Source organism: Callithrix jacchus, chromosome 11, assembly GCF_049354715.1.
Source record: "Callithrix jacchus isolate 240 chromosome 11, calJac240_pri, whole genome shotgun sequence".
Classification (NCBI taxonomy): domain Eukaryota; kingdom Metazoa; phylum Chordata; class Mammalia; order Primates; family Cebidae; genus Callithrix; species Callithrix jacchus.
Genome location: NC_133512.1, coordinates 66,631,376 through 67,118,962, shown reverse-complemented (window position 1 = coordinate 67,118,962; position 487,587 = coordinate 66,631,376). Strand labels below are relative to the sequence as shown.

Here is a 487,587-nt window from a genome sequence, read left to right as displayed (position 1 = left end):
ATCGGATACATTTGATGCTAATAAAAATGATGTTCTAATAATTTCATTGATATCCAGTAGAATTGACAAATCCTCTTGTATATTCTAAAGAAAATTGTTGAGTGTTCAGATTTTCTATGCATAAATACATATAATCTACAAATAATTATAACTTTCTTTTCTTTTCTACTTCTTGTTCATTTACTTGTGTTTTTTCTTGCCTTGATACGTGACAGAGATCTTTGATACAATATTAAAGAGAAATGATACAATATTAAATAGAAATGATGGCATACTTGTTTTATTTCTGGTCTCAAAAGCCATTAATAACAAGTGTTTTACATAGATAAAATTAATTAGATTTAGAGTACTGTTCCATTCCAAGTGTGCTATAAAGTTTTTATTATAAATAAATTTTGAATTTCATCAACTATATCTCAGTATCTTATGAGTCTTATACTTTAGTATATTAATGTGGTAGATTTGATTACTTCATTTCCCAATATTAAAATATTCTTATGTAAATAGTATAATTTAACTTGATCATGATTGTTATTTTTATTCATTGCTGGACTGGTTTTGTTCATTTTTCAGTAGATACCTTGACATTTGTGAAAATTTCTCATATCTAATTAGAGTAACTTGGTTTTCTCTTTTAATTGGCATGGATTTGTTCATTTTATTAATCTTATCAAATAAGCAAATTTTGGAAGGTTATTTTCTCATAAACAATCCATGAAACTCATTCTTCATTTCATAAATAAAATAAAAAATAATACAAAAAGTAAAAATATCAAAATTAAAAAATAAAGTTTGTTTGGAATTGTTAGGTATACAGGAAGGAAAGATTTCAACATTTTTGCAATTATAGTTTTATCATTATCTTTTAATAGATAACTATTTTGTCTCAATCTTCAAGATCTTTAGACTGTAGCCTTGAGGCATTTTCAGCTTTTAAAACCTAGAGAATAAATAGTCCAAAAGTCAAACTCATTAATCACTCATCTATTTGTAACTCTTGAGATCTGGCGTCATCTTAAAAAAACACTCCAAGATATACTTCACTTAAGAATGCCCTTAAAAGTTTATCAGAAGTATATTAGATAACATTTGATCAGTGTCAACACATTCCTAAATTAATTATTGTAGAGAGATGAATAGATTAAAAAATAAAAAATTTAAATCAACGAGTTTTTTACACTGTTTTAAGGTTGGAGAATGATAGGTAGTTTACTTGCTATAGCAAGAGAGTGTCAAAGAATATAGTAAACATGTAAGCTCACTCAGACATGCTCCAACTGGCCAAAAAAGATAAATCCGAGCATTAATATAAATAATAGCTTCAAAGAATTAAAACATATTAAATACATTTCAATCTTTGGTTTTATAATGACACTAAAAACAAAAAGGAATTGGTTATTTTTGGAGGATAGTAGGGAACTATCCATTATTTTGAAATACGGTAAACAGATAAAGGGAGATCGTTCAGCTTTCTCTGCCTTTATCCTAGCTTTCTTGTACAGACTATACCACAGGGTTACCAAATATTGATTGAAAATAAGTTTATCTTCTAAACATTTCAAGGAGAAATAATGATTGACATGTAATATCATTTTGAAGCATTTAATTAATTAATTAATCTATTCTAGGGATTGAGCATCAGTGACCACAAACAGGACAAAGTAAGAGACCACCAGACATTATGTGCCTCCCAGTCCAGGAATACAAGATCAACTTGTGACAAAGAGATTGAACATGAATTGGATCAAGCATATAGAGAAAAATACCAATGTACAAGTAACACAGAGGCAGAGAAACGTGTTAACTACACTATAGCATGCAGTGAGCAAAACCCAGTTTTTGAGGAATCCTACAAGTACAAAGACCGAGGTGTTTTTGTGTTTGTGTGTGTGTGTGTGTGTGTGTGTGTGTGTGTGTGTGTGTTTTAAAGGAGGTTCACTGAAAAAGAAGTGAGGGGGAGGAGGACATGCACATTAAAAGAAGCTTAGAAAAATATGAAAAATAGAACAGGACAACTACACTAACGTTTTGTGGGCAGTGTGAGTAATAAATCAATCAATGATTATCATTAAATCAGGATAGTGTTACATTTAGGGTGGGAGCGTTGTGATAGAGATGAGTTAAATGGAAGACTTATGAGTTAGCAGGCAAAGTTCAATTTTTTGACCTGGTTGGAGGTTATAAGAATGTCTGACATACAATCCTTTATGAAGCTATACATTTGTTTAATTCTGTTTTCTGTATCTCCGCTAATTTAAAATACAATTTTAAAACTGGATGAGTGAATATATTTATGATACAATTTTCTTTTCAGAGAAGATGTTCTGAAAAGTTTTATTTTATATTAAGTATTAATTTATCAAGTTGATAAACAGAAGAAATCAAAATTGATATTTTCAATATTTATTAGTAAGGCTGAGGCAACAGCCTTTATACGGCACAATTTACATATAAGTTATCAAGATACATCTTGTATACAATCACAAAACCAAGACATATTTTTACATAGAGTAAAACTCAAGACAGTTTTACAAGCATTTTTTAAATACAATTCTCATGTATTTTCAGGTCCATTTATACAATCCTTAGCCCAAGAATTTGCATTTGTTCATTAGATTTTCCAAAGGGATTTAGGTAAAACAAAAAGGAACACATTAGCAAATCACCAACATGGCATGCAACATGTAGTCAGAAACAAGACATGTCTTCAAGTACTTTAGTTTTTATTTCAAAATCAGTTTTATTAAGGTTTTTATTTTTTCAGACAAGAAAATTTTTTCTTAAACCTCATATGTGTTGTTAGGTTATTAGCACACACATTTATCAGTAGTGGGAGCACCTGAGCACATCACTGAACAAATATACAGACACAATCAAACAATAATCATATTCACATGCTGATTGCCAAATGAAATTAATATTTCAACTTTGTCTACTTTACCAAATGTATACTTATGTACAAGGTGATGAATTAAGAAAACGATCTCCATCTACCTATCAGATAAAGAATTTGATTAAATGATTTTGGTTTTATGGATACCTTTAATAATAGAACATGAAACATACAGAATACATCATTGTGTCATATTTAATGAGAATATTTGTTTCACTCATTCATTATTGTATTACACCCAAGGCAAGTGATTATTAAATAAATAGCTCACAATTATTCATTGAGTTTTCTTTCACTTTTCATTTCAAGCTCAAAAAGAGGGAAGGAAGATCACTTCTGTCACACATATAAACACATATATAGCTGTAGTTGGCTGATCTTGGAATATTTGACATTGTAGCAATGAAAATAAGTTTTTAAAAATATTGTTAGTTATGATTTAAATAATAAAGTAAAAAAATACTATAAACATCTTTATGATATTTTAAGGAAATGAAGCATTGATCAAATAATTTCTAATAAATTGGGCACAATAGAATATAATTTTATTTTACTTCACATCACCACCACTGCTAACATCACTACTGCTACCACCACTATCATTACAGTCGTTCCTATAAGAATCAATATCAGCTGGTTACCAGCTATAATATTCCCACAATATGACTATTTAAATGTGTGTGATCCACAAAAGTAATTCCACTGGTATGCTGAAAATATGCATTTAATTAGTGTAATTTATTAAAATATGGGCAATATTAAGGAGTAAAGACAATTGATGCCCTTTAGTCTTGGTATTGTTCTTTTAAACTGAAATATAAATAAAAAGTTCAGAGTCACCAAAAATCTCCTTAATCTTAAGAAAAAACAGGGAAAACACCAACCTCTTGCTACTAGGGTTATTTGTGTCTGTAATGACTATTCTATATTCCCCGTCTTTTGTAAAAATTCACTCTGTGCTTTTGTTTCCACAGCTGAAAGTTTCTTTAGGACCAAATTTTAAATTAAAAAGCAACATCAGTCTCTGATGACTCAATGAAACTGTGGGAAAAACTGAGATGCTCTTTAAGGTAAAAATGTTATAATTGGACTAATCACGTATTCTATATAGATTACAAACTCTGTCAGTATTAGAATAAAAAAAAGTCAATTCCAATAAAATGAAATAAATGAAAGAATGGAAAACCATGTACTGTGATATGTACAAAAAAGTAAAAAACACCAAGAGCCCTATTTGCAATAAAAAAGAAACAGTTTTGTTTTAAGAAGGGAAGTCAACATCATTCAGAAGAAATGCATTCATATAAGAATCAGTGTTGCATAGAATAATTCCAGTACAATCTAGAAGTTTGGTCAGCTGCAAACTTGGCACACTGGCAGGATCTTATGCTCTCTGAAGGGGAATGCTGGTGCACAAAAAGAAGCCCTGTTGTCAACTCTGCTGATTGACCTCACCCCATCACTAGTTCTTTGGAACGGAGGGGCTTCTATAATGGAGAGACTCCTACTCTTTCAGGTTAAATAGCTACCAAAGAGATAATCTTTGTTTTGGTGATCCCTCCATTTATATTATTCTAAAAGAAATTGCAACTGGAATGAAGAAAGCTAACTGGTCATACAAACTTTCATGCACACCTCTGGATATGAGTGGCTGCAAAAGAGGATCAGAGATGAGTCAGGGTTTGCTTTTAAGGGCAAATATCAGAACCTTGTTATGTCAGAAGGAGATCTTGGACCTTTTCTTCCCCAATTATGAATGATGATTATAGGCTTCTTCAAGTGCTAGCTTCTGCTGGAAATATCCATGGCAACCATTGGCAGATCTAATCATCTCTAAAAATAAAATCTTAGCAATATAAAATCTTTCATGATTCCTCTCTCCCATACTCATTTTAGAGTAATGTCAATGGTAAATGACATTGCATTTTCAGTGGAGGGGGATTAAAAAATAGAGGAAAGAAAAGTTATGGTTATCTTTTTCAGTCTGGGGAAGAGTTAATTTGTATTCTGAAGTCATATATATATGTATATATATACATATATATATACATGAAGTTACATATATATATATGTGACATATATATGTGGCCTGGGATATGTTAGAAATTCTCTTATTTTTATTGCTTTACATTCCTCTCAAATTTAAAGCGTTTTTTTAAATGAGAAAATTCCATATCCAACCAATATCTAGAGATGGTTTTCTCTAATCCCGTTAACATTTTGCCCTTGAATAAAGCAACAGGTTTTAAGCTCAGAATGCCCTGAGAAGCAATTTGATTTATTTTGGATAGAATATAAGAATAGGGTGAGACCAATATTATTCATTTAATTTAGAATAACAAAATTTGCAAATCATTTTCATGTAATTCTTCACCTTTTTTTAGGTTAAAGTTTATATTTTAAATAAAAAATAAGCTTTGTAGCTAATTTACTGCTTTTGTCCATGTCAATCCTTGTCATTGATTTAGGTGATATTTTTCACATATAAAATTTGAGAATTAAAAAGCTATGTAATAATTACTCCTTACTTCTGTGCATAAAACTATATTTGGAAATGTGCTTTCATCTTTCATAGATCATTGATTTATCATCCCAACATCTCATTTGGAAGGTTAAGAATATATAATTATTTTTATCCTACAGATGAGAAAACTGGGGTAAAGTGAGTTTAAGTGACATGTGCAAGGTGACATAGTCAGTGGCAGAACTAAGACCAGAAGCCAGGCTTTTACTCCCTGCTGAGTGTGTTTTCCACAACTTCACATTACTTTCTTAATGAATAACGCTGATAGAGAAGAGGGTGCTTCATTTTAAGACTTGGACATTAGTTGTTTTATTCATTATTATTAAAATAGTTCAAAGTATATTTTAACCTCAGGTAAATGTTGACTTATAACGTATTTTCTCAACATTGATGAACTCGATCACTGTGATATTGTCAATAAAGTAAGAAAATAGAGCACTAGAGAGAACTGGAGTTTGGTGTCAGGTTTTCATGATACAGTCAATAAATGAATTCACTCATTAACAAAAGAAGGGTAAAATATTATGAAATGAGGAAATGATACCCATTTAATTAATTAATGTCACAAGATTAATATGGTTTGTTTGCCAGAGAAAGAATTTTCTTTCTCTGTCAATGTATCTCAAGAGAAAAGAAATGTGCAGGATAATACATTAATTTGCAGTTTCACAAAGAATACATTGTCATGCTTCCTAGAACATATCAGTTTACTTTAGTTCCTTTGGTACATAGATTGAAGATGTCTTGGGTTAATGGCAAATTATGAAGATTTTGATGGTTTCAATCAAAATTCCAATATTGTATGGGGCGACATTCTTCTTCATTAGCCAGTCATAGTTTTATTTCTAGATAAATTCAATTTTATTTCTACCTAATATTATCTTCACTCTACATTATTTCAAATTATATTGAAACAAATGCATTTTTACCACATGGATTCAAAGTCAGTGTTGTATACCCTTGTAACATTTATACACAGAGAAAACCAAAAAAAATGTGGCCTAAAAGCCATGATTTCTACATCTCCTATTCCATTTTCCCTAAGAACACAGCCACCTCACTTCCGGTCCTGAACATATATTGTAGATGTATCTTATGTCAGAATCTGAAAGCAGCCAGTTGTCTCAATAGAAGACGATGAAGGAAGATTTTTGAAGTGTTGAAAACAGATTTGTTACATCAGTTCTTTCCTTTCAACCAAGGCTTCTTTGCATAAAGAATTACCTTTGTGCTGCACTGGAAACCACATTAATCTTTGAGCCTCTGTCTTAAGCTATAGCTCAACTCTGCTCAAAGACTTCTGCCTTAAGTAATCAAAATTTCTTTCACAGTTTCTTTCACAGCTATGGGAAATCCAAGGTCTCAGAACTCCATTCCTTTTTGTTTTCAATATGTGAACTTTTTCAACTGAATGTCTTTGTATGGTCCACAACGATAAATGTACAAAGCGTTCAGTATGATTTTGCCAGTTGTTCCCACTCTTACGCTGCCTCTCAAAACTTAGCTTAGTACAATTGTATCCAACTATAGTCTTGATGTGAGGCTATTTAGAACAGTTTCTATACCCTGAGAAGACATGTTTCTTCAATGTGTTTGAGTAGGACTGACCAAAAGTTTGTGCCAGTTGACTATTCTTTTTCTGAGATCCACTTTGTCAAGCCAGATACAGGCTTCACCAATCAAGGTCTTTTTCATAAACTTTCCTCCATTGGAGAAAAGTAAAATCTAGAAAAAATAGTCAAAAATAAATATATTTAATTTATACACATATGTGTGTATAGTTTTCAACTTTTTTAAAGGACATTTAATCATCGAAGAAATAGCACAAAAGAGGGTGATGGTGAGTAAAAGTAGCAGGCATACTTGTAGGAAAACTAATAGTCAAGATGTTCTCAAAAGATTTGCATGTAATATAAATTAAGTCACATCAACATTTGTATTATTCTGCAAAGGAAAAGATACATTCTGAAGAATGTGAGAATATTAGGTAAAATGTGTAGCCAGCTAAGTCTAACTAAGTTTATGCTTAAACTGATGGAGAGTTTCACAAAATAACTTTGCCATATAATTTTTTACTAGTTTACAAAAAGCTATATCAAAAACAAGATTAACTGAATTCTGAATAAATAAATAGAAGTTCACAGAGCATTATTTTTACTTAGCGTTAAATTTTCTGGTGATTTTACTATAGTATCTTCTTCCAAACTGTTTTCTGAAGTCATTTGCAAAACTTATCACACAGGATCTCAAACTAGATAATTTTGTTTTCCCTTTTAGAAATGAGTTGAAGGAAAGGTAGAGAGCATTCAGTGGAGCTAAGCATTAATCCTTGATAATTTTATTACCTTTTTCTCTTCAGAATCTCCTTCGGTTATACAATTCACCCTTATTCCTGGCTAAAACTTAACTTTTTTGTTTCTGACTTCAAAATTCATACTTCCAGATATGAATATCTCTTCTAGTGTCTGGTTTGGGGATTTCAGATGACATTGTATATTTTCACTTGAATCTCTGCTTTCTTATGAAATTCATTTCAGACAAACTCTACTCTAAATCCCCTGACTACATAATCTCTGTGAAATAATACGTTTGTTGACACAGACTTCAGAGTGTCATTTTATTTTTTTATTCCTTTCCAGTCTAATATCAGTTAATCTTCTCAATACATTTTTGCTTTGTAATATCTTTTGTCTTTATTTCTAATTCAAACCTTGAATTTCCTGTACCATGGTATCTTCCTATATTTTTTTCTCTTTTCTCTTTCCCCCATTTCTACTTTCGTTCCTTGTCTATCTACTGAAGACATACTATGTGCAAAGCATTGTGCTAGGCTGTAGGCAATGAATATTGGGCCTTGCGCTACAGAAACTGATAGCATAGAAGCAGTGACAGGTAAGTCCAGAAATTGTCACAAGGCAGACTGGGAGGTAATAGCCTAATAATAGAAGCAAAATGTTTTGTGAATAAGTTGTGATGAATTATACCCAGGGTCATCAGTCAGGGGATGAAAGATGTAGAGTATTGTGATAGATGGAGAGAGTTGGAAGAGGGAGCTTTGAAGGGGAGGAAAAATAGGAGCAAAGGATTGGAGGCTTAACATGACTTGAAAAGAGTCTATTGTGACTGGAGTATTGAGTGGAAAAGTATCGGAGGAGCTGAGACTAAGTCAATACAATTCCTTCAAAACTCACTTTGGAGGAATCTGAATGATTCAAGATAATGGTGAGTAATTGAAGAGCTTTGATGTAAACTAACAAGAATAATGTAAACTAACTAGGGTTTTAAAAGATAACTCTGGCAAGTACTGTGATGACATGAACTAAAGGGATAAGACATAAATAACAAGCTAGCCAGGTAAACAGATGAAATGATTTGAATAAAAAAGAGCGGGGGCCAAAGAGGTTTAGTGGCAGTGAACATGGAAGTAAGTAAAATAAACTCTGCAGACAGAGTAGAGAAGGCTTAGCAGCTGATGGGATGGGGTGAGTGGGATATGGAATTCTAAAAGACTCCTGGGGAGATACTGCTAAAAATTAATTAACTTATCAAATGTCATATAGTGTATGATCAGTATGTAAATATTGAATAATTGAATAAAAATAAATACAATATGAATGAGGTTTTTTATTATGTAGTTAAATATTAACCACATAATACAGAGTTACCTGAAGAGAATGTCCTGCAGGACTTAGACTGAATCGAAAAGTTTCATTGAATGAAGGCTCTCGATCATGTCTGCATACTCTTGTTTTTTTCTTGATCACCTTTTTTTGGGTAGAAATATTCATCACATATATTTTCACATATAAATCTGAAAATAAGAATTTAGCCCATTAAATTCCATCAATCATATACATTTCTATTGAAGGAATTTTAACTGTATACTGAAAGTTCTTTCTACATTTTACACAAAGCCAACAGATTTGTATACAATTTGTTTCAGACAACATAAAATGATTACAAGATATGTCTATTTTTTCTTTCTTTCTTTCCTTCCTTCCTTTCTTTCCTTCTTCCTTCCTTTCTTCCTTTCTTTCTTGTCTTTCTTTCTCTTTCTTTCTTTCTTTTCTTTCTTTCTTTCTTTTTGAGACAGGGTCTTACTCTGTCACCAGACTGGAATGCAGTAGCCAGATAACTCACTTGACCTCACACTCCTGGGCTCAGGTGATCTTTCTGCTTCAGTCTTCTTCATAGTGGAGACTATAGGCAGGAGCTACCACACCTGGCTGATCTATCTATTTTGTTAACAACTTAAATTTGTTTTCCTGTTGTCTAATAAATATAACACTGTAATTTGTGGCTTAGAATATCTAGCTAAAAGCTGAAAGAAAACAACTTTTTGCATATGTTAGTCAGTTCTTTTTTTCTCACGTTTGGTGTACAGTTCAAATTTTAGTTAACATTTTCTGGAACGTTTAATACACATCCCTAATAAAGTCTAGTTGTATTTATATTGATGAGTATAATAAAATTAGATACCTGGTAGATGATCAGGAGACTTAAATTTGTATGTAATATTTCTGCATTGGAGAATTTCAACTATTAGTTGTTCACCATCTGTCTTCATTTCTTTCTTCAATGCAATCTTGATTTCTCCCATTACTTGAGTTTTAGCTGGGAGAATTTAAGAAAAATATAAAGAAACATGTAATGCCATATAAGAAATGTTTAGTTCAGTAGTTCATGCATTTACTGTTTATCAAGTGCTAAATATCTTACGATATCCTAAGTACTAAATATCTTATGATCACATTTTATTCATCTGTTGTATTCATTCACAAATGAATAAAATACACAAAAAATTTATCACAGATTCATTTATTCACAGATGAATAAAATACAGTCCAAGCTGTTAATGCCCATAAAGAGTGAACAATCTCATGGGTAGACTAATAAATACACAGATGCTTACACCAAATCATGTTAAATGTAATGATAGCTTAGTAACAAGAGAGGTATGGAGAAGTGCATGTAGCTAAATGTTATTCTACTATAGATTTTTAGGGCAAAAGCAGTAATAGATATGACTGTATCAACTAGTATAGATATGTATCTATCAATAGATATGACTCTATATCAATTCATGTACTAATCCACTTATTCATTCTCTAACAAATATTTTATTTCCTACTCTACTCTGTGCTAAGCCCTCTACTAGGAATAGTGAATATAATGATAAGCCAAAACATGCATGCTTATTGGTTTCATGTTTTTTTAATTTATTTGGAAGAAAAACATTAATCACATATATTCATCAATAAATATATAATTATAAAAAGAGAAAAGGTTTTGAAATACGGAAGCATAGTTTCAATGGAGGCTAAAACCATTGAAAAAAAGAGGCAGATGTCTAGGGAAGTGTTACTTAAGCTGAAAACAGAAGGATGAGAGTTAATTAGGTGAGACAGATAAGGAAGGACATTCCAGAGAGAAGGAACAGTGAGTTTCAAAAAGAAACCTAACCTGAAAAATAAATGCCTTTGTGGTTGTAACATATTGTAAATTGAAGCCATGTTAACAATTTGGTTTTTCCCTTTAGAATTATAGGAATCCATTGAAGGTCTTTAAACATGGTGTAGATAATTTTTCTCAAACAATTTGATCTCAGGATTCTTTACACTCAATAAAATTGAGGGTCTTCAAAGAACCTTTGTTTATGTGGATAACTACTAATATTAGAAATATACAATTTCAGATTTTAAATTAAAATTCAAAAGTAGATATTTAAAAGTATTTGTTAATTAAATTCAATGACAATAACTGCTTTAATGAAAACGTTTTAATGAACATAACTGTGTTTTCCAAAACAAAAGAAAATAGATGTACTGTTTTATATATTTTTAAATTTCCTTAGTGCATGGCTTAATAGAGGACAGCTGCACTCTCTTTCTTTCTCTCTCTCCTTTCTTTCTTTCTCCTTCCTTCCTTCTGTAGAGATGGAGTCTCACTATGTTGCCTAGACTGGTCTCAATCTTCTGGCTTTAAGCAATCCTCCTGCCTTGTCCTTTCAAAGTGCTGGGATTACAGGCATGAGCCACACTACATTTCACCTCTTTCTTTCCTTTTAGAGAAAATGTCTCACTCTGTCACTCAGGATGAAGTATAGTAGCCAAATCATGGCTCACTGCAGCCTCACACTCCTTAAGTCAACCATTATATTTTGGTATGTGGCAGAAGTGCTTTAAAAATATTTCCTGTTTAATCACACAAATAATATAAAGGCATGCACTGAACTGATTCATCGAGGATACCCTTAAGTGAAACTGGCATTTTTTTTTCTTAGTAAGCATGTTGGTAAATAAGAAAAGTTTCTACTAGCATCGTTTATCACCTCTGCCTTGATTGAAAATAAGTTCCTAGCACTTTTACCTACTGTTACTTTGCACTGCCAATATAAATGCCAACCCAGTGAAAAAGGTAAATAATTTCAGTGTATTTTGAAAACAATTTTGACTTTATGGACTTAAACAGTCTTGGGGAACCATGGAGGTTTGTGAACCACATTTTGAGAACCACTGTTATAGAGTATAGTTGAGGAATTTTTGAAAGAAAATGAAATAACAAAACACTATGAACAAAGTTATCAAAATATTAGGCTGTAGCTATTTGATCATTTTGATTTAATTTTGTCACATTTTGGGATATAATTGATAGATATATTCTTTTCTGGCTCAAGCAACTATTTGATTAAATTACCTTGAATTTAGTAAGTCCAGATATATTCTGACATGGAAAATTATCTATTAATATCTCTCTCCTTGCTCTCTTCCTTTGTTAAAGAACTATTACTGTGGTCCAAAAATTGACAAAATTATTTTCTATATGTTTTATAAACTAAAACAAATCTTCTAAAGTTAAATCATAATTTGTGAGCCAATGATTAGAGATAGTTAGTTTATAGAAGAGAGATGTTAACTTTGAAGAAACTCTGAGTCAAAGATTTTATATCTAGCTAAACTATCTTTCAAGTATCAAGTCTATAATTTGATGCATGAAAGAACTTAGAGAATACTTTACAAAAATTGACTTGCTGAGAAATACGTAAGACACATTTCATCAAATCAAAGAGACAACTAGAGAAACTTCAGCAAAAGGATTGATGCTCATTATTCAATATAACTAATTGTAGAACTAAGGTTGAGCAGTACATAGGTTGGTAGAAGAATAGCATGGAAATGTTATATTTCTGAAAAAGTATAAAGTATGAAACTAAAAATTAATGAAGAAGGAAGAGAGAAAGAGAAAGCAGAATGAGATTATTGATTTTTATATAGGTAATAGATAACAAATGATACCATTTAAAACTAACAAACCAGTTAGTAAATGGTCATGTAAAAGGAACAGGAACTAGGGCATTATAAAAACCATAAACAAGAAGAAAATCTTTAGAACAATTATATAAAGCTTTCTTAATTCCAAAAGAAAATTAAAAAACCCAGAGGCCAAGTGAAGAAATATCATAATATAACATAATATACACAATAATTATAAAATGCAGAGTTGAGATCAAGCATATCTATTACATCAATAAACATCAGTAGGTTTTAGCTAGCATATTTTAATTTTTTTCAGATTGGCTCATAAAGTGAAGCCTAGTTCTATAGTATGTACAAGAAACACAACTAAAATCTAGTTTTGTTCCAAATTGTGAAAAATACAGAGATTGGCAATATGTCAGGCATACCGAATCAATGAGTGCAGAGGTTGAGATCTCATTATCAGATAAAATAGAATTCAGGCCAAAAAGTAGCAAACAAGACAAAGAAAGACACTGTATGAAACTAGAAATCCATAAATCATAATGAAGACACAACAATTATCAACATCCATGTACCACTGATGTAAAGTTGAAACTACAAAGTAAGATTTAAGGATGTAGAGGATTTAAGGAGTAGTAAAAATGATAATAATATAAGACAAGGCAAGTGAACTAAAAAACTAGACAAAATGTTGAGACACTGCAATTGATAAAGTAGATCTCACAATATGTCAAACACTATACCATGATAATAACAAATATACTTTTTTCTCAATCATCTATGAAACATATTCAAAAATTGATCATATATTGAGTTACAAAGAAGACATTAGTGAGTTCTATAAAATGAAACGATCATTAACATTATTTGATAATACACTCAGTGGCTTTCAACTAACCAACTTTTGGGTGAATGGAAAAATACTATGAAAAAATAAAGAAGTTCTGAAAAATAATGACAATAAAACACTATATATCAGAATGCATAAGAGTTAAAGCAATGATCGATGAAAATCAATAGCTTTAAACTTCTATATCATTTCAAGTAATGATTAGAAAATACACATATTCTTCTATCCACTATCTTTAAAAAATACAATTGGTTTAAATTCCAACCCAAAGTCTAGACAGGAACAACAAGGTAAAACAAAAGCATAAGGAAGGAAATAATAAAGACACCCACTAAAATTAATAGAGAACAGAAAAAGTAGATTAAACTAATAAATCAAATCAAAATTCTGGTACTTTGAAAAAAACCCATCAACACAATAAAAATCTAATACTGAATTTAGTGAATGTCATATGACCTCTTAACATTACCATTTAGAAATGACATGTGATCTCTTAACTACAACACTACTCTTCTCTCAATGATTTGGTATAAAATATCTGGTGCCATGAATATACCCTAATACTAGTTGGTTCCCATTTAATTAATGCATTCTTGACAGATGGAGAACTTTAAATCTCATCTTTTATGTTTGAATTTGCAAGGGTGAATTCAGTTCTGGTTACTTAACCATTTTAAATAATCATTAACAAGCCAATTAAAATATCTCTCTTTTAAAAGACCTTTATAGGAAAATAAAGAATCTCTAAAATATAAATGAGAAAATGAGACAGATCTTAGGATCTGCCTTCTTCAATATCTAGAGAAGTTGGGCGGGGGTGGAGGGGGGGAATGTAAAATATAGGAAAGTGTTGTTAATCAGTACCAACAAAGCAAGAAATAGGCTCCAGCTCTGGCCAGAAAACACAAATAATTAATGTCTAGAAATGAAGAGGCAGTTTCTGGTAAGTTAGAAGTTAGCAGCATTCTTGAGCACAACAGATATCACAAAATCTTGCCAGGAAAAGAGAAAAGAATTGATAAAACCCTGAGAATTATTACTAAATCCCCCATCATAGGGAAGTAGATGAACAATGAGAGTAGCCAGCCCTACGAAAAAATCAAAATAAACCTTTGAGAGTGGCAGTCTTGGCTTATCACTATGAAGATTTAAGAGTCTCAGAAGAATCAGGAAAAACAGCCATGCCTCCCCATTACTGGAGCTCCAAGTAAAAGTAGGAGAAATATGTAAAGCTTAGTATATCTTTTCATAGGAATAGCACACACCTCAGCTTGGTAGAGTGAATACTGATAGAAAACATTTAATCAGATGTCAAAAGAGGGAGCAAAAAAACCTAGTTAGGGTGGCAAATCTATCTATAAGGCACTTCCTCTAAAGCCATAGAAAAGTAGATAGCTACTCCTCAATCTCTCAAACCATACCTGGGAGGGAAGGAAAAGCAAGATTCTAACATGGAAGGGAGGGAGTCAAAGAAAATTCTCTCCTGATACTTGCAGTCAATAGTACTTGTGAATAGAACTGATCACACTAATGATCATGATGTAATAGAATAGCAGGACAAATTTTATCTGGGAGAAATTCACTTTCATAGGTCCTAGTCTTCTGTTATAGGTCTAAAACCTCAACACACCACATATGTGAAATTTGTTGTTGTTTTTTTTTTTCTCACCTGGGGAGAAGGGTGGAATTAAAAACTTGCTAATTAAAGTTCTCAGGTCATCACATTGCTTGTTTTTTCTTGGAAGTTTAACTTCACGTGCTTCACAGTGTGATACTTGTGAAATTTTTTTAAAATAAGTTTCTGTTCAAAGATTGAAGCAGCTTGCTCTTTGCTACTAAAAGAAAAAAGGATGTGCTTACTGAGGTTGTCTCAAAGGGGTTGGTTGCATTAATTGTGTATCATTGCTGTCTCTTGTATCTGACCTCTTATAGGTTCAGAATGCTTTTGTCTTTTGAAGCAGATGCATGGATGGAGACAAAAACCTCCATGTTTGCAGGATGGGCAGCAGATCCAGATTTGCTTGAACCTTTGAACCAAAACAAACAAAGAAACAAAAAACCAAAAGCAAAAAGCAAAACCCATCACACACAGAGGACATGGGATGTTTTGTAATTTGGTTTGGATTATAGAGTGAAATGGCAGTAGAAAATGCTTTGATCAGCCTTCAGGTCTCCTGGTGTCCTGAAACTTATGTGTCTTTGGTTGTTAAAAGACTAAAAATTAATCCTACTTTAGAGAAGATATCCTGTAATGTGGCACAAATCTACAACTTAAGAACAAAGAGAAGGAGAAGAGGAAAGGATGGATGGAGGATGTGGAAGTCATGGTTTAAAGTGAGATTACTAAATAATATATTTGGTGAAAATGGAGATGCTGGATCTAAAGACACTAGTAATCTCAATTAAAAAGTATTGATGAGAGATGGCGCTGTGAGAACAAACCAGGATTGGAGCTCTTCTCATTGAATCCGCAAACAGTGAGTCAGAGCAGCATTTCCAGACTGATCTTTGTTGCCCACAGAACGGGGAAACTCCCAAGTATAAAAAAGACACGGGACCCAGGCAGTAGGTCTGCCTGGCGAAGCCGGCAGCCGGGGCGGCGGCGGCCAGCCCTACCCAGCAATCCCCACAGGGCGCACTTGTCCGGGTGCCCTGTTGAACCGGCAACCTGAGACTTGAGAGGGCTGGACTTGAGACTGAACGAGACTTGGACAGTAGGCCAGCCCAGGGGATTGCAGGGATTGGGATACCCAGTGGGACGAACAAAACCGCGATTTCAAACTATCCCGAGCAGACGGTCCAAGACACTCTGTGGGGTAGGGGCGTCCACCACTACCGAGGCAACCCGCCCCAACTGAGATACACGCCCACTGCTGACGCAGCCAGCCGTTGCCGAGGCAACCCGCCCCAACTGAGATACACGCCCATTGCTGACGCAGCCAGCCGTTGCCGAGGCAACACGCTACAACGAAGAGACTCCGCCGCAGGGCGTGGCGGAGACCACAGCATAGCCGGCAGGAACAGCGCAAATCACACAACAGCAGGGCGGAGCCTCGGCAGCCAAACAGTGGCTAGTCTGCCTTGTAGCTGGGCAGGACTCCCGATCGGACATCCAAAAATAAAGCCCAAACCCCTCAACACAGAGCATTTGAGAAAAAAAAAAAAAAAAAGGGTTTTTTATTGAGCTCTGTTGCAGCAGAATCAAACATAACAGCCTAACAGCCCTGAATGAACAACAGAGTGCACAGCTCAGCAATTAAACCCCTATAAAGTACAAACTGTCTCCTCAAGCAGCTCCCTGACCCCTCTATATCCAAAAGACTGACATTAGGCAGGCATCATCCTGGGACAAAGAGAGCAGAAAAAGAAATGGGTAGCATCCCTCGCTGTGCCACAGCTACTAGAGGTGCACCCCAGACAAGCAGGGTCTGGAGCGGACCTCAGCAGTCGTACAGCGAAGGGGCTAGACTAGTAGAAGGAAAACCAAGCAACAGAAATACTTCATCATCAACATTCTGGGTGTTCACTCAGAGACCCAAACGAAAGTCAGCAACTACGCAGACGACCAGTGGACAAATCCACAAAGATGGGAAGAAACCAGCGCAAAAAGTAGGAAAACACCCAAAACCAGAACACCTCGCCTCCTAGAAAGGACCAAAACTCCTCACCAGCAAGGGAGCAAAGCTGGACAGAGAATGACTGTGACGAAATGACGGAATTAGACTTCAGAAGATGGATAATGAGAAACTTTTGTGAGCTAAAAGATCATGTATTAAATCAATGCAAAGAAACTAACAACCTTGAAAAAAGATTTGAAAAAAGATTCGAGGAAATGATAACAAGAAGGGATACCTTAGAGAGGACTATGAATGAATGAAGGAGCTGAAAAACACAATACGAGAACTTCGTGAAGCAATCACAAGTTTCAATAGCCGAATTGACCAAGCAGAAGAAAGAATATCTGAAGTCGAAGACCAACTCAATGAAATAAAACGAGAAACCAAGATCAGAGAAAAAAGCGCAAAAAGGAATGAACAAAGTCTCCAAGAAATGTGGGACTATGTGAAAAGACCTAACCTACATTTGATAGGTGTACCAGAAGGGGACGAAGAGAATGAATCCAAGCTGGAAAATACTCTTCAGGACATCATCCAGGAAAATTTCCCCCACCTAGCAAGACAAGCCAACACTCAATTGCAGGAAATACAGAGAACACCACAAAGATATTCTGCAAAAAGAGCCACCCCAAGGCATATAATCGTCAGATTCAACAGGGTTGAAATAAAGGAGAGAATACTAAGGGCAGCCAGAGAGAAAGGTCGGGTCACCCACAAAGGGAAGCCCATCAGACTCACAGCAGATCTCTCGGCAGAAACACTACAAGCCAGAAGAGAGTGGGGGCCAATATTCAACATTCTTAAAGAAAAGAACTTTCAACCCAGAATTTCATATCCAGCCAAACTGAGCTTCAGAAGTGAAGGAAGAATAAAATCCTTTGCGAACAAGCAAGTACTCAGAGATTTTGTCACCACCAGGCCTGCTTTACAAGAGCTCCTAAAAGAGGCACTACACATAGAAAGGATCAATCAGTACCAGCCATTCCAAAATCACACTGAATGCTAAAGAGCTTCAACATAATGAAGAATCTACAACAACTAACAGGCAAAACAGCCACTTAGCATCAAAATGGCAGTATCAAATTCACACTTAACAATATTAACCCTAAATGTAAATGGACTAAATGCACCAATCAAAAGACACAGACTGGCAAATTGGATAAAAATCCAAAACCCATCAGTGTGCTGTATCCAGGAAACCCATCTCACATGCAAGGATACACAAAGGCTCAAAATAAAGGGATGGAGGAAGATTTACCAAGCAAATGGAAAGCAAAAAAAAAAAAGCAGGAGTTGCAATTCTCATCTCTGATAAAATAGACTTTAAAGCAACAAAGATCAAAAGAGACAAAGAAGGCCATTACATAATGGTAAAAGGATCAATACAACAAGAAGAGCTAACGATCCTAAACATATATGGACCCAACACAGGAGCACCCAGATACATAAGGCAAGTTCTTAATGACTTACAGAAGGACTTAGACTCCCACACAATAATAGTGGGAGACTTTAACACTCCACTGTCAATACTAGACAGATCAACCAGACAGAAAATCAACAAGGATACCCAGGGCTTGAACTCAGACCTGGAGCAAGCAAACCTGGTGGACATTTACAGAACTCTCCACCCCAAATCCACAGAATACACATTCTTCTCAGCACCACGTCACACCTACTCTAAAATTGACCACATAATTGGAAGTAAAGCACTGCTCAACAAATGCAAAACAACTGAAATCATAACAAACAGCCTCTCAGACCATAGTGCAATCAAGTTAGAACTCAGAATTCAGAAACTGACCCAGAACCGCACAGCTTCATGGAAACTGAACAACTGGCTCTTGAATGTTGACTGGGTAAACAACGAAATGAAGGCAGAAATAAAGAAGTTCTTCGAAACCAATGAGAACGAAGACACAACGTGCCAGAACCTCTGGGACACGTTTAAAGCAGTCTCTAGAGGAAAGTATATAGCAATAAGTGCCCATATGAGGAGAATGGAGAGATCCAAAATTGACACCCTATCGTCAAAATTGAAAGAGCTAGAGGAGCAAGATCAAAAAACCTCAAAACCCAGCAGAAGACAAGAAATTACTAAGATCAGAGCTGAGCTGAAGGAGATTGAGACGCGAAAAACCCTTCAAAAAATCAATAAATCCAAGAGCTGGTTTTTTGAAAAGATCAACAAAATAGACAGACCACTAGCCAGATTGATTAAAAAGAAAAGAGAGAACAACCAAATAGATGCAATCAAAAATGATAAAGGGGAAATCACCACAGATTCCACAGAAATTCAAACCATCATCAGAGAATATTACAAACAACTCTATGCGCATAAACTAGTAAACCTGGAAGAAATGGATAAATTCCTGGACTCCTGTGTCCTCCCAAGCCTAAACCAGGAGGAAGCTGAAACTATGAATAGACCAATAACAAGGTCTGAAGTTGAGGCAGCAATTAAGAGCCTACCACACAAAAAAAGCCCAGGTCCAGACGGGTTCACAGCCGAATTCTACCAGACACACAAGGAGGAGCTGGTACCATTCCTTCTAAAACTATTTCAAACAATCCAAAAAGAGGGAATCCTTCCCAAATCATTTTATGAGACCAACATCATCCTGATACCAACACCCAGCAGAGACCCAACGAGAAAAGAAAACTTCAGGCCAATATCCATGATGAACATAGATGCAAAAATCTTCAATAAAATATTGGCAAGCCGATTGCAACAGCAAATCAAAAAACTTATTCATCATGATCAAGTAGGATTCATCCCGGGGATGCAAGGCTGGTTCAACATACGCAAGTCTATCAACGTAATTCACCACATAAACAGAACCAAAAACAAAAACCACATGATTATCTCAATTGATGCAGAGAAGGCATTTGACAAAATTCAACAGCCCTTTATGCTAAAAACCCTTAATAAACTCGGTATCGATGGAACGTATCTCAAAGTAATAAAAGCTATTTATGACAAACCAACAGCCAATATCATACTGAATGGGCAAAAACTGGAAGCATTCCCTTTGAAATCTGGCACTAGACGAGGATGCCCTCTCTCACCACTCCTATTCAATATAGTACTGGAAGTTCTAGCCAGAGCAATCAGGCAAGAAAAAGAAATAAAGGGTATTCACATAGGAAAGGTGGAAGCCAAATTGTCTTTATTTGCAGACGACATGATAGTATACCTAGAAGACCCCATTGCCTCAGCCTAAAAACTCCTGAAACTGATAAACAACTTCAGCAAAGTCTCAGGATATAAAATCAATGTGCAAAAATCACAAGCATTCGTCTACACCAATAACAGACTTAAAGAAAGCCAATTCAAGAGCGAACTGCCATTCGCAATTGCTACAAAAAGAATAAAATAACTTGGAATACAACTCACAAGGAACGTAAGGGACCTCTTCAAGGAGAACTACAAACCACTGCTCAACGAAATCAGAGAGGACACAAACAGATGGAGAAACATTCCATGTTCATGGTTAGGAAGAATTAATATCGTGAAAATGGCTATACTGCCCAAAGTAATTTACAGAATCAATGCTATCCCCATCAAGCTACCATTGACTTTCTTCACAGAACTGGAAAAAACCACCATGAACTTCATATGGAACCAAAAGAGAGCCCGCATAGCCAAGTCAATTCTAAGCAAAAAGAACACAGCGGGGGGCATCACACTACCGGATTTCAAACTATACTACAAGGCTACAGTAATCAAAACAGCATGGTACTGGTACCAAAACAGAGATATAGACCAATGGAACAAAACAGAGGCACCGGAGGCAACACAACATACATACAACTATACAATCTTTGATAAACCTGACAAAAACAAGCAATGGGGCAAGGATTCCATGTTTAACAAATGGTGTTGGGAAAACTGGCTAGCCATGTGCAGAAAGCAGAAACTGGACCCCTTCCTGATACCTTACACTAAAATTAACTCCAGATGGATTAAAGACTTAAACATAAGACCTGGCACCATAAAAACCCTAGAAGGAAATCTAGGCAAAACTATCCAGGACATAGGAGTAGGCAAGGACTTCATGAACAAAACACCAAAAGTATTGGCAACAAAAGCCAAAATAGACAAATGGGACCTAATGAAACTCCACAGCTTCTGCACGGCAAAAGAAACAGTCACTAGAGTGGATCGGCAACCAACAGAATGGGAAAAAATTTTCGCAGTCTACCCATCTGACAAAGGGCTGATATCCAGAATTTACAAAGAACTCAAACAGATTTACAGGAAAAAAACAAACAAGCCCATTCAAAAGTGGGCAAAGGATATGAACAGATACTTTACGAAAGAAGACATATATGAGGCCAACAATCATATGAAAAAATGCTCATCGTCACTGGTCATCAGAGAGATGCAAATCAAAACCACATTGAGATACCATCTCACGCCAGTTAGAATGGTGTTCATTAAAAAATCTGGAGACAACTGATGCTGGAGAGGATGTGGAGAAAAAGGAACACTTTTACACTGTTGGTGGGAGTGTAAATTAGTTCAACCATTGTGGAAGACAGTGTGGCGATTCCTCAAGGCCTTAGAAATAGAAATTCCATTTGACCCAGCAATCCCATTACTGGGTATATATCCAAAAGACTATAAATTGTTCTACTATAAGGACACATGTACACGAATGTTCATTGCAGCACTGTTTACAATAGCAAAGACCTGGAATCAACCCAAATGCCCATTGATAATAGACTGGATTGGGAAAATGTGGCACATATACACCATGGAATATTATGCAGCAATCAGAAATGATGAGTTCGTGTCGTTTGTAGGGACATGGATGAATCTGGAGAACATCATCCTCAGCAAACTGACACAAGAACAGAAAATGAAACACCGCATATTCTCACTCATAGGTGGGTGATGACAAATGAGAACACATGGACACAGAAAGGGGAGTACTAAACACTGGGGTCTATTGGGGAGAAAAGGGGAGGGCCAGTGGGAGGGGGAGGTGGGGAGGGATAGCCCTGGGAGAAATGCCAAATGTGGGTGAAGGGGAGAAGAAAAGCAAAGCACACTGCCATGGGTGTACCTGCGCAACTGTCTTGCATGCTCTGCTCATGTACCCCAAAACCTATAATCCAATAAAAAATTAAAAAAAATAAAAATAAAAATAAAAAAAAATAAAAAGTATTGATGAAGTAGAAACAGCATGGAACAAAGTAAGATAAGATAGAAATTAAGATTATTGACACAGAGGAAAGAAAGAATTAAGTAATATAGGGAAAAATATAGAGAATAAAGTTAGAGAACAAGGATTGAGGCATAGAGCAGAAAACTATGATACAGTATAATGGTTTCTTAGAAAAAGTAAATTCGCCAGAATAGAAAAAAACATCTATTTAAAAATATCAAAATATTTTTCCAAAATAACAGAATACTAAATCTGTGGACCAAAAGAACATCCGATATTCCTGAAAATATTGAGGAGTTGATACATTGATATATTCCATTTAATATTATACTTTGAGAATATACAAATCATTCTTAAAAGGATTCAGGAGAAAAAGAAATAAGCTCTCTGAAAGATATATTGATGTATAAAAGAAAGTCATTCTGAAATATATATGCAGAGATATGGCAATAATTCAGTGAAAGAAAGAAGGAAAGAAAGGAAAAAAGGAAGGAGGGAAGGAAGGGAGGAAGAGAGAGGGAGAGAAGAAGGATCTGAAGATGAAATCCAGGCAACTAATAAAATAATGGTAAAGATAACTGATTTACTTATATTTTTAAATAGAAACTCAATTGATAAAATTTAAAATTAAAATATAGTATTAGGCTGGGTATGGTGGCTCATGCCTATAATCCCAGCACTTTCGGAGGAACAGGTGAATGGATCACTTGAGGCCAAGAGTTTGAGATCAGCCTGGCCAAAGCATGGCAATAACCTGTCTCTACTAAAAATACAAAAATTAGCCAGGCATGGTGGTATGCGCCTGTAATCCCAGCTCCTTGGGAGGCTAAGGTACGAGAATCACTTGAACCTGGGAGGCAGAGGTTATAGTGAGCTGGGACTGTGCCACTGCACTCCAGCCTGGGTGACAGAGTGAGGTTCTATTTAAAAAAAAAGTATTTAAATATATGCTCAACCTCAATATTTTAAATTTTGCCTCTTAAACTTAGTGAAAATTTTAAATAAACTAAAATGGCTAAAATATTTATTGAAATTAACTCATTCATTTGTTCTTTTCTTAATATATTTTGTCATTCAATTAAAAATATAATCTTTTTGATGATGAACATGAATAATTTAATTACATTTAAACAAAATTGATACCTGTTTTCTCCTCAGCTAAAGTGTTTCTACTAATGTAATTGTCAAATTGGCTTATTACTATCTTCTACAGCATTTCTTAAAACACTTTCTGGTGCCTTATTCTCAATTAATATATATAATGGCCTTCTCACTTTTTAATTTTCTCAGATAAAAAGTTTATATATATTATATCTTTGAAAAATATGTGTATGTGATATCTATAAGCACTTATCTGTACACATACCTCTATCTCTAGTTATCTAATTTGCATTTATAGAGAAATATATGTTAGGACAACATTATGATTAACAGAATACAAGTATCATTTCACAGAAAGAAATAAGGTTGGTATAATTTCCATTTAGCAGATAAGAAAAAAGTGGTTTGGCTATTTCAAGTAACTTGCCAAGTCATTAAATGGCCCAGGCTGAACTTTAATATAGATTTTCTGAGGCTCTCAGGCTCCATTATCTCATGGCCACCTTATATTTTCTACGAATAAGATTGTGAAAATACTGACTTCATGAGAATATTTGCTTTAAAACATTTTTGTAACACAATATCAGGATAAAAGAGTTTACAGAGGCTATTTAGCTTTTTTATTTTAGCCACATACTGAAGTTTAGAAGAGGAGAAGGCATAGTAAAGCAACTCTTTAAGTTTAAACAATGGGAGATGTCTTCCAGAAGTTACTGTCTACATAGTCACATTAGGTCAATTATGAAAATTGTTTAAACAATAAAAACAGCAATAATTTTTAAAAAATATTCATCATGTGAGATCCCATGTGAAATTGCTAAAAAATGAAAAGTGACTATTAACTGAGAGGATATTTCTTTTTGGTTACATCATTGGTATCTGTAACACTAAACTGGACATAATATAAAGTGAGTTTACTATCTCTCAGAATTCTAAGAATTGGATTGTAACCTCAGCCTCTTTTTGCCAATGTAAGACCATTTTAGGCAAATTCTCTCTAGAAGGAAGTAACTGGAAATGAATCAAATGTGGAAGAGAAAAGAAGGAAAGAATGGTACTTCATAAAAGAAAAGTCTGTGTAAGGAAAAAAGGAAAGAGTGAATACAATTCTCATCCCTATTACACTGCATTTGCAAATTTTCACTAATAAATGCCACATAGCAATGAGGTAGGTGACTGGTGCTAGCTAACGAAGTCTGAATTGGTGTTAGATAAGATGCATATTTAGTCATTACAATCTATCACCTCATAATTTGTTACCTAGCTCCCATCACTTATTTCAAATCTAAAAAAAGTCTAATGAAGGGTTAAGATGGATTTTAAAAACCAGGAAATCTCTCTTCTAGCCCTGTGAGATGGCAGGCAAGTCATTAAGTCTTTGGCTCTAAACAATTGTGTTCGTTTAGTTAGAGTTTTCAAACACAGTCATTACGGAAAGTTTTATTAATGCCCTAATACCTGTCAATAGCCAAAGCAGTGATGTATATTCCCTCATGTGTAATTTCATTTTCCTTCCTTTTATTGTTTCTATTCTACCAGTTTCAAGCCTAGGTGGTGAAAGTGATGATCTTTTTCAAATGCTCAAATTACAAAGATAAACCGTTAGTACAATCCCTAAAATGACAATTACTCAATGAGCATTAATTCTTTTTATTTCTCCATATTCCTTTGTTCTTATTTTAAAAAATTTTATTTTTAATTGACAAATAATTCTAGATCTTTATGAAGTACAATGTGATGTTTGACATGTGTTTACAATGTGGAATGTTTGATTAGGCTAAGAAACAAACCCATCATCTCACACAATTATCTTTTTTCTTCCAAAATTTTTGATGCAATGGAAGATCAGTTCTAGAAGTACTTGACAATTTATGCCTAGAAAATATTAGGTTAATTCCTCAGTTCATTCAGAGTAAACAAATAACAAACAAGATCTTGTATTCAAATATTTGGTAGATTTTAATAAATATTTCTAAAAAAATAAAAGGACATTTTTCACTTTGCTGAACCTGTCAGAGAAAGTCAGCTCTCTATAATTTTCACCAATCATTTGCTATAATTTCCAACCAGGTATATTAACATTGCTCTGAGGTCTATAATAATTTTACTAAAAACACTGAAGTTGTATCTCTCCTCTAAAGTTCAAAGGCCTTCTGACTCTGGTGCTTAACAATTATCTACAATTAGTGATTTTCTTTTCTCAATACTATATTCTTGAGTAGCAATGCAAGCTACCCGATTAAAAAAAACAATTCTGATAATCTTATTTGCATTGAATTTTATTTTCTGGTATATTGTTGTTTTACAAAAGCTATATTAAAGCCAATGATATGTTTTAAACTTATTTCCAACAAATATGTTTTCTGAACAAAGTTTCTTACCTCTGCAGAACAGATTATGTGTAGGACAACATAGCAGGAATGAAGAACTATATTTTTTAAAGGTTTATCCTAGTTACCATGTGTTTGAAAGAGGGAAGCAGAATGTAACTAATTTATTTCATTCTGTAGTGTGTTAGATTTTATTATAGAATAAAAATAACCTGATCATAAGATCTCATAAGTTCAGCTTGGATAAATTCGCCTGCTTATGAGATGAAAATAGTGTGAAAATGGAGCCACTAGCTAGCTCCCTTATTCAGATCCCTTTTTTCCCTATGTATCTAACAGATGACTCTAAATATTTGAGTCCAGTTTTCACTAACACCTGCTATGATTAAAGAGTTATAAAGAGAATTCCTAAGACGGAGTTCGTAAGTGCTTTAGGTTCAAATATAAATTATTTATTTAGAGTGCAACTCACTGGATTTGGTTTTCAAGAAAAAAGAGTCTTCACCTCCCAAATTTTTCAAGAAATATAATTTTTCACTCTATTGTATAAATCATCTGTAATCAAGTAGATAATATTATACTATTGTCAATGATAAATACCAATTGAATCACTTGAAAAATAACATGTAAGCATGTCATACTATCTTATTTTTCATCAACCATTTGAAATACTGTATATATTACTACTCTCTGACTAATTGGCAAAGGTCACACAACTGAATTAAATGTTTCCATCAAGATAGCCCAGGATTATTGGTAAAACTGTGGTAATCTATTTATTATGTGATAATAATTTTGGGCCAAATTCATGTGTGTACTCCTAGGCATAGGCATGTATGTGTTGGGGAGACAGGACTGGTAATTTATGGGGAGATTAGCATTAGTGTATGTATGAAGTGGGGAGTTGGGGACTCAGGATTTGTGGGGAGTATATTCTGGAAAGATGAGGTACAATTAAGACAGGGAATAACTTCTTACCATTTCCTTTCCAAAACAGTTTATGAAGGCATACTTCTTTTTTTGGTTTTATGTAGGGATTACAACTGACTCAAATGATAACAACAATGTCTTCCATTTATTGAACAATGCTTGTTCTTCAGACATTTTTTGTATCATGTACAGCCTTTAAAAGACTGTCCCTTATTTATCTTTGTCTGTTTAGCCCATAGAAAAACCAACTAGTCTATATTAGAGGTTTAATGAATAAATTTGTATTATTTCTCTAATCTTCCCAGCAAACCTACAAAATAGATATCATTTCCACCTCTTTTGGAAGAAAGTAATTTATCAGCTCTAACTCAAAAACCCATCCTTGCTCCATTCCACTAAGCTAATGCCATTGGTGAGAGATATTTTGGATTTTTTTTCCAAATCTATGGTTTCACCCAAAATAAATGATTGTTTGTCAGTCTGTTAATTTCATTTTTATTAATATGCATATCAGAGCCTCTATTATTCAAATCTATGTGGTGGCATCCTAGCACATTCTCATGTTTTAGGGCTACATCGGGGCTGAGGGAAGAGGCATTTTTTAATGTTTTCATTAATTTTTTTCCCCCAGGGTAGAATAATTCTGTAAGCTTTCATAAGACCCTTATTCAAAATAATCCAGATTCAAGGGGATATTTTATACAATAAAGCAGGCATCCTGGCCTAGTAAGATTTAAAAGTTCTGTAAAAGTAGGACAAGGCTGCACATTCTCTTCGTATTCTGTTACATAAATAAATCCTTTCTTTCTGAGATAAAGCCAGAAAGAAGATAATTTTAAGCAGAAAAAAAGCTTTTTCTGATTGATCTCCTTCAGTGTTTTTTTTTTTTTGACCTTTTTGTCCTTTTGGTAAATGCTTCTGAGCATTTATTTTACTGTGTCTGAAAATAACCAGACCTCTTTAAACGTTTTTTTTTTAAGAAAGTCTCCTATTATTTTATATGAGACAACAACAACAGCTTTGTTTCACTATTACAGAAGAAAAACTGAAAATTTAAATGGACATTACATTTAAAACATTTAGTTTTGAAATATTTCTAAAACCTCAAGACAACAAAGCCCAGGAATGAGGCAGCAGAGCTGGTATGAGAGACCAACATGCCAGTACAGTCTCCTTTCAGAAATCAGTGAAGCTTAACAAAACAAGGTAGCCTCCTGAGTTGAAGGCCTTGGCTAGAACTCCTATGCATTTGCATTGACTTTTGATGTAAAAGCAGAGTACCCACCCAGGAAAAGTAGTGGGTCTATATATATTCTTTAAACTCAGAATAACATTGGCATCGTCATATAATACATTTAGAAAATAAAACCAGGAGAAAGTGTAATGTTAGAAAAACTAGAAGCTCCTGTGAGGAAAAATAATCTGTATCTGTAAGAGAGAAGCCATCAACAGCTATAGAACAACCTCCAGCTTCTTCCAGGAGTGGATGGTGACCTTGCAGTCAGATAACCTCTGAGAGAGCCCGTGAAGACTTTCTGAATGAACATAACTAGTGCGGCAGTCAAATGTTTCCATTGGTCCACTAGGTTACTTACATCATTTCTCCCTCTTTGTCCCTAGACTAATCTTATCACTCTTAAAATGCAATAAATTTTATCCTCCTTGCAGTTTTAACCGACTGGTTTTATGCTTTCTACTAGATGCAACATACAGGAATATTTGACTGTTCCAGTCTATAAAACCCTTTTTCAACCCTATTTTTCCAGCTAACGCTTTATCTTCCTTCCTTAACTGTCATGCTAGATAAAAAAGCAAACTCTAATTCCACCCCAATTATTTGTTCTTAATCCACTTATGCTATTTTTTTTTTTTTTCCTCTTCAGTTCCTGTCTTCATTAGTCTCTTGCCTTCTTTTGCCCCAGGAGGAAGAACACTATGAACTTAATCACCTGTTCCTTACTTTCTGACTTCAGTGGGGTTTTAGTAATGATTACCAGCAAGAAATCTGAGGATAAGAGGAGAGACCGAAGGTAGCTATATTATTCTCTCACCCAATCCTGTCTGCTGGGGCATTGTTTTGCAGTGGCTATGACTTCCTATAAAGGCTACAGCTCTTATCCGGGATTCCCTCCTACATGGCGATAGCGATTCTGGCAACAGCCTCCCTCCTCATGATTCATTAGACCAAAGGGTAGTAATGACTTTTGTTGGGGTTAGTTCCTGTGTGCTTCATTTTTCCCTAGTTGGTTCCTTTCACCTTCCTCACTTTGTAAGTGCTCCTTTCATTTAATTCTTTTTAACTACCCTCTTGAACATGTCAACTGATTCTTCCTAGGACCTTATGTAAGAGCCATTATTGCATATGAAGTTAGATAAGAATCCAGAATTTTTTCTCTTTATAGGGAGGTATTCTCCCAATTCCATCTATTAGACAGTTCCATTTGATTTGTGATGCCACTTTTGGTTCTCACGTATTCCTGGATCTATCTCTGTGCTTTGTACACTACGCCATTGTTCCTTTCATTTTGCACAAGTAACAGACACTGTTTCATTATTATATGTTGATAGCTTACAGGATAACTTCATCCTTGTATAAGTCAGGATTGACTAGATTCTGCTGCAGCAAAAAAGTTGCTTTTGTTTTCCTGTAGGTATCTTGGTTATTTTATATGTTAATTCCAAAATACTTTAATAATTTTTTAAAAGATTGGTTTTAGAGCAGTTTTAGGTTCACGGCAAAATTGAGAGGAAGGTACTAGAGACCTTCTGTATACACTCTGCTTTCACACATACATAGCCTCTCCCATAAGAAACACTTTCCACCAGTGTAGTACATTTGTTACAACAGATACACCTACAATGACACATCATGATACTTCATTCTCACCCAAAGTCCAATATATAAATTAAGGCTCATTCTTGTTGTACATTCCATGGCTTGCGAAAATATATGACATGCGTCCACCATTATAGTATCATAGAGTATTTCACTACCCCCCAATTCCTCTGTGCTCTGCATATTCATTTCTCATCCCCCCAAACTCCTGGCAGCCACTGATTTTTTACTGTTTCCATAGTTTTACTTTTTCATAATGTCATATAGTTGAAATGAAGTAGATATAGACTTTTTAAATTTTTTTCTTTCACTTAGTATGCATTTAAGTTTCTTCCATGTCTTTCATAGTCTTACAGTTCATTCTTTTCAGTACTGAACAATATTCCATTGTCTGATCAATAAACCATAGTTGATTTATCCATTCATCTACTGAAGGACTTCTTGGTTGCTTCCAAGATTTGGCAATTATGATTTAAGCTGCTATAAACATCCATGTGCAGTTTTTTGTGTGGTCATGGGCTTTTAATTCTTTTGGGTAAATATTAAATAACATGATTGCAGAATCATGTGGTAAGAACATATTTAATTTTGTACAAAATTGCCAAACTGTTTTACAAAGTGTCTGTACCATGTTGCATTCCCCTCAGCAATGAATGAGCATTCCTGTTGCTCCACATCCTCTCCAGCATTTGGTGGTGTCAGTGTTCTGGATTTTGGTTATTCTAACAGGTGTGTAGGGGCATATCACCATTATTTAATTTGCATTTCCTTGATGGCAGATGATGTGGAAATCTTTTGATATGCTTATTTCATATGCCATCTATACATCTTTGGTAAGGTGTCTGTTAAGGTCTTTGGCTCATTTTTTAATTTGTTGTTTGTATTTCTTAAGAGTTCTTTTTACAGTTTGGATAACAGATCTTTATAAGTCTTTGCAAATTTTTCCCCCAGATTATGGGGCTTATAGTTTTATACTTTTGACAATATCTTTTTCAGAGCAGAAATATTATAATTCTAATAAAGTCCAATTTATTAAATTTTTCTTTTAGTCTGGGCATGGTGGCTCATGCTTGTAATTCCATCACTTTGGGAGGCCGAGGTAGATGGATCATGAGATCAAGAAATTGAGACCATCCTGACCAAATGGTGAAACCCCATCTCTACTAAAAGTACAAAATGTTATCTGGGCATGGTGGCACACGCCTGTAGTCCCAGCTACTCAGGAGGCTGAGGCAGGATAATCACTTGAACCTAAGAGGTGAACGTTGCAGTGAGCCAAGATCACACCGCTGCACTCCAGCCTGGGCAACACAGCAAGACTCTATCCCCCCAAATTTTTTTCTTTCCTAGACTGCGCCTTTGATGTGATCCCCCAAATTGTCTAGATTTTCTCCTACATTATTTTCTATGAGTTTTACGGATTTGCCTTTTGCATTAAAGTCTATAGTTCATTTTGTGTTAATTTTGTAAAGTGTAAGGTCTGTGTCTAGGTTAACTTTTTGTATGTGGATGTCTGTTATTCCAGCACCATTTATGAATAGATAAAATATTTTTAGTTTTGATATAATGAATAATATTATTGTTGTTGTTACTGTTATTATGTATCTATCGTTACTGGTGATATGAATGAATTCTTATTAGTTTAACGCTTATCTCTTGATTTTTTTCAATTTTTCTATATAGGTGTTCATATTGTTAACAAATACTTGTTTTTTTTCCCTTTCAATCTTTATGCATCTTTGTATCTAATTTCATTTTCGTTTCAAATACATTAACCAAAAATATACTACATTAAATATTAATAGAGGTAGTGGGCATTGTTGTTGAGCCAACAGCATGAGCCAAAATCTATCCAATACCTAAAAAAGTTTTAATATAATGTAAAATCTAGGCTGGGCATGGTGGCTCATGCCTGTAATCCCACTTTGGGAGGTCAAGGCTAGCAGATCATTTGAGGTCAGGAGTTCCAGACCAGCCTGGCCAACATGGTGAAACCCTGTCTCTACTAAAAATACAAAAATTAGCTGGGTGTGGTGGCGTGTGCCTGTAATCTCTGCAACTTGGGAGGCTGAGGCAGGAGAATTGCTTGAACCCAGGAGGTGGAGGTTGTAATGAGCCAAGATCATGCCACTGTCCTCCAGCTTGGGCAACAGAGCAAGATTCCATCTCGAAAAAATACAGACACACACACACACTCATAGTTACACACACATATAACCTTACCTCTCCAGTTCTTTTAGTTGTGATGCTAGGTTGTTAGTTTGAGATCTTCCTAACTTTTTAATGTTGATGTTTAGTGCTATAAATTTCCTCTTAACACTGCCTTAGATGTGTCTCAGAGATTCTGGTATGTTGTAACTTTGTTCTCATTAGTTTCAAAGAACTTCCTGATTTCTGCCTTAATTTCATTCACAATTGCCACAAAAATATATAAATAAATAAAATACCTAGGAATACAGCTAACCAAGGAGGTGAAATATCTACAATGAGAAATACTAAACACTGCTCAAAGAAATCAGAGATGACATAAACATAGGGGAAAACATCTCATGCTCATGGATAGGAAGAATCAATATCATTAAAATGACCATATTGGCCAAAGTAATTTACAGATGCAATGCCATTCCTATCAAAATACCAACAACATTCTTCAGAGAACTAGAAAAAACTATTTTAAAGTTTATATGGAACCAATATAAACCTGAGCCTGAATAGCCAAGGCAATCCTAAGCAAAAACAACAAAGCAGGAGGCATTATGTTTCTCTACTTCAAACTATACTACAGGGCTATAGTAACCAAAACAGCATGGCAGTGGTACAAAAACAAACACATAGACCAATGGAACTGAATAGAGAGCCCAGAAATAAAGTGCTACAACTACAACCATCTGCTCTTTGACAATCCTGACAAAAGATGTTGCTGAGGTTGGCTATGCCAGTTGGCTAGCCATATGCAGAAAAGGACCCTTCTCCTGAGATATTGAAAGAGAACCCTTTCCTCCTGAGATAGTTAATTGGCAAAAAGAAAGAAAGAAAGAAGAAAGCAAGCAAGCAAGAAAGCAAGAAAGAAATTGGACCCTTTCCTTAAACACTATATGCAAAAACAAACTCAAGATGGATTTAAGACTTAAATGTAAAACCAAAAAGTATAAAAACCCTGGAAGATTGACCTAGGTGGGTAATATGAAGGTCCCTCTGGACATAGGAATGGGCAAAGATTTTATGACAAAAATACCAAAAGCAATTGCAATCAAAGCAAAATTGACAAGTGGGATCTAAGAAAACTAAAGAGCTTCTGCACAACAAAAGAAGCTATCAACAGAGGAAACAGACAAACCACAGAATGGGAGAAAATTTTGGCAAACTACACATCTGACAAAGGTCTAATTTCCAGCATCTATAAGGAATTTAAACAAATTTACAAGCAAAAGCAAACAACTCCATTAAAGAGTGGGAAAAGGACATGAACAGACACATTTCAAGAAAAGACATTCATGGAGCCAACAAGCATATGAAAAAAGCTCAATATCACTGATCATACAGAAATGCAAATCAAAACCACAATGAGATACCATATCATACCACTCATAATGGCTCTTATTAAAAAGTCAAAAAATAACAGATGCTGGCAAGGTTGTAGAGAAAAGAGAACACTTACATGCTGTTAGTGGGAGTGTAAATTAGTTCAATCATTGTGGAAAGCGGTGGGGTGATTTCTCAAAGACCTTGAAACAGAACTATCATTTGACCCAGCAGTCCTATTATTGATATATACTCAAAGGTATATAAATCATTCTGCTATAAAGACACATGCATGCCTATGTTCATTGCATATTGTTTTATTTTGTTTATGGCTTTGTTTGCTGAACAAAACTTTTAATTGTTAGTCTTTTACATTATGGTTTTGTATTTTAAAAATTATTATTCTGCTATCAGATAGATATTTATTTTCTTCCGAAAATTTTAAAGTATTACTTTTTATTTTGGATACTTAAACTATTCACACTGATTTTTTGTTGCTATTTACAATGTGAAGTAGTAGTAACTTTTTTCCATGTAGGCAACCGATTTTCCCTGAGTCATTTATTTATTTGCCATGCTTTCAAGTTTTGTTATACATAAAGTTTCTTGATTTTTGAGGATTTTTTCCTGGCCATCTGTTCAGTTTCATTGATCCACTAGATTACACCTCTGCTGAACTAAAATATTTTACATAACATTATACTTGATAACTAGAAATAGCCCCATTTTATCTTTTTTTTTTTTCAAAAATATTTAGGTCCTTTGGTCTTTTATGTACATTTTAGGGTCAGCTCTCAAAATCCAACAACAAACTTTATTTGTATTATTTAATTAAACTTTCACGACATTTAGATATTAACTTGGGAACAACAGCAATCTTGACGATGTTCACCTTTATGACATGCACTGTTCATGTCTTCTTTTGCGAACATCAATGTTATTTATTCCTTCTCATACAGATATTGTGAGTATTTTGTTAGACATATTTACTGGAATCTTAGACTTTCTGCTGCTGTTGTTAAAAAGTTCTTTTTTAAACCGTGTTTTGTAGTGGTCATTGCAGGTGACATAGGAAATATATTGCTTTTTGCCATGATTTTTTCTCTTTATTTTGTCTGGTTTTCATATTATTTTTTACCAGCTTTATTTTGAATAATAACTGAATAATATGTATCTCTTCATCCCCTTTTTCAACCTTTCTGTGGGATTCTACTTTAGCTGCATTTTCTGTAGACAACATATTAGATACATTTATTCTACTTTGATTAACTTTGTCTTTTATTTGATGATTTAAGTAAATCAACATGAGTTAGTGGTGATTTGGAATCAATCCTACGTTTTTTTAAATTCCTTTTTCATTGTTCTTTTTCTACTGTGTCCTTCTCCATCCTTAATGAATGCTTTTAGCTAGCAGTAACAGAAAATCTTACTTAGAATGAAGAAACAGGAAATTATTTTTCTAATGTAACAAGAAATCTAGACGTAGGCATAGGTTTGCCATCTCAATAATGGTTTTCAGAACTGGGTTTGTTCTTTATTTTTGCTCTGTAATTTTTTTTATTTTCAGATGGAGTCTTGCTCTGTTGCCCATGCTGGAGTGCAATGACTATAATTTTTATTGTTTTTATCATTTTTGTCTCATGGTAGCAAGATGCATGCTACATATCCAGGGATCACTTTGCCTTCCAGACGATAGTATCTGTAAAGGACATAAGGGCTTTACATCACAGGGTTCTTGCAAAGATGAAATGAACTATAGAGTGCTCAGCATATTTTAAGCTCTCAATAGGTGTTAGTTGTGAACAGTCCTTCTGTAATAGGAATTACTCCTTTCCATCTAGTGATTGTAAACCTGTTTCTGACTCAAAGTTCAGCTAATATGCTGTACAACATTTGGTTGGCAGCAACACCACACTGATAACTCCAGAGGGCACTGTTCGCGAACTGGTTTGAGTGAATCGTGCCTCCTGAAATTGGCTGTGTACATCCTACTTGTCCATATATGGGCAGTACTGGCCTCAGGCTTCTTATTAAATCAGATGTTCAAGATTACTACTGTTCTTGATAAATTCAAAATACAATTTCCATTAAAGTTAAAACTATTAAGTAGAACATTTAGTAATCTGTCTTAAAGAACAAATAGAACATTTGTTTTGTGAACTGCTTTGGTTCCCTACCTCCTTTGAAAACCTACTACCAATTTCCAGTCTTCTGTACTGATTGAAGTTAACCACCACTCTCTCCCAAGATGCCTTCTTAATCAAAAATACCTATCACCTTCCCAAGTGCTTTAACAGCAAAATAAGCCTCTTTTATGTACTTATACTCAGTTTATATAGTGATACTACAAATAAGTGGTTACTAATAATATTAGAATTCTTTTAGGTCTATATATGTCTGACATTTTCCTCAAATGGTAAAGATAGTATCTGATAGAAAAATTTACTTTTTGAGACAGTCTCAAAATATGAATAAATAAATAAATAAGCTTGAAATTGTAAAAACTTTGTGAATCATAATATTCAGATTGGCTGATGTATGTTGAGAGTACACCATTTGGTATTGAAAGGATCGGGCTATACCTTTAGCTCATATAATTTAATCCTTGGGAACAGACTCAAATAAAAGTACTTCCTCATAGTGGATTTGTATGCGTTTTCTGAGAAAGAAGAAAGAAGAGTAAACTATTTTTAAATAATCAAAACACTAATAAATATTCAATAAATAAAGAAATAAATAAGCAGTAAAAAGAAATAAAAGCAATCAATAATAGATTTTTAAAATTTTTTGGCGAGGCTCAGTGGCTCACACCTATAAGCCCAGCACTTTGGGAGGCTGAAGGGGTGGATGATGAGGTCAGGAGATCAAGAGCATCCTGGACAACATGGTGAAAACCCGTCTCTACTAAAAATACAAAAATTAGCTGGGTGTGGTGGCTCATGTCTGTAATCCCAGCCATTCAGGAGGCTGAGGTAGGGCAAATGCTTGAACCAGGGAGGTGGAGGTTGCAGTGAGTCAAGATCACATCACTGCACTCTAACCTGGTGACAGAACGAGATTCCATCTCAAAAAAAAAAATCATTTACCCAAATTAATTTATAAAAATTCTTTATTTCAGGTAAGGTAAAGATCATGCTCCTGACAATTTTTTTTTTTTTTTTTTTTTTTTTTGGCCAATCAGTTTGAGCTTATGAGGTTGCTCGGGTTAGCCTTGAACTCATGACCTCGCCTTCGCAAGTGCCACGACCTCTGGCGGGAGCCACTTTGGACCCCCGCTCCTGACAATTTTTAACATAAATTTAACTAAATATCTTTTTTTAAAATTTTTAATTTAATTTTATTTTTTATTGCATTTTAGGTTTTGGGGTACATGTGAAGAACATGCAAGATTGTTGCATAGGTACACACGTGGCAGTGTGATTTGCTGCCTTCCTCCCATCACCTATATCTGGCATTTCTCCCCATGCTATCTCTCCCCAACTCCCCACACCCCTCTGTCCCTCCCCATTTCCCCCCAACAGACCCCTGTGTGTAGTGCTCCCTTCCCTGTGTCCATGTGTTCTCATGTTCAACACCCACCTATGAGTGAGAACATTCAGTGTTTGATTTTCTGCTCTTGTGTCAGTTTGCTGAGTATGATGGTTTCCAGGTTCATCCATGTCCCTACAAAGGACACGAACTCATTATTTTTGATGGCTGCATAATATTCCATGGTGTATATGTGTCACATTTTCCCTGTCCAGTCTATCATCGATGGGCATTTGGGTTGGTTCCAGGTCTTTGCTATTGTAAACTGTGCTGCAATGAACATTTTTGTGCACATGTCCTTATAGTAGAACGATTTATAATCCTTTGGATATATACCCAGTAATGGGATTGCTAGGTCAAATGGAATTTCTATTTCTAGGTCCTTGAGGAATCACCACACTGTCTTCCACAATGGTTGAACTAATTTACACCCCCACCAACAGTGTAAAAGTGTTCCTATTTCTCCACATCCTCTCCAGCATCTGTTGTCTCCAGATTATCCAAACAGAGATATAGACCAATAGAACAGAACAGAGGCCTTGGAGGCAACACAACATATCTACAACTATCAGATCTTTGACAAACCTGAAAAAAACAAGCAATGGGGAAAGGATTCCCTGTTTGATAAATGGTGCTGGGAAAACTGGGTAGCCATGTGCAGAAAGCATAAACTGGACCCCTTCCTGACATCTTTCATTAAAATTAACTCCAGATGGATTAAAGACTTAAACATAAGACCTAACACCATAAAAACCCTAGAAGAAAATCTAGGGAAAACCATTCAGAACATAGGAGTAGGCAAGGACTTCATGACCAAAACACCAAAAGCATTGGCAACAAATGCCAGAATAGAAAAATGGGACCTAATCAAACTCCACAGCTTCTGCACAGCAAAAGAAACAGTCACTAGAGTGAATCAGCAACCAACAGAATGGGAAAAAATTTTTGCAGTTTTCCCATCTGACAAAGGGCTGATATCCCGAATTTACAAAGAGCTAAAACAGATTTACAAGAGAAACACAAGCCCATTCAAAAGTGGACAAAGGATATGAACAGACACTTTACAAAAGAAAACAACATACATGAGGCCAACAAACATGAAAAAATGCTCATCATCACTGGTCATTAGAGAAATGCAAATCAAAACTACATTGAGATACCATCTCATGCCAGTTAGAATGGCGATCACTAAGTATCTTTATTATATTATAATTTATAATCTTGTTTAATGCAAATAAACTGCATTTTGTTTTGTTTCATCATTTCTTCTAAAATAAAACCCCACAAGAAACTCAAAACAGGATACATGTACAGAACATGCAGGTTTGTTACATAGGTATACCTGTGCCATGGTGGTTTGCTGCACCTATTTACCTGTTTTCTAAGTTTCCTCCCTTCGCCCCCCCGCAACAGACCCTGATGTGTGTTGTACCCCTCTGTGTTCATGTGTTCGCAATAAGTAACTGACATTTCTATTAATGCTTGTAATTACATTTGTGTTGTTATATATTGGTTTGCATCCAGGATTCCTGGTTTATAACTCCCACAGCCCTTATGACAGTCTTTTGTTCTAATGTTGGGTGTGTGAGGCCTCAGGGTACAGAATCTCTCTCCTGCCCTCCTTTCAGCTGCTCCAAGGCAGAACTCGAATCTTCTCCCACCTTTCTGATGTGGGTCTTCAGACCCCAACCAGGTAAGCTCCCACCCTATACTCTGTGGGAGGAAATGCTGACACTGTGAAGCTTCCATAAAAACCCAAGAGGACTGGGTTTGAGGAGCTTCTGGATAGCTGAACACATGGAGGTTCCTGGAGGGTGGTGTGCCCAGGGTGGCATGGAAGCTTCTCGCTCCTTCCCCCATACTTTGCCCTGCATGTCTCTTCATCTGTGTCCTTTATAGTAAACCTGTTAACATAAGGTTTCCCTTAGTTTTGTGAACTGTTTCAACAAATTAATCACACCCAAAGAGGGGATCACAGGAACCCCAATTTGAAGCCAGTCGGTCAGAATTTTCTAAGGCCCAGACTTGTGACTGGTGTGTGTGTCAGGAGGCAGTCTTGGGGACTGAGCCCTCAGCGTGTGGGATCTGACACTAGCTCCAGGTAGATAGTGTTGGAATTGAAGTGGAGGACACCCTGTTGGTGTCTGTCATTTGGTGTTTGGGGGAAAACACAAACCTAACCTCTGACATTTAGTCACAGATATCTTCTCTGTTGCTTTTGTGATGTGAGAATTGTGGAAAAACATGATTTGATGAGCGTTTCTTTAAATAACATTCCCCCCTTTTCCAGAAAAAATCTTTTATACATAAATGCTGAGTTACGGCATGCAAACTACTAATAATTTATTTCATTATTTTCATTTATTTTGCTTAAATCACAGGGACTAGCTATATCTGTTTTAGAGGACTGTGGCAATATATGATTAGCCAGAAGAAGTCAAAAGGAAAGAGAGAAGAATGCTGAATTTCTGGAAAGAGTTCTCACATGACATATAAAAATGATATACTAAATGGCTAAATGAATTATGTGTAAATTCTAAATGAGCTCTGAAGCTTTTTTACATTAGTATAAAATAGTATAGAATATCAAAATCCATTTCAGAAATTTACCACAGTTCTCCGTTGTGTTTTTCATTTCAAGTAAAACTCGTCTAAAGTTTCCATAATTAAAGGTATTTCAAAGTGTCTTACATGTAAGTACATACAAAGATGCCCTAACACAATGTCTTATTTTATCTGTCTAGTATCTTTTTTCCTCTTTTACCACTATCTGGAGAACATCTGCTCCCAAATGCATATGGTTCTCTTAAGCTGGAAACCACCATACTCGCTTTTCTTTGTCACAATGATTGTTCCAGATATGGGAATCTGACCCACATGGGAAAAATCAGAATGCTTCACCAAGGATGTTAAACATATTTTCTCCTTTAGGTCGAGAGTGTAAAACTGAGCCTCAAAGCAGCCAGCAACTTTATACTTTGCCTCATAGAATGGCATGAGGAAAGGTCAACTTTCAGAGAAAAGCTGAGAAAGACGGGAGAACTAAACAGGCCAGAGGCTGGCATTTCCTCAGGCAATGTCTACATTTGAATTTCTCAGTATGGCAACCAGTAAACATCATTTGTTTGTCTAGTTTGTCTAGTTTCCATCTCTTACCAGTGAAAAATACTGCCTTATCTTAGAGAGAGTTAAAGAAATATCACCTTAAAAATTGCACCCTAGATGTAATGAAAAATGAATGTTAAAATTATTTAATATTGTTTTTAAATTAATTAAAAATAATTTAGGCATAAGGGAACATAAAGACTAAATCACAATAACTCATGTAATGGCTGGTCAGCTTAAGAAATAAAACAAATTCAGATGAAGCCAATAAGGTAATCCTTCCCCAATTGCTTCCCTCTCTCTCACCCCTGAAGTAATCATTATTAATTTGATTATTATGATTACCTTGCTATTTTAATAATATATTAATTATATAAGTATAAGTATATGTATTATATGCATACACACACACACACACATATGCATACATACATGAATCCTGAAGCAGCAGACAAAGTCTTAGCTCTTCTCACTACATTAAATTATAAACCTGATACAATATGTCATAATTTCTTTCCTGAATATTGCAACAAGTATTTCTAGGTCTTTCTTATTTGACCCTTGTTTCCCTTCAGAATATTCTCAAAAGAGTAATTGGGATCATCCTTTTAAAACTTGAGCCAGATTGTTTCATTCCTCAGCTCAAAACCCTCCAATACTGTCCCAAACCACCTTATGAGTGAGAGTTCTAGCAGTGTTCAACAAGCCTTCTATTCTCTCTCCGACCTCATCACCTACCATTCACTGTACTGCTCACTTCACCAGGGTCATACTCTTGCTGAAGGTGCTGGGCAGCCGGGAATGTTATTTGTAGGATTCACACAGCTCTCTTCCCTCATTGTTTTCAGTGTTTACCAAATGTTATCTTCTTGTGAGGCCTTTCCAGATAACATTATTTCCAACATTTTTTAAATTGCAGATGCTCAGAATTGAATTACTCATATTAATTAATTCACAGCACACAACCACCCAGTTAACTCTCTCTGCATGAACCTGTATTCGTTTGGTACTTTGTTTAGTTTATACTTATTTTATGTTTCGTTTTTCCCTTTCATCTTACTAACTTCATCATCTTCATTACCCTCTCAAACAAAGGCAGCCAATATTGGATATATCATTATTTCCTTTCAATCCAACTTCTATACATTTATTTGTATGAATGTTTACAAAAAGGAATATTTGTGAGAATATCTAGTTTGGCTTTCTATGTTTTATTCTTAACTAAAATAATATGCTATGAATCTCACTATTTTTACTAATTTATTTCCCACTCAAATCTACATTTTTGAAATGTATTAATTTCATTATATGTAGATCTATTTTTTTTTCTGACAGTTGCATAGTATTCCATTGTCTGCATATAATATATTTTATGTATCTGTTCTTCTAGTTATGGAGAAATAAATATATTGCCTCTAGCTTTTTACAACCACTGGAAAGCAATTTTTTCCTACTGCCTTTGTAAATGTTTACTTACCAAATAATTTAAGTTTCTTCAGTATTATTTTATATTTTATTTTTGCCTTTAGCATCACAAAACAATAATTCTTTATTGTCCTAGAACAGTGGTCCCCAACCTTTTTGGCACTAGAGACTGGTTTTGTGGAAGACAATTTTTCCACGGATTGGGGACGGGTTCGGGGGGAAGGTTTCAGGATGAAACTGTTCCATCTCAGATCATTAGGCATTAGATTCTCATAAGGAGTACGCAGCCTAGATCCCTCACATTCGGAGTTCACAATAGGGTTTGCATTCCTAAGAGAGTCTAATGTCACTGCTGACCTGACAGGAGGCAGAGCTCAGTAGGTGATGCTTGCTTGCCTGCCACTCACTTCCTGCTGAGTAGCCTGGTTCCTAATAGCCCATGGACCAATACAGGTCTGTGGCTCCAGGGTTGGGGACCCCTGTCCTATAAGAAATAAAGCTTTCAAAGTTATAAACTAAGAAATTATTTCATATATCTCTGTACCTCACCATCTCCCCATCTCTGAATCATTTCAGCTCATAGTTTGACAAAAGAGACAGAACTTAAAAAGAGCATTACAATTACAGCATGATGGGTGCAATGATAGAGGCCCTGAGAGGAACAAGAGCAAACTTCCCTAACAGAGCTGGCTGGAGAGGGCCCACAGCTAGGTTCTTGAAAAGGTAAGCTGAGGGGGTGGGTCTCAAAGGATGAACAGGTGTTTTCCAAAATCACGCATTTTGGGAAGGGGTGATCACATTAAGCAAAGAAAACAGCAGGAGCGAATGTAACAAGAGAAACTGCAGAGCCTGTGTGGAAGACTCCACACAATTTTGATACAACCAGATGTAAAGTGGGAGAAAGGACATGTCAGGAGACAAACTGGAAAAGTATAAAAGGGGCTGATTGTGTTAAACCTAGCTAGATTAATGTGGTTGATGGGGTCCATAGAAATATTTTATGCTAGAGAATGACGAAGATTAGACAGGGGCTGTACAAGAGATTTGAAGATGATGATAATTCATCTTCAAAAACTTTCAAAGGTATATTAGGACATCATTGTGGACACTAGGCATTTCTGTTGGTGAGATATGATGAAAACGTAAACTTAGGCAGCAGTTAGGATAAAAAAAAGTGAAGAAATTTAAGAAATACTGAAGAGGTTAAATCTGCAAGGATTTGGCAATTGTCTAACTGTGGAAATGAGATGGTGATTAAAAGAATAATGTAAATGAAACCAAATCTGAGATATAAAATACAGGAGGAGAAAAAATTTACAAGTTAAGAGCCATAGTATTTTCAGTTGGGTGCGGTGGCTCACACCTGTAATCCCAACACTTTTGGAGACTGAGGTGGATGGATCACAAGGTCAGGAGTTTGAGACCAGAATGGCCAAGATGGTGAAATCCCATCTCTACTAAAAATATTTAAAAAAAATAAAAATAAAAAGAAAAAAACCTAACTGATCACGGTGGCAGGCATCTGTAATCCCAGCTACTTGGGAGGTTGGGGCAGGATAATCACTTGAACCGAGGAGGTGGAGGTTGCAGTGAGCTGAGATTGTGCCAGTGCACTACAGCCTGGTGATAGAACCAGTCTCCATCCCCCACCCCCCAAAAAAGAAAAAAAAACCAGCCATAGTATTTTCTTCTATTCCCTAGCAAAACAAACAAACAAAATTAAAAGTTGATACATTTTTCTTTACCAATAAATTTGTATATTTAGAGTTTTACATGTTCTTAAAAGTTTATATTTAAATCATTAACAAATTTTTCTTAAACAATTGTGTTTAACATAAAACTGTATATTTCCATAACATGTCTCCATGTTTTCATGTTTGCCATTACAATTCAACCTAGATTGATTCTAGATCATATTTTTGCAAAATAAATAATTAGTGACTCATTAATTTAAAAAGACACAACATTTAAAAGCAAGTTTTTAAATAACTCAGTAATTTCATTTGTTCTATTGTTTTAATCCATGCCACAGTTATTTCCAGGAACACTTTAGTAGAATATTTTTATTTAAAATATATTTAAGTACTTTATTAAGAAAACTATGAACAAGAAAATGATTAATTTTGGTTCTATTAAAATTTAAAAGATCACATGATATGCAAGACAAATCTTAATCTGAGACTGCTAATCCATGTTCCTGAAGTCACAAAAAAATGACATTCTGAAAACAGATCATATTCAGAACTCTAAAATACTCATAAACCAATGAGCAACAGCTTATATTAATTTTACTCACATAAACTCATGGCTGACTACAAAAAATACTGTAAATTGGCTGATAAATATCATAGCATCTCAATATCAAACTAAATTGCAAAATTGACCTAAATTTTGATGCAGCCAAGTCATCATTAATTAAAAGGAAATCAACTCAAAACTCAGACTATCAAAAGTAATAAACACTTGAAGAAAAAGCTGTCTTGAAAATAAATTGTTGAGAAATAGTTTCTGTTCATTTGGACTCTAGCAGTAACTGAAATCATTATAAGCTACCTTTTCCACCAATTAAAATAGAAGTCAAATAGAGCATGCCTCTGGTTAACTAAACACAGAACCATAGAATGGGAAATATACTCAGGCACTTCACCAAAAGGTGGCTTCAACCAATAAGTCAATTTCTCTGATATAATATAGCATTAATGAATGAAAGAAATATTTTTTAGAAAGCAAAATAATCACTCAGTTAATTTCTTCACCCTAGAAGATGGAGTATTTTGATAAATTACATTTTTTCTTGTTCAAGAAATTCCTTAATATTCTGAGTGAACTTTGTGAAATGCATATAGCAATATTTAAGTCTTCCCAAATATAGAATTGTAATTTCTTTTGATTAAGCCTGCGTTTCATACCTTATGGTAGCATTCTGAATTTCTGATCTGTTTGTATATCACAAAATAAAAAGTATTAAACTAACTGTTCCACTGTTTCCAGGATATACCCTAAATGTTTTAATTAAAAACATCAAATCCTTCTTCTAGACTTGTTTGCCAATGATTTTCTGCCTTTACTGAGAGTGCTCTGTACAGACACTCATATACTAATCAGAATATGAAAGAATCTAATTGAATCAATTCTTTAAGTAACATAAAACTGTGTATTTTCATAACATGTCTCCATGTTATCATGTTCGCCATTATAAAAATTCAACCTAGATTCATTCTAGATGATATTCTTGCAAAATAAATAGTGACTTGTTAATTAATAAAGACAACTTTTAAAAGCAGGTTTTAAAATAACTCAATCATTCTATTTCATTCTGTTGTTTTAATCTGTACCACAATTATTTTCAGGAGCATTTTAGTAGAATATTTTATTTAAAATGTGTCTAAATACTTTATTAAGAAAACTATGAACAAAAAATGATTAGTTGTATAAAAGTTTAAAATAGCTCTTGTAATGTTAGACAAATCTCAATCTGAGACTGTTGATCCATGTTTCTAAAGTCACAATCCTAAAGTCACAAGAAAACCACATTCCGAAAATACATCATATTCAGAGGTCTTAAACACGCATAAATCAATGAGCAACAGCTCATATTAATTTTACTCAGATAAACTCATGGCTAGTTATAAAAAATAGCTGAATCCATTAGCTTAATAGAATTATATTCTTAAATTGAGGAAGGATCAATTAGAAGAATCTAATTAATTAGATTCTTCCATATTTGAAACAATAGGTCAATGTCATCATATTTATAAAGTTAAGAGAGCAAAACGTGGCCAGGTACAGTGGCTCACACCTGTGATTCCAGCACTTTGAGACAGAGGTGAGTGGATCACCTGAGGTTGTTAGTTCAAGACCAGCCTGGCCAACATGGTGAAACCCCATCTCTGCTAAAAATACCCAAAAATACAAAAATTAGCTGGGCATGGTGACAGGTGCCTGTAATCTCAGATACTGAGGAGGCTGAAGCAGGAGAATCACTTGAAACTGGAAGACGGAGGTTGCAGTGAGCCAAGACCACACCACTGCACTCCAGCCTGGGCAACAGAGTGAGTTTCTGTCTCAAAAAACAAAAAAACACAAAAACAAAAAAACAAAAAACAAAGAGCAAAATGAAAATATTCTACATAATTCAAACTCCAAATTACTCTTTTAACTTATCTTTAAGACTATATTGTCTTATAAAGCATTGTCAATTTCCTTCTTCAAAATCCTGTGAAGGTTTGCTTTTCGTCATGTTCCAACAGTTTCCAAACTGAGTTTTAAAAATCACTTTTACATTGCTCTCTGCTGTTAACATTTTTTCTGTTTAATCTTTCTAAATCAAACTTGTATTTAACTAGTGATCATTTCACATGATGACCATTACCACATCTTTTCATCTTTATGATGCTGGTGCCTGAAGCTGTTTTATTTGCATTTTGAATCTGAATCATTTTTCAGAATCAAAGAACCTCATTTGTCTTCCTAGATGACTCTCAGAGCTCTCTGTCCTGCAGTTGCTACCTCTGCCTCTGCCTGCATTCCAGTACTTATCTATTGAATTGCTTCCAAATGAGTCCCCCAACTTCAGATATGATCCTCTATAATCCATCCTTCATAGCCCCAAATTTGTGTAATTTTCCTTCCTAAAATCAGTCTATATCTTCCAATTACCTATCTACAGTGTGAAGTTTAAGTTCCTCCTCACAGCTTCAGATATTTCATAATTTATCTGAACCATGACCACTTTCCAATCCTATCTTCTACTGCTCCCTCCAGTGTAGAACTATGCTACAACCAGGCAGAAGTGTCCACAGGTTCACCAATATCACATATTTTCTCATGTTGCAAAGGCTTTGACAATGATGTTTCCTCATATGGAATCCTTGCCAGTCTTCCTCCAACTATGAATACATATTACTTTTATTTTAAGAACTATTTTTTAAAAATATTCCTGCCAGGAAGGTTTTCCTTATCCATCCTAGAGCAGAGTACCTTAATATTCAACATACATTCACATCTGTCAGAACTCTTACGCCAATTGTTCTTGTCTGTCCTACTAAACGGGTTCTTTCTGGCAGACACTGCATTAATAATCGTCTGTAGATCCAGCTGTGCTTGTGAAAAAAGAAGCACAGTCAATACAAATTCAGAGTTACTATACTTTTAAGTAAATTATGTAGTTTCTTTTTTTTTGAAATGGACTTTCACTTGTTGCCCAGGCTGGAGGGCAATGGTGCGATCTCAGCTCACCGCAACCTCCCCCTCCCAGGTTCAAGTGATTCTCTTGCCTCAGCCTCCAGAGTAGCTGGGATTACAGGCCTGCGCCACCATGCCCGGCTAATTTTGTATTTTTAGTAGAGATGGGGTTTCTCCATGTTGGTCAGGCTGGTCTTGAACTCCCGACCTCAGGTGATCCCCCACCTTGGCCTCCCAAAGTGCTGGAATGACAGGCATGAGCCACTGTGTCCAGCCTTAGTTTTTAATTGAAGTAATAATCTCTCTGAGTTTAGTTTTTTTAAAAAAGATGAACCATCAATTAGAATATTTATATATATATATATATATATATATATATATATATATGGACACATATATAATCATTCACTATCACAATATCATAATAAAATGTGTAAGGGAAAGCCCTGCTACTGCTACTTAGCATTTCATAACATCAACAATACTTGTCTGGGCTTCAGAGAGCAATGTAAATTAGAGATATCACAATAGTGTGCTATTTCATGGATAAGTAAGCATCCGCTTTGGATGATAATAGCCTAAAATTGCATCTGCTTAGTGCAGGACAAAAGATGACTTGAGTAGATAGCAATTCTTTTTCCAAAGTAAAAGATTTAAACAGAATAATCCACCCCCACAGTTTTTAGGGGTGCAAAGGAAATAATAGAATATATTGATTATTTTAGAGACTAGTAGCCAACATCTAATAACATCGAATAAACAAGCAGTGGTGTACTTTCCTCAGAGTCTATTATCTCACGTCCATACTACTTTCTTATCTCTAAAACTGCTTCCTTAAGGGCAAGTAATACTTGGTTGACCAGATGCTTCTTTTGTGAAATGTGCTGATCTTTTCTTTTTCCAGGTTTACTTTTTTACTCACCTATAAAATATTTTCTTATACGGAAAATTATGTAAATTTCCAGCATTTTCTAGATATAATAAGTTTAAAAATTACCATTAGAGGAAGAAATAAACTAAAAGCTGGGAAAGTGAATTATCTTCAATAAATTTTGTCATTTTTAAAAATTCTGATTTTTTTTCTTCTTGAACATTTATAAATATATTTAAAAAATCTCAGTGAACTGGAAAAAGAAGTTAAAAGTTAAAAAGTTTGAATTTCATAGACTTCTTTTTCCCCAGAGATTATGTACTTTACATCATCAAAGTTAGAATTTTTTTTTTTAAAGGGAAAAAACTTTCTGTGTACAACAATGGTGCTATCAAAAGTCTTTAATGAGTTGTCAGATAAAAAGAGTAACTAATTGTAATACCGACCACTGAAGAGTTTTAAGATAATGAATATTTATAATAATTTAGGGGAGTAGTAGAAAATTATTTACTTACTTCAAATAATACCTATTTTTTCTTTTTTTTTTTTGAAACAGAGTCTCCCTTTGTCACCCAGGCTGGAGTGTAGTGGTGCAATTTCAGCTCACTCCAGCTTCCACCTCCTGGTTCAAGTGAGTCTCCTGCTTTAGCCTCCCAAGTAGCTGGGATTATAGGCACACACCCATGCCCAGGTAATTTTTGTGTCTTTAGTAGAGAGGGGGGTTCACCATGTTGGCCAGGATGGTCTTAATCTCCTGACCGCGTGATCCACTGGCCTCAGCCTCCCAAAGTGCTAGGATTACAGCTGTGAGCCACTGCACTGGCTAATATTTCTTATTACTATGCAGTTTGATTCCTATCACTTGTTTTTCATTTCTTCATATATCAAAAGGTTAAATAATTTTATGGCTTTTTTTTTTTGGACAAGGTCTCACTCTGTCATCCAGGCTGGAGTGCAGTGTCATGATCTTGGCTCACTGTAACCTCTGCTTCCTGAACTCAAGCAATCCTCCCACCTCAGCATCCAAAGTAGTTGGGACAACAGGTGTGTGCCACCACACCCAGCTAATTTTTGTATTTTTTTTGGTAAAGATGGGGTTCTGCCATGTTGCCCAGGCTGGTCTTGAACTCCTGAACTCAAGCAATCTGCCTGCTTCAGCCTCCTAAGGTGCTGGACTTACAGGCATGAGCCACCCTATCCCATCACTATTTTATATGTATTATAATTTTTTTTTTTAAATAAAATCTCACATATCACTTATCTCAACCTTTTATTTTATCTAACCCATAATCAAATTGCTAAGAGAAACCCACTGTCAACTATGTCTTAAAAATCTGTTTCTTGGGTTTTTTAACATTCATATTTCTTAAAATAATTTTGTAGTGCTTTTATAATATATTGGCTTTTTAAATTTTGGTAGATGATTTAGCTTTTCTCATCCTTGTCATATATTACAATCTTGATTAAACTAACATTTGGAATTTATATTAATTTGACTATTTAATATTATTTAGTTCTGAGAAAATTTGGCTATTACATGGCAAGCTTTACTTAATTTTTCTTTTTTCCTTAAGTTATTAATTGCTTTGTTTCACAATTTGCTCAGTTTTTGATGTATCTATTACTAATTGTTCTCAACAAAAGAGCAGTAAATCCGGTCTCAATACTATTTTTCACTTGGCCAGACACATCAAGACTTTTGTTAATTCTCTTCTCTCCTGCAAGAGCACCCCACCTACGTGCAGCCTAGAACTCTCCATGTATTTTTGTTTTTGAAATTCGTGTAGTGGTGGAGATGTTGAAGAGAGGGAAGATTCACATTCTTTGCCAGCACTATCTGTAATGATCCCTGGCTTTGACCTTTCCACCTGGGTTTTTAAAGGCAAAAAATGAAGATGTAAAGTAGGATTAGCTCAGGTTTTAAGTTCCAGCCAAGTAGATGGGCACTCTGCAGCAGCTGCCCCCATGTGTTGAGAGCACAAAGCCACAGGCTGTCTCTTCTGCTAGTGCTTGGTCACAGTGTGTACCTGTTCACCTCTCTGGAGACAAACGCCATTCTACATTGTGTCTTCAGGGACCTCGAAGTATGAATGAATTTCTAAGCTTCTCTAATTTCTCTGGAGGGCCGAGTTTTTTTTTTTTTTTTTTTTTTTTTAAATTGGGCTACTAGAAATGTCTGAAACCCCAAAATACATTGGGATCAAATACATATTTTTAATAACTGCTGATGAACTTTTCATATTTGATATTTGATCTCCACATTTGATATTTGATCTCTCTATCTCAATATTTGATCAGATTTTCTCAGGTGTTCTTCATGCCTGCTGCAAGGCTATTGTCTTTAGATTCTCCTTATCTCATCATGGAAGTCCTTTCTTGGGTCTCTTGATTCACAAAGTATTGGGTGTGATTCACAAAGCTTATACGTGGTTAATTCTTTATTCTGGTGGAGCATATGTTCAAGAAGCTTCCTGAGATAGGTAGCATGGAAAGTAAAATTTTTGTACTTAGCCTTCTCAAAAATCATTTCATTTTACTTTTATACTAGATGGATAGCTTACATATAGATTTTTAGTTTACAAACCTTTTTATTTAAAATTTCAAAGGCATTAATTATTATCCTCTTTCCTTTTTTTTTTTTGAGAAGGAATTTTGCCCTTGTTACCCAGGCTGGAGTGCAATGGTGCGATCTTGGCTCACCGCAACCTCTGCCTCCTGGGTTCAGGCAATTCTCCTGTCTCAGCCTCCCGAGTAGCTGGGATTACAGGCATGCGCCACCATGCCCAGCTAATTTTTTGTATTTTTAGTAGAGACGGGGTTTCACCATGTTGACCAGGATGGTCTTGATCTCTTGACCTCGTGATCCACTGGCCTCAGCCTCCCAAAGTGCTGGGATTACAGGTGTGAGCCACCGCACCCGGCCTACTATCCCCTTTTCTTTTAAGCATCTATTATTGCTGCTGAGATATTGTTTGAATTCTTCTCTTTTCCTCTTTGTAGTTAATGTATATTAATTAACTACCTTGAGAAATACTTGGCACCCTCCCTGGGTCTCTTGTTTTCTGAATACTATGATGTTGTCCCATGGTGCAAGTCTCTTTTCATTCCTTGTCTTTCTAATGTGGAGATTTGTTTTCTTCAATTTAAAGAAATGTGTTACATTTTGAATAACATTTCTTTTTATCTCTCTCTCTTTTCTGTGGAATTACTACTAGATAGAATTTGAACCTGATAGGTTAATCACTTAATTGTTTTTTAACAATTATAAGTTTGTTTGTTTGCTAATTTCTCTTCAGTGAAAAGTCATTTTCACTGACATGCTAGTTCATTTCTGTTTGTGTGTGTGTGTGTGTGTGTTTGAGACAGAGTCTCACTTTGTCACCCAGGCTAGAGTGCAGTGGCACGACCTCAGCTCCCTGTAACCTCTGCCTCCAGGGCTCAAGCCATTCCCCTATCTTAGCCTCCTGAGTAGCTGGGACCGCAGACATGCACTAACATGCCCAGCTAAATTTTGTATTTTTTGTAGAGATGGGGTTTACGCGTGTTGCCCAGGTTGGTCTTAAACTCCTGAGCTGAAGCGATCTGTTCTTGGTTTTCCAAAGTGCTGGGACAAGAGACATGAGCCACTGCACCTGGCTCTTCAGTTCATAATTTTTGACCATGTTTGCTCTTGTTTGTTTGTCCTTTGAGCAAAATGTGGGAGATCTTTATTTAGGATAGTGATCATTTAGTAATCATATAAGTTACAATATTGTAATCTTATTTATAGTTTACTCATTGCCTTTGTTTTTGGTTTATTTTACTATATAAATATTATTATTTGTAGACAAAAATGTCTATTATTTCTTTGATGGTTTATGGCTTCTTATCTTAGGACATTGCCCCCAATACACCACCAATCTTGTACAAATCTTGTTTGGATTTCCTTCAAACATTTTTATTATTTCCTTTTTAAACTTTACCTTCTTAATAGACCTTAAAATTATTTGGCATATGTTAATAACTAGAAGTCTAATTTTTTTTTCTTACTGAAGAAAATTATGGGAGAAATATTTGATAAACAAATCAACTTTTTCTATGGAATGAAATCTCTGTTCCATTGGAATTTATAATAATCATTTACTTTAAAACCATGTTTGGACTAGTTAAGTTATCCATTTGTCCATTTATCTATTTGTCTATTTTGTGTTAATTTAATGTTATCTTGAATACAGAAATTTTACAGAAATTTTTGATATCTGATAAAACAAGATTTTAAATATTTTTTGGCAAGCTACATAGCACCTGTAATGTAAATGGTGCTACTAGTTGATTGGCTATAATCATTAATTGTTGGATGTTTTCCTTCCCAAACCATTTAAGATAGTCTTATAAATTTAAAATGATTTTTTTCATGAAATAGCTCTGCAACTATCAATATAAACGTAAAAATGTTGATAAATACAATGGCAAGAGTCAGGTGATGTTAGATTAGCTATCTGTAGATTCGGACTATTTAATAAGTTGGCTATAAAACTCTACATGAATGGTTTGATGGTTCTAGGACTTTGTTTCCTTGACTATATAAAGTGAAAATTATTATTTCAATTATTCCATGTCTATATCTCCTACTGTCTTGTGACAAATGAACCAGATAATGTGAAGGCATTTAGAACAAAATAGACATTATGTATCTGTGATATTTACACATCTTTTGTTAATTTTTTACATCTATACTAAGAAAATATTCTTGGCCTTTATTTGTTCAATGTTACTTGCTAAGTTCTAGTATTCTTATCTTGATTCAAAAGTCTCTGTCTCATAAGTAAATCAGAGCAACAACTTCCAGTGCAACCATTTCAGGGACTTCTAGGTAAAGAAGACATTTTGAAAACTACTGAAAACTGCTATTTCAGATGTTAATCTCTGGAAGTCTAAGATATTCTGGGCTTTACATCAAGCAATTGACAATTCTTTGATGTGTGCTAAGACTAGGAAATACCCAAGGTTACTTCTAGAAATTTAATTCATTTAACTTTTTAATGGTCAATCAATACCCTCCAGAGATGAATCTAGCTTAGATTTAAGACAGATTTTAAAAATATTTCAATAACAGGGTATTTTACAGTAGATGCCATTAATTTTAAATTCCCGTTGAGTAATCCAGGACTAGAAATAAGTGACACTAAATTTTAAATTCAGGTAATTTAGGAAAATGTGATAAGGTGATAAGGTCTAGCGAAACCACCTCCAAATAGGGGGAGGCTACCCCCTTGTACCCTTCGCTCTAGCATCACTGAATAACTTTCTTCCTATATACCCCCAATCTATTCTTTCATCCGTGTTATTCCTCATGTTGTTCTTCAGTCTGAACTTGGCCTCATTCATTACTACATGTCTAGACCTTGTTCAACTTTCAAAGCAGTTACTACTTGTAACCTCTTTCACAAAACCATGCTCCCCACCATCACTCCTACTGATGCGGCCATGCTGTTTAATGCTGAAATTCCAAAGCACATGATTTTCCCTCTGGCTTATACATTTTTATCGTTATTATTCTTTGCATCATGGTTAGTAAGGGCCCTTCTCAGGATGACTGTTAACATATGAAATAGGCATGGTACAGTCACCAACCAATCTGAATGGACACTGGCTATCCATACCTGGTTCGGCAAGTGTGCTTACTGGCTGCTGATCAGCATAAGTATTGAACTGATCTCTGTAAAACCCAAAGTTTTAATATGGTGTTTTGCATATAATAGACACACTCATATATGGTACTAATAAACTTTGGAAACATAAGAAAGATAGCATATGTGATGGAAAAAATAAGGCAGCAAGGTCACTTATTTGTGGAATGAATTATTGGATGCCATGCTAATAGCTGTTATTATACTCTAATTAATTTAGGATCTTCCATAATGGTTTCATATCTTTTCTTTAAGAGTAGAGCCTAGTAAATTTCTAGAATGTTTGAGGTTTATTTGTTCTGGAAACTGAATTTCCATTCTTACTGAAACTAGATTGAATTTTACAAAGATATTTAAAATAAATAATTTATTAGGGTTATTTGTTCTTTAAATGCATACAGCAAAGAAAGTTAAACTTCATGGGAAGCTGTGATTGTAATACTTGTTAAAGATGATGAACACCTGGTTTAGGAGACTTAATGGAGCAAGGCAGCTACTACATGGATGCTCACTGGCAAAAATAACAGTATTAAATATACCCATCTTAACTAAAGGAAGGGCCAGCTAGCTTATCTTAAAAGACGTAATTAGATGTTTTTAGTGTAAATTGGGAAAACGCTTGAAAGTCTAATTGGTTTGATTTAATCTTTAAAAAAGTGGTCTTGTATAGCTCTCATTGTCAACAAATACACAGTATTTTATCAATCCTGAATAATAATCACTTCTTTGGATGGGATCCAAATTACTCTGTCTCACATATACTTTCAATTTAATAATAGCTACAACTTAAAGGATGTTAACTTTATGCCAAACACAACACGTATTTTCACTTTTCATTATGCACTTAATTAAATTGTGGAAATTCAACAATTGATTAGTGGAGATAGTCCAAAATAGTATTACTGTTTTTTACTACAACTTAGGTGGGATACCCAGAACCTTTCATAGATCTTACATTCTGACCAATTGAACTAATCTCATGCAGGGATTAAACTTTATGAGCAACTTCTATAAATAAAGTAAAACATTATTAGATAAAATGTCTAAGTGGAACTTTTTTTTCAAATCAGAAGCAGAATAAATAGACTTGCTTAATAGTAAGAAGAAGGACATGGCTATTTAACAGTAAAAATACTCAATAACATTCTCAACAGAAAATTGCAACCCCATAAAACATTACTTTTTACATTCTGAGCCCTATAAAGCAAAAACAAGAATAAAAATTTTATGTGAACAAACTATCTAAAAGCGAGTACTTAAAATCTATTATATACTCTGGATTAACATATGCTATCCTAAAGCATATCTTTGTAGATGAGTATTTCTTAGAGTGGACTAATATGTTCATTAAACCAAGTGCTGAAATGATTAAAGTAAGTACTTAAGATGAAGTGGAACATTTCAAGGACCTATAATTTCAAGAAAACTGTGCTTATCTACAGAGTCACAGTTTTTCTGATGTCCTGGTGAAGGATTGAATGGAGGAAAAACACAATCAGGAAACTATATATTTTGTCTAAAAACAAACTGAATTGACTCATTTGTTTTTTTCCCGCATTAAATTGGCTGTTTATGTTCACTGGCAATAAAAGGAAGTAGAGGTAATTCTTTGGATCACTCAAAACAAACAAAATACAGATTATACATATATCTCAAGTACAACATAAAGTTAATGCTATGTTTCTATGTGGACAAAACAAAATCTTGCACTTTAAATAGATGTCTTCTACACACATGTATACAGGGAAGGAACTGTCCAGGGGTGGTGGGATAGGGGAAGGGTAGCATTAAGAGAAATACCTAATGTAGATGCTGATGGGTGCAGCAAACCACTATGGCACGTGTATACCTATGTAACAAACCTGCACGATCTGCACATGTACCCCAGAACTTAAAGTAAAATAAATGTAAAAATTAAAAAATGCTAAAATAAAAAAATTGATGTGTTCTCCTATCTGCAGAGAGCAAATAAATTCTTAATCATTTTCTCCCCACTCTGTTTATATATTCTTATTTAAAATTGTTTCTGAAAGTTTAATATTATTGCAGTTTCCTTCTCCATATTATTAACTATCTTTTATATTTCTCTTATAGAGTGACTTTTGCCCAATTCATATAGATATGTAGATTATAAATTTGATTATTGTCAAATATTAATAACTCAGTCAAAAACAACTTATCCAAAACGTTGCTACCAAAAGGGCACTTGACTATAAATGACTCACATTATATTACATATTCCATCTTGTTCCCATCCTCAACCCCCGGCCCTCTGCTCAATAACTAATCTGAGATCAACTGTTGATCAGGGTCAGTTCACTAAAGGGGAAACATACTGACTCACAAGTTTAAACAAAACTAAAGTAGCCTCTGATTGGCTCTTTCTTAGAAAACAAGCATGTTTTGTGTGGGACTGACATGAAAGAAGAACGCAGTATTAGGATGAACAATTTCTGTTCATTGACAGCTGTTAACATTTATACCAAAACAATTTTATTTATAAACTTTAGGATTAAAGAAAGGTAAAATTAAGTAGCTAAAACTATGCATGAATTGCTTTTCTATATATTTAAAATCTAGAGTAATATGAAGATCGACAGCTGCCAATTGTATAGGTAATCATATTTGTTATTCATTTACTCAACAAACATTGTCTAAGTGACTCTTTGGGCAAGACTGTCTGCTAAGTGCTGGGATACCAAGATGAGTAGGCCCTATCTCTGATCTGAGAATTGTTCAGTCTTATGGGGAAGACAAAAATAGAAATAGGTAATTTAAATCAAGGAACAATGATAAAATACACAAATTTTGTGAACTGCGTGTGTTAAGAGCATAGCAGGAAAAGGAGGCAAAACGGGGCAGAGGGTGAATTAAGTGCAGTGCATACGTAGTTTGATGTATCCGTGTAAAATATTGTGCTGGCCCTATACTTATGTGCTCTCAGGTGCATTCTTCAGTCTTTTCCTTGTTTACTTCTCAGAGTAGCTGCCCTGTACACTGTTTCCCAGACTTCTCTGTCAACTGGCTTCCAGTTGGATTTAATCAGGCACTGGCAGAGATTGGGGAATGGGAGGAAGAGAGAACCAGGATTTCTCCCCATCCTTGTCTGTCTCAGGATATATTTCTGGCATTGACTCAATCTCTTTCATGTTTCTTGCTCCCAGCAAGCAGGCTTGTCCTGATTTCAGCTCTCACTGTCCTCTAGCCTATGGTGACAGTAGCTTTTTCTGCTGCTTTACTATCCCCTATTTAGTTTCTCTGCTCTTTTATGAGTATATAATCAATTGCTAATCATTTGTTTCCTCTATTTTATATATCTGGAACAGTTTCTATTTTCCTGGTTGGACACAAATGCCTGACAGACTGAGTCTAAATTCCAGGAGTTTGGGACAAATCAAAATATACGTGAGAGTTCATGAGCATATACAGAGATAGGGTAGGTAAAAGGATTGGTGGGCTGAGGGTGGAACTCTGTGGGGTATACAGCAACAGATAAAGGAAGCATAGCCTTTGAAGGAGTTCCAAGATTAATTTATAATTTTGAGTAGAACAAGAAAAATGTGGCATTCACTTAAGCCCCCAAGAAAACCTAGGTATCACTTAGACCCAGCATTTCTCAGATGAGGTTTCTGAAGATAGAGAAATGAGGTCACATATCTAATAAAGACCAGAACTGAAACCTAAACCTATTTCCCTGTGTAGTGTTCTTGTGATAACACACCCATCATCACTCTAATAGTGTGACATTTCATGTCATTTTCACGTGTTCTGACCTTGTTCTATGTGTGCACTTCAGTTTCCTTTTATATAAAGCTAATATATGTTATTATTTACCTCATAGGTAATTAGAATAAACTACTTAGAATAGTTAAATGTATTGAGAGAGGTTGGAACAATGGATGAAGGACAATACAGCTACCAGATTTTTTATTTTTTTGAGATGGAGTCTTGCTCTGTTGCCCAGGCTGGAGTGCAGAGGCACGATCTTGGCTCATTGCAACCTCTGCCTCCAGGGTTGAAGCGATTCTCCTGCCTCAGCCTCCTGAGTAGCTAGGATTACAGGCATGTGCCACCACATCCAGCTAATTTTCATATTTTTAGTAAAGACGGGATTTTACCATATTGGCAGGCTGATCTTGAACTCCTGACCTCATAATCTGCTCACCTTGGCCTCCCAAAGTGTTAGGATTTCAGGCTTGAGCCACAATGCCTGGCCAGGGCTACTAGATTTTATCACAGTATTATGAAAAATAAGCTAGTCATTGCATAGCTTATAGATATTCTTTTTATATGTTTGCTGAAGTTAAGGATTTTTTGCATTTGGTAGTAATTTACTATTTGTTTAATAAAACCAAATTTGAAATTAGTATTTTTAGAAGTTAGTTTAATAATTAATTCTTCTGTAAAAGGATTTTCACACCATTAATTTCTTCTCAGCTTCATGTATTTAAGAATTTCCATGGACTTAAATGAGGTTCCATGATTGATTTTCTATTTGCATGATATTTTAAATAAAATACATATTTTTAATTTCAAGATTTCCCTCCCACCTGGGGAAAGTCTTCTGAGTCTTTTTGTGTCATCTTCTCATTCTCTCTCTTTTAATTTTTCAGTACCTCAAGGTACTTCAAAGTTAAACACAAATGAGAAAATTGGGAAATTGTTAAATGAATACAAAGTCATTTAATAGATGATGATGTCTTACTACCTATTGCTTTTACCATTAGTTTGTAACATTTAAATTCATGTTAAAAGAAAAACAACTACTCAACGCTTATACTGTAGAATGTAGATTCAGCTAAAATCCAATATTGAAAATTTGTTCTTACCTTCTGAGTCTGCTAGTCCTACTCCTACCCCTGGCTGTTTTACAGGCTCTTGTCCATTCTGTCCCATCTTCCCTCTGTTTAAAAATAAAACAAAATGATGTATTCAGTTATGATCTCATGAATTCAAAGGAGGCTAAGTTTGCATAAATAATATTACATTGAAAGTAATGGCAAAAACTGCAATTGTTTTGTACCAACCTAATATTTTTGGACTTGCAGTAAGTATTTGAATGGCACATATGCACAGAGTTAACTGCTCCATATCATCATTTTAAAATGTGAACTTGTTTATTATTCCTATTCAGGCCAAACAATATTCCTCAAAATTTAGTAATTTTTATTTGTAGGCTCATTTATCAAAAAATAAGACTGTCATGACATTTCCAAATTTTGTTTTAGAATTTTTTATATATTTCTAACTCAAAAATGATAAAGGGCTTTATATTTTTATACGTCGTATTGATGAGTTATTCTAGGGTTTTTTGGTGAGAAAAGCAATATTGAATTAAATAATATATAAAAATGATACTGTAATAGAAGATTTCTTATTTCATGTATTTTATTTTATTTTATTTCAATTCTTTCCTATTTTCTGCTGTCTTGCAGAAACTGGCTTTTGTAGTCAGCCAGATTGCTTGGTCTCCACTCCTGGCTTTGCTATTTCTTGCTGTGTGTAATCTAAGGCAAAGTACCTGGTCAAAACTGTTTCTCCTTTTGTAATATAAAGATAATATTAGCTACATTTGTTTACAAAAAAAATTTCATCAAAAATGCATTAAAAATGTTTAACAGAGTGTCTGATAAATAATAGGCATTCAATAAACACAGCATATTAGTAGGTAGGTATCCTTATAGTAGCCTTAGAATTCAGGCAAAATCTGCTAATCACTTTTAGTTTTCAGCTTCAAACTTTTTTGTAAAGTCAACTAGATGAAGAATTCACGATATTTTGAGCATTGTAAGTTAAGAATGTTAATAATTTAACAGCTAAAGAACTGTAGGACACTTTTTATTTCTTCAGCTAGAGAAAAAGCTACATGGCACGTGAAAAAGTTTGGAATTTGTCTTTATATATACTTAGATGAGGTGTTTCAAAAAGATGGAATAAAAACTTAGGTGTTACAGAAGGATGCTTGAACAGAAGAGCATCTTGATGCTGGACTTTGTAGACAACACTTCTAGCATAGCAGGATTTACGAACAATTAAATCTAACTTTCATAGGACGTATTTGTGTTTGCCGGACCTGCTGAAAAGGTAACTGTATTTATTTCTTAAAAATCCAATTATATCTTAGTTGAAAACTGCTCTAAAGGTCCTCTTATTCTACTTCAGAGAAGGTGCTAAAATGTTTCTGCACATAATATAAGAGGAACATGTAAATTCAGAAATTATTTTATCTCAAAGGCCATTACATTGTTCCATTATGATAATTCTAGGTTAAAGGTTTAAGCACAAATTTTTAGTAAGTGTTTATATGAGGGACCAAGTTCACGCAAATTAAGCAATTTCCAACATTTCTGTTTTACCATATGTACGCTTAAGCATGATCTGCATGGTTGACATCTGCATACATATTTAAACAATGCACAAAACTTTAGCTATGGAATTGCTTCATCAAGATTCAAGACAAGTAATTAAATAAAAAAAAATAAATAAAAAAGAACTCTGTTCTGTCTGTTAGCATTAGAGAAGAAAAAAACTTAATAGCAGCAATCTTACTTTTATCATGTTACACTGGTAGAGAGAGCCAAAACATAACTTGTTACTGAGCTACACTCAATTGAAAGTGAAGGTCTTTTAAGTATTTCTGATCTAGTAGATTAGAAAGAATACTAAAAAAATTAATACTCTTAATACTATCCAAGGCTTTTTAAACATAGTTATTATAAGTCTCCGTAATTGTAGTAAAACTACGTTTTGATAATTTTTTGCTTTGTTCTTGACTCTTAGACTTCATATGTTAATGGTGGTATCCAGCTAGTCTTTGCTTTCAATCAAAACCATTTTTAACATAGATACTTAGCCAATATGTGTAGCAAGTACATTTTGAAGATTATACAAAAAGCTTTTGCAGTATTGGGAAGTTAAATTAAGTGTGAAGGAAATTTAACGGGGGGTCATGTGAAGAGTGTGGTTTCTCTGAATTCTTAATGACTACTCTTCAGCTCAGAAGATTTTGGCTATACATTTTATAATTTATAAACAACCACTAAATATTTATTAAACACTTTTTCCTAGTCAAGCAATAATTGTGTTAGATATAATGGGGCATATAAAAGAACTATCAAATACTACTTCTCACACATATTCTATAAAGGTTTTCAAAAGTAAATGTTTGTTGTGCTCATATGGCAAAGAAAGAATCTCCTAGACAGTTGTGAGAAGCTTTGATTTACAAGAGAAAAAGGAAAATGGGAAAAAACAAAATTGGAATGTGGCATATATATAGAAAACACATAATTTACTTATCCTTCAGATATTGACAAATTAACATAGTTTACTCTTTGGAAGTTATAACTTTATCATCAGTGTTAAATTACATATTTTAAAAGGTGCAGAAAAATTGGAAGGATAACAAATTATGTGTGGTTCAAAACCTTTATAAATTCATGACATTTACAGCTTAGTGAGAAATGTAATGAATTTGTAGAAATTCTTTTATGTTAAATTGAATTATCAGAAGTCAAAGACCAATGGGATTAGATTCCTTTTAAAAAGAATTTCCAATAAAATAGAACTGATTAATTATAAATAACTCTATTGAATCCACAGACTAAGTCTCATGAAAGAAAAGAAAGCAAAGTTAGACAGGTGCTACAATAATAATTTGCTTAATTTAAATTAACAAATAGAGTTTGAAACAACAGAATGAACAATTTTTTTACTGTAAAAATCCATTTTCCCTATTGCTTTGCTTTTATAAAGTGAAACATTATCAAAATATTACAACTATTGTGGACATAAAAAAGATTTATAAAAACCTTTATTTTAAAACAAAAAGAAATAGAAAATCTACCCCATGAAGTCTTCACTTAGCATTGGAAAAAAAAAAAAAAAAAAAAAAGACCCTTTCACAACCCAGATCAGAGTTCGCAAGCTCTGCAAAGTGCTACTTAGTAAATATTTTAGATGAGCTCTGTTCTACAGACTTAATTCTGCTCTGTAGCACAAAAGTTGTATCAGGCGATGCAGAGGTAATAGGCACAGTTGTGTTCCAATACAACTTAGTTTATGTTCACTGAAATTCCAATTTCCTATAATTTTCATGTGTCACAAAGTATGACGCTTTTTTTTCCATACACATTAAAAAATGGAAAAACCATTTTTAGCTCACAGGCCTTAGAAAACCAGATGGTATGTTGGATTTGCCCGGGCCTAAATACTGGGACCTGGGTGGTCCTGTGGTATTTTCAAAATCCAGAATAGTTAATGGGGAGGAGAAGGAAAGGTCAGGAAGTTTCGATTTTGATATTGGAACAGACATAACCTATGTATTTATCTTGAATGCCACCAATATGACCAAAGTGATTCTAACATATTTAGTCAGCTTCAGTTTTGCGTTTGATTTGCAAAATGACTTTTTTTGAGGTTTAACATTATGAATGAGTCTTATTCCAAGAGTACCTACTCAGGGACCTATCCATACTTGGCATTTGTTCTAGAAAGTATGGAAACACTTCAAAACCTTCAATGTTAATTGTAGAGGGAGTTTTAGTTGAAAAGTCTATATGATTATTCACTATGTCATCTATCTCAAATATGAGATATGGATTCTTTGAATATGTTTAAATCTCTCCTGATTCAATGTATACATGTTTGTCTCAAATACCAGTAATGTTTGTATTTGGGCATTATGTGATTAAAACATTACTGTACTCTTGCAGAACTTTATCCTGGCATGGCTAAGTTATTGTTTTAGCAGTTTTTACATTACATACAGATTATATTAATTAAGTAGTTCCAGTAGTGACTAACTTTTATCCTTAGAATTAACTGGAGTAATCCAATCTTTCTTGAACAATCTATCTATGTAGGCATTAACAGTTCAAGTGTCTCAGGGACAATGACTCAGAATTGGATAATCATCTAGCTATTTCCTGTTAACTGTTGAGAATGCCTTACTCATGATGCTGAGTAAGCTTTGTAGTAACAAAAAGAGACCCACTTACATCCTCGGAATAGGAAATAGATTAGTCTCCCCTGCAGTGCTGCTGCTTCCTTCACTGTCCACGCTATATCCACTGCCAAAGCTGCTGCCCGAGGAGCCGGTGGACACAGAGCTTTCTGCAGGCCGGTGATTGGGAGGCTTTGCTGCATGGTGTGGGAAGATTCAACACCACAGTCAATAAATGAAGCTGACATTGATCTACAAGTGAATAATTATATATCTTCTTAATTTACATGTAGAAAGAAACAGCTACTGAAGAACTCTACATTTTCAACCTGCCTTTTTGTTTCCTTTACTGATAATGCACAGTGGTAACAATAAATTATTTTACTGTTTTTACTGGATGTCAAGGAAAAACAATCACCTTTAGGAAAAAAATATCTAACTTTTAGACCGAGTTAAATAGTACGTAACTATTTTACTATTATTATTTTTGTGGTTTCTTCATACAGTATTGCAATAGTGATATGGTAAATAAATAAGAATTTTGGCTATTTCATGGAGAAAAGAGTTTAGAAAGACTTGGGTAGATAGAAATGGCAGGATAAAAAAATTGCTTAATATTTTTCATATTACTAGATAACAATCTGTTTTTCTTCTTAGAAACAAAGATGCAAAATAGAATTTTAAGAAGTTATTGAAAATTCTGTGTTTGTATGTGCCTCTGTCTACTATCTCCAGCAAGTTTTAAAAATTTAAGATATCTGTTCCCCTTCAGGCATTTCCTAGTTTATCCTTGAGACTTGTTTCAAAAATTTCCCAAGTTTGATATCTGAATATAAAAATACATATTACCATAGAAATGTTACAAATTTGTGCAATAAATTATGCAGTAGGGGAATAGTAGTAATATTGTTGGCAGATTTGAGAAGAAATTTTGATGCAAACAGAAGGAAGATAAGGCAAGTGTTTCCCTTATTTTTTGCTGGGGAGAATTTTCTCTATTAAGTTTTTGAAATTGTTGATATTTGTTTTCTGCCAGAAAGAGTGAACTTTTTGGTCACACTGATCTGGGTTTGAATTAAAATCTATTCTTCAGCAACTCTAAGTTGCTTTTCTCATTTGAAAACAATGGAGTCAATAATGTCTACCTTGAAAAATGCTGATTATGAGGAGTGGGATACATAGGAGTCAGTAACTCACTGTTCTTCCTCCTGTGATATTATATGCCACATCCCCACTCTTCTCAAGGGCTTTGCCATCATGGCTGTTTCTTATTGTCTCTGAACCTAAATAGTCTTTGACAATGAATTTACCTCTATTCTCTTGTAAATCTAAATGTGTTCTAACCTACAAATCTACTTAGAGTCTTTTTTCTTCATAAATGCATCCCTATTCCATGAGGAGTTATTAGCCAGTTGGATAAATTTATACTACTGGGTGAATAGTTGATAATCATTTTAGGATCCTACGATATCTACATATTTCTTAAGAATATGTATAAACACACAACGATTCTTAATCTGGTTGAATTTTAACAATATAATAACCAAATGAAGTGAAACACATAAACATTATGTGGGAAACCATTTGAGGACAGGAAATTCACCAACAGGGTAGCTAGGATCAAGTCTTGCAAAGGATTTAACTTTCCCCCCATTTCTTCACTTTCCACTTCAGCAATTGCAGATCCTCTAAAGTCACAAGGAAGTTTTGTATCTATTCCAGTGGCAGTTTGATCCCTTCCCCAGAATAGGAAAATAAGAAATAACATTTTCATAATAAGTCAATTGTGTATCAGATGTGTTTTAGTTAGAAATGGCTACTTAGAAAAAGGTGTTCCTAACTTATAGACATCTGATATACAGTTGACTAACTGAATTGAACGCTCTCAAACAGCCAGTCACCAATGGATTGCTAGTCGCCCATAAGACTACATTTGTGGAAACAGAATAGTTATGTTTCTTGAATATTTTCTTTAACTTATGTAGAAGAAACCCAGATGATGTATTTAGTGTTAAAGAAGACTTCTTAAAAGAATAATTAAAAAATATAAAGGTAATATCAGTAGGATATAAAATTATGGACATGTATAAAGTAGATTAAAATGCACAATCTATATAATGAGTCAGATCAGTCAATTGATTACAAACAAAACAAAGATGTCATACTTTTTGACTGGCATTATATAATTGAATTCATAGTTGTTAGTATGACATTGAATGGAAGACATTAATTCCATCAATTGGAAAATCACAATCTACTATTTTCAAAGAAAAACCTTAATAAACACTAATATTTAATCAATTTATATTTACTAAATTAAAATAATTTTCATTTAAGAGCAACCTCATAATGAACAAAAATAGCTATACTATAAAAAGTCTTATTATTTACATTTGAAAATAGTTCATCCTTTCTTTTGTCAACTTTGGTTTTACCTGATGCAATTTTTAGTTCTATTCCTCTTCTGGAAAAGTTGAGAAATGTGCACAGAATATAAAATAGCATAGTAAGAAGAAAGAAACAAAGCTAGAAATAAATTTCAGAAAGAACAATTTTTCTCATCTTGCCTATCTCTTTGAATAGAAATCTCATTTGGAAAGCCTGTGCAAGTGTTGTCATTATTTTAAATGCAAACAAATAACATTTTATAAGAAATACTATAAAATAAAAACAAATCCAGGGAAGATGTACTTATAATAGAACCAGTCTAACATCTCTGCAAAACAAGATTACATCTAAGGTTCTGTCTATGACAATCTTAGGCATTTAGAAGTGAGGTAAATAATTCAAATGGATCTAGATTGTCGGAGGTATCATAACAAAACATCTGGTGCTGGGTTAAATTCTGTATTCTTAACCTGGTATCTAAGTGTAGTCCAGAGATATATAGCCTGACCTTTGGTTAGTTTATGAAAAATAAATTAAATTAAAACACACAACTGATCTTTCCTTCTTACTGGGCTATATCTACATATCACAAAATGTGATAAAAAATACAGAAGTTTTGATAAGCTGGTTCTAAGAATCCATATTTTAATAGGTCTTTTCCAGATATTTGAAACATGTATTTTGCTCATTTCTTGCTCTTGAAACAGACTTCAAAAAAGAAAGCATTGATTCTTTTAAATTGAGCTAAATCTGCATAAAAGCAAACTTTTTAACAACTGAAGTGTGTTTAGGACTTTATTATCTGAGGCTGGAGCTTAGGTAATCTCAAGACATCTAATAATTCCAACGAAATTCTTTAGTTTGCCTCTCAAAAGAGTTTTTTTATTGGTCTGCTCCTTTCCAAATATATCTTGCATGATTCTCCTTCAAACACTTCACAGGAAAGCGCTCTCAGACCATTCACTCTGGCTTCCTTTGGCTTGTCTTTTTCTTTCCAACTTTATTAAGCCCTCCTTTATCCCATCACTTTCATGTATCTAAATAAAAGTTATCTGTAAATGCCTAGCTCAGAAATCACCTGCTTCATGCATTTCTCCTCATTCTCCTATTCAGAAGTACCTCTCCTAAATCTGGACTCTTGTAGCACATAATCTGTCATTATTGGAAGCAAAGCCTATGTTTTCACCTTGGTAACTTCCTTAAAAACTTGTCCTGGAACTTGTTTGAATAATATTTAATGAATAAATAATAATAACAATAGTAAATTAATAATTCTTTCCTTTAATCAATCAAAACATCTGAATGATTTAATAGATAATTTCACTTTTTAAAATCAAGTTTTCTGTTTTATACAAATAATGAATTTCTCACCCAGAAGGCCATTTGATATGGAAGTTTTTTTTCCCCATGTTCTTTGTCAAAGAAACTTTAGGGAGTCACATATATATACACATATATGTGTATACATAAAAAGTATGTATATATATATAAACCAGAGATAACTTTAATCTGTAATGAAAAATAGCAATCATTCATACTGTATAGGTGATTTTTTAAAACCCCAATCTCCCAAAACACTGGTTTAATTGAAGTAAATATTTAATGACAATACACTAAACATTGGAGATTATAGACTTGTGAACTTCAAAAAACTCATAATAGATCACAAATATTACATATATATTTAAAATGAAAACAACAAGAGAAAATAATATGTATAGTAACGTTCTGTGGGAGCCAGCACTATTATGGACTCTAGAACTTGTCCTGATCCCACATGTTGGTATGTAGATAGTCAGAGAACTCTGGGTTATATTTAAGTATAATCTCTCTCTGTTTGTCTACTTTGTTGAAGGAAATAATATTTTAAAACACTAAAACAAAGTATAATCTTCCATAATTTTATAATTTCAAAATCAACCATTTAGAAATATTCTACTTCTGCTTAATTCTTGCAACTCTTTTAATTAGAGTTTCAGAAATAATGGATGTACTATGTGTGAATGTATTATGCACCTGTGTATTAAACATGAAAAAAGTTTATATAAACATTGAGAGGCTTTTCTTAATAAAAAGATATGTCTTTGGAGTCATTTTTTTATGAATTATGTTTTTGTGTCTAGTTTCTTTTTGAAATCCTAAGTGTATTATTAAGTACCAACTACAGAAAGAGTGGATGCTATAAATATATGGTAGAATCAGCTCATTCATAGAAAGGGTCCTGTGCCCTAAAAGAATAAATCTTAGAATGTTGGATCATTTTTGTAACTCAGTTATTGAGGGGGCATTTCAGGTAAACAAATGGTACCTTCTGTGACACAAATCAAACTGTTTTAAATTATTCTTTGACCTCTTTACTTTCCTTGACTGTTAATGGTTAGACATCATTGTATTTTATTACTCCACTGTGGCTAACCTTAATTAAATATGTATTGTCTCTTTGACTGCACATCTGTCTTCAATTAGGCTTTTCCTTCCTCTACTATACAGTATTTAAATATGCAAAGTTATCACTGTACCTACCACATGGTGGCAGCACTTTGCTCTGAGAGCACAGATCAAATTGTAGGCTCAAATTTACTTTTATATCACATCCAGTTGTCTGAAATTTAAAAGTCAAGGTCTTTGCCTCTCTCACTAAATTCCAAAAATCATTCCCAAAATGCTTGGAATGTATATAGGTTGCTGTCTATGATGTTCTATTATTGGTTAGGTTGCTGTCTATGATGTTCTATTATTGGTTTTATATTTTTGGTCCAGCACAGAACTATTTCCAAATATTCTTATGTATTATATAGGTAGCTTGTACTTTCCCAAATTACTTGGTTAATACAGTAGTAAGTCTCTTCATAGATATAGACTTTAAAATTTTAAGATTAACTGAACCAATAAATAATTTTGTTTATTCCAATGGTTTAATTATGGAACAGAAATAATTACCTAGCTGTTTTAGAAATCATGTATTTAGGGAATTTTTATTCCCTTTAGCTAGCTTTAATTTAGCTAGTATTTACTTCAGGGACCTTTCTCCTCTCTTTCTTTTTTCTCTGTCCATCCCTTTTTCCTTTCCTTCCTTCCCACCTCCTCTCTGTGTCATCTACTGTTGTTATTGCTGTTATTGTTTTTGTTTATTTTTACTAAAGAAATTTTGCAGTTTTATCTCAATAAAAAAATTTTATTTGAATGTGGGTCTCAAAATTTCAGGTTTTAAGTGCCAGTGTGACGAGCTGTTATTTGGTATGTTTTCCCTTGAGCTATATACAATCACACTTTCTGTATGTTTTTATTACAGTTCAGGGATTCTAATTTAAGAAGAGATATTGCACATTAGAAGTAATTTGTAAGTTTAATTTTTTTTTCTAAATCTACTGCCGTATAATTATTATCTATTTGGGAAAATCTAAAGCAAGCTGGACACTAGAAAAATGGCCTAGGTAGTCACAATATAGCTATTTGTAGGAGTTTTCACACACCACCTAATTACAAGTTTTAGCAAATACAGGTATTGAAACTGATATCTGTATCAGTCATTTGTAAATTGTTAAATATTGAAGTTGAAGAATGTCATTGAAAATTTCATTTTCAAACGACAAATTATTAAATGACTAGTCATTACAGGTATATATTTTATATATATATAATATACCTACTATAAAGGTATCACAAATCATGAACAATGAAATGTTGCAGTATTTTTCCTTATAAAAATAAAAATACTTCCCTTAAGATGTTTCATATTCATATAGTAGCTTCTTTTAGAGAAGATGGAGACATGTTGCCTCCATTTGTTGTGTTCAAGAAAGATGGTAAAGCTTTTATGTTCACAGTTTTCTCTTTCCATACACACTGGCCTTGTGACTGAATTCTTAAAGACATTTTAATTAACAATTTAATTTGTTTATAATGATTCATTATCTGACTTTATAGACAATAAGATCAGATAATAAGATCATTGATCACTTCAGGAAACAGAAGTAATAGTACAAAGCAGTGTAACAAATGAAAGTGAAGTTAGCTTAACTAATAACATGGTACAGAGGAATTTTTTCTTACAAAAAAAAACATATTGGTTCAGTATACTATAACCCTTGCATTTAAAAGGCAATGATAATGTTGCCTTTTAAGTAGGCCTTCCTTTTTTTTTTTTTTGAGATGTTTTTAGTTCACAAGTGATTTTTGGAAGAAACCAGTTAAAATATAGGTGGGTGATGAAAAATGAGAACACATGGACACAGAAAGGGGAGTACTAAACACTGGGTTCTATTGGGGGGAAAAGGGGAGGGCCAGTGGGAGGGGGAGGTGGGGAGGGATAGCCTGGGGAGAAATGCCAAATGTGGGTGAAGGGGAGAAGAAAAGCAAAGCACACTGCCATGTGTGTACCTACGCAACGGTCTTGCATGCTCTGCTCATGTACCCCAAAACCTATAATCCAATAAAAAATTAAAAAAAAAAAAATATATAGTTTAAGTGAGAATCAAAATTTTATAGTAAATAATGAAAGTTTGACTAAGACATTATCATATATGAAAATTAAGAAAGTAAATTCATTTTGTCTTAAATAAGTTTAGACTGTAATTCCAACTGTGTTCAAATAAATAGAATGAAGAAAATGTATCCAGTGCCAAATTCTGGTTTGGTGCTAAAAAATGCAAATACAATAATAATCTTTATCTTTCAACGATTAATAGCATGGCAGATCATATGTGAAAGAAAAAACACTCGATTTTTAGCTACATCAATTTTTTCATGGGCAAGTTTTCATTTTTCAATTTTCCTTTTATTCTCTTTTGAAACAGAAGCATTTTCTCTCTTGCTGTTTGCTTGCACTACACTTGCATTAGGCTGTCAGACAGGTATTTCCGGCTGACAATTGAAGAATTAAAAAGCCAGGCCGGGCGAAGTGGCTCCAGCCTGTAATCCCAACACTTTGGGAGGCCGAGGCGGGTGGATCACGAGGTCAAGAGATCGAGACCATCCTGGTCAACATGGTGAAACCTCGTCTCTACTAAAAATACAAAAAATTAGCTGGGCATGGTGGCGTGTGCCTGTAATCCCAGCTACTCGGGAGGCTGAGGCAGGAGAATTGCGTGAACCCAGGAGGCGGAGGTTGCGGTGAGCGGAGATGGCGGCGCCATTGCACTCCAGCCTGGGTAACAAGAGCGAAACTCTGTCTCAAAAAAAAAAAAAAAAAAAAAAAAAAAAAAAGCCAAGCAGGGATAAAGACTACTGTAAAACAGCAGGTTTGAGTAAAAAGTCATTCTAAAAATAGTCATTTTGAAAAACGTTCTTACATAATCCTGAAACTGTGAGAACTTACATCACGACTGCTTAGATAACAGGAATGCTGTCCTTAAATGGAATCCGAACATTTTGAAAATTCATTAAATTCTGCCCAAATGCAAGAGGTTGAGCACATTTTCAGTTCATTTTCATATTATTCCAATTTGGTTAATGGCCATGAAGTAAAGAGGGAGTTTGGACAATTATTTGATAAATGCATGTCTGGTCTCATGAGACCCAACTCTAGTTAATGTCATTAATCTTTCTTCAAATAGATCATATTAATTATCTATTAATCTATAACAATCCTTTTATTAATTTTTCTACAAATAGATCCTTAAAAAATACTTTTAGTTTACCTATAGTTACATTGCAGTGGATTGTACAGATTACGGAGGCAGAACAAATAAATTATAATTAATTCTATTTCCAGATATTTTTAAACATGATGATGTTTGGTTGCACATAAATGTAAATCGATGACTGACTGCATTTTTTTTTTTTTTCTAGAAAGAGTCTTGCTCTGTTGCCAGGCTGGAGTGAAATGGCGGATCTCGGTTCACTGTAACCTCTGCCTCTCGGGTGCAAGTGATACTCCTGCCTCAGCCTCCTGAGTGACTGGGATTACAGGTGCACACCACCACACCCAGCTAATTTTTGTGTTTTTTGTAGAGATGGGGTTTCACCATGTTTGACAGGATGATCTCAATCTCTTGACCTCGTGATCCACCCGCCTCGGCCTCCCAAAGTGCTGGGATTACAGGCGCGAGCCACCGTGCCCGGCCGATCGCATTTTTCTTTTTCCATCTCAGTTGAAGACAGACAAACTCACACTTTTCTTACTCTTTATAATTTTTTCCAGATACCTTTAAATTCAATAAATATTACTAGCATGAGAGATTCACGAGGACAGTAATTTTTGTCTATTTTGTTTGCTGTAGCATCACCAACACCTTGAAGAGGTTCCATGATACAATTTGCACTAAAAATAATGTCAGCAAATGTATATAAAAATGATGACCTAATAAAAGTGATTCAGATAATACTTTTCATAAATGATAAACACATCTTTGAGAATATCCTTCTAGCACTAAATATTCTGAAACTCACCAAATTATGTATTTGAAATTAAGGATCAAGTATTCGGTAAGAAACTTTTCATTTGTCCTCAAATTTGAATCTTCAGTTTTTCTATTGCTATGTCAATACAATTAATTTCTGCTATATAGGATCAGTAATGTAGATAATGGAAGAAAAATCAAGTGATAATTTATAAACAACTGCTTTTCTATAAATGTTACCTTCACAAATAAGGACAAAAAGTTTTATTCTACCTTTATAACACTTCTGTCACTCTAGTTTAGCTTGGAAGCAGCTTGATTAAAGCTGATAGGCAACTTACCAGACACATTTCAAAAGGAAAAAGTAATAATTATGGACTTATAAATGTAATTTAATCTCTATCATTCCCAATAAAACACAAAAAAAAGCTATATAAATTTAAAATGTCATTTGTCAATCTTAATAATTATAAATTCAAATCAAATGAGAAAAGAGAAGGGGTTCTGAAATAGAAGGATATAAAAGATACAGAAAATTTAGAGACAAATATGATAAACATGTTTAGTTATTCAGTCTTTGACTATTGTAAAAATCATGATTGTGTGTAAGTCTAAGTCAGTGGCTCTTAAATCTTTTTAAGCTTAAATATATTTAAATAATTTAATTTATAAGTTATAATCTAATATACTTATTTAAGCTGGACAATCAGCTTAAATATTTTGGTCTTATTTTAGAACTTATTTAATAATCCAAAGAAGTTTGTTTTATGTAGGTTATATCTACTGATATTTATCATATTCAAAATAAATAAAACATTAAAACAAAAAATCAACAAGCACACATTCCATTAGTCATCAAAGCAATGATATCATGACACCTTATGTAGCTGCTGGGAAACTCCACTGCACACTTGAGAAAAAAATGAGAGTGAAAAGGCAAATAAGATGATCATTGTAAGAATATTTTGACCTTGCAGAACCCTAACAGGGATTCTGGGACAGCCCCCATTCCCCATCAGGAATCAGTGGACATACTCTGAGAATTACTGGTCGAGACCCACAGTAATGGAAATGAAGTACTGTGAAAAATGAGAAGTAACTGATTAGCATCAGTTTCTTTGACAGTCATTTTAAACAATTACATATGTCTATACCATTTTATTATGCTATTTAAATTCGGTGTTCTGTCTGTACTGAAAAATATCAAGTTGTCAGCTGTTTTGAACAGATTTGTTATTGATATATTGATATTGGTATTCATATTACTGGTCTCTAAACTTCTTAAAAACTTGTTTCATTCAGAACTTCACAACTCTAGACATATATGGCATGAATTAAAAATATATTGTATCATAAAACTTACTTGTCTTTTCTATCTTTGGTTAAAAACAAAACAAAACAAGAAAATACTATTTTATAGTGCACAGAAACCTAGAGTAAATAATGATAATTGGCAGGCATAAAATAATGCAAATTCTTCCCTAAAGAGGTTTTCTGTACATAAAGTCTCTTTAATATTTTTGTACATTAATAGTTGGAAGGAAGCAAAATGGTGATTCAATAGTTACTGACTTTATTAAACATCATTGGCAATAAAAATGCTTTAAAACAAAAACTACATAATAGATCTATAAAGAAAGATATTTGAATTGGGTAGTCGTAAAAATATGTTTTCTATATTTCTCTATATTCCAAGTTCTTTTTATAAAAAGAATCAGATAAAAATACAGTGTAATCTATAGAACTTGAAATATGCGGATTTGAATTTGAAATCTTTTAGTGAAGAGAAGTGAATTTTGCTATGTTCTTTTTAAGAACAATATGGTAGAAATTGTATTTCACTATTTTATACATTTAAAAATAGAAACCTGTGATCCTAACTTTTACCAAACATTTCTTCTGAAAAATTTATCTGCCTTGATTTGTGATATTGGGTTGATGCAAAAGTGATTGGGGGTTTTGCTATTACTTTCAATGATAAAAACCACAATTACTTTTTGCACTAACCTAATATTATTTTGATTAATCTGTTTGAATTATAAATTAATTATATTTTTCAGTATCTAAAACACATTAAAATATTAAATGATGGTTATATCATTCCTATTCACACATCTACCAAACTCAACACCCCAATCAAAATTTTATATTTCTAATATAATTTGGTTTCATATGAGAATTCATGTGTTGTCCTTTTAGTGATACATTCATTAACATGTACAGCACAGTAATAAAAATAAAAAAGAATATTTTCATAGTCTCCTTCAGTACACATGGAGATTCCTTAATCTTACCCCATAACCCACGTTTTTCCCCCAGATCATCTTACACAATGGAGAATGAGTGAAATAGTATGGTTTACATAATGTATGTAATACATGTGGATGAAAAGTGGAAAAATAATCAAGCATTTCATGGATAGATATCAGGATTTGGGGATTATTATTAAGTAGTCAAATAGTGTCTTTGGCATTCCTCCATCTCTCCTTGGGCAATAGTTCCCTGGTTCCATGATCCTATCCAAGTGAGAAACTTGCCTGCCCAGGCTCTTCTTGTACCCTGACTGTCCCCCACTGTGTTTCCATCAGCATTCTCATTTCCCTCCCCCATCAGCATTTACTTGCCTGTCTTATTTTCACAGGTCCTGCTCCCTGGTGGTAATTTGATATACTAACTTTTTGAAAATAATTTGCATTATAAAAACTACGCTTCATGGATCTGATTGTTAAAAACATGTAATAAATAATATTTAACAAACCGTGGTATGTTAAAATTTAGGCCTTTAACTTAGATCATGTATTACTAGTCCCATCCTCATTATTTAGGCCCATAGCTAGATCTTATGACTAAGGCATAACAATGTTGAAGCCAAGTTGCCAGTTGGTCTTACTATTCATGTCAGATGAAATGATCATATAAATTCCCACTGTGGACCAGACCAAAGGATGTGGATGGCTCGGTGCAGATCCATGGCTACTACTGGAAAAGAACAGAAGTACCCATTGATGGTAGGTCATAAGTTCATCTTCAGGAATGAAGGTCCATAAACAAGAGATAGTGTGATATGGTCAGAGTTCCACATTTACTGTCTGATTCTGTATGAATAACAGAGGTATTTCTAGCAATAAATTTAAATGACTATAGAAATATCTGAAAATGCATAATCAATCATCCCCAGAAAATGTGGAATCTCTCAAAAACGAAACTTTGGAAAAGCATTTTGATTTTCACAGGCAACAAAATGAAATCCTCATCACCAGGGAAATAGGTATAGAATTCTGAAAGCTGAAATTGTCCAAATTGATTATCTTAGATTTTGTTGGATGTTTAGTTTGAATTTTCTTTTTAAACTGCTCAAGGTTTTAAAAAAAATTTTTTGCACAAACACATGGAAATGAGGAATGTAAAATTTGTTTTTATTAATGTTGTACATACATTGTTAAAGAATACATCACCTCCAAATGAAATTATGGTTTCTCTTACACTTTTTCCCTTTATTTTTCTTATGGGCCTGTCCTTTACAGAAACAGGGAAGGCTAAATTCCTTCTGACCGGAAGTGATCATCGGCTTCTGGTCAAAAGAAAATGGGATGCTGATTATCTACTATCATTTGTAACCAACAATTCCCTCCACTCCCAGTGCCCACCCACTCCTGAACCCATCCACCCACTACCACTTGCCCAGGGCAGCAGCTCCCAGATGGCTTAGTAAGAGTTCGCCAAGGTAACACATGGATATGAAACTCTTCTTTGACAGGTGCCGCAAATGAGCTTTATTGAAAGTGGCGTTTCCAGCTGTGGTCTGTGGAAGTAGCTTCAGGCTTTTCTCCTAAAATTTGGCCACATCAAGGAACTTGGAATCATATTTCCCTGAATGACTTATCTAATGACTTATCTTCTCACCTAATCTCTCCAACCTGTCCCAATAGCTCTTGTTTTTTTCACCAGGGTAGAGGGATGTTTCTACTCATCCTGTATTACCAATTTCTAAACCCATATTCAAACACTTAGTATCAAACAAAAATAGCTCAGGATTTTCAAACTGTACTTAAATTTAATATATTGGATTTCAACTATACAAATCTTCAAGGTTTTAGAAATGCTTCAATTTGTTTTTGTTTTGATACAGTTTTCAAACAACCAACCAAACAAACAACATTCTGAAATGGCAAGATTTGCATTCAACTAAACTAACCAGCATGGGAAAAACAACGACGACGACGACAACCAAAGACATCTCCAGAGGTTTTTAACAACGGAAAATTGTTTAGGCATCAGGATGGTTTGGCACAATCTGTCTAATCTTTCCCATCAGGTTTCTTAGCATGCAACTAAACCCCAGAGGGAAAGAAAAAAATTCCTTTTGGCTCACTCCATAATTCTTGTTTGACCCATATTTTATGCTAGTTCAAGCAGAAATCTGCTGAGAAGCTTACAAAAAAAATCTTTGAAAAGCTCTTTAGGGACAACTTTGTCCCTCTTGATAGAAATGCCTACAGATGGAGGCACAGCCTTTTCTAAGGGAGCCACAAACACTGCCTAATGCATCACTGGGCTTGCACAGTGGGAAGATTTTCTTTTGTTGCGTTAAATCAACAACCTTTAGACAGGAGGACCATGAAGGTAGAGAGTATAAATTGTATTCTGCCATCATTTCTAGCTACCTCTACTCATTTGTAAGAACTTGAGAGATAAGTCATAAATAAGTAAATGACTGTTCTTTTTAAAATTATGAGAGCTAGATTTTAAAGGAGACAATGCAAATTCAAAAATTATAACTCTCGAAGTCACAAGACAATGTTACATTTGTCAGTTCTGAACATTTCTAGCTGTGTGTTCTTAGATCAGCCAGCCTACCCCTCTGACTCTCTGATTGCTCACCCATAAAACAACAGGGATAAGAATATTGAAATGACTACCTTATCCACTTAATGTGATAAAATGAGAAACAAATGACAGAACACACTGTACAACATAAAGAACTATTCAAATGTGGAGTATTATTTTCAGAATGCAGATGGGATTATAGGAACTCCATGGTGAGGTTTGAAATGGGACACTTTTATCTAAACACTTACAATTATTACTAATACTTCTGCAGTTAGTGAATAGTAACTTACAGGTTCTTTTTATATGTTTGTATCTCTGCCTAGTTTTTCTCACTACACTTTAAACAAAGTACGCTGCATTTTATATAAATTTAACACTATATTATATTTCCTATGAAGTGTCTGGAAATATACATGGATCAATTATCTTGGTATATTTATAGTAGCAGAAAAATTATAGAAAACAAGGCTTTTTATTTATCACCTATTAGAACAAAATTAAACATGAAAGCATGCTATGTTATCTAGTTTTCCTTTCAATTACAGTGTTAATGAAGAGTGACTTCTAATTCAATCACAAGACTAAATGTTTGAGAATATCTATTAGAACACTATTTTCAAAAAGGGATTAAAAACAATTTAATATAAATTTTAAGGACTACATCTAGAAAGAAAATCATATAAAATGTTACATAGAAACAGTTAAGTCACAATAATTTTATAAAAGTGTAAAATAAGGGAAGTGTTTAATTACTGTGACATTTAAAAGAGATTATTTCAAGTAAGAACCTGAATAACATGAAGAAATCAACTGAACTTATTTGATGAAAGAAAAGGTGAGAGGTGGAATTTTAAAAATAAAAGTTTTAGTAAGGCTAACAAGAAAAAAGAAATTGTGCTTTGGTGATAATCTATAAACTGGGGCTGTATAAACACATATTCAAAATTATCCTAATGTTTAAGCTGATTGTTTTCTTAATTACCTAATTTAACAAACACCTCAGTGGTTTATCTCTGTATTTCCACATACATCTTACATTGCCACCACATATATAATTAATTGGGAGAAGGACATATAAAATATTAATTTTATGAGAATAAAAAGAATGCAATAGGAAAATATAAGGCTTGATTTTAATTTTGTGGCAAATATAGAATCATAAAATCAAATATTTTAGGGCCAAGAGGTACTTAAGGAGGCAAATACTACTATCCTGTGTTTTAAAAAACATTATTTTTGTAAGTGTTTTTGCATTACATTTGAAGATAATTTTATAATCACTTCTAGGGTCATTCCTTGTCACTGGCAGTGGCACTCTTTCTTGGGGGATAATTCTACTAATGTTGGGGTCAGGTTACAGATGGATGTAAATTTGCTTTCCTTTCTGAACACAGCTATGAGATCAAGGTTAGCTACTTTTGCAAAGCAAGAGCTCATGGAATTTACCTCCCTCTAACCAGGAACCTGAGGAGATTGCAAAGTAGATCAGACGTGGGAGAGAGAAACAGAAGTGTTGCCTATGGTAGCCCAATGCCATTATTTATTTATATTTTAATGTAATCCCTGACGATTTTATTTTGTAATAATTTTCCATCTATCTTATAGTGTTTCCAAGATGGAACTTTGTCTTGCTCTCAAATGTCCAACCATTACATCTGTCACTAGCGATGGAACAGTAACTAGAATCTACTGTAAGGAAATCAAATGAGAAAACAAAACTGACACATTCATTTTAAGCTGCATCATATAACAATGGCTCAGAGCCCAGTAGTTTATGAATGAAATAAAGATACTTTATTTATTACACAGGCACTTGGAGATTCACATGCCCAACACATCTGATACACTTAACAACTATGGAAACACGAGTGGAAAATGTCTGTTTGTAGGATCAAGAGAGAACTTTCACCATGTAAAGGTAAATGAGTGCATTAACAATTTTTCCTTTACTTTCCTCTAAGAATTTAAAAATCCACTAAATTTTTAAAAGTTACACTTGAAATAATATGCAACAAAAACTGATCCACATTCCAACTGGTAAGCTAACTTGAACTGTGAGCAATTTAAACTTTTATCACAATGAAACATATTTGTACTCATGCTTGAACAGGTTAGGTTAGTAGCATGCATTCCATTCTGCAATATGAATATTGTTAATCTATTTGCCAACAAAATTCAAAAGATGCCCAGTGCATAGAAAAATACAAATATCACTGTAGTCAATATATTACGGGACTGATCTTGGGACTTACATGGTGATGATGAGTCCTGAAATGCCATGCCCACAAAAGCACATTAAAAAGTGGATAAACATATTTTATCAGACAACCTCTAAAAATTAAAAATGAGAGCTTTAAATTTGGGGAATGTTCTTGCTGTGTGCTTTGAACAGGGCCTTTCTGCTCACCTCCTTCTGGCTTGACTGGTCCATCAGACATCACCTTCCTGAGGGCTAGCTGGCTTTGGTCTTGGTTGCCATTGGCTGGTGGAGGCAGATTATCAGACTGAGTTCTTTGAATGGGGAGGACTCCTGCTATGCTGTGTCTGTGCTGCTTCCTGGCATGATTAGACTGACCGCTTTTATGTGCTGCTGTGGCAGTGTGGGTGAAATGGAAACCCAGAGTATGTATCCTCAGATGGAACCAGCTTAAATGTTATTCATGCAAACAGAAGTGCGCTTTTGCTCTATTTAAATAAGTTGTGTTTTCAAATGCCAAAATGACACCACATGCACAGCACTAAAGGGGGTTAAAACTGGCTGTTTCTTTGGAAGTGATGGCTAGGGAAATGGAGAGAACAACGATCTGTCTCCATTGCCTGGCTAATGCCTTTTAGAAGAAACAGGGCACCTACATTTGTGAAATATCTGCACTTATTAAGCTTTTATATAACTATATCAATTGACTAAATTTTCACAAATGAAATAAAAGTACAGCAGTTAAGATAGGTGAATTGTTACACTTTGATTGACTTATAGCTACCAGACATAGCATATCTTGATTTCCAATGGTTCGAAAAAAAATCTGTAAAATCTGTCATCACATACAAAGTGTGCTCCAACAGAATGGACCCAATTGTGCTCCTTAGTGAGGCTGCATTGCCTCATCACATACACTTATACATATATTAAGACTATGTAGTTTTTTAAGAAGATGAGATATATTATTTTCTTTACAGATTTTTCAGAAGACTACAAATTTTTGCACATGGAAAACACCCACATTTCACAAGTATAATTTATTAGGGTTTTAAAGCACTGTCTTGAAATGGCTTTTCCTCCAAGGGTCTAGAAGTGGACTGTTGGTTGCATTACCTTCTGTCTAGACTTATTGAGTGTTTTCAGATACAAGAATCTAATTGCGAATCCGCTCTAAATACTTATGTGTGTGCACTTTTTTTTTTTTGGTATAAGGCCTGGAAAATTGGCAGCCACTTGTGCTTATAATTTCTGTATTCTAAAAGATATTCAAGCACAAACGAAAAGGACACAACATTGCTTTGCCTCCAAACATCACAGACACTGTACCAAATACTATGAGCCAGGTTGGATGGATGGTGGAAACAAAGGAGAAACAGCCAGTTTTATTTCAGTCTATGTAAACAAAAAAAAATCTAAATAAGAAAGAGCATATTTATGTATTGATATTGTTCTTACACAGACAAAGGGACAGAGAACAGAGTGAGCAGAGGATGTCGAAAACTGAAAGCAAACAGGAAAGGACAGCAGGAAAGAAAGGCAACAGATGAACATTAAGCTGCCATGCTGAGGAATTTATTTGCGTCTTTTACTTGGTTGAATGCGGAGTTGTTGCACGGCGGCTTCGGCAGCAGCTATGGCAGCCCCTGCATCTTCCAGGTGGGTTTGAGTGACGCTGGTTTTGCTTTGACTGCGAGAGGGTCCATGAGAACGGAGATGGCCTTCTGATGATGATTTTGAGCTACCAGGACTACTATGGGATTTCTCAATGGTGGGAACCTGCATGTCTGGTCACAAAAGGGTAAAACGTAAGTTAAAGTTGTTCCAGCATTTCTCCTGTCAAGCTTGGTCTGCACATAATCTGAAACTGTCTAAAATTTATGTTAATTTTGTGTCTTATATGGCTCATTTATGCAAGTGGTCACCATACAGAACTGTGATTAAACATCTGGGAAACAATTCGGGGGAGCAAAGGCAAAAGCATGATAGTAATAAGAAGAGATAACTTTGAAAAGAGAAATAAATTCTAACTAGCTTCTAGTAATATATATTAATTTCTGGTTACACCAAGGACCTCTGCTAATTCCAGTAGAGGTCAGGTAGGAGACAGTAGGCTTATACTGCCACAGGAGGAGTTTCATGCAAAAACAGAGTGAAGGATGTGAGTCACTAGGACATATTAAATGTGGAGATTACAGAATTATGCCTCAAACCATTGTAGATATCACATATTTCCTACGGCAGTCATAGAGAAAGATATATATTTATATTAATGATCTTGCAGAATGTTAAGCAACAAAGAGTTGAGATGGCTAAGTGGAATCCATAAATGATCTATAAAACTCATTCATAAATAACCTATAGCACTGATAGGCAGTGGTTTATGTTATCAACTCAGTGGCCTACTGGACATGGACTCACTTTCTCATCTCCTAGAACACTTGCATTTACGACTCGGAGAATCTCATGTACAAAGAACCACTTTTCAATTTGATGTACTTTCTTAGAAAAGGTGACAAGGAAGCAATACTCAAGTCCAATATAAAAATTATATTTAATATTTATAGTTAAGTATATCTAGGTAAGGTACCACATGTTTATCCCACAGAGGCAGTAACTCAGTTTATGATGAGGATTAATGTTGTGTTGTAGGACAGTTGGTGAAGAGCTTCTCAGGGGAAAAGCTCATTTGAATGAGAGTGCTGTACATACTTGCATATTGCCATATGCAGTGTATGGCACTGTTAAAAAATAGTAACAATTGTTAAAAAATTAGCTAGAGTCCAACATTTATGAAAGACTTAAGTAAATTTCAGCACGCCAATTGTTTTGATGACAGGGGAAAATATTCTTTGTAGGATGAATAATAGGTAGCATACAAAATTATATTTATGGGGCAAAACAATATTTATGGACAACCAGCGATTCAAACTATTAGAAGGATTATACCTTAATTATGTCTACTTAATGAACTGGTAGAAATTTTTATATTATCTTTATGAAATACCCAAATGCATTTTCTGAAATCATGTTATCATAGATTTTGAGGTGGAATAGACCACATAGCTCATCTAGCCCAAATTCCTCCATTTTATATGTTGAAAAATGAACAGTTAGAGAAGTGACGATCATAAAATCATACACCTAAGCATGCATGATGATCTGAGTCTAAAGCCCGTTTCTCCTGATTCCATATCCATCACTCTTTGCACGACATTATAGTTATATTAAGTATTTTTCAGTAGTGTCTAATTTGTTAATATATGTTAAATATACAAACATTCACACTAAGAAGATACAGACTGAACAAACAGACACAAAACTTTTTCTACTTAAAAAAATATTTCCTACCCTTTGATGGGTCAGGGAAGATACCATGGCTTCTGCTTTTTATAACAGATGGCTTTGGAGACTGCTGGCTGCCCTGACTGGAATGAGACTTGCCATGATCAATGCTTTCAGTCTGTTCTTTGAGAGGATACCACCTTGGAGTGTTATCGAGGTGAGATGTGCTAGATAAATCAATCAATACCTGAAAAAAGTATAATAAATAAATGAAATTTAGGGACTGAAGTAAAATTGATTCATTGCTTTTTCTATGTTCTAAGATTTATTCAAGATTATAAACCAAAAAATACAGTATAATTTTTGAGGATGATGATTCTGTCTTCCTCATTTTTCTTCACCAATGAAACTGGAAACAACGTCTTGTGCATACAAGATGCTTAATAAACGTTTGCCTGAACAGAACTGTATAACATTTTTGACTATTAAATTATTTGAATATGATGTGAAAAGATAGGGTCACAAGTCAATCTGTTCATAACACAAAACTTCTTTTTGTTGTAAGAATTCATTCTAATCTTAAACTGGACCAGCAACCTCGAAAAATGTTTGATTTTAGTCACAAAAGGGACAAAATGAAAAAGAATGAGTAAGTTGCAATTAGGAATGTATTTCTTCTATTTTAAAACACACTTTAGTTTGCCTTTGAAATAGGGATATGACTAACACATTTTTGTCATGGTTTAGTTTGCAACATTCTTTTTCTTAGTGCATTTTACAGTTGCTGACATCTTAGATTTGATGAGCTAAAAAGAAATGAAAACCAGACCAATGGATATATATTTTTAGGCTCATGTAAACATAAGATCATAAATTAGAAGGACTTAAATAAGTCACTTTTTTGAAATGAGTCATAAAATCAGATACTAATCTAGAGTGCTCCTGCCTAAGATCAGAATTAGTCCAAATGGTTAGACCTGGAGGGGGCTGGAGGGCAAGGAGCAGGTGCTCTGGTCTTGGTGAAAAGAGAGGTGCACACAACCAAACAAGGCCTCATTACCACCTTGATTACATGACTGTTTTATATCGTCTCTATCAAAAGGATATCATATTTTGTAGGTTTTGGATTTTTCAGAGATTATTTTTAACATTCATTCCTAACTTCTGCCTTAAGCAGAGCACTAAACAATGTGTATGTGTATATGAATTATATACACTATTTACATTATATATAGTATATACATCTTATATATTATATACATTATATATATACTGTATACATACAATTGTATAGAATACATAACATATAATGTATATATACATTATATATAGTATACATTATGCATTGCATATATACCCATATACATTGTATATGTGTAATATGTAATATACATGTATTTATACAGTGCATATGATACATATATATACAGTGTGTACATATGTATTATATATAATGTTCCTATATACAATATGTATATATATATATCTATTATGTTCCTATGTATAAACAATATGTGTATATATGTATCTATAAAGTGTATATATATAAAATAGATTAAAAATTCACAAGATCCGTTCACTCTAACAATTTCATTAGGTTATTTATTTTTAAATTTTTCTAGGTATATAGTAAACATATATATTTATGGGGCATATGAGATATTCTGATACAGGTGTACAATTAGGTTATTTTGATTCCTTGATGTTAATGTAAAAGTTATTTTTATTGTTTTCTCCCACTTGTAGTTTTGCTTCTTAAAATGTTTTCAGTAGTTTTTCTCAGGATACTTAATTATACATAACAATGTGATATGTCACATCAAATCAATGAAGGCACCTGAAAACACATTTTTAAAAGTCCAGGTCATTTTATAATATAATATATTTGTTACTTCAAATCTCATTTAGACTCACAGTATGATTACATATTTTTCTGTTGAAAAAATATTTCATCTTAGAAATTAATTATAAAGTACATCAAGTGATAGACTGAAAATCATTTTCGAGTTGCTATTAATCTACTCAAAGAATAAATCAGAAAATAAATTTTATCTGCCAAAAGATTTTATTCAAAATGGCTGTCTTATAAACTTCAGAAACCTGCTTTAGTTGGTGGTTTACCATAGAAGCAATTAAGGGAAAGGAAGTCAGAGGCTTACCTCCCCAAGAAAGTCGTTGGATGAAAATCTATCATAATCCCAAACTGTCACCTCCAGTGTTTTCTTCTTGAGCTATATAGTTCAAATAAAAATCTAATTAACCCCATCTTTCCATCATACATTTTCATTACACACATACAGTAAACATATTTATTTTTACTTCCTTAAACTCCTTCTATTTATGTGAAAATACTTAAAATTTTGCCAAAAACTATGTAGTTTAAATATATTAAATATTATGTAAAATTTGAGTGATTTTGCAGTCTAAACTAGTATTTGATCACATGGAACATTATTATTTTGTGAACAAAATATTAAAATGTTAATTCCAACTTTTTAATTCTATCCCCACCTCATTTTTAAAATAGCAGAATTTTAAAATACTCTAAATATAAGAAATTCATAGACTGTAAAAATGTCTAGGATTATTTAGATGAAGTATTTGAATTAGATGTTGTTTCAGCAATTTCCAAAAAACATAGTAGCACTGTCTTATTTCTGCAGGTGAGTTTATTTTAAATGCATGAGACCAGATTATAATTTATATCCAGCTTCAACTTTGTAATCAAATTAATCTACTAGAAGACAAATAAAGAACCTCATTTTGAAAGACAGTTCACTTGTAAATTGGTTTATATGGAACTGCCTTTGTAGTCTTCTATCTGAATTCAACCTTATAAATTTTGGTTATTGTCTGTAACTCAAGCGAAGTTATAAAAATGCAGATTTTCAGAAGCACATTAATGTAAATTTGCCCATAGCCACTTATCTGTGGTGAAAATCTTTTATGCTAGTCATTTTGCCCACTTCTGTAGAGGTTAGTACCACAATGCCAGATTCTCAGGAGGACTCATTTTAGCAAACAGATGAGTTCCTGAAATATTTTCTGGTGGAGTAACACAGTTCTATGCATTGAAACATATTTTTTCTGTGTATTGTTTTTGAAAGTCAAAATACAGCCAGTTGGAAAATATATTTCCCTCTTAAATTTGATAAATGTGGCTTAGAATAATAAAAATGTTAAATTCTGAAATAATTAATGGAAAATATTCCACTAGTTTTCTTATTTGTTTATGTTTTGGTTGTTTTGTCAAAATGTGCTGCACATTTACTTTCATTCTATGTTCAGATGTCACTCATTTTTTTTTCCATTGGCTACATTTCTTACATGTATTTTATTTAACTCTTTTTGTTTGATTGGAAAAATGTATATAGATCCCAATCTTTGAATAATTGTGTTATCACTGTACTTATATTAGCCTAATTTTGTCACCTAGAAATAATCTTTACATACCTGTTCCATGGAAATACTTTTATAAATTACTGTTTGATTCCACTCAGGATTAAGACTTTTCTGAACATATTTAGTCCTTCTCTTGTACTCAGCACTGAATTTGGAGAAAAGAGAGTTATCTTGATTATTCACCTTAATTGATGACTTCATGGTTAAACTAAAGGACATGCAGACTATTCATCATATTTTATTTTGAATCATTATATAATTATCTCATCATCCTCATGTCTTAAACCTTAGTTTAAGTTGAATGCACAGTGATAATTTAAAAATATACTGGATGCTTGTAGTTTCCTTTGCCCTAATGATTACTTTTTTAAAGAAATGCTTGTAGGTGTTCTAACTATACTATAATTTCAGAAATCTTACTCTTTCCTGAATGTAGGAGATAATTATATGAACTAAATGGTAACATCAATGTTATTGGCCATAAACAATAATTTGGTGTTTAACTTTCCTACAGTTTTGTACCTACAGAAAAGCAAAAGGAAAACATTGTAATGATTGTACTGACTGAGAAAAGGATGAGGAATGGCTGTTGCTGTGGCTGACATTCCATAAGCACTTGTTATCTAATATTTAAAGTCTATTCCAACACTCTTGGTACAGTATATTTAATGTAGCTATAAAGCAATTTTAATTAAATATAAATTCTTGGTTTATGTCCATATGTTATTTTACAATTGATGAACCAAATAAAAATCTTTCCTCATTTATTATAACTTGCGACATTTGCATTAATCCTTGACTTTCCATTTCCTCTGAGCACCTAGAAGCTTATATGCTACACATTTAAAAACAACTTATTTTCAAAGCCTATGCTAATTAAGTCTGGCAGAACATCTATAGCGGGCACCAAACCAGCTAATGGGGTTGAAATTAGGTTACTGTTATCTACTATTACCAAATGGTGCCCACACAGACAAGGTCTTTCTCTAACTCTCATTGCTTTTTTCTGAATTTTCTGCCTAAGCTTATGTCTCATGTTCTAAATAATACTTCATCTCTGGTGGGCACTGGAGTCCTGCAAACCAACCTCTTTGTCTGGGGGTCTTGACACGTGTCTGGACTTCACAAGTTGCCTTTCCTTAAAAAGGGCTGGATCCTGAGCCTTGTAATCTCTAGTTCTATTCCAAACTGCCAGACTAACTCTTGCTACATTCCTGGTCTGAAGTATTGCCGTACCCTGGATGCCTAGAATTTTTCCCCTGCCACTAATTTACCTATACATTCTAGAGGAAGCTGTTGAGAATTAAACTCCAGCTCACCGCTCACTTTTAAAGATGGGCCTATAGGAAAGTACTTTCCTTGTCTCACTGATTTTATTTTCTTACCAGTCAGATACAAAGGAAGTAATTCTCAACACTACATAATAGGATCACCTGAGTTCTGGTGGTGGGAGGTGGGTCAGTCAATCCTCCACCCACATCCCTCTTACTCCTGCTTACACCCCAAATAAAAGTATGATTTAATTAGTCTGAGATGAGGATTGAATATTAGGATTTTTGAAAGTTCCCAGGTAAATCTAATGTGTAGCCAAGATTAAGAAGCACTGAGTTGGTGTTTCATACACTTCACAAGTCAGCCATTGTAAATGGAATCCAATTGAAGAAATAGAGCAGCATTCCTCCCACTTCAACCTATTTGAATATGCACAATTAAGAGCAGAATTTGACAGTTGTCACACAAGATAAATTAGAAACATTTTTAGGGAAATGTACAGACAATGATTTAAAGAGAGGAACTCTTACAGACTGTGGATAGCAAGTTTATATAAGTTTCTACATACACTTTTAGATAAATTTGTCAATAACTGTTGAAATTTATGTTTATATACCCAGACATCCACATATGCCATTTTTACTAATTCCACTTCTACCATAGAGAAATTCTCCTACTTGTGCACTAGAAATTTGTTCAAGAACATTAATTGCAACGTTATTTCAATAGTAAGCCAATAGAAGATGAATAAATACATTGTGATATATTCATTTCAATAAAATAGTGACACCTGAAAATGAAGTAAATGAATTTTTAAAACCTCTATATATCAAGAGAGCTATATCTTGAAAAAAGTTTTGATCAAAAACAATATAGTGAGGTATAATGGTATAAAGATAAAATCATGTGAAATAATATTATACATTATGTATACGTGTATATATGACATACATATATTAATATAAAATAAAACTTGTTAATTATGAACACTAAACTCAATTTAGTGAGTTTTTTTTTGATAGGGAAGTCATTTCATAGGACTTCAGGATATGAGCTTTTATTTTAAAATTTCTAAAACAAATATAGCAAAATGTTAACATTGGACAAAACTAGATAGCAAGTGTGCTTGCTATATAGGGTATTTTCTATTTTTAGTAAACTTAAAATATTTTATAACTAGAAAATTCAAAAATTTTTAGTAAGATATGTTGCTTTAAATTTAGTTTTGAATTCTTTTTTTTTTTTTTGATGTTGACATGGAACTGACTTAATTTGATGGTGACAGAAAGAATGTGTCTATAGAAAAGTATCTACACAGAATACATAGAAAGAGTTAATAACTTGCTCAAGCCTGTAATCCCAGCACTTTGGGAGGCTGAGGTGGGTGGATCATGAGGTCAAGAGATCGAGACCATCCTGGTCAACATGGTGAAACCCCCGTCTCTACTAAAAATACAAAAAATTAGCTGGGCACGGTGGCGCGTGCCTGTAATCCCAGCTACTCAGGAAGCTGAGGCAGGAGAATTGCCTGAACCCAGGAGGCGGAGGTTGCGGTGAGCCGAGATCGCGCCATTGCACTCCAGCCTGGGTAACAAGAGCGAAAATCCGTCTCAAAAAAAAAAAAAAAAAAGTTAATAACTTTAAGTTGATAGTGACATAGAAAGAATTAGTGACTACTTTTAAATTAATAATAAACTTGGATAGCCTTTAAGAATCATGGCTATTCTCATAGGTGAATATACGTAGGAAACAAATGTGGTAATATGAGTTTTAATCTCTGTTTGGTTTGAACTTATTTATGAAGGTAGTGAGGTTATGATTTTAATGATTTATTATTAAGATTTATAATATATTTAACAGTAATAAAATTATGTTTTTTAAGTTCTAAAAAATATATAATTTGTTTAACAAGATGGGAATTAATACCAAAAGCAAACCCATGTACTTTCACTTAAACTCTGGGTCTGCAAATATATAATAGTCTGCAGTAGTATTGAAATATCCTCAAAGGGATTTAACAGTCACTATCTTTTCTTACTCCATACTTATGAATAATTGATATCCAAATTTCTCATATCCACATCTAGTCTTTTTTTTTTTCACTTATACACATAGCAAAAATTATTCAGTGCCAACTCTGCATCAGGAATTGTAAATCTCTATCAAGTAAAAATCCCTAATTGTATTGATATATGATTATATGTTTGATTCATATATGAAAAAAATTGTTAAAAGTAAGTACATTAAAAGCATAACTAATGTTTATTAAATGCCTAATTTTTTCTCTGGTGAAGGTCCAAGCACTTTTCATGTGTTAACTCATGTAATCCTCATATTAACCCCATTATACAGGTATATTCCATTTTATAGATGAGAAAACTTGAAGCTCAGAAGAATTAAGGCATGTTGTCAAAGTTGCATAGTTATTAACTGGTAGGAATAGAATTCAAACACAAGGAATTTGATTTCTTGCTCTTAAATGTTATTTGAACTTAATTGATCAGGCCCATCATAAAATATGACATCTATCTATTTTCTTAATTGCAGGCTTCACTACCTGAAGTATCTAGTCTGTCTTCTTTATAAGCTAAAATTCTCCACTTCAATTTAAATATATATATATATATTATACATATAATACAAATTATGTATAATGTGTGTACAACATGAACAAGTTGGGCCATCTTTAGAGTTGCCTAGGGAAATTCTGAATGGTACATCTTTAGTGAATATTGTGGAACAATTAGGCCTACTCATTATAAATACTGATTTTTGACTAGATACATTTAGAAATAAACTAAACTGATTGGACAAAAGTTGAAATGTTCATTTTAATAGAGTATCTTAATCATATGAATGAGTTTGCTTCTCTAATTCTCTCCAGACCTAAAACATCCAATGCCTTTAGAATTAATGAAACTAAAAACAGCTTGCTCCTAAACACCAATAAAAGCCTTTATGGTATGTTGTGCCCTTCCATTTCCTGATAAGCAGAGCTGGTCACACAGAGCCATTCTTCAATAACACTTGTTTTATAACTACCATGTTCTGATCATCTCATACATGATTTCAGTGATCTGCGTTGCCACTTAACACAATTTAAAACTCTATACAAAATAGTCATATCAAAATCTGTGGATTTATAAGTTGAAGGTAGGCAGGTAAAGGTGTATTCTTGAATGTGAGCATAAATTCAGCCTGAGAAATAAGTGGAGTTCATCCTCCTTTTCCTTCTTGTCTGGTGAACAAACTATATATTCCCTTGTGGGACAATTACATTAATGATTTAACATTAGGACAATTAGGCTATATCTAATAATCAAAGAAGTTTCTTCATAAGGCAAAATGAAAAGGTCAATAAATAAAGATGGAACATGGTGCTTATCAGAAAATATCTAAAACTTCACCCCCTTGAAGTTTTGACTGGTTTATTTTTATTAATTTGTTTTTATTGGCCATTTGTCATGCATAGGTATATAGACTTTTAATGCTATCTGAAAAATATTTGAAATTCAATTATTCTACTCAAAACCAGCAGGAAAACAGTTTTCCATATATATATTTTTTAATTTCAAAAGAAAAACTGAGAAAAGATAATGAAATCTGAAGACTTCTTTGGTGTTATCTACTTTTATAAAATTATCTAAAACATTGAAGGTATTCATTTTTAGTGTTTTATCTGGTTTTCCTTTACTAAACTTACTACACACACACACACACACACACACACACACACACGTTTTTCAAAATTACTCTTCTGAGGTTGTTTCTCTTAATATAGAAAGAAAAACAACCTGTATCCCATTTTGTAAGGTCTGTTTAATGGTGTAATGGTGTGCTTATTGTCTATCATTTTATTTTCCTCTTTGCTCTCTGATGGCAGAGACTATGGCTACATTGTCAATTGTAACCCCTGCACCCAGCAGTGTCTGGTACATAGACTGCACTAAGTAAATGTTTGTTCAGTGGTCCTAAAAATATACTTGTATTTTGTTTTCCTTTAAAGTCTATTGAAGTGAAATAAATTATGGAAATCACATTGTAAATACACACACCTGTACCTGCCTTCCATAGGTCCCAGAGGAAATAGTTTGATAGACTACCAATGTTGTTTAGACAAAGGTCCAGCCAAGAATTGGGCTTCCAGGTATAATGACAGCTAAAAATAATTACGTTCATAACAAAATCTCATTAATGAGAACATATTGTCACTTTGCTGAACAGTGTGATGAGAGAAAACCAGAGCAAGGCCCTTCATATATGCTCATTCCAATTTCTTAATCATCAAAGGGCAAGTATAGAGTTCATGCACTACTCAGACTCTTTCCTTGTCATCCTCTCATCTTATCTTGCCTGACATTTGGCCCTTCAGAGCTTGAATATATTGATTGAGGGTGGGAAGAAGAAATTAAAGGAGACAAGGAAACCAGATCAGTATAATTTTTAGTTAACAGGACTTTAAAAAAATTTAACAATAAAAGATGTATTACATTATTAACAAAGAGTTGTATAATTTTCTATATAGTGTTGTTAACTAATTTAGTATAATTCAGTAGCTCAAGCATTCTGAATTATCCGTTGCAGAGATAACTAACCACTGGTTACATAAAATGTATAATAAACATTGCTAGCAATAATAACAATTACCATTACGAAAACATATTATGTGCCAGATGTTATGCTTATCATTTTTGATGTATCTATTTCATGTATTTCACGGAAATAAGCCTGGGAAGGGAGCTGTTACTATTCCTATTTTGCGGAAGGGGAAATAGTTTTGGAGAAATCTTACAGCTTCTAAATGACAGGGCTAAAATTGAAACCCAAGTTCTTAAGGACCTCACTCATTGGCTTCCATAGTCTAACTTACAATGTCAGTACCTAGTCAGTGTGATTCCCTCTTACATTGACAATCCTCAAAGATATGGTGAAAGTGATTTCTAGATGAAAATATAAGAAAGTAGCTTCTAGATCTTTTAAATACTTATCTAAGACATGCCATTATTGACATTGATAAAATATTCTCTTTTCTAAATTAAATACAATCTCTCATTCTGAAAATTTCTCCCACTTTCTATAGATAAAGGGAGATTCTGAATAATGTGGTTAATAATATCTGTTATAAAAATAACACTATGTCTTTGAAACAAATCTAATTTTGCATATGAGCCTGAGAGACCTGGATTGTGTTGTGTGATAAGAGAACCAGCCATAACAAGGAATCCATCACAGTGTCAATTACATTGTTTGCCATAATTATGCGGCTGTAAGGAAACAAAAGTTTCTGGGCAATAGCAAGGCTGTGGTAACTAATACTATTGTTTGCAATATTTACATATTTATGTTTTTAAAAATCAGAAACAGCCTCTTTTGGGCAGCAGCTCATTAGCAGTAAAGATGTCAAATTTTAATCTCACAGGCAAAAATGAATGTTGTACCATTAATAATCTGGGTGGCATTAAAATCCTCATCACCCTATTGCTATGGATTGTACATGATTTGCCTTTCCAACTAAATGACACATTTAATTTATAACTCAATGAGAGATGGGCAAAATAATGCTTTTGGCTATATACTAAAAATTTGCCTTAGTTGACAGTGTAATAATGCAACTTGTTGTGAGCTATATTAGGAAACACTATAGGGAACAAAGGAATTTTCTCTTGTTGCCAGTACACTATAGCAAGCCAATTATTGCATCCTACATTGCATAGCAGAAATTGTGGGGCAGAAGTTATAAAGGCATGAAAATGTTTCAACATTAGGTTCAAGTGAGGGACCAAGTTCAAACCCCTATTATCTTTAAGATGGGAAACACACCAGGCACTGGACATCCAGAACACCCTTTACTTTTGAGAAGTGACTATAGATATTTTTATTTGTAATAGAAGACTCAAGAGAATTTAATTCATGATTATCATGTGAGAAGCTAAATGAGTTTTAGTGGATAGATTATAAATGAGACTTTAGCTATATCTAATTCCATAGTAATAATATTTCTTTATTCATATTTTCCAAGTTTTTAATATTTGCTACTTTTCTGTTTTCTATTGCACACATCTGCTAAAGCTATTTAGCAATATGCTCAGAACAATTTGTTATAGACCTGATTCAATAAATACAAACATGTAGAAAAATATAGGTTACAGCCCATGTCAAAGTGCAAATGAACGTACATAGAAATGCAAAAAGTATAACTTAAGACATAACAGCACAGCTTGACACTGAAAGAGAAACAACTCTACCTTGCATTCTGGACAACCATGACTTGACTGCATTGATTCCAAGAGCGAAAGTGAAGGATAAAACAGAAAAGTAGGAAAGATAGGAAGAAAATTGTTAGAAACAGAAATAAGAAAGAAAATACAAAAATAATAATGAGAGGAGCTATTCCATAACACATAAATAACATGAGGCAGAAAATAACGCTAGAACTACAGTGAAAATGGTATCTTGCAAGTATAATACATTCGAAGGCCTTTGCTTGTCTAATAATTAGAAGTAATTGAAAGAAAGACCTAGGAACTGAATAAGAGCATCTTATTAGCTGCCTTTGAGCCAAATCTCCCCAAGTAGGGATGTTTTGTTCGACAATTGGCATGAGGATAGCTTTGGGTGGGGTATTTGCTCTCCATTTCACTATGGTTCCCACCATTTCTTGTTACTCATCCCAGTCTGTACATTCTAATTGACACATATCCCATAATAAATAAAAGATAGGTACTCCCATATTGCATAAAAGATGATATTACAGGATATCATTAGAGAATATAGAATATCAACAACAGTGCTTTATTTTCATTCTTTCATTTGCAAATGCTAGTTACAGACAAATCCTTGGCAGTGATTTCCCCTTGTATCATAATATTGTCATTAAATAACACTGAATGTCTAGTGACCCAAATCAAAGGCAAAATGAAGTTATCAGTTTGTTGTTGTTAGACTCTAAGAGATGTTGCCAAATAATAGTTACAACTATTATATATAGATATAAATGAATTAACATAAGACCAAAATTACCCTTTCCTATACTATGTGACTATTGGTAAACTCTACGTAAAAGTATTAGGTTTTCAAAATGTTCAATAAATTAAAATTAGAGCAACCATACCAACAATTCCAAGGTTTTAAGATAAAATTATTGAGAAGGATGAAATTAAAAGCTGTGAACTACATTTGATATAGTGCCTGGCAATTTAAAAGTTATTTTATGAGTATTATCTAATTTGGTTCCCCTGACAAGCTAAAAATGATGATTCTGCCTACCTTGGCTCTCAGTGTTGACAAGAAAACTGAATCTCAAAGAAATTGGTGATCTGCCTTTGATGATATAAATACTAGGCAGTAGATTCAAATGTAGTGTATAGCTGTAATTGGGATCGCATTTAAACAAAACAACTATAGTCAAATAATACACTTCATATAATTAAAATGCTTTTAAATTTGCCACAGATTATGTCTTAGAAAATAGTCTATTTTGTTGAATGCTCCATGTGTACTTGAAAGGAATATGTAATTTGCTATTGATGGGTAGCATATTCTATAAACATCAATTAGATCATCAAATCAACTAGGAAAATATGATGAAGCAACTGAAGAATTATTAAAAAAATTTACAATTGTGGTTATACAAGATATAAAGGTTATTTTTAAATAAGTTTTATTTTTCAGAAATACACACTAAAATATTTGCAGAAATAATTATAATAGCTGGGATTTACTTCAAAATAATATGAATAAAGGGAGTATATGAGGAAAAATGAAACATGATTGGTCACTAAGTAATAACTGCTGAGGCTAAGTGATGGGTACATGGTGGGTCAAATTATTCCTTCTACTTGTGTGTAACAATGGAAAATTTCCAAGCTAAAAAAAAATTTAAATGTCAATCCCCAAATTAAAAGGAAAATGAATAAAAAATAAAACCAGTTTAATTTATCAACTCAAAGTTCTTTTTATTTCATTTCCATTTGTTGATTTTGTTTCCCATCTTGCTAATGTGGCTGATAAGAATTGTTCAAATGAAGGATAATAATTTGTAGGGTTCAAATCAGGGTTTTGAAACCATCCTTGTGTACTGACTTATATACCAGAACACAGCAATTTGCATTCATTATGTGAAAGTTAAATATCTCCAATGAATATTGCTTATATCAATAATTTATATATCACACAAGAGAGTCAAAGAGATTTTTAAAAATTTATTTACCAAAGTCAATACTTCAAATATTACTTTGTGTTAGTTTATAATTTTTAAATCAATGATTTGGAAATATGCATATAAATAAAGATACATCAGGAAGCCATTAAATAACCAATATATTGGAAAATACATGTCCTATAAAAATAAACAGTAACTTGTAAGTCCTTGAATATTGATTTCTCAGATAAATTTTGAAAGGCAAGTCAATTCTTTAACTTTGACACAAATAATTCCTTAAATTATTTCACAGTCAATCTGATAAGTCATCATAGGAGTGGTTTCCAGAAATGAAAGGCTGATATGCTCTCTTGGAAGCTATTTTATTATGATCACTCACTGTTTTTCTAGAACCCCTTAAGGCTTAATTACAAGTTTTTAATTCTACCTTATCTACTAATTGGAAATAAATAAATATGACACGTGGAGAAAACCAAGGAAAAGATAATAAACTCAATTAAAATGAGGCATTGAAATTAAAGATTAGAAAGCACTATACTATTTTTTAAAAAAACATGGGGTGAAATACTTCTTCACTTTACTTACCCTCTCCCTGGAAGAAGGTACACTTTCACAAAAGGGTCAGAATAACCATTGTTGTCTCGAGGAACGAGATTTCTTGCTTGGAGAATATGTATTATGAGATTTCCAAGATCATAGTTAATTTGAAGCTTTAGGAGACAGAAAAATATTCCGTAAGTATTTATACATTATCATTCAATAATTACTAGTGGTTTAAAAAATTCTCATACGCAGCATGAACTTTCATTTTCATTTTATTTGAAACCAAACAGACCAGTTAATGTCTATTTTAATTGAGAGTTCCTAGGCATATTTTAATTCTTAGCAAACATGCTGCTCATTCTCTCCACAGTGAAAAGACATGGCCTGTTTAAAGTTTCTTTAGAAGGAAGATTATATGGTAGAATGCTGGTTGTATTTTTAAATTAAATTGCTACTCTTAGGAAAATAGTAAATGTTGTTAATGTTTATTAACAACAATTCCCAGAATTTTGAAAAGAAATTAATTGGTAAATTATTAGGAAATATCATTTGCACTTTGCTACATAATTAGCAGCAGGTAGAATTGTCATTTAAAGACAAAGCTGTCGGTACTGAAATGTAAGAATATTTAAGAATACACAGACTATTACCTCATTTTATGTTACATTATCTGATAAACCTGTAAATTCCTTTTGGCACTTGCTTTCCTAATAGAGTGAAATATTAGAATAATAATTTTTTTTTTAATTTTAGAAGCTGAAAAAAGAGGCATTGCTTTATAGATGCTTACTGGCTGTTGCACAATTGTGGCTGAATACTAAAAGATATATAATTCAAACAAATACTTGAGAAAACTGCATAATTTAAAATAATTGCATTAAGTAATTTTTTCTTTTACAATTGAAAGACTCTTTTGGCATCATTTAGAATAAACCTTAATTCTGTTTGATGTTATTTTTGTTTATTAAATAATAGAGAAGAAGGGATCCACATTTCAAAGGATAAATCCATATAGAAAAATACTAACTTTTAAAACAATCCATACAAAACAGATATGCTGCATTTATATTTAAAATAGAATAACTCAGATGAGTCATACTTTCATGTAAAACTTCATAATGAAAATAAATCCTCATTTTAGCATAAGTTTGATCTTATTATGTTTCCTAGCAGAAAATAAATCTTCAACTGCTTATCTCAACCCAGAAAAGCCTAGGGTTCCTGACCATGATAAAAGCACAGTGAAAAAGAAAGCAAAATACCATTAAAGAAGAGGAGAAAGGAGAAGTGGAGAATTGTATGCCATCATACAGTAATTGTATGCTATAATCTGGTACTGAAATACAGAATATAAAATAACCTATAATTAATAACACTGAAATTTCAAACAGCTTCCAGATCTTTAGTTAAGGAGAAGTACTTCCCCATTCTCTCCTTTCTCTGCCAGCCTTAAAGTCTACTTTTAACTGATGAAGGACCCAAACCATTTTTTATTGAAATGAAAACTGGCAGGGTACCCGAAAAGAGTGCTTTTCAAAATTTGCTCTGTATGACCTTCGGGAATGTCTACAGTTGCTCTGGGTCAGCTTTGAGAGAGAATGGGATGCCCCAGCAATCTGCAATCGCAGCGACTCCAGTGCTGACAGAGTCATGGTTTGGGTTTCTACATAAGGTTTCATTTGAAATGAGCCTTTGTAAAAGAAAATAATAATAATAATAATAATAATAATAATAATTGAAATCACTTCCTTAAGAAAATATTCCCCAAACTAAGAAGGAATAATACTAGGGTAAATTTCAACTATAGAATTACATTGTACTCCTTAAATGAAAGCAAAATAAAATTAGAACAACAACAATCAAAACAGAAAACATGGTCCAAAGGAAATACTAGTCAAGGACAGAAGTTTAAAAGAAGTTAGAAAGAGAAAGAAGTCTATAAGAATCAGAAATTCTAGCATTTTCTTTGCTGCTTGTGAAATGAAGAAAGATCAGGTCTGGTGAAAAACTGGCATTTTGGAAGTTGGAAATAGCAGAGAAACAGCCAGATCAGGAGCATGGAGGTCATCAGGGTAGTACTATTAGTTTGTTTTTAGTAATATGTCAACATTATGCACTTTTTCTCCATTTCCACACTCACACTCCACTTCTGCTTTGTAGTGGGTTCCTGGATAATCACTTAATTGATTTCTATGCCTTGATGTCCTCTCCTTTATAATTTTTGTAGGTCACTGCCATATTAATTTTTATTACACATTGTTTTCAAATAGTCTCTCTCACACTTCAAAAATAGAGATCATGCTATATTATGTAGTGGCTAACATCCCTAGGACTGTGTTCAATGTTCTTTTAAATTTTGTCTTAACCTATTTCTCAAAGGTGATTCTTCAACCATTGCTCTCTGACAATAACCTTCACCGTACTATTTCTACTCCTAGGAACATAATCTCCCTTTTTTTACACGTATCTTCAAATTAATTCAAGTTTCTGTTGTCCTTTGTGAAGTCTTTTTTGAAAATTTCCTCTAGAATATGTTGGAGGGAGATGCAGCTAAGACTCTCTTTCATCTGAAACCTAACTATTTTCAATTAGTCACTATTTTATAGTGTTAATTCTTTCTATATGTTGTTCCTTATCTACTCTAAATGACTTTTCAGTATCATGGAAGGTGCAGGTTTTTGAAGTTTTTTTCCCCTATAATCCATACTTAGAAGTATATAATAACAAAACACAAAGAGAGAATTAAAAAAGATGATGATCTATACCATTTTGATTCTATTTTCCTGATGAAAATTATTAAATATTTTATAAGTTACAAAGCAGTTATGACCCATGGTATGAAAAATACTTCTCTATAAGAACTATTCAGCAATTTCTGAAGCAATTTTTGATTAAAAGAAGGAGAAACCCAGTGGACCCATTTGGAAACTTCAAATTTCCAGGAGAGTCTGCCATGTGTAAAATATATTCAGCAAACATAAAGCAACTGAGGCACAAAACATGTTGACATTGCTAAGGTGTCAGGCAGATTTCAAAGTATGAAAATCCATAGCTCTGATTAGACTTCATAAAACATATATTTGTATTAATATGCTATTCTATAAAAGTGCATTTTCCTTTACAGTTCTGTCTATATTATAGAATAAGAAAAATCCTAACAGTGTGTTTACAATTTCAATAAACCAGTGGCAAAACAACCAAAAAAGATTATATAATGGTGATGTTTTAGAAACTTTCATACCTGAATCTCTCCTGTAATTGGATGAGAGACCACCTTTGTTGCATCAGTAGGCTGTAATATTAAAGAACATGTATTACATTCATACACTTTTCACAGAATTTATCATTTTGGCTTCCTTCTGAAATTAATTTCCATTTGGACAGAGCAACTGCTTGGAAAATACATTTTATCCATTTGGCTGCTTCAGAATAATGGTGTCTACTTATAGTTCTCAACACATGTTTAATTTTATAGATGCATACATCTATTTTTCATTTTGGTAAGCTGGCTTTGAAGCTGTAATTTTATACCAGCAGTATTTTCAATGACTTAAGAAAATGAACACTTTAGGTTTAAAGCACTTAAAGTATTTACAGGTTTTAAAGATCTATACAGTAATGTTTAAAATACATTCAACAAGTAAAAGATACTGTTTTATACAAGAACGGCAGAAGGTAGAAAAGTCCTTCTTTTACTTCTTTGCTGGATGCTCAGCACCTCCCTGCCCACTTCCAAAGTGAAGCACCCACACAATCACTTTCTATTAGTGTACACTTGTTTAGTATAGTTCTGTCCCATTTCCTTAACAAGTTCTTTATGCCAGTGAAGCCTTAAAAGACAGTTAAGTAAGTGATCTGGTAAAGTAATTCATATATTGTTGAATAAATGAGTGATTGCTGACTTGTTAAATTTCCATGAAATAGTTATACAAAAAGAGAGATAACGTCCATGGCCTCAAATCCATAAAAGAATTTTAGGCAATGTGGCATCAGTGTGGAGAGGAGATTTACTAAAATGGTAGCCACCTTGCCATCCTACAAATAAAGCCTTGTCTCCCTACACATACATAATACTGGCCTTGTTTCACTAATTAAATGGAAAAAAAAAGATTCAAGATTCATATTTACTTTGATATATGTACCTTTTCCCTTATGTTTTTATTCTAGAAATGAGAGCAGTCAAAAGAAGACAGCTTTATGCCAAGTCTTGTTCTGTAAAACAACTACGGAATAAAATTAACATAATCATTGGTGGAATTATGGAGGAAGTATTAAATTTTCTAGGCTACATATCCTTAATTAGTTCAGCTCATTTATTTAAAAAAGTGTCCTTTATTATTAAAACTGTGTCCTGGCTTCAAAGGATAAACTGTTTGCTAGTTATTGAACAATTACATTTATTTAATAATAATGTTACTATTTATACTTCAAGAAAACCAAACTAAATCTAGAGAAATAAGTAGCATACAAGTTACTGGAACTATTTATATATATAATTTTCTTTCCCAGCTTTACTGAGGTATAATAGATATACAAGAAACTTAATATAATTAATATATAAAATTTGAAGAGCTTTGACTTATGAATACATTCATGTTACCATCAATAAAATTAAGGTAATAAATATATCACCTCCAAGAGTTCCCTTACATCTCTTTGCTTTTTTCCTTTTTTAATTGAAAGATAAAATTGTATGTATTTATTGTGTACATGTTTTGAAGTATATACACATTATGGAATGCTTCTTATTTCTATCTTTTTTTTTTTTTTTTTTTGAGACAGAGTTTCGCACTTCTTACCCAGTCTGGAGTGCAATGGCGCGATCTTGGCTCACCGCAACCTCTGTCTCCTGGGTTCAGGCAATTCTCCTGCCTCAGCCTCTTTAGTAGCTGGGATTACAGGTACGTGCCACCGTGCCTAGCTAATGATTTGTATTTTTAGTAGAAATGGGGTTTCACCATATTGACCAGGATGGTCTCTATCTCTTGACCTCATGATCCACCCACCTTGGCCTCCCAAAGTGCTGGGATTACAGGCTTATTTCTATCTTAATTCAAGATTAGGAGCTTCCTCAATTCAGATATTTTTGTATCTTAAGGCATGACTTATGAATCCAATTTTAGTTGTCCTGGGGTGCTGAACACAGTGAGATGTTTTAAATTATGAGGGTAAAAGAGCACATCTGTTGAACGCTGTGCTAACTACCAGTTCAATTCAGTCACATTTCAAGATTAGAGCCAACTACATTCTTTTCAATTATGTTTTATCTTTGTGAGGCTGCTTTTGGTTGATTACTGTGATTAAAAAAAATGTGCTGCAAGAAAACTAGTGAGATTAGTGATGAGGAACAGGTAATGTGAATGTTAGTATCTAATTTGATTCATGGTTTGAGAAGTTGGGCAGCACTGACAATGCATGCATATGGTATTGATATGATATGTTATTGTAGTTGTTAACAATGAAATAAAAGAATGTATTTTATTTAGTTTTATGTGTATTATTTTTCAAATAATATTAATAAGTTTTGATGTTAGAATATAAATACTTATTCAGTTGTTTGAACATAATTACTTAACCGAATTGTCTTAGGAATTTTTTTGTTCCTAAGGGTACCATGAAAAAATTACTGGACAATAAGGGTGTTATGTTCACCAATCTTTGAGAAACCAACAATCTATTTCATCAGAACTAGCAAAACTAATAAGTACTTTAATTAAATTATTTATCCCATAACTTGGAAGAAATTATAAAGACTTTAAAGGTAGAATGAAGAAAAATTGATCAAAATATTAGATACAAAACTGCTTGAGGCAGAAAATTAATAATTTTGAAGACAAAAATTTGTTAATTAAAACCAATTAATATGGTAAATCATTATGTAAAAACTAAATTAATTAGTTTAAACATAGTCATTATTTGAAATAGTTACATTTTTATATATGTATTTTATCATGAAGTCAAGGTAATGAAACATTCTGTTAATTCAATATCTTACACATATTCAGCAAAAATATAATTTATTTAATGTATACTCATTTTATCTACATTTACTCAGAAATAATCATTTAAATTAGAATATTATCAATGAATTAATTACTAATGAATAATATGTAAAATGTTTAACAGTTGTGTTCTAAACATCTAAATGCATAATTATGCTAATTTTAATTTAAATATTTTAGATTTGGTATATTCACTTACATTTATAAATGTTATAATTAAATATTGTTAATCTCATATCTAATGAAACACAAAGTTAAAACTGTAATTCTTTAAATTATCTGAAGAATGTATGATATATTTGGACATATGTTACCTGATTCTTGGATATGTAAACTTCAGATAATCACTAAATACTTTTAATAATCTGTCAACAAAAATTTTTTAACATTGTAGGATTTGGAGAAAAATTTTAAAAAGTTTTGACTTTTATGCATACTAAAAGTCGATGCATCAAGAAATAGCATTAAATTCATTCATTTATTCAGCAAAAATGTTTCAAGAAGTAACTGTACTTGTAAATGTTGAAGATAAAGCAAATATACATATACATATACACATGTATGTGTGTTTGTGTGTGTGTATATGTATATGTATATTTATATGTGTGTGTATATATGTATATTTATATATGTGTGTGTATATATAGATGTATATGTGTATATATATACATAAAGTTGAATAGGTAATACACTCTCTTCAGGAGTGTTAGCATCAACTGACTATAATTTTTCAATTAAAAATGTAGATACGTTATATATAAATAATCTAAAAAATCATATTTGATTGGCGTTAGTACCAATAGAGTAAATAACTGTATAGCAGTTATTTGTCACATCTTAAGAACTTCCAGGTGAAGCTCTTAAGAAAATAATTGGAAATATTAGTCTATAACTGAGGAGTTAAAAATAAAATTGGAAATAAAAAGCATATAAATTATGTTGTAAGGCACCCAATCACTTAGATTGACCAAAAAGACGGTTTAAGAGTAAAATAAAACACAAGATCTATGTCTTATAGCTAAATGATAAAAATCTCTGAAGTCCAAAATCTTTTAGTTTTATATTTGAGGTTAAGACTCTTGGGTTTATCTTTTGTCCCACCCCTTACCACAATACCTAACAGGTAGTGCTTAAACAACTACTAAATGTATGAAAAATCTGAGAACATGAAAAATATATGCATCTACTCAACATAGTACGACAAATCCTAGCCAGAGCAATTAGGCAAGAGAAAGAAATAAAAAGCATCCAAATTGGAAAGAAAAAAAGGTAAAATTGTGCTTGTTTGCAGATGACATGATCTTATATACAAAAAAACTCTAAAGACTCATCAAAATACTGTAAAGCTAATAAACAAATTCAGTAAAGTTTCAAGATACAAAGTAAATATAAAAAAATCTAGTATTTTTATGGACTAACAGCAAATGATCTGAAAATGAAATGAAGAAGATATCATCTAAAGTAGCTATAGAAAGTAAAATACTTAATAAATTTAAACAAGAAGGCAAATGTCTTTGCACTAAAAACTCTAAAACATTGATAAAAGAAACTGAAGAGGACAAATACATATAAAGCTATTCCATGTTTATGAATTGGAGATAATAATGTTCTTAAAATGACCATACTACCTCACATGATATGCAGATTCAATGCACTCTCTATAAAAATTTCTTTGGAGTCTTTGAACTAATAAATCAATCCTAAAGTTCATTTAGAACCACAAAAGATTCTAATAGCCAAAGCAATCTTGAGCTAAAAAGACAAAGCCAGAGGAATTATGCTATTTGATTTCAAAATCTACTACAAAGCTACAGCAATCAAAGCAGCATGGCATGGTCTAAAAACCAACAGACATAGAGAATGGAACACAATAGATAAACCCCAAATAAATACATTCATTTGCAGTCGATTGACTTTCAACAAAGATGTTAAGAACACATCATGGGCAAAGGATAGTTTCCTTAATATGTGGTACTGAGAAAACTGGACATTCACATGCAAAGGAATAAAATTAGACCTTTATCTCATATCATATACAAGAATCATCTCAAAATAGATTAAAGATTTAAATATACCACCTGAAATTTTAAATTATTAGAGAGAAACATGAGGGAAAAGCTTTACGACATTGGTTTGAGCAAAGATTATTTGAAGATGATGCCAAAAGCACAGGCAACAAAAGCAAAAAAAAAAACAAAACAAAACAAAACAGAAGTACAAGAAACTAAAAAGCTGTACACCCAATCAGCTTCTGCTGATTGTTTCAATCAACAGAGTGAAGAATGTGAGAAAATATTTGCAAACCATGCATGTGACAGGGTGTTAATATCCAAAATATATAAGAAAGTCAAACAATTCAATAGCAGAAAAACAAATAATGTGAATTTAAAATGGGCAGAGAATTGGAATAGACATTTCCCAAAAGAAGACACAAATGACTAAGAGGTATATAAAACATCAGTATCATTAATCATCAGAAAAATACAAATTAAAACCACAATGAGATATCAACTCATTTCAGCCAAAATGGCTGTTATCCTAAAGAAAAAAGATAGTGTGTGCTGATGAGAATGTGAAGAAGGGAACCCTTGCACATTGTTGGTGGGAATGTAAATTGATATATCCATTATGGAAAACAGTATGGAGGTTCGTGAAAAAAATTAAAAATAGAGCTACCATATAATCTAGTGATCTTGCTGCTGAGCACATATCCAAAGGAAATGAGATCAGTATGTCAGAGATACCAACACTCTGAGGCTCATTGCAGCATTATTTGCAACAGCCATGATAGAGTAACAACCTAAGTGTCTATTAGTAGATGATTAGGTAAAGAAAATGTGTTACATATACAAAACGAAATACTATTTAGCCTTAAAAAACAAGGACATCCTGTCATTTATAATAACATGAATAAATCTGAAGGACATTACGTTAAGTGGAAAAATTTATGCACAGAGAGATAATGATCTCACTCATACGTGGAATCTAACAAAGTTGAACTTATAGAAGCATAGAGAAGAATGGTAGTTACCAGGCGCTAAGAGAAAGGAAGGATTGGAATAATGGTCAAAGGGTACAAAACCTCTCTTAGGAGGAAGTTTGAAAGGTCTGTTGTGCAACATGGTGACTACAGTTATTAGTAAATATATTATATTCTTGAAAATTGTAAAACAAGTAGATTTAAAAAAAATTTTAAGCCAAATACTTCTGAGGAATGAAGAGTAGATTTCAAGTGTTTTCACAACAAAAAACAAGTGAGGTAATCCATGTTAATTAGCTCAATTTAGCCATTCCACAATGTATTCATGTTTCTTTTTTAAAAAAATTATAATTTGTATGTGTTAGTTTGCTTTTTTTTTTTTTTTTTTTTTGGGAGATAGAGTCTCACTCTATCACCTAGACTAGAGTGAGTACAGTGGTGTGATCTCTGCTCACTGCAACCTCTGCCTCCCATGTTCAAGTGCTGCTCCCACCTCAGCCTCCTGAGTAGCTGGGACTACAAGAACTTGCTATCATGCCTGGCTAAGTTTTGTATTTTCTGGTAGAGATGGGGTTTCACTGTGTTGGTTAGGGTGGTCTCAAACTCCTGGCTTCAAGTGCTCTGCCTGCTCTGTAATCCCAGAATGCTGGGATTACAGGCATAAGCCATCACCTCCAGCCACAGGGACATGGATGAATCTGGAAACCATTATTCTTAGCAAACTGACACAGAACAGAAAAACCAAACACCACATGTTCTCAGTCATAAGTGGGTGTTGAACAATGAGAACACATGGACATAGGGCGGGGAACATCACACACTGGGGTCTGTTGGGGAGTGGGGGATATAGGGGAGGGATAGTGGAGGAAATGGGGAGGGATAACATAACATTAAGAGAAATACCTAATGCAGACGATGGAGGGATGGATGCAGCAAACCACCATGGCATGTGTATACCTATGTAACAATCCTGCACGATCTGCACATATACACAAGAACTTAAAATATAATAATTTAAAAAAACTAATAAAAAATCATGCTGTATGGTATAAACATGTTTTATTTGCTAATTAAAAATAATTTAAAATTTAAAAATATAAGCAATATTGCATGAGGTTAATTGCTTAATTTAAAAAGAAGTTGTCTTCAAATATCTTCAAATTGTGTTTTTATAACATAGAAACATCTATGAAACAGAATTTAGTATTAATTATCTTAGTATTTTAGTTGGCTAGTTTATGAATTATTTTTAAATGATTATCAAAATAGAGCCTCTCTAAGGTAATTATACAAAATTAGCACATAATTGCTTATGGTAAAATGTAGTTGCGTTAAAACTTACATTAAAATTTAGTCTAACAGCCCTTGAAATTACTTTGTTTATGAAGCTTTTCTATATTTAGTTTCAAACAAATCATTTTATGATGCAATGATTAGGGTCAACCTACTTTGTTGTTTGCTTCTGAATAAAAGGATTCTTTTTTTTTTTCTGCTGTATTTTTATAGCTGAAAAACAAATTTTATTTTTTGATGTCTGGTCACTTGACCTAAGCATTTATAGCCTGTTCTTCCCATATCTCTCACCACATAAAGACAAACCTTTATTCATGTTTTAAAAAAGGACACTTTTTCCCCCATGTGTGTATCAACCACAGGGATAGTTTTTAATTAAGAATCAAATCTACGAGGGAAATTATAAATGTCTACATTTCCTCTGCTTTTTAAAAGCTTAAAAATAATTTTATGTTCTTTTTAAATTCCCCAGCACTTTGAAACAATAGTATTGGAAGAATTTGTTTTGTATGAGGACTTGCATCAATAAAAAAATTCTTAATATGGAATTGAGGATAAAGTTCAAAGTGGTGATAACATGTTACTGGTTTTCCTTGTTTGTTGTCATAAATTTTCTTTATTGCTGTGCCCTTTTTACTTTTTACTTAAATTATAAAATCTAATATAATATGTATCTTTTGTTTCCAAAAAGATACAAAGCTATATTCTATATACAAAGGTCAGATTCATGCAACAACAAAGAGAATCAGAAAGTATGAAGTATCAGACACATTTTTCATGTTCCTCATAACCACTGAAATATTTTAAGAGATGTAGAAATACATCATCTTGATACATCTGGATCAGTTTTGTACTCAGAAGAGAAAAAAAGTTTCTTAATTTGATAGTTCATCTGGAAATGAAAAACCATAAGAAAAATACTTTGGAAAATGATATTTTACTTTTTATCAATGGTCTGAACAAAGAACTAGAAAGTTAGTGGGTCAGAGGTCACATACAAAACTCCTCACCTTGCTGCTGCTGTGCTTCTTTTTGCTCACTGAGGGGGACCCTGGTTGCCCAGGGCTGGGAACAGAACTGGATCCTGCTGATGTAGGACCTGAATGAACATGAGATCCTTTTTCAACAACTGACGACAGAACCAGTGGTGACTGCTGTAGTGAAACCTTCTGGAGTTCGGCTGCCAATTGCTTAGGATCAACCCCTGGGGATTTCGCCTTATCCACTACAAGAAAAGGAAATAGATTTACGTACTTCTTCATTTCATAGGTACTTAATGCCATGGAACTATGTGTGCTCCAGGTGACAGGTGAAACATTACCTATAAAATAAGCTCAACTTTAAAAATGAAATTAACTTAATTGCACTTTTATGTATCAATTGCTAAGGAAGTCCTCAAGGCTCTGGGAAGAGTGACATAATACTGAATTACAGAGGAAGAGTGAAGTTTCTGTTGCATATTCAGAAATGTTTTTAATATTTTACATAGAGAATTGTTTGAATGATGCAATATCCTATTTTATCCATTGGAATTTAATTTGTTTGATTAGCTGTTTTTCCTTTCCTAAATTTTATACAGCTTTTTCTCTAAGGGGAAAATTTTCTAAGGGGAAAATTTCCATGTGTATATTTACATTTATAAATGTATTAAAATTTGTCTAGCACTTGGTTTATTCTGTTTAGTGCAGCAAGCCAGCTTACCAGAATTGGGGCTGCAAGAGTAGGAAGTGCTCAACAAAAATTTATTAAATATAGAAAAATGTTTTTTTTTCTTTGAGATGGAGTCTCACTGTCACCAGGCTGGAGGGCAGTGGTGCAATCTCGCGTCACTGCAACCTCTGCCTCCCAGGTTCAGATGATTCTCCTGCCTCATCCTTCCAAGTAGCTGGGATTACAGGCTTCCACCATCACACCCAGCTAATTTTTGTATTTTTAGTAGAGACGGGGGTTTCACCATGTTGGCCAGGATGGTGTTGATCTTCTGATCTCACGATCTGCCTGCCTCAGCCTCCCAAAGTGCTGGGATTACAGGCGTGAGCCACCATGCCCAATAAAAAGTGATGTTTTAAATCTTACAATGAATCTAACAAATTTGTAGATTATATTTGTCATCCAAGAAAGATGTTAAATCTATCTCATCATGTACTTATGAAATTACATGTTGATTTTTGTTTTTTATAAAAAGGCAATGAGAAGGTTCAGGAATAAGCTTTTTTAAAAACCCAGCTATTCTAAAAGAATGAAGTATGCTCTAAAAAGTATGTAAAACTGAAAAGAAATGGCTCCAGGTATTACTTTCACAGGATGAATTCATATTTAAATAATTAAAGCAGTGAACTCATGCAGCAAGGATTTTATGTGAACTTGTTTAAGGGGACTAACACCCAAATATATATTTTCCCAGAATGTTAAAACTGTAGCTAAAATGTCCTAGATTTTGTCTATAATTATATAAATATGTAAAAAAATCTATAACTTTATCTTTGTCTATATCTATGTGTATGTCTATATCTTCATCTATAACTGCATCTGCCTCTGCAACAACTTCTATGTCTATGTCTTTATTCACAATTGAAACTAGATTTTGTTTACCTACCAGTTTTTGGTGGCTCATGAAGTTCCAGATGCTGGGGGTTTTCAGAATCTGATAGCATATTGAGGTCCCTAAAAATTAAAACAAAACATTAAGAAAGATATTGAGGAAATCTGAGACAAAGAACACTTTTTTCCAACTACTCTTAATTGTTTTCAGTAGGTAAATGAGAAGTGGTTAATGATATAAAGCAACTCCAAAGCATGCTTACCCTCCTATCCAATATATATTTGCAATGCTGTTAAAAGTCAGAGCTGATAAAAATGATTATTTAAGGTGAAATCTTTATGAATTACATGTAAGTTCATTTTTAAATGCACACTTTGAAATCTAAATGGGTTCAGGCTTTCATTTAAATGAGGTATGTTTCAATAAAAGCATGAAAGGGAAGAGGCTGTTGACACAATCAGAAACTAAGTTAGCTGAATTCTTTCTGTGCTTTAGGCTTTGATTTCAAACACGAGAAATTTATAAAACTTATATTCACTTTATTTTATAATTACAGAAAATCTTGCTAACTGGCAAAGGTTCCACCTTAACAATTTTAAATTAAAAGAGTCATGGATAGCCAAAAAATGGAAACAAAAAGATGGGGAAAAACTCACAGTCTTACACATATTTCTGCTTCCCCACTTTGCTGACTAATGATACTCTGAACTTCTTCATATGTTTTAGAAGTTAAGGGAATTCCATTCCATTCCAATACTTGCATCCCTAGAAAGACAAATTTGAATATAAAATCATATGTGTGCTATTTCTAGTCTGGGTGTATAGGGCATCAAAGATATTTATTTGCATTTAGAAGTCAACTTAGCACACCATTTCAGAAAGCATCAGTTCAGAGTTCTCTGCAACATTAATACCAAAACCATTATGCAGTTTGATCTCATTAACTTACCTGAATGCATAAAATATATTTAATACAACATGCAAAATTTTGCTTTTGAAAATCTATTTAATATTATCAAACGCATGCATTCTGTTCACACTGCCATAAAATGAATTATTGAATGTATATTGCATAAACCAATTTTGTATAGGAAAAAAACCAAACAATTACAACCACCAATATAGTTTTCCTGTGGGGAGCAAGCTACTGGAATAATGTATTTGGTATTTTATCATGAAATGGGAGTAGTAGAAAAAAGTCGTTTGGATTTCCTTGTGAAGCTCCATTTCAGAAATGTTGTAGCTTCTGTATTGTCCAGATGAAACAGAACGCCACTTCCTGTCTTTTTCTTCACTGCATTCCAGACATTCCTGAATCAAGGAATAGCAGGAATGTTACAGAAAGGGCAGCTGATTGGGTCTGTGACCTGTGCACTAGTACATGACCCTGAGCTCAGAAAGGCCTATGCTCGGTTTAATGCTCTGCTGTTGTCATGTTGAAATTCTTACTGACATTTAAACAAAGAACCCACATTTTAATTTTGCAATGGGTTTTGCAAATTATGTAGCTGGCCTGGTTTGGCCTGGTCAGGTCATTTCTTTTTTTCTATCTAGAAAGATAATTTCATAGAAAAAAAGAAAAGTGTAACATAATTAATATTACAACACTTTACATATAGCTTCTTTGGTCCATTTGCTATGAGCTGTCAAAATCTTTGAAGGGTCTATGTATGGCATGATTCACAATGTCCTGATGCGTGGCTATGTGAATTGGGTATACAGTAGATTAAACCATCCAAGGTAGTGCTCACATAAGTGTGAGTACTATCAGCTTTATTTGAGAAAAAATGTCTGTATACCAAAATTATGCTGTTGAACCATTATTATTATTATTATTAATTTTGAGACAGAATCTCACTCTGTCACCCAGATTGGAGTGCAGTGGTGCAATATCAGCTCTCCGCAACCTCTGCCTCCCAGGCTCAAGGTTTTCCTGCCTCTGCTTCTCGAGTTGCTGGGATTACAGGTGCACGCCACCACGTTTGGCTAATTTTTGTATTTTTACTAGAGATAGGGTTTCACCATGTTGGCCAGGCTGGTCTTGAACTCCTGACCTCAGGTGATCTGTCTGCCTTAGCCTCCCAAAATGCTGGGATTACAGGCGTGAGCCACCGTGCCCAGCCTGAACCATTAGGTTTTTAATGAGTTTCACAGATGCCTATGTGAAATTACCTATTGATCATCATTGGCTTCAATGGGAAATTCTAAACATGGCATGATTGTGTCTTTAGAAGTTTTAATGATTATGACATATGTTAGAAGGCATATTACCAGTTGCAATAAGTAAGGGAAAGCTTTTACACTATAGTCAAATGGTAAAAGAAGTCCATAAAAAGGCTCACATAACACAAACAAGAATGACTTTTCTATAACTTACTCCAAGGAAACTTTATCTTCAGATGGGCCTTAGGTTTATTTCAACAATCCCAGGCTGTTGTACATACAAAATGAGAAAATTATGTAAAAGACAGTGATAACACCACGAAAGAAAAATATAGCATGCTGAAAGAGGAAAATAAAGCACTTTTTTTTTCATAAGGAGGAAGAGCACATTAATAAACAGATGATTTTGAATTCAATTAAATTGAAGTTGTTATAATTCGGAAATTGCATTGTCACATTTCTGCAGGAGCACATACTATGAAAAGGAATAGTCACATATTTTCATGCTTTTTCTATTGAATTTACCTGTTTATTCTTTACATCCCAAAATAAAAGGGCAAATTAACAGAACAGAATTATCCCATAAAATAAAAATAAAAATGCTTCTAAAAAACTAGTATGGTTAATAAAATTTCTGAAAAAAATAAACAGATAATTAGGCTTTTGCCTGGATATACATCTGACACCATAACCTACATGATCTGTTCCATGCCACAATACATTAATGGAAATTCTTTCCCCCCGCCTCAGTTTCCTACCCTAGTTGTTTCAGTGCGGCAGTTCAAAAGATTGGGTCAATTCTTTTATCCTGGCTCTATGCCCGCAGTGAGACGGCATAGGGAAGATGACCACTGACCATGGTCATTTAATAGTCATTCCCCTTTCTATTGTCTAATGTCCTACAAATTCTATGAGCTATATTAAAATAATTAATTATATATAGATATAACAAAGCACTCCTTATTCATCTCAAAAGAGGTTCTAGTAGTTGTGAAAATTAAATATGGCATTTCAAATATATATGAACATTATTTGTTAATTATAAAATTCTATAAACTATTTAAAAATCCATACAAAAATTTGTTGAAAATTATGCTCTGTGGAAGTCCAATAATGTATTTTATTGTTTAATAGGTTTGAATGTTAGCATTTTTAATCTCAAGACAGCTTTTTACACTGTGTTTCAGATTTTTCTGGAAAGTAGTACACATATGAATTTATGATATTTATTACATAGTACTATGAGTAAACATTTGTATTTTCTTTACATTTAAATAATTACAAATTTCAGATAAGAAAGTGCACAGATGAGGCTTCAGTTATGTTCCTTGAAAGTAGCTATTTTAATAGCTTTATTTATTATTATTATTATTTTTGACACAGGGTCTCACTCTTTCACCCAAGGTAGAGTGCAGTGGCATGATCTCAGTTCACTGCAACCTCTACCTACCAGGTTCAAGTGATTCTCCTTCCTCAGCCTCCTGAGTAGCTGGGATTACAGGCACCTACCACCACACCTGACTAATTTTTATATTTTTAGTAGAGAAAGGATTTCACCCTGTTGGCCAGCCTGGTTTTGAACCCCTGATCTCAAGTGATCCACTGCTCTCGGCCTCCCAAGGTGCTGGGAACCACCACACCTGGCCTTTAATTGCTTTTAATAGGAAATTAAGACAGTCTAGATTTTTGCTGAATATGTAGCAGTGATGAAAGGATTTGTTGCAAAGTCTCTTGCTTAATAGGTTACTAAACACAGAAAAGACAATAATAAGATAATTCTAGAACTTTAAAAATATTAACATAAAACATTCTCAAATTGCTTTCATAACTTCTAGGATTACTTAATTTTGCATGTTCCTTAAATGGGCAAAGTCTACTCTTCTCTCCTTAATACAAAATTTCATGTTATGTTCTTACTTGATTTATATTTATTATTTACCATCACATTGAAAACATCTTAAAATAATTCAGTTAAAAATCTTACAGATTACTCTATATCCAAACATATGCCACACAAAAGCTCATGACGTTTATCCATTTTACTCACTCTGTATGTATTTTTCCACTGCTTCATATGTAGTAGGCACTACATAATTAATCACCTTTGTTTATGTCTAACACTTTATGATGTTATAAAAATTAATAAAAAAATGATAGTCTATCAGATAACAATTGGAAATATCTAAGCAATTAGTAAAATAAAGATGATTCACAAAGGAGGAAGTTCCAAAACTTTGCAAATATATGAAGAAAGCCCAGATTCATTAGTGATTAGAAAGTGCAAATTGAAGCCAAAATATATTACCTAACTGTCATTGTATTGGGACAAGTTTGAAAACCATAAAATGCCATGTGTTGATTGAGCTGTAGGATTGGTGACCTTGATTTCATCAAGAGATATTCTAGCTTGATGGTTGTTCTGGTTTACTCTCTCTATAATGTGAGAATATCATGACTATAAATAGATAAAACAATCTCTTATTTACAATTTATAAACAAGTAATTATTTTAATGAGAATGCACATAAGTCTGACTGTTCTGGAGGGCAATCTGGCAGAATGTATTTAAATTAAGCATATGCACACTCTATCACCCAAAAATTCTCTTCGTGCGTATGTATTTGTGAGGAGGTGGAGGTATTAGGAAAAACAGGCATTGAGAATGTTGTGAACGCTCATGATGGAAATACTTGGCAGACGCTGAAAGAAACAGAGCATACCAGGTGTTAACACCAGAAGGTGGATACATCTTAAAGTCTTTGCCAAGTTAAAAACAAGTGAGAAACAGGATCTGACCTATTAGCCAATGTCATTTATGTCAATTTAAATAACATGCATATGAAATAAATCATTACATATTTTATGAAACAATATCAAGCATCTCACAAATTATTATAGTTGGTCACCGAGAGGAGAGAAGAATGGGAAAATAAAATAAGACAAAGGAAAATGAATGTGTTCATAAGTGAATAAATGAAAAACACACAAGAGCTGACCTTGAAAAAAATAATAAAGACCAAAACCTAATTTAAAAATTTACAGTATCAGTTATTTGCAATTTGTTTGCTATCTTTTCTACATTAAGATTAGTAATCATGACTACAGCGTTATTTTCCAAATTTGAATAACCTCTTTGAATAGTCTTCTATAAAGTACTAGCAGCAGCAGCAAAGGATCAGCTGAATTTGGCCACTTCCCCTGGCTGAGTCAATAGCAAACATATCTTGCAAGTGGGCTTCAGGGTTCCAATAAAATTGTCCACATCAATTATACTAGTTGCTCTTTCATGTTAATGTTAGGCAGTGTTAATGTATGAGAAAGACATAGATAAATGGAATTTTTTAAATTAATTTTTTTCATATTTTACAATTTTGATCTATTTATATATTAACATAAAGGGGAGAAAGGTAAGAAAAATGGAAGAAAGGAAAGATGAAAGAGAGGAAGGAGTAAAATGAAAAGGGAAAATTAGTATTTGAATATTTATTTACAGGAGAAGGAGACACGCTCCGTGATAATAAGACATTCAAAACTAGTATATTTATTTTGAAATACACAATAAGCTATTTGTGATGGTTAATATTTTGAGTGTCAACTTGACTGGACTGAAGGATGCAAAGTATTGATCCTGGGTGTGTCTGTGAGGGTGCTGCCAAAGGAGATTAAGATTTTAGTCAGTGGGTTGGGAGAGGCAGGGCACCAGCTAATCAGCTGCCAGCGTGGCTAGAATATAGCAGGCAGAAGAAGTTGGAAAGAGCAGACTTGCAGAGTGTTCTGGCCTTCATGTTTCTCCTGTGCTGGAAGCTTCCTGCCCTTGAACATCAGACTCCACGTTCTTCAGCTTTTGCACACTTGGATGTACACCAGTGGTTTGCCAGGGACTCTACGGCCTTTGGCCACAGACTAAAGGCTACACTGTTGGCTTCCTACTTTTGAGGCTTTGGGACTCGAACTGATCCACTACTGGCTTCCTTGCTCCTAAACTTGCAGACGGCCTATCATACAACTTTACCTGGTGATTGTGTCAGTACATTCTCCTTAATAAACTCCCTTTCATGTATACATATATCGTATTAGTTCTATCTCTCTAGAGAACCCTGAATATATTAACACTATTGTTAAATATATTCACTCCACTGTGCTATTAAACACTGGATCTTTTTTTTTTGTTATATATGTATTTTATTGCATTTTAGGTTCTGGGGTACACATGAAGAACATGCTGGATTGTTGCATAGGTACATACATGGCAATGTGGTTTGCGGCCTCCATCCCCTTCACCTATATCTGGCATTTCTCCTCATGTTATCCCCACCCCCCTGCCAAATCCCTATCCCTGGCTCTTCTTCCCCTAGTCCCCCACCGACTAAACATTGTATCTTACTTCTTCTCTCCAACTGTATTTTTGTACCCTTTGACCAACCTTTTCATACCCCACTTCAAATCCTTCCTAGCCTTTGGCAGCCATAATTTTATTCTCTATGAAATCAACATTTTTAGCTCCTACATATGGAGTGAGAACATGCAATATTTTACATTCTATACCTAACTTATTTCATCTAATATAATGTCCTCAAATTCCAGCCATGTTGCTGCAAATGATGAGATCTCATTCCTTTTTATGGCTGAATAGAATTCCATGGTATATACATATACATTCTCCTTAACCATTTATAAAATTTTGAAGTTGAAAACTATTCTGTTGAAGAGCTAATCATGTAGTATTGCTATTTATTATTATTGCTATTATTTTTATTTTTTGTATTTATGGTTCAAAGAAAACTTAAAATAGAGCCTCAATATCCAAAATGTATAAAAATGGACCTTCTTTTTATCAAAGAAGGCTCAATTTGCCTACTAGCCCCCTCACCATTCTTCAGGTCCTATTCAATAGGAACCCTTAGACATACTCTGTCTCCCTGATTTACATGAGTTGTGAGTTTAAAATTATATCACAACCTGAATAAGGGCATAAGAACAATTGCTGTTAACTAGGACATTGCTTCTTGAGATGTACTGGAATGAAGATACTCTGAATTTCATTTTACTGAAAATGAAATCTTAATTGGTTTAAAAACTGTATTTTTTACCTACCAACTATAGGAATAATGCTTTCAAATAGAGCTGTGTAATATTTAGCATTAAAAAATTAACATTTGCCTATCTCTCAATAAACAGAATATATACTATTTTTATATAGATAAATATTTTCTGTATCAGAAATGTGTTTTATGAGCCATCTTGCCGTTGGTAGCTGACTGTTGATATTTTCTTTTCACCCTTATCAAATTGTGTTCACATGCAGTTTGGTTATTTACTAGTTGTTTTACCCTTGAGCAAGTTGGTTAATCCTCCATCCTTGACTCCCTCAAGGGGACTGTACTTGCTTGATGACTGCTCTAGTTTTATTTCCATCCTACAACGGCAAATACTATGACTATGACTCTGACAGAATGGGAAACACGAAACAACTGCTTGTTTATAACTTGTAAATATGAATTTTTTAGCGGAAGGTTTACATACGAAATAAAAAAAAAAAACTTCAGGATCCTAAAATTTCCATTTTATTCTTAATTATTTTACTTATCTATAGCTGTACTTTACATATATAGTAAAACTTTCCCAAGCATAGAAATCACGTCATCTAAGTTTTCATTTTTGCACTTCCTACATCTCTTCTCATGGCCCTCTCTGTGGCAGTTGTCCAGGTTATTTGGATTGGTCTTGGATCCTCACCAGGGCTCCAATGGTGTCCCCATTACCTAGTTTATTTTTTCTCGGCATTGATACATTTGTTACATTGACTACATTTGGGTTGGTTAACTCAGCTTGGGACATCCAGTCTGCAGTCTGAATCTAAATTTGGCTTAAATCTACATGCCGAGCAAATAAAATATTTATCACTAATGCCACTAAACCCAAAGTTGATTTAAAAGCAAAATACCAAAATTTTACCCAATTAAAGAATACACTTAAAAAATGTAATACATCATAAACTTATCTCTCAATATGAAGATAATAGAATTTTAAACTCATTAAAAAGTTTAATGCAAATTTTATAAATGAATATTTTTCCAAATTTCAGTAGCATTAAAATACATATATAGGAGATTTGCAGGAACGTTCGACTCTTTTTTGCCTTAAGTCACAGTATTTTTATATTGAATATAAAATGAATGTAACAGATTGTTACGCAAACTTATATGCTATGAGAATATACTCTGTTTCCATCTTTGGGCAGGACTGTTGACAAGAATTCTTTTGAGAAATGTTATACAGCATGGATATCTTTTTAAATGAGTTGGAATTAGAAAAGGTAAATTCTATATTTGAAACTGTCATTGATTTGTGATCTTGGACAATTTACTTTCCACAAACTTCCTTTCAATCTCAAATTTTGTGAAGAACAAGCAATTAAAATTAGCAAAGTATGGTTTGCATATATAAACTACAAAATGAAATAAATTTACATATTTAAAAAATTTTTCATCACATTTTGAATAAAAGAAACTTAAGAAATACCAAAGACTACAGTTGAATGGTCTGAACTGGTATTTCTTTTCTATGTCTGAGCACATTGAAAGTATTTAGTATCAATGACTTCTTTACTCACATACCTAAAATAGATTTAGCTTCAATTGCAAAAAAGTGTAATTGTAAAATAAACAGATTCTTGTATATATTACAGTATTAATGGTTAACAATAAAAATATTGTTTGAAAGGATTTCATGAATCAAATGTGTTGTAAAGCATAAATCACAATCATTTTATAGACTAATGTCACATAGCAAGCAAGATCCTTATAAGTGTTCTAGTTTTAATCTGTTATACTATATATTATAAACATGACATCTAAGAGGTGACATAACTTTTCTAATATCCCACAGTTAATGGTAGTCAGAAATATGAAGCCCAACCATCTCCCAGCCCAATGCATCTAGCAGTGAATAGGAAAACTCATTCAATTTATGCCAACTAAACCTACATGCTAGCCTACCTGAAGGCAAACTATGTTCAAATATGTGAAACATCACACAAATAACAAATATTATTTGTAATGCCATTTAAATTACAACAAAACATGATAATTTAGAAATTGTATTAATTATCTATATGCTGATATTATTTAGAGACTTGTGCATGCAAAAACTGAAGACATTATTGAAGGAAGAGAAAGTTGCTTATGATGAGTAAACAGTGGCAGAAATAAATGAAATTTGACTGGTTCTCTTATCACTTTTCCCCATCTCACTCCCAGAAGAGAAGACAGTACCATATTTCTCCAGGCACATTGATGGAAAATTATGCCGAACCTTACTGGGAAGGAAAATAATGTAAGAAGGATGAAAAGAATAGGAGGTGAAGAGTCAGTGCTAGGGAGGAGATGGTAGTTGGAGGTTCCAAAGAAAGTAGGGACCAGCATCCTGCTTGCTTATATTGTCTACAGAAGATGTCTAGCATATTTTTTCAAATAAAAATTAACAAGAGGTGACTTTAGAAAGTTGTACACTAGATTCTGTGACTCTCGATGTAGGCAAACTATTCTTGTGAAAATTTGGGCACAATTAAGGGAGCCGCTCATTATCAGGGAAGTGTACTGGCTTTGATATGATACTCTTAGGACATGGATTGAGGTACAGAGGCCAAAACTGCAGTGTTCTAGAATGTGTAATACCCTCACAGGGAAGTTGCTCAAAGCATGCAGGCAGGAAACACCAAATGATGAATGCAATTCAATTTCCTACCAACGGATGAAAGAAAGATTAGAATTGATTACATTTGAAATACATAAAAAGTAATACTTCTTGCACTCAAATATGACTGTTGCAAGTAAATGCTTTTTAAACATACTTAATGTGAATAAGGGAATATAATTAGCCATGATTTGTGGACCAACCTGTAAGAGGATTATCATGATAGGATTCAGTTTCTATTCACTATGATCAATAGAACAATCCAGTCCAGTATTTCCTTGAAAGATTGGCATAGGTGCTAGAAGTAATTTTATAGCTACAGTTTATTGCGTTTTGCTTTCTATGTGTTATTTGAAACAGATTGAATCAGAAAGTGACTGAATGAGGCAGAATAAGGGACATGAGTGTATTAGTACAATTCAATTGACCCCTAGAAAATAATGGTACATGTGGAGTTATCCAGTAATAGATATGTAATGTGATCATCTCATTCTTCTTAGGTTAATATCACAATTTATTTGTTAGAATGCCCAGAATGGATGCTTTTTACTAACTTTCTAATAAAAGGATATTAACATATTAATACTCTGCTATGGCCTGAATGCCTCCTCAAAAACTCATGTTGAAATTTAGTTGCCATTGTTATGGTTAGGGCCTTTAAGAAATGATGAGGTGGAGCCCTAATGGATGGATTAACGTCATTATTTCAGGAGCAAGTTGAATCAGGAGTAAGTTGAATCAATGCTTACATATCCCAAAAGTGGGTTCCAGATACAAAGGATGAGTTCAACCTGATTCCTTACTCTGTCTGTCCTGTATGCTTACTTGAAAGAGAATGCCTTTTTACTATTTTATGACCCAGCAAGAAGGTCCCTCCAAGATGCCAGCACTGTGATCTTAGACCTACCAGCCTGAAGAACTTTGGGAAATAAATGACTTTTCCTTATAAATTATTCAATCTCTGGTATTCTGTCATAGCAGCAGAAAACAGATGAAAATACTATCAAATCTTATGAAGACCATAACCAGTTAACAATGACTAAACTAAGATCTGGAACAAGTAAAGTTAATAAACACTTATAGAACTCTCCACTTTAAATACACAAAATATACACTTTTATCAGTACTACATCACACCTACTCACTGGTTTAAATGAAATATTGGTTGGCTACTTATTTGTTATTTTCTACCCTCATTTTTTCCTGTCTCTATTATTAAGCACAATTATTGGCATAAAAGAGGTTTTCAATACCCATTTTTAGACTGAATTCTAGCCAGGGCAATAAAGCAACACTCCTGTTCTCTCTTCCTCTTCCTCTTTCTTCTTTTCCTTCATTTTTTGTTTCTTTTCTTTCTTTCTCTCTTTCTTTAAAAAAAAAAAAACTAACTAAGCCAATACTATGTGGATTGCATAGAAATGCATAATTAATTCAACGAACTTAGGAAGCTAGGGTAGTTGTGCACTTAGGAATGAGAAATGCTTGCCTTAACTATTTCCTCCTCTGCTTTAAGTATCCTTACTGAATTATTAATAATTTAACTTCAGTTCTGTTTATAACCTTTATGATATTCACATATTCTTTACTGTTCCTTTTAAATTGTTACATAGATGTATCTTACTATGCAGACAATATATTTCAACATAAAATATCATCACTTCATACTAAGAAAGTATTTCCTAACAAATCTAAATGTCATCTGATCTAGTGGCAAAATCATAATCATTGCCACCATCATCTCCACTGAGCATAGATACAAGGACAATAAATTCCATTTCATAACATCCTTTGACAGATAAAATTCCCAGAAGTTTGCTTAGATTACTGAGGTATAACTTTAAATCATGTGTAAAATGAGACAAAAAGGAAATTATATTTTTGAAAAAGAAAGTTACAAGAAAAAAAAATCAATCAAAATTTAAGAGTAAAAGGAAAATTCAAATATATTCATCCTATAGTCTAAGAAAATAAAATGTTTCTTTTGACAAAAAAGGAGAGAGTTTTTATCATAACCCAAATATTAAAAGTATGCTTCACAAGAAATAATACGACATGGCCAGTTGCTGTGTAGAAAAATGTTAACTAAAGATTAATATTTTAATTGAAGGGGAAGGAACACTTCCAAATTCATTGTACAAGGCCAACATTATTACCTGATACCAAGGCCAGACAAGGATGCTTCAAAGGAAAATTACAGGCCAATATCCCTGATGAACATAGATACAAAACTCCTCAATAAAATATTGAATTCAGCATGCTGAATTCAATAGCACATTAAAATGATCAAGTGGGATTTATCACTGGATACAACAAGGTTTTTAACATACATAAATCATGTGCTACACATTAAGAAAATGAAGAACAAAAAATGGTGATCATCTCAATTAATGTAGAGAAACATTTGACAAAATTCAACATTTTCTCATGTTAAAAAATTCTCAACAAATTGTGTATAGAAGAAATATACCTCAAAATATTAAAGGCTATATCTGACAAATCTGCAGCTTATATCATATCCAATGATGAAAAGTTGAAAGTTTTCTTCTAAGACATGGGTATTCATTCTCACTCATCTATACAGTACTGGAAGTCCTACCCAGAGTATTAGGAAAGGAAAAGAAATAAAATACATCCATATTGAAGAGGAAAAGTAAAATTGTCTATTTGCAGATGACATGATCTTATATATGAAAAACAGTGAAGACTCCATCAAAATAATTAATAAACAAATTCAGTAAAGTTACAGGATATAAAATCAACATACAAAAATCATCTTATACTACACACAGCCTATACTATGCACTTCTATAAATTGACAAACTGAAAAAGAAATTTTAAAATCTTTAGCTACAAAATCTTATATATGATAGCTACAAAAAGAAGCTATTTGTGAATACATTTAACCAAGAAGGCAAAAGATCTATGCACTGAATATTACAATACTGATGAAAAAAACTAAAAAATACACCAATAAAAAATATTCTGTGCCTATGGATCAGAAGAATCAATATCATTAAAATGTCCATGTTAACCAAAGTGATCTGTAGATTAAATGCAACTCTTACCAAAATTCCAATGTCATTTTTCACAGAAATAGAAAATAATCTTGAAATTCATGTGGAACCACAGAGATATGATGTTATATCTATGGGGTAAAGCTTTACTCCCCTGCTTTTGGAAAAGGCAAGGAAGAGTGGGGAGGATTGCATCTTGTTTGAATGCCAGCTTAGCTGCAGTACAATAGAACCCCAGGTAGACTTCTATGATTTTTGACTCCTGACTCCTGGATGGCACTTTGGACTCACCTGGGGTCTGGTGGACCTCACAATGCTGAAGGGAAAGATGCAGGCGTGGCTGGCTTTGCCATCTGCTAATTGCAGAGTTCCAGGGCCATTAGTGAACAGGCAGTGTAGCCAGGAAGTGGTTACAGCATGTCTTGGAAAAGATCCAGTGCTGTACTGTCTTCAGATCTGACCCAGTGTAGCCATAGTGATGTTTGCCATGGGGTTACTTGTGTCACTTAATCCCCAACTTTAAGTGGCTCAGAACAGAGAAAGAGACTTTATGTTTGGGAGAAAGTAAGGGAAGAGAACAAGAGTCTCTGCCTGGTAATCCAGAGAATTCTCCCAGATTTTGTCCTAGACCATCAAGGTGGTACTTCCACAAGTCTGCTAGAACCACACCATTACTGGGTTTTAGGTGCCCCTAAACCAGATATAGCTTATATCATAACACCAAGTCATTTGAAATACTGGGAAGATTTCCCAAAGGACAGCTATGAAAGAGCCCAGAGAGTAAAGACTATATTAAATAACTAACTCTTCAATGTCCAGACAGGAAAACATGACCTCACCTAATGAACTAAATAAGGACCAGGAACCAATCCTGGAGAAACAGAGATGTATGACCTTCTAGACAAAGAATTAAAAATGTCTGTGTTGAGGAAATGCAAAGTAACTCGAGAACACAGAGAAGAAATTCAGAATTCTCTTAGATAAATTTAATAGAGTATGAAATAACAAAAGGAATCAAGCAGAAATTCTGGAGCTGAAAAATGCAATAGATATAAGTGAATAATGCATCAGAGGTCTTTAAAAGCAGACTTAATCAAGCAAAAGAAAGGGTTAGTGAGCTTCAAGGCAAGCTATTTTAACACACACAGAGAAGACCAAAAAAAAAAAAAAAGGCAGAATTTAAAAAATAAAGCATATCTACAGGATGTAGAAAATGCCTCCATAGGGCAAATCTAAGAGTTATTGACCTTAAAGTGAAAGCAGAGGAAGAGACTGGGGCAGAAAGTTTATGAAAGTGATAATGACAGAGAACATCCCAAACCTAGAGAAAGATATCAATATTCAAGAACAAGAAGGTTATAGAACACCAAGCAGATTTAACTCAAAGAAGACTACCTAAAGGCATTTAGTAATCAAACTCCCAAAGGTCCAGAATGAAGCAACAAGAGAAAAGAAACAAATAACATACAATAGAGCTCCAATACATCTGGTAACAGACTTTTCAGTGGAAATCTTACAGCAAAGGAGAGAGTGATATGACATATTTAAAGTGCTGAAAGATAAAAACCTTTAACCTAGAATAGTATATCTCGTTAAAATATCCTTCAAACATGAAGGAGAAATAAATACTTACACAGACAAACAAAAGCTGCAGGATTTGAATACCAGACCTTTCCTACAAGAAACGCTAAAGGGGTACACTTCAATCAAAAAAAAAAAGGACATCAATGAATAATAAATAATCACTTGATGGTATAAAATTCATTGGTAATAGCATGTACGCAGAAAAAAAACCACTGTATTATAACACTGTAACTGTAGTGTGTAAACTACTCTTATCCTAGATTGAAGATTAAATCATGAACTAATCAAAAATAATAACTACAAAAAATTTTCAAGATATAGTATAAGATATAAATAGAAACAAAAAAAGTTAAAAAGTAGGGGGATGAAATTAAGGCATAGAGTTTTTATTAGTTTTCATTTTACTTGTTTGTTTATACAAATAGTGTAATTATCAGGTTAAAATAATTGGTTATGAGATAGTGTTTGCAAGTTTCATAGTAATCTCAAACCAAGAAACATACAATATGTACAAAAAAGATAAAAAGCGAGACACTAAATCATATCACCAGAGAAAATCACCTTCACTGCAGGAAAACAGGAAGGAAAGAAAGACGAGAAGCCCAGAAAACAAACAACAAAATGGCAGGAGTAAGTTTTTACTTATCAGTAATAACATTGAATATAAACGGACTAAACACTTCCATCAAAAGATATAGAAATGGATGAATAAACAAGACCCATTGTTCCACTGCCTACAAGAAACACACTTAACCTGTAAAGACATATATAGATTGAAAATAAAGGGATGGAGAAGGATATTCATGCCAGTGGAAACCATAAATAAAAACCTAGAAAGTATTAACATGAAAAATTTTGGAAACTATTCAAATACATGGAGTCACTATATTTAGACAAAGTAGATTTTAAGACAAAAGCTATAAGAAGAGACAAAGCAGGTCACCGTATAATGATAAAGAGGTCAATTCCGCAAGATAATACATCAAGTATATATACGCACCCAACATTGGATCACCTAGATATGTAAAGGAAATATTGTTAGAGCTAAAAAGAGAGATAGGCTCCATTACAATAATAGCTGAGACTTCAAAATCCCATTTTCAGCAGAAAATCAGACAAAGCAACATCAGACTTAATCTACACTATAGACCAAATGGATGTAATAGATATTTACAGAACATTTCATCCAAGAGCTTCAGAATACGTATTCTTTTCCTCAGCACATGAATCATTCTCAAGGATAGACTATATGTAGGTCACAAAACAAGTTTTCAAACATTCAAATAATGAAAAATCATCAAGTATTTTCTTCTACCACAATGGAATAAATGTAGAAATTAATAAAAAGAAGAATGTTGGAAATGATTCAAATACATGGAAATTAAACAATATGCTCCTGAATGACCAGTGGATCAATGAAGAAATTTAGAAGAAAATTGTAAAATTTCTTGAAACAAATTATAATAGAAAAACATACTAAAATCCATGCAAAAGCAGTACTAACAGGGAATTTTATAGCTACAAGTGCCTACATCAAAAAGAGAAAACTCTTGAAATAAAAAAATCTAATGATGCATCTTAAAGAACTAGGAAAGCAAGAGCAAATCAAACCTCAAATTAGAAGAAGACAAATAATAAAGATCAGAGCAGAAAAAAATGAAATCAAAAAGATAAAAATACAAAAGATCAGCAAAACAAAAAATTGGTGTTTTGAAACAGATATACGGAAACGTGCTTAAGATCATTGATCATAAAATAATACAATAAATGAAAATCAAAACTACAATGAGATATAATTTCACCTCAGTTAAAAAGGCTTATGTCCAAAAGACAGGTAATAACAAATGCTGATGAGGATGTAGAGAAAAGAGAACCCTTGTCTACTGTTGGTGAGAATATAAATTGGTACAATCAATATGGAGAACAGTTTGGAGGTTCCTTAAAAAATTAAAAACTTATTTACCATATGAGCCAGCAATTCCACTGCTGGGCATATATTAAAAAAAAAGGAAATCAGTTTATTGAGGAGATACCTGTATTCCTATGTTGGTTGCTACATTGTTTACAACAGCTAAGAATTGTAAACAACCTAATTTTCCAACACCAGATGAATGAATAAAGGAAATATGGTACATATACACAATGAAGTACTATTCAGCCATAAAAAAGAAAGAGATCCAGTCATTTGCAACAACATGGATGGAATTGGAGATCATTGTGTTATGTGAAATAAGCCAGGCACAAAAGATAAACATCACATGTTCTCGCTTATTCGTGGGATCTAAAATCAAAACTCATGGATGTAGAGAGTAGAAGGATGATGGTTACTAGAGGTTGGAAATGGTAGTAGGGGGTTGGAAGGGAGGTGGGGATGGTAAAGGGTACAAAAAAAAAATAAATAAGACCTACTATTCAATGGCACAATAGTGTGACTATAGTCGATAATAATATAATTGTATATTTCAAAATAACCTAATGAGTATAACTGTATTGTTTGTAACTCAAAGGATAAGTGCTTGAGGGCATGGATACCTTATTCTCCATGATGTACTTGCTGCTCTTTGCATGCCTGTAGCAAAACATGTCATTTACCTCATAAATATATATACTTACTATTTATTCACAAAAATAAAAAATTTAAAAAGTTGTACTTTGCTTATTTTGGAGCCAATTATGCTATATGACTATTATGAATGATATAATCAAAATTAAAAGGATAAAGTTGATGTATAATTTCTTTCATAATTATAAGTATCAAGAGAAGCCAGTTCAAACAATAAAAAAATTAGTAACTGTTTTATCATCCTGAGAGAATCTTCAAAGAAATAAAATTATGTGTCAAGTTATTTCATAAAAAGTGCCAATATTCCATTATTTCTATCAAAACAAAGAATTAGCAAATAATTCACTTTGACTTGGTAGATGTTTAATAAATAACAAATGTCATTTGATTGCTGAATTCCATTTATAAAGTTATCAATTTCTTTAATAAATAGAGTTCAATTTCAAACACTATCAATCAATATTAGAGTGTATACAACATCCTGCAATAATTGATTTTCCATTGAAAAATAAGAATTGGCTAAGAAGAAAACAGTTTAACAGCAATATCTGCCAGATGAATAGAACAAAACTACTTTCCTCCAGTTTTCTAATATTCATGAAGAGAAATTATTTCTCTAATTGCAAATAGGATTATAATTGTAAACGTAATGGCAATATAGTTTTAAATGAATTATAGAGGGTTTTCATATGCATACCATCCGATTGGTGGTCATTTCAGTTAAAAGGAGTAAAATTTAACCCATTTTACTTGTGTTAATACATAAAAAGCACCAATACAGGACTCCCACACACAAAAGTTATTTTGCCCATGTTTTTTCTCATTTTATCTTCACAGCAATTAAGTAAAATAGACAGGGTAAGTAAATCCCCCACCCCCACAGTTTTAGGAACCACATTTGGTGGCAGTTTAAAAAGCTTTCATCTAAGTTAAGTAATTCTGGTATTATAAAGGCTTTTTAAATGTTTAAGTTATAAAGAATATCTAATTATAAACTTCTAGCTATTTTATAGCTAATATCTTAGGTGTAAATGCATAATCAGTATAAATAAATATATTGAATAATAAAAAAAATCACATCAAGTCCACAAATATTTATTCAGTATATACCAAAGAGGGTACTAAATTCTGGGTCACTTGTATCAGTTGGTTATAATTTCTGAAATGATTACTCCTACTATAAAGTAGGAAGCTCATGAACAAATGCTTACAGAAGGCAAATAAAATCATGGCTCTGGGATCAGACTGGGGCTGGTGGGTGTGGAGATGGGAGCTGGGAATGGATAGATATGAGTTTGTATAGCTGGCATATGTTGTGGAAGGCTTATAGCTACCATTGTATTTTGACTTAATTCATTTGATAATATTAATACATAGGAGGAAAGGTTTATAATAATTAGATCATTATTTTAATAACATTTTGCCATTTGGAGAGAATGTATGCATTTCTCCTCCAACTTCAGCAGGTTAGTGTCAGTTTCTTTTCTGTTTTCTATATTTCTTGTACATGCTTCTATTGTTACCCTCAAAATATTATATTTTAATTTGTTCATTTATGTAATTGTCTCTTTTGTGACAATGGAGACATTAATGAATGACAATTTGCTGAATGAAAGAATGGATGAAATCAAAGACAGACTGGAAGCCCGGAGGATGGTTAAGATTTTTTTAAAAAAGAAGATAAAAATTCAAAATAGCAATTGATTATGAATTCTTACATTAAATAAAATTTTCAGAAAATATTGTCATGATGAAAAAATAGGACTGCTGAGAATCAGTTCTTGGACTCAATATAGTATTCAAATTCATTTTTTCCACAGTTGATTAATGCAAATTCTTTAAATACTGTAAAATACTGAGAGATTTTATTCACTTTTGTTCTCATAAAACTTAAAGTAATATTGACACAGACATAATTTTCATAAAGAAGTATTACAGAATGATTTTCCATCATAAACACTAAAATTGTGGCTTTTAGCTGTCCTTTATCCTACTGAGATGCAAATTACAAATGATAGAAATAAAAAAATACTGAACTGCCACCTGTAGAAACACACAAATGCTGGCACAGTGTAATCACACACCTGTAATCCCAGCACTTTGGGAGGCCAATGCGGGCAGATCACCTGAGGTCAGGAGTTGAAGACCAGCCTGGCCAGTATGGTGAAACCCACCTCTACTAAAATACAAAAATTAGCCAGGTATGGTGGTGGGCACCTGTAATCCCAGCTACTTGGAAGGCTGAGGCAGGAGAATTGCTTGAGCCTGGAAGGCGGAGGTTGCAGTGAGCCAAGATCACACCATTGCACTCCAGCCTGGGCAACAGACTGAGACTCTGTCTCAAAAAAAAAAAAAAAAAAAAAAGAACCACACAAATGTACATTTAAATGATATAACTTCTACCAAAATATATGTATTTATTGTGTTAATTTAAAATAACATGTAAGACTTAGACACAAAATACTCCATTGGCTTGCTGTATTATGTAGGGATTTAAGTCTTTAAAAAATGGTGAAGGAATTTTGGTTTATAAACGTGAATACCTAATGAATGAACATGTTGAGATCATTGTCATTAACTAAATTAAATATACATATTGTGTTGATTGTGTTGATGTATATATATACCTATTATATATACATATTTATATGATGTATATATATACCTATTATATATAACTATTTCTCAACACCTCCCTGTTCCCACCTTGGTCTTAACTTGTATATGTTCTTAGAAACTCTCCTTGCTTCTACTCTTTACCCCTTTCAAACTATTCTTAATATAGCAGTAAGAGTGATCCTATTTAAACACCATTCAGCTTATGTCAGGTCAATGGCTTCTCATCTCACATTAGTAGAAATTAAAGTCATTACAATAGCCTGCAAGATTTGACCTCTGCTACTTCTCTGAGTTTTGGTATCTGCTCTCTTACATGTTTACCCAGTTTCAGCCACGTTGGCTTCCTCTCTGTCTTGCTGTTCTTGGCACACACCAGGCATGCTCTTGCTTTGGACATTTGTGTCTTTTTCACTTCTTTGCCTATAATTCAAGATAACTCCTGGATCATTCTTTCCCCTCCTTGGTGTCTCGGCTGAATTTTTGCCTTCTTGCCAAAGCTTCCTCTTACCACCTCATCTCAAATCGCAACCATATCTTCCTACATGTTATATCCGCCCTCCTTGCTATATTTTTCTCCTTAGCATTTATTAGCACCTAGTATATTATATTTAATGTATTATATATAATATATATTTAACATTTATATATATTAATATTTGTTATTATCTGTCTTAGCTATTGGAATGCAAGACCCATGCTTTCTTCACTGAAGCCCTCACATGTCCAAGAAAAGAAATTGCTTTATATAATATGTACTAAAAAAAACCTATTGAAGAAATGAATGACTCAATGATAGCATTCAGGAAACTCAAGTGCTGTGGCTGACAGTGACTAGGAATTGGGGAATGAGTAGAATGTAAAAGGAAACAAAAGTATCTTAAGAGAAAACAAAGAAATCTTATTTTCTTTCACTACTCTCAGTGAAATTTTACACACACACACCCCGCTTTAATATGATTTCTTTGTCTTTTTTTTTTTGAAACAGAGTTTCGCTCTTGTTACCCAGGCTGGAGTGCAATGGCGCGATCTCAGCTCACCGCAACCTTTGCCTCCTGGGTTCAGGCAATTATCCTGCCTCAGCCTCCTGAGTAGCTGCAGGCATGTGCCACCATGCCCAGCTAATATTTTGTATTTTTCGTAGAGACAGGGTTTCACCATGTTGACCAGGCCTTTAATATTAATTTCTTGAGTGCTGAAGTAAAAACTTGCATTCTTGCAGGCTGTTGTTTCGACTTCAGCACTTATAATTGTAACTGGAATAGTACTCCATAACTATGCTGAACGATTACAATTTAATTAATATAAATGAAAACCTTAAAAGACCTGTATAGTTCCATATAGTGTCTTGCCCTCAGGAGCTTATAGTCTGCTCTTAGAAACTACCCGAAAGTTACCTGGAATTCTTTAGGGTGGGGGAAAAATCTGTAAGCTCCATTTAGTCATGGTATTTGTTTCAAAGCATGCAGAGTCAACCAACATATTCTGCATTTCTTTATTTCTGTATCTTCTTTCAGTGAAACTAAAAGAATATATATATCAAACTTAAAAGAAAGAAAAGCATCATTAATTTAAAAAAAGAGTTTTGGGCCATATGTGGTGGCTCAAGCCTGTAATCCCAGAAGTTTGGGAGGCTGACACAGGAGGATCGTTTGGCCCAGGAGGTCAGGGCTAGCTGGGCAACACCCCTGTCTCTACAAAAAAATTTAAAAAAAAAATAGCACATGTGGTAGTGCATGCCTGTGATCCCAGCTACTTGGGAAGCTGAGGTGGGAGGATCACTTGAGACCAGGAGATGGAGGCTACAGTGAGTAGTGATTGTGCCACTGCGCTCCGACCTGAGTGGCAGAGTGAGACCCTGTCTCAAAAAAAAAAAAAAAAAAAAAGAATTTACTTTACTTCCATTAAAACTATCTTTGTCCTAGTTCTTCATATATATTTTATATTTTCATAAAATATTTAAGACTCTGATCCACCTCTCCCCTTACAACAGCTATCTTGCATCTACTGCATTTCTGGGCTGTAGGCATCTTGAAAGCAAGGAAAAACCATATTGTTCTGTATCATTTTAAGATATACTTGTACAGGGTGGTTACTAAATAAATGTTTTGCTCTATTTGCATTCTGCATTATTTCCAGTATTTCTAAAATTTTCACTTCTACTCCTTTGCAACAACTGTCTCTCTGAACTTCCTCTTTGTCACCTCCATCCACCTTTCCAGTATTTTACTACTTCACATCAGTCCTCCACCAATAAAGCCAACATCTCATGCAGGGATGAATCCAGGTTTTGTAAGGCCCAAAACTTATACAATTTTAAGAAGAAATGTAAGATTATAAGTACAAAATTAGATACAAGTGAATATTTGTAAAAAGAAGAGAAGAAATAACAAAATACAACTGTTAAAAAGCTGACAAATGTCACGAACACCATGTATTTCTAAACCCTTCTTAAAGCCTTGTAATTGGCTTATAGGCAAGGGAGGTGCCCTAAGACCTAATTCTTTTCTGCTATGATTTATCCACTTTTGGTCTCACTTCTTTTTTCATTTTCTGTGATTAGTGTCACATCCTTGATTCTAATTCTTGGATTTCCATCTCATATAACATACCCAGCTTATCACTGCTTATATAATGCTGCCTCATCTCCCATTTCCAAGCCTTAAGAAACTATGGATTTCTTAATGTTCAATCTCTCCCTCACATCTCTTCAAAAGGTAAAATATCTATAAGTCTCTTATGCTTAATGCTAAAGACCCAGTGAGTTTCTGTGATTTGACAAAGCTTACACTAGCAGTTGATGAGAAAGAGTGGTCCAAAATCTAAATCACCTGACTCCTACATCACGACTCTGTTCATTAACAAGATGTGTTTTCGCTAACCAACATACCAAAAACAGTTATATACACAAATATCCATTGCACATACGTCCATAGATTTTAATCAGAACACAAGGTTTACTGATTAATCTATTGTTGAGAAGAAGAAAAATTTAGATAGCCTTTTAAAAGGTTAGCTAAAATTAGGGTATTCCAACTAAGAGGTGCTCTTTTTATATGAGAAATGGCTTAATTACTTTAGGCATTATAATTTCTTTTATTTATGTAGGCTTGGTATTTAAAATGATATATATTGTTATATCCGATATGTCTAGCAGTTAAATGTTCCCTTATATGAAATCTAAGCTTTACAAGATTAATATTAGTCATGAAAATAATTTTACACATCCTTAACAAAATACCTTCTATAGCTAGTCTATTTCTTTACAGTTATAAAAGATACTGGATCCTTTCATCCTCATTGTAATACTGTGAGTTAAATCTTGAAATCTAATTGTACAGATGAGATAAGCAGAAATATAGAAAACACAAGTAAGTTTCCTAAAGTCATGAAGACAGCATTAATTCAGAGTCTTCCGACTTCAAGTCTGATGTTGTGTTCATCAGAAGTGAATCTACTGTAATTCAGAACTCAGACCTGATCATGGTCAATGATTTAAGCATGGACCAATATGGAAGACAGAATTCAAACTTATTCTAGCAAATACTTTTCTTACCATCAAAGACCTTCAAAGTTGAAAGTAAACAGTTTTTTTTCTTACTACTTACAATGCTCCAAGCATGCCATTATGTTTCCTATATTTAATAAAACTTTTGCCAATGATTATCCCAGTTTTCCAACTAAGAACATCGATGTCTAAAAGTTTAAAAAACTCCAGGCAATAAGTACCAGATCTGAATTTAAATCCTGCTCTAACTCTAAAACTGTGGCTCTCTATAAATCATTGGAGGTGCTAAAGCATTGGCTGGTTGAAGATCTGTTAGGGTATTAAAAAGGGAGGTTATCATCCTTGCTTCCAAGGTAATCACTCCAAGCTTACAAAAAAGTCCAGCCTATTCCTTGAAATATTGGTTAGACAAATCCAGAAATTTAACTACAGGAACAATTGTTCATCATGAAGCAATGCCATTGAACACACAATATTTTAAAGTATGTCACCCTTGACGAAGTCAATCAAGTTAGGACTTGGGGGCATTGTACTGTGTTAAACAGGACATTATTTAGTTTATTTCACGTCCCTATCACAAAAATTATAATGTAAGCATAATTCTCCTCTGATGAATTTCAAAATAAATGGATAAAGAGAAATACAGTTTTTGTACTGGCAATGTATTTAATCACTAGTATCTGATGTGGTGTGATATTACTACATCTTAAAAATAATATATTACAACCTATCAGCCCAGGGACCAATGATTTTTATTATTCTTCCCAGAAGATAGTTTCCTATTATTTATTAGAAAATGTTTGTATCAACATGAAATGTGGTCTGTGTCATCTGTACCTAACCAGCTTTAGGGAATTTTGAGAAATCTCATGCTAATGACCAATCCGTACCTGGTAATCCCCCTGGAACAAGAACAAGGAAGCTCACTCATCTGTGTGCTGTGTTTCTTGATCTCCAACCTTGATCACTGCCATGCCATCTGTAACATATGCCAAAAAAGCATAAGCAGAAATAGAGACTTTCTTGCCTAGGAACATTCTTCCTTATGTTATGCTGGAGTGTGTCCTCTGTCCTCTAATAATGCTACTGGAATTAGCTCTTCTACCAAAGAATTCTTCATGACAAGGAATTCCAGAGGCCAACTCCTAAAATCAAAACCACCACTCCGAAAACAGCTAATTTCACCCTTACTTCAATCCCTGATTCTCAACAATAAATCCAACAGCATTTTCTTGCCAGAAACCCTGTCAGTTCATCTTTAAGAAAAAGAGCAAGCTAGCTGGACCAATGTCAATTACCTACTCTGAAACAACTAAAAACTAAGAATTTTAAAATATCCATGAATTTCAATTCTTATCACAGATGCATTTCCTCACAGAATACCTATGGACAAACAATGAAGTTTCTTTGATTTCATTACAAGTCTTATGGCCTGGGACATGCTTACTTGCTATGTAGCTCTGGCTAAATTTATAAGCAAACATTGGACATCATTGGTTTTAGCTTTGTATTCTTCCATGCTGTGTTACCACTGATTCATTAAGAATGTTCTTGAAGATGCATTCAGATTTTAATGTTATGTTTCTATCTTAGCTCCAAAGAATTTTCCAAAATTTTCTAAATTTATGAATTATAATAATATAGATACAAGTTATCTTTGAAAGATTTTATTAACTTAAAGTTGAACTTAATATAAACAATTGTTTTAGTTTCATTGGATATGTGATATTTAGTTCTTATGGATTCATTGTTTCCTTACAAAAATTGCTGCAGTTTTAAAAGTATCATGATGGTAATCTATTTTACAATTATGCTATAACACAACTAGGACCAAAATTAATTTGGAGAACTAGTTCAAAAAATTCAGTGATTAAATAAAGCTTAGAACCAATGATATGTATATAAAGGTTTAGATTTAGCCCATGATATGGTCCAAGAAAATTGAATTTATCTATATCTTCTACTCCAGCTTTTCTGGAGATATAATATTGGTATAAATGGATAAAATCATATAATATTGTTAATAAGTTTAACAATTGCTATGAATAAGTGTTTTAATGTCCTAACTCACTTTATTGCATTAATTCAGAACACAAGGACTAAGTTTCTAAGTAGAGCAAAAACCTGACTTGTGAACTTATTGAAGACTAAACTGGACATGACTATATGTCTAAATTTTTTTCCAAATTAATCAGTCTCTTCAATGAAATCACTATCAAATCTCAACAGAGATTGTCATTAAAATTGAAAAACAGATTCTAGAATTTATGTGCAAAACCAAAGGGTCAAGAATTGTTTCAAGAGCATTTTGACGAACAGCTCTAGGACGGATCCACATATCAAATAACAGGATTTAACATAAAGATGTTACAGTTAAAACAGTGTGATACTTGTGTAGGGATAGACAAATAGGCCAGTAGGATAGAAAAATGGACCAGAACAGAGAACTCAGAAAAGACCTATGCATGCATTAAAAAAAATTAATGCATTAATTAAATTAATTAATGCATTAATTAGTAGTCACAATGATCTACTAGATGGACTAGTAGATCATTGTGAGTAATAATACACTATTCAAAAAATGGTGCACAGTAGTACAAAAAAAAATAAATCAAGAAAGCACTCCTATTTAAAACAGTTGCAGTACAATAAAATACCTAAGAATAAATTTAATTTAATCAATGAAATATCGATCCTTACAATGGAAACCATAAAACATGAGATATCTTTTCATTTTTTACGTGTCCTCTTTAATTTTTTCAATGGATAAACAATTGAAAGAACACATAAAAAATGGAAAGATATTTCATGTTCATGGATTGAAAAAATTTGTTTAAATGTCCATACTATGCAAAATGATCTACAGATTCAATACAATCTTTATCAAAATACTGATGTCATTCTTCACAGAAATAGAAATAAAATTTCTAAAAGTTGTGTGGAACCACAAAAGGCCTTGAATAGACAAGGCAATCTTAAGTAAAAAGAACAAAGCTGGAGGCTACAGACTACCTGGCTTCAAAATGTACTACAAAAGTATAGTAACCAAAAAGGGATGGCATGGCATGAAAACAGACACATAAAGTAATGGAACAGAATATAGAACCCAGAAGTAAGTATGTGCATTTACAGCCAACACAGTTTCAACAAAGGCACCAAGAATATACATAGAGAAAAAGATAGTCTTGTCAAGAAATGATGCTGAGAAAACTGAATATTCACATGCAGAAGATTAAAATTAGATCACTATCACTTATCAACTCTAAAAGAAATAAAGTTTTAAATTTAAGACCTGAACTTATGAAACTACTAGAAGAAAACATTAAGAGAAAACTCTAGGACATTGGTATGGGCAAAATTGTTTTGAGTAAGACCTCAAAAGCACAAGAAACAAAAGCAAAATTTGACAAATGGGATTACATCAACCTAAAAAGCTTCTGTATACCAAAGGAAACATTCAACAAAATGAAGAGACAACATATAGAATGGGAGAAAATATTTGCAACAATTCTTCTGACAAGAGATGAATAGCTAGAATGTATAAGAACTCAAACAACTTAATAGCAAAAAAAAAAAAAACAACCCTCAAATGATTTGATTTAAAAAATGAGCAAAAGATCTGAATAGACATTTCTCAACAGAAGATATACAAATAGCCAAACAGATACATTAAAATTCTCAATATCATTAATCATTAGGGAAATCAAAATTAAAACCACAATAAGATTTCACCTCACCCCATTAAAAATGCCTAATATCAAAACAGAGATGCTGGCAAGGAAATGAGAAGAGCAGATGCTGGCAAAGATTTGAAGAAAAATGCTTGTACACTGTTTGTGGCATGTAAATTAGTCCAGCCACTGTAAAAAACAGTATGGAGATTCCTCAAGAAAACAAAAATAGAACTACTGTAAACCCACCAATCCCACTTACTTCTAGGTATATATCCAAAAGAAAGGAAATAAGTATATAGAAGAGATATCTGCACTCTCATGTCTATTACAGCATTATTCAAAATAGCCAAGAGATGAAATCAAACTGTGTTCATTAAGAGATGAATAAAAACTGTGGTATAAATACATAGTAGAATATTATTTATTCATAAAAAGAATGTAATCATATTATTTGCAGCAACATAGATGAAACTGGAGGACATTATATTAAATTAATAATCCAGGCACAGAATGACAAATGTTGCACATTCTCATTCATATGTGGGAGCTGAATAAGTTGATCTCATGAATGTAGTACATAAAATAGCTGCTACCAGCAAGTGGTGCAAAGGGGAGAAAGGAGAGGGATTGTTCAATGAGTACAAACATACAATTAGATAAGAAAACTTATAGACTTTGCTAGCACAAAGGGTGACTATAGCTAGCAATAATTTATTATATATTTCCAAGTAGCAAGAAGGAAAGATTTTGAATGTTCCCAACACAAATGAATGATAAACGTTTGAGGTAATGGATATCCCAATTATCCAGATTTCATCACGACACATTGTATGCATGTATGAAAATATCGTATGTACTCTACAAACACATATATCTATTAGGTACCAATAAAATAAAATGACCCAGATGCATATAGCCCTTCAGGAGCTGAGCCACTATAGAGATGGCTTGGGGATCCTTGTTGTAAAAACAAGACAAAAGTGCTGTTAAAGTTACTGAAATATAAAGCTTTAAAAAATGGTACATAGGAAACTGATTATATATTGTGAAGGAAAACAGAACTAAAATATGAACTTTCTACTTCAAACCACAGATAGATTAAAAACAACTTAATTCTGTGAGCATAAGAACATTTCTGGAACGTAAGATTTTACAGTTTTTAGAAGAAATTAAAGAATAATATATTTAAGACTTGAGGGCATGGAGAATTTCCTAAACAATACAACACATTTACAAAACTTAATTGAAACAAAATGACAAATTTGACTATATTAAAACTTCAAATTTTACAAAGAATAAAAAGACAGAAACTAAAAATATAAGCCATAAACTATTTATATCCTACATATTTGACAAAGGATTATATCCAGAATATATAAAAACGCCGTAAAAATGATTAAAAATACACAATCCAATTAAAGAAGAGGCAAAAAGAAGAGTCAAATCGCAGACAAGAAATATCCACATGCTAACACGATTAACAAAATATGGTCATACTCAGTACTACTGAAGGAAAAGTAATGAAAGCAACAATGGAAAACCACTGCACAACAGATTTGATAAAAGGAAAGGCAGATAAAGAGGAACAAGTATGTATAGAAATGAGAACATTAATTTGATACTGACAAATGTAAAAAGAATATGAAACAGTTGGGAGAGAAATGTGGAAAAAAATCAACTAGTTGAAGAAGCCACACACATTCTCCTACATTATTTGACAAGACTGATAGTCATTATAACCCAGAAATTTAAGTTGTATTGTAGAATAAACTCCTATAGATAGGTGCAAGGAGACTACAAAAACTAATCATAGCATTGTTTAAAATAGCACAAATAAAGCAAAGCAAAACTACAATGTCCTAAATAACCCGAAAATGTTTAAATTAAACTGTAGTAGAGACATATAGTTACAGAATTATACGCAGTAGTAAAAATAAATGAGCTAGAGTTACACAGACCTTTTGATTAATCTCCAAAACATCATGTGATTTAAAAGTGGCATAAAGACATGTATGGTAAGATGATATTATTTTAAATAAAAATTTTAAATAAGCTAAATGAATCTTATATAGTTGTGGATACATACATAACACTGTAAAGAAGCATAAGCAAAAGTATAACCCAAATTAAGTCTGATATTCAATCCTGGTGTAGTAACAGAAGTTTGTGAGTTGAGGGATGACTATAGGAATATTTAACTAATTTATAGGGGCCTATTTCTTTTAAAAACATGAAAGGAACATGGTAAAATTTTAAAACAATAAAGCAGTATGATAGGTAAATGGCTGTTTGCTATATTATCCTGTAAAGTTTTTTTTTTTCTCCCACATTCGAACCTTCTTAATGAAAATTGCAGGTCATCACCTGATTACGTGTTAAATTGCATACATCAGACAATGAGAATGCTGAGACTCTCCATCCCCCATATACACTTCTGCCATCCTCTCCTACTCTCATTGGAATCAAAGAAATCACAGATGTAAGGTGTTGTGCTGGGCATCTTAATAAGTGAAATGAGAAAAAATTAGGAGGAAGCTATGTGAGTGTTATATGAAAATTTTGCTGACTGGGGAAGAGGCTCAGACTAAGGAAGGCACATCATGTCCAGTTTTATGCATTTAAAACATCAAAACTTGTGCCTATTGTGTAATGGAGAAATACAACTATTGAGTTGTTTCAATAAAAATTTACGAGATTGACAGCAAAACACATTCACTATTAAGTGCAAATGAATCACAAACAGATGTGTCAGGCAGAAAACACTTCCACATAATACTTGCTATTTTGAGTTCAGATTTTAACTTCTAATCTAAAACTCTTCTGTTTTGTGTCCCCACCCTTGCTCAACCATAGAGTAAAGAGAATATTTTGGATCTTCTGGACTAAAGAAGAACTGGCAAAGAAAAATCTTCTCATACTGAAGTCATTGCACAGGAAGATGGCTCTGCAGTTCCAGATTGGAGGGGTTCTTCGTCAGTAACCACCCTGGCCTCCCATCCCAGAGATCCGAATTTAAATTCAAAGCAAAGTAACACTGAGGAAAAAATAAACCTAGCATAAAGTTATGTAAATATATGAGCAGTTAAGATCAAGGTTGTGAGAACATGTGCCCTGAGGAAATTTTCCATTTTGTATATTATTTTAAAAAGATAATTAAAAGGTTTTGAAATATTGGTGCTGTCTTAAATGCTTAAACATATATGATTAATTACAAACCACACGTATCATTTTATTTGCTTCACACAACCCTGTGAGGAGTGGCATCTTTATAAGTATCCTACTTTTGAAAACAAAGGTGTTTTTATTTCTTTTTTTAAAAAGATCACTTATTTCTTTATATATGTTGCTTGAATCTTTGCTACTGTCATTATGCTGGACACTGAGTATGCAGAAAAAAAACGCTGACAAGGTTAAAGTACGCAATAAATGTCTGCACAGAGTGGTAAGGAACACAGTGCAGGGCACAGTCTCAGTTAACTGCAAGCTCCGCCTCCTGGGCGCAAGTGATCTGCTCACCTTGACTCCCAACATGCTGAGATTACAGAAGTGAGCCACCAGGACTGGCCTGAAACGGATATTTATCAGAGTAAAAAAGAAGTTTCTATTTATCATAAGGTATCAACAATTGTATTATAAATTTCCCAAATTTGGAGAGGATTAGAACACTGATCTTAGATGAATATATGAAAATAGTTATTTTTAAAGAATAAGCATGTAATAAATTCAAAACTTTCTGCAATTATATTGAGTAGGTTTCACCTAGTACAACAGTCAAGAGAATATACAGTTATTTATAGAGAAGACATCTAATTTTTTAAGCCTATTAGTTGAGATGCTGATTATATTAAAATTAAATATAAAAACGATTCATCATCAGTAACATAGGAAAAAAGATTTAAAATGAAAGTTGTAAATATATATTCAAAGTCCATATATTCTAGTACACTTTTAGATGCTCAAATTAGTTCAACAAGAAACACCGATGACAAAGACCAAAATGAGAGACATTATATATCATTTAATACCCCAACATGGCTGAACATTTCACAGCCCCAATACTGTTGGTCAAAAAATTGCTAAAATTGTAATCCTAAATCTAATAGCAAGAAATAGCACATTAGAAACTTAATTAGATTTATAAATTCCCCAGATAATTGTCTTCATCTTTTTTATAGAACAAAGACTAATTTATGCAACTAAAACAAAGAATAATAGGCTGCAAAAGATTATTCTCTGTCTGGCATTTGTGTAGGAATGTCTACTAAGTGTTACTGGGAAATAAATTTTAAGATTTTGGGATATTATAATCCTTCAAGTACTTGATTCTCTGAGTTCTTTCAGAAAGTCATTATAGATTGGTTGAAAACTAAAAACTTGGTTCAGGAAATTTTTAATAATAAAGTTTTTGAACTGCATTTTTTATTTTAGGAGATGGCACACATACTATTATTAGGAGTGTTTTAAAACCGATTTCTTGAGTATAATCTAATAATTTTGCAATGATAATTATTGCTAATTCTCTAAAATGTAACATTCTCCTATATTACATAATAAGGTAGACTACATTGTTTAGAAAGATTTTTCAAAAAAAGATTGAATAAAAAAATTTTTTTTCAATGAAATAACCAGAGAGTCATTCAGTACTTTCAGAATAGCACTTGGTTTATGAGCACCAGAAAACCTATATGATTGGTCAATATATTTTAAATGAATACATTGAAAGAACAAAAGCTAGAGGAAATTTGAAAATACTCTTGTTTTCCCAAAGTCAACATATGTCTTTGTATGTCATAAGTATGTCACTGAGCCCTGCAAAAGTGTTAAAATGTTAGAATCTGATGTCTTAAAAACCTGTTATATGCTAGTTAGCCTGATTTGATCATTTCGTAATGTACATATGTATTGAAGCATCATATTGTAACTCAAAAATCTATACAGGTATTATTGTCAATTAAGAATAAAAATAAAACTACAAAAATAAAAGTTTACCAAAATATTTTTAAAATCTGTCATAAGAGAAATGAACAAACTGAGGAAAAGCAAGAGATCTAGTCAAACTTTTCCGAACAACAGCTTTACAAACTGGGATACAAAAGAGTAAACTAAGAATCCTACTGCCAACCAGGTTGTCATTTATGTTTTAAATGAACTGGAAGATGATATTAAATCTGTAAGGGCACAATCTATATAATTCTGTATTCAGAAATGCACAAAACAAAGATATATGTGAAAGAGATGATCAATTTCTATGTCCGCCTGGAAGTCATTAAAGAAACTGGTAGAAAAACCTAGTTACATAAACATGCCATCTATCCATTTATTTACATATGTATAATTTTTCCTTAGGAAAGAATTAACTTTAAACTAGGAAAATTAATCACCTTTATTGCCTTCAATAAATACATTCTTAGAAATCAATAATGATGAATATTTTTTAATTGGAAAAATAAACCCAACCTCCAGTGATATACAATTGGCATTACTATTATACCTCAGATCAGGCATAAAAATCAGGGTTGTATCTCAACAAATCTACTGCTTTAGAATTTTAGGCTAATCTAGAAGGGGTTGAGACTGAAGGTTATAATGTAAAAATTAAATGCAAAACTACAGGCAAAAACAGGTGCATACACACACACTCACACACACACACACGTACCAGTAAACGTACTGGTCTAAACAAGGTGAATGCTTGTGGATTCCCATTTGGACTGGTGAACTTCTAGCTAGTTAATCTTTAGACATAAAAGGAATAAACCTTTATCACTGTCACCCGGTAGCATAGAACACAGAATACAGGTATAACCTTTATGAGGGGAGAAAACACATGATGTACCATATGTTAACATAATTCTCCAAAATATTTAATGTTCAAAAACAGTATTTAAATACTGACAATCAAGACAGCATCATGAATCTAATAGAAATATTAATAAGTAGTTTATTAAAGAGCTATGTTGTAAGAGTGAATAAAACAAAGTTGGAAATCATAAGTAACAAATTATGGGTTTGGATTATATAAGAACTGGACTTCAATCAGAGGATCTATACTCATAGAAAGGCCTGACTTAACACCTTGGCAAAACTTACAGAGAATGAGATAACTAATTAACTAATTCTGTCACTATGGCCAATTCAAGCTATCATCATGATGTTACTGAATTTGAAGTTGGGAAGAGATTTGTACATACTGTCTTATTGATGTGGAGCAACCTGGCTCCAGCATAACATTGTCATGAATAAATACTGTTTCCAAAAGTGAAAATAAAAAGGTTGCATTTACTTTATGACAATGTTCATTATTAAAAAATCACCAAAAGCTTGCAAACTATATTTATGTTAGAGAATCTGGAGAATGCAAATGATCATACTATCTGACTGACAATTTAAAATTATCATTATGTATTTTGAGAATCTAGGTGCAATATTTTAGGTGAATGAAAATGATTAAGTACATATTTTATGGCACATTAGCTCCAACTCTAATGATCATTACTTTAAAATACGTTTGATGTAATGGTGATTAGTATCTAAAAATAGACCACACCTAGTACAGGAATTGGCAAATGTTTTCTGTAAAGGGCCAAGAGTAAATATTTTAGATGCTGCAGACAATACACTCTCTGTTATGAATGCAGTTCTGCTATTGTTTTGGGAAAGCACCAGGCTTAATATGTAAATAAATGATCCTGACTGTGTTCCAATAAAACAGCATTTACATAAGCAGGCAGCAGATGAATAAAGCTTGGGGGCCATCCACAGTTTGTTATCCCAAAGTTAGTATGTATTGAATCAATCAGAATTATTTTGTAGCTCTAATTTCAGTATAATTTTTCTTGGTGTTTGTGATAAGTAAAGTTATTTAAACAAAATTGCCCCAGTAAAAAAAGTTTTGACTAGTGTTTCTTAAACAAGATACTTCTGTAGCTAACTGCCAAAAGGACAATGCAATTAAAAATAAAATGAATATATTTGTGGACATATCTTCTTTTACATTACTATACCAAAATTTCACAACTAACCATAGAAGAGAGGTTTACCTACACAGAGAAGGATGGGAACATTTGCATATTAAATAAAAATGTATTTAATATGAGTGCATTCATTTTATTTTACTTTAAAATTCCTTATTCTTACCTTCCACAAGTTTCCCTGTCTGTTCCGCACTTCCCCCAGGAAGAATCTTGGCAATATAGGCTCCAATTTCTCCACTATGTCCAGGGATTTCTTTACCACCCACAATTCTAATTCCTAATCCATTACCTGTATCAAACAATTAGCAAATTATTAGTACTAATTTAAGAAGGAACTATAGTTATCAAAAGTTACAGAGTGCACAAAAAGTAGTTCTGGTACACGGAAACTAAATATAACATAACTATTGGAAATGGACACCAAAGACAAAGAATGTCATTCTGATTTCAATAATATAGGATTTTCTGAGATCTTGGTAGACTTTGCAATTATTGACCTGATATTAACAAGTAATTTTTTGAATTAGCCATATTGTCATATACTCAGGCCTTGCCATATTTGGACCAGGTATTTTGTAAAAAATTTGAGAGGTTGTTCCCAGAGCATATAATTCACTTATAAAATTAAGAAACATTTTACTTATAGAAATGCAGTAATGACTATTCAAAATTGAGAATATACAATCTAATCATACAATTATAAATGATAAAGTGATAACATGATCATAACAATACATTATTCATTTTCAGCCTTAATTAATCAATTAATACTGTTTGTGTATTAACTTGGCACTTAGTACAAGACACGATAAAATTATCTCGACTGATGAACACCTTAGTAAACTGTTTCTTACGTTGCAGTACAGGTTCTTTCAGAATTAGTCACATGAAAAGACCAGGGTGAATAATTATTATGAGAAACCTAATTAAGATAGACATAAAGTGTTGATATTTATAGTTTGTGTGTTTTAAAAATATAGCTAAAAATTAGCAAGTACAGAGAGCACCAAACATAACTAAACATAAAAAGAATACAGTGAAAGTACGATACTGTAATCTTATGGGACACTGTTGCATATATGGTTCAACATTGACCCAAACATTATGTGGCACATAAGGATACTTTAATGCATAGCGGTTTTAACACCTTGGCTTCGATTATTTTGAACGGCAAGAAACAAACACATATTAATTATAACAAATAATGGAATATTTGGATAGCTTCATTGTTTTTATTTTTTGTAGAGACAGGGTCTCACTATGTTGTCCAAGCTGGTCTCACACTCCCAGCCTGAAGCAATCCTCCTGCCTCAGCCCCCAACAGTGCTAGAATTATAGGCATGAACTCTTCTTTTAAAGCAGTGGCTCTCAAGTAGGGGTGGAATTTTCATCCTAGGGCATATTGGTCCATGTTTAAAAACATTTTGGTTGTCACCATGGAATGATGCTACTAGCATTCAGTGGGTAGAGGCCAGGGATGCTGCTAAACATTGCACAATGCACAGTGCCAAGGCTGAAAACCCCTGTTTTAATGAGAGCAGTGCATGTTATTTTATTTCATTTTTGAGACAGAGTCTGGCTCTATTGCCCAGGCTGGAATGCAGTGGCATGATCTCAACTGACTGCAACCTCGGCCTCCCAGGTTCAAGTGATTCTCCTGCCTCAACCTAAAAGTGTAGTTGCAGCCTGGATGTAGTGGCTCACACCTGTAATTCCAGCACTTTGGGAGGCCAAGGCAGGAGGATCACTTGAGGCCAGAAGTTCAAGACCAGCCTTGCCAATATAGGAGATAACAAAAACAAAAAACAAAAAACAAAAAGTATAGTTGCAGAACTTCAAAATCTATTCATCAGCATCAAGGACTTAAAAAATTTGGTTATAGTTTCATTCTGCAAATGAAAATGTCCTGAAGGTGAAGTAGTTGGGTCCTTAGAGTAATTTTTTAACGGGTTTTATTATTTACTTATTTTAAAAATTATTAAGTTCTGGGGTACATACGCAGATCTTGCAGGATTGTTACATAGGTATACACATGCCATGGTGGTTTGCTGCCTTCATCCCCCCTGGTCACCTACATTAGGTGTTTCTCCTAATGTTATCCCTCCCCATCTCTTTCCACTGGCTATCCATCCCCTAGCTCCCCACTCCCCAACAGACCCCAGTGTGTGACATTCCCTCCCTGTGTCCATGTGTTCTCATTGTTCAACACCCACTTATAAGTTAGAACAGGTGATGTTTGGTTTTCTGTTCTTGTATCAGTTTGCCAAGAATGATGGTTTCCAGATTCATCCATGTCCCTGTAAAGGACATGAACTCATCCTTTTTTATGGCTGCATAGTATTCTATGGTGTATATGTGCCACATTTTCTTTATCCAGTCTAACTTTTATGGGCATTTTGGTTGGTTCCAAGTCTTTGCTATTGTAAATAGTGCCACAATGAATATACATGTGCATGTGTCTTTATAATAGATAAATTTATAATCCTTTGGGTATATACGCAGTAATGGGATTGCTGGGTCAAATGGTATTTCTACTTCTAGATCCTTGAGGAATCATCACACTGTCTTCCACAGTGGTTGAACTAATTTACACTCCCACCAACAGTGTAAAAGCATTCCTATTTCTCTGCATCCTCTCCAGCATCTGTTGTCTCCAGATTTTTCAATGATTGCCATTCTAACTGGCATGAGATGGTATCTCAATGTGGTTTTGATTTGCATTTCTCTAATGGCCAGTGATGATGAGCATTAAAACCCTATGGTAAAGGATTAGTGGTGAGAAACTATAATTACAATCATCTCAATAAAGTAGCACAGACACAATAATTAATTTTGTAATGTAAAGTCTCACACTAGTGAATTCAAATACTCAAAATGCTTTTGAGGTATACTTGATAAGCCTCGGTGTCTTTGGTAAATAGAGTAATACACAGTCATGATGATCCTGTGAGAAATGAGACTACATACATAGAAACAATTTCAGGCATATAGTTAATTTTCAACAATTACTGTTCCTTTTGTTGACGCTGCTGTTTTTGTTTTTTTTTTAATTTTGAAACAGTCTTACTCTCTTGCCCATGCTGGAGTACAATGGGGTGCTCATAGCTCATTGCAGCCTCAAACTCATAGGCTCAGGGATCCTCCCACCTTAGCCTCCCGAGTGCCACCATGCCCAGCTAAGTTCTTATTTTTAGTAGACACAAAGTCTGGCTATACTGCCTAGGCTGGTCTCAACTGCCTGGGTCAAGTGGCCCTTTTGCCTTAGCCTCCCAAAAGTTCTGGGATTACAGATATGAGCCACTGTACCCAGCTGCTGTTATTGTTTTTCAGGTAGACAATTAAGTTGCATAGGAAGATTAAAAAATATTTGAAGAATAGCATGTTAGAAAATAAATAGACCCAGGAAGAATAACATTTTTTGTATATTTTATAGTCGCTGCTTCTGCCCTAATTTGAATGTCATAAAAAGAAATTGAATTTATATAATTTTAAATAGTTAAATCTGGATATTTTTATTTCACATTTCCGTAGTTGTAATGTTTTATATTTCAAATATAGATAAAATGAACAAAATATTTATATAAAAATCTAACACCCCTCCTCAAATCTAGTAAGCCAAATACCAGCAGAAATTTTGTAAACTCAAGAAGCAACATTAATTTTGAACTGAAATACTTAGAAGTAAATAACCTTTGATAAGTGATGTGTATAATACTATTGCTTTTCAACTTTTGATAAATTTTTATCAACACAATCTCATCTTTCTGCTTTTGTTTCATCTCAAAACATTGATGAAATTCTTCCTCAGATGCCATGAAAATGGTCTTGTTCTTCTGCTCACAGTATGACAGTATAGAGAGACATATAAAACAGTAGTTACTCCAGATAACATAAGTGTTTTACTGAAAAATAAAGTCATAAATTATGGTAATTTCACAATATATAAGCATATCTGTGGTTAAGAAAGTCTTATAGAGAAGTTTAAAATTTAGAAAACCTTCAAAGTACATTGGGATATTTAGAGAAAAGAGAAATTCAATGATAAAAGAAGCAAAACCATTAAGAAAATGTATTACCTCTACTAACCTTAGAATGACAACTTAAATGCCTTGGTTTTAAGTCTCTAACTACATTATAAGTGTCTGAAAAATATGCTACTTTGGAGTTACTTTAAAAATAAGCTACACACAAAACAAACATGAGCATATTAAGGAAAAATCTTTATATTTGCGTTTAAGTTTACAGTTTAAATCTAATTTTACATGTTTATTAATCTTTTATATTAAAAGCTCTGGTATTTTAAAGTATCACAAAAATGTTTTTATTTTCAATATTAAGATATTTTAATATTATAAGGTTGTAATTAGAACATTATATTTGGACAAAATTAAAATACTTGTTTTATTTCAATACTTCATATGCTATATCTAAGCATTGAGGGAAAGCAAAATTAGTATTAGTGAATATACTGCATCTTATGAATAGTTTAAATCATTTGTGTTGATTTTTTTTATTTTATTTATTTATTTATTTATTTTTCTTTTTATTGCACCACATATTCTCACTCATAGGCGGGTGATGAAAAATGAGAACACATGGACACAGAGAGGGGAGTACTAAACACTGGGGTCTATAGGGGTTGGGGAGGGATTGCCAGGCGAGAAATACCAAATGTGTTGATTTTTTATAATAAGGTTATCCCAACATAAAAAATATATTGCATAGTTCAGTCATGTCATTAGTTGAGCTAAAGAAGACAGATTATCTATATAAATAATAATGCCTATAAAGTACCAAGAATAATAGAAAAGTCCCCAAAGGTAGTTCAATTAAATTTATTTTATGTAGTTTACATATAACTTATACTTGTAAGGCTGTGAGAATTTAATTTCATATTTTTTTCACTTACTTTGTTCTGTTATAAATTATACATAAAAGAGTTTAAAAAGTAAATGGAATTATATTAAAAACTCAGTGATTTCCCTTTTTGTCTTATCAAATGTAAGTTTGTTCATTAATTCTCAAACATGAAGACCTAAAGAATTTTCACTATTTATCTAATTATTGGACATTATTTTAAAAACATTCCTATAAACACAACACAACAATGAATATCAATCACCTTAATAACAAACCATATCTCATGGTTTTCAGTAACATCAAGATGGAAACAACACACTCATGCCAAGTTTAATCCAACTTTAATCCTGAGTGAAATTATAAATTCACTTACTCCTATTAGCTTTTTCTTATCCAGCCAATTGCCCAGGTATGAAAACTGCTGTTCAGCATCCTTTTGTTTCTAGTTTTATTTTTAAATTTTATTTTGATATGGAATCTTGCTCTGTTCCCCAGGCTAGAGTACAGTTGTGTTTTCTTGGCCCACTGCAAACTCTACCTACAGGTTCAAGTGATTCTCCACCTCAGCCTCCCTAGTAGCTGGGATTACAAGCTGCTGCCACCATGCCCATCTAATTTTTTGTATTTTTGTTAGAGAGGGGGTATTGAGATGTTGGCCAGGCTGGTCTCAAACTCCTGACCTTAAGTGATCTGCCCACCTTGGCCTCTGAAAATGCTGAGATTGCAGGCATGAGTCACCATGCCTGGCCTATTTCTAGTTTTAAATGTATATCCTTTATGTACACAAACAATTTGAAGAAAACAATTTATCTCATATTTCCATTCACAACTCTTTTCCAACATAATGTAAATAATATTAATATTAAAATGTTATGTATAGTTCAAAGAATGTACAAAAGCCTGTCCATGTTCACACTATACTACATGAGTTGAGCCCAAGATGGCCTGCTATATGACTCAAATGACCCTTGGCATGGGAAATAAGGAAGACAAGTAAAAAAAACACACAACAAAGGACACTGGTATTCTGGCTTTGTGGAACACTCTTCTCAAAGAACAGATGATGCATGTGCTATTACAGTTATTTCACTCAAAGCATATAGGATTTTCTCCTCCTTATGTACTTGGAATAATTCCTACCAAGAAAATTTGTCAGGACTACTGCATTCACAAATGCATTCTTCATTCATGTAATGACTCTTTTTTTCTTCATTTTAGGTTATATAAGACAACTGCAAAATTAGAAGCTTAAAGAATAAATCTGAAGGGTTTGCTGGATACTCCTATAAAAGGCAATGGAAAGGAAATTTATTTCGCTTAGGAGTACTTAGGGTGCAAAACAAAATGATTGTTTGATATGAAACTGGATGTCACAAAATTGGAAAATAGGGTCAGTTTTTAGGTTTGGCCTTGATACTAAATTGAAGGCAGGCCAGAACATGGGGGCGGGGGTGAGGTCATTCACTATGTGTGCTAAAGAAAATTGGTTTTTTTTTTGGGGGGGGAGACAATTATGAAACTCTACAATGATGCTGGAAATAAAATGGTATAAACGTATATTAGTGTAAAGCTATGATGTGTTTGACAAAATAAATGTCAGTTTTCCTTATATAAAATGTAAGTAGGAAGAAAAATACCATTCTAATTCAAAATTAAATATAGTGTCTTTTTTGGATTTCTTGACTTAATATGGGATTGTGGCAAAAATACTCTATCATAATTTCCAATGAGCCAATTCCTGGTAAATCCCTTCCCTTTGAATGAAGGCAGGACTTGTGACTTGCTTCTAATCGGTAAGATCTGGCAAAGGTGATGGATAGCCACTACCATAATTATTTTATGTTAGATTCCATCTTAACAGGCTAGAGTGGGAGATTTCCTCCTGGCCTTCAAGAAGCAAGCTGCCATGTGTTAGAGGACCTCATGGCAATAAACTGAGAGAGGCCATTTGAGGCTCACTGGGCCCTGGCTGACAGCAAGAGTATGGGGAAATTCAGTTCCACATCTTACAAGAAACTGAATGCTACCAACAATCACATGAGTTTGGAAGAGGTCTCCCAAGCTCCAGAAAGGAATACAGCACAACTAACATAGATTATAGCTTTTAAGTTCATGACCAGGGAACCCAGTTAAGTCACACCTAGATTACTGACCCATGAAAATGATAAGACAATGAATATGAGTTGTTTTAACTCACTAAATTTGTTATGTAGTGATAGAAAATACAAGGATGAAAATCATATTCAGAAATATGTCAGGCACACAATATTATTTTGGTAGCAAAACATGCAACAGATTTGTGTTTATAGTAGTTATAACAATGATTGAGCAGTGACAGAGGGTAGGAATGAAGAGAAAATAGGCTGGGTAAAATAATATATGCATATTGTGTTCTATACTTAGAAAATGCCTTGAAAATTACATTATGTCATTGGATTTTAAAATAAAGGAGCAAATATGGTGGGGGGGGGGACCCTGAAAGCCCTGTATTTTGCATGTGAGTAAAATGAAGCTTTGAGAGGTAAGCACTCCAGGCAACACTTAGTATAAGAGAAAGCTAGGGTGAAACACGCAGTCTTTCTCCAAACAAGTGACTTGGCAGCGAGTCTCCTGTCTGCTTCATGAAAGTTCACCTGGTTTGGAATCAGAAGGTAGAGGTTAGAGAGCAGCACACTACAGTCCCTCCTTTCCCCATTCAGTTTTAAAGAAGAGTGATGAAAGAAGTTGTAAGCAAATAATAAAAGAGAAACTACTAAGATACGAAAAAAGGCATTGGAAGCCAGCATTGTCAGTCAAGATGAAGGAGAGGAGATGCTTTTGGCTTAGGCAGCTCCCAAGTCATACTGCATGGTTTAGTTAGAAAACATCATATTTATTTTGTCAGTATAATTTCCATTTTTCTATTACTGCATACATTTTAATGTAAGTTTAAATCTATCTTTTTCACACATTATAAGGATGAGATTATTACAACTTTTAATATTACATCTTTAGCATTATAATCCGAATATTGAACTGCGTATATACCTGTTAAATTAATAAGCAATTGGATTAATATTTATATATCTTGGTATGCATATCTATATAGAACAAAGTACCATATATGCCTGATTATGTAATAATTATTATAATAACCACTATTTTGAAGGGAGTTGAAAACTGATTTAGAGAGAAAAGTTCTAAATTTGCTTAGTGATTTTAGGCATACAAATAAAATCCAGATGTCTAGATTATTTTTATACTACAGGCAAAATGGATTTTCATCAAAATCAATTTGCTTTTGGTGAAGGAGGTATTCCATATAATCTCCATATAATTTAACAGCCTCTACTTTCCTATATATATATCAGGAGCTATTTTTTCATTAGTTATTTAGTACAGTTATTTTTGGTTATTTTCAATACTCTATTAAAATAATTACTACTATCTGGAATAGACAAAAATATATTTCATGGTGTTAATACTGGGCTAAGAATATCCAAACAACCCACTGAAATTATGCTTTATGCAAAAAGTGAGCTGCTTTTATTTATTTTCCTTTAATTTTCTATTATGTAGTATTTATTATCTTTTGTCAAAACATCTCCAAACACATGACTTTGAACAGATGGATTTTATTTGATTTTTGTTGTTTGTGTCAATATTATTTTATGTTTAATATATTTGATTTTTCTCAGTCTCTTCAATGCCATCTTCAGGGATGGAAGGAAATATAAAATAACACTTGCAAAGTTTCTCCTATGTGTCTGACACTATCCCGTTGCTTTTTTGCATGGCCTTTTTTTAATTACCTCCACAACATTTTGAGTAGGTACTATTCATACCATTTTTAGGACAAAGCAGCTGAGACTGCCAAGGAAGGTTAGAAACTTGCCATAGGTTTTCCAGCATACAAAAAAGCTCATATCAGAACTCACTGTTTTTCTCTTGACGTTCACATCCTTGTTCTTTCTACCTTTGCTCATCACTCTAATTGTCAAGAAAATATTCTAGAAAATCAATATAAATCCTTACTCCTTTATTGAATCCCATTTCTCCTTGCTTATTTTTCTACTGCCAGTTCATGTACATTCTACATTTATATGGCTATGTTTCACATTAATATTACCATCAACCCCCTACCCTTGAATACTGTGAATGTCTTCACTCTCATGGAATCAATTATTCATTCTTTTAATTTCATTTTATGAAGAGTGCACAAGAAAATGTGCTAAGCTACCTCCAGCTGGAAGCAAAGCCTGTAATGTCATTTCCTTAGCAGGAACACAATATACAAGCTAATAATGTTTCTGTGGAACTCATCCTGGAAATAAAAACTTCCTTTGTTACTGAGTAAATAAATCCACATTTTCACCAGAATTTACCAGGAAGAAATTGTAATTTCAGAAGAGATTAAATCTGAACTTTATTTCCATAACCTGATGCTCAATATATTCCCAAATAAGCCTTACAATGAAAAAGTGAACACTTTAGGAGGCTGAGGCAGGTTAATCACAAGATCAGTTCAAGACGGTAAAACCTCCTCTCTACTAAAAACTACAAAAATTAGCTGGGTACAGTGGCAGGCACCTGTAGTCCCAGCTACTTGGGAGGCTGAGGCAGGAGAATTGCTTGAACCTGGGTGGCAGAGGTTGCGGTGAGCTGAGATCATGCCACTGCACTCCAGCCTGGGTGACAGAGTGAGACTCTGTCTCAAAAAAAAAAAAAAAAAAAAAAAGTGAATACTGTGTAATTTCACTGTTAGAATAATAAAATAGAAAGAGCCATCTTATATGAGAAAGGAGAAACTTCAGTGTTAAGATGCATTTTGTAGGATCTGTTTAATCCCATGGATGTTCCCACAGTTAGGATGGAACACACTTGTCCTGAAGGTGACAGTTTTACTTTCTTTTGGTATTCCACAAGAAGCAGTAGAGATTGTTTTGACTCTTTCTAATTTAAGAGTTGGCTGTTCTAAAAAAAATTAATTTTCTCATAAAATGTTCATATAATTGACATTGGAAAAATATTAAGTGACTATTAGCCATAACTTACCTAAATCACATGGAGTAGCTCACCATATTTGCCTCAATACCTCTTTAACATACCACATTTGAGAACAGCAGTATACTCTCAAGAAAAGGTGATCCAACCAATTTATTTCAACTTTTGTGTATTTCATTCATTCATTACGATTAAGCTTCCTTCAGAATAAACTTTGAAGCAAACAATTTTTTTTAAAGAACTCATAAAAGCAACTATGTTTTTAATGATTTCAAGAGGCCAATCTTCCCTATCAACTTGAATTTAGACTTTCTTTGTCTATTGGGCCCAACATATTATGGCCCTAGCTTTTTATATACCCTGGTCCCTTTTTATATATTTGGTGTTGCAGCAAAATAAATAAATGAATGAATAAAAATAAAAACATAATCTACTGTACTCCAATATTAACTAGGTAAGTCACTGAAAGGAAAGAAACAGCGCTAACTGTGATCTAAAGCTTAGAATTAAGACTCAATATTACATGATGCCTAATTTTCTGGTAAAATCAGAAAGGCCAAATCACAAGTTTCCCTCCCCACTCTGCTCTGATGGATCAGGTCCCCTCGCCAAACAATCCTCTTTATCAAGGGGTCAGGGGTTCCTATATCCTGCCAGTCTGAGGAGCTATTCAGTGGAGCAAACCATGTCTTCCTGTAGGACCCAGGGGCACTCCAACCTTTTGATACTAAAATCCCAGCCTTGCACAGCCTCTGGTTGTTCCCGGTTACCCAGTACAAAGTCCATGTGGCCCTGTGTCATGTGTGGGGTCCTGTTCCCCCAAACTTTGAGCGTATGTGACCAGTAAGCCACATCTTGTTGATGTCATCTGTCCAGTGTCAAGTGCAGTGTGTTCAGCCCTCACCACAATCCCAGAACATCCAGGAGTCTCTCCCTCACCACCAGGATGACTAGAAGGCAATTATATTATTAAATATAGGACAAAATATCAACCTGATAATTAATCAAAGGAATAATACTTAGAGCAACATGATATAAAATTTGGCTTCTGAACTAAGTTACAATATCATTTCCTGAAAATTATATCACTTAATATTTCCACAATAAAAAAATGAATGAAAAACCATTTCTTAGTTTCGGAATGCAAAGTAGCAGAACTTTACTGATAAGAAATTTGAGAAGACGTTTAAGGAACATTCAAAATATTCTTTTCCTTTTACTCACTAATTTTACTTTTGTAAATACATTCCAAGGGAATAATAAACATTAAGGCAGCATTTTTTCATTGCAGCATTGTTTATAATAATGAAAAGAGGGAGATGACATAAATGCCAATCAATTAGAAAATGGTTGAAGTAAATAATTAAACATCTACACAATATAATAAAAGAAGTCTTTATATTTAAATTTGTGAAGAGCTTTTGATGTGACAAGAAAATGTCTTTACTGGGTAATTTATGCCATATTAAAGATATGCATGTGAACTATACTACATTGTACTTTCAACTTTTAGTGTGTGTGCACATATGTATAAAAATGACAAGAAGTAAACAATATAAATTTTAATATTATGGCTTCTATTTTTAGCTTTATGATTTTTATCACTACCATATTTTACAGGAAATACTTTACAGATTATATTATTATATATATATACATATGGAAACACATAGATTTATATGGAAACATACAGGAAGAAGGTTGAGAATAATACATGTGTTTATCCATCTGGCTATTATAAGCTGAAAGCTAGATGGGCATTTGCCTTTGAAATCTCTAGCTAAAGGAAAATGGAATAACAAAAATATTCATGAGAAAATGGGGAAAGATGTGTTCTCTATATTCCATTGGTAAAATTCTTTGGACAAAGAGAAGCAGTGCAAAAAATTGCACATGTAAATATATGTACACATAGTTTGTGACACATTTTAACTTTCAATATATAGTTGTTTAATGTACCTTAGTTCCACTTCAAGTATTTTGTAAGTTTACCAGATTTTTTTCTATACCTACTTCCTATCTAGCACAAGGCTGAGTCCATATTCAATATTAATATCTATTTGTTAATAGTGGGAGATAGTCCTTTATTTATTATGACTATTCTTCCTGTTAGTTCAAATTATCTAAATAGTTTTAACAGTTACAGAAGGTGGAAAATTGTGTTTTTAGTATTTTTAATTTTTATTAAGTTAGAACAATGAGAATTTTGTTGTAGTTGGTTTTTTTAAAACTAATCTGCTGATCACAATATTATATCTTTGATAACTATCATAGGATATATAGAACTATTCTTACCACATTCCATCTAGACTCTGAATATAAATATCTGAATAATGTCTATTTTAGGTTTGTGGATTTTCATTACAGACACTTATAAATTAGGAAAAAGAGAATATTTGTATTTAGAGTTATACTTTCAAGTTATTTCAGAAGAAAATAGAAAATCTGTAAGTACAAAGAAAACAATATATTTATTTTTATATTTTATGTCCCCTAAATATTTATGATTATCACTATTTTATTTGGATTTTTTGTATATAGAATTTATTTGGTTGTATAGTGGAACCAATAATTTTATGCAAATGAGATCATTATTATAAATGTAGTAAATTCAATTAAAAATATTCTCCTATATATGACAGAGGGCTTATTGCTGTGTTTCTGTTCATGTATGCATGCATGTACCTCCCCTGCAAAATGAATATATAATCAACTCAATGTTTTCATATATTTTCAGTGTTGGAAATTCCATTGATGAAGAATAGAAAATGGAATGTCTGGCTAGCTATTTTTTTTAAAGCTGTTCTTACTCACTTCTGCTCATATTTTTAAAATTTTAGGGAGAAAAACTTTACCACTTAGTAACAGTGAAGGCAAGGAGAGGTAAGAATTCTATAACAGGATTAGGACACAGTCTGTGAGTTTAGTCATGGCTAATCAGCAACTTTCTTTAGGATTCTAAGAATGTCACAATCTTCATCAGAAACGTAATGTTTCTCATCTATGAAATATTGACAAAATATCTCATTTATGAAATACTGATAAAATGCTGATGCAATTGGCAGATATTGATAAAATATTACTCATTTATGAAATATTGATAAAATATCTGAACTATTTTCCTCAGATTTCTGAGATCTCTCAGAAAATGTTGTTTCTTTCAGTCTGATTCAATTACCTAGAATTGTCATTACATTGTCAGATGAGTAATTCTGGCTGGTATATTAGAAAGAGGTATAACAGGCCTGCAACTTTCTTTTTCATACACATAAAATCAATATTACAATAGAATATTTAGAAACCATCATTTATAGGAATCTTATGCCAAAACAAATTTCATTCATTATTTGTGTTTTACATGTAGTACTTTAAATATTTATGTATTAAAAGATTGTCCAATCAAAACAATTTTGAGAACGACTAAATAATTTCAGAGAAATATGGTACTTTTATTACTATCTCAGGAAATACATTATAAAAAGCTGCCAAAGCAAACCACCTTGCCATGTATGTACCTATGCAACAATCCTGCAGGATCTGCACATGTACCCCAGAACCTAAAGTACAATTTTAAAAAGCTGCCAAAATTATAATTAAATAGAAAGATTACAAAGTAAAAAGAAGATCTTCTCCTAACCAATGAATTGTATAGCTGGATAAAACTTTGAAAAACAACAAACTATTTCAGTATTCTGGAAATTAAACAAAAGTTTACAACAAACTGAGCAGTATTTGTTCGTGAGAAACTACTGATCTTCAAGTAAGAACATTGGTGTATTAGTTTGTTTTCACACTGCTGATAAAGACATACCCACGACTGGGCAATTTACAAAAGAACGAGGTTTATAATGGACTTATAGTTTTACATGGCTGGGAAAGTCTCACAATCATGGTGGAAGGCAAAGAGGAGCAAGCCACATCTTATGTGGATGGCAGAAAGCAAAGAGAGAGCTTGTGCAGGGAAATTCCTCCTTATAAAACCATCAGATCTCATGAGACTTATTCACCATGAGAACAGTATGAGAAAAACTCATGCCCATGACTCAATTACCTCTCACCAAGTGCCTCCCACAACATGTGGGAATTCAAGATGGGATTTGGGTGGGGACACAGCCCAATCATATCAAGTGGAAATCTTGGTTGTGCTTGGCTGGGGCTTCCCAGCTCAGTTGTCATGATAGTTCTATCGGACAGGGCAGGGTATGAAAACCAGATGCCTTACTGCTGGAGGGGATGAAACAAGTGGCAGACTTGCAAATTATTTGGGGATTAAACTGGGAGACTGGGAACTGGGACATCCATAAATAGATTTAATAAGCTCTTAATATATCCCTGGGTAAATGGAGGCTGAATGCATGTTTGGCAGAAACCAGGGAGAGCCCAAAGTAGTCACACAAATCTAGCCAAAAGAAGGTTACACAGATGTGCAGCACAGATGAGAGAAGTTTCAGTGGAAAGTAAAATCACAGTTATATTTGGAAACTAGCAGACTCAAAAATTGCTTGTGCTTTGAATAATCTCTCCATTTTATATACAAAATTTATCAACAAAGCTTTGCAAATCTTAATGAAGTCAAAATCATTAAATTACAACAAATAGGTTTTCCAACTACAATGAAACTAAAGAATAAGAACAGAAAGATCGGAGAAATCCCCAAACATTAGGGAACATAAAAAACATATTTCTAAATAAACAAGAAGAAATTACAAGGGAATTAAGAAATCTTTTGAACTGAATAAAAATGAAAAAAAATGCATGAAATGCAATAATGCAGTCCTTAAAGGAAAATATGTAGTTTTAAATGTCTATGTGAGAAATCAAGAAAGCTCTCTAACTAATAGCCTCAATTTTCACCTTAAGAATCTAGGAGAAAAAAGAGAACCAACAATGAAATAGATAAAGGAAAATAAATAGATGATACTTAGATCAGAAATTGATAAAATAGAACACAAAAAAATAATAGAGAAAAAACAATAACAGCAAAAGTTGGGTCTTTAGAAAGACTGGCAAAATGGACAAATCTTCAACTAGGTTTACTAAGAAAAAATTGAAGACACAATAATAAATATTAGGAATAAAAAAGGGCTTCACTGTGACCTAAATGAAAAGGATAAAGTATTATGAATACATTCCTGACAATAATTATAAAACATAGGTGAAATAAATACATTTTAGAAAGACCCAAATTACCAAAATTGATTCAAGAATAATACATTTATATAGTATTATAACAAATAAAGGCATTGAATTAGTAACTTGATGTCTTACTATAAAAGAAAGCTTAGGTGAGGTGATTTCATTGGTGGATTCTAGCAAATATTCAAAAAATAAATAATACTAGTACTAATTCTTCACAAAGTCTTATAGAAAAATAGAGCCAGGAACACTTCCCAACACATTCTACATGGTCAGTATTACGCAGTTTCTCAGATATCACAAGAAAACAAATTTACAGAACGATATCCCTCATGAATATCAATGAACAATTACTTAACAAAGCGAACTACATCAGGAAACATTGCTGGCAAGAATGCAAAATGACACACTCACCTTGACTATTTGGCAGTTTCTTAAATAGTTAGACAGAAACTTACTTACCATACAACCCAGAAATTTTGTGTCTAGTAAACTACCCAACAAAAATTACATATTGAACATCTATACTAAAATTGTATGCAAATATTTTTTTTAAATATAGGGAAAATCTCACAGAAAAAACAAATGTTGACTTTTTTTTTTAACAGTGGAACATATTTAGCAATAAAAAGGAGAAAACCACCGGCACATGCTACAACATAGACTAATCTAAAAAACTAGTAAATGAAAGAAACCAGACACCAAAACTGTATGTTGAATGATTCAATTTATGAATCCAATGAGATCTGTTATAATTTATCTGTTTCTAAAAACTCATAAAGATGATGACTAATGCAGAACAGAAAATGAGCCACTATTTCCTAAGAAGACAATGCTATCTTTTCAAACTTAAGAACATTTTTAGTGTTCTTCACTATTATAATTGCTAATTAGTCTTTCTAGCCTTGCAGATGTAGCCAGCCAGTCCATTATGAAACTGTACATAGCAAATGCCTTTTTTTTTTTTAAATAAAAAGATTTCTTTGGCTTGTTTCAAACAGCTGTGTTTCTGGAGCCACAAGATGGAGTTTTAAATAAGAAAAATACGAGACTAATTTTTTGAGAATCACATTGTTCTTTTTTTCCTGTTCATTTCTCTTTAAGAGAAGAGGAAATAACATTTGGTGAGCATACGGTAAGTACAACACTTTGTGATAGGTTCACCAACAATTATGAGATATATGGAGTTCATTTTATTTACAGATGAACAAACTTATTCTCAAAAGTTAGAGCTGAATTTCAACACAGGTATTTATAATTTCAAAAAGTATTCCTTATTCTCTCCACTCTTTTGCCTTGTGTTTGCTGAGTACTTTCAAAACCATTATACAGTTGCTGATAAACACCTATATCTTTGAAGTTTATAGATTAAAAGTTAAAATATATATTTTCTAAAAATTATGAACTATTTAATAGAAGATTATATGCCTGTCTTTCTCTCTGATACATTACAAAATTATAAATCATGGTGCACCTGTATAGCTAGCTGTGTGTGTATACACATACATACATAGGTATGGGTATGAACAATAAATTCCTTAACTGTTGTCTCGGTAATAATTACTTACATTTCAGGTCCTCCTACTAAATTATGAGGACATTAAAAATCTGGGTCTTTGTTGTGTTCACTCTATTAATCTAGCACCTAACAAAATGTAAGTCATACCATGGATGATAAATAAATGAGCATCAATGAGTAAACATTTAAAAATGCATCTACTATGAGTAATATATATATTTTTAAATCTATAACTATACTTTTTTCTCCTTATTAAAAAATGCTGTATATATTTTTTTAATAAGGAGAAAACCAGTATATTTACTTTTTGAAAAAAAAATTAACTGCAGATACCTTTATTTTTTTTGAGACTAAGTCTCGCTCTGTCACCAGGCTGGAGTGCAGTGGTGCAATCTTGGCTCACTGCAACCTCCGCTTCCCATATTCAAGTGATTCTTGTGCCTCAGCCTTCTAAGTATCTGGGATTATAGGCATGCATCACCACACCCAGCAAATTTTTTTGTATTTTTAGTAGAGACAGGGTTTCACCATGTTGGTCAGGATGGTCTCAATTTCCTGACCTCGTGATCTGCCCATCTTGGCCTCCCAAAGTGCTGGGATTACAAGTGTGAACTACCACACCTGGCCCGCAGATATCTTTGCAGCAGTGGCTTTCAAGCTTTTGGTTTGGGAAAACATATACTCTTTAATATTACTGAGTATTTCAAGGAGTTTTTCTTTATATATGTTACAGCTATGTATATTTCCTGTATTATAAGTTAAAGTTGAGAATTTAAAATATTTATTAATACATTTAAAATAACAAACTCATTCCATGTTAAAATAAATAATATTTTATTAAAAGTATTTTATAAGCAGAATTCATGAGGAGAATGCTATTTTAAATTTTTATAAATTGGCTTAATTTGGACTTAATAGAAGTCAGCTGAATTTTTACAGCTACTTCTGTGTCAAATCTCTTGTGAAGTCACACATTAAATAACCTCTGAAAAACTCTACTGTGGATTCTTAAGAGGATGAGAATGAAAAAGGCAAATTCTGCCTTTGCATTACTATTAAAATAGTCTTGACTTTGTGGACTCCCTGAAAGAATTTTTGAGATCACGAGGGTCCCAATGACATTATTTTGAGAACCACACAGGAGAATGGTAAAAACAATACAAAAAAAAAATGAAACATTATTTCTGTCTCCTATTTTGAAATTATTTTTGTTTCATTAAATAAAAATTTTTTTTATTTATGAGGCAGGCTTGTTTTATATAACTTTTATAAACTATTTATAAAGCTAGAACTGTCCATTAAAATATTACAAAGCATTTGTAGTAGTTTTACTATCAATGGGTTTATGTAACCAAAATGAAAATTCACTAATGGCCATTTTCCATTAGTTTATTCCAAAGAACAGGTACACTACATTTTATTCTTCACTACCTCCTTGCTTAAATCTTTGTCTTATCTCACAAAGACAGCTAAATTATTAATTTTGTTAGATTTTTCACTATTGATGAAGATTTTGGATACTGCTGTTTTACTGTGAACATGAAAAACAAACAGTAATTATATAATTTTATTATGGAAAATTTATATATATATATAAATGTAATATGATACTACAATAAAATCCAATACGGTTAATCTCTGAACTCTAACAATTGACAAATTATGTTCAATTTTATTTCATCTACATCTTCCCTATTCTCTACACTTAGCTAATTTTGAAGCAAATTTCAGACATGATGTCATTTAATCTGTAAATATTTTAGTGTGCATTTCCAAAATATGCATTCAATGGTGACTATAGTTAATAATACATTGTATTTTAGAACAATGCTAAGAAAGTTATTGTAATAACACTCGTTAACACAAGCATTATCTCATGTAGTTATCACTGTTTCATGAAACATATATACTTGTATATATATATTTCAAAACATGATGTATATGATAAATACATATCATTTTATCTGTCAATTTAAAAAATATACTCAATTAAATCATTAACATATAGATGAAAGTATAGCTATCAATAAATCCTTAATATTGCCAAATATTTAGTCAATCAAACTAGGCTTTTGGTTGAGTAGAAAATGACATAGGAACTAGCCAGGGGTGTAAATGTTCTCTGTCATTGTTTCCCTGGCATTGGCTTAAAATTTTTAGATACTATCAAAGATTGTAATTTTTGGTCCTAGCCTCATATGTAGATGTATTCACAAAAATTTAAAGTGGAAGTAGAATATACAAGGCAGATTGTTTTAAAACACTTAATTTAGTATGGGATTATTTTTCCTAAGGACACATGGAAAATATATTCAATAGTGATCAATACAGGGTAACAATAACAAGGTAACCATTTTTAGTATTATTTTAGGTAGATACCAAAAGAAAAAGGGGCATTCAGAGAAAAGATGTAGTACATTGCTAGAAAATTTATTGTCCAAAACAATAGCCTTCTTTTTGTGAAATCTATATACAAAAGAAATCAAATGTACTTTGGAGACTGGAATATTTACTAAAGAGATAACATTTATTACTATGTTTTAAAACTTGTTTCTAGTTATAGTAAAAGAATAAGTATAGAGTTAGAAAGATAAATAATAAGGTCGAAGGGATAATTCTTAATACAGCATAAAATAATGTATTATAGAAATAAAACAGTATTTCTATAATAATAAATAGAAAATAGGCACATTGGCATAGGTTCTGATAATTTAGGAAAAAATGATTTGAAGATTCCCATTGGACATCATGAAAAAATAATTTTGGCAGTGTTAGAGAATATGGTGGTGTTTTGCTTTATGAGCTAGAGGAAACTGAAATCGTTTTTAGCAAGTAATTACTTCTACAAAGGAGCTCTTGGATTTTAAGATTCACCTGGAATTTTTTTCAGTACTTAAAATACTGTTTGAACGGCAATAGAACTATGAAAGGTTGAATTATCTGTCTCAGGAGAAAAATGACCTACTCTTAAAAGGAAAACAACATTTGACTCCCAATAAATTCATTTTCTATGAAAATAAACAAGAAAATTGCTCAAAACAAAACCTGTTCCATGTCCACATGATCCACTGTCTAAAATCTGCAAGGAACAATAGGAATTACACTAAAGAAATACCCTGTTTTCTTTCGTAAAGTATCTGTTCAGACATATATGAGGCCAACAATCATATGAAAAAATGCTCATCGTCACTGGTCATCAGAGAGATGCAAATCAAAACCACATTGAGATACCATCTCACGCCAGTTAGAATGGCGATCATTAAAAAATCTGGAGACAACAGATGCTGGAGAGGATGTGGAGAAAAAGGAACACTTTTACACTGTTGGTGGGAGTGTAGATTAGTTCAACCATTGTGGAAGACAGTGTGGCGATTCCTCAAGGCCTTAGAAATAGAAATTCCATTTGACCCAGCAATCCCATTACTGGGTATATATCCAAAAGACTATAAATCGTTCTACTATAAGGACACATGTACACGAATGTTCATTGCAGCACTGTTTACAATAGCAAAGACCTGGAATCAACCCAAATGCCCATTGATGATAGACTGGATTGGAAAAATGTGGCACATATACACCATGGAATATTATGCAGCAATCAGAAATGATGAGTTCGTGTCGTTTGTAGGGACATGGATGAATCTGGAAAACATCATCCTCAGCAAACTGACACAAGAACAGAAAATGAAACACTGCATATTCTCACTCATAGGTGGGTGATGAAAAATGAGAACACATGGACACAGAAAGGGGAGCACTAAACACTGGGGTCTATTGGGGGGAAAAGGGGAGGGCCAGTGGGAGGGGGAGGTGGGGAGGGATAGCCTGGGGAGAAATACCAAATGTGGGTGAAGGGGAGAAGAAAAGCAAAGCACACTGCCATGTGTGTACCTACGCAACTGTCTTGCATGCTCTGCTCATGTACCCCAAAACCTATAATCCAATAAAAAATTAAAAAAAAAAAAAAAAAAAGAAATACCCTGTTTGTGAATCAGTGCTTTAAAAACAAAAACAGTAAATATACCATGTTAGATATACTGCCTATACATATATAATACATAAATTTGTGTATTTATATATATATATTTGAATATTTTCTACTGATGCACATTGTCCATGAAATTCAAAGAACATACTTGATCAAAAATATAGGTAATATTCATTTTTTGAAATTTCATTAAGTTGGAAAAATTTATATTTCATCTCACTGACTTAAATATGGACTATTTAATTGTAATATAAAAATTTCATTTAGCTTTCAAAGAGCTTCCAGGTTATGAAAGGCAAAGAAGACTGAACACCTATCAGACTGAAAGAGATGCAGGAGTCAAACAATTAATGTGGGATCCTGAACCAGAAAAAAAAAAAAAAGGTGGGTTAGCGAAGAAACTCAAAATTTGTATAAGGCTTATAATGTTTTAATAGTATTATATCAATGCTAGTTTTCTGAGTTTGATCACTTTATTGGGATTAGAAGTTAATATTAATAATGGTGGGCAAAGAGTGGGCAAAGAAATGTCTGTATTATTTTCTGAAAATCCAGAAAATAATTTAATTATTTCAAATTAAAAAGTCCACCATTACCTTTGGCTTATAAAGGAACACAAACAAAACATCAACATAAATTGACAGTGTTCAAGTTGAGTAGGATAGGGGAACTTAATCCTTGGAAGAATTCAAGACAAATTTTTAATTTTCTGTGTAAGAATGTCTTATATTCCTACAACCAGTGACCATATTTCTTCATATAGCAACACCTGCGTAGCATTATAATACCATGTGCATTAAAACATATAGTAAATGAAAAGAATGATGCAAATATGTACCATTTAGTACCTCCTCATATTAATGATCATGTCATCAATGTCTTTTATGTTCAAATATATATCCTGCTTATTTTTTTACATTTCTCAACACGCAATTTTTGACATAAAAAGTGATGTTTTCCAAAATTTCACGAGTCATAAAAACTGAAATCCAAATGTCAGTACATATGTCAATGTGACAGAATAAAAAAGATTTGTGATTTGCTTTACCTGAAACTGTGTGATCCTTTAAGTCTCTTGTTATTTTTATCCTTGCATGAGGAAAGATGTAGTGCATACTTTTCCCATTCATCTGTATAATCTAAGACATACATGTGATAAGGTAAAAAAACCAACATTAAAGACATTTAAAGTGCAATATATATAATTAGAATCATTCATTTCAAAGCACATTGATTAAATCAATGGAAACAGTAGGAGATTCCAACATGATGGCAATTTAAGCATCTTACGCTAACACTATATGATGATATTATTGGTTCTGAGTTCTTATGGTTGTTGCATTTATAACCAATTGCTCTTGCAAACTGATTTGTTGGATTGGAAAACTGATAAGTGCATGCAATAGGTTCTGAAGAACATTTGTTACTACAGTAGTATGCAGTCAATATTGATGTCCTTGGATAGAGAATGTATATGGAAAATTGCCAGCTGCTGATTTTGCTTTAGACAGCCTAGAAATGGAAAAACATTTTTAATTTTCAGCAGTTAAGTGGTGCCGAGGGAGAAAAAACAGAAAAGATCTCCCTACTTTGACATCTCTGCCACCATAATCAGGACTGCTTTGTTTATGTTGCTTGATTTATTGTGGCACTGTACTTCTGCTGAGCACATGTAGTAGAAGTTTCACTGTATACTAGATACAGAAACTAATTCTATAAAAACAAATAAAGGCTTTGTTCATTTTAATACTTTTTAACATTCAAAGCTTGCATTGTTGATGGTGTTATGTCATAGAGACATACCTTAGGGCAGAAGAAGTTAACACTTAAAGCTACTGTTGCAAATCTGTGATTTCAGTTCTCATTATTGAGACTCCAATATGAGAATATTATAGACTACATTACCTGTGTTTCCACCTGGTGAAATGAAGTTTCTGAAACAAAAGTAAATTAGCAAATGCAAACTTGTGCTTTATGTTTCATAAAACTTTGCTTTCAAAAGAGATTTATAAAATAATGAAAGATGAAATTGGAAAACATTTACTCTTATCTACATTAACAGAATTTTATTGTATGGAATTTTGTATGTATTTTCATTGGAAAATTTTTGGCTTAAATTACAACCAAAATAAAGTTTAATATAGGTAAAGATTTCATATTACCTATTTTAGAATATGTTTAAGAAGTGCATCCCCAAAAGATAAAACAGAATTTAGAAGTGAAGAGGCATATATTTTGTGAAGAAATATTCCTTAGAAAACTCTTGTGACCTTAATGTGTCCTAGCATTTCCAGCTATAAAATTGCTAGAATTCTGGACACTAAAAAAAAAAAAAAAAAATAGGTATTAAAAGAACTAAAGCTAAAATTTTAGCCTGTAGCTTTTATTCTCTTTAGGAAAGAATATGCTTAAGCAGGCCTTATATGAACATAAAATACTCCCTAAACAACAGTGGAATCCTGTTAAGTCCAGGATTCCTGCAGAGAAAACCAAAAGTACGGTGTACTAAACTGTAAAAATATTAGAGTAATTATAAGTCAATTCAGATAATTCATACTAACACTAACTTTGTAGACCATTGAAAACCTTATTCATACTTGTAAATAAGTGCTTATCTTTCTTCTTTTTCCCTCTCTTGCCTGCTGTTCACTCTTCTCCCATCTCTCTGTTTGCCTCTCACTCTTTCATTTCTGTTACTTTGCCCTCCCCTCAGCCTTTTCTCCTACTTTCCTTATTTTCCTCTTTCCTTTTCCCAATCTGCATTTAAAAATCTTTATTTTTTACTAAAAATAAAATCGTGTGCATTGAAAATTTTGCAACTATTAGGTGTAACTGAACTTTGCTTTGGTACTGCAGATAATTCAGTAAAATTGGTGGATGTTACTTTATTTCACTCTTTCCTAATCTCAGGTATTAATAGTAATTCCAAAAAGTTATTTATACCACTCGTCAAAAATAAACTAAGAAAACACAATTTTGCCTTAGTATTCTTTCCAGTTTTCTGACTGGAGAGACTTTGATGTAATCTCATAGTGCATCTATCACACAGCTTAGAAGAGTCATCATCAGGCTTCCTAATTTTTTCATTAGTTTTATCAGATAGCCACTATTACCTTTAAATTTATAGCAGAAGGAATGTCAAACACCTTAATTTTATTGAATATTGCTTTCAGAGCACCTCATACAATCTCCTATAGTCTCAGAGACTGTCTACACTGTCTTCAAGCAGGATCATAATAATCCATTTAATAAATCAGGAACACGAAACTGTCATAATTATGATCAATATGAGCAAAAATCTGTCTTCCATGCATGAATTAGATGTATGACCTAGATTAATCTCAGCTTTTTAATAACTATAGAGAGTGAATGTTGAGAGAGTCCTGTATCAGATGGGGATATGGGTAGATGTTGCTACTGCCAAATTAGAGTAGGCACAAAGCCAAGGGGCAGAACTGCTGTCAAGTGGTGCTCCATTCCTCTCCCAAAGGGGCTGGTCTCTGTCATCCTTGTCTTGGTGATTCCTGAATGATAGAATTATTGCCTATAGGATTCCCAGAAAGAGGATTGTTTTTCCCTAACCTCAAATATTTCAAAAGGAGTTATTTTCAGAAATTAAGCCAGCATATAAAAACAGTATATTAAACAAAAAAGGAATGAATTGAGCCCTGTATTTCATTCGCAGAAGACAGATATCCTTCATGCCCTTTTTGTCAACATATTGTGTATTCATACAGACATTCATCTATATGTCTGTATGAACACACAGTATGTTATTCATCTCCACATTCTAGATGCATGAGGCAGAGTGCCCTGCTGGATTCCTAGCACTGTACACATATATAACATGATGGTTGGACTAGAGAGCTGCTGCTCTCAATAAGCTCACCACACAAGACAGAATACATGGGTACTACTGTAGCACAAAAGAAGAACACTTACCCCAGATTTCTGGGGGGTAGGGCTGGTAGGGTTAGGGGAGTCTTCTTGCATAATGGGACATGTATGTAGAAACCTGGGTGATAATTATGGTTTGCCAAGGGATGAGTGGAGGAAAAGTGTCCAAGGAGAGGAAACAAAACATACAAATTCCCAGAATCAAGAGAAACAGTGGCTCTTTTATGGGAGCTTAATGCACCTCAATGAAGCAGTTGTGCAGAAATTGTAGATGATGTGAACCTAAGTGCAGAAAGTGAAGGGATTTTATAATAGTCAAGAAGTGTTGACCTTTACAACCACCCTGGGAAAGGTATTAGTCTTATTTATAGATTAAGTGACTAAAAAATTTTTAAAAACAAGAGATTTCTGTTCAATTCACAAAGCAGAGCCAAATTTCTACTGAAGAATGCATATATATATGCTTAACCTCTTATATATATATAAGTATACATATATATTTGAAATGAAGCAAATATGAATTTTCAGATTTGGTTTATCTTTATAATTACTATGATTCTGTCTAATAAAAACTTTTTAGAAATATTCTTCTATCCCTGTAATGTATGTTTATGTAAACTATTTTTAAAAGCAGATAAATTAGTGTTTGCATTAGTCATATTGGTTTTATTACTTTTGCCTCCAAAGCCTTTTATGAATATGAGTTCTTGTTATACAAATGTTTTCAAATAAAATCATCTGAGTTTATTGGTACCAAGAGCTCAATATTAGCTTTTATGATTAGAGAAGCAAAGAAGTTAATAATACAAGAATGCCATTTTGTCATTCTCCATGCCAAAATATAGATATGATGAGTTAAAGAGGAAGACAGTATTTGAAGATAAATATTAATGCAAAAAGTACAAATTTTGAACTTTATATAATTTAACTTTTGAACTTCATGTAATTAAAATGTGTTTTATGTTAGAGTCTATTTAGAAAAAAACGACAAAGAAAAACAAATAATTATCACAAAAGCCAGCACATTTGTTATTTATCTGGGCAAGGGAGTGGTTATGATCTGACAGGGCATACAGGGGTTTCGGGGGTAGGCAATATTCCTTTTCTTGGCCTGTATGGCAGTTTTACGGTTGTTCACTTTTAACTAGCTTATAACTTTGCATAGCTTCAGGTTCAATAGTATATATATAGTTTTTTGTTTGTATGTTAGATATAAAAACATAAGAAAATACAAATGTAAAAAATTACTTTTAGCAAGTATATATACATTATTATACTCACCTAACATGAATCCTTATGTTTCTACTTAAGAGACATAGCAAGAATTTGATTAAATAATTCTCAAATATACTTTTCTCTGCTTAATTTGGATATTATATTGGTCTATAATTATATACTATTTAAACCATTATTACTATGTACTCAGTAGACCAAAACCACAAATCTGTATATCTTAGTAATGTAAAGTTAGAAACAAGAATGTCCTTTAAGATGTGAATATTTCATTTACATATATTTGGGCTGGGCATATTACTTTAAATGTATCCTCAAAGAATGTTAGTTTGATAAATTAGGTGGAAAAGACTATTCTGAGTTTTTTTAATATCTCAATATGAAAAACACTGAATTAAATTATAGTGAGTTTATATGAATCTTCTCAGTTGTTCAAAATATGGTTGTTTTCTATATCAATAAATCATGAAACAGACAGGATGACTTAGGAGCTAATGTAAATGAAGTAAGTCAACTATTTCTTTTGGTTATTTTAATAATCATAATGAGTACACAATCTGCAAATACATGATCTGCTAAGGCAATTGATGTAAGGCCACTTGACTTACCTGAAAATTGTCCTTCAATTCGCTAGACTTTTAATCTCCTAGGTGTATTTGAAAATTCAATTCAAACATCACCATGTTCGCTCAAAAATGAGTAAGATCATGAATTTTGGTATCATGCTTATTTAACTGTGAAATTTACCTCTAAGTTTCAATTTCTTCATCCATAAGAATACACTGATTAGTAATATCCACTTTTTGTGAGTTGTTCTATACATAAAATTCAAAAATACATAACAGAACAACAATATTTCCTTATAATAGATCCACTAAAATATCAGCTACCTTTCTCCCCCAAATTAAGCCTTCTTTCTACCCAGCTCACTTGGTTTGGCTATCCTCTCACTTGCTCATAGTATCTGAACATGTTATTGGAAAGCATTGAAAATTACCCAAATCTATTTCACCCAAGAGCTCCATATATTCTTTTTGATGTATAGCTGTGCTGGACATGTTATACAAACTTAGTAATGATCTGTTGGAGGAATGAATCACTTAAATTGGTAGAAGCATCATAGCTATGCTCCAATTTCAATCAGTCATAACCTATGAAATAAGCTGTATTATTCCTTTACATTACTGGCAAAAAAACATCTGTGAAATTAATAGACAAATATCTTATTCCTTTTCAGACAATTAAGACCATTTTAGGGTAGAATTGAATCCTTTTCTTTTCATAAATCTGAACGAAATTGCTAAATATAGCACTTACTTGCTCTTGATGTTGACTGAGTGGTCTAGAGTGGACCAATCTTTCGGGCAGTTTTCGGTCCAGACCATGTCCGTTTTCCAAACGAGACTCCCTGGGTTTATCAAACCAATCTGTTTCCTCACGACGCAGATGATAGGCTTTGGACACCAAGGAAACATCATACATTGCAATGGCAAGTAATATAGATGACTGAGGGAAGTAGACGTTCTGTAGTACTAGCATGCACTAGGCTTATTAACCATACATGCATTTCAAACATATCTCCCATTGCGACTAGAAAAATTATTTTTGTCACTATGTTAAAAATAAAATTATGTCAAAAATTTTAAACCATAATCTAGAAAAAAAATGATGCACACAGATGTTCACAATCTCAGAGCAAAACAAAACAAACAAAATCAAGTTTTCAATAAGGAGGAAAAGGATATTAGGTAGCGATAAAATACTTAAGTGAACAATTCCTCAAAACGGTCATTCTATTGAATTTCACCACATTGGTTTCCACATGCACACATTCCCATCCTCTTCCCACAAACCACTACCAATTATTTAAAAAAATATTCCTTGTACGTGGAAGTTTCTGTCACTTTCCTACCATTACATAAACCCAGAGACAATAGGTTGCTGCTGGCTTTCACATTAGTTTTTGAAAATATGACATTTCTATGACATTCACAATGAACAAAAACATTTATTTCTAAGAGAATGCTGGTGTTATTGCTAGGAACATATGTACCATGATTACATAGTAGTCTAATATTAAAAATATATCTATTATAATTTTTAATAAAATCATTTTTTTGAAGAGAGGTACTGACTTAGAAAACAGACTGAAGAGTTGATTGCCTGCTTTTTATACTTACACTGTGACAAAACTTGACAGCTTAATTTTTTGAAAATGTAACTATATTTAAGGTACACAATTATTATTTTAAATTTCATTCATTAGTATTTCTCAGGTCTTTTAAAGATATCCTATAATGACTGAACATCTTGTTTTCCCTAATATGCAGAATTTGCCTTTTATACATTGTTTTATTCTTTGTAAAAGAATCTGTAATTAACAGTCTCTGAAAACACTTTGTTGCTTCCTCTACAGTAGAAGAAACAACCCTTCTCAAGTGCTCTTTCTTTAAAGATTTGCTGATGATGTTGTCAACCTCTGTTTTCTTGAAACTCCAGCTTCTAGAACGCCATACAATATAGTTTTCTTTTTCTATCTACACTCCTATTTTCTCTTCCAAAACCTCCTCCCAACCTTTTCCCCTAGGTCATTTCCATCATATTGTTGCTGCTGGGGATGGCAAACCCACAGCATATGTACCACTACTCACCTCTATACCTCCTGTGATCTTGGTCAACACTGATACTTAATTACAGCATTTTCCTCCCAGAATACAAAACGAATAATGATGTGTCATGGGTTAATTAGTCTTAGATTTGAGAAAATATATTAATACATATCTGTTTGTGACTGCATATGTACTTGACTAATCTCACCTATTCCAAGCTGCTTAAAGTCAAGGCTCATATCGTCTTTGTTTTTTTTCCCCCTCCCTCAATACTAAAATCAATGCCCTATACGGGGTATAACATCTAATAAATATTTGTGGAATGAATGAAGCATAGAACAATTAGTCATCAACTATAAAAAGTAGTTAAATATCCTAATTATGATAAACACATTTTTTTTTTCTTTTTGAGTTTTACATTCAAAGTCAGGAAATAAACACATTTAAAAATAAAGATTAATTTGTCCCTTGAACCTCATTAATGCAGATTTTTTTTCACAATCTACTCAATAATTATGGGCTTCCATAGTTTTATATGAAACCAAGTTACTGAACTTACCAAGAAATTTAGTGTAATAGACCCCTGACAAGTAAACACAAAACGAATTCATTATTTAATCATTAGTTTCTTAAAATTTATTAGTTTATTCCAATGACACTGATACTACCTTTGTCTTATTTCTTATAGGATTTTATATTTCTCAGGAAAATAGAACAATAATCTATACTGATTTTAATAAATAACCTTTATAATAAAGTATATTATTTCATTTGAATATATAGCTTTCTTAATTGCATTTGAAATACAGTTCTTTAAAATGTGTGTTTTGTTTGGCTGAATCTATAGAAATAAAGAAGTTCAACCTCACCTAAATTCTGTCAATTTATCACCAATAATTCTGATTATGTGTTTTGATTTTTCTGTTATTTTTTATAATACCCCTATATGTAACTGAATAAGGATAGCTATCACCCTTTGCATGGGAATTTATAATCAACCAAGAGCAGGCAGATTAAATAAATCTGCTTTTGTATTGAATTTTGTTTTCATTATTTAGAACTAGGTGTACATAAATATTAATTTTATATAACAGTGTTATGTTTCATGGTAAAATCTCAGTGAAAAAAAATTTTATAACAAAAAAATTTCTGAATTACTTCATATCATTTGAAGGATATTAATATATTTTTTTAAAACAATGTCTTTTTTATGACAATATTTTCTTGAATTCCTAAATGTAAAATATAAATAAGTTATTTCTGGATCTAGTATTGTCCACATGCTTTGGTTATATGAATAGTGTAATTCTTCTCAGTATCAAATATCAGTCAAATTTAGGTTTTTAAAAAGACTGTGTATAATAGATACTGTTTTTGGAGGACATCGGATTACGTACATTTGGAAAGCATATTTTCAACAAAAAAATCCGTGTTGGCAAAAATAACTATAACTTGACTGTTTTCAGCTTGCTTCAAGCTGGAACTATTAATAAATATTAAGCAATATAAACTATGTATAGATTTTTCCTCAAGTAAGATATTTCAAAATCAAAGAATCCTGCAGATTATCTAAAGACTGTCGTATATCCTATATCATGGAGAGTTTAATTGAATTTGAAAAAGCACAAAAAGCAATTAAATTTGCCTTGTTCACATGATACTAAATAACCTGCAGTATGTTACACTCAAATATAGAGATAACATATATTTGCTAAACATTATTTAAAAATTCCTAATACTTCATAAGTTAATAAATGTCCGGAATTATTGATTAAAAATAGTTTCTACCATTTTTTTTTAATTTTCAAGATTTCAAAAGAAAAGCAGACCATTACTCATTAGAAGAAAAATAGTGTGTTTATGTGATACATAAACAAAGAAAATATATAACATTTTACTACATACATCTTTTAGAAGTAATCACTACAATTCACACACACCATTGCATATATAATTGTTATAGTTGTCCTGTCCAAATTTATATCAACATAATCTTTATGAATAATTAACTTGTCTGCTTAATTTTAAAATATATTTTAGTTTAATTTCATTTAAATTTTAATTGTTTTACTTCTTTAGTATCATCTTTACACACTTCATAATTTTGTATGCTGCATGATGTTTCATCCTCTTTTATCAAAACAATTTTTTTATACCGTCTTTGATTATTATGACTTATACATCATTCAAACATATAAATGAGAAATAGAATATTTTGTTTTTTTTACATGGCTGTAAACATAAGTAAATGCCACATATTGGGATATACAGAAATATCATATCTGGCAGTGTGTTGACAAAATATCTATGATGATAAATCAATTTATCAAACTCTCTTTAGATACATGCTCATCATTTACACACAGTCTTTAGGCATTTAGTTATGCCATAGACCCTCTAGAGTTTTTGTTTTATCTTGTTATGTTATAGACATGACTACTGAAGAACCGCTTTACTCTTCTGCAATTGTCATTTTCTATGGAAAAAATGTTTATAAAATGTGGGTTGTAAAAAGTAAGAAAAATATTAAAGACTGTTTCCACATAATATCATAATTCTTTCTAACTATATACATTTGTTCAAATAATCATCTAAATAAAAAACACACAAATTGAGTATTTTATTCTATTAACTAATTGTCAATAAAAATGGTCAATCCAAAAGCCTGTAGAGACAAAAAAACAAATCAGAAACGACTAGCCTATTAGAATGTCACAAACAAAAGCAGTTTGTCTTTCTTAAGATATAGTGATTTTAGTTCTATAAACAATCTATTAAAATCTAGATTTGAATTTCTAAAATCATATTCATTCAGATAAAGATTTAAGAAAAAAGCTCCTTTTCACAAAAATATATATTTTCCTGTGAGTCCTCAAGAAAGATTTTAGGTTTGAAAGGGGAGATGTTCACGTTAGCTTAATTCTTTGGAGTCTCTAAAGGCAGGAAATAACAATGTTTTTATTTGATCAGAAATATTTTATTTCCAGAACTCCAATCACATCTACATTCAAATGTAAACCAAGGAGGTGAAAAACAACAAAAAAGGAACCAAGAGTCAAGAGTCTTGAATCCTCTTGGTATGGGCAAGGCTCCACAACTTTGTATCACTTCTCCCTCATACTCAATATTAGACTTGGACTAGATACTTTTAAAAAATGTTTATGGTTTTATATAATTAAACACAAAACTACTTTAAATCAGTTTTAGTTAAGTATTTACTTGTATTCAAGCATTAGTTCAACATGGAAAACTAGCAAGTCAATTTAGGGCAAAAACATGGGATGATACAAAAAACGAACCCAAGACACCAAAAGAAAAGGCTAAATGGGCAAACCAGGAAGGCTTGAACTCCAGATAACTAAAATCACAAAGAAGTTAACAAAGTTTCAATTTTAAAAAATACTTCATACATAATAATAGAATTATTTATTTCCATGTCTTATTTAGTACTAAGCTTTCTAGCCAGTAATGCAAAATTACAAATTTGTAAGTAATAGTATTCATAATGAGAAAGATAAAACAGAAATCTTTTATCTAAGGAAAATAACAAAATTCTACATTGTACTAACATCAAGAACTTATCCAAAAGGTCTCAAAAATAGAACATCTTCTGAACTAATGAACACTGATCCCATAAAGATTCCATAAATGATTCTCTATTACAAATTCTACCAGAATAATATTTCATGGTTCTAAAATTTAATAATTTCAGAAACAGAAAGAAACTGACCAATAGCTCTTAAAATATATATTTTTAAAAATGAAAGAAACATACAATGAAAAACTTTTCAACTATGGATTTATAGGATGACCATATTTTATTGACAGAATTATTTGATAATGGTTTTAGAAAAGCAGACACCAAACAAATCAAGCAAACAATCAAGAAACAGAACCACAAAGGAATAAATCAAAACTAAATAAAGAAAAGCATGCTACAAAATCTATACACAAGATAAAATTTCCATTTACAAGAAATAAAATTGAAGTAAACATGCAAAAGACACACCAAGAAAAGTAGGATACACCTCTGGAGAAGGGAAATTAAACATGCAGAAAAATAAGAGTTTGAGTTTTGAGAGCAATGGGGTAGTTTGAGGCCCAATTTACCTTCACTGTCTGACATGGCATGTTGGAAGTCATCCATGATGAATGCTATGTCACGGTCATAGCCTCGAGTCCGTGATTCTTCCCTCATGTGTTGCTGAACTTCAGGCAATGAGTGGCTCGATCCAAACTGATCCCTAGTGTCTGCAGATATTGGTGGCAGGGGTCCGGCTGCAGCCCTGGCCATTCCCATTGGCTGGCCAACAGGACTGAGTGGGCTTTCTTCTTCAGAATTCTGGGCCACAATTGGTATTCTTCCTCTACTTTGACTGATTGGCAAACTGGTCGGCTTAGTTCTGGCAGAGGATGATGCATGACTAAAGGAAACATCTAGAGCTTCAGCCTCTTGAGCTTTCAGTCTTAGGGAAGAGCTAGAAGAATCTCTTTTAATTGATAAATCAAGCCCATAGACAGAAGAAGGTCTAGAGGAAGGTCTGGACCTGCTGCCACTACTGTATGGCTTATCTGCTTCATCCTGCAGAGCTGACCGTATGGTATTTCCTAATGTGCCCAGTCCTGTGCCAAGAGAGGATCCCATAAATTTTTGTTGGTCTGTAATATTTTTTCTGAGACCAAAAGTGATGTCATCTTGAAGAAGCCTTGCCCTGGAAGAAATGCCACCAATAGATGAAGTGCTAGAAGTCATATAGCTTGAATAATCAGGTTCAAGATCTCTACTTTCTTGAATAGGTGAAAATTTTGACATTTTAGGGTCAATTAGTGATTTCTTATGCTTTGACTGCTTTTGATAAAGTATGGCTGCTGGCAGTTGTTTTGCTGCTTGTTTTTCAAGCGTGAGTCTACTGATGCTATACTTTTCAGATTTTGGAAAATGTCGATAGCCAGTATCGGCATGGTAATAATGAGAAAGACCAGCAAGGTGATCTAAGCTCTCTGTCCCTCTACGAAATTCCTGTTTAATCTGATGTTTCAGAAGCTTTAACTCATAAGGATCCTCCATTGGGTCTTCCTCTGCCTTCACATAACTATGCAATCTAGAGGAAGTCTGTAAAGGTGCTAGGAAATCTGTCACTTCTTGAGACCGGCGTGTTTCAGTAGTTCGAAGGAGACGGTCTGTTTTTGACAGATCCTTCTCATGAAGGCTAAATGCGGTGCTTAATGCTGCTGTTCCTTTGGTGATCTCTCCAATGTCATCAATTAGGACATAATTTCGTGGAGTATGGTGATCAATATCTGCATAGAAAGAATCTGCAGATATGCTTGATATTGGACTGCTTGCCATGCTACTTCTTTCCTCCAAACCTATTCTCAAGTCTAAACTATTGTACTTACTACCAAGATGGGAAACAGCATATGTATTATCAGTAGAAACAGGTGCTATCATAAGGGGTTGGTTGCGAATTACTTCATAGTTTGAGGTTATCTTGGGCTCCAAATATAACGTAGTTTGGCGTGGCTTCTGTTGTATCACCATCATCTGTGAAGGTAACTGATAAGAAGGCTGTGGGGTTGGTGTAGGTTGAGCTTGAGGTGTGAAGGACATTGTTGCCACAGCTTGGAATGTTGGCTGAGTCTGATAAGGTGAAACTTGCTGGTGGTACAAAGTTTGTTGCTGGAAATGAGACTGTTGGGTGTATGAGGTGGGTGCTTGGGTAGGAAGAGCAGGGGAAGAGTATTGATATTGTGTGTAAGGACTTGTTGGAGGAACTAGTTGAGATTCTGTTTGGGTTTGTGGTGGTATAAACTGGTTGAATTCAGTTTGAGGAGCAGTTCTTGGTCGCTCAATGCCATGCTGACTTTCTATTCGGGTTGGTCTTGTGCTGCTCACTTCACTGTCAGACATGTAATCACGATCCTCAGCTACCCCCTGGAGATAGGCTCGTTCTCTCTTTTCTCTCTCCTTTAATAATGCCTCTTTCCTCCTGTTAATTCCCATTTCCAGGTATCGTAGCTTGGCATCAATCTCCTTTTCTTCTTCATCAAGCTCTGCTTGTTTCTTTCTGAGCTTTGCAGATTCCCTTTCCACAAGATCAAGCTCTCGGTCTATGTCCTGGAGAATCTTGGCTCTTGCCATGGTATTGGTTCTGCAGATCCTTCTCCTGGAAACTGTGCCCATTGTGCTGAATGTGGATTGAGTTCCTGTGGAAATCTCCTCGGGAGGCGGATTTGGCAGAGTCCTTTTAACTTTTTTCTGGGATCCAGAGGGTGTCATGGTTTGAGAACCTTTAGTCTATAATCAAGTAAACAAAATATAGTACTTTATTATAAAGAAAAAAGAAATCAACCTCCATGATTTGCATTTAATAAAAATGTTTTCATGTATGATTTTGCTATCACAGCATGATAAAATATATACATAAAATTTCAGGTATTGGTTACAAATATAATTAACTGAAAAATAAATTTTTTATAAATTGATTATAACTCCTATAACATTAGCAGCTATAAAAACTCATTTTTTCATCTAAATTAATATACATAAGATTATTTACTGAATCTATTCCCAGAGTGTTTCTGTTAACCATCAAAAATTTAAATTACACTTGCTGAAGATGTTCACTTACCGTGTTAAATCTCATATTGCACCTATCTTCTCATTCCTACTTTTACCCCCGGAGCAGCTATCATTCCTATTTTTAAAAGTACACACTCAATTATCTAATGTCTTCTTTTTCCTAAAAAGAGGATAATCTTGACTAATTTTTTATTTAATATTTCAAGATTTTCATGACTTTGGATCTTATGTTTCTTTGACCTTATTATCTTTCAGTATATTTAGTTTCTTTTTAATGCTATAGCTACTTCCACGTTAAGCAAAAAGAACTGACCAATTGAAATCCATTGGAATTTTTTAAAACTCAGATAAAAGTATAAAGTTAGGCCGGGCGTGGTGGCTCAAGCCTGTAATCCCAGCACTTTGGGAGGCCGAGGCGGGTGGATCACGAGGTCAAGAGATTGAGACCATCCTGGTCAACATGGTGAAACCCCGTCTCTACTAAAAAATACAAAAAATTAGCTGGGCATGGTGGCACGTGCCTGTAATCCCAGCTACTCAGGAGGCTGGGGCAGGAGAATTGCCTGAACCCAGGAGGCGGAGGTTGCGGTGAGCCGAGATCGCGCCACTGCACTCCAGCCTGGGTAACAAGAGCAAAACTCCGTCTCAAAAAAAGAAAAAAAAAGTATAAAGTTGGTGAGTTTTCAGATATTTTCCATTTCATTTGGTTAATTTATCATAAACTTGCTTTCTAAGAATTACAGGTTTTGAGAATCATACAATTTTAGAATATCAAAAGACAGACTATTTTGAGCACTTAGAGTCAAAATAAACTGAGGTACTCAAAGTTTCCTAAGTATTCAGTGGCACATTTACAACTAAATCTCAGGTCTTCTGGTTTCTAGTTGCATATTCTTTACGAGATACTTTCTTTTTATTGTAATACAAATAGAGTAATTCTCCAACTTTCCCCCAGTCACCAAATATTGCGGACAGAAAAGTAATAGAAAAAATAAGATTCTATAAATGTTGGGCCTGAAAATTGTGCCTTATTAATTAGATAACATTTCCCAAGATTCTGTGCTTTCATTGCCTTTTTATTATTTTCAAATTCATTTCCTTGATCATTCTAGTCTGTTTTCCGTTATCATATTTCTGTTGCCTTCATGTAACCACACTGGTTGTTTCCTTAATAGACATCATAATATGAAACAAAATCCTAAAGTTTTATCAAAGTTTATTTGTTTCTAAAATTTAAAAATTTGGATGGAAATGAATACTTGTTATGAATCTTTGAAATAAGGTGTAGTGATTTTGGTGCAGTAGTTTGTTTTTCCTCATAGAGAAATACCAAGTTTAGAATAGAATAAAATATAGAATATGACCTATATTTCATTCTAATTTATAGGATATGATCTATATAGCATATGACCTATATTTTATTCTATGTTATATTTATTCCATATCTATTATATACTGTTTTCTAAACATTAGAATAAAATATAGGTCATATGCTATATAGATCATATTTGATAAATTAGAATAAAATATAGGGCATATTCTGTATAGGTCATATCCTATATTTGTTCTAATGTTTAGTCACTACCAGAAATTTTAAATATAACCACTGATAACATTTTCATAATCCAAAGTACTTAATAACGGTGGAAAATTCAAGTCCCAAAGAAGCCCAGCTTAGAGGCTATATTTGAACTTGGAAGTCACTTCTTTTCAAAATGCACATTACAAGTAGTTATATATTGTACATATATGTAAAGTAGGCTCATACTGCTTGTGTGTTTTTTTTTTTTCATTTTAGGTTTATTTGCCAAAATTAAGGACATGTGTCCATGACAGAGCCTCAGGAAGTCCTGACAACATATGCCCAAGGTGGTCGTGTTTACGTGAGAAAAAAGTGAAGGAATACCGACCAATCACTATACTTGTCATATGCTCTTATGTGTTGATGGATACAGTAAACCACTATAAAACATGTATTCCTAAGTAACAAACCTGCATGTTCAAACCAGAACTTAAAGTATAATTTTTAAAAAGACAGAAAAAAATACGTTATCTCAGGGAAGTTCTCCTGGGAATGAAAATGGAGGATTACTTGACTATTGCAGAGACCATAACCCCAAAGCCTGCAGGGGTCAGAGGGTAATAAAGTGGATGTGTTGACCTGAGAATTTAAGTTCTATCTGTCAAGACTGGCTCCAGAATATTGCTGCCATGAAGAAATAGCAACCCAGTGTGCTGAGATCTCTTTCACCCAAGAGAAGTAGAAAATCCATATTTCAAAATTTTGGTGTCTATTTTAAATGGCTTTAAAACATTGTTCAGCCCAAAGAAACCAAGGCTTTTAGTTGCATTGACAGTTTGAAATAAATCTCTCTTCTAAAGAAGATTGCATGCCCACTGAGAAACCATTAGAAAGTCAAACAGCATTAATGGCTAGTTGAGAAAAAGTCATACGTTTTAAACAATGAAGGAGGATGTGGGAAGAATACGAGATCCCTAAAGAAAAACTTCAGTCCTTTATTAGAGTTTTCTGTCATCTTCTGGTTAAATCTTAAATACGATCATTCATGAATTTTCCTCCACAGCATAAATATTCTTTTATATTGCCCTAAAATACATAACTATCCAATTTATTTAGATAGATATTTATTAAGTGTCCCCTCTCTTCAAAGCATGTTGTGAGGCACACTTATGCTAAAAGGATCTAAACTATAGAATCATTAAATCCCCACAGATTTAAATTTAACCATGTGTATGTGGAGGGTGTGTACTATTATTTAGGACTGGTTAGTATCACGTAAGAGGGCAGACATAAATATAATAGAGAATTTGAAGTAATGACTTGCCAACTTAGAATTCAAAAAGAACTGACTTTGACAACGACAATAAAAACTCAACTAAGTATTTAATTATAATTTAAAAACTTCTCAACTAGGCATTTAATTCTAATTAAATCAACATAAGAGTTCAGAACTCCAAATACAGAGATAAAAGCAATACAATATCATTTATTTTAAATATATCAAAAATTGCATAAAGAAAGTTTATTATAATTAAAGATGATGTAGCTGGAAGCCATGATTAAAGACAACAAGACAGCCTAGAAAAAAATCTTGTTTTTTACTATAGTTTTCTCTGTGGACCAGCTCTTAAAAGTTGTTTTTAGATAGACCTGGTGCCTTTAATCTGGAAAAAAAATTGTACTAAATATACTGGATATATAAATTTAACATATTTAAAATAGCTGTGCAAATAGACAAAGGGAAGGGAACAAAAAGTACCAAAATAGAATAAAGGTTTAAGAATGACTGGAAAAAAAATCACTAAATATAGATTGTAACACCAAGGAGTTAATCAGGATAACAAGCAAATAACCTTCAGGATAAGGTTTGCCGTCCAAAGTAATTTTAAAGAACATTTTCCTTAGGAAAGCTAATTTACATAATGCAACTTATACCATTTACATTTAGCAAAGGAAAGGAACTTTTGCTTGTTTTGAAGTGTCAAAGTGTCAGGAATATTAATGAAAACAAAAGTAAAGTACATGACACGTTATTCTAAGTGACTTAAATATATGTATGTGCCTTTATCTCATTGTCAGAATTCTCTGAGCTCAAAATGAGAATGAGAAAAGAAGGATCCATTTTTTTTTTAATATTGAAAAAGTGAAAAATATATATGGGCTATTGTTTAAAGTCCTAGATGCTAGACCAAAATTATTCATGCATTATTATATATAATCAATACAGAAACATTCAATTGATTAATATGTTCAAACAGTTAAGTATAATTCTGAAATGGATTGCTGTAGATACTAAAGGCATAGATACAAGAGACACTAGATGGAAGAAATGTACACTTTGCCCACAAATATTTATGAATATTTTTGGGAAATTATTATGAGTATTTTTTGGGAAATTGTTGTTTGAAGAAAATACCTCACCATACTGCCCAAAGCAATGTATAGATTCAATGCTATTTCTATTAAACTACCAAAAACATTTTCCACAGAATTAAAAAAATTATTCTAAAATTCACAGGGAACCAAAATACAGTCCAAAATAGCTAAAGAAGTCCTAAGGAAAAAAAAAAAAAGCTAGAGGCATCATACTATCCAACTTCAAACTATACTACAAGGCTATAATATACAAGACTATAGTAAACAAAACAGCATGGAACTGGTACAAAAACAGACACATATAGCAATGGAACAGAATATGGAACTCAGAAGTAAAGTTGCACACCTACAACCATCTGATCTTCAACAAAGTTGACAATAACTAGCAAAGGATAAATGATTCCTCACTCAATAAATGGTGATAGGATAATTGGATAGCCATATGCAGAAGACCGAAACTAGACCCTTTACTTACATCATATACAGAAATCAACTTAATATGGATTTAACACTTAAATGTAAAACCTAAAACTATAAAAACCCTGGAAGAAAATTTAGAAAATACCATTCTGAATGCAGGACTTGGCAAAGATTTCATGATGAAGACTGAAAGCAACTGCAGTAAGAACAAAAGTGGACAAGTGGGACCTAATTAAAGAGCTTTCTGGACAGCAAAAGAAACTATCAACAGAGTAATAGAAAATCTAGAAAACTGGAGAAAATATGTGCATGCTATACATCTGACAAAGGTCTATTATCCAGAACCTATAAAGCACTTAACAAAAAACCAAACAATGTTATTAAATAATGAGCAAAGGTCATGACTAAACATATCTCAAAAGAAGACATAAATACGGCTAATAAGCATATGAAAAAATGCTTAATATCACCAATCATTAGGGGAATACAGATCAAAACCATAATGAGATACCATGCTATACCAGTCAGAATAGCTATTATTAAAAAGTAAACAATCCTGGTGGAAGTGTAAATTAGTTCAGCCACTATGGAAAGTAGTTTGGAGATTTCTTGAAGAACTTAAAACAAAGCTACCATTTGACCCATCAATCACATTGCTGGGTATATACCAGAAGAATATACATCATTTTACAATAAAGACACATGCATGTGTATATTCATCACAGCACTATGCATGACAGCAAAGATAGAGAATCAAGCTAGATGTTCGTCAATGGTGGATGAGAAAAAAAAATAAATATATACACACACCATGAAATACTATTCAGCCATATAAATGAATGACATTACATCCTTTGTAGCAACATGAATGGAGCTGAAGCCCATTATTCTAAGTAAATTAATGCAGGAACAGAAAATCAAACACTACATGTTGTCACCCATATGTGGGATCTAAACATTGGGTACGCATGGAAACAAAGAAGGGAACAATAGACACTGGGGTCTCCTTGAGCGTGGAGAGTGGGAGAACAGTAATGATTGAAAAACTAGCTATGAGGTACTATGCTTGTTACTTGGGTGATGAAATAATCTGTACTCCAAACCCCTGTAACATGCAATTTACCTATGTAATAAACCTTCACATATACTCTCTGAACCAAAAATAAAAGTTGGAAAGAAAAAAGGGAACTACCTCAGTCTTTTGCTAAATAGTTATCAGTGTCAACGTCAAAGATACACTTCTAAACCATTCTAAAACCACTGTACTGCTAGAGAATCATAGCAATATATGTTTCATTTCGTAAGTCTAGAAAGCCATATTTGCTGTCAGAAATAAATGCTCATCATGATAATATCTTAGATTTTTAGGTTTGTTCTATCAACTAAGCAGAAAATATTTGTACGTAGGCAGAGATGTGGATACTTTTTCAAACAACATAATTTCACACAAAGTTTTCAATAAACAAGATGTTCTGATACATAACTCCCTAACAGGTTTTCCATGTAACATGGCATAAGGTGAGTTAGAAGAGTACATAATTGTGTATATGTGTTAGGACCTGGATAAGAGGGAATGATCGATTAAAATATAACAGGAAGGCTAGTTCTTAAAGAACAATGATATTTAAACAGGAGAATGTATTCTCAGTGGAGGGAAAATAAGAAACATAAATGTTTGAAAAATATAAAGCATAATCTAGTTTCATTTAAGGCTAGTGATGCCTTAATTTCTGTGAGATTGAAAGACATCCACAGAATGTTGTATGCCAACAGAGAGGAAAAATAGAAAAGCAAATAAATTATACAGAAACAAAACAAAAGGTTGAAAGCTAACTCTACATTAAAATCTTTATTCATTTTCTTCTTTTACTGATGAAACAAACAATACTAGTTATTACATGCCAGTCAAATTAAGTCCAGTATCATGTGAAATAGCAGGGCAAACCGTCAAACTGTAAATACGCATTCATTGATAATGATTTCTAATGCAGTGTGCTAGGTAGCAATCAATGTGGCTGTGTCAACGAGAAAATTGTGACAGCTCAATTTAATTTTCTTTATTTATAATATGGAACTCCATTGCTTCTAACCAATAGATATAATCTTGAGCAGAACATTTAGTTTTTTCCCATGACAGCCATCAACATAGTTTTGGCCATAAGGATGGGAAGTAGTAATATAATTTGTCAGGGATTCATATATCAACCATAGATGTTTGTGGTCCAGCACCAATACAGGTAATAAACTTTTCTCGCCCTTGACAGTAATGACATTTTGAATCAGACAATTCTATATTGTTAGATGTTTCGTTGCATCTCTGGCCTCTACCCACTAGATATCATTGGTATACCATGTCAATCAAAAACGTCACTGTGCTTTGGCAAATGTCTCCTGGAAGGCAAAATAGTCCCTTGTTGAAAGACACTAATCCATTACCAGATAATGTCCTCAGGTAGATAATCCTGATTGATTGTTAATTAATATATTTATTGATGGTGAGAATCCTACTATTTGTTTATCACAGCGCCTTACTCTGAATGGAAAAAGGCAGATTTCCTAGCCTAACTAGAAATTAGTGCCTTGAAAAGAGAACTGGATGGAATAAAGGGTAAACAAAAAAGATAAATTCTAGGTTATGGTAATGACTGGAGAAAATTAATAAGGATATGAATGTACCTGATCATTTTGCCTTGGTATAAATTTTTAGGAACCTAAAATTAATCCCTTTATTGTATAGAAAAATTCTTATCTATTAAATTAACATGAACTAATATTAAAAAAATTTCAACTAGCTATATTAATAATATAGTTTTATTAGAACACAGGAAGAAAAAAAACAGGTGCCTATAATTGCAACAATGAGCATACTTACTGAAGATGAACCCGTCTAATCTAACTCCATAAAAATCTTGAAAAATTGTCCACAACTGCAGTAACTATGAAAACGTTTGAGTGTAAGGAATTGCCAGTCTGACTGAAAAATTATGTAAGTCCTAGCAGGTTGCTAAAAGTTGTCTGCTAGTCTAAGTTTATAAGAGGAATCAATTATGTAATTAAAAAGAGATTAAAATGTTACAAAAAAGTAATTATTTTGTTTGAGAAATTAAATACCAGCATCCCTAAAGGGGATCAGGCAGATAGCTAAGCTTAATTGTAAAATTCAAGAAACTCCTGCTCTCTTAAAAATAACTTAAGAGAAAAAGAAATTGAGCAAAACATTCTGATACCTCAGAAAAAGTGAAAAAATAGATGGAAACATTTTTAATGAACAAGTGACATTTACATACTGTTCACTGTACTAAATACTGAGATTAAAATCATGGATAAGATACAGACTCCTCCCTCTAATTGTACAATAAATTATAAAGAACCTGAAAATAGAAATTGCTCTCAGTGTCATTTGTCCCATTTTATTTGAACTCTCCTCATCCAGGAACTGCATTAACTTTGAATACAATAAGCCTTTTCTTTACCTTGATAGGAAGAATACTGCTTATACATACTACAGTCTTCTCTGACTTTATTTTCTTCTGCTCTGCTCCTAGCCATTCATTCTTTTTAGAGTGTAAAAATCATCTAAAAAGAGCTATCTATGCCTTTTAAGCATTAGGAAGGGAATTGCAATAGGCAGGGTATTTTTTTTTCTCTCCAAACAAGAGAGGTCTTTAAAATATATATACAGATGTTTTAAAGTTTATTAAATATTTAAAGTTTATTATAAATATTTTAAAGTTTATTAAATAGTAATAAAATATGTTTATTCCTTTACTTAACTAACTATGGTTATGGTGAGCTTATATATACTTAACTATAGTTAAGTAAAGGAATAAACATATTATATATATATATATAGTTAAGTAAAGGAATTCAGGCTGGGAGAGGATGATGAAGCTGTAAGGCAGGTATATGGCTACAAATTAAGAAATATCCCTTTACACATCCTTCCTTTTAAATAGACTGGAGGCAGAGTTTCACTCTCTAAAATGTCAGTAAAAACAGAAATACACCTTCTCGGGGGTCTCCATCTGTACCCCAACAGCAGAAGCTTCCTGTTTTTAGATAAAATGACAGTTAAATATATTCAGCAGTCTATCTTATGCACAATACCATTAGTAATGTGTTACCAAAACAGACCCATTATTAATCATCATCCTTCTATCCTCTGCTTCTACCATTTTTGGAGATAGAACATACATATGTAGTGCAAAAGCTCAAGAATTTTGTGGCTTTAAAAATTATTTATTTATGTATTTATTGTATTATACTTTTAAATTGTCGGGTACATGTGCAGATCATGCAGGTTTGTTACAAAGGTACACCCATGCCATGGTGGTGGTTTGCAAGGTCTTGCTCTGTTGCCCATGCTGAAGTGCAGTGGTGCGATCATGGCTCACCATAGCCTTGACCCAAACTCAAACGATCCTCCAATCTCAGCCTCTAAGGTAGCTGGGACTCCAGGTGTGGACCACCATGCCTAGCTAATTTTTATTTTTATTTTTGTAGAGACAGGGTCTCACTATGTTGCCCTGGCTGGTTTTAAACTCCTAGGCTCAAGAGATCTTCCCGCCTTGGCCTCCCAAATTGTTGGGATTACAGGTATGAGCCACCACACCTGGCCTGTTGCTTCAAGACATACAAAAATAGGAAAGATAGCAGAGGAGTGGCCTGTGAATAAGGAAATTCTAAATGATACCATTTGTGAAAAAGTACTTTCAACATGAATAAAATGTTTAAAATCCAGTAGCATTGCAATAGGGCACAGTGGCTTGTATATAGAAAACAAAGCCATCAAATTTCTTCAACTAGATTATTGTGAAATAATTTAATAATTGTTTCTATGAAGCAATAGATAAGTAGTATTATCACCATGGCACGATGTTTGAGTTATTAAAAAATTGTAGACACCTTTACTCATAAACAGTCTTGAATCTTTACTGCCATAAAACAGAATTTACTATTTGTGAATACAATTGAAATTTTCTTTAAAAAAGTAGTTTTTCTCTTAATTGTAGAATTGTAGTGGCAAAAAAAGTGAGAGACTAACTTACAGGACCCTATTAATAATAAAATAAAAGCAAAAGTAATAGAACATATTTAAAAGTTGTACATATATAAGTAATTTCTCAAAATCTAGTAAAATAGACAAAATATTTTTAAATTAATCTTGTGAAAACAGCACTCAGTGTTTCATCAGACATCTCTAAGTTTTTCCTTAATGCACCTCTCATCCCAGTTTGTTTTGTTTTCTTGCTTAAAGTCATTGCTCTTGGGCTGAGCAGTCAAGCAGAAAACTAGTTTCTACCTCAGTGGACAGAAGCGTCAGAGATGCCAGTCTGTGTGACATCAATTGCATAGTATTTTCTGGAACATCGCAAAGAGATTAATTTCTTTTCTTTCCTAAAATCTGTGTAAAATATTTTGGAAGGCCCTTTCAAAAGTTTTTTAAGGTGAGCATTTTTTGATATATCTATGTATGTGTTCGTTTTTCTCCCTCCCTCTTTCCTTCCCTTCCTATTAAATTGGACAACTATACTACAACAAAGGGAACAAAAAATATTCTGTTCATATGGTTCCTGAATATAGTTCTGCTTAATAGACAAAATATTTCGGTTTCTTTTTTTCCTTTCTTTTCTCCTGACTGGAAACTTCCTTATTCAGCTATCACACACACACACACACAGTTCAAGAGGAGCATTCACACTCAGTAACAATAGGGTGCTTTAGCAAAAGATGAATTCCTTCGGATACTCATTTTTGTCAAAAGGCAGAATTTCAAGAATCTGGTAAAAACTCACAAACCCATCTTGTTTATTCTTTCTTCTCATGATGGTATTTAAATCTCACTTTAGTAAAATTGCTTGTAATGTCACTGCTTATTCATTTTTGCACTGTATCTTTATACACACCAATTAACATTTTTTACTAGGTACTTATACTGCATTCCCTACACAAATATATATTTTCAATATATTCAGTTGTAAGCATTTTATACCTGCTTTTAAGTGCATATTATAATTTTAGCTAGGATATATAGACTAAGTTCAAAGCAATGCCATAGTTCATTTGCTTTTAGCTTTAAAAAATGGGAGGAGTGATCTGAATTTACTTTTCAATCCTAAAAATCATTAATTAAACTTGAGTCTAATTTAACTAAAATTTGCTTATTCATTTATCTCAGTGAGTGAAAACAGTCCTCATATGCAACACCATTTCTTTGTGGGTGAGTAGAGGAAAGCCATGCTAACTAATTTAAGAATATATACAATTTATAATTTAGAACAGCATTATTGAATCATACATATAGATTTCCAATTTTTCTTTTAATTGATGTCCCATTGTATTGTGATTAGCATAGACTAGGCATTCAAGGGTTTGCTATATATACTTAAAGTAAATGTTTACACAAAAGAATAATATCCTTGCATCTAAAGTTACTAACAAATGGAAACACATTTCTAAAAGGGTTAATGTAACAAATGAAATAAATTATATTTTTGTCAGTAATTTCGGTCAATTTATAGATCATCTTTTATTTATTTATATAACAGTGTCTATTCGCTTCAGGTTTATGAAGTACTAGCAACACTATACAGGTCTGCTAAGAAACTGCACAAAGAAAAAAGTAATAAAAATAAATGAAAATAGTTAAAATAATGCAATAAAAATAATTGACACATAAAAGAGATTCTTTTTTTTTTTTTTGAATCAGTGTCTTGCTCTGTTACCCAGACTGAGTGCAGTGGTGCAATCTCCACTTCCCAGGTTCAAGCAATTCTGCCTCAGCCTCCCGAGTAGCTGGGATTACAGGTGCTTGCCATCACATTTTGTTAATTTTTTTGTGTGGTTAGTAGAAACAGGGTTTCACCATTTTGGCCAGGCTGGTCTCAAACTCCTGACCTCAGGTAATCTGCCTGCCTCAGCCTCCCAAAGTGCTGGGATTACAGGCGTGAGCCATCGTGTCTGGCCTGAAAGAGAAACATTTTAAACATGGGTATAGAAACAAAAGTAAGATAATTCTGAAATGGAGCAATTGAGAAGCTCTGGGAAGCATAGGCAGTAGAATCAAGTTGTTATTGCTCATCCATGCCACATACCATACAGGTGTCATAAAAGAGGCAGATTTAGACACCAGCCTTTGGCTTATCATTTAGAAAGCCACAGGTAATCCTGAGTGAAGTGGTTCCTGCAGAACAATTATACTAGGGTAAAGAATAAATGATAAGAGAGAAAGTAAAACCAGAGAGGATGAATTCTTTACAGCTTGCTAACTGAGATACAAGGTAGTTGCCTGAAGGTGAGACTTCTGAAAAAGAGTAGTTTTTAGGGAAAAGAGGTATAATAAGATACAATCTCAGGGTCAAGAGCAAGAAAGGGGAGTAATTGAGGACACGAAGGAGAGAAGAGAAAGCTGATAAGGGCTTTATATAATGATATTATTTAACCAGGGATAATACATTATTTCAACGGTAATAACTAAAAGATTAAGATTTAAAATATATCAAAGCTTACCATGCAGTGATCATAAGCGCTTCATAAATAATATCTTATCAGTCTCCAATGCAACGTTAATAGAGAGACACTATTATTAATTCCACGTTTCAGATACTGAGAACCGTAGTGACGATATATAACTTAGCCAAGCTTGCATCACTCATAAGTGGCAGAGCTGGGACTTAATCCATGTTTGCCTAATGCTATTGCTCAAATTTAAGTACAATGTGATTTATTTAAAGCTCAAATTTAAAAAAATCGACAGTGCAAATATCTACATTAGCATACATGGTAATGAACATGTGTTGAGAAAATGCATTCTTATCTGATACATAAAATCAATGCTACATTAAAGTTTTGGAGGAAGTAGCCATAACTATGAGAAAAAAGTAAACAAACTTATCAATATAAAACTTACTTTTAACTTCCTTGATACACTCATATGATATTTTTCAAGCCATCAATCCTTGTTTTCTAAATATCTATTTCTTAAATTTCTAAAAAATATCTTCAAAAACTACTATTACTTTATAAAATGAGCTGGAATTATTGTGTAGTCTAATATTAAAAAATTTAGGATTAGCAAATTCTAATTCACTACTTCAACTATTTAGGATTAGTGAATTCTGTCCATCCATCTAACAAATACTTACTAATTCTCTACTTGGTACCACATTCTGGACTAGGCCATTGTGACATAAAGATGAATGATCTTGGTATTGCTTCTACCTTCATGCAGATTTCAGAGCTTAGAAAAAATAATAGAGATGTTTTGCTAGGAACTTTAATTTAACATGATAAATGTTATAATAAAAGGTTCTATCTGGATCTTAGAGAATGCAGAAGAAGGACTGTGAATCTCAGGTTGAGCTGAAGCATATAAGGCATCCAAGAGACAATTTGCATGGTAGCTCTAAAGACTAAGAGGGAAACCACAAGGGCTATAGGGAAGGGATTTCGTGGTGGTAGGACACATGGGCAAAGCAATGGAAACACAAGTACACATATGTGTCAGGATCTACCATGTCTACTGCACAGTGTAGAAGCATGTATAGAGGGAGGAACAGCAGCAGGAGGTGAAAACAGAGAGTGACTTATCAGACCTTATAGGGCCTTCAATGTCATGCAAATTTTAGACTTTATCAAATAAGCAAGAGTTTACTGCAGATTTGAAGTTTAGAAATGACAACATAATATGTGTTTATTAGAAGACATATTTGGCAGAATTTTACTCTTACTAACGGTACAAAATTTACTAAAATTTTTGAATAATGCCAAATTACCCAAGAGGTAAATGTTAGCATAACACAAAAGCACTCAATTCATTTCTACAAAAGTAGAAACTAATGTTCAAAGAGGTTATAATAGAATACATAAACTCTAATTTCTTTGGTAGACAATTTCTTACCTGAAAAATTAGAACCCTGGTCTCTGACTCCCTAAGTAATTTGTTTTTCAAATACACCCAGATAACACCTTTTTGAAACTATAGTTACTAGGTTATGTGCTCTTTATCTCATGATACTTATAAGTCAAAAAATATTTCATTAATCTTTTCACTCCTCTGGGATACCACTAATGGTATGTGATGGTCTAGAAAGGTAGGAAGGTCCCTGCAAGCCATATTGTTAACTTATAGATTCAACATAATTTCTATGGGAAGCCATTGAACAAGAATGAATGGGCCAATACATTTACATATGAAAAGTTATATTTGGCTGAACTACAAAATGCACAGGATGGGTACAGAAATAAAAGAAATCAAATTAAGAGCCTTTTAATGGTCCAGGAGAAAAAGGCTGACGCAATTTTGAAAACAGAGTAGGACTGGGGGAATTACAGCTAAGACATAAAAAAGACCAAAAAGTGCAGGATTTGTTCTCATGATTTTACTTATATTAACTTATTTTAAAATACAGTAACTATATAAAGCCAGTACTATTGTTACCCCCAATTTGTAAATGAGGAAATTTAGGAAGAGCAAAATTAAGCAACTTCAAGTTTGTACTGCATGGCATATAAGATTTGAATGGAGGAAATAAAGAGATTTGAAGAGAAGCATTTCTGTAACTATGATCTTCAGTAGAGCATTTTAGGTGATAGATTGTGTAATTATCAAATACATGCTAAGTTATAACAAATCGCCTAAAAATTTAGTGGCTTTAAACACAATATTTACATTTTCTGTGGGTCAGTAATACAGGAATGGCTTAGCTGTGTCCTCTTGCTCATGGTTTCTCACAAGCTTGCAAGCAAGTTGTCATTGAAGGTATCATCTAAAGTCTTGACTGGGGAAGACTCTACTAAGCTTACTCACTTGGTTGTTGGCAGGATTTGAATGCTGGAGGGCTGTTGGACTGGAGCCTTCAGTTCCTTATTAGCCTCACTTACTTCTATGTCGGCCTTTGTAGAGCAACTCAGAATATGGGGGATTGCTTATTAAAGCATGCGAGTAGCATGGCCAGAAAAACAGTGCTAGCAATATGGGAGCAATAGTCTTTCATAACCTAATTTTGGAATTGACATCCCATCATTTCTTTCATATTCTACTCATTAGAACCAAGTCATTAAGTCCAGCCCTGCCTCAAAGAAAGGGGAACTCCATGAGGGCATAAATAACAGGATAGAAGGTTAATTAAGAACCATATAGAAGCTGTCTACAATGTAAAATGAATCGATTTTATGATTGATTACATGTGAAGTCTGTGTTAGAGGGCAGAATCAAAGAGGACTTCTTAAAATGATGTACAATAATGACATATTCAGTGGTTAAAATTTGATAAAGTTTATGTCTTCACTGTGATGTAAGAAGTATATTTATCCACTGTGATCAAGGCAGCAATTATCAGGGATTTGAGCAGAGTAGACAATGAGAAAGGAAACCGAGTAGTTAAACCTTGCAGGAGGAGGGTTTAGCGGGTGGATAGTCTGATTGAGTACATGGCTCTCTGAACTTTCAGTTAATATTTCCACTTGCGAGTCTTCTTATTTAAATCCAGGAGAGATCAGGTAAGAAAGAAGTAGCTATTTGGATTCATTCAGGGTAAAATTTTTGCCAGGGTTGTGAGATATATTAAAGTAATAGCAAAAGGTTTGTTGTAGTAAATCTGAACCTTGGGTCATCAAAGTGGCAGATATAGGATGGTTGACAAACACAAAGTAGAGCTTTCAAATAAGAATGAACTTGAAAAACAAATATAACGGAGGTACTTTAGTGAGCAAGTTCTGAAATAGAAGGTTTACATGTTAGTGCCATTTATTATTTGTAAGTTAAATAATTTTCAGGTAATTTCAGAGGGCAATTATGAGAATGGATGAACAACATAAAGGAGAAGTAATGATTATGGTAGATAAACTTTAAGGTGAAGAAACAGAAAAACTGGGTGTGAGATCATCATCCTCACAGATGTTGAAGTCACAGATCTGGCAAGACTTCCGATGACTTCTATTACACAAAGGTGTAATATGACAAGTATGCCTGTAGATGAAACATGCTAGCTTTACTGTTAATGCAAATATATTCTTGGAGAGAAAAAACAAACATCTTGAGTTCTTTATATTTTCTTTTATATTTCACTTTTTAAAAACAAGTTTTTGGGGTAACTTGTTACACAGTAATAGAAAACTAGAATGCTCATTGGCCTTTTCCATCTTATTGAACTTCTATATATACCTCTGTTTGTCTTGAATATCATTTGGTCTTATATAGTTTTTGACAGACAGCCCATTTATTCTGACAAGCTATCCCTGAAGAGACAGTTAATTTGTCCACTCTCTGCTATTTTGTTTCACCTTTCTTTTCTAGGTTATTTTCTATTGCAAAGCCCTGATTCAAGACCCAGAAATGACTCACTTTAGAGTCAGCAGGACCCTCTCTGAATTACTGCCTCAGTCTTCTTTCCTGGCTGACAGTTCCTAACAGGTTAGATTGGACTAGTCCTTGAGCTGTTTCCAAGAAATGAGAATAACTTATTAGGTTGTTGATTAAACAGCAAAGAAACACTTCCTTTTTGCAATAGTACTACAGGATTTTAGTTGAAACCTTAGCACTTTTGCCTTTTGAAGTATACCCTGAGGTTTTCCATTTTCTGGAAGTTCAGGTTTTTTTCAGTGAAAATTATTTTAAGTGTTCTTTATACTGGCTACTTTCAGAGAGAATAGGAATTGGAGAAAACAGGCCGCTGTGGGAAAAATGTAATTTTCAGGTCTCCCTAATTCCTGAATAGTCTTCAGCCCTCACAGCTTCACTCTTACATACATGGCTAAATCAACAAATGCAGGGCTCCCTGGCATTAAGTGGTCCAATCCAGATTCATTTTTTGGGATACTCTGATATATAAGAAATGAAGAAATGCTCCAGATAAGGCTGCAAAACTGTGATATATTTTCGATGCTGACATTTAACATTTATGCTTTTAAACACACATAAATAGAAACACATAATAACTTACACCTGGAAATAACATAAGAAGAATAAATTTTGAGGCCTTGTGTCTAAATAAGGCCAATGCCAAATGGTCTCCCTTGATCTTTCTGTGATTTTTCTGTCTGTACAAGTGAATTTTCCTTCATAAAGGCCGTAAATCAGATTCCTCTCAAGACTATGTAAACTTTAATAGAGTGCCTTAAGATTACTCAAAGAAATCAATCTCTAATACAGAATGTCCTATGATGGGATTAATATTTGATGGGCTTGGTCTAGTACCCCTCTGAAATCATTACATATGTTTACCTCACTTGCCAATTAAGGGCATGACATTTAATTTTTAAAAGTAAGCTATTACTTTGAGTTGTCTTTGCATGTGATATAATATTAAAATATAACTTTTATAAACCACCACTATTTTTTTTTTTTTGAGACGGAGTTTCGCTCTTCTTACCCAGGCTGGAGTGCAATGGCGAGATCTCAGCTCACTGCAACCTCCGCCTCCTGGGTTCAGGCAATTCTCCTGCCTCAGCCTCCTGAGTAGCTGGGATTACAGGCGCGCGCCACTGTGCCCAGCTAATTTTTTGTATTTTTAGTAGAGACGGGGTTTTGCCATGTTGACCAGGATGATCTTGATCTCTTGACCTCATAATCCACCCGCCTCGGCCTCCCAAAGTGCTGGGATTACAGGCGTGAAAACCAACACTATTAAATATTTTTATGGACAAAATTATTCAGAATGTTCTTACACAGAGGTGATCAGTTTATGATAGAGATGTAAAGTCAACAAGACATTCCCTGTGCCTCTCATAGGTAGCTAATGATTACCATTTCTTTAGTTGTGGCTGTGTTTCTTGAAATCCTGGGAAAAGGATCAAGGCAAATGACTCACATTCAGCAAGATAGTATTTTAAATAAAACTAATTTTTATTTTATACCTAAGTTTCATTTTATACCTCCAGTAATCTAAATATTTATTTGTGTAGATTAGCAGTCAAAATGTCATGGTGACAATTGTAACATAACTTTTATTAAGTGGTAATATATAACTTTAGTCTAACAATGTTTATTTTCACTCATCTTAAGATGAAAACATATAATAATTTTTTTCTTAAATGTATAACTACTTAACAGGTATGTGTTCTAATATGAAACTGCAGTGTTGAGATTTCACCTAGCTTTACAATTCTACAGTATGGTGGTGTAAAAACTTCAGAAAATTTCAGAGTATATCTAGGAAAAAAATTATATAGTATGTTACCAACAAAGTCAAGATGTCTAGATTTATATTTATTTATGTCCACCAGTAGTTGCTCTAAGAGAAAGAGAAGATACAGATATATTTCTAAACATAAACCATTATTTTCAATTGGTAAAATATATGTTTATATAATAGGACTTATATAAAAACACTACAAGTTTGTAATAAGCACACAATAAATGGTAGGTATTATAATAAATGGCTAATTGCTATTATAACACACATTTCTTGATAACAAAGTCATAATTCTCTAATAGCATCACTCAAAATTCCTTTTGATTAGAAAGTCTGTAACATTTGAACATGCATATATTACCAAATATGCTTATGAGAAGTCAATGAAAATTATAATTTTTTCAGGTCAGTGTTCAGAAATTCATAAGCTAAATGCCTTTCATAAAATAATGACAATCTTTGGACTTCACCATCTAATCTAATAATAAATTTTTATTAAAAATGTAGGTAAGACTATACATAGAATGACCAGGAACCAAGCAGCTTAGTATACTAAAAAAATTTAGAATTTGCACTCACACAGATAAATTTAATTATGTCTTTGCAATTTACTTGCTCACAATAGCCATCAATGACCCAATATTTTTTATTCTCAGTTCTTGACTTTGTAAATTTATTTTTTTTGAGACAGAGTCTTGCTCTGTGGCCAGGCACCAGGCTGGAGTGCAGTGGCACCATCTCAGCTCACTGCAGTGTCCGCCTTCTGGGTTCAAGCAGTTCTCCTGCCTCAGCCTCCCGAGTAGCTGGGACTACCGGTGCACACTACCACACCCAGCTAATTTTTGTATTTTCTAGTAGAGATGGGGTTTCACCATGTTGGTCAGGATGGTCTCGATCTCTTGACCTTGTGATCCGCCCACCTCGGCCTCCCAAAGTGCTGGGATTACAGACATGAGCCACTGTGCCCCACTACTTTGTAAATTAAAGATCAAATACCCATATTTAATTGGTTTGCTTCAAAGATAAAATGAGTTGAGTTCTTTCAAGTATCTAGTAGTTTGCTTGGATATAGGAAACACCCATAAAAATCTGTTATTATAATTCCTATTATATTAAAAATCAAATGCAGTTATATATGTTGCTTTTCACACAGCAAAATCAACAAAAAACTTCTACAACATACAGTTCACACTTTTGTTTAATATTAAAAAAATATTTATGTCTACACAAAGATAAGTTTAATAAACTTAACTATATTTTTTCATGAAGCTAAAAGTGAAATGTGTAAGCTATCAATTATTAGATTTAGGCCAAAAGAAAAACTTCATTTCAATGAAGATAGAGCAAATTATAAATTAAGATCCTATGCCACAATTGGAGTAAGATCATTGAAATGGCAGAGTTGGAAACTTCAAGAATTGATCCCTCCATTAAAGCAAAAATTAAGCTAGCAAAAACTGACAGAATCAACTTTTCTGGAACTCTGGAATCCAGTAAAAAATAAAAACAGAGGAGTGCTTAATGAAGAAAGAAGGTTCCAATGTTCAGTAAGAAAGCACTGTGATGTTTTGTTCATTCTCCTATAATCCACCATTCTCTAGCCTGGATACAACACTTAAATGAAGATCCAATAGGAAAAACAGAACCTGAAAAACACTGTAAACAGCAGACTTCTAGACACATACAGAACTCAAACAGAAGAGTACACAATCCTCTCAGATGCACTCTGAAGAGTCTCTAGATAGACCATATGTTAGACCACGAAACAAGTCTCTATACATTTTAAAAGGCTGAAATCATATGAAGTGCCTTCTTTGACCTCAATAGAATGAAGCTAGAAATAAATAAATTAAGGAGTGAAGCTAGAAATAAAGAAAAACTAGACACTACTCAAATATGTGAAAATTATACAACAAAAAGAAAAACAATACAATTAAAAAGCGAGCCAAAAACTTGAATAGTCACTTCATATAAGAAATACGAATGCTAAGAAGCACAACTGATTTTCTGAATGTCGACTGGATAAATGATGAAATGAAGGCAGAAATAAAGATGTTTTCTGAAACCAATGAGAAGGAAGACACAATATACCAGAATCTCTGGGACACATATAAAGCAGTGTCTAGAGGGAAATTTATAGCAATAAATGCCACGTGAGAAGCTAGGAAAGATCTAAAATCAACACCCTATCATCAATGTTGAAAGAGCTAGAGGAGCAAAATCAAAAAAACTCAAAAGCTAGCAGAAGACAAGAAATAACTAAGATCAGAGCAGAACTGAAGGAGATAGAGACACACACACACACACAAAAACCTTCAAACAATCAATAAATCCAGGAGCTGGTTTCTTGAAAAGATCAACAAAATAGACCACTAGCCAGATTAATAAAAAAGAAAAGAGAGAAGAATCAAATAGGTGCAATATAAATTGATAAAGGTGATATCACCACTGATTCCACAGAAATACAAACTACCATCAGACAAACAATTCTATGCACATAAACCAGTAAATCTGGAAGAAATGGATAAATTCCTGGACACTTGTGCCCTCCCAACCCTAAACCAGGAAGAAGTTGAAACCCTGAATAGATCAAAAACAAGGGCTGAAGTTGAGGCAGCAATTACTAGCCTTCCAACCAAAGTAAGTCCAGGTCCAGACAGGTTCACAGCTGAATTCTACCAGATGTACAAAGAGGAGCTGGTACCACTCCCTCTGAAACTATTCCAAACAATAGAAAAGGAGGGAATCCTTCCCAAATCATTTTATGAGACCAACATCATCCCGTTACCAAAACCTGGCAGAGATTCAACAAGAAAAGAAAACATCAGGCCAATAACCATGATGAACATAGATGCAAAAATCTTCAATGAAATCTGGCAAACCAATTGCAACAGCACATCAAAAAGCTTATCCATAATGATCAAATAGGCTTCAATCCGGGGTTGCAAGGCTGGTTCAACATACGCAAGTCTATAAACATAATTCACCACATAAACAGAACCAAAGATAAAAACCACAATTATCTCAATAGATACAGAGAAGACCTTTGATGAAATTCAACAGCCCTTTATGCTAAAAGCTCTCAATAAACTAGGTATCAATGAAACGTATCTCAAAATAATAAAAGCTATTTATGACAAACCCACAGCCAATATAACACTGATTGGGCAAAAACTGGAAGCCTTCCCTTTGAAATCTGGCACTAGACAAGGATGCCCTCTCTCACCACTCCTATTCAATATAGTATTGGAAGTTCCCACCAGAGCAATCAGTCAAGAAAAAGAAATAAAGGATATTCAATTAGGAAAGGAGGCAGTCAAACTGTCTCTATTTGCAGATGACATGATTGTAGAAGACCCCATGGTCTCAGTCCAAAATTTCCTGAAACTGAAAAGCAACTTCAGCAAAGTCACAGGATACAAAATCAATGTGCAGAAATCATAAGTATTCCTATAGGCCAGTAACAGACAGAGAGCCAAATCAAGAGCAAACTCCCATTCACAATTGCCACAAAGATAATAAAATACCTAGGAGTACAACTAACAAAGGATGTGAAGGACCTCTTCGATGAGAACTAGAAACCACTGCCCAATTAAATAAGAGAGGACACAAACAGATGGAAAAACATTCCATGCTCATGCAAATGTATGTTCATTGCGGCACTGTTTACAATAGCGAAGACCTGGAACTAACCCAAATCCCCATCAATGATAGAATGGACAAGGAAAATGTGGCACATGTACACCAGGAAATACTATGCAGCCATAAAAAAACGATGAGTTTGTGTCCTTTGTAGGACATGGATGAATATGGAAACCATTATTTTCAGCAAACTGACCCAAGAACAGAAAATCAAACACTGCATGTTCTCACTCATAGGCAGTTGTTGAACAATGAGAACACACGGACACAGGGCGGGGAGCATCACACACTGGGGTCTGTTGAGGGGGCAGAGGAGGAACAGCAGGGGGTGGGGAGGTTGGGAAGGGATAATGGGGAAAAATGACAGATATAGGTGATGGGGGGATGGAGGCAGCAAACCACCTTGCTATGTATGTACCTATGCAGTAATCCTGCATGATCTGCACATGTACCCCAGAACCTAAAGTAAAATAATAATAATAATAAAGATGATCAACATCATCTGTTATTAGAAGAATGAAAACCACAATCACAATGAGATACCAATTAACACCCTCTAGGATGGCTATAATATTTATTTTAAAAGGAAAATAACTATTGGAAAGGATGTAGAGAAATTACAACCCTTGTATATTGCCAGTGGGAATGTAAAATGGGTCAACTGCTGTGGCACAGTTTGACAGTTCTTCAAAAAGCTAAATATAGAATTACTATAGTACTCACCAGTTAGCTATTTCTAGGTATATAACCTCAAAATTTTAAACAGATGTACAAAAGAATACTTATATAGTGACATTTATAGAACCATTATTCTCAAAAGCCAATATATTCATCATCAGATGAATGAGTAAAGAAACTGGCATATAGAATAAAATGGAATTCAGCTATTCAAAGGAATAACGTACAGAATATGCAACAAAGTAGACGAACACAGAAAGCATTACTTGAAGTGAGAGAAGCCAAATGAGAAAAGGCTACATACTTTATAAATCTATTTGTATTTATCTAGAATAGGTAAATCTATACAGAAAAAAACACATTGGTAGTTGTCAGAGGCTTAGCTGGGAAGGGGATGAAAAGTAAAGGCTGAATGGCTATAGGGTTTTATTCTGGCATGATGAAAATGTTTTGGAACTAGATAGAGGTAGTGGTGATTGCACAACATTACAACGTACTGAATTTGTCACTGAATAGTTCATTTTTAAATGATTAATTTTATGTTATGTTGAATTTTGTCTCAATTAAAAATAACAGTCCTTTAAAAGGTATCATTACTGTTCAAATTTGGAGATATAAACAAAACCTATTCACGTTTTAAAATGATTTTACTTGCGAAAGCTTTGTTTTTGTAAAAATTGTGTTTTAATGTCACATTTCATAGCAATGCCTATTACCATCTATACTACAGTTTTCTGCATTTGGCAAACAATGTTGTGCCTCACTTTGTGTAAAATAATAAACTCTACCAGTAGTATTACTTAAAATTTGCTTAATTATTTTAGTGGTAGAAAATAAAAATCCTCAAATTTCTAAACTGTATCATTTCCTTAAACTATTCAAAATCTTTCGTATAGGACTAAACAAAATATACTAATCGTACTTCTTATCTGAGTAACTATGATCTGATGTACTTTTGGAAACTTTATCTAATTTTAGCAATAGTAACCCATTGCTTATTTTAAATGCTCAATGCTAGGTAAATATGAAAAAGAAATCAATAGCTTTTCCCTTTGTACAATATTTACACAGTTAGTCACCAGCAGGTTAATGACTACTTTAGTCATTGTGTTATTAAAGGGGAGAACAGACTCAATTGCAAGTAATTAACTAACACTACCCAAATTTTACTTTTGTGTTTCATTAATACAGAATTACATATTTTGAAAGTGTGATTAAATAATTTACCACAAAAATCAGTTGTGTTTTTTTTCTTCTTCCTATAAGAGACTAAGATAATGATAGGTGTTCTCCCTTTTTAATCACATGAAGGTATCTCCACATTAGATTCCAAAAAATCTGAGAACTTGATAATGGGTATTTTGAGTTACAGAGCCCACCCAAAAAAGTAATGTTCTACTCCTTGTAGACACATACTGAAGGTCTATTTGGATAACAAAGTCAATGATAGGACATTTAAGAGTCCTGACTTTGAAAAAAAACATAAAGCATCATGGGCCATGCCAGATACTGAAATGCAAGAGCCATTCTTTTCAAAGAACTAGGAAGACTTGGAATAAAACAACATCAGTAGGAAATATAGAAGTAATTAATTTTTTAAACGTTATACTACATTTTGACATTTCAGTTTTGTAAAGTAAAATATTTATAAATTACAAGGGTATAATATTTAAACCACAATTAACGTTAATGTCTTAGAAGCAAGATACTGTATTTCTACATTTTTACATATTTGTTAGAAAGACACACTGCTATATATGTATTATTTAACTGTTTTGTTGCTTCATTCAGCATTATATTTTCTTGGTTATTTTTCTAGTAGAAAAGAAAATGCTTAAAGGTACAGGTGGCCACTATTTCTCGTCCTTTTAATCTCCCAATGTCAAGTTATTACTAAAATTTAAAACCACTCTATTTGTAGTTCCCATTTCAAAAACTTATTGGAGCAGTTTTGCCTATATGCTCCTGGCTAAATTGAAGGAAGGCCTGATGACCAGTGAGCATAAGAAACAATGAAGAAATTTAAAAACATTTATTTAAAGAATATTACTAAAACATGTCAACATAAGGATGTAAATAACAGATCAGATCACTGGAAAATAAATATACATAGCTCTTATTTTCTCATTTTATACCATTTAACTTTTATATGGTGCTGCTGGACTAAGATACCAAATGTTATGTATGACTACCTAATGTTGTTTCCTTTTTCAAAGGGCAAAATCATTTATAGTTCTAATATGCTACAATGAGGTAATGACTATACTCCTTTATCAGAAAATGTGTCCAATAGCTAATGTGGGCAGTCTGAAGTAGAATAATAGGTTAATGATAATTTCCAAGAATTAACATGAAAATTTGTCTTAAAACATAAATGTAAATTAAAAACAGTAAAATGCGTATTTCCCATTTTCTCTTCAGCAGTCATTCCTTTGTACTCTAGATACTAAATTTTGTAGCACTGTCTGCCAGTGAAACATTCCATTCTTACAGCAAATCATTGGTCCATAAAGAAAGACTGTAGTGATTCTAATGCTTCTATAAAATATTTACTTATTGGCACTCTCATCAGAACAAAATTAACTTTATTTTACATGCTGCAACAATGTAAATTTCTAATTATTTTACGTTTCTGGACATGGGGTATTAGAATTATGATTGCTATATGATGTATTTTCTTTCTTTTTTTTTTGGCATCATGGAATAATTTATTGCAAAAGAAAAGGAATGTTCTGAAAGTTAGGTCCAGAATAGGCAGCACACCCTGAGAGAGAGAATTCAGGGTGGGCTGCTTGTAAGGATGAGCCAACAAAGAGCAGCTCTAGGGATACTCCCTTTATAAGAGTCTTACACGATTATTCACAAGGAGATGGAAACACGTGTAACTAGTAAGCATGTTCTGGGTGGTCCTCAGGGTGCACATGCACAGTAGCTGTACATATTTGTTCATTTGTTGGATGTGTCATTAGCATCTTAAATCTCCACGCCGGGTGTGATCAAAATGCTCATGCTCTCTAGAAAAGAAGTCCCTTCTGAAGACAGCTTTGCTTGAATGAGCTCCATTACAATGTGAATGATGATGCTTATTGTATTGACTGTATGGTCACCATGGTTGCTGTGTCCTGAGGACCAGGTCACTTCCTTGACTACCTATCCTGCCTCAAAATCAGGTAGAGAGAAAAAAATATGCTTCAAATTTTGATCACAGGAGTATTTACTCAATTGTCAAAAACTTTAAGTTACTCAAAAAGACCTTTCTTGACTCTGAAAAACAAACAAAAAAACCCTGTTTTTAAGACAGGGTCTCACTTTATCACCCAGGCTGGAGTGCAATGGCACGATCTCAGCTGGCTCACGGCAACCTCTGCCTCCCGGGTTCAAACGATTCTCCTGCCTCAGCCTCCCAAGTAGCTGGGACTATAGGTGCATGCCACCAAGCCCAGCTAATTTTTTGTATTTTTAGTAGAGTGGGGGTTTCGTCATGTTGGCCAGACTGGTCTCGAACTCCTGAGCTCAGGCAACCCACCTGCCCTGCCCTACCAAAGTGCTAAGATTACTGATGTGAGCCAAGAATCAGCAACATTTTAGGCAAAAAGTTACAAAAAAGATTATTTCTGTCTTCTATTCGTACAGGTCATGCAATTAATTCCTGTTCTACTAGATATTGAGACAGTAATCTTTATGGATGCATCATCTCTCTGTGAGAGTCCTGAAAACGTTTCCTCTATTCTAATCACACAATTTCAAAAGATATCAGGAACCTACTTTCACGTGCGTCCTTCCTCCTTCCATAATCTTGTGACCTCTCATTAGTATACGATGTATTTTCTAAAGCATCAGATAATTAGCAATTTGAAGAATGATTAAATAATTACCTATTACAAGCCATGGTAAATATAACAATTTTAATACTGACACAAAGCTATCACCAAATTATGTTAAGATATATATATATATATATATGTTTACAGTCTTGAAATCCCTAAGCTAAAAATTACAGTAATCTCTATTGTTTTTGTTTCTTGTTCATTGATTGATTATCCCTTAGCCTAGAACAAAACCTTGGAATATGACATTTAAATAGTTCAGGGATGTGTGTGTGTGTGTGTGTGTGTGTGTGTGTGTGTTTATATGTATATATATATATTCTCCAGGAAATATATACTTTCTACTGGAAATATGTATAATATACATTTTATATATTTGTATATATATTATATGTATAATATGAATTTTTTTTCACTGGAAATATATGTATATATTTTCCACTAGAAAATATTTCCAGTGAATGAAATATTTTTTCATAAACCTAAACCACATGAAATAGCTCCCTTAAAATTAAAATAAATAACAAAGATTTTTTTGGAAAGTGTCTGAACATGACACTTATTTCATATAAACTGCAGAAACAGTTCTTTAGATGACAATACTATGCACTATTGATTAAAAGATGGAAAATTAAATTAAATTAGTGCAAAAAAATACTTTAGTCCTCTGGAAGTTAAAGCCTATCGACTTATATTAAAACAAAAATATTTTTCTAAATGTCATTTTAAGAGGTTAACTTTTTCTTTCAGTTCTCAATTCTATATATCCAGTGTCATGAGAATGGATGTATAAATAAATGGCTGATTAGATGATTTTCCAAATGAATAATCAATGAAATCTGAGCTTGCTGTTGGTGTGCAGTTGAGTGAGCATTTACAGGCTCAACTTACATAAGTGAGCTGATTGAAATGACCAGTAGAGGATTTTCTGAATACAATACCATTGTTGTTTTCATTAGATGATTTCTGTAATTTTACTATGTATCACAATGAATACATTTATGCACATTTATTCATGTCAAAGAAAAAATTAATGTTGTGATGTTAACTCCTGGATAAAATTTTTTGAAAGTTGTTACAATGAGCACTAATTGGTACTTTAAACAACGATTTCAGCTTACAGTTTAAGGAAGCCAATGAGTAAACCATACGAGTAGCCCCTATGCCTGGAGATAGCTGTTTGATTAGGACTGAATTTTGTCAGAAAAAACAATGGAAATTTGCCTTGCTCCTGTCATGTTAAAAAATAATAATAATTGTACATTTTAAAATACTATAAATAAAAGATTATAATTGGATGGTTTGTAACACAAAATATAAATGGTTGAGGGAATGGATATCCCATTTATCTTGATGTGATTATTACACATTGTATGCTTGTATCAAAATATCCTATATACACCATAAATATATACACCATGTACCCACAAAAATATAAAAAATACTACCTAATGGATCAGAAATTTAAATGTGATCCAAACTACTGAGTTATTCATGCAGTAAAAATGATTTATTAGACAGCTAGGACGATATTTGTATTTTTTATACATTTATATTTAATCATTTGATTGGAAAGAAAGGAAGAGGGAATGGCAAGGATAATCATCTTTAGCTTCAAATCTACTTTTACTGAACTTTTAGTCTCTCAAGAGAGTTATCATTATTCATAGGTTAAGCTTTTATTTGCCATTTTATAAAATTAGAAGTACTCCTTCTTTTTTTAGCCAAAAATACTGAAAAAACAGTTCTATAATCTACATTAATGATTATTATTGTCTTTAGTCACCTACTATGTACCCACAAAATGTTTTTAAAATAACTTTAAAAATTTAGAAAAAGACTCATCTTACAACACCACACTTGTTCAAGTTCTCTCTTAATTAACACTCTATACATAATTCACAATACATAATAGTACCAGGAGAATAAAAGGCAATAGTGGGGCCTTATTAAGTGCAAATAAAATTGATGTTGGGTAGGTACAGGTATGCAAAGGACACTGACCTTGGCTTCACATTCCTCATCTTTAAAATAAGAAATAAAAGAAACATAATGCCTATAGAAAAATGAGTGATTTAGATGACAACCAAGCAACTGCATGTGAAAATATTTTATTAGTTATATGAGACTATAAAAGTATTGCTTAAATGTATATATGTATATACATATATACCTATCAATAATGTATATTATATTAACTATGTTAAAAAGGTGTCAAACAAGTGTTAGAATAAATTGTGATGTCACATATCTTCTATGTCAAAATATACCCCAAATTTTCCAAATGTTTATATTATAATCACTTTAGTTGCTTATTCATTTTTCCTGGTAAGGGCTAATTTAGCATAATATAGAATCCTAAATAATTAGTAATGTGTAGAAATGTAAACAGATATACAAAAGTGTGGTTGGGTACAGTGGCTCATGCCTGTAATCCCAACACTTTGGGAGGCCAAGGCTGGAGGACCTCTTGAGGTCAGGAGTTCAAGACTAGCCTGGCCAACATGGTGAAGCCCCATCTCTACTACAAATACAAAAATCAACTGGGCATGGTGGCAGGCGCCTGTAATCCCAGCTATTTGGGAGGCTGAGGCAGAAGAACTGCTTGAACCTGGGAAGCGGAGGTTGCAGTCAGCTAAGATTACACCATGTCAATTATAAAGTACACAACTGTTCAAAATAGAAAGGGCAGTGAATTGTTAAGAAATTAATATGAGGAAATACAGGAAACTAGTTACTGTTAGATAGTGATCTGGTTTTAAACTGTTTCAGTAATACTCAATGATCTATTAAGTCAGAACTTCCCCGTGTTAAACTGGCATATAGGAATATTTAGTGTTACGTTTTTGGCAGAAGTCTTTCAATGAACAGTAAGAATAAAATTTCTTATAATCATGTTAATCCATGTTAAAATGTGGATTCTGGAAGGATAACACAAATGATTTGAGATTTTTCTGAAAGTCTTTTCCTTCTGCACAAAAAGTTTTGTTTTGAAATGAATCCTTACATATTTATTATAGTGAATGGCAATGTTAACTACTGAATAATAAATTGCTGAGTTTAACTTAAAAACTTTCTGGTTTTTACTCACTGACATTTGTATACCTGTGTACATTTGTTTTAATTGATTTTTAAAATCATATCTTTCCAATTACTAATTATTATAAATTATTTTACTGCCATTTATTTTGAAAAATATTTCAAAATAACACTTCATATTTTAATTTTAAAACAGTTGGATGTTAAAATGCAATATTTTAATCAAGAAGAAATATCATGAGAAAAACATATTAGTAATTAAGAAGGTGGCTTCTATTATTTACAAAGCCAATCTTAATATGTGACTATTTTTTTCTGACATATGTAAATGCCACCATTATAAAAGTTTTAAAGTTAGTTTTAACTGACTGCTTTCTTATATTGCTTTTCAAAGAGAATAATGAAAAATAACCCCTAATAAATATTATTATTCAAATCACATTTGGCCACGAGAGCCATTATTCCATAAATCATTATATTCTGGAAGAATTGACAGAAATACAATTTCTCAATTTAGGTTATGGAAATTACTTTCAGAAATAGACATTTAAGGGTTCCAAAAATTTTAAAAATAGCTATCAAAACAGCAATCAGTGAAGCAAAGCATATTCTTGTAAAAATCAGCTCATGAATGCCATCTGCTTTGCAATAGGATGCTGGCTTAAACACTAGAACAAAAAGATTTTAATAAGGAGTTTGCCTATTACTAAAAACTTTCTAAAATTGTTAAACAAGTCTAAGGAGATGAAACAGCAACAATTAAAAGCCTATGTTATTTTAAAACCATATAGAGGTGATAACATTTTACTTGCAGCTATTTTTTAGCACAAAATGTAGTGTGTATTATTATTGCCAAAATGTGATATTTCTGAAATATAAAAACTATTTTTTGATTTAAAAAATCACTAAAAAAATTTTATACTTTAAGGGAGATAAAGCTTGAAATGAATTAGGTACCTTCTAGCTCTAAACACATTCTTAGAATTTTCATTGCTTTGCAATAAATAGTGTCACTTTTCTCTTTGACTTTGTAGAAAGCATGCTACATAACCTTCCTGATTGAAGTTATTGATCATCTGGAAGAGGATGTAAATCAGCCTCATTGTGAAGAAGAAAGAGAAAGGGTATGAGGAAGGCATTTTGGAGCTCTGGTTTATGTAATCCTCATAGACATGGTGCCAGAGATAATCCACAGACACACACAAAAATACTATATGGAAATAAATTGAGAAAGTATAGTGTGGTTTTTGTAGGAAATGGAAGAATAACACAGAGGACAAAACAGAAGTAAAAACTGTAAAAGAATAGTGGGAGGATGAATAGGCTTTTGTTAGCTTTTGCTTTGTTTTTATTTTTTGTTTCATGTGGGAGTGAGGAATTTATGAACAATGCAAAATTGAAAACAATTTGATGGAAAAAGATATCCATTAACTCATTAATTAATCAAGTTAAATTATTATTACAGAGAATCTATTATGAATCAAGTATCTTTCTGCACACTGGGTATATAGCAGTAAGGATATTAAACAAAAATCCTTACCCATAAATTTTGGTGAGAGAGGAAGGACAATAAATAAAATAACAACAACAAAAAAGAGATATAGTATCTTACATGATGATAGGTAAAGAAGGCCATAGAGATAGAGTACTAATTTAAAAGTGGTCAGTCAAGGAAGGCCTCATGACTCAGAAAAATAAATTCAAAAATGTCTACCAAGAATAGGAACTGGGCATTTTCAGAAAAGCAATACTACATACTCCAAAATGAAAGGTACAGTTACCAAAACATTTGAGAATTATTTCTACCTACCCATAAAGTAAAGCTCTTTAATGATAGCTGGTGACTTTTTACTGAGGAAATACAGATATTTGCCAAATGTCAGTCTTAGAGAATCTGCATTACTGGATATCTACAATTGCCAGACTTGCTGATGAGAAGGTTATAAACGTTACTTCATTTAATCATTACAAACAAACCTTTGATCATTCTGATTCTACCCATTTTTTAACTCTCTGCCTTACATAAAATATTCTAATTGAAGAACAGTTCTACTGGCAAATTAATAAAATTCCTGTCCACATGCTACGTTTCATTAAAATTTATATTTCTTTCCTGTGATTTTGCTAACATGATGAAAATACAGCATCACTAAATCATACCTAGGTACCAAGCTTAAACTCAGAAGAAATGAATTCAGACTGTGTTTGTATCTCTTGGGATTTTTTTTTTTCCTGTGGAGTAAAGTGAAAGACTTAAGGAAACAGGTGGTATTTTTTTTCCATCTTTACTCAGAGTTAAACAATTAAATCTGTAAGAGTAAGTATGTTACAAGATAAAACTGTCTAGTTACATAAATGTCAACAAATAACATTTTATACCAGACTGTTAGGGTCTTGAAAAATATCCCAAACAAATAAAATGTCATCCATATTTGCCTTTGAGCAAACAAAAGGTACAAAATAGGGCTTTGATATATTTTATGGATCAAATTTTATCTCCTCCAAAAAAATGATACATTGGAGTCTTAACCCTTGATACCTCACAATGTGAACCTCTTTGAACATAGGTTTGTTACAGAGGTAATCAAGTTAAAATGAGGTCATTAGTTTAGGCCTCAATCAATATGGTGGTATCCTTACAAAAGGGAAATTTGGGAACAGAGATAGACACACATAGAAGGAATAAATTTCTGTTGTTTAAGCACCCAGTTTGTGGTACTGTGTTATGAGAGGGCTAGCAAACTGATATAATACATGGGCAAGAAGAACAAAATGATCCTAGTGGTAGGAAATCAAGCATGACGTCCTCTTACTCATCCATCTCTTTATAGTTTATCACCATGTCTGGAAAAGAGCAATGAATAAGGTAATGAGTGAAAACAAGCAAGAATTGAATTTTAAAAATGAATAAACCTAATTGATGGATATTTAAACTGGAATTTTAAAAACAGCAGAGGAAAGGCCAAGATTAAAAAAAAATCAAGCCATGGCACTGAATTAGGAAGAAATAATTAGAAAACATTTAATAAGGCTCAGAAGAAACTAATAAAAGGATATGAACTACGAAGTGTGGATTCAGGCCCTGGTACAATAAGGAGCCATCATAAAACCACTAGACTACTTTGGGACTTGTTCTCTTATCTGTAAGGTGCCTGGACTCTCTAATAGCTAAACACCATTTAACTCGTATTTAGTGTTTCAGATGCCTATATAAAAATAAAGAAAGTGAAAGTGATACTTTAAACAAAGGACATATTAACTTAGATTATTCACAAGACTTGCTACGATTTCATTGTCCAGGTATGGCAACGAAGAGATAAGCAGCCAGAATCTTTTCAATATAAATCTTATCCCATTGCTTCCATGATTATAATCTTCCCTTTCATAAATTTATTCAATAAGTGTTGAGCACCTACTTCACACCAGGCACTATTCAGGCATTTAGGACTACAGCAGCAAGAAAAGCAAAATTCCAGCTCTTGTAGAGCTTATATTCTAATGGAGAAGAAAGATAATATTTGGCAGGGCATGGTGGCTCACGTCTGTAATCCCAGCACTTTGGGAGGTCAAGGCAGGTGGATCATGAGGTCAGGAGTTTGAGGACAGCCTGGCCAACATGGTGAAACCCTGTCTCTACTAAAAATACAAAAGATTAGCTGGTCTTGGCAGCATGTGCCTAAATCCCAGCTACTCGGGAGGCTGAGACAGGAGAATTGCTTGAATCCAGGATGTGGAGGTTGCAGTGAGCCGAGATCATGGCATTGCACTCTAGCCTGGGCAACAGGGCAAGACTCCATTAAAAAAAAAAAAGAAAAAAAAAAAAGAAAGATAATATTTAATTAAATACATAATGTAATATATTAAATAATATATGCAAATTTAGAAGCAGAAATAGAGATTTGTAGTAAGAAGTAGACTTCTTTAGAGAACAAAATAAGAAAAGTCTCTCTGTGGAGGTGAAATTTGTACATAGGAGTGAGCATGCACATATCTGGGGAAAGAGAGCTCCAGACATGTGCCCTGGGCAGGGGGCGGTGGGCGGGGGGAGCGGCGAGTTTGGCACATCCAAAGAACAGCTTGGCCTGTGGTCGGAACAGAGTGAGGAGGGGAGAAAGTTTGGAAAGTGACCAATGAGGTCACGAAACAATCGGAGATCACACCATATGCGGCTTTGTTAAGAAATTTCTAATAAATTTTGAATTGGATGAGATCCTAATAGCATTTAAACTGTGTTTCAAGTAACAGAATCTGAAGTATATTAGAAAATCACTCTAGTTGCTGTTTAGAGAACTGATGGTAGTAAAAGCAAGTGTAGAAGGAGCCCAAGGGCTACACACGTTGTAAATAAAAGATGATGGTGGCTGTGGTTTATGATCCTCATAGCCACAGGAAGTAAGTCCACAATTTGTGATGCAGCGGATTAGATCCCTAGTGACCTGGCACTCACTCACCTTTCTGGTTATATTTACAGTAAACCCCTTTCTCCTCCTCTTTGCTTTATGTCTGTTTATAAATCTAAAACTTTGCCCATTTATTCCCTCTAGTTAGAATGACCTCCATTTTTCTCTTCATGGTCCAGCAGAGGTCTCAATCTTCATGACTCAGACCTCTTCTTTGCAACCTCTCCTGACACTTTCAGGAGAAAGATTGATTCAGAATCTGACAGAGTATAAAACTCATCTTTTACACTATATTATATGTGTCACTGTGTTGTTTCAGTGACTACTGGGTAGTGTAAGTTTTTTCAGTCTTACTGGTCTGTGAAAATTAATAACCTGTGAATTGCTGAGTTAGCCTTCTTAAATTCACATCACTATGAATATCCCTAAGAAAATTATTTTTTAATATAGTTAATACTTAGTAACTCACACTTATAATTAAGAAATTAATTTATTTAGTTTAAAAGAGACTCTAAGTATGTTTAGATATTTGCCTAGAAATTATAAAATTTACATCTTAGACTCATAGTCTCTAGAGTGTTAAAAACATTGCCTGCGTAAAAAATGGTCTACCTGTGCATGTAATAAGACAATACCTTTGAGTTTGTATATGATTCTATATTAAAGTGTTCATTTAACTTGACCAACTGGAAAAAGGAACCACTGAATAGTGTTTTGAGGCTCAAAACACCTAGGAATTTTCAGATTCTGGGTATTATCTGTTAATTCTACTCCACTTCCTTTATAATTAACTTATCAATATTGTTGACATCATTAGTATACAACACATTGTATCAACTTCCGAATGGATACAGTTCCAAATCCAAAGTGAATACTTTGTGAAGAAAAAATATTGATAACTTGAGACTCTTTGTTAACTGAGTTCATTTGAATTAAGGGTACAGGGATATATATTATGTAAATAGTCAATATTCCTCCTAGAAAGCATGTTCTTTCTAATGACAGAAGCCTTTCCTATTACTTTGAAAATACTTCCAGAAATCATATTTCAAAGTTGTTCACACAACTTTTCAAGTGAATTTCTAGGCAAAACCTATAAAAATAAATAGCTATATATTATAACTAACTTAAAAATCACTTTTCAACAATATAAATAGATTAAATTCTAGGAACAACACAATGCATCAAATAATTCTCTGTAAACTGGATGAAATCTCAATGCACCAGAGGTTTCCTGATTCTACAGTAATTATCTCTCTCCCTGATATAAAGACAATTTGATTTTTAGGTTATACTACTTGAGAAAAAAACATAATAATACAATTCCAGTAGAAAACATAAATACATTTATCAATCTATTAATATGACTATTGATGTCTATATACCTACAAGTAGACTTACAGTCCTATGTTATGACATATTTTTCAGCCCACAGCCAATGTTTAACACTTACGATTCAGTGGAAATGTAACACTATCTTAAAAAAAACCTACTTAAAAGCTTCAGGGTTCAAAACTTAGAGCTCAGGTAATCATGCATTAGGGGAACTTCTAATTTGAACAGAAGTCTTATTCTAAATTGAGCTATTGTATCTATCAATCACTTTCTGAAGTGTTGTATATTAGATTCTTCCTAAGTAGGCAATATCTGCTTTTATAGCTGATTATCAGCATTTCTTATTTTCAGTTATACAGATCCTCACAGATACATCTGTATATGTTCCTTTCCCTTTGACGCATACATACATATTTGAAAATAATTTATATTATTCAAATAAACATGAAAAATTACTTTTGCTTCTGTAAGCACTAGGACTAAGGGTTACCTGAGTTTAGATTAATAAAGTTGCCAGAAACAAAATAAGCATGAATGAACTATGATGATTATATTATGTTTTATCTGCTTGCCTCAGAAATATTCTCTTTTGACCAGTAAATATTCCAAGCCTTTTAATGAAAACATTCTGCTTAAGGAAGAGGAGACTGACCAGATGATCTCTAAGAACATTCCCACTAAATACCCATGGTCTAAATTTATAGTCACCTTTTGCATTATCTGTTTAACATTTCCTATCATGATTGAAAATGAATATTAATGATGTTTACTTAAATCACACTACAATTGGTATTTGGGAGATTTTGATATAAGAATAAGATTTTCAATTTCATTGTCTTAAAATACTAAACTCATTTTGTTTCACATAATATGTTTTCTTTCTTTCTTTGTTATTTTTAAGTGAATGTATGGTTTTCTACACACACACATACACACACACACAGTGCAAATTTCTAAGGCAATAACCTTCACTCTAATTTAGTATTAGGTTTCTGAGGTACCAGGAGCTTGATTGCCTCCTAAATGTCTGAAAACACATGATTAACAACTCATCCATTGCCTTCCAACTGAAAAGAATCACTCTTACCGTATAGCCCTCGGTATACTGAAAAGGAGCCCTGGAACTTTCGTCTGCTGTTGGACTCAGAGGCTTGGGGTCAGACATAGAACGCTGCATCATCTTGGCTGTCTTAGGACTTGCTGGGGGAACTTTAGCCATATCTGGATGCAGTACTTTCTGTGGACTTATATCATCAGGGAGGGGTTTTTCATAAGGTACAAAGGCTGATTCTAAGGCTTTGCCTGGTGAAAGTGGTGAGATGGGTGAATAAAGGACTTTGGGGGATTTGGGTGGGGAAGGAGCCAGCTGTACTGTGGAATCTGCTCGGAGGTGAGATGAATAACCAATCTCTAAAGGTGTTGGGCGTTTCTTGTCTTTGGGTGGAGATGTGGCACTCAGATATTGAGGACTTTGTGTGTCTGAATCTGCTTCTGTTTGACATCCTAAACTGCCCCCTTTGTAAGTCTTTTCAGGTGCTGAAATGTGTTTAATTATTTCTACCTTGGCATCCACTCGTGCCCGTATGGAGGGTGTTCTTATGGTTCCAACTGGTTCAGTTTGCACAGATATCTCTGCTACCGTTTGAACTGCTATGCTGGAGACTTTGGAAAGGGGTTTGGTCTTGTCAGCCTCTGCCATGCTGTCACCATATTTCCCTACACGAGCTTTCCTCCTTGCTCTAGTAGGCATATCCCACTCATCCTGATCTTCATCATCAGTTTGGACGCTTGTATCCACACTCTTTTTAGTTCTCCTTCTTCTACTCACATAGCTCCGATCTGTGGCATCTTCGTCATCCGTTTGTACACCACTGTCCACTATCTTTTTAAAACTTCGGGGATCATCTGCCATATTTTCTCCCATCTCATCATATGGTCCTCGGACTTTAGCTCCAGAACTTCTCTTTTTGGGTTGTTTTTCCTCTTTCACAACAACATCTGTTAGAGGTATTTCTGAAACAGTGCTCAGGATACCAGGTGGGGCAATGTACTGGGTGACACCATCAGACTGAACAGTGTACCATCCTTGGCTCTGTGGTATTTCAATTGCCACAACACCTGAGGCTGTGGTGGTTGCATCTTCAGTTGCCCAAAATTGAGTCCCTTCTGGGGCAGCATACTGACCTTCCAAAATTGCCTGCTCTGTAGTGGTTTGTGGAGAAGCAGTTCCAGAAGGGTCATAGTTATACTGGTAGATTTGGCGAATCTTTTGCTCCTCCAGCTGCTGGTGAAGTTGTTGCTGCAGCTGTTGGATCTGCTCAAGCTGTAACTGTTGCTGAGCTAACGTCTCCTGCCTCATCATGAACTGGGCTTGCCGCTCTTCTTCTTGCTGATAGAGAAGGTGCTGCTTCATAGACTGCAGCTCCTCCAGCTTTTTCTGAACCATGATCTTCTCTTGTTCTCGGAATCTTTGAATTTCCTGACGTTCCCACTCCAATTCCTCAGCAAAGCGCTGTTGCTTAATTTTCTCCAGTTCCAGGAGCTCACGCTCCAAGTCTAGCTGCTGCTGTTGTTTATCTTCTTCAGGGACAATTAAAAGAGCACTTTCATCTCCCACCACTTCAGGAAACACATCGGATGCTGTGGTTAAAGTGGGAACGGAGTCTATCGTCTCAGCAGTAAGAGATTCGATAGTAATAGTTTGCAAACTGGCACTGATATCAATACTAGTTACTGCAATGTCTGTTTCTGATGCACCCGTTGTTATAAAATATGATCTAGGCATTGGCTGGCTATGGTGAAGGGCAGATAATGAAGTCACGGCATCAGTTGTATGAATACCAGACAAATCCCTCACTGTGGTGCTGAAAATGGAGCCGGGTTGTGTGGTGATAGCAAACGTAGAGGGTGCCGGAGTTGCTACTGAAGAATAGACAACACCATCAGATGACCTCAAAACACTCCCCACACAATACTGGGGTCCTGGCGGTGGTGTCATCCTTGCTGTGGAATACTGTGGGGTACTAATCCCAACTCCTGAAATGACTTGTCTTGTTTCTGGATATGGACCTGTGGTCTTGCTTGAATAATCCATTACCTCACCTGAAATACAGGGCAGAGTTATAGTCCAGTTCCCAGAATGAATGATGCTTTTTGAGTCTGAAAGCCCTCTCATCTTGATGAACATAATGAATGAGACTGCATGCAAATCCACAGGTTAACCTAATTAAATGCAGAATAAAAGCAATGTTGGACATGCAGGCACATGCAGGTGATTTTGAGCAGAACAAATTTTTTAAAAATGAAGAAACAAAAGCGCACATGTACTCCAAAATATGCTGCTAAAACATCCAAAGAAAGAAAAAAAGTAACAAAACTGGAAAAGGAGCCACATTTTTATCCTGAAATGAGATGAGGAACACCATAATGATATTTCAAGGAAAGGTCTGCTGCCACATCATACTGACCTGTAGTAATTCTCCCTGAAGTCAGATCTACTGCTGTATCAGTTCCTTCAGTATAATCAAAAGCATTCTTACTTTTATAGAAAAAATGTCCAGCTTCTGCTAAATTTGTGTCAGACATGGAAGGCTTCATTCCCCCAATCCCTCTATAACCATATGGCCCTGATCGATCATACTGATAGTGGTCATCCCTGTAACCAAAACGATCCTCCGGAAGAGTAGTTGCAGGCTGCTGTGCTGTGCAGCTCCTTCCGAATGGTAATTTATAAACCACATCACAGCACACAGCTCTTCTTCCTGCAGTCAAATCAACAGGTTTTTCGTCATCTTCGATTATTTTGGTCATCACACTTGAAGTAGATTCATCCATTGTTACAACTGTTCTATGAGACTTGGTTGTGCTGAGATCCACTACTTCCCCATCAGTGATCCCCTGGGATATGGTGCTATCAGTCCATCCATTTGTGACACCAACAGGAGGCACAGTGACAGGTTTTGTAATAGCCGATGTCATTGCATGTGCTGAAGTACCTAGAGATAAGTTTATTGGCGCTTCTTCCCTAACCGTAGGGAAGACCTGGTCACTTGGTATCCTATATGGGGGCTCAGCATGCTTTGATGTTGTAAGTGGGAGTGGTGTTGCCATTACATGTTCCACACCCACTAGGCTTTCTGTGCCTGGAGTGTAACTTGCACTAGCTGTGCATGTAACAAAGGTCACTGTCTCAGTGGCCAGAGATATAGGAGTCACTGTTGATGATGTTGCACTAAGATTTATAATAGAGGGTTGGACAGCACTAATTTGTTTCCCATAAACTTCATTTGTTGTAATCTGTCTTTTCACATCCATTGCAGAAGCAGAAAGATCTATACATTTTTCAGTTGTTTTAACTTCTACTTTTGGTACTGTACGCAAATCAATTACATCACCAACAAGTTGCAGTCTTCCATCTTCTTTATACTGAGGCTTCTCTAAATGTAGGTTATCTAGAGCAAGAGGCTCTGGAGGAATTGTTATGGAAATGCTGCTGAGATCAACACTAGGAGCTGTACTTCTGGTTGCTGAAACCTCAGTCTTGGAAACTTCAGTTGTGAGAAACTGTGCAACTGATGTGGGAGCTGCTTGAAATGAAGAGGGTGCTGTGACAGGGGTGGCAGAAAATGTCTGCAAAGCTCCAGAGATATACAGGGTCTGTTCTGAAGAACCTGGAATTTCTACAGCTGTCACAGGAGGAACTACAGAAAACACCGGTTCAACAGAAACCAGATCTTTGGAGGGTGATCCCAAGGGCCAACTGGTAATAACTTGACTAGCTGAAGCATCTGTTGGAGTCCCAGGTTCGGATGGCAATGTAATAACTACATACGTTTCCGTGAGGGATTTGGAAAATCTCGGTGAGGACTTGTTGGAGTGTGGGGAAAGTGGGGAGGTAGGGGAAGGCAATTTATAATCTGCTGAAGTCACTAAATTTAAGGTCATACTTGAAGTTAAAGATAGACCTGTTGGTTTGGGATGTATATCTGTTGGTTTTTGTGTAGTTGTTGGAAGCTGAGGAATCACTGGCTTGGGGGCGATTGGAGGTTTGCTTGGCTCAGGCCTATGGGTAAATACAAGTCCAGATGGAATTGAAGATGGCTTAGGAGGAACAGGAGGAGGTGCAGTGGTAGCTATTCTTGTTACAGGTAATCCATTACTTCTCAGAATAGCTGTGGTCTCTACAGTAGTAATAGCATCAAACAGAGGTGTAGCTGTAGTCACTGGAGCTGTAACTGTTAACTTTTTTTTAGGATGAATAGTTGGTTTAGGTGAAGTTGGTGGAGGAAGTGGTGGGGGAGGAGGGGGTGGTGGTGGTGGAGGAGGAGGAGGAGGAGGGGGAGGAGGTGGAGGAGGTTGAGCTGATATATCCAAAGAAGAACTTCTCAGGAATGGGCGAGGTTTAGTTGGAAGAGAGGGAACAGAAGGACTGCCAGATGGTAACTGAGATGCAGGTTTTTCCTGACCAAAGTCTTCTCCAGATGTAAAGTATGTAGTTGAAAGCTGCTCTTTCATTGGAAGGGCTATTACAGAGGAAGGTGATTGATCAAACACAGTTTTGGATAAGCTAGTTTTTGTTAGTTCAGCCTCCAACTCCTTTTTATCTCTGTAAGCTTCCAAAACTTCCAGAATGATTCCATTCCCAGTTTCCTTCTTGGCTTTCTTCAATGGGTCCTTCTCAGATATAGGTAAGTCAGTAGAAATAGTGTCAGCAACTGGCCCCTCTGGTTTAGATCCTACAGATTCTGTGATAGAAGGTACCATATCAGATAAAGAAATAACATGATCAGCATCAGCTCTACCTTCTGGTGTAGTAGTCCTATCTAAAGACACACTTATTTCTTCTGGATAGTCTATAATGCTGCCTGGAAAATAAGTTGATGAAGAAATTTCCTCTGAATCTTCAAATTTAGTTATTATGTCCACTGGCTCTGTATAAACTGTGGTTATGCTATCCAGGGTAGTAACAGGTGAGGAGCTATCAGTGGTACCGACGGAAGAAACAGATGATGTGAGAGAAGGTGTGTCAGAGGGTGGGACAGATGTAGCACTTTCTGAAGGCTCCGAATAGGTCAAAATCAGTGATTCATGGGCAATTATCTCTTGAATTTCTCTTGTATAATTGGTTACATATTCATCCTCAATTTCTTCTGTTGAAAAATGTTGGGTTACTTTAACATCCGGGATAGAGAGTGTTGTACTGCTGGTTGAATCTGTAAGAGATGCTCCTGAGAGAACACTTGATGTCAAAGATGCATCGGGCATTCTATCAAAGTCCAAGGTGGACTCTGTCATATCGTCACCAATGGTGGGTTGGGTTGGGCTGGATCCAGGTGTTAACTGCATCTGTTGCCTCTTCATAAGTTCTTCATAGGCAGCATCAGCATCTAGTAGTTTTTTTTCTTCTCCTGTAGAAGTTACCATAGTACCCAGATCCACTATCTCGTGGCTTTCTGGGATGATAAAAGAGCTTGAAACAATATCTTCTTGAGGCATAACAGAATGTAAGCTTTCTAACTCATAAAATTCTTTTTGCAGATCTGTAATTTTCTGCATTGGATCTTCATAAAGCTGTTCTGAAAGTCTTATCTTTTGCTCTCTTCCTCTCTGCTGCATAAATCCATTTTCTTCTTCTTGCCTTGTTAGCAGACTTCCATCTACTGATCCATTATATGTGTCTTCTACTAAGGATTCATAAATATAATCTTCTATTAGCATGCCACCGTACAAAGGCTCTTTTTCAAACACTTCATCTCGTTCATTCGCAGCTGGAAAAGCTTTATATTTGTGTGTTTTATGCATCATTTCTTCATATATCTCCTCAGCACTTTTTAATGCCTTTTGGCTACCTTCTTTCTGCATAACAGATTGCTCATCTGTTGGTGAGTATAATGACACAGCTGTGGGCAATTTATAAACTTTTTGTACTTCTATTATTTTTTCTGGGCTTATTTCAAAACCTTCTGGGTCTGATTCTATGCTAGGTGAATATTCAGAACAAGAAGATCTATGGAGCTCCTCCATTTCTGCGGCCTGACGTAACTCTTCTGTTGGAGATGCATCTTCAATAGGAGAGAGATTACTAGGTGGTGTCTTTGGTCTTTCCCTTCTTCTCTGAGCTCGAAGTTCATCTTTGTCTTTCTTTGATTTTTTACTAGAACTCTTTCTTTGTTGCTGTTCTATTTCCCTCTGTTTTTCTTGCTCCTTTAATAATTCTTCTTCCTCTCTCAATTCTTCTTCCTCTGAAGAATCTTCAATAGTAGGCAAAAGAGGGCCATGTGTTCTGTGCCGAGCTTTGCGTTGCTGTTTGCTCTCTCCTTTTTTGTGACTCGGGCTACTGTCACTGTCCTCATCAAGTGATGATACTGATGTAGGGGATGTACCAGGAGTAAAGCTGGACGCATGAAGACTAGAAGATCCCTCTCCCCTTGACCTATCTTCAGGTGAGTCTGTCAGGCTTTCCATTTCTAATTCTGGCTCTTCATCAAAAAACAAAGCTGTTTTTTTCTGTGATGACTCTGCAGAATATTTATCTGCTATTGTACTATTGAGCTCAATTGTTTTAAATCGGCGTAGCCCTCCTCCTCCAGCAACTACAAGTTCTTCACTTTCCTGACTTTTAGTTTCTCTGTATTTAAGTTCAGGACTTTCATCATATGCTTCATCATCTTCATCATGCCATGAGTGACGTCTTCCTGCATCATCATCAATGCTTGTGCTAGTTTTTCGAGTCAGTCGTCTGTGTTTCCCTGCTGCTATTTTGCCTTTTCCCTTTGTTTCTTCCTTTTTCTGGTTATCAGTACTGCTACTAATCTCTTTGAGCTGGTTCCTGATGAACTCATCATCTTCAGAACCTGAAGCGTCTTCATCAGCACTCATTTCTATGATTTGTTTTCTAATGAAATCCTCCTCTTCCCCTGATCCTTGGCTGTCTTCCTGTTTATATTCATCACTGCTTGATGAGCCAACACTAGTTCTTCGTTTTCTTTGTGGAACAGGTGAGTTTTCACTTTCACTACTGTCTTCAACAGAATCATAAGGCTCTCTTCTAGTAGTTACATCATCAACAAACTCAGACTTTTCTTTATGGTCCTTGCTGGAAGGAATACCTTGTTGGCTATCTTTTTTAAATGTGTCTTTCCTTTCTTCTTGACTTTCTTTGATCCCCTCTTCTGAAATAGTAATTTCCAAGGTTTCAGATAAAATCTGTGTTTTCTGATGGTCTTTAGGCTGTTCTGAAGAAACCACATGGGGTTTTGTTTTCTTTTCCGACTTTTCATCAACAAGTGTACTTGCTTGAGCTTCCAAAATGGATAGGACTGTACTTTCTAACTTAGCCAAATCTGAGGGGCTGGAAGGGCTGCTTTCTTGTGAAAAAGAGTCCTTTTTTAGTCCCTTGAGAATATCCTTTTCATCAGTTGGAATAAGACTTGGAATTTCACCAAGTGAGCTTGATATTCCATCAGAAGAATATCCTGTGTCACTCAGACCTTGAGGGCTTTTAGGCTGCTGAGAACTTGAGGTGTCTGATTTGTCATCTTCCTTTTCCTAAGCAGGGAGATAAAGACACAGGAAAACTTAACATGGTTAAACTAAAAACATGGCCTCTCCATTACTCCCAAATAACTATCAGAAACTAAAAAATAATTTTGGAATTTTTTTTCCAACCATATGTCAGTATTTTTTAAAAATCTGCATGAGAAAAAAATTGTTGATATGTGTTAAGGTTAGTTTCCATTTGAACTAAATTTCATTAAATATCAATTCTGAATGACATTTGATCTTCTTTCATAAATACTCTACCCTTTCACATTTCAATGTCATTTTCCCTCAAAAATATGATTATTTTTCTCAATAAATATGCGTTAGGATAAAGTTTATAAATTGTGATGAAGATGTTTCATGCTAAATTTTATATTAATATAATTTATACTTTTGGATTATGAGGTCTGGGAAAGTTCAAGAAAGTATCAGACAATGAGCTTTGTGCCTGGCTACAAGTTGTATGGGATGTTAGAGAATTTACTGAACAACAAAAAAAAAGCAAGTAACATGCCATAGTAACATATGTGCTATGTACCATAAATAATTGTATCATTCTTGTCAAATGATTCAAACAAGGCACAGCTTTTAAAAGACATTTTGAAAGTTATGAACCACTATATATACTTGTTATTGTTGTTAATATTGTTACTCTATATCATTTGGAATGAATGTTTAGAAATTATGTACTTTGAAAACACTATGCAATAATTGATCTGACGCATCAGTTCAATTAAAGAGAAATATCCAGCTATTACTTTTGTAGAGTTGTTCATCACATTTATCTTCAGCATCCCAACTCAAAAGTGTTTCACTAATATCACCTACAAATATCTTCTGACTTTGAAATCTTGTTTTATCTTCAAAAGCAGCTTCCTTAAACAATAAATAGCTTTTGTGAATGGGAGCATGGGCTTTCCAGAGATCTAGGACACTTAGAGACATGCCACAGCCTTGAACTTGTTGCCTTTCTTGGGATATGATGATGCCATGACTCAACTTAAGTTCAAAAATCATAGATGCCTTAAATAAAAATTAAACATAGAGAATTGCTGCATAAAGACTTTTTTGTTCATTAAAAATATATACGAACAGAATGAAACTGATTCAGTTAGTTGCCCTATGTGAAGGAGAGTGTCACAATAGTCTCACAGCCTACAGAAAGGAGGGGTTAGGAAATCAGCTGCTTAAAAATTATAGTTTTATATAATGGATTCTGAAGGTTCTACTAATATTTTCCAGAAAAGATTAGGACCAGACATATAAAATGTAACAAAGGAAATTAAGTGATATTAGACAGAAAATTAATACACATAAATATCAAAATACCAACCCTGCAATCTCCATTATGTGCCTTCTCCTTGTGTTCATGCTTTTCTTCTTCACTAAGTACTATGTCCTACCCACTCATTCCTCCTCCCACTCATTGCCTGGTCTCCTCCCTCCACACTCCTCACAGGATTTCATCATTATTTACCAGTGGTGGTAATGCTGCAATGATTTTTCTTCCCCGAGTGATTCTTGAATATTTTGAAGTGGCAAGTCTGCAAACTGTTTACTCTCCAATCTTTTTTTTTCCTTTTCCTTCCAATAACCCCCAGCCATTTACTGAGCTGCAGACCAGTCAGTGAGAGGCAGTGAGAAACAGAGTCCCATTTAGATCACATAGTGGTATATCTTAAGGCCTTCACTAGTAGTGGAGAATGTGCCAAGACATATCTACACTGGCAAATTTGGTTTTGCTTTTTTCAAAAATGCCTTCTGTACTGAAGGCAAACAAAACTTTTTGAATACTATTGAAGGTGAGAACTGAATTCTAGATGACATATAAAACTTTGAAAAGGCGAACTCCCATTCACAATTGCTACAAAGAGAACAAAATAGCTAGGAATACAACTAAGAAGGAATGTGAAGGACCTCTTCAAGGAGAACTACAAACCACTGCTCAACGAAATAAGAGAGGAAAAAAACAGATGGGAAAACATTCCATACTCATGGTTAGAAAGAATCAATATTGTGAAAATGGCCATACTGCCCAAAGTAATTTATGGATTCAATGCTATACCCATCAAGCTACCACTGAACTATCACAGAACTGGAAAAAATCACCTTAAACTTCATATGGAACCAAAAAAGAGTCCACATAGCCAAGACAATACTAAGCAAAAAAAGAAAAAAAAGCAAAGTTGGAAACATCAAGCTACCTGACTTCAAACTATACTAAAAGGTTACAGTAATAAAAACAGCATGGTACTGGTACCAAAACAGAGATAAAGTTTAATAGAACAGAACAGAGGCCTTGGAGGCAATGCCATACATCTACAACCATCTGATCTTTGACAAAAGTGACAAAAGAAATGCAGAAAGGATTCCCTGTTTAATAAATGGTGTTGGAAAAACTGGCTAGCCACGTGCAGAAAGCTGAAATGTCTTCAAAAGAAGACATTCATCCAGTCAACAAACATGAAAAATGCTCATCACCACTGGTTATTAGAGAAATGCAAATCAAAAACCACATTGAGATAATATCTCATGCCAGTTAGAATGGTGTTCATTTAAAAAATCTTGTGACAACAGATGCTGGAGAGGATTTGGAGAAATAGGAACACTTTTACACTGTTGGTGGGAGTGTAAATTATTGCAACCATTGTGGAAGACAGAATGATGATTCCTCAAGGATCTAGAACTAGATCCATTTGACCCAGCAATCCCATTACTGGGTATATACCCAAAGGATTATAAATCATTCTATTATAAAGACACATGCACATGTGTGTTCACTGTAGCACTGTATTTGCATTTACAATAGCAAAGACTTGGAACCAACCCAAATGCCCTCAAGGATAGACTGCATAAAGAAAATGTGGCACATATACACCTTGGAATACTATGCAGCCATTAAAAACGATGAGTTCATGTTCTTTGCAGGGACACAAATGAAGCTGGAAGCCATCATTCTCAGCAAATTGACATAAGAATAGAAAAACAAACATTGCATATTCTCACTTGTAAGTGGGTGTTGAATAATGAGAAAACATGGACACAGGGAGGGAAACATCACACACTGGGGCCTGTTGGGGGGCAAGGGGGCTAAGGAAGAGATAGCAGGGAGTGGGGGGATTGGGGAAGGATGGCATTAGGATAAATACCTAATATAGGCAACAGGGGGATGGATACAGCAAACTACCACAGCCCATGTATACCTATGTAACAGTCCTGCACAACCCGCACATGTACCCCAGAACTTAAAGTATAATAAAAATAAAAAATAAATAGTTTTCAGGAAAAAAAAAAAAACTGTGGAAAGAAAAGATGCAGTGTTAATTTTTTGTTTAATTTTACCAAAGCCATTTATTTTGATGGTCTAAAATTAAACAATGAATGTAAATTTTCAGTAATTTATATAAAGTTTACATTAATACAGATTACTGATCTGAGTGTTTGAAACACTCCAAACAAAATTAAGCCAATAAAATTAAGTGGACCTGGAGTGAAAGATTGGGTGCTGTCACCTAAGCACTATAATATGGGAATACTTCTCACTAGAGAAACCTGATTATTTTTTATCCTTTCTGATGATGCAGCAATATATTGGCTATATGTAACTTGAATACTAACCCTCAGATCATTTTAATCAGAAATAAAAGTACTTGCTAAAGAATGTCCCAAGTTTGGTTTCTATGGGGAGTGTAGTTTAGTATATTATATCAAATAAAGATTTAAACAGTATTTTGTTTACATATATAAGTAAAAATAAAATTCTATAGCAATATGACTTTTAAAATATTAAACTCCAAATTTAAAAACGTGTATGTAAATTTCAAATTGTTATATTTCAGGATTAATTTTAATGCTACTCAACAAGCACATTTTGAAAAGACAGGATTGAGGCTAGGCATGATGGCTCACACCTGTAAACCCAGCCCTGTGGGAGGCCAAGGCTGGTGGATCACAAGGTCAAGAGATCGAGACCATTCTGGCCAATGTGGTAAAACCCTGTCTCTACTAAAAATATAAAAATTAGCAGGGTGTGGCGGCACATGCCTGCAGTCCCAGCTACTCAGGAGGCTGAGGCACAAGAATCACTTGAACCCAGGAGGTGGAGGTTGTAGTGAGCCGAGATTGCGCCACTGCACTCCAGCCTGGCGACAGAGTGAGACTTTGTCTCAAAGAAAAAAGAAAGATAGGAATGAATGAAGTGACAAAATGATGCAACAACAAAGAAATGAATGACACAAATGACAACTAAATTAATGAATAAATAATACACATAGAGTAAAATATTATACCAAGCGTTTGAAACAGCAGTAAGAGTTGCTAAGAGAGATGGATAATCACAATAATGAAAAGCCAGTATGCTAAAAGTGTCATAGGAAAAAATATCTTCTGCAGTGGGTGAGAGCATAGTCTTTATAATCAGAGCTAAACTATAATTCTAGTTCTTCTGCCTTCCAGCTATGTGACCTTGAGCATGGAAATTCAGTTTCCCCATCTTTACTAAAGCTATCATAATATTAACCTTATTAATAGTTGTATAAATAATTAAGTACTTAACATAGCAGCCAGAATATAGTAAGAGGTAAATTAAGACTATTATTTTGATTGTATATTAAAAACTAATTAAGAAACTAATCATTGCAGTGAATTCTGCATCAGGAAAACTGACTACCACTAGGGAACAGAAGGGCAGAGTTATGAAGATGTGCTAGCAAAGTGGTCCAGAGGTTCAGGTGGGATTTTTCTGACAGTTGATATGAAGGTGCAGCATCAGTGCACATAGAAAAACTGAGAACAGGTTCAGAAAGGAGAAAGCATAAGCTATGTTCAGGAATCACACAAAAGAATATTTCACTGTTTTTCTTTAATTTCTCCCCATGGGGAATGTTAGAGGTTGCTGGAAAGTTGTGTTGGAGCCAGATTCCAGAAGGCTGAGAAAGCCAACTAAACCATTTAGACAGGAATCTCCGCTGTGGGGTGCAGATACCCTGGTAGCTATGCAAAGTACTTCAATGGAATACAATGAGAAGACACTAGGATTGTAGTTGTATTTTAAAATCCAAAATGGAAGATAAATTACATTGCACTAATATTTAATCAATAGATTGACAACACTATTATCTCACTTTGTCACATCAGTTGGTCACACCGTCTATGAGGAATCCTAGGAGAAAGCTGGAAGTTGTAAAGAGGCAACCGACGATAAAGAGAAGGTTCAGTGAGGCAATCACTTCACTTGCTCACCTTTATATTGAAGCTTATTGTTCAGTTATGCAGATCTATGGTTTATACAAATAAATTGGCTAGTTTTAACTAAACCAACTTTCCTATAATAGCTAAGTGGTAGAAAAAAACTGCTGCAAAAAATAATGTGTATAAGATAAAACTAGTAATGTAAGAAATACACACATGCACTCATAAGAAAGCTGACACTTTTCATATTGTTGCAAACTTTTTATCAGTTTTCATAACAAGGTGAGAACAATGATCATCAAATTAAATCAGATCTGACTTGAAGTTTGTAAAAAATGCTTGCCATCATCAGAAAAGCTGTTTGAAATCTGTTTCTGCACCTATTATTGCTAATAGCAAACCTTACCCTAAACACAGAACATGCTTTGGCGTCAAGCCAGTGGTATTATGACACCATCACAAGCCGCTGTAATTTTCAGCAAATATATTTTCTAGTACTTCAGAAGTTTTCACTACCTTGAATAATAATCATCTGGAATCTTCTTTTGAATTTTCTTGCTTAGCAAGAAAAATCACATAACATATGGGAAAATGTTTTGTTTTGTTTTGCTATAAAAAATGACTAAAGTAATATGTGGAATCAATATAGTGACAAATCAAACCACATTCCTTTGTCAGAAAAAATTGTTGCAAAAAACAAAGAAATAATTGTGGAAGGTTTTGGGGGAAAATTATTAGAACAAATTAAGTAGCAAAAGATCCAATACTAATAGAATCCAATTACAGAGATTTCTTTACATACTCAGTTTATAATATTCCCCATTTCTCTATAAGTAATAATAAAATACTTAAAGAATTACCATTGTGAACTCTCAAGGAAAAATATACCATTGAAGACATATGGTTATAGTGGAAGGACATTTGGAGTGGAGTGATTTAATTTAAAATGTATATATTTTAATAAAAAATATTAAAAATTGAGAAGTGATTTTTTTCCAATTGGAATTATATTTTTAAAGAATAAAGTTAGGGAGATAGCAGTACATATGAAAACATTTATTCACTACAAGTAAGCCAGAATTGGACAGAGTACCTCCAGATATTACTGATGTAGTAAACTGTATGCGAATGAGGCTTTTATATTTTGAAGAACATTTATGTTGTCCCAAGACGCAGAATAACTATGACATTATTTTTGACTATGACACAGATATTTACTGATTATTTCATGGAAAATTCATTAAAAAACTGCAGAATGTGAAGATTTGATCCTTTTTAATGAAAATAGAGGATAATAAGTGCTTTAATGTAATACAATACTTAGTAGGTATCAAGAAAGTAAACACCAGTTGTCAGCAGTATGCTGGGTATTAGCTATTTAGAGAAAAATAAACAGTATCTGTTTCTTTGAGAAAATTATAATGTGGAAACAGCTCTTTGAAGGTAAATATTTGGAAATCATCATATGATTTTGCTATATAAAATAACATATCTCACTTTTAAAAGTTATCATATCTGCTCATTTAACAAACTTTAAAACAGAATATTTTAACCTGTTTTAAAATCTTCCAAAGAAATCCAATGGGTTTTAAAACCATTTGCTGAAGAAGGATTTTAAAAGCCCTACATTTTCTGATAGGTAACAAACACAAATGATTGGTATTAAGGAAGGCTAACATTTATTTGTGTAATTGCCAATTATTTTTTTTTTCATAATTCGTTTCCAAATACATACTTTAAAAAAGGTAGCAGTATTTAGTGAGAACAATCTGTGATCTATTTCTTCCATTTCTACCATATCCTTTTTAATTACCTTTTTTTCTGCTCTGGATAGCCATTAAAACTGAACATCAAAGTATCAAAATAAGCTTAACTTTGAAGCTAAATTTCAAATAACTATGTTATAAAATTTTACACCAAAATATTAAAAAATATTAAAGCATAATCAGTGCTCTCTCTAAAATAACAGTATTAATCACTTTTTAAGGTGATCAAATGTATCTGTATTTAATACCTGCATTTAAATGAATAAGAATGGTAATTTCAGTTTATTTCACTGAATTATTTTCTATTCTTTGTGAATTTTATTTTATTATTTTTAAAAGGTAAATAATATATTAGTAATATAGTACATACATAAATTGTATAAATACATATACATATATTGAGATTGTATAATAAAAGAAAAAGTAATAAAAATAAAGTGATATATGTATAAAATAAATAAAAAGGAGTGCATTCACAAAATATTTGAAGACTTCTTGTTTGGAACATATTTAAAACATGAGAGGGAATTGTTAGGAATATCTAAGTGGTGAAATTAAATTATCTGAACCCTAGAAAACACTTACCTGACAGCTGTAGACTAGAGAAGGGAGAAAAGGAAGGCATCCTAACCAGTAATTAGATTGTTCAAATAACTGGCAAAAGGTCATGAAAGCAGTAAGTAAGGTGGTGCCCTGAGGAACAAGAGTTAACAGACAGAAATGTGATAACTTGAATGTGGAGAACAAAGAGCAGATAAGAATACACCTTAAAACACGCAGAAGATTAGTAACTGGGAGACAGGAGACAGGCACATGATAATGCAATAGAAAATTACAAGCAGAAACTGTTTCTATAGAGAAGTGAGTAAGAGTCAGACACATTGAGTTTGCCTTTACAGAGTGGTTTTCAAGTGGAACTATCTACTAGGTACTTGAAAATGCAGGTCTGACACTCAAAAGAGGGACAAGAGGATAAGTGGCTTCAAAAGTTCTTCACGTAGCTCCCATGGGAGGAATGAGGCCAGAACTCAAAGAAAAACAAGGAAAATCATCATTTGGAATTGGCAAAGAGAAATCATAGAGATAGTCACAGTAGATTTCATAACGTATGATCCGAAAAACAAAACGAGAAGGAAAGTAGAGGGTCATGAAAGCCACAGATAGTTTCACAAAGGGACAAACAGTACCAAGCATCAAGCTCTGCAAAGGTTAGCTAGGAGAAGCAATTTGTGGCAGTGGTGGCTAGATTCCGTCATTAGAATGGAGAATACATGTAGGCATCTCTTTGACTGCTCAAACTCATTTAAGGACGAGACCAGGATTGACTTTGATAATGCATCGGACAGCACAGATGGGTTAGTAAGCATGGGTTAAAACTATAAACAAAACACAAATGTCACAGTCAAACAAACTATAGTTTCTAGTTGGAATTTTAATACTATTAAATTATTTAATTTCCTGGTAAATCATTGCTGTCCTCTGCAAATTAAATTTATTCAATTAGGTATTACGTAAGATCTCTTACAGCACCAAAAAATATCGGAGTTCCTCTGAAAATGATACAATTGCTTGTGAAAATATTGGCTAAAATGGGTTAAATGAAAATTTTATTAAATGTTTTTCCAAATTATGCTGATTATAAATAACCTTTCAATAGTAAACACATTGAATTAAACTGATTTTATATTAAAAATCCTGTAAATGTTAAACTGCTTTGTGAAATTTTACAATGACTTTTGCTTTGGATTTTAGTTTTTTTTTTTTTTTTTTGCAATCACTTATGACTGACCACACCTTAAAGTGATTTCAACTGGGAAAAAGCTTATTGATGCTTATGTAAACACATGATTAAGTAAAGAAAAACATACATAAAAAACACATTATTTTATGTTCAAGGGGGATACTAAGTTTGATGTCTATAGTAAAGAAAAAACAACTTAAAACTAGATAATCTCTATCACTCTATATGATTTTGATAGATTATTTGATAGGCATAAGAAACAGTGAAATAAATGTTGCATTTATGCTTTATGTAAACTTCATAAAGCTGTAAAAAAAACAAAAGCTTTTCAATATAGTAAACAATTATTATACTTCCTTAAGAATGTCATTTGTTTGAGGAATTTCACTTATATAATTACCATTGTGCAACTTGTATACTGTAGGTTAACAATTAGTAATTTCCCAATGAGACTGTGAGAACTTAGTAAAATATAACTTACTGTTTTTTCTTTCCCAGGTTCCACCTGATCAGGCTTTGCTGAGCATGGTGGCTGTGGCTGTTCTTTTATTGTTTTGATTGTCTTATTATCTTCTTTAGGTAAAAGCTGAGGTGTGCCAGAGGGTAAATCTTCCATCTTGGTCTGTGGTTGTTTCTCTTCTTGCACTGTCTTTGGAGTCACTCCGCCTTCCAGCTTTTCTTCAGCAATTTGTACTTGAGATTTAAGTAAGTCATGTTTTTGTTCTTCTGGGGCTGATGTTTTTGTCTCTGGTGGTAGCTTTTTGTCTTCAGGGGTTGGTTTTTTTTCTTCTAAGAGTGGCTTTTTTTCTTCAGGACATACCTTTTCTTCTTTCAGGATTAGTTTTTTTTCTTCAGGGAGTGGCGTTTTTTCTTGAAGAACTGAAGCTCTGTCTTTCTCTAGCTTACTCTCTTCTTGTTTTTGATCTGTGGTTACCATAGGGGGAATGTTTTCCATTGATATTGTTTCCTTTACTTTTTCTAGAACGACTTTTTCAGCTTCTGTTTTTACTTCTTGTTCCTCCTTTTTCGCTAATTTTACTTGGGGAGGCACTGCTGTTTTCTGAGGTGGTAGTTCTGTAGAGATAGGCATGGGAGATGCTTTGGGCCCTGATGGTGCAGGTGGCATTTTGCTCATGTCTCCAAGCTGTCCTGATATTGCTCTCCGGGTTTGGCAATTTAAACAAAGCCATTCTTGAATCTGCAAAAATAAATAAATAAATAAATAAATACCATAATAATAATAATAAAATAAAAACAATAAACAGATTAAATGCATTTTAATGTATCTTTTCCTGTGATTTTACCAAAGTAAAAATTTGGTAAATCCTAGCTGCTGTTTTTGTATATGGAGAAAGTGGGTCATTGTTTTCCAAATTAATGACACAGTAATTTTTTTAAATTACAAAAAAGCTATTTGAAATCTAAAATTGTATAGAATTTTAGAGACTAGCAATTCACTATCTTCATTAAGTGAGAAAAACAAAAAAAAAATTGCATTAACCTGAACCCAGAGAAATATTCATATTCAAGAAGACAAAATATCTGCATTTGTTCCAAATAAAATTATTTTAAAGCCTGATTCCTTCAAAGTTAGTATTTGCATCCAAAATTTATTCAAAGACTATTCCATTTCATAATGATTATCTTTGTAATAACCAATTAATCAAAAGTTTTTTAGGATCTAGCCTATTATCTCCTATCTCTTGGCTTGGGCCAAATATAGTTTTACCTTTCAGAGTAGACCTTTACAGGTACAGATAGTTCTTAAGAATCACTTGTGCATATTTCTCTATCTGCTACCAGATTATGAACATAATTTCATTCTTAATACTAATCACATTTCCTCATGCAGTTGAACAAGAAGCACTCCAAGGCTCAATTGTTCATTATCTTTTTCCCTGAGTATTCTTATTTGCTGACTAAAACATTTTCTGATATCTCTGCTCTTCATTGTCTAAACTGTGGTCACCTGCCCTGAATCAACTGATAGGGTCCTTTGACACACAAATTCCTAGGAACTACACCAAAACAATTTTAGCAGAATCCTGGGAGAAGAAAAGGAGGACCTGCCTTTTTGATAAACTGGTTAAGAATTTTTGCAAACTAAAAACTAAAAGCTACTCTCTGACAAGAATACATGACAAATAATCACACAGGAGACAGATTATGTTAGAATAATACTATTAAAGATTCCCCTCTGAATGACGTGTGTTGTGTTTTTTTCTTACATTATATCTATTCTAATATTTATACAGTAAACACTGTGCGTCATTCTAATTGTTACAATTTAATGTGTACCCATTCTGTAAGGCATAGGGTTAGAGTGTCATAAAAATAATATTGCTTTCATGTATTGCATTGTACTCTGAGAAGTTCAATTTCAAATTACTTTTCATGCTGGCCCACTCTTTCCAGTTACTTATCTTAAATTGTTTAGAGACAAAACTCACTTATTGCTCTAGAATACTATCAGAGATCTAAGTTTCATTTCTTACTTCAGATTCCAATTACTTTAGAAACATTAACATTATTGCCTAATAACTATGATTATTTTGCAATCTGTAAGCCATTATAATTCTTATTTGCTGATCTCAAAGAGTAAAGACAAAAGTCAGTTCTGTAACTGTGGCAAAATGCTGCCAATAAAATATTAGGATATATATGGACTCACTTGCTTTTTGTGTATATAATCACTCGATATCAATTCTCTTGTTTATTTCATGTCTAAGGAGTTCTGAAGTGAACTGTGTGCCTTCTTTAATTAATGTCTTTCTATAAAAGTCATAGGAAAGAAAGATTTGATTCAGTATGTCAAGTACTAAAAGTTCTAGCTGTTGTGTTGAACTGTCCCTGAAGGAAGAACTTCCATAATACCTACAAAAAAATCAATCTTAATCTATAACATGGTTTTAAAAACAATTATTGGCTGAGCCACATCTTCAGATATTTTCATTCAGAGCCTGACTTTCTAAAAAACAAAAACAGATATGAATGGCTGCATTACTGTGCTGTTTTGCCACATGTATTCTAAAAACCAAATACAGGTGTATATTAAGCATCCTCATAAGCCATGTTCTACTGTAAATAAGTTAGGAAATTTTAACATACCAGAAATACAGGTTTCATTCCATTGGAAATTTTTGTTATTTAAAAAAGTGTAACTATTTTATCTGAGTTTTTGGGACAAAGAAAAATTATTCTTCCAAAATTGCCATCTCTTGCTACTTTACAGCATATGGGCCACAATAGTACATGGCTTTTGGCACAAGAAAAAATGTGTTGAGAAAATAAAACATAGTGATAATTTCAAGGTAGCATACTTATTATTTTCCTACCATTCTAAATTTAGGTGTGAGGATAAAAGGTACCTTCTATGTAATTTACTTTGTCACATAAAATATTTCATTGTCCCAATTTAAAGTAATGTTTGGTAAACCTACAAAGTGATAATAACTACTAAACTACTAAGGTTTGTATTGGCAACAGAAGGCAATAGTGTAAACCTGAGAGATTAAAGATCTTATCCTGAGAGTCTCATTGGCTATTTCAAATTAATGTTTTGCTTAAATTGCCATCCAAGTTCAGTTCAACCTAGCATTTTAAATAATTGCTATTTTGCAATTTTTTTAACATGATGTTGCTATACTAAGTCTCTTGGATGCATGACTAATTTTCATTGTGAATAAAAGGAGGCAGCCAGCCTAATTCTTTGGACCTTACACTTTGACTAATTGTCCCTAAAATTAAATTGGAAACTAATATTTCTATTACATCAAATAATGACAACACAATTCATTCATAAATCTATTCCATGTATATCTATTCTGTTTATATCTATTGGTTAAGATATTGTGTATATAATCACTCGATATCAATTCTCTTGTTTATTTCATGTCTAAGAGCTCTGAAGTGAATTGTGTGCCTTCTTTAATTAATGTCTTTTTATAAAAGTCATAGGAAAGAAAGATTTGATTCAGTATGTCAAGTATTAAAAGTTCTAGCTGTTGTGTTGAACCTTTGTGTATATGCAAAGGTTATTTCACCAAGGAACTTACATTCAAGTAGATGAAATGAAGCATGGGTGAAAATAAGTAAAATATGCAGTAAAAACAATTATAAGAGATGAAAATATTGTGTTGCAACGCAGAAGAGGGAGATACCACTTCTAGTTAGATATTTTATAAGAAGGTCTGGCTTTAAAATAGATAGGTTAATAAATTGTGAATGTGAAATAAATAAATTTTCCCAAAAATATGTCTTGTCACTATTTGACATAATTGAAATATGAAATGCAAAAATCTATTCCTATTACATAGCAATCAATCAAAATGTAAATACAATATCAGGCTAAGACCTCATTATTTTATTCACATTGAAATTCAATCCTTAAGAGATGAGGCACAGCAAAAATCACATAACATGCCTGCAAAAAGCCAATGATTAAAAACACTAGATGTGACCAAATCTAGATAAAATTAAACAATAAGCTTATTGTTTAGCTGTAAGAAGGTAATGGAAGATAAGGATGAAGATGCAAGTTGAGATTCTCTCTTAGGTGGCGCTTATTGCCAAATAAATGGCACTTACTGCCACAAGTAGACATTTTGTGGAAGAAATTGGAATCCGGTGAAGGTTTCTGAAAGGAGTAAAATTTGCTTTGTTATGATCAGTCTGGTAAAATTTGGTTACCTGCCCATGTTGGTAAACACTAAATCTAGAGGCAGAAAGAAACTATTAGAGAAAATGAAAACGATGGAATGAATATAACAGGATTTTCTGAGGAATTTAGTTTGAAACATAATTAATTTGATCAATTATAAGCCACAAAAGAATACATTTTTCAATTAGAAATGAAAAACTAGTTCTCATGTGTGTCTCTTTTTTCTGTAACCCTAGAACCAAAAAAAAAATGTTAACAAATTCAGCAAGCAGAGGAAGTTATAACGTCAATAAAGAGTTGAAAGAAAACAAAGTTCTAAAGTAACACCAAAAATTTTATATTTCTTTAAATATATAAATTCAAATTTTGTTTACTAAGGGGGAGCATAGGAGTATTATTGGAGGAAAAGGCAAAGGCTAGGTAAAATACAAAGTGGAAATGATCCCAGGAAAGATTGATCAGGATTTTCATAGTAAGTAAAAAAGAATAGCAGTAAATTTCCAAGAAAGTTTATTTTGGACAATATGAGTCACCATCATTATCATATCATCATTAATTATAAACTGACCAGAAAAATTTACTTCTACCAAAATTTTGGAAATACTCTGTAACTACATAAGATATAAATATTTATAGGTTACAATGTTTTTTGCTTTCTTTAACAAAAATAATCCAAAGATTTTTGTATTACTGTATTCAGGAATTTGATCAAGAAATATTGTATTGATAGGTCCAAATATGTTATCTATATTCTGAGTTCCTAAATAGCCACACCATTACATTTTCATACTGTTTCTAGTCCAGTAGCAACCTGGAAATCAATTAAACAAAATTATTTCACTTATGTAACAACTCAATGAATAATATATCAATGCTATATATGACTTTTGCTAGCTGAAAAGATTTAGCCAGACATAGCATTAACTCTTCCTATAACAGTTAGAATTGTGATGCACATGATTATTTATATTTTGCCTTAAGTTTAAGTACCAAATGAGTTACAGTTTTAGCTTTGAAATATCTTCTTATAAATATAGTAAGACAACCAGCAATTCTATGTGTACCTCTATATACATACATATTTATATAGATATATTTATACACAAATAGATATATATAAAATTTCATTTTAAGGTATTGCTTGCAAGATTTCTCCAGTACAATTTTCTTCCTTGCTAAAAAACACAATTGCTTTTGCTCCAACCATGTGTGTGTGTGTGTGTGTGTGTGTGTGTGTGTGTGTATGCTGAGAACATCTCTATTATATTACTGAGTTTATTACATAGAAAAATAAAAAATATAGATGCTTAAGGATGCTTTTTAGACAACATACTAATCATCCTTATGGATGATCTAAGACTGTTGCCATTTGTTTTCCTGTGATTTTTAAATATATTTGAATATATATGAATATGCTCTAATGGAATAAATCAATAAAACTTTATGGCTCATTTATGTTATTATTAAATATAAACAATCTCAGAGGCCTCCAAACTATGAAACAATCACTATTTATTCAGTACTTTACCATTAATAATCAGGATGTCAAAATTCACCTTCAAGTAGGAAAAGTTCTGACAAGTAGCATATATAAAATAACATCACACTGATCAGAAAATACTCAAATTTATTCAATTGTCAGCTAGTACATATTAATAAAACACATTTATTTTAACATCAATTCAACAGAGTTTGTTCAAAACAAAACAATGCTCAAAAAATCCATTAATCTTAAGAAGGCAAGTAGGAAATAAAAACCCAGAGAAGGGATGCTACTGTGCTACTCAGCATTTTTCCATCATAAAGCGATTTGCTTTATACAACATTTCAGCTGTAACTATAGCAACAATACCATCAAGGAAAATCTCAGAACTTCAGGGCTGCCTATTTATTTTTCTAAGGATCCTTTCTGAAGCATAGTAATAAGACCTGCAGCAGATTGAAAGTTTGCTTTTAGACTTAAAATGGCAAGGAAATGATGGTCACAAAACCTACATGAGCATTCATATTTGTACTGGAGAAATCTTGTAAACAGTACTTTAAAATTAAATTTCATTAAAGATCTGGTGAGCTAATTAGGAAACATATTGTTTTATCCATGGAAATATTTAGTTAAAGACTAGGTAGGTCATTTTTCAAAAATTTGTAAAGGAATCCAAGCAATCAAGGAGATTGGTACTATAACATCAAGTTTCCTGCCCATTATGAAGATTTTGATTCAACAAAAATTTTACACATTTTTGTTTATCTATTATTTTTTTATCATTCAGAATATCACTTAAGCAGAGAAATAATTACACTAATAAACTGCTTAGAATTCACCCTTATATTCATGGACAAATATACCAATTGGGGAGCAATGTTACCTGTAACTTTTCATTTTTATCAATGTTATTTATAATCTTGACAATATGGTGTTCTATTCAACTCAGATCCATGATTCTTATAATTCAAAGTGACATTCTGATAATTGGGTTGTTTAGTCATAAATTCATTCCCTTTATGTTATCTATAAAAGGGAGAAGGACTGAATTCACAATTGACACATTCTTTTTCCAGACTACACAATCAATTGTTCAGATTACAAGATAAGGACATTAGAAATCTATGATTATTCCCGAGACTTCATTTGTAAGTGCACATAATGATGTATTTGTCCTCATTTTATGCTTACTCTGTCCCTTGTAAAAATAAATGAAATATGTGTCAAGTCCCTTTATCATTACCATCTTTTACCTAGGATGTGTAGCTTCAGTCATATTTTGTTTCTTTTACAACCACTGATACCAGAATTATTCCTGTTCAAAATACATAATTGAATGATTAAGGTTCTTCCTCACATATAGACATAAGATCATATCAAGCTGTATTAGAACATAAATATGTATATGAACACAGTTTTGAAATATAAAAATAGTCAACATAAATATTGATTTCCAGGGGAATTACTCAAAGTGAAGAATATAAATTAATAATACAGGATACTGTTAGAAACTTGTAGTGGAGTTATCATTCCTTGGTCTAAGTTGATTAGTGGTTATGTCCCTTCCCAACCCATATGTACATGTTTATTTCTGCAGGACCTCACATTCCCATATACCAAATGAAGTCTCTTTGTTTTCCTCATTAGAAACTTGACTCCTTGCATTCAGCAGAAGTCATATTAAAAAAAAAAAACTTGCAATGTAGGTTTCTGTTTAATGTAAAATACATTAACAGGTATTTTCATAAATATCAACATGCAAACTAAAATTATGTATATTACAACCAGATATTAAAACTACATTTAGAATATGATTTCATACTCTTGATTAATGCTTTTTTTGTGTCAGTTTTGACTAAACCAGAATCATGTTTCTGGTTGCTTTCTCATCATAATTTATATATTTTTTTTCCTGAAACTAACAATTTCTGAATTTTTGATGTTTTAAATACTATTACATAAATAACATATAAATGAAAACATATTAAATATCTGTGAATTATTACATTAATACAATTTTGACAGAACTATCTGAAGAAAATCATATGCTTAGTTTTCTTTTAAAAAGATATATATGGCTGGGTGCAGTGGCTCACATCTGTAATCCCAGTACTTTGGGAGACAGAAATGGGTAGATCACTTGAGGTCCGAGGTTCAAGACAAGCCTGGCCAACCCAGTGATAACCTATTTCTACTAAAAGTACAAAATTATTCGGGTGTGGTGATGGGCACCTGAAATCTCAGTTACTTGGGAAGTCGAGGCAGGAGAATCACTTGAACCCAGGAGGTGGAGATCACAATGAGATCATGCCACTACACTCCAGCCTGTGTGACAGAGCAAGACACTATCTCAAAAAAAAAAAAGATATTTATATCTTATAAATACATATGTTACACAAATACATAAAGATACATATGTCTTATAAATATATATATGTATCAAGTATATATATTGTCCTAGTCCTCACAGGCTACTATGACAATATCATTAACTGAGTAGCTTATAAACAACAGAAATTTATTTCTCATAGTTTCAGTGGTTAGGAAGCCCAAGATCAAGGTGTTGACTTGGTGTCTGCTGAGGGCCTACTTCTGGTTCATAGATGTTGTGTTCTGGCTGTGTCCTCAAATAGTGGAAAAGTTGAGTGAACTTCCTCAGGCCTCTTGTATAACGGCGTTAATCATATTCATGAGGACTCTACCCTCATGACCTAATCACCTCCCAAAAGGTTCCACCCCCTAATATTTCACCGTGGGGATTAGGATTTCATTATATGATTTTAGGGGGATACAGACATTCAAACCATTATGTATATTTATGGATCTATCTATATCTAGTTATATATAATGTTCTGAATGTATCTGAATTTTCTGAATACGCACACACACGTTTATACATCTTTATTTTTATAGATAATTAAATAGTATTCCTTTCCCCTGTAATGTTTTCCTGTCTGTCAATCTGTCTTTCTATCTAGATAGAGGCCGGTAGGAAGAGAAAGGGTGAGCTCATTAAAATTCTTCAACCAAGTAGTCTACCTGGTTTGAGTTTAATCAGATTCATTAGATTAATCACCTACCAGTGCATATAAAGGACAATTCCAAGGGCACAGTTGATTTCTCACTGGTAACCAATGATGCACTAAATTTATGGGAAATCAACAACTTACTGCATTGATTTTAGCTAACTGTACTAAAGCAAAAATATAAGACTTAGAAGAAAGGCTTATCTCTGGGTTCATGGCATTTTTTTGTGATTAATTTTTCTAATGCACTAAGTTTTAGGTTGATAGCTGTTTATGTATGATAAGTGTGGTATAAAAATAATCAACAGTTTTAAAAATAATCATTTATGTTGTATGCATGTCAAGTTAATTTTTAAAATGTAATCATTTCTCATTTCTCTGCTTTTATAGAGGCATATTTTGGTATATCTTTATTATAAGATCTGTATATTGATTTTGCATGTGTAAATAATTACATCAAAGCAAAAAAAATTCTAATTCTAAGTTAGTCACTAGTCAACACTACAAACAATGAATAACTGAATTTTAAAATAAAATTTATTTAAAAGATAGAATGCACTTTATCATAGGGAAATATCATATTTGTTAAGATTACAAATCAATATGCATTTGGAAGACAGATCAGTTAGAACATACTGCAGCCAAATGAAATTTGTAAAACACATTACAAGATAAATATCAATTCCCTCACTTATAAATTTAAGCATCATTGTGGATATAATATTTAAAGACAGAATAATTTCACAGAATAGGGAGTCTGAAATGCATAGGTGGGTGGGTTGCACCAGACTGGCTGGATAGTGCAGAATGGATCTAGGTGGCAGTAGAGACTGGTGAGGTGTTAAGCCCTCCGGTGATGTGGTAGAACACATGCAATACTGAAGTTCTTCTTACAGGGAAGAATCAGTATGTCGATTTCGCAAGGTGTAAACTTGTCTAGGTTGAACTACATTTCCCAGAATCATCTTCCCTGAAAGTTTCCCATTATAGTGTATAATATTGTTTGGCTCTGTGTCCCCACTCAACTCTCATTTCTAAATGGAATTCCCAAGTGCAGAGGGAGGGACTTGGTAGGAAGTGATTGGATCATGGGGGCAGTTTCCTCCAGGGTTCTTGTGCTAGTGATGAAGTTCTCATGAGATCTGACTGTTTAAATGTGGCAGTTTCCCCTACACTTTCTCTATCCTGCCACCTTGTGAAGAAGGTACTTAATTCTCCTTTGCCTTTTGCCATGATTTTAAGTTTCCTGAGGCCTTCCCAGCCAGGTAGAACTGTGAGTCAATTAAACTTCTTTTCTTTATAAATTACACAGCCTCAGACAGTTCTTTATACGAGTGTGAAACCGTCTAATACACTTCATCACAGGAAATATTATGTATAAGATTTGGCAGGCAGTAGAAGCAAAGCAGTAGCCATATTTGGTTTTGTATACACAGAATATCTGAGCAGGGTCACTAGGTGCTATTTTAAGTTGCCCATGTTGTCACTTATTGTTTGGCTTGGGATAGGAAACAGGAATGCAGCTGATCTATTTTCCTCTAGATTGTCTTTCAGCTTGTCCATAGGTATTTAGCTTGGAGGTAGTGAGAAGGGACAGGCATTCTGACCTGTCCTCATGGGTTCTAGCTTATTCTTCCTCTCCCCTTACTTTAATTCTCTTTCTTTCCTCTGCATGGCGTTTAGACTTAACCTCCAGCAGTCTTTCAGCAATCACTTAACCAGCTTTCACAACTATGGATGAACAAATTCCTAGAGCAAATCTCTTATTACATATATTTTAAACTTCCTAGTCATTCGGCTTTTCTGATTAATATCTAAGTGATACAGTCAGGTTGAGTCAACTTGTTATTCAAGGGATAATTTTTTACACTTTTATCCATGATTGTTGGTGTGTGTGCAAAGTAATTCTAACAAACTATTTTGGATATTAAGTTGCATGGCAAAGAAAGCGATTTTACTTTTCAGGTCAGTGCGACACGCTTAAAGAATAACTTCAAAGGTTTTGTTTTTTTTTTTAAAAAATGGTGAGCTATTTCAGTCATCAGCATAATTCATGATATGTGAGGTGACCGGTATGTTAATTAGCCTAATTTGATCATTCCATCATGTTTACATCTATTGAAACGTCATATTCTACCGAATAAACATATACATTATAGTTGTTGTTTATTTTTTCTTTCTCAAACATTTTTATCATTTTTGTAGAGACAGGGTTTCACTATGTTGCTTGGTCTCGAACTCCTGGGGTCAAGCCATCTTCCTGCCTTGGCCTCTGAAAGTTCTGAGATTGTGGGTGTGAGCCACCACACTTAGTCTAAAATTATCATGTGTAAATTAAATATAAAATAAAAATTCAAAAAAAAATTTAAAGGAGATAAATGTCCAGTCATTCATTATCCACTTAAAAAACAGAACATTGCCAATATTATCTAATTGGTCTGAGACACCGAGGTGCTGTTTTCAATAACATCTTATCATATGCCCTCTAAGAATAACCACTATTTTAATTTTTGTTTTGTTAGATCTTTGTTCCCTGCTATGGTTTTAATAGTAGATATTAAATACTTTATATATTATTTACTTCTGTATATTTTGGTACAACATATAAATAGTTCTGTGCTTTTTTTCCTTTTTGTATTTTTTCACTAGACATTGCTTGGGTACAAAATTCATCTATCAAACACGTGTGGGCACAAAGAATAACTTTGCAATGAATACCCATGGGCCACTGATCCTATTAATGAAATATGATCATTACATTTGAAGCTTCTTTAAAATTCATTCCTTTATATTCTTGAGTTAACTACTGTCCTAAATATTATGTCTATCAGTATGACATTTGGGGTTTATTTTTACCCTATGTGTTTGGAGACCTCACTATTTTGTGATTTTAGAGTCAGAATCATAGAGCATCATTTTTCATATATATTTTTTAAAATCAAAGTATTTCCTAAAATTAAACTTATAATGCCATTTGCAAATGTTATCTAATAATAGATAAACATAAATATATAAGACCATAGTTAAATGTAGGTATGATGAGAAGTGAGAGTTCATGACTCATCTAAGTCATTTTTTTTAATATTAGAGAGACCCCCCCCCCAAAAAAAAACGCTTGTGTGAAACCCAGGTTATGAGCCACCAACATATACTCTCTTCACCAGGTAAGTTTTAAATTAAAAAATATATATACTAAAGATCCTACAATCTGGGCAATTACAGATCACTCACTTAATATGAGGCTGATTGTTAAAAAGAGAATATAATTGTTAAATATTCAAACAGGAAGATAGAATTTTAAAAAATTTGGATAGTTCATTTTTAAAATGCCTCCTCTTTTGTTTGACATCCAATTGCTAGTAAGTATTAAGAAATCTTTGTGAGACTTTGAAGTTGTTTAAATCCATTCATAAGATAATTATTATATAATTTCTATGATACTACTATTGTTCTAAGTGCTATATATATAATTGTTGCTCTTAGAAGAATCAAAGTAATTATATAGGAATAAGCAAAAATACAATGAATATATATTCATTTATATTATATGCATGAATATATAACATATACATATATATTCACGTATACATTCTCATTTAGTCAAACAATGCAATTAAGGTAAGAATGATCAAATCAGAATCAGAAATAGGCAACTAATTGCCCAAAGTCACCAGGGAAACCTTAATGATGGAGTGAAATTTGTTATGAGCCATGGCAGACCAGCTGGATTTGGAAAGCAAAGAAAAATAAACCAAAGATCCAGGAATAAGACACACACACACACACACACACACACACACACACACACACACACACAATGAGTATCTTTCTTCGTCTAAGATAATAGAAACAAGTAAGAAGCTAGGTGGGGAATGAAAACAATGTATAATTCATATATAGAAGATAAAGATCAGTTATAGAATTTAGGCTGAAATTGGCAGGGATAGAAAAAAGTCCAATTTTAAATCAATATTTAAGAAAGACTTAGCTCCTCAGTTAAGGCATTATTGTTGGCATATGTTTTAAAGCTAGTCATTTATTGAAGTTATTCCTTTTCCTGTAACTGTTTATAGACTTTAGAATTGCAAGTCTCACATATTGAGCCTGAAATTGATTTGCATTTCTTCAAAAACATACAAATAAATAAATAACTTAGAAGTACTGCCCGTTTATGGTAAAATCTGAAAAATTCGAAACTATCATTGAAAATTAGATTCTATTTTCTGATGCCACTAAATATTTTTGAGAACATGATTTTTATTGATGATACAATAACCAATCATATGAATGCTTTAATGATTCTTCAATTAGAAGAATATTGTAAATACAGCTGTACAAACATACATCAAAATGTAAATTCAGAGAAGCAGTAAGAAGTTTAAAGTAGTTTGCTTAATTATATAGATAAAATATTTATTATTTATTTGCTTTGCTATCTGGTACCTAACAGTATGCCAATAATGTGTACTATATATTCTGAACATTCAGAATCCAATCTTTTGCTCAGTATATTTGCAAGCATAATGTTTCTCTCAGCAAATAGGTAGATGCGGTCATGTAAAGCTGAGGACTCCTTAGCCACTGAAGGAATCTGAGAAAGTATAGATATTTCTTTTTTTTAAAAATTATTATTATTTAAATTTTTTTTCAACAATTATTTATTGCATTTTAGGTTTTGGGGTACATGTGAAGAACATGCAAGATCATTGCATAGGTACACACATGGCAGTGTGATGTACTGCCTTCCTCCCCATCACCTATATCTGGCATTTCTCCCAATGCTATCTCTCCCCAACTCCCCACCCCCTGCTGTCCCTCCCCTATTTTCCCCCTACAGACCCCAGTGTGTGATGCTCCACTCCCTGTGTCCATGTGTTCTCATTGTTCAACACCCGCCTATGAGTGAGAACATGCGGTGTTTGATTTTCTGTTCTTGTGTCAGTTTGCTGAGAATTATGGTTTCCACGTTCATCCATGGCCCTACAAAGGACACGAACTCATCGTTTCTTATGGCTGCATAGTATTCCATGGTGTATATGTGCCATATTTTCCCTGTCCAGTCTATCATAGATGGGCAGTTGGGTTGGTTCCAGGTCTTTGCTATTGTAAACAGTGCTGCAAGGAACATTTGTGTGCATGTGTCCTTCTGGTAGAATGATTTATAATCCTTTGGATATACACCCAAGTAATGGGATTGCTGGGTCAAATGTATAGATATTTCAAATAGATTTAACTTTCAGGTGTGTTGTTTCTCTCTGGTCTTAGCCAGTAAGGATGGGAAGCAGTGATTTGGAACTGAGAAAGGGAGACTGGATCATCTGGAAAGTCACATTGGCAAAGATAGTGTGTCTTAGGCAACAAATATATTACCATTAGTAATTTTAGAACAACAGTATAGTTTAATGGATACATAACTGATAGTGAATACTAGTTCATATAAACCCAAATTTGAATAAAGGGCCTGAGTTCAATTAAAAACTCTCCTAATTTCTTTAAATGCTAAAGAACAAGAGATATTTACTGATGGATCCTAACAACCAAGTCCCAGGCCTCACATCCTTACAACTATCATTCACTAGAAAGACCACTGGGACTGGCCCTAGAACACAGTCCATTTTGTTTGCCTCAGTAACCTCAAGATACCTGAGACATCCTAATCGACTATCGTTACCTAGACTCTCACTTCTGCCATGTCCTCACACCTGCTCAGCGTTTCCTGAAAAGTAAGTATGTGAAGCCTGGAATGAGTCAAGGGAGAAGAGGAGGAGCCAAGACACAGAAAGAGGAAAGTTTTGCCAGAAACATGTGGAATGCTTTATTTTCACACCTGTCCATGTTGCTGTCAACACCACTGCAGGAATGTTGTCACCGGGAATAAATAGTGCTCTGAAGCTCCTGGAACATATGAGATAAAATTGCTCCATGGGGGAAGTCAGCTGGAGTCTCACTGCCTGAAATGTTCAGCTGAGTCAAATAAAGATTTTTGAGTTAGAAAGTGGCATGATTGAACCTGTCACCTTGGAAAGAATATGATAAAGAAATGTACTCTAAAAAAAAAATTGACAGTGCTTTCCAAGCCTTTGATTATGCTCAGTGGGCTTGGCTGAAAAATAGAACTATAAAGTAAATTCCCATTTTTAACACATAGCTGGTTTCCATTTAGCATGGAACTTCCTCCCTAGGCTACTAGCATTTGAAGAGGACAAGTTTACCCTGAAGGAATGACAGATGCACTGCAGAGGTTAAAAGCTTGTATAGATGACTATGGCAGCAGCAGAAGAACTGAATGAGGAAACTGACATTGCCAAGAAAAAAAACTGTCCTAATTTATAGAGAACATGATGATTTAAAAATAGAGGAGGAATAGGTTCTAGGGGAAGGCTAGAGAATGTTGAGCTTCAGGACCCTGTAAATATGCTTATCTTATTGAATCCTCGTACCAATCTTAGGAGTTTCTATAATTATGTTCATTATACAGATGAAGAAACTCAAACATAGAAACTAAAAAGTAATATCCTGCTCAATAGCAAAAGTTAGTAAGTAGATCTCAGAGATGAGTCTATACCTACAGATTCAGATCTTAAAGAATACATAGGTACTTAGACCAGAGTTAGAGGTAGAATTTCCCAGAGATTATATGAAAAAGAAGAGGACAGCAGGCAGATCTTGAAGAATAGCTTCATTCAACAAGAAATTAGCAAAGCATATTAAACAGGATCATTCAAAAAGTGTAAGGAAAACCGATAGTTTTTAGTAAACCTGAGTGAAGAAAGATGAGAATTTCAAGAGAGCGATAGGCAATATCACCAAATATAGTAATGAGACTAAGTGACATATATGTCAAAAAGGTTGGCAGACATCTTTCTATAATGGCACTGAGTACTCTACATATTAATATGTCTGTCTTAACTCTTCATTTTGTTTCTGTCATATTTGCAATAATTGTTTTTTCTCAGGTGGTCTGCATAATTGACTATAAACAATTGTTTTACTCGTAATTTAGGTATGTGCCTGTATCTAAAAAACTGAGTTATGATGGATATTACATTGCTTCATCTTTATGTAATAAGGATACGCATCTAAACATGTAAATGAAAAGAAGTCCTAGATTAAAACTCAAGCTTCATGTCAGAATATTGCCTTGAACATCATAGGATTTTGAAGTAGAAGTTTATTTTTAGGTGTTATTTTTTCTTATAGAATATTAAATAATCACACTATACAGAGTAGTTATTGTAGAATGAGGCTTAATACTTATTCCTATCTTTCTTCTCCACTTTTTCAAAGGGAAAGATTGGTTAAAAGTAAGCAAGCAATGAGAATGTTCTGTATGCTCCATATATTAATGCATATTTAGAAACTATTGTAGGGATCTTTATTCCTGAAGAAGCTACTGAAATATCACACTGTATAATTCATTCAATTAATTTATTATTCCACATATTTTCACCAGACACTGTATCAGGTTATGTTAATAAAGAGATTAAAAGCATTGTTGCTTATCACAGCAGCCCCAAGGCCTAGCAGAGAAAAAGAAAACATAAATTGTCTCACTATATTTATAACAAAAGTTAGCAGCAAATGCTCTGGAAACTCAAGGAAGATGCAACTCATAGAGCGGGGGAGGAGACTCAGGGAAGGCTTTTCAGAAGGAAGTGACCACTAAGCTGATCCATAAAGAATTAGTGTTAACCAGTCAAAGCAGAGCACGCTAAACGGAAGCTTGACAGGGCATTTATTATAAACACAGGAAAATGTGCAAAGAAGGGGAGCTGTGACTGAAACATTAGAGGGTGCGCAATAAGTAAGCCTTTGCTTTCCCTCATCTCCTAGAATACTCCCTATATTTTGTGATTCAAAATAAAAAACAGACCTTTATATATTAAACTTTACTGATTTTTTTTAAAAAAAGTAATCACAAATTTTACATTTAGATTCAAATGTCAAATATAAATGTATATTAAGGTAAACTGGCTATTTAGCACTGAGATGTACACTACTTTTATGGTAAAAGTAATTCCAATATATGAGTTAGGACATGCAACATTTTGGTCATATTTTAAATTACTGATATTCTGGTACAATTTATGAAATTCAGAATATTTATTGTCTGCATTGTTATGGGGTTAGAATCTACAAATAATCCTTATGATCCCATAGTGAGGTGCTCAGATATAAAATGTTAAGGAAATAATACAATTTTAAATGCAATTTTATTATATGTGAAGTTTTTAATCTATATTTTAATTTTCTCATCTGTGAAACTGGGAAAATTAAATTAAAATCTACTCTAATTCACTGATTTATTATGAAAAATAATGAGGGAAAAGTTACTTGGTAAACTGTAAAGCAGTCTGTAAATTTAAAGTATTTTAAAATTGTTTTCAATGATATTTTTAAAACATAATCTTAAATGAAGCTATAATTACTCTTTATTAACATTGAGTACAAAGAATTACCTTTTATAAATATATAATTTATTAATCATAATATTTTATATTCATTTTGTTTTAAGTTTTAGGGTAATCAATCCTAAATTCATTTTTTTTTCAGTTTATTCTATACTTATAATTAGCACTCTATCCAGTTTAGAAAAAGTATCTTTCTACGACAATTAAGAAATGTGCAAAGTTTAAAAAATATCTCTATATGTTTCCTCTGGTTTTATTTAATAAAATATACTTCATATAAGCAATATTATAGCTAGTATTTAGTTTATTATAATACTTATTGTACATTCAGTTTATTTGTTAAGAATTAGAAATTTAGGAAAAGGAATGTTATGTATGTTAACATTTTATTGTAATATACAAATGGCCTTAGCATAAATATTATAGATCTAGCTAAAATTATATTTTATGATTAGCCAAAATGGTAAGTTTCCACATTGATTTATATTTACGTATGTATATATTATATAATTATTTACAACACTAAAGTTTATAAAATGTCTCATCACGTTAGCAGGTGGGAATGAAGACTTGGATAAGACAGAAAAATGAAAGAAGAAAACAGCATTTCTAAGGATATAAGCAATGCTTATTTCAAAAAAAACATTTTTTCCAAATGTATTTGAGTTGTATATTCTTTTACATTCTGTGTGAAAGTCAGGATAATCTCAGCAATTTTAAGAACAAGTCAGCAATTCTAAGAACAAGTGAAGATGTTATCATCCTAGACTGAATAGTGCTACCTTAAAACATGAATATATTCTGGCAGCTAGTAGAAAAATAAATTAGAAAAACTGACACCTTGAGAAAGAGCTGGATTCAGCTTCATTTGGCATTCTGTTGGGATTTAACTATATTTTTTAAAAGGTTGCTAGATTCAAATCCTAGCTAGGAGAAAATAGAAAAAGAACTGCTGCTTTTTTGAATAATTTTCCATTGACAATCACAGTACCTAGCTATGTTTATAACAAATATATACAAATTAGTTATGTGAAGAAATTAATCTCAATGCTTACACTAATCAAGTCATTTCAAAGATTGACTTTTAATGTGAAAAATTTTCTTTCTCTTTCCAAGAGTTACTTGCTTTTATGGTACCCTTCTCAAGTAGCAAGATTCCAAGGAACATATTTGTTTAAATGATTCAATCATTACCTTCATTGACAATTATTATCTGGAATTATTAAAAAACAGACTTTAATTCTCTTGTGGTATTGTCAAAAAAACTGTCTATTCACCTAAACTTATTTCAAATGTGGCCTGTGTGTGTGTGTGTGTGTGTGTGTGTGTGTATGTGTGTGAGTGTGTGTTATAGAAGGCAGAAAATTCATTTAAAAAGGAGGAAAAGTCTTTAATCCATCTGGAGTTAATTTTAGTGTAAGGTGTCAGGAAGGGGTCCAGTTTCTGCTTTCTGCACATGGCTAGCCAGTTTTCCCAACACATGGACACAGAAAGGGGAGTACTAAACACTGGGGTCTATTGGGGTGAAAAGGGGAGGGCCAGTGGGAGGGGGAGGTGGGGAGGGATAGCCTGGGGAGAAATGCCAAATGTGGGTGAAGGGGAGAAGAAAAGCAAAGCACACTGCCATGTGTGTACCTACGCAACTGTCTTGCATGCTCTGCTCATGTACCCCAAAACCTAAAATCCAATAAAAATTAAAAAAAAAAAATGAATAAATCTGCTACAATATTCATGTGTAAAAAAAAAAAAAAAAAAGGAGGAAAAATGCTTTCTCCTTTGCTTGGCTAAAGAAGGGAGTTCCCTGACCCCTTGTGCTTCCTGGGTGAGGCAACGCCACACCCCGCTTCTGCTCGCCGTCCGTGGGTTGCATCCACTGTCTAACCATTCTGCACATGTATCCCAGAACTTAAAGAATTTTATATATATATTCTACACACATAAATATATAGATGTCTATATATATAGACATGTCTATACACATATTTACTAATTATAAATATATGTACATTTATAAGTAGCATATATATAAAAATATACACATAAATATATAGATATCTCTCTATATGTAGACATCTATATATTTATGTGTATATATTTATATATATGCTACTTATAAATGTACATATATTTATAATTAGTAAAACACCAGAGATACTGTCATTATTGTAACAAACTTGAGGAACAAAAGTGCATCATTCACCATATGACAAGGTCCAGTACTATGACCTTAAAACTGTTTTGTTTTGTTATTTTGTTTGTTTTTCACAGCTTTCTGTCATATCCTTTGCTCACTTAGCTAAAATTTAGGCCAGTTTTCTCTTAATTTGGGCATAATAGTGGTTCCTCTCTCCCTGTGAAAATTTATCTTTTATTAAGGCCTGTGCCTACTTCTTGCTACTTCTCAAGTTGAGCTAGGAACCTAGTTATTTACAAGAGTATTATTTTACATGATTTTGATCTGAAAACTATCCTTGAGTAGGCAATGTATGTCAAATTAGAAATATCTTTAGAATGCTACATAAAATCAAGAATGAAACAAAATAGCTTTTACTGATAAAGTTGAAAAAATATTACAATTACTATTTCCATTTTATCTCCCAATCATTCCTGGTGCTCTACACATTCAGAGAAACTTCTCTAGTAACACACTATAGAAATGATCCCTGAAAGTATAGTCTATCTCCCAATCATTCCTAAACAGGATTATTTTTCTTATAATAACTGATTGAAACTATTTAGTCAAACCAATGTTGGTATGAAACTAGAAATAGATCCTCAGAGAGAACACCTACTGACTGATACATGGCCATGTTTCCGAAAATGTCCTCAATAAAGGATAATGGTATAGTGCCAAAGCTCGGTCCATGAAAAGCAATTACAATGGCACAGAGGTAGGGCAGACAAGATAATAGTATACAGGCTCTCTGATGTTCTGTTTTAGTCCCAGAGTACATTTAAGAGGATCAAAAGAATGAATGAACTGAACATCCTTCAAGCAAACTGCCATGGTATTTATTTTGGCCAAGCTTTAGAAAAATTTGACCTGAGGCTGATTCAGGATAGTTCTGTGACAGGCACCTGGAGTGCAGTTATCCCATGCAGCCAATTAATTGGGGAGCCATATGTTTTAATATTTAGCCCAACTGGGGTTAGGACTGATATTTTTAATATTATCTTGTGAATGGTGATTAGCTGAACAAGGGCGTATGCTGAACAGAAAAGGCCATATCTTTTTCTACTTGCTTTCTGTGATGTCTACCAAAGATTCATAAAGCATTTGAAGTACATAAAGAATGAAAATTGTCAATGCATGTGGCATTAAATTGGCATGAATCTGAAGCTGCACATATTCCTAAGGAGTAAAACTATTATAGGCCAAATAGAAAAAATTAAAAAAAATCTTTTAAGAATGTGTAAAGATTGAAAGTTGAGACTTTTTATTTATTAAAAATATCTCACAGTATGTCCACAACATGTAATTAGAAATCACTCTACATTTCAACCAGGTAATTAAAAATTAGAGATAATACTATTGTCTATTTTCATGCATACTTTTAAAATTTTTGTATATCTAAATAAATCTATTAATTTTAGAAACAAATATTCATCTTAGTGTTAACGTTTAAAGATAAAATATATAAATGTTGAATCAAAGGTTTTCTTATTTCTCACATGCCTTTTTATATCATGATTACTAATACTTTAAAATTTAGGGTAAGGCATTTGATGAGATTTTTCTTATAGTTACTTAGAAAAGTCATGAATGAGGTTATGATTACATTTAGGAAAGATGAAAGAGAAAAAAACAGAATTATCCAATAATTATGAAAGGATCATTGGAAACAGAAAATAGGTTATAGGTTGCTTTTGCTTTTAAACCTGTTTTAGTAAGGTATGGCCATTAAATGAATCTTTTTGCAGATGGCCTCATTCATACATGATTTATAACACCTTTCTTCCCAAATAGATTTTTTAAATATGCACCAAACAAATTAGAAATATGCTATCTTTTAATTAACAAAATAGAATTGTTTTATAAGCCCAAATATGCTTGCTCTAAAATAGAAAACCAATTTATACTCCTTAAAGACTGAACTATATTTGAGTATGAAGGGCTTCACTGACACACAGAAGAGGGATTCTCTTAACTCTCTTATGTTTCAGTTACTCATTTAAGATAACTTCATTTTTAAATTTACCTGTTTTTCACCTTATATTATTAGTATTAAGAGCAGATCTAATTCTGGTGTTGTTCATTTATACAAATGCACAATCTGCTGAATAAATTCATTCAAATGATTTAAATATAAACGTTTTACAAATAAAATTAAAAGTACATTTAATTAAAAGGTGAGTGTCTTTATGTCTAAAATGGAGATAGGTTGATGAAGGAATATTAATAATTTTCAAATTCAAAATGAATAATTCTTTATAAACACATAATTTAGGGAATGATATGGGATATTATATCAAATTATTGCAATAAAATTGTTGATGACCCAGGGATTTTATTAGATCTAGAAATGAGTCTCATTCCATTAAATGAGCCTGTGATATTTCATAGAGGCAAATGAAAATTTGCAAGGACAAAGCAAGACTTTAATAGTAAAATAATCATTCTTACAATCTTTATTAAACATGTATTTTTCATACCAAAACAGGTAAACATATTTATAAAGGAAAGCATACCCCGTTTCTTCAGATTAAATATATTTTACACCTGAATGAATCATGGTAGATGGTAGAAACATATAATGGATATAATTTGTGGACCTGTTTAAACTATCAATCAATTTCAACAGATGGAAATCTGATGATACCAACATTTTAGCTGGATTTTACAAATAGCATTAAGACAAAGTAGTTAATACTGTGGCATAGATAAGACATAAAATAAAATCATCATATTTCTTGATTCCAGTTATTTGAATTTTAGAAAATCAGTCTTCTCAGTTTCTAAAATGGAGATGACAGACTTAAAGCATGTGTTTGGGGGCCTTAAATGAAGTAATATAAACATAACGTTTACCAAAACAATTGTCAATAATATGCCAGATACAAATGGGTAATACTGTGTGCATGGAGAAAAAAATAATGAATAATTTAGGGTTAATTTATTTGATTTATATTATAAAGTCTATTGTATGCCAAGAATAAGTTTGTGAAGATTCAACTGCATTTGTTGAATAGAACTCTGGTTAATCTGGTAATACTTTGGCATCAGGCAGTGACTCCTGAAGGGCAATTTTAAATAGTACTAAGTTGTGCAGTCAAACGTACAGATAAAACTTGATCTAAAGGCTTAATAATATACTAGAATTTCACAGAAAAAAATCCTAATTCAAAGAACTTTGCATAAATATGTTTTGCTTTTAGTAAATATGAATCTATCAGTTCCAACCAACCATCAGTATTGATTTATGCTTAGATATGAAATTAAAAGTAGAAAATCTGAACTATCTTATTTTTCCCCATGTTCTTAGTTCTTCCCCATTCACAAACATTGGTGTTCTTAGTTAACACAGAATAAGAGTTAAAAGGGGAAAAATAAAGTAAAATAAAGGCAAAATCAGTAATATCTTATTTGTTAACGGTAGCTAACACTGTGAACAGTGTTTAAAAACATGGAGATAGAATATTATCAAACACCTAAGTTAAACCAATTAGATTATTATAACTAAACAAAATGAATAGGCATGAATACATCATTTATATACTTTTTCTATACTATCAAGTGGTTTATATAACATTTAGGTTATTCTGGTCTCTTTATTCTAGTGATCTTCCCACCTCAGCTTCCAGAGTAGATGGGAACTACAGGCATGTGCCACCACGCCCAGCTAATTTTTCTTTATTTTAGTTTTTGAAATTTTAGTAGATATGAGGTCTCACTGTGTTTTCTATACTGGTCTTAAACACCTGACTCAAGCCATTCTTTCACCTTGGCCTCCAAAGTGCTGGGATTACTGGCATGGGACCCCATGCCAGGCCCCAGCTGATGTTTTAAAGGTAGAAAATAATAATTATTGAAAACTTAGATAATACAAGAAAGAAGAAAAAGTAATCAGATATAAACACCATTTTTTACATATTATTCTAATCTATTTTTCTATATTCTAATAGAGTTGAGATCATATAATACTCATTCACTCAATCATCTATGCAGGGGGAATTATATGTTCACTTAGAAGTGATATAAATTTTTCTGCTATTTTCATTTAACCTTATAACATATACACAATCAATATTATTTTAAAAAATATATTTACTTTTATCATTGAATATAGTAATATCATATTACAATATAAAAATATTTAACCATTCTTCAATTATTACATACAGAAGGTATTTCCTGTTTTCACTACCACAGTTCTTAAATTACATTTCTAGAGGCATCACAAATCTACTTCTAACACTTATTTGATTGAGTCAAGGGTTTCTTTTCAGAACATTTACTTCTCAAGGAGCAGATTTCTAGACCACATGTAGATCTCTCTAAAGGAAAAAATATATAAAAATTGAGATTATTGTTAACTGCTATCTGGTTAAAGGCAGTAATCATTTATGCTTCTTTACAGAAAAGGCAAAACCTTTAAGGGTGAAAGCAATCCAATGAAGTACGAGAACTAAAAAGAAAACACTTGAATTTCTTGATCAATTACTTCCAGTTAAAAAAGGTTCTACCATTTTGTTAACTCTTTGGAGGTAGGAAAAAAATGTAAAACCAAATCAATTTTAAAATGCTTTAGAGAACTTGAAAATTATAATAATCATATGAATCACTTCTAATTCCTTAAAAGTATATAATTAATTCAAATGAATATATTTGAATATGTTCATTTGAATATAATTTATTCAAATAAAAATAAGACATTCTCAAAAGACAAACAATTTTATATTGAGATATTTTTCATATATAATTTTAAATAAGTAAAAATTAAATGTATTTAGTTTCATAATATGTTCTTATATCTACTAATACCACAAGTTATAGGTAAAACATTTATAAAGTTATAAGATATATAATCTCTGTAGACAGTGAGATGCTATTTTTGAAATATCAATTGATATATTTCTCTTGTGAAATTTTCCTTCTCCTTTCCCTTTATTTCTATCAGACAGCTTATTTTGTGTTGAATGCCATGAGGAAGAGTTATGTTATGTAGTAATCTTTGTAGTAATCTTTCAAATTCTTCTTTCCCCAAACCTCAAACTGTTAAGATTATGTTTTGATTTTCTGCAGCATCACATAGGGAGTACCTCAGATGGGAAAACATTAAGACCTAAGAGTAAATAATTTCCTCTTTACTAGAAAAAGATTTCCTAGGATTGAATGATGAGATAGTGAGATTAAAGGGGAAAGGGATCCTAAGTTAGGCTTTCTAGGAAAATGCCTTAATAGGTAGGCATGAAGAAATCCTCCCCAGAGAGGTTGTAGGAGTTGAGGGCAAGACCCAGAGTCAATGACTTCACTGTGTAGGAATACAGGGCCACTGAGTATCTAGTAGAGTTTTACATTCCCTAGAATGACACCAAAGCAACTGAAATATTTCTGTGCCCCCTTTATGGCCTTCGAAACTAACTAAACCATAGAAGCAGGAAAAGGGATGGCTTACTATAATGTGTGGACTAAGACCAGGGACAAGTTGGATTTTTTCAATATTTATCTTATAGACAATAATTTAATTACCAGACAGGTAATTAATTAGCACCATGTACTCACCTTTTATATACCAGCTGGATCTTGTACATAGTGGGACCTATCTTAGAAGGATTCTAAATTGATTCATACCAAGTTTTTTACTAAGTTAATGAATGGGACTCAACACAGAGCTTGAGTTTGGTTATAGACAAATAAATAATTAAGTAGAACTTGTCATTTACACATCTAAGATTGTTGACAAAAATCCATAGTGACTAAAAATAGAAAAAAATTTGTCCTCTATCATGTCTTTAACAAAGACTTTATTTTGTATAATAATGTATGATCTGTTTGCACAGTTGGTGTTGTTATTGACTAAATATGCTATCTCCCCAGAGATACTTACATGTGACTATGTTCTCTGAGAAAAATCATGAAGCATTGATATAATTAATCATAGCATATAAACTGGGAAAACATTATTTGAAAAATATCATGGCAAAATAGGAAAGTAAAATAAATCCCAATGTCATACATATCCATAACAATAAAGAAAATTATCAAAGCATGAGTTGTTCTAAGTTTCTCAAAATTGATATTCATTTATTTCTTGCTTACTAATTTTAGAATGAGCTAATAGACCAGAAGTAGTATTTCCCTAAGTTCGGTAAAAAGTAGTAACTTTTTGTTCCATTTAATTATTCAATAAATGTTGATGAACAAGAATGTAATTCATAAAAATAATTACAAACAATAATGTTCTAAAAATTATTTCTATCTAATGGGGATAAAACGTGAATTAGCTGTGGCCTTTTTTCCCCAGCTAACTATATATCTCTGTATCTCTATGTGTCTATTTATAGTATCTGTCTGTCTGTCTATCTATCTATGTGTATTGTCACCACATCATTGAATTCATATGCCCTTTATGTTGATTTTATATATGTTTATCATATGAAGTTAATATCTTGTTATACTACTGCACTCCAGCCTAGGCAACAGAGGGAAACTCCATTTCAAAAATAAATTAATTAACTAAAAAAATATGTCATGAAATATTTATAAGTGGGCATTTGAAATTTAATACCATGAATACTCATTAACTGGCAATTTGTTCACATCTTGGGGCCACTATTCCTTTTTACTGTCATGAACCCTATAAATCAAAGTCTTTGTTCATTATTACCTTATTGCTGAGATAACAATATATTTAAATAAAATTTGTAATGGAACTTTTTGAAGAGCTTTCAAAGGTATTCACTAGAATAGGAGGTATATGTAAATTCTAAACACTGTGGGATCATAAAGTGATTTTAATTAAACTTTTATAGTATAATTTGGCCATATTCAAAGGAGATACTACTCATTATGAAAACAAATGATCAATAAATTGCATGGCTCCATAATCATGTTGCCATGGAACAACTTCTAGCCTCCTTTCCCAGGAGCAGTACTTCATAATGCAAATATAAAATATTCTCAGGACCAACATCTGCTTAAATTACTTTCACAAAGCAATTATGTCAGGCTTCTTATATAGTCCTATAGGTACTTTAAACTATTTTATGGCATTATCCTACAAACTTTTGAAAACTGCATATTACATGACAATCTATTAGAGGCTTAAGAGACACAGCACTGTAAGTTTTAGGAACTCAGATATCTTCTTTCGCCTATGTCAGAAAAACATATTTTAAGAAAGATTTAACATCTTCATCTCAATACAGTCATTGCATGAATTCCTTTTCATAAACAGAATGATAATTATTACTTAAAAGAAATATCTTGTTTCCATTTTCCTGAGTGACTAACAATGTTAAACTGATTGACTAATTACCTTGGTCCCACATCATCAGAACTGTGTCTCCTAGTATCTGTGGACTTTGTTCCATAGACTACTACAAAGAAAGATGTAGTCTTATCCTCCTTGTCTACCTCAAAGATCAGCAAGACTCATCTACGGAGAGGGAGGAAGACAAATGACTACTTTCTGTGCGCCTGCTGGTCTCCACAATTAATGTCAAATAAAACAGTCATTATTTAAGATGAGCTGATGACCAAAAGTTGTTCAAAGGATTTATTATAGTGTGTTGTAATAATGGAACATCTATCTATCCTGGATTTTATAGTCATCAGACTAGACAGATAAGCCTGGGTACCTGATAAGACTTCATTAAAAATTGATGCCTCATAGTTCCACTCCCATTTATGAGTGAGAACATGCGGAGAACATCATACAGCGGGGCCTGTTGCGGGGTGTGGGGCAAGGTAAGGGTAATATTAGGACAAATACCTAATGCATGCGGGGCTTAAAACCTAGCTGATGGGTTGAAAGATACAGCAAACCACTATGGCACATGTATACCTATATAACAAACCTGCATGTTCTTCACATGTATCCCAGAACTTAAAGTAAATGAAAAGAAAATTGATACCTTATGTTTTGTGAATTCCTACAGATTACTGACGTTTGTATTACTGCTACTTTTTTAAAGTACATTAACCAAGGAATTATTTTAAAGTACTTTCAAATGTTTCCTGAAATAGGATAAGAATCATCTGGTAATCAATTCATCTATATTATATATGTTTGAGGGCCACTTAAATGATTAAAGATATCTAAACTTAACAACATATTTGGTAATCAATATGTGCTCAGTATTGTCTCTATACATGTGTGGCACAGTCAGAGCCACGTTTAGAGTCACTGAACATGGTATTTGATCTTCCCACCCAAGATGCAACTCTAATCACATATTATTAAAAGTATGTAGCTTCCCCTCTCACACTAGATTGTACCTTTATAATTCTAAATATTATAAGCCATTTAATATCTCAATATAGAATTTCTTATATTGGCTAAATTCATTTACATGTCTTACTCAAAAACAAAAATTACATAGAGATATAATAAATGCAATATATTTGTATAGAATGTAAAAATGTGAAAGATCCGCCCTTGCCTACAAGGATGTTTTTAATTACAGGATTTTCATTCCTATGAGTCTGCAACACAAAGAACTAGGCTGACATGTTTTGTTTCATAATCAGTAGTAGATATGGAATACAGTAGGGCTTTGGCCTTTTTTCTTTTTTTTTCAACAAAGCCCTGAATATGAATTCTGGTTCTGCCACTTATTAGTAGTTTTATCTGTATTATTTAATTAGTCTAACTTTCTCTTTCACTGTAGGAAAAAATGGTAGAAATAATTAAGAAGAAGTAAAATGAGACCATTTTTAAGTAATAAAGTCTTTTTAAAATAAGGCATGGATGTTGTATTTTTTTTTTAGTCATCATAATGTTACTGCACACTTAATAGACTATAGCATAGTTTAAAAATTACTTTTATATGCACTAGGAAACCAAAAATTGATGTGACTCACTGTTTTGGAACATTCACTTTACTATGGTGTTGAGAAACTAAACCCACAATATCTGTAAGATATGCCTGTATTCAAAAGTATTTTTGAATAAATGAATGATATGTATTCACGTATCTCATGTATCCATTCATTCACTCATCTTTTCAGTATTTAAGGACATGGATGAAGCTGGAAGCCATCATTTTCAGAAAACTAAAATGAGACTTAAAACACTATTTCAGACTGATAATAGACTAGGTCTTGTCATGATAAGCGAAAACTATCAGGAAGAAATAAAGTAGATAAAGAATTCGAAAATGGGGTTGATACAATAACGTATCAGTAACTTGGGAGACAGAGTTTGAAGTTAGGGCATTTAAAATATTGAAATAAATTAAATGTTAAAATTTTTGAATGAAAGAAAGTTTGTCTTACTACATGAAGTTAAACAATAATTTTAGACTCAATATAAGATAAAACAAATGTAAAAAGTATCAAAATACAGCAAATATATTTGAAAATATTAATCATTCAATAAATACATTGGTTACCTAATGTGCTAGGCAATACAATAGTGAACAAACAGACCGAGTTTAAGTGAGATAATGGTAAACAGACAATAGCAACATTAGTAATTCATTAAAATTTTGAATAATATTAGGAAAGCGTTCTCTGTGTTTTGGAAAGGGAGGTGCAACTTAGTTATTCAGGAAAGGAAAGTCTTCTCAAAGAAGTGATGTAAGAGCTGAGAACTAAATAAAGAAAAATGTCAGGTGGCTAAACTGTGAGGCTGAGGCTCTTGGGCAAAGGGCCTTATAAGCTGCATGATTTTAAGCATAATACTAAAGCGGTTAAGAAGCTATCAGTTTTTGGCCAGAAAATGAATTGATCAGACAATTATTTTATTTTTTACTTTTTTTTATTTTAGGGGGTTCATAGTAAGTATATATATATTCATGGGGTATATGAGATGTGTTGATACAGGCATGTGATACATAATAACCACATCACGGAAAATGGAATATCCAACCCCTCACAGATAACCATTTTCAAAATAGCACTTTAGGTGAAAAATGGATTGAAGTGAGAAACCAAAGTTCAGTAGACCAGGTAAGAAACTGAAGGTAGTAGTAGGAAAAAAACAATGAGAATAAAAAAGTTATTTGAGAAAGGAAGTACAACCAGTAGACTTTAATGTTTGGCTGAATGTGGGCAGTGAGAAAAAGGGAAATGTAAAGATTACTCGGTAATCACTGGCTTGGATCTGGGTGGATTACTGGGTTATTTAGCAAGATAGCAAACATATGGAGAAAAAATATTTGAACCTCCAACATTTTAAAGGCAATGGTTAAGATATCAAGTGATGATGCTGAGGTAATTGAATATATGGGTCTGAAGCTAAGAAAAGAGATATGATACAAATATGCATATTTGGGAGTTACAGTGAATACATGACTTTTCTTTGAGATAGAGTCTCACTCTGTCACCAGGCTGGAGTACAGTGGTGTGATCTCGACTCACTGCAACCTCCGCCTCCCAGGTTCAGTCGATTCTCCTGCCTCAGCCTCCCGAGTAGCTGGGACTACAAGTGTGTGCTGCCACACCAAGCTAATTTTTTTATTTTAGTAGAAACGAGGTTTCACTGTGTTGGCCAGGCTGGTCTTGATCTTCTGACCTCGTGATCTGCCCACCTTAGACTCCCAAAGTGCTGGGATTACAGGCATGAGCCACTGGGCCCAGCCTGTGTGATGTTTTAAGCCAGGGAAATGGATGAACTCCTTGGGGAAAGATGTATAGTGAGAAGAAATGAAGGTCTATGACTGAACCTTTAGAATCTAGGTTGAAGATGATGGTCCAGTATTGGATACTGAGGGGTAGGCAAAGCCAGAGGTGGAACACAGGAAGAGAGCTCCACCATAGAAACTAAGAGAAGAGAGTAAAGGAAATAGGCTTTTGCCAGGGTTGGTTAAAAGCACAAATAAATTGGGATCCAAGGTATCCATTAGATTGAAATTCATTACACTGTAACAAGAACCGATGGTTCTGGTAAAATGGTGTAAGAAAGTGCTGGATTGTGGTGTGTCATGAAGTGGCTGGGATATTAGAAAATGCAATCATAAAACATAAGTAACTCTTCTGAGAAATCTGGCATGAAGGAGTGGGTGGAAATATAGCAACTATTCGATGTGAACATGACATCAAGATATAGCAATATGTTTGTGACACTTTTCGAGGCCACAAAATCTGAAAGCAGATGGTCTTTGATTGGACCCAAAGTCTGCTACTTCCTAATTGTGTGGTCTTCACTAAGTAACCTATTTTTTTCTATGTCTCATTTCCTTCATACTAAAACTGGTAATAATAATAGTACTAATCTCATTTGGTTTTGTGAAAAAATTTTATTGACATATATAAAGTACTTAGATCCATGCGTGGTATATGGTAAACACTACATGAGTGTTTCTTAATGTTTTGTTAAACATATAAATATGTTTAGTATGTATAAATGTCTATTGGAAAAAATCCAATAGAGGGGAATGAAAGTAAAATATATATTTATTTTTATATTTAAGGGGAGGGGCACTGGATAATTATTATCCTTTTTGCTTAAGAATAGGTTCTATTTTTTATAAATAACATTTTACAACTTTTATAATAATACTAAATATTGTTTTAGAAAAGTATACATAATTTCATTGAAATTGTGTAAAATATTTGGAGAAACAAATGTCAAAGATAAAACAAATATAAATATGATCTGATTTTGCTAAAAATTATAAAAAATAAGATTTATCAAAATACTAATAAAAATGGTAAGCTTATTGTTTCAATTTTATTTTTTGTACTCTTGGATATTTTTAAAATTTTCTATAATTGGCATTAATCATTTTTTATAAGAGGAAAACATTTATTTTGAAAATCAAAGATATTTTACTGGGAGCTTGAAAGTCCAAATATTAGGACTTAATTGAAGTCCAAAAGTAATTAATATAGAAGTACCGAACCCATCAGTCTTGGTTCACTGTGTCAGTACCAGGATTTCTATCTAATTCCTTGATGCTTGGCAACAATCTTGTTAGCTCCACATTGCTATCCAAACAATTTGATGAAATGTAAATCTCTGTATGACAAACTCCTATATTGACCTTCCTTCCTTAGGAAAAAAACCAGACCACTTGTGAGCCCTGCCATACACAGTCACTACATACTCTCTCATTGGTTTTATTTTCACATGATTTCTTTGCCCAGAATCCCTTCCTTTCCTTTCTTACATCCAAATTCGATGCATCCTTCAAATAACAGATTTCTTAATTTTTCCAAAAGATACACCAGTGACTTTCTCTTTGTGTAAGTCTCCCTTAGACTCTTAGCCACTTTCAAGGAAGGACAAGTGTGTGCCCATGTACACACAATTCCTATGTCTAAGCCTCTAGCTGAAAACATTTTGCTAAATAAGTCATGTTTTATCTGGTGTTTAGTGGACCTAAAAATTCTAAAGCCTCTGTGAGAAATTTATTAACAAGTTTTAAACTTTCAACAATATTGTTTAGAAAGAACAGTCCTCCACTTCTGTTATGTCGAAGGCAGAACTTAGAATTAATTTTAAATCAAAGGATTTAAGCAGGAAACACTAGAGTTGAGAATATAAGTTAGAGTCATAGATCAAACAGGTTTGGGTCATCATTACACTTCAATGGATAATAACACCTAGGACTTCAATGAAAAAGTCTTATCCATGAAGACTAGATGAGGGAATCAGTGCACCAGCTGATCCCTGCCATGGTACCATTAAATAGGATATCAACAGTCTCTTAAAGAGGAAAAGTGATTATAGGCTATCTCAGAAAAGCACAAGGTCAGATACTGTTGAATCCATTCCAGACTAAACCTAAAGCCATTAGCTAGTAGTTTGCCTGCTTATATGAGATCATGTTCTTACTAAAACAGAGTTAGCTATAACCATTATACTCTTTTTGCTATGTTTAGGGAAAGAATGGAAAAAAAATTCCCTTTGTCTTTCTTTTTATAGTTGCCATCTGTCAAATTGTAAATAATTATTTCAAGTTATACTAACTGATTAAGTTAGACAACTACAAGTCTGAAAAGAGATCTCTCTACAATTTATAAATTACTTATAACTAAGCAGAGTTGTATAAACCAAAGTTCTCATGGTATAAACACATGTCCCAAAGACAAATTTACAAAGATCACTTATAGGTAAGCCAGATGCCTCATTCTTATATCAGTCACATACACGAGATTTCTCCTCAATTCTGGCAGAACGAGTTAAGAGACCTGGCAGGATACTGCCATTAGTGAATGAAGAATCAGTTTAAATTTATTCTATTCTGTTATTTAAATGGCAAGTACATATAGAGTGTTGGATTTATGTATATTTTTCTATTTCTGTTACATCCAAAAGAGACTTATTATACTGAACAGTTAAAGCACAGTGTGATTTAAAACAATTGACTTATGGCTTTTGGTTCATTTCCACGTAAGGAGATTGAAAGTCACTACTTCTTCCTAACAACAACCAAAAAGCAGAACAAACTGAAAACCCAACAAATCTTCTTACGTCTGTTAGAGAAGCGAAGTCACAGGATACACAAATGCCCTCAAAATAGGAGAGACAGACAGGTAGATAGAGAGAAGCACAACTTACCAGAGCAGAAACTGAGGAGTAAAAACTTCTATGAAAACCAGTACTGTGGAAGGAAAACCTGAACTTTAATTGACAAATTGCTGGAGTCTTGGTGTGGACAATCCTGAGAGTTTAAAATTCCAGGAAGACCAAGTCACTATCAGGAGTCATGCTTCTATTTGTTTTATGAACAAGAGATCTACTAGGTTTTCACAGTAAATATTGGGGGGGGGGGAAATCCTCTCATGCTTCAGGCAGCAGGAGAGAAAAAGAAGCCATACTGTACTCTGCTTTTCTTAACAAGGTCTGTCCAAAAAAAAAAGAAAAAAGAAAAAAAAACGAAGCAAGAAACAAACTATTAATCTAGTGCCTAACCTCCTGGGTTTTACACTAGAGTCTAATTGACTGGGGCGGAGGGTTGAGGGAGGTTGGGGAAGGAAACAGCCAACTCTAGCCTTTCACATGGGAAAAGAAAAATGCCTAACTCCATGCTACTCTAGATATCCTGTCCCATATAAAGGAGAGAATGGGACTGACAAACACTTGTGGAATTTACAGTCCAGAAGCACATGTTCACTAAAGACTGAGACCTAATCAGAGGACTGGAGAATGATTTCTCTGCTCCACACCATACCACCACATTATTAAAGGCCTATTTGCAACACTTTTTTTTTACCCAACATGTCATGTCCAGCTACCAAGAAAAAATTACGAGGCATACTTAAAGGCAAAAACAACAACAAAAACAGTTTGAAAAGACAGAGCAAGCCTAAGAACCAGGCATGGCAGGCATATTGCAATGATCGGACTGGGGATTTAAAACAACTATAATTAATATGGTAATTGTTCTAATAGATGAAATATAGAACATGTAAGAACAGATGAACAGTGAGAGCAAAAAAATGAAAATCTTAAGAAAGAATAAAAAATGTTAGAGATACAAAGACTGTAACAGAAATTAAGGATGCCTTTGATAGACTTAGTAGTAGTATATGAAATGGGCAAATTAAAGAATCTCTGAGCTTAAGAATGTATCAGTAGAAACTCCAATACCAAAAAGCAGAGAACAAAGACTGAAATAAAAACAGAATGGAAGATCTCAGAATTCTGGGATACATATTAAAGTTGTAACATATATATCTTCCATTACATCTATTAAAGATGTAACATAAATATCTTCCATGTATTATCATTATATGGAAGAACTTTGTTTACTGTATAACTGAAAAAGAGAAAGAAAAAGTTGGTGGCTTAATCAGATATGTGTTCCTGACTTTCAAACTTAGTGGCTGAGAACAAAACCATTTGTATTTCACATCTATGTGTGTGTGTGTGTGTGTCTGTGTGTGTGTATACATACATACACACACATACACATATAGAATGGAAATACAAGAAAAAAAATAGAGAAAGAAACAGAAGAAATATTTGAAACAATAATGACTGAGAATTCCTCCAAAATTAATGTTAGACACCAAACCACAGATCCAGGAAGCTCAGAGAACACCAATCAGATTAAATGCTAAACAAACAAACAAAAAGACCCAAAACCACATCAATAAAACCACTAACTAGGCATATCATATTCAAACTACAGAGGATCAAAGATAAAGAAAAACATCCTGAAAAAAGCTAATGGGGTTGAGGGACTGTGAAACACCTTATTTTACAGAGGAGCAAAGATAATAATTACATCTCACTTTTCCTCAGAAACCATGTAAGCAAGAAAAATGTAGAGTAAAATATTGAAAGTGTTAAGAGAGAGAGAAAAGAAACCAAAAAACACAAACCTAGAATTCTCTCTGAAAATATTCCTACCAAGTGAAGGAGAAATAAAGACCTTCCCAGACAAAAATTGAGAAAATTTGTTGCCAGTAGACCTGCCTTGCAAGAAATGTTAAAAGAAGTCCTTTAAACCAGATGGCCTCAATCTTTTTGGCACCAGGGATCAGTTTCATGCAAGACAATTTTTCCATGGATGTTGGGAATGTGGGTGATAGTTTCAGGATGAAACTGTTCCACCTCAGATCATCAGGCATTAGAGTCTCATAAGGAGTGTGCAACGTGGATCCCTGGCATGTGCAGTTCACAATAGGGTTTATGCTTCTATGAGAGTCTAATGGCACTTGTTCACTGGCCCGCTGCTCACATCCTGCTGTGTGGCCAGGTTCCTAACAGGCCTGTCTGTTACCTGGGAGTTGAGGATCCCTGCTTTAGACAAAAGGAAACTAATAGGTATAAACTTGGATCTACATAATGTATGTAAGAGTATCAAAAACGAGTAAGTGAAGTCAAATAAAAACTGTTTTTGTTCTTAAGCAATTTAACTGATAAATTTGTTCAAAACAATAACAGTAACAATGTATATTCAATACATGGGTTACTGTCAATTCACTTTTTTTTACCAGTCTCTAGCATAATGAGAAAGAAATTAGTTTTTCGTGAAGCCAGACATTTTTAAATTAAAGGATACTTTCTTTTGAGATTTTGTCCTTCCAACATTTTTACCGTTAAAAATATCTATATCTTTTCAAAATAATGTAGTAGAGTTTTGTTTCATTTCTTTCTATGACTTAAAATAAAAATTTGACAGACTTAATTCAGACACATTATTTTCCCTCTAATTTTAATGTTTTGTGACTTTTAGAAGTCTAGAAACCATGGTCCTATGGTATGTCTGTGGAATAGTAGGTAAAAAAAATTCTAAGATGTATAGATGTAGCAAGAGAAATTAGCCAAAACCCAAATATTCCTGCATTGGATAAGAAGTAATGCCAATTATCTGAGGGAATATTTAATGTATGTTAGAGTGAAAAAAAAATAATTTCTTCCATAAATAGAAAAATCTTCATGATTAATTCACATTCCATGTTACATAACTGAATATATTAGCAGGTACGTCTAATTAAAAAAAAAAAATCAAGCCTGTGCTGACGAGCTTTGCTCACTCTGTAACTGAAAAAGAAAAAGTAAAAGTTGGTGACTTAATCAGATATGCATTCCTGACTTTCAAACTTAGTGGCTGAGAACAAAACCATTTGTATTTCCCATGATCCTGTATAGTAGCTGGGGTTTCTCATGAAGCTATACTCAGCTGGTGAGTGGACTAGGCTGGGCAGAACAAAATGGCCTCATGTGCATGTCTGCCTCATAGTGCTGATTTATAGCTGGCCCCATCTTTTCACTGTATTTTCATTCTGGCATGTCATGGCAGTTTCAGGGAATCATTCCAAAGGGACAGGCTCCAGTGCACATACTTACTCAGTCTCTGCCTGCATCATATTTGCTGATGTTCAATTCACAAAAGTTTGTTTCAGGACTAACTGACTACACAAAAGCTTGGGATTCTGAGAGATGTAACTCATAGGAGCATGTTACTATAATATCTACCACAGGGACTCTATCATGCTTCTTTGGTATCACTATGATGAGTCTAGCTGTAGAGGTCTTTTTAATTCTCTTTCTTGGGATACTTAGTCCCTCCAGGTTCTGTGACTCCACTTCTCCTCCTAGTTTTCAGCTATTTTATCTTTAAATACTGCCTTTCTCCTTTCTTTCCATTACTCCTTTCTCGTTCTCTAACTGGACAAATGCTAGATCTAAATTCTTAAAAAAATAATTTAAACAATGACAGTATTATTTTTATTCGACATGCTGCATACTTCTCGTTTTCATTTCAATTAAGTGCTCCTAAGAATAGTGTTGTATACTCTAATTTCCTAACTTGGAAAACGCATGGATCATACTTTATAGATAGAAATTTCCAAAAGAGTTACAAAAAGTGTCTATAATATTTATTAAACCCTAAAAATTCTTCCCCATCTCCTTGTTTTTATTACACAAAATCATCTTAAGTCTTCGCTCAAATATTTACTCCTCAATGATGACCACATATTTGAAATCGAAATTCTCCCTGGTTCCTTAGCCTACACAATCTCCCTTATACTGGTATGCATTTGACTTTTTCCTCACCATTTGCCACATTACAACATGTTATATTTTAGGTATTTATTATATTAATTTACATATTGTCTACCTACTGCCACTAGAACATATACATCACAAGGACAGGGAATTTTTGCTTGCTTTGTTTATAAGTGTATCCCAAGGTCCTTGACCATTGCTCATAAATTAGTAGGGCCTCAGTAAATAGTTATTGGAATATTTATATGGACATAAATTAGTAATTTTTCTTCTCCTCAGAAACTTAAAAATTCTCCAACAGAAAAACAGTCAAGGCATATGAGCACAAAATTCTAAAGGAAGAAAAGTACAAGAACACAACTTCACAAGTAATCTAAGAAATGTGGCACATATAAACTATAGAATACCATGCAGCCATGGAAAATAATGAGTTCGTGTCTTTTATAGGGACATAGATCAATCTGGAAACCATCATTCTCAGCAAAGTGACACAAGAACCGCATGTTCTCACTCAAAAGGGGGTGTCAAAAAATGAGAACACATGGACACAGGGAGGGACAGTGGAGGTGGGGAGCTTGGAAGAGATAACATAGGGAGAAATGCCAGATATAGGTGATGAGGGGATGGAGGCAGCAAACCACCTTGCCATGTAAATACCTATGCAACAATCCTGCATGATCTGCACAGGCACCCCAGAACCTAAAGTACAAAAATATGTAAAATAAAGTATTGAAAGAGCACTTGAAAAATTATAAAATAAGGTAAAACACTCTAGGCAATGAGTTAGGGAACCGGGTGGATACATTGTTGTGTAAAGTAGTATAATATTTATTGGCTGTTTGGTTAACATAGAGGGCATATTAAAATCATACTTACAAAAATAATGGAAAAATGAAGGTACATATATATATATACATATACATATATATGTACCTCCATTTTATATGTATACACACACACACACACACACACACACATATATATAGGTTCTGTGACTCTACTTCTCCTCTTTGTTTTCAGCTATTTTATCTTTAAATCTTTATATATTAGCAATTTGTCCTCAATGGAATTAACTATTTTTAATGTTTTAAATTTAAGAGTCTAAATACCTTTTTTAAGGTCAAAACAGACATTAAAATATAGAATGACCCTATTTGTTAAAAACCAGTTAATATAAAACCAACAAGAAAGTCTGGTCTGAAAGTTTTAATAGGCTATTTACATATATACATATATACCTACATACATAAATATGTGTGTGTGTGTTTGATTTTCTGTTCTTGTGTCACTTTGCTGAGAATGATGGTTTCCAGATTGATCTATGTCCCAGAAAAGAAACCAACTCATTATTTTTCATGGCTGCATGGTATTCTATATATACATAATAGCTATGGAAAAATGATATCAACTTAAATTTCCAAAAATAGGGGATTACTCTGGCAACTTATTTCTGTATAGAGGAATATTATGTAGCAGTTTTTAAAAATTACAATGACCAGATATCCATTTCTTAATAACCAGTGGGAAAAATAGGTAAGAAAATATATGTATCATCAAATATTTATTGGGGGAGGACATTTAGGGTAGAATGTAAGAGTGTGGGTTTGTAGAGTCAGATGGCCTGAGTTTGGTTTTTTTCCATCACCTACAGTTATGAAATAATGGCAAGGTAGTTCACTTAGTAGATCCTCTCTAAACCTTAGTCTACATATCTATAGGATGAGGGCAAAATGTTATCTGCTTCAGAGAGTTGTTATTAGGATTATGTGATAAAATCTATGTAGTGCACTTAACAGTGTCTGAGACATGGACATGCTCAGTAAATGCTAGCTGCTGCTATTGTTATATGCTTTATTTGGATGTCTGTATGTGTGAAGAAAAATACAGAATGCTATATAATAAAAACTGTAATTATTATTTAAATATTGGTTAATATGTCATTTTATTTCTTTGCAAAACCTACCCTATATTCCAATACTTGTTATTTGTGTAATAAGTACACACACATACACACAAGAGGCATAAGAAATATGTAAAACACATGACTAAACTATGTTTATTATAGAATTCTACTCTCTTCCTTGCTGTGAAAAATAAAGACTATATATTAGCAATTTGTCCTCAAAGTTATTAACTATTTTTTGTGTTTTAAATTTAAGAGTCTAATTATCTTTTTTTAAGGTCAAAACAGTTATTAAAATATAGAATGATGCTATTTGTTAAAAACTAGTTAATATAAAACCAACAAGAAAGTCTGGTCTGAAAGTTTTAATACGCTATAAGTTGTGGCGGTAGGAATCTAATCTTTTTTTAATGCTTCCTGTACATGAGATATTTATGTATTTTGTAATTAAATATATACCTAATCCTATGAGGTGGATATTATCCCAATTTTACAAGTAAGTTCAGCAAGTCCTAAGGTTACTGTTAGTAAAATGAGAAACTAGGGCCAATTCAGGTTGACTGGACTGCAAAGTTCATAGTCTTTCTGCCATTCAGTGCCATTGTCTCATGTTTGTTTTCACGGATTCTTAAAAAGGCTAAGAATATGTAGCCATGAGAAGAAAAAAGAATGCTTTGCAGGGTTAGGTAGGAAAGAATAAAAACATATAACAGGTTGACTCAGATAATACAGCTTGTATTAACAAGGTCAGTAATATTTCAATAAATGTATCTAAATATGTCAATTATCATATTACTATACACAGACAAAATGACTAGTTAAAATGAATATATGATATCTATCATTATGTATGTACAATGCATACATTATAAACATATATGTTTAGATAATATACACATTTAAAATGGCATAGAAATCTAAAGCTAAAGTGATGGAAAAAAGATATATTAAGCAAATATAAAAAAAATCAGTTTCCTGAGACTTTACATAAAAGCTAAGAAAAAAGTTAATCTCTCCAGCAATTCTATACCCATAAATATCACATACTGAAAAATTATCTATATCATAATTCATTTTAACTTATTTAAAAACAGCCTTTTTAGTGGATCTAGAAAAGATATTTTAAAATGTCTAAATATAATATGTCTACTGGTTAATTCTTGTCTTCATGCTTAGCTCCCTGACTAGCAAGCAATGGATCAACCATCAACGTAGCATATTATGTAATATTTGAACATTTTTAGAGATAAATAATTCCACTGGTACCAAATGAACTCACTGGCATAATGTTTAACATAAATATAGAAAATAATTATTTGAACAAGTCATTTTAGTACTGTGAAATTAACACTAGAGAAGGATGACAGCCTGAAGTCAGTGTGTTTTCTTTGTGATTTGTGAGCAACTTATTTAGCCCCTCTGTGCCAAAGATTTCCAATTTCTATTTAATTATTAATTCTACCAACTTTAAATAAATGGTTGAAGTATAATGAGAAAGAGATAATAGATTGCTTTTCAAAGAGCATTTTTTATTCTGTGGCCTGAAAGTACATAATGAAATCCTTTTCCAATTTCTGTATTAAGAGATTAGTTAAAATACATTTGGTAATACACAGAGAATACAAACTTATATTAAATTGAATGACTTCTTGGTATAAGCTACTGCCTGGAATATAAATAATATAAATTTTAAATAAATACTTATTTCTCCCTACCCTCCCCCACAAATCCTAGAGGGCTAAAGCACTGATTCTAGCAGGTTATGCAGCCAGTGCCTCAGTCTGAGCTGAACCCTGACTGATCTAGCTCCTTGGAGGAAAGGCGCAACACACCTTCATATTTTAACAAAAAACATGGGAAGTCTATGTAGCAACAGTACGGTGTTCTTGACCACCCAGCAGTGCCTCCAGGTCAGTGGAACAGGCAAGTCTAACCTCCTAGTGTAAACAAAAAAGACACAGGAAGCCTACCTATTAACCTGAAGGAGTCCCTGGTAACCCAGTAGTGCCTCAACAGGCAGACGAGCGACCTCATCAAGCAGTTTCCTGAGATCTGAGCCAGGTAAATCCACAAAGATGAGAAAAAACCAGTGCAAAAAAGATGAAACTATCAAGAACCAGAACGTCTGTTCTCCTTCAAGGGATCACAACTCCTCATCAAGACAGGCACACAACATGACCAAGGAAGAGTGCGATGAATTGACAGAAATAGACTTCAGAAGGTGGGTAATAAGAAACTTTTCTGAGCTAAAGGAACACATTCTAACCCGATGCAAAGAAACTAAAAACCTAGGAAAAAGGTAAGACAAAATGTTAAATAGAATAAGCAGCTTAGAGAAGAACATAAATGACTTGATGGAGTTGAAAAACACAGTACAAGAACTATGTGAAGCAAACAGAAGTTTTGATGGCTGAATCGATAAGCAGAAGAAAGGATACCAGACATTGAAGATCAACCCAATGAAATAAAAAGAGAAGGCAAAACAAGAGAAAAAAGAGTGAAAAGAAATGAACAAAGCCTCCAAGAAATATGGGATTATGTGAAAAGACCTAATCTACACTTGATTGGTGTACCTGAATATGATGGGGAGAATGATTCCAAGCTGGAAAACATGCTCCAGGATATTATCCAGGAGAACTTCCCCAGCCTTGCAAGGCAGTCCAACATTCAAATCCAAGATATACAGAGAACTCCACAAAAATATTCCTAAAGAAGAGCAATCCCAAGGCACATAATTGTCAGATTCACCAGGGTTGAAATGATGGAAAAAATGCTAAGGGCAACCAGAGAGAAAGGACAGGTCACCCACAGAGGGAAGCCAATCAGAATCACAGTGGATCTCTCCACAGAAACCCTACAAGCCAGAAGAGAGTGGGGCCGATGTTCAAAATCTGTAAAGAAAAGAGCTTTCAACCCAGGATCTCATATCCAGCCAAACTAAGCTTCATAAGTGAAGGAGAAATAAAATCCTTTACAGACAAGCAGTTACCAAGAGACTTCATTGCCACCAGACCTGCCGTACAAGAGCTCCTGAAAGAAACACTAAACAGGAAGGAACAAGTACCAGCCACTGCAAAAGCACACCAAATGGCAAAAACCAAAAATGCAATGAAGAAACTGAGTCAACTAAAGGGCACGAAAACTAGCCAGTAACAAAAAGGCAGAATCAAATTCACACATAACTATTATTAACATTGAATGTAATGTTAATAATTAACCCCCAATCAAAAGACACAGACTGGCAAACTGGATAAAAAGTCAAGACCCATCTCTGCTGTATTCAGGAAACCCACCTCACATATAAAGACACACACAGACTCAAAATAAAGGGATGGAAGAAGATTTACAAAGCAAATGGAGAACAAAAAAAAGCAGGGGTTGCAATCCTAGTCTCTGATAAACGGACTTCAAACCAACAAAGATCAAAAGAAACAAAGAAGGGCATTACATAATGGTAAAAGGATCAATCCAAAAAGAAGAGCTAACTATCCGAACTATGCACCCAACACAGGAGCACCCAGATACATAAAGCAAGTTCTTAACTACCTAAAAGGAGATTTAGACTCCCACACAATAATAGTGGGAAACTTCAACACTCCACTGTCAATATTAGACAGATTGATGAGACGGAAAATTAACAAGGATGTCCAGGACTTGAATGCAGAGCTGGACCAAGCGGACCTAATAGACGCATAGAGAACACTCCACCCCAAATCCACAGAGTATACATTCTTCTCAGCACCACATCACACTTACCCTAAAATTGACCACATCATTGGAAGCAAATCACTCCTCAGCAAATGCAACAGAATAAAAATCATAACAAACAGTCTATCAGCCCACAGAGCAATCAGATTAGAACTGAGGATTAAGAAACTCACTCAAATCCACACAACTACTTGGAAACTGAACAACCTGCTTCTGAGTGTCAACTGAATAAACAATGAAATGAAGGCAGATATAAAGATGTTCTTTAAAACCAATCAGAATAAAGACAAAACTTACCAGAATCTCTGGGACACCTTTAAAGCAGTGTCCACAGGGAAATTTATAGCAATAAATGTCCACATGAGAAACAAGGAAAGATCTAAAATTGACACCCTATCATCAAAATTCAAAGAGCTAGACAAGCAAGATTAAAAAAAAAAACCTCAAAAACTAGCAGAAGACAATAAAAAGCTAAGATCAGAGCAGAACTGAAGGAGATAGAGACACAAAAATACCTTCAAAAAATCAATAAATCCAGGAGCTAGTTTTTTGAAAAGATCAACAAAATAGACAGACTGCTAGCCAGACTAATAAAAATAAAAAGAGAGAAGAATCAAATAGATGTAATAAAAAATGATAAAGGGGATATCACCACTGACTCCACAGAAATACACACTACCATCAGAGATTACTACAAACAGCTCTATGCACATAAACCAGTAAACCTGGAAGAAATGGATAAATTCCTGGACACTTGCATTCTACCAAGACTAAACCAGGAGGAAGTTGAAACCCTAAAAAGTCCAATAACAAAGGCTGAAGTTGAGGCAGCAATCAATAGCCTACCAACCAAAAACGTCCTGGTCCAGAGAGGTTCACAGCTGAATTTTACCAGATGTACAAAGAGGAGCTGGTTTCATTCCTTCTGAAACTACACCAAACAATACAAAAAAGAGGGAATCCTTCACAAATCATTTTATGAGATCAACATCATCCTGATACCAAAACCAAGCAGACACTCAGCTAAAAAAGAAAACTTCAGGCCAATATCCATGATGAACATAAATGCAAAAATCTTCAATAAAATATTAGCAAACTGAATGCAACAGCACATCAAAAAGTTTATTCATCACAACCAAGTAGGCTTCATTCCACAGATGCAAGGCTGGTTCAACATACGCAAGTCCATAAACATAATCCATCACATAAACAGAACCAAAGACACACATAAAAATCACACAATTATCTCAACAGATGCAGAGAAGGCCTTCAACAAAATTCAACAGCCTTCATGCTAAAAATTCTCAATAAACTGGGTATCAACAGAAGGTATTATAAAATAATAAAAGCTATTTATAACAAACCTACAGCAAATATCGTATTGAATGGGCAAAAACTGGAAGCATTCCCTTTGAAATCTGGCACTAGAAAAGGATGCCCTCTCTCTCCACTCCTATTCAATACAGTATTGGAAGTTCTAGCCAGAGCAATCAGGCAAGAAAAAGAAATAAAGGGTATTCAGTTAGGAAAGGAGGAAGTCAAATTGTCTCTATTTGCAGAAGACATAATTGTATATTTAGAAGACCCCATTGTCTCAGCCCAAAATCTCCTGAAACTGATAAGCAACTTCAGCAAAGTCTCAGGATACAAATCAATGTGCAGAAATCTCAAGCATTCCTATACAGCAATAACAGACTTAAAGACAGTCAAATCAAGAACGAACTGCCATTCACAATTGCTACAAAGAGAATAAAATACCTAGGAATACAACTAACAAAGAATGTAAAGGACCTTTTCAAGGAGAACTGCAAACCACTGCTCAAGGAAATAGAGAGGACGCAAACAGATGGAAAAACATTCCATGCTCATGGTTAGGAAGAATCAATATTGTGAAAATGGCCATACTGCCCAAAGTAATTTATAGATTCAATGCTATCCACATGAAGCTACCAATGACCTTCCTCACAGAACTGGAAAAAACCACTTTAAACTTCATATGGAACCACAAGAGAGCCTGCATAGCCAAGACAATCCTAAGCAAAATAAAAAATAAAAAAAAAAAAGCCAGAGGCATCACACTGCCATATTTCAAACTATACTACAAGGCAACAGTAATCAAAACAGCATGCTGCTGGTACCAAGACAGAGACATAGACCAATGGAACAGAACAGAGGCCTCGGAAGCAACACCACACATCTACAACCATCTGATCTTGGACAAACCTGACAAAAACAAGCAATGGGGAAAGGACTCCATGTTTAATAATGGTGTTGGGAAAACTGTCTAGCAATGTGCAGCAAGCAGAAACTGAACCCCTTCCTGCCACCTTGCACTCAGGTGGATTAAAGATTTAAACATAAACCTAACAACATAAAAACTCTAGAAGAAAATGTAGGTAAAACCATGCAGGACATAGGCATAGGCAAGGGCTTCATGACTAAAACACCAAAAGCAATGACAACAAAAGCCAAGATAAACAAATGGGATCTAATTAAACCTCAGAGCTTCTGTACAGCAAAAGAAACCATCATTAGAGTGAACATACAACCAACAGAATGGGAAAAAAAATTTGTAATCTACTCATCTGACAAAGGGCTAATATTCAGAATCTACAAATAACTAAAACAGGTATATAAGAAAAAAACAAGCCATTCAAAAGTGGGCAAAGAATATGAACAGACACCTTTCCAAAGAAGACATATAAAAGGCCAAGAAACATGAAAAAATGTTTATCATCACTGGTCATTAGAGAAATGCAAATCAAAACCACATTGAGATACCATCTCATGCCAGTTAGAATGGCAATCATTAAAAAATCTGGAGAAAACAGATGCTGGAGAGGATGCGGAGTAATAGGAACACTCTTACACTGTTGGTGGGTGTGTAAATTAGTTCATCCATTGTGGAAGACAGTGTGGCAATTTCTCAAGGATCTAGAAATAGAAATTCCACTTGACCCAGAAATTGCCTTACTGGGTATATGCCCAAAGGAGTATAAATTGGTCTATTATAAAGACACATGCACATGTATGTTCACTGCAGTCCTGTGTACAATAGCAAAGACCTGCAATCAACCTAAATGCCCATCAGTGATAGACTGGACAAAGAAAATATGGCACATATACACCATGGAATACTATGCAGCCATAAAAAGGATGAGTTTGTGTCCTTTGTGGAGACTTGGATGAATCTAGAAACCATCATTCTCAGCAAACTGACACAAGAAGAGAAAACCAAACATGCATATTCTCACTCATAGGTGGGTGTTGAACAATGAGAACACATGGACTCAGGGAGAGGAGCATCACACACTGGGTGCAGTGGTGTCGGGGGGCTAGGGGAGGGACAACAGGGGGTGGGGAGGGATAACACGGGGAGAAATGCCATATATAGATGAAGGGGGAATAGAGGCAGCAAACCACCTGGTTATGTATGCACCTATGTAATAACCATTCATGACCTGCACATGTACCTCAGAATTAATAAAAGAAAAAAAAAAGAAATTTTTTTAAAAAAAGGAAAAATAAAATAAAATAAATACTTCTTAGGCAAAGTTTTAAATTAGAGTTGAAAAATTTATGTAAGAGTTTCTTTATTCTAGAAAAAGACAAATATTGGGTTCCATACTCATTATCTACATATTACCTATGCATGATGTTTAATGTATTCTCTAAATATTAGAATCACAAAGTCTTAAGGTTAGAATCTAATTTAATAACCATTTACTGAAGATTCTCAAAATAGTTAAGATATTATTTTTGAAATTATATTAATTTATAATATAACAAGTAGTGAATATCACTCTCTATTTTTCATGGGCATGTCAGTCTTTTAACCTCTATGTGCCTGAGTTTCTTGAGTCAAAGTAGTGATCATATCATTTTTTTCAGGGTTGCTGTCAGGACAAAATTGAAAGTATGTATAGAAATGCCTTGCACAGTGTCTACAACAAGGTGCACCTATTTAGTTTTGGGTAAATGAACTTACTGGATACTTCCCAGAGCTGGAGCTGAATGCTTGATGCCAGAGATGCCAATCTAAATAAGGCACATCCCTGACCAGGAAGATTTCACAGGAGGGGAGCCCTGATATTTTAGTTGGGCCCAAATCAATCCAGAAAAAAAGCTTTTCAAACTTTCTTCTGAAGGAGACAATAGATGGGAATGCACCTTCTGAGATTGCTCTATTAGAGTATTATAATGGATTTAAAATGTAACGTTTGCACGAATAAACAAAAATTGCAAGTAACTTAGTGTTTTTTGGAAATAGCACAATAATCGTTACAAAAAATCATAAAAATAACATCAGATATTCATACTATGTGAAATATTCTATATTAAACAAAATATAGCTTTTGGGTTCTGTTGTTATTGCTGTTCCTGTATCCACTGTATAGCAATTCTTTAAAAAATCATGGTGTACCATTTTATACCACTAGCACCTGCAAAAGAAGAAGAAACAAGCAACTGATGATTTCATATCGAGAGCAACCAAGTATTTATTGAACGCCCATTCTGGGTCTAGCTTTATGCTTGCCACTGTGAGGAAAGGCATTCATATTAAAAAGCCCCTTCCCTTAAGAAATGTACATCTTCCTAAGAAGGCAAGAGATACACTTCAGATAGATGACCAAACAAGTCAGTAAATAAACAAATGCCAAAATCAGTGATATAAATGAGAGGTAAAGCCACGCCACAAAAGGTCTTCAAATAAATATCTACCCTGTTCTACTGTCAAAACAGCAGAAGTATTTGTCAGTTGCCAGGAATTTACAAGAATTATTAATTATGCATGTATATATGTAACGAATAAAGCACGTGAGAGGATAAAAATAAATTCCCCTCACGAATGCTGAGATAAGTAAGTCTGCCTGAAGAGGTTTAACTATAAAATCAATACATAATGGATCAAAGAATATACTTCTGTGAAACTCCCAGTCCACGGCAATATTTCCTGAAAGTAATACACCTAAAAAAAGAATGTGCAAGTCACAAGGGAGTGGAGAGGGATGGTTGTTCAACATTGCAAAATAGAAAGAAAAAAAAGAATCACAAAGTCACAAAATCAGTAGGGCTCATCTAAGCACCAAGAACGGAGAGTCTTGGTTCCCAGACATTGACTATTCAGTCCCCTGAAGCAAGGCTGCACCATTTGGGAAGGTGGATATAACAAGCTACCTCTCCCTAAAGGCATCAGACAGTTAAATTATGTAACTAACACCTTTGTCCTAATTTCTTGCTTAAAAGACAAAATTTTAGATTGGCAGAGAGCTTCCCAAGAAGAAAGAAAATACTAGAAAAAGGATGGGAATATGTACTGCCTCTTTTCAGTTGCATTTCTCACAATAAAAGTAATTATAGTAGGAAACACTTTTTGAGCAATTACTATGTGCCAGGTGTTAAGTGCTTTACCTGAAATAACCCCTTAAACTAACACAATAATCCTATCAGCTATGTACAGTTACTGTCCCCATTTTTCAAATGAGAAAACTGAGGTATAGAGAGGTAATATGATTATTCAAGATCACACAGTCAGTAGACATTATGATAAGATTTGGACCTAGGTAGCCTGACTCCAAAGTCCTTGATCATTTAAAAATATGACAGTATACTGCTTCACACAGTAACATATTACTTGACATTTATAATTTACACAAAATAATTATGTGAGCCTGATGGACATAAATCAATACCTTTAATTGTTTCAACAGTTCTGAACCCTTTGAAAATCAAATTTCTGGGCTTTTAATGTTAGGACTAGGTTTTTTTTTTGTTTTTTGTTTTTTTTAAATCACATTTTGTAGTGGCCAGTTAGCCTCCTAAAGTGGGAGAGAATCTGATCGCTCATGAGGTTTCTTTTCCTTACTGTGCTCATATGCTCTCTCAAGTTCCATATATTATCATCTACTTCTATATGATATAGATAAAACATAATACTTCATATCTCTGAAATAAGATAGCATTTGTCTCAAATTAACACATATTTTGGTAATAAAAAATTATCAATAAGTTGTATAAAAAAGATATTGCTTCCTGATATAAATGGATGGTATAAGCAATAATCTATAACAAATTATCATTAAAATTTTTTATTGTGAAAACAAGGCCAAATAAATGTTACCCTTAAATAAACCATTTTGAAATAGCTAAATGATAAAACGCCATTATCTTTCAGTTTCCTTAGCTGTGTAATATACTAGTATTTTACTATATTATAAATTGATTTCTTTTAAAAAGTTTGTTTTCTTCCTACAACATTACACGTTCTTAGAAAAGGTCCTAGAATGTTATATTTTAATTCTGTCCTAAAGAGCATATGTTTTTGCATCATCAAAAGCCAAGAGTAAAAATCTCGTCCTTGACACAATAATTCTTCAACGAATTTTTTTAAATTTTGAAATATCACAGATTCTTGTCTATTTCCTGAAAAAAAAGTGTGAAAATTGGCAGCACTCAAGCACCAGATCCTGATTTGTTTTCATGAAAGTACACAACCTGGGTAGAAAATCAAACATCAGAAAGCAAGTGATATTCCTCCCACTAGCTCACTGAGTTTCTCATGTAAGAAAGTACATGGCACAGGGTTGGACACCCACTATCAGAGGCTCAACAACAGATGGACTGACTAAGAATTAGCAGTGATGCCAAAATCAGGAAATGTCAAAATAAAATTGAATAATACACATAGGTAGAATAGAATGGGGAAAAAATGTGTGAAAATAGTAGCATGAAATCAGAATCAATGCTGAAGGAAGCAAGATGTAAAATGTGCTTTCAATTACTATAAGAAGAACTCAGTTCAAGTGTTAGTATTATGACAAAGAGTAAAACGGGTTGCTTATATTTTGAGAGTGCTAAATGACTGTCACAGTTTCCTCATGTGGATTTAGGAATCAATGTTAAGAAACAAACAGAAGTCTCAGTCATTAAAGAAAGCGTTCTTTGTCCTTGACTTCAAAGGAAGGTTATTGTTTAGACAATCTGTAGGGTCTGAAGACCCCACATCTACGCTAGAGACTAGAGATGACATTTGAGAAATAGGTCTACTATGGAGGGCCTTGTATGCTAGGCTCATGAGTATAAAAGTCACCCTTAAGCAAGAGAGAAGTCACTGGAGTATTCTGAGTATAAAAGTACCATGTGTAACATGAGAGAAGTAAATATTAGGAAAATTATTCTGAGTTATATGAGATAGATTAAAAGAGGAAGAATGGATGCTGGGTACTGGGTTTTGCTGAAAAGTATGCTGGATATTGGGAGGTTGACAAAAACTTTACGTATCAACTGTCCCTTTATGCTGTGCAAAAAACTAGCACCTGCTAGGACAGAGAGCAGAGCCAATGGCAATTCAAATGCCTTAGGTAGTGGCTTAAACCTTGCCAGGAATGATTAGCCCTCACTTAAGAATGGCTTAAAGAGGGGAAATGCACTCTATTCTTTTTGTGAATAAATTACGGCTCTATTCAGATGGAAAGAAGAAAGCTAAAAATCTTTCCCAAGACTTGTAAGAAAAATATACCTCAAAAAATGATTTACTAAAGAATCAGAAGAAAGAATTTGAAGAAGATTTGGCATTTTTAATATAATGTTGAAAAAATGCTTTAGATGAATTAGCAGTAGGAAGACCTGGAAATGCAAATATATCTTCTAGGAGGTAATGGAGATGGATGAGAAAAGAATAAAATGGAAGATAAATACATAATGCATTCATAGAATTAAACATTATATTGTTATTCGAAAAGAACAGCTAAACATTAAAAAAATTTTTTTCTGAAAATTTTACCAGGGTATAATTGAATAGGACAAAGGAAGAAAAATGAAGATGGACAACTAAAGCACATATGATGAAATAACTGTAATTTATTCTTGAGAACAAAACCAGAATAATTAGAACAGTAGTAATAATAAGGGACACATGTGCCAATATCTTTCCTAACTGGAAAAAGAACCAGATCATGCAGATCACATAGGTTCACGAACTCCAAAAAAATTCAATGCAAAGAGACAAACCTAGATTTATTATTATAAAGTTATTATTTTAGAATTCTTTTCCTAAGATATATTAAAATGTGTCTTACATATAAACCTACAAAATCAGATCATTCTTTTGCATCCTGAATAATAAAAAATTTGTTTACCCATTTTCAGAGAAAAGAGACATTTAAAAAAACTATAAACCACTCAGTTGAAGTTCCTTTGTAATGACAGTGAAATATATTATGCAACATAAAAAGACCTATGATGGAATATTAACTATAAAATTTTGATGGGAAAAATTATTTAACACACTTTAAATGGCTAAGAAGTTAAAATAAAATACTCTGTGATTAAGGCCATACCATCGTGAATTCACCTGCTCTGATCTTGGAACCTAAGCAGGCTTGGGCTGGTTAGTACTAGGATGAGAGACTACCTGGGACTGCTGGGTGCTGTAGGCTTGAAACAAACAAACAAAAAAAGAATGGGAAGTTGTACTAATAAATGAATTAAATTTATTCTCCATTTGAAAGAATGTTTTCCCAAAATACTAACAATTCCTTATCAAGTATTATTTATAAAAACCTAAATTGGAACCAAACTAAGTGTTCCACAATAAATTATCAGACACTGACATAAAATTTAGGTATTAAAATGTTTACAAAGTTATTTTAATGCCAGAAAAAGCATTTACCACACAATCCTGTTAAGTGAAAAAGAGAATATATACACATGTATAAAGAATGTTAAATACATACAGAATATCAGAATAAATATGAGGAATAAAATAAGTTGTATTAAGAGTAGTTTTGGCCGGGCGCGGTGGCTCACGCCTGTAATCCCAGCACTTTGGGAGGCCGAGGCAGGTGGATCATGAGGTCAAGAGATCGAGACCATCTTGGTCAACATAGTGAGACCCCGTCTCTACTAAAGATACAAAAAATTAGCTGGGCATGGTGGCGCGTGCCTGTAATCCCAGCTACTGGGGAGGCTGAGCTGAGGCAGGAGAATTGCCTGAGGTCACAATTGCACTCCAGCCTGGGTCACAAGAGCGAAAACTCCGTCTCAAAAAAAAAAAAAAAAGTAGTTTTATCTTCAGGGAATCAATTATGATACATTTCCTGCTTTGTTTTGTTTTGTTAAATAACTTTCTACACTTTTTCCTATAATAAGCACTATTATAACCAAAAATATAAAGGGCTAAAATAATGTTAAATTTTGGTATTCTGTTGAAAGAATTGTGTATTTTTATATTTAGGCTAGAATACATCTGACTAAATTATATAGTTTTATAATGCTCCTAATGGTTATATTAAAATAATTACAAACCACATTTCAATTAAAGATATACAAATCTCTCAAATATGTACATATTAAATATCATTAATATTTTAGGTATACTAACTTCCCTTTAATGTCCAGGAGGAGTTATACTGTAGTCTGAGTTGGTGGTTGATTGCTTGCTTTTTTTTTTTTATTGCATTTTAGGTTTTGGGGTACATGTGCAGACATGCAAGATAGTTGCATAGGTACACACGTGGCAGTGTGATTTGCTGTCTTCCTCCCCTTCACCCACATCTGGCATTTCTCCCCATGCTATCCCCTCCCAGCTCCCGCCCCCCGCTGTCCCTCCCCTATTCCCCCGCAATAGACCCCAGTGTGTAGTGCTCCCCTCCCTGTGTCCATGTGTTCTCATTGTTCATCACCCACCTATGAGTGAGAATATGCGGTATTTCATTTTCTGTTCTGTGTCAGTTTGCTTGCTTTGATTTTATACAAACACTTTTGAAACTCAATATGGAAGTTTATAAACAAGGAGATAATGGGCATGCACTTAGTAAAGAATTCCACAGCATCAAAGAATTAAATGCAAGTTTAAAGTATTCTATGTTTTATATATTACCTTCTTTAGGATTTTGTTAGACTATATATTAGAGGAAACCTGCTTTTTTAAAACACTGAGTTAGGAAGAAAATATCTCTTTAGAAGTTAAAATAAAGGAAGTGATAATGAAAGATGTATGCTGGCACACAGAAAGGTATATAAGAACTTTCTGTTTACTTCCATCCTACAAAGAAACTATAACTTATCATAGTTTCCATAAATATTCCTGAAATCAAGGCATTTATACATGAATGAATGAATGAGTGAATGAATAAGTGAATGAAAATGTCAATGTAAATTTTCTGAATTGCTATAAATGTAAAAGAATTTTTAGTTTCCTCAATATGTGTGTTTTGCTTTGCTTGTAAATAGTGTAGCTATTTTAGCTTAAGTGGACCAAATGTATTTTAAATCTTTTGCGGGGTAGAGTAAGGCAGAAAGAAGAACAGAAATAAGAACTTCTTTTGTTTTAATTTTAAACCTATCTAGGCAAAAACTATGGAAAGCTTATATTTTATAATCTAATATATTGCATTTATTTTAGTGTAACCTGTGGTCTCCCAATCATAAGTGTTTAACAAAATGTATTTGTAAGGAAATAATATAAGTAATGTAAATTTATACAAAAAGTATCCTAGTGGTTATATTTTCAAAAGTCAGATTTATTATCCCCAGACGTTTTCATATGATGGGCAAGAGTTCCAGGTCAGGCTTGGAGGTCAACAGAGGTACTCTCAGCTAACATCAGCCATATAAAATCTTGATGAATTATATGAAGACACAAAGCTACTATTTAGGAGAACCAATGTCTCATTTTTATTATGTAAACATCATTTTTATGCATGAGGCATCAAGTGGGCTTTATTACTCTTTATCTGTAGAAAGCACTGTGTTGTTTTCCTACATACCAAATCACTATTTCTATAGAATAAGTTATGACTAGAGAATCAGTCAGGCTCTGGGGCAAAGACTGAAGCAGCAGCAAAGGAAATTTAAATAACAGAAAGATTCAATGTCTTATTTCAAAAGAGGCGGAGGAAGGAAGCACTTGAGAATGACTTTTCAAACATTTCAAAGTCACTCTCTTAGTTAAATACACTTAGGAGATATGTAGCTCTCCGAAGTAAGAGTCTAAATGAGGAAGAAGAATATAATAGTCTTGATTTCAAGTCTTCTTTGTAGTTAGGTGAATTCAAACTTTTTATTAGACCACTGAACTTAATCTAAATGGAAAGCATTAGCACGGCCCTTCACACAAAAAGTATTAAATAAATGGCACACATCTAAAGTAGACCTTTCATTACCTGGATCTAGTTTGAGCCCTAAGTGTTTATATTATGAATTGCTCTGAGAGAAGCATAGGAAACAAAAACTAGTTTTGTGTGTTGATGCATGCTGTTACATTCTATCTTTCATGAAGGTGCAGAATTTGATGACACTTGATGAAGCTGAACTAATGTTATGGTGACCGCTATGGTTTGAATGTGACCACTCCCAAATTTAAGTGTGAAAACTTAATCCCTATTGTGGTAGTAGTAAGAGGTGGGGCCTTTGAGGAAGTTATTAAATCATGCAGGTTCCCATCCTTATGAATGAATTAGTGCCTTATAAAAGAGCTGGAAGGAACTAACTAACACCACTTTTACTCTTCCATTTTCTGCCATGTGAGGGCATAGTGTTTTGTCTCTTTTGGCCTCCTGTTCTGCCACGTAAGAACACAGCAAGAAGGTCTTACCAGACAAATAATGCTAGTGCCTTGATCTTGGACTTCCAATACTCCTGACCTGTAAGAATAAACTTCTGTTGTTTATAAATCACCCAGTCTATGGTATTTTGTTATAGCAGCATTAATAAATTGAGAAGCTAACTATGACATTGAAGAGAGTTATCAGTGAAGTGGTCCCTATACATTTTGTAAAATTAATCAGGGAAGAAGGGAGGGGCAGAAATGAGAATAAACCCAGCCTGTGGTACATTTTGCATTAATAATTAGTTCAGCTTACTCTCTGACCTGCTTTCGCAAAGTTTGTCTAGGTGACAAAAAAAGTTGTTTGCCTCAGAATCATGCAGATCCTACATGATAGTTTCCCTTAACTGCTCTATAGATAACAACTTGAGCATTGTGAAATGTTAAATTTTCCTTTTGAGATATTCTTTCAGGGCCTACACACCAGTGAAACTACCGATTTCAGCTGTTAGGAAGAAGCCCAAGAGAGGATGAATCACCAAAGAATGCTGTTTCTACATTCAAATCATTTTATCATCCTTACTGGGACCAAACAATGATCTCAACTTTACAGCCCCTCACACTCTATAATCTTCTTAAAAACCTCAGCTCAGAACTCCTCAGGAAGACAGATTTGAGGGTTTCTCCCAGTTTATTATTTGGGTACTTTGTAAACATTAAACACTTTCTCTGCTGTAAACCCTGTTGTCTTGGTGTGTTACTGTGCAGCAGGCATATGAACCTAGTGGTCCTACAATATCAGAGTGTAAAACCACCAGCCAGAGAGGTCTGGATCTAAATTTTGATTTTTCCTATTTATTAGCAATGTGATCTTGGACACATTATGTAAAGTTTATGGTCCTTAGTTTCTTATCTATATAATGGAGATAAAACAATTTTTTAAATCTATGTTTAGAATGAAATGAGCAAACATGATGAAAAACCAAGTACAAGTACACGGTTGTAATATAATATAAATCAATAGACAGTCTCTTTCCTTTCTTCTTCCTTTCTCCCCTTCTTCTCTCATTTGCATTTCTTGATGTAATTACCAGACTATAGAAATAAAAACACATTTTAGTAAATTTGGAAAGTGTCTAATTCTGGGGATGGTTCCTTGTGTTTTATATTTTATTTAATCTTCCCATAAGGAGTTCATATTCAAAAGCTAAGATTGCAATCTCTACTACAAGATAAGAAAGAGGCAAGAAAATAGAATATTTTATAAGCATTTCTTAAAGACTGCTAAAGAATTGTCATGTGTATGGTATGGAGTTGTTTATATTGGCCTGAAAGCAGGCATTCTAGCAAGATAAAATTATATAAACAAAATTAAAATATTGAAAAATATTCTTTTTGCTATGTGTTATGGTCTGAATGTATGTGTCCCTCCAAAAATTATATGCCAAAATCTAACCCGCAATGTGTTGGTGTTAAGAGCTGAGGCCTTTTTTGAAGTAATGAAGTGATGAGGGAGGAGCCCCCATGAATTGGATTAGTGCCCATATGCAAGAGACCTGAAGGAGCTTGTTAGTCTCCTCCCCTATGGAAGGACAAATAGAAGGTGCCATCTATGAGGAATGAATAGACACACCTGACACCAAATCTGCTGGTATCTCAATCTTAGACTTCCCAACCTTCAAACTGAAAGCAATAAATTTCTGTTGTTTATAAATTACCCAGTCCACGGTATTTTATTAGAGCAGCCTGAATGAACTAAAATAGTATATAAAATAATTATTTGTAAATTGTATTTGCAAGTATTTATTTCAAAAGCATAATGACTTAACAAAGGGCAGATGAAAAATGATGGTGTTATTTTAAAGGATCAAAAAATACTAGAATCCTATTCTTCAGAACCAGCTAGGAGTCTTCACTTGAAGACCACAGGATCGTTTTAAGAATCACCACTTAATATTGTTGGCAAATCCTAGCTTAGATAAATATGAAAACAATATATAGGAGCTAGATACTAAACATGGATTGGACAAAACAAATAATTTACAAGATTTCATATTTTCTTTCAAAATAGACATGCTCATCTTTTAGATTTGTAGAGTAGAAACTATTTTAGCTGTAGGTCTTTTTTAAGCCTGCAATGAATGAATTCTTTACATTGGAAAAGGTTATAGCACGTTTCTTTGCCTTGTGTAACAAACATACAATAGCTCCTAAGTGCCTCCAGCATAAAAAAAACTATCTGAAAGCCGGAATATATAGGATAAAGTTCTTTCTCTTTTTTTTTTTTTTTTTTGAGACAGAATCTCTTTCTGTGGCCAGGTGCCAGGCTGGAGTACAGTGGCGCAATCTCAGTTCGCTGCAACCTCTGCCTCCTGGGTTCAAGCAATTCTCTCGCCTCAGCCTCCCAAGTAGCTGGGACTACAGGCGCGTGCTACCACACCCAGCTAATTTTCGTATTTTTAGTAGAGACGGGGTTTCACCATGTTGGCCAGGATGGTCTCGATCTCTTGATTTTGTGATCCTCCCACCTCGGCCTCCCAGGATAAAGTTTTAACTTACTTGTTCCCCAAGAACTTTATGGACAAAAGGTGAAACATAAAAAGTTAATTTGATATCTTGCAAATTATCCTGTTTTTAATTGTTGGTGTGAGATAAATATTCTCTGTAAATGCATAAATCAAATCTGTACATGTATAATCTTATCTAAGAAACATTTTTCTTCAAAAACTGTCACCACTATCTATTTTAGCCTGCAAAATTTGTCAAAAAAAGTCAATTGTAAAATAAAAGGTATTGATGGCATTTAAAAAATTGAGAGTATATAGCAAAATAACTTTATGACTTCCAAATTGACTCACTGATTGGTTTTTCAGATCATAATGTAAAAGTTGTAGCTACATGTAAACATACCAAAAGTGACTACTCTTAAAAGTCAAATATTACAGAACTACATACAATATTATGACTTTGATAATATGACAACCCAGAAACAATTTGAAATGAATACCCAGTAGGGGTGGTTAAGACACATTTTGAATTCAATAATGTATTATAACAGCTTGGCCAGTTTATCCGCATACTCTCCCATCTGAAAGCTGATATACATTGCCAAGAATATGACGTTTTGGTTGGGAATTAGAGAACAACCAGATAGGATATATCTGAATTTGAACACTGGTATTTATATAAAAAATTCAAAACAGTTGTAAGTACATGTCCCTAAATGCTTTAGTACAAAAGACTGTGCCACTCAGTATCAAAGCAAATAATTACCTTTTCAGCAATAGTATTTTCACTTGCCCCCCCGCTCTGAAATTGAACATGTCTTGTATGGGTGCCATGTTTATGGAAAGTTTAAGACGGTTTCAGACAAAATTTAATAGTTTTGTTTAAAAAATTAGGTAAGCATGTATTGTGCCAAGCACAGTACAGATGAGGAGCTAAACTAGTAACTCTCTAACTTATTAATGTCACTGATAGCAGAGGCAGTGATGTTTGGCAAACCTTACTGTTTCTCCGTAAGTTTTGAAATTCCAATAGCCATTCCTGGAAACTTTATTTTTCTGGAATGCATACCAAAAAAAAAAAAAAAGATAGAAATGCTGCCTATTGAGTAACTCCCAAGAGCTGACTCATCTTAAGCATTCTTTCACTCAGTGATCGTTTATTGCTTACTGGCTTTGGGCCAGTTGCCATGTTAGGTGCTAATGATACATACTCAGATAGAAAAGGCTCAGCTAAGCTTTAAGAGCCTCACAACAGATGGAGACAGAGAGACATTTAAAACTCCAGTAAATTTGATAAGCCCAACAGTTGGGATTTGTACAGCATGCTGTGTATAGAACAGAGAGCTACAAATAATTAATCGTGTCTCAATATATTAAAAAAAAAACTATACAAGGGGATATTCCCTTCAAACTGGAACTCGAATAAATGCTAGGATTTCACCAAAATGAGAGGAAAGTAGATATATTAGGCATATATAACAGCATGAGCAATGGCATGGGTCAAGTTAGAACATCTTGAATGGTCTATGAAGTGTTGTCTTTTAAAAACAATAGTAAATGCCTCTACCCTTAATCTTTTCAACTTCTACCTCTGTAGCCCTTTTGTGTCTGTTCAATTTACACTGCAGTGTAGCACCTGAGAAAGGACCATGCAGCAGAGCTGGAACTACAGTGATGAAAAAGAAGAACACATCCCAGAAGGAAATTTTAAGGTGGCAAGGAAAAGCTGAGAAGGCACGGAATATTTTTTTAAATCAAAATTAATGCAAAAAATCTATAATGAATAAAATATAAAAATATTGAATAAAGACATACATATTAAATAAACTGGTGGTGTTGCAGAATTGGAAGAGTCCTTTCAATCAGCCCAAAGCCTCCTCAGGTACCCTTCAGTCCTTACAATGGCTGGGTTTTTAGAAACTGACAATGCTAACAATCACTTTTTTATAGTAAAATTTTATTAATTTTTTTACCTCATTCAAAAAAAATTGATGTTTTGAGGACATTTTGATAAGTATCTATACTGGACAAATGATTTCTTTTTCCTCAGGCTATGATAGGCACTGCACTGCAAGATTCCTTGTCTACCTCTGTTTTCAACTTACTCTGGGATCTGGGAGAAGTCACTTAGCTCCCCTGAGCAGCACTGTTCATACTTATTAGTAAATTAGGGCTAACAGCAACTACTCTAACAGCAGAATTATTGTGAGCAAAGTATTTTGAAGGAGCTTTATAAATTTAACTTACAGCTCATACTGTATCAATTTAACAATTCCTGATCAGTTCAAACTCAGAGACATTACATGCATGTTCTAAACATCTTCTTCCAAATACCACACTACTAGAAATAGGAAACGGTATTTTTCCTCCAGTAGCCTGGGGTTCTGAGCATGGCAATGTATGTTTTACTACAAGACTGAAATGATCTGGTGTCCCTAAAAATTAGATCAAATATCTTGGAACATTTTATATTCACAGCAAAAGCTATCATTTAACATTTTACTCCAGGTATGCCCCTTGTTAGTTTCTATGTCCTTGATGTAATATGGGTATAGTTTCATCTCCTCATTGATAAAATTCCATATTACACAAAAAAGGGAAATGGTAAAATTAAGATTAAGTCTCCGAACAAATGCAAAGAAAGACATTCTGAACAGTCTTCAGAATCAGATTCTAAGTGTACCTATCATCATTGAGAACACTCAGTCCTATTCATCTTTTCATCTGGTTTCTATTTTCACTGTACAAGTCTTATTAGTCTTTCAAGTCACCCTAAGTATCTCAACTGACAAATTCATTACCCTTTGAGCACTGTACACTTTACTAGTACTCCTTAAAACTCTATCCTGCTTCACCTTCTAATGCAAAATCACAAGTCTCCCTCTTCATCCTGGATACATTTTCATTCTCCATTCCCTCCCTCTTCCTTTACTCTCCTTTCTCCTCTCCTTTTGCCTCTCCTATCTTCTCCTTTCCTCTCCCCTCTTTTCCTATTCTATTCTAACATTGGTATTCTCTATGATTGTATTCTGTTGTTAGCCTTTTCCTCTCTGCCCTAAGCTCAGATATCTCCTGAATTCCAGCTAGAATGTTTTTGTTTGATATAATTTCCTGAAGAGCTACCAGTAATTTTTGATTACTATGCCCACAATGAAACTCTTTTCATTTATGATATTACCACTTTCAAAATCACCCAGCCATAAAATACTGGCATCATTTTTGACTAATTTTCTTTCTTTATACCCCATATCCAAAAATCTAGTGTCATGAAGTTTTAAGACCTGGAACTGTAATCCCCACATGTGGAGGGAAGGGACCTGGTAAGAGGTGACTGGATCATGGGGGTGATTTCCCCCATGCTGTTCTGGTGATAGTGAGAAAGTTCTGCTGAGATCTGGTTGTTTGATAAGTGTCTGGCATTTTCCCCTATTCACACTCTCTCTATCTCTCTCTCTCCTACCACCATGTAAGAAGGTAATGCCTCCCCTTCACCTTCTGCCATGATCATAAGTTTCCTGAGGTCTCCCCAGCCATGAGGAACGGTGAGTCAATTAAATCTCTTTCATTTATAAATTACCCAGTTTCAGGCTGTATCTTCATAGCAGTGTAAAAATGGACTAATATAAGGGTTAAAGCCAATCAGGCTGATTTGATTAAGAATATCAATCTAACTTCCATTTGAAATTAGCAATTTACTTTCTTATCTAAAAATGATAGCTATACTACCTAATAATTATTGTATTAAACACAATAAGATAATATTTGGAAAGCTGAACACATGGTATCTGTTATAGTATGGCATTTCTCTATATGTAACCTACAAGTAGGACCACCTAAATGGTCTTGTCAATTTACATATATACCTGCCTTTTCTTTAGCCTAGAATATCATTCCATCCCACACCATTTAGATCCTACCCATCATTCAATATCCATTTTAAATATTCCCTCCTCCATAAAGCGTTTGTTGATAAACTACTTTTCTATATTACTGCAATCTTTCATCCTTTCATCGCATATATTACTTTGTACTTCTCTTTATCCACTTTATCTCCTATATTTTAAAATATTTTTAAATTTGGTAGACATGTCTCTTACTACCATATTTCCCAAGACTTGACTGCTACAATGAGATTGCTCACCCAGACTATTATTAATTTTACCATATTCTTTCTCCCTATATTTGAAGTCATTTAATTCATTCCCAGATAAAATGGTAACTTCCTTGGAAAACAGTATCACATTTATCCTTTTCTTGCCTTCACTGCATAATACTTAGCCTTATTCAAGTAAATGTTCAATATTTTTGTTAAATAAGTTTAATTTGAAGAATTATAAATTTAGAATGAGTCCAATACTGTTAAAAAAATCAAAAGCATCTCTTACTATAATCGCTTATTCCATTCCATGGCAGAAAATCAGAAAACACATAGAATATAATAACTCAATTTAACTCATTTTTTCCCCCTGAGACCCATGTTGTTTCCTTTTCTCTTTTCCTTCCTTCTTTCCTTCCTTTTTCTTTTATTTATTTATTTATTTATTTATTTATTTATTTATTTTTGAGACAGGGTGGATTGCAGTGGCATGATCTCAGCTTACTGTATCCTCCGCTCCCAGGTTCAAGCAATACTTGTGCCTCAGCTTCCTGAGTAACTAGAATACTGGTGTGCACAATCACAACTGGCTAATTTTTGTATTTTTAGTAAAGATGGGGTTTTGCCATATTGACCAAGCTGGTGTTGAACTCCTGGCTTCAAGTGATCTGCCTGCCTCGGCCTCCCAAAGTGCTGGGATTATAGGCGAGAGTCATCACACCTGGTCCCATGCTGTTTTCTATAAAATAATTTTGAGGAAAAAAGGAGTCAAATGTAACTTTCCAATGAGGCAGAATTTTTTAGAAAAGCAAATTACTATTCATCTCCTTAATCAAGGACTGCTTCTTCTAGTCTCTCATATATTAGATGTATCAATCTAATCTTGTGCACATGCTGCATTGAAATAATTGTTCAACATTGACCATATCTGTGATTTAACTATATAAATTTTCTATTGTGCTTAATCAGGCAGTATCTACACTTTACTTTCTAGTTATTATGTGACAATTTAAAGCTGAGGCAAACTTGTTAACTGATTCCATTTGCAATAGAGAAAAATGCACTGGATGTTCTATCATGACTGACTCCTAAATAAGACCTTGACTATCTTGTACTCTTGGTGATAGTTTTACCTCGAATAAATAAATGTTTCTTTTTTTTTTTTTTTTTTTGAGACGGAGTTCCGCTCTTGTTACCCAGGCTGGAGTGCAATGGCGCAATCTCGGCTCACCGCAACCTCCACCCCCTGGGTTCAGGCAATTCTCCTGCCTCAGCCTCCTGAGTAGCTGGGATTACAGGCACACGCCACCGTGCCCAGCTAATTTTTTGTAATTTTTAGTAGAGACGGGGTTTCACCATGTTGACCAGGATGGTCTTAATCTGTTGACCTCGTGATCCACCCGCCTCGGCCTCCCAAAGTGCTGGGATTACAGGCTTGAGCCACCGCGCCCGGCCAAATAAATGTTTCTTACTGCTGAGGATAATGAGCCAACTAGTCTCTGTCAGTCAATTGTAATACAAAATGTTTTTCAAATTTATATGTGTATTTCTGTTTTTTCATAATATAGATGATATAATATCCATTTGAGTGCTCGGGCAGCAAGTCTTTTTAATTCTTAGAGTCTCATTAGTGCTTCCTGCAAGTCCCTAATCCTCCAGCATTCACAAGCACTAGCCATGTCACCTTTGCTTCTGGTCCTGCTTTATTCCTATAAATTGGTTCCAATAACTTCGCTTTTGCACTGTTTATGAAATATCCATCAAGAAAAATTATTCCCAAATTGGAGACAGGCAAAATCAATTGCTTCATGTTCTTTCAGAGTATTTCAAATATGTATCTTTGATTAACTTTCTATTGACTAGGCTGTTTTACAATTTTGTAGGGCTAGAGGTTATCTTGTAGAAACCTGTTATAAATTCAAATTTTATACCTGATAGTAATGAAAATAATCCCTATCTCTACTAATGTAAATAAATGTCAACAAGAAATGCAATTGGTTTTAACCTGATTAAAAAAATGTAAATGTTAACATTACAGTGTATTGCTGTACAGGATATTAACTGGTTTTATGTCCATTAGAAACTCATTTCAGCATTCTGGACAGATTATATCAATCTCTGTCCTGCCATATCTTTGTTGAACCCAGTCTTAATCTTACTAGTTACTTTATTAATCAATAAATTAAAAACATCGACACTTACTTATTTTATATTATATGAGTCATGATTTTAACCTGCTGAAAATTATAATTCAGAAATACCAATCCTTAAAAAGTATCATGTGGGTTAACATCTATTCTGTCCTTACTCTGTGATAGTCTTATTCTGAGTATTCTCTATAATTCATTTACTTTTCACAGTAACTCTACAAGGTTAGCTCCATTTTTATTATACTAATTTAGAGAGTGAAAATTTGAGGTACAGGCAGTCTAGCTTGCTGAAGGTTATAAGGCTCTATTTGAACCCAAAATATTTTTATTTGAGTTTATACATTACCTTTCATAAATACTGTATATCTTTATGTTTCCAAGCCCAAGCCTTCCTATAAAATATGTTGGTATCTTTGGGATTGAGGTTCTGTCCTGATCCCTTTCCTTCTAAGACTCATTAACTGTTAAATCTTGCTGCTTCCTAAGCAATGCCTAATGTACAATCTATGAGATTACCCTCAAATCTTACAAAACACCTTCTAAGCACAGTGGTTCTCAAACTTTACTGTGCATCAGAATCACCTAGAAGGGTTGACAAAATACAGATTGTTGAGTTCTATTCCCCAGAGTTTCTGATTCAGTCAGTAGGAAACAGAATTTGGAATTCTAAGAAGTTCCCAAGTGATACTGATGCCTCTGCTCTGTAGATCGCACTTTGAAAACCACTGTCTTAGTACATATTCCTAAATTTCCTGCAGGTTGTTAGCTAATTAATTTAGATTAGGTTATTATCTATTTCTTGATCATAATACTTGTATTGCTCACCTGATGTCCCTGGATGAGTCTAACCTTTCTTCTGCCTCCTTTTGTTATTGTAGAGGCAGTTTTCCTCATATACATTGTTATTAATATAACTACAGATACAAAATCCCTGAATGTATTGGTGGGTGACCTCAGTATAGTAACTGATTCTGCTAAAGGCTCCAGTATACAACCCTATTTCTCATATCTGCTATAGTCTGAAAATAGGACAGTATACATTTTGGGGGATGGAGTGAGAAGTTCTTTGGAATATCAACTTTTTATTGTTATAATATCTGCAAATTATTACCCTTGACTACCTTACTAATTACATTGCTCCTATGGCCACTATTACTGTAATTGCTTCCATATGATCCCCCACTGATTCCTAGCTCCAAGGCTGCTTGCTTCTTCATGGCCAAATAGCTTTATGGACATTGTGTCCTTTTTTTCAAAGTTATTTCCTGGTCTATTATTAATGATTTACGGGGTCAATGTAATAATGGTTAAACGGTGATAAGAAATAAAGAAATTAACTGATTTGACATTCAACTCTGATGCTAATTCACTGATGTTGAACAAAGGTGCCAGAAAAATAGCTATTCCTTTTGGGGAAAAAAAGAGTAGAAACATAAAAGATGAAGAAGTACTGCTTATTATTTCCTACAAAATGAACCTGTTTTAGCAGTTAAACCAGTTTGTGATCATACTACAGCAGGTTGCTGGGCTACTTTATACCTAATGCACCAATATTGACAGAGGTATGGTTTGCAAAAATGCTTTATAACGGTTTTCTATAGGAGAATCAGCAGAGGCTAAAGAAAAATAAAATAAATAATAATAAACAGCTTTCTGCCATATCATTTACTTATTAGGAGATTTTCCAATAGCTACCCAGCCTATTACCACATCATAAAACCAAAGTATAGGATGCTCTAAGTGTTAATATATTTAGAATAGCAGTTGGTTTTAAAGGTTTGTTAGATTTTTACTGGAGCTTTCAAGTTAGCAGGCTGTTAGAATCTGTTTCAAGAACATCAGAAAGTGTACTCTATTTGTTTTGGATGGCTAGCTAGAAGAAATTAACACTGAGCTTTGGTCAGGAATAGACTAAAATGAAGAAAGGAGTTATTTTTCAAATAATACCTCTTACTCAGACCTTTCATAAATAGAATGCCATTTCTGACTTTTTTATAGTAAAGAAAGAAGAAAAGGCATATCCTGGGGCTCGTTTCCTCTGGCTTCTCTCATATTACTCTAAAAAATTTCCAGAAAAACTCAAAATTGAGTGACTATTATGAAAATGATGTCACAAAAATGTCAAAAAAATATAGTTCCATTTTTAAATTCTCCAACTTAGAATTTACAAGTTATAAATCTTTTAATATCTACATCTAATGACGTTTTCACTTGGACCATTGAAGGATAAAGTGCATATTAACTGCTGCCAAATAATGTTGGCTCTCTCTACAATTTGTTAACTTGTGAATTAAACTTTGAGTAAGTTTCCTATGCTAGTTGTGTGTAGGAGTAAGGAGGACCTTGAATATACATATATATGCACACACATATGCATGCACATATATAACAGTGTTATTAATATATAATTCACATACCATAAATTCACACATTTAAAATGTATAATTTAATGGTTTTGATTATATTCACAGATACGTGCAACCATCACCACTGTTGACTTTAGAATACTTTTATAACTTCAAAAATAAGCTCCATAACCTTTAGTTATCACCATCACCCATTTTACATATTCCCCACTCTCTTCCATCCCTAATCAACCACTAATCTGCTTTCTATCTCTATGAATTTGATAACGCTGGACATTTTATATGAATTGAATCTATAATATGCAGTCATTTTGTTAGTCACTTCATTTGTGCAGTGTAGTGTTTTTAAGGTTCACCCATGCTTTTGCATGTGTAAGTACTTTATTCATTTTTAAGGCCAATATTTCATTGATGAACAGATTACATTTTGTTCATCCATTTATCCACTGATGAATATTTGGGTTGTTTCCACATTTTGAGTATCATGAATTATGCTACTAAAAACATTTATTTGCAAGATTTGTGTGAACATGTGATTTTATTTCTCTTGCGTATCTGTGTAGGAGTAAAATTGCTGGGTCATAGTAACTCTATGTTTAGTCACTTGAAGAACTGCCAGATGGTTTTTCAAAGTGGCTGCATCAATTTATATTCACACTAGCAGTATATTAGGGATTGGTTTAATTTCCCTAGATCCTCACCAATACTTGTTCTGAGTTTTTTATTCTAACAATTCTAGTGGTTCTGAAGTATTATCTTACTGTGATTTTGATTAGTATTTCCCTGCTGACTAAAGATGTCAAGCATACATTTATTGGTCATTTGTTTATTTTCTCTGGAGAAATGCCTATTTAGATCCTTTGTTCATTTCTGAGTGAGTTGTCTTATTATTAAAGAGCTTTCTAGTTAATATACAAATCCCTTATTGGGTCTAGCATTTGTAAACATTTCCTCCCATTTTGTGGGTTGTCTTTTTTACTTTCTTGGTAGTATGATGTGAATCATTTAAGATTTTAATTTTGATGAAGTCTAATTCATTTTTTCTTGTGTTGCTCACATTTTTGGTGCCAGATCTACGAATCCACTGTGAAATCTTACTTTATGCAGACTTACCCCTATGTTTCCTCATGTAATTTTTAAAGTTTTAGCTCTTATATTTAAGTTTTAGACCAATTTTGAGTTAATTTTTGTGTACAGTATAGAGCTCCAATTTCAATATTTTGCATATGAATATCAAATTGTCCCAGTACAATTTGTTGAAAAGATTATTAAATATTCTTGGCACTCTTGTCAAATATCCCTTTCCCATAGGTACGTGGGTTTATTTTGGGGCTTTAAAATTAAGATCTATGTCCATCCTACATAGTACCACATTATCTTTTTTACTACTGCTTTGTAGTAAGTTTTGAAATGGAAATGTGAGTCTTCCAATTTTGTTCTTTGTCAACATCATTTTGGATATTCTCAGTCCCTTGCAATTCCATATAAATTTTAAAATTGCCTTGTGCAGTTCTACAAAATAACCAGCTTAAATTTTGAGATAGATTACATGAAATCTGTAGGTGAATTTGGAGAGTATTGTCATCTTAACATTAGAAGTCTTCCATCTATTAACAAGGGATGTTGTTCCATTCATCTTCCTTACTGTCTTTTGACAATGTTTTGAGGTTTTCAGAGTATAAGTTTGTCATTTCTTCTGTTAAATTTATTTGTAAGTATTTTGTACTTTGTGATGCAATTAAGTAGAATTGTTTTAATTTCCTTTTTGTAGTGTTCATTACAAATATAGGGAAATTAAATTGATTTTTAAAATATTGTTATCCTGCAACATTGCTGAACATGCTTATTAATTCTAATCATTATTAGGGGATTTCTTAGGATTTTTCTATATATAAGATCATGTGGTCTGATAATATAGGTCAAGTTTCATTTTTTTTTTTTGCATGTCATAGTTTTTTGTTACAAATTGAAGATTTTAGTAAATCCGAGTAATGATCATTCTTTAGCTACTTATTTACTTGGCTCCTTGTTAAGGGGCTGGTTATATCACTTTAGTGAAGTCTATTCTCCCACCCTGTCCACAATGTGAAGCCTCAGATGTTGCTCCATCACAGGGCACAGACTTGGTAGGCTGACAATCACCACGGGATCAAGGGGTTTGGGCAGGCTCTCTTTGAATTTCTCTTTCAACAGATTACTCTAGCTGTTAAACTCTATTAACAGCTGCTGATTTTTCTATTGTTTTCAACAATGTCCTGGGGCATAAATTGCTTTGCAGGCTAATCTATTCAATTTGGGCTTCTTTGCAGGGATGATTCCCAAGGTCAATGTTTACATTTTGTTCTGACCTTTTAAGGGGTCCTTCCAGCTGTCTCTTTCCCTGTTAATTTTTTTCCAGCAGACTAGCTGACCTACATACAGCTCAGCCTATATCTTTAATAAATCTAGCAATTATCTGCCAGTTGTCTTTCACTACAACTTCCTCGTTTTTTGAGAGTGTCCTTAGGCTAGAACTTCTCCACACTCTATTACAAATGATGTCAGTTTCTTTGAAGAGGAATTTAGAACTCTCCTTTCTAAGATCTGTTTCTCCCCCACAGGCAAAATCTCTGAGCTAGGGACTAGTTCTGGGCCCAAGAACAATGGTTACTGATTTAATAATTCCACATAATAAACATATGTCAAAACATCATATTGCACTCCATAAATAGATATAACTATTTTTTCTCAATTAAAATAAATAAAATTTTTAAAAGAATAATTGTGAATGACTTTTAGACTGAGAATACCATTTGATCAGGAAATTTAACTTATGTGAAACATCATCGAAACAATAATTATTTTCTCTTTTAAGAATTATAATTGTGGACTTTATCACTGTTTCTTTTAGAACTATATTGAAACCACAAACATCATGCTGATGATTTTCAATATACATTACACATAAAAGTAAAAAATAAAGTGTATCCTTTAAACACATGAAATGACCTAGGTGGCTATGAGGCAATGTGAATTATATTTAAAAAGAAATAAAGATTCAGACATATAAAATAATAAGTGTATATTGTACGGAAAATAAGCCTGCAGTTTCTGGCTTCAAAGTAACAGTTAAAATCTGCTGTTTCACCTCCTGTCAATATCCTAGAGGCTGTTAAAGTCTATATTTTAAAACAGACTTACATTTTAATAACAGTATAGCCTATTTCTTAGTTCTGTCAAAACTGTCCCATGTTAATGCAACAGTTTAACTTCCAATTATTTGCTCTAATAGGGTTAATAAAATCCAAAATTTATAACCAAATTATATTTCATAGCCATTAGTGATGAACTTTTACATTTCAAACATTTAAGGAAATCTAGCAATAGCATCATTTTTATTCTTAGTAACTTTTCAAGCAATTTTTAACCTATAATATAAAGTCTGTCTAGAATTTCAGAGCATAAAAATGGGGAAGCCAAGAGCATGATGTTCCAACATAGCATTTAATCAACCATCCATTCTAATATGTAACAATGTTATGACAATATCAAATTCTTTTTGATAATGGTTTAATTCACACAATTACATTTCCTAAAAAAATAAAAATAGTATAGAACTTGTTCTACATTTTCTCATTACATATGACTAAATTTAATCAGAATGCATTTTTGAATGATATTAATATATGAGCATCACCTAGGGCTTTCAAAGACATATGTTTGTTCAAAAGGGACAGAAAAGACTAAAGGAGGTAATAAAAATTTCTGGTGGAACTCAGCCTTTTAATTATTATTTATTTATTTTTTAACTGAGATGGAGTTTTGCTCTTGTTTCCTTGGCTGGAGTGCAATGGCAGGATCTTGGCTCACTGCGACCTCCACCTCCCAAGCTCAAGCAATTCTTCTATCTCAGCCTCCTGAGTAGCTGGGATTATAGGCATGTGCCACCATGCCTGGATAATTTTTTTGTATTTTTAGTAAAGACAGGGTGTCTCCATGTTGTTCAGGCTAGTCTCGAACTCCTGACCTCAGGTGATCCGTCCACCTTGGCCTCCCAAAGTGCTGGGATTACAAGCATGAGCCGCCGTGCCCAGTTCAGACTTTTAATTATTAAATCCAAATTCATTTTGCAGCATGAACATTGATATATTCTGTGGTGCTATAGTTGAACTTGAATTTACATGGGAGTTGGTTAAAAACATTGTTTTGAAAATGCAGCACTTTCTTCTGATTGAGGAGTATTAGACAAGGTTGACAATACTATTTTTAAAATTAATATATCATACTACTCTAGTTATTTTACATATAAAGAAGGAATAATAAGTTCTATATTTTCAAGCATCTTTCAATTATTGCATAGTAATGAAAAACAAAACATGGATCTCATTTGTATCTCTGCATTATTAAATATATATTGTCTGTTTCTTGAAAGCTATAACCTTAGAATGACAGTAAAATGAATAACTTAATTAAACAATCTCTTGAAATAATCCTGCATATCTTTTCTCCTCAAAAAAATGAGAAAACTATAAATTTGGCAAGATTTATAGACTTTGGGTTCTTGACAGATTATCTAGTCAGACTCTTAGCTTTGTAAATAAGAAAATTAGATAAGGGTAGGGAAATAACTTGTTTAAGATGATGACAGGGGGACTGGGCACAGTTGGCTCATGCCTGTAATCTCAGGACTTTGGGAAGCCGAGGAGGATGGATCATCTGAGGTCAGGAGTTCAACACAAGCCTGGTCAACATGATGAAAACCCATCTCTACCAAAAATAGAAAAAATTAGCTGGGCATGGTGGTGGGCACCTATAATCCTAATTACTCGGGAGGCTGAGGCAGGAGAATTGCTTGAAACTGGGAGGCAGAGGTTGCAGTGAGCCGAGACTGGGCAACTGACCTCTAGCCTGGGCTAGAGTCAGACTCTGTCTCAAAACAAAACAAAAAAAACAAAAAACACATGGCAGTCCAAGCAGAGTAGATGACACGACCAGGAACAACTGCCTCTCAATGCTGTACTCTGTCCACTAAGTTATTTCTTTGGGTTTCTCGAACTCAGCACTATTGACATTTTGGGCGGAATAATTTGTTGCAGAGGGACAGTCCTGTGCATTGTCAAATGTTTAGCAGTGTCCCAGACTTCTGTTTGATGGATCCTAGAAGCCCCCTCCTTTCCCTGGTTGTGGCAATGAAAAATGCTTCCTGACATTGCCAAATATCCTCCAGAAGGTAAAATCTCCCCAGTTGATAACCACTGCTTTAGCATTAATGAAGCTGAAATTGTGGAGAAAGGCTTAAGATAGTAATAAAGGTCAAGAAAAAAATGAATTTGATTGCCTGCCATCTGTTTCCTTTGACCTTTCAATACATATAAATTCCCTGCACACAGAGAGGGATATGACTAGTTGATTTGTGTTTCTTCATAGACCTAACATATTGAAGAAATACACACAGTAATAAGCTGGTTTGAAATAACATTTCAAAATAACATCATTTTCAGAGAGGAAAATGTATTGGATATTTGATTATGTATAGCCTCTTACATTCCAACAAGGCATAAAAATTGCTAAAAGATTACATTTAAAACTCATATGACAACTTCTTACGTAAGTGTAGAAGTGGCAAATTAACAGAGAACTGGAGTGGCGTTAGTTTTCTCTTTCATGCACCATTTGAATTGCCCTCAATTTTCATTTGCATCCCACACACCAGACTTCCTGCATTTATGCAGCTCTCAAAGCATCTGACAACAACTTAAAGATTAAGGCTGTGGTTGGGGTGGACATGAGTCTGCCATAAGGAAAAATGGCTTGGTGTGCTCACTGCATACCATTTAATTAATGGTTTACTTTCCAATTATAGAAGAGAATAATAACCTTGCTTTCTTCAGAAGAAGCTAAAAAGAGGCTTGGTGCGGTGGCTCACATCTGTAATCTTAGCACTTTGGGAGGCCAAGGCGGGTGGATCACTTGAGGTTAGGGGTTAGAGACCAACTTGGCCAACATGGTGAAACCTGATCTCTACTAAAAATACAAAAAAAATTAGCCGGGCCTGGTGGCACAACCCTCTAGTCCCATTGTATTAGTTCATTCTCACACTTTATTAGAGAGTATTAGAACAGATACTCCATTGTATTAGTTTATTCTCACACTGCTATAAAACACTACATGAAACTGGGTAATTTATTTTAAAAAGAGAGGTTTAATTGACTCACAGTTCCCCATGGACCACAGAAGCCTCAGGAAACTTACAATCATGGCAGAAAATGAAGAGGAAGCAGGGCACATCTTACATGGTGGCAGGAGAGAGAGAGTAGGGGAAACTGCCACTTTTAAAACCATTATATCTTGTGAGAACTCCCTCACTATCACAAGAACAACATTGGGGAAACCGCCCCCATGACACAATCACCTCCTTCCAGGTCCCACCCTCCACACGTAGGAATTACAACTGGAGATGAGATTTGGGTGAAGACACAGAGCCAAACCATATCATTTATAAAGTATGCAAGTATAATAATTTGTGAGGAATATAACACAATTATTTCAATTTGGTAACTATTAAACAGAATTCTGAGTAGTTAAATAGCTAGCACTTTCCACATAGCAGATACTCTAATAAAATAGTAACATTGTTTGAACGGTTATAATGTAACAAGAATTAAGTAAAATTAAATTATACACTGTCTTTTACCATCAAAATTATAATAATTCCTAAGTCATTTTTTTGTTTGTTTGTTTTTGTACAAAGTACTACACGAACCTGCTATACCTAACAAAATTTGTTGAGCATTACATAATGAAGCAAACAAAAATCATTCTCTAAAATAGAGAAGAAAGTAAATATTATACTGATTTGTAATTTGGAACACTAATTTGCACAATTTGGAACACTAAATTTCATGCATAACATGTACAAAAATAAGTGGTCAAATATATATTGATTTGATATCTAAAATAATCTCAATATTATGTGAACTATAATTTCTTACCTACAAATGGGGGTGTAGTGGGTTGAGAGAATGTTATTTGACTTATTGAAAGTCAAAGTTTCAGAGGAAATATTTCTTTTGTCATTTAACATGGCTGTATATGAAAGCAATAATGATCGAATAAAGTCAATCTTCCTAACCACAGGGTGTGGCAAAAATATTTGTAAAACCACCATATGCTTCGAACATTCAGTGTTCCTTACAAACTAATGGTAGCTTTAAAATCTAACTGAAGAGCAGACCTGTCATCTGAGTAGGGCCTGATTTTTCTCAATTACTGGTATATCTGATGCAATTCAATTTTAATGACATCATTTAGCTACTGCTGATATGACAATCTAATAAGTCTTAGGTGGTAAATTGTTACAGTGTCTACTTTCTTTTTAAGTCCAACCCATGTCCTTTTGTAGAGAAAAGAGCAGCACTCCAGAAAAGGAAAAGAGAAAAGGGGTTATATAATTATATTGGGGGTGGAGAGAAAAGAGAGATTAGTTTTTCCATGAATGCACTTTCCTTATGCAATGCTATTGCCTGAAATGTCCTTTACTCTTAAAAATCTTCCATCAAAAGTTCTACTCATTCTTTGTGACCCAGCTAAAATGCCTTCTGCTCCAAGACTTCTTCCTTAATCTACCTTTTGGAACAAATATTACTTTTTATTTTCTCCTGAGATATTTGCACATATGCATGAACCTTTCTTATGGCAATAGGCATGTTCTGAGTCATGATACTATTTGCATTTAGAGCTTATCTTCCCTATTAGTTTGTAAGCTCTTTAGTTATGCCATATCTCTCAATCTTCAGATTGTCTAACACAGAAATATTCCATTATTGTTTAATAATTTTTCCTCCTCCTAAGCCCATAAGCAAATGAATTTCATAGAAGTATATAAAAATGAGGATGATCTACAAGATATATTCTTTGACTCATTCACCAAAATGATGGTTGTTTAATATTGCAGGAGAGGTAGACCTCCTTCAGTAGGAATATCACCAATGGGGATTCTAAGGGCCAAGATATTAATTTTACAATACTTAGATTCTTGCTTGTATGAGTTTTCTAGGGTGCTATAACAAAATGCCACAGACTGGGTGGCATTAACAAACGAAATTTATTTTCTCATAGTTACGGAGGTTAGAAGTCCAAGACCAAGATATTGGCAGGTGCAGTTTCTTCTGAGGCCTCTCTTCCTGGCTTGTAGACAGTCTGCCTTCTTACTGTGGCTTCACATAGTCACTTATCAATCTGTGTTGCTTGTGCCCTAGTCTCCTCTTGTTGTAAGAACACTACTCATATTGGATTAGGGCCCAAACTCATAACCCCATTTCAACTTAATTACCTCTTCGAAGACCCTAGCTCCAGATACAGTAACATTCTAAGGTACTGAGGGTCAGAGGTAACATAGAAGAATTGTGTGAAACACAATTCAGCCTTTTGCATTGCTATTTGAATTTCTAAATGCCCAATTATACCATTTTTCTTCTTAATATTTCATCACGAAAAGTACTAAAATGAATACAGATATACATCTTCTGTTTGTTCTCTCTTGTATATATTTGCCATGTTGCTTCAGATTGTATACATATGTTAAAGAAATGCTAATTTTTAAATAAGAAATAATATCTCTCTGGGAATAATTCTAGTTCCCCAAAACTTTTTCAAGAAAAATCTGAAAGTATTTCATAAACACTGTTTACCTAAGAAACTCTCTGAAATACCAGAATGAGGTTTTCCTGTGCTTTCGGATCTTAGTACTATTTTTTTTTTCAAATTTGTATTATAAATCACAGAATGTGAATACATACATATCTTGTAAATTCTTATTTTTTACCTGTTTGTTCTGACCCCAAAATAATCCTTCTCTAAAGGAATAAGACTTTGTTTCTATCCAAGGCCCCAAACACAACCAGATGCATATAATTTAGGGATTTGATTCCACGGGTGAAAAATCAATTTTTTTAAAAAAGGGCTTGGGGTGCTTTTGGCATTTCTCACACTCTGCTTTAACTTGTTCAAAAATATGGAGCACTAAAAGCATACTTGGGTTTTGCCCAGGAGCAAGAATTTTAAAAGTAAGAAGAAAAATCAATATGAGACAACAAACTTATTCAAGTAGCACTAAAGAACAAAAATAGCTAGTTATTTTTAAATGCACCAGCTAGGTATAATATCTTAATCTGTTCTTTCTTATCTTGAGAGCTACTTACACTCTACTAGGAATATAAAGCAAAAGCCAAAAGAGGAAACAGGTCAAAGTACTAAATATAGATAAGCAAGGCAAAGAATGTTTTTTATTACATAAATCAAATTTGTTTACACTTTCTGCCAGATAACACTGTTATCTGTTAACTCCTTTAGAAAGAGTGACACTGAGTAATCTCCCTTGATTGATCATATTTATAACATAAAAGTGCTTGTGAAAGAACTGCTTATCATCTGACTACAAATGAATATAAGTTTATATGTATAGACATGACATTTTTTAACACAAAAAATGTTTTTTATAGTTTATAGTTTACACCTTAAACCAAATATAATACATTATTACAAAATATTAAAAATGGACTCCTTCATTTCTTACATTGCCCTGTAAATAGTCATTGATTTTGAAGATACTGCATATATTTTTACACTATCATAGTCACTGTGATTTGCATATTGAGTTCAAAATCCACTTCTTTTGCTTGTCATATTATTAGTAATGGAAAGAAGACTGCTATAAAGAACCCACAATATGTATATATAAATCTTTATAATCTTGACCTTTTTAGCACAAGCAGTAACAACTCTCACTTATTGAGGGTTTACAATTTTCCAGGTACTTTATTTAGTACATAAACATGATCACATCAATCTACAAAAGGCCTTTGAAGAAATATTTCACTCCTTATAGAGATGAAAATAATGGGAATTGAGGAATTTAATTATTCTCAAAATCACATATGAATAACTGAGAGATCCCTGATATAAACTGAGAAGATAATAATACACTTAGTATCTTCCTTCAATGAACTTTGCTGAGATTTATAATTCAAACAACATGTTTTAGTGCTAGGCTGCATATTGCCTTATGATTATTTTGCTGCTTTATATTCCTCTGTCTTGTGTTCCCACATTTATTTAGATTTAAAATTCAGGTTGTTATAGGATTATGGAATTGCTATATCTAGTATTGTTATAATACATCTTTATGGTATGTGTACACAGCTCTTATGCAAGGGTACCATACCTGTTCTTTAATAAACACATTGCTAATCTGCATGAGTTGCTGATCCATAGTAAAGACAGGAGTTTAAAGCTAGAACAGTTCAGATGCCCAAGACTAAATTATCTTGCCACCTAGAAGATGAAATCACGATTAAATCAGATCATATTTCAGGATCTTTTTCAGTGACATAAAGTCAACTGAGATCTTGGTTAGCTGTGGTTTCATCCACACCCCAGGTCACCCAGAAATCAAAATATCCTTGGAGAGATCAGGCAATTATAATGTTTTATTCTTCTCCCCCCATTCCACACTGCAGGTAACTGCAAATTTACTTGACATTCATTAAAAAAAAAAAAAAAAAAAAGCAGTATTCCCTGAAGAAGATAGCTAAAGTAGCTGATTGGCAGAATGTGTGTAAAGGTATGATTATAAGCTTGTGAAACACGTATGACTCAATCCTTTCCTTTATTTATGGCAGCTTTAACATGCTCTACACTCTTCATTCTCACCTACTGATGGTTTAAAGAGCACCCTATTACAAAGCTCACATATTCCTTTATGCTCTTTAAAATTGCAGCTTAAAAAACTATTCTGAGCCCACTATAATACACTTACTTGATTATTTAACATGTACTTGACGTATATTTTCCTGATAATGCATTTTTTATTGTATACTTTCACACAGTTGGGAAAGTTAAGTAACCTACACATAGAAGTTATTAGAACAGATTGCTTATTCATGGTTGAATGTGCTCTCAAACAACAATAATGTACCCTTTTGTATTTTGTTCAAGCTGACTTAGCCACCTGCTGCTGATTTTTCACTATACTAATTTCTCCTACAGTCACCAAGTTCATCTCTTAAGAAACAGAAAGACAAATAGGAAACTTCTAGCCTGCTCTGTCAGTCTCTAACATAATATTTTAATGAAATATGGCAGTGATTACCTGAAAGAAACGAGCAGCAATATATGAAATATAAATCCACTGACCTGCAAAGCATGATAGAAAAGCACTTTGTGGTCTGATAACATGATACAAAATGTGTTGTATCCTATTAAAACTGCACTCAAGTCCAAGTTTCTGCAGTTCAGTGCACAACAGCCGATAACAAGAAACGAGACACAGGGGCAAGGGACGTGACATTATTTCCAAGAGCCAGTAAACTGAGAGGATTGCAGACTAACACCCTAAAGAATCATCTTGAAGAGGTCCCTTATGTTCCTTGTAAGTTGTATTCCTAGGTATTTTATTCTTTGAAATAGAAACAATTTTACACTGTTGGTGGGAGTGTAAATTAGTTCCACCATTGTGGAAGGCAGTGTGGCAATTCCTCAAGGCCTTAGAAACAGAAATTCCATTTGACCCAGCAATCCCATTACTGGATATATATCCAAAGGACTATAAATTGTTCTACTATAAGGACACATGCATACGAATGTTCATTGCAGCACTGTTTACAATAGCAAAGACCTGGAACCAACCCAAATGCCCATCGATGATAGACTGGATTGGGAAAATGTGGCACCTATACACCATGGAATATAATGCAGCAATCAGAAATGATGAGTTCATGTCATTTGTAGGGACATGGATGAATCTGGAGAACATCATTCTCAGCAAACTGACACAAGAACAGAAAATGAAATACCGCATATTCTCACTCATAGGAGGGTGAGGAAAAATGAGAACATATGGAGACAGGGAAGGGAGTACTACACACTGGGGTCTATTGGGGGGAATAGGGGAGGGACAGCGGCGGGGGGGATCTGGGGAGGGATAGCCTGGGGAGAAATGCCAAATGTGGGTGAAGGGAAGGAAGGCAGCAAAACACACTGCCATGTGTGTACCTGTGCAACTATCTTGCATGTTCTGTACATGTACCCCAAAACCTAAAATGCAATTAAAAAAATCATCTTAAGTTAATATTAATCTCAGGCTCCTTTTATTTTAGGGGAAGATGGAAGAGTGAAGGAGCTGAGGTCAAGAGGTTAATGATGATCACAGACATCTGTGTGACAAAAGGGTCTAGGGTCTGGGGCCTTTGTGAAGCTTCTTTGTGTCAGGTCACAATGCTCCTATAAATCTATAACACAAATTGTTACTTGTATGTTACAATGTATACCCTCCTTATCTCCATGTTGGTTAATTTTGTACTTGAATGTATACCCTCCTTATCTCCATGTTGGTTAATTTTGGGAAGGGACTATTATCTCCTTGCTTTAAACTATAAACTAAATTCTTCCCATGGTTAGCTGGGCCTACTGCAGAGATAAGCAAAAGCAGCTAAGCTAAAAGATATCACCATGGTGGGGAGTGAGTGGTTGGGAGCAAAATGGACTTAGTCATGCTAGGCCTCCTTTTCACTGCTACAATTTAACAAAATAAGATAATTTGAGATTTCCTCAGCTTATTGAGAATAAACAGTACAAAAATTCTAGTCCCCATTTTCTCTCCTACCTTTCCTCCAAATTTCTTATTTCTTCATATACTCTTCTGCTTCCTGATCCATATGTACTATTCTTTTCCTAAGTACTAGCTCCAGTCCTCTGTTCTCAGTGTACCAAAGGGGATTCCAATCATTAATATTGTGTGGTGGTTGAAGGCTTGAGTCCATAAGTGTGACAATATGGGTCTGAGAGTCAGTTCTAGGGTACATTCTTTAGCTTAATTACACTTGAACTTTTTCTCATCTGTAAAACTGCAAAAAACAATAAATAATGAGAAGTGCTTTCTTTTAAAAAGAATAAATACTTTCTAAACCAATTAGAATATTGTCTGGCATAAAACACTCAATAATATAAGCTATTAGTGGTATCAGTAACACTATTAATCAGTATACTATTATTTCTTGGCTTCCATCACCACATTTTACTTTTTATTCCTTGACATGAACTATCACTTATATACTGTTGACTTCTAAATTGAAATTTCTTTCCTAGGCATCTATAAGAAAACTATTTTAAAATACAGGCTCTCAACAAAATATTGGTAATCAAACCTAAAAAAGTATACAAATTATATACAATAACCAATTGTTGGATTTATTCTAGGTATGCAAAGATGGGTTAACATTTAAAAATTAATGTAATTCCTCTTTGGGAGGCTGAGGCAAGTAGATCACCTGAGGTCAGTTCGAGACTAGCCTGGCCAACACGTTAAAAAACCCTGTCTCTACTAAAAATACAAAAACAACAACAACAAATAACCCAGGTGTGGTGGTGCATGCCTGTAATCCCAGCTACCTGAGAGGTTGAAGCAGGAGAATTGTTTGAACCTGGGAGGCAGAGGTTCCAGTGAACCAAGATCACACCACTGCACTCCAGTCTGTGCAACAAGAGCTAAACTGTCTCTCTCAAAAAATTAATGTAATCCATCACATCAACAGCCTAATTTGGAAAAATTATATGATTATGTGAATACATGCAGAAAAATCATTTGAAAACACCAATTCATGGTAAAAACTCTCAGGAAATTAGGAATTTTCTTGACTTGATAAAAAACTTCTACGAAACATCAACAGCTAACACCGTACTTTATGGTGAGAAATGAAAACACTCTTTTCATAGGATTGGGAATAAGGCAAAAATGTCACCTCTCATCACACCTGTTCATCAGTGTACTAAAATTCATAACTAACACAATAAGAAAAAAAGAAAGAGATATACAGCTTCAGAAGAAAGAAATAAAACTGATTGTTCACAGATGACATGATGTTCTATGTATAAAATCCCAGAGTCAATGAAAAAAACCTCCTGGAACTAATAAGTGATTATAGCAAGGTTGCAGAATACAAGGTTAATATATAAAAGTCAATGTCTTTCTATATACCAGCACGAACATTTAGAGTTTGAAATAAAGAACTTAATATCATTTATATTAGTAGCAGAAAAAGTAAAATACTTAGGTATAAATCCAACAAATATGTAAGCAATCTATTAGAGGAAAACTATACAGCTCTGATTATGAAATTTTTGAAAGATCTGAATAAAGGAATATTTCAAATTCATGGAAAGGAAGATATTATTGTTAAGATGTCAACTTTTCTAATCTGATTCATAGATTCAATGCAATCCCAATCAAAATCTCAGCAAGTTGTTTTGTGGATATCAGCAAACTAATTCTAAAGTTTCTATGGAAAAGCAAATGACCCAGAATAGCCATCAGAATACTGAAGAAGAAGAAGAAAGTTGAAGGGCTGTCACGACACACTTTCAATACTTACTACAAAGTTACAAGAAAAAGATAGCATGGTATTGGCAGAAGGACAGACTCATAGATCAGTGGAACAAAATAGCCTGAAACAGACCCACACATAGTCAAAGGAGCAATGGCAATTCGATGGAGAAAGGGCAGTTTTTAAACAAATGATGCTAGAACAGAGATACACCCACATGCAAAAACAAAATGAATCTAGACTTAGATCTTACACCTTTCACAAAAAACAACTGAAAAATAGATCAAAGACCTAAAAGTAAAATGTGAAATGATAAAACTCCTAGGAGATTACACAGGAGAAAATCTAGATACTTGGTTTGGAGATGACATTTTAAATGTAACATCCAAAGTAAGATTCATGAAAGAAAAAAATTCATCAATATTGGTCCATAAATTGTACATAACAAATGTACCACACTAATATATTAGTAGAGGATATAAGGGCAGGGGGAGAGGGAGATAGAGAGATAAGTACAAAGTATTCTTTGTACTTTCTGATCAATATTTTTGTAAATATAAAACTGCTTAAAAATAAAATTTATGAATTAAAAAACAAAACAAAAACCACAGGCTCTAGAGCTAGAATTATTTGGAACCCAATACTATTTCTACTTTCTAGCTATTTGAGCTCAGATGTTACTTAGCTTCCATAAGTCTACAGTTACACTAGTAAAAGGAAACACTGATAGTTCTACACTCAAATAATATTGACATTTAAATGAGATAATGCTTACTGTGTGTTGAGCATAGTGTCTCAAATGATTTTATTCCAAACATATTTGTAAACTACTTGCTGGATGTTCTACAGGAAGCAAAAATCAGCAAAGTAAATTATCTTTACTCCTCTGCTTTCACACCTGCTCTGTCTCCTGTGCCTCTACCTCATTGGTTGTTTTAGTATCTAGAAACAAACACAATCTAGAAACAAAGATAATCTTGATGACTTTCCCTCTATTCAAATATGTAAATGGTCACAAAATCTATCTAATACTATCATGTAATTAGTTTTATAATCCAACCTCCTCTTCCTTCATATTTCTGTATTAATCATCTTAACTTAATCTACTATATAATCCTCCAAATTGAAGTCTCAGACTTCATTGTAACCTTTGTACTTCTTATTCATCCTCTACACTGTTGTCTGAGTAACTTTTTAAAAGGCAAATAATATCACACTTATAATTCTCAAAATGAGTTCACATTTCCCTCTTGTGAAAGTTCTTCTTTCCTGGAAGGATGCACAATCTGTCTTTTTTACCTCTTTGACATTACAAAGTTATGTACAGTATTGAATCCTGTTAGCCCACTTGAAATTTACTATATATTCCCTATGCCCTCATGTATTCCCTTTTCCTGAGGCACATGCCATCTCATTTTTCCTTCTAGACAATTCTTACTTATCTTTTGATACCCAGATTAAGCATCATCAAATCACTTCCCTTTCCACCCTGCTCTTACAAATAATACGTCTTCCCTTCTGTACCACTCCAGCTAACCATTACACACAGAAAAGGTTTGTTTTCCTATCCTTGCAAACTAAATGTAAGCAACCTGGCACCAACAATCACACCGAATTCAAACCTATATCCCAATAATTAGCCAAGTCATAGAATATAAAATGTGTCCATTAAATATCTGTGAATGTCAAAAGAAATGAATTAAGGGAGGAATGATGGAGAGAAGAATGGAGAAAAAGATGACAGTAAAGTGTGATGGAAGAAGAAAAGAATGGAAGAAAAATTAAGGCAAAGACTACCTGATTATGCTCATTTAAACAAAGAAAAAGTAAAGCATGTAGTATGTTCCACAGGGACCAGGGAATTAAGCCATGTTTTAGAGCTATCTAAATACCCGTACTGGTCTGAAAATGAACTCTAAATCCATCTAGACTTCCGAATTTTCAATAACTCTTTTCTTTTCAATCTAGATAAGTACTTTCTAAGCTGCAGTAATATTGTAATATTTTATTTCAGAATAAATATTATCCATTTTAAGATGATAATATTTTATATTCTCCAGAGGAAAAAAAAGTTAAACTCTTTTTTTTCTTTTTTTTGAGACGGAGTTTCGCTCTTGTTACACAGACCGGAGTGCAATTGCGCGATCTCGGCTCACCGCAACCTCCGCCTCCTGGTTTCAGGCAATTCTCCTGTCTCAGCCTCCCGAGTAGCTGGGATTACAGGCACGCGCCACCGTGCCCAGCTAATTTTTGTATTTTTAGTAGAGACGGGGTTTCACCTTGTTGACCAGGATGGTCTCGATCTCTTGACCTCGTGATCCACCCGACTCGGACTCCCAAAGTGCTGGGATTACAGGCGTGAGCCACCGCGCCCGGCCCAAAAGTTAAACTCTTAACAGAACTATCAGACATATCTTCACTTCAGAGATGTTGAACTGTGGAAAAAATACATTGTAGGATCTATGAAATATAGGCATATACAAAGTGACACAAATTCTTGAAGACCATTAATTATGTACCACAAAAGAACAGAGAAACTTGTAGCCATTGCTTGTACCCATGATAACCAGAAAAACCACAATGATCTGAACTTTGGTTCAGAAATTTTCAATAGTCACTGCCAAGAAAGAAACATGATAGTTTACATGATTCAGAAAGTCTGTAGTGTTTACACATTCAGGCAAAACCAGTTATTCTAGAAACAAAAGATGAAAAAAAAAATTTCCACCTTTTCTATCAATTCTTAGGAGCCCTCTTATGCAAAAGGAAATGTTCCAAAACCAACACCTAGATATGCTCTTATGCAATGCATGGATACAAAATGATCCTAATGCAATATGCCTTAATATTGCAAATCCAACTAGCCCTGAAAGATAATAGCTTTAAAAATTTTTCCCTTCTGTTTCCCTTTTCAAGAATTGGCATAATAAACGTCTCCTATATTTAATTTTTCAGTCTTTTTTTTTCTCCAATATTATAGCACTGTTTGAATATTTGCTTAATTAATAAATTAGAGGGTGAAGTCATTTTTTTAGCCACAAGAGGGAGAAGTATTATTTTAAAAAGAAACAAAAATTATAACGATATTAATTTTATGGTAGAAATAAAAAAAATCAATTCAGGCATTAAGCCAGACACACAAGCATCAAGTGGCTGAACAAAAATTCTCCCTTCTGGGCAGGATTCATCATTAAGGTCGAAATTTACATAATAGATCATCAGCACAAAATCAAAGGTCAATTGGCTTAAAAATGAGTATAATTTTAATACAAATAATTGCCAAGGCAAGTGTTCATTAAGGCAGAAGCATTGCCAATGAGGAGGAATTTCCTCCTTGGGAATTTAATTTTGTTGAATTAGTTGAGCAACTTCACAGGTAGATAACATTAGTTCAAATGGAATTTAAATATTCCAACCACAGCACAATGAAGTAACTATAATTTTGCAAATCCAAAAAATAATTTTTTCTCCATTCCACAATTAATTTTAAACATCATGTATCTTATATATTTTTATTTGCTGAAATGACTAAATTAATCCTAACTCAATCTCCTCAGACCTGAAAATCTCCTGAAGGGTTTGTATATTACTGCACTGCTATCAGAACTTCATCGCTATAGAAACAGCATATTTTTGCTAATAAAAACTTTGACTTTTTTCAACACTATTTCCCACAATATTGCAAATAATCCCAAAATAAATTCATACCCTAAAGGGCCACATAAACTGTGGAATAAACGGGACACCTTCTCACCCTTTGGGCAGTAAGAGAGGGTGGAGAGGAAAGTGCCTAGAGAAGAATTTTAGAATGAGATTCCTAATGGTCTGTGACATTCCATCACAATTACTTATTGATTTTATTTGAAGAGACTCACCACAGGCTTTATGAAAAGCAAAATAAAAAGTAATGACCTTTTCTTATTTTGGGAACTAAGGAAGCCTTATGAAGACTCTGTTTTAACCTTTAAGTCAGCATAAAATTATTTAGTTGATGCATAACCCCAGTATTGCGTTTCCAGTGTGCATGTGGACTTTTCGTGATTGTCTCTATCAGTTAGACACTGTTTGAATTTATTTTTGAAAGTCAGGCAACTGCAAAGCTGTCAAAGGCAATTATTTGCAGGGATGAAGTATAAAAGAGGTTGTCATTAGGTATAAGTGATTTTGTAAATTTATGAATTACCGAAAAAACAAGAAATGTATTGCTGAAAAACATGTGGGAGTTAAGAACTCAAGAATATTTTATGTTGTTCCTACTTTTGATTCTGTACAGTAAGGAAAGGGTATTAGGTAAACAAAAGAAAGATAATCCAAGTAATTAAATATTTATTTCAAATGTAAATTTAGGTCAAATATAAAAATGCTACTATTCTTTAGAAATCTAGTAACAATAATGCTTCAAGGCATCCAACTTTTCTCTTGGGTGGATGCTGCTACGATGTGCACAGGTACTAATGTTTTAGTACATAGTTTATAGGTAGTGAATATGGAATCAGGGCACAACCTAATTTTTTTCTATATATTATTGATACATATTAACTGTACATTTTTATGTGGTACATGATCTCATCAGTTTAGCTGCATCTTTCAAAAGAGTATGTGAGCATCTAAATCAGAATCACTTGGAGTGTTTATTTAAAATGTAGGTTTCTGGGCCTCACATCTCAGACTGAATCTCAGAATCACTTTGGAATAAATATTTGACATTAATAAGTATGTTAAGCTTAGATTTTTATAGCTCTATTTTGAGATCCTTATGCATAATAAAACTGGAGATCCACTGCATTAAAACAAATATATATTTGCATGTTCTTAGGTTTACTCTATATTTCACTGTGAGATACTTCTGGATTGAATGATAGACAATAAATTCAGACTTCTAAAATCTTAGAGTTTAAACTAAGTTGTATTCAAACAGTTTAGAAAAATGTGTTTATATATATAATTGCCCTAGATTAAATGTTAACAGAAATAATACAAATTAGTCAATTGAATGAGGATAATAAAGGCACATGTCTTTACATAGTTATTCAGTCCTGATTGGTCGGAACTGTCACTTGTAATTTAACCAGAGAAAATATTCAGCTCTTACTCTCATTTATATGTGTATTCTGAGGTTATTTCAAATAGCCTTAAAAGATTATTTTAATCTCCAAATTACACAAATCCAAACTAATGAAGATGAAGACTTAATAACCACAGAGATTAAGATTGAAAAGGAACTAAGGGGTCGTTTGGTCCAGCAGCTTTGTTTTACAAAGTTGAAATCATAGATGTTAAGGTGAGCGAAAGCCAGAACTCTTGATGTTTAATCCATTAGTCTTTATCACTGTCTAGACTACAGGACCTTCTTCTATTGCTGTCTTAAACATTTCTCAAATAATAAAAATTCTCTTTTGACAGCTTTTAATTGTTTATTTGGGCTACAGCAAACAGTATGGCTAATATTTTATATTTATCTAATATGTGCTCTAAATTATATATTCCATCAATTAAATATAGTATAGAGATATTAAGTTCAGTAATATCTACTAATATTTGTTATTAAGACATAAAACTACTTTAAAAATTCTTATTCTTTAATCATATTTATTTATTTATTTTGAGATGGAGTCTCACTCTGTTACCCAGGCTGGAGTACAGTGGCACCATCTCAGCTCACTGCAACCCCTGCCTCTTGAGTTCAAACGATTCCTGTGCCTCCTGCGTATGTGGGACTACAGACATGTACCACCACATTTGGCTAATTTTTGTATTTTTAGTTGAAACTGGGTCTCACCATGTTGGCCAAGCTGGTCTTGAACTCCTGACCTCAAATGATCCATCTGAAAAAAAATAATCACTATAATTTTAAAAAAAATTTTTCTCATGATCTTATGCCTATATCTTTTTCTCAGAATCTTATACCTACATCACAATCAATCTATACACTTCACTTGAAACATAAAATTAGCCATAGAACTTTAAAAAAAATTTAATGGAAAGAAAATAAAAATCTTACATTTTACGTATTTGGTGCTTTCTTATAATTAAACTCAAAGTATGACATACAGATCTCTAAAGCAGTTAAGACTTAAGAGTGTTTTGTAGTCACTTAAAAATGATTACATGCTTAAAAGAATACAGATAGTATTACTCTAAATCATTTGGATAAAAATGCAATCAGCTAATTTGGTTCCTAACAAGAGATATCAGAAAACTTGATCCTTAATTCACTGCAATAGCCAAATGGGATAGACAAAATGTATGACTGTCTTCAGGGAATAGAATACGGGCAGTTTGGAGCTTCTGAAGCTTAACTAGAGAAGTTTGCTTTGAAGAAGAAAAGCTAGGTGGGGTCTTTAAAAAGCTTTCACTTATATTTAAGGCTCAGGCCTATTTTATGTGGTTACAGAATTTATAACTATAGGTGGAAGCTGTAAAAATACATATTTCAGTTCATTATTTGAAATAATATTCTCACAGAGTAGTTTGAAATCAGGACAGTTTGCCACAGATGCTCTATTGAGGACTTAGGCATTTAATAGGGAGTTGAGAATCATTTGCTCTAAGCAACCTCAAGGGAAAGAGCATCCTCTGCAATTTTTCTCCTGTTAAAAGTCAAAGTGCGAATATTTTGAACCACTTTAAAGGTACAGAGAGCTGACAATTTCTCAAAAAGTATTACATCCTTTCAGAAGACAAAAACCATAAAAGAATCTGAGACACTTCTCTAACATACATCTGACATCAATATAATAAACTGTAGACAACAGTAAAACTTTAAATTGTTATGCAGTGTAACTACCAGATATCAATATAGAGCAATTGAATATATATATGCCCCAATAATAATTTCTAATATTTATCAAACACGTAATCTTTCAGGTACTGTTCTAAGAATATTGCCTAAAGTAACTCATCTAATCCTTCTCACAGCTACTCCATCATTTCTCATTTTATAGGTAAAGAATCCAAAAGATGGGGGAAGAAGATTTATATTACATGCCCAAGTTCATAAGGTCAGCATGTAATGGAACCAAGATTAGAACCTGGGCAATCGACTCTACAGCTCCCTCTCTTAACAATTATGCAATGTTACCTCCAAGCAGGCAGCCAGGGACTTACCTGGATATTACACAACAAGAATAATGACAAGTGAGCATGTACAAAAGCAGTATTCCACATTAGCAGTGACAATACTCATTTGAGCAAAATTACTATTCCTTCCTTAATAAATGGCAGCCCTCTCCCCCATCCTAAAAGGAATGCAAACTATAAATGATCTCAGATTAGAAATAACTAAATTTCCTTCTTATATTTATCTTGTTTGGCATACAATTACCAATAGTTTTATAAGCTACAGCATCTTTAAAATGGAGAAATAATTCTTTCAATTTTACTCAAGCAGTCACTTCCCATAGGTACATAAAAATCATTTACATATATATCTCCTAGTATATATATGTATATGATAAATTAAAAATTAAAAATAAGACAGGATCAACCAATAAAGGAAAGGTTTGGCTAACATACTTTTATCACTATAGAATTCCTGGCTTTAAAAGATAAAAATAGGTAATCATAAAAGTAAAAATCATGGAAACTTTCATCCTAATACAGACAAGAGTAACTGTAAATTATTTTTAATTAAAAAATAAGAGAAAGCCTAAAACACAGTCATGACAGAAATTTATTTAACCAATCTCTAGACTTTATTGACAAAGAACTTGAAAGAAGCCACAAATCTAAGTGCCAAATCATAGGATCCATTCAGTTTGGTGGTGAAGAGGTGAAGAACTATGCTATCTGAAAGAAGTACCGAGATGGAAATCTTGCAGAGAGGTCAGGCAGAAGTCAGTGAAGAAGAGAGCAATCAAGATTCCCCAATTAGATGGAAAGTCGAAAATACAGCAGAATGGAAAGACATATAGAAAACCATGTAACAACATGAAAGGAATTAACAAACTCTTAAGTCCTTTAGAAGTGTGCTGAGTCTGAAGCAGTTTGTGATGCAAGGTTAAGATGATGGTAGCATTTTTTGAGTGGAATAAACTGAGGAGAAACAAAAACAGTCTAATGATTTCCGTGGCTTCTAGAGAGTTGCAACATTCATTTTCTGCGACTTAAATTATGTTTCCCATGGCAAGAAAAGTGCTGCATAGATAAACTTCTCTGGCAAAGTTATTTTTGATCTAGCAGAACCCAGTACTTCTAGACTGCAGAGACAGCAGGTACCAAATATCACCTTAAAAATTCAAACCCAAGGCCAGGCACAGTGGGTCACACCTATAATCCCAGCACTTTCAGAGGCCCAGGTGAGGTGGATCACAAGGTTAGGAGATCGAGACCATCCTAGCCAATATGGTAAAACCCTGTCTCTACTAAAAATACAAAAAAAAAAAAAAAGCTGAGTATCGTGGCACACACCTGTAGTTTCAGCTGCTCCGGAGGCTGAGGCAGGGGAATCACTTGAACCCAGGAGGCGGAGGTTGCAGTGAGCATAGATCACACCACTGCACTCCAGACTGGTGACAGAGCAAGACTCCATCTCAAAAAAAAAAAAAAAATACAAATCCAGATTGGATAGTCTGTGAGCCCTCATTGGTGAAATCGTCAGACCTCAGCTTCCTTTTAAATAACACTCCCAATACACTCTATGTTAGGTGTCCTACATGCTTCCTGGAATCAAATCAGGAATGTTACTCCTGTTTGGCTGTGCCTTGGTGCTGAGACTGCTGGTTTTTGACTGCCGTGTAGCTCCAAGTAACTGCCAGTTGCTCTGCCAAAAATACCACCTGACCTTGCTGCTCATTATTGATTACTCTCTGCTGCAGCTGTCACCAGACAAGGGCTAGCGACCTGCCCCAGACTGCTGCTCATATGGCTGTCCCTCTGCTTCCAGCTGCTGTTCAGCACTTCCTTCAGTTTGATGACCTCACCACTCTACCTTCAACCACTTTCTCTCTTCTCTGAAGTCAGCAGGGAACTTACCCAACCCTCCAAGTTTAACTTTCTTAGCACTTTTGGAACACAAAGTGCACCAAGGGTCAATTATTTCCATTTTACTCAAGAACTCACTTCTCTTAGGTGTATAAAAGTTGCTGGTGTTGGTGGTCCATAGACGGGTGGGTACAGGCATTTTGAAGAAATAGCACACTGAAGCACTGCTCGCTTTTCCCTGTTAGCTACAGTTGCGGAATCCAGCTCCACAATGATGATACCATTTAAAAAGATTTTTATTTTCTTAAGGGTGATGTAATACATCCTGATAATTTACTTTCCATCACTGCTATCAGTCACAAACTACTCATGCATAAAGTTTGGTATATATCCCAGAATATGCCTAAACATCAACATTGGAAGCTTTTAATTAATTTCCCAGAAGTCTTTTCTGCCTCCATATAAATTATTGGGCACAACAGATATATGATTTGTGTATTAGTTTCTACTGGTGTGTAAAAAGTTATCAGACATTTAGTGGCTTGAAACAACAATTTTTTTTATCCTGTTTCTAATGGTCAAAAGTTTAGGAATGACATAACTGAGTTCTCTGCTCTTGGTCTCACAGGGTTGAAATCAAATTGTTGGCTGAGCTATGTTCTCATTTACAGCTTGGGGTCCTCTTCCAAGATCATTCAGCTTGTTGGCAGAATTCAGTTTTTTATTAGAGGCCTCTTGCTATTCCCTGCCATGTGGGTCTCTCTGCAACGGTGTAATATTGGCTCACTGCAACATCTACCTCCTGGGTTCAAGCGATTCTCCTGCTTCAGCCTCCTGAGTAGCTAGGATTACAACAGGCATGCACCACCACACCCAACTAATATTTGGATTTTAGTAGGGGCAGCGTTTCACCATGTTGGCCAGGCTGGTCTTGAATACCTGACCTCATGGTCTGCCCACCTTGGCCAGGGATTTGCTTTTTAAAGGCTATCTTATGAATAGTTTCTTGCTTACTGCTCCTGTTCTTTGTCTTTTTTAAAGGTCTACCTGATTAGGTCTGAAGAATCTTTAAAGTCCACAAAGTAGGGGATTTATTACATATGCCAAACTTCTTTTGCACATAACATAACATCAAAAAAGTGGTAACACATCTTACTCACAAATCCAGCTTGCATTCAAAGGGAAAGGATTATAAAAGGCATGTGCATGGGGGAGAGAATCTTAGGGACCATCTTAAAAATTCTTTCTACTATAGTGGATTAGTTAACTACTTTTGCTAACCATACATGTAACTTTCAACTTTCTTTCTAGTATAGGTAGGTTTATTTCTTTGCTGAAAATAGGATCCTTTCTGCAGTGAACTGTATTACCCTACATGACTCCTCAACTAGACACAGTTATAAACCATTAGCTTTAAAGCTAAGTATAGCTCTGAATCAACTCAGGATTCACTCTCTAACCATTTGGGTTGACCCTGGCTTTTAGGGGACTTTGAATACATGAGAAATGACTTAGCTCAATCCTATTCCTGAGAACCTGAGGCTATTCTGGCATCAAGGTCATGTATTTCAGACATTTTCAGATTTTTAATTTGACAGCAAAGAAAAGGAAGAAGACTTTCCATTGCCTTACTCGGGTTATCAGAATGTATATGATACTGGTGACTAAGAACAATTGGCATAAGGTTAATAGTTAGCAAAGAAAAATGTGCACTAGGCTTTAAGAAGTATGTTTGGATATGTCAAATATGGATTTTATTTCATGGAGTTCATCACAGGTCCTCCTGGAATGCGGTCTTAATGAAAACCTTACAAAATACAAATAATAGTTATCTACAATTGGATCTGAACTCAAAGTTCTCAGCTAACTGGGGTCCCTATAGGATTATGAAGAATCAATGCTCCTGCTAAGAAGTAACATTTGCTTTCACCAGTATGCTAAATCATAGGTAAAATTAAAATAACCTGAACTATAACAGCCTATGTTTCTCTAGACAAAAGACAAATCATATCTAAGTCTATAATAAAAGGGAAGGAACTAATCATTTGAATCTTAACAAGAATTCTGTCCTGAAGATAATAAAAGTCTGTGTTTATATGCATTTTCTTCATTTTCTTTCATAGTGACATTACTAAATTAGGTAAAAATAGTATCTAGGTAGAATAAGTACTTAAATAAAAGCAAAAGTGACTCTGCTACTCTGCCAATACCTAGTGTAAGACCCCACTTGTTCTGGTCATCAACAGCAGACATTCACTGAGTGACTCCTATGTCTGAGACATAAACTAGATTCATTAACACCCTATTCAGCATTAACTGTCTTAAATTCAACTTCTCTCTGTTTAACCCTGTGCTATTATCATGTTTTCTGTTGTTCAAATTCAAAATTTTGTTATTTGTGTGGTACTTCCCATTTCCTCCATTCACGATAACTAATCCAGTTGGTAGTTTTATTGTGATAACCATCACACAATTCCTTTTATTTTTATTTTGCCAGCACTCTTGTTAAGAACTATGTACCATAATTCTATATGATTGCATTGACTTTCTAATACTCAACTAGATTTTTGGCCTAAAATTACTACTATTTCCAAATTTTCACATATATAACTGTTATATTAATATTTCTAAATTCCTAATAGATGCTAATATTTTCTTCATATTATATTTAAGTATCATTTGCCAGATTCTGCTCTAACTACTTTATTTGGATTTTGTCATCTAAGCCTTGCAACAATCTAGGTAAACTTTTATTATTTCCATTTTTGAGAGGAAGAAACTAAATAAAATAACTACCAAGGATGCATTTTTGGTATAAATTCCTTGGAAGAAATTGAATAAAATAAATACTAAGTTAGATCCAGGTATCTGATGCCAAAGCTGCTTCTTATAATCATTACTGTACTGTCTCCCTATGTAAATTAAGAATAGTGTCCATTACCTATGAAGCTAAATCCAAGTTCTTCACATTGGAGCTCAATCTGCTCTTTTGTTAATCTCTGAAAATATAGATGGTCCCTGATTTATGATGTCTAACTTGTAATTTTTGACTTTACAATGGTGCCATATGCATTCAGTAGAAGTCGTATTTCAAATACTCATACAACCCTTCAGCTTTTTACTTTTAGGAGAGTATTAAATAAATTACATGCAATATTCAACATTTTTAATAAAATAAGCTTTGTGTTAGACAATTTTGCCCAATTCTAGGCTTGGGTAATTGTTCTGAGTGTTTAGGCAAGGAAGGCTAGGCTAAGCAATGATGTTTAGCAGTTTAGGTGAGTTAAAAACATTTTTTGACTTAGGATACTTTGAATTTATGATGGATTTATCAGGAGGTAACTCCATTTTTCCTGACATTTGAAATGTCACCATTCTGTATTGATTCAAATTTGATTTATGATGGATTTATCAGGATGTAATCCAATTTTTTTCCTGATATTTGGAATGCCATTCTATATGTATTCTAATTTGACTTATCTTTTAGGCTAACCTCAAGTTATATCCCTACTTTGAGGTTGTCTCAGGCCCCAGATTGTGATGTCCCCCTCATTTAAAGTTCTTCAATATTTACCTCAATTTTGCACTAATAAATATCCTCTTAAACTGTGGATAGTTGGTTTTTATTATACTGTGTAACATTTGCCTTATAGAGAAAATATGAAGTATTTGAAGACATAAACTTTGCATTATAGTTACTTGTGTTCTTCACAAAATATACGATAATGCTTTTCTTTAGCACAGTGTTTTTAAAACAGTAGGCTCTAATTCAATGCAAACCTATTAGGGCTCTTCCATGGGCAAACTCCTACAATGAGAATGGTAAGGTGAATTCACCTTTATATAAAAGTGAGTAAGTGTGCTCTCTGAAAGAGTTTCTTTTCTGTGAAATAATTTATGGGGTTATGAGATAAAAATACAAATTATGAGACAAAGGTGCGATAACCATAGGAAAATAAATACATATACCATAAGAGAGACCCATAAAAGGTTTAGTAATTATTTTGGGGGGGATGATGTACAATGTGGGAACAAAAAGAAATACGAGTAGAGAAACAGGTCATATAGTAGAAAGAATGAATAGACTAGTCTGACAAAAATATAACACAGGAAACAAAAGGGTAGAAATTAGCAAAACAACAGATAGAACAAAGTAGGGAACACTTCAAATGGCAGGCTATGGATTCTGGCTTCTCTTTGAGGATGTAGCATGGTGTATTAGCTCATAATGAACACAGCATCTCACCACATATAGTTGCTGTTAGGATTAAAGAAAACAGTGTTCATAAAACACTAGCATGGGGCCTGTAAAATAACAGATGTTCATCAAAGAGTATCTTGTTATTACTCATCCATCATAGTTTTGCTTTATAAACATAAAATTGCCAAGATTCCACAGGATGGGAATAGAGGAAGAAATAAAGGCAGAACACCAGTTAATGTGCCTCTTAAAGGACAGAGATTCTCAGGGCACTCAAACTCAATAAATATCAGTGGCTGCAAGAAGTAAATCATGAGTTCATCTGTCTTTCTTACAAAATCATAGACATTAATGCCCTCTCAGAGAGATGTGAAAATAAGTGGAAAAGAATAAGAACAATCATTTCTAAATAATACTCCCTTTAATAATCACATTTTCTCCAAAGTGAACAATAACTTCTGATGGTGGGAGATGGATTCTGTTGGAAACAGAATAATATTGCCTTGCCCTTTCCAACATCTCAGACATTTCATTTCCTTCACTGGAATCATTTTGTGTAATTACCTCAGCTAACCATCTTTGCAAAGCCTGGGTTCCAAGAAAGAGACTAACTGGAAAGGAACAACTTCCAGCCTTTCAGTTTTCAATTTCCAGAGACATATACTTCATCAAGTGTTTAAAAACGTGTTGATGGCTCTCTCCTTCCATGGGGAGTAGGCTTCCTGTAGCTACAGTCAGCTCAGAATATTCTTCCATATTTGCTCATTTAAAATTCTTCTGCATAATTTCTAAAAGCCATTTTCTGCCTAATTTCCTTGCTATCGTTATTCTTCCACTTTATTTTTATGGCTTTTTTTCTAAATGACTTTTTTCTTTAGTAATTGTTTTAAATTGGAGTGTAAATGAGTTCAACCATTTTGGAAGACAATGTGGTGATTCCTCAAGGACCTAGAAATAGAAATTCCATTTGACCCAGCAATCTCATTACTGGGTATATATCCAAAGGACTATAAATCGTTCTACTATAAGGACATGTGCACACGAATGTTCATTGCAGCACTGTTTACAATAGCAAAGACCTGGAACCAACCCAAATGCCCATCGATGATAGAATGGACTGGGAAAATGTGGCACCTATACACTATGGAATATTATGCAGCAATCAAAAACGATGAGTCGTGTCCTTTGTAGGGACATGGATGAATCTGGAGAACATCATTCTCAGCAAACTGACACAAGAACAGAAAATGAAATACCACATGTTCTCACACATAGGTGAGTGATGAACAATGAGAACACATGGACACAGGGAGGGGAGCACTACACACTGGGGTCTGTTGGGGGTAATAGGGGAGGGACAGCAGGCGGGGGAGTTGGGGAGGGATAGCATGTGGAGAAATGCCATATGTGGGTGAAGGGGAGGAAGGTAGCAAATCATACTGCCACATGTGTACCTATGCAACTATCTTGCATGCTCTGCACATGTACCCCAAAACCTAAAATGCAATAATAAAATAAAATAAAATAACCATACTTAACAATGTAAAAAAATAGTTACTTTAGTAAAAACTCTTGAAATTCCCAATATTCTAAGAAAACTAAGCACGCAATTTTGTGGGGGAGTTTTAAGCTTTATTTTCCTCAAAAGGTAACAAATAACTAAAGCTTTTAATCTGTAAAACTCTGGCTACTGAAGAAGCTCATTTCCATTTGGTTTGAACATTCTCAAGAGAACACTTTCTGAAAATATAGCTGAAAATTCCCTTCACTGGAATCATTTTCTGCACATTACCTCAGGCTAACCATCTTTGCAAAGCTTGGGTTCCAAGAAAGAGACTAAGTGGAAAGGAACGATTTTTAGCCTTCAATCTTTCCATTTCCAGGGGCATATACTTCATCAAGTGTTTAAAAACGTGTCGATGGCTCTCTCCTTCCAAGAGGAGTAGGCTTCTTGTAGCCACAGTCAGAAAGTTCAGCTCAAAATGTAAAAAAAAAAAAAAAAAAAAAAAAAAAAAAAAAAAAAAAAAAAAAAAAAGGCAACTACTCTCTAGGCTTTAAACTATCTTAAACTGTTGACAATTTCAAAAAGAAAACTAAACCTCTCTCCTATCATAAAAATTCTTTTTCTAATAAGCTTTGCTTTAAAGCATAATACATTATTTTAGATAAACATGCAGATACAGTGAAGAAACAGAGATAAATTTAGCCAGAAGTAACAATTGCAATAATTTCTATTATACAAAAGATAATAAAAAAAAAACAGTAAAAACAGGAAAGCTTTCATTTGTCTTTCTTGTGCCCCAGCTAAATGAACAAATATATGAAAATCAGAAAAGCTGTAGTTATAATTGAATTGTGTCGAAAACAGTTAGATTCGTAGTTATGATGAAATCTGGTCATGAGACTTTAACAACGGTGAACTAATGTTAAGTTGATAATCTATATTCATCGATATTAATTCAATTGGTTGCTTGAGAGACTACTCAAAATAAATTTCAAAGCAGTGAGTTTTAATTTTTTTTTTCTTTTTACCAAGAATTTTTTTCTTGTTGTGTCTATAGGTATACCTTTTGAACTAGTGTTGTAATAAAGACAAAGAACAGAGTAGCAAGAGGGTTCTTCATCACTGAATCCCCTGGCCAAAGCCACACTGAATACTCTCAGTACAGGGGCTCACTCCACACTAGCTGAATGCATTTGGTCATGCCAACTGGACTGGCTCCCACAGTTCTTCTCTGTTCAGCCACCAACATGGTTTGGGTCAGTTATTAAAGATCCTTATCTTTCCTTGTTTAACATGACTTGTTTTGTTATATTTTCATTTCTAAGAAAGATGCATCACCTTTGTACCTTTCTTTCTGCTCTAAGGCAATTCAATAGGAAGTTGGGTGTATCACACTTAGATTAAAGATTGATACAACAAATCCCTCCTGTGTAAAGAAAGGTTAGAGAAATCGACATGTAAAATTTATAAAGAATGCTATGCGGTACAGCTTACATACTTTCTGTGCGTATCTTCAAAGAAAGTGTGTTTCCCTTCTATGTTTTAATGAGATTACTTCCTGTTTACCTTTTGCTAAGTTTTTGTTGTTGCTGTTGTTGTTTTAAGCAGCTAATATAATAAGAAGCAGTATTTTTAAGAGATAGGTATACATAAGAATTTTCCTTTTAACAAGGTCGGGTAATACATAAAGTCAAAATTTTATATCAAAACTGAAATTTAGTCATTTACAGATAATACACACTAAACCAAAGTAAATCTTTCTTCCTAGTAGGTCTTTATAGGTTAATAAATCAGCCTGAAACATAAAGAGTTCTAAGATAACAAAGTAATAAGAAAAGGAAGATATTCTTTTTTTTTTTTTTTGAGACGGAGTTTCGCTCTTCTTACCCAGGCTGGAGTGCAATGGCGCGATCTCGGCTCAATGCAACCTCCGCCTCCTGGGTTCAGGCAATTCTCCTGCCTCAGCCTCCCGAGTAGCTGGAATTACAGGCACGCGCCACCATGCCCAGCTAATTTTTTTTATATTTTTAGTAGAGACTGGGTTTCACCATGTTGACCAGGAAGGTCTGGATCTCTTGACCTCGTGATCCACCCGCCTCGGCCTCCCAAAGTGCTGGGATTACAGGCTTGAGCCACTGCACCCGGCCCTCCCACCTTTTTTTTTTTTTAAGATGGGGTTTCACCATGTTGGTCAGGCTGATCTCGAACTCCCAAACTCAGGTGATCCACCCGCCTTGGCCTCCAAAGTGCTTGGATTATAGGCGTGAGCCACCACCTCCGGCCGAAAAGGAAGATATTAGAGAGTATGCAGCATATTGAAAGTATCACAGTTAGATCATAGTAAAAGGTAAGTGGAGAAAAGCATTAATTCTTAATAAAACGTGTATTCTTTAATGATTACAAGCTTACTTGCAAACCATATATTTGATAAGTGATTAACATCCAAAATACATAAGGAACTCACACAACAAAATAACAAAAACAAACAAACAAACAAAAAAACAAGATAATCCAATTTAAAAATATTCTTCCAAGGAAGACATACAAATGACCAACAGGTATGTGAAAAGATTCTCAATATCACCAGTCATTGAGAAAATGCAAATCAAAATTACAAATGAGATATTACCTCATACTTGTTAGAATACTATTATAACAAAACAAGAAATATGTTTCGGTGAGGGCATGAAGAAAAGAGAACCCTTGTACACTGTTTGTAGGAATGTAAATTAGCATAGCTATTGTGGAGAACAGTATAGAGCTTCCTCAAAATATTAAAAATAGAACTACTACATAATACAGCAATCTCACTTCTGGGTATATATCCAAAGGAAATAAAATCTGTATTTTGAAGAGATTTCTATACTCCCATGTTCACTGCAGCATTATAGCCAAAACATGAAAACAACCAAAGTGTTTACTGATAAATGAATGGATAAAGAATTGTGACTATATATATAATACACATACACACAGTGAAATATGATTCAGCGCAAAGAAAGACACGTACTGTATGATCTCACTTATATGTGGAATTTAAAATTTAAACTCACAGAAACATCTCATACAAAAAAATCCACTCCTACTCATGTCCCACAATTGGACCTGAAGAACTGGTGTATCATATGCAGGTTTTGCATCCTGTGAATACTGTATCATTAATTCCTTTGGTTGAAAAAAATCCACTCATAAGTGAACCCATGGGTTCAAACCTGTGTTGTTCTAGAGTCAACTGTAATTTGATTGTGGTAATAATTACACGCTGTATACATATATCAAATAAATCATCACATTGTATACCTTGAATATATTCAATCTGAATTAACAAGTGCTTTAAAACTTAAAAGTTTTTAAAAAGAATTACAAGTTTGAAATTTCATATAAATTTTAACTTTTAAGGTCAAGTTATGCATGTACCTTTCCATACACACACATATTCTAAAACAGGAATATTAACATTTATTTTACTTTACAATGATTGTTGTGCAGAGTAAGATAATGAATGTAAAGTACCTAGTTCAGTGACTGGGATAAAGCATCTTTTAAATAAACATCTCAATTTATAAATACACATTATCATCAATGTCACTCTTTATGTTCTTGGCTCTTCACCACGTACTCTGAAGATTCTCACCCACACCCCGCAAAAAAAAAAAAAAAAAAAAGACTGATGACATAAAACAATAATGGAAATAAAAAGGACCCATGAGGGAGGAGGGAAAAATACACTTTCAAACCCTGTAATCATTTTATGCCTTCTTGAGTGTGGGCTGAACTTTATGACTCACCTCTAAGAACTGGTTATAGCAGGTATAATGGGATATCACTTTTGAGATTAGCTTATAAAAGCTGTGGCTTCCATCTTGGGTTCACACTCTCTTATGCAGGCACTCTCTCACTTCAGTCACTCTCTCTGGGGAAAGCCATATTAGGAAAAACTCTATGGAGAATCCCACGTGGTGAGGAATGTAGCCTTGTGCCAACAGTAAGTCAGTGAGCCTGGAAGTGGAACCTCTTGCCCCAATTAATTTTTGGAGACCACAGCCAAGACCAGCAGCTTGACTGCAACGTCATGAGAGACCTAGAGCAAGAACCACCTTGTTCTTACATACTTGATTTTCAAAAACTATGGAAAGTAATAAATGCTTGCTCTTCTATGTTTTGTGGTATTTTTTACACAGTAATTTTTACACAGCAGTTTGTTACACAGAAATGGACAACTAAGACACACCCTAAACAGTGACAAAATAAAATGATCCAAATAAATGGTGATGGAACCAGACCAGAAAACAAGATTCTGGAGTTGCTGCAGACTCAGCCCTTTCAACATGGTGCACCAGCTTTCTGTCTCTTTCCTTATAAATTGTCAAACTCGGCTTCTCTAAAGAAGTCTAATATTATTTATCACCATTCTACTCATCTCTTAAATGACTTCAGTGGACAAATATAAGTATCATTAATGCTGAAATTTATGTTTTGATTTAACTTTCAATGAAACTGTTGAACTGTTTTAAAGTATTTCTTAAATGTGACAATAGTTATATCTTATTATGGGCAGTAGTATTTTCTTTCCATGCAATGGCTGTTAGACTGAGAGACTTTGTGAACATTAAAATAAATGTACTCATTGCACTTGAAATTATCTATCAGTTTGGAACGAGATTTGGTAACTGGCTCTAAGTGGCTCACACTTAAACTAATAAAACAATGCCACATTTCTCAACACCTATTCATTTTCTAATCTCAATATCTCTGTTCTTCTCCTTCTCCCTCTCTTTCTTTGTTATTCCATCTTCAGTCAGATAGATGGGAGCACAGTGCTTTTTAATTAGACAATAATCAAATGCTGGCACTAATAGTACCTCGTGAATCTTTCCACTACTGCTAATGAAAAGCAGCTTTCCGTGGGTGAGAGTGGGGAAGTACAAAAGTTGGATTTTTTTTCTCCTTTTCAATGAACTTTCAAATAAATACATGAAGGATATAGTGATCTGTTTTTGGTCATGTTGTTGGAAGATAAATCATTAAAAATAACACTCTACAAAGAACCTCAATAATAATTACGTATATCTGACTTCAGAGTACAATTCTGCTTAAGATCTATCTGAAATGTAAGAGGAGAGCTATTAAAGTTCGAATAGGTTCTACATGGAGGATAATTCACTTATTCTCTGCTGAATCTGTCATTCAAATAGATTATGTTCTTCAAATGTCTTTTAATTTAGTTATTTTTTTATTATAACAAAATAATAGCTTAAGGCAAGGTGAAGAAAAATTTTCTAAAAAAACAATTATTTATCATGGCTCCCTAGATTCTTATAATAATTACATGATAAAGATTTTGTTGTTATGATTTTTAGAAACAATGCTTCATCAGAAATATGAGAAAAATGTATGAGATGTATGCGAATTTCAATATGAGAACCACTTAAATATTTTATAAAGAACACATATTTTAGAATAAAAGCTTGACTACTAAAGATAACACTTTTTACAACTGCCAAAACCTAAAAATATTAGAAAAGAGTCCTTACATTTTTATTTAAAAAATAATATTATTCAACATTTCTCATGTTATTTTTCTTCCTTTTGCATCTAAAATAGGATAAATTAGTCCTCTGGCCCCTTCTTTTACTGTACTCTTCACCAAAAGTATTGTATTTACATTCCTATGCCTTAAAACAAATGGTGTTGGGAAAACTGGCTAGCCATGTGTAGAAAGCAGAAACTGGACCCCTTCCTGACACCTTACACCAAAATTAACTTCAGATGGATTAAAGACTTAAACATAAGACCCGGCACCATAAAAACCCTAGAAGGAAATCTAGGCAAAACCATCCAGGACATAGGAGTAGGCAAGGACTTCATGAACAAAACACCAAAAGCATTGGCAACAAAAGCCAAAATAGACAAATGGGACCTAATGAAACTCCACAGCTTCTGCACAGCAAAAGAAACAGTTTCTAGTGTGAATCGGCAACCAACAGAATGGGAAAAAATTTTTGCATTTTACCCATCTGACAAAGGGCTGATATCCAGAATTTACAAAGAACTCAAACAGATTTACAGGAAAAAAACAAACAAGCCCATTCAAAAGTGGTCAAAGGATATGAACAGACACTTTACGAAAGAAGACATATATGAGGCCAACAATCATATGAAAAAATGCTCATCGTCACTGGTCATCAGAGAGATGCAAATCAAAACCACATTGAGATACCATCTCACGCCAGTTAGAATGGCGATCATTAAAAAATCTGGAGACAACAGATGCTGGAGAGGATGTGGAGAAAAAGGAACACTTTTACACTGTTGGTGGGAGTGTAAATTAGTCCAACCATTGTGGAAGACGGTGTGGCGATTCCTCAAGGCCTTAGAAATAGAAATCCCATTTGACCCAGCAATCCCATTACTGGGTATATATCCAAAGGACTATAAATCATTCTACTACAAGGACACATGCACACGAATGTTCATTGCAGCACTGTTTACAATAGCAAAGACCTGGAATCAACCCAAATGCCCATCGATGATAGACTGGATTGGGAAAATGTGGCACATATACACCATGGAATATTATGCAGCAATCAGAAATGATGAGTTTGTCTCGTTTGTAGGGACATGGATGAATCTGGAGAACATCATTCTCAGCAAACTGACACAAGAACAGAAAATGAAACACCGCATATTCTCACTCATAGGTGGGTGATGAAAAATGAGAACACATGGACACAGAGAGGGGAGTACTAAACACTGGGGTCTATAGGGGGAAAAGGGGAGGGCCAGTGGGAGGGGGAGGTGGGGAGGGATTGCCAGGGGAGAAATACCAAATGTGGGTGAAGGGGAGAAAGCAAACAAAACACACTGCCCTGTGTGTACCTATGCAACTGTATTGCATGCTCTGCACATGTACCCCAAAACCTAAAATGCAATAAAAAAAAAAGAAAAAAAAAAAAAAAAAGAAATTGGTAGAAAAAAAATTGAGAAAAGAGATAATGATTCCAATCTTGACTTTCCCATTATCTCTGAGACCTTGGCCATATTACTTCATTTTTTTCTGAGAGTCACTTTATTTAGATACCAAATTAAGCTTTGGACCAGTTTTGTTCAGCTACAGTATTTTATAAGTCTCAGATGTGATATCCAGATCTTATATCTCCTGAGTGCAAAGCTTCCAGTATTCCTCTGTATCATAGGTTTCCACTTGCTGATGCCTCAAAGTCAAATTTATTCAAACTAATGAATTAGCTCTTATCTATGTAGCCATTCTTTGCTTTCCCTGATCAAGACATTATAATTCTCTGTTATCCAGACTGGGGAATCCATTTCTTGATTCATTCTTTCCTTTTATCTTCAATATCAAATCACTTACAAAATGGTTTATTTCCCTTTATGTCTGTCTCTCTTTCTCTCTCTCTCCCTTCCCTCTGTCCGTTTTACTAGTCTATTACCTTTAAAATTTCATTTCCATCACACTATTTCTTATCTTTATTGTTATTCACTTGGAAAATTGCAAAGGTTCTAATCTTAGGACCCTGCCAACAGCCTCCCTGCCATCTAGTAACAGCCTGGAAATATCACCAGAATGCAGGGATAATGCCAGTCTCATTTGTAGTATAAAAGACAATACACAATATTAAAAAATTAGAGATGTCAATTTGCCCAAACTTTTAAATATCTCATAAAGTTGTTAAAATTACAGTCCATTAAAATTATGGTTAAACTAAAAGCCATCATAACATAATGTGGAGCAAATATTTTCCTAGATGATGAATCATTCTAAGAAAACTTCACTGAGTATATTCAATGTACCAAATACTGTACTAGATGTTAAGAAAAGAGAGGTAATATATTCTGCCCTTAAGGGTATACTGCCTTGTAGAGAATATAGAAATGTAAACAAAGACAAATGACAATACAAACAGAACAAAATCCTACATTTGAGGAGAAACATACATTATGCCTGATATTTAGCTTTTCACACATTTAATTACCAAGGAAGAACATTTTAATGCAAACAAAGCTGCTACCCTCTATTTATCCTGTTACTTTGCTGTAAGAATTTAGTGAGACATTAATTCTAAATTGCTTACGAAGTACCTAGTATTACTGGAATGCAACTACAGATGCTGTGATTATAACTTTGAGGCTGAAATTGAGTTTTATTTTTAATTTTTAATAAAACTGAAGCTATTAAAATAATTTCAAACATATTTTTTAAAAATTTAATAAATATTTTATAAAATAATTTTAATAAAAATGACTTATTGAAATCATGATCGTGAAATTAAACTATATGTGGAGATTACATATAAAAAGAACTTTGGAATAATTAAAACAAGTTCCATTTAGAAACTTGTTTCTAAACCTTCTACAATTAAATCTCAATATTATTTGGGGGGTATTACATATGGAAAATTAACTCAGCATATTATTAAATACAAATTGAACATATCACAATTCTGGTTAAGAATCTTACCTTTCTAGTATATGTCTAGACTAGCACTTAATAATTGCAAGGAAACCATAAGGAATTTCAAGACAACTCATTAATAAAATAATTTTCTTATTATATTCATGTAAAATTTCTAGCATCTAATGTGTGTAATACATTTACTATTTTTTATTATAAGGTTCATTCTGTCCAGGAAAGAGTGGGAGAGAGGGAGAGACAGAAACTGAGGGAGACAGAGACCCCTAATAGATATCTAGATAACCAGATTTCTGTTGTAGGTAAAAACTGATCCTCTAGATATACAAAAGTTAGTACATCCTAGAACCATTTGTACAAAGGAATTTCGTTAACTAAGAAGTGATTCTAGACCTGTCTGAGGAACAATATGACATAAATTACCTTTGATAAAAATCTAGTGAGGCCCAATTATAAAAAAGTATACCCATAAAAAATGCCCAGATAGGCTGGATGGACACCTCTGAGACACAGAATGATTGTTAAAGAACAAAGTGTCTACTGATCTGATCCACACCGGCCATTAAAATCTTTTAAAGGAACTTTTCTCATGGAGAAACTTAATGGAGCAATGATTTATCAATTTGTTTTTATTTTATGTTTTCAGTGGTACAGGCCAATGTGGCAAAATTAGATGAATTGTCACTAGATATTTGACGATCATAAAATAAGTAACAAAAGGTGATACTTAAAACAAACAAACAGCAAAATCCATCTGGTTGGGAAAAGAGAATATTCTTGATCCAATACTGCATGAAGCACATACTTCACACTCTGGCCTTTGCCATTTGTGTATTCACAGGAAAACAAAGGGGAAATGCACCACTAATGAAAGAATAATTTCTTAGGTTTAATGAACAATAATCAAATATCTATGAGTTACTTTAATAAGGTGGTAACCATAAAATATGACCTAAAGAAATATAAGGAAAAACACAAATCTAAGTGCTCTCTAGCTGAAGGATAAAATCAATCCAATAAACAGTTGAATATTGTATGTCTGAAACTATTCACTGATTGTGTCACCAAGTTAGTATTTTGAGTCCATTAGAGAACCTTGCTGAAATCCCATTGTATTTAACAAATGTGCTTGCTTGGAAAATAGGTTCATCTGTTTCTACAGAACTTTAAAAAGACACATAAAAATTGAGAGATATCACAAAGTATAAATGCTAAGTAGTACCAAGTCATTTTATGGAATAGAAGCCAGAGTTTTTAAGGGCTAAATTTTTTTTTAATCTATGATAACTTTTAACTTGATAAATTTGGATGAGGAGTCAATCAGGCTATAGTGTAGTTGATCCATTTCTGAGAACCTCAGCGAGATTAGACTTTGCTCAATTATAACAGGTCCCATTTAGATGAGTTGGTCTTTTGTTCTGCACTTTCACTCCAAAGAAGCCTGAATTCTAAACTGAATTCTAAACATTTTAAATATATAATAAAATGACTGCAGTAAAGATAGTAAGCAGCAAAAATCCATGAGTTCTAAAACATGACAAATGTTGTTTCAGTCCAAAATAAATTAAATGACACTAAGAACTGATAGGATCAAAGTAGAATATTACTTTGAAATAGTCCCTAGACTTTTAATGCATTTTTAAACCCTGTGCATCAAATAGTAAGTCCCAGTGATGTTCTCCGTGTTACGACAAGATAAAATGTTAAGAAGTCATTCGTGTACACACACATGCACACACACACACATATATATACACCTTGATTTAATAGGATTAAGACATTTTAAATTATTATAAATATTAGCACAACAAAGCCTCATTAATGTAAGTCTTCTAAGTGAACACACGCAATATGTCCAAGTGATTTTTTTTAATATATCTTTTATAGTTTGCCAGGAAATAGGAGGTAGAAGTGAAAGACAATAATGTGTGTAAGAAAAGAGTGTTAAAGAATTTTACATAGGAAAACTGTATTTCACTAGCAGATCATTTGAAATGCCCTAAAACCATAATTTTACTATAAATATTGAGAATTAATTAAAAATTGATGGCTAGTAATGCTTTGTATTTAATGATTAACATTGTATTATCACAGTGTGCCTCTGCAAACCATTCCTACACACGAGTTTCTTGGATTTGTTTTAAAAACTCATACCTTTCACAAGTCTCCTATACCAGTAGATATTGAAACATCTATAAATCATTATATTCTCAAAATTTATTCTTCCTATGCAATTACTCAACAACAACAAAAAATTCAAAGGGTAAATGGTTGAGAAATTCACTTTTTTTCTTCTTCTTTCAGATAGGCTTTCACTCTGTAACACAGGCTGGAGTGCAATGGCGCTATCTTGGCTCACTGCAACCTCTGCCTCCTGGGTTCAAGTGATTCTCCTGCCACAGCCTCCCAAGTAGCTGAGATTATGGGCACCTGCCACCACATCCAACTAATTTTTGTATTTTTAGGAGAGGCAGGGTTTCACCATGTTGGCCAAGCTGGTCTTGAATTCCTGACCTCAGGTGGTTTGCCCGCCTCAGCATCCCAGAATGTTGGGATTACAGGGTGAGCCACTGTGCCCAGCAGAGTAATTCACTTCTTAAATCCTCATGTTTTCTGTTTAATGTTACTTTCCTTTGGCCAAATCCAAACAAAAAAGCAAATAAACAAATCTCTCTAATCTTTCTAATCCTATATTCAGGATTATTATCCAAATGATAATTTTCTGGGGAACATGTGACCTTCTTACTTTTAAGGAGTTATTCAATAATCAGCTCACAATTCTGTGTCTATTCTAGATATAATAAGGTATACATGTGGAATAGTAAACAGTATAAATCTAACATGGTTACTCTCAATATTTTGGCAGTGGCTCCTATATTTAGAGCATAGTATCCTGCTTTAAAAAATTAAAAGTATAATAATTTTACATTTTAAAATGAATTGATATATGTACATATTGTACATATAGCATTTGTACACAAAACTGTTAAGAGTTTCAGAAACTCCTAATATTCTTTCTTTTTGACTAAAATATGACTATATTCTACATATAGGAAGCCCTTTTCTTGAAGCTAGCATATAGAGTATAGAAAAGAAGTGGTATTTGCTACCTCATTAAAGAGTCCTGCTACCTTTTAATAACTGTCTCCACTTCTTTGGTCTGTACTGCTCTATTGTTACCTCTTCCCTTTTCCAGCTTGTGTGACAAGTAGGTCAAGAGAAGAAGGCAAAGGGGCTCATTCTTAGTCATCAATAATAGGTTTCAATTGCAAAGGGGTCATCATAATCTCATGAATGTTTCATAGCTTTTCTCATCTATCACCTCCTTCCCTGGTCTCATCCTGACTTGCTTTCTGTTGTTGTTTTTGTTACTGTTAAACTTTTTAACTGGTTTCACCATCAAAAAAGTAAGTGTAGAAGCTAGAACCAGTTCTGGCAGACTTCATGCCAAGTTTAAAAAATGAAAACAGGGAGGGTGAGGCAGGCAGATCATGAGGTCAGGAGTTTGAGACCAGCCTGACCAACATGGTGAAACCCATCTCTACTAAAAATACAAAAATTAGCCGGGTGTGGTGATGTGTGCCTATAATCCCAGCTACTCAGGAGGCTGATGCAGGAGAATTGCTTGAACCCAGGAGGGGGAGGTTGCAGTGAGCCCAGATCACACCATCACACTCCAGCCTGGGCCAAAGAGTGAGACTCGGAAAAAAAAAAAAAAGAAAGAAAGAAAGAAAAAAGAGAGAAAACAATGAATATCTACAAATAAAAATGCTTAAGAAATAGATGCATTATTTTAGTTGAAAGTTCATCGGGTCTAGATGAGGTTCAGTCTAATGAGAAGTAAAGGTATTTGTTAGTGTCAAGGGAAGTTCTCCCTCTTGTATTCTGATTTGATTAGGTTCCAACTTTCATGGAATATAATCACACCTGAATTAATCATTTCCACAAACGGATTATTGTTTTCCATAAAAGTCAGCAAAGTCAATATATAAAAAGAAGATGTATTTCAAGGAGGTAACGAGTAGAAAGTCATGAGATTCATCAGAAAGAAATGTTCAAGTTAGAACAGGTAAGTCTATAAATACAAGAGCTTAATGGGAAAGATCCAAATCCTCTCAGCAATTGGTGGAGGAGAGTAAGACTGAAAAAGGCAGATAGAGGTCAATTCAAAGTTGGTGATTGCATTTTAAAGCAGTCCATGCCGAACCATTTCCAGCACGGAAAGTACAGAAGCAGCTCTGCCCTCTCTTCTGAGCTCTTGAGTCCCTCAGATATCTCCTAATAATGGCTATAAAGAGAAATAAATCATTAATTTCTCAAATATAAATAGATAAATGGAAACTGCAACTATCCCTGTCATCCTATACTCAACAAACATACATTATTAAAACATCAAAATGAAGGCATTTAGTAAAGAGATTTGCTAGATACCAAAAGCACACAAGCCTCACTTTCAAGGAGTTATTTTCAAATAGAACTTTGGTCTGGTAGCTCTGAGCTAGCTTTTTTTTAATAGTCCCAAAATAGCCTAAGTCAACCTTAACTGCCCTATATTTTGAAAAGAAATTGTGAAGGTGCATCCAAAACAGAACTCTATTTTATGACACATGGAAGTATTGTTTTCCATACAGTTTGTGTAGAATGACCCAATCTGATCAAATAATTACAGTTCAAACTATACTCAATATATTGCTAGCATTAACTATTAATACAAACCTATTTTTGCAGAATTTGGCAGTTATAAAATAGTACCAGCAAATTAAAAATATAAACTTGAATGAATACAATTAACTTAAATATTGTTAAAACTATACTGAGGCAATGCTTAGAGAAAGCAAGTTACTGAAACAGTCTCATCAGGACTCTTTAAATCCAAGCAAGATAGCAGAGACCAGGTTAATATACAAATTTAAATAAATAACATTCCAAGCATCATTATTTTGCACAACCATTTGACATAATTTTGCTATCAGAGTCATATATATTGAGGGATGGCATTAAAATTTGGAATACATTAAAAAATTAATTTCTGTATTTGAATGTAGTAGCATCACAAGAATACCAGTACATGCTACAGCAATATATTCAACACAGTTGCTAACCACTCAACAAGTGCTCACTTAAAACAACATAAAAACTACAGTATGGCCTATAAAAGTAAGCCAGAAATTATTTTTATTCTTATTTCTAAACCGGGTCAACTGAAATAAAAATAGAACTGGTGATGAATAATCAGCTTTCATTTTGCTTTCCTGTTATTTAAGGGGCAGAAATAACTGCTTTTGAGGAGGAGGAGAAGAAGGAAGAAGAAGAAGAAAGAAGAAAGAAGAAACAAGGAAGAGGAAGAGGAAGAAGAGGAAGAAGAAGAAGAGGAGGAGGAGGAGGAACACTCTTTTTTCAGCACTTCTTCCAATTTCCAGTTTTTGACTTTTTAAAAATATGGTTTGTTTGAATATAAAATAGCTAACTGGTCTCTGGAGGCCTCACCCTGAGAAATTAACTCTAAAGTCCATGTTCATGCACATTTTTTGTTGGTGGCTGTGACTGTTTCTCAGCAGGAATATAACATCTTGTTCAGTGTATACCCCGGCTAAATAAGATTACATAATAAAGAGAAGATTTTAAAATTAATTTTTATTTTAAGTTCTGGGGTACATGTACAGGATGCGCAGGTTTGTTACACAGGTAAATATGGGCCATTGTGGTATGTTACATCTATCAACCCATTACCTAGGTATTAAACCTAGCATGCATTAGCTATTTTTCCTAATGCTCTCTCTTCCCCTGACCCACCCCGCCCCCACTCATAGGATCCAAAGCTGTTGTTCTCCTCCTGTGTCCATGTGTTCTCATTGTTCGGCTCCCACTTATAAGTGAGAACATGCGGTGTTTGGTTTTCTGTTCCTGAGTTAGTTTGCTGAGGATAATGGTTTTCAGCTCCATCTATGTCCCTGCAAAGGACATGAACTTGGTCCTTTTCATGGCTGCATAGTATTCCATGATGTATATGTACCACATTTTCTTTATCCATTCTATCATTGATGGGCATTTAAGATGATTCCTTGTCTTTGCAATTATGAATAGTGCTGCAATGAACATACGCATGCATGTATCTTTGTAATAGAATGATTTATATTTCTTTGGGTATATACCCAGTAATGGGATTGCTGGGTCAAATCGTATTTCTGGCTCTATATCGCTGAGGAATCACCATAATGTCTTCTGCAATATTTGAGCTAATTTATACTCCCACTAACAGTATAAAAGCATTTCTCTTTCTCCACAACCTGACCAGCATCTGTTGTTTCTTGAATCTTTAATAATTGCCATTCTGACTGTCATGTGATGGTATCTCACTGTGGTTTCAATATGCATTTGAGAGAATTTTTAAAATACTTGATAAGCAAAGCAATGCTTATTTTCCTTCAAAATATGTTAATACACAGATGAACTCAAATCTGCCTATCATAGAGGCTTATTTTAAAGTCCATTTTCATATGTCATTTGAATTCTCTCCCCAATGTTGTGAACTCTAGCTTCTTCCTCAATTCATAATTCTTACTTTTATGCCAGTTTTATCATTAATTAAGATAAATATTATCAAATATTAGTCAACATATTTTGAATGTTTTCTTAGATAACCTTAGAAATATATCCTAATTTAAAATGCCAAACTACAATAGTCCCCCTTATCTGTTTCAAGACTCCCAATAAATGCCTGAAACCTTGGATAGTGCTGAATCCTATATGTACTATCTTTTTTCCCATAATACATACCTATGATAAAGTTTAATTTATCAATTATACTTTAGAGATTAGCAACAGTAAGAGATTAGAAACAATAATACAATAAAAATAATTATAATAATATACTGTAATAAAACTTATATAAATATGGTCTGTTTCTCAAAAAATCTTATTGTACTGTACTCAACTATTTTCAAACTGCAGTTGACCACAAGCAACTGAAATGTAGAAAGTAAAACCATAGATAAGGGTGGACTACTGTATTTCACTATATTGATATCTGCTTTCAGGTTTTAAAGTGATAATTTGACAAAGTAGAAAAAATAACTGATATATTTCCAACATTTTGCAATTTTGTGTTCTTTTGTTTGAACTAAAACAACATATACACGTACAAACATACAAATAAACTTGGTACTACATGCCCAGGACCTCACAACGTAGTAATGTTTTCAAATTACTCTAATGGACAAATACAGATTTTATAAATAGTGGGAAGAATATCAACATACATATATTCCATACCAAAATTTAACAATGTATTTGAAAATATAAAACTGAACTGAATGAATCATTTTAGACAGTCTACCCGTGGTTAGACTCCAAATAGCCTCAGCATCATATCACCATGCAGCCAGATAAATCTGAATGAAAATGGAAAATACCCAGACTATGTTTAAATATTTGAAAATGAGGAAAAACAGAGGTGAAAAATTTAAACCTGAAATTTTTTAACTTTTTAAAAATTTACTATACTTTAAGTTCTGGGGTACATGGGCAGATCGTGTAGGTTTGTTACATAGGTATATACGTGCCATGGTGGGGTTTTGCTGCATCCATCGCCCCGACATCTACATGCTATTCCTCCCCAATCCCCCCACCCCCTGCTATTCCTCCCCTAGGCGCCACCCCCCATGCACCAGTGGTATCTTAAAGCTCACGAATTATCCAAAATTCTTGTTAAATAGATCCAACTGTATATTTTAAACTATATTTTTTAAAGTATTGAGGTTAACTTAGATTATTTTTCCTATGATACTGTATCTGTCATGTAATCACAGGAATTTAGAGCTGCAATAGACTGTGTATAGATATTTGAGCCCATAGTTTGGTTAAAATATTAATTTTTTGTTTCATTTATTGTTTCCTAACACCTATGCTAATTATCACTAATCTATTCTTTACATTGCATAATTGCTTCTATCAACTAGATTCGAAGCTTATGAAAAAAGTTATTTTTTGATACCACATAATACCTAGATAATACTCCTATTAAATATTTGCTGATTGTAAATGAGTAAAAAATAAATATTTTAACAAAATGACTGTCAAAATTATTAATGTATATATTTTACCATTAACAGGAACAAGAAATTGCAGTTTCTATTTATATATGAAAAAGACCAAAGAGATTAGATGAAATAATACTGATTGTTTTAAGGTAGTAATTTTTTAAGAAATTTAACCCCATTTATCTTATAAGTTTCCTATACTATACCTACACACGTGTGCACACACACACACCCACACATGCATATATAAAATCTTCGATAATAAAAATGTTGATATAAGGGCAATGATTAGCTAAAATATGCAATAGAAAACAACACTACTCTCAATAACAATAAATGATTTATTTTTGACTTATAAATATTTTATAGATGTTTCATATAGACATGCATAAAACTTTTTGCTTTATATTGAAGGAAAAACTATATGGATAGCCCTAAATGAGGAGTTACAGTAATATAAAAATTTTCATGTTTTGAAATTAATTTATAGATTTAAGTCAACTATAATAATACTATATGATTGGAACTTGGAAAAGAAAAACATCTGAGATAGAGAGTAGAATTATGGTTACATGAGGCTAGGAAGCAAAGTGCAGAGGTGAGTATGAAGAAGGGATTATTAATGGGTAGAAAATACAGTTAGAAATAATATCTGATGTTGGTGGTAGCAAAATAGGATGACAATGGTTAACATTAACTTAGTATGTATTTCGAAATAGCTAAAAGAGTAGAACTGGAAAGTTCCTAACACAAAAAAATGATTAAGACTTGAAGTAATAGATTACTTAATTACTCCGATTTGATCATTACATGTTATATGCTTGTATCAAAATATAGCATGTACCCCATAAATATGTATAACTATTATACAACCATAATTAAGAATAATAGTATCTGAAAAAGTGAGCAGGTAAACTAGGTATGAAAAATTTATAAAGAATTATGTGGTGAGGCTGGTTCTTTGAGCTATAAAGTATATAAAACTACAATTCAAAAACTGTTATGTAAAATAGTTAAACTCACTAAAAGAACAAAGTAACTAGAAACAATGTCAAAAAGATTTTATGTGTGATAAAAGATTCACATAAATCGGTGCGGACAAAAACTTATTTAATAATGAAGACTGATATATTCAACTTTTTAAAAAATTACTTTGGAATTACAGCTAAATGTTAAAGTATTATATAATCACTATAATTCTTAAATGTTTTATTAATGTGGATAACTGCATGTTTGAAAAGCAATTTACAAAATCAAACATGATCTCAACTTTATTAAACAATATCTGGAGAAAGTGAGCAATACAACAAAATTATTAATTATCTGTGGATGTGAAATTTTAGCTTTTTTATTTTTGCATGTTTCCTTTTACATTGGGCAAAAAATTAAATACCATAAGTTGAGGTCTTTCATACTGCAGAGTATGTACAAAATTAATCTAGACAATCTGTTTTCCCTCTCTCTTTGTTAACTTTTACTTCTGGGTCCTCCCTGATTACTCCTAAGTTGATAAGAAAACATTCCATATTTTCATGGATAAATTGTAGTCACCTTTCTAACAGCTGGATCCCACATTTTAAGCAGATGGTAAATGAGTCTATTGGTTTCCTATCAGTGAATAAGTTTTAAAAATGGTAAAAGTATATGCTTAAGTCTACATGTAGAAAAAGCAGAAATTCAGGTCACTGTCATATCAGACATTACCAGTGATGCCCATTCAAACAAATTCACAACTACTGGAACAGATTCTTGAAATTCCTCCAGTGGTGATGTATTTTCTTGATACATCTTTTAAAGGACCTAATAAATTTAAGTTTCATTTGGCATTTGTAAGAATAAGAATAGAGTATATAATTTTTAAAACTTTTCCTGAGAACAAATTGTGAAGAGGAGTAGGACTAGGTTAACAAGAGAGCATCCTCTATATGGGAAACTCATCAGAGCAGCCCTGTTTAAAGGAAAGATGAAGATGAAGGCTAGATGAAGAAGTGGGAATAATGAAGAGGAACTCTTCCAAATGTCCAACTTTGTCAACTACAGATCCTGACAATACACAATTCTGGACCGTCTATCAATGAAAGAAATTCATACATGAAGATGTTCTTAGTTTAGTGAGTTGATACTACAGTAACTTTTATAACCTCTGCTACATACATACTTATGAATTTTGGGATGAACTTGGAGGTAGTATAAATGCACCCTATTAGAAAAAACAGAATATAATATTTTGAAATGATCATTTTAAGGCTCAAGGGTAAAAAAAAATTCTCTGAAGCCCTGTAGCAGGAGATTGGGAGAATTTATCCAAATACAAATATTTAGATTCATTAAAATTCAGTTGTCTTTACATTTAATATTAATTTTAATTGAAATATCATCTTAAAAGCACCATGTCTCATTCTGCCTATATAATGGTTAAGGCATGCTGATACTCAATATTAAATAATAATTAAAGGCTAGATTCTATAGGTAGCCAGAATTAAACTGTATTTTTTCCGAAACTATAAATGCTATTATGTTGTTAAGTATGGAAAAAATACTTCTGTAAGTATGGTAAGTTCAATGTATCTCATAAGTTGTAGTTACATTTGTTTTCATTCTTACTTTACAGACTATTTTTTTCCTGCCTGTCTCTCAAACACACGCTTTAAAAAACAAAGAGATTTTAAGAGATTGGTACATATCTTCTTGATCCATTTTGCACATATTCAAACACTTTCAGTTAGCACCAGGAACAAAGTTCTGACTGCTTTCAAGCCTCCAACTGTAATTTTACTTAGATTGACAACACAGAGATTTACCTCTTTATCTATCAAATTCACACTTAGAGTTGCAAAGCAGACTAAAATGGGATTTGCGAGACCAAAGTAGAAATCTCTCTTTGACTATGACTCATTATAATATCTTTATAAGATACATGTGAAACAAAATCATATCTAGAATAAATTGGCCTGAGAAGAGAAAAGAAAATCAACTTGTCTTCCCTGTGTGCTTATCATGGTTGGCTCAAAGATCATAAAAACATACACTGCTAATGATGCACAATTCAAGTATCACCCTCAACTTTACATGAGCCAAGTTATACATTAGTCTCTTTATAGTCCTGCAACAGGTCCAGAAATATGTGCCATTTCAGGAGAAAAGCAACTTGTGGAAAGAAACAAGGCATGTAATTTTAACCTATTTCTTATCTAAGTAGTAGACAACATTTATCTAGCATTTAGTATGCACCAACTGTTGTGCTAAAACCATTAACTGCTCTTATCTCACGATTTACAAACCTACTGTGAAGTTAATTTTACTGTTGAAAAAACTGAGGTACATTGGAGGTTAAGTATGTGGCCCAATGGCACGCAACTGCTAAAAACTTGTCAGCTTTCACAACCAGACAGTCTGCCACCAGAGCCCACACCCTTACCACATGCCTCAGAGTGAGCTAAGCAGTACGGCATGCTCAGTCTCCCTCATTACCATGATTTTGTGTTAATATTTTGAAGTGCCAATAAGAGGCACTTGCAGATGAAATACTCGTTGGATGAATTTCCAGTAACAGGAGTGTTATCATGCCATTGGGTCTACTGTTTGAAAAATTCAGTTTCCTTTTAAAAAAAATGAATCAAAGGGAGCCAGTCTTCTCATTAAACTGAGAATATTTTTTTGAAAAACACTTTAATCCATGTTTCTTTTATAGTATATGCTAATGTAAATAATAAACATATACTTAATTTTGTATTTTTTTTTTTGCAGGACTGTGGCCCAGGCAAAATTTCCATTTGTGCTATTATAGTATTAATATAACATTGGCAATATTTTAGTATTAATACCACTATTGGTATTAGTGGTATTAATGCTATAATGAATTGTATTAATACCATAATGAATTTTGACAAAAATATATTTGCAAAATGTGACTTGATGGACAAATGATTTAGAAGGTAAAACAATATAATTTCAAGTAATAATGGAATAATTGGTGTCAAGACACACTAAATCTGACAATTGCTATCCGAGTGAAAAAAAAAAATGCTTTTTTTTGAGACGGAGTTTCACTCTGTTGCCCAGGCTGGAGAGTAATGGCACAATCTTGGCTGACCACAACCTGTGCCTCCCATGCTCACATGGTTCTCCTACCTCAGCCTCCCAAGTAGCTGGGATTATGGGCACGTGCCACCATACCCAGCTAAGTTTTGTATTTCTAGTAGAGACAGGGTTTCACCATGTTGCCCAGGCTGGTCTTGAACTCCTGAGGTGATCCACCTGCCTCAGTCTCCCAAAGTGCTGGGATTACAGGCATGAGCCATTGCACCCAGCCTATAATTTCTTTAAATGCTAAAAAAGACAGTGAAAAAATTCCTTACTGATAATGACAGGTATGACCATGCCAAGTTGGAAAAAAACAAGATATTTTCTAAGATAGAGGCCTACATTAATACCCGACTATTTTTTTATTTAAATAGCAAACAACCAATTTTTCTTATGATTTAGGAGAACAATTATCATAAGTACAGAATTAATCTGGCCTAGAGAAAATATTCCAGAGTATTTTGGATCCTGGCACAACCTTGACAATTTGACAACATGCATCAACATATATTTTCAAATTCTTTCATCAAATAATTCTGTATATAGGAAATCAACAGAGATACTTAGTAGCTACATGTTCTAGATTACTCATCAATATCTTGTTCATAGTAGTAATAATTTGTGAAAGATAAAAATGCCCAATATTGCCAGGTATTTATTACTATTACTACTATTATTACTATTGCCAGATACTCAGGCAAGGTTAAATAAAAGTCTGTGTTCAGGCCTATAATCCCAGCACTTTGGGAGGCCGAGGCGGGTGGATCACGAGGTCAAGAGATCGAAACCATCCTGGTCAAGGTGAAACCCCATCTCTACTAAAAATACAAAAATTAGCTGGGCATGGTGGTGCAGGCCTGTAGTCCCAGCTACTCGGGAGGCTGACGCAGGAGAATTGCTTGAACCCAGGAGGCGGAGGTTGCTGTGGGCTGAGATCACGCCATTGCACTCCAGCCTGGGGAACAAGAGCAAAACTCCGTTTCAAAAAAAAAAAAAAGTCTGTGCATCTATAAAATGAATTCTTGAACTATTTAAATTTACGTCTCTAAAGAATACTTAGTAGCCTTGGGAAATTAGATGTATGGAATTTATATATGAAAAGCAAAATCTAATTTTGTGTAAGTTTTCATAGTGGGTGAATTTTATCATTTTTCTTTATATTTTTTGTATATTTTTAAAATACTCTGTTTTAAATGTAAAATTCCTTTTCAATAAAAAGCAAATGTTATTAAACCTAAGATTTAATAAATGTGACAAATCAAAATGAATTACATCAGGCAAAGATTGATTCTATTAAATTATGTATTATGCTAAAAATATATTTGCTTAATATAGTTTTGATGTAATTCATGGCTACTGTAGTTTTTAAAAATCATCTAATGTCACCATAACTTCATAAAAAATTTTCATGAACACTAGGATATTTTGTGTTTAACTGTATTATAAATTGCTGAACTGATTTAACATTTCATTCTGAAGGCCTACTGTAAATATTATGCTACAATATAATTGATAAAATGTAATGGGATTATTTTATCTAAACAAAATAAGATTTTACAAATAGCTCCTTTTAAATGTACACAAGGAGCAATCTTGCAATTTTCCTGTCAGGAACCATCTCAGGAGTCACTTCATTCTCAAATTGCCAGTTTTGAAAATTTATCTTTAGTGAAATGTCAACTTACAGTTTTTCATTAGTCACAGCTATGGCAGTTACTAAGTCCATCTCAACAAAAGCAAGAGTTTAGGGAGATGGAAAGCTAAGGAAAAAGATGAAGGGTGAAGAAAGAGCCTACACTAGACAAGATATAAGAAGGCTCTGCATCCCTGGGGAACAGAGCAGGACAGCACTGTGCAGCACTGTGTGCACCTGGAACCCAAGAACTGGGTCTGTAAAGAAACAAAACAAATCACTGCTCAAATTCTTCTTAATGTCCTTGAAATCCCAATAAGAAACAGGGAGAAATGATCCTCTTCACTTTTAACCCTATATCTCATCCACTTCATTGTTTCAATCAACGTTGCCAGATCAAGGAACATACCAGACCAGGTAGTCGACTGGTACATACAAGGGCTGGTGGGTTAACTCTGCTAGCATACTGCACAAGCAACATCACTCTGCAAGCCCCTCACTGATTCATCATCTTTCTTCCACACTGAATTTAGACCTCCCTGATGTTCCTCCCTCTCTCTTACCAGCAGACTTTTATTGGCCAGTACGTTCTGCAGCCCCTGTCTCATGAATACCTCTCAGGTCCTTTCTCTCATTTTCATCCTCACTGACACTGTCTGAGTTGTGATGTCCCTACCACCGAGAAAGTACAGTGTTACCTCCTTCCTGAGGCCTCTCCTTAGCTCATCTCAGTCTTTTCTGGGCTATTCTCCACAATGCTGATGAGATAATCTTTTGAAAAATCAAAAGTGATCATTAAAATCCCTAGTGAAAAATCATTCAATATCACTCCAATTCCTTTTGTATAAACCCTCAAATCCATATTATGATTTATAAATCTCTTAAACAGAATTATATTACACAATGGGAGACACAGCATATGAGAGAAAATGAGTCAATTTTAAGTAACTTCTCTAAAACTCTACAACCAAATTTGGAAAGAAGGTATTCTCATTTAGTGTGTGTGTGTATACACATATGTTTTAATTTTTTAATGTTTTAATTAAAGGTTAGTATTATTTTTTATTTTGTATTATATATTCAGGGTAAAAAAAAAATAGAATTGCTTAAGCCTTCTGAATGGAATGAATTCCACTGTGCCCTTCCTGAGGCAACTTGTTCTATTTCACCAGATTTCTCTCTCTCCGTTTTAACACCCTGGCAATTCTTCTCGTTTTTCTTATTCTAGAAAATACAGTGCTCCCTCATGCCTACATAACTCTGTCCTTTTCCCTCCTTGATTAAAATGCTCATTTCTGCCTTATTCTGAAGAAATATCCATGAATTCAATAAAGTAGGTTGAGCTACACCTTTCCAGAATGGCTCCCTTGGCTCAGGCAGACAACCACACACTACTGTAGGTAAAGTTCCCTACTTATTTCCTGCCACACAATCTTTGCTAACCACAATACCCAGTGTTCATCAAACTTCCCACTTGACACTTCATATGTGCTTCCACTTACTTGAAAGAAGATTTGATATAGTTCACTGTAAAACCTAGTGCAGTAACCACTGGCCGGAGCAGGGGGAAAGAGGCAAGGTACTAGTGCCCTGAGATCACTGAGGCAAAACATGGGGTTCCAGGGAACCACAGCATGTCTGTCATCTGCCCTGGTCTGTCCCAAGTCCCCCTCACCTTCTGAATCACCTCCCTATGTCTGTCAAGATTACAGAATAAGGAGATTTCACTCTAAATTAAGTACTTTCAGTTCATGAATATCCAGTAGTTTCTGTTAATATAAAATTTGCAACAAATTTTCCCAAATTAACATAGGATATAAGTAGAAGTCAGCAATTTTACCTCTTACTAATAAAGCCATAGGCATTTACTACCTATGTAAACTAATGTGATTTATTGGCTGACATGTACTGAAGACACAGATTTCAAAATACAGTATATATAGCCTGAAATCCAAGAAAAGAAAGTAAACAAAAGGTGACATTTGTTTCTCCAAAAATTTAAGTCCTCTCAAATAATTTATCAATTAGAAAGTTAATAGAATACTGCATCCCAAAAGTTTTCAACCAACAATAAACACTCTTCATCTGCATAAAGCATAATATACTCCAAATCAGGAGTCCTAAATAATCTGACTCCTTAATCATGACACTTAAACTTTGTGAGTCTCAGCTTCCTCACCACTAAATTAATTTGCCTTTCATTTAGGTTCTTGTCCAGATCTAAAATCTTATGATTCAAATACACACAAATCTGTGATAGGTATAAAGGGAAAACAGGTTTCCAGAGGAACCAAGAGAACCTACAAATTAACTATTATTCCCCCTTTTAAGACTAAAATATTCTAAACATTTTTCTTAAGTCATTATATTTTTCTGATATACTTGGAAATGAAACACTATATTTTCAGTAAAATTCCATTTTACAATTAAATATAATGTCTTAATCATGACTAAATGCAAAATATTTTAACTTCCTATCATTGCCTCCCTTCCTTTTTTTTTTTTTTTTTTTTTGAGATGGAACCTTGCTCTGTCAGCTAGGCTGGAGTGCAGTGGTGTGATCTTGGCTCACTGCAAACTTGGCCTCCCGGGTTCAAGCAATTCTCTGCCTCAGTCTCCCACCTAGCTGGGATTACAGGCACCCACCACCACTCCTGGCTAATTTTTGTATTTTTTGAAGAGAAAGGGGTTTCACCATCTTGACCAGGCTGATCTTGAACCCCTGACCTCATGATCCACCTACCTCAGCTTCCCAAAGTGCTGGGATTACAGGTGTGAGCCATCGCGCCTGGCCTCAAATGATGTTTTCATGAGCACTGAAGTATGCTGATCCAAACAACCTATATTAGTTTCCTAGAAAATAATCAGCTTTTTTTAAAAAATATAGAACTTTGTCTCACCTCCACTCATGTAAAAAGAATTCAAGTATATGTGTACATACATGTAGTCTTTACCATTAAGTGAGGATTTATAGAATGAAGGGATTAAAAAAAGAATAAAATCTTTATCTCTTTAATGCTAATCCATGTCTGAAAGCTAAAAAATAACTTGCCAACAGAATAACAGAATGGTAAACAACATTCATTTTGAAGTATATCAAACAACACTCATTTGTCTCAAAGTATATCACTGATGAGACAAAAACAGCTATGGAAAATAGAATCATTCTCTCCAGGCAAGTGAAGAAAATGTCAGTACTCTGCTACTTCTGCGAGGGCTTAGGATAAATAAAGTTTTTTCCCCCAGTACTTTGCCACTTCTATCAGGGCTTAGCGGAAATAAAGCCCTGATTTTGAGAATTACTCAAAATAAAAATTGTGTAATCTCACAAGTAAGAACCAAAATGACTGTGAGAACTGAAACCGCTAATCAACTGCCAATCTGTGTGAGTTTTGCTAAACACTTTTGGGAAGGAGTTGCTTCATGATTTCTTCTCTTCATCTTTTTCCCCACATACTGATATCAATTATATACATTTGCTTGTAATAAATGTTAAATTGATCTTGCATTTTGAAAAAGAAGGCCAGAGTTTGCAAGAAAAATGTGTTTAAATCATGTAGGAAATACTCTCTTATCCATACTAATAAACCAATCTATTCATTACCAAGCCATTTAAAAACATTTTACCATGAAGCTTTTAACTATGTGCCATATGAAACAAATAACTTTAGTTTAGTGAATAAATCTCAAAAAAAAACCCTACTTATTATAACACTTGTTACTTGCTATAACCAAAAATCACTCTGAACTTACCAGTTGAAATAAAGTAGTAGGAAGTTTCACTTCCATTTTTTTTCCTCACTGGTTCATTAAAAATGTACCTGTTCCACACTTGAATTTAACATGACTATTGAATTTTACATTTTGAATGAGGCAGAGAGGATAGAGAATTAATTTTTAAAATTCAACTTAGGAAACTCCAATGCAGTACAAGTAACTCGCTAAGTCAGGAATAACATAGAATGCCCTAAAGTTGGCAGCTGCCCATATAGTATGATTTGTAAGTCACCCTGCAGAACCCTCCTGAATAAAATATCCTCTTCATCTGAAATACTGCCATTAGAGACCTGACAGTATTTCAGTACTGAAAGATTCTCTATGAAACTTGAATCCCCTGGAAAATAAAACAACTTTATTCATTATCCCTTATACATATATAGCCCAGATCTGGCAACTACTTGAGAGTGAAGACCCACGCATGGAGCTGGGCACAAATAGACAATGGGAATAAGGACAAACAGAAGCCCAGATAAAAGTATCAAACACAGAATTTACCTACTTTGCTACCTAGCTGGGGGCCAGCCCAAGAAGTATACTCCCAAATTTGCTGTCATAATCACAACTAAACCTAGGTTATCTTCTCAGATCTTTTTCTAATGTTCTGGATGCTCTTTTACAAACCCAGTCAAATGTGGAAGTGTAGTGATCCCTACCTACTATTTGATAGAATTAGGACACATCCTAAACATAATAAAAACACATGAAGCAGTCCGGGCAGGATGGCTCACGCCTGCAATCCCAGCACTTTGGAGGTCAAAGGGGGCAGATCACAAAATCAGGAGTTTGAGACCAGCCTCACCAACATGGTGAAACCTATCTCTGCTAAAAATACAAATATTGGCCTGGTGTGGTGGTGCATGCCTGTAGTCCCAGATATTCGGGAGGCTGAAGCAGAAGAATGACTTGAACCTGGGAGGTGGAGGTTGCAGTGAGCCAAGGATTGCACCACTGCACTCCAGCCTGGGCAATAAAGCAAGATTCAGTCTCAAAAAACCAAAATGAAATAAAAATAAAACAAAACAAATTTCAGTGGATATCAAATGATTTTATTGAAATAAAAGAAAATAAAAATCATGTCCACTGTATTCATGACTATTGCTAGGCCTAGAAATTAGAATATTCACTCTCTAGAAAACACTAAATTCCATAAATGCAGAATTCTGTGTCTCCTTTAAATCTTCAATTGCAATTGAAATACAGAAAAGTATTATTTCACATTTTAACAAAAATTCAAATTATCAGTATGAAATCAAAGAGAACAAAATGTTTCCATATTCAAAACAAATAGTAAATACTGTCTTAAGGTATATAAATCTTCTCATTTTAAATATGTATTACATCATTTATCTAACAAAGCAGTCATCATTACATACATCAAATTTTTCAAGATAAAAATAATGATAAAAAGTATTCTATAAAAATAGACAAAGCCTAGATCAATTAATGAAATATTACATTTTGAATCTATCATGTATTCCTTAATTCTAAGGTATTGTACCATTTTATCAATTACCACAAATAATTTTTTAAACAAACTCTTAGGTTGTTTACTGAACTTTTTTCTTATTTTGAGAAAATTATAAATTCAAATATTATTGCAAGGAACATAACAAAAAGATCCCATGCATCTTTTACCCATTTCTTCCCAATGATATCTTACAAAACCACAGTACAACCAGATTTTTCTTTTTTTGAGACAGATTCTCATTCTGTTGCCCAGGCTGGAGTGCAGTGGCACAATCTTTGCCCTGGATTCAAGCAATTCTTCTGCCTCAGCCTCCTGAGTAGCTGGGACTACAAGTGCACACCACCACGCCCAGCTAATTTTTGTATTTTCCTCATATTGGTCAAGCTGGTCCTGAACTCCTGACCTCATTATTCCTGCCTTAGCCTCCTAAAGTTTTGGGCTTACAGGTGTGAGCCACCGCACCCAGCCAAGCGGATTTTTTATATTGTTTCAATTAAGATACAGAACATTTTCATCACCACAAGGATCTTTGTGCTGTTTTATTGCCATACTCACTTCCCTCTGCCCCCACTCCTTCCTTAACCTTTGTGCACCACTAATTTGTTTCCTATTTCTATAATTTGTTATTTGAATAATGTTATATAGATTAGAATTGTAAAGTACACAACCTTTTGGGACTGACTTTTTTTCACTCAGCATAGTTCTCTGAAGACTTATTCAGATTGTTGTATCAATAGTTCAAGTTCTTGTTCTGAGTATTCCATGATATGGATGTACCACAGTTTAATGATTTAGCCACTGAAGGACATCTGGATTATTTCCAGTTTTTGGTCTATTACGAGACAAAACAGCTGCTATAAATGTTTATGTACAAGTGTTCATATGAACAGAAGTCTTCGTTTTTCTGGGATAAGTGCTCAAGAGTGCAACTGCCAGATTATATGGTACTTGCATCTTTCAATTTTTAAGAAACCATCAAACTGTTTTCTAGAGGGTATAATCCTTTTTCTACATTGCTGAATCCTATTTGATAATACTTCAAAAAGATTTTTATATTTGTACAGATGAGGAAGACTGGTCTGTAATTTTATTTGTACTGTCTTTGTTTTGTTTGGGTATCAAGATAATGGTAACTTCACAAAATGAGATGAAGAAGTACACCCTCGTTTTTTGTTTTCTGGAAGAGGCTGTATAGGATTGGTGTTAATGCTTCAAATGTTTACTAGTAATTTCCAATTAAATTACCCAGACCCGGAATTTTTTTGTGTGTGGGAGTTTTAAAAGTTTAAATTATATTTCTGTAATAATTGAAGAGCTATTCAAACAAACTATTTCATGTGATGTAAATTATGACAGTTTGTGTTTTTTGAGGAATTGTTCTTTTCTACCTTGCCAAATATATTCATGTATAGTTGTTTGTAGCATTTTCTTCTCTCTTTTTAAAAAAATTTCTACAGGGTATGTACTGATGTTTTATTACTGATATTAGTAATTTATATCTTTTCTTGTCCTGCTACAAATTTGTTAATGTTGAACTTTAAAAAAAAAAAAGTTCCTGGTTTCATTGACTTTTCTCTACTTTTTTCTATTTTCAATTTCATTGACTTCTGCTCTTTATTGTTATTTTTTCCCTTCTGCTTGCTTTTGTTTTGCTCTTACTTTTTCAGGTTCTTGAGGTAGGAGCTTAGATTGTTAATCTAAGACATTTTCTCTTTTATAATGTAGGTATTTAATTTTCTTGCCAGCTTTGCTTTAGGTGAGTGACACAAATTTTCATATGTATTATTTTCATCTTTATTTAATTTGTATTTTTAAGTTTCACTGAGAGCTTTTTCTTTAACTCACGGATTCTTTTAAAGTATGCAGTTTAGTTTCCAAGTGTTTGGAGGTTTTCCTGTTATCTTTCTGTTACTAATTTCTAGTGTGTTTCCATGTGGCTAGAGAACTCCTTCCATATGATTTAAGTTCTTTAAAATGTTCTGAAGTTTGTTTTATGATTTGTGATATGTATTCAAATATATTCCCTTGCTGTTTGAAAAATATGTAGACACTTGTGTTGCTGAATGAGTGTTTTACAAATGTGTATTAGATTCTGGTTATAAAACTTACAAATAAATTTTTTCTCTCCATAAAGCACATTCTTTCATTAAATCAGGGACTTTATGTCACTTTCTTCATATATATTTGTTTTTGAAAATAAATTTAATGTTATCTAACATACCTCAAAATAAACTTCCTAACTCTATCCTCTGAGATTTTATACAGTATTAATACTACATATGAAAGATTATGACTCACACTTCCTAAGTTTTAGAGTGATTTCCTATGTAACAATTAACATTGTGTAGTTCTTCACACTACTGCTTCTGAAACATTTGCCTAGCATTTCCATTTCTGCTGATGATTAAACTAGTACAGAGAGAGAGAAGCCACAAGATCTTGCAAAAGAGACTTGACCTGTGATTTAAACTCCAGGTTTACATTCTTTTCACATCTGCACTTCGGAAATTTAGTTATTTGAATTAATATAGCAAAGTATTTGGATTTAAGCCTAGGCTCTGAAAATTACTAATTACTTGTACAAATTACTTAACAGTCTTCTAAATCAGTCTTCTACCTTTACCTTTGAAACTGTAATTATGATACTAAACACCTCAAAGGGTTGTGTAAGAATCAAAATATTTAATCCAAGTGAAGAACTGAGAGATTAGTGCCTGGCACAGCAGATACACACTATGTATGTCAACTATGACTGCATATCACCTAGGATGCAATTAGGTGAGACTGTCATCAAAATTCAGCACATCCAATTTTTCTTATAGTCTCTAATTTGTCTTATTTTCTCAATATTTTTAAACATAATAAAGTAAACCAGCAAGGTAAATAAACCTAAATAGAAATGTCCAATCTTTTTTATTATATACAAATATTCATTTGTATTAGGTTAAAGGGCTCAATTCTCTGGTTTTTTACTTATCATGCTTTATAAACTGTGACCCAGAATACACATTATTAAATTTAGTCTATTGAAAACTGGTTTGGCAAACAAAAATTTTTGATCTTCAACACTTTTTAATATTACAACCCTCTTAAATTGTTTTAGAAAATTGTGAAATAGAGCACTTGTTATTGTACTGGAACACAAAACATGCTTAGATCTCAATAAACCAAAAAAGTCCATGAGCATGATCACCTTTTAAAACTTGTTAGCTGAAGAGGAAAAGCTGAACATCTTCACTATACACACTATACTCTAAGACAGGGAAAAGATTCCTCTTTCTTTAACAAAAAAAGTTAATCTCCAAAGTGTTTTATGCTTATATTTTCCCTTAATATCTATATTTATAATAAATGATACTTGGATTATATTATTTGCTGATAAAATAATATAAAATACACATGGAAATGCCTCATATTTCTACAGTGTTATTAAGAAAACAAATTGAGAATAAGTTAGATAGTTTATTAATAATGAAAGGTAAGATAAATATTTCTCTATGTACCTCACATGGATGTCAAAATCCTCACTATAATCTTAGGGGAGTCATGACTTTGAATTGCTGAAAGGATCATAGCTTCTTCTGTTTACTAATACTATAATTAAGATAATCAGAACAAAGATCACTAATACTAACATAATTTTAAGAAGAAATGTTATACTTATAGTAAATATTGCAGAGTAAGCATAGAAAGTACTCTTTGTCTTTCAGATGCACTACATACCATCATACCTATTAGTGTATTGTAAATGATCAAGTAACTAACATAGAAATGCATTAATCATCTGCTACACATGAAGGCTTGTGATAGACACAAAGGAAAGCAAAATTCTTGCTTTGATGGAGCTTACAGTCTTGCCAACATGACAACTGTAAGTCCTAACAGTGAATCTTAAACTTTCTATGTCTGTGGAACACTTCTGAATGGTAGAATTTTGGATGGCATATATAAAGGGAATACATGACCCAATATAACACCAGTTATATTAAGTCCCAAACTATTTCATCTCTGTTCTTTCTTATCATATGTTCATTAAAAAAATTGCATATCTAACTTTCTGCTCTCTATGATCATCCTTTGGCACTCTCTTACTGAGAAGAGTTACCTTCCCTGACCAACTACTTTTTTATACTCAAAGAGAAACCTCTCATGTTAAAGAAAACACATAATCTTCCTTTGTTGCTGACTTGGTGTTATGTCTCTTGACTCACAGAGACTATGAGTTAGCATAGAAGAAAGGCTAGAATGAGCTAGACAGTTGGCAACTATTTCACACAAGTAGAGGCATTCAAATCAGGTCTGAAGAATAAACAGAATTTGGATAGGAAAGAAGGGATTTACAACGGCAAGAGGAGTGTGAACAAGGAGTAGAAAAACACAAGACATTTCTGAAGACCAGCGAAGTACATTTGTAGGGTTAGGGTGGCAAAGTTGATAACCTGAATTGCTTATAAAAATGCTAAGCATATATAAATACAAGTTTAATAGGCTGAAAGCATCAGGCAAAGGAATTTCAAATCTCTTTGTAGACAAAGGAAAGTAATCGAATGCGTACTAGCAATGCTTTGGTTTAGTGGCAGCTTGATGAAGGAGGTGGGAGGGAGAGTGGAGGCATCCAGATCAATGAGACACTAAACGACAAGGACACTAGGCTGGAGATGACAGGATCCAAAGAAGGATTATGAAAGAAAAAAAAGGGAGAAAAACAGATTTAAAGAAACAAATAATATGTTTCAGCATATAGATTTTTTAAAGTATCTTTTTAAATGTATGATAGCCTTGAAATCTTCTAATATCACATAAATTTTTAGATAAAATACATATCTGCATGTAGAACATGATACTCCACAAAACACCTCTAATCATACTTCCTTCTGCTGCTATTATCATTAAATCCATAAATTTTAAAGAAAATTCTGGAGTTGTTAATATGCTGAAGCCATTTTGAGGAGGTTTATAAGAAAGGATACTATTTTTTTCAAGCTACTAATGTAGCTTGTTACTCATGTAACAGAAACTAGAGTATAATTTACTATACCTACTATATTAAATAATGTTGTTTGCTTAATTGCTAAAAGAATCTCTGATATTCTGGAGATATACACACACATATACATTTATGTCCATCTATCTAAATCTCTCTAACCAAAACTTGTGTCAACAATATTGCTCAATTAACAATAATATAATTGGCATAAAAATTGTTATTTTCAGATGCTGGCCAGGTTGTGAAGAAAAGGGAACACTTATACACTGTTGATGGGAGTGTAAATTAGTTCAGCCATTGTGGAAGACAGTGTGGTGATTCCTCAAAAACCTAAGGACAGAAATACCATTCAATCTAGCAATGTCATTACTGGGTATATATATACCCCCCAAAATATAAATCATTCTATTATAAAGACACATGCCTGAGTGTATTGCAGCACTATTCATAACAGCAAGACATGGAATCAGCCTAAATGCCCATCAATGATAGACTGGATAAAGAAAATGTGGTACATATACACCATAGAATACTATGCAAAAATAAAAAGAATGAGATCATGTCCTTTGGAGGGACATGGGCGGAGCTAGAGGCCATTATCCTTAGCAAAGTAACATAGAAACAGAAAACCAAATATGCTCATTTATAAGTGGGAGCTAAATGATGAGAACAGATGGTCACATAGAGAGAAACAACACACAGTGGGCCTTTTTCAAGCGTAGAGGGTGGGAGAAACAACAGGATCAGAAACAATAACTAATGGATGCTAGGTTTAATATCTGGCTGATAAAACAATCTGCATAATAAATCCCCACCGCACAAGTTTACCTATGTAACAAACCTGCACTTGTACTCCTAAACTTAAAAATTTTAAAGCTGTTATATATAATAAATGTATATATTCTGAATATTAGAATTATTCTAAAACAAGAAATCAATATGCACATATACATACAAACACATAAAATTTACTAATTTTTATAGTAGTTTTGAATCCCTTTTACTAAAAGTATAAAACATTAATATTTGAATAAGTTTGAACATAAAATATTTTGCCAGTGTTAGAAACATGCACAAACATGGAATGTTTGCATTTATTTATAGTTACCTTTCAAGATCCTTCACTAAACTGAGTAATAATCGATTTTTCCAGTTATTAAAATTAACTAGCATAATAGCTCTTCTTATTCCATGGTTAAATATAAGCATTATTTCTATACCATAAAAAGGAACATAATCAATTTCAAATCACTTTTCCTTTTTATATATCCTATGAAAGACAGTCATGATAGGTTAGAGCATATTAAAAACCAAAAAATAATTTTACAGTAAAAATATAAATAAAACACGAGAGCTAACATGTTAATGTTCTAGTACATATTTTACTTAGGAATGGATATAGGTCCATTTTAAATATATCTACAAAGAAAATACCACCATAGCTTAATAAATCTGCATTGTCAGTGATTTACCTAGTAAGTCTAATTAGTTGGATATTCACCAAAAATGGAAAAGAATTTCAAATTACAAAAAGAATAAAAATGAATAGAAAAATATGATCATAGGAAATAAACAAAGTATTTTTACTCCCAAAACTGACGAGAATAGGTAAGGTATAGTGTAAATTATACCCACTGACAGTTGATGAGCGTTAGTTAGCTAATTTATGCAGAAGTGAAGAATGATTTGAATGATATGTGTTTTACTTTTGGCACAAGAAACTGTGACATTTCAGCACCGCAGTGGCTGAAATCTGTTGCTTCTAAGAATAAATCTTCCAAAATTAACTTTGCCAATCACGAGGCAATCCTATCACGCACTCCAAAAAATTCCAAATATGTTTATTTCAGAATCATCCTCTCCAGAGATATTCTGAAGTCTAACATTTCTCAGTAGACTTCTAAATGCTGCACTGCTAAAAGCTTAAACTTGAATAAACCCACATTTTTTTTCCTGAGGAGATAATGTCACTACTTCATTTTGTAACTCAGAGTCAAAAGAACAACATGATTTTAATCAAGCAAAAAAGTAGATCTAAAACAATCGAAATAACTGTATTTTCGAACTGGGGTAAACGTTTTATTAGAGTTGAAAAATTGTTATATGCCTTGTTAAGATTCAACCATTTTCAGCATGGGCAAGAATAAATGTGATGATAATAAGTAAATGGAATAAAGTAAAGAAACACATTAATTTAGTAAATGTAATTAATGTGCCTGTGAATAATCAAGCTGTAAGCACAATACCTGTAGATTCTAAAATAGGATCAGAATAATCAAGTCCTGGAATTATTTATGTAACTCATGACCTTAAACCTTGAACAAAAAAGCTCAAAATATTTGTCTATGTGATTGAAAAATACTTTTTGCAAAATTTTGATAATTTTCCAATCCATCCACCTACCAACCCAATGCAGATTATATAAACCATTAAACTCAGAATTAAGTGCTGCTTCTTATTTGAATGGTTACTATATTTTCATATCTTTTATATAAGTTTCCCTCACTATCCCAGCCACAACACATAAATATATAGAATACTAGGTTGGGGAAAAAAATACAGACTTGGCAATTTGAAAGTTCTGAGTTTAAATTCTAAGCTTCTGCCATTTTGTGATATCAGGCAAGTTACTTAAAATCTCTGACATTCAGCTATTTCAATTGTAAAATTGTATTGGCAATATTCACTTTACATTATAATAATAATTTAAATTATCTCCTAAAGTAATTTTCAGAGGGTAATCACACAATACACATTGGATACATTTCTTATTGAAAAAAAAATAAAATTCTTGATTTTTTATATTTAGCTAAAATATTATTTTTGCTTTCTTAAATGAAAAAAGGATCAACCTTGTAAATTCAACTTTGACATAGTTCACGATTTTTCTAATCACTCAGAACAAATAATTAATTTCTTCTGATTGCACATTGTATAGCTGCTTTCATAAGTCATCCAAGTGATGAGTGGTATTTATTGCACAAGAAAACATGCTATCTACTTTTTCCATAAATCTTAGACATTTATTAATTTGTATCTCAAAATGCTTATTTCTCTTCCTGAGGAATTTGGAACCTTTATTATAGTGATATTTTACAAAGCTGATGACTACAATATTGATTGGCTATTTGAGAAGAACATATTGACAAATAAATATCATAGATGAGGCTTTAATGTATTAATTTTGGGAAAGTATTTACACTATAAATCTTGCCAGATCTATAACCACTTTTTTTTGCCATTGTTAAAAAAGCAACTATTGTTTTTGAGAAGATGCACTAACTGTAATCTATTCCAATCTATTTTTAACTTAGCTTACAAGTAACTACAGAACTGGAAGAAACTCTTGTTTTTAAAAACTGGTAATTTTACTCCTGTTGTTACTACTTTATTTTTCCATAAGCTTCATAGAGCTAGTAAAGGGGGTAATGTACTTAGTACAGTGCTCAGAATATGGAAAGCATGATACAAAATTTTGATCAATAAGACTTTCAGGGATCATCTCCTTAGTTATCTCCTCTAGCAAGTAGCCAACCTCATTCTCTTCTATTACAGGAAGAAAAGTTATATTTAAAAATTACTATGTATTCCACTATTTAGGTTATACACTATTATAAGTCTGACAATTATCTTAATCTATGCATACTTAAAATCAGAATCTCAACTAAACAAAAGTCAATATCTAATACTGCCAAACCATAATAATTCCTTTCAGTATTCTGTTCTGCTTACCAAACTGTCACAGAAGAAAATAATAATCATTAAAATTTCAAAATAATTGCAAATGCTTTAATATAAATATTAAGACTACATGCAGTGTTTGGTTTTCTGTTCTTCTGTCACTTTGCTGAGAATGACGGTTTCCATCTTCATTCATGTCCCTGAAAAGGACATGAACTCATTCTTTGTTATGGATGCATAGTATTCCATGGCGTATATGTGCCAAACACAGGGAGGGGAACATCACACATCAGGGCCTGTGGGTGGGTGGGGAAGCTAGGGGAGGAATAGCAGTGGGCAGGGGGATAGGAGAGGGAGAGCATTAGGAGAAATATCTAATGTAGGTAACAGGGTGATGGATGCAGCAAACCACCATGGCACGTGTATACCTAAGTAACAAACCTGCACATTCTGCACATGTATCCCAGAACTTAAAGTACAATAAAAAAAGAAAAGATTAAGACTAAATCACAAAATACTAAACAACAACAAATGCAGAAAATACCTTCTTCACAATCATTATTTATTATCTAGTTAAAACCAATGTATTGTACTAAGCCATTTCATGGGTTTTCTTAAAAATAAATCTCATTTTCCCCAAATAAAGATATTTACCTGTACTTAGTAAACATAAAATTACAGTTTCAGAAATATCAATGCATTTGATCAATGATTGAGTGTCAAGACTCATCTAAGGAACTGTGACCCAAGAATTACTTTTCTAAAGTTGAAAATGGTTGCCTTCATTAAGTGATACATTTAGAACCTCTTGATATTAAAGCCTTTTGTGTTCTAAAACATATATTCTAAAGAAGTATAGTAACAGTGCAGGAAATCTAAAAAAAGAGAACAACATTTTCTCATTTTATCTGTAAATATTTTAGAAAGTGTTAGTTTTAGAAAAATAAAGATATTAAATAAAAATTGTTTGATTATATTTGTAAATGCACCATAGAAATGTGAGTTAACATTTGGCCACACAAGTAAATTCAAAAGTCTTATTTGGTTAAATCATGCATGGTTATGTTTTAAAGAAAAGTATCTTCTTTAGAAGGAATAAGAAAAGTAAATTTTTCAGTATATCTTTCTTTAGCCATTTAGTAATATACACATAGAGTTCACCTTTACTTTTCTTTTACATAAATCCATGAACCAGATTCTTTACTATTTTCAGTAATACACAAACTCCTTCTGAGATTTACTTAATATAACTTTCATTTTCACTCATAACAACATTAATGAGGCACCCAAACAAAATAATACCATGGTTAAAAAAAAAAATTGTATCACTTGGCTATAGCAGCTACCTAACACTTGAAATTAGTATTTTCATAAGCAATCAAAATAGGCTAATTTTAATTATCTTAAAATCTATCTGTATTTTTTCTGAATTCAAAATTAAAGATTTTAAAGTTTACAGTATATCTGTGGAACTTCCATGACTTCTAGATTATTCAGTACTTTCTTAATGTTTTATTAAATTTCACTTTTTCTATTGACTTGAGATCAAAGAAAGAAGTGACACAACTACGCCACAGATCAAAACAAGTATCTGAAAAAAGTCTTCTAAGCCTTGGGCACTGCTCTCAACCTTCTTAGTAACATGAAAATATTTGAGAGGTACTCAATAAATACCTGTCAGTTGAATGTGTGAATAAAGAACAAACAAATGAATCATCAAAAGGCAAAATTCAAGAAGATAAGAATTTTCATTAGCAAGATCCTACTAAATATTCCTACTATAGCACAAATCTTATCAGTGGAAAACATTACTTTTACACATCAATTTTCAACATGGATATAAGTTTAAATAAAACAAACATACATTGAATAGAAAATATAGGACATTATAGTATTAGCTATGATACAGATGACAAACGATCCTTATATTTAAATAATCTATGGTCTAGAATTATAGGAAAGCAATACAACACTTACAAAATTTTATTAATTCTCATGGAATGTACAAACTCCTCATCCTGATAGTTATATCTCTGCACATCCTTAAATTAGCATATCATCCATTTTCATGGCATTAGCCATATAAACACACTTACCCCAGAGGCAAAGTCTAATTGCTACAGTAGGTGAAGTTTAGGAAAAGAAAGATTTGGGATCCTATCCCTGCATATTAGCTATTTATATATCCTTAATTCAATTACTTACGTGTGAATATTAACTCTTACGTGTGTCTCATCAGAATATTATAAGTGTGTATTGAGAAACCTGAGTTAAAACAACAACAAGAAACAAACCAACCCAGTAAAACATCAAGTATCTTTCAGGGATGTGGTTATGAAACAGAGTGCCAAAGAACTCTGGAGTCATAGTGAACTTGGGGGGACATTATGTGTATTTTAAATTTTTAAGAGAATCACAGCAGCAGCCACTGGACACTGTGCAAAGTGCTATTTTGTTGTTTGAACTGAAGTAATAAATAAAATGAACTGCTACATATTCCATTTTGTCTATCAGCACTATGAAAAAATTACCAAGAACTAAGGGTGCCAGGAACCAAGGAAGATTATAAATCCCTGGGGCTTTCTCTCTGTTTCAACAAAGATGCCCTATATAAGTATGTTCTTTGTCTTTTGACAATTTATTTTAAAGCTAAATTAGAAGGGTTCTTGCTTCTAAGTAACAAAATCTTAATTCTGACAAATAGGGAAGAAAGAGATTCCTTTCTTTCTTTTTCTTTTTCTTTCTTTCTTTCTTTTAAGAATACAGAATAGTTCTCAAAATTAGAAGAAAGTTAGAGAAATATTTTGAAACACAGAGAAGAAACAAGTAGACTCAGCCATAGGACCCACAGTAAGGAGATAAGATGAAGAAGCTGCCCTGCAAGAATGTGGTGCTGGGGACAATAGCCATTGCATCTCTCCTCACTGCTGTGGCTCAATTCCACTACTAAGGGCAAGTGTGAATCCTACATGGTCATATCTAAGCATCATTTGAGGTGCTAAGCCTCATGGGAGAGTCTCAGTAAACAAGCCTCACTCAAATGGGGTGAGGAGAAGGAGCAGCTGCCCTTCTTATGTGTAGTGTGAGGCAAAGCAGTGTCTCCCACTAAAGTTACCTATGGAGCATTATCTGAAGCTGAAACGATGTCAAGATTCTAGAAAACCCAAACACTGCAGCAACTGTCCATCACAAAAGCCTAGCCCACCTTCAATGACAGCTCAGATTCCACTCTGGCAAAGCAAATATTTTGATTTGTTCATCAAACCCCTACTTTCCTTATATTTATATGATGACTTTTTGAAATATTTCTACTACACAAAAAAGCCCAGCTAGTATCAAAATGGCAGGATCAAATTCACACATAACAATATTAACCTTAAATGGAAATGGGCTAAACACCCAATCAAAAGACACAACTGGCAAATTGGATAAAAAGTCAAAATCTAACGGTGTGCTGTATTCAGGAGAACCATCTCACATCCATAGACACACATAGACTCAAAATAAAGGGACAGAGGAAGATTTACTAAGCAAATAGAGAGAAAAAAAAGCAGGGGTGCAATCATAGTCTCTGATAAAAGGAATTTTAAACCAGCAAAGATCAAAAGAGATAAAGAAGGGCATTACATAATGGTAAAAGGATCAATGCAACAAAAGAACTAACTATCCTAAATATATATGCACCCAATACAGGAACACTCAGATACATAAAGCAAGTTCTTAATGACCTACAAAGAGACTTAGACTCCCACACATAACAGTGGAAAACTTTAACACTCCACTATCAATACTAGACAGATCAATGAGACAGAAAATTAACAAGTATATCCAGGACTTGAACTCAGATCTGGACAAAGCAGACCTAATAGACATCTACAGAACTCTCCATCCCAAATCCACAGAATATACATTCTTTTCAACACTACCTTGTACTTACTCTAAAATTGACCACATAATTGGAAGTAAATCACTCCTCAGCAAATGCAAAAGAATGGCAACCATAAAAGTCTCTCAGACCACAGTGCAATCAAATTAGAACTGAGGATTAAGAAACTCACTCAAAACCACATAACTATATGGAAACTGAACAACCTGCTCCTGAATGGCTACTGGATAAATAATGAAATGAAAGATGTTCTTTGAAACCAATGATAATGAAGATACAACATACCAGAATCTCTGGGACACATTTAAAGCAGTGTCTAGAGGGAAATTTATAGCACTAAATGACTGCATAAGAAGTGAGGAAGGATCTAAAATCAACACCCTAATGTCACAATTAAAAGAACTAGAGGAGCAACATCAAACAAATTCAAAAGCTAGCAGAAGACAAGAAGTAACTAAGATGAGAGCAGAAATGAAGGAGAAAGAGACACAAAAAACCCTTCAAATAATCAATAAATCCAGGAGCTGGCTTTTTGAAATGATCAACAAAATAGAACACTAGCCAGACTAATAAAAAAGAAAAGAGAAAAGAATCGAATAGATGCAATAAAAAATGATAAAGGGGATTTCTGTGGAATCATCAGTGATTCCACAGAAATACAAACTATCAGAGATTACTACAAACACATCTATGCACATAAACCAGTAAATCTAGAAGAAATGGATAAATTCCTGGACACTTTCACACTCCCAAGACTAAACCAGGAAGAAGTTGGATCCATGAACAGACCAATAACCAGGTCTGAAGTTGAGGCAGCAATTAATAGCCTACCAATCAAAAGAAGTCCAGGTCCAGATGGCTTCACAGCCAAATTCTACCAGACATACAAAGAGGATCTGGTACTATTCCTTCTGAAACTATTCCAAACAATACAAAAAAGGGAATCCTCCCTAATTCATTTTATAAGACCAATATCATCCTAATACCAAAACCTGGCAGACACAACTAAAAAAAATTTCAGACCAATATTCATGATGAACATTGACACAAAAATCTTCAATAAAATACTGTCAAACTGGATGCAACAGCATATCAAAAAGCTTATCCATTGTGATCAAATAGGCTTCAACCTGGCGATACAAGTCTGGTTCAACATACACAAATCTATAAACATAATCCATCACATAAACCGAACTAAAGACAAAAACCATGATTATCTCAATAGATTCAGAGAAGGTCTAAAAGAATATTTAACAGCACTTTATGCTAAAAATTCTCAAACTAGGTATTGGTGGAACATGTTTCAAAATATTAGCTATTTACAACAAAAGCACAGCCAATATAATACTGAATGAGCAAAAACTGGAAGCCTTCCCTTTGAAAACTGACACTAGACAAGGGTACCATCTTTCACCAGTCCTATTCAATATAGTATTGAAAGTTCTAGCCAGAGCAAACAGGCAAGAAAAATAAATAAAGGGTATTCAATAGGAAAGGAGGAAGTCAAATTGTCTTTATTTGCAGACAACATGATTGTATATTTAGAAGACCCCATCACCTCAGACCAAAATCTCCTGAAACTGAGAAGCAACTTCAGCAATGTCTTGGGAAACAAAATCAATGTGCAAAGATCACAAGTATTCCTATGTACCAATAACAGGCAAACAGAGAACCAAATCATGAGCGAACTGCCATTCACAATTGCTACAAAGAGAATAAAATACCTAGGAATACAACTAACAAAGATCGTGAAGGACCTCTTTAGGAGAACTACAAACCACTGCTCAAGAAAATAAGAGACGACATGAACAGATGGAAAAACATTCCATGCTCATGATTAGGAAGAATCAATATTGTGAAAATGGCCATACTGCTCAAAGTAATTTATAGAGTCAATGCTATCCCCATCAAGCTACCATTGACCTTTTCACAGAACTGGAAAAACACCTCCTTAAACTTCACATGGAACCAAAAGAGAGCCTGCATAGCCAAGACAATCCTAAGCAAAAAGAACAAAGCTAAAGGCATCACGTTACAAGACTTCAAACTATACTACAAGTCTACAGTAATCAAAACAGCATGGTAGTGGTACAGAAACAGAGATATAGTCCAATGGAAAAGAACACAGAGGCCTCAGAAACAACACCACACATCCACCACTATCTGATCTTTGACAAAAATAAGCAATGGGGAAAGGATTCCCTGTTTAATAAATGGTGTTGGGAAAACTGGCTAGCCATGTGCAGAAAGCTGAGAGTGGACCCCTTCCTGACACATTATACAAAAACTAACTAGAGATGGATTAAAGATTTAAACATAAGACCTAACACCATAAAAACCCTAGAAGGAAACCTAGGCAATACCATTCAGTGCATGGCATAGGCAAGGACTTCATGACTAAAACACCAAAAGCATGGGCAACAAAAGCCAAAATAAACAAATGGGATTTAATTAAAGTTAAGATCTTCTGCACAGCAAAAGAAACAATCATTAGTGAACTGCCAACCAACAGAACGAGAAAAATTTTTTGCAATTTACCCATCTGACATAGGGCTAATATCCAGAATTTACAAAGAACTAATAAAAATTTATGAGAAAAAAACAACCCCATGAAAAAGTGGGTGAAGGATATGAACAGGCACTTTCTAAAAGAAGACATATATGAGGCCAACAAACATATGAAAAAATGCTCATCATCACTGGTCATTAGAGAAATGCAAATCAAAACCACATTGAAATACCATCTCATACCAGTTAGAATGGTGATCATTAAAAAATCTGGAGACAACAGATGCTGGAGAGATTGTGGAGAAATAGAAATGCTTCTACACTTTTGGTGGGAGTGTAAATTAGTTCAACTATTGTGGAAGACAGTGTGGAGATTCCTCAAGGATCTAGAAATAGAAATACCATTTGACCCAGCAATCCCATTATTGGGTATATAGCCAAAGGATTATAAATCATTCTATCATAAAGACACACCCACATGTATGTTCACTGTGGTGCTGTTTATAATAGCAAAGACTTGGAACCAACCCAAATGCCCAAAAAGCATAGACTGGATAAAGAAAATGTGGCACATATACAACACAGAATACTATGCAGCCATAAAAAAAACATGAGTTAATGTCCTTTGTAGGGACATAGATAAATCTAAAAACCATCATTCTCAGCAAACTGGCACAAGAACAAAACCAAATATCGCATGTTTTCACTCATAAGTGGGTACTGAACAATGAGAATACATGGACGGCTGGAGGGGAATATCACACACTGGGGTCTGTTGGGGGGTGGGGAGGTAGGTGAGGGATAGCAGCCGGTGGGGATATTGTGGAGGGATAACATTAGGAGAAATACCTAATGTCAATAACAGTGGGGGATGGAGGCAGCAAACTACCATGGCATGGTATACCTATGTAACAATCCTGCAAAATCTGTACATGTACCCCAGAACTTAAAGTATAATAAAAAAAAGAAGAAAGTGACCACACACACAAAAAGAAGTATCATTACTATAACAATAACTACTCTCTAGCTTTTATTAGCTATTTTTATGTGTTTTCCTGTTTCACTGGATTATGAATTTTGTGAGAGCAGATGTCATGCCATTCTTCTGCAAAAGATCTTGCACAGCATCTAAAATTTTAATCAAAATTTTATATGAAACAATAAAATATCTACACAGAAAAAGAAAATATAAGTATGTTTTATTTCCTATAACTATTCTCTTTAATAGACTATAATAAATTTAACTAAGTCAACATTCCCAGAAGTATGTCTCAAGTAACACAAATCCTTGAGCATATTTATGAAAATACGAATTAGTATAATGTATAAACACCCTTTATTGAGGATTCCTCAACATGTGCATTAGTGATATTCAATGTTGAGTCATCTCTCTAGTAAGAAAAAATGTTTAATTTTGTTTAATCAATGTGATCTAATATATAAAATATACGTACTCATTAATAGTGTGATTTATTACTTTTACCCAGTCTTATAGAACACTTAAAAACACCTATTAGCCTGTGGATTTTTACCAGTCTCTCTCAAATTCTTTTTTTAACTTTTATTTTAGGTTCAGAAGTGTATGTGCAGGTCTGCTTTACAGGTAAACTGCATGTCACAGGGGGTTGGTGTACAAATTATTTCATCATCGAGATGATAACCATGGCACCCAATAGGTAGTTTTTCAGTCCTCATCCTCCAAAATAAATTTATTATAGCCTATTAAACTGAATAATTATAGAAAACAAAATGTACATATATTTGCCTTTCCTATTAGAATATCCATCCCACTGAAGTTAAGTGTTGTAAGGATAAAAATTAATATAGAATCAAAACTGACATGAATTTATTCCATTTAAGTCTATTCCTCCATCGTTTGTCAAATGTACAAACTACAATAACATTTTCTTTTTTAGGCCTTAGCTGAGATTTAAATACGACTTAAGTTATAAATTAACCATTATGAAAATATCTATTAAAAGACAATTCTTAATCACTGCAAAATTAATTTTGAGTTGGTATTTTGAATTATATATATATTTAGATATAGATATACTCAGTTGCATTTATTCAAAAACCTTTTTCTTGGAAGATAAATACTTAACTCATAAAACCAGTTATTAATAGTAATAGTAATAATTAATACTTATATATAATGTGTGCATATATAAAGAATATAAGAAAATAATATAAAAAGAAATAACTCTAAAGTTTCAAATTATAATAGTTTAAAAATATTCTTTGTCAATAGTTACGGCCATTGATAGGTGACCACAGATAAAGTACTATAATTAATATAAAGTCAAAGAAACTGTGTGTGTGTGCATACATGTGAATGAGAGAAAAAAACTCTAAAAACATAGTGACTTGAGGAAGAAGCACGAATCATGATTAATGAGGCACGTAATGTGTTTTCCTTTCCTTTGTCGTTATCGGTATGAGATTCTAAGTCCTTATTTATTTAGTCACTTTTCACATTACAATAACTGTTATCTCAGCAGATAACATCTATCTATCTACTTATCTATCTACCTACTTATTTATCTATCTATAATAATTAAGACATAAGAGAGAGAAATAGAAATACTCGCACAAGACAAGTTTAACCAGAAATTGCCATTTTAGAAGTTCAATTTCCCACTGTATGGGCTGTCAAAACTTAAATAAAATTTTATATACAAATTTTATCTTTCAAACATAATATTGTCCAAATGAGATATAAAATATTTTCTAAATAGTCGATGCAAGGACACAATCCTGAAACAGACTGAACTCCATCCTTAGTTTTTAATCATTAAAGTCACAAAGAGATGAATGTTCAGTATTTTTCATGAGTTATGTTGATTATATTTCTTTGTAAAATATATCCCTCCTCCCCATTTTTTTTAACCTGGATCAGGATTAATCAATATACATCACCATTATATAACGTAATTACATACTAGCAATTAATGAAAGAGATTACATTAACATTCTAATGGTAATAATCATGTAATCTCTTTGATTAATTTTCAACTTAATCACAGTAATGTATACAAAATGAACTGGAGTTAGAAATGTCTGTGGCTGCCGGAAGTGGCTCTAAAATAACTATAGGTTGGTGCAAAAGTAATTGCAGGTTTTGACATTGAAAGTAATGGCAAAAACTGCAATTACTTTTGCGCCAACCTAATACTTGGAAAGTTTGGACTCTTCTTACCTAATGCTCTCTGTTACCTGTTCATTTTCTATCCCCTTTTTCCCTTTTGGCCTCCTCCTCACTTTGTTGTGCCTGTAAGCAATAATCACAGATGGAAGCACTGGCCCCAGCAGTCAAATTCACATAACCACATCTATATCCAAACCTTAATCCTGTACCTTGCCAGACTGACTAGAAAAAACAATGGCAATTTTATTTGACTTTCCACATGTACCAAGCAAACCCTGTTTTCATTCTACAACCTGTCCCTCTGGTTTTCTTAATTGACTGCTTTTCTCTAATTTTACTTTTTTCTTAGACTGATTTCTAAAAAATATCTGTCTGGGTACATGATGGAGTTAGGGAAATGGTATGTTCCCCACTCCTCACAGCCACTTTCCAACCACTGTTCATTCCTGACAAACTTCTCTCCTCTTTTGTAATCTCCACTGTTATCTTGTCAATGTATGAATCTCATTTCCATAGAAATTCAGCATCTTTTAAATAGCTTTTATCATATATATATATATATATATATTATATATAATTGCACTTTAGGTTTTGGGGTACATGTGAAGAACATGCAGGATTGTTGCATAAATACATACATAGCAATGTGGTCTGCTGCCTCCATCCCCATCACCTATATCTGGCATTACTCCCCATGTTATCCCTCCCCAATTCCCTACCCCCTGCTGTCCCTCCCCTAGTCCCCTTCAGAGACCTTGGTGTGTGATGCTCCCATCCCTGTGTCCATGTGTTCTCACTGTTCAAGACCCGCCTATGAGTGAGAACATGAGGTGTTTGATTTTCTGTTCTTGAGTCAGTTTGCTGAGAATCATGGTTACCAGGTCCATCCATGTCCCTACAAAGGACACAAACTCATCGATTTTTATGGCTGTATAGTATTCCTTGGTGTATACATGCCACATTTTCCCTGTCCAGTCTATCATTGATGGGCATTTGGGTTGGTTCCAAGTCTTTGCTACCATAAACAGTGCTCCAATGAACATATGTGTGCATATGTCTTTATAATAGAATAATTTAAATCCTTTGGATATATACCTATTAATGGGATTGCTGGGTCAAATGCAATTTCTATTTCTAGGTCCTTGAGAAATCGCCACACTGTCTTCCACAATGGTTGAACTAATTTACACTCCCATCAACAGTGTAAAAGTGATCCCACTTCTCCACATCCTCTCCAGCATGTGTTGTCTCCAGATTTTTTAATGATTGCCATTCTAACTGGCAGGAGACGGTATCTCAATGTAGTGTTGATTTGCATTTCTCTAATGATCAGTTATGATGAGCATTTTATCATATGTTTGTTGGCCTCATATATGTCTTCTTTCGAAAAGTGTATGTTCATATCCTTCGCCCACTTTTGAATGGGTTTGTTTTTTTCTTATAAACCTGTTTTAGTTCTTTGTAGATTCTGGATATAAGTCCTTTGTCAGATGGGTAGATTGCAAAAATTTTTTTCCCATTCTGTTGGTTGCTGGTTCACCCTAATGATTATTTCTTTTGCTGTGCAAAAGCTCTGGAGTTTAATTAGGTACCATTTGTCTATTTTGGCTTTTGTTGCCCATGCTTTTGATGTCTTAGTCATTAAGTCCTTGCCTATGCCTATGTCCTGAATGGTTTTGTCTAGGTTTTATTGTAGGGTTTTTAATGGTGTTAGGTCTTATATTTAAGTCTTTTATCTATCTGGAGCTAATTTTAGTGTAAGGTGTCAGGAAGGGTTCTAGTTTCTGCTTTTTGCACATGTACTCACTGAATAGCTTTCATCTTAACTTACAGCCCCTTCTCCATCCTGTCTTCCCCGACTTTGATATTAATGTAGTTGATCTTTCCAGCTGTCTGGCTTCATGGCAAATAAAATGTATCCGCTCTAATGACAGTTTTTTGAATTATGTTTTAGCTACATACCCATATGCTACTCTTCTGATGTTAACATTATGCTGTTCACATTCTACCTGATGACTCCTTGGCATGATGCTATTGACAGCCTCTCATTTTCATATATTTTTAAAGACTAAAGACAAAAATCAAAAACAAAATGAATATAAATCCATCATTCTAATTAATTCGTTTTTCACCTAAGAAATGTCTTTCTAGCCTTTATCGATTAGTAAGCTAATAGCAAAAACATTTTATTTAATATTATAAGTATATAATTTCTCCAAATAATACTGTTAGTATTTTAATAATTTTATAACACTACATCAAATTTTTTAAAGGCAATTTTGTAGATAAATTTCAAAATTTGGAGCCAGACCATCAGCTTCAGCATTTTTATTCTGAAACGTGTATTACATTTGGATCTTGGCCACATCTCTGTGCTCAGTTTCCTCATCTGTAAAGTGGGACAATAAAAATACAGGGTTTTGGATATTTTGTGCTTGGAACCTGGCACCCAAGCAGGTACTTAGTACAGAGTAGATTATACAGATTACAATGTACCATGATTTTTATATAATCATGTCTATTTCTGGAAATGTAGGTCTTGATAGTCTTTAAAATTCTTGGTACTAAAGAAAATACTGCAATAAGCATGGAACTTTCATCTACAGAAATCATTTTTCTATTTAAATTTTCAAGGATGATATTAACAAGATCCAAGAACAGATGTTCTTTATATGCCTTTTTTAAAATAAAAAGATTTTTAATAATTTATAATAGAGCTATTAAGATATCAACTTTATCACCATATTGTTGACACTTAATCACTTATTTTTCTCAAATATGTCTCTTTTCTTCTCTTTCAAAATGCCCTCTCCCAGTTTTCCTTTTTGTCTAATTGCTCAGCATGCCCTGCTTTGCCTTGTTCCTCTTTTCTGACAAAATTTGTCCTTTCCTAGCTCTCAGGGCCTATGTTTCTTTTCTATGCCCTTGTCTATGTTATCACAATACAATTTCATAACTTTGACATCATTTCTATTCCGATAACATCCAAAACAAAAGGTTGTCCTTTAAATATCTTCTGAGAATTAGATTTGAGTAATCTAACTTCCCTGTCAACACCAATATTACTCCTTTCTTTTTCTTTCTTTTTTTTTTTTTGAGATGGAGTTTCACTCCAGTTGCCCAGGCTGGAGTGCAATGGCGCGATCTCGGCTCACCACAACCTCTGCTTCCTGGGTTCAAGCAATTCTCCTGCCTCAGCCTCCTGAGTGGCTGGTACTACAGGTGTGCGCTACCATGCCCAGCTAATTTTTGTATTTTTAGTAGAGACGGGGTTTCACCATGTTAACCGGGATGGTCTCTATCTCCTGACCTCATGATCCGCCCACCTCGGCCTCCCAAAGTGCTGGGATTACAGGCATGAGCCACCATACTCATTCCATGAATATTATTCTTACTTTACTTTGTTTTAGAATTTCTGCTTCAATATCTCAGGGTAGAAAGTATAGTTTTATTTATCTGTCCACTTCCACACTTGCAGTCAGTTGCTAAACCTGTCAAACCCATCTCCTCCACTAGAGAATATTATATAAGCTATTTTCCAATATAGTCTGGTTCATTTAGTAATGATGAAATTAAAAAATGAGATCAAGTATTTAACTGTAAATTTATATGACTTTTTATTACTATCCCAAATAAAGAAAATGATACATTAACATTTTAGTGTGGAAAACCTTAAAGGAGAGATGACATCATAAAGAGAACTTCTGATACTGCTTTAATTCACTCTCCTCCCTTCCATGTAATTTGAGATGAATTTATTGATTTAAATCCATGTGTCAATGAATTATCACTATATACTTATGTATGCATGCCCTGTGACAAAATCAATTAAATAGACATTCCCTCCTTTACAAAATTTTCTTTCATTAAATTCAATCACTCAGTTGCTGTACTAGGCAGAATTCCAAGATATCTTTCGACCCACAAGATATTTGCCTTCTGGAATACACACCTTGTTTAATTCCCTCCAGTTGAGTGTGGGTGGAAACTGTAAATATCGTGAGATATTACTCCACAATTGGGTTATTAATCAGCTGAAGTTTGAGTTAAACAAAAGAGATACTGCCCAATCAGCTAAATCTAATCAGGTGAGCTCCTCAAAGGACCTGAGCCCTTTCTCCAGTCAGAGATTTAGTGTGAAAAAGATCTTATGGTACAGAAATTCTCATGACTAGCTTTGAAGATGGGGAACCACAAGAAAAGGAATGTCAGCAGCCTCCAAGAACTAAGTGGTTCCCAGCTGACATCCCACAAAGAAACTAGACCTCATTCCTACTTCCACAGTAACTAATTCTGCCAAAACCTAAGTAATTCCAGATAGGAACTAGACCTTGAGTGCAGTCTTGTTAAGACCCTAATTAGAAAACTCTGTCTTGCCAAGCTGACCTTCTGATCTCCAAAAGAAAGAGCTTATAAAGTGCTAAATATGTGGCAACTTGTTACATAGCAATATAAAATTAACATTGTTTCAGAAAAAATAGTTTTTACTTTGTAATTTATTGTCTGCTTTTAATGGATTCTTATTTAGATTAAGTTTAAATGTTAACTTTTTAAAGATAGCAAATCACATCATTTTTAAAAGTACAAATTATATGATAGCTTATATTGTGTAAGTTAAATGACATTTATCTGTCAAAAAGTATATTTACAATTTCACTAAGAGTGAGAGTGCTTTAATTAGGAAATGTCTGCTTGTTTTTTTAAGAACTGGAATAAACTATTATAATAGTTTGGCTACTGGGTATCATTAAGCACAATAGTAATGATAACAATAAAGCCTTTTCTTAATCCATTTTTTAGACATACAAAGGTATGAACAACTTATGTAAATGTCAAGAAAGAAAATAAATCTCAGACCACAGTTGACAAATGAAGCCATTTAGCCATAAACTTCAGACAATATTTCTCATAGAATATATTCTTATTGGTAACCCTTTCTCAGCAGTTTTCTAAGGCTTTCCAAAGTATAGTCATTTTAAGCCAATTTATGATAAAAACTTCTCTTCTTTTCAAAATCTTAGAGATATTTTTCTTCCTTTCATACATAAAGAAACCATTCATATTAATATGCCATGAGAGAAAAAGCTCATCAAATAAGTAAAAATTAGAAGCAGTGTTTACATCACAAATGGAAGAACACAGCAATGTATGTGTTTTCATTTTAGCCAAGGACCATTACTTTTTACCACACTATAGAAAATAATCTGAACTAACCTTTCAAGTCAGAAGTAAAGACCTCTATTTGCACTCTAATATCAAAACTCATTTCATTAAGCAGCTTAACTTTTAGAAGGGCAAGTTCAGTCAAAAAAGAATAATTTTTATCTTCTCTATTAGTAATAAGTATATCTTCATACCACACTCCTTCTAGATATGGCAGCAGTAGCTATCAAAGCTAGCATTTACTGAACTTTACCAAGAGCCATGAACTGTTGTGAATGTTTTACATGTATTTATTTCCTAATCTTTACAGCAGCCCCATGCAGAAGGTCCTCTTATCATCATGCCATCTTACAGATGAAGAAAGCCATGAGAGGTTAAACAATTTGTTCTAGCAAGATGGCTAGGAAGCTAGTGAATGATTTTGAAGCCCTAATGATCAGGCACCATAGTTACCATCTGGACAGCTCTTGCTATGCTCCCTTTACAGGGATCACCATGCCTATTTTCTCTTTTCCTTGAAGGTTAATTTCATCCATTTATCCCCCAGCGTTAGCAGAAGATGTATTCTACCTTACAGACCTGATTTTATAATGAGAATTTATTTGAAGAAAATTTTTCAATATATGTGGTATGGTGCTTCTTCTCTTTACCATTCGAAATGGGCATAGTAAGAAAAGTGAGGTAGGAAGGTAGTTAAAATATTTACAGCTAACCGGATATGAAGCTGACTAATATTCCAGTTTACTTTATTCAGCTACCATATCTGTAATGACATATAGGATTAATTCACTCATGCTACAAAAATTTTGACAGCATCTATTGTATGCTAAGCACCCAAAATAATACCTGGCACTCATAGAACTTGCAGTCTAGTGAGGTAGAGAGATAATTTTGTAAAAACACAACAAACTATTGAATGAATAATTATGTTAAAGGATATTATGTGCTACAGACAAAAGAAAAAAAGCAGGGTAAGAAAATGTTGCATTATGGAAAGCTGAAGACAGCTTATAGTATTAAATAAGGTGGCCAGAGTAGACTGCATTGAAATCATATTTAGTCAAATAATTTGAAATATATTTCTTAATTTTTCATATACAAAAATTCATTTTCTTTCTAATCCTCTATACCTTAAAAGAAATATACAAAAGAATACATATTTGTACTTAAGACTTTTTATGAGCGCTTACAAAATCCTGGCAGCCAATATAGAACCAAATAACTAAATCCCAATTGTAGTTTTAACTACAATTATAACCCTATTCAGAAAGCCTGCATTTCACTCTACATGCCATTTACCTAAATGCTATTTTTCCTTCACTGAATAAACATGTATTGATTACCTACCATGTGCAGGCATTATGATAGTTCTGAGAAGATTAATTCCCTATGCCCTGGAGGTTCGTATTCAGCTGAAATTACAAATAAACAGATAATTGCCATGTTATATAGGAGGACTGACTGGAGTATTAGGGAACATAATGTAGGAATCAAGGGGAAGTGACATTTAAAATAAATATCAAAGAAATAATGAAAGTTAAAGATGTAAGGTAGTGAAGAGCATTTGGTTAATGTGCAGAGGATGGAGGATTAAAACTATATACTTTGCTCCTGGAACTGTGTATAGTTCTACACGAGAAAAGATTAAAAGATTCAATAGAACACGATAAATAGAGAGGCTGCACAAATCATCGGACATCTATGAGATGACAAATTTTAAAGAACCTTTGGCAAAGTTTCTTGATCAAGAAATATGTTTTTAGTGTAGCATCTTATGAGACAACATTTTAATAAAATAAAATGTTAGGGAAAAACTATCCTAGATTATAAAAGTAAAGTTACTTTTTACTATTCATCCAGATTATTATCAGACTGCATTGAACCATTAGTTTGTGTATCTTTAAATGGCATTACAACGCCATGAGAAAACTGACTCTAGGTAGCTCAGTATCCTGATAAGTGAGCAAGGCTATAAGGATGTTTTGTATTATAAAAGTCACGAAACCTATTCAATCTTTTGTTTCATATGTCTCAGCCGACACTATTCAATTCTATTTATTTGAGTCTTGAAAGTCTATTATTAAGGGTTTTGTATAGTACTTAGATAATACCTACATAATTACTTCTGCATAAATGTGATTTTTTTTAAAAGTGGAGAATGGTTATCCTTCCAATTGTTACTCATGTTATTGCAGTATGTTGATGAATTAAACAAGAATGAGACAATAAATTTAGGACATGTAACGGATATCAGAAGTCCACAGGGTTTCATGAATGCTATGTAAATAGAAAAAAAAACCAGACATCCTTGCAGTTTACTCAATGAAGAAGTATATTGTTTACTGAGTGTTCTAATTGGCTTTCTTTTGGAAGTATGGTTTGGGTAGAGTAATTCTATTTTTAGCAGGTACAAAAGAAGACTGCTTGTGAAGTACTTTGAGATAATGAGAGTAGTCGCAATATGTTGAAAAAAAATCATTCCACTTACAAAGTTTTAAAAGAGTGAGGCAAACTAAAACTGGGTGAAAATGTATAATTGTTATTCTGACATGGTTAAAAGATAATCTAAATAATATAAATCTAATTTTAGGATTTAAAATATAAATGCCACTATCTTCATTGATCTATGACTTCTATAAGCTGTTAAAACCTTACAAGTATTTTTAAAAGAAAAAAATGAAAATGCTTTAAATGAACATCTCTTCTTTCTGTAGCTTTCCAAACTGATGTTTTAAGATGATGTCTTTTCATACCTGTTTATACGTATGTTTTTTAATAGTTAAAAAAACACAACAGAGAAGCAAAATATATTTAAGTCCAACTTTAGGCATTCCACACATACAGTTCAGAAGTTATTTTTATCCCCAGGTTTAATTCCATGTATGAGCCATTTTCAAATACTACTCCTGCTTTTTATATTTCCCCTTGCCACTACAACTTACTTTTCAAAGTTGACAAGGCAGATGTGATTCAGTCCTATACATTAATACATGACAGTGTCATATCATCCACCCAAATTAAACCTTGTGGTGTTTTCAGTCCTAAATTCTTCCCAGAGAAAATTTTGTTTTAACATCTTATATATAATTAACACACACACACGCACACATACACATACTCACACACTCACACACATATATATGCACGCATATACATATATGTATATCATTTTCCCCCACATTAACATTAAAGACAAAATGTATTATTTAAATAATACCTTTTTTAGTATCTAGTATTATCCTTTTTTCTCCAATAGTAAGATAGACATACATTAAGTAACATGCAACTGCCATGTAAATTTCATCATCAGTAATATAGACTGTCATATTTGAATCAGGAATACTGTTTTTCCATCTGATTAGCCAGATTTCTATAATTCAAGAGGTAATCTCAGAGTCATGTCCAAAATTCTGGCTGACTAGGAGAAATGCTAATGAATTTATTTTAAAAAATCATACTAACATTTTAATAATATGTGGGCTTATGTCACACATAATTGAGCAAGAAAATGTTAGCATATAATAAAATGTGAGTATACATTAAATTATAGAACATGTGTTTTCTATTAGAGATGTTCTTATTTGAATATAAGATTAAGTTATTTGTTTCACAAGTTTTTCTATTGTTTCCTTTCTTCAGGAAAGTAAAAAACTTTAAAAAAAATTTTATTGAATTTTTAAGAAGTAACAAGTTATATGTATTTACCATGAACAACATAATGTTTTCAAGTATGCATACATTATGAAATGACTGCATCTAGGTAATTAACATGTTTTACCTTACACAGTAATCATTTTTGTGGTGAGAACACTTTATCTACTCTTTTAGCATTTTTTCAAGAATATGACATATTATTAACTATAGTCACCATGTTACAGAATAAAACACTTGAGCTTATTCCCTCTAACTGAAATTTTGTAACCTTAACTAACATCTTCTCAACTCCCACACCAAACATGTCAGGTCCTGGTAACCACCATCCTACTCTCCACTTCTGTGATATCAACTTTCTAAAATTACACAAGGGAGGTAATGTGGTATTTACATGTCCATGTTAATCCAATATATAGAATCAACCTGTATCCATCATTGGATGAATGGATAAAGAAAATGTGGCATGTATAGACCATGGACTATTTTTCAGTTATAAAACAAAAGATTTTGAAATGCTTTTACTTGTGACAACATGGATACATTCAGAGGACACTGTGTTAAAGATGAAATTTTTAAAAGGAGTTACTGAAAACAAACTTGGTGAAAAGGGTATTTTTATTTAGTACTGTAGCAATCACTACTGGCCCCAACCTTAGGCACAGTATTCATTTTCCTGAACCTAATTTTCTTAATCTGTAATGTAGAAGGCCTGATAAGTAGTCCTTTTCATAAGAGTCTCTTGGGGTTGGATTAGAGATAGGCCGAAGAGTTAGAGAGGTTGCCAAATGGGCAGCTTCCAGCTCTTAGTCAACTGGCTAAAATTTGCCTTGGTGGATACATTTTCAATTTTTACTTGTTTTCTACACAAGCTCTTTATATTTAGCATCATTTAAAGAAACAGTTAATAATATAATATTCTCCCACACATCTTGCTTTTTATGTCAACAATGCAAGGCCTTGGCCACTCTTTATTCTGGCCGTTTCTCAAGCTTATGTTTGCAACAGGCAGCCTCAAGGGCTGACATATTATCTCCCTCTAGGACAAAATGGAGTTTGCTTACTGCTGCTATAAAATAGGTGGATCCTACAAGCTCAGTGTTCCTCATCTGTGACTCAAACTCACTATGTGTACAGCATAAATCTAAGCCCATATTGCATCATCCCCATGGGAGTCAGGGACAAAAAGAAATAGATGCAAATATGTTGATTCTCAGGCTGTCTCATGTGCTATGAGTAATAAACCTCTTTTCCTTTGACCCAGGAGTCTCATGTCTACTGTTGGATTCTGTGAGATAGTAACAGGTTAACTTATTAGTTAAGTTGGGTAAAGTCAAATCCCAGGACACATAATAACCTATTACTAGGCTTTTATTGCCAAGGTTTACATGGATATTTAATATTTAATATTACAACTAGTCTAATAAAAATAGTAATGTTCTGACACTGTGAACAACAGATACCTAAAGGTACAAACTAAAGAATCTAGGAAAGTAAACTGTGTTTTAGAAGAAATTTATTACATAATAAAGGTGGCTCTACAAATCAGAGTACAAATGATAAATTACTTGGTAAATAATTTGGGGGCAAGCACCTGTGTATTTTGAATACATAAAATTAGACCTTTCAGCTTGCACTATACCAAAAGATGTATAGAGTTTTAATATGAAAAAAATAAAACTACAGAAGCTTAGGGAAAAATGTGGAAGGTTATTTTTATACCACAAATGTGAAAAAGGCCTTATTTATCCAACAGGCAATCATGGGAAGGCAGAGCAAGACGGCCAAAAAGAACACTTCAGTGTTCATCTGTATGCAGGAACACCAGATAAAACTACTATCCATACAAGAAAGGACCTTCATATGAACCAAAAATCAAGTGAGCAATAATAGTACGTGATTTAAAATCATATTAAGGCAAGAGGCACACAAGAGGGTAGAAAGGACAGTCTTGAATTGCTGACAACACCGCTCCCTCAATCCCCAGGAGTGAGCACAGATAGAGAATTTGTACACCTAAAGGAGGGAGAGCAAAGTGATTGCAGGATTTTTCATTGGAACTTCCCTGTCACATCAGAACACAACAGAGGGCAGAATTTGGCTGGCAAGCAAGAGGGAAGCATTTTGAGCAGCCCCAGCCAGAGGGGAATCCTCCACTCCAGCAGTGTGAACTTGAGTTCTTACTAACCTCATTTCTAGTGGACTAAAGTGGCCGAGGAACTTGAATAAATTTGAAAGGCAGTCTAAGCAACAAGGATTGAAACTGGGCTCCAGATACAAGGACTGGTGGTGTTAGGCTCAGAATAGTGGAGCTGGGGTACATTCAAGCCAGAGACACCATCTGGGGCAACTATGGGAATGTTTATATCACCTCTTCCCTAACTCTAAGCAGTATAGTTCAGGGAGAAACTCCTTCCCCTTGCAAAAAGGAGAGGGAAATACAAAAAGGACTTTGTCTTGCAACTTGAGAACCAGCTCAGACACAGTAAAATACAGCACTAAGTAGAGCCCTAAAGCCACTGATTCCAGGTCCTAACTCCTGGATGACATTTTTGGTGCCATCCTGGGTCAAAAGAGAATCTTCTGCCTATTGGCAGGATTCACCACTTGCCGAATAAGGAGCTCCTAAGCCTTGAATAAACATTAGTGGCAGCAAGGCAGTAGTAGCTAAATCCCTATGGGGAAATCCAGTTCTGTGCTGGCTTCAGATGTGACCTAGTGCAATCCTAGCTGTGACGGTCATGAGAGAGCTTGTCTCACTTCTCCCTCAACTCCATGAAGCCCAGCACAGAGACAGGATCCTTTTGTTTGGGTGAAAGTGAGGGAAGAGAACAAGAGACTCTTCCTGGTATTCTAGGGAATTCTCCTGGATATTACTCAAGTCCACCAAGGCAGTACCTCTTACAGTCTCCAAGACTCACAGTATTGCTGGGCTTGAGGTGATCTCTAGTGCAGAAATAAATGCAGTGACCAAAGACTTAAATCAAAGCCAAACTCACTTCCTTTCTGAATACTTGGAAAGTGTTCTTAAGAAGGAAACGTAGAAATAAGCCTAGACAGCAAAGATTAGAATACATTTTGAATTCTTCAATGCCCAGACATCAATGAACATTCACAAACATAAAAAAAATCCAGGAAAAAATGACCTCACTAACTGAACTAAATATGGCAACAGTGACTAATCCTGAAGCTACAGAGATATGCAACCTTTCAGATAGAGAATTCAAGACAGCTGTTTTGAGGAAGCTTAACAAACTTCAAGATATCACAGAGAAGAAATTCAGAATCCTATCAGAAAAAAATTGCAAATATTGAAGTAATTTTAAAATCAAACAAATTCTGTAATTGAAAAGTTCAATTGACAAACTGAAAAATGCATCAGAGTCTCAACAGTAGAAATGATCAAGCAGAAGAAAGATTTAGTAAGCATGAGGACAGGCTATATGAAAATACAGTCACAGGAGAAAAAAAATTCTAATAAAGCATGCCTATAAGATCTAGAAAATAGTCTCAAAAGGGCAAATCTAAGAGTTATTGACTTTAAAGAGGAGATACAGGGAGAGATCAGAGTAGAAAGTTTATTCGAGGAGGCCAGGCATGGTGGCTCATGCCTGTAATTCCAGCGCTTTGGGAGGCTAAGGTGGCACATTTATTGAGATCAGAAGTTCAAGACCAGCCTGGCCATCATGGCAAAACCTCATCTCTACTAAAAATACAAAAATTAGCTGGGTGTGGTGGTGCACACCTGCAATTCCAGCTACTCAGGAGGCTGAGGCACAAGAATTGCTTGAACCTGGGAGACAGAGATTGCAGTGAGCCAAGACTGTGTCACTCACTCCAGCTTGGGTGATGGAGTAACACTCCACTTAAAAAAAAAAAAAAAGTTTATTCAAGGATGTAATAGAGAATATTTCAAATCTAGAGAAAGTTACCAATATTCAAGTACAAGAATGTCACAGAGCATCAGCAGATTTAACCCAAATAAGACTACCTCAAGACATTTAAAAATCAAACTTCCAAAATTAAAAGACATACAGAAGATAAAAAAATGGAAGGAAAAAAGAAACAAATAACATAATCAAGAACTCCAACACATCTAGCAGCAGACCTTTTAGTGGAAATCTCAAAAGGCAGGAGAGAGTGGCATGACATATTTAAAGTACTGAGAAAACTTTTATTGTGGAATATTATATCCAGCCAAAATATCCTTCAAAAATGAAGGAGGAATGAAGACTTTCCCAGAAAAGCAAAAGCTGAGGGATTTCATCCATACCAGAGCTGCCTTACAAGAAATCCTAAAGGGAGTTCATCAATCTGAAAGAAAAGATTGTTAACAAGCAATAAGAAATTGTCTGAAGATACAAAACTTGCTAGTAACAATAATAAGAAAAATATATACAGAATATTCTAACACTGTGATTGTGGTCTGTAAACTACTTATACCCCAAGTAGAAAACTAAACTTATCAAAAATAACTATAAAAACTTTTGTAAAGATATACAGTTTGAAAAGATATAAATAGAAACAGTAAGTTAAAAACTTGGTGGGGTAGAAGAAGTTGAGGTATAGAGTTTTTATTAGTTTTCCCTTTGCTTGTTTTTTGTTGCTACTGCAATCACAGTTGTCAACAATTTAAAACAATTGGTAATAAAAGGTTATTTGTAAGTCTCATGGTAATCTCAAATCAAACATCAGTAACAGATAAAAAAAAAAGCAAGAAATTAAAAAACACCACCAGAAAAAAATCACTTTTATACCTAAGAAGACCGAAAAGGAAGAAAGAGAAAACCATAAAACAATTAGAAAACAAATTTTAAAATAACAGTAATAAATTCTACTTATAAATAATAACATTGAATGTAAATGGACTGAACTGTCCAATCAAAGACAGGGTGGCTGAGTTAATTAAAAAGCAAGATCCAAAAAAATTCTGCCTATAAGAAACTCAATTCACCTATAAAGACATACATAGACTGAATATAAAGGGATGGAAAAAGATATTTCATGCAAATGAAAACAAAAAAAGCATGAATTGCTATATTTAGACAAACGTTATAGATTTCAAGAAGAAAAATATGAAAAGAATCAAAGAAGGTAATAATGATAAAGGAGTCAATTAAGCAAGAGGCTATAACCCTGACACCAAAACCACTCAAAGATACAACAACAACAAAAAGCTACAGTCTAATATCTCTGCTAAACATTGATGCAAAAGTCCCCAACAAAATACTAGTAAACCAAATTCCAACAACACATTAAAAAATGCATCCATCACGACCAAGTGAGATTTATTCCAAGAATGCAACCTCCATCTCCCAGGTTCAAATCATTCTCCTGCCTCAGCCTACCAAGTAGTTGGGATTACAGGTGCCTGTCACCATGCCCAGCTAATTTGTGTATATTTAGTAGAGATGGTGTTTCACCATGTTGGCTAGGTTGGTCTCGAACTCTTGACCTCAGGTGATCCACCCATCTGGGCCTCCCAATATGCTGTTATTACAGAACCCGACCTAGGATGCCCACTTTGACCACTGTTATTCAACAAAGTACTGGAAGTCCTAGCTAGAGCAAATAGACAAGAGAAAGAAATAAACGGCATACACACTGGAAGAAAAGAAGTTGAATTATCCATGTCTTTAAATAATATAATTTTATATTTTGAAAAACTTAAAGATTCCACCAGAAAAATGATTAGAATTGATATACAATGTCAGTAAATTTTCAGGACACAAAATCAAAACATAAAAATCAGTAGCATTTCTATATACCAACAGCAAACAACCTCACAAAATAAGAAAGTAACTCCTTTTACAATGGCTACAAATTAAATACTTAGACATAAACTGAACCAAGGAAGTGAAAGTTCCCTAAATGAAAACTATAAAACATTGATGCAAGAAATTGGAAAGGACACAAAAAAGAAAAGATTATCCATGTTTATGGAATAGAAGAATTAATATTGTTAAAATGCCCATACTACCCAAAGCAATCGACAGATTCAATGCAATCTCTGTCAAAATACTAGTAACATTTTCCACATAAATAGAAAAAAAATCTTAAAATTTATATGGAACCACAAAATACCAAGAATAAACAAAGCATCCTGAGCAAAAAGAACAAAACTGGAAGAATCACATGACCTGACTTCAAATTATACTACAGTGCTATAGTATATAAAACAGCATGGCAATGGCATAAAAACAGACATGTGGACCAATGGAATGGAATAAAAGAACTCAGAAGTCAGTTCATACATCTAGAGTGAACTCATTTTAAACAAAGATGCCAAGAAACATACATTGGGGAAAGTGTAGTCTCTTCAAGAAATGGTCCTGGGAAAACTGGATATCCAAATGCAGAAGAATGAAACTAGACCCCTGTTTCTTACATTATACAAAAATGAAATAAAATTGATTAAAGAATTAATCAATTTTATCTAAGATCTGAAACGAAAAATCTACTAGAAGAAAACATTAGGAAAACTCTCAGGACATTGATCTGGGCAAATACTTCTTGAGCAATACCTCAAAAGCACAGGCAACAAGAGCAAAAATGGAAAATTGGGATCACATAAAGTTAAAAACCTTCTTCACAGCAAAAGATACAACCCATATAATGGGAGAAAATGTTTGCAAATGATTCATCTGACAAGGAATTAATTTTCAGAATATACAAGGAACTCAAACAACTCCATAGAAAAAAAATCTGTTTAAGAAATAGGCAAAAGGGCTGGGTGCAGTGGCTCACCCCTGTATTCCCAGCACTTTGGGAGGCCAAGGTGGGTGAATCACCTGAGGTCAGGAGTTCAAGATCAGTTTGGCTAACATGGTGTCTCTACTAAAAATAGAGGAGTGAAACTCTGTCTCAAAAAAAGAAAAGAAAAGAAACAGGCAAAAGATCTGAATAGGCATTTCTCAAAAAAAAAAAAAAAAAACCATACAGATGTCCAACAGGCATATGAAAAATTGCTCAACATCATTAATCCTCAGAAAAATGAAAGTCAAAAGCACACTACGTTTTCTCACTCCACTTAGAATGGTTTATATCTAAAAGAAGGCAATAACAAATGTTGTTGAGGATCTGGAGAAAGGAGGATCCTCACACATTGTTGATTGGAATGTTAAGTTAGTACAGCCACTATGGAGAATAGTATGGAAGTTCCTTAAAAAGCTAAATATGGAACTACTATATAATCCAGCAATACCACTACTAGGTATATATACAAAAGAAAGGGCATAAGTAAATAAAAGGGATATCTGCACTCCCATGTTTACAGCAGCATTATTCACAATAGCCAAGATTTGGAATCAACCGAAGTTCATCAACAGATGAATGGATAAAGGAAATATGGTACATATATACCATGGAATATTATCCAGCTATTAAAAATAATGAAATCTTGTCATTTGCAAAGGCATGGATAAAACTGGAAGACATTAAGCAAAATAAACCAGTCATAGAAAGACAAATTTCACATATTCTCACTCATATGTGGGAACTAAAAATTAAAACAATCAAACTCATGGTGATAGACAGTAGAATGATGGTTGCCAAAGGCTGGGAAAGGTAGTGGGTACAGAGGGAGAATGGGGATAGTTAATGAGGACAAAAATATAGATAAAATGAATAAGATCTAGTATTTGATAGCACAAATGGGTGATTATAGTCAACAATAATTTGTTTATTTAAAAATAACTAAAAGAGGGACACTGGAATATTCTTAACACAAATAAATGAGAAATGCTTGAGCTGGCAGATAACCCAACTATCCTAATGTGATTATTATACATTGTATGCCTATATCAAAATATCACATGTACCCCATAAATACATACACATACTACATATCCATAAAAATAAAAATTTAAAAATAAGTAATCATAAAGAAAAATTAAAATACTTGCATAAAAACTCATATATGAATGAATTTCATAAGGAAATTTAAAAATAAGTGATAGAAAAGAGAAGATAATTTCCAGACAGATAAACAATCAAATTATCTAAAACATAATATACAGACACTCCCTCCCTGAAAATCACCAACAGCTATAAAGAAAAAAATTTTTTCTTTTTTTTTTATTATACTTTAAGTTCTGTGGTACATGTGCAGGTCATGCAGGATTGTTATATAGGTATACACGTTAAGAGGAGAAAATAACTTGCTAATGAAGTCATGATGTTGATAAAAACTTTTACCCTCAAAATAGGCAGGGAAAGTTAAATGTATGCAACAATGCAATATAGTTTTTGGCTCATGAAATTGATAAATATTATATACTAGTCAATGTAGAAAAAAAGAGATACTTATACATTGTTGGCAGGACTATAATTACTATAAATATTTAACAAAGTAATATGGAAGTTTCCATAACATTTTAAAACCCATTTGCCTTAACCTTATACATCCATTTCATATGTATAGACATTTTACTACAGCTTTGTTTACAAAATAACAAGAGCTAGAAACACTCCCAATTTCTTGGTTTTCAAGAGGAAAATGTCTATCAGTACTGTGAGATACTGTACATCTATTTACCTTATAAATATGATGATACCTTATAAATATGAGGTAAGTCAGTGAGTGTTCACTTGAGAATGACTAATGTATAATCCTTGGTAAAGAAAAATCCATGAAAATATGTATAAGTTCACATATTTGTTTCAAAAGAAATGATTTTCAAAAACATAACTAGCCCATAACGTTTTTAACAATGTCAAATCCTTCCACATGTTACTCTGTGTACATAACCATTATAAAAACAAGCAAAAAGCATTACAATATATATTTAAATAGATAAGATATCACTTTCAGGGATGTAGAAGGAAGAGGAAACCATTCATTTTCCTTCAGATATTTCACTACTCTGGATTGTAATAAGGAAGAATACTACTTTTGAAATTTAAATTATCAAAATAGAATACTACTTTTGGAGTAAATTAAAATTATTGAAATAGAATTTTAAAAGTAAAATGAATGACCATCATAAAAAGAAAGGAAGAAAATACTAGACATAGTAATATTTTCAATTTATAATATTCTGTATTACTGAGTCTTCTGGTAGCAATTAATTCAACAGCTGAACATTTCACCAGAATCCACAAAGTTAGTATAACAGATCCAGAAGTTCTTAAAAGAACAGAAGAATCACTTGGAACCAGAGGAGTCAATAGAAAATATAGGATATTCTGACCTAAAGTTTGGTATAGCTACAGAACGCTAGCAGGTAATGTGGATATTGCTTACTGATGATTCGCAGGACCTGAGAACTTTGATCCTCAGACCACACCAGGCATCAGTAGTGTATCTCTTGACAATGAGAGTCTTATCTCCTCTGCAGACCATAGAAAAATAACCACACAAATATACTATAGCACATGCACATGCAACGTCAAAGTTGAAAGACAAAATGGCAATAGTATCAACAATATTTAAGGAACGAAAGCCTTATGTAATATTAATTGGACTTGATGAATTCAGAAAGAGCCAAAGGAAGCCTTACATCTTTTATACATTTTAGAAATATCAATTACTATACAAAACGACAATGATCAAACCATTGAGACAAGGATAAAGCCCAAGACCGGGGAAGTAAAAAGAAATGGCTTGTGCAAAAGATAAGGTGGGAGCCGGTAACCAGAAAAAATGAACAAGTTATAATATAAGACTAATACAAACCCAATATTCTAAAATATATATATGTATAGTCAACACAACATTACTTTTGAGATATTTAACTTTTTTTTCTTTTTTTTTTTTTTTTTTTTTTGAGATGGAGTTTCACTCTTGTTACCCAGGCTGGAGTGCAATGGCGCGATCTCGGCTCACCGTAACCTCCGCCTCCTGGGTTCAGGCAATTCTCCTGCCTCAGCCTCCTGAGTAGCTGGGATTACAGGCATGCACCACCATGCCCAGCTAATTGTTTGTATTTTTAGTAAAGACGGGGTTTCACTATGTTGACCAGGATGGTCTCGATCTCTTGATCTCGTGATCCACCCGCCTCGGCTTCCCAAAGTGCTGGGATTACTTACAGGCGTGAGCCACCGCACCTGGCCGAGATATTTAACTTTTTTATACTAAGTTTTTGAAATACGATTTGTATTTTACACTTCAAGCATGTTGTAATTTGAGTTAGCCACAGCATTCATCAGCGTACATGACCAGTGACTATTATTTCAGACCATCTCCAGAAAAACAGTAGCATACATGCAAGTTTTGTTAGAATATTAATTGATACAACCACTGTGGAAAACAAAGTTCGAATATGCATAATCTCTGGCCCAATAATTTCATTCTGGGAGTGTAACAAAAGAAGACTACACAAAAAAGATAGAAGCAAAGACTTGACCACACCACCAATGAAACAGAGACATTTATCATTTTCATGGAGTAAAGACTTTGCATGCACTGGAAAGAATACTTGCATAGCGATGCCAGCCTCTATGCTTCTCTGAACCTCTGAATCTGCACCATTTTTCTAAATTCAACCATGTAACACAACCATCACTATTCCAAAGTCCCCAAATGTTACCTGGATCTTATGCACATATTTACAAATTTGTTGGTACTAAAATCCTAGCAGGCCAGGTGCGGTGGCTCACGCCTCTAATCCCAGCACTTTGGGAGGCTGAGGCGGCTGTATCACGAGGTCAAGAGATCGAGACCATCCTGGTCAACATGGTGAAACCCCGTCTCTACTAAAAATACAAAAAAAAATTAGCTGGGCATGGTGGCGCGTGCCTGTAATCCCAGCTACTCGGGAGGCTGAGGCGGGAGAATTGCCTAAAACCCAGGAGGCGGAGGTTGCGGTGAGCCGAGATCGCGCCATTGCACTCCAGCCTGGGTAACAAGAGCGAAATTCCGTCTCAAAAAAAAAAAAAAAAAAAAATCCTAACAATTATCAACCAATGAAACTTTAAGAGATCACTGAACAAGTGGCATTGTTACCTAGTGCCTTAGGTTTCCTAAACAGTATAATAAAGAGACCACTGGCTTAGCCTCTGAACTACACCTTTGTGGTTTGATAGCTATACCTCTCAGATACTCATTCTCCTAATCTCGAAAATATACATAAAAGCTATCCCACAGGGTTGTGGTGAGAAAAGTGCTTAGCACAATGGCCTCAAATAGGTTGAGTCAAAATAGCTGCCCTCTTAGAATTTTTTTAAAGCAGTATGGTTGATATCAATTTACCCTTTCAAGCATCGCACAGTTTTTTTTCTGGATCATAATTAGAATCATCTATTTACATCTAATATCTAAAATAAAAACGTCTGGTAATCAAAAATGTAAGGCAAGAAATAATATTACAGCACTTGTAGACTTCCAAATTAAATATTATTTTAGATAATATTCAAGTTTGGAGAGGCTATAGTGAGAAAGAAATCACGTATACTGGTGGTGACAATGTTGACTGCTATCACATCTCCAAAGAGAATTTGTTATTCCAAGGTTCTTATTCATTGATTTAGTAACCCTAATACAAGTTTCCCTTGGGAAATAGTTAAAAATACTAATATTTTTGTCTAAAAAGTTCACTAAAAAAATGACAACCTAAATCCTGAATATGAGAAAACTGTGTGTATACCAAAACTCACATCAATAAAATTAGGTAGTAACTATTTAAAATGATATTTAAGGTATATAATCATATGGAGAAATATTATATGTTTATTGAAATACAGAACGATCATACAGAGTAGAACATTAACTATGTAAAAATGCATAAAAATGGGAATTAAAAAGAAAATTGCTTTTAGTTTAAATTAATCAAAAATACAACTTTATTTTGAATTCATCATTTAATATTTTAACTAAATATTGCTCAATAAAAAGTAACATCAAATTTGTCTTAAAAAATTAATGACCTAAATTAATTTCCCAAAAATCTTTTCCTGCTGGCCAGCTTATAAACTTTCTTGTATTGATTTTAAAAGTGCTATTAGGTTTCTTTCTTTGCCGTGGATGCCAGAAATTTTTAATTAATGTAGATCTGCATTATGTTGTTGTTGTTGCTGCTATTATTATTATTTGAGACAAAGTCTCTCTCTGTTGTCCAGCCTGGAGTGCAGTGGGGTGATCTTAGTTCACTGCAACCACTGTCTCCCAGATTTAAGCAATTCTCCTTCTTCAGCTTCCTGAGTAGCTGGGACTTCAGACACGAACCACCACGCTGGCTTTTTCATATTTCTAGTAAAACAGGGTTTCATCATGTTGGCCAGGCTGGTCTCAAACTCCTGACCTCAAGTGATCCACCCCTTTGGGCTTCCACCATGCTGGCATTACAGTCATGAGCCACCATGCTGATCAGTCTCTATTATGTAATTCTTTTGAAACTAATTATTAGTAGAATTCCTTTTTCCTTATTGATTTCTCCTTATTGATAAGACTTTATTTAGTGTCTGTTTGTGTATGTAAATGCTTTTGAATATTAAATATATGTTTTTGAATGTATTAAGTAATGGTTATTAAAGTAAAGGGAAAATATGTGTTTGCAAACTAAGAAATGAAGGACATTCCCACTAGGCCATTTTTGAGTATTTAGTGGGAAATGTGGAAGCCACCCTGGTAGAGTAAAGATATCAAAAAAAATCTCAGTTACATCACTGGGTCTTAGCTTAAAAGATTCATTTGTTGCACAGTGACAAATATCTCCTAGAAATCCCTACATTATTTAGGCCATGAGTAATCATCTTGCTAAGGAAGCAAAATTATGACTCCAGGATTTCCTCAAACATGAGGAAACCTATTTACTTTTAAATCTTATTTTCACAGTAAAAAGTTAGCTTAGAAAAGGGTGGTAACAACAATAAAATAAATATCCATTATGAGTAATTTTGACTCATTTTGAATTTGATTACCAGATCAACAAAATTCACTAGGTAAATTGTTTGCCAACTAAGCTGTTTTTCTCAGCATGTTTTCAAATTCTGTAAGACTAGCTTTTTAAGAAAGCTCTATTGCTATTTTAAAAACTCCTTCCAAGACAAGGTATTTCCTGACTTGACAGAGATTAAAGCCTAAAGAATGGTCTCTTGCTGTTAGAGGATAAGGGATTATAGTACCATTTATACAAACAGGGCATCAGTCAGTTAAACAGTAAAGCTTAGACTGAGATCTGGCTGCACCCCAGGGCCTGCAGGGAGCCGTTGGCACTCCTTGGGTGCAGTCGTGGGTGTTGCGTAGGAAACAGGAAACAACCTTAGCGACAGGTGTGTTTGATTAATGAGGGGGAAAGAGGGAAACCATCTACAGCTCTGTAACCAATGACAAAATATGATGAACTCTTCTTACAACCAGAAAAATAGAACAGTCAAAAGGAGAAGAGGTCAGGGTGGCACCAGCAGGAAAAATGTTCTGTCTCCCAGAGTTCAGTATAGGAGAAGCAGAGGCTTATATTAGAGAGTTGGACATACTTTATTAGAAAATAAATGAAATTATTGAATTCTTTCTTGAGGGAATGCCACTTATTTACACTTCAGGCATAAAGTCTGAGTATTTTCTGAATGTTCTCTCTGAAACTGGCATGGAAGTATAGTACTAACCAGCCAGGCAGAAAATATTAGATCACAAGAAACATATTAGAAGCAGAATAAAGAAAACATAGACACAAAACAAAAATCTAGGAGGTGCTTTCCTAACTCCTGAGAGAAATGAAGATTTATTAGCAGGAACACTGCAATTTCTCCATGAATTACACCTGTTAATAGTATTTTTAGTTTTCTGGATACATATACATCTATACATAAAGGTATATGTATATATGTTTATATATATATATATATATATATATATCTGTGTGTGTGTACAAATGTATATACACACATGTACACATAGCTATGCAAGCACATTGTGCCACTCTTTTCAACCAACTTCTTTTGCCATTCCTCCAAAGTCCTAGGGAGTAATGACAGAGACTACCTGAACAGGTAATAACTCAGCTAACCTTCATTGATTCTTGATGCCAGGTGAACTTTACCTAGAAACTAGAGGTCATCAAGACCTTATACTAACTGAAAACTTCATGTACATTAGCATACTCAAGGTGAGCAAGGAATACTAGTTGCTTTTGTTAGATTTTCTTCCCTTCTGAAACATAATCTTCTAAATTCAAAGAAGTTGCGACAGAGCAAAAAAATCTGAACAATGACTGACTGTCTAATATGTTCACTCACCGTATTTGAAGTATGACCTCATCTAACCTATCAAAATACTTGAGACAATTTAGATTTCAAACTATTCAAAGGACTGAAATTCCACACATGTTCTTGGTAATTCTCTGCTTCATTCAAGAAATCTTCTTTCCAAATTACCACTTTCAAAGTATAATTTGCCAACACATAGAAAATCAAAAATTTCCCTGGAAGGTTTATTGTCTTTCTACCCAAGGAACTGTCATTACAGACTTCCAAATATTGACAAAATTCTAACAATTACTATAATCTAAATGTATATATATGTATGCATACCCATAAACATATATGTAAAATTTAAATTATAGTGCTCAACCTGCGCTTTTTACTATGTAAAAATATACTTTAAATGCAAAAAGTACAGTTTTGTTTTAAGAAACGAAGTTTGCTTTTTAACTGCATTGTGTTGATATGATAAGAATCCTCATTAAAGTACAATTTTTTTAATATATAAAATAAATACAATTGTATTGGGGAAAATTTTTCCCTCATAAATTCACAATCAAAAACCACTCTTCTAAAAGTATTTTTTTTAATTTAAGGTTTGTTTTATTTTGCTTTTACATTGAATCCAAAACACTGTAAGTAATAATGGTAGTTGTTACCACTCATGAAGTGCTGAGAAAAACTAAAACTTTATGTCCCTTTAAAATGAATCTTAGTTAAAATTATTCATCACAGCTAAAGAGAAAAAAAAATCTAAACTTGTAGCAACAACATTTTCATATAGTGTTAATTAGATCAAAGCAGACAAATGTCTTTTTAAAGTAAAACAAATTTTTCTATATTTTTTGAAAATATTTAACTCAAGAACATCACCAGAAACAAACTCTAAAGCTTATTTTATATAGATGCTAAAATCTGTTCAATTTTACCATCATAATGAATAACAAAATCAAGGACAGTGGAGTGAAATTATTCCTAAGTATTTTTTATTTATTTAAAATCTTGGAACAATTATTTAGATTAATTCCCAGACTGTTTATTAAAACATTGTTGTTACTTATCTAAGACAGCAGTAATTATTTAACCCCCAATCTCTCAAGATCCAGATATTGTAATAGCCCTAACATGCTATTAATGTTAATAGATTCTTTCTTTTATAACTGTATTAGAAATTCACCATCTGCTTTTTAGTCATTTACACTGCAGAGAAAATATTCTTATCATCCCATAAAAATACTTCACATTAGTTACAGAAATCCATATATCTTTTTTTTCTTTCCACAGTTCCTAGTACAGTGTCATCTCATATGGATGCCAGATAATATTCCCAACAGAATTTAAAAAAAGCCTAGATATATTTGAATCACTATTTTCTAGTAGGTAAAATTATTAATTTACACAAAGTTCTTAACAGTTTTTAACTGTTCTTAACATAATAGATTTTATGGTGTTTATGCATATTCAACCAAACTTCTTGTATTAATGTATTGCAGAGACTGGAAGGATTAGAGATGGGAATAATACATTAAAACCTTTATTTGGAGTTTACATGTGAAAACCAACTCAAAGCTGAGGGTCTTTATTTCATGAATGAGTGAATAATTGTTATATTAATTTAATAATTAAGATATTCATTTAACTTAGCTTACTTCATCTTCTTACTTATGGTACATTAACCCAGGAAAGTACAAATAACATGAACTCTTAGTAAGATGGTAAGCTGGGAGTAGTTAATTAAAACTTCTAAGATATTAATTTAGTTTCTTCACTAGAAATGTATTTTTTGCTCAGATATTTGGCACCCAAACATTTCAAAATAAACGCATAGACTCACATCCATATGTAATACATGTATTGCTTACCTCAGTCAGATGTGGTGTAGGGTTAAATCCACAAAGATTACACACTTGATTCTTGCATTCAGTGCAAGTATTGAAGTTAGGAGGATCCGTAGAACCTGTGTTGAGTTCAGTTTTGCAGAGAGGACAGGTTGATTCTGGTTTGGGAGAAAGCTCCAGTTTTGTGGGAAGGACAGCCTTTTGAGGCTCAGCTGCTAAAGATTTGCTATCCTTAACAGGTGGAGGCTTTTTTTCTGTTTCTGTTCGTTTTACTGTTGGAGCTTGTTCAGCTTTGGGCTCTAATTTTTCAGCTGCTGGGGCTTTTGTTTCCTTTTTCACAGGTATATTCTTTGCAGGCGCTGGTGGTGCTTGACCTGTGGATTTGGGTGGCCCTTGCGAAGTAGGTGGCTGTGAAGGGACAGGGGCTTGTTTCGTTGGGGCCCCTGGTCCACTTTGTGAATGAGGTCCAGGTTGGCCTGCAGTGGAAATTAAATTTGATGCCTGGCTGAAGATTGATGCTCCAAACCCAAAGAGTTTCCCAGTCACGGTCTCTTGAGGAGTTGTAGGCTGTGATTTGGGGGCATCAGTAATACTTCCCAGATTCAGACTGAAACGTCTTGACTGCTCCTGAGACTTTGGGGGCTGTTGAGGTGTGGGGACAGTTTGGCCAGTGGTAGGTCGTGGGCTAGGGGGTGTTGGTGACCCTTTTGGCACTGGCTTGGCATCTGGTTTAGGAGTTATTTTGGTTTGTGCTTTCTTGGGTTCTTCCTTCTTTTGAACTGGGTCAACTTGTTTTTGACCTTTGCTCTCTGAACTAGGCCCAGGATGTGAAATAATTTTTGAATCTGATGCAGGTCGAGGTATGGCTTTAGAGTCAACTGGGGTGATTTTTTCCCCTGTTGGTGGAAAACTTTGTGAGGGTTTGGCAGAGTCTGTTTTTAGAGGAGGGGTTGTTTTCTCTTCAGCTTGTGACTGTACTTTGGAGCTTGGAATATCAGGTTTTGTTGTTGCTGATGATGAAGATACAAGGTCTGTGGGTGGCTTTACTGTCTTGGTCTGCTTTGGTTTATCATCAGCGACAGGGGCCTTGTCCTGCTCAGATGGGACAGAAGATTCTTTGGGAGGGGCTGGCTTAGATGAAGAATCTGCCTCAGGAGGCTGCTTGGCCTTGGCTGAAGGAGAGCCGTGAAGGGTTGGTTGTTTCACTAGTGGTGGTGGCTTTTTAGGCTCAGGTGCCTTGGAGACATCCTGTTTTGGGGCAGCATCCTTCTTCGGGGAGGTCTGCTGTGACTGTGGGGATGATTTGCTCACTGCTGATGTTGAGGTAACAGGTGCAGTCTTCGGTTTGGGATGGGGTGATGATGGAACTGGAGCCAGATCCCCGCCTAGAGCTCTTTTCATCTGACAGTTCAAACAGAGCCACTCTTTTACCTAGAAATAATATAAAACAATGGTCACCAAGACAATAATACTGTAAAAATACAAAAATGTTTTCAAAACATGTATGCTGCCATTTGAAACTCTCTCTCATTATTCAAAGCAGAAAATAGAGAAAAGTATCTTAATCAATTGATATTAAAATTTATTTTAATGATATTAAAATATAGTAAATCAACTTCAGGGACTAAAGTACCCTATATTTTAAATAAAATATAAAGCTATATTTTCAAAATCAAAATATAGCTTTCAGTTTCTGCTAATGGTAATTGTTATTCTTTGCCTTTGATTTACTTAAATTTTGATTATTCCAAGAATTATAAAACCACGTATAATTTAAGAAAAAGCAACTTTTATGTTTTTTCTAACAAGCTTTCATAAAACTTGTTTTTTCTTAGATTATATGTGGTTTTCTATCTATGGGAATAAAACGTGTTAGATACCATAAACAAGTTATGAGAGTTATTTTCTCTATTGATGGCTCATAATCAATTTTTAGATGATATACCACTCAGAGTAGGATTGCTAAATTATGAATACACTGCCAATTTTTTAAATACAAATTGTTAACCATGCTGAGATAGAAAGAGAACATTCTCTATTAAGAAAGTAAATAAAAATAATAGCACTCCTTCAAATGATCACAAATAGCATGATTTAACAGAGGAAACATGGTTTCCTTAGAAATTTTATGAAGATACTTGAAAAAGCAATATAAGTAAGTGATGTACATATTTGATTGGTGATATATATTTGTAAAATGTATGCATGTGAATGAGAGGTGTATATATATATATATATATATGAGATATACATATATATATGCACACATAATTGCAAATGTTTTTTGTATTACATCAATTGTGAAATGACATGTTTGATACCACACTTTAGAAGATAAGTGGGCCGGGTGCGGTGGCTCAAGCCTGTAATCCCAGCACTTTGGGAGGCCGAGGCGGGTGGATCACGAGGTCAAGAGATCGAGACCATCCTGGTCAACATGGTGAAACCCCGTCTCTACTAAAGATACAAAAAAAAAATTAGCTGGGCGTGATGGCGTGTGCCTGTAATCCCAGCTACTCAGGAGGCTGAGGCAGGAGAATTGCCTGAACCCAGGAGGCGGAGGTTGTGGTGAGCCAAGATCGCGCCATTGCACTCCAGCCTGGGTAACAAGCAAAACTCCGTCTCAAAAAAAAAAAAAAAAAAAAGAAGATAAGTGAAAAATATTTATGTTTAACATTTATCCTTTTTATTATTTCGAAACAATGTTTCCTTATAATAATTTTAAATATTACCAAAATAATTCAGAATGTATAATTCTACCATGATCCAACCTTCTCCACCCAATGTAACCAATGTTAACAATTTGGCACTGAAATTCTTTGTACAGAATGCTGCACAATTTAAAAAATATATAAATATATGGAGCATAGGCACCTGACAAACTTCCCACAGTACAAAATTGCAAGTGTTCATCTGGCAAACAGTACATTGTCTATTCTCAAACAATTTCTTTTTGAAAAAAAATTGAATTATTCACTCATAAACATTTTAAAGCTTCTTTGAAATTATTTAAACTGGTACATGAGTTTAAATAATTTCAAAGAAGCTTTATTTTGCACTCTCATGGAAAGTAAACTTATGTTTGGAGAAGGTTGAGAGATTTTCAATTTAAACTGAAATGTTATACTTCTGATTTAAAAACTGAATCGAAAAGTAAAATTATCATATAGCTTAATATGGGTGGTAGGTACTTGGATATTCATTATATTTGTTTTCAATATGGGTGTTGTATTCCTGTGTACTCACTACATTGTCTTAACTTTTCTATATGATTAAAGCATTTCATAAAATAAATAATTCTTTATACATATAAATATTTGATGTCCTAAAAGAATCAAACAATTGCTACTTCTGAAAGTACCATGACAAAAGGCAGGCAAAAATGTAAGAAAATCTTCACTCAATTTTCCGTAATGGAAGGAAATATGCCTATAAATATACATCTACCCACTCACCCATATCCCCTATTATCAATGTCACCTCTGCTGTTCTACTATGCGTTTTTTTTCATTAATTTTATTCCATAGCCTCACAGGATCACCTCATAATCATGCAGACAGACAAGATAAAAGAAGAAAAATAAAATTAAAGGCATAATTCTTAAATGTATAGTCACTGACTTTTTCTATAAAATACCTATTACATGCAAGATCTATATCCATATTAACTAGTTTAAATTTAAAATTTCTAGGATTAGCAATTTTCATTACCATTAATTGCTCGTATTCTTTTTAACAAGTGTCATAACTAGTTTCAAAATAAATGATACCTATTCTTTTATTCAAATATTTATTGAGCGCCTTCTACAAGGCAAATATCACTGAATAAAAGAAGCAAAAATCATGCTGGGCACTGTGGCTCACGCCTATAATCCCAGCACTTTGGAAGGCTGAGGTGGGCAGATACGCTGAGGTCAGGAGTTCAAGACCAGTCTGGCCAACATGGTGAAACTCTGTCTTTACTAAAAGTATAAAAATTAGCCAGGCGAGGTGCTGCATGCCTGTAGTTTTAGCCATTTGGGAGGCTGAAGCAGGAGAATTGCTTAAACCCGGTAGGCGGAGGTTGCATTGAGCCAAGATCGCACCATTGCACTCTAGCTTGGGTGACAGAGCAAGACTGCCTCAAAAAAAAAAAAAGAAGCAAAAAATCTCTGTCCTGATGGAGGCTATATTAAAGTGGAAGAGTCATATAACATCCAAACAAATGAATGCATAAGACAATTTCAAGGTTATGGTAGATAAAAGTGCGAGTTGAACAACGAGAACACATGGACACGGGAAGGGGAACATCACACACTGGGACCTGTTGGGGGATAGGAGGCTAGGGGAGGGATAGCATCAGGAGAAATACCTAATGTAGATGAAGGGTTGATGGGCACAGCAAACCACCATGGCACATGTAATACCTATGCCACAAACCTGCACGTTCTACACATATGTCCCAAAACTTAAAGTATAATACAAGAAAAGAGATTAAGTAAAAGAAAATTATGACATAAAATCCCTATTCAAATTGTTTTAAAAAGAGAAAACAATTATGTTTAGATAATAGCAGACAATATAGATGGCAGAAGTAAAGCCTCATCATATTTTCTAACATAATTTTCTGATAAACTTGATTAAATATAAATTTTAAATATCACTAACCATATAGAAGAAATAAATTTAAAACTTCACAAAAAATAAAGTACAGTAAATGAAGATAAGATGTACTTGAAAAAAACTGAATAAAGATTCTACATATATGAAAAAGCCTGATGATATTGCAGTGATTCTGTTCTTTCCTGCTAGTTTCTCTTTTTGTTCTCTGAAAAAATGTCTTTGGATGTATTTGCTTTCATTAGTAAAATTCTAAGTTTCTTTGCAATCTGAACATTGGAGCTTCACACATAGCCAGTAGGCTCAAACATTATTTTTTGACAACTGTAAAATTAGAACACTACCAGGCATATCTAATGTATGATGTGTATGAACACTGGGACACATTTTATACTACCTGTATTCCAAAATCAAATGATTCACTGTGGTTTATAAATGTATATGGATATACCTCTACCTAAGCAGAGGATGAGTAAAAGGGAGGTAGAAAATAGGAGTCACTTTCCCTTCAACAGGGAGAGAATTCTGCTTTTCTCCGAATATACCCTTTGTTTGAACAGACTCTATTCCCTCATCTTGTAATGACCACATTTATTTTAACTTTGATAACACAGAAAAGATATTTGATCCATCAATGTCCCCTCTCAGTGCTAGAATACAGGTTGAAATCATTATCTATAGCTAGCACAATATAAAAAACTTTTATCATCTTAGGATTTTTAAGAATGTGCTTCCTTTTTATTTAATTCTACTGGCTAAATCTGTTGAAGGTAGAAGTGATTTGTATTTCAGCACTTAACAGTCTTGTACTGAAAAACAGCAGCATTTGCAAGCCCCTGCTTCAACTGACAAAAAAGAAAAAACAGAATGAAAAATCTTTCCTATATATTGAGCAAATGAAAAAGTTCATAACCAGCCCTAGCATTCACATCGTGAACCACCTTTGCTGTCAGTAAGGTCTTTCACAGTGCAGTCAGGGTGAACAACGAACAGTAATACTCCACTGCTTTCTCAGTTATACAAGTTCAAAATCCTATAATATTTTTACCACATTCCCACTTATGCTAAAGTGGACTGCTCATGAAAGGTAATTCCCCATTCATTTTCTCACATTTCCAAAGCCACTGTCTCTCATTTGTCCATTATTATTTCTCAAACACTTCACATTTTCACCAAAAGTAACCTGCTTAATACAACCACTCCCCTTCCAACCTCAATGCCTCAATGCCTTTATCTATGAAATTAAATAAGATTTTGTACAATGTTCTTATGCTAGTACTTATGCCATTCTGCTAATTCCAACCCTGCATCTCCCAAAAAGCTCAAAACAACAAACTGTCAAGACTTACTCATAGTAGTCTATTAATCTCCAGTGTATAAACGACCCTTTAAACCAGTTCATAAATATTTTTTGAACTGGTTTGAATTAAATAAATTTAAAATGTTTAACTGTGCTCTGTGTTTACTGTGAATCTCCCACGGTTTAGCCAATCTGCAGAGCATTCTCAAGATGCATGCCATTCTCCACAGAACTCTACTTTGTACCTTAGGCCACTGAAAATCTATTCTCATTTTGATTCAAAATGAAGAGTCTCTCATAATTACAACATCTGCTAGCCATAAATATTTTTCCTGCCTAGAGATAATCATTGTCTTGTTTCACTTCCAAAATTAAACCTTTATCTCCAATACTCTATATTGGATAACGGGCATACCTGCTGCCAGTTACACATAATACCTATAATGTACTTGGTCCATTCATTCTACATGATTGGGTTTTCATCTACTATAGCCATAAATTAAAATCTTAGAAGATTTTAGTCCTTATCGCCTCCCCATGCCTGCCTGATTCATAGAAGATAGAAAAGTTAGACAATATCTGCAGCTGTGCCTGATTCATAGAAGATGACTCTCACAAAGATTTCCTAAACAATTTCCCAAGTGCCCTGTCAAAAGCAGCAACATTATACTACAATCCACATTCATTTGATAAATGGTGGGAGAAATGAAATAAACTATACCAGGAGAGACTACAACCATAACAATGTATCCTGAAAGGACTCTTATTTCAATGTGCAAACATTTAAAGGGAAGAATCCAACTTTCTTAGATAGACATGTCAAGCCTGAACTTTTCCTAAATTCTAGATTTTATATGACAAATAAGGAAAAATAGCCATCTTTGTTTCTCTGCCTATAGCCTTACATACAGAAGATATATAAATGAAATTCAAGGTCTGAAGACACAATTGTTTTATGAGCTACTTAAACTCAATTATCTCTATGAAAAGGAACAAAAGAAAGGCTTAAAAGTATTTCTTCCTTTAGTCTTCTGATTTAATGTACAATATAAATGGGGGTAAGAAGATGATCAGACAGGATTTCTGCTCATTCTGAGGCCACTGTGTATTCTAATGTGGATCTGCATATAATTCCAACACACCTGTCTGCTTAATTCAATCCCTGCAGTTTTATTTTGTTAAACCTTTCTTATGCATAAGAGGTGTCAAATAAAGTAATACAACTTCATTGGCAAAGGCCTTTCATAGATAATCATGAGTCCTGTTTAGATTTTCAAGAAGTACTACTTGAAGGTTTAATTGTGAACTTCACATGAAGAGTATCAATTAATGGTGCCACTTTAAAAAAAGTATCAAATCTATTGATTACCAAAAAATTATATTCTGATTTTTAAGAGTGTATCTTCAACAATGACTCAAAATAATCAACTTGATACAACTAAGCAAAGAAGGGAATTGGTAAATTTGGGGGTTTCAGAATTAAAGCATATTCCTGCTCAGAATTATTATTAATTTATTAAGATTCAAAACAGAATGGAAGCCGCTCCTCGACACACAAAATTCCAGAAAGCATAATAATATCCTCTCTTCTATGTAACTCTAACTGGAAAATTTAAACACATCTACATAATATTCATAATATGACCTCTGCTCAATTATATAGCAGTAGTACTCGGAATAGTGAAACATCAAAAGAACAAACACAATGTTAGGAATTTATATTTCCACCTTTTTGTACTGTTCACATCAGCTGTTAAATAAATTTTCTTCAATCATGTTCTTTTCCTGTCTTTGTAGAATAAAACCTGTTCGGCTTTTACTTTTAAACTCATAACAACTAAACTTTTCTGCAAACCCTAACATCTAAATGAACTATTTACTTCATCAAAGCAGTATCCCCATTCTCTCTTACCTGAGTCCCGATTCCCAGTCAACTGTGGGCTCCTCTCAGGTTTACCTAAATGCTATCCATCTTTTAGAAACCACATTGAATTTCCTCCCTCATGTATTATTCTTTCATCAATTAATGCCTGCTGTTTCCCAACTATTACAGTACCATTATACCCTGAACCACAGCATTTAAATTCAAATATGTAGTGGTTTACAGTATTTTCCAATTGTTTCCTCTTGTCTTCTCATACAGAGTTTTAAAAGGAGCAAACACTGCCGGGTGCAGTGGCTCAAGTCTCTAATCCCAGCACTTTGGGAGGCCCAGGCAGGTGGATGACCTGAGGTCAGGAGTTCAAAACTGTCCTGGCCAACATGGTGAAACCCTGTCTCTACTAAAAATACAAAAATTAGCCTGGTGTGCTGGCATGCACCTATATTCCCAGCTACTAGGGAGGCTGAGGCTACAGAATTGCTTGAACTTGGAAGGTAGAGGTTGCAGTGAGCTGAGATCACTGCAATCCAGCCTGGGAGACAAAGCAAGACTCTCTCTCAAAGAAGGAAGGGAAGGGAAGGGAAAAGGGAAAAGGGAAGGGAGAGAGAGAGAAAGAAAGCAAGAGAAAGAAAGAGCAAACACTTAGGTAATTTTTAGATATTTAAAGGTAAACTATTCAAAAGGTTTTTCTCCCACTTCTCATCAAATTATTTAAAAATATTTATTGAAAACCTTCTATTATTTTGAATACCAACAAAATACATAATGTAACCAGACTAAGGTTTGATAACAGATTACACTGGACTGCTTAAACCACGAGCTCCCCCACAGATCAGTTCAGTTACTCCCTAACAGCAGTTTGGATTCAGATGACTCACTGTAGTTGACATCTTTAGCTATTCATATTCATGCATAATTTATTTTGGTTAAAAACTAGACACTAGTATTCCTCAGAACTGTGATGACATACTCAGCAACTTAATAAAACAACTTTCTTTAAAATAATACATCCAGAAATTTAATGGATATCTCCTCTCTGAAATTGCATTGACTATGGTTTCTCCTGTGTAATTCATTAGCCATAAACATACCTTGTAAAACATAAACTAAATATGCACTATTTTCACCATAATAATGCTCACTGAATGCTAGCAATAATATTTCTAAATCATTACAAATAGAATCAAGTGATAAAAGCATATTTCAATGTTTTTCAGGATTGCCCAAAACAAAACAAAAACCTAACACTTTCACCAAAGCATAATTTATAAAATAATTACAGTACATGAACATGAAAGTGTATCCATATTGTATCACAATTACAAAGAGAGAGGAGGCTCTCAAATCAGTAAATTGAACTTACATACATTATGCATTAATACTTCTAAACTGCCTCTCATATGGTGAATTCAAACTTTTACACTTCAGTTGATTAACACACACCTAGGTCTACCATACAATATTGCAGCCTGTGATCCAATGGTTCCAAAGACAGTGTTTGTGTAATTATTTGAAGAGTTTATTGCATTGTCCTCATTATTTCATTTAGAAATAACAAACGATTATATTTGTGAAAAAAATCAAAGGTCTGAATATGAACTCATTCTATATGCTGAAAGCAGCATATCTTTAAATTATATCAGAGGCTCACTAGAATTAAGCCAATTACCTGCATGTTGACTTGAGAAAAAAATAAATATATTTTTAAAAATATATGAAATGGCCAGGCACAGTGGCTCATGCCTGTAATCCCCACACTTTGGGAGGCTGAGGTGGGCAGATCGCCAGGGGTCAAGAATTCGAGATCAGCCTGACCAAAATAGTAGAACCCTGTCTCTACTAAAAATACAAAATTAGCCAGGTGTGGTAGCACATGCCTGTAATCCCAGCTACTTGGGAGGCTGAGGCAGGAGAATTGCTTAAATCTGGGAGGCAGAGGTTTCAGTGAGCAGAGATCACCAGCCTAGAGCAAAATTCCGTCTCATAAAAAAAAAAAAGATAAAAATATATAAACTCTTTCAATATATTAAGGCTTCTATTAAAAAAGAATGCTCATAAGGAACTTTTAGCCTAATTTAGCTTCTGTGAATAGACAACTTTCAATTATTAAAATTTTACAACTAGCATATGTTATGACCATTTAATAGTATATTTAGGAAAAATCTCTTTGTAAAATTATGATTAATCTACATTATATTATTTTAAGAAATGTTTTACAACATTTTTTGTTATAGTTTATTTCCTTCTAGTTCTTGAACCCATTAACAGTATATATTAACTATCCTGTCAATACATTTAAAACTTTAAATAAATTTTAGAAGATCTACATATTAATTTTTTCCCAAAAATACAATTATGGAACCCCAATCACATGTTCACATAGTAAAGCCTGCTACTTGATTTCTTTAAATAGTGTTACATAAGTAGAAATCTGTTCCTAAGAGTTGTTTTAAGTATTCAACTGGTAACGCTTACTTTACTGAACAAACAGAAGTGTCATATTTCTATAAATTGTTTTGCAAGTGATAATGTTTTATTAGAGAGAAAAAAATAGGAAAGGTACTTTACTACCTTATATTGAAGTGAGAACTGATCTAATCTATATGTACTTTATCATACTCTCTTTTACAAATGAGATTCCATCTTAAATTGCTAAGCTTTTGGCTTTCTTTTTAGACTCTAAGTTCTATTTCTGACAGTGGCCAGTTAAAGTCATGACCTTCATCATCTCCAGTCTCAATTTTGAACAGAGTGGAGTTCACAGCTTTCTTAGAGAACAAAGAAGTATGAATCAATATAAGACTCTGGTTTGGACAGAAGTATATAGAAAGGCAAAAAAAAACAAGTGGTCTTTTTTTTTTTTTTTTTTGAGACGGAGTTTCGCTCTTGTTACCCAGGCTGGAGTGCAATGGCACAATCTCGGCTCACCGCAACGTCCGCCTCCGGGGTTCAGGCAATTCTCCTGCCTCAGCCTCCCGAGTAGCTGGGATTACAGGCACGCGCCACCATGCCAGCTAATTTTTTGTATTTTTGGTAGAGACGGGGTTTCACCATGTTGACCAGGATGGTCTCGATCTCTTGACCTCATGATCCACCCGCCTCGGCCTCCCAAAGTGCTGGGATTACAGGCTTGAGCCACCGCGCCCGGCCCAAAAAGTGCTCTTAAACCTGGGTTTTTAAAAAACAAATATTCCAGAAATATCCCTGCCAAGAACATTAATTTCTTTTTAACTTTAAGGACATGTAAAATGTACACAAATACATACACTTGCCATAACCTAGAAATTCAGAAAATGGTATGGTGAATCAAGTAATCCAATTAAGGACAATGTGATCTCCTATAAAAAGATGCTAAATTTTGGGTCAGCAAATCTCACCTCTTGTATGAGATCCATTGCCAAGTAATTCTGTGACCTTGTAAGTCATTTAAATTCTTAACCCCAGTTTTCTTATTTACCAATGGAGTAAAAAATGATGGTGCTATCCCTATATGCCCATTAGAATGTTATAAAGATTCTTAGTAGTAGTTGTAATAGTAATAACAATGAATGGTTACCCATAATTTTAATTTCAGTGCCTTTCTACTTATATTGCCAAATGTGATCTTTAACTTACAAATACTCTCACATTACAAATAACAAAAAATGACTTAAAAAAATAAAGACACCTGACCAAATCAAACAACAAATAAGTAGCTGAGCTATGTAGGATTCATACCCAAGTTGCCCAAGTTTAAAATCTCATATTTTCCAAAGCACCATCTCATAATTAATTTATCAAAAAGCATGGCAGATTTCAAAATACTTTATAATATGAACTCTGATTTTCTTGATCTCTTTGCTCTTTAAAATGTGGATACCACCTCATTAAAAGGGTATTAAATGACAAAATGCATAAAATGTGCCTGGTGCCCAGTTTGAAATGCATGATGTTCAAACTATGATCTCTCTTTCCTGTGATAACAGACCTTTCTTACTGAAGTAAGACAAAGACAAAAAACATTGTGATGAAAATTTTGCTTCTTATCAAAGGTAACAAGAAGTTCTTATCAGTGAATTCATAGTCATGTCAGTAAGAATGGACATATGTGAGAGGCAGAGCTAGGACCAGAACCCATATTGTTTGACACCTCACTGATGCACTTCATGCTATTATTACTTTAAGGGCAACTAGCATAAACTTCCAATACATTATTTACAACTTTATCTTCAATGTAATATCTTTGAAATATTTATATAAGAGCTCATATTTATCTAAACTCAGATTAAGATACCAAGAGAACTATTAGAAACTGTTAGATATGTGTGCTTTCTCAAGGAATATAAACAATGAACCTACTACTGTGTTTAGCTTGCTGAGCCAATAACTAATCTTTTTTTGGTAGGGGGCGCTGAGTTTTGTTCTTGTGGCCCAGGCTGGAGTGCAGTGGCATGTCCTCGGCTCACTGCAACTTCCACCTCCCTGGTTCAAGTGATTCTCCTGCCTCAGCCTTGAGAGCAGCAGAGATTACAGGCACCTGCCACCACGCCCAGCTAATTTTTTCATATTTTTAGTAGAAACAGGGTTTCACCATATTGGCCAAGCTGGTCTCAAACTCCTGACCTCAATTGATCCACCCACCTAAGCCTCCCAAAGTGCTGGGATTACAGGCGTAAACCACTGCACCCAGCCCCAGTAAATGATGTTAACGGTGGGTATCTGCCTTCACAGCAGAACATCTGTTCCTACCAAGCTATATAGATCACTCTACCTGTTGTAATAATATATAACAACAGGCTTACTAGATATTATTAAAGCTGGCTCTCCAGAAAGATACTTGAAACATCTAGTGATTTAAAAGCTAAAAGTAAAAAAAAAAAAAAAAAAAAAAAAAAAAGGTTTTGGTTCTAATGATTAAACTTATGTATGTATATAATATTAATATTGCATATAATGTATATACCTGAGTGTATATTAACATATAAATCCAGGGACTATCCAAATCATAAGAAAACAGTGCAAATAGGATCACATCAAAGTTGAGAGCTAAACAAATACAGTGTTTGTAAATACAATTAAATAAGATATATTTTTAAATGATTGAATTATATTCCTTTCTTTTCATTAGAAAACTATTTTAAAGATAAATTCATTTTGTTATAATTAGGATATTCTCATTTTAAATAGTACGAATGATACCATAGAGATTATCAGAGAATTGCAAAAAAACCAATATTCTTTGTTTTCCAAAATCCTTATCCATATAATCTAGGTACTTCATTTTTCTCTATTGGTTTCATGTAAACATTAGGATCAGCTAAAGCACACATGGCTGTGACAATCAAAGAATGAACAAAGAAACTGACCAAACTTGGCATCACAGGCTTAAAATATTTCAAATCTTGTTATTCAGAATGAAAAATTCTTGACATTTTACCAAGAAGAATATCAAGGTTGAAGATGTAAAAATGAAGAATCAAGTCCTTTAACCCTTTATATCATATACTTATTTAAACATTTGATGATTTCAAGTTATTAAATTACTCCAGTGTAAATTTTAGTTATAACATGAATGTACAAGTTTTAAAAAATAGTGCATAAATGCATGACATAAAAAGTTAAAGCCTCCCTCACTACCACTAAGCCTTACTTTCTGGAATCAATCATTATTAACTTTTGCTTTTAGTTTGTGTGTGTGTGTGTGTGTGTGTGTGTTTGCTATAAGAATATCAAATAGTAGGTTTTGATTTTATTTTTATGTATAAACTAAAAATATAATGTATTTTTACCTTGTTATCAAAGGTGAATTTTTTTCCTAAGACAACATTATACTATTAGCTGTTTTTAGGAATAGAAATAGCTCTTTATGCAGTGGACTTCATGAAATGCCCATTCCTCTTCATCCACATTACAACAGGCAGGAGTGAAGAGAACATCTCAGAGTTATACATATTCCGAGGTACATTCACATGCTTTCCTTCCTTACCACTCTCACCCTTGACCCACAGCCTCAGTAAGGACTACAGTCACTGATTAGAATTTTAGGCACCATTAAAAATTACTGATTGCCAAGTAACTCATCACTTTCAGACTGCAATCTCCCAATGTGAGTGAGGGAACCCCACAACCCAACCCCATCCCTCTCTTGGTACATACAAGAACCCTTCCCTACTTCAACGTTTTTCATAATACATTTTCATCTGTCTCATCATGTTTCATTTATTTGTGACTCTTAACTAGAATGCATGTTCCATAAAGGAAGGATTTTCTCAACTTTGTTCACTCTTAAATTCCCAGAGACTAGAATACACCTGAAGTATGGTAGATACTAAATAATTAAATAATTTTTTCTTTTGATTTTAAACTCTATGTAATTTGGGAAAATTTTAGGTCCTTATTTTCCAACCATTAACTGAGCTCCTTTTATTATTATTATTATTATTATTATTATATTTTAAGTTCTGGGGTACATGTGCAGAATGTGTGGGTTTGTTACATAGGTATACACATGCCTTGGTGGTTTGCTGCATCCATCAACCCGTCATCTACGTTAGGTACTTCTCCTAATGTTATTTCTCCCCAATCCCCCCACCACCTGCTATCCCTCTCCTAATCCCAGGCTGTGGTGCAATGGCACAATCTTGGCTCACTGCAACCTTTGCCTCCCGGGTTCAAGTGATTCTCCTGCCTCAGCCTCCTGAGTAGCTGGGATTACAGGTGCATGCCACCACACCTGGCTAATTTCTTGTATCTTTGGTAGAGACAGGGTTTTACAATGTTAGCCAGGCTGGTCTCAAACTTGTGACCTCATGATCCACTTGCCTCGGCCTTCCAAAATGCTGGGATTACAGATGTGAGCCATCGCGCTTGGCCCTGAGTTCCTGTTTTTACCCTCAACCAGCCCATTGAAATCTGTGTATGTTAATTACAGAGGAGATGTTAATTACAGAGGAAATATCTTCTTACAGATCTCTCAGGAATAGTAAGAATTTTCATACATTTTTTTGAAGAATGAACTTTTTCCTATGAGGTTGTTTTTGTTGTTGTTTCTATCAGTTCACATGTATCATTCATGTGGTATTATTGCTAAAATGTCTATTTAGGCCCTTAATCCACTCATAAGTAATCAACAGTTTTTTGTCTATTTGTAGACAACTCTGCTTCTCCATTTGTTCTCTACTTTGAATGAGAGAAAACAGGATGGCAGGGGGTCAGTGTCCAAGTAAGGACAGTTTTACTCTGATGATAATAGTTTAGTACATTTGACTCATAGATGATTAATGTTCTATTTGTTTTCTTTTTTGCAATACCCCATTGTAGGAAGGGAGTATCGCCTCCGCTTCTATTTTTCTTTTTGAAGGTCCTCATTGTCTCATGGGGGCCCTTCCTCAGACAGGTCACCTTTTTATTTGTGGATTAATCTTTGGCTTTAGCCTGAAAGGGTTCCTCCTCTAACTTGTCCTCCATGTGAAGATTAAGAAAGAAAACAATTGTCCATTTGTTCCTACTGTAGTTTTATAATTTACTCTTTGATTACTACCCACATCACACTACTGCTTTTTATATTCGTTGATTCCAAGTTAGGGCTTCTCTGAGGTCTCCTGAGTAGCCACATGGACAGTGGTTTTCTCAGCTATTTGTCTTTTCCATTTTCTTTCTACCTTCAAGGAATTCTTCAACACACCAACTTACGTTTTTGGAGCTCTTTCACATTTCCTGGAATGACTATACTTTAAATCTTTTAAAAAGTGAGACTTTAAGACAGAGGAGATGAGCATTTGTGTGCTCAGTCCTCCTTTTTAAAAGAAACTGTGTGGCAGTTTTGCTTAGAATTTAAGGTTAAAAAAAAAAAGTCTTTATGCTGAAAACAGCAAGCAACTAAAAAAAGAACATCCTCTTTTCTAAAAGTTCTTTCAGTTACTTCATCATCAGGAATGTCTTACAGGCTTTCTCTCTCCACAGATTCCAGCCTCCCGACATTTGGCATAACTCCACTATTTTCTACCAGCTCTTCTGAACAACTTCTCCCCATTTATCTCACCAGAAGAAAAATATGCAGGATTATGCACAAAAAGATCACGGCCAGTGAAGCCATTTTACCCAACTGAAGAATTTCAGTCATTTTTTGTTTTGACTTTTAGTAATTGGAGAAGGTTTATATGCAAGATTATTTATGCAAGTCTATTTATGCAAGTCAAGGAGTTCTTTGTTTTAGTTCATTAAAGTGGCTCTGGTTTTGTTAGACAAAATATCTGGCTTCTGCCAAAAGCCTGATTAATATATGTGTCATAATGACTAAAAAATTGATAAGAAAACTTCACTTAAATCCTTTTTAATCCCTAACATTTGGCTCACTTTCAACATTCTGAAAAGTGACAAGTCATTTTCACTTACTACAATTAAATAACAGATGGGAAAATTACCAAACTTTAGGGACAAGCCTTTAAACCTCTGTTTCTAAATCTATCTTGAGTAAGGCTACATACCAAAAGATATAAAGTAAATCAACAAAAACAACAATAAACACACTTCAGCCTCCAATTAGAAAGCAATGTTCAGGTCATGTGTCAAAATGCTAGCACAAAGACAGGAGGAATATTAGAGAGATTTATTCAATTATGTGGGCTAAAAAGAGATACAGCGATAAACTCCTCTGGTCAAGGTCTGAGCATCAAAGGTCTAGGCTTGGAGCCAGTGGATTCTTAAGGATTGTTTGAAACAGCACACAACTTGACAGCCTCCAGAGAGGACTGCTAATTTAAAGGGGATCCTTCTCACACAGATGCTTGGGTTGCCTAAAGTGCTCATGTGTGTCAGGGGCTGGTTGGAAGGTGATGATTGGTGAATTTGTAACTAAGGAAGTAAATATGTCTGCCTCCTTCAAGCTTGAGGCTAAGTGTAGCTAATTATCCAGTCCTTCCTTCCTTCCCAGACCCGGCAGTCATTAGAGAGCCATGACTGTCACAAACAAATACAGTCATAATTCTAATAGATTAGTAACAAAAAATGTTAGAGAAATTCTTCCTAAGTTTTTCAAGGAATAGTAAATATATCTATTTTACCCATACAATATACATGTAAAGTGTTACTTGCATATAAACATCAAGCTGGAAAATAATAAATTTCATGTAATTGTACCAAAGGATGTCCAGCTTCTGTACCTATCTTACATAGAAAAATTGTTTACTCAATCTGGATATTTGAGGGCAACTTGACCCAGAATGTTACATCCTCTTTGAAAGATGCAGATTTACTTTTTCATGGATACATATGAGAGTTATGGTGGCTACACCACAACTGTGACAGAAGTGGTGGTTTTCCCCAAAATTTCATCCACTTTATCTCCTGCAACAGAAGCTTACAGCCTCTCTCCAGAGCTCTAACTTCTCAACTCTGACCTTCATATAATTTAGGAGTCTGAGAAACTTGCCATTTGGTAGGTAGTATTAGAAAACAAACAAGCCCATTCAAAAGTGGGCAAAGGATATGAACAGATACTTTACGAAAGAAGACATATATGAGGCCAACAATCATATGAAAAAATGCTCATCGTCACTGGTCATCAGAGAGATGCAAATCAAAACCACATTGAGATACCATCTCACGCCAGTTAGAATGGCGATCATTAAAAAATCTGGAGACAACAGATGCTGGAGAGGATGTGGAGAAAAAGGAACACTTTTACACTGTTGGTGGGAGTGTAAATTAGTTCAACCATTGTGGAAGACGGTGTGGCGATTCCTCAAGGCCTTAGAAATAGAAATTCCATTTGACCCAGCAATCCCATTACTGGGTATATATCCAAAAGACTATAAATCGTTCTACTCTAAGGACACATGTACACGAATGTTCATTGCAGCACTGTTTACAATAGCAAAGACCTGGAATCAACCCAAATGCCCACTGATAATAGACTGGATTGGAAAAATGTGGCACATATACACCATGGAATATTATGCAGCAATCAGAAATGATGAGTTCGTGTCGTTTGTAGGGACATGGATGAATCTGGAAAACATCATCCTCAGCAAACTGACACAAGAACAGAAAATGAAACACCGCATATTCTCACTCATAGGTGGGTGATGAAAAATGAGAACACATGGACACAGAAAGGAGAGTACTAAACACTGGGGTCTATTGGGGGGAAAAGGGGAGGGCCAGTGGGACGGGGAGGTGGGGAGGGATAGCATGGGGTGAAATGCCAAATGCGGGTGAAGGGGAGAAGAAAAGCAAAGCACACTGCCATGTGTGTACCTACGCAACTGTCTTGCATGCTCTGCTCATGTACCCCAAAACCTATAATCCAATAAAAAATTAAAAAAAAAAAAAAAAAAAAAGAAAAGATGGCTTTCTAGAATTCAGAATTAGAACTTTTTATTGCATTTTTTCTTATAGGAAAAAATCAAGGAAAATTAAATGAAATGATATTACTAATATATTGATCCAATGTCTTTAGGTGGCTAACTCAGAATCTAAGAATTTATGATATTTTCATCTATGTAAAAAAGAAGGTACAATAAATTTTAAAGGACAAATTTGTTTCAAATATTAAGATTATCTGTGTTGCAATGTATTACAACTTCAAAAGTAATTCATATATCTAAAACACTTTCTCATACAAATTTTCAGTTAATCTTCCAGTGTGTCTGGCAGAGAGCATGTTATTATTATGTCAAATGGTGCCATTGTAACAGAAAGTGTAAATGGCTTGTCTAAGTTTGTTCAGTCAATAAGGAAATGCCTTCCTTTACACAGCTAGTGAGCCTCACTACCTGCCCTTATATTCCCAACTCCTTCCATGCTTATTTATGTGTGTCCAAATTCTTATTATCTTTCATATTCTTAGCTTACATACTTCAGCTTTCATGAAGATAGCTCCAATATCCCCCACTGATGGCTCCTTTTTTTCTTTTTTTTTTTACCCTATAATACTTCATCTCTTTTCCTACCATAAGTAAACTGATTTGGAATCAGAATGATTGGCTTCTCTTTGTGAATATACTATCTAAGTGATCCTCACAACTAAACTCACTATAGTAACTACTCGAATGCCAGTTTCCTCACTGATATAATGGAGAAGATATATGTATGTCCATAAAATTACTGGAAGTTTAATTTTAATAAAACAAAAAAGTCTGTGAACTGTAAAGCCCTATACAAAGTTACTTTTTATAGAAATAAATATATAGACTTTCTTTTTTATGTGCAACTTTTATTTCCCCTATTTAAGGTTGAGGGAAGACTCCACATCTAACAAGTATTTGATTCTGCCATAGCATTCAATAATGCTTTGTAACTAGGCATTTGATACAAATAAGTACAATGAACCATCAAATGTATACCATATTTCATTCTGTGAAATGACTTAATGCTATTATTAATTGAAGTACCATTCAAAACATAGAAAGCTCATCACTACCTGCTAAATGAGTAAGGCTAAAATCCAACTTCAATACCTGTCTCCAATCTCACTGCCCATTTCTTTTCCATCACCCTAGCTAACCCACATTTATTCTTTACTCCCTAAAATAAACTCTGTATTTTTGTAGCTCCAAGTTTAGGCCCAAATCATTACCCTCTTTCATGTCCTATATCTACTGAAATAGTGCCCATCCTTATATGCCCAGCTCAAATGGCTTTTCCCCATGAAGTTTCACTTAATCTCATCCCCTGGAAATGAGCACTTTCTACTCTGAAGTCCATACTATTTATTCATCTCTCTCACATATTTTATCATCTGGCCACATATTATGTTTTCTTGTGCATATATTATCTTATCTAGTAATTCTTAATCCATTAAGATCAACATTCACGTTTTAGTTATCTTTATATCCCACCAAACATATAACAGAGTATCATCCACAAAGTAGGTATTCACATAATATCCATCTTTCTCATACTGGATAGAGAAATAACACATACAGCTTAAATTTCCAGCTGCATATTTCTGCCTTGTAAATTACCACCAAACCTTGACAAATCCAAACACTATAAAATGATCATCTATCACTTAAAGTCATTATTACTTTACATTCCTATCAAGAGAGTATAATTTGGGGAGAAACATATTTTTACCAAGACATAAAAAGGTACATATATAAACTACTTATAATCTGTATTCCTCCATAAGTCAAGTGCAGCATATTCTTATTAATTATAGTTTTATAAGTAAATGATTTTTTTATTTGAAAAGTTAAATTACTTGATACTGCTTTTGTTTTAAAAAAGTTACTTTAGAAAACAACCAAAAGTTGACATATTTTAAATCTGCATCATTTTTCATCATACATATCCACATTAACATAAATTACTAATGATCACCATTACTGTTATTTTCATAACATAGATTTCATTTATAACCAATTATACAAGCTTCACCTCTCAGGGATATTTAAATCACATAATCCTTCATTGCCTGCTGTCAGTTACTTCCTGGGCTGTTTGCAAATGTAATGCAAAGGCAGCCCACTAACAGTTGTCCTCCAGACAGGCTAAATGATTTCTCTGCCTTCTCATTAAGCAGAGGATATTAAATCTCTTAAAAAATGAATCTCTCATATTCTCTTAAAGCCTACACCTCTTCTCTATTTATATGCTTATCACTACCTACTAAATGTGGAAAGCCAAAGTCTGACTCTAACCTATCTCCAACCTCACTGCCCATTTCTTTATACCATCTTCACTGTTCTATTCATTAATGCCAGAGAATTTCTGAGTTTTTAAAAATGTTTTGTGCTTTCTTATCCCTGAATCTCTACCTATTAAAATGTTACGTTATTTCAGGATTTCTCATGCTGAACTAATATTAGGAAAGTCACTTGAGTTGCTAAGAACTACTCTTCTATCCTCAATCTGTGTAAACAAACTTGTATTCAACTATTTTACAATTAACCCTTTTATAATTTGATGAGTAAGAAAGTATTATCCAGCTATACACCTTGGAAACATAAGGCTGCCCAGATTCAAGCCCAAGAGATATAAATTGTAATCTGAGAAGACACTCATACATTCTGAACCTGCTCTAACAACTTGTACATTTTGTGAAATGACTTAATGCTATTATTAAGGACTCTCGACATGCCCTCATTTGATACATCAGAATTACTGGCAGAAAAAGGGGATATGCAGATTTAAAAATTATATTCAATTTTAAGTTCAAATTGTATTCAGAATTTGAAAACATCATCTACTTTTTTTCTGAAACAAATATAAAACCCAGTTATGAGTACCAAAATTTTAATAGGTAGGAGCACTCATGTAAAAGTTAAAGCAATATCATTGTACGCTAAATAATAGTGTAGGTCTTACGCATGGAGTGAAATGAGTAGTTGCTCAGCATCTTTCAATCAATTTATATTTGTCTTACATGCCAAATTTTCAGAAATCAGAGCAATATTTGAGGCTTCTAATCAGAGAAATGTTAAAAAAAATTACAACTGGCAGAGAACAAAAAAAAAGGAAGGGGGAGAATCCAGAGAAAGACAATAACATCAAGTCATATAAGTGATTAGTTAAGCACCATTTGTGTTAAGATGATGATATGGCTGAAGAGCATGGACTCAGTGAATAAATGCACTTACCTCCGTTAAATGAGGATTGGGATTAAATCCACAGAGGCTACAGACAGTGGTTTGACACTCAGTGCATTTGTTAAAATTGGCTTTTTCTGGAACATGCAACAGAAGTTCAGTGGTATTGCAAAGAGGACAGATGGTTTTAGGGAGGCCTTGTGATGGAGGCTGTTTTGCAGATGGAGACATTGTTGGTGGCTGCAGGGGTTTTGCAGATCCTGTTTGGCTTACTGGTTTTGTAGACTGTTGAGCTGAGGGCTTTGTTGGGCTCGGTTGTTGAGCTAAGGGTTTTGCTGACCCAGGCTGTTGAGATGGGAGTTTTGCTGAGCCAGGTTGTTGAGGTGGGGGCTTTGCTGAGCCAGGCTGTTGAGGTGGGGGCTTTGCTGGGCCAGGAAGTTGTGAAGGAAGCTTTGTTGGGCCAGTCTGCTGGGCAGAAGGCTTTGCTGGTCCTGCCTGTTGAGCTGGAGTCTTTCCTGGCCCAGGCTGCTGTACTGGAGTCTTTGTAGGCCCAGTTGCCTTGGCTGGAGACTGTAGCCCAGGTTGTTGAGCTACAGGTTTTGGTGTCCCCACCTGCTGGGTTGGAGGCTTTCCTGGCCCTGGCTGCTGAGCTGGAGTCTTTCCAACTCCAGGAGGCTGAGCTAGAGCCTTTGGCCCAGGTTGCTCCAATGAAGGCTTCTCTGACCCAGTTTGCTGAGCTGGAGGCTTAGCAGGACCAAGAGACTGAGCTGGAGGCTTTGTTGTTCCTGGTGGCTGCACTGGGGGTTTCACCGTCCCTGGTTGTTGAGCCAGTGGCTTTGTTAGCCCTGGGGGCTGAGCTGGAGGCTTTGCAGGCCCAGGCTGTGATTTTTCAGGTCCAGGCTGCTGTGCTGGAGGTTTTTTAGGACTTGGTTGCTGAATAGGTGGTTTGGATGGGCTTTGTAGTGAGGGTTTAACTGATTCTCCCCTTACTATGTCTGCCTGTTTAGTCTGAGGCCTGGATGCATCTCGTTGAAGTGACAATTTTGCCTGGTCTGTCTGAGGAGTCTGAGCAGGACCCTGAATTGGCTTTCCTGTACCTTGAGGTTGTGATTTAATTTTTTCTGGTTGTTGAGAAGATACCAATTTGGGAGGGCCATCCTGCTGAAGTGGATCCTTACCAGCTCCTTGCTGCTTAGGAACTGGCTTGGGTGACTGCTGTTGTGAAGGAGGTTTTGTGATTCCCTCAGGTTTTCCTTGCTCCTTCTGAACTACTTTTTGTTTCTTGGTGATTTCTTCCTGGGATGCCTCAGAGTCTGATATCAAATCAAAAGGGTTGAATTTATTTACAACAGAGGAGACAGCACTTAAAGGGTTAACCTCTGAGAGGAAGCCAGGCATCATACTAGACTTGTGCTCTTCCCTAAAATCAGTTCTGGACTTTGATTCTTTCAAGCTAATGGTGGAAGGACTCCTCCCAGGCAATTTCTGCTCTGACCTGAAAGTATCTGTAGTTCTACTTTTACTGAGACCAGGCTGAGCTGGACGCCCAGGGTCTGGGGGTCTTCCTGATTGCTTTGGAGGATGACTACTATCCAACTCTTGTTTCCTAGAAGAGTAAAAATAAAGAAGTGAAAATAATGGTAATTGTTTCAAATCAAAGTAATATGAAAACATTGCTTTCTTATAGCCTTAAAATTATGAATGTACAAATATAACTAGAACCCATTTTGTAACATCTTTTAAGTGATGATAAAACTTTTAATGCTTTTGTTTCTTTCCTTAAATGGGTAGGTATTTTCAACAAGGAGGTGAAGATTAAAAAAACAATAATTGCTGTTGTGACTGATAAAATTTAAATATATTGGCCGGGCATGGTGGCTCACGCCTGTAATCCCAGCACTTTGGGAGGCTGAGGCGGGTGGATCACAAGGTCAGGAGATCAAGACCATCCTGGTCATCATGGTGAAACCTTGTCTCTATTAAAAAAATACAAAAAATTAGCTGGGCTTGGTGGCGCGTGCCTGTAATCCCAGCTACTCAGGAGGCTGAGGCAGGAGAATTGCCTGAGCCCAGGAGGCGGAGGCTGAGGTGAGCCGAGATCGCGCCATTGCACTTCAGCCTGGGTAACAAGCGAAACTCCATCTCAAAAAAAAAATTAAAATATATTATTAGAAAACAAAATAAAAGCAATTTACCTTTGCACTTAATATACTGGCCTTAAAACCTTACTAAATATAGGTTTAAATTAAAACCTCAATAAATCAATGCAATGTCATATTATAGGACATACATGTTCACAAAGTGTATTTATTTTTCTTTTATCAAAAGTTATAGTAAAAGAAAGTCTTCCAAATACTAGCAGCATTGAGAAGTAAAAATACTCATTTTTAAGTGTAAGAGTCTGCTGAGACTTTTTAGAAACTTCATTTTGAGAATTTACATGACCTAAATAAGGAATGCAATGTGAAATATGGGGAGTTTCTGATAGTGGAGTTTACATGATGCTTTCCCAGGAATGCTAAAAAGTTTATAATTTATTTGATTTTACTTGGGCTTCTAGGGATCAAATTCACTGGCCAGGAGAGACTGGAACACAGATAGATGTAGGTACCTAAAATCCTGAGAGTCCCAGAGAGTGACTGGGGATCATCCCCATGGCTTCATCTAGAAAGGCACTATTCATCAAATATAACTTATGCAACTTTACAAAATAAGAATTTCTACATTCATTATTTAGACATTCCTGAGGAACAACCCCATCATTATTCTAGAAGATCACTGTTATCTTTTTTTAAAAGTAGGTATTTTTAACATGAAATTTTTATGGGACGTAATTAATAATACATGCTTAAATCATCTTGAGATATATCTTGGTATCTAAATATCTCTTTACTCAGTGTTTGCTACATCATCTCTTAATGCCATTGATTGAATATTAGTAATCTATCATTGACATTGAGAGTAAATGTAGCAAGTGGTTAATTTTCAAGATTTAATTCACAAATATACAAATATACAAGATGTATTTTTTAAAACAGCCTTGGACACATGATCTATTTTAAATGACTATGGTTAAATAATTTAAATAGGTGTTTCTTATTTTTTATATAACTACTGTTTTAGCCAAAAGTCTTATTAAATATAAGAACTTTTTAAATAATTCATACTTTATTCATAAAGTTACCACTAAAAGGATATTCTGAACTAGAATTATGGAGAAAATCAGATTATAAATATTTTGCTTGGTATATGTAGCTTTTTAAATTTTGAAAAATGTATTTTTATTAAAGAAAACAATAATAAAGTAACTTAGTAGCACCTAAAATATGAGAACAATAAAGTTTTATAGGTTCTAATTTGGTTTATCAAAATTTACTTGCTAATTTTGCTAATGAGACAGACTAGAGATACTTTATTTCATATTCAATACTTCTTATGAATTAACTTTTTCCAAATTTCCTGACATAGAAATTTCCTGACATAGAAATTTGAGTACAGGTCAAGATGAACAGATAGCAGGAAGAAGCAGAGAAGCATTATTTCTAGGTAGCAAAGACTTAGAAGGAAAGAAAATAATCTATAAATGGCAATGTATGCATCAGGTGATTTTCTGGTAAAAGACAGGTAGATTATGAAATTTTGCAATTTCCTTTAAGGAAAAGGTTACAAAAATATATACATATTCTACCATGTCTCTGAAGTATTACCCTAGTTAATTCCAACAGTTCCAAGCTAGCTCTTAAAATACACTGCTACATATTTCCATTTAGAGAAAATCATTTTGAATATTTCTTTATAGGTACACTATCCAGACCCTGACATATAGAAACTTTTAAAATAACCTGATGTTATTCTATAAATTTTCTAAATTTACTTAATATAATGTAGCATTCCTTTGAAGAGCACATGCTTAGGGCTGATTATAGATATGACAATCTGATAAGTAATTATTAGGCATTTTGTTGAAATAACTTCCCTGTACAGAGTCCTATAAATTAATTTTAAGCAGAGTACAAAAAGTATCTATCCTTAATTATACTAAATTTTTCTCTTGAAACTACTAAACTTATTTTAATCATAGTTTTAATATTTCACTTAATCCATATTTGCAAAACAAAAAATAAACTTCATGAATGCCAGATATTTGTCATAATCAAGAATAGCAGAATTGAAAGCAACCTGCTTGCACCAGGAATTATAATTGCATGTACTTCCTACAAATATAAGTTGTACTTTCCTATAGAATTCCCATCAGAAAACAGGCATTCAACTCTAAAGACTGTCCTATAACTTAAACTTAGTTTTAGTTGCTACAATTATGTAAATAAAACTAAAGCACAGAGATTTTGGATGAGAAATGAAAAGAAAATCAAGAGAAAAACTGTCAATACCAAACAAAGGTGCTGTTGTCTTTTGGTGAAATTTTGTTTGGCATAACAGTTCTACTGTTAAAAATAAAAGTGATTAAAATTCAATCTCTGCCTTTTAGACTAGACTGTGAACTCCTAGAGAGAGAAGATACATTTCACTTATCTTTGCATCACTAGAACCAAGCCTGGCAACTAGAGCATTAATATTTGATGAATTAATGAATAAGTGGATGATTAACAATGAGTGAATCGGGAATAAATATATCATGTATTTGTTTTAACTTGACATTATCTTATAAATTTTCTAAATTTACTTAATATAATGTGGCATTCCCTTAAAGAGCACATGCTTAGAGCTGATTATTTTACTTTAATGTTTCTTGAATTGCTTTCACTTAAAATTCTTCTACAGGCCTTCTGAATATAAATAGATAAATTCTATATTCTTTTTACAACCTGGATTTGGCCTGCACATTTAGGAAGAAATACAGTTGTGGAGCTATCTGCCCAGTAGGGGAGGCTGAAAGAAGTAAAGAAAATAATCAGTTCAGTGAGAGTTCTTATCAAATATTCTACTAATCAGAGAAGTTTTTCAATAAAGCCCTTCTCAGATATTTGTAACTATAAATAGAATGAGTAGAAAAAAATAATGAAATTGCACTTCTCTGGGTCTACAATGAATAAAAAAATACATGAACATATCATTTGTAACCTATCTTGTACTTCTAGCTTGTAACTACATATATTTAACACTACCTCCCTTTTCACTTTGCTGTTGTAATCCCTAGACTGGGATTTTTCTTTCAAATGTTAGCAGGAAGAAAATGTTTCCCCTAAGATGAGGAAAACATATGCAAATATAGGAATGTAAAAGCATCTGGGATAACAAAATCTTTTATAAATGGAACACAATGAGCAATGACACTTGACAGTGCTGAGTCACATAAAATTTTATACTATTAGAAATATAAGCAATCTTGGGACTATTAATGTTTACATATTATATAGAGAGATATATATAGATCTATGCATTTATCCTCTAAGTCCCAGAACATAGGGACTAAGGGAATCTAAGTGACTAATTCAAGGTCATAAAACTAGTTAGTCACAGAAATCTGGTATCCTCACTCCTGGTTTGTGGGAAGAAGAGGTGATTTACACTCCACTGAACTGATTTGTCAACATGTAAAAGAACATTGACATATCAAAATAATTCAGAACTATGTACAATTCAACAGAAAACTTGTCTGTAGCCATCAGTGACAGTTTCATTCATTGCTGATATTAATATTACCACTCTTTATACTTGTAGGGTTCTTGTAAATTAAATCTCAAACAAAAACATCCATGTCAACTTTTAATTGATCCTCAATGGACTCCTTAAGACAGGTAAGACAGGTATTATTAGTCTTATTTAAAGGCAAGAAACATGAGACACATTGATTGAGAAATATTTGTAATTTGCTACGAGTTGGTTAAAATCAATAGGATAAAAACCCAGGTTTTCTACCTTTATTATAAAAATTCTATGTTCAATTTACACCATGTTAAAACTTCAAATAATTTATATATGTCTTCCTATATTAATTGAATTTACATAACTCTATAACTTTAAAGTCTAAATAATAAACCAAGTATTTCTTTAGTTATCCTATACAGGGAAAAATAACTTTACAAAAGTTATGTACCTTTTATAGAAATCTTCAGTAAAATATAAGCAAGTTGCAAAAGTCAGAAAGTTATAACTTATTTTTTAGTATTCTGATGAAGTTTTCACCAATAACAGTTTAGGCCACATACTGCCTATTGATAAGATTTCCACCAAAACAAAATTATCAATAGAGAGCTTAAAAGTGTACTATCCTATACAAATATTGCATAAAGCAACAGTTTTAAAGGTGGAAATAATGTTTCTCAACCACTCTTTAAACAAAAGAAAAGAGAGAAATCTAGAAATCAAAGATCTCACTGGAATTGGTATTGGTAACAAGCATGAAAGACCTGTTGCTTGTGCCTCTTAGAAAAAATTATAAAAGGTCTGGTATACAGCTCTAAAACACTAATAAAAATATTATACCATGTTATCATCCTATGAAAATCTAATTAATGAACACTAAATTTTTTTCCTAGTCAAGTTTTCATCAGGTAGAGGAAAACAGTACATATCATAAACTGGATAAGAGAATAAGGAAGACTTTTTAACAAAAGAATAGCCCAATAGGTTACTAGTTTAAAAACACAGAAAAACATATTTAACATAAAGGAGCTAATTATCATTAGTACTAGTGGTTTCCTTTCAAAATAAATAGGGTTTTTTTCCTGATAGATTTTAAGCATTTAAGACTTTATGTGAAATTATTGTCACTATCCAGAAATCATTTTACATTTCTCCTATATTATAATTGCGATTACGTGATAGTGATTTGTTAATTTTATTTCATTTTATAAGGTAGAGGACAGAAATCTACACCTATATCCAGATCTTTCGTGCTTACAATATCTCAAAAGAAAACTGTAGGTTTTCCTTCAGTTGTCATAAAAAGAGGACTGGTTTCAGGACCACGGACAGAGAACTATTCTCTACGACAGAGTGCAAAGTTAAAGGGTTTGTTTACAATAATAAAGGCAAGGCAGTCACAATGATTATACCCTGTTAGTACTCTAATTGGAAAACAACTAATCTATTCAGATGAAGGAAAATGGAGAGTTACAGACAGAAATGAATACGTTCATATTACTGATTAGCTCTTATACTTGCCTATGCAAGTTGTCATTTATTTAGTTTTTAAAAGTATGTATTAAAAATTATTTTTTCAGGTAATACAATTCACATGTTCTCCCCTAAACTGAAGGCTACTTTTGCATAAAAAAAAGAGCAGCGGCTTAAAAACAGCATATGCTAACTCAGAAATATATGAACAACACCTGCTCTGCTGTGACCAAACCATCTGTTTAATGCCACACATATTTTAGGGTTCCTCACAGAATACAAAAGGTATATTAATTCTATTCCTTCTACCTAAACAGCTTCTGCTTTCCTCTGGGGGTGGGGTGGCGAGAGAGGACAAATCACCTACAAGGGGATTCAAGTATTGTTACAGAAATATTTAGACATCATTCACAGAGAAAAAGACCCCGCAATGCCCAAGAAGGTTTAAACAGAGACAGGTAAACACCCAGCTCTACCCATTTCCCAACCCGTCCGTGTTGTATTAATGGAAGACTTCCAGATTAGTAAAACACTGGAGGGCGTCTCTCCACGCCATCCTAGAGGGAAAGGGCTCCAAAAGGCCAAAATATCACAACCTAAAATCACAGTTCCTAGAATGTAACCCTTGACTATCCCACCAGAAACTCTACAATGCATCATTTTTATTCCGCCCATCAAAAGGCTTAGAATCTCTTTACGACCACCCCATTGGGGTGAATAAAACGAACGGAGGCGACATATATGTACCGCCGTGCTGGCACATACGGGCTGGCACATATGTGCACGGGAAGCTGTACATATATGCCCGGACATATACATCATGCTGTGCGTGCCTGTGCATGGAAGGCGACTCCGCAGCGGCCGGGGGGACGCTTTCCTTGGGCAGCCCCTGCGCCCTTGACATGACAGCAGCGATCTGTCTCCTCTCCTCTTCGCTCAGCTGGCTCAAATCCGCCTCCATGCCGGCCGGGATCACGGTGTGCGAGGGGCTCCCCGCCCCGCTAGCCCCTCCTCCGGCCGCTGCGGCCGCCGCCAGCCCTTCGGGGAGCCCTTCCCCTTCCAAGCTCGCCTCGTTGCCCATGGCTCTGGGAGACTCGGGGCCGCCGCTCTCCCTCCTCGCGCCGCGTCCCAGTCGGGAAGCCCGCGGCCAGCGGAGGAGTCAGAGCCAGGGTCCGCCTCGGGGCGTGCAGGCGGCCGCGTCTCTGGGCTCCGGACCCGGCACTGCCGTCCGGAACGACAAGCGGAGGGCTAGTCCCGCTAGCAGGTGACGCCCGCTGCCGGTGCCTCCTCCATGTTTGACAGAGCCAGGCAACCTTTGCAGAAGACGCCTCCCGGACGCCGCCTCGGCGCCCCGAGCCGGGGAGAAGCAGATCTGAGCAGTGCCAGCCGGGCGCCGTCCGCCCTCCTCCCCACAGCGCACCGCCTCCTCGCCGGCGCCCTCACAGTGCGCAGGCGCCTCTCGGAACAGGTGATGCCCGAGGTCCCCGCCCACCCCGTGCTGCGTCGCTCCGGATCCTTCCTCGGTCTCAGCACAGATTTAAAGGAACCCAGTGAACGCCCGGCTAAAAACCGGGAAGAAACAGTCGGCGTTTCTTTCAGGCATGTTTCAGGATACCTCAACTTGAGTTTTAGCTTACTAGACTCCTAGATTCAACGGGGGCGGGAGAAGCAGTAGAGGAAATGTCTGTTTTCAGCTTTGGCTTTTGGGATTTGTAGTTTCGTTTCTTTTCTTTAAAGGAAGGTTTTACAACATTCTAGGAAAGGATTCAAGTAACTGAAAATTAGCAGGAGAGACCCTGATACCTTTGAGGCACATTTCCCAAGGGAGCTAAGAATGTCCCTTTTCATTAAGAACTTTCACAGAACGATTAGATTTTTTTAGTTAAATTATTTGAAAAATGATACAATATTAGTAAGCAGCTAGTGCTTATAACCTGTGAAGTTCTCTAAAGGGAGGGACTACACAATAATAAAGGATTATGGGAAGTTGTGGACCTGGGGTTCTGCCGTAATATCCAGATTGTAAAATACTAAAATCTTTTAATATGACATTTCGGAAACGTGATTTTATTCCCCTGACCCCTTTTTAACAAATGTGCACAGAAGAACCCCCAAAAGTTACTTTAATGTGTGGCTGTTAAGTCACATCCCCACTGCTTCACTTGACTAACCTTAAAAAAAAAATAAAAAATAAAAAAAAAGTTACGGTCACATCATTGGTTAGGAGCACGTTATCATAATAACCACCTACTCAGACCCACTCCCCACTATCGCTCCTACACTTTTCTTGCTATTACATTTCTTAGAAGGGACTGTTCAGCACTGAATCTGAAGCCTCAATGTTGTTACCTACCTTTCCTTAGAATGTGGACGTAGTGCCTCAACTGTTGAGGTTAGCTAACAACCGAGAATGAATAAATCAAACAGAAATGAATTAAGTTGCTCAGAAAGTCCAAGTTTTTGCTATAATCATTACATAGTTAGATCTTGTACCTTCCAAAGTTAATTTGTAGATTTATGGTATAAAAGCACCAATGATTATAACTGATTTTTAAAAGATAACAAAAATGATGCAGTCTCTTATGGTAGGAAAACAAATGCCAACCAACATCGTTTGTAACAAATGCCTCCTTATATTTAAGAAGCAGAAAAAAATGGCGTAGTGTATATTAATACAATAACTGCTTTTGTGTGTGATGAGTGATACTATTCAAGCTCTTCTCATTCTTTGTATGTTTAAAAGTCCATGCATTTTAGTGTATGTATAAATGTCTGTATTTCTGCTTGTATAACTCTAGACAATATGGCTTGTAATTTTGATATGGGTGCATATGAAGATCTTTTATTCATATTCCTTCTCTAATATAAGGTGAGAGAGGAGTGTGTTCATTGAGTGGAGCAAGAACTACAGTGGCTTAAGGTCCAACATTTCATATTTTTATGGCTGAGTTGCTTCTGAATTGCTGCTCTCAGCCATTTTTGTTAGCTCTACTTTAAAGTGGGATTTACAGCTAGAGTGGAGGAAATTCAAGCAAGATTACAACTGATTATAAACTGGCTTCTCAATTTTGAGAGAAAAATCATGAGAAATGTTTTAGGGAAGAGTTTGATAAATTTAGTTTTGAATTCTTAACATCTGAAACATCAGGCAATTTTTTTCTTTTGTACTCAGCCTAAAGTGTATCTGTCATTTAAATAAAAGAAAAAGTCACTTGTATTTAGAATGTGTTCCTATAGACATATAATGTTTAAAATATTAAGAACTAAAATTAGTTTTGTCACTTCACAATACTTGTAAGTTGAAAAATATTAATGTCATGAAGTTATAACCTAGATGATCAGCATTATTCAATTATTTTATAAATGGACTTCATGATTTAGAACCTACTCTTGGAGAATGGGCACATGTGTGCATGTCTTATTCTTCAGAATTTTTCTGTTGATGTCTAGTTTTAAATCCTAGCTCTACATTCTTATAGCTATTTAGATTGGTAAGTCATTGACTTTTCAGATGTTGAGGTTCCTCAACTGCAAGAACAGAGAGAATACTACTACTAACGTTACTACCTGTCCGGTTTGTTGTGACAATTAAATTAGAAAAAGATGTGAATGCACTCATAAACTAGAACTATATCATCAGAATGTGGTAGATGGTTACAATACTGGTCTCCAATGAATCAAACCTCCCATGCATGTCCACTGCCTTTTTTTTTTTTTTTTTTTTTTTTTTGAGACGGAGTTTTACTCTTGTTACCCAGGCTGGAGTGCAATGGCGTGATCTCGGCTCACCGCAACCTCCACCTCCTGGGTTCAGGCAATTCTCCTGCCTCAGCCTCCTGAGTAGCTGGGATTATAGGGACGCGCCACCATGCCCAGCTAATTTTTTTGTATTTTGAGTAGAGACGGGGTTTCAACATGTTGACCAGAATGGTCTCGATCTCTTGACCTCGTGATCCACCCGCCTCGGCCTCCCAAAGTGCTAGGATTACAGGCTTGAGCCACTGCGCCCGGCTGTCCACTGCCTTTTACAATGGTACTGCCACACTTCCCACCCTTGACTAGAACTAAACCCTTGCCTTAATTTTGCCAAAAGAATGTGTTGGGAATATCATGTGATTTCCCAGGCTAGCCTTCCAGTTTAGCCCTCTTTGTATCCTGAGACTTCCATTCTCTGAAGAAGCCAAGGAGGTCAGAAAGAGAAGCCTAGCTACCCCAGCTTCATCCATCTCAGCTGAGGCTTTAGTGAGGCCCTTTAGCACAACCTGTGCCAGCTGAGCTACCTACTGGCTACAATCACATCAATGAACTCAGTAAGACCAGCAGAAGAACTGCACAATCAACCAAAAGAATCGGATAAGTAATAATTATAATGATAATAAGTTGCTATTTTAAGTCATTAAGTTTTCTTGGAGGGGGGGTTACTTAAGCTATGTAACAGACATTCCAGTTTTTCCATATTATGATCATGCATAATCCTTCAAAGTTTTCTTTTCACTCTTTCAGTGACTTTTCTCATTTCCTATCCAGCTGCACTTGAGTTGTTAGTTCAAAATTTCCAAATACCACCCTTCTAACTATAAAGTGGAAAAGAACACAATTATCTTGAATACTTACATGCTGTTTCATGAAATGCTCAAACAAGAAAATATATGTGAAGACGATCTTTAAATTGTGTAACATTACTCAGATGTCAAGTTATATAAGACATGGAAGATTTATTCATAAGAATTTTCTGAGGAACACCAATGTATATATTTGAGAAATTGTTTGGAGTCAGGTGACACTCTCAAGGTCCTACTCAAGAGGATTAGAATATAGGTTTACATCCCTGGGTAAAATGCTTGGGGTCAGAAGTTCAAAATTATTTATGGAATTTTACAAGGTTAATATGATATACTGTACATTTTATAATATTACTTTTAATATTTATCCAGGAAAATCTGTTAATAGTCACATTAACCTCTAAAAGAGTTGAGATCAAATCAACTGGAAGACACTCGGTTTTTTTGAGCCTGGTAATGAATTGGAGTTCAGATTTTTTTTTTGTTTTTTGAGACAGAATTTTATTCTTGTTGCCAAGGCTGGAGTGCAAAGGCGCGATCTCAGCTCACTGCAACGTTTACCTCCTGGGTTCAAACAATTCTCCTGCCTAAACCTCCAGAGTAGCTGGGATTACAGGCATGTGCTGCCCCGAGCAGCTAATTTTGTATTTTTAGTAGAGACGGCTTTCTTCATACTGGTCAGGCTGGTCTACAGCTCCCAACCTCAGGTGATACCCCCACTTCTGCCTCCCAAAGTGCTGGGATTACAGGCATGAGCCACCGCACCCAGCCCGGAGTTCAGATATTTTTATAACAGCCTGGGCTTATTTAAGGTTCTGCAGAATAAAGAGAAAACAACTTGAATTGGTAAAGTAGCATGAATTGGAGGACAAAAGTAGAGAAATCTACTTACTTTTGATAGGGGAAATAAATGTTCCCACTGTTAGCTCCATTGGTAATATGGCCTACAGGACTTTGCAGGACCAATGTGTCAGTGAGGCTGCAAGATGTTTTCTGTGGACTTTGCATTAAAACCCTGCCTCATCTCTCTCATGCAGAGACAAGTATGTCTGTATTGCTAAATTGTTTGTACATTGTGATGGTTAATTTTATGTGTCAATATAACTGGGTTATGGAATGTGAGATATTTGGCTGAACATTGTTTTGGGGTGTGTCTGTGAGAATCATTCCAAATGAAATTAGCATTTGAATCTGTGGATTTAGCAGATTGTCCTCCCCAGTGTGAGCGAGCGTCATCCAACCTACAGAGGGTATGAATAGAAGAAAAAGCAGAGGGAGGGAGAATTTATTCCTTTCTGCCTGACTGCTTGAGCTGAACATCAGTCTTCTGCCTTTGGACTTGAATTTACATCATTGACCACCCAACCCTGGGTTCTCAGGCTTTCATACTCAAATTGAATGATATAACCAGCTTTCCTGGATCTCCAGCTTGCAGATGGCTGATCATGACTTCAGCTATCCATAATTATGTAAGCCATTTTCTTATTTTATAACATATGCATGTGTACATATATGTGTGTGTATAAATAATGGAGATAAGAGATAGATCTGTATACATACATATTCAGATCTCTAGACAGATAGATGATAGATAGATAATAGGTAGATATAGGTATATATCTTTCCATCCTATTGGTTCTGTTTCCCTGGAGAATTTTGACTAATAAGACATGCATGGGTTCCTTGAGAAAGGATGGGTGCGAGTTCAAGGCACGAAAAGAGTGAAGAGCTTTATATCTGTGTAAATAAATGTTGCAAATATTTGCAATATAGATATCATGTACATACACAGGAACTGAGAGAAAGCATCTAATGCATATGTTTTAACCATTATCATATGTACTAAAATGTAAGGTTTCCTTTGGTTTTCAGAAAGCCCTATAATTTTCTCATGTGTTAATTTCAACCTTATAATAGGAGAAAACTTTCACAGTTTTGCTCTTTCATAGGTCTGTATGCAAGCAGCAAAATAATGGATGAATTTCAATAGGGATGTATAAAGTCCAATTGGAAAAAAGAAAAGTTACTCTTACAGCAATGGTTAAAACTTTGACAGGATATTATATTTATCAGTAGATATTTTGAAGAATGTCAAAACCTAGGCTTTGCCTCAGACAAATTAAATTATAATTTGGAGAAAACGGGGCAGCATTAGTAATTTTTAAAGATCCCCAGGTAACTATGATATACATCTTGGGTTGAAGACCACTGATTTGAAAGAATAGTGAGTTTTAACGTAAGAATTACAAGACCAAAGACAAGGAAAAGGCACTTGAGAGTTACTATAGACTTTTCTTTGAAGCTGCACTCAGAGGTCTCAGCAACGTAGTTGCCATCATGAGAAATTATTTTTGAAGAAAAAGGATTTACCTTTTTCAAAATAGTAGTGCTTCTGCATCTGGAATATGGTACACAATTCTGATGATTACATTTTGCAAAATCTGTAATGGATCTAGAGAGACACAGCAAATTAAAGGAGAGATAGTACCAATTCATTCTAGAAGACTGAAGAGGGGAATTTAGAAAGATTAATGCCTCTTACTGAGGAATATGAATATGAAAGTTCACTCAAATCTGACAAACTAAACCCAAGGAGCTTTTTTGGTACATGTAAAAGTCATGGTTAATAAAAACAGAAACAAAGCAAAAGACAGGGTCTAGTGCATTCATTTATATGTTTATGTCCCACATTGGGACAAAAGATGGTAACTCTTTTGTTTGTCTCCCTTTTGAGCAAGTAACTTGACTATAGTTGCTAGCTTTTCTTTCAGTTATGTGTGGCCTTGTGACCAAGCTCCACCTAATGAAAATGTGCTGCTGCGAGACCGGGCACAGAGGCACTCTGGCATGCATATGCCTGAGGCTAACAGAGACGGAAACAACTGCTCCATTCTAGAGGTTCCATGGGCTAAAGATGGCAGAACCACTCGGATGGTGGCATCAGGAGGGTGATCATGTGTGGAATTTTGCCTTACACTAAGATCACCTTCCTTGGTCAGCTTTATAAATGAGAAGGAAAATATCTATTATGTTTGAGACATAGCATATTTTTGCTTCTTGGCCTTTTTGTTAAAGTAATCAGTACTGTCTCACCTAATAAAAGGTAGCAGAAAGTACTTTGTTATAGAGAAACTAACATTAATAGAATACATCATCTCCTTATTCATTCCACTTTAATAATCCTAGTTGCATTTTTCTTTTGTAGAAATATGGATGAATCTAGGTGCCTCATTGATATGAGACTGTGTCCCTACCCAAATCTCATCTTGAATTGTAGCTCCCATAATTCCCACTTATTGTGAGAGGGATCCAGTGGAAGATAATTGAATCATAAGGATGGTTTTTCCTCATACTGTTCTCATGGTAGTGAATAAGTCTCATGAGATCTGATGATTTTATAAGGTGTTTCCCCATTTGCTTGGCTCTCATTTTCTCTTGTCTGCCACCATGTAAGACATGCCTTTTATCTTCCTCCCGTGGTTGTGAGGTTTTGCCAGCCGATGGAACTGTGAGTCCATTGAGACTCCCATTATATTTTTAATAAATTACCCAGTCTCAGGTATGTTTATATCAACAGTGTGAAAATGGACTAATACACTCATTGACCTCCAAACATACAATGTTACCCTCTAATTGAGTTCTACTCTTCACCAACCTGGCAGCATTGTTCCCTTTCCTCTATCCATGCTTGCAGTTTTCAAGGCCAGGCTTAAGGCCCACTCACCACAGTTAGACCTTTTCCTATTCTGAAACCACTATTATTTTCAATTATTTTTTCAGAATATTATTATTTATTTAATATTTATTTACATATCATCTTGCTTTATTTGCTTAATTCTTTTCAGTACTGATTACTTAGAATAATGCAAAATATTGTTATTTCTTTTGCAATGCCATCAGTACCTAGTGCACATGGTGAATGCTCAAATCAACAGACATTAAATGCATTGCTTACTGAGAAGTCTTCAGGTTAAAAATGTGAATAATGCAAAAACTGTGTTAGGTTATTTTGCAGAGGACATCTGTAAAGAGAAAATAAGGAAGTTATTTTTGTGATTAAGGAATCATCTTTTATAATAATACAATTTTAACCTATAAATATTGTATGACATTTAATATATTACAAGACCCTCTGTTAAGTATTCTATTGATTTTACCTCTATTCTTCTGATAAGATTGTCATGTAACTATTGTTTTGTCCATTTTAAAAATTCAAAAGTTGAGATTCAGAAAATTTGTTTAACTTTCTGTAGTTCTTTAACAAGTAAACAACAAGAAAGGACTCAAACTTAACATCACAAGAATCTAAAACATACTCCTTTGTCTCTTCTATATACCAATGATAGTCAAGCAGAGAGCCAAATCATGAGTGAACTTTCATTCACAATTGCTACAAAGAGAAGAAAATACCTAGGAATACAACTTACAAGGGATGTGAAGGCCCTCTTCAAGGAGAACTACAAACCACTGCTCAAGGAGATAAAAGCAGACACAAGCAAATGGAAAAACATTCCATTCATGGATAGGAAGAATCAGTATGGTGAAAATGGTCATACTGCTCAAAGTAATTTATAGATTCAATGCTATCTCCATCAAGCTACCATTGACTTTCTTCGCAGAATTAGGAAAAACTATTTTAAATTTCCCAAAACAGAGTCCATATAGCCAAGACTATCTCAAACAAAAAGAACTAATCTGGAGGCATCACGCTACCTGGCTTCAAACTATTCTTCAAGGCTACAGTAACAAAAACCGCATGGTACTGCTATCAAAACAGACATATAGACCAATGGAACAGAACAGAGGCCTCCGAAATATTGTCACACCTGTACAACCATCTGATCTTTGACAAACCTGACAAAAACAAGCAATAGGGAAAGGATTCCCTATTTAATAAATGGTGTTGGGAAAACTGGTTTGCCATATGCAGAAAACTGAAACTGGATCCCTTCCTTATGCCTAATACAAAAATTAACTCAAAATGGATTAAATACTTAAACATAAGACCTGAAACCATAAAAACCCTAGAAGAAAACCTAGGCAATACCATTCAGGACATAGGAATGGGCACAGACTTCATGACGAAAGCGCCAAAAGAAATGGCAACAAAAGCCAGAATTGGCAAATGAGATCTAATTAAACTAAAGAGCTTCTGCACAGGAAAGGAAACTGTCATCAGAGTGAACAGGCAACCTACAGAATGGGAGAAAATTTTTGCAATCTGTCTATCTAACAAAGGGCTAATGACCAGAATCTACAAAGAACTTAAACAAATTTACAAGAAAAAAACAAATCTTCATCAAAAAGTGGACAAAGGATATGAACAGATACTTCTCAAAAGAATACATTTATGTGACCAACAAACATATGAAAAAAAAGCTCACCATCCCTGGTCATTAGAGAAATGCAAATCAAAACCACAATGAGATACCATCTCCTGCCAGTTAGAATTGCAGTCATTAAAAAGGTTGGGAAACAACAGATGCTAAAGAGGATGTGGAGAAATAGGAATGCTTTTACTGTTGGTTAGAATGTAGATTAGCTCAACCATTGTGGAAGACAGTCTGGTGATTCCTCAGGGATCTACAACCAGAAATACCATTTGACCCAGCAATCCCATTACTGGGTATATACCCAAAGATTATAAATCTTCCTACCATAAAGACACATACACATGTATGTTTCTTGCAGCACTATTAGCAATAGCAAAGACGCGGAACCAATCCAAATGTGCATCAACGATAGACTGGATAAAGGAAATGTGGCATACATATACCTTGGAATACTATGCAGACTTAAAAAAGGATGAGTTCATGTCCTCTGCAGGGACATGGATGAAGCTTGGAACCATCATTCTCAGCAAACTAACACAGGAACAGAAAACCAAACACTTTATGTTCTCACCCATAAGTAGAAGCTGAACAATGAGAACACATGGACACAGGGAGGGGAACATCACACACCGGGGCCTGTTGGGAGGTGGGGGGCTAGGGAAGGGATAGCATTAGGAGAAATACCTAATGTAGGTGATGGATTGTTTGTGCAGCAAACCACCATGACATGTGTAACAAACATACCTATGTAATAAACCTGCACATTCTGCACATGTATCCCAGAACTTAAAGCATAATAAAAAATAAATAAAATGAAAAAATGCTTCTAATATCTAGTAGAAAAAGATAGTCCTGCTAAAGAATGGGGAGATCCATGGGATGGTACCTCTTGTGGCCACTTTTAGGGCTTGATAATGCGTTAAGTATATTGGAAATGTGTATATATTTTTAACAAGCTAACTAAAAAGTATAATAATAATTAGAAAACAACACATAGTACTTTAAGAAATATTCCATATTCCATACAGCCAAGAGGAATAATAAAATATAAGATATTAATATGGTTTTGCTGTGTCTCCACCTAAATCTCATCTTGAACTATAGTTCCCATAATCCTTATATGTCACAAGTGGGACCTGGTGGGAGGTAATTGAATCTTGGGGACAATTACCTCCTTGCTGTTCTCATTATAGTAAGTGAGTTTTCACAAGATCTGATGGTTTTATAAGGGGTTTTTCCCTTCTTTGTTTTTCTCTTCTTCTTGCTGCTGCCCTGTAAAGAAGGACATGTTTTCGTTTCCTTCTACCATGACTGTAAGTTTCTTGAAGCCTCCACACCCCTGTAGAACCATGAGTAAATTAACCCTCTTTCTTTTATAAATTACCCAGTCTTGGGTATGTTCTTATAGCGGCATAAAAATGGTCTAACACAGATAATGAAAAAAAATGCAATAAACTTCTCACTATTCTAATTACATAATATTATTTACCATAATGTATTATTATCAATTTATGTTTTATTTGCACTTTGAATTAGATATCTTTTCTTCAAATAATGGGCAATAGTTTTATCATTCACCATTGAGGAGCCGTTTGGGGAATGTTTAATTTTATTCCAACCAAGTTCTAGATTTGCCAGGTTAATTTTCATGAGTAAGCCAAGGATGGAAGATACTTTATATAATTCTGCCTGAAGCTTCCCATGTCTTTCCCCATTCGACTTACTGCTCACATAGAAAGATCAGTGTCAGCTGTCAGCAAGATGATCCATAACCTGTCTGTAATAATACTTCATGTTTTCTAATGGCCTTCATGGCAGGGGTCTCAAATTTTGAAACATGATAGCCATGTAATATTGCAGTAACCATGGTTGGTTTTACAAATTTTCAAACTATAGAAGTGAAGCAATGATCCATTCTCCAGCATGACTTTTGAGTCATTTACACTTGCCACTAGAGAAGTTTAATTTTTCACACATTTTATCTCATCATTCATCTCATAAGCCCAAAGACATACCAATCACAGATTCAAAAGCTGGGCCCTTCAAAGAAAAAAAGTAACTGTATCAATCTAATAAATGACACTCCAAGATAGATCATCATGGTCTTATTGATTTTCTTGCAATTCTTGGCAGCAAGTGGTGGCTATTTTTAATCATTGATAGGATAAGTCTCAAAAAGAAGCTGTTCTAGAGCTTTTCTACAGAAGAAAGGCTCTTTCTGAAGTGAGGAATATAGTTTCTTATTAGGCATTTGTATTTTCATTCTATTCTCAGACATCCTGCGGAAAGATGGGCCATCTGCTCCCAGCAACATGGCTGTACCTTGAAGCTCACCAGCTGGTTTTAGGTGGCCAAGCAGGAAGACTGGGAACTCTTGTCTCTTGGCTGCTTGTCCATCTCCCTTGCCAGTTAGTGATGATCTTCTAGTTTTGTTTAGTGGGGTAGATTTCCTTCATTCAGGAACTCTGCTATGTGCTGATGCTAGAGATATAGTGATATAAAATTGAGACCTGGTTGCTGTGCTTAGAATTTACATTCTAATGAGGGAGACAGGGTTTGTAAAAAATATTCCATCTTTCTGGGAATTATAGGGTTTTTTTTTTTTGACCTTCCACACAAGCATCTAAGAGTTTGTAGGAAAACATTCTCAAACCTGACCCCTGAACTACTGCTTCAGATCTGCATTTTAACAATACCCCCTGGTGATTCATGTTCACCTTATAGTTTTAAATAATGAATGAGAATAACGAAGCCTAAACTAGATCAGTGAGAATGGATAAGGAGAGGGATTGATGGAAGAATAGATATTGTATATTCTGATTTTAGAGCCCTCAGACTGGATAAACAGACTGCAATTTCTAACTGAAGTACCTGGAAAGTGGTGCTTCAACATGCTTTTTCAATCCCATGGCATACACAAAGCTGATTAGGGAACAGAAACAATGTTATGTAACTGTTTTTTTCCCCTGGATGCTAATGGCTTAGTGAATGTAGCATTTTGACTGGGCATACCTTTGGTTATAGTGTTGTAACTGGAATTCAGTATTTGAGTCTGGAACTGATTCTTATTCTGCTGAGCATATTTTAAGATAGAGTCTTTTTGAGGTGTCATGAGCAAGGGTAAATATAGAAAATAATTTAACAATGTTTTAAAAACTAGAAATTTTTATCCTACTCTGATAAATGTCAATGTCACTTTAAGCACGAAGATACGCTATTAAAATATTTCACAACCTCTTTTTACCATCTATTATATCCTTGACAATACTGTACTGTAATTTGTTCCCAAAACATTATCACATGCAAAACAAATATTAAAACAAAATTAAATTCATATTTAAAACAAACAAAAACAGGAAGGAAACAAATATTTGAGTTAAACAAAAGGAGAATAATTCACCTTGAGAATTGGGTTTTCCCACGCAAAATTGTTTGGAAGATTTAGAAATCCTTATTCAGGTAGAGATCAGGATCACATGTCCATTTCCTTCTCAGAAGTGACTAGAGATGAGAAGCCAACTGCCAGGGGTCTTACTGTGATCCACAGATGTGTTCTTTCTTCCCCACACAATAATTTTGTGTGTGCTATATTTTTTAATTGGGAGATTGCCCATTAAAAATTATAGATTTCTTATTTTTTGGAAAAATGAAGTCTGAAGCACTGAGTACATTATTGCTTGGCAACAATCAACTGCAGTTGGGTAGCAGCCTTCACCTTTAAACCTGCACCCACCTGACTTCTTAATTTATGTTCATGGCCTGTCTTCTGTAATCATTATGTATTTGACTGTTCTTTAATCTCCGCTTCTCACCAAGAGAGGATCCAGTCTTTCTACCAGTTAGAAATATCTAGCTAGGGCTTACAAATTTCATAATTGATTTTGATCTGTCTGCTGAACTACATTTTTAAAAGATAGCGGGCAAGATGCACAATATATTGTAGACTTCAGCCACATTTTCTTCTTTGCATCTCCACTAATTCCTATTATTGATTTTCCTTTGAGCATATTGGTTTGTGTGCCTGAATTATAAGTAGTGACAGGTTGAACTTCCTCTGCTCCTGCATGTGTCAGTGTTGCAATTAACAATCATGTAGGTAGGATAATAGTGATGACAATATAAAGGGAAAAAAAACTTCCTCCTAATTTATGTCTGGAGGTTTTATGTAGTGAATATTTCCCTTTACCTACAAAGAATAATTGCTTTCAAAATAATTTCTAATAAATGTCATATGTCAACTAACTTTCCATGTAACTATTTCTAGTTCTAGAAATCTGTTTGAGGTAAAAAAAATAACACTAGTTTCTCTTCTTTTATAAGCCTCTGTCAATGGAGTTCATAAATTCTCCAGATTTTACTAACTTTCAGAAGAAGTTAGCAGTATTTTTAAATCCATTATGGATAATCTGAAAGATTAATATGCCTTATATCTGACCATAAATTTGTTACTAATGTGAAATTCTATTTAGCCTTTCAGGCCCACAATACATTTTTAACTTGTTTCAGAAAAAAATCTGGCCCAGACCAGAAGTTTGTGATTCACTTCAGATAGCTTCCTTTACTGACAGTTTTTAAGCTATATACCCTACAATCTCTAGCACAAATACGCCCTTCCTAATTATTTTCCCCTTGCCCCTCACATGAACCTCCTTTTCCCTTCCAAGATATATCTTCTATTACCTCTTTGTGAGTTCAGACATTCCATAGCATTTGTATTCCCACCCCATTCCAGTATATTCAAATCCTACCCAAGCTTCATGAACCTTCTCAAATGCACATCCTCCATAAAATTATTCCTGCTCACTATACCTCTCTGATTCAGTCATTTGGCAAATATCATGTGCTAGATTGAAATATTATTTATCTTATCAGGTAATTATGTTTTAATACCTTTAGCAATGTGGTTACAAAAATGTCCTATATTCCATGTGTTTTTTTAATCCAATAAATTACTTTTCATAATAAAAACTCATAAATATTCATCAATGGCTAACCTAGTTCTGATATCTAATAGATTAAATCAAAGATCCTACATCATAAAATTTTCTCTGTCTAGAGTATCTTTCCCCTCAACAGACAAGCATGTTTCTAGTCCCAGTATGTTTTTTAAAAAATTTCTCTTGACCTTATTTCTCCCTCCACCTACATACAGCCCATTTATCTGTTCTTTATAGCTGAACTGACGATCTTATTCAGATTTAAATGTCCGGCCCATATGATATTTTACACTCATAGAAACATTAACATGTCAAAAATCAGTACTGATTTCCACCCCTGCCCCCAAACCTGCTATTTCATTTCCACATATCATTTAATAGTAATTCCATCCCTCTCATTGTTAAAGCTAGATATAAATATATTGGGATCATTTTAACTTGTCTTTCTTTTATACAAAATAGCTAATCCAGTGGCAAATCCTATTGTCTCCAACTTCAAAATTTATCTGGAATCCAAATATGTCTCATCTCTGACACTGCTATTTGACTATTTAATCCTACTTGAATAATTTCAATAGCTTCCATCTGTTCTGCCAGTTTCTACTCTTGCTCAACTTTAGTGTATCTAGTCTCTATACAGTAAGTAACCAGAGTGATGCTATCAGGTCATGTCAGTTCCTCTGCTTCAAACTAATCCAATGGCTTCCCATCTCAATCAAAGGAAAAGCCAAAGATTTTGCAAATCCTACAAAATTCCATGTGAGCTTAAACCCATGCACTTTTCTTTCTAGTGCTCTCTTCCTTGCTCACATCCTTCCAGCCACTTTGGCCAACATATTCTTCAAACATACCATCTATGCTTATGCCTCAGGGCCTTTGCACATTCCATGCCCTCTGTCTGGAATACTTTTCCTTCCTATATGCAAGGATTCCAATTTTAAATGGAAGGTAAGACTGCACTGAGAAAAAGATATTTAGGCAAAGATTTGAAGAATGTGTGTGGGCAATCCATGCGTTATAATTGGAGACATATCATTCAGACCAAAGAAAGCAAATTTGAAAGCCCTGAGTTGGTAGGCTCCTTGTTGATACAGAGGAACACAGAAGCCAGTGTGGCTAGGACAGACAAAGCAAGTGGTAGAAGCCACGGGAGATGACGTGAGAACAGTAAGGAGCTATAGACACATGGAAGATGCAAATTATAAAGACTTTCCCCTGGGTGAGATAGAAATCTACTGGAGAGTTTGAGCAAAGAAGTGTTATGGTTTGACTTAAAATTGTACATGATCACTCTGGCTGCTGTATGTAGATTCTAGTGAGCAAAAATGGAAGTAGAAACACGAGTTAGAAGCTACTCCACAAACTTAGGCAAAATATTATACTGTAGTGAACAAGTCTGGTAGTGGCTGAATTCAAACCCTGCTTTTCATAGGATAACATGCCTTCACCCAGCTTTGAAACAGCTGTATTCTCATATGCAGAAAGTTTTTCCAAAGATACATCTTCTCTTATGTTATCCTGTTCAGCAATTACAACTCTCTAATAGGCCTTGTATGTCTACCATTGTGGTAGCTGCACTGTGGACAGTATAAAAGAATAACTACAAGAGAAGGGGTTAACATATTTTTTTAGTATGAAATTACTTTTTCAACAAAATCCTCTATCTACTCCTCTTCCCTCTACCCATAGGAGTGTTCTACTTTTATTATCCCTGGATGTGGCCCTGTCATGATAACCCGTGTCCCACAAACAATGGCATTTGGATTCATAGATTCTTTACAGATGTGTAAATAGGAATATGCAGTCCCATTGAGTATAAGGGGTTTGGGTGCAAAGCCTGAATTTATAAAAGAATGTTCAACAGTTTCTTCCAAGTTTTTCATAGAAATGGGCATCTCAGGGCTAAAAGTAGCAGTAAAGTGTTTGGAGAAAGACTTTTTCCCTAGTGGAGCTTACATTCTTAGAACAAGAATTGTTAACCACATGTAAATACACAATTAAAAGGAAACTTATAGACCTCATCAAGTTCCAGGATGTAAACAAAGAGGAAAATGAGATGGAGTGACTAGAGGAAACATCTGATGGAACAGCATTGCAAGGTGTCTTCAAAGAGGTGATATTTGAGCTGAGACTGAAAAGATAAATATATGAAGACTTCAGAAAAAAGTATTCAGTGTACAAAAGGCATCCAAGTCTAAAAATCATTAAATAGCAAAGCACTTAGTTAGTTTAAGGAAGAGAAAAAAGACAAGTTTCTATAGCTGGAAAGGAAGCCATGAGGGAAAGCATCTGAGATGAAGTAGAGAGAAGTAGGTGGAAACCAGATCATGTCAGGCATTTAGGCCAGGGCAAATGATTTGGATATTATTCCAAGAGTAATGGGAAGCCATTGGAAGCCTCTGATGAAAAGAGTAACATGGCCTAAAGATGACTTAAAGTTTTTCAGTTAACGATTATTTAAATTGACATATTATCATTATACATGTATATGGGGTACGCACTGACGTTCCAATACATACATATGTTGTATAACAACCAAGACAGGGTGTTTAGTACATCCATTACATTATGCATTTATCATTTTTTTTGTGGTGAGAACATTGAAAAGCTATTTTGTAATAGACAGTACCGTTAACTATTGTCACTCTGTTTTCCAATAAAAAACAGAATTATTCCTTCTAATTGTAACATTATACTCTTTGACCCATCTCTTGCCATCCTCCCCTTCCTCCTCTCTTTCCCAATCTCTTGTTCTACTCTCTGTTTCTATGATATAAACTCTTTTTTTTATTATTATTTCCTTTGGATATATACCCAGTATTGCTGGTTCATATGTTAGTTCTGTTTTAATTTTTGTTAAAGACCTTCATACTGTTTTTTATAGTGATCTTACTATTTTATAATCTCACCAACAGTATGTTAGTGTCCCTTTTTCTCCACATTGTTTCCAACACTTGTGTTTTTGTCTTTTAAAAATAGCTATTCTAGCTAAAATGAGATGGTATCTCATAAATTTGATTTGCATTTCCCTAATAAATAGTGATGTTGAGAATTTTTTATATACCTATTAGTCATATATATGTCTCCTTTTGAGAAATATGTATGAAGATCATTTGTCTATTTTAAAAATTGGGTGATTTGGTTCTTTGGCTGTTGAATTGTTTAAGATTCTCATATATTCCAAATATTGACCCCTTCTCAGATGGATAGTTTGCAAATATTAGTTTGCATGCTGTAGGTTGTCACTTCAACGTTTTTGTTTCTTTTGATGTGAAGAAGTTTTTTAGTTTGATGTAATCTCATTTGTCTATCTTTTGCTTGCTTATACTTTTGAGGTCTTATTTTTAAAATTCTTGCCCTCCCTAATGAGGTAAAGCATTTATCTTTTCTTTCTAGTAGTTTTATATTTTCAGATTCTAAATATAAGTATTTAACATTTTTGAGTTTATCTATCAATATAGTAAGAGGTAGAAATCCAGTCAAATTCTTCCGTGTATGGGCCAGTAACATTTATTGATGAGACTGTCTTTCCCTCATTGTGTGTTCTTGACACCTTTCTTTTTGAAAATTAGTAGGCTTTAGTCTTATTAATTTATTTCTGGGCTCTCTATTCTGTTCCGTTTGTCTATGTGTCTGTTTTTATGCCAGTACCATGCTGCTTTGGTTACTATAACTTTGTAGTATATTTTGAAGTCAGGTAGTGTGATGTCTCTAGATTTGTTATTTTGCTCAGGAGTACTTTGGCTACCAGAGATTTGAGATCTTTGTAGTTCCATATGAATTTTGTAATTTTTTTCCTATTTCTGTAAAGAATGTCATTGGTGTTTAGAGAGTACATTAAATCTGCCTATAACTTTGGGTAGTATGGCCTTTTAACATATTAATTTTTCCAGTTCATAAACACAGGATATCTTTCCATTTATGTTTGTCTTCTTCAATTTCCTTTATCAGTATTTTATAGTTTTCAGTGTAGAGATCTTTCACCTCCTTCATTAAGTTTATTCCTGTCTTATATTTTTGGTAGCTATTGTAAATGGAATTGTTTTCTAGATTCTTTTTCAAATAATATTATCTGCACCCAGGGACAGTTTGACTTCCTCCTTTCCAATTTGGATGTCATTTATATTTCCGTTTTCCTATTTGCTCTGACTAGGGCTTACAATAATATTTGGCATAGGAGTGGTGAAAGTTAGCTTACTTGCTTTGTTTCAAATCCTAGTAGAAAATCTTTCAGCTTTTCCCTGATTTCAGTATGATGTTAGCTGTGGGTTCTTATATATGGCCTTTGTTGTGATGAGATACGTAACCTTTAGGATTAATCCATTCTTGAGTTCCTATAAACAAATACCTGAGACTGGGTAATTTATAAAGAAAAAAGTTTTTAACTGATGCACAGTTCTGCAGGATGTACAGGAAGACTGACTGGGTAGGCCTCACATAACTTACAATCATGGCAGAAGGCAAAGGGGAAGTAGGCACATCCTACGTGGCTGGATTATTGTAGTATATCACAATTATTGATGTATATGTTGAACCATGTTTGCATTTCTAAGATTAATTCTGCTCGATCATAATGAATACTCTTTTTCATGATCTATTGAATTTAGTTTGCTGGTAGGTTATTTTGGATTTTTTTCATCTACGTTCGTCAAGGATATTGCCTATAGTTTTTCCTTTTTTGGTTATATCTTTAGTTATGGACTCAAGGTAACACTGGCTTCATAAAATGAATTTGGAAGTATTTTCTCTTCTTCAGTTTTCTGGAATAGTTTAAGGAAAACTGGCATTAGTTGTCCTTTTAATGTTTGGTAGCATTCAGCAGTAAAACCATCAGTTATTGAGGTGTGGATTTTTCTCCCAGGATTTTATTACTGATTCAGTTTCTTTACTTGTTCTTACTTACATTTTCAAAGTTTATTCTGAAGCTCCATGGAGGACAATTTTTAAAGTATCAATCATATAAGCATTTTATTTATCTTTTTATTGCCAGTTTCTTGTAGTATATTGACCAGAGAATGAGTTCCAGTGACTTCAGGTTGCAAGAGCTATTACATTTGTGAGTTTACAGGCAAGCAAGGGGAGATGGCTGTAATGATCTATGTGATAATGTATTAGAATTGAAGGCATCAGTTTAAACACTTGTTTAACTTGGTATAGACACAAATATATACATACAGAATTATTTATAGATATTTATATACATGAGTTAGCAAACACACAGATGTTTTCTTACTCTGCCTGAAGAGAGAACTTAGAATAAATACCTGGCCATGCCTGTATTCCCAGCACTTTGGGAGGCTGAGGTGGGTGGATCACCTGAGGTCAGGAGTTTGAGACCAGCCTGCCCAACATAGTGAAACCCTGTCTGTATTAAAAATACAAAAAAAAAATTAGCCAGGCTTGGTGGCAGGCGCCTGCGATCCCAGCTAACTCAGGAGGCTGAGGCAGGAGAATTGCTTGAACCTGGGAGCTGGAGGTTACAGTGAATCAAGATCATGCCATTGTACTTCAGCCTGAGTAACAAGAGTGAATCAGGCTCAGAGGAAAAAAAAAAACGCAAAATTTCAGTAACAACAAGAATACCTAGTACCCAGTTTTTGGTTCCTCATATCATTCCTTAAGAAGAAGGACCAGGACTCCTTGGAAAAATGATTAATTTCAGGGCTGAGGCATGGAGTATATAAGAAACATCTTGGGCATCTTGTAGTGTCTAAAAGTTAGAAAGTCCTAAAAAAGAAAACCCACAATGATAAGAGTATGTTAAAAGATCACAGGAGCCACCGAAATAGCTCTCAATGGCCACAGATGGAACAATATGAACAACAAAATGAACAAGGTAATATTTGATTATAGCTCAAAATATAAAGTCACTATCCATGAGTTCATACTAATGTCATTGAATGAAAGAATGAATAAATAAATTGGGGGGATGGGCAGTGAGACAAATCTATCATGCAGAAGAATTCCAAACAATTTATGTTGTCATTATACCTCAAGGAGATGGAGAATAACACTTCACTTCTTAAATATGGACTGCAAAAAGTAACTTTATTCCAAAGAGTACTGGGTGAAAAATTTATCAGTGGAGAAACCCAACAAACAGTATCTCAGTCAGTTGTTCATAGTCAACATTAACAGTAATAAGTCATGTTGATAGTGTCTAGACCTGATATGATGTGATGAAAAAGACACTTTCTGTTGTCTTTTTCCCAAAAATCTATAACCTCAGTCTAATCATAAGGAAAATATCAGACAAATCCTAACTTAGTGACATAGTTGACAAAATACCTGACCTATAAGCTGCCAAGGTCATAAAAGAAAAAAGTATGTGTGGAGGAAATGTGAGAAACTAGCACAGCCAAGAGATCTGAGAAGATGCAGTGAATAAATGTTAATTGGTATCCTGCATGGAATCCTGAAATAGGAAAAGGGCATTAAAAAAACAAAACAAAAAAACTAAAGTATGGAGTTTAGTTAATAATAAGATATCAGTATCTATTCTTTGTCACAAATGTAGTGCTAATGTAAGATATTAATATTAGTGGAAATTGAATGTGTATATACAAGCTCTTTGTACTATCTTGGAAAATTTTTAGTAAATATAAAGCTATTCTAAAACAAAAGGTTGATTCAGAAAATAGTTATACTAACAAGATGTACTATCACCTAGGTGGACTGGGTTTCGCCAAATAGACACAACCTATCTTGAAAGGATTCCAGTAAGATTAGGCTAGCTTTTTAGGGAGGAAGACTGGAGTTAAACAAAGTTACCAGCTGAGGGACTTGGTTGGAGTTGCTGACCTATCATCTTGATCTTGGAGATCTGCTCTATAATATATAGCTTCAGATCAATAAGGAAACAGGAGCAGCTCTGGGCTCAGCAAACTTTTATGTGATCATGTTCACTGTGTCTCCAGCATCTACAGCAGTACCCGGCACATAGTAAACACTCAGTAAATCCCTAGTGAATCCTTGAGTATAAGAAGCAGAATAGCATAATGGTTATGCCTGTATACTTTGAAGTCACATACCTGGATTGGTTCTATACTTTCCACTTAATAATTGTATCATCATTTGACAAGTTTTCTCCTCTGGCTCAAGCAATATAACACCTCTGTTTCAACTCAGTTTTCTTATCTCTTTGACAAAATTTTAGTGATTCATCTAATTACTATAAAATTAAGCATGATAGTGTATGCAAAGCAATTAATACAATATCTGGAACAAATAATGAAAAATTTTATTATTTTAAAATTTAACGAATTAAAAAATTAAATTTCAGCCAGGTGCGGTGGTTTACGCCTGTAATCCCAGCACTTTGGGAGGCCGAGGCGGGTGGATCACGAGGTCAAGAGATCAAGACCATCCTGGTCAACATGGTGAAACCCCGTCTCCACCAAAAATACAAAAAATTAGCACATGGTGGCGCGTGCCTGTAATCCCAGCTACTCAGGAGGCTGAGGCAGGAGAATTGCCTGAACCCAGGAGGCGGAGGTTGTGGTGAGCCAAGATCGCACCATTGCACTCCAGCCTGGGTAACAAGCAAAACTCCGTCTCAAAAAAAAAAAAAAAAATGATGAGTTCATGTCCTTTGTAGGGACATGGATGAATCTGGAAACCATCATTCTCAGCAAACTGCCACAAGAACAGAAAATCAAACACCACATGTTCTCACTCATAGGCAATGTTGAACAATGAGAATATATGGACACAGGGAGGGGAGCACCACACACTGGGGTCTGTTGGCTGGGGCTAGGAGAGGGACAGAAAGCGGAGAGGAGGTTGGGCATGGATAACATAGGAAGAAATGCCAGATATAGGTGATGGGACTGATGGAGGCAGAAAATCACCTTGTTGTGCATATACCTATGCAACAATCTTGCATGATCTGCACATGTACCCCAGAACCTAAAGTACAATTAAAAAAATAACATATATATTAAGGAGGATATTTATGTTTATATCTTACCTATGACTAGTTTTATCTCTGGATAAGACACTAACAGATGTATTAATCAATTCATCCATTAATCAAACATGGTTATTTGCAGGTTTTGTACTGCCCACATTCTTTGCAAGACAGCCAATATCATACTGAATGAGCAAAAACTGGAAGCATTCCCTTTGAAAACTGACACAAGTCAAGGATGCCCTCTGTTATGACTCCTATTCAACATTTTATTGGAAGTTTTGGCTAGGGCAATTAGGCAAGAAAAGTAAGTAAAGAATATTCAAATAGGAAGAAAGGGAAAAAATAAAAATAAATAAAAAATAAAGGAAGAGAGGAAATCAAATTGTCTCTATTTGCAGATGACATGATTGTATATTTAGAAGACCCTATCGTCTCTGCCCAAAATCTCCTTAAGCTGATAAGCAACTTCAGCAAAGTCTCAGGATACAAAATTAATGTGCAAAAATCACAAGCATGCCTAAACACCAATAACAGAGAGCCAAATCATGAGTGAACTCCCATTCACAATTGCTACAAAGAGAATAAAATACTTAGGAATACAACTAACAAGGGATGTGAAGGACTTCTTTAAGGAGAGCTAGAAACCGCTGCTCAAGGAAATAAGGGAGGACACAAACAGTTGGAAAAACAGCCCATGCTCATGGTTAGGAAGAATCAATATTGTGAAAATGGTCATACAGCCCAAAGTAATTTATAGATTCAATGCTATCCTCATCAAGCTACCACTGACCTTCTTCATAGAACAGAAGAAAACCACCTTAAACTACACATGAAACCAAAACAGAGCCCACATAGCCAAGAGAATCCTAAGGAAGAAAAAAAAAAAAAAGCTGGAGGCATCATGCTACCTGACTTCAAACTGTACTACAAAGCTACAGTCATCAAAACAACATGATACTGGTACCAAAACAGAGATATAGACCAATTGAACAGAACAGAGGCCTCAAAAGTAATGCCACATTTCTACAGCCATCTGATCTTTGTCAGACCAGACAAAAACAAGCAATGGGGAAAGGATTTCCTGTGATGGGAAAACTGCCTAGCCATATGCAGAAAGCTGAAATTGGACCCCTTCCTTACACCTTATATAAAAATTAACTCCAGATGGATTAAAGATTTAAACATAAAACCTAACACCATAAAAACCCTAGAAGATTTTATTTCAAGTCATCATCTCCAGTGCCAATACCTTTAACCACAAATCTACATCCCCTTTAAGTTTGAGTTTACAACCATACAAAGTGAGGTCATGAATGAGTATAATTATATGCTCTGCTTACTGTCATAATTAATTTAGTGATGGCTAAATTGGTGTTGAAAACCTCTCATTTAATAAGTTTTAGGTAAGTATAGACAATTGCAAAGCTAGAAGCAGAGTAGATACAATGCCTGGAATCATAAAATGGAGTTTTATAGATTATCTTGTTCCATTAAATTTGGATTTCAAATCAGATAAATCAAATCTAATCTTGAAAGGTAATGGACTTCTCGAAACCACTGACTATGCTAATCAAATAAACATTTTGAAATATGAACTTCATTTGGTATTGCATAAAATGTTGACTTTTGAGAAAGACTTAAGGCATATTTAATGTGCAACAAAGGATTTAAAAAATAATTACCCAAATTGGCAAATTCAGGAATCTATATTGACATTGACATAATAGAACAATAAATTCCAGCACACAATTTATTTGATTGATGGCCTGGAAGTGTCCCAGTAATGTTAAACCCATAGCATTTCTACTCACATACAATATTTGTTGTCATATAAATGTCAGACACCATAGGATTTGATCCTAGGGGCCAGCTTGGTGAACTGAAGAGGGTGGTGGCCTGGGAAACCACAGGCATATCCTCTAGACACAGTTTGCATAATTCTAAGCAGGTCACTGATCTTTGTTGAACTTCTGTATTAAGAGCATAAGGTATTTTATTTAAAGAAAGAAATTCATGAACACTTTGATGTGCCAGGAACTATTCAAGATAGCCTTAATTCATGTCCTGAATGTGTGTAGAGAAATTTATAATTTAATGAATTGAAGAGCTGACTCTATTTTGGTGATTGTGCATTGTGGTTGGAGGTGGAGGAAGGAAGGAGCAATAATAAATAAGATGCAAATGAACTAGTTATATGTCTAAAAAGAGTGATTATATGCACAATGTTTTATTTTTAAGTCTATGGAAGATGTTTGGTCATGTAAGATTCAGAAGCTAGTACTGAATGATCTTCTCAGCTAGAAGCTGAACTGAATAATCATAAATTTGAATATTTGCATCAGTTTCAGTCTGTCAGCTCAGAGAACTCTTGTGTTTCCTCAACACTTTCATACATAAGCCTTTCTTTGTGTGTAATACTGCTGTTATTAATTTTTAGCTTTCTTTGCATAATATCCATAGAGGGCAACTAAATCTAACACTGATTTTAAAACAAAATAAAACACTGTATTAGCCGAAGAGGCAATATAACTTTCAGAAGTTTTATTAATGTCTACCTTTCAGGAGCTGCTTTGAAAAATGACATGAGAATGTCATAAAGCAAATTGCTTATAACATTCAGATATGCTACATTTAATTTCCTTGAACTTGGTTAAAATTATTACTATTTAAGGGAATGGTATTTCATCCAGTGCTTTCTACTCTTTGTTACTTTTTAGCAAGAACTTTGGAGGTAATTCATAGGGAGGAAAACAAAGAAGCAAAGACCTTATAAGCAAAATCCAAATAGAATAATATTGCAAGTGAAAAAAAAAAACTGTGTGTTTAAGAAAGATTTCAATGGTTTAAAAAATACATATTTGCCTCCAAGTTTGGGTAGTAAAGAAAATTATCTGTTATAAATCATTTTCTTTTAGACAGTTTCTGAATTATTGCCCTATCGTTTAACAGTTCCCCCCGACCCCTACTACCTCCACACTTATGTTGTTCCATTGAATAGGGGGATCCAGCTGTTACTTGAGTTGTGGCACCATAACAGTCTTTAATAAACAGAAGCACATCCTAGGTAAACATAAACATTGTTTTTAATTTGTGGAAATATCACTTTCAAGTAAAATGAGCAGCTTTGGTTGTCAACAAACAAAACAAATAGACTAAATTTTAAAGATATATTATTGAATGTAACTAGATTACTGAACTTGGTGTCTCAGGTGTGTTAGTCTACTAATAATAGAACATTCACATGCCTTGAATAATTTACTATTAAATCTTTCATCTGTTAAACCAACCATAAAATTGCTCCTTTACTTACTGTAAGGTGACAACATTGATTTATAGTGACATATGAGTTCAACGGAGGAGGTAAATACTCTTAGAAGTATATTTTGGCCTACATAAGCAAAATAAAACTTCGAATTTAAAATACTATGACAAATATTTTAGTTTTGCCATATGTATTTTTACTGTGTACTCTTATTTAGTTACTAAAAATGTTTCACATATAACTGTTTCAAAATTTGTTGGAAAATGATTTTGTTGAAAAAGGACAGATGAGAATACTTACCTACTTATATAAATTTCAGCCTTATTCTTACCTTTTCATTTTTGGTAAAATTCATATAAAATTTTATGCAATTTTGGCAAATATCTCAGATGCAAGCTGATTTCATGAGCATGTAGCATGCACAGTCAGAGAATGCTCCGGACTTAGAAGGATCCTGCTCTTGGTTTAATCCTCCATTGTCACCATATTAAATTCTTAATATTTTAACAAGGGCCCCACATTCTAATTTTATACTGGACCATAGATTGTACTTCTCAGATGCTCTCTATATCTATGATTACAATATTGCTTGTATTGGTAAAAGAAGTGTAATCAATTTAGACGTGTATATAAACCATCTATTAGGTAGATTGGTAACCCTTTCACTGAGGCAACTGCTTACTGAATACTGGGTTCTAAAAATTTCATTGCTGTTTTGAGGCTCTCACTAAAGCTGATTCGTATCACCTTTCCCAGATTTGAAAATTTCAGCTTTTCATTGGGTATGCCAGGAACCATTTAATTAACTTTTTTTTAGCTTAGCAAAGCCTGTAAAGATGTCAGTTGAATAGAAACAAATATGATTTAAGTTATACATATGCACATCATAAATAGGAATTTTATTAAAATAAATAATAGAAACACAACTAAATATAATGCAATATTTAGAATAATGAGATGGAAGTATAAATATATCCAGAACACAACACAAAGTATAAAAAAGGCACATGACAATATAGAGGGCAGTCCTTTATGTTGTTTTGTTTTAGAAATACATCCAAAATTAAACAGATTTTGAAGAGATACCTATTCAAACTTAACAGAGATGGTTAGAGGAGGTGGCTTTAAATGTAGGATATGGGATATATATCTTATATGGGATATATGTAAAGCTTTACATATATGACATACATATATATACCTGGCTTTATATATAAGGGTCGGTTATAAGATAATTTCTATTTCTACAGTACAAATAAATATATAAAATTTTGTTTTATTTAAACATTTTTATCAAAAAAATTTCCTTTTAGCTAGAGGAAATTTAATATTGGTATTTCTAACAAACAAATGTCTAATATGACTTCCTTTGTTAAATATATTCTTTCACATTTTTGAAAATATTTGTTTATTCCATAAACACTTTAAATTATTGTGAGTTTAAAACTGTAATTGGTAAAGTTAAAAAGTGAACTGCTGCAACCATCTATATAAATGTTTCCCCCAGTCCGTTACTCAACTATTTCAAATTTATGAAAATGAATTCATATGTTTGACATTGTCATATATAGACTCTTTAAGCTTTAAATATAGCTTATAACCAAGAAAAATAGTTAAGGAATCCCATAGAATGATTAGATATAAAAATGCAGCCCTTATCCTCAAAAAAAATCAGTTCAGTGAACCAGACAGCTAGTGATAAGGACAACATGTATTTTAATTTATATTTTAAAATAGATGAGCAGCCTATTGGGAAATATCATAATATGTTAAATGGTAGAGCCAACTCCCTGCTTTGTTCTCTTCTGGGCCATAAATGAAAATTTCTTTGAAATTTCATAAAAGTGATTAAGAATGAAGCAAGATAAAGAATTCTGTTAGGATATATTTGTAGAAATTTATCTGTTAATGTCTAAATGGTCCAAATATACTGATGACCCAACAAAGAAGATTAATCAACAGTGCCATACTAGATAATCTTATAGTGTACAATGAATTAAATGTACCTTAAAAAAACCACAGCTAGTGTTAAATTTAACTGGTGGTATCAGGGTGCTCTTTTTGAAATGATGTTAACATTTTAATCAGTTTGTCCATAAAACAGGATAAATGTTAAATATTTTAGAGTATACTTATTGTTTTCAGGCCTTCTTTGCAATATGCTTCTCCCAAATCCAATATTATAATTGAAAATTAACTATCTATATTCTCTAAACTCAAGTATATAAGAGTTGTTGTTAATGGAGAGTAAATGCTTCTGATTGATGCTTCAGTTAAACATAGTTAGAAATAATTTGATATTGAGTTGTTTCAAAAACATATAATTTTACCAGATGCCCCCCCATAATCTCCTTTGTTAAGTGACAGCCCTTTAAGACAATTTCATGAAATTGGAGAATCATCAATAGAAACTCTTGCTAATAAGGTCAACATTGCCCAAACCTTGTCCAAACAGTTTGCATGGAAAATAGCATTGAAATTATAACACTCAAGTTCAAAAACATAAGAAATATCAAATGACAAGAAAATTATGTAGTTATTATGACTAATAGTAATAAAGGCTGAGCCCTGCCAAAGTTTTTCAGATTTGAACAATTATGTAAAATGAATTTCAAAAACTCAGTTTTTACTTCTTATATCAAACCTTATATATTTGAGTAAACTGGTTAATTCTATAAGGAATTTATGTAATCACACACATACTATACATCACAAAAAATAAAATTACATAATTAAACTGGATTCTTATTTCCAAATATAAAGACATTTTCAAATTTGATAAGCCTTGTTATGATGAATTTTTCCCCCAAAATTCATATATTAAAGTTACAGTATCTCAATGTATATAGAGCTTTTAAAGATAATTTTAAGGTAAAATGAGGTCATATGAATGAGCTCTATTCCAATATGATTGGTGTCCTTATAAAAAAAGATAAGGACACAGACACACATAAAGGGAAGACCAGTGGAAGACAATAGAAGAAGACATCCATATACATGCCAAGAAGAGAGGGCCTTAGAAGAAATCAACCCTGCCAACACCTTGATCTTAGAAGTCTAGCTTCCCGAATTGTGGAAAACCAAAGCAAATTTCTGTTGTTTAAAATACTCTTTGAAAACTGACACAAGTCAAGGATGCCCTCTGTTATGACTCCTATTCAACATTTTATTGGAAGTTTTGGCTAGGGCAATCAGGCAAGAAAAATAAGTAACAAATATTCAGATACAATGCTTTGAACTTATATTTTCATATCATTTGCATTCAGAAGCACAAGTAGATTCTCAAGACAAGCTAAATAATTTAATTCAAGTGATTACTTCAGAGAGGGATTTTGAAGGCCAGCTATCAAGTTCTCAATACTAAAAACTAAATGTGAAGCCTTAAAAATTTTTAAGTTATCAAATAAGTAGGATGGCAAATATCCAAGATATAGTGGCTATTAAATCTAACACACACATATTTGTTGATATTTTAGAAAACTGGTGGATGAATTAACTATTCAGAACTTTGACCAGAAAGCAAAAGGGCACAAATGTGCAATGACCCAAACTTTGAGCTGATGGATGCTGTTATAGAATCAAAATGGAGGATAATCATAATAGGTCAGTTAGCTATTCTGTAAAATAATACACCTCATAACTGGTATTGTAAAAAACAAATGAAAACATATGGGGAAGTATATGACATAGTTCCTGAAGCAGAATTGATACTCATTAAAATAATAAAAAAAGCAAATGAAAACAAATAAAATGATTTGGAACTGAAGGGAAAATGTTTGACTTTAAACAAACCAAATGGTAGAGGCCACTCAGAAGGAACTCCTTTAAATTCTTTTGAGTTCAATGAACAATCTCAGTGTGTATTGAAGAATTAACAGCTGAGCATATAACTTGTCTCCTGAGATTATATCACACATCAAAATTTAGTTGGGTTCATCTACATTGTGCAGGAGTGGCACATGAGAAATAAAGAAAGACTGGAATTTAGGTTTAATCTTTAACAGGAAAAGTCTTTCTTTTAAAGATCAATGATGGCATCTAGACTGCATCTTATATGGGAAACGGGATGGGGCTCAAGGTTATGTTAGCTTTATTCCATTTTCTATTTCTACATGGAAAAAATTGCTCAGGTTTTTCTTCCTTTGTATTAAAATAACATAATTTATCTCAAAGTTAATTCTTTAAATTGAGACAATGTAATGATAGGCAATGAAATTCCCAGCTTTCAAAATGAGGAAATAGATTACAGAATCTTGAAAACAGTTATTAGTACACATGAATGATGGTAGTTGACTTATGATTTTCACAAATGGTTTTTGGCCTATATAAGACCTGGAGAGTCATAGGTTTGGAAACTACAAATGTTAGATACATATATTTTTAGTTAACTATACTACAGGGCTACAGTAACCAAAACAGCATGATACTGGTGTAAAAACAGACACATAGACCAATGAAACAGAATAGAGAGCTCAGAAATAAGGCTGCACACCTAGAACTATCTAATCTTTGACAAAGTAGACAAAAACAAGCAATGGGAACATGACTCCCTATTAAATAAATGGTACTGGGATAACTGGCTAGGTATATGCAGAAGATCGAAAATGGGCCCCTTCATTATGCAATATACAAAAATTAACACAAGACAGATTAAAGATGTAAATGTGAAATCTGAAACCATAAAATCCTGGGAGACAACCTAGGCAATACAATTTAGGACCCAGGAATGGGCAAAGATTTTGTGACAGAGGCCAAACGCAAGTGCAACAAAAGCAAAAACTGATATGGAATCTAATTAAATGTAACAGCTCTGCACAGCAAAAGGAGCTATCAACAGAGTAAACAGACAACTTGCAGAATGGGAGAAATATTTTGCAAAATATATATCTGACAAAGGTCTAATATCTAGCATTTATAAGGAACCTAAATAAGTTAAAAAGAAAAAAACAACCCCATTAAAAAGTGGGCAACAGACGTGAACAGATGCATTTCAAAAGAAGACATGTGTGATCAACAGCATGTGAAGAAAAGGTTAACATCCCTGATCATTAGAGAAATGGAAATGGTCAAGAACACAATCAGACACCATCTCACACCAGTCAGAATGTCTACTATTAAAAGTAGAAAAATAACAGGGGTGGAAAGGTATCAGAGAAAAAGGAATGCTTATACACTGTTGGTGCGAGTGTAAATTAGTTCAATCTTTGTATCAAACAGTGTGACAATTCCTCAAAGACCTAAAAACAGAAATACAATTCAACCCAGCAGTCCCATTACTGGCTATATACCCAAAGGAACATAAAATGTTCTATCATAAAGACACATGCATGCCTATGTTTATTACAGCACTATTCACAATAGCAAAGACATCGAATCAACTCAAATGCCCATCAATGGGAGACTGGATAAAGAAAATGTAGTACCTATACACCATGGAATACTATGCAGCCATAAAAAAGAATGAAATCATATTCCTTGCAGGAACATGGATGGAACTGGAGGCCATTATCTTTAGAAAAATAACATGGAAACAGAAAACCAAATTCTGCATGTTCCTACTTGTAAGAGTTAAATGATGAGAACACATGGACACAAAAAGAGATACAATAGATACTGAGGCCTACAAAAAGGTGCATGTTGGGAGGAAGGAGAGGATTAGAAAAAAATAACTAATGGATACTAGGTTTAATACATGGGTGATTAAATAATATGTACAACAAACCCCTGTCACACAAGTTTACTTATATAATAAACCTGCACATGTACCAGAACTTAAAAAAATGTAAACCTTGAAGATAAAAATAAAGCCAATCAAGGCCATTACAAAATATTGAAATCTTGAAAGCATAACGTTTTCATTTGTGAGAATGAGTACAAATTTCTTAGTTCCAAATTTTGGATGGTTGTGGACTTTGTGTATTAATAATGACAGGTGCAGATAAGATGCTAATAGAACACCCTATTATTATTTCAGTGGAAGAAGGAGGGGCAAGATTTGAATAATCTCAGTTCTGAATATTTTCCTGAGAGGTAAGGAACACTTCCTGGTTGATGACCACCTATGGGTAGTTATGGAACTTACAGTAGATCTTTCCAAGTCTTGACATTTTTATTGTAATACATTCATTTGTTGAATCTCCATTGGTGAGTACTCCAATAATTTCTTTTGGCTGAACTAGAAAAAGGGTAAGTAAATTTATGAGATTTAAGGCTTTTATGGGCTTTGGAAACATAGGAAGGCTTTTTTTTTCTTTCTGATGAGAAAACTGAGTCTCAGAGGGTCTAGGTGGTTCAGATAAGATCACCGAATTAATTAATGTCAGAAACAAAACTAGTCAGATATCTCCTAATAAAAGGTTAATGTATTTTCTAGTATAATATAGTAGGCATTATGGTTTTACCTATCCAAGCTCCTAAGTTTTGTGAAGTTATGCTTTTCCTTAACATCTTCTATCACATTTTTACAGTAGGAACAACTGCAAAAATGCAGCAAAAGGCTCCTCCTGGCTACAGTTGATCGTCTAGGGCCATATAGCTGACTTAAGTCCTGGATATACTTCCTCCACCAAGAATTTGGAATTGAGACCAAAACAATCTAATTTGAATGTTTACTTTTAATGTTTCTGGTGTCCTGAATGGAGAAGATGAAAACCTGAGAACTCTGGACAGCTTCATTCTGTCATGTTGGCAAATAATCAAAAAAAGCTGCACGTGTACCAAAAGAAGAAAGAAGCCACATCATAGAAAGGGAACAGGCAAGACTGGGTTATACTGACATTCAGATTCCTGGTTCCAGTTCACTCCTGAAGTCTGACTGCATCCCTGCCCTCAGGTTCACTTGAATATAATCCCCTGCGGATTCTTAAAGTATATTTATCTTTTCTGCCTAAGTCGTTTTACTTATAGTAAAAAAAGACCAAATAAATTCTTTAAGTGCCCTTGCACTGATCAAAATGACATATTTAGTCTCTTATAATGATAGAGAAATAAAAAATAAGACAAAAATCTACACAGAGATCTATGAAACTACACACATTTATGTCATACATCTTTCAACAAAACAATCAATTCGAACATTTATTTGATTACTTTCTTGTGCTTTATTTTTTATACATCTACTACTGATTCTAGTGGAAGTATAAAATATACCACCATTTCATGGCAGAGGCCATGTTAGTGTGCCAACATGGTCTCTGAATTATGGGCTATGCCTCTGTGGATATTGTACTTACCAAGACATACATATTTTATGTATGACATGCTTTTCTTGAAAAATTTACACCATTTGCCAACTAGATGCTAGTGATTTCCTCTGTGACTCTGTCCTTTTGAATATGCATAGCACGCATCTCTGCATCATCCATCCAGCAGTGATCATATTCCTACTCTCATCTGCTATGTCTAACAATTGTAAGACTCCAGAGACATGCACATTATGTTTTTGTTTCAACATTTTTGTGGAGTTTTACTCAAATCTCAATGCTAGCCTCTTTGATGGCTATGAAATTGTATTTTATTCTTTTCCTATGGTTGAAAATCAAATCACCCCAAATTATTTAAATGGATATTTTAACCTTCATAGACTTCTCCATTAAGGTCTAGCAAGATTTTTTATTGTCCTTGGTCAAGAACTCTGATGTAATAAATTCTTTTTTAATGCATTTTTCCTTTTACATAAAATTGAAGTCTCCACAACAACCTGCAGCTATTCACCAAATCAACATTCTTTTACAGTTCTTTATAAAGTCGGCCTTGTCAGCTACATAGCTCACTACAATCTTTGGTCACACTATATCTTGTGGTCACTAAGTTAGAGAATTTTAACTTAATGAAGGTAAAATGGTTTCAACTTTGTGGATGAGATTCTCTGTAATTATAAAAGCTAAGGGAATTTCAACTATAGTTACTCTCTATTTGCTTCCCACAGGTGTGTGGTAACAAATATACACATTAGGATTCTGCCGAGGCATAAGAAGCAAAGGTTTAAAAACTGAATCAGTCACGTTCCTCTAATAGCCTTAAACTAGCCACCAAATTGCCAGAGTTAAATGAGCAAGAAGTCCAAAATATTACTTCTATAATATACCTCTTTTTGGCTGGGGGGCCTATTATGTTATAAAATAAATCAACACTGAACCAAAGAGGGTGGGTGTTATAAATATTCAGAAAGATAGAAACAGGAAAACAATATTTCTTATTCACTGGTGCTGCCACAATCTAAAAGAAAGAAAAATAGGAGAAAATGGAAGAATTGCTAAAAGAAGATGTGGGGCTTTGAAGTTACACTGCTCAGAGCCCCTTCAAGAGAGCCTGCTGTAAGGAACTTGTCTGGCTGACAGCCTCCATTGGCTACATCTTCACCTTCTGTGGAGTACTCAAGACCACACTGCTGAGGCCACACTTCCACTGGGTATCTCTTGGCCATTGGCTGTGCAGAGCTGCAGTAGTAGAGCTGGCTCATTTCTGTCTGTATCTAGGACTCCTCTATAGGATAGCCTTTGCTCAAAAACTCACCAAGACTTTCTAAAAACTGCATTGCAATATGAAGTTCTTCCTATTCAACTGTCTTTTTTCTCTCTCTCTCTCTCTCTCCTGGTGTCTAGTGTTAGGCATTATGCACACATCTGTCTGAAGACTATCTATGCCTTCCTTTATCCTTTACAGGCATTTCCCTCCATACATGGGGTTTGCATGACAAATCCAAACTTGGTATCAACTTCTCATAGGTCCCAAGCTGACCCTGAAACTAAGCTCAAAGAAATAAAAGAAATAAATTTTCCTTTATGAAATATAAATCTTACATTCTGTTTTGGCTTTTTGTCACTTAAAGGTGAGAAAAATCTGTAATTTGAAGAAATGTTGACATCAATGGCAAAATAGATTAAAAAACAAAAAAATGTTTTTGTATCTCTTTCTTTCACTCTTCCTCCCTCTTTCTTTTCCTTCCTCCTTCCGTCTCTCTTTTCCTCCATCCATCTCTTTGTTTCTTTTAAATCAAAACTGAAATTTGGCAAGGCATTTTATTTAAAAATTTTGTCTTTTCTATTGTAGATCTAAAAACTTGCAAACAATTTTTTGTAGTGTTCTTTGTAGTGCCACTCATAATGATAATTGTGGTAGTCTTTGATAGCTATTCTTGGTTTTTTGTGGACACACACAGATTTAAGAAGAAAGATTGCATACTTATCTGGCAGGGGAGATACCATGATCATGAAGGTGGTTTTCCCAGGGCGAGGCTTATCCATTGCACTCTGAATGTACTGACCCCTGTGATTTATCCAAATGTGGGAAACTCGATTTCATAATTTGTGGTGGTGGGGGATTGCATTCATAATTCTCCTGATTGTTCGTTAAAAAATAAAAAAAAAAGAAGAAGAAAGATTGCTATTACCAATGTAATTTAAGCAAACTCATTATTGCTTAATGACTAGCTTGCATACATTACTAAAGACATATTTAGGAAGATTTCACTGGTGAATTTTTTGGGATAATAGTATAAGGAAACAAAAATCTACTCAATTTAGTATGTTATGATTTTGTTAATAGGTTAATATGTCAAGAATATGCTATACACATATGCTTCATATAGATAAGATCAAATTTGGAGTAGCAAATGCCTGCTAAAGTGCATTGTTAAAACTCTCTCTTTTAAATTCACATGTATTACTTTATCTTTTCATTAATGTTTAGAGACAACATACACTAATCATTATTAGAATACCCACAATAAGCTTTAACAATATTTGGCTTATGACACGTAGGTAAAGAAAGTTTTATTCTTCACTATCTCACTCTTATGATTAGATTATGGACTATAACCAGAGCACCACAAAGACAAAATAATTACATGTAAGAACAAATACATGGAATACAGAAGCAAAATATTTATTAGTGTAATTGTACTTGTATTCTCACAGAAAAAAGCATTAGTTAAAGTGCAGAAATAATATAAAAGAAGAAAAGTTGGTAAAACTTTAAGATTGCTTTTAATTTTGATTTTAGCTTGTTTTGCTTTAATAAAAAGGTATTAAATGTTAATAACCAACATCTTATTTGTTCACTTTAATTTCAATATCAAGATCACTGTATTCCTATCAATATTTCCATTCTGATCTTTCACTATTTTCCAACAGTGATTCAAGTGTGACTGATCCATTTGCCATTCCCTGAAACCACTTTTTCTTTCCTATCTCTATATTTTGTTTATAGCTTGTCTTCCATCGAGAGACCTGTGACACCTATTGAAATCCACCCACCTACCTTTCCTGTCCAGAGCTACCCAAGCTGCTTCGGATTCTCACAGATAAAATATATTACCCTTCACTGCTAATATTAACTCTTTTGTTCAGGAAATGTGTGCCCTCCTAAATTTAAAACTCTTTGGACGTAACTGTAATTTCCTTTAATAACTGCTATCTCTTTTTTAATGATTGCTTCTTATCTATCATGTCTTTCCAGTTCTTGAACTTATTTTGTTTCTATTTTGTAGCACCAACTTAAGCAAATCTTTCATAGAAGGCCCAAACATAGCACAGTCCCAGCATCCTTAAAGATCTAAAAATGTATTTATTTTTCCCTATATTTAAAGGAGAATTTGCTGGAAAATGAACTCTGAAGTCTTCTTTACCTTTCTTTTGAGATTTTGAAAACATACTTCATTTTCTTCTTGTATCTACTATTAAAGATAAGATGTCTGAAGTCCACCTGTTTTTTTAACGTCTTTATAGATAAGTTGTAGAAGATTTTAAGGGTTGCAATACTTTTCCAGGGTCTGTATAAGTGCTGGTTGTTTTTTAGTTATTTTGCTCAATCCAAAGAGTTCCTTTCAGTCTGAAGAAGCATCCTTTTATTCAAGTCAAGGAGAGCTTCTTCTTTCATTTTCCTCTTATTTTTTTAATCAATTTCCACCGATAATCTCTTTGTAGGAAGAAATGTCAAGTCCTTTTATTTCCTAAAAATTTTGGAGCAACTTCTTGACTCACCTTTGGGTTATTCGTTTGGCCTATCATTATTTAAATCTAATATCCAGTCCTTTTGTTGATTAAAAATCCCTTTTGATAGTTCTCAAACTTTTTGTTGTTTTCCGATTGCTCCTTTTTATAGAAGCTTGATTTTGTTTTCGGATGCAGCATCCTCTATAATCCTTCTGAGGACATCCATCAGAATTTTTTTTTCTTTTGTTCCCTAAATTATCTGTTCTCTTCCTTGTCATTTGTTCTGATTAAGCCTTCTATTTCATGCTGTTAATTTTCCTAAATTGTGCTGATCTTTGATTTCCCAGACATACATTGAGGTGGCCAGCAAAGATTTTCTCAGCAGTTGTGTCATCTTTCTCTCACAAAAGCATCCTTCTTAGTGGGAGGGCTGATAAAGCTGAATGATTTTTTTTATCTCCGGAGCTTCATCTTTCTTCATCAAAAATCCTGTCAAACTTTGCCTGGGCACATCCCAGGATGGGTCTAACTAGTCCCTGTATGACCCTGTCTCTAAGTGCATATATTTTGTCTCTTTGCAAAATCATATGCAAAAAAACTCTTAGCTACTCAATAAACTCCCACTATGTTATTTTCTTTCCTTTTTGTTCTCATAAGAATATAAACACAATAATTTTCCCCTTCCTAATTTTCTCTATTTCTTTCCAAGGCCTTGGTGACCTTACTTATTTCATTGAATTCATTGCCTTTCTACATTACATTTCTATGAAGTAACCTGTTTTCTTCTCCTTTTGAATAATTAAATTTCATCTGGAACTTCTAATCAATTCTGATCACTCTACATTCTTTGTAACTTGCTCTCTTGTCTTTCTGTTGCTCATCATGTGGATGACTCAAATATCTGTCAGTGGTCAATGATCTGGGAGGAGATCTGGGAGGTACAGTTGAATGGTGTCCTTTGTCTAGAGATAGCCCATTTACCTGAAATGGGAGACTCACTGAGCAGTGTACCTGCTGGGCTATTTCTTTGACTAGAGAAGAATGTGTTCTCATTGCTTTTCTCTGCCTCAAACTTTTTCTTCGTGTTTTCAACAACTACTTCTCTTTTTCCAGGCTGCATCCATTACAATCCCTTTCTCTTTGAGATCTTTGGATCTCCAAATGGGAGTCATCTGCCTTTTTCCGCTGCTGTGTAAAGGGAGGCAGCAGAAATATATAGGAGAGGAAAACGCAAATCAGGGTAGACAGGAGGACTTTGTGACTCTGGATAAGAGAGACAATATTTTGCAAATATTAAATCTTTCATTTTGTTTTGCCCTCAAAATATGTTCTTTTGAAGCCTTCTGAATTCAAGTCCTAATTCCATAGTGTATTACACAGGAAGAAATAGAAAGGTAAATTCTAGAAAAAAGAAGCTCCTTGTCACGATTGAATCCTGAGGCACAATTTCTTCACATCTTTAGCATGACAATGATTATTTCCCAGACATGGGAAAAAATACTTATATGCTAGAAATACTTATAAAGAACTATGTTTTAAATTACTTTAGATGCTATCATATTGATATTTGAGATCTCTCTTACTCTACAGCAGCGATCTCAGGAGGTTCAGATAATTTCAGTGTTAATTCAATAACCTTCTTAATCTCTCTTTTATCACATGGTTACATAAACTCCTACTCCACATGCATTGAGGCCCTCTAGGGAGGAGCAGGAGAGTGCCATACTTGGGACACATGTGAGCACATCCCTGAGATACTCAAGCAGAGGATGAACAACCTGAAAAGACTATTTGAATTACAATATATACAATTATTTATTTATACATTTAATTATCTATATTTATTATTGGTAAATATTCTTTACATATATTTTTATTTACTGAGAACCTACTATGTACTCAGTAAATATATTAGAAATAGAGTGACAAAACAGAATAATGAATCCCCATTCTAATGGAGCTTTTATTCTATGGAAGTGATTAGATCACACTAAGTTCACCTAGACTGGACCAAACATATTTTCTGAACACTGTGACTTTTTTTTCTATTATAAGGTCTTTGGTAGTCCCCTGGCCCTCTTAGTACCTTTGCATCTTCTTTGTAGAGCACAGGAGGAATTTAGAATCCTTTATATGTGAGGTAACACAAAGGATCATATTGTCAAATCCAACTGACACAAAAGTCAGATATATTACCCGGTGTCTAACTTTCCTAAACAATGTCAAAAATACAACTAATCTCAGGACCAGAGGAAGAAGGGAAATGTCTGGATACACCAGGTCCCAGGTTCCAGGTGCTTCCTCCACACATCAGTCATGCTCTATGACCAAGAAAATTACATGAGATCTTTAATAAAGTGCACAAGGCTGCCTTACAAACAGGGAACATCTCAGTTATTTAATATTCTCATTTCTACTTACATAGTTGCATAGCTCACATGACATATTTGGAGTTATGCTTCATGAATCCATAGATTCCATACTTGTTTACCATAAGCAACCCAAAACCAGGAATATCCTGTTAACAGAAATGCGTAGGTAAAATTCTCTTCCTCGTAAATATTATTTTCCAGGAGGTTTGTTATTAGTATTTTTATCAGAAGATCAGAACAGATTACCTGCTTTTTCTTCCCCAGGAGTATCCTGGCCTCCCTTTCTATAGGATTAACAGGGATTACAGGGCGTTGTTTAATGCCATGCTTTCCAAAATGCAACAAGTTCTGAAGAACCAAGACAACAGCCTTAGGCTCATCTGTTTATCCACTTTTCTCTGCCATGTTCAGGTACATACTAATAGGGCATTTTGATATGGCAGAACTGAAGGGGGAGTATTTCCTAAGGACCCGCAGCTTTCTGACAGTGTGCTCCCTGGATAAATTTGGAGGTCTCTATGGCACCCAACCTGAGCTGTGGACCAGGTGGGAGAATAAGGGAAGATGAGGACTCTGACTCTGATACCCTTGATCCTTCTTACTGTCCCATTTAATTCTCGATAATCTACCCGAACATGAATGACTGGATTTTCTTTCGTTCTTCTCATCCTTTATATAAAAGTTGATGTTCTAGTATGTTCTTAATACCTTAAAAGTGAGCCAAAGGGATTTAGAATTTTAAAAATTTCATGACAAAATACAGTTTTCATGTCTTCTTTAAAGGAATAAAGAAAGCTAGTCCTGAACTGAAAGTTAACATGAGGTCCCTCTGTTTTAAGCAAAGGTATTTATTTTCCATGTGTATTGGAAAGTCTAGAAATTGATGACTGTTGAAGCTGGTTCAGTATCTCAAGACTGTCAGGGTTAGCATTTCTGAACTTTAGTCTTGTCCTCCTTTCTTTCTCCTCAATGTCTATTGAGTGATGCTTCACCTCCAGGCAGCACATCTGTCCTCAAAGCAGAAAGAAAGAGAAGTGGCAATCTCATTTTTCCACTAATTGCAAAGAGAAACCCTCTCAGGACTTCTGGTAGGATGCTATTTCTATTTCACAGAACTGAAATACATTATATGCTATTATTTAGCATTAGAGAGGCTAGGCAAATGAATATTTTTCAACAAATAGGAAATAATGTTGCTTTAAGTAAAATTATATTTTAGTTAGTAAAAAAAAAGGAAGAAATTTAAGATATAGCTTATAATTCATTTTGTCAGTCACAGACCTTTATACTTGTTTCTACTGTATTACATGTGCACACATATGCTCACCCACTTACATAGTGTACTATCATCAGTGAGTTAAATCCTTCTCATTTAGGTAATCTAGACTGATTTAAACATTATTATACTGTTTTATGGAAGATAGGGATGTCTAATAAATATTTTTTGCAGTTTGAATTCTCCAAGAAGCAGATTTTGAGAAAGAATTTTTTGTTAACATCTGTAAAGTAGAAGGGAAGGAAACAGTTGGGTAGCTACAGCCTAAGTTGAACCCACAGGAAAGATTTGGAAGAAGAATGGTCCTCCACTGTGGTAATGAGTTCAGAAGAAATAATTAGCCCTTTGTAGTCCCATGTCCATCAATCACTGAATGTGAGCCATGCAGCCTTGGACCAGGAGGCTGGGTTAACACAATTTCAGAGAGGCTGGCAGTGAAAGGGTGGCATAAGACACACAACAGTAAGAACGAAATGTTTATTGTTTCACTGAAGGAAAATCTAAATGGTGCATCACTAGTTAACAAGATAATTATTTACTACAAATAAAATGGTAATATTGTATTAGCTTGATCCTTAGTGCTTGACATATTTTATTATATACTTGCTACTTTATTCAAGTTAGAGATCCATAGCCTTAAACTTGATAAACATATATATTTAATTCTAGAGGGAAAATACAATTACATGCAATAGCAATTACTTGGCTAAGAGCTAAGTAGCTAATTAGAGTTGAGGTTTATCCTTTTAAAGAAACTGTGGATAGAACTTCTGTTTATATGGCACTGTGAAACATTTATTATCATCTATTCTAAAGATAAAGAAACTGAGGTTAGATTACTTGACCAAATAACTTTTTATTTATGGAAAATATTCCTCTTTAGAATTAGCATATTTATTGCAATTTAGCAGACAAATTAGACCTAGAAACACTGTTAAAGTAATACATGTGAAAAAGCTTTATTAACTGCCAAGTTCTATACAGACATCTATTAATTTTATTATTCCAGGGTAGTTAAATGGTGACATTTTAGTGACAATTTAATCTACCTTATTATTTTATGTGTAAGGAAAGCCATTCAAAACAGTCTCAGAATCTTTGTAATTTTTAAATTTATGATTATGTAGTCATTGTGTTAATAGTTACCTCTGAGGTTCAACTCTTCAGATTTTAAGCTCTACTTTTTCCTTTACCCATATCTCATTCTAAAGAGGTTTCCTCCAGGTCATTGTGGAGCTGATAATTTAAAACATAAAGAGTGAAAAAATACTTCCATTATACTATTATTTAAAAAACACATGTGAAAAACTATTTTCATACTGTTGTTAAAGTATCATGGAGTAGGAGAGATGTTATGTATGGATACTTTTTTTAAGTGAAGAGTGAAAACCAGACCTAAAGAATAAAAATATGTCATATTTCACTGCCCTACATCAGGACACAGTGATAATATTCCAAAAAAAAGTCTCAGTTTTTAAGCAGATAAATTCTGGGAATGGAGAAGAACAATTCGTTGGACTGTGTTGTCCTGATGATAGTACATAAAATACTTTAAGTTTGCTTTTATCAAGTACTTTAACTTTGATTTGTTGATCAATAATACGTTCAACAACAAGATGCCCCATGGAGATATGAATTCTGGTATTTGGGCCAGGTATAAAATTATAAGTGATGAGAGAACAGCACATATAAATTACTCCATTAAGGTGATTTTAATAATGAGTCATAAGCATTTTATGGGCTAGACTATCTTAAGAAAAGTGAATCTGAAACTGAAAAGATGGACTTCCAGATGTCGTGTGACTGCATGAAATGGCTATCAAAACTTACCTTATATTTCATATATTTTGTGCTTTTCTCATAGGAGTTTTCTCATAAACAGTAGGCAAATACTTGAATTAAAAGAGTATATACTTTATTCACAAAAATATATACATTAAAACATGTAAATTAGATACATTAGAGTTTTTTACATTATAAAAATTCTCAATACATTAAAATATTCACCAAATTTTAAAGACGTATATTTGAAACATAAATATTCTATAAAGATTCATTTGATTCACCCTATAAAAAATGGATAAAGTTCAGGGAGGAATCAAGATGGCGCTGTGAGAACAACCCAGGATTGGAGCTCGTGTTGAATCCACAAATGGTGAGTCAGAGCTGCATTTCCAGACTGATCTTTGTTGCCCACAGAACGGGGAAACTCCCAAGTATAAAAAGACACGGGACGCCAGGCAGTAGGTCTGCCTGGCGAAGCTGGCAGCCGGGGCGGCGGCGGCCGGCCCTACCCAGCAATCCCTACAGGGTGCGCTTGTCTGGGTGCCTTGTTGAACCGGCAACCTGAGACTTGAGAGGGCTGGACTTGAGACTGAATGAGACTTGGACAGTAGCCCAGCCCAGGGGATTGCAGGGACAGATCGTTTAAGATACCCAGTGGGACGAACAAAACCGCGATTTCAAACTATCCCGAGCAGACGGTCCGAGACACCCTGTGGGGGAGGGGAGTCCACCACTACCGAGGCAACCCACCCCAACTGAGATACACGCCCACTGCTGACGCAGCCAGCCGTTGCCGAAGCAACCCGCCCCAACTGAGATACACGCCCACTGCTGACGCAGCCAGCTGTTGCCGAGGCAACCCGCCCCAACTGAGATACACGCCCATTGCTGAAACAGCCAGCCGTTGCCGAGGCAACCCGTCCCTACTGAGATACACGCCCACTGCTGATGCAGCCTGCCGTGGCTGAGGCAACACGCTACAACGAAGAGACTCTGCCGCAGGGCGTGGCGGAGACCACAGCAGAGCCGGCAGGAACAGCGCGAATAACACAACAGCAGGGCGGAGCCTCGGCAGCCAAACAGTGGCTAGTCTGCCTTCTAGCTGGGCAGGACACCTGATCGGACATCCAAAAATAAAGCCCAAACCCCTCAACACAGAGCATTTGAGAAAAAAAAAAAAAAAAAGGGTTTTTTAATGAGCTCTGTTGCAGCAGAATCAAACATAGCAGCCTAACAGCCCTGAATGAACAACAGAGTGCACAGCTCAGCAATTAAACCCCTATAAAGTTCAAACTGTCTCCTCAAGCAGCTCCCTGACCCCTCTATATCCAAAAGACTGACATTAGGCAGGCATCATCCTGGGACAAAGAGAGCAGAAAAAGAAACTGGTAGCATCCCTCGCTGTGCCACAGCTACTAGAGGTGCACCCCAGACAAGCAGGGTCTGGAGCGGACCTCAGCAGTCGTACAGCGAAGGGGCTAGACTGGTAGAAGGAAAACCAAGCAACAGAAATAATTCATCATCAACATTCTGGGTGTCCACTCAGAGACCCAAACGAAAAGTCAGCAAGTACGCAGACGACCAGTGAACAAATCCACAAAGATGGGAAGAAACCAGCGCAAAAAGGGGGAAAACACCCGAAACCAGAACACCTCGCCTCCTAGAAAGGACCAAAACTCCTCACCAGCAAGGGAGCAAAGCTGGACAGAGAATGACTGTGACGAAATGACGGAATTAGACTTCAGAAGATGGATAATGAGAAACTTTTGTGAGCTAAAAGATCATGTATTAAATCAATGCAAAGAAACTAATAACCTTGAAAATAGATTTGAAAAAAGATTCAAGGAAATGATAACAAGAATGGATACCTTAGAGAGGAATATGAATGAATTAAAGGAGCTGAAAAACACAATAGGAGAACTTTGCGAAGCAAACACAAGTTTCAATAGCCGAATTGACCAAGCAGAAGAAAGAATATCTGAAGTCGAAGACCAACTCAATGAAATAAAACGAGAAACCAAGATCAGAGAAAAAAGCGCAAAAAGAAATGAACAAAGTCTCCAAGAAATGTGGGACTATGTGAAAAGACCTAACCTACGTTTGATAGGTGTACCAGAAGGGGACGAAGAGAATGAATCCAAGCTGGAAAATACTCTTCAGGACATCATCCAGGAAAATTTCCCCCACCTAGCAAGACAGGCCAACACTCAATTGCAGAAAATACAGAGAACACCACAAAGATATTCCGCAAGAAGAGCAACCCCAAGGCACATAATCGTCAGATTCAACAGGGTTGAAATAAAGGAGAGAATACTAAGGGCAGCCAGAGAGAAAGGTCGGGTCACCCACAAAGGAAAGCCCATCAGACTCACAGCAGATCTCTCGGCAGAAACACTACAAGCCAGAAGAGAGTGGGGGCCAATATTCAACATTCTCAAAGAAAAGAACTTTCAACCCAGAATTTCATATCCAGCCAAACTGAGCTTCAGAAGTGAAGGAAGAATAAAATCCTTTGCAAACAAGCAAGTACTCAGAGATTTTGTCACCACCAGGCCTGCTTTACAAGAGCTCCTAAAAGAGGCACTACACATAGAAAGGATCAATCAGTACCAGCCATTCCAAAATCACACTGAAAGCTAAAGAGCTTCAACATAATGAAGAATCTACAACAACTAACAGGCAAAACAGCCACTTAGCATCAAAATGGCAGTATCAAATTCACACATAACAACATTAACCCTAAATGTAAATGGACTAAATGCACCAATCAAATGACACAGACTGGCAAATTGGATAAAAATCCAAAACCCATCAGTGTGCTGTATCCAGGAAACCCATCTCACATGCAAGGATACACAAAGGCTCAAAATAAAGGGATGGAGGAAGATTTACCAAGCTAATGGAAAACAAACAAAAAAAGCAGGAGTTGCAATTCTCATCTCTGATAAAATAGACTTTAAAGCAACAAAGATCAAAAGAGACAAAGAAGGCCATTACATACTGGTAAGAGGATCGATACAACAAGAAGAGCTAACGATCCTAAACATATATGGACCCAACGCAGGAGCACCCAGATACATAAGGCAAGTTCTTAATGACTTACAAAAGGACTTAGACTCCCACACAATAATAGTGGGAGACTTTAACACTCCACTGTCAATACTAGACAGATCAACCAGAGAGAAAATCAACAAGGATACCCAGGGCTTGAACTCAGACCTGGAGCAAGCAAACCTGATAGACATTTACAGAACTCTCCACCCCAAATCCACAGAATACACATTCTTCTCAGCACCACATCACACCTACTCTAAAATTGACCACATAATTGGAAGTAAAGCACTGCTCAACAAATGCAAAACAACTGAAATCATAACAAACAACCTCTCAGACCATAGTGCAATCAAGTTAGAACTCAGAATTCAGAAACCGACCCAGAACCGCACAGCTTCATGGAAACTGAACAACTGGCTCTTGAATGTTGACTGGGTAAACAACGAAATGAAGGCAGAAATAAAGAAGTTCTTCGAAACCAATGAGAACGAAGACACAACATGCCAGAACCTCTGGGACACATTTAAAGCAGTCTCTAGAGGAAAGTATATAGCAATAAGTGCCCATATGAGGAGAATGGAGAGATCCAAAATTGACACCCTATCATCAAAATTGAAAGAGCTAGAGGAGCAAGATCAAAAAAACTCAAAACCCAGCAGAAGACAAGAAATTACTAAGATCAGAGCTGAGCTGAAGGAGATTGAGACACGAAAAACCCTTCAAAAAATCAATAAATCCAAGAGCTGGTTTTTTGAAAAGATCAACAAAATAGACAGACCACTAGCCAGATTGATTAAAAATAAAAGAGAGAACAACCAAATAGATGCAATAAAAAATGATAAAGGGGAAATCACCACAGATTCCACAGAAATTCAAACCATCATCAGAGAATATTACAAACAACTCTATGCACATAAACTAGTAAACCTGGAAGAAATGGATAAATTCCTGGACTCCTGTGTCTTCCCAAGCCTAAACCAGGAGGAAGCTGAAACTATGAATAGACCAATAACAAGGTCTGAAGTTGAGGCAGCAATTAAGAGCCTACCACACAAAAAAAGCCCAGGTCCAGACGGGTTCACAGCCGAATTCTACCAGACACACAAGGAGGAGATGGTACCATTCCTTCTAAAACTATTTCAAACAATCCAAAAAGAGGGAATCCTTCCCAAATCATTTTATGAGACCAACATCATCCTGATACCAAAACCCGGCAGAGACCCAACGAGAAAAGAAAACTTCAGGCCAATATCCATGATGAACATATATGCAAAAATCTTCAATAAAATATTGGCAAGCCGATTGCAAGAGCAAATCAAAAAACTTATTCATCATGATCAAGTAGGATTCATCCCGGGGTTGCAAGGCTGGTTCAACATACGCAAGTCTATCAACATAATTCACCACATAAACAGAACCAAAAACAAAAACCACATGATTATCGCAGAGAAGAAGGCATTTGACAAAATTCAACAGCCCTTTATGCTAAAAACCCTCAATAAACTCAGTATCAATGGAATGTATCTCAAAGTAATAAAAGCTATTTATGACAAACGAACAGCCAATATCATACTGAATGGGCAAAAACTGGAAGCATTCCCTTTAAAATCTGGCACTAGACAAGGATGCCCTCTCTCACCACTCCTATTCAATATAGTACTGGAAGTTCTAGCCAGAGCAATCAGGCAAGAAAAAGAAATAAAAGGTATTCAAATAGGAAAGGTGGAAGCCAAATTGTCTCTATTTGCAGACGACATGATAGTATACCTAGAAGACCCCATTGCCTCAGCCCAAAAACTCCTGAAACTGATAAACAACTTCAGCAAAGTCTCAGGATATAAAATCAATGTGCAAAAATCACAAGCATTCGTCTACACCAATAACAGACTTAAAGAAAGCCAAATCAAGAGCGAACTGCCATTCGCAATTGCTACAAAAAGAATAAAATACCTTGGAATACAACTCACAAGGAACGTAAGGGACCTCTTCAAGGAGAACTACAAACCACTGCTCAACGAAATCAGAGAGGACACAAACAGATGGAGAAACATTCCATGTTCATGGTTAGGAAGAATTAATATCGTGAAAATGGCTATACTGCCCAAAGTAATTTACAGAATCAATGCTATCCCCATCAAGCTACCATTGACTTTCTTCACAGAACTGGAAAAAACCACCATGAACTTCATATGGAACCAAAAGAGAGCCCGCATAGCCAAGTCAATTCTAAGCAAAAAGAACACAGTGGGGGGCAGCACACTACCGGATTTCAAACTATACTACAAGGCTACAGTAATCAAAACAGCATGGTACTGGTACCAAAACAGAGATATAGACCAATGGAACAAAACAGAGGCACCGGAGGCAACACAACATACATACAACTATACAATCTTTGATAAACCCGACAAAAACAACCAATGGGGCAAGGATTCCATGTTTAACAAATGGTGTTGGGAAAACTGGCTAGCCATGTGCAGAAAGCAGAAACTGGACCCCTTCCTGACACCTTACACTAAAATTAACTCCAGATGGATTAAAGACTTAAACATAAGACCTGGCACCATAAAAACCCTAGAAGGAAATCTAGGCAAAACTATCCAGGACATAGGAGTAGGCAAGGACTTCATGAACAAAACACCAAAAGCATTGGCAACAAAAGCCAAAATAGACAAATGGGACCTAATGAAACTCCACAGCTTCTGCACGGCAAAAGAAACAGTCACTAGAGTGGATCAGCAACCAACAGAATGGGAAAAAATTTTCGCAGTCTACCCATCTGACAAAGGGCTGATATCCAGAATTTACAAAGAACTCAAGCAAATTTACAGGAAAAAAACAAACAAGCCCATTCAAAAGTGGGCAAAGGATATGAACAGATACTTTACGAAAGAAGACATATATGAGGCCAACAATCATATGAAAAAATGCTCATCGTCACTGGTCATCAGAGAGATGCAAATCAAAACCACATTGAGATACCATCTCACGCCAGTTAGAATGGCGATCATTAAAAAATCTGGAGACAACAGATGCTGGAGAGGATGTGGAGAAAAAGGAACACTTTTACACTGTTGGTGGGAGTGTAAATTAGTTCAACCATTGTGGAAGACAGTGTGGCGATTCCTCAAGGCCTTAGAAATAGAAATTCCATTTGACCCAGCAATCCCATTACTGGGTATATATCCAAAGGACTATAAATCGTTCTACTCTAAGGACACATGTACACGAATGTTCATTGCAGCACTGTTTACAATAGCAAAGACCTGGAATCAACCTAAATGCCCATTGATAATAGACTGGATTGGAAAAATGTGGCACATATACACCATGGAATATTATGCAGCAATCAGAAATGATGAGTTCATGTCGTTTGTAGGGACATGGATGAATCTGGAGAACATCATCCTCAGCAAACTGACACAAGAACAGAAAATGAAACACCGCATATTCTCACTCATAGGTGGGTGATGAAAAATGAGAACACATGGACACAGAAAGGGGAGTACTAAACACTGGGGTCTATTGGGGGGAAAAGGGGAGGGCCAGTGGGAGGGGGAGGTGGGGAGGGATAGCCTGGGGAGAAATGCCAAATGTGGGTGAAGGGGAGAAGAAAAGCAAAGCACACTGCCAAGTGTGTACCTACGCAACTGTCTTGCATGCTCTGCTCATGTACCCCAAAACCTAAAATCCAATAAAAAATTAAAAAAAAAAAAAAGACTCAGAAGATTCTGATACATGTGACCTGTGAACACAATTTGAGGAGGTGAGAAAACGTTGTGTAAACAGTCATATTTTATTTAGCCTTTTCCTAGTAACTTGTTGATTTATTACCTTTGTTCTTTTTTGCAAGTCACTTCAATTTCTCTTGTGTAAAAATGAAAATAATAATGGCAACTACCTCACGGAGTTAAGAGTAGGTGAATTATAGATCTAAAACTCATAGACTAAGCTCAGCGTATGTGAGTAGAAACCAGAGTTAGTCATGGTGCCTAGGCTCTTCACAATGTACTATGAGAAGCTTCAAGATTATTTGATGGACATCAGGTAATTCAGATGCCTAACTAAGATATTTCTACTTCAATGATAATATGACTAAGTTACTAAATTTGTTTACTGAAAAATGAGATTACCTGTTATTTACTTTCAAAATTCTTCATGGAAATAATATAAATAATGATATGCTAAGCATAAGTCTTTTCTGACATGACATCTAAAACATTTGTTTAGTCATTTTTTTCTTCGAGTGTCACATACACTCAATATTCTAATTATATTTAAAAGACAAATTGCTTGTCATTGTGTTTTTTAAAAGGTTTTAAAAAATGACAATGGATGCAAGTTCCTTTTCTGCTTTTTTAGTGACAAAAGAATTGAACAAAATGTTGTGAGAATAACTTAGCTATGTTATATAACCATATTGACATCTGCTTCTGTCTAGAAACCTTGGAACCTTTTGAAATTTCTTCTGAAAGCTTGGCGGGACAGAATGGATTAGTTGGCAGAGAAAAGCCACATGTTGTACTTGCATCTACGTGAATTCCAAATGTTTGCTAGGTACTCTAATAAATTTCAAACTGTACAAGGAAATTAATGCTTTAGACAGGAAATGTTTACTATACTATTTGTTGGGAATCGTGGCAGTGTATGCATTAATTGAAAGAGCAGAACCAAACGTGATAAAGATAGCTTGTAATGTTTACCTCTTCCCTGGAGATAGCCAGATGGCTGTGTAAAGCTTTAATCTGGCACAACTACCATTTATCAATTGTTTAGGCTTTCAATTTTGAGCTGGATATTAATCCTTTGTGTCAACATAAGGGATTCTCTTTGATAGCTATACTCATCTATAATCTTCAACTCTATTTATGCCTAAAGGTTAAAGTTCCTCTAGAAGTTACTTTTGTCAATGCAAGGAATTCTAACAGTATAATACAATAATTACAGAAAAATTTAAATATGTATTTATTTTTACAGGTAGTATTATGTTTCCAATTAATACATTTTAAATATAGATTTTTGTTTGCTGGAGCCATTTTTAATGCCCAAGAGTGTAACCCATTACAATTATGTTTTGTTGATTTAATGAATTCAATTACTGAAAAAATCTCCAAGACCAGATATAATTACAGAAGTACTCATCTAAAGACATAGTAATATATTTAAAGAAAATGCTGGTTTATTGGTTACTTGTTTCTTTAAATTCATTTGTATTTTGGAGTCTCAGAGGGAAAGAGTAAAGTCATTGACAGTAGGCATAACCATGCAAAGTCAAAGATATAGGAAGAATGGGGAATTGTTTTATTCATATTAATTAGACAGTTTCCCCTGTGAAAATGAATGGAGTGATATATACTTATTTTCATTTTTTTCCCTCACTCACCTCTTCTAACCGTGAAGCTGGTTTCTGCCTCAGCAACTATAATGAAATTTTTGTCTCACAGTTATGGAGGGATGGTCTCCCTATTGCAAAATTAAATATATTCTGTTTATAAGTTTTTCAGTATTCTGTGTGCCATATGAAATCCAATTCTCTGGAATGTGTCTCCTTTGGAATGCAAAACTTTCCACTACCTTAACAAATGCTATTCTGTTAATTATTCTGATCTCATTAAAAAGTCTTTGCTGCTTTTTAAATCCTTTTTCTACCTACATGTATCATGCAATTCTGTCTCAGAAGTTCCTTAATTCTAACAGTGTCTAATAAAGTGAATTCTGAAGTGGCACTCCAATTCTCTTCCTCATATTTCAAATAATGGACATTCAAATCCAATCCTATTTCCTACTATTAAAAGTTTCCCTTTAATTTTTTCGACCACTTTCATCACATATCTTTAAAGTAGATACTTTAACTCATCTTTCCCATTTACCCTAATGTTTATTCAATCACAAAGTCCTATCAAGTTTTATATTAAATATGGCTTATATCCATTTTACTCTTTATAGTTTCACTGGGGTGACCTGAATCTGGATCATTTCCTATAACCTAAAATGGTAAGCATCTTCCTAGCTAGATTCCTAATGTCAGTCTTCCTTACAGCAGTCTTTACTCAGAAAATAATCCTCTATTAATATTTTTACATTTCTGCAAGTCTGGGCTTTCTAAGCAGAGTGCTGACAACCTGGGTAAAGGATGACTGAACTGCCTTGGAAGGTAAGATAATGAACTGCTCTGGAAAAAACTGAAGACATTTTCTGCTACCATCTGATTGTTTGTACCACCCCCTCCCTCAAATTCAGATATTGAATCATACTCCCTAATGCAGTAGTATTAAGAGGTGGAGTGTTTAGGAGGTAATTAGGTCATGAATACAGAACTCATGAATGAGATTAGTGACCTTATAGAAGAGGACCAAGGACCTTGCTTGTTCTTTCCACAGTGTGAGGACACAACAAAAAGGTAGCATCTGTGAAACAGAGAGCAAGCCCACATCAGACACCAAACCTGCTGGTGCCTTGACCTTGTACTTCACAGCCTCTAGAGTTATAATAAATTTTTGTTGTTGATAAATTACCCAGTCTAAAGTATTTTATTACAGTAGCCTGAACAAACTAAGATATCTCCCAAAGCTATTTCCATACATTGTAAAGGTAATATAACCCAGACATGCCTTTTTTTTTTGCCCCTCAAAGACAGTTAATTTCTTCCAGGGCAGTACCTTCTTCCTTCCTGGAAAGGATTTACTTGTTTACATTGTGGAGTAAAAGCCAGTCTCTTCTCTCTCTTGATCTCTAAAGAGAAGAGGATATGACATGTCAAGCTTATTGTAGAAGCTCCAAGTCTCAGAATTTTGGGATTTCTTCCTGTGATGCAAACCATGCTGTATGCAAAATGACATCAGGTCCTCATTGTGCAACACTTGGGGACTTGGCCTGAAGCACTGCTAAGATGTTGTGTAAGTAAATGGTCTTTTTTTCTGATCTGTAGTTTTTGTGTTTCCTATTAAGACAAATTAACTAATTAAACACAAAAACAAATTTAACATTTTGAACAAACTCACCAAATATATATTATTTAAACAATAATTTTATCCGATTACTTCTTTGCACAAAATATTTAGGGGATATTCATATAGTTTTTTGTTTGTTTGTTTTTTACTACTGGGCTTTTAAAGTCCTTGTTTTCTAACACAATTCTATACTCTAGTTAGTCTTCTCTGTTTCATAAACAGCTGGGCATGGTGGATTATGCTTACAATCCTAGCAATTAGAGAGGCAAAGGTAGGATGAATTCTTGAGCCCAGAAGTTTGAGACCAGCCTTGGCAACATAGTGAGACCCTATTTCCACAAAAAGAAAAAGAATAAAATAAGTTTAAAAGCTGTTTTACAAATAAAGCAAATTTATCACCGCTTCTTGAGAAAGTAGAACATTTCCTTACTAAGTGGTATTATTACAATACCACTTATTAATAGCCTTATGGAAAAAGGTAAAATTTGATTCATAATCAAATTTTAGTGATCAATCAAAAAATTAACTATGAATAATGAAACCATAAAAACATGAAAATATGAATGACTTGCCCAACTATGACATAACACTGAAAAGCTTAAAATTGAAAAAAACCATGGCAAAGACATCATATGCAAAGTAAAAAGAAAAATGAAAATCCATATTAAAAATGTTGATACTTATATAACAAAGGTTTCATAACCCTGATGTACAAAAAGCTTCTCAAAATAAAAAAGGCAAATGTACAAACTGATAGCAAAAACATCACCAAAACAACATGCTGACCAAAAAACATATCAAATGCCATATAAATATGGCATATGTTCAGTTTCCATCTTTTCTGATGAAAAGTCAATATCCTTCATAGTGTTGCTCCTCTGTATTTCAGGTCTTTTTAGCAGTTCAACTATCAGCAAGTAGGAATAGTTCTTTTTACTTACTATGTTAGTAACAGTTTGCTGAACTTCTCTGATCTATAAATCAGGATTTTTGTCAGGTCAAATTTGGGAAGATTTCACTTTTTACTTTTCAAATCTTTTTTTCTCTTTCTTCCCCAATCAGTAGTTATCTCTGTCAGTGACTTCAATTGCCTATACGTTAGAAACTTCTGATATTATTTCACAGATCCCTGAAGCTTCATATTTTCTTTAATATTTTCAGATTGAATAGTTTCTAGTGCTTTGAGTTTGCATTTGCTAAGTTTTTTATTTGCAATCATCTGTTAAACTCATATAGTGAAAATTCCATTTCAATCATTTTATTACTTATTTCTAAAATTTTATTTGATTTATTTTATAGATTCCATTTCTCTGTTGAAATTTTCCACAATATTAAGGAATTAATAATTAATATACTTTAATAATTTGAGTACATTTTTTATTAAATCTTTCCATATATTTGTAATATTCACTTGAAATATTTGGGTGCTAAGTTAAACATCTGTGCCATCTTGGATTTTGTTTTAATTTATTGATTTTCAGTTCCTTTATATATTTATTGATTCTCTATTGAAGATATTGGATATTTGGATTACACATTGTAAATATTCTGATTCAATATTTTACTTAAAAATTACCACCTTGTACTTGCAAAGACTTGGTTTTATGATTTGTGAAACTGAATTTGTGAAAAGGTCAATGTCTTTCTCAAGTCTCTCTAACTTAGTGGAACTCAACTTTCAAATTATGTCTGTCTTGTTAATCTTATTAAGCCTTTTTAAGACTTTGTTTTGGTGTGTCTAAAGTAGGCACAGGCCTTTGGTGCTTATGGTTCAGAAACAAATCCATCAAAATCTAACATGTCCAAGCATGAGCACATTCTCCCACAGTGCATGCATGTGCTACTCTTTACCTTCTTCCTTCTCTGGTTTAGCAATTTCTTGTCATTGTTCGATTCCCATTATATTCTTTATTTTCTTCCTGCTCAGTTATGTTTTTTTTAAAGATTCTTTTAATATTTTACCTGGCATTTATATATGTTTTGTATCAGAAATTTATCTCCAAACATCTAGTCTGTTCTATTTTCAGAGAAGAAATTCTTATAATAGTCTTTATGTTTCCTAAAAATGATGATTCTTGAAAGTGGGTAGAACCTTAGGCAGATACAGAGCTTTAACTGAATAATGGATATTCAGAAGAGATAGAATTGGAATACATAAGTTAAACTGGAATTAAGTATTCTTTAGCTAAGTAAGTTAGTGGACAGAAATGACACAAACAAAATACCTGTATGAAAGTATAGAAGGAGCTGGAGTCAGGTTCAAGTATTTCTCATAAGAACATGTGCTCAAAATAACTAGAAATGTTAGTAAAAAGAGATCAAAAAGAGAAGGATCCAAGAACCTGGGAATTGTTATGGCCAATTCGTCTGCTAATTATTTGTAATACATATTCTTATATTAAACTACAAGGGCCATCTAGAGATTTATTTATTTTCCTCCCTTTTTATAGTTTCCTGAATTATCCTTTCAACAGTTTCTTCTTTTTCAGACAGCTCAAATATATTTTCTATACATGCCTATGATTTACAAATAGCTGTAACTTTTTTCTGATCTGAGGGGAAGTTAAACTCTTTGAACTTTGTTTTTCTCACCTATAAAATAGAAACAATAACTTTCCTCGAGAACTATTAAGGGGATTAATAAGAATTATTATCAATAAGAATTAATAATATATGCAAAAAATACCACAGCCAATATTTATTTTGTAAATCTCTGTAAAAATAAGATACCTCTATTATTATTTTCTTAGTAAAATTAAATTTGTTTACATAGTATATTCTTCTAAATAGCAGATCTTGACTTGGAGAAAAATAGTAGACACTATGGAACACTTAAAATAGCTGTAACTTCTTAGCATTCTTTGGAGTTGCCTTGGAGTTAATTTTTAGGTAACTTATTACCTACCATGATTGAATAAAATGATTCTAGACCCAGGGAGACAGAAATCATGTAGTCCAGCACATCTATTTCATAATTAAACTGATACAGAGAAAGAGGTTATGACCTGCTGAATTGTTCCTACTTAATGAAATACACAAAACTAAAACCATTTCTCCTGACTCATTTTTCAATAAATTTTCCATTCCACAAGGCAGTCTCTACTTACTGAATCCTAGCATTCATCCCATGCAATGTGTTTTGATGTTAGAAGGTTTTATCTGTGATGGTGAGAGGTCCTAAAAATTACTGAGGATTTTGAAGATTTTAGTGTAAATTAGTAGCACCTCTATAAATATTCTCAGTGGAGTTTGTTTGAGTGATGAAAGAACAGCCAGCCAACTATGTTAGAGACCTATGTAAATACTAAGAGGTGACAAGGTAACAGCAATGGCTTGTACACAAACTTTACCATTATTCTCTTACAGTAATAGCTTACATTCTTACACTATGAGTAGTAAACAGTGTTTGACCATTAAAGGAGACTCATAGGACCCAAAATGAAATGCTTACAAATCTACAGTTTGCTGTTATTATTGCTGAAGTAGGATATGCCTCTCAACAAGGGCACAGGTGCAAGCTTTGATTATTTTCCTTCTATAATGGTGTGCTGGATATACTTTTGGATCAGAAACCACTGGTGTATATACAGAGCATCTCAAAAACAGGGACTTCAAATGCAGTCTTACTTGGGGCATCAAAAAAACTGGAGTATTTTTACTGATTATATAAAAGTATTCCTGCTACATAACCAACCCCCAAAACACAACATTGCTACATAACCAATCCCCAAATACAACCTCGCCACATAACCATTCCCAAAGCACAACCTCAAAAGCACTTCACTGAGGCTAGGTATAATTCACCCATCTCTCTGTTATCAATAAATAGTGCTAAGAAGCTGTATAAACTTCCCTGAAACTCCTTGGATCACGAGTACGATTAACTCTACTAACCTTGTTTTCATATTTCTTATTTTAATTAAACAGATCAGGCTAATTTCTGACTTGCTGGAATTAACCTTCACAGCAGTGCCATCCACATCTTATCTGTGCTCAAAGCCTTGATATGACAAAACAGTAACTCCAGTTTGACAGCAGTTATTTGCCATATTGTGTAACTAAGGTCCATAAACAAAATCACATACCTATTGCAAACATTTGTAGTAACCACTGAGGAGTTACATGGATTTAAACAGCAAATAGAATCAGAACCATATGATAATACCAGCACAAATTTTCTCATAGTTTTCTATTAACATTAGTTTCTTGATTCCTCTATATATATCTGCATTTTAGGGTTCACATCTGGTGAATGGCTAAGAATTGTAATACATTTATCATTGATAAGGCTTAAATTTTTTTCAGGCTACTTCTCTTTCAAAGGGATGACATCCTGAAAGAGTTTTAATTCACTCTCTCAATACAATTGATCGTCAAAATTAGTGTTAAAAGTTTTACTAGCTTCCATGATACTAAATGAACATGTGATCTCTATTATTCTGTATAAGAGCATCATGCCATACTCTGAATACATGGTTGTAATGTAAACAAAATATTATTGCAATATAATTATTTTGTTTCTTCCAATAAAATTTACCTCTTCCCATATACCATATATTACTTCTCATAGTAGGTTAAAGCCCATGCATTATGGGCTAAATTATCCCCCCCAAATTAATATGTTGAAGTACCAGTACCAAGAATGTGACTGTGTTTGGAGATTTAAAGAGGTGATTTAAACTATAATGAGGCTGTGGGAGGAGCACTAATCCAATTTGACTGTTGTCCTTATAAGAAGAGGAAGTGTGGATACACAAAGAGATACCAGGGATACTTATGTACCAAGGAAAGACCATGTAGAGGACAAAGCAAGAAAGCAGCCACTCTGACGAACATGCGAGCTCATTTCACTTGCTGATTTGGGACATGTTATCTTAATGTTTGCTTTAATTGCAAGGTCCATTATTGTCAGTGTCATATCCTTCTAGTTGGTTTGTCACCTTTTGGAAGAAGATCATGCCGTATTTGATCCTCACAGATCTTCCCTAATTAAAAGCAAACTTCACCAGGCAATTATTCCTATTCTTATTTCTAATTATTTAAAGGTCGTTTTTCTTTTTAACTGGCCAGTGCCACTTGATCCATCAAAACTGATGTTGTCATTAGGTATTAAATACTTTAGAATGCATAGGAAACATATAGAAACAAAATTGTTGAATCTGCAACAATAAGGTCACATTAATAGTCATCATCATTATCCACACTTTGTTATTATCCACATCAAATCTTTGACTTCTCATTTTCAGTAATGCAGGCTTACCGAGGTATGCCAGATTATTTTCCTTTGTCAGTGCTTTAAACTCATTTTTTCTCCACCTACTTAAGAGTTTCCACATACAATAAGGCAAACTGCTAATTTCTCACATAATATTATGACAGATGAGACTTGCTGCTGTCATTAAACCATAATCACAATTAATAGCCACATCATGTTCTTTTAGGTTGTGAGTTAACACACAGTGTTCTCCAGATTATCAATTGGGTACACACATTCCCACACTGGCTTCAAAAGACAGGTCTTTGATTATAGTTATACTTTGGAAATGAGAAATAAAAGAAATAGCCATGTGAGTATTGCTCCATATAGCCATATGCAGAGTAAGACTACAGATCATTTCCAAAAGCATGTTCATTAGGTTGGCCTTTGCTTAGCTCATTTCTTGGTTCTTTAGAAGAAGAGGTTTTGACAAAGTACTTTCCCCTGAGGCACTCTTCAACCTAAGTTGAGAAAGCCTATTCTCTTGCTCTACCCCTTTATCTGGCTTATATGTTAGGATTCCTTTGGCTCAGTTTCTTTCAGAAACAGTGACAACTTTCTATTGATCATTAATTGTAATCCAAACTTTTACTCCTGAAGTAGGTCCTTCTGGTTTACCCTCTGGTAATTTCACATTACTCACATCCAGATGTACTGTGCTAGGGCTTCCACTTTATTCTCAATAGTAGGAAGTAATAATGGATGAGTACAAAGAAATAACAGTCACTTCCAACTTGATGTGCAGGTAAGAGATAAAACACATCATAAATCTTTTTGGAATTCTTGCAGTTGTGTTAAACTTGATAGACATTGAAATTTGTTTTGTATTACCAGCCATCCCAATGGTAGTGTCAGTGCAAGGACTACTGAGTCTTTTTCATTGAAAAAGAAAACTCTGCTGAAGTACAAAATATTTTTATGTCAGTTGCTGTATCATTGTCCCACTCTTCTTTCCTACTTCAATCCCAAATGCATAATAATTTATCATTTTGGACTCATGTTTAGCTTCCTCAATTTATAATAGGTGGTAATCAGAATTCTGTGTTTGGAGACTAGGTCTTCAATCCTTTGGCAACCCCTATGTTTTTAAGAAGGGGTTATATTTGCCCATTCCAATTTTCTATTAGCCCATTACTTTGAGTGGCACCAAAAATAAAAATTTATTGAAAGTGATATTTCTTCATGCATAAGTGCTTCATGTGGGCAATTAAATTAACATGTTGATCTGATGAAGTCTAAATAGAGTGGCCAAATTATTTACAATACTTTTGTTCCACTTATTTGATAGTATTAGCAAATTGAGCTCAGTCACTGCGTATGCCAAACCAAATTCAGAGTATAGTATTAAGAAGTGTTGCTAATATTCATTTATATCCTTTAAAGAAGTAGAGAACAAACCAATCTACTTGACACCTGTTGCTAGACTTTTCTTGGAATTAATTCCTAGGGTGAACTGCAAATTCTGTCTTTCTGATTAGCATACAGGGCAATTTTTATTAACAGTTTGTGCATTTTCAGTGGTAACTGATATATATTGCTTGGTTCATCTCTTCATGACCTGATTTCCCTCATGTGTACTCATTTCATGGAAATGGGTTGCCATTTTAAGACACAGATCTAGGACATAAACATTTTGATTCAATCATCATCAGCTTTTTGTATAAGATTTCTTTGGTGAACAGCATGTTCTATTCAATTTGTCCTCAAATTTTCCATAAGGATTTACATGTAGCAAAATCCTACATGAGAGTCTCTTTTATCATGAAGTTAGCTATGGACCAGCTTCCGGACTAAGTTGCAATTCTTTTGACAACATGCCATAAGTTATTCTATACATAACTAAATTGTGTGTGTGTGTGTGTGTGTGTGTGAGTGAGTGTGTGCACATCTGTGTGTGTATGTGTGTCTGTATGCAGTTCTTTATCATTGCTGGAAACAGAACCTGTAATTCAGGCCACTAAGTTAACCAATTAAAACTTTCTCCATATGGAGTTTATTATTTGCTAAGCAGAGAGCAGTGGTAGCTTTCCATGATGAGCCATGGCCCCTGATTCTGGAACTTTTGTCTGAATTAAGCTAACTGCCTGGAAACTTTGGTCAATTGGTCTAAAGGAAGGGCCCATTTACCAGCAGCAGTAGGTAACTCCTTAGGAAAAATCTAAATTAGGTATTGTTATTAGAGGAAAACTGGCTACTTGTTCATGAATATAATGATATCTGATATGTACTGAACAGTTGTGTCTCTTCCAAAGATATATATCGATCCCTAATCCCCAATGTGTTAGTTTGTGCTGTTCTACAAATACCTGAAATTGAGTGATTTATAAAAAAAGATAAATTCATTTTCTCATATTTCTGTAGGCTGAGAAGTTCAACATGAAAGCACAGGCAGATTCAGTGTCGGCTGAAGGCTTCTCTCTACTTCCAAGATGGTACCTTCTTGATACTTCCTCACATGGTGGAAAGGAGCACAAAGGGATGAACACCATGCTCTCATATGACAGAAGAGATAGGTCACTGTCTGAAGCCATAGTTTATGCTTTTATAAGGGCATTAATTTCATCCACGAGGACAGAGCTTGCATTGTCTAATCACCTCCCAAAGTCCCCATCTCTTAATACCATCAATCAGCTTGGTGTTTAAATTCCAACATATGAATTTTGGAGGGACACATACATTCAAACCATACCACCCAATGTCATGGTATTGAAAGACAGGGTCTTGGGAGGTAATTGGGATTAGATTAGGTCATAACAGTGCAGCCTTCATGATGGGATTAGTCTAAGAAAAAGAAGAGATAGAGAAGGTTCTCTCTCTGTCTCTCTTTCTCTCTATTATGTAAGGACACAGTAAGAAGGCAATTGTCTGTAAGACAAGAAAAGGTTTCTCACCAGAACTTGACCACTCTAACACCATGATTTTGGACTTTCAGACTCCTTGAGTGTGCAAAAATAAATTTTAGTTGTTTACACAACTCTATAGTATTTTGCTATGGCAGCCTGAGCTAGCCAGTGCAACTTTCGATGATGCATCCCATTGTTTCCTACTCCTGTGTGTATCTTCATACTATGATGAAACATCTTTGATTGCCTTCCTTGTTAGAATGCTTTTCTGGTATCACTCATGATATGGTGAGAATTTCAGGTCTTAATGTAATATCACATACTTCAGTTATTGGGGCTGTCTCAGTTCACAATCACCACTTCTAGAATGTTCTGTTTCTTCAGACTCAACATGCCCGATTTGAACTCCGGTTCTTTTTTTTTCCTTCCTTCAAAGAGGATGCACTTGATAGCTGTATACAATAATTTTCCAGTCCAGAAGCTGTTGAGAAGTGATTATGAGCTTTTTGCCAGAGATTCTAAATAGCATGAATCTGTGGCAGACACTTTTAACATAATTCTAGCATTATGATCATAGAGCCATAATAGAATTGCTTGGGCTGCATCTTCCTGCAGTTTAAGAAAGCTCTGGCTTTTGGGCGCCCAATCAAACTTTGTAGATGGGGGCTAGCAGAATGCTTAATAAGATGTATGATTTAAACAAAAAGGCAAATAGATTAAGCATTGAGCCTCCCTTTTAGTCTGAGGGGTGAGGAGCAATAACAATTTATGCCATGGTTATATGGTATGTCATCTATTGCTCTAGCCTGTATAATCATCCAAAACTCCATAGGCTGAGCTGTGTCTTGAGTTTTAGTAGGAATTAAAAATGATGCCCAGTCAGTCACATGATTTATGACTTTAGTACAGTAACTGTTAGTTTGATTCTCAGTTTTAGAAATAATTATATTATCATCAACTTATTATAGTAGAATACAGTCAATTTGTGTTATATCTAAGCCCTGCCTCACCAGATTGTTGTACTTTACAGGAAAGTTCAAATGCCCTTGAGGTAATGAGTAAAATAAATACATATTGACAACTGTTTAACATGATTGCAAATGTTGGTGGCTCTCTGCTGACACATTAAGAATAAGCCATCAGTCAAATTCAACTACAGAATACTAGTTACCTTTATCTTGTGTTAGTGAAATAGCACCCTATCAAGGACTACTAAGGCTACTGAGCACATTGTTCTTTTAATCTTCCATAGTGTAGTGTCATTCTCTATCATATACCAACCTGCTTCATTGTCTGTGCTGGTCTATTGTATAGCAAGTTTGTAGACATTAACACACTTGAATTCCACACTGCCTTAATTAGTCTGGCAATTTATTGTTGCCTTCCACATATTCAGAATTGCTTCAAATATACAACTCGTATTGCTTAGGGACTCTAAAGGCACTCATGATGCATGTCCAACTAATGTTGGATAGAGGGAAAATCTACAAGTTATTTTTTTATTCCTATATTATATCTACACCTTTTCTTATTATATCCAATTATTTATTGACATAAAAAAGATGCTACCACAGGATACTTTTTAAAATCATAATTTCAACCTTTATTTAGATTTTACTTTTTTGCCCTTTACAGAGTAGTAAACCAAAAAGAATTTTTCTCTATCCACAGAAATTTCACCCAAGCTTTGTAAAAGGCCTCAAGTGTCCCAACAGGGACTGAGTCAAGAGACTGCCTTTCATGTCAGTCTTCTTTCTATATCGCCATATTAATATTTAAACATAGTATTTTTACATCTAATGCTTGAGGTTCACCTGAACCTTTCCTTTGAACTTCTTCAGATAAATCAATCATCTAGGTACCCTGGAATCTTCACATCCTGGAAAGTTTATAGAGAGGCAGTTGGAGGCCCCTTCAGCTTCTATAAAATTCTATCAAGACTTTGCTGGGTGCTCCATCAATTTCTCTCTTTTAAATGCCATTTGAATGAGCCATTCCCAAACTTCTACACTGTTTGCCTGAATTGTTGTCTCCATTCCTTTATTATTTTGAGTCAGAGTCTTGCTCTGTTGCCTGGCTGGAATATAGTGGTAAGATCTCTGCTCACTGCAACCTCTACCTCCCAGGTTCAAGCAATTCTCCTGCCTCAGCCTCCTAAGTAGCTGGGACTACAGGTGTGTGCCTCCATGCCCCACTAATTTTTGTATTTTTAGTAGAGACAGGGTTTCACCATGTTGACCAGGATTGTCTCCATCTCTTGACCTCATGATCCACCCACCTCAGCCTCCTGTCCTCATTATTATTTTTATTTTTTTCTGCTTATAATGTCCTAAAATTCAGGTGTGTATTAATCTATTTTCACGCTGCTGATAAAGACATACTTGAGACTGGACAATTTACAAAAGAAAAAAGGTTTACTGGACTTACAATTCCATATTGCTGGGAGGCCTCACAACCATGGCAGGAAGTGAAGGACATGTCTCACATGGCAGCAGACAAGAGTAGAGAGCTTATGCAGGGAAACTCCCCTTTTAAAACCATCAGATCTCATGAGACTTATGGTCCTGCCATAAAGACCTGCCCTATGATTCAATTATTTCCCACTAAGCCCCTCACAAAACAGGTAGAAATTCAAGATGAGATTTGGGTGGGGATACAGCCAAACCATATCAAGGTTTTATTTGAGATAGCTGGGATAAAATTTCTGAAACTATCTGGTTATATACTCTGAAACTATCTCTTTATATACTCAACAACAAAGTCACATAGACTGCCCATGCTGGTGGGTTTAGCAGTTATGACCTAAGTGAGTGGAATATCATTAGGGAGCTTGCTTTTGTTGTCATACAGGCACTCCAATGTTATTTGTATCCAAGCCATCACCACAAAGAGAGCAGCCACTTGAGTATCCATGTGAGCCCAAACATTCTCCACTAATCAGAATTATTCAATGCCATAGACAAAGCTATTTGATCTAAAGTTTTCAAAAGCCATTTTAATAAGGGCTCATCAGAGAATTTCTTCTAATGACCTGTAGTTACTTGATTTCTTCAGTATACTACTTTTTACTTTCATGACTTTTTTTTCCTTTTTTTTTTTTTTATCAATTTGCCCAGTTTTAATGACCATTTTAATTGTAACTGGTCTCATAGGTATAGCCAATTTATCAGTTGTAGTTGCCCAAGTTCCTATGGTTGGAGCTCCTCTTGCCTGAGGGCAAAGGTCAACTGAAAGATTTTTTCCTTTGGCTAGTGCTGGAAGTAGTACTAACTGAACTAAATTTTTAGCCAATCTGCTGTCAGCTTGAGGTTCCTCTTAATCCATTTCCATAGCTCCTGGTGTTCAGATTCTACCATTTTTACATTCCATGGAAAGTTTCATTATCAGTAGAGATCCCAAACTTGTATTAGGCAACTATGCAACATCAATGGTTCATTTTAAACCTTTAAAGAACAATCATGTTTTTATTTCTGAATAATACTTTAGTCATATTATTGGTTAAGAGTAAATGACCTTTTAATATATCCCATTTTGACACCAAATTTACTAACTAGACAGTATTCAATTACTAAATAAGACTCACAATACTCAACATGACAATTCATGCTTACAAAATTATAATTTACTACTGGAAAAGCATACAATTCAGCAACAGCATTAAAGCAAGGACATGAATTACAACCAATGGCTGCCTCACAGCAATTAATCTAGGAAGGCCAAGTTCCAATCTACAGGTGCAAACTCTACCTGACTTCCATTTGTAAATGTCATGCTAGATGAACTTTCTCACTTAAATCAGGAACCACTGGCAAATATACAGAATCCTCAGAATCAGAGAGTCTAAATGGAGCTTCAGCCCGGGTTCCACGTTCCCTGCTAATCTGGCTGGCATATTCTTGCTTTTCGATCAGCCCCAATGACAGAGCCCTTAAAAGGTGTCACTGAGACAAGTTGCAAGTCTTTAATCAATAAACAATCCTAACAAGCTGATATAGACTATCCCCAAACTTTTCAGACCCATGATTACAAAGCAACACTCATAATCAGTATGATTTATGTTTTGATCAGAATTCAGGGCTTGGTATATTCTTATTTCAGTAAAATGTATCAGGCTAATTGCAATCCTGCTAGAGTCAACCCTCACAGTCCAACTCATATTATCTTTTTCAATATCTTAATCTAATAATCATGCTTCTAATATATTGTATTTCCCCAAAAACTTTTTTGGCATAGTATAGCGATGAGCTCAATTAACAGAAATCTATTTTTAATAATAATAATTTAGGTATTGGTGTATGTACATATATGTATGTATAATTATTTTTAAATGCTCTTTTCACCATATCATGCTTATTTCAAATTGTGTGGGTATTTATCATCTCATTTATCATGAATTAAGATATGGAGTGTTTCCATTAGCACCTCATCATGAAGAGAGCATAACCTGTCCTGCTTTAAACTGGTTGGAAGCTTTGTTTTGGGGAGCTCTTTCCATCTATTTTCTGTTTTCTGGGATCCATGGCTACTTGGCATTTGCTATCTATCCTCATCTTTCATGTTTCTCTGAAAGATTTTCTGAAAAACTTTAATGTACATACAAAACATTAATTTGCTAAGAAGATATTCACTCCTTTGAATGTCCCCTGTTCTGATGCCTACTTTTATTCACAAGCAATATAGTTACTTCTATCCTTTTATCTCTCGTCTTCCACCGACATTCAGCCCATGACAGCCATTTCAAGTGAAACCATAACAAGTGTTAAGCATTGCTGTTTATCTTCAGGTTACAAAGGTACACTTCAAAAATGTTTAGAACATTTTGAAAACTGAACAAATCAAACAGTTCTCATCACAGTGCCACCTTTAAGATTTCAATAGTCAATTTCAGTTTCCTTTTTTGTGAATTTCTTTGTTATGATCTGCATTATGTGCCAATCCCTGAACTAGCAACTGTGGCAACCAAGGCCAGGCAATTCCATTATGTGACTACTCTTTGTCTATCACATTCAAATTTCAGGAAATGGTTGTCCACCATTTCCAAATATACATTTTGTTATAAAAAGTTAAAAAAGAGTATACTGGGGAGCAAAAATCATAGATACCATGACTCCCTACATGTAGCAAGATTGTAGTAAAAAGAAATGTAGTAGTAGGAAGCTAGATATGTTCACAGGAGGAAGCTGCTCAAATAAGTCAGTATTGGGGGTTTTGTTTATTTGTTTGTTTTTAATCCCCTAAACACTAGCCTGCAACAGTAATTTTCTAGGTTTGACTTAATCTTCTTCTGAATTCAATTCCAAAAGAATAATATCTTTTAAGCTTATTACTCAAGAAATTAAAAAAATCTAAAATTAAAAATTCAGCATGTTTTAAAAACTAAACAATGATACAGGTTATGCCTTGGATTATAGATATGATTGCCTTCTTAGCCATCTTTAACTCCTTACTACATAAAGGAAACAAAGCAGAAGCTTAATGAAAAAAGATTCCAAATTCGGAATAAGAGTATGGGGGTGGTGAGAGGAGAAAAATAGAATATCTTATTTAGTTATCTGAAATGCATGTTCATTGTCTTTTACTAACTTTTCTCATGACTCACTGAGGGATATAACATGAATTTAAACATAATAAACCCACTATAATACAGTCTACATTAAATGTCATTATTTAACAAGGTGAATACTTAAATACAGCCATTAGGACTTACAAAAAAGAGAGTAAGCAAGAAAAGATGCAAATGTTTTAAAGCAAGATTTACAATCTTCTGAAAGCTTATAGACAGGTATACATTTTATAGGAGATTTACTAAATTTTTTGTTTTTTATTTTTTTTAGTTGTGGAAAAATACATACATAAAATTTACCATCTTAATATTTTTAAGGTTATGGATTAGTGATAGTGGTAAATACATTCATAATATTTTGCAGTCATCATCACCATCTATCTCTATATCTGTTCATCTTGTAAAACTGAAGCTCTTACCCATTAAGCAATAAATCATCATATCTTCTTCCTCTACACCCTGGCAACCAGCATTCATTTTCTGTCTCTGTGATTTTGACTATACTACCTACCTCATAGGTGGAGTCATGCGGCATTTGGGGGGGTGTGTGTGTGACTAGCTTATTTTACTTAGCATAATGTCCTTGAGATTCATCTATGTTGCAGAATATGTCACAATTTTTTCCCTTTTAAGGCCAAATAATATTCCATTAGAGGTATATGCCACATTTTATCTATACATTTATACCAAAGGATACTTTGGCTACACATTTTAGCTACTGTAAATGATACTGTTATGAACATGGGTGTATAAATATCTCTTCAAGACCCTATTTTCGAATTCCTTTGGGTATAAATCCAGAAGTGAATTGCTGGATTATATGGTAATGTTATTTTTAATGTTTTGAAGAACTTTCATACGGCTTTTTACAATGGCTCTACTATTTTACATTTTACAGAAGTGGTCTAATATCTCCACTTCCTCTGGAAAACTTGTTACTGTCTGTTTTTAGTTATCATCCTAATGGGTGTGAGGTGCTGTTTTATTGTCATTTTTGTTTGACCTTCCCTAATGATTAGTGATGCTGAGCACATTTCCATGTGCTTATTTGCCAATTGTATGCCTTGTTTGGAGGAGAAATTTCTATTCAACTTTTTTGTCCATTTTGAATCAGATTTGTTGTTG

General features: G+C 33.9%; 1 protein-coding gene, 1 non-coding gene and 1 pseudogene across 13 annotated transcripts; 1 reads left to right on the top strand and 2 right to left on the bottom strand.

Moving 5' to 3' along the window:
• Positions 1 to 2,387: 2,387 nt before the first annotated feature.
• Positions 2,388 to 421,800, bottom strand: PCLO (piccolo presynaptic cytomatrix protein). 12 transcript variants are annotated; one of them, XM_035253964.3, is made up of 26 exons: positions 421,256 to 421,800; positions 413,394 to 414,948; positions 392,076 to 393,482; positions 227,685 to 228,401; positions 213,433 to 218,512; positions 211,053 to 213,067; positions 173,121 to 175,308; positions 167,719 to 167,855; positions 162,320 to 162,410; positions 140,949 to 141,074; positions 107,652 to 107,760; positions 107,050 to 107,117; positions 105,464 to 105,678; positions 97,420 to 97,470; positions 94,221 to 94,345; positions 91,720 to 91,746; positions 84,254 to 84,347; positions 82,960 to 83,031; positions 80,867 to 81,047; positions 79,108 to 79,302; positions 77,726 to 77,908; positions 61,815 to 61,956; positions 57,645 to 57,718; positions 9,897 to 10,031; positions 9,083 to 9,228; positions 2,388 to 7,142 (listed from the first exon to the last, which is right to left on the bottom strand). In XM_035253964.3, the coding sequence occupies exons 1-26, from the start codon at positions 421,501 to 421,503 to the stop codon at positions 7,002 to 7,004; spliced, it is 15,522 nt and encodes a 5,173-aa protein (XP_035109855.3). In that variant the 5' UTR covers positions 421,504 to 421,800; the 3' UTR covers positions 2,388 to 7,001. The 12 variants fall into 12 exon arrangements, 9 of the variants coding, with proteins under 9 accessions (XP_035109855.3, XP_035109856.3, XP_035109858.3 ...); XM_035253965.3 differs by having other exon boundaries at positions 77,726 to 77,905; XM_035253967.3 differs by having other exon boundaries at positions 77,726 to 77,800.
• On the bottom strand, positions 247,359 to 247,462 carry LOC118144052 (small nucleolar RNA U3; annotated as a pseudogene).
• Positions 421,801 to 455,607: 33,807 nt separating the features above from the next.
• Positions 455,608 to 455,770, top strand: LOC118144036 (U1 spliceosomal RNA). Its single transcript, XR_004728502.3, has one exon. It is a non-coding gene; the product is annotated as a U1 spliceosomal RNA (small nuclear RNA).
• The last annotated feature ends 31,817 nt before the right edge of the window (positions 455,771 to 487,587 follow it).

Bases quoted from the DNA above. Each gene is read 5' to 3' on its own strand.
- PCLO (XM_035253964.3), bottom strand. From the start codon at position 421,503: ATGGGCAACGAGGCGAGCTTGGAAGGGGAAGGGCTCCCCGAAGGGCTG. The intron at 393,483-413,393 runs GTAAGTGCATTT...TATTATTTCTAG, and splicing joins CCAATCCTCATTTAACGGAG to GTAAAAGAGTGGCTCTGTTT. The intron at 175,309-211,052 runs GTAAGAGTGATT...ACTTGATTATAG, and splicing joins AGTATACCGAGGGCTATACG to ACTAAAGGTTCTCAAACCAT.